We start from the raw sequence: 573,230 nt of genomic DNA, 5'->3' as shown, positions 1-573,230 counted from the left end.
TGCTTGCTGCATTTCAAGATGCCAGTTCTTCCAAGGCGATGATGTCTTATTTGCTTAACATGGTCTCATCCTTGGTGAAATTTGTTAGACTAAGCAAGCAGCTCAAAATGTATCAGGTGCAAACATTTTAACCTGCAGTGAACCTGCAGTGAAATTCATTTCAGTAATTTTAATTTCCCATCTCATTTTTAGTTCATATTAGTGTTGCTCTTTATGTTGCCTGGGAGACCCCAGTTACCACAAACCAGACAGACAAGGATGATTGAAGGAAGCAATAGTCACCATTTATTGAACCAAAACCAGCGCTGGTGGCTCTTTCCTGTGCCTCGCGGCCTACCAGGAAAAACGCACCAAATACCCAGTGCCTTGGGGTTTTATACCTTGGCATTGTTACACAGCTGGGCGTCCCCCATTCAGCCCGAGGGACCAATTAATTCATTACATTTACACATGTGTTTGCCTTGAGGCTGGACTTTGCCCTGTTATGCTCCTTGGGGCTCAGGTAGTAGAGGCAGGCCTAATTGAGTATATCCAAATTGACTTACTGATTTCCCGGGGCAGGGACAGTTCACCAAGTCCCTGCACCTGCTCACACCAACATGGGGTGTTGACAAAAGGGAAGTTTTCAACGGAATGAAAAGAATGTTGATTTATAGACCATTTTGCTAGTGGCTGTGTTTTCTTGGGGTTTCTTTGTTCCATTTGACTGGTTAACTTGCTCATGGGTTAAGCCCTAAACAGACTTAAATGTTATATCACAGTTTATTTTGTTTAAATGCAGTTTGAAATATGTAGCTGTTCATTTTGTTGTGTTTTTAAAATGATATTTAAAATGTGAACTTCCCTGTTTTCCATCAGAAATGTTTGTTTAAATGTTAACTGTGACTGATGCTAATTTCAGGGGAGCTGTGGGTGTGTATATGTGTGTATGTTTCTATGGGTGCCCAGAGATGCTTCTGTGAAGATTCTGTTCCTGAGAACTTTATTTCTGTTCAGTTCTGTTTCTATTAGGCTTTGTGTGAAATTCCACATTTTGTTAAAATGCAGAGGGTATTCTGCCTTTCTGCCTATTTGTTTTGCTGATGGGTGTGTTTTTTGTCATATATGTGAGAGTGTTTTGGTGATTTGCTATATAGAGGCTGGGTTGTGTATATATGCTGAAGAAAGGGCGAGTTCTGTCCACTCCATTCTCCCAAATGTCTGATTGTGTGTGTCCTTGTCATTCAGATGCAATTGTTTTTGCCAAATTGTTGCCAATTGCCAATTGTTTTTGCCAAATTGTTGCCAATTTGCCAATTGTTTTTCCTTATTACAAACTTGTAATACTTTTTTGAGCTAAAGGGAGCTTGGAGAAAAGTTCTATATTAATGTATACTTTTAATTTTCTTTACGTTTTCTGTATGGCCTATGGCTGTAATGAAATTGCTTGACTAAAAAGAGGGGGCTCTTAGATTCCTCTAACTCTGTTTCAGTTGTTTTTGTATAGACTGTACATGGAAAAGTGTTTCCAACATGCAAATGCTAAATTATGACTGGAGTGTAGTCTCCTCACTCCCAATATTGAGTGAAAAGGAAGATCTCTGAACAGCAACTTGTCATTGTGGGTAAGAAGGAAAAGAGATTTTAAGTCAGATAGTCAAATGCAGTTATTGTTTTATATTTTTGTAATATGTATGAAATGTTTCTGCTAATTGATTTTGCTGTAAACTATTATCAATGGGTCTGAGGCTTAAAATTTATAAATTTGCCCCACCGCCAGCCCTGCTTTGCTTTCACAGGGAACTTTAGGACTCCAGATTATTTATACCAAGTAGCAGAGAGTTCCAAAGGACTGGTTTGCATTTTACCTGGAAAACCTCCCAGTTTTAAAAGGGATCAAGTTTTTGTAACCCACCCTGTCTGTAGTTTAGATCCAGTGAGCCAATTCCATAAGTCCCAGTCTGTCACACTGCCGATCCTCTGAAGGCTCCCCTTCCTTTCACTTGACCACTGCTTTGGTCTGTAATAGAAAGACATTATTACAGACCAAAGCAGTGGTCAAGTGAAAGGAAGGGGAGCTTCACTTGACTACTGCTTTGGTCTGTAATATTCTCTCCATTCTTTCCCCCTCTTGTCTTGCTGTCACAGGAAGGACTCTTCAGTTCTGTTTAAAACATATTAGCCACCAGGACTGCAACTGCTAATAAACATAACACTTAGTATTTTTATACCCCATTTTGAAGGTTCAAAGTCTTAATGGATATCTCAGAAATACTTAAAGCACAATACATTTGTAGACTTACTCTGGATGTCAGTTACAAATTAGCGACTGATATTCAGAACAAGGGTCCACAGGCAGTGCAGAAGCTGCATCCTTGCAGCCAGAGAGCCTTCCATAGCAGCAAAGTGCACATGTGCAAGGAGGGGACCAGGGAGTGATTTTCACTGATCTTCTTTGTCTCCAGAAGTGCTTTGTGCCTTCCAGAAATATATGTCTGAGGATTGTGCAGCCCTCAGGGACATATTTCTAGAAGCAAAGAGCACTTCTGGGGGCAAGGGAGATCAGTGAAAATCACTCCCCCTCCCCGTGCACTTGTGCTCTACTGCTCCAGAAGCGTCTCATGGCAAGGACACAGCTCGGAGAGTTGGTCTGGATGCCAGCGACTATGATAATCCCCATACTACGAATATGTATATACTGCTCTTCATCAAAATTCTCAAAGCGGTTTAAGTAGAAAAATAAATAATACATCAAGAAGATGGCTCCCTGTCCCCAAAGGCCTCACAATGTAAAAAAGAAACATAAGGTAGACACCAGCAACAGCCACTGGAGGGATGCTGTGCTGGGGCTGGATAGGGTCAGTTGATCTCCCCTGCTAAATATAAAAGAATCTCCACTTAAAAGGTGTCTCTTTGCTCACTTAGCAGATGTTTGGATGTGGGACTGTAGATACTGTAGATGGGGGACTAAGGTTAAGAGGTGATGACTCATCCAAGACCACCTAGCGAATTTATAGCAGAGGCAAAAATTTGAACTCTGCACTTCCTGGTTCACATGCACAGCAGAGCACCAACTCACTACACCAACTTTCTTGCAACTGGATCCTATGCATGTTTACTTGGAAGGAAATCCCACTCATTGTAATGACACATTTATTAATTTCTATTTGAATATTCCTGTTGCAGTAAAATACGGTATCTAACAATCTACATAAAATTATTACATATATTGCGGGGAGGGGGAAGCAGGGACTTCCAAGTAGGTGCTCTTAGGATCTCAAGAACATACAGAAGAGACCTCAAAGGCACACAGAGAGGGTGGATGATTTACTGGCTCAACGCATTTCAAGTCTGTTGATTCTTCCTCGGGGGCAAAGCTCTTTGTAAAATGTTTTATTCAAACCCTAATGTTTGATAAGAGTTTTAGAGATGCTGGCCGCTTTGCCCTTGAGGAAAAATCAACAGACTTGAGATGTGTTGAAGTCATTTGTTTATTTTAAATACTTCTACACTGCCTTTCGAGAAAGTTTGCAAGATGAGACATACTGTATCACATAATCATAAAACGGCAGCTAAAAATTGAGGTCTCTCCACTGCACACTTATATTGATGTCTGCCCATCTATCCTTCCATGGAATTGCAGCCTTTCATTACATTCCTAAAGATGAGGCGCTGACCACAGCAGGAGTTACTTCTGAGTAAACATGCACAGGACAGAACCTCTAGATTAAATTAGGGGTTCCCAATCTTGGGCCCCCAGATGTTGTTGCACTACACAACTCCCATCATCATCCAACACAATTACAAATATTTATATACCGCTTTTCAACAAAGGTTCCCAAAGCGGTTTATGTAGAGAAATAAAAATAAATTTAAAAAGATGGCTCCCTGTCCAAAAAGGGCTCACAATCTAAAAAATCATCATAACAAGGTGATGATGGGATTGTATTGATTGACTGATTGTTCAGTTTCCATACCGCTTTTCATAAGTCATCCCAAAGTGGTTTGCAAACATTAAAATATAATAGAACTCCATAAAATCACATTAAAACATTAAAATCGGTTAAAACAATAAAGACTGTAACACACACACACAGCATAAAACGAGACAGAGAGGCAATTCTCACGATCGCCAAAAAGCGGGCTAAAGGAGCCTAGCCTGCTTTCTGAAGACCGTGAGAACCACCGGGCTCGCAGGTGAGCACAGTTGCTCTCAAGCAGGTAACCCGCTTATGGAGCTCTCCCCTAAGCCCAGGTTAGCGGAGCGAGCGCTCCGCTAACATGGGCTCTATGATTGTGTGTTGCCGCGGCGCAGCTCTGCATCGTGGCAACACACGAGGAGACCCCCACCAGAAGGCTAAAAGCAGCCTCCTGGGCTCTGGGCTCTCTCCAGCATGCCCCGCGCACTTGCGCGGGGCATCCTGGAACTTCCAGGGGCCGCCTGGCCCCCAGTCTCCGCAGCCCCCACTGGCTCCGTGACGCAGGCAGCAGTCGTGTGGGCGGCCGATCCAGTCGCCCAAGACTGCAGCCTGCTCGTCTGCAAGGAGAGCAGGCTAAGCCCGCTCTCCCCGCAAACCCACTTGAGGCAGGTCTCACTGATCGCAAGACCCGCCTCAGAGTATCAGAAGAGCTAGGAAACTTGGAAGCCCCTAAGGGGTAAAAGCCTGACAAAATAAAAAGATATTTAGTTGTTTTTTGTTTTTTTAATTAAAAAAAAAACAGCCACAGATATCAAGGAGCAGACACTCACTGGGAGAGCATTCCAGAGCCTGGGGGCAAAAACAAAGAAGGCCCTGTCCCTCACAACAATTTAGCCTCTTTCAATGATGGCATGCAGAGCAAAGCCCCTCTGATGATCTTGTTGGGCAAGCTGAAACCCTTTGGAACAGGCAGTCCTTCAGCTATCTAGGGCCCAAACCATTAAAGGCTTTAAAGGTAATAACCAGCACCTTGAATTGGATCCAGAAGCAAATTGGCAGCCAGTGCAGCTTTTTCAAGTGAGGTGTAATATGCTCTGAGTGAGTAGTTCCAGAGAAAAGCCTGGCAGATGCATTCTGCACCAATTGAAGTTTCCAAATGTTCTTCAAGGGGCAGTCCCAGGTAAAACTAATTGCAGTAGTCCAGCTGCAATGTGACTAAAGCATGGGTAACCATGCTTTAGTCCATGCTGATTTGTGGTCGAACAACATCCGGGGACCCAAGGTTTAGAACTTCTGCATTAACTAATGGCAACTGGGGGGGGGGATAATCTCCTTCCACACAAGCAAGGGAATTCCATATAGCCTTTACAGGGCTATGTTTGGAAGTTGACAGACTGGACAGCAGTTATAGTAGTAGCGTGCGCAAAGTAGCATGCAAATGCACAAAGAGCCCTTAAATGGGCCGAAAATGGCCTGACCTCTCATTTGGGTGGCTGGCAGGCTCAAGGAAGGAGCTCTTGCTACCGCCTCCAGCCCGCCTTGGTCTCTCCCCTCGAGTGCCTGCACTCCACCAGACGACCCCATCTCCACTACCATCCCCGCTGTTCAGTAGAGGTGGAAAAAAAGTTTTAAAAAGATATTTAACTTGTGTGGCAGGGCAGAAGGAGGCACAGGGCAGTGGTGGGGTTCTGGGAACATTTGGACACACCCCCGGAGACAGGAGGCCACGGACCAAATCCCCAAGGTCCATGGCTAAGTCCGCCTCTGATGGACCTAAAACAGAACTCTAAATGTGGATGGTCTTGTGGTAGCAAGCACGACTTGTCCCCTTAGCTAAGCAGGGTCTGCCCTGGTTACAAATGAATGGGAGACTAGAAGTGTGAGTACTGTAAGATATTCCCCTTAGGGGATGGAGCCACTCTGGGAAGAGCATCAGAAGGTTCCAAGTTCCCTCCCGGGCAGCATCTCCAAGACAGGGCTGAGAGAGATTCCTGCCTGCAACCTTGGAGAAGCCGCTGCCAGTCTGTGAAGACAATACTGAGGTAGATAGACCAATGGTCTGACTCAGTATATGGCAGTTTCCTATGTTCCTATGTTCCTATTTGTATAAAAGCATTATGATCTTAGCAGTTTTAATTTAAATCCCCTTATTAATGATTCCAAGCATGGAATTGGCCTTTTTCACAGCTGCCATATATTGAGTCGACACTTTCAACAAGCTGTCCACCATAACCCCAAGATCCCTCTCCTGGTCAGTCACCAACTGTTCAGTGTGTATGTGAAATTGGGTTTTTTGCTCCAATATGCATCACTTTACACTTGCTTACGTTGAACCGCATTTGCCATTTTGTCGCCCACTCACCCAGTTTGAAGAGACCCTTTTGGAGCTCCTTACAATCTGTTTGGGATTTCACTACCTTAAATAGTTTGGTGTCATCTGCAAATCTGGCCACTTTGCGGCTTTGTTCCTTTATGAATGTGTTAAAGAGCACTGGTCCCAGTACAGATCCCTGGGAGACCCCACTCCTTACTTCCCTTCATTGTGAAAACTGTCAATTCACAACTATTCTCTGTTTCCTGTCTTGAGCAGGCACCCATCGGGAGAGGAGAGCTGGTCTTGTGGTAGCAAGCATGACTTGTCCCCTTAGCTAAGCAGGGTCTGCCCTGGTAGCATATGAATGGGAGACGTGATGTGTGAGCACTGCAAGATATTCCCCTCAGGGGATGGAGCCACTCTGGGAAGAGCAGAAGGTTCCAAGTTACCTCCCTGGCTTCTCCAAGATAGGGCTGAGAGATTCCTGCCTGCAACCTTGGAGAAGCTGCTGCCAGTCTGTGAAGACAATACTGAGCTAGCTAAACCAGTTTTCTGACTCAGTATATGGCAGTTTCCTCTGTTCCTATGTTTTAACCCACTGACGGGCAGTGCTAGACGGACAGCAACATCAGTTCAATACAACTTCTCCAAATCCGCCTCTAGACAGTGAGGCGCTTCACACGATCCAAGTGAAGTGCCTCGAGGGGGTTTGAGGGGAGAGTGGGCTTAGCAACCCTTGGCCATGACTGCAGGAAAGCAGGCTAAGGGAGCCCAGCCCATTTTCCCGCAGTTGTGTCTGTGCTGCCGTGGGAGTCGCGTGGCTCCCAGCAGCAAGCCCCGCTAACTCACCCTCTCGTTAACTAACGAAGTTAGCAGAGAGAGCGCTCCGCTAACCCCATTGCCCCGATTGTGAGACGCCACGGTATGGCTCCGCACCGTGGCGACTCACAAGGAGACCCCTGACCGGGAGGCTCCGACAAGCCTCCTGGCTTAGGGGATGTCCCTAGAACGGCCAGCACACTCGTGTGGGGCGTTCTGGGACTTCTGGGGGCTGGGCAGCCCCCGATCCCCACTGCCCTTACTGGCTCCGTGATGGAGCTGGTAGTCATGTGGGTGGTCGATTGGGCCGCCCAGGGATGGCTCCCTACTTGTGTACGGGGAGAGCAAGCTAAGCCCGCTCTCCCCGCAAACCACCCGGAGGTGCTTCACTTCGATAGTGTGAAGCGCCTCACTCATTAGCACCTCTATGATTACTGAGACGTATGTAATGCAGGAGATCTGTGATCAGTGCTAGCCATCCCACCCACCCCGGCAATTTTAAGTTCTGGCATGGTGAAAGGGGGACTCCAATAACCATTTTCCTGATCTAAATTTCCCCGCACAAAATTGTTATTAGTCCTGCAGCAGGGGGAGGGGTGTGTGTATATAGGTAGGAACATAGGAAGTTGCCATATACTGAGTCAGACAGTATATGGGTCTATCTAGCTCAGCATTGTCTTCACAGACTGGCAGCGGCTTCTCCAAGGTTGCAGGCAGGGAACTCTCTCAGCCCTATACCACTTTGTATATAATTGTGCTTTGGTAACATATTGTATGCTTTGGTACTTTGTTGGTTCAATTAAAAAAAATCTTGTCCTATTAAAATAAATAAATAACTAAATCTTGCCCTATCTTGGAGAAGCCAGGGAGGGAACCTGGAGCCTAGATGCTCTTCTCAGAGCAGCCCCATCCCCTAAGGGGGATATCTTTCAGTGCTCACACTTCTAGTCTCCCATTCATATGCAACCAGGGCAGACCCTACTTAGCTAAGAGGACAAGTCATGCTTGCTACTACAAGCCCAGCTCTCCTCTCCGATATCTGTCTCCTGCCTGTCTTTTTCCCACTGTGGGTCTAAGAACAGCTTTGGCTAGTGGATGAAATTTAATTCTCGGACACGCCATGGGAAACAGAGTTAAACACCCCATGTCCGAGTGCTTTGCCCTTCCCATGCAGTACGGCTGCTTTAAAGTGGAAACAAAAATTGAAAGATCCTTGATCAGATTGCTTATGTTGCATCTGTGGGGCCCTGATATACATATTAGCAAACTTTTAAAAATTAAATTCACATCTTACATCTCAGGTGTACACATAAAGCATTAAAAACAAAAAAGTAAACCATTAAATAAAATTGAAGTGAGCCCAGTCCTCAGTGAAAAAGGCAGTGCCCATAGAACAGCGACACTAAAGCTAATATGCTCTGGATCTTCTAGCACTCATTTAAAAAGAGCTCAGTACTCATTTAGAACTGGACACATGGAAACTCTCCAGGACTCGGAGCAATTCCAATTCTAAATGCAGCACTAGAAACAAGCTAGATGCTTGGTGTGAACACACCCCCAGAATCGATCATTCCTTATGCATTTCGCCCACATATGCAAGAGAAAAACTAAATTACCCTATCACGTCTAGCAATGTCTCTGCATGACAAGGCTTAGCCCTGTTTGAATTCTTCATGTGGACAGCAAATACGCTGTAAATGGCTTGGGATCCAGTCTGAAGCAACAGATTACATTTTTGTCTAAATAGAGTCCATCAAAAGGGGAGGCAGAAACTGACAAGAAACAGTCTTATACTGTTTTTAGAGAGCAGTTCAGGCAAAACACTGAAGTATGCTTTAGCATCAAGTGCATGAGCAGGCATGAATTTTAGGCTCACGAATTCTCCCTCCCCTTTTTACTTCTTTCTGAGCACAGGGCAAAGAGATCTAATTCACCATTTGGAACAAACCACAGTCTCCCGTTACATATGAATATGGGGAACCAGGGTTTGTACAAACCTCAATTTGTTAACAAACCATGTGCAGGAATGAAATGGGAAACTGTGTTTCCTCCAAAACTGCTAGTGGAAGGCTACATCTTCTCCCCTTGTAGGCAGAGAAAGGAGGAAGGGGAGGGGGCGTACGTGAGCCTAAGTCTCATCATGGCTTGTGTATGTAACATTGAAACATTATTTTGCATTGCATCTGAACCAGAAGAGAGCACACCAGGATACCATAGTGGTCAAGGCTGCAATTTTACTTATCTTGGAGTGAGCAGTGAGACTTACTGCCTCAGGTCAGGCTGCAAGGGCCTGAACTATGGATCAAGAATCCCCCAGTGCCAATTTAACCCTGGTCACAAATTCTTTAGCAAATCATAGAGAAGCCACTCTCTATCTCAGTCCCAACATATGCAATAATAATAATAACCTGCCTTACAGGGTTGTTGTATGGACCACTGTGAAAATGTATGTGAAATGCTCCGATAACTCAAATATCACTATGCTACATCCAAAGGAGGTGTACGCCCCAAGATGACCAGTAAACAAATAAGTAAACCATATAAATGTGCCGCTTTGGACAATACCTTGGCCACTGGCTTGACACTGCAGATATGGGCATGTATGTGCTGTGAGCACACATTTCCTCCCCACTCCTGGCATGCAAGGATTGTTTGTGGGGTGGGTGTCTGAATAAATTGTTCCTCTACATATGACTCCAAAAGTAATTTAAACGAGTATTTGGCCCATGTGTAGAGGAGCGATTCGTATGAACATACTGATTAGGGATATGTTCACTCACACTGTGCACATGTCATCCTGTGAAGTTGAGCTGGCAAATGAAGTATGATCTGGCCCATTGCCTTTTACTTATGTTTACTAGTCATCTTTAGGAAGTCCCCTCTGGGTCTCTTCAGATGTGAGGCAGGGGTGAATAGGGAGAGGTCCTCTATGGTTGCGGACGGTGCCCCACTTCTGTAATGTTCTTCATCTGGGAGGGTCACCTATGTTGCTATCTTCTAGGTACCAGCCAAAGACCTTTTTATTTTCCTAGATCTTTATAAGTAATGCTTGTGCAGGTGGGGGGCAATTTTCACCAATATCCTCTGCCCCTGAAAGCACTCCCTGTAACCCAAACATAGGTCCCCGAGGTCTGTGTAACCCTTAGAGATCTGGGTCACACAAAGCATTTTTAGGGGAAAGAGGACTGGAGAAAATCATCACCCCCGACACACCCATGTGAGTATCTGTGCTTCAGAAGCAGGACCATTATAGAGTTGCCATGTTCCCTGAAATTCCATGTTTCACCCGGATTTTAAGCATCTCACCCAGATTGCTTAGCCCACCCAGATTCTCCCAGATTTCATATTTCATTAGAAATGGTGTGGGCGTGGGAAGGCTAAGCTTTAGCCCTTGTAGAAGTGGAGTTATGGAGCAAAATGTGCAGTCACTATTCTGCTCAGAAATTATTTTCCAGCCAGTTTACATAATATGCAAATTAGGCACCTGGATTTGGAGAGCCAGAATATGGCAACCCTAAACCACTAGCAGTGCACGTTTGGGATTTTTGTTGCTGCACATATACACTGTTAGAGAGGATGCCAGTCACTGTTTCAATTATTTTTATTGTACATTATTTAAAACAGAAAAGCGACCTAACAATTTTTTAAAAAAATTTTAAATTATATTTTTTAAAATTATAGCAATTTATACATAAACGGTGTTGTTAAAAAATGTACAGTATGGAAAGCAATCAATCAATGGCTTAGGGTTTCAGCCATGAAACACAGAAGTCACAACTTTGTATTAATTACACCATTTATCCTATTTCTCTCCTCCAATTCACCAATTTTGCAGTGCTAACAAAAAGGGCAAATAAATATTAGCCGGGAAAACATCTGTCAGGTGTTGGATTTCTGAGAAAAAGAGCCAGTGCTAACACCTAGAGCTGTTTTCAAAAGGATTAAAAGGGAAAGACAGATAGAGAGGAGCCTGCTATTCGTTTAAAGTCTCATTGGTGAAACCCGTTTCCATGAGAACAGGAGCTGCAACTAGAAACTAAGTGGGAAAGTAGCTGAAGCAAAGAGATGAAATAATACCACACAGCCAGGGAAATTTAGACCGAAGGGTCCAGCAGAGTCTGGGTGGGCCAGTTTATATGTTTGATAGAATCAAGTGATAAAACTCTTTCCGGACTTTAAAATTTCTGTCTTCAGATACACAGCCATATTTTAAAATTCCTTCCCTATCACATGCACACATATACAAAGCTTCTTGCACACAGAAACAGAGAGTAGGTTTGTTCTCATGACCAGAAGCTGGGTAGAAGTGTCCAGCCCAGCTCCTGATAAATTAAATGGTAGCATCTTGTGTCAGCAGAAATCAAAGTAGGAGGAGGGAGAAGTGATCATGTGCTAGCCTACTCTTCTGAGTAGGATGGGGTGGGGCACACTTTTCTTCCGCCCTTGATACAGTGCTGGGTACACAATATGGATTAGCCACCACGGTCCTATCCAGATTGAAGAAGCTAGCGCATGATCACTTCCCCCTTCTGCTGCCTTGATTTTTGCCGACACACAGCCATTTCTCGGGAGCATGCAAAACGCATGAAGCCTGGCTGACTGCTCCTCCTACTCAGCTTCTGGTAGTGAGAACAAGCCCAACGTAAGGAAGGAGCATAGCTTCGGGGTTCCCAACCTGTAGTACTCCAGATGTTGCTGAACTGCAACTCCCAGCATCCCCAGCCACAATAGATTGTAGCTGGGGGATGTTGGGTGTTGTAGTTCAGCAACATCTGGAATACTACAGGTTGGGAACCCCTGAACTAGGTTGAATGCTCATCCTTCTGTGCAGGGAATTTCTTTGGTAGGGAACATTCCATCATGTAATCCCCCCACCTGCAGCTTGAAGTGGTACAATCCAGGAAAAGCTTTACCACTTGATTACGGAGTCTATAAACTGTCTGAGTACTGTGCTGGAATGAATAATGCTCTGAGGGGGGAAACATCCTACCATTCAGTGGTGGCTCAAGGCTGCTGTGCACCTGAAGCAGGGCACTGAATCCTGCCCCACCCTTGAACACCTTCCTCTCCCTCTTTCCCTTTTAAAAAGTGGGGGCAGGAGGGCATCTTGCCACCTCACTGATGGCCCAATAATCTGCTGCTTGAGATGACCACCATACCTTGCCTCATAGAAGGGCCGCCCCTGCTACCATTGCTTGTCTTTAAAACAGAAACAATCTGACACCTTTCTTGCTGAAAAGGTTGTCTTTCTAGTTAGTGGCTTTTATTTTCCTTGAAGAAATAAGAACTAACTGACCTGGTGCAGAGCATCTGCACCCCTAGTTCTCCCTGTCTCTCCCCCCATCCCTTCAGTTGTTCTCCCTCCCTCCAGCCCCAGTTCATTCTCCCCCGACGGCTGGCCCGGCCGCTGCTTCCTCTCACTGCCCGCTGGCCAGCCAGCCTGTCCACCTCTTCCTCTTGCTGGCTGCTTGCCTTCCTTTCCCCCTCCCCTCACTCATGAAACTCACAAAAGCTGCCATGCATGGGATTAGCGATGGGTACGCCTAAGAGAAATAGATAGATAGATAGATAGATAGATTTGCCAACTGAATTGGCAAATTGAGAGCAAGTTTCCGAAAGGCAAATATACTCAGGGCAGGGATGCAGAACTTTGTCCCTCCACCTGGTCTTGGACTACAGCTCCATCATCCCCAGCCATAGTGGCCAATAGTCAGGGATGATGGGAATTGTAGTCCAACATCTGCAGGTAGGTTGAAGTTGTGCAGCCCTGATCTAGGTATATTTGCCAGTTCACCACAGACGTACATGTATTTAATACTCATAATTTGTGTCTCCTAGGAAACCCTAAGAACTGTAGATCTGTAAGGGTAAGCAAGAGGTCTCTAAAAGAGAATTCCCATCAACCTCATAAAAATTAAATTCCCAGAATCCTTTTGAAAAATCCACAACTATTGACCTGGTAGATGCTGTTGTGTGAACATATTGCATGCTTTCTGCTCCCTGTGCTATCTGTGTATTTGCAAATAAAAAGTCTTTACAAAAATGCCACAATTCTCCAGTACTCTCTCTTCAGAAGGAAAATGACCTTGTAAAGCTCTACTGCAATTCTGAGGAAGCGAGCTGGTCTTGTGGTAACGAGCATGAATTATCCCCTTTGCTAAGCAGGGTCTGCCCTAGTTTGCATCTGAATGGAAGACAACATGTGTGAGCACTGTAAGATATTCCCCTTAGGGGATGGGGCTACTCTGGGAAGAGCATCTGCATGCAGAAAGTCGCAGGGTTTCTCCCTGGCATCTTCAAGACAGGGCTGAGAGGGACTCCAGCCTGTAACCTTGGAGAAACTGCTGTCAATCAATGTAGGCAATACGGAGCAGCTAGATGGACCACTGGTCCGACTCGGTATAAAAGCAGCTTCCTATGTTCCCTAACACTTAAGGAATTTCAGAGTGAAAAATACACCTGGACTCTTAAACTGCTTTTCCTTAAAGCCTCTCAAACTCCATTTCAAGCATCCTACCACCCCAGTCCCAAAAGAGCTTCAAAAAATCCACCGCCTCAGGTCAGCAGAGCGCATGTCAGTTTTGGCAGGAAGAGGATGCCTACAGCTTGTAATAGATGCAATTTCTTGCAATCACAAAATGTTCCTGACCTTTTGCTGGTCATAAAGCAAATGTACTTTTACTTATGTCAAGTAACATCAAATTTTCTCTCCTGTTGACTCAGAAGAATAAAGTTACACACCATCCAGGCTAATAGGAGATTCAAGCAAAGTATTAGATTAGAGCGTTGTCGTTTAAGACTTTAATGGTAATCAAAGCACTGCCTCAGTTTTCTTCTCCAAGTTTTTCTTCTTCTCTTTTTGCCACATGCAAGGATGCAAAGACAGGCAAATAGAGAATCAGCTCTCTCAGCTAAGGCAGCTAAGAGGGCAATGTTTAGTTTCATGGCTTTAGAACTGCACTGTATGAATTAACAGAAGGATGCACTCTCTTGCTCCAAGTGGAAGGGCCCTCTTCCTCACATCACCGTTGACTGTAATATTAACTGAATCTAATTCATTACATTTTTATTTTGCCCTTCTTTGTGCATTGGGGCCATATTAAGGACTGCAGCCAGGGTCCTGCCCAGGGCTGCCAAGAGTGGGTACAAGTGAACCAGCAGGGGGCCGGGCCGGGGTGGTATCACCCACAAGTCTATGCCTGAGGCTGCTGGCCTGCCCAACACTGCCCATCCTCACCACTGCTCAGGGCCTATGATGGGTGGTGGTGGTGCAGGGAGTACACCGGACCCGGGCCCGGGGTCCAAAAGGGGGCCCGGGAGCCAAAGTATTAACTGCAACCTATATTACATGTTATTGCAACAGTTCATAGCGTATCTATAGAACTTTTGTGGCCTAATGATGATAACTATGATCGCCAGCTTGGCTAAGCCTATTCAAAAGATCAGGTATCACATATTGTATGTTCTGATAAGCCATTGGCTGTTCCAGATTTCGGTGGAGGAGCTGAACGACCTGCAGGCCAATGGCAGCAGCTGCTACAGCCTCCCCAGCGCACACGGCAACGAGGTGAAGCCCCACATCCACGTGGCAACGCATGAGTTCCCCGGTGGGGGTGGAGTGTAAACCTCCCCCTTCTTTAGGGTGGCTTTAGGCCTGGGAACAAGGAGAAGATGAATGGAGGTAGGAGGCAAAGGGGCGATTCTCTTTGTGTTAATGTCAGCCTGTGTGTTAATGTCAGCTGTGCGGTACAAAATATTAGCTGGCATAGATATTTGCAACAAGGTCATCCAAGCTAGAGATGCCACACGGGATGTTCAAGTAGCAAACATAGAAACTCTCCTCACAGATCTGACAAAACTTCGAAACAACTGGAAATGCATGTGGAATGAAGCCAAATTGGTTGCGTCAAACCTAAAGATAGAAATAAAACTCTCCCATAGATGTGGTAGAGTTAGGCGCAAGAGGGCAAGGCCACATGATGACAGCACACTTGATGCTAACTTGGAGGAAATGAATGACACAGATGATACGCCAGAAGAGGCCTGCTTGAGAAAGTGTGTGTTTTACGTTTTGGTAGACAATGTTATAACAGGATTAACTGTTCGCTTCAATGCTGTTAAGCAGTTGGCAGAAAATTTTGATTTCTTGTGGAAATATCTAACCATGTCCAAAAGTGATGTGGAGAGAAAAGCTTTATCTTTATTAGCGCAATATCCTGCTGACCTTAATGGTGATGATTTTGGAAAAGAAATGCAACATTATGTACATAAAGCTAATTTTGAAAATGCACAGTTAAAGCCATTAGATCTGTTAAACTTGTTAACAGAGTATAGACTTGGTGACCTGTTTCCGAATGTTTGTGTTAGCTTAAGAATACTATTAACAATTACAGCAACAGTAGCTTCTGCAGAGAGGTCATTTAGCAAACTCAAGCTGATTAAGAATTATTTAAGGTCTACAATGTCTCAGGAACATCTCATGGATTTGGCCAGGCTAAGTATTGAATCAAACGTTGCCACAACAATTAATTTTCATGCTGCAACTCGAAATTTTTCACAAAAAAGGCCAGGAAAGCTCTTTTTAAAAAGTAAATACTAAGCCTATCTACCGTTTTGGGTTTTTTTTTTTTTTAACTTTTTACTAATAATTATGTCTTCTGATGATCTGATCTGCATTGCAATATAAATGGATGTTTCAATGTGAATTCTTTCTCCTTTTCTGTATTGTAGCATAAACAAAGACGTTTAAATCAAATGTGCTTTCTTCTCTCTGATCCTCTTTTATTTTATTTTATTTATATCAGGGGTGTAACTATAATAGGGCAAGGGGAGACAGTTGTCTGGGGGCCCACTGCCCTGGGGGGCTCCCGAGAGGCAAGTCATATGACTGACTCCCTCAGCCACATACCCACCCGGGCTTCCTTCAATTGTATTCATCCTCCGAAACTGATGTGAGTGTTAAGACCTGGAGCTACCAGAACAGCATGTCTTTCTCAAAAATAATTTAGGATGATGTTCTATTTTGGCACATAGGGAATATATATATATATATATATATATATATATATATATATATATATATATACACACACACACACACACACACACACACACACACATATACATATATATATACACACACTTTACTATGCTTTTTGTTACCACTATTCAGCCTCATTTAAGATTTCTTTACTTCATGAGCTGAGCTTCAGTGAGGGGGAGCATTTTAAAATCTTGTCTCTGGGCCCACCCTAACCTTGCTATGCCCCTGATTTATATGTATCATGGAGGGAGTATAGGAGCATAAGGCCTCAAATGCAGAAAATCAACAGAGCGTCCCATTCCACCCCATCTCATCTTCTATACCCTTTTTGGCCTTATAGGCTACAGCTCATGGCATAAAACCATAGTGGATAAAAACAGGATGACTAATGGAGAAGGGAAGGTGGCCCGAAAGAAACTTTGTACCCCCTGATAAAATTCCTCCCAGAGGCCCTGCCACTGCTTCTGCAGGTCAGTGTACACTGAGGCCAGTAGAGTGCTATCCTTCCTTCATTATCTCCATGGAGAGGCTCTGAGGCTGCACTCTACTGGTCTCAAGGGAGTGTACTGGGGTCCGTAGAGTACTGGCCTAGAACGTCTTTGTGCCGACTTCCCACTCCTTTTCAAAGTGAAAGTGGGAGACTGGAATGGAGGAAGAAGATGAGGTAGGTTTGCACTGCTGCTTGGGAAAGCAAGCTAGAGGCCCCCTTGGGAGTGTGGGCAGTGTGGGCAGGGAGTGTGGGCAGGCAGGCAGCTGATGATCCGGGCTGAGGGGCAGGAATAGCTGCTCAGTGTGTTTTGAATGTCGAGAGGAGGGCAGCAACCCACAAGATTCCGGTGACAAAGCTCACAGAAGCCCTCATTCTGGTCTTGCCGCTGCAGGAGCAGTGATGGTGGTGATGGGTAGTGGCAGGCAAGCAGGAGAAGCCAGAGAAGTCAACACCAGTGTTGAATTAGTGCCTCAAACCAAAGATGCTTACACGAAGAAGAGAGCTGCATCTGCACAATGAAGCTCTGTACACTCACCTGGAGTCCCAGTGCTGGGGCACAGGGGCATAGCAAGGTTGGAGTGGGCCCAGAGAAAAAGATTTTAAAATGCCCCCCGCCAACTGAAGTTCAGCTCATGAAGTAAAGAAATCTTAAATGAGGCTGAATAGTGGTAACAAAAAGCATATATATATATATATATATATCCTATGTGCCACAACAGAACAGCATCCTAAATTATTTTTAAAATGGTTCTGTAAATTGTGGACAATGCAAGTCATTTAATGGTACTAGCGAAAGACATGCTGTTCTGGTAGCTCCAGGTCTTAACACTCACGTCAATTTTGGAGGATGAATAATGCAACTGAAGGAAGCCCGGGCAGGTGCGTGGCTGGGGGAGTCAGTCATGTGACTTGCCTCTGGGCCCCACCCCCCAAGGCAGTGGGCCCCCAGACAACTGTCTCCCCTTGCCCTGCTGGGGCACTGTCTCCCCTTACGCCCCTGCTGGGGCACTGGCAGAAAGTGGAGGATGTTTAGAAAACAAGCCTGAGCTCAATTTCTTAAGAAATGCTGCAGTAAGGAAACAATAAATAATCTGGCAGAAGTAGGAGAAAAAAGTAAGAAAATAGCAGCAGCTGTGGATAATTCAAAAAGGGGGAATGGTAATAAACAAAATATCTATGGGTCACGCGACGTGTATTTCTGTGACTGTTTTTCCTGAGGGCTTTTTCCGCCATTCAGAACAGTCCTGCCAGTGACGGACCAGCTGGGAAAGGGAGCAGCAGGTGAGGGCTATTAAAGCTGTTCCTTGCCAGCTATTTGCCAGTTCAAACATCACCCCCCAATTGCTCTTCTCCCCAAGGGGAAAAACGGTATGAGGCGGGGAGAGACAGGATGCTTTGACACTCTTAGATTTATAAATTTATCTATTGATTTCTGAGACAACCAACGCTGCTCTATTCTCCCCTTCAGCTGCTGTTCTTCAGCTGTGATTTTCCATACACCAGTTCGTTGGTTAATAGGCTCCCTTAAAATCTGGCACCTACTTTTGTCTACGAGCAGCAGAGCCAAGCCTAAGAGCCTATCTGCCTAGAGGAATGCCCAGCAATGTCTGAGGCACAAATCATATGAGGTGTTCCAACATATAATGTATGTTCCCACCTAAGGCTGGGATGCGTGTGTGCATGCACACACGTATTTTGCATAATTGCATGAGGGGAAGCCAAGTGTCTGAACCACCTCACCCATGTGATTTAAACTATGTACTGAAGTAGTATTTAAATTGCATGGTGAGAGGTGCTTTGGAAAAACTGTCCCCCACGCAATTATGGAAAGCAGAATAGCATGCCATGAGGGACAGAGGCACTGTTTCTTAGGAACGTAGGAGGTTGCTTTATATCGTCAGACCATTAACCCATGTTGCTCAGTATTGTCTACACTGAGTGGTAGCAACTTTTTCCAGGTTTCAGGCAGGAGTCTTTCCTTGCCCTAGCTGGAGATACTGCCAGAGATTGAACCCAGGAGGGATCTTCTCCATGCAAAGCAGATGCTCTTCCACTGAGCTACAGCTGTACCCCCCCACCCCAAAACGACATACATGGTTGTGCTATTTGGGCACTGACCACATCAAGATTCTTGTCATGTTATCCGGTGGCTGTTCGGTTCCATCATTATTTCCAGTCAAACAGTTGTTGCAGGTTTTTGTAGAATGTAAAAAACTGGCAAATTTGCTCAAAGACAACCCAATATATTTTGGCACTCCAGGCAGAAAGGCTAAAATTATGCTCTTCCAAGAGGTGGTAAAAAATATGATAGACTGAACAACTGATTCTCTTTAATCACCTGAAAAAATACGATGATTAAATTCTTAATTTTAGGATATTCAGTGCAAACAGATTGAGCAACAGCAGTAGGCCCATTCACATGTTATGTTCAACACTCATACCACAAGTGTATAGTATACACAGCTACAGATTTGTACGTAGGTACAATCATTCACATGTTATGTTGCGTGCAGGTACAGAAGTACACTTCCCATATGTACCATGCATTTGAAGGTTCTGTATCCAGCTTCACTTTTTAAAATGTATACAGGCACAGTCATTCACACAAATATGTATATGAGTGTACAGACATCTGTACACTCGTAAAGCATAATGTCTGAATTGGGCGAGTGAAGCATGGTTAATGTTGAATTTTTTAAAATCACCAAAATGGTGGTTAAAAAACAAAGCCATCAGCTTTCCTTGTATTGCTACTGCTTGTATGTACTAAATTTCAGCATACGAAGAATTGTGGAAGTACCTTAGTTTAGATTTCCTGTAGGTTGAAACCCAAAAAGATATTTTATATTTTAATATCAGAAAACCCTATAGATAACTTGTATGGCTATTTGGTAAAGGGCAATAAAATATCAGCTGTGTTGAGGTGGTCAGTTTGAAGACAAAATTTGAGAGTAGGGAGAATGAGAATGAATGCCACAAATGGACTTTTACAGAAAATAAAGTACTCTCTGAAAAGAAAGTACTTTAAGAATTAGCAAAAGGAGAAAAAAGCTATTTTCCCTTCATATCTTCCCCTTTCTCTTCTCTGTTCAAGAAAATTATTAGGATCTTTTAGTAACCCTTAAAAATCAATTAAATGTGGTGGGGTTTTTTTGCTGGTTCTGATTCATACATTATTTGAAGCTTAGCTCACAAAGTAGCAGTTTAAGGAAAGGGATGCACAGAAGGAAGCTGAACTACCAAGTGCTCCATGAAGACAAAGCCCATTGAGTGGTATGTACCATGAGGACTGGCACCTTTTTTTAACAACCTGAAGAAAAGCTTGGTACACTCTAACAGATATTTGTGAACTGCATCAAAAAGAAAGGGCAAAGGCAGATCTTCTTCACAAGAAATATAACCAGCATTCATTCCATGGAATTACGTCTTATCCTGATTTTTAAAAAGAAAAGTAAAGTAAAGAAGATAGATTAAAGGGTGAAAAAAAGAAACAGGTTTCTGAGCCTTTAATTAAAAAGCAGTCTTGAAGTAGATAGCTATTTCTCCCTAAAGCTGCTCCTCACAGCATCCTTATTGCTTTCACTCCTTGATCACAATTAGGAAAGGACCATGAAAGCAAGTGATATTTCCCCCACTATTGTTGCTGCTTTTTAAAAAAAATATATATAGCTTGTTGACTTTAGAGAACCCACTGGGGAGATGATAGGATTTTTGCATGAATGCGTTAACTGTAGCAGGCAAGGGGGTTCAGAAGTCAATTAAACCCAACTTCTGCAAGTCTGTAAGGATTCTCAAGTAACTTTTAAGGATGGATCAAAGCCTCCTTGTCATTTGGCAACTGGGGATAAGAATAGGCAACATAGTATATTTTTTTGCCTCAGATATTTCTGAGAAAAGCGTCAGTTAATATCACTAGACCAGGGACTATGTTAACTTTTACCAGAGAAAAGGCAAGGGCCCAAGGATGGATGGCAGAGTAATGGAGGAAACAACAGGTTTGGAGGTTTCAGAGAAGGCCCGGCTTGACTTCCTTCCTTGCTACCAAGAGGAAAATATTGAGGCTGCCTCGTTGATCATACTTGAGAATGTCTATGCTTTATGAAACGGCTCCCAGTCCGTTTCCGGGCCCAATTCAAAGTGCTGGCTTTAATAAATAAATTAAAGCCCTAAATGATTTGGGACCTGGTTACCTGAGAGAGCGCCTTGCCCCATATGTCCCTATCCAGACCTTAAGATCTTCTTCGGAGGCCCTCCTCCGGGTGCCCCTGCCAAACGAGGTGAGGCAGGTGGCTACCAGGGTTGCACCCAGTGGCTACCTTTTTGGTTGCACCCAGTTCATGGAATAGCCTCCCCAGTGACTTTCGCCTGGCTTCGTCGCTTTGTTCTTTTAGATGCCAGGTTTTTTGTTCACCTTTTTGTTCACCCAGGCCTTTTAAATATTGGTTTTCAGATTTTATCTGATTTCTAACTAATTTTAAAATGAGTTTTTAAGCTGAGTTGCATTGTATTTTGTATTTCCTTATTTGTCTGTTATGATTTAATGTGTTATGTGTTTTTATTGTATGTTTTAATCTTCTGTTGTGAGCTGCCCAGAGAACAATTTGTTATGAGGTGGTTAACAAACAAAATTATTGATTGATTGATTGATTATGACATTTGTTTGTTTGTTTGTTCATTATGCAAACTTAGTTCCCCATGTCCTTCATTTTTCCATGTTAATGGTGAGCTCACAATGAAGGCAATACTCCTTCCCTACTATATCTATACAAGTATGGACCAGCAACAAAATGTTTCAGTATATCACTGATGTGGAAAAAAAATTGTGAATAGTGAGTGTGTTGTGTGACTGTGTCTGTGTCTGTGCACACACATACAATGATTGACAGATTAACAAATTCAGTATGCATCTTCCCTCTTTGTTCCCTCTTTGTTCCTCAGGAGAGTTCACACACATACTACTGTTTTTTATGTTGTTTAACCCCACACACCAAGAGCTTAAATGTGTCAAACTCCTTGCCCCCTCAGGAGCACAGAGGTGTAAAATGGTTGGTGAGAAAACTAAAGAGTTTTTGACATCTTTCCCCATCAGAAGGAGAAGGGACTGTGACTATCTTGAGGGAGTATTCGTCAAGCTGAGAACTTTCCTGCTCTTTTAGTTCAAGTTCTCCTTCTCCCCTCCTTGCTAGTGAGTTCCATTAGCTCTACCAATCTGGTTGTCTTTGAGCCCAGGAACATTCCACTCCATTGAGTTACATCGGAGCAGTTTGGGATTCTGCCCCCTTAGGATATTTTTTATTAAGATATGAATGCAAATACTTGTGCTTGTGAAACCAATGTATCTGTGGGTTACTCCTGTGGGTCTCCTGGTACCTCCTCGCCTGCAGGTGCTCCAATTATCCATATAGATAATAACGTTTTCCGTTCTTTTGGAAATAGATATAAGATGGACTGTCTAGTTCTTATTGGGGTGGGGGAGAGAGGGAGAGAGAAAGAGTATATACAGGACACTCTAGAACTATCTATCTATCTATCTATCTATTTATACATTTATTTAGGAGCTAACTAGTGGTTTGCTAGACAGAAAAAAGTATGCCTCCTAATATATTCGCTCTGACATTTCAGCAATCAAAATAGGGACATGCTTGTAAACCTATCTATTAGTACATCAAAGATCATTTCATGACCCACATCCCCTCATGATTACCATTGGGTAGCATCCTGACTATCACGTCTGTGGGTGGAAAATGTTTCACTCATGCAAAGAGAACTTGATTTATTTTATTTTATTTTATTTTATACTCCGCCTTTCATTAAGAAAATCCCAAGACGGCATGTGTTGGGAGTTTTTACCGTACAGAAGAAATATTCTTGACCACTAAGAACAAGTCTGGAAGGGTGGTCTTGTCATTAATTTGACCCAGGGTTCAGCAACTGGAAGCACAAGAGCCAAATACCTTGTGGTGAACAAACTGCAGAACGCTGGTCTTAACTCCATCCTGGTCAGTAAAGGTATCCTGGCTGATGCTAGCCATTGCTCTGTCATTGTGGGCCATTTGAAGATCAGCCCCACTGGATCAGACCCAAGCAATGTTTCCTCTAACAGGGATTCCCAGATGTTATTGACTACAACTCCCAGAATCGTCAAGCAAAAGCCATTGCAGCTGGGGATTCTGGGAGTCAACAATTTTTAGAAAGCATTTGAAAACCCACCTCTACACCCAAGCTTTTTCTGTTCTTTAAATTTTAAGGTTTTAATTCATGGTTGGTTTTTAAATTGTTAAATTGTTTTAAGTTTTTGTATATATTTTAACTTGTTTTATACTATTGTTAACCGCCCAGAGATGAAAGTTTGGGGCGGTGTACAAATGTAATAATAAATAATTAATTAAAAAAAATCATCTGGGAATCCCCGTTAAAGGGAACACTGAGCCCAAGGCCCATCTAGTCCAGCATCCTGTTTCACACAGTGGCCCACCAGATGCCTCTGGAAGCCAACAGACAGGAGCTGGGGGCATGCCTTCTCTCCTACAGCTACACCCCTGCAACTGGTATTAGAGACATCCTGCCTCTGAGACTGGAGGTGGCCTATAGCTCTCAGACTAGCAGCCATTGATAGACCTGTCCTCCATCAATTAGCATCCATTGAGGAAGCATCAGTTGATCATCACTGATTATGACCAAGCAACCAAGTGTATACAGGTGAAACTCGGAAAATTAGAATATCGTGCAAAAGTCCATTAATTTCAGTAATGCAAATTAAAAGGTGAAACTGATATATGAGACAGACGCATTACATGCAAAGCGAGATAAGTCAAGCCTTAATTTGTTATAATTGTGATGATCATGGCGTACAGCTCATGAAAACCCCAAATCCACAATCTCAGAAAATTAGAATATTACATGGAACCAAGAAGACAAGGATCGAAGAATAGAACAATATCGGACCTCTGAAAAGTATACAGTGTACTGTGCTTGATTGGCCAGCAAACTCGCCTGACCTGACCCCATAGAGAATCTATGGGGCATTGCCAAGAGAAGGATGAGAGACATGAGACCAAACAATGCAGAATTGCTGAAGGCCGCTAATGAAGCATCCTGGTCTTCCATAATACCTCATCAGTGCCACAGGCTGATAGCATCCATGCCACGCCGCATTGAGGCAGTAATTGCTGCAAAAGGGGCACAAACCAAGTACTGAATACATATGCATGCTTATACTTTTCAGAGGTCCGATATTGTTCTATGCGTCAATCCTTGTCTTCTTGGTTCCATGTAATATTCTAATTTTCTGAGATTGTGGATTTGGGGTTTTCATGAGCTGTACGCCATGATCATCACAATTATAACAAATTAAGGCTTGACTTATCTCGCTTTGCAAGTAATGCGTCTGTCTCATATATCAGTTTCACCTTTTAATTTGCATTACTGAAATTAATGGACTTTTGCACGATATTCTAATTTTCCAAGTTTCACCTGTAAAAGAAGGTCATCCTGTTCAGACATGCTGTACATTCATACAGCTGTACATGTTTATGTCTGAATGACTGTACACATGTTCATTTTAAAAGTGAACCTGGATATAGGCTTGTTCAAATGCAGGGTGCAGACAGAAAGTGTCTGCCCACCCACCAGATGCCACTGGGAGCCTACAGGCAGGAGCTGAGGGCATGCCCTCCCTCTTGCTGTCATATCCCTGCAACTTGTATACAGAGGCATCCTTCCTATGAGGCTGGAGGTGACCTATAGACCTCAGACTAGTAGCCGATGATAGACCTCTACTCCATGAAGTTATCCAAACCCCTCTTAAATCCATCCAGGTTGTTGACTCTCACCACAACTTGTGGCAGAGAGTTCCACAAGTTGATTATCCGTTGTGTGAAAAAGTACTTCCATTTGTTGGTCCTAAATTTCTTGGCAATCAATTTCATGGGATGACCCCTGATTCTAGTGTCATGTGAGAGGGAGAAAAATTTCTCTCTCTCCACTTTCTCCACACCATGCATGATTTTATAGACCTCTATCATGTCTCCCCGCAGTCGTCTTTTCTCTAAACTAAAAAGCCCCAGGTGTTGTTGCCTTGCCTCATAAGAAAGGTGCTCTAGGCCCCTAATCATCTTGGTTGCCCTCTTCTGCACCTTTTCCAGTTCTACAATGTCCTTTTTTAGATGATGTGAGCAGAATTGTAGGCAGTACTCCAAGTGTGGTTGCACCATAGTTTTGTATAAGGGCATTCTAATATTAGCAGTTTTATTTTCAATCCCTTCCTAATGATCCCTAGCATGGAATTGGCTTTTTTCACTGCTGCTGCACATTAAGTCGACAGTTTAAATGAGCTGTCCACCACGACCCCAAGATCCCTCTCCTGGTCAGTTACCGATAGCCCAGATCCCATCAGCATATACTTGAAGTTGGGGGTTTTCATCCCAATGTGCATCACTTTACACTTGCCAACACTGAAGTGCATTTGCCACTTTGTTACCTACTCACTCAGTTTGGAGAGATCCTTTTGGAGCTCCTCACACTCCATTTTGGATTTCACTATCCTAAATAGTTTGGTGTCATCTGCAAATTTGGCTACCTCGCTGCTTACCCCAACTTCTAGATCATTATGAATAAATTATAAAGTACCGGTCCGAGTACAGATCCCTGGGGGACCCCACTTCTTACTTCCCTCCATTGTGAAAACTCCCTATTTATACCTACCCTTTGCTTCCTGTCCTTCAACCAGTTACCAGTCCATATAGTGGATCGTCCATCTAGCTCAGTATTGTCTACACTGACTGGCAATGGCTTTCCAAGGTTTATGGCAGGAGTCTTTCTCAGCCCTACCTGCAGATGCTGCCGGGGATTGAACTTGGAACCTTCTGCATGCAAAGCAGATGCTCTACCACTGAGCTATGACCCCATTCCAATGCAGATTGTATATGTAGGAACGTGTGAATAGGGATAATAACTACAACTAGCTGGCCTGGGTGCAGAGCATCTGTGCCTTTAGTTCTCGGCCCCTTGTTCTCAGCCCTCCCCCCTCCAATGTATTTTTCTCTGATAGGCTGCCTGGCCAACCGCTTTTTCCACCGCCGCTTTCTTCACACACACCCCACCGCCACCGCCGCCTTCTTGCTTTTCCCTGCGCCGCCCATTCGCTCCATCCACTGCAGCTCGCTCGTGAATTCTCTCAAGAGCTGCCACACATGGGATTAGCAATGGGCATGTTTAAGAAAATTATCTATATAGCTGATTTGTACTTCAGCAGCTGAGTGCAAAAGGTTGTGTGAGAAGCCACCCTTGCACATGACTACTTCTTTCTCTGGGAGACAAGGGAGGGACTCCATTCAGAATCAAGGGTCAAGTCTTAGGAGCACCTAAGAGTTTTCATAATCATCATATCTGGAGATCTTTTTTACCCACCAGTAGTATTTTGAAGGAAGATAAAGGTCTGTTCTGACTCCAAATTCAGCTGAAGTCAAGATATTCCAGTCTCATATTAGACAACCTATTATAAGCTCGATTGCATATTGTTGCCATTGACAATCCATTCACACCTATTATCTTTCTATTGGCTGAAAATATGCTCTCCATAGAGGGTCCTCATTTAGGCTTGATTTCAAAGGCTCTGGAGAGCTTGAAGCTGAAAAGAATAATTAATTGACACAGAACATAGACAAACCCATCCCTCTGTATTATTTAGCAAAATAAATAAATAGATAAATAATTAAAATAAAAAGTATAGCTTTCCAATGAACACCTAGCATTTTGTATAGTGCTTTTTGAATGTCCAACATTTTACATATGTTGTCTCAAGAATTCTTACAACAACCTTGTAGGTCAGTATTTTCCCCACATTGCAGACTCTGGGGGCTGAGAGACTTGCCTAAAACCACCTACCATATCTACTCGAATTGAAGATGAACCTGAATTGAAGATGACCACCCCCCTCGCCTTTAAAAATATGAGTTAACTACAGTGGTCCCTCTACTTACGAAATTAATCCGTTCCGAATGCACATTTGTAAGTCGAAAAATTCGTAAGTCGAAAAGCGGTTTCCCATAGGAATGCATTGGGAACGGATTAATGCGTTCCGGAGCCTAGAAAAAAGACCCAGACCCCCAGTAAGGCTTGCAAACTGCACAGGAACATTTCTTTTCAAGAATAAACAGGCAGTAAACAGGCAGGCAAGTCAAGGAAACCGCATGTAAAATTTGTAACTCGAGGAAACCCCATCTAAAAATTTGTAAGTCGAGGAAACCCCATCTAAAAATTTGTAAGTCGAAAAAACCGCATCTAAAACCGGATCTAAAACTGCCGTTTGTAACTCGAAAAATACTTATGTCGAGTAGTTTGTAAGTCGAGGGACCACTGTATAAGATATACTATTTGCCCCAAAGGAAGAGGTTCTTGAATTTTTATATTAATTGATTGATTGATTGATTGATTGATATACCGTCCTTCCAAAACTGGCTCAGGGTAGTTTACATCAAAATAAAAACAAAATCAATTAACAAATAAAATCAAAACTATTTCAAATAAATACTTAAAATCATTTAAACATTAAAATAATTTAAAACCAACATTAAAAATGTAAAACTATAAATCTAATTAAAAGCCTGGGTGAATAAATGTGTTTTCAGTGCCTTTTTAAAAGTTGCCAGAGATGGGGAGGCTCTGATTTCAACAGGGAGCGCTTACCAAAGTTCAGGGGCAGCAACAGAGAAGGACCGTTCCTGAGTAGCCGCCAAACGAGTTGGTGGAAACTACAGACAAACCTCTCCAGATGATATTAACAGGAGGTGGGGCTCATGGTGAAGAAGACCTTCTCCTAAATACCCAGGGTCTAAGCTGTTTAGGGCTTTATAGGTAATAACCAGCACCTTGTATTTTGCCCAGAAATGTATGGCAGCCAGTGTAGTTCTTTCAGCACAGGAGTAATATGGTCTCTCCTAGATGACCCAGAGACCAACCTGGCTGCCGCATTCTGGACCAACTATAGTTTCTGGACTACATACAAAGGCAGCCCCAAATAGAACCTGGGACACCAGGTAGAGGTTTGGATCCAGAAGCACCCCCAGACTGCATACCTGTTGGGAGTGTGACCCCACCCAAAACCCGCAGATCAATATCCTGTCCTGAGTTCCGACCCCACACAATAAGTAGCTCTGTCTTATCTGGATTCAGCCTCAGTTTGTTATCCCTCATCCAGCCCATTACTGCCTCTGGGCAGGCATTTAGGGAGGTTATGCCTTCTCCTGATGATGCTGACATGGAGAAAAAGATTTGAGTGTCATCAGCTTATTGATAACATCCTGCACCAAATCTCCTGATGATCTCTCCCAGTGGTTTTGTGTAAATGTTAAACAACATCGGAGACAATACGGAGCCCTGAGGGACACCATAGGGAAGTTCAGATTTGGAAGAACAATAGTCTCCAAAGCACACCATCAGCATTTAAGTTGAACCCCCCCAATTTCTAACATTGAAGAACTTCGGGGAAAAAACCCTAGTATTGGATTCAGGTAAATACAATAGTCAGGCTGAGGGGAGATTTGAACTGGGGGACCTTTCAGCTCACATTCTCAGCCATCACAGTACACCAGCCCTACTTCTTTGCTTATCCATGGTGCTCTTGGGCTTGGAATCTGGCTTTGTGAAGCTCCTGACCAAAATATTATGTTGTCCACACCTCTATCTCACACACACCCTAGACCCTATGGGGGTATTCACTGTGAGCATGTTAACACCAGCCTAGTCATGTTTGGGCATTATAAAAATTGGGGACATCATACTCATATACTGCATCCCTGAGAGCACGCTCTGAAGCACCGCCCCTGAACTGATGTGCAGAAGCTCCACCCCCACTCCACAGTTACAGCATTTGGCTCTAGGTTGAGAAATTTTTCAGGGTGGCTTCGCATGTAATGGCAGCAAGTCTGATTCCTCCAGTCACCAGTTCCTGGTGAGCACATCCCCTAGCATGAACCTCTAGTTCCCTGCCTTCCATGTTGTCTGAACTCATCAATGTCAGGTTGCCGAGAAACACTTCCCTCTGCCATACCCAACATTTACAACCAAGATTTGAAGTTGGGTGGTGCATGTCGAGTGGCAGAGGGGGAGAAGAGCTGCTTGGCAGAGCTGCTTGGCAGAGCTGCTTGGCACCCCAGCCTTGGAAGGTTTGGATGGCATGGAAGGTGGGGCACGAGTGTCTCAAGCCAGAGGCCCTCACTTGCCAAGAACCAGCAGTTGGTGGAACCAGACTTGCTGCTGTTATGTGTGAATCTGCCCTGCTTAATGGCAGCTGCCATTTCCCCCCAGAATCATCCATCAGAACGGCACTACATCATGACTTCAGCTGCTGCTGCCACCTGCAAAAATTGGGTGTAAAATGCAAATAAAATAGAAAGAAAACTTTACTGGAAGATTGACAAGAATGTCTCCCCACTGCAATTGTCCCGTTTCATCCCTGAACCCTTTACCACACTTCAATTTTGCTAAAACAGTTTCTGATTTTGGGATCAGCTCTTCTTACAAATCCCACTGCTGAACACACACACACACACACACACACACACACACACACACACACACTTACTTTAAAAACCAGTCTGGTCTTTGATTCCATAACTTCTTCCAAGCATGGAGCTCAAGAACTGTATGTAAAAACAACAAATGGGTTGTGGGAACCCCTCCTCCACCAAATCCATGAAATAGATTTGAAGATGATTTTTTTGACATTAATAAGGAAAATATAATAAGCCATTGTCCTGTCCTATAACTAGTCCCTGCCTTATACTGTGATCGATATAGCAGAAAATGAAACTTTCCTGATTACTCACTGAGGCATCAAATATGGCCTTTTACTAGTAAATTCAGAAGTTTCCTAAGTAATTGGATAGCTTTTGTGCTACTTCAATTTTTGATGTTACTGGGTAGTTTAGGGCTGTTTTAGCCTAATCATTTTTTTGACAAGGTAAAATACTACTATTACTGGAACATTTTCTTGACAGAAGAATCCATTTCACAAATTAGATTCTGGATTATGTTTGCTGGTCAGCTGTGCATGCCAGACAATGCTCTGTCAAAGAAAAAGAAAATTAAAATATCAACATAAGGATATAAGCGACACAAAAAGATGTTTAATTGTTTTCATTTTGTACATTCCTCTTACATCTTAAATAATTTTGCTCAATGGTCCAAAAAGGAGCTTTGGTTATTTGCCCCGTTTGGTTCAACCATCCCAGCACCCAGGAGACTGTGAGTACAATTTCAGTAGGTATTAGTCAATCCTCTGATAGAGTTAAAAGGTAAAGTGTGCCATTGAGTTGGTGTCGACTCCTGGTGCCCACAGAGCCCTGTGTTTGTCTTTCATAGAATACAGGAGGGGTTTACCATTGCCTCCTCCCACACAGTATGAGATGATGCCTTTCAGTATCTTCCTATATCGCTGCTGCCCAGTATAGGAGTTTCCCAAGGTCTGTGAAACATGCCAGGGCGGATTCGAACCTCGGGCTTCCTAGTCAAGTCATTTCCCTGCTGCACCATTATGTGGCTACTGATGGAGTTACCATGTAATTAATATTACATGGTAATAATACAACTCAGTGTGCGGCAGCTGTAAAAAAGGCCAGTTCCATGCTTGGGATCATTAGAAAGGGGATTGAAAATAAAACTGCTAATATTATAATGCCCTTATACAAAACTATGCTGTGGCCACACCTGGAGTACTGCGTACAATTCTGGTCACCACATTTGAAAAAGGACATTGTAGAACTGGAAAAAGTGCAGAAGAGGGCAACCAAGATGATCAGGGGCCTGGAGCACCTTTCTTATGAGGCAAGACTACAACACCTGGGGCTTTTTAGTTTAGAAAAAAGACAACTGCGGGGAGACATGATAGAGGTCTATAAAATCATGCATGGTGTGGAGAAAGTGGAGAGAGAGAAATTCTTCTCCCTCTCACATAACACTAGAACCAGGGGTCATCCCATGAAACTGATTGCCAGGAAATTGAGGACCAGCAAATGGAAGAACTTTTTCACACAACATATAATCAACTTGTGGAACTCTCTGCCACAGGATGTGGTGACAGCCAACAACCTGGCTGGCTTTAAGAGGGGTTTGGATAACTTCATGGAGGAGAGGTCTATCAACGGCCACTAGTTGGAGGGCTATAGGCCACCTCCAGCCTCAGAGGCAGGATGCCTCTGAGTACTAGTTGCAGGGGAGCAACAGCAAGAGAGGGCATGCCCTCACCTCTTGCCTGCGGGCTTCTCAGAGGCATCTGGTGGGCCACTGTATGAAACACGATGCTGGACTAGATGGGCCTTGGGCCTGATCCAGCAGGGCTGTTCTTATTTTCTTAATATATTGAAAATGTAAATTGACCCTAACCCCTGCTAACTTGGCAAAGAGGCACCTTTTGACGTGGTGATTCTCTTTATTTATCAGGGGGAGAGTAACTGGCCCTATCCACCCCCAGCACAGGACCTCCAGTGACTGTTGCTGGTGTCTATCTTATGTTCCTTTTTAGATCGTGAGCCCTTTGGGGACAGGGATCCATCTTATTCATTTATTATTTCTCTGTGTAAACTGCCCTGAGCCCTTTTTGGAAGGCATTTTAGAAGCCACTTCTATTTATTTGATAGAAATCAAATAAACAAATAAAGAGAGAGAGAGAGAGAGAGAATTATCCAAGAACCAGGACAGCTTATGTAATCGGCCTACAGGACTCAAATAAAAAGGGTATTCACACGTGCAGCCTAACCCAAGTTTGGGCAGCCCAGCTTGGGTTAGGCTGCGCATGTGAAGCGCTGGGAGTGAGGTCACTCCTGGCTCTGCCCCCGTGCCCAGCTCCCCAGCGTTTGGCCGAGGTTTAGTGAAACTGTGGTCAGGACAGACAAGGCTTTGTCCCGTCCCCCCCCCCCACCGAAGCGAGGCTGCGGATTCTGGCTTAGCCTGAGTTACAGGTGAAACTCGAAAAATTAGAATATCGTGCAAAAGTTCATTGATTTCAGTAATGCAAATTAAAAGGTGAAACTGATATATGAGACAGACGCATTACATGCAAAGCGAGATAAGTCAAGCCTTAATTTGTTATAATTGTGATGATCATGGCGTACAGCTCATGAAAACCCCAAATCCACAATCTCAGAAAATTAGAATATTACATGGAACCAAGAAGACAAGGATTGAAGAATAGAACAATATCGGACCTCTGAAAAGTATAAGCATGCATATGTATTCAGTACTTGGTTTGGGCCCCTTTTGCAGCAATTACTGCCTCAATGCGGCGTGGCATGGATGCTATCAGCCTGTGGCACTGATGAGGTATTATGGAAGACCAGGATGCTTCAATAGCGGCCTTCAGCTCTTCTGCATTGTTTGGTCTCATGTCTCTCATCCTTCTCTTGGCAATGCCCCATAGATTCTCTATGGGGTCAGGTCAGACGAGTTTGCTGGCCAATCAAGCACAGTAATCCCATGGTCATTGAACCAGGTTTTGGTACTTTTGGCAGTGTGGGCAGGTGCCAAGTCCTGCTGGAAAATGAAGTCAGCATCCCCATACAGCTCGTCTGCGGAAGGAAGCATTAAGTGCTCCAAAATCTCCTGATAGACAGCTGCGTTGACCCTGGACTTAATGAAGCACAGTGGACCAACACCAGCAGATGACATGGCTCCCCAAATCAACACAGACTGTGGAAACTTCACACTGGACTTCAAGCATCTTGCATTGTGTGCCTCTCCATTCTTCCTCCAGACTCTGGGTCCTTGGTTTCCAAATGAGATGCAAAAGTTGCTCTCATCAGAAAAGAGGACTTTGGACCACTGAGCAACAGACCGGTTCTTTTTTTCTTGAGCCCAGGTAAGACGCTTCTGACTTTGTTGTTCAGGAGCGGCTTGACAAGAGGAATACGACATTTGAAGCCCATGTCCAGGATCCATCTCTGTGTTGTGGCTCTTGATGCACTAACTCCAGCCTCAGTCCACTCCTTGTGAAAGTCCCCAACACTTTTGAATGGCCTTTTCCTGACAATCCTCTCCAGGCTGCGGTCATCCCTGCTGCTTGTGCACCTTTTTCTTCCACACTTTCCCCTTCCACATAACTTTCTATTGATGTGCTTTGATACAGCACTTTGGGAACATCCAACTTCTTTTGCAATTACCTTTTGAGGCTTTCCCTCCTTATGGAGGGTGTCAATGATGGTTTTCTGCACAACTGTCAAGTCAGCAGTCTTTCCCATGATTGTGATTCCTAATGAACCAGACTGAGAGACCATTGAAAGGCTCAGGAACCCTTTGCAGGTGTTATGGATTGATTAGCTGATTGGAGTGGGACACCTGGAGCCTAGACTGTTGAACCTTTTCACAATATTCTAATTTTCTGGGATTGTGGATTTGGGGTTCTCATGAGCTGTACGCCATGATCATCACAATTATAACAAATTAAGGCTTGACTTATCTCGCTTTGCATGTAATGCGTCTATCTCATATATCAGTTTCACCTTTTAATTTGCATTACTGAAATTAATGAACTTTTGCACGATATTCTAATTTTTTGAGTTTCACCTGTATGTCTAGGGTAAAGAAATCCTCTGTTTCCAGCAGCTTTTGAAAAAAAACTCCGGGGTTTCTGCTTTCTGCAAAGGTGTTGATGGAGGTGCTGATGGCTATGCGAAGGAGGTGCTGATGGTTACCTGAATGGTCCATCTTCAGATACCCCGAGGCATAGAGCCATGTATGAAAAACCTCCTGGAGATCCGGCCAGGGATTGAACCTGGGAGCTTCTGCATGCCAAGCAAATGCTCTCCCACTGAGCTATGGCCCCATCCCTGAAGGGGAATAATTTACTGGGCTCACAAGTAGTCACCCATCCAAATGTAAACCAAGGCAGTTCCTGCTTAGCAAAATGGACAATTCATGCTCTCTACCACAAGACCAGCTCTCTCTCTCTCTCTTGTGGGAAGAGAGGTGAGCTAATGTCTAAATCAGGGGTGTAGCTATAAGTGAACAAGTGTGTGTGTGTGTACGGGGGGGGGGGGACGACAAATGTCCTTAGGTATTTTGTTTAGATTGTGAGCCCTTCGGGGACAGGGATCCATCTTGGTTATTATTATTTCTCTATGTAAACCGCTTTGGAAACCTTTTTGTTGGAAAGCGGTATATAAATATTATTATTATTATTTGTTGTTGTCGTCCCTGAGAAAGGGTGTGCCAGAAATGTTAGTTCTTCTGCAGCAAAGATCTGGGGGAGGAGGTATATCTTTGGCATGGGGTCTAGGGGCCCATCTTCACTGTTTGTCCCAAGGCCCACACCAATCTTGCTACCCCCCTAGTCAGCCAGGCGGGTGGGTCTACGAGACCAAGAAAGGTCAAGAGAGGATCGAAGGGCCGAGAGAAGAAACAGAGACAGAGAGAGCAGAAAAGATTAGCAGGACTTGTTACTTCGGACAGCCATTAAGTAGCTTGTTGCACAGACAATTTGCAGGAAGAAGAAGTTGATCTGTGGTCAGGAAGTGAGCAGAAACCAATCATAATGGAAAGGGACCAAGTGATAACAGCTGGTAACTGCTGGGATCCCGGGGATTTAGTGAGACAAGAGGAGCAATTGCTAAAATAAGAGGTTAACGTGTAACTGCAGTTTTCCAAGGCTTCTGCATGTGGATGAAGTGGTTAGAGTTTTGGAGTAGAACCAGAGAGATCCAAGTTCAAATCCCCATTCATCCATGCAACTCACGGGTGACCCTGGGCCAGTTACTTATCTCTCGGCCTAATCTACCTCACAGGGCTGTTGTGAAGATAACCCTAACCATGTACACCCCTCTGGGCTCCGTGGAGGAAGAGTGGGATAGAAATGTAGTAAATAAACAAATAAACAAATAAAAGCTTTCGGGCCTGTATTGCTCCTCCACAGGTGTGAGGTTCATCAAAGAGATACGGGGTGGCCAAATAAAAACTTGCTTCATCTTATAATGTGTGAAGCGGCTTTGAGCCAAGTTGTTGTGATTTGTGGCTCTGCTCAGATTCATTTTTATGGACAAAATCTGAAGACAGATGAAATCTCCCGGGCGTCAAAGAACGCAAATGAAGTGGGCAAATGTTTTATCCTGTACAACTCAACTTCTTGACAACAGCAAGAAAGAAAACACTTGTTTCTCTTTCTTCAGCCCCAAATTTTCTAAAAGCAAGCCACTCCAAAGCAAGTGTGTGCACTGAACAACAAACAAAGCCAGCCTCCTTCAAGAGTTTCAGGTGGCTCAGAAACAACTTAACCACTCCATGCATGGCTTTGTAGCTCATCTTTCTTTCTCCTTGTTCTTTCTCTCACTAGGGCAGTATCATCTCCATCTTGAACTTTTCTATTCTAGGCTGAATGACATTAAACTTACTTTAGTTGGAGAATTTTCTTCAAGTAACCTATCTGTGCCGTCAACTGAAATCTACCAGTCAGAAATCCAAAAGAGGAGCTGTGGGATGATTAAAACAATGACTGACATCCTGACTTACAACATGCTGGGGCTAGGGGGAAAACACTGGTGCTGGTGCTGATTTTTTAATTGCTGCATGGACATGCACATGAGGAAGGGAATTTTTGATGACCTCCTCTCTACCTGGAAACATTCTGTGCCATGCAAAAATATGTCCCTGAGGGCTACAGAACTCTCAGGGACATATTTTTATGTAGCTCAGAGCTTTTCATGCAGCTCTGTTAGTAGAACACAGAAGAGTACCAGAATTTTGTAACCCAGGATGTCAGCCATCCTAGACTAGACATGTATACACATGGTGTAAAACAGGGAGGGCTGAGCCAAGGCTAGCAGCCACTAGGTGGCACACAGCTAGAATCTAGGACCAGGAGAGCTAGGCAACCAGTCAGGACTCAGGGACCAAAACAAATCAGTAGCCAGAGGTCAGGAATCAGAGGGCAAAATAGAAGTCAAAGATCAGGAATACCCCCAAGGTCAAGCCGAACATACAGTTCAAGGAAGTAAGTGGGAAGCAAATGCACCAGATCAAGGAAACCTTGATACTGAGGCAAGGACTGTGTTCTACTAACTGGAGGAGAGCTGGTCTTGTGGTAGCAAGCATGGCTTGTCCCCTTAGCTAAGCAGGGTCCACCCTGGTTGCATATGAATGAGAGACTTGATGTGTGAGCGCTGTAAGATATTCCCCTCAGGGGATGGAGCCGCTCTGGGAAGAGCATTTAGGTTCCAAGTTCCCTCCATGGCATCTCCAAGATAGGGATGAGAGAGATTCCTGCCTGCAACCTTGGAGAAGCCTTCTGTCAGTCTGTGTATACAATGCTGAGCTAGATGGACCTATGGTCTGACTCAGTATATGACAGCTTCCTATGTTCCTATGTTCCTCAGACAGGAACTCTCTTATCCTTCCTGCTACAATGGGGTGGGAGGGAATGGGTGACCCTAAAGGGTGGGGCCTAAAGTCTTAGAAACCTGTTGCTGGGCAGCAACGCTCACAGCCTCAGATGAGACAGAACAAGACAAGGGATCAAATTATAGAACAGCAAACAGGGAAAAGAAGAAATGGAAGGTGCACTATAAAAACTCAGCAGAGATCAAGATCCAAGACGGCAGTCAGAAGAAAGGAGCAGGAGTTTAGGTTGCATCCTCACACCAGAGATAAACTGCTCAGACTAAGGAGCTGAGCAAGCTCTGAGACTAGGGCCCAGTTCAAACGTAATACAGAACCGCAGGTCCAATGGAACCACGGTTCTGTGCCCCTTCCTCAGCTCTCCTGTCCATGTCCGGATGTTGGGGAGAAGGGAGGACTGCAGTGAGGGAGGGGAACTGACTGTGAGGGCTTCCTTCTTTCCTGAAGGACAGCCTGTACAGCCAATAGTAGCCGGAGCGAGGGAGGAGCTTCCTCCCTCAACTCTGGCTAGGGAGGAGGCTGACAGGGGTGCCGTGTTCGAATGGACCGCTACCACAGGCAAACCAGAGGCTGGGACAACAAAACCAAAAGATATCCCAAGGTGACAAATTGAGTTTGGGGAGGGAAATCACAGGTCCCTTTTCTCCCTTAACTGTAGTTCCCCGGTTTCAGATGTTTGGTTAACGAAACCAGAGGTGAAGGGACCTCTGGTTTCGTATTTTGTCTGAACCTGGCTTAGGGCTTTGTAGGGCCTGGTGGGCAGGAAACTGGCCCTTGAGATCAGCGGGCTGAGTGCTCAGGAGGGCTGGTACTACAGTCTAGATGGCGTGCTTGAAACACTGCATGGTTTGCAGTCCTGGTTTGTAAAGCGTGCTCAAACCATAGTATCCTGGTTTTGACAATGTGACTAAACCACATTGCTTTTGACTACACCAGGAAATCTTCTAATAAGCAGGATGTGAGCAGGAAAGGGGAGGGGGAGTGCACATGTTGCATTCCTGATCCAACTGTGTAGTGGATCTGCAAACTATGATTTGTTAGGCTGGAAATATGTCTCAACCAAGCCATTAAATAATTAGACACTGGAGTTATCTGGCTGCCCATTGTAGAGAATAGGATACTGGACTAGATGGACATTTGGTCTGATCCAGCAGGGCTCTTATGTTCTTAAGAGCTGGCGAAAGAAGGTGAGAGATCCCACAACAGGAATCTCTGCTATGTAGAAAAGGAGTATTAAAACTGTGCAGCAGTTTTAAAGGAAAGAATGCCATTTCCTTGTGCAGAGGTCCTACAAAATGCAGCTTTATTTTATGCAAAGAGCATAGTACAAGGATTACTATTTATTGGCATATTGCTTTGGATCTATAATTGTCCTCTGCAGAGCTGGCATTGAAGGGATAGTCTATTTATTGACTGTAGATAGCCTCCAGCTTTAAGAAGCTGAATGATTTAGAGGGGGGGGGGAATATCCTGCAAGTCATGTCTCTGGTTTCCACCTGATGCATTATCAACCTTCCTCTCAAAAAGCTGTCTGTTAAATTTATTTAGCTCTACTCAGTAGCAGGACTTGTGACTTTCCCTTCCTTCCCAACATTTGCAAAGTTGCAATGTGGCAATTAAAGTATATACTTTTAAAGTACTGTAGCGCCATTCTCTTACCGCACAGACTTTGGTTTAATACTGGTTTTGGAGAAAGCAGTGATTTATTCTGTGTAATTGATCTCTCCTCCTGTAGTTGTCTACCACTGGTTACTGCCTTTAAATGGTGAACTGGAATACTGTAGTAAGATATACACCTTAATATCTGGAATTGTCCAGATATATTGCCTTATTGGGTTACCAGGTTCAGAGCTGGAGAAGGCTCATGTATCTTCAAGAGTCTGAAAGAAGATTCCGTTCCATGCGTACTCTTCTGAGGATGTTTTATTGGTGCTGGTTGCGAGCGGAGTGTTTTTATGGAGGCTCCAGATTTATGGAATTCCATGCTCAGGGAGGACTGAATCCATCTCCTGTTCAAAGCCAAGAACTGTGGAGGAACTGCTACCCAATGGTGGGAATCAGACAGAATCTTTACAACAGGGGCTGGTTTCTCAGATTGGAAGGAAACATCGATAAACACCCAGTGCATTAGGATTGTTGTTCAGAAGTAATGCCAAACCATGGTTTATAAAGCCAAACTATGGTTTGTTGTGACAACACTGTCAGACAAATTATACTTTGCAGATGGCTATCAAACCAGGACTTGAAGCCATAGTTGGAAACTGGTTTGTAAGTCACAGGTTGGGCAACCTGTGGCTTAGTGTTACATTTGAATTGACAACCATGGTTTGGGTCATTGCTTCACTTTCACAGACCACTAATTGGAATCACATCTGGGGATTCTCAGGGATGGTGGGGGAAGATGGAAATGTTTCAGCTGTGATTAGCACCAAGTGTGGTTTGATGTTTGGTCTGAGGATGCCAGGGAGAGCATCAAGATTCAGATGGAGGTCACGATAAGGCAAGATGTGATAAGTAGATAGAGAATCTCTCTGGTTCCATGGCATGTGTGTTCTAGTGTGCCAGGGCTGAACTCTGACAAAAGCCACTCGGGGGTGCAAGTCAGGGGCCGGGACTAGAGAGCCAAGCTACCAGTCAGAACTTAGGGATCAGTGGTCAAACCAAGTAGTGGTCAAACCAAGAAGGTAGTCAGGTAATGGGGTCAAACCTGTAGCCAAAAGTCAGAAACATGCCAGAGATCAAGCCAAGCACACAGTCAGGAGCCAGAGGGTCAAACCAAGCACCTTAGGTCAGGAATACACTGGAACAGTTGTTCCCAAATTGGGAGCCTCCAGATGTTGCTGAACTACATCTCCCATCATCCCTGGCCACAATAAATTGTAGCAGGGGTTGATGGGAGTTGTAGTTCAGCAAAATCTGGAGGCTCCTGTAGCTGGGGATGATGGGAGATGTAGTTCAGCAACATCTGGAGGTTCCCAGTTTGGGAACCACTGCACCAGAAGGTCAAGTCAAGCAAACAATTTGAGAGGCAACAGAAAAATACCCTAGAACAAGGGTATTTGACTCAAGGCCTGCCTCAGATAGGAAGCTTCTTATCCATCCTGTTCTGGGGGAAGCCAATAGGTGATCCCATAGGACAGCTTTTGATCTGAGCCCAAAAGCCTGCTGCAGACTACAGGCTGCCACAAGGGGGCAGCAATATGCAAAGCCCTAGATCAGACAGAACTTGACACAGTAATGCTGCTGGTACATTTTCTGTCATTCCCACTTGCACACCACTGACTGGAACACATGTGGTGGTGTCCAAGTTGGGATGCTGGAGATGAAGGAATTCCTGGGGAGGAGTTTGAAGATATTGTCAGGAAGGATTTCCTGGAGGAAGGGAGGGAGGGACAAAAGGAAGCATGCCCCCATAGGGGCTCTCCTACCTCATTATCAGTGGAGTTTCTGAAGGAAAGGGCTCCTGATTTGAATTATGTTCCCCACTTTTTCAGGGAGAAGGACACACACAGAGAGAATCCCTGGCTTGCACATTGCACTAAATGGGATGGGTTGGTGGCAGTGTTCCATCTAACAGGACTTCCCAGATGTTGTGGATTACAACTCCCATAATGCCCAGCCAAAGGCATTACAGCTGGGGATGCTGGGAGTTGTAACGAACAACATCTGGGAATCCCTGTTAGAGGGAACACTGATTAGTGGATGATGATATTCCTGCTAAGTGCAGAGGCTCTTCAGCTGTGTGTGAGTGGGTGAACTGGTCCTGAGTTCACCCAGTTATGTTCTTATATAACGCATAATCAACTTGTGGAATTTTCTGCCACAAGATGTGGTGACAGCCAACCTGGATGGCTTTAAGAGGGGTTTGGATAACTTCATGGTCAATCAACGGCTACTAGTCTGTGGGCTACAGGCCACCTCCAGCCTCAAAGGCCAGATGCCTCTGAGTACCAGTTGAGGGGAGTAATAGCAGGATAGAGAGCAGGCCCTCAACTCCTGCCTGTGGCTTCCAGCAGCATCTGGTGGGCTATTGTGCGAAATAGGATGCTGGACTAGATGGGCCTTGTGCCTGATCCAGCAGGGCTATTCTTATGTTCTTATGAGTTATGCATTTTGGAGAGGACAAATAGAAGCTTTTCAGATTAAGCCTTGCTCTTGGTCCCACCATTGTCTGAGTGGGTGCATGCAATGTACGTTTGAACCCCGTGGACATTACAGGTACTGAGCTCTCTGTATCTGTGTTTCTTTTTTATCTGCAGAGAATTTTGTAGGTAGAAGGGGGATCATGGAAGAATGGGAAATCACTTTCCACAGATTATATTAATTGATTTGATTTCCTTTCTCAGTCATTTAGCAAATATTAAGATTTGCAAATATTGATCAGACATGACAGCACTGCTTTCTGGCATCCTTCTGTCTTTTGTAAGTGACTTCAGATAATAAGGGAAAGTTCTTGTGAGAACAACCTCCAGTGGATTACTTAAACTATTTAAATATAAGTCAACATCAAGCTGCATTTATTTATTTAGGACTACAGCCAAACCAAATCCAAGGTCTTGCTGCAGATAACTGAAATGGAGCATTAAAAATAAAGTGGGTTGCACTTTCCAGAAGCCTCACAAGCTGTGTATCCTATGAGGAATGAGCGAATAAAGGATAGGTGACAATAGAAAACTATGTTGGACAAATAAAGCTTTTGTCTTTGCAGCTAATGTGGGGCTTTTAGCTGTTGCAGGTCTGGGCCACGAGGTGGGAGAACGAGAGATTCACCCGGGCCCTACAACGGGTTCGGGACATATCTTGGAAGTGTGCTTCCATACTTCCTGCGTCGTGACACCACAGTCCCTACGTGTGGAGTAATTTAGTTTGTATCTCGGAAAGAAAGGGTGTCAGAGTGGTCAGACAGAACAAAATGCCATCCTCTCCAACAGAGCGGGCAATGTGGACACCTTGTATGGACCTTTATAACCCAGCCATCATCACACCAAGGTTTGCCGTCCAAATAGCCCCTTCCCCCATGCTAAGCATTGCTGAAGCCTTTTATTTGTTGGCTGTACATTAAATGGACGATAACAGATTACTTTTTGAAGATCAATGAATGTTCAGTCTCACAATGTGGAGCTGTATATAGAGTAGCTGCAAACACATGCATCAACATTTGCTATATGGATGAGAGATTATGGGGGAAGGCTATAAAAACGATGCAACATTTTGGTGTTTTGATTTTCATGTGAGTGTATTTGCATGCATTATTCAAAAATGCATCCGACCCCTCTCCAGATTTAACCTCTAGAGATCCAAGAGTCCTGAAAGTAGAAATATTCTTCTAGACATTTGTGTGCAGTAATAATAAAATAAAATAAAAAGCCTCCCTGCCCAATTACTCCACTAAAGGCAAAATAAAGAGTTTTAATCAGAGGCAAATTCTTGAGAATAGGGACTGTCCCTGGAAAATCAGGACAGAGTGTATGGTTTAATTTGTCCTTTGATAATTAGGTCTATGTTGTCAGATAAGGGATCATTTTGTTGGTGTGCACGGGAATACATTAGTTTGGAATAAGTGCTTACTAGTCTGGGCACTGGAGCAGCCAGTGACTAACAAGCTTCTGAAATTTGTCATGTCAGGAAGGAGGAGGAACTTCAACTGAGCTCTTGCTTTCACTGGGAAAGAAAACGCTGAGCATATGTGTGTGATCCTGTACTCCAAAGCTGGCAAGATATCACTTCGTAAAGACTGACATTTCAACGTGGACATTGCGGTGTGCTGTAGGAGTCGATCTCTGGTGCAGCTGCTTCTTTGGGTGAGATAAAAGAAAGAGGAAAACCAAGCCCAGAAATGTTAGAGGGGGAACCTCGTTAACAGTTAATGCTCTCTAATAACTGCAAAGCAAAGAATAAACCATTCAGGTAGGTACTAGTATTAGAGCTTGTGTGTATTGTGATATATATGTATGCTTGGTAAGTGATGATAAAAAACAGTGTGGGGCAGCAGAAAATTATCTTCTTGTGGTCTGATTGATAATCATTCTGGAAAATGCATAGTTAGTTTATAAAGCTCAAAATGGCCTTTCCTCAGATTCTGAACGATCTCTTTCAGATGTTTATTTAAGTGTGTCCTGAAACATTGACAAAAGTTTGTTTTTTGGCATATATATATATATATATATATATATATATATATATATATATACACACACACACACACACACACACACACACACACACACACACACACACACATATGAACCTGACACCTTTAAAGAAAGTTAATGAGAATGGTACACATTGTCCAAAATCTCAAATAAATACTTTTACAGAAATGATAGAGAAACTGGATACCAATAAATAAGCTAGGCAATGCAAGTTTTCAAATAAAGTTCCCTCTGTTCCAATGGGATGCCTCTGAGTAAATTCCATTGCAATTAACGAGGGATTCCAGTGACCTGGATTGGGTTTACCACAGAAAGTAATGAAATTAAGCTATAGATATTGGGCTGAGCTTTTATTTGCATTATCACTGAAATTTAGTGAAGGAGATTGATTTGATTGTATTCCCAGTTAATCCTGCTAGTTCCTCTTTAATTCTATGAATGCCTCATTCATTCCTGATTCTGCTGTACGGACACACACATTTTGATGTATTGTGTGTACATATCCATCCGTCCATCCAATTAATAGATATATATTATATCTCCATCTATCTATCTATATATAAACACACACACTCACACACACTTTTTGGGGGGGAAACTGACAACTTTTCAGAAAAACCTGCCTTTTAATACAATGTGTTGGTATTATAACTGTAGTTGTGCCAGCGATAGCACTGTGACAGCCCACTCAACATTATGCACATTTAAGCCCACTGATATCAATGGGAGATATAAGACTATGCCTAACTTTCTTCCATTGACACTCATAGGGATTCAAAGCACTTAACTTTGGCTGGTTTGTGTCCAATGTGAGTTTTCCTACCATTTCCACAGCTCCAGTTTCTAAATATAGAGCTATCCAGGTGGCAGTCACATCCTCTGTCCTTGAAGCCCTCATACCTTAACCCTGGGTGTGTGTATGTGTGTGTGTGTGTGGGGTTTACTGGCAGAGGGAGGTGGAAAGGCTCTTTTTATGTGCTCAGAGGCTTTCTCTTTTTAATTACATCACATATTTCTTGGCGGAGAGTCCATTAAAAGCAAGTTCCAAAGTAGTTGATTTATTTTATTGCTTGGATTGCAGCCCACTCTATCCCATGGGGTCAGGGCAGATAAAGGACCTATATCTTTTGCCACAGCTAGGAACACCTGAGGTTAGTGGCATGTTGCTTAGGGAAATGTGATACGGTGTCTTCCGTGTGGGGCTGAGTCTGGAGGAGGGTTTCTGAGGTTGTGGGTTCTCATCTCATTGTCTGCCACACTGATAAGTACTTGGGCTCCAACCCTCTGCTTATCAAAGGGGTGGGTGAACTTGGTCCTCCAGCTGCTGTTGAACTACAATTTTCATCTTCACCAGCCACAATAAATTGTGGCTAGGGATGATGGGAGTTGTAATCTATGCACCCCTCTAGCTGCTACCAGCCAGAGTACAGACCATCACAGACTAGAGGGACCAGAGGTCTGATCAGCATAAGGCAGCTTCATATGATCAGCATTTAAGAGACTCTCCCAGAGCCAAAGACCATTGACCTTCTTGATTTTTGATCCCAACATCACTGCATGGATAGAACGGCTTAAATAGGCAAAGTTGAATCCCACCTATGCCCCAAAATCTGGTATAGTGCTTAATTATTTCTTGCTTACACTAACAGTAGTTACTTGGTCGAGTTCTTGGGATAAGCCTCATGTCAGGCAAAAAAACCAATGAGAAAGATACATTTAATAACTATTATACGTGCAGTTATATCCAAGGCAGAGAGATACTGATTTTGGGGCATACATCAATCCAGGAGTTCGCAAACTTGAGTCCCCAGATATTGCTGGGGATCCCCCACATTGTGTCTGGGCATGATGGGAGTTTAGTCCGACAGCATCTGAGGCCCCAAGTTTGAGAGAACCCACATCAAGCTATTGTTTTTATAACTGATGGCATCAGTTTAGTCCATCGTCTCAGATCAATGTAACTTATCTTACATTGCATAACTACATTTAAAAAACACAAAACCCTGGTTGAATCATTGTGTTTGTTCACATTTTTGGCATGCCAGTTATGGAAATACAAATGATAAATGACAAATACTTTGGCAGAGAATCAACCAAAGAAAAGGGGGGGGGGAGTTTGGACATGTCTCAGAAACGAGTCTCCTTGGAATACATAGCAAGGCAGGATCAAGTTCTGTTTTGCAAGATAGATACCATTAGCAAACATTTGCATCTTCAGAGTCCTGAGCCTCTGGCTTGGTAGCCTGTGGCTACCTGAGAGAGTGCCTTGCCCCATATGTCCCTACCCAAACCTTAAGATTTTCTTTGGAGGCCCTCCTCCGGGTGCCCCTGCCAAACGAGGTGAGGCAGGTGGCTACCAGGGAGAGGGCCTTTTCGGTTGCACCCTGTTTATGGAATAGCCTCCCCAGTGACTTTCTCCTGGCTTCATCACTTTGTTCTTTTAGATGCCAGGTAAAGACCTTTTTGTTCACCCAGGCCTTTTAAATATTGGTTTTCAGATTTTATCTAACTAATTTTAAAATAAGTTTTTAAGCTGAGTTGCATTGTATTTTGTATTTTCTTTTCACCTTTAAATTTTTGTGTTATGTGTTTTTATTGTATGTTTTAATCCTCTGTTGTGAGCTTCCCAGAGAACAATTTCTTATGGAGCGGCTAACAAATGAAGTTTATTATTATTATTATTAATTTTTTATTATGAGCCTGATTCCTAATTCCAGGTGGGTGGCGGGACACATTTATAGTATTGGGTGAAACCAAATATTGGCGAGTTTCCAGAAGACATAATAGCATCCCAAAATGTGCCCCTGCGTAGCTTAAAAGAAATATTTTTTTAAAAATTTCAAAGATGTATCCCTAGTACCTTCTTGTAGGTTCAGGTTGCTTTGGTACACAGCCTCCCTGGATTACCACCCCCACACACTACAATAAAGCAATTGTGACTTTAAATAATAATTCAGAGTCTGCAAATAGATATTTGCATGGCAGCATTTTTTTTTAAAAGTGAAATGCTAGACTTGGCTTTAATGCAGAATATGGATTGCTACGTGCTAAAATCTGTCAGCCTCTTCAAAGCAGATTACCAGGATTTGCACTTGTTTGCTTTTGGCAGAGAAGCATAAATTGGTAGTAATTAAAAAGCAAAACAATACACCTAACCATTTTAAGCTACCCAATTTGAATTTCAAGATCAGGATCATGGCGTAGGATTGGCAAATGGAACAGGGGCTAAGCTAAAACTGAACAAGGTGAGGCAAATATCCCTGGGCCCCATAGGCTATGCAATAGATCACTCTTTGCTCTCCCTCTCCCACCTCCCTGACTTACTGGCACCATGATGGCTCCTGACTGGAGGACTCATCTTAGCTTCAAGCAAGGTGAGGTTTTTTTCTGGAGGGGAGAGGAGTGTCAAGCAGCCTCCCTCCCTCCTCCTCTTCTCTTGGCTGGCTCACTAGTGCTCAGGTTCAGCTCACTCCTCCCTCAGTCTGACTGACAGCTCAACAACACAGGAAATGTCAGCCAGTCAGGAGGAGAGGAGAAGGGAGAGATGCTGCCTGACACTCCTCCCACTTCCCCTCCCACCTGAAGCTGAGGCAGAGCTGAAAAGATCTTCAATTAAAGGAGTCTAGGAACCTCTTGTGAATCCTGCCCCTTTTTAAAAATAAGAAGGTAAAACCATACTAAGCCTTTTATCTGCTTCTCCCCAAAATATTCTTTAGCAACTGGGTTCAGTCTACTCCTAAATCCTGGAGTAAAATCTGAGACTCAGTTTCCCACAGCTGACTTTGACACGTGTGTGTGTGTGTGTGTGTGTGTGTGTGAGAGAGAGAGAGAGAGAGAGAGAGAGAGAGAGAGAGAGAGAGAGAGAGAGAGAACAGGTGAATAAAAAAGACAGAAGTGTTGTTGATGTTGTAGCAACAACAACAACAAATTGTTCCTCTAGGTGGCAAACAAATAAAGACTATATTAGTATATTTATTTATTTATTTATTTATTTACATTTTATATCCCGCTCTTCCTCCAAGGAGCCCAGAGTGGTGTACTACATACTGAAGTTTCTCCTCACAACAACCCTGTGAAGTAGGTTAGGCTGAGAGAGAAGTGACTGGCCCAGAATCACCCAGCAAGTATCATGGCTGAATGGGGATTTGAACCCGGGTCTCCCGGGTCCTAGTCAGGCACTCTAACCACTACACCACGCTGATTGAAGTAGGTATATATGTTTTAAAAGTGTCTGAGCCAGCGGAATAATCCTGTGCAAATGTGTGTGTGTTAAAGTGTCTACGTGCATGATATTATTTGCACAGAAATGAAAATGTTCTGTTTTTCAACATGTCCCTATGGTTCTTTTGCAGTGAAGATAGAAAGGGAGAAGAGAAGAAGCCAGGGACGGGGGGTGGGGCATCTTGTCCTAGGGTGCAGGGGTGTAGCTAGGGGAGAGGGGGCCCGTGTTCACCCCTCTCTCTGGCAGCCCCTTGGAGTGAGGGAGATAATGAAGAAAATAGGGAGGGGTGGATCTGGGGGGCCCTCAGGAGCTCAGGGGCCCGGGTTCTTTGAACCCCTCCACTCAATTTATAGCTACACCTCTGTCTGCTGGGGTGCACTCCAACTTTGCCACATTCTTGCTTGGGAAGTGACTTTATCTCAGCCTAACCTCACCAGACTTGTTGTGAGGACAAAATGGGACAAGTCCCTGCCTGCCACAATGATGCCCTTGGAAGAAAAGTGGGATATAAATGTGATTAATAGATGCCAATATGTAGAACAGATTGGGATCACCAGTTTATTGTATAGGGTTTCAAGAGGATGCAGTGATGAAAAGGGCTGCATCTGTTGGAATTCTGCCTGTCATAGCATTGCAAAAGGCGCAGGTTTCATGTAAAACCTTTCAAGCAAAACCATACTTTCTTGTTCTAACCCTCCAAATGGAAGAACTGACTCGGGTTTCTAAAACATCAGAACCTTTTGGAAGAATATCTCATTTTTCAGTGGAAAAAAGCAGCATCGTTTAGCTGTGTTTTGAGATAGCGGTATAACAATTTAAATTATTGCTAGCAATTAACATATATCCTCTCTAATAAAACGCTTGGTGTCCGTCCGTGGACGGACACCAAGCGTGTGTCCGTGCCTCCCTGCCCTGTTCTGCGCCTGCGCTTTGCGCAGGCGCAGAACAGGGCAAGGGAGACACGACCACCGGCACCCGGTGGCCATCTTGGGCGGCCAGAAGCGGCCGCCCCGAAAAAATGAAGCCTGCAGGCGGCGGTGGACGGCGAGTGGAGGAGGCGGCGGGGGAAAGCCAGGCAAGCAGAGGAGCCGACTCACCCGAAGAAGGCGGCGGGCCCGGCAGGGGAAGGCCAGGGAAGACGGCGGCGGCGGCCTGGCGAGGCGAGTGGCCGCCCCGAAGAAGTGAAGCCTGCAGGAGGCAGTGGACGGCAAGCGGAAGAGGCGGCAGGGGAAGGCCAGGCGAGCGGAGAAGGCGGCGGCGGGCCCAGCCAGAGCCGCGGACTCACCCGGAGAAGGCGGCGGGCCCAGCAGTGGAAGGCCAGGGAAAACGGCGGCAGGGGCCCGGCGAGGCGGCGGGGCCGGCTAGGAGAGGGCGAGGGCGGGGGCAGGGGCTACGGGGAAGGCAGAGACGGCAGCGGGAGGCAGCAAAACTCTCCCCTACTAGCGCCCGTTATTACAACGGGCTAGAAAACACTAGTAGTGCTATAAATCCTTCGGTGATGCTTAGCATCTCTTATGCCTCAGGGCGCAGGATGATTGGATTTAATGAGCCTTTATTTATTTATTTGATTTCTATACAGCCTTCCAAAAATGGCTCAGGTAAAACCTGAGAAATAATGCAAAGAAATAATAAATAAATAAGATGAATCCCCATCCCCAAAGGGCTCACAATAGAAAAGAAATGTAAGATAGACACCAGCATCAGTCACTGGCGGTCCTGTGCTGGGGGTGGATAGGGCCGGTTACTCTCCCCCTGCTAAATAAAGAGAATCACCACGTTAAAATGTGCCTCTCTGCCAAGTTAGCAGGGGTGTTATGCTTTTAATGTTATGCTTTAATGATCCCCAGACCAGCTGATTCTGTCCCACCCCCCCGCCTCCACAAAGGATGTCGTTGTGGTTCATAACCTTAACTTCCCCTTGCTTAGGGTTTCTTCTCTGTTGTATAACTGTGTCTAGATAAAGAGAGGTACTAAGTTCTAGTTTTCATGGGGGTGACAAACTTCTGTCTGGGCCGTACCACATCAGACTATAGGGGAGGGCTCATACAGCTGACTGCTCCTCCGTACAAAAACATTTCTTGCACATAGACAACTTGTGTGTCAGAGAGAAGTGTGACAACTTGCTTTTCACCTAGAACTCTTCTTCCTGACAACTAGCTTGTTATATGGAGAACATTTTTTATATGAGCCCTTTTCAACATAGTCGCCACTATATGATTGTTCCTATGCGGTTTGGGCCCACATAAGGCTTCTGTCCGCGAGAGTCCTCCAATGGTATGTCTGTGTACCTGTGTTGAGGAAGACTTTTATTAACTTCTGGGAAGGGAGTGGGAAAGGTTTAAGCTGGAACTGACAGCTCAGACTTTTGGGGACAGGTTTGAATTGTTCATCATCCAAGGCAGTTCACTCTTCTAAAGATCTGTGTTGAAGAAGGTGGATAGCAAAATCCAAGCCCATACAACAGTGTTATTATGCACACTGTTTCTTTAAAGTTCTAGCAACTTTTAGGACGTCTTATTTATTTATTCTTCTAAGTAAAGTGCTTTGAGAACTTTTGTTGAAAAGCAGTACTGTATATAAATATTTGTTGTCACCATCGTAATAGTTTTAGGGCTCTGTGGTAGTCATTCGGTAATCACCAGCTGGGGACTTATTATCCGGACTCATCAGTTGAGCCTTGCAGTTTGTGAGAGCAACTCCTGCTGTCCCTGGGAGCTTCCCCAACAACAACAACAACAACAACTATTTATATATCGCCTTTCCCCCACTGTGTAGGAGCTCATCAGATAGGGTTGTATACTGAGCATGCTCGAGACAGACCTAGATCATGTGATGTACTCTGCTGCCGTAGGCACCTCCCAGCCCCAGTTCCAGTTCTGTCTTGCTCGAGATAGGACATTAGTGGAGAGAGCTCTGTCTATAGTTGGTGTTTTTTGGCTGCTGTTTGCTTCCTAATCTGTTCTGCTGCACTTTGGTGCTCTGTTTCTTCTCCTCTCCCTATTTAGATTGTGCAAGGGTGGGAGGACAGCTGTTCCCATATTGGCGATTCTTAAAGACATTCAAAATTACTTCTACCTTTTCCCCATTCTAATTCGGCTAATTGGAGCACACAAAAAGAATTATTTTTCTTTTTGAGTTTTGGGGCGAATACCAATAGAGCTGGCTCATGCTGAAGATCTCCTGCAGGGCTCCCTTTTGGAGGGTTCCCAGCTGCCGCAGGACCTGGGCAGTTCGGTGCATACGGCCACAGCTTGCATGCTGATGACAGCAGCCTCGGCTTCCTCCGCGCCCACGGCTACCACTCTGGAGCAAAAGACTTCAGAGCGGGTTTGTGCCAAGGCTCCCAAGAAGTCCAAGCATTGCGGGGACCAGCCCCCTCCTAAGAAAAAGAAGCGGCACAAAGAGCCGCGTTGCAAAGCCGAAAGCTCCCTACGACTGAGCGAGAGGCTCCTGATCAAAGTGGTTTGCAAAATATAGAAAACGAAAGTGCACCATCACAAACCACTGCCTCCTGGGAGGGATAAGCAGCGCCTTTCAGGCAATCCCCTGGCATCCTTGACCTTGCCTGGTACAGGCCCAGTGCTTGAGGGGGAACTGGCTGGCTCGCGCATTCCCTCCTCACTGCTCAGGTGATCTCCTCTGCCTGTTGTTCCCAATGATGTCTCTTCAACATCTCCAGCACCTGTGAGTAACCCACCCCTCCCTTGTCCCCGAGGGTTACACATTGGCTGAGGGAGTTTTTCAGGAGGGAGTTTCTGCCTGATTGCTCTGCCACCAAGCCACCTGCGGCTTCGCTTAATGAGCCACCTGCGGCTCCATTTAGCCTCCCACTGGCGAGTCCCTCGCATGAGCCACCTGCGGCTGTGATCTCTGTGCCAGCAGCCCCTGCTCCTCTGGCACCTGGCCCTAGCCAACATTGCCTACCATTTAGAAGGGGCAGTGACCGGCTGTCCTCCTCCTTCCCAGACTCTAGCCCCCACAGGCAGGCCATCCCATTTTCAGAATGGGGGCTATTCACGCCAAGGCCATTACCTCCCAGGTGCAAAAGGAGGCATAGACACCCATTCTCATCTTCCTCTCAGGAGGATAGGAGGCCTAAGTGACCCAGGCAATCCCCCACCTCTCTTACTGTCCTGCTCCTTATGGTACCTACCCTGCCTCCTTATCCCCCCGCTCCGGTTGCACAAGTCCCACCCGCTCCCTCCATCCACCCCCTCTGCCCCAGTCAGACCCTCCATCCCCGCCTCTGCCACTCCCACCTCTGCCTCTGATCCCTCACACTCGGAACCGGCAGACCCTGTGGAACTGATTGGCTCCAATAAGGAGGATGGAGAATTCTCTAATGATGTGGCACCTTCTGAATACACTAAACCACCGACCACCTTAGATCAGAACGTTTTCCCCTCGAATACTTCTGTTTCCACGGTGGTACCATTCCCACATCTTTTTCGCAAGGTTATATGCACTGAATGGCAAAGCCCAGAGTCTTCCAAGCCACTTGGCAATCTCCCAAAGAAGCACTACCATCTCTCACAAGAGATGATGACCCTTTTGGCCACCCCCAAAATAGATCCCCCAGTAGCCCAACTAGTTTCAGGTTCCATCCTGCATACAGAGGGCTAAGAGCAGCTGAAGTCCCAAGAGGATAGGAGGTGTCACACCCTTTTAAGAAAGGTCTATGATACCACAGCCACAACCATCAAAGCGGCTACTACCAACTCCATTTTTGCATAGGCCTCTGTGCTCTGGGCAAAGGAGCTTGTGGCCCTGGTTCCACCTGAAAACACCAAGCTTCACCAGGGCATTAACAAAATGGCCAAAGCCGTGGTCCTTATGGTAGATTCCAGCTTGGACTGTATTCAACAGTCCTTTAGAACTATGGTTGCAGGAGTGGTGGTACACAGGTCCTTGTGGGTCAAAAGTTGGAACGTGGACTCCAAGTCCAAGCTTGCCTTGACGTCAGCCCCCTTCTCGGGTACTAACCCGCTCGGTCCAGCACTAGACCCTATCCTAGTAGAAACTAAGGACAAAAAGAAGGCCATGCCCTCCAACCACAGGGACTCACATGGGTTCTTTCGACCCCCAACTCACTCCTTTCATCCCAACAGGCAATTCTACAATCAGCCCTACACACAGTTCCGGGACTTCCGTCCCCGAAACTCCAGAGGTGTCGGCAGGCCACAGTGGCGTCAGCGCTCCAGAGGCAACTCCAGGGGGGCCGGCAACAGACCCTTCTCTTCTGCATTGGCTCCATGTAGGCAATGACTTGATCCCCGTGGGCAGCAGGTTGTCAGAATTTGCAACGACCTGGATGTCCACGTTCACCGACAGCTGGGTTATCGACACTGTATTCAATGGCTATGCCTTCGACCTCCTCTCTTATCCTCCCCAGTGTTTCCTGCCTTCACCACACTCCAACAATCCAGCCAAACATCTTCGGATGCTCCAAGCAGTTCGCCATCTTCTCCAGATAGAATGTGTTCCATTTACGCAAAGATTTCAAGGCATGTACTCTATCCTCTTCCTCGTCCCCAAGAAGGACGGGGCTTGGAGGGTGGTTCTTGACTTGAAATTCCTCAACCGCTTCATGCAAAAGCAAAAGTTCAGGATGGAGTCCCTTCACACAATCAAGGAGACCATACACCCAGGGGACTACCTCACCTCAGTAGACCTCTCGGAGGTGTACCTTCATGTTTCCATCAGACCAGAGCACAGAGTACTCCTCTGTTTTTCATACGATGGTCAACATTTCCAGTACTGTGCCCTCCCCTTCGGGCTCTCGTCCGCACCCCGGGTATTCACAAAGATCATTATATCGCTTTTTGCCCACCTCCACCTCTGAGGAATACACATCCATCCGTTTCTGGACGATCTCCTTATCAGATCTTTGTCACTGAGTCAAGCCCAGGAGGACGTCTGCGTGGCACTTGGTCTGCAGGACCATGCCTTCGTGGTAAACACAGAAAAGAGCCATCTCATTCCCTTTCAGTCCCTGGTTCACCTGGGGGCCCTCTTCAACACTTCTCAGGACTCCATCCGTCTCCCACCAGAAAGGAGGGAAAAGATCTCCAATCAATTGCGACCTGTTCCACACAGGAGTTCGGCGGATGTCATGGAACTCTCCCAGGTCCCGGGCTCCATTATCACGTGTCTGGAATGCACTCCATGGGCCAGGTGGCACTCCCTCCCCCTTCAATGGCTGTTCCTACCTTTTCAAGACATGATCGTGGCTTTGGCCCATCACACCATTCCCCTGCCTCCACCACAGTGGTGGCTGTCCCCGGCTCTCCTCAGAGGCCTCTCGCTGTCCGAACCCTGCCGCCTCATGCTCGTGGTGACCATAGATGCCAGCCTCCTCGGCTGGGGAGCCCACTGCCTGGGCCATCTGGTGCAGGCCCCATGGTCACCCAAGGAATAAAAAAGATCCATAAATTGGCTGGAACTCCATGCAGCCCACCTCATGCTCATTCAGTTTCAACATCTCCTTCAGTGACAGGATATCCTGGTCAGGACAGACAACGTCACCACCAAAGTGCACATCAACCGACAGTGCGGCACATGATCCAAGTCTCTGACGCAGGAGTCTGACCTCCTATTCCAATGGGTTTTCTTTTTTCTTTTTCTTTTTGCTAATCTGTGCAAGGTCTGGGACCTACCTACGAAAATTGTATGTTTATATCTTTTGTGGTTTGGTCTGGGAGTCAGTGAGTGAATGAGTGAGGCCCAAGCAGCTTTATATTATAGATACAGGTGGACCTTGTTATCCACAGGGGTTCCATTCTTGGCTACAACCGTAGTTAATGGAACCGCAGATAACGAGACATTGAGACAATGGGAATGCAGAGGTTAGGTTCCTGGATGCTAAAAAAAGCTTTAAAAGGCATAAATCAGAGAAATAAAGTGCTGTGGCATGCTCTCCATGTCTCCAGCTGCCAAGGAATGCCCCTGCCAACCCGGAACTTTGCCGTTTTTGCACAGAAAATCATGGGTTTTTTAAAAAAAACAAAAGAGCCACAAAATGGCTCCACTTAGCAAAATGGTGGCCAGAAATGACCTCAGAGGTAATTTCCGATCACCCAGAAACTGTGGATAACCAAAATGTAAGTACTATTTCACACAAAATGGAAGTACTTCTTCCTACAACGTATAATCAACTTGTGGAATTCTCTGCCACAAGATGTGGTGACAGCCAACAACCTGGATGGCTTTAAGAAGGGTTTGGATAACTTCATGGAGGAGAGGTCTATCAAGCTACTAGTTGGAGGGCTATAGGCCACCTCCAGCCTCAAAGGTAGGATGCCTTTGAGTACCAGTTGCAGGGGAATAACAGCAGGAGAAAGGGCATGCCCTCAACTCCTGCCTGTAGGCTTCCAACAGCAACTGGTGGACCACTGTGTGAAACAGGATGCTGGACTAGATGGGGCTTGGGCCTGATCCAGCAGGGCTGTTCTTATGTCCTTAAACCCGTGTTTGCTGAAGTCAGGTCTCCATTGTCCGATCACGGATATGCAAAACTGTGGGTGCTGAGACCACGGATGATGAGGTCCACCTGTACTCTCTCTCTCTCTCTCTGGGGTACCTGAGTTGAAGGTTTATGACAGAAGGGGTACACTTGTATAAGGGATAATGGGATCTGCCATGGATGGATAGGCTAATCCTACAACTCTGTACTTCTCTTAGACATACATGCACAACCAGATTCATATAATGCAAGCTGGTTCACGTTTATTTCTTATATCAACAATTATCCCTCAGCAGCACAGCACTTTTCAAATCTCCACAGTTCTTTTTGGAAGGACTTAGTCACTGTGTGAGTCATATCACACTGGCGACAAACGGAAAGACTGACGTCCTTGGTAGTAATATCCATTACTGATTTAAATGAATAGACTGCAACCTCTTTTTAGGGTTCTGATTATCTTTTGTTGTGTTTGATGGTACAATTTTTGAAAACGCTTCCAAGAAAAAAACATGATGAAAAATTTAGGCATAGTTGTGTTGATCCAACAGGCTTACACTGGTTGTTTGTCTTTATGGTAGTAAACTGGGGGAACTCTGTTGATGCCTCAGTAGTGGCAGAATATGTAATGAACTCAGACTGTTTCCTGTGGAGCTGTGGTTTGCTTTATTTATTCAGATCCCACTTTCTTCAAGGCAATAGGCTAGTTCACATGATGATCAATAGGGTAGGACAAGAGTCTTTCCCTAGTTCTGGAGCTATATGTGCTCCCGTTTTGTGATCATGTGCGAGTAAAAAAGAAGGTCAGAGGCACCAGCCGTGATAGTCTGCTAGGCAGTAGCTGAGTACAAGCAGGAGTGGAGGGAGGCTGGCGGCGGCCTGTGTTCAGCTGCCACCGCAGCACCCTTGCCCCACCCCTGTGTCTGAAGTCAGGCTCAGGGAGCTGGCTAGCTACGCCCCCACGATGGACATCAGGCGTGGGGGCATGGTCTCCTTTCCAAACAGGGCCACACAGCCCCATTTGGGAGCGAGATCGGCCCACGCTGCGTTGGGCAGCGCAGGCTGGAGCGACTCTCCCTGCCTCTAAAGGCAGGGAGAGCCGTTTCGGCCATGCTGCCAATGTAGTGCGGGCCGATCTGCCTCCCAAATGGGGCCACATGGCCCCATTTGGAAGGGAGATTGTCCCTGATGTATTGACAGCAAGGCCAGGAGCGGCTCTCCCTGCCTTTAAAGGCAGGGAAAGCTGCTCCGGCCACACAGCATGGACCAATTTCGTGAAATAACATCCTCCCACGTCTGATGTGGGCCAATTTCAGTCGTGTGTCCCCGTTTGGGAGCGAAATAACATCCCCCTCACGTCTGATGCCAGATGTGGGGTGTGTGTCTGGGGCCACAAGGCGCAGCCTCTGGGGGCAGCGGCCCGGGTTCTTTGAACCCATTCGCCCAATGGTGGCTCGGCCCCGGAGTGCAAGGGTTTCTGACATTAACACAAACCTGAACTGGTCAATCAGTTGAATTGCGTCAACTACCAATGATAACTATAATTCATTTTTATTACATGAAAACATTTGGATGACCAAACATAATATAATAACAGAAGTCGACTGTCAGACTAATGATGCACTGGAGGAAGAGTGTTTCTCTTTGTGCAAGGGAAGAAGAGGAATTTTCACTCAATCTCTCTATAGCCTCTTGTGCCTGTCAAAAATATGTCCCTTAGGGTTGGAGGACATTTAGGGACATAATTTTGGGAGACACAGGATGACTCCAAGAGATAGCTGAAAATCACCCTTCCCCCTTCACTTGGTGTATTGTTAGTCTGGATACTGGCCATTGTTTTAATGTTAACGTAATGCCAATAAGAGCACTATCTACACATCTGTGAACAGTGCATGCATGTACAGATCTGTACACACATGCAGTTATTCACACATCCACTTCCTATCTGTATCCTGCATTTCAAAGGAGCTTCAGTAGCGTTCTCTCTACTTTTTTCTTTTGTGTGCAAAATGAGTTTTGTTCTGGGCAACAGTATCAAGGCAGTGTGTGTGAATGTATATTCAGAGTGGAACCTTCCTGATTCAATCTGAGTGGGATCTAAAATTAACTGAGTGGACATCAAAAAACTTCTGTGTATGCACCTTAGAGGGAATACTGGTCTGCACCCAGGTTTACTTTTAAAATGAATGAATATACAGTCATTCACACAAATGCAACACAGTACAGTGTAAGTCTGAACAGGGCTTAGATTTTAAATCTGTTTATTTATTGTAGCATTCCAAATATCTTACTTCTAAGAACATAAGAAGGGAGCTGCTGGATCATCAGACCAAGGGTCCATTTATTCCAGCATCCTGTTTCCTACAGCAGCCAACCTGATGTCTCTGGGAAGCCCATGAGCAGGGTATGAAGGCAATAGCTCTCTTTTTCACTTTTGTCTCCACAACAGCTGGTATTCAGAAGTATACTTCCTCTGAGCATGGAGGTTCTATATAGTCATCATGACTAATATTCAGAGACAGACCATGAATTGGTTTAATTCCCTTTTGAAGCCAGCTATGGGAATGGCCATCCCTATGTCCTTTGGTGGTGCATTCTACAAATTAATGATACCTTGAGTTTCTTCTCACGATAATTGAGAAGAGGCTCTAGGGGGTTTGCGGGGAGAGCAGGCTTAGCCCGCTCTCCCTGCAGACGAGCAGCAGTCTGCTCTGGGCAGCCGCAGCGGCCACCCACACAACTGCCGGCTCCGTCATGGAGCTGCCCGGGGCTGGGGAGTTTGGGGGCCACACAGCCCCCGGAAGCTCCAGCATGCCCTGTGCAAGCGCGCAGGGCATGCTGGAGAGACCCCCGAGCCGGGAGGCTGCTTTTCAGCCTCCTGGTCAGGGGTCTACTCGTGAATAGCTGCACCGTGAAGCCGCGCCACGGCAACTCACAAGCAAAAAAACTGGGGTTGTGGAGCACTTGCTCCACAAACCTGGTTTAAGGGGAGGGTTACTTTGGCAGGTTAACTGCCTGGAGGCCACCGGGCTCACCTGCGAGCCTGGTGGTTCACACAGTCAGGTGAAATTTGGCTACGCTCTCCTAGCCCAATTCCAATGCTCATGGGAACCACCAGGCTCATGGGCGAGCCTGGTGCTCTCAAGGTGGCTAGCCTGCCTAGAACACCCCTTAAATGAGGTTAATGGAGCAAGTGCTCCATTAACCTCATTTCTTTGCTTGCATTGAGTAGACTCCCAACTGGGGGTCTGCAAACAGCTTCCCGGGGGTCTCTCCAGGATGCCCCCCACGCTCACGTGGGGCATCCTAGAACTTCTGGGGTCTATCCAGCCCCAAATCCCCACCACCCCTGCCGTCTCTGTGACAGAGCCGGCAATCGTGTGGGGGCTGATCCGGCTGTCCAGGGCTCTGGGCTGGATCATCTGCGGGGAGAGCGAGCTAAGCCCAACAGACCCAATAGAAGCTAAGCCTGCTCTCCCCGCAGACCCAACAGAAGCTCTTCTCACGGATCTTGAGAAGAGCTTCAGAGTTTTCTCAAAGATATAAAGCTATCAGCTGGTAAATAGATTCCTTTCTGCTTATACAATTCTTGGTATGTAAACATGTCTTGCAGAAAAGATTTAATGGATTTTTCTCTTCCTGTGGAAGTAGCTAACGTTATAACTTTGGTGATTTGGTGATTGTCCAACACTTTGCTCTAAAGTTTGAGTCTGGTGAATGGAGATGCTTACAAAGGATATTGGTGGGGCCAGTTCCAGTAAAGACACTGCATATCACAATAACCTTCAACGTTGGTGTTCTGGGATCCACCTCTGAAACCAACCCTGCTGCAATATAGGACTTACTTTTAATTTTCTGAGCAAGAAGGCTAGCGATACACTTCCTTGAGGCCAGCATAGCACTGGCCTAGGGCGTCTCCAGAGAGACACTCTAGGCTAGCACTCTACTGGTCTGAATACACTTCCACTCCAATGCTCCTTTTCAAAGGAAGAATGGGAGGCTCGTGCAGAGGAGCTGGATGCTGTTAGAGCCGGGGCAACTCCAAGGGGTACCAATTGTTCCCTCCAAAATATCTCCCATTCTCCCTGTCATTGCCCCAATCATCGATCTTTAGAGAAAAGTGTTGGACAATGCAGTCATCATATATTATAACTTGAATTAATCATTTTAAAAGGCATTTATTGTTTTAAAAAGATGCACCCACTCTACCCCAGAACAAGCAGCAAAAGCCAATGCAGCCAGGTAGGTTGGAGACTCCCGCCAACTTCTGGGAGCCAGGCCAACCCCTTAACTTCCTTCCTGGCCAGGAACTGAGATGGATGAGACCACGGGTACAGCGGGTGCAGGCTTATCTCCCCTGCAGATCTCAGCTGGCTTGGTGCTGACCTCTCTCCCCAACCCCATCTTTCTTGCCACATGGACTTGGACAGGAAGAGAAAATTAGTCTAGAAAGCAGACTTTTGAACTAATCCAAAATGACAGTATTTTCTAAGAGGAATCTGGACCATTTTCTGAATAAGTTTGAAAAGGCAAGTTTCATAAATAAGGTAAATAAATTAACAATAATAATTACCTTATCTCTATAAGTATGTAAACAATAGTAAAATTCTCATTGCCCTAATCACTTTCTTTGCCACCCCTTAGTTGTCCCAAACTAGAGTTGTTCTAGAGTTGCCCTGTGCTGGAGAAGGTAGATCCCTGCCTGAAAGAGAGGGCAGCAGGAAGTTGCCAATTGTGGGGGGCATCCACATTCAGTGGATTTGGCCCAGAAAATCCTGTTGGCACCACTCAGGGGAAGACTTCTGGAGTATACCACTTCAAATTGCAGGCAGGATGTTTCTGCTATATTTTTCAGTGCTCCTACACATATTAAGCTCCATGCTTTTGGACATTGCATCCAAAAATATGTCACTTATTTTGTAGGCAACCCAGTCCAGAATTATCATTCTGTGTATTATGTAGATTGACTTTCAGTCTCAAGATTGTCCAGAAGGGCTCTCTTTCTGCATCCAGCACCATCCCTTCCAGAACAAATAGCAGCTGTTAGAAGTCTGCTCTAGAATGGAATCATGCAAGGGGCATAGGAATGGGTCAGTTGTATCATTTATAAGTTAGGTTTGGAAAAGAAACGGCCAAACTATGATTATAAATGGGAGAAAGATTTGGGAGAGTCCATTTCCCAGGAACAACGGTCTTGGCTATGGAAAAGTATGTCCAGATTGGTATAAACATATTTGAAATATTGTACTACATACAAAATTAACTTACTTTAGAAGATCAGAACTGAATGTAAGAGCAGACAGATTTGTACAATGATGGATTCAGTTTATTACTTTTTGGAATTCAAAATTTAATGAAGTACTCCCTCACAATTTGTTTTTCTTTGTTATAATTGTATAATATATTCTTTGTTACAATTGTATTGTATTTTTGTACTATTTTTTTTTAAATAAAGGAAGCATAGGAAGTTGCCTTACGTCTTCACTGCTCAGTATTGTCTTCACTGACTGGCAGTGGCTTCTCCATGGTTTCAATTAGGAGTCTCTCCCAGCCCTTCCTGTAGTCCCAATCCAGATCACATCCCCCTATGGATAATTTAGGGAAGAAAAATCAGCGCGTCAGACCAAACACACGCTTAAAATTATGAGTTTTCGGACTGCCCAACATATTCTGTGTTTGGTCTTCAGCTGCCTAATGCTAATTGCAGCTTCATGAATCTCCATGCTGTAATTAGCTTAGCATAGCTAGGTGTTTGTTGAATGGAGTTTTCAATGCAATAATCAGACAATTTCCTGAATAGATGTTGTTACAAGTTTAACACCTATGATTACTATGATTGAAGGAGACTTAAGTTGAAAAGAGGCCGTTTTTCTCAATGGCATTGCAGTTTGTTTCCTTCCTTGTGTATTTTGTTTTAATGGAGGACCACTTACATCTAGGGAGGCGTTAAAAATTGTAGATAGCTGTGGTGATACCACAATCTAGTAATCCCATTATTAGACTTTAAAAAGACATAAAAGACTTTAAAAAGACATAAAAAGCAAGTTCTCTAGAACCCTCTACTGCCTGGATATTAAGCTAAGGCGTGGGAAGGTGGGGGTGGGATGTTGGTAGCTGGTAGGGGCAGCAAGACCGTCCAGGCAGGGTAGCAAATTTACTTTACTAGATGACACACCAATAGGCTCAAAGCTGCTGCTGGCACCAGTGCTCCTCCTCATGGGCGTAGCATCCATTGGACACGGGGGGACAATGTTCTCGAGCCTAGAGGGTCAGGGGGCCCACAAGCTGGTGCCCTGCAGCTGGGGTGCACAGCTCTTTCTCCTCCCCCCTGTGCGGCGGCGTCCTCTCTCTTGCCACTGCGACACCCCCTGACTGCTAAGCAGGAGCCACTGGAGGTGGGGCTGCCTGGCCCTGATCCGCCGCCGTGCCCCTGGTGGAGGAGGATGGCAGCCCCCAGAGGCCCCATGCCTGACCTGGCCCCATGCCGTCGAGCCGGCGCTGCTGCTGGCCATAATGGCAGTGGCCACCCTCCCACTCTTCACCGAACAGTGTCAGTGAATTCAAGGAAATGGGGTGGGGAGGGGAAGGCTTGGGTGGGCTAGGTTGCCCTACCCCCTTGCATCTGATGTCAGACATAGGGGGCATGGCTTTGGGCACTGCATGCGCAAATGAGGCCCCCTGGCTCAACTTTGTCCCCTGGCCACTGGGAACCTTGCTACACCTCTGCTCCTCCTGCAATTTGAAAACTAAGGGGAGTGGAGCAGAAAAGGAAATGTGAGGAAGAGAAGGGTAGTGGGCTAGACTGTCTTCCGAGAGATGCTCTAGCTCATCTCTCTCTATTCCCCTCTTCCTTTTCACATTTAGTGAGAATGGAATGAGGCACAGTGGAGGCAGCTGGTGGACAGTGGTGGTCCTGCCCCTTCTCCCCCAATCTGACTCCTGAGTATCTGTCTCAGTTGCCTCATAGAGGGGCTGGCCCTGATAACAGCCCCAGATTATAACATTTTTAAGATGGAGTAAGGTGGAGGTATAGCCACCTAATGGTGCAGTGGGGAAATGACTTGACTAGCAAGCCAGAGGTTGCCAGTTCGAATCCCCACTGGTATGTTTCCCAGACTGTGGGAAGAGAAACACCTATATTGGGTAGCAGCGATATAGGAAGGTGCTGAAAGACACCATCATATACTGCGTGGGAGATGGCAATGGCAAACCCCTCCTGTATTCTACCAAAGACAACCACAGGGCTCTGTGGTCACCAGGAGTTGACACCAACTCGACAGCACACTTTATCTTTTTTTAAAAAAAAAATATTTAAAATATTTCTGTACCTCCCAAAACTTGCATCTCTGAGCGGTTTACAATTAAAATAATTTAAAACATTAAATCAATTAACAATTAAAATCATTTAAAAAACATTAAAAATATTTAAAACCCATTATTAAAATTATTTAAAGCTATAAATCTAATTAAAAGCCTGGGTGAATAAATGTGTCTCCACTACTTTTTAAAAATGGGGAGGCTCCTATTTCAACAGGGAGTACATCCCAAAGTCCAGGGGCTGTAACAGAGAAGGCTCATTCCCGAGTAGCTGCCAGATGAGTTGGTGGCAGCTGCAGGTGAACCTCTCCAGATGATCTTAGCAGGCGGTGGGGCTCATGGCGATGAAGACATTCTCTTAAATACTCAGGGCCTAAGCTGTTTAGACCATTCTAGGTAATGACCAGCACCTTGTATTGTGCCCAGAAACGTATCGGCAGCCAGTGCAATTCCTTCAAGACAGAAGTAATATGGTCTCTCCTAGATGACCCAGAGACCAACCTGGCTGCCGCATTCTGGACCAACTGCAGTTTCCGGATTACGTACAAAGGCAGCCCCACATAGAGTGCATTGCAGTAATCCAGCCTAGAGGTTACCAGCAGATGTACCACTGTTTTGAGGTCATTCATCTCAAGAAACGGACGCAGCTGGTGTATCAGCCAAAGTTGATAAAAAGCACCCCTGACCACTGAGTCTACCTAGGAAACCAGGGAGAAGTTTGGATCCAGAAGCACCCCCAGACTACACACCTGTTCCTCCCGGGGGAGCGTGACCCCATCCAGAACTGGCAGTTCAAAATCGTCTCCCAACCCCAAACAATAAATACCTCCGTCTTATCTGGTTTCAGCCTCAGTTTGTTATCCCTCATCCAGCCATTACTGCCCCCAGGCAGGCGTTTAGGGAGGTTATGCTCGCTCCCGATGATGCTGACACGGAGAAATAGATTTGGGTGTCATCAGCATATTGATAACACCCTGCACCAAATCCCCTGATGATCTCTCCCAGCGGTTTCATATAGATATTAAACAACATCAGAGACAAAATGGAGCCCTGAGAGACACCATAGGAAAGTTCAGATTTGGAAGAACAACAGTCTCCAAGAGACACCATCTGGAATCTGCCCGTGGAGTAGGAGCGGAACCACTGCAAAGCAGTGCAAAGCAGTGCCTTCCACCCCCAATTCCCTCAGACGTTCCAGAAGGATACTATGGTCAATAGTATCAAAAGCCGCTGAGAGATCCCAAAGGACCAACAGAGTCACACTTCCTCTGTCCATTCCCAATTGGAAACCATCCATCAGGCCACCCAAGGCAGTCTCCACTCCATAGCCCACCCAAAAGCCAGTTGGAAATTGGTCTAGACCATCAGTTTCCTCCAAGACTGCCTGGAGCTGGGAGGCCACCACCTTCTCAATCACCTTGCCCAACCATGGAAGGTTGGAGACAGGCCTGTAATTATTTAACTCTGAGGGATCCAAGGCAGGCTTCTTCAGAAGCGGTCCAATGATTGCCTCCTTAAGACAAGGAGGCATCCTGCCCTCCTTCAGAGAAGCATTTATAATCTCTACTAGGCCCGCTACCACAGCCTCCCTGCCAGATAGTATAAGCCATGTCAAGCAAGAATCAAGAGGGCAGCTGGTAGGCTGCACCATTCCAAGCCACTTGACCATATCCTCAGGAGTCACGAACTGAAACTGATCCAGGGTCATCACATAAGAGGAGCTGCTGAACACCTCAGCGTCAGACTCTGTAACAATTGTTTTAATCCAAGTCGGCCCCAATACGAGAGATTTTGTCCACAAAGAACTTATTAAAAATGTCACAGCGAGTAATTGTTGGTTCTAAGTACTGATTCAAGGGGAAAGGGTTGCACATTAGCCCCTTCACGACCCCGAACAACTTCGCCGGACGTGAACTTGCGGACGCGATACGGAAGAAAAAGAATCGCTTCTTTGCAGCACGTATTGCCTGAGCATAGATCTTCAAATGCTCTCTATGTAATAATCTGTCAGATTCTAGTCGAGTCTCCCTTCACTTGCACTCTAGTCATCTACCTTGCCTCTTCAGCCCCCATAGTTCTTCCGTATATCAAGGGGCCACTTTCAAAGCTGCCAGTTACCAAGTTTCAAAGCAGTTTCAAAGCAGGTTAGAGAGGACACTTAGGAGTGATCGTGTCCATTAACCTGGTGAGTTGATTATTCCAATTCTCCACCAGTGTCGACAGGGTCACCAGCAGAGCCAACACTAAATCCCTCCAAGGCTTCTTGGAATCCTATTGGATCCAGTAACCTTCTCGGGTGGACGATCCTAATGGGCCCTCTGCCCTGTGGAGGTGGGACATGGTCATGAGTCCAACTTTAACTAGATGGTGGTCTGTCCATGACAAAGGGGAAATCACAGGAGTCTCCACCCACAGAACACCACCATGTTCAGAGTGAAAGACCAGATTAAGTGTATGACCAGTAATATGGCCACCTGGGATAGGCCCATAGTCAAAATGGCCACTATGAACTCCTGAGCCGCCCTGGACAAATTGGTCCCAAAGTGAACATTGAAGTCCCCCAGCACTACAAGCCTGGGACTGGGAGACTCCAATGGCAAGCCTGAGACCATGTCCGTCAGCTCAGTTAGGGACTCCGTCGGGCAGCGGGGCAATCATGCACTGTTGTAAATCTGTTGGCATGGTTGACCCGACAGGATTTATGATCCCTTCAGCTCTATTTGTGCGAGTCAAAATAAAGTTCTGTAGCTAAGAGAAGCAGCTTAGCTGCACGAACGAAAGCAAAGAATGACTCTCAAGATAAACTATTATAAACAAAAGAAAGTTCCTTGAAACTAAACTAGGTACCCCACTCTACAATAACTGAGTAATAACTGAAATAATGGAGCAAGGAAGGACAGGATGAAACAGGGAAGATTGAGAAAGTACGAATATGAGGAACTGTCTGCGAAAAAAGGCAAAGTTGCTGACAGTAATCTGTGCCAAGAACAGTCTGCTTAATATAGGGCTCAAGGTAACTGGCAGCCAATCAGGCTTTCCTGACTCAGCACTTCTATTTCCTCGCCTGTGAGATCTTGCGCCTGTGTGTTTACCACTGAGCCCTTCTCTTGAGACGTCTTCTTAACACAGGTGAAATTCCAGCTTCCTCCTGATCAGTCTCCTCAGCCCTCATGTCTGCCAGCTGTTCCAGCTCAGCTCCAGAGTCTGTTCTCCCAGCCAAATCCTGCTGCTGTGCCTCTGAGCCTGTACTTCCAACTGAGTCCTCCCGTTCCTCCTCTGACTCTTCTGATTCAGAGGTCAGAGCCATGACATACACCAACAGAAATCCCAGTCTATCCCTGGTCCCCACACTTAGGTACACACATTCAATGTGGTCAGACACTTCTACAGGGATCCTGGTCAGGGGGGTATTGTTCTTACAGACCACAGCCACTCCACCTTCCCGCCCACTTCCTCTCCCCTGCTCCTCAACAGAGTACCTTGGAGGAAGAAGCCGGGACCAGACTGGGCCACCAGCCTCCCCCAACCAAGTCTCTGTAATACATACCAGATCGGCCCGTTCATCCAGAATCAAATCATGGATGATTTCAGGTTTATTCTGGACAAATCTGGCATTAAGGAGCAAGACAAGGCTCTGTGGATTGTTAGCATTGCTTTCCAAGGTCAAAAAGCTTGCAGGACAGCCAGAAGGGGAGACAGCAATTAAATTTCTGATTTCCCTTCCCTGGCAACGGCCTGCTGACCTGTCAACGTTACTTCTTCTGTTCCCCACCACCACTGGAATAGCTACCCCATAATCGGTGGATACACCCCCTGTCTCCCCCCCCGTCTCCCAGTGGATACACTCCCTGTCTCCCCATCTCCAGACAGACCCAGACACATTAACTCAACTCACCCAGGATTTAAAAAAGAAGCTGAGTTAAACTACCCACCCACCTCTACACATTCACAAGGGACCTTGGGCCCAACAGTCTGGCCCTCACCCTCGTTGTCCTCCGAAGTGGCTCCCCCAAAGGGGCAACTCTGCTCTCCCCCTTCGGTGGTGTCCCCGCTGATGGCCTGCCGCAACAGGCAGCACTCCTATAAAGGCCCTTTAAGATGGAGGTACTGTAAGCAGACTCATGTATATCAGCCTCAATAGTTGTTAGACATGATCTTAGGCGGCACCCAGGGCTTATCGGGTGAATAAAGGACAATAATGGCTGTTCTCAGTTCTTGATGCCAGGGACATCTCTGGGTTATCCTTTCCCACCAGCTCCAAGCAGGACAGAAACTGTGAAACAATAAACAGATAGTGCCCACCCACTTGGGGCTGCAGAGGATAACCCCGCCCCAGTTCTTTCTGTCCCCGCTTCAGCTCCAGCAGCAGATTTTCTTCTCTCCTGGTCTTTCTCGAATTTATTGTCTCTTTTGCCTCTAAACTGTACCTTTCTGTCAGCTTTTTCTTCTTTACCTTGTTGTGTGTTCCCTAACCAAAAAAAAAAAAAAAAAGACTGTTAGTTTTCTCCTTACTTCTCCTTCCCCCTCCCCCCTCCTTCAGCTCCTCATTTCATGGGCAGCCCTATCAGGGCAAGAATAGTCTTGGTGCCCAGAGGCTGGAATCAGGACCGTTTTGGTCCGGGGCTTTCCAGGGCTTTTCACGCCCCAGCTCCGATGCGACCGAGCTTGCCGCTCTGCTCTCCGGAACCGGGGCATTCCTGCGGGCGGGAGAACTCTACACTCCCCAGCTGCACAGCATCGAACACAAGGTCAGAGGAGCGAGGGGAAGACATCGGGCAATTAAAAAAGCTCCGTGTGCTCAGTTTAGCTGCGGCGACGGTGACGGCTGCCTTGGAGCCGCCCGCACCGGTCGCTCCCGGGTCCGCGGCGAGTCTCCTGCCTTCGGGCCGCGAGACACGTGCTTCAGCGGCCCGGAGGGCAGCGGAGGGTGCCATTTCCACATCGAGTCCTCGTGGCCCCTTGGAATTATCATTGGCACAGCAGACAGCTCGCCTCAGTAAGAGTGGGGAGGAGGATAAAATGGCGACGGAACTCGAAAAGGCGCGAAAACAGCCGGTGGCCATTTTGAAGTCATCGCAGCAGGCCCCTCCGAAGCCTTCCCTGCAGCAACAGGAGCAGGTTGAGGTACCAGGCGAATCGGTAGGGGGCGGGGGAGATGCGGGTCCCAGCCATGGCGTTACCATCTCTATTCCCAAAGCGGTACCCCCAGAATGGCAAGCCTGGTTCAAGAATGCGATTGTGGACACCATTTATCAAATCAGGCCACCCCGTAAGGCGGGAAAGTCTAAGAAACGGAGAAAGCGGGACCCCTCCCCATCGGAGTCAGACTCCTCCAGCAAATGCTCCCCCTCTCCCCCCAGGAAGGCCAAAAAGAAGATTAAGCACCTTCATCCTATAAAACCTGTGGATAAGGGCAGTGATGCACACTCCTCTGAGTTATAAGACCAGGGATCAGGGGTCCCTAACCCACGAAATCCCAGGCCTATTAGAACCCCTATCAGTAACGAGCCTAAGACCCCACTCCCTGGGGGGGGAAGACACTGACCCCACAGAACCTATACCCCAGGACCCCATGGATCCTGATAGAGAGGAGGCAGAGTGGTCAGGGGGAGAGGAAAACGACACATCTGCAGTGTCTCAAAGGCTCTTCGTGGCTGATGATTTTAATCCACTGATGAATAAGATTTTAAAGACTATTGGCCTTCAGCAGACGAATAATCAAGAACCGTCTAATGAAAAGGGCGATTGGGTGTTCCCCAGGGCCACCCCTAACAAAATTTTATTACCATTTCCCTCTCTTTTCACAGATGTAGTCAAACAGGAATGGAAGTTACCTGCAGCGAACAGAAAGCCTTTAGCTATCTCTAACAGCTTTTATGCTTTCCAGGCTGAGGTGTCGGACTTGCTCAAGACTCCTACAACAGATGCCCCGATAGTTCAGCTGGTGTCAAACTCCTTGGTCCCTAGGGATGGAGAAGTCACACTCAAAGACCCAGCAGATAAAAAAGCTGAATCAGCATTTAAAAGAACTCACAAGAATTCAATGCATGCTACAAGGGCGGCGGCTGCAGCATCCATGGCAGCTAGGGCCTCTCTGCTGTGGATTGATGGCCTTTTAAACGATCCCCCTGCTGACAACATCAAACTTAGACAGCAGCTCGTTAAAATTCAAAAGGCACAAGCCTTTATGGCGGATGCCACTCTAGATTCTGTAAGATACTCGGCTAGAGTAGCTGCAGCCTCAGTTCTTGGCAGGCGACATCTTTGGCTGAAAAATTGGGCAGTGGATAATACTTCAAGATCCAACCTGACCGCTGTGCCCTATGATGCCACTAAGTTGTTTGGGGAGGAGGCCCTCAAGGATATTTTAGTTGAGTCAGTGGACAAGCGCAAAACGATGCCCACAACAATTAGGAAGGCGGACCGCCAACCTTTTAAAAAGAATTACCAGCAGTTCCAGACTTTTCAGCCCTTTCGGGCCTCCCGGCCTTTTAGAGGCCGGTTCAGAGATTTCAGACAGCAGAGGGGAACCTGGGGTCGTCAGCGATTCCCTTACAGGGGTGCAGGCGGCTATAGACAGCAGGGCTCGCAGCCTAAACAAAAGCTACAACAATGACTGCAAAGTCATCAGGTTGGGGGGTCGCCTGTCAGAATTCTCCCACGCTTGGGAGTCTTCAGTCAAAGACTCCTGGGTCCTGTCAGTGATTCAGCAGGGCTACAAGATAGAATTAAACGCCCCTCCTCCCCCCAGGTTCATCCCAAAACCTCGATCTCGCTGCGCCCTCAAACACGCAGGCATGATGCTGGCCATCAAGCATCTTCTGGAAATTGCTGCAATAGAACCCGTCCCACCCGGTCAGGAGGGGGGGGGGCATTTATTCTATCTTATTTACCGTCCCAAAGAAGGACGGAACAAAAAGAGCAGTCCTAGATCTCAAATTTCTCAACAAGTTCGTCAAAAAATACCACTTCAGGATGGAAACTCTCAGGTCAATAGCGGAAACTCTGCTACACATGGACTTTTTGGCCTCCATCGATCTGAAAGAAGCATATCTACATGTGCCCATTCACAACGACAGCAGGCACCTACTGCGCTTCAAATACGCCGGCAAGCATTTCCAATACGCAGCCTTACCGTTTGGCCTTTCAGCAGCCCCCAGGATCTTTACAAAGGTTCTGGCACCCTTGGTCGCCCTCCTGCGCGTGAGGGGTATCAGACTGTTTGCGTATTTGGACGATCTGCTTCTGAAAGCCCCCACCCTCCAAGAGGCTCAGCGGGACTTACAGGTCACCCTTCAGGAATTGGAGACTCACGGATTCCTTATCAACTACCACAAAAGCAATCTGGAACCGACACACCACCTGCAACATCTCGGGGTGGTGATGAACACAGAAGAGGATTGCCTGTACCTACCTTGGGACCGCTTCGAAATCATCACAAGGGAGGTCAAGTCGGCACTGATGTCCTCAAGAAGTTGCCTGATGTCCCTCTCCAGGCTATTGGGTCTCATGGTCGCGACCTTGGACGTCGTCCCATGGGCGAGACTCCATCTTCGACCTCTGCAATGGTTCCTCCTACCTCACCAGCAATCCATCGCAAAGAAGAAGCTCCTGTACCTGCAGATACCGAAGCAAGTTCGCCAGGCTCTAAGGTGGTGGTTAAGCCCGCTCAACTTGTTTGCAGGAAGAGAATTCCTCGATCCGCCAAGAGTCTTGGTCACGACGGATGCCAGCGACCGGGGATGGGGAGCTCATTGTCTGCATCTTTCGGCCCAGGGGCGCTGGGATCCCGCGGAAAAGGCACACAGTATCAATTGGAGAGAACTGAGAGCCATCCGGTTAGCACTCGCTGCCTTCCAGACGACAATTCGGGATCGCCACGTCCTAGTGAAAACGGACAACACGTCAGCGAAGGCACACGTCAATCGTCAGGGGGGCACTCGATCCCGCTCCCTCCACCTGGAGGCAATGCTTCTGTTACACTGGGCGGAGGCCAATGTGCGGTCTCTAATAGCTCATCACCTCAAAGGGGAGCTAAACACAAAGGCAGATTGGCTAAGCAGGGAGGACATTCATCCCGGGGAATGGAGTCTTCAACCAGAAGTCTTCCACCTGCTAACCCTCCGCATGGGCGTTCCCTGCATGGACTTGTTTGCGTCCCTGATAAATTCCAAGGTGCACCAGTTCATGTCCAGGTTCCCCTCTCAGGGAGCGGCATCAGTGGACGCCCTTGCCAGCCCGTGGCCTGAGGGACTGCTGTTTGCATACCCCCCGACCCCGCTACTGACCAGGGTCCTCAGGAGGATCCGCCTCTTGAGGGCCCGAGTCATATTAATCGCCCCCTTCTGGCCCAGAAGGCCATGGTTCCCAGAACTCGTTCTCATGGCAGAGGAGGAACCGTGGCAGCTACCTGTCAGAGAAGACCTGCTCTCCCAAGGACCGGTTTACCATCCCGACCCGGCGTGGTTAAGGCTGACCGCCTGGAAACTGAACGGAGCTTGTTGAAGGAGTTCGGATATTCCACGGCGGTCACGAACACGATTCTGGCATCCAGGAGGCCTTCCACGAATCGGATATACCAGACAACCTGGCGGGCGTTCCTCAAATGGTCTTCTCTACGCTCCATCCCTTGAGGGTCGGCTTCCATCAAACACCTCTTGCAATTCCTTCAAGATGGGTTAGACAAGGGCCTTAAGCCCAACACTCTAAAACGCCAGGCTGCGTCATTACTGGGCCTTATCTCAGGCAGACCCCAAGAGTATCTGTCCTCGTACCCACACTTGCAACGTTTCCTGAGAGGAGCTACCCTCCTATCTCCCCCAGTAATACACAGGTTCCCATCATGGGACCTCCATCTGGTCCTCTCCGCATTACAGCATCCTCCGTTTGAACCGATATCATCCATTCCACTAGAAACACTGTCGAAGAAATTGGCCTTTCTGGTGGCTATTACGTCGGCACGCCGTGTATCGGAATTGAGGTCTCTTTCAGTCGATAGAGCATTCTGTGTGTTCCAAAAGGAGGCGGTACGGCTCATCCCTGATCCTTTCATGCGCACCAAGGTGCTGTCCACTTTTCACCAATCTCAGGACGTTTTTCTGCCTTCCTTCTGCCCTCATCCGACGCATGCACGTGAAAAACTCTGGCACAAGCTGGACGTGCGTAGATGCTTAAAAGCCTATATCAAGCGCACAGCTTCCTTACGCAACACCAACACCATGTTCGTGGAAGCTCGAGCAAAGGGAAAGGGGTCCGCCGTTTCCGCAAAAGCCATCACGCGCTGGATTAAGGACTGTATAGTACTGGCTTATCAGTCTATGCGCAAGGACCCGCCTCCCGGAATCACGGCACATTCCACTAGATCGGCAGCGGCCTCAGCAGCCTTCTCAGCGCATGCACCGGTTCAGGATATATGCAGAGCGGCAACATGGTCTACGCCCTCAACCTTCACAAAACACTATAAAATTGAGACGCACGCCACTCTCCAGGCGGCCGTCGGCAGAAGAATCCTTCAGCAGGTCCTCCCACGGGACTAGGCAGAAGCGGTTTCCCTCCCTGTTGAACAAGCTGGGGTATATCCCCAGAGATGTCCCTGGCATCAAGAACTGAGAACGGAGCATTGGTGTCCACTTACCGTGAAGGCTCCTTCTGGTTCTTGATGCCAGGGACATCTCGACCCACCCAGTGGTACGCTCTGCCTGGTCCCGTCGGACGGAAGGTTTGTCCCTACCTGTTAGACAGGAAAAACCCGTGTCTCTCCTTACTAAAAGGTACCTGTCTGTTACAGTTCTACTTGATGCTTTGGTTTTAACAGGTTACATGTTCAGTTTATGTGTTGCTAATACCTCGCTCGAACAGAGAACTGGGGCGGGGTTATCCTCTGCAGCCCCAAGTGGGCGGGCACTATCTGTTTGTTGTTTCACAGTTTCTGTCCTGCTTGGAGCTGGTGGGAAAGGATAACCCAGAGATGTCCCTGGCATCAAGAACCAGAAGGAGCCTTCACGGTAAGTGGACACCAATGCTCCATTCTCCAATATGGGACAGTGTCTCAGACTGGGGTAATGGTGAAAATCTGCAGGTATTGTCAAGTAAGGAATGCCTGCAAATGTTGGTACAGTAATATCACCACCCTAACTATATATGCATCAACACCAATTTTTGGACTAAAAATACTATCAAGGGAGTTCATTTATTTAATTGATTTCTTTCTCCTTTTTCCTGCTTTTGAAGCAAGTCTTATCATCAGTGAGACTCGCCAGAAGGGGGTTTACGGGGAGAGTGGGCTTAGACCCCTCTCCCTGCAAATGATCACTATTGCAGCCCTGGGCGGCCGGATTGGCCTCCCACATGACTGCCAGCTCCGTCACGGAGCCAGCAGGGGTTGCGGGAATCGGGGGCCATGTGGCCCCCGGAAGTGCCCGGATGCCCCGCGCGAGCACACGGGGGATGCTGGAGAGACCCCTGAGCCCAGGAGGCTGCTTGCAGCCTTGCGGCCAGGGGTCTCCTCATATGTTGCCACAGTGCTGAGCTGCGTTGCGGCAATACACAATTTAAAACATGTGGTTAGAGGAGCACTCACTCCACTAACCCCATTTAAGGGGAGGGGTATTCAAGCAGGTTACACGCTTTGGGGAAACTGGGCTTGCCTGTGAGCCTGGTGGTTCCCGTGATCCATGGAAAGAGGGCTAAGCTCCTTTAGCCCGCTTTCCACTGATCATGAGAATACCCTCAGTGTCTTACCAAGTCCCCACATTTTCAAGGGAAAAACTACATAGTTACAATTTCTTTTAGGCTTTCAATAAAGAACACAACTTGTGTTCACTTAAATATGGATATTTCCATTTCCTTTCAAAACTGGACAAAATATTGTTACTGATAAAAGAACTTTGTTGCAGGATTTTTATTTTATTTTTTTGTAACCAAGCATTTTCTATCTGTTTGCACAGGTATTTCTGGTTGAGCCTGGTTAGATTGTTTAATTATTTATCTGTGCTTGACCGTGATGTTTATACCTCTTTGACCGTGACGTTTGAATCTGTATTTGATTTGTAGAATGTCTTGTGTTTGGTCTGTAGAATAGTTGGCAAATTGGCAGTGGGTAAAACAAAAAGAGGTTGGAAACTCTGAGATACTCAATAAAAATAAATAACTAGACGCCTAATTTTGGAGACTATTCTTTTAAAAAACAGTGTGTAACCACAGATATCGAAGCCATCCTTTGGTTACTGGAGTAACTTCAGCCTACATTCCACATCCTCCTGCTTTAATGAAAGGTAAGTGACGTCCTAATAAATAGATATAACTAATACAATCTTGTTTTCTATCAATGGAAAATATAATTATACATTATGTTTTATATCATTATGTTTAATGCTGCAGTGATTAATTGATTCATTGGTTAGATCAATTGATTTAAGATATTTTAATAAACTGAACAGGCACCCTGGTTATTTTTTTAAAAAAAAACAATTTTTATTATTATTAATGCAGCCCTTATAAAGATTGCATTCCCCCTTCTCTCTCACTGTAGAGGCGATGCCTATATTAAGGGCCAACTCGCCCACTGGAAGAAGGCAGAAGTGTTTCTTTTATATGTGGGGGTGGTTTAACACTTCCCCCCTGATCCATTTTCCAGACAAAAATTGCTTCCTCCTCCAAGCACCAATTTATTTATTTTTACATCCTGCTTTTCCTCCAAAGAGCTCAGAATGGTTTAAGTGGTCACGTTTATCCTCACAACAATCCTGTGAGGTAGGTTAGGCTGAGACATAAGTTACTGATCCAGAGTCACCCAGTGAGTTTCATGGCTGAATGGGGATTTGAACTCGGGTCTTCCCAGTCCTAGTCCTATACTCCAACCACTACACCACGCTGGCTCTCATACTTACTGCTAATAGCTGCTTCAGAGACAAATAGCTGCTTTGCAGGGATTTCTGGTGGGAAAATGGTGCAGGTGCAAAGTGTTAACCTCCCCCTTCTGTCAGGATGAAGTTCCATTCTGGATCGTGGCTGCTTTTTGAGAAAAAAGAGACACTTTTGCTTTTAAATCTGTCTCTTAATGACAGATTTATATTAATGTGTAGTTTGCCCATAAGATGATTTCTGCTGTGACAGACACTCATACATAATCTAAAAACAATGTACATATTTTGCTTCAGAACTATTGTTTTGTTCATCTGTAAATTTATGAAAATTTATTTAATTAATCAATCAATTAATTGACTTCAACTTGTATAATGGATTGGCTAGGATTTCTTTAGTCAGGTAACAGCGCTAATGATTTTGCTCAACCGGCATTCTTAGCTTTTTCAGGGAGTACATTTAGTCCAAACCCTGGTTCCCGTTTGCCTGTGTATCTTTAAGACTCTTTGAAAAACCCACTGAACATGATGTAACTGCTGGCATCTTCCATCTTATCAACTAAGTAGTTATTAAGTTGATATTGCTTGTAAGGTTGTCCTTCCTTTTCCCACCCCCCTCCGCTTTCATTTTGCGTCTTGTTTTATTAGATTGTATGAGCCTTTGCTGGACAATTTATTTTAAACTTCTGTGAAATGCCAACTCATACAGTTTTAGGCACTTTACTAAATAAATTTACATCTGCTCTAAACAATTTGATTGCCAGCTGGGTCTCTATTATGCTGTCATCTTTTCTTTAAAATCAATTTCTCTCCCTTTTCAGAGTTGGGTTTAAAGTGTTTGTCTGTGATCAGCTATGCTGCTTTAAAAAAAAAAAACCTATTGAGTTTAAATCTATAAATGGCGACCAGTCATAACAGCTAAACAGAACATCCATTTTCAGAGGCAATATACCCCTGATTATCAGAGGGTGGAGACAAATAAGAGAAGTGGTTATTTCCACCATATTCTGCCTATGAGCGTGTGCATTTGAGTGGCCGCAGTTGGAAAATCCATGCTGGAGGAAATCCAACAAAACATATTCTTTGAACAGACAAGGTGGCTTCACACAATCCATCAAAAGTAAGAAAGGTGGGAGCCAGGAACCTCTGGTTCTTGGTGAGTGGGTGCTCATGGTGGGTATGAACCTGCTCACGGATTCCTGAGCAATCTGCCCAACATTCTGCAGATTTCCTTTGCCCAACTTCAAACCTTGGTTCCAAGTGGATGGAGAATGTCAGGCAAAAGTCAGTAGAATGTTGGGTGGACACATCCTGGGACTGGACTTGGATGGGTTTGGTTGACGCACTTGCCAGGAGTGCTCGCTCACTGGGAACTGGAGGTTCCCATCTCCCTTACTTTTAGCGGATTGTGTGAAGCTGCCTACTGAGTCAGATAATTGAACCATTTAGTTTAGTACTGCCTGGTAGCAGCTCTCCAGAGTTTCAGTTGGGGGTCTTTCCATTCCCACCTTGGAGATGCCTTTGATTGAACCCCTGCATGCAAAGCACCTGCTCTGCCATTGTGTCTGATCCTCTAAGCTCCTGCTTTTGTCTCCATGACAGTATCGAAGAATAAGTTCATGGGCAATAACAAAAGAAGTCTTTAAAGACACATCTATTCACCCGGGCTTTTAACTAAATATTGTTGTAACAGTTTTGACATCGTTTAAAATGCTTTAAGGTTTAAATTGTTGTAGTGTTTTAACTTCTGCTGTAACATTTATTTTGTTTTAACTGGTATTTTAATTTTTGCTGTCATTTATTTTAAATGGTGTTTTAATTTTTTTCTGTTTTGTGTGCTTTGTTGTGAACACGCCCAGAGACGTGAGTTTTGGGCGGTATAAAAATATGTTAAATTAATAAATTAATATAAATAAATAAATAATAACAGTAAAAGGAATTTGGATCCAGAAAACCAAGCGCAGTGGGGCTCTTCACAAGTGGGGATTTCCCGCCCTCCATGCTGCAGCCCTCAACAGGGAACCCTCCAGGAATAGTGTGAGAGAGGTTGCTAACAGAGGAAAGAGTCAGTGCAAAGGGGTAGCTCAGGCAAAGAGTCAGGGTTTGACAAATTACAGGTGCCAGGGAACCATGGCACCTAGAAATTTAACCATGGCATCTCTACTAGCATATAGAGATGTGCACGAACTGGTTCGAAGGCAGCACCAGCTCAAAGGTTCAACAGCGGTGGGGGTGCCTCTTTAAGGGTGGGGGAGGGTGCACTCCCCCCCCCCAATGTGTTTCCCCTGCCGGCATGCCATTTTTAGCGAAATCTATGGGGCGGCAGCATACTTCCCTGCCGCCCCTTCCCCCATTCTTGGCCGGAAGTATCGCCTCCATGTGTGCCTGTTGCACTGGTGAGGGAAAAGTGACAGGAGGGTAAGTGCACCCTCCCCCACCCTTAAAGTGGCACCCCCGCCAGCGTCGAACCGCACCTCCGCGGTTCCGTACTCATCACTACTAGCATATTCATAGGTAGAATCCTCTATAATAATGTGGTAGAGTGTGATCCCATGCCGCCCGTGTCTTTCTCGCCTGTTCTGGGCATGCGCAGAGCGCATGCCCAGAATGGGCGAGAAAGATACGGCCGCCCAGACACGCCCGCCATGATGAGCGGAGAGAAGCGGCGGCCGAGGAGAAGCGGCCGCCGCGAAGCCGGGCGGGGGAAAGAGGCAGAGGGGGAAGCTGGCCAAGGCGGCGGCAAAGCCGCGGCCTCGAGCCAAAGCCGGATGGGGGGGAGGCCGACATGTGGGAACCGGGAGGGGGCCAGGAGGGGATGTCGCCGGAGGCGAGCCGGCGGCCGCTTCGGCAGCAGACATGAGCCGGCGGCCGCAGTGCCGACGCAGGCCAGCCGGGGAGGCAGAAAGCCAGAAAGGGGAGGCCGGCGGTGGAGGGGTGCCCTTGCCCGGCCAGGGAGACTGGCCGCGGCATGGAGGCTGGCGGCGGGGGGAGGGGGAATGACGACAGGGGCCCCGGAGCGCACAACTCCCCTAGCGCCCGTTAATTTAACGGCCCAAAAATAACTAGTTATTTTATAAAATCTTTTTGTCCCACGCACCCCTATTTTTGTTCTAAGTATGTTACTTGTAAAGGGGATTAAGAGAAATCCATTTTGCTCCTCTCCACAATATCCATCACTAAGTTCAGTAATTTTCTCAAGTGTCCATTGTCTATCTTCTGAATTTTTGGGCTGGATCCTTGATCCAAAGATTTGTCAAATCCTTGCTAACTGGGCAAAGAGGCACCTTTTACCGTGGTGATTCTCTTTATTTAGCAGGGGGAGAGTAACTGGCCCTATCCACCCCCAGCACAGTACTTCCAGTGACTGTTGCTGGTGTGTGTCTTATGTTTCTTTTTAGAATGTGAGCCCTTTGAGGACAGGGAGCCATCTTATTTGTTTGTTATCTCTCTTTGTAAACCGCCCTGAGCCATTTTTGGAAGGGCGGTATAGAAATCGAATTAATAATAATTATTATTATTATCAGCAAAGTATCTTTTCCAGTGTCTGTTTGCTGGTGTCTCCCTTGTGTCTTTTTTGTTCTTAGATTTTGCGCCCGCCCCTTTGGGACAGAGAGAACCATTATTTTATTTCTTTTGCTGTGTAAGCCGCTTTGAGGGTTTTTTCCTTATTCCTTTTTGCTGAAAAGTGGTATATACATCTGAACAATTATCCTGCCCTCTTCCTGAGGAGCTCAATGCAGCATATATTCTTCTTCGTTTCTCTGTTTTATCTCCTCAATGACTCTGTATGAGGTAGACCAGATTGAGAATGTGACTGGCTGAAAATCCCCTAGGGAGCTTCATGGCTGAATAGAACTAACTGTAGGCATAAGGGATCCTCAAGCAGGGATAACCAATAACCACAAGATGCCTCCCAAACCAATTCTGGGCCTGAGCCTTGGCCTAATTATGGACTACCTGTAGCCTGCTACACTTGTTTCACTACAGCTCTGCAGTTAGGCGGAAAGCCTTCTCAGATTTTGGCTTGCAAGTTTCACATGCCTCTTACAGGCCTGGATCAGTTTCTCATGTGGAGTCCGAATGAACTGAGTCCATTTGTAACATGAAGGAAGACAAAATGACTTTTCTTCTTCTGTTTCAGGAATATAATGTTTGGGTGCTTCTACCTGGTGCATACTGTCTCCCAAAGATGCTAGCAAGGTAAGTTAACCTCAGTGGTTACATGAAGCGGATGAATATTGCTTTGATCCTGGGAACACTCTGGCCCTATGCTCTGGAGACTTCCTGATACGGGTTTAGCATTGTTAGAGGCTGCCCGGGGACGACATCTGAATATGCCCACCCCCATATTCAGTGGGGTTAGATGAGTGGCTACCACAGGCAGGATCTCCTCTCTTTTAACCCCCCCCCCTTATGGAATGCCCTCCCAAAGATATTCACCTCCAGCTCTGTGAGCTGTCCTTGGGGTCAGGGGGCCCACCAGTGGGGAGGAGGAACTAGTAGGGAGGGGAAGCCTGCTGAGACTGAACTGGAGAACCACCAGCTTACATGGGAGGCCTGGGAGAACAGTGATCCTAGCTGGGTCATACAACCCTAAGTGCTGCCACAACTGGGACCAGTGGATGGGGCCTGGCTCATGCCCCTCCCCCATGGCTTAAGGAGGCTCATAGATTGACCTGGGGTGGGGGTGGGGAGACCTGCAGCAGAAGAGTACCTGTTGGCAGTGTGGAGGTAGAGGTGGAGGAAAGTCCCTGGGTTCAGGTGAGGTCTGGCTCTGCTCCCTCCATGGGCGTAGCATTCATTGGACAAGCAGGGACAAATGTCCCTGGGCCCAGTGAGTCAAGGGACCCCCAAGGGGCCCCCAAGGAGACCACCCCACCATTGCCCCTGTCCTCTTCTGCCACCCCTGGAGCTGGAGGACAAGATAAGTAGTGGCGGTGGGTCCGTAGCTGTGGAGGCAGGGCAGGGCAGGGGTGGCGGCAGCAGCAGGGAGATGTTGGCTGCCCCACCCCTTACGTCTGACATCAAATGCAGGGGGTGTGGCTTGGGGCTCAGGGGCATGCAGACGTTCCACATGCACAGTGGGGGCCCCCGACCTGGGTTTTGTCCCTTGGCCGCCGGGGTTCTTGCTACGTCCCTGGCTCCTTCAGTAGGTACTGGACAAGATAGAAAGGAAATCATGAAGGTGAGGGCCCCAAAGAATTGTTGTGGGTCAGGTGGGATGGAGCAGAACTGCTATCTGTGCCTGTGGAAATAAATGTCAGTTCATACCAACTGGAGAGGAGAGCAGGTCTTGTGGTAGCGAGCTTGACAAGATCATTGGAAGGGGCTCAGCTCCGCATGCCGATGGTGAGAGAGAGACTCTGCTGTTGAGCACACAGGACAGGGCCTTCTCAGTCATGGTCCCCCAGGCTAGCTTTCGAATGCTCCCCTGGCTAGCATCCGTTCCTCAGCCTCCATCACAGTTTTTAGAAAACAAGTAAAAATGTGGCTCTTCACCCGGGCTTTTATATGAAAGGACAATTTTTGCTGCTGCTGCTTTGTGGTTTTTTTGTGTTATTGTTTTATATAGGTTTTTAAAGTTTTAAATAGAGATGTATTATATTTATACTTACTAGCTGACCCCGCACAGAGCATCTGTGCAGTTGTGTACTGAGCCTGTGGCATCCCCCCGCAGCGCTCTCGCTCGCTCGCTCTCCCCCGCAGCGCGCTCGCTCGCTCTCCCCCCGCAGCGCTCTCGCTTGCTCGCTTGCTCTCCCCCCGCAGCGCTCTCACTCGCTCTCCCCCCCGCAGCAATTCCCCTGTAGCTTGCTCGCACGCTCACTATCCGCCCCCCTGGGTTGTTCCTCTCTGCTGCCACCACCATGGCCGCTCGCTCCCCTCAGGCTGCTGACAGGCCCAGGCCCATCCTTTGCCTGCCTGCCTCTGACAATGGCCTCGGTAGCCCCAAACAGCAGCAGTGGTTGCCTGGGCCCTTCCTTGCTGCTAGTGCCGCCATGGCCACTCATTCCCCTCAGGCTGCTGACAGGCTCAGGCCCGTCCCTTGCCCTTCCTTCTGTCTCTCTTCCCCCTCCCATCTTTTTTTCTTTCTCTCTCCTCCACTCGCTCTTCCCCACTCTTCCTTCCCCCTCCCTTCATGTTTTTTCTCCCTCCCTCCCTGAGTCAACAGATTTTGTTCATTTACACAACGGCATCCTCCTTCTCCTGAAGAGGCTCTTTCCTCCCTCACAACCTGTCTTTTTGCAGACCCCTGCCTGCCTGCTATCCTTTTATATCCAGAACATCTTCCAACCAGTAACAGCTGCATGCCAACTGACCTTAACCATCACAGGCCCCTCCTCCTTATCTGCATAGGGGATCGCCACTGCCCAATCACCATGTTGCTTCTGCTCTCACAGGCTCCTTCTCCCTATCTGCATATGGAATCCCCACTGCCCAGTCAGGTGCTTCTGCTTGCAAACTCTGCATATGGAATCCCCACTGCCCAATCAGGTGCTTCTGCTTGCAAACTCGGCCAACCGCCTCCTTCCTACCACGTTGCCACGCATGGCCCGTCTACAAGAAATAAGTATATAGATAGATACTCAGTATCTATATTTTTTGTAATTTAATTGTGCACTATTTTAATTATATTGTTAACTGTATTGAGATTATTTTAATAAAAAGAAGTATAGAAATCAATCAGTCAAACAAACAATAAATAAGTCCCCATTGCTAAGCAGCATCTGCCTTGGTTTGCATTTGGATGAGTTACTACATATGAGTACTGTTGATATTCCCCTTAAGGGATGGGGCCATAGCTCAGTGAAAGAGCATCTGCTTTGCTAGAAGGTCCCAGGTTCACTCCCTGGCATCCCCAGGTAGGGCTGGGAAAGGCTCCTGCCTCAGCCCTTGGAGAGCTGCTGCCAGTGTCTACTGAGCTAGATGGACCAATGGCCTGACTCAGTTGGACCAGCTACATGCTTTTGGCTCTTGCTTCATGGATACTCATCCCTCCCCTGGGGTGTTTGATGTAGAATTACCTCTTTGGGAGAGAACCTGCTAATTTGGCAAAGAGGCACCTTTTAACGTAGTGATTCTCTTTATTTAGCAGGGGGAGAGTAGCTGGCCCTCTGCACCCCCAGCACAGGACCTCTAGTGACTGTTGCTGGTGTCTATCTTGTGTTTCTTTTTAGATTGTGAGCCCTTTGGGGACAGGGATCCGCTTTATTTTATTTTATTTTATTATTTCTCTGTGTAGAAATAATAATCCCTGAGCCATTTTTGGAAGGGCGCTATAGAAATTGAATAAATAAATAAATAGGTCAACAAGCTCACTTTATTTGTTACAGGCTCCTGCTGGAAACAGTCTTTCCCCACCAAGCTTTTGGTGGGGTATGATTGAATTTGAAGGTTTTTGACCTGTTGTATTGTACAGTGCTAAGAAAAGGTTTGTGAACCCCCTAGGATAGTCTGTATGCTAGCACAATACTTATGAAATCATCAGGAGGGGTCCGTCTGTTGTTGCCACCGCTCCTCTGGTGGCTACTCAGGGACAGGCCTTCTCTATTGCCATGACTTTGGAATGTGTGGTGTAGTGATTAGAGTGCCAGACCAGGACCGGGGAGACCCAAGTTCAAATCCCCATTCAGCCATGATACTTGCTGGGTGACTCTGGGCCAGTCACTTCTCTCTCAGCCTAATCTACTTCACACAGTGTTGTTGTGAGGAGAAACTTAATGTAGTACACCGCTTTGGGCTCCTTGGAGGAAGAGCGGGATATAAAATGTAAAAAAACAACAACAACAAATAAAATAAAATAAACTGAAATAAGAGCCTCCCCATCACTGACAACTTTTTAAAAGTCTCAAAAAACACACTGAGACTTTTCTCACGAGCAGGCAAGCCCTGCCTTAGGCAGGTAAGCTTGAACTTGAGTGTCTGTGAGATCTGCCAGGATACATGCGGAATCCGGAGGTCCCACGGTGTCAAACCCAGTGCCAAAGCCCAGCTCTTGAACGAGGTTAAGGGCGCAAATGTGGTTTAAAATAGTTCTAATGTTTTAATTTGTTTTAATTTGTTTTATCTAGCTGTAAACTGCCCAGAGATGTAAGTATGGGTGGTGTACAAATATAATAATAAACAAATAAATAAATCAAAACACGATGAGATCCTAAGCTAAATCCTGATAAGAGAGAAAGGCAACCCCATTGAATAAGTAACTCAGCCAAAAGGGATATATTTTAAATATTCACCTGACAGAAAGATTCAGCAACAAACATCCTTGTGTGAAAAAGTATGTGAACTCTTAATTCAGTAACCGGTGGCAACTCCTTGAGCAGCAATAACTGCAACTAAATGTTTCCTGTAACTGGTGATCAGTCATTCACATCAGCTTGGAGGATTCTTGGCCCATTCTTCCATGCAAAACTGTTTCAGCTGTGTGATGTTTGAGGGCTTCCTTGCATGAACAGCTTGCTTCAGCTCTTGCCACAACATTTCAATAGGACTGAGGTCAGGACTTTGACGGCCACCCCAAAACAAAATTTCTTCTTCAGCCATTCTGTGGTAGACATACTTGAATGCTTAGGGTCGTTGTCTGGCTGCACGACCAACTTTCAGCTCAGCTCCAGCTCACAGACCTGACATTGCCCTCTAGAATTTCTGATTTGCAGCTGAATTAATGGTTCCATCAATGATGGCAAGGTGTCCAGGTCCTGATGCAGCAAAGCAGTCCCAAACCATGATGCCTCCACCACCATGCTTGACAGTCATGATGAGTCGTTCTTACTTTGAAAGGCAGTGTTTTGTTTCCGTTTGGAGCCCCAAATGCTTAGAAATGGCCTTGTAACCCTGTTCAGACAGATGAGCATCAACCACTCTTTTTCATAGGGGGACAGGAAGCCCACACATAAATCATGTAGCTTTCCTCTGGGTGGTTTACTTATTACAGGCAGGCACCTGATTGTGATGAGCCCATTAATTGTGCTAAGGACAACAGGGCTTCAATTACTATCTCACACAATGATCCTGAATTAATCTCATTGTTCCCACTTTGTACATTGTGTCTCAAGAAATACAGCTTTGTTTAATTCATGCCCTTTTATTGCATTATGAAAAACTGGTTTCAATTATTTTATTTGTTTGTTTGTTTATTATATTTGTACACCACCCCAAATCTCTGTCTCTGGGTGATGTACACTTATTGATTGATTGATTGATTGAATTTGTACACCGCCCAAAACTTTCATCTCTGGGCAGTTAACAATAGCATAAAACAAGTTAAAAACATACAAAAACTAAAAACAATTTAAAAATTTAAAAATAAACCAGAAGTTAAAACCCAAAAATATTAGGAAGCTGAGAAAGCTTGGGTGGAAAGATGGGGTTTCAAGTGTTTTTTGAAAATTGCTAGAGTTGGGGAGGATCGTATCTCAGCAGGGAGTGCATTCCACAATCTCGGGGCAGTGACCGAGAAGGCCCGTCTCTGTGTAGCCACCAAACGAGTTGGTGGTAACTGGAGACGGACCTCCTCAGATGTCCTCAATGAATGGTGGGGCTCATAGTGAAGAAGATGCTCTCTTAAATACCCAGGGCCTAAGCCGTTTAGGACTTTATAAATTATAACTAGCACTTTGTATTTCGTCCGGTAACCTATTGACAGCCAGTGTAGCTCCATCAGTAAAGGAGTAATGTGGTCTCTCTGAGATGACCCAGAGACCAACCTGGCTGCCGCATTCTGAACCAACTGAACTTTCCCAACTATGTACAAAGCCAGCCCCACGTAGAGCGCATTACAAAAGTCAAGTCTGGAGATTACCAACAAATGTACCACTGTTTTGAGGTAATTGATCTCGAGAAACAGGCGCAGCTGGCGTATTAGCCGGAGCTGATAGAAAGCACCCCTGGCCACCGCCTCAACCTGATGAGTTCCCACTGACAACATTAAAAAATTAAAACAGAAATTAAAACTATTTAAAACCACAAGTCTAGGTAAAAAGGTTGGGTGAATAAATGTGTCTTTAGGGACTTTTAAAAAGTTGTCCGAGATGGGGAGGCATCTTTCAGCATGGAAATTTCAGCACGGAGTGCATTCCAGAGTCTTATGGCGGCAATAGAGGAGGCCCATCCCTGTGTATCACCAGACGAGCTGGTGGCAACTGCAGACTAACCTCTCCAGACGATTTTAATGGGCAATGGGGCTCATACTGAAGAAGAAATTGAGACCTTTCTCGTGATCAGTGAGAAAGGGCTACAGGATCAGCGGTGGGAGCAAACCTAAAAATGCAGATGACACATTCCTGTTTGTTGGGTGGGTGGATTGCCTGCCCATATGAGTTGCTGCCGGTAGCTCAGAGGGTTGAGGTACCAGGATGCATCGCCCCACCCCCCCAGAGCTCCCATAATGCACTGTGCATTGTGGGGATCCCCCCTCGCCTCGTCTCGCCTCCCCTCCCCGAAGCTGGCTAGGAGCCCTGCAGCCAGGGCTGGCAGACAATCAGAAAAATGGGGTTAAGAGAGCACTCACCACCGAGGCACCGCCAGGATCAGGCATGGTCCCAGCAGTTCTCATGTGCAGGCAAAACCGGGCTTGGCTTTGTTAGCCTGATTTTGCCTGCATGTGACAACAGCCTATCCCTCTTAAATACTCAAGGGTATCATGGCAAGACCTTGCAGTGTGATTCTTATTATTCTACTTGGAGTTCACAAACCTTCCTTGTGGTTTTGCATACTGATGCTGGCTCTGTTGTTATCACCCGGATTGTTTTCTTAATCATTTAGCATCTTCTGTTTAAGTTGCCCTGGGGGGGATTTTTACACTTGATAAAGTGTAAAAGACCTACCTGTTCGGCCTGGCCTTCCAGGGTTTTAAAATTGTTTTAAAGGGTTCTTAATGTATCGGGTTTATATAAGGTTTTGAATTGTGTGTTGTTGTTTTTAGCTGCTTTATTGTATTTTAAAATCTCTTTGTTCCTGATCATTGATTGATTTTAACTGTTTTGTGATATTTGTGAACTGCCCTGAGCTATTTTGTAAGGGCAGTCTATAGAAATTGAACAATAAACAAACAAACAAACAAACAAACAAATTAACCTTAGACTAAAAGTGTCTCAAAGTTTAGCCATGTAAGCTGGAAGAATCAGGATATCTCCTCAGCAGGGCTGTCACCTGGTTAAAGAAATCTTAGCTAAGTAATCAAATAAAGTTTAATAGATGAGTACATTAAATTTGGATATGACTAACACAATTGTTTTAAAGGAGGGGAAATTCTTTGGTTTTAGATGATGCCATTATATGCAGGATTGGTGTAAGGCAGTGATCTTCATTATTTTTCAAATGGCCATTTTGGCAAAACTTCCTTAGATATGAGAGCTTTCTTCCTGGGCAGGCCCTGGGTGAGATCATGTGTGCAGCATCGTCTCCCTTGCAGTTTCCAACTGGCCTGGTACTAACCTCTCTCCGCACCCCGTCTTTCCTGCCACATAGTCTTGGACAGGAAGATAATACTATCTCGGAAAGCAGACCTGAGGGTTTGGCCTAGTCCAAATATACAATGAGGCTGTTCTCATGAGCAGCCTAGCTTGGGCTAGCTGAGCTGTTTGTGCCCTCCCTCCAAACCCTGCTTTTTACCCTGGCCTTCAGCTGAGGTTAAGGGCGCAAATGCTTGGGCTGCTTGTAGCCCAAGCGGACACAGAGACGGATGCCTAGAGCACCCATCTAACAGGGGAATCCCCTAATGCTCCACACTTATCACACGGTGCATTATTCCCAGAGGCCGGGAGATCCTCCGGAGATCCACACTGCCGGGAGCAACATGGCTCATGTGGGAGCGTGGTCCATGCTCCCACCAACATTAGAGGATCACCTGGAGGGGGAGGTAAGTTTAGCTCAGCCTTTCTCCTACCCTCCCCACCTCCCCATTATGTGAATAGTCTTCGTATTTCCTAAGCAGAATCTGGGCCATTTTCTGAATAAGTTTGAAAATGTCAAGCAATCTTCACTAATAAGGTAAATAGACTAACGTTACCTCGACTGTAAATCTTTAATGTATAGCAAAATCCTTGCTCCCCTAATAAGGTTCTTTGCTCCCTCTTTGCTCCCGAAACTAGTTCTAGAGTTGCCTCTGCTTGGAGTACTCTTTGGAGCACTCACATCTGGTGGCTGCCATCTTGCCTTATTGATGACGCAATGTCCCAGCGCCTGTAGTTGTGTCTAGTGGAGCAATGGCTGAGTTAGAGGGGGAAAATGAAGCCAAGGCATTGCCACCAAAGCTGCCTTTTCTGCTGCTATGGGGCCCCCCCGGGGTCCTGGTGCCGATACTGCTCATATCGCCATTTTAGATTCGGCTATCCCTCCTATGTGAGAAGGAAGGGGGAATACCTCTTCTAAGAAGACACCTGTGGTTTTTATAAAGCACTTATTTTTATGAGTACTTTGAGTATGAGTACAACAAAATCTTTAACTTTTTTTAAAAAAGTGTGCTGCCCAATTAATTCGGGATTTTTAAATGTTGCTCAGAATGGTTTTTTGTCCATGAATCTAACCTACTTCCCTAAACAACAACTCACTGAACATTTGGGGGCCTACTCTGAGCCACTTTGTGTTATAGGGCATTTAGACTGAGGTAGTGTGGTCTCCCTGTTTTGGCTAGACTGATAAAATAACACTTGGAGCTTTGATTTAGAGCCATTTTAAAAATTGCTTCAGTACCTGTGTGAGAAGCTTGGGGAAATTAATGTGCTACAATATGTTCTTGTAGTAAATGAATGTGTGAGAAGAGCCTCATAGGCTAGGCTTCTTCTAATAACTCAACTATTTATCAGTAGCCCTAGGCAGAAAAACGTAGTACTTAAAACTTTTTGTTCTTAAACAAGTACCACTTGTTTACAGTCTGAGGACCGTCTCTAATTGTTGATGCCAGGCCCAGGATAATACAGGCCTCTGAGGAGATAATACAAGCACAGCCACTCACACAGTCCTCTGCAGCAAAAGTGAAACGGTTTCCTCCAGTTTTTCACATGGCCTGACTCATCCTGAGGCCTTCTGGAGGGGTTAGATCTTAAAGAGGCAGTATATAATAGTGCAGAGCTGTGGCCTTTTCTTTCTGGTGTAAGGTTTGTGATGACTAAGCTACAACAATTAAAGTAAGCTAAGGCAGAATGATTACTTTGGAGGTTAGGGTCAAAGTTATTAAGAGAGCAGTGTGGGTGTTTATGCTGGGTCAAAGAGAGCAAACTCTATTTTTAGTCCAGTGTAATTGTTGTGGGTAAGTTAAGCATGTTTTGATCCCTTTTGCATAGAAATTCATGGAAAATGGGTGTGGGAAGAGAAGAAGCAACCAGAGACATCTGTATATTTAAGGGCCATTTCTGATATTTCATGTTCTCCCTCTTAATTCGTCTATGAAATATCTGCTCTGCCTTTTGCTCTAAAATGGCCTTAAGGCAGCTTGCGAAAATGAAACACAGCAAAACACCATAATAACAAAAATTCTGACCAAACCAGATCAAACAGCAAGAGTAGCAAATAAGTAAATAAATAAATAAACATATAAAGTAGCTGATAAGAGACTATATTAAAAGACCTTATATACTGTTAAAAGCCTGTAAAAACAGGGTGGACTTTGACACCTAAAGGAAATTGCAGTTGGTGCCAGGCAAGTATGTCTGGGGAGAAAGTTCTGGACGTTGCACAGTACCATGGCAGTACCTAGCCACTAGGGTGCCCGGTCAGAGGCAGTGGGGCCTAGTGGTGTTTCAGGGCAGGGCCTGGTGATGCCACATGGTTGCCAACTGTTGATTGTTTTTAAAACAACAACAACAACAACAACACCTCTTCCTTCTCTTCCTCTCCTCCCAGGACAATTGGAGGGGCTACAATAGTACATACACCATGTCTTCAGTTTTGAACTGAGGAAAGCAGGGGAGAGGGAGCAGAGGTGGCAGGCAACCAGAGATTAGGCTGTTCACCCTAATAGGTCCAGCCAGAGATTAGGCTGGAGATAGTTCTCCAAAACCCGAGTCTCAGGCCAAACCCTTAGGATCTGACAACCCAAATAGTCACCCACTTAACCTCAGAGGGTGGGCACACCTGGAGAAGGGTTTCTGAAATTCTTGATTGGCAGGTTCATGTGGGCAAATGCCTAAAGGCTAGAGAGAAGGATGAGCGTACTTCAGAAAATTCTGCAAAATAATCGCCCCTGCCAGGTTGTAAGGTTGATTTTTCCACACCGTGCAGGGCCTTCACAGTTCCTGACAGAAACTGGTACTTAGGGGGGGTTCATTGGGTTCCCCTCATATAGGTCACATAGGCCAGGTGTCACCAGTGACATAATTGACACAAGGCCTCTGTTCAGGGGCAGCTCCAGGACTTAGTGGGTATTCAGACATGACATCCTCAGTGGGCCCCCTGAGTATGAAAACCGAGGGTTCTCTCACAATACCCCTGATAACTTGGCAAAGAGGCACCTTTTATTTTTATTTTATTTATTTATTTACATTTTATATCCCGCTCTTCCTCCAAGGAGCCCAGAGCAGTGTACTACATACTTGGGTTTGTCCTCACAACAACCCTGTGAAGTAGGTTAGGCTGAGAGAGAAGTGACTGGCCCAGAGTCAGCCAGCAAGTATCACGGCTGAATGGGGATTTGAACTTGGGTCTCCCTGGTTCTGGTCCAGCACTCTAACCACTACACCACGCTGGCTTAGTGGTGTTCTCTGGCAAACGTGGTGGTTCTCTTTATTTAGCAGGGGGAGAGTAACTGGGCCTATCCACCCCCAGCACAGTGCCTCCAGTGACTATTGCTGGTATCTATCTTACGTTTCTTTTAGATTGTGAGCCCTTTGGGGACAGGGAGCCATCTTATTTATTTATTATTTTTCTGTGTAAACTGCCCGGACCCATTTTTGGAAGGGCGGTATAGAAATTGAATAAATAAATAAAATAAATAATAATAAAATAATAATGTTGCTAGCCTCCTTGGGTGCTCTGTACAAAGTGAGAATGGCAGGCGATTTGGGAAGTGGACCCCAGAAAATGCCCAACGATTATAGGATTTGTTTTCCATTTTATTTTGTCTTAAAGCTCAGCGGCTAAGCCTGATGTTTGTCCCTAAATCCCTTAGGGGGGAAGAAATAAGGAATGAAATCCCTTCTTTTGCCAGTGTGGTATAGTGGTTAGAGTGCTGGACTAGGACTGGGGAGACTTGAGTTCAAATCCCCATTCAGCCATGAGACTTGCTGGGTGACTCTGAGCCAGTCAGTTCTCTCTCAGCCTAACCTACTTCACAGGGTGGTTGTGAGGAGAAACTTAAGTATGTAGTACACCGCTCTGGGCTCCTTGGAGGAAGAACAGAATATAAAATGTAAATGATGATGATGATGATATAAGATCAATGGACCTGTAAAAAAAGAAAGTAGTACATCACCTAAATGGAAGATTAGATTAGAAAATAAAATCGCCAGGCTTAGATCAGATGCTAGTACATTGAAAGATATGAAAGACAAGAAGCTGAAGAATGAAAACACCAAAGGGTATCTGATCCAAAAATACCACCTAGATTCAAGGAAAATTAGAGAAGTCCTGGAAATAATAAAGCAGCAAATAACAGCAGTGTCAAAGAAGATTAGCAGATACAAAGCCAGAATCACACAACACAGGCAGAATCTCCAATTCCAGTCGAATCAGAGACGTTTCTACCAAAGCATAGAAGGAGAAACTGCAAGAAACACAGAAACACCAAATAAAGAAGAAACAGTGCAATTCTGGGGGAAATTATGGGACAATCCAATAGATTATAATAAAAAAGCATCAGCCAATTACAAAAAGCAACTTTACTGGGAACAGCCTATATTCTGCGACGATATCCATAAAACAGCAACAACATTGACAATAAAATTCAGTCATCCCAGGTCCTTGGGAAGGACTCAATGTCTGGATAAAACAAACCAGTCGATAACATCTGTCTGACTGTGTAAACAAGAAATAATAAATAAATAAATTTTGGTACAAGTTGTCATTTTGTAACTGGCGTCACCTCCCCATGCTGTTATTTTATGCGGGTCATTCCCAGGGCGCTCTCTCTCTCTCTCTCTCTCTCTCTCTGAAACCTTAAGTCTGCCCACCCTTGGTGTAAAGGACTACTACATTTCAATAGGACTTCCTCCAGTAAATTTAGTCAGGATGTCAGCCACTGTTTAACCTGAGCAACTAAACCCAGTTCAAAGGATCAGGCTGTAAAGACACTGAGGATATTCACACAAACATGCAAAACCGGGCTAAGGGAGCCCAACCCTGTTTTGCATGCTTGTGTGAACCACCGGTATCGGGCTGATCCCGGTGGCTACATGGCAGCAAACCCGCTTAAGTAGCCTCCCAGTTAAACAAGCTTAAGGGGGCGAGTGCTCCCTTACCCTTGTTTTATGGATCATGTGTCAGCTGGCACACTGGGGGCAGGGGGAGAAGGATCCCAGTAATGCACCATGCACTCACATGGTTCATTATAGGCCCCCTGGTGGGTGGGGTGATGCATGGTGGTCCATCCCAGCACCCTGACCCCGGGAGCTGCTGCAGGAGCTGCTGCTCATCTGGGTGGGCGATCTGCCCACCCAGGGCCCTGAAGGATATAATCTGTGGGGAAGGTAAGTTAAACCCTCCTTCCCTGCAGTCTTCCCTGGAGCTCTTCTCACGGATTGTGAGAAGAACTCTACTGTTTCAAATTCTATTGATAGTCCAAAGTTAAGCAGTCAAGATAATGTTTTTAACAAAAATATATTACAGCCTTCATATTTCTCTTTCCCAGATTAGATATATCAGGATGACTGTTTGAACAAAGGACACTTGGCATTCATCTCTCTCCAGCATGTCCCTCTGTGCATCATCTCACAAGGAGTTTTCTCAGTTACCACCAATTCAAGATCTTGGATGTAGCAAAGCAGAAGCGAAAAGCTCCCTCTCCGGCCTGAGCTCTCCTTCTGTCCCTTTCAGCTGCAGCCAGTCTGCCTTGACTGTGGAGCACAGTCCGATTTACATTCCGTCATCTTATATGGAAAACAGGCATGAGTATTCAGCCATGGCGTTCTACAGCCCTGCAATGATGAACTATAACATTCCGGGCAATTTCGGCGATTCGGAAAGTGCTGCTCTACGGCAGACGGCGAGCCCGAGCATGTTGTGGTCTGGTTCTGGCCACATCTCGCCACTGACTTTGCACTGCCAGTCATCAGTTTTATATGCAGAGCAACCCAAGAACCCATGGTGTGAGGCAAGGCCTGTGGATCATGTCCTCCCTATGCACAGGTAACAAATATTTGATCATCTGTCTGTCTCAGGGCTGCACAACTTTGGCCCTCCAGATGTTTTGGACTACAATTCCTATCACCCCAGCCACAGTGGCCAAAAGTCAGGGATGATAGGAGTTGTAGTCCAACATTTGCAGGAGGGTTGTGAAGCCCTGCTCTATTTAGTCTATCACCAGTTCTCAACATCCCATCATACTCTAGTTACCAAGAATATGGGAGGGCTATGCAAAGGGAGAATTTAAAGAATACTTTAGGGATCAGACCCCTAGTTTCCTGTGCTTGCATAACAGTAGCACTTTCTATGAAGGACACTTAATTTTTTTTTTAAGGGCCCTAGTCTTGTGCCCCTAGGGTTCTGAGGATCTAACCCTGTCTCTGTCACAGATCTTCATAGTGGCAATAATCTTTGTTGAAAGTGATCTGTGGTGGTGGCCACGGATAAAGATAATTCAAGTGGCTTCAGCTTTCCATCTGAGAACGGACTTTTAAATCACACTTTGAAGTTGGGGAAGGGACTAGCCCCCTGTTGCTCATTCGCTTGTGGTCAAATGAGATTTCTTAGCCTGTTGCTTCCTCTGATATTCAGTAGATGGTGCTAGCCTATCGTTAGACTCCCATTAGAGTTGGAGGGAACAATCTCTTGCGAATTCATGCAAGATATATCTGTTTATACTGCAGCCCACAAAAACCTGTGCTACGATAAATATTTTACTCTTTAACGTGCCACAAGGCTCTTTGTTATTTATGCTAAGTATATATTGCCCTTATTAAATTTGATAGTCCACAACTCATTAATGCCATATCACGTGGTCTTTACCTGGGGGAAATGGTGCAGGAGGAAAAGTACCATGGCCCTAAGCTGCATCCTCCTCTCCTTGCAGCTGCTTTAAAGAGAGATGGGAGTGCTGATTATCGATCTCTTCTAGTGTGGCCCTAAGGCAGACAGAAAGAAGCAATTGGTATTAATTGGTATGGATAAATTTGCAAGCGGGGCCAGCCTGTTCACTAGGCAAACCTATGTGGTCACCCAGGACACCAATTCTTAGGGGAACTTAGGAAGCTGCCATATACTGAGTCAGACCATAGGTCCATCTAGCTCAGGATTGTCTACACAGACTGGCAATGGCTTCTCCAAGGTTGCAGGCAGGAATCTCTCAGCCCTATCTTGGAGATGCCAGGGTGGGAACTTGAAACCTTCTGCTCTTCCCAGAGCAGCTCCATCCCCTGAGAGGAATATCTTACAGTGCTCACACATCAAGTCTCCCATTCATATGCAACCAGGGCAGACCCTCCTTAGCTAAGGGGACAAGTCATGCTTGCTACCACAAGACCAGCTCTCCTCTCATAAGGAGTGCTTACTCTCCTCTCATAAGGGGGTGCATTAACAATGTCAGAATACAGCATTGCCAATTATTCTCCCTCCCTCCCTCCGTTGTATGGCACTCCTGAGGTACTGCACAGTGGGACAAGAATGTAATATGTAATACTGCATCCTGCTCCCCAAGTATGTATTCTGCACTCCAAATGCAGCAGTTTTTGCTCATTGCATCTCAACCCCATGAAACAGCTAGTCTCATAAGCTGCATTCCTTCTCTTGAATATGAATTCCCTGCCTCAGCATTCATTTTCCAAAATAAATAGTCTCAGACGGGTTTTCCAAATTAACAGCAGCATCTTTTCATCTCTGAAGGGTTAGAGTTTTGCCCCTATAATAGACTGGGAATTCTCTCCTACTGCAACATTCCCTCTTAACAGAGACTTCCAGAGGTTGTTGACTATACCTCCCAGCATCCTCAGCTGCGATGGCCTTTGGCTAGGAATTATGGGAGTTGTAGTCAACAACCTCTGGGATTCCCTGTTAGAGGGAACACTGTCCTACAGTCTCCTCAAACCAGTATGGCCTAGTCATTCATTGGTCATCCTTTTACCTCACAAATGAGTGGCCTGCATGGCTTCTTGGCTGGGGGAGGGGATGCCAAAAGCAAACTTGGCCCCAAACCCTAGACCTGGTCCTATTGCCAGGCAAAAAGAGGCAGTTCAGTACCAAAGATCTGCAACACAGATTCCACCCTAAACAGCAATGGTTTGTTGCAGTTCAAGAACATTTAACAGACAAATGGAGCTTTCTTTTCTGTTGTTAAGGAAATGGGCCTGTACTTGAATGAAGATGGGACTGAGAGGAAAGGAATAAAAGAAAACATCTGAAAGTTGCATTCCTAAGGACATTCTTGATGAAAATGGGCCTATACTTGAGTGAAAGTGGGATTGAAAGGAAGGAGAAATAGTGAAGACATTTGAAAGTTACATGCCAAAGGAAACGCTTGGTAGAGGCTTCAGCGTTGTAAGTAACAACGAGGCTATTCTGATGACCACCAGAAGGCGGACTAGGGGAGACTAGCCCACTTTCTGGTGCTCGTCAGAACCACAGCCCGGTGGTCCCAAGGTGGCTAGCCCGCCTAAATCCCCTTTCCCTTAAACGAGGTTGACAGAGCGAGTGCTCTCATTTATTTGCTCGTGTGGGCGAAACATGAGCAAAAAGATGAGGTTAATGGAGGCTCCGTTAACCTTGTCTGAGGGGAGCGGTCATTAGGCAGGCTAGCCACCTTGGGAGCACTGGGCTGAGAGCACACTGAGGCTGAGAGACAAGCAAGGGCAGGTAACATTTTAGCCTACTTTCCTTAAGGAAAGTTCACCCAGCAGTGTGTGTGTGTGTGTGTGTGTCAGGCGCGTAACAACGATAGGGCAAGGGGAGACAGTTGTCTGGGGGCCCCACTGCCTGGAGGGGCCCCCCAGAGGCACCTCACGTGACTCCCCATTGCCCCCTGCCCAGCCCCAAGGCCCCTCAGCCACTTGCCCTGTTCGGCGTCTCTCCAGCTTGTTCTCCTGGCCGGCAATCGAGGGAGCAGACAAGCTGCAAAGAGCTCCTTTTCTCCCGCCTCTCAGCTGATCGGCGGGTGGGCGGGGCTTCCACGGAGGCCTCGTGTAGGCCTCTGTGAAGCCTGAACTCCAGTAGGGCCCAAGCCAGCCAGGAAGGAGGAGGCAGCCAGAGAGGCCTCCACTGTTCTCTGCAGCAGAAGACCCCCTGCTGCCAGGTAGAGTGTGAACTCCTTTTTGTGGTTACCTTCCCCACCCCACCCCCACCCAGATATATAGGGATCTGCTTGCCATAGGGCTTGGATATGGGGGGGTGGGACTGAGAAGTCTCTGAATATTTATTTTTAAACAGCTTGGAAAATTTGCTGGCTTAAAAAAAACTATCTAAAAAGTCCTATAAGTGGCTTGTTTCATGGCAGAAAATTACAAAAACTTCTGGAAGAAACAGTATTATATTAATTTTATTCATTCATTCATATATTTATAAATGCACTTATGTTCAAGTTGTTTTGCAACCCAGAAGGTCTGAGTGAGAACTGTGAAGCATGTGTGGTGCTTTTATTTTATTTTTCTTGTGTGTGAACTGCTCCCCAATAACTTGCAGGGACTTCAGGGTCAATCTGGCCAACATGTGAATGCAGCACCTCTATTCCAGAGGAGATGTGTGTTATAGGGCTTTAAAAGCCCCGTGTGAAAAACCTCCTGGAATCAAACTTGACTGAATTTGTTCAGAATTCTGAGAAAACAAACATAGGTTCACCCTGCATGGTTGAAAGTCTCCTTGGCTAATCTGCAGCGAGGGGCCCATTTTAATCATTCATCTTTCTAGTGTGTTCTAGGCATTAAAAGTAAAACAGATGTATAGTACTCAATGTATATCACTATATATTGTGACGTGTGTGTGTATTCAGTGAAATGTATTTGCAGGCAGCATACTTATTTTGGAATATCAGACTTAAATCCTTGGGGTCTGGGGTGTGCGGAGGCTCTGGACTTTGAGTGGGGGGGCCAATTTTAAAATCTTGTCTCTGGGCCCACTCCAACCTTGCTACGCCCCTGGTGTGTGTCCGTGACTATATTGAAAGGAAAGTAGGCAGATTAGTTCTTACCAGAGCAACTTTTTTTCTTTAATCTAGTCATTTTACTTGGTGGTGTAAACAAAAAGACAGCTGGTCTACTGCAAATCACCAGTAATCTAGCTAGATATTTCTCTATCTTAGGAGATGGGAGTGTAGCTTGGTAGTACAGCGTTTGCTTACATGCAGAAGGTCTCAGGTTCATTCCCTGGCACCTGCAGGTAGGGAGAGACTCCTCCCTGAAACCTTGGAGAGCCACTGCCAGTTGGTGTAGACCAGGCTTGCGCAACTTAGCACCCCCCAGGTGTTTTTGGACTACAACTCCCATGATCCCCAGACACAGTGGGATTATGGGAGTTGTAGGCCAACATCTGCAAGAGGGCCGAAGTTGAGCAGCCCTGGTGTAGACAATATGGTGCGAGATGGACCAGTGGTCTGACTCAGTCATCTTGAACTGGGGTGGATAACATCATCACAAACTATGCTGTTGAGGTGTCTCTATGTTTCCCTACAAGTGTACCCAATTTGATTCATATTGGTCCAGGCACTGCAAAGTTGATAGAGGGGGATGCACACGGGGACACACACACAGAATGCTGGGTGATCTCATCAGCTTACTTTCCTTAAGGAAAGTAGATGAAAAAAATTCCCTTCCAACTTTGAGGAAAGTTTAGTATTTTGTATTTAAAAACAAAATCCTTAATTTTAATTTAAATGGCCTTATGCTCATTTAATCAAGGAAAGGGAGGGATTGGTTCCATGCAGTTCATACTCTTCCCATCTTTGAACTTTCATTTAAGTTATAATTCATGAATGTTCAATACCACAATCATTGTTTCCATGGCAATAAATTAATGTCATGAACACAGCATTAAGACACCACCACAAAATGAAACGGAAGAAGCGCAACTGAGTAAGATAAAGTTCTTGTGCCTATGCAGATGATTTCAAGATGAGAAATGACTCTTTACTCTTGTACTTGGAAGGATGCTGGAATAGATGTACCTTTGGTCTGATCTAGCAGGGCTCTTCCTATCTGAGGAACTGCTCTGGCCATGGAAATGAGAGAAGGAAGAACTGCAGGGCAAAAGCATTATCCAGGGGAGGACAGAAAATAGATTGTGATCTCTAAAATCAATGCGAGTTGAGTGATGTAAAAACAATGGATGCTGTTCAGACTAATGAAGCACTTGTGCAAGAAATTTGCACATGCGCAAGAAAATCAGGTCACTGTGCAAAACCCTGAAGTTTCTCTCATGTGTAAACGTTTCCTACACAGATGGAAGAAGAGATTGCCCAGAGGAGTTGCACCACAGATTGTGTACCTTCTTGCACAAGTTTCCTTGTGCACCTTCTTGCACAAGTTTGTAAGAATGTTTGTGCTAGTGCAACACTAGTCTGGAACACAAGTTCCAAATGTAGCAGAACCAGCTAATGCAGCACCCTTGCACTTGTACAGCATGTTTGCACAAGTACTTTGTTAGTTTGGATGTTAGCCAATGAAAGTTTGTTGTGTTATTTTATAACTGATGTTATTCTCCACCATCAGAGAGACACTGAAAAGGAAAGCCAATGGCAGTGACTGTACCAGTCCCATTACAAACAGTCCGGGCTCAAAAAGAGATGCACACTTCTGTGCTGTATGCAGCGATTACGCCTCGGGGTATCACTACGGTGTTTGGTCCTGTGAAGGTTGTAAAGCATTCTTCAAAAGAAGCATTCAAGGTAGGATGGTGCTGGACAAGAAAATGGATGTTGCTGGACAGAGCACATATATAGATCAGGGATGCAAATATGTTTGCAAATAGTAAAGCCAAACTACATGTAACATGGAAGACTCATTATTAGTCTATTTTTTCAAGACAGTTTAGAATGGATGTTTCTTGTCATCTCAGATTGGCCCAGTTCTTCAGCCTCCAAGCCTGAGAAACTCAGTTCTGGAGTGGGTATATGGTCAGTATCCTCTGCCATAAAGACAGATACAAATAACTCATTCAGCTTCTCTGCAGTCTCCTTATCCTGATTAATAATCCCTTTCAAGCCTTCATTATTTAAGGGTCCAACCAACCCTGGCAGATTTTCTGCTTCTGATATATTTAAAGAAGTTTTTGTTATTCCCCTTGACACCTCTACCTATATGTTCCTCAAACTCTCTTTTTGCACCCCTTCTTGCATTTCTTTTGCCTGAGTTTATGTTCCTTTCTGTTCTTTTCATTTGGGCAGGGGTTCTATTTTCTGAAAGAAGCCTTTCCCCCTTTTATAGCTTCCCTGTCTCTACTCGTTGTTAGCCATGCTGGCGTCCTCCTGAACTTGGTGGTACCTTTCCTCCTTCTTGGTATACATTCCAACTGAACTTCTATTATTGTGGTTCTAAACAGGTTCCGTGCTTTCTGGAGTGATTTGACCCTCCTGACATTCTCTTTCAGCTTCCTTATTACAACTCCCCTCATTTTTGAGAAGTTTCCTTATCTGAAAGGTTAAGGCACCCTCTCTATAGACCTAAGGTTGAAGACGAATACATGCTTCCACCCTCTTGGGCAAAAAGCAGCTATTGGGAGTGAATGGGGCCTCTGGATGGGGCGGTTTATAAATGTAATGAATGAATGAATGAATGTGCAGTTCAGACTGGGACCATGGAGGGGCATAGGATGAAATGTCCCTCCCTCCATAATGGGCATAGGATGAAATGTCCCTCCCTCCATACTGCAGTCCTAATCTCCCGGGGATTAGGTAGCTGCTATAAAAATCATGCAGCTGCAATCATGTGCTTAAAATAATATCACATTTGACTTTTGATGTGCTTTATTGGCTTTACTGGTTTCTGCCTGCTGTTATGTATCTGCAATAATTTAAATTGTTTTATTTCTTGGTTTTGTTGTGTATTGCTCTGTAAGCCACTCTGAGAATCTCAGGACTGAAGAGCAGGGTTTAAATTCTTTAATACAAATAAAGACCTAGAAGTCAACTAAGTTTGACTTAATGCATCTGATCCATGCACCCCCTTACCATTATTATCATATTCCTTTTTACTGATGACAATCGATTAAATGTCTATACAATAAATTTGCAAATTCCCAGAACTTCAATATAAGTGCATTTCTGAGATACTGAATGAAAGGTAAGATAGCTTACAATTTAATAAACCAAAACTTCATTGTTAGAAAGAGAGGCCATGGTTAATATTTTATTTTGTGACCACTCTCTGCTGCATTACAACATCTGAATCAAAATACCTTAAAAAATAAACAAGTGTGGCCTTCAGTCTCAGACATGCCAATGAAAATTGGTTCCCTTGCAGTTAATCAGCATGCAGCACAGTTGCTGTTCACATTTCCTCAGAATACTGTGTTCAAAGGGGTTTACATCCAGGTAATTGTGCATACGATTGCAGTCTGAAAGTCTAGCCCTATGCATGGTTACAGGCAGGAGTTTCTCTCAGCCCTACCATGCCAGGGAGATAACTTGGAACCTTCTGCGTGTAAGCATGCAGGTGCTCTTCCCAGAGCGGCCCCATCCCCTAAGGGGAATATCCTTACAGTGCTCACAGATGTAGTCTCCCCTTCAAATGGAAATCAGGATGGATGCTGCTCAGCAAAGGGGACAATTCCTTTTTTCCCTCCAAATTCAATTTTGATTGATTTTAACAATAGTAATATTGTCATTCATTACAAATACACAAAAGTGGACTTCCCGCACACATCTCTTCATCATCAGCTATAAATCATCAGCTATAAAGTTTACCCTTGCTATAATAAAGATTCAAAACATAAATTTAAACCCTTACAAACTACAAAGGGGACAATTCATGCTTGCTACCACAAGACATTCAGTGGGGCTTATTCCTAAGCAAGTGTGGATAGGGACTGCTGTCTCAGATCTGTAAAAAGAATATAAAATCCAGATTATGGCAATTAAGGTTATTCACGGAAAGTAAATATTTACCTGGCTTACAGTTTGGTCACCTACTCTTCAGAAATGGACAAGATAACCTTCTGAAGGCCGTGACATATGTTAAGAGACCAGTGGGACAACATTTATCTTTTTTCCAGAGGACCTTTGATTACAAACAGCCTTCACCACAGAGCTCTGAATCCACATCTGTTCTGTGCTCCGTTTATGGCTTTCCAGACCTCTTACAGCAGTTCTATAACCCTAATATTCTGATCACATTTAACTGATTTCCAGTTAAATGAATAGAAAATCCACCGATGCAGCCTTCATTAAGCTTTGTGAAAGCTGACAGAAATTTAGCTCTCTTTAGATCTTCTTTAAAAATTGTCTGAATGTCAAATTTCTGTGAACAATGTGATAGCATTGGTTAATTTCCTGGGGAAATCAACTGTGAATGGGGGGTTTGGAGTGGAGATTCCAGTGTTGTGGGGTGGTGCCAGCCCCACCTCCCTTGCACATGCATCTCCTGGCTGCTTAAGCTTCTGGGCAGCTGGCCTTTTAAACTGGAAATTGGCAGGGAGCAAAGTAAAAATAATGGCTGACACATACTGCAAGGATGCAACAGTGCAGCAAGAGCAGGCTAACAGCACTTCCTGACTGACTGCACCAGTGCACTGGGGAAGGGGCATTTTTGATGACCTCCGCTCCCCGGGAAGTCCTCTGTGCCATCCAAAAATATTTCCAGGGGGCTGCAGCCATTACTGGTGTACTGGTGCCGTTAGTTGGGAAGTGCTGTTAACCTGCTCCTCTTGCTGCTCTAGCGATGATTCCTTGCTCTGTATGTCAGCCCATATTTAGTAGCTGACATCCTAAAGAAGCATCCGCGTGAAGACATGCCTGTGTTGCAGGGAGCTTCTAGAGTACTGGAGTGTGGAGGGAGGGAGGGAGAAAATTTTCTCTGATTTCTGCTTCCTCTGGAAATGCCATGTACCACCAGAAAATATGTGCCTGAGGGATGCACAGCCCTCAGGGTCATATTTTCATTTGGCACAAGGCATTTCCCGAGGAAGCAGAGATTGGAGAAGATTGCCCTCTGCACTCCACAGTTAAGAGAGCTCTCCACAGTGCAGGTGCATCTTCCTGGCACATAGACACTTCCTTAATGGGGATGTCCGCCTCTATTGCTTGCAGTGATTCTTACACTGTGGCCCTTAGTGCACTTTCAGGCAGTTCATGATGAGGAGGGAAATGCTAGAAATTGTGAAGAAATTGTGTGTGTGTTGGGTGGGGGGGGGCGGATGAGAAAACTAGATTCTTCTGCAGCAGGTGTACTGGAGGTGTGGGGGAGGTGAGGGATGCTGTTGTTAGGCAGCTGGAAGACCTCTAGTTGTATCTTCCATGTCACTGAAATGATATTTGTCACATCAAGGACTCAGACTGCAGGGCCACCCTCTCTATTCAGTGTGGTTGCTTCAGCATTCAGGCACCGAGCCTTAATCTGGACATCTTCCACATGACAGCTGTGTTGTAAGAAAATCCAGGGGTCTTCCAAGGACAACCAGACTGATGGCCTACAATACAGCAAAGCTTCAAAACTGCTGTTTCACGGTATCAGCTGCTTCGGGTCACACATCAGAAGGAAATGTAATAGTTTACAGCAGGGATGCTAAACACTTTCCTCTTCTGTATGTCATTGCAGGACACAATGATTATATTTGCCCAGCTACAAATCAGTGCACCATAGATAAAAACAGGCGCAAAAGCTGCCAGGCCTGCCGTCTCCGAAAATGCTACGAAGTTGGGATGATGAAATGTGGTGAGTTTTTCGTTCCCTTGGGCTTTCCCTTGTAGAATATAGACATCTGCATTCCAAAGTCGACACAAGCGCCAGTCCAGATCATGGTTCTTGGTGGCAGTGGGGCATAAATCCATTAACACAGGGGTTCTCAACCTTGGATCTCCAGATGTTTTTGGACTACAACTCCCATCTTCCCCAACCCACAATGACCAAAGGCCACTGTGAGTGGGGATGATAGAACTGTAGTCCAACAACATCTGGGAACCCAAGGCTGAGATTCCCTGTGTTGACATCTACTGAACTGAACTGAAACTTTGATTTTATTATTATTATCATCATCATCTTCATCATCTTGTTTACACAGTCAGACAGGTGTTATTGACTGGTTTGTTTTATCCAGACATTGAGTTGTTGTTGTTGTTATTATTAATGCTATTTACACACCGTCTACCAGATGTTATGGACTGGATTTAGTACTTTAATTATCAGGCCCTAGGATAACTAAAGAAAAATTAAAGAAGTGTTCTTGCTGTCCCAAGTAGTGTGGCCTTCTGTAGTTGATGTGTTGTAACTTTATTGATGCCCAAGGTGGCAATATGGTGTTCAAGTTCTTTTGGTACTGCACCAAGGGCACCAGCTACTCCTACTCCTACTATCATTATCATCATCATCAGCAGCATCATCATCATCAGCAGCATCTATTAATTAACAGATAACTTAAGTTGAAAACATAAGAACAGTTCTGCTGAACCAGGCGAAAGATCCATCTAGCCAAGGATCCTGCTTCTAGCAGTGGCCACCCAGACGCTTCTGGTATTCAGAAGAATACTTCCTCTGAAACTGGAGGTTATATTTAAGTAGAGAGCATAAGAACATAAAAAGAGCCCTGCTGAATCAGTTTGCTCAGAGCAGGTTCATGTAGCCCAGCATCTTACTTTACAAAGCAGCAAACTGGATGTCTCCAACAAGTCCAGAAGCGGGGCATGAAGACACCAGCCCTTCTCCCAGCAAGTAGTATTCAGATATACTACCTTTGAACCTGGAGGTTCCATATAACCACCATGACCCACAGAAATTAGGAGACCTAACCTCCATGAATTTGTTTAAGCCCATTTTAAAGTCATCTAAACCCATGGTTATTGTGACACCTTGTGGCAGCAAAGAGACCTTAGCCACCCATGCCCTTTGGGGATTCCCTCAGCCATAGGCGAAGAGAGGGTTTCAGGGAATTTGCATCAATGGTGTAACTACTCATTTCTAAACCCAGGAGAGGTTCTCATGTTTTCATCTCACCCCCTAGACGTGGCACCCGTCTGAGAGGGTATATGTGTAACCAAGAACATTTTCAGACAGCAGGCTTTACTGTGGGTTTACTGTGAGTTCGTATCTGCCCAAAAATCCTGACACAAAAAGTGGATTTTTAAAAACCCTGGACATAAATTGGGCTATGCTCTAATGGGCAATGAAAAACCCGAATTGTGCATGAAGTGCTCCCCGATAGCTTGCAAGCACTTCAGGGTAAATCTGGCCAATATCTGAATGCATACTCTCCATTCTGGAGGAGAAACAAGCTAAAAGCCCCGTATGGAAATGCTCCCGTCATGGTTAAAAGCACGTTCATGGTCTTGCTGCCTTCCTTGAAGTCCTATTTACATGCGATATTCAGTGCTCATTCAATCTGTGCACAGTGGACGCATGTACAGATCTGTGCACACATGCAGGTATTCACACATGGAGATCATTCTCACAATCAAAAACTGAGGCTATTCCCATGACCAGGAGAAACCGGGCTAAGGGAGTCTAGCCCACTTCCTCCTGGTCATGTACTGCAACAGGGATTGCACGGCTCCCGGCAGCAAACCTCCCTAACATAGGAACATAGGAAACTGCCATATACTGAGTCAGACCATTGGTCCATCCGGCTCAGTATTGTCTTCACAGACTTGCAGCAGCTTCTCCAAGGTTGCAGGCAGGAATCTCTCTCAGCCCTATCTTGGGGAAGCCAGGGAGGGAACTTGAAATCTTCTCCTCTTCCCAGAGCGGCTTCATCCCCTGAGGGGAATATCTTGCAGTGCTCACACATCAAGTCTCCCATTCAGATGCAGCCAGGGCAGACCCTGCTTAGCTATGGGGACCAGTCATGCTTGCTACCACAAGACCAGCTCTCCTAAGTACCCCTCCCCTTAAATGAGATTAGCGGAGTGCGTGCTCCACTAACTCCATTTTCAGGATCATGTGCCGCAGTGGTGCGACTCCACACTGTGACGACTCACGAGGAGACCCCCCAACTCGGGGGCTCCAACAAGCCTCCTGGTGTTGGAGGGTTCCCCAGAATGCCCTGTGCACTCATTCAGGGCATTCTGGGACTTCCAGGGGCTGGGCAGCCCTGTGTCCTCGCAGCCCCTACCGGCTCCGTGACAGAGCTGGTAATGGTGTGGGTGGCCGATCTGGCCACCCAGGGCTCGCTGATGGATCGTCTGCAGGGAGAACGGGTCAAACCCACTCTCCCCGCAGAAGCCCTGCAGGCTCTCCATGCTGCTCGTGTGGGGAGCCTCACTGTGTACGAACTGGGTTTGGGAGCTGTGTGTGCTCCCAGTTTTCACGTGTGTGGAAGCAGAGGGAAACCTAGGTAGAAGTGATTGTGTGGAAGCAAGGTAGACGGAAAACCTGGGTAGCTTTTCTACCTACCTTGTTTCCACACAATCACGTCTGCCTAGGTTTCCCTCTAACCTTGCTTCCACACAACTGAAAATTGGGAGCACTCACAGCTCCCAAACCCAGATAGACAGTTTTTGATTGTGTGAATGACCTCATAATGTAGTACCCTTCCTATCTGTACTTTGCCTTTGATGGTGCTTGAACTCAGGTTCACTTTTTATATGATCATATTTACAATCATTCACACAAAAACATATATGCAAACTCCTGTGCATATGTGCAGAGTAATGTCTGAATAGGGCTACAGCCTTTGAGCAAATTGATACTGGGATTTTAATTAACCATCTTCAGAATGTCTGTTACAAACGGAAATAAAATGTCACGTCACTGAATATTGTTATAAGAACTATCAACAAAATACACGTCTTTGATGTCCATTTTGCATCGCTCTCCAGAAAGAGCCTAAAGCAGATGTAACTGCTGCTCTACCCTAATTCAGGGGTTCCCAGCCTGGGGTCCATAGATGTTGCTGGACTACAACACCCATTATTTGCAGCCATTATGGTGGCCTTTGTGGGTGGGGGTGATGGGAGTTGTAGTCCAACAACATTTGCACACCCAAGGTTGGGAACTTTCCCCTGATTATTATACTGTATTCGTTTTCACTTCTAGTAGAAATATTTTATGGAGAAATTTGCAAAGTATAATACACAGAATTTGCTGTGGACACAGGTAGTCCTGCCTGAAACTAGTCTTCTATGATGTGCTGTCTTCAGTAAGGAGGAAATAACCTGTCTGAACTGTCTCTTTGTCTGTCTGTGTAGACTGAGGTTGGCAAACCTTGCCCTCCCAATGTCCTTGAACTAACTCCCATCTTCTCCAGCCATAATTTACTGTGGCTTGGGATGCTGGGAATCGTGGTCCAAAAATGCTGGTGGGCCAGGCCCCCCTTCCCAATCTAGCCATAGGGTGGGTTCATGTGCATGAATTACCAATACAACAATATTTATATGAAATATACACAGTAAATCATCAATCCTTTTCCTTACAAGTGAGACTGTAAGCAGAATTTCCCCCCCACATCCTGATTAAAATTGAGTGGATCCACAGGAATTGCTTTGGGGGACAAATCTAGTTTCTGGGCCTGTAGTGGAAGACACTGATAACTTAGGTTTATTATGTACAAGTCCTTTTGAAATTCAAATAGATCTGGACAGACTCAAACACGGGACCAAAACCAACCAGATGAAGTTCTTCAGAGACAATTCCCACATGCCTTGAGGATGTTGGGTACGCTGAAAGCAACCTTAGTGCATAGTTTCAGAACCCAATATTAGGTTTGGAGGAATAAGGACTAAGTTTCTGAATCTGGATTCTAGATGTGAAAAATTCCAGATATTTTGAATTATCTCACATTTCATATTTTCAGTTCATGTATATGTATTTTGACCATGCAAAAATTTATTTTGATTTATTTGTATGTTTGTTTTAAAAAAGCAATTAAAATGAAAATATTTCCTTTTCCAGGATACTTTAATACTTTCTTAAACTTCAGTTTTACAGATTGCAGTTGACTTGCTGAGTAGCTTTTAAGGCAAAAATATTATTAGTGCTCATGACTTTATACTGGAGATTAAAAGCTATTTCAATCACAGATTTTGCTTGAGGTTTCTCATGGCTCAGTTCATCTGGAGAGCTCTTCCAGCTCAATCATTATCCTTTTATTCTGGAAGAGGAAAACAGAAATTATGTATGCGTTGCAATCAAAGCTAAATTCTCTCAGACCATCCAATCAATTCATTTACAAGACAACTGTGAGGAAAGGTGATGTGTGTCGATCGGATTTTAGGCTGCTGAGAACAACTCAAGCATATGCTCAGCAGAAGGGGCCAAATGTGCATTCTGATTATTTGTACAGTGAACCTCCTTTTGACTTCCATGTATCCCTAAGTTAAAATAAACTATCATTATTAAGGGTGCAATGAGGTAGGGGGTGGAAAAGAAATAGTATTTTCTGACCTTGGAGATGTCTCGAAAATCAAGAGCATTAATGGTTTCAACAGGGCTGGAGTTGTTGTTCTCCTGTTGTTCAACAGGAGAAACCCAAACTTTCCCCCTACTATTGCACGAATCAAAAGCATGTGATTCACTGTTTAGCCAAACATTAGCAAACATTTCCAGCAGTGACAGTGGCTCACGTTCTGACTTGGGCTGCACTTGTGTAAGGATATTTCACTAGTGCAAGGCTGTTGCACTTGCTAGTTGTGCAAAGTATGGAGCTTGTGCTTCAGACTAGTGTCATGCTTTCATAAGCATGTTTGTGCTAGCATAACAACCTGTGGTATGCCTCATATGTTCCGCAAGCAGCTTTTGTTCCACAACACAAGAACGCAACTCTGATAATCACCAGGGTTGGCTCTTACCAGTAAGCAGATGATGCGCTGTGTCGGGGCGCAGTCTGCAGGAGGGTGTCAAGCCAATGATACCTCCTTCAATTTTTTTTTTAAAATTTCAGCTGCGGCATGGCTGAGGAGATGGCTGCAGGGGTGCGTGTGTGTCCTACCCTCTCTGGTGGCAGCAGCTAATACAAGAGAAATGCTGTGGCCTGCTGTTTGGCCCGGTGTCACTTCCCAGCTGCGAGGTGCAGCGTGCCTCGCAGTTGGGAAGCGATGCCAGGCCAAGCAGCAGGTTACCGCATTGCTCTGATATCTGCCACCGGGGGGTGGGGTAGGACACACACGCACCCCCACAGCCATCGCATCGGCCGTGCGGCGGCTTGAATTGGTGGGTGGCAGTGAGAAGAAAATGTCGCCAGACGCAGTGATGACTGATGAGGGAGGAGGCTGCGGCGGTGGCAGCCTCACGAGGGAGCCCGGCAGCGGGCAGGCAAAAAAGGCAGGGAGGGAGGGAGCCCTGCGGGGAGAGAAAGCACTGCCGAGGGTGGGGAGGGAGAGCTGCCTTTGGCGGGAGGAGGACAGGGACCTCCGGACTGACAGGAAACAGACTCTCTCTCTTTTTCTCGCCCAGACTGCCCATTCCCATTCTCTCTCTCTCTCTCTCTCTCTCTCTCTCTCTCTCTCTCACTCACTCACTCAAGCCAAGACTGCTCCATTATCTTAAATACCCAGGGCCTAAGCTGTGCAGGGCTTTGTAAGTTATAACCAGCAGCTTGTATTTTGCCTAAAAGCGTATTGGTAGCCAAATAGCTCTCTAAGCATAGGAGTAATATAATTATAATCATATTATATACATATTATGTACGTAATTATATTATTACAATGTTATGTACACAACTATGTTAAATCTTTGTCTATTAAATTTTGAATACACACTATTTTTATTTTTTTACTGTAACGGGGGGCGCTCAACAGAATGTTGCATCGGGGTGCCAGATCCACCAGAGCCGGCCCTGAGTGCAGCTATGGGATCTTCTTTCACTGGCACAATTTTGTTCATTGTGCAAGTGCGGCACTTGTGAGTGGACTTCATCTTATCATTGGAAAGCAGAGCAAGCTTTTTAATGTCCTGGCAAAAGAGTTTGACTGTAGCACCTTGTCAATTCTTTGTTCATGTAGACCGGGATACCAACCCTGAGATAAGCGCCTGCATGTTTCTTATTGGGTGACTTATAGGAGAGAATGCATGGACTGCATGTATAGGAGGTATCTATCAGCACAGCATCTGGGTCAAAGCGGATAGCGTTGAGTTGTAACTGGAGAAAGCTGAGTTCAAGTTTCTACTCCACTATAAAAATTGTACAGAACTGTTGTGAGGATAAACAGGGTACTACTATTATTTTTATTAAGAATAAAAATATAACAATATTTTTATTAAAGATATTCAACAGTTGTTGGGGATGGGGACGGTAGCTTAGTGGTAGAGCATCGGCCTTGCATGCAGAAGGTCTCAGGTTCAGTCCCTGGCAGCATCTCCAGGTAGGGCTGGGAAAGACTCCTGCCTGAAACCTTGGAGAGTCAGTGCCAGTCAGTGCAGACTATACTGAGCTTGATAGACCAATATTCTGACTCGTTATAAGGCACTGTCCTATGTTCCTATGAATACATTATTTTTCAACCAAAAACCCTCCAAAAAACCCAAACCCCTTCCTAAACCAGTCTACATAGAAAAAGGAAGAGGATGGTTACTTGTCCCAAAATGGCCCACAATCGAAAAGGAACTGGGTGGGTGGGGGGGACACCATCAAGTCACTGGAAGTACACTGTGCTGGGGATGAATAGGGGTAATCCTGTGAATGCGGTCTTGAGCTCTTTGGCAGAAGGTATATAGATGTAATGACAATGTTATGGCTTTGCTTGCTAATAGTCCGGTGATTTGTTGATGTTTCCTGAATGGGGGCTCATGATTGGAAATCATTCTCTCCTGCCTTTGGCAGGTGTCATCCTTCAGCTAATGCAGGGCTGTTCAACTTCTGCCCTCCTTCAGGTGTTGGACTACAGCTCCCATAATCAGGGCTCAGGAAATCCACTAGTCTATTAGTCTGTGATGAGTGAAAAATGATGACTGATGAATGAAAGATGTCCTGACGAATAATGTACCAACATAGCTCGAGGAACCATCTCACAAGTAAAATATTTTGTCTGGCCGGTGAACTTAGCCAACATTTCTTGACCCCTGCTCATAATCTCTGACAATTGGCCACTGTGGCTAATGATGGGTGATGTACTCCAAAAACAGCTGGAGGGCTGAAGTTGGGCAGCCCTGAGCTAACTGCAGAGGCAGAGGCATGGTGTTGTTGCAGTTTGACCTGGAGACAGAGAAAGCCAGAAACGGAGCTGGTCGTGTTTTCACTGAACTAGAAGGAGCTTGGAGGGGTGCAGGGGCCTACATGAGGGCTTCCCAACCGTCAGTCCCCAGATGTTTTTGAATTACAGCTCCCATCAACCCAAGTCACACTGGCCTGGCTGGGGAAGATGGGATTTGTAGTCCAATGACATATGTGGATCCAAGGTTGAGAACTCCTGGCCCACACTGTTACTTTGGGAATCTGATGCAGATTTTGCTGCCTGCTGTTGGGGCGTATTTGGTTCCACTGTGTGTGTGTGTGTGTGTGTGTGTACACACACACACACGCAGGCTGTTCTCACAGGCAGCCAGCCTGGGCTTGGCTGCCTGTGAGAACCGCCGGGATCTGCATGGATCCTGGTGGTGCTAATTCGGTGCTAAACCCAGCTCTTAACCAAGGTTAAGGGTGCAAATGCGCCCATCCCCTAGGGGAATCTCCCAGTGTACTGTGCTCAGTGCGTGGTGCACTGTGGGATTCTCAGAGGCTGGGACGAGTCCCCGCCTCTGTTTACCTGTGTTGCTGGGAGTTGTCCCCACCTCTGTTTACCTGCGTTTACCTGCATTTCTCTGTGTATCTGCGCTGCTCCTAGCAGTGCTGGTTGTGTGGGCACACAGTCTGTGAGCCACAGGGGCTAGAGCAGTCATCTGGGGGAAGGTAAGTTGAACACTGCCTCACCCCCCCACCCCCGTGTGCTCAGCCGCACAGGGGCGCGGTCATGTGACTAGCCCCACAGTATATTCAGATAGAATGAAAATGGTTAAAGGCATGTCTCTAGTGCTCTCTTGTGCAAAGGAAACTAAACGCTGCTGTGCTGTTCTCAGAATATCTCATCACTCAATGAAATAGGGGGCACTTAACAATAATAACAAAGCACAAAAACAATTTGGAAAGCAACTATAAAATGTTTAAACTGGGGAATGGTTTGTATAATGTTAGATGTAAGGACTGGCAAATCAGGAGTGGTGATTACCTCTATTGAAGCTTCAAATAAACCTAATGCACAACGTTCTTTTAAATGCTTAAGAATAGTACATCATCGACATGTAGTGTTCTGCCTTAAATGTTCTTGTCACTGTTTTCAATGGGAAATTGGCAGCGGTTTGCAAGCTCACCAAAGCAGTGTGGCATGGCTCTGGTTATAAGCAGCGAAAGCTGATTGAAGAACTTTATACAGAGGTGATCAATGGGATTGGTATGGAAAATGCTTCCATTTTCAAAAATAAATTGAGATGCCACACCTGCAAGTTTTTCCTTGCCAACTCCTCCAAAGGGATTATCAATTATATCTTACAGGAGAAGTTCCCAATCTTGGCTTTCCAGATGTTGATGGACTGCAACTCCCATCATCCTTGGTCACAATGGCATCCTTGGTCACAGTGATGAGAGGTGTAGTCCAACAACAACTGGGTACCCAAATCTGAGCACTGCTGTTCTAAATAAACTCTTTGTGATTGGCTGATTTGTTAATTCTGCTAACATGGGGGTGTAGCATGCTCAGTCGCCCAGTGAAATTGATTTGCAGTCTATTCAAGAGAGCCAAAAAGAATGCTAAAGAAACTCATGGAATTTTTTGATTCAAGACAGCTTTGGGTGTCAGCTTTTGGTAGGGATGTGCGAGCTGGTTGACTTTGAGCCGTTTGGCTCGGGGTGGGGGTTGGGTCAAGCCGAACTGGGTCTGGTTTGGCTTGAACCAGCTCAAATATTGGTAAAGGGGAATCTGGTAAGGATTCCCCTTTACCAGTAAAGGGGGGGGCAGGGGGGTTAGTTATAGTGAGTTGGGGTGGGAGGGGAGTGATATTTTTAACCTATTTAGGAGAGGAGAGCTGGTCTTGTGGTAGCAAGCATGACTTGTCCCCATAGCTAAGCAGGGTCTGCCCTGGTTGCATATGAATGGGAGACTTGATGTGTGAGCACTGCAAGATATTCCCCTCAGGGGATGAAGCCGCTCTGGGAAGAGCAGAAGGTTTCAAGTTCCCTCCCTGGCTTCTCCAAGATAGGGCTGAGAGAGGTTCCTGCCTGCAACCTTGGAGAAGCTGCTGCCAGTCTGTGAAGACAATACTGAGCCAGATGGACCAATGGTCTGACTCAGTATATGGCAGTTTCCTATGTTTCCTAACCTTAAAGGTGCTGCTGTTGGTGGCTTCGGCTGCCTCTGGGATGGGCGGCGGAAGCGGTGACGGCTCTCCCTCAACCCCATTGGAGTAGGTAGGGCCAGTTTGAGCCTGGTTTGGGCCTCTGTGTGTGTGTGGAGGACAATAAAATGGCCTCCATGTGTGCACAGAGGCCATTTGCGTGTCGATGCTCTGCGGTGGCACCTTTAATGTAAAAAAAATCACTGCCCTCTCACCCCAATCCGCTCATTACCAGATTCCCCTTTACCTGCAGAGCTCCAAACCCTGCTCTCCACTGAACTGGTCCTGGTTTGAATGTACAGAAAATTGGACCGGACCCGGTTTGGCTCGAGTCCAGTTCAATTCGAGCCCAACCGGTTTCTCTGGTTTTGTGCACAGCTTTGATGTCAGCTTTGGTGATGGCTTTAAGTAACAATTAGAAAATTCACGGCAGATATGTGTTGATCTTTGAACTGTGTTCAGAGAACACAGGCTGCCCGATGGGACCAGGGATGGGGGAGCTGTGTGTTACTTGTCTCCACAACCACCTGCCCACCCTCTTGCCTTTCTTACCATTGCCGCCAGCAGCAAAGAGTTGGCCTGCAGGTTAATGATGTCACTGCAAGTTGCCACCCATATTGCTACACTAGTGGTGTAGGAGAAGGAAGCAAGCAAGTCACAGCATACATTTAGGGGTGGTTCCCCCTCACCCACCATTTTCAGGGAAGATTTGCTTGGCTTGTATTTTATTTCTCACCAACTTTGACAAGATTTACATGGTTTACAAATAAGAGATTACAATTCTTGACAGTTTGCATATCTATCTATCTATCTATCTATCTATCTATCTATCTATCTATCTATCTATCATTAGCTGAAACTTTGAGACAGAAGGGATACACTTGTTTAGAAAAAGGTTGAAAACCCCTCCCTTAGAGGAAGTATGGGATATAAATGCAATACAATAAATGATATTATATATCCCTACCTTGTAAAGGCCAGGTGATGGTACTTTAAAGCAGGAAAGAGCTTTAAAGCTCTTTCCTGTCTGGGCCCAGAATATCCGATGACAATGTTTTGGTGGTCTTGCCATCTATCACTTGACTCCTCTCTTTCTGTCTGGGGCACTGAACAGATCAGATGTCTTGGAGGAAGAACATAAAGAGCACCCAGCTAGGTAACAGACCACCCAATTGACAGTAGTTGGGAAAGTTAGATGGGATAGGGACATAGGAGGAACGGGAAGCTGCCTCATACTGAGTCAGACCATTGGTCCATCTAGCTTGTATTGTCTACATTGATTGGCAGCCACTCTTCAGGGTTTCAGGCAGGAGACTTTTGAAGCCCTGTCTGGAGATGCCACAGATGAGACCTTCTGCATGCAAAATAGATACTCTATCACTATGGCCCCAAACCTAAAAGGAGGAACATTTTTGGGAACATCCCCTAAAAGTGGATGGGAACAGCCACAACAATGCTTTTTTTGAGGGGTGGGATATACTGCCTCCCAACACCATGTACTGGAAAAGGGTGCGCGCACACACACACACTGCCCTGGAGTTCATTTCAGATCGAAAGGGCAAGACAGAAATCAACCAAATGAATAAATACATAGGTCAGTATGTATTTTGTTCCGAGGAGAATGCAATTAATGTGAAATATAAAAAAGAATAAACCCAGTCCATTGGATCTTTTTAAAAAAAGTAATGGGAAACCCCACCACATCCCTCACCTGAACAAACACATTAACTTAGAGGTGACGTGTATGCATTATGATGCTGCATGTCACTGTCCCCAAACCTCTCCTTCCAGAAAGTATGGGTGAGTTTGCCCACAATTTGTCTTACTTTTTTCAGTGTTGGCTGGGTGCTCCTTTGCAATGCTGGAGGTGTTGAGCGGATGCGGAATCCCACTGCCTCACCTGCTGTGAATACCTTTTGGAACTTTCTGGTACTGACCCTGATGAGCCTGGGATGGACAGAACCATTTATTCAGGAAGAGGGGAGGTACTTGCTTTTTTTTTTTTTTTTTGGCCTCTTTATAACCTACTCTTGGAGTAGTCAAAATAAGAACATAAGAAGAGCTTTGCTGGATCAGGCCCAAGGCCAACCTAGTTCAGCATCCTGTTTCTCACAGAGGTCCACCAGATGCCCTTGGGAAGCCCACAACTAGGAAATAAAGACATGCCCTCTCTCTTGCTGTTGCACCCCTGCAGCTGGTATTCTGAGGCATCCTGCTTCTGAACCTGTAGGTAGCCTATGGCCTCAAGACTAGTAGCCATGGATAGACTTCTCCACGAACTTATTCAAGCCCCTTTTAAAGCCATCCAAGCTGGTGGCTAGCACTACATCCTGTGACATAGGTGATGGAGTCCCTTTTCATCTGTGCTTGTTTTCTCTTTGAACTGAACTTGTTCTCTTCCTTAACGAGTCCTTACATTTACTATTGGACTGGGTTTATTTCTTTTTTTTTCCAGTTTGTTTGCATGGGTTTTCTTTTTCCTCCCCAAATGCCATTTCTTAGGACCAGACTATGTGACATTAAGTCTGTCATTTGTGCTGAAAGGTTTCGCTTTTAAAAATTGCAGTGGGATGACCCTTGCCAATCAGGACCATGGCAGGGAATTTGGAGGCCATGTTCCCAATCTGGATTGGGCCTCCTGTGGCTGCCATTTGACAAGCAAACATATTTCAATGGAAGCTCTTTCCCCGCTTGTCAAATGGCATCTATGCAAGGGGGCAACCAGACCAGGACTATGGCTAGGGAAGAATTCAACCCCCCCCGCCAGGTGGGCTTTGGTGGACCTATATGGCAGTATGGATGGGCAGCAGCATTAGATGCTTGCTGATCTTGGTGTTCTCGGTGCTTAGAGCAGAGGTGCCATTTCACTAGTGCCCTTTTTACCCATTGTTGCAGCATTGCTCCAGAGCAACATGATGCCATTGAGTGTAAACCACCTGAGGGCATTCATTAGGTGTGTGCAAATCGATTCAAATTGATTTGTCTAGAATCTGGGTGATTTGTGATTTGAATTTGAGTCGAATAACCCCTTAAAAGGGCAATTCAATTCAAATTAAAAATGAATTTTCAAAATTTGATTCACATTTGATTTGAGAGCCATTGGGCATCTTTTAAAAACCATGCATGCCCCCTGATTGGTTTAAAAAGGTGCCAAAACAGGATAAAATTGATTCAAATTCAATTCAAATTGCATTTTTTGGACTGAATTCAAATCTGATTCAAATTCAAAACTAATTTTTGGAATTCGATTCAAATTTGAAACAAATTGAAAAATTCATTCCGTGCACATCTCTAGCATTTATCAGTTTGGCAGTATACAAATTTGATTAATAAGTAAAGAATTGAGGGGTCCTGGAGATGGCACTTCCACTCCAGCTTCAGCAGATTGCTGGAAGGGTCCAGTTACTAGGTGGGGTGGCAGGCATTAGCAGTGATGGGCCCTCTGAAGATTCTGGTGGTGCTGAGCCATGAACTGGATGGATGCCCATGAGCTGATGCTGTCCCTGGACTGCCCTCTACCAGTCAAAGTAGACAGCACTGAGATAGATGGGACAGTGGTCTAACCCAATATCAGACGACTTCATATTTTCATCTTGTTTCCACAGCAACCTAATTTGTGATTCTGTTTTTTTTCTTACTTGTATTGATGATGATAATGGTAATCACAGGCAAGTGAATGTTGCAGTGATTTTAGAGGAAATAATGGCAGGATGTATGTAGGATCAATAAGGCGTTCATGAGCAGGAGGTACACAGGTGCTATTAGTCAACACTGGATTTTGAAAAATACATATTTTCATAAAGGCTAGTTTTTCATGTTTTGAAAATGAAATTATGACTGATAATAACAGATGTGTTTGTTTAATACACATCAATTTATTTATTCAGTAACATATTGCATTCCAGAACAAATATAGCAATTGTTCATATTTTAAGTGAGTTAATAGCTAGCTAAATTATAAATCCTAATAGAACTATGTGGAGGTGTATATTTTAAATGGAACTATGTGCAGGTGTATATTTTAAATGGAACTATGTGCAGGTGTATATTTTAACTTGCAAGCATATTTCCAATAGAGTCCAACAGTCATTCGTTTTTGCTGTGGCATAAGTCATTATTCTATCTGAGTATACAGACATCTGTACACTTGTACACGTGTTTGTGTGAATGACTGTACCTTTGTTCATTTTAAAAGTGAACCTATTATACAAGCCCTTAAAATTCATGGTATAGATAGGAAGTGTATTTCTGTTCCTGTGTTCAGCATAACATGTGAATGACTGTACCTGTGTACAATATACAGTCGTTGTACAAGTGTTGAACATAATGTGTGAATAGGCCTCTAAAGTTAAAAATAAATTGCTGACCCACTAATAGGATGATTGTTTCTTGTTTAATTGTTAGCTCCATCTTTTTACCATTGCAAGGGGGTTAACTTAAATACCAGTGCATCATTATTCAGTGCTTTAAAATAATCTTTTCAGGTATTTAAATTAAGATGAAAACAAAATGGTTAACATCCACAGTAAATTCAGATTAGGTACATCTTCTGATGAGTGTAAATTAGCAGCGGGCCTGCAGTCTGTATGCTCAGCACTGAGATGTGCTGAGATGAGCCAGCATGGTGTAGTGGTTAGAGTGCTGGACTAGGACCGGGGAGACCCAAGTTCAAATCTCCATTCAGCCATGAAATTAGCTGGGTGACTCTGGGCCAGTCACTTCTCTCTCAGCCTAGCCTACTTCACAGGGTTGTTGTGAAAGAGAAACTCAAGTATGTAGTACACCGCTCTGGGCTCCTTGGAGGAAGAGCGGGATATAAATGTAATAATAGTAATAATAATAATAATAATAATAATGTTTTTGGAGATCTCCTCTTTCTTTCCAAAAAGGAATCTATATACTATTTCCAAAAGTGCTGAAATTTGGGACTTTTATGGACAGAGAACCAGAGCTCTGGGAGTTTTAAATAGCATTTTATTTGTGGGGTTTGGTATTTCTTAATTGGTTTATTCATTTTGTGTTTTTAAAAAATAGCATTTATTTTTGTTCTTAGCCACAAGTAGTGACTGCACAATCTCCTTTTGCACCATTACAATTCAAGGCAAGCCCTGGGTCTCTGGGACACATCCTGGCCACCCTAATCAGTGTTCCTTGGGTAGAGGAGGAGGAGAAGGATCCTGTGGATTCTGCAAGGTTTCCTGGCAAGTAAGACCACATTTGCCATCTCTGCCCCATTTGGCAGGGAAAGGGACAGGACAAGAAAGCAGTTGCAATAGTTCATGTTACTCTTCATGCTGCTGAAACCTAAGACGGTCCCCTGGGTCATGCTGTACATGTGATTTGATTTGGTTTTTATTTTACACAGATGTAGATCTTCATAAATTAACAGCAATCTTTCTCTGTGTTCCTGTCCCCTTGGTTCTCTCACATACTTCCCCAGTCACATTACTCACACAATATTCCTATAAGCCTGTACTATTTGCTCGTCATGCAAATATACCACTCTCTTTTTCACACAAATACAACACTCACAGTCATAGCCTGTGATCAACCTGTGTTCAGTACTGTAATAATGCTGCCTATTCCCAACTCTTCTGCATCCCTTTTGATCAACAGCACACAACATTCTCATCTGATACTCAGCCTTGTGTGCTGATAGTGCTTGCATTGTCCCCTTTGCTAAGAAGTGTCCACCCTGGTTTGCATTTGTATGGGAGACTACAAGAGTATTCACACGATCTGTGCGTGGGCGGGCAGGGGAGAAAGCAGGGTCCAACTCACTTTCCTCCCCAGATAGCGGTCTGCCTCCTCTTAAGGTAGGTTGCTGCACACCCATACAATCCATGCTGCTTGTAGCAGCATGGATCTCCAGAGGCTGGGACATGGCCTCTGGGTATCCCACTATGCACTGTGCAATGAGTGTGGTGCATTGGGGGATACCCCCCATGGGATGGGCACTCTAGGCACCCATCTCTGTGTGCGCACATGGTCTTGGCAGCTGGCTTAAGGGTGCACCTGTGCCCTTAACTTCGGCTAAAGGCTGGGCTTCGAAGTTGGGTTTGGCTGGGCACGAGTGCCAGCATCTGTGCGGGTCCCGGCACTCCACACGAGCAGTCTAGCCCATGCTAGGTTGCTCAGGAGAACAGAGTTTACATGTGTGAGCATTGTAAAATATTCCCCTTAGGAGCCAGCGTGGTATAGTGGTTAGAGGGCTGGATTAGGACCGGGGAGACCCGAGTTCAAATCCCCATTCAGCCGTGATACTTGCTGGCTGACTCTGGGCCAGTCACTTCTCTCTCAGCCTAACCTACTTCACAGGGTTGTTGTGAAAGAGAAACTCAACTATGTAGTACACTGCTCTGGGCTCCTTGGAGGAAGAGTGGGATATAAAATGTAAAAATTAAAAAAAATCATAAAGCTCAGTGAAAGAGCATCTGCATGTTGTTTGGTGCGGCTGGTCGTCCTTACCTCTGAGGCCGGGGCTGCAGACGCTCGGCTAGATTCGGGTACAAATCAAATCGCGGCTGATTCGATTCGAATCGATTCGGGTTTAGGATCTGTCCTATTGATTTCCCCAGATTCCCAGCTTTCATTTTTTAAAAAAGCTAAGCTCTATCCCTTATAGAAGTGGAGTTATGGAGCAAAATGTGTGGTCACTATTTTTCAAGTGTTTGGATTCTTTGGTGTATAGTAACTTTCACTCCTTATGAGGATTCAGTCCATAACTGCACTTGCGGGGTGCTGGGGTGGCCCAGAGTGAGTGGTGGTGTAGTGAACAGAGGGTGCCAGCCACCTCCATGGGTTTCAGGGTTCTGTTGTTTCTGAGGTGTTCTGAGTGCAGATTCTCTGGTAGCAAATGAGATTTTCAATACAAACCATGAATCCACTCTCATTTGCTTCCATAGAATCTACACTCAGACCACCTCAGAAACAACAGAACCCTGAAACCCATGGGGGTGGCTGGCACCCTCTGTTCACTACACCACCACTCACTCTGGGCCACCCCAGCACCCCCCAAGTGCAGTTATGGGGCTGCTGAAACCTACATGATTTCCTATGGAAAACTTCAACAATTCACCAAAAACCAGCCCTTTGCCCAATCCCTCTGCAATTTGGGTGATAGCCTCTACACATTAGGCACTTAACTTAAACTGAGTAGTACCTCACTGCCTTGCGGGTGGGAGTGGGGTGTAGTTGGCACATGGCAGTTGACAATTGGCACTGTCTAAAAGACAGTCAAAATGAATAGAAGAAATGACGGTGTGTAATGAATCCTCATAAGGGTTCATTGAGTGAAAGTTATTATACACCAAAGAATCCGAACACTTGAAAAATAGTGACCACACATTTTGCTCCATAACTCCACTTCTATAAGGGCTAGAGCTTAGCTTTTATTTTTACATGAAAGCTGGGAATCTGGGGAAATCAATAGGACAGATCCAAAACCCGAATCGATTCGAATCAAATCAGCCGCGATTCGATTTCTACCCGAATCTAGCCAATGGACCACAGGGGTGATTCGTTTTGTCTCCAAATCACCCAAATCAGCTAGATTCGGGTACAAATTGATTTGTATCTGAATCGATTCGCACATCCCTACTGAAAATGGCCTGATCTGTCATTTGGGATGCAGGTGGTCTCAAGGAGGGAGCTCTTGTCACCGCTTCCGCCTCTCCTGCCTTGGTCTCCCCTCGAGTGGCTGTCCCTGCCGCACAGCGGTGGACGGTTACAAGTTTTAAAAAATTAACGCCCCCACAAGCCCTCAAGTGGGAAGTAGGTGGGGCCTCTGAAGCCCATCCCCTTCAGGTCCGGGCTTCAAAATTACCTAGGGGCACCCCTGCTCCCTCGTTTGAAGTCCTGCCCCCAGCCTAAGTCTAGTGAAGCTGCACTCAAAAAGCTCTTTTATGAACATGCTTCATAGAAAGTGTTTTGCCTTTGTAGGTGAAAAGCAGTAGGCAGGAGCAGAGTGCTTAACCCATTTCCTCCGTTTTTTCTTTGCAGTGACTCCCACAAGTCAAACCCCTTCTTCACCCCATATGCGTTTCTTTGGCAAGCGCAGAAAAGTAGCTGATGGAAGGGACTGTAAAAGGGGAAAGAGCCACTGCTTCTCCTCTAGGGGCATTTGCTCCCCTTATCTCCACTTTGCATGTTGACAGAAAACACAGGGTTGAGAATTCCCAATATCCGATTCTTCCCAAGGGTTCCGTACTGTATGCAACTGACTTTGTTTCTCCTCTGTTTCTACAAATGCTTTATTAAGCTGGGGGTGGGTGGGATTTTGCAATTCTCTTTCAATTGGTTCAGTTCCCCCTGAAAACCAGCAGTAAGGCTCAATTTGGGTTTCACTGAGAGCTGCCTTGTGGGCTGCACTTGCAAAGGAGACAGAGGGAAATGCAGGAAATCGGTTCTGCACACATGCCTTTTAAATCAACGTAAATGTCTCCGATGGAAATTCATGCTGAGCTTCATTAGGGTGCCAAGAAATGTTTGTTTACCGTCCACAATCAGCTCAGCTCTTGATTTTCTGGCAACAAGCATGGTACTTTGCAGAATGATTAACTGTTCTTAGGAGAGAGGAAAAAAGATTGACAAGTCCAAGTTGAAGCCATTTTCGAGTTAGGTTTCTTTCAGTTGTATTTATGGCTAGCTTTAGCGCCAAAACAGCTGTAGTGGCATCTGTTAATACTGAAGGACTAACACCACAAATGTGTTGGCAGTTCATAATCTGCAATGGCATTGTGTAGGGAATTTTCAGTTTTCAGTGCTGGAAGTTAAACCCAGCTTACAAGTCGCAAAAAAATAATTGTTATATTGTTATTTCAGATATCAAAGCTAGCTTTGGATACTCTTCTTTAGGGTGTTGTTGTTTTTTAACCATTGCATACTTGGAAGGCAGGTTAATTTACTCTGGAGCCAACTGGAGGAGAGAGAATTAAATAACTGCCCCCCTGCAATAATTTAATTGTATTCTATCTGGGGGATCTGCTAGTTTGTGCCTGATTAGGCACAGTGGGGTGTTGTCTCTGGTTCCATAATTATTGTTGCTGCTGTTGCTATTGGCTTATGTGTCCCACAGTGTAACGCGGGCTTTGCAGACCCACCCATACAACTGCATTCTCTCACAGATGTGGCAATGGTGCTGTGCAAGTATCAGAACTACTGACCTCTTGTGTGATCACACATTGCATGCAACTTCCATTGGGAACAACAGAATGGAATGTTGCCGCCCTCTTGTACAGCACCATCATTGCCTCTGTTAGAGCCCTGCGGCACTGCAGGTGGGTCTGGAATGCCTGTCTTACACTACGGGACCTGTAAAGGTAAAGTGTGCTGTAGAGTCAGTTTCGACTCCTGGCGACCACAGAGCCCTGTGGTTGTCTTTGGTAGAATACAGGAGGGGTTTATCATTGCCTCTCCCGTGCAGTATGAGATGATGCCTTTCAGTATCTTCCTATATCACTGCTGCCCAATATAGGTATACCAGTGGGGATTCGAACCGGCAATCTCTTGCTTGATATTCAAGCATTTCCCCACTGAGCCATTAGGTGGCTCTATGGGACCTGCAAGCTATCGTCATTATTAAGCACTATTTGCGTGCTCTACAAAGAATGAGGGGAGATGTCCCTGCCCAAAGGGGTTCACAATTTAAGCAGAGGCACAAGGGAGACCACAGAGAGGGCAGCTTCACACGACACGCAAAAGGCCGATCCACCAGTTCTTGGAGCTCGGCAGCAAGCCTGACTTCCTGTGGGAGTAGGGGAATATGTCTACATTGGGCATCCAAACCCACCAATGTTAGCGTATTGTGTCCTACTTGCAGCTCCGAACCTGACATTTGTAACCAAGATTTGAAGTTGGTTACAGATGTCGCATTCAGAACCACAATTATTGTGGGACATACTGATGTTGGAGACTCCAGACAACATGCCCAGTGTCAGCATATTGCACTCCCACCAGAGGTTGGGCTTGCCTCTGCACATCAGGAAATGGTGGCTTAGCTTGTTGCATGTCACTGGAATGGGGCAACTTGGCTGCACCAGTTTGGTGATTTTGAAGGGCAGCACAGGGGGCAGGGAAGTAGGATGTGGCCTCTGGACACTTGTGGCCCCTGTGCACCCGCTCCCCCCATCTCCATGGTGGCTATGGCCCTGGTCCAACAACATCTGGGGAACCAAGACTGAGAATCCCTGCTGAACCACCAGTGCTGAACATCCTGCCTCCTATCCCCTTTGTCAGAATGCCAGTCTTGTCCTGGGCATAGGTTAAAAAAAGAATTCCTGAGGTGAAATATCAGTATCCTTCCCTTGCCTTGCCTATCTGGGAACCTGATCTCCAACTAACTCTGTCATTGCACCTGTGGGATGTTTCCTGACAGCAGTTATGCAGTGATTTGGTCTCATGTATTTTGCATTCTGGGAATGTGCTGTGGAATTTGCCACGGTTATGCATTTTTAAACAAGCACTGGCCAACATTCTGATTAAGGCTGCACTTGTGCTATGAATAAAGTTGCGCTAGTGCAAGAAGATTGCATAGCTGCATGAAGTCACAGGCATTTTTAAAATAGCACTTTTACACTTGCTCAGAAGTTCCCAGCAAAATGTTCTTATGAACTTTTGCCCTCTAACTGCCATCACATGGAAATGTGATGAATGGATTGATAGAATACTGTGGTTAAGAATGTGACATAGTCCTGTAATTTTTTCAATTTCAGGTTCAAGAAGGGAGCGCTGTGGGTATCGTATCATACGCCGGCATCGTAATTCAGAAGACCCGGTGCACTGCGTAAGCAAAGGGAAAAAGAACAATGAGAATATCATCCAAGTGCATGAGGTCCTTGTTAATGCACTCACCCCAGAACAGTTTGTTTCAATATTACTAGAAGCGGAACCACCGAACGTGCTGGTGAGCCGTCCCAGCAAGCCATTTACGGAAGCTTCCATGATGATGTCCTTGACTAAACTTGCAGACAAAGAACTGGTCCACATGATTGGCTGGGCCAAAAAAATTCCTGGTAAGGATTTTGAAAGCTTAGATTTCCTGCTGGAATGTGTACTGTGTAACGTTTAAGTCATAAATATTGGTGATCCTGAAAAGCAAGAGGACAATAATTATGTTGTTGTTTGCACATATGACCTGAGTGTGGCCATTGGTCAGTGGGAGAAGACATTCATTATGTATAGAATATACGGGTCCAGGCCTTAGCACCTTCAGCTGAAGATCCCAGATAACACAGTTACGTTGGGAAATTTTCCTACTTGGCTAAGAAGTTGGGAAACCATTTCTAGTCAGAGTAGGTGATACTGAGCTTGACAAGCCAATAGATTGGCTTGATATAAAGCAGCTCATATCATTTAGGGCAGGGCTCTCAAACTATGCCCTCCTGCAGATGTTGGCCTACAACATCATGATTTAGGGGAAACTTCACTGGGGACACCTCCTGTGTGAGAACTGCTGAGTGAATAGTGGGTGGGTATTCAAGTCTGCATTTGTGCAACTCCCAGTTATTTGGGCAATGATGCTTTCTGACTACAGAATGAGTGACTGGGAAGGGAACACAGGTGACTTGAGTACTGTCTACGCCCCTGCACAGGTGTCAGCACCACCATTGCACTCCACAGCTCTGTATACACAGTTGCATGACACCCATTGGAAATAATGGGTGACGCATTTCACCACTGCATGCATGGAGCACTTTATCGTGGAGCGCTTATGCAGGGGCATAGCTGGTGCTCAAGCTGCTTGTGTTTCCTTGCGTAGTATGTCAGTCACTATGATTATGCTTATTAGAAAAAATCATCCTGTTTTTCGATCATATCCTCAAAGTGGTTTACCATTGTTTAAAATAAGTCCAATGTTATAAAACAATGTTTGTTAAAACAACCAACAGGACAAAGAGGAGGGGGGGGACCCAATAAAATATCATGATTGATCAAATGATCAATCATGCTGAGAAGAAGTCACTAAAAGTCTGGGGAAACATGATAGTTTATACCTAAGAAGCATCCAAGTAGGTGCCAGATAAAAGGGGCTTTAGTTGGGGGAGTGCGGAATCATCCCCCCACACCCAACACTCACACATCGAGGTTTAGCAGGGATTCTCTGTCACAGTAGAGACCATTTCCTGCCCTGGGCACCTCTCATATTTGCCTCATTGATCGTCTGCACACTGATGGACCAAGATGACAAACAGGATAGATTTGTTGTCCAAAGAGAATTGGAATTGATGCTTACTGTTGCAGGAAGAACTTCATCTCTTGCAGGCTGCATCACCTTTTCCATGTGGTATCACACCTAATCAAATCTTTAGGATCTAGATGCCTAGCTAGAAACCCTCCACATAGTTATCTATAGCAAAATGGTCATTGCCAGAACCATTTTTGTTGACATCAGTTTGGGTAGACTTTTTCAGCATGGTGAGCAGAATTAATCCCAAATCCTTAAAAAAGAACAACAAATAAATTAAATACAAAGAGTAACTGAGGTGTTAAGTTTTGGAGCTTCTGAGACCTCTTCCAGGACTCAGATTGCAGAATCAATGCTCCAGCCATGTAACTATTGTGTAGTTAGGCATTTTCTGATTTTTGTAACGTGTCTAAAACACGCACGCAGTGGGACAAGTGATCAGTGTTTCTAGCAAGGGAAGAAAAGAACCAGGAATACAAGAACAATTCTTTCTTCTTAAAAGTCTCAGATGAAATTTAAAATCACCGAGGTCTTGAATGGGAGCCCAGGTGACAAGTAATTTTACTTTGATTGTTGGAAAATGCCAGGCTTTTGCACTCAGCTGGGTAAGGAATCTATTTTCATTTGAGTTACTATCTGCTTATTTTGTCACTCAAAGCAGTGGTGGTAGAAATGTCTTCTTGGTCTGATTTCTTTCTTGCCAGCCCACCTCTTATCTGGTAAATATAAGTGCTGCCAGGGTATTATATTAATAAGTTCTCTCTTATGTAGTGAGAAATCCCTATCTTTTCACAAATTTTGTCCTATGAAATATTATTCTTTTCCATTCCAGACATATCTCTTTTTCTCTTAATCGTGCTCTTGGCAATCATTCTAGTTTAGTTTATTTCAGGTTGTCATTCTACATGTGGACTGCAGAATGAATGCTGAAGTATGTAGTATGAATGCTGAAGGCTTTTTTAGAATACAGTGTGATCATACTGAAAATTAATTGCGACAGATATTAGTGCAAATGTTTCCAAGTGCATAGGCATCAGTATGGCTGCCTTCCCAAAAAGCAATGGTTCTAACTCGTGTGTGTGTGTGTGTGCGCACGCGCGCACTTATTGCATGTACTGTATATACAGCCTTTTCTCCATAGACCCTAAGGTGATTTATAGTATCAATAACAATATTGTAAGAGCATCCTAACATCCAAAATCCAAATGTAAAACATTGAGGCACAATAAAATGATGGTGGTACATTCTCTTCAGAGCTAGGGCAATGTAATTATCCCTGTGGAGATGCAAAAAGACTAGAGTCTTCCCCTGCAGCCCCAATGGGGGTGCAGTGGGGAGGGTATTATTTTCACTGCTCTCCACTTCCTGCTGATTGAGTTTTAATATGCAGGAATCGATCCCTGAGTGGTGCGTAGCCCTCAGGGACAGCTTCCTGCAGTGAACACTCAATCTGGAGGGAGGAGAGAGCAGCGAAAATCACACCCTCCCCACTCCACCACCACTGGGGCTGCAGAGGAAGACTGGAAGGCACTCAGCTCCAGCCTCTTTGCATCTCTGCAGGGATACTTAAGAACATAAGAACATCCCTGCTGGATCAGGCCCAAGGAGGCCCATCTAGTCCAGCATTCTGTTTCACACTGTGACCCACCAGATGCCACTGGAAGCCTACAGGCAGGAGTTGAGGACATGCCCCTTGTCCTGCTGTTACTCCCCTGCAACTGTTACTCCCCTGCAACTGCAGCTTCCATTGCCCTAGTCCTGTTTCATGGCAGCTTGTCATAATTTTGACTTGGTGTGAAAATGGCTAAGGCTACAATCCTAGCAACACTTACATGAGATCCATTAAAATCAGTGAGACATCCATCTGAGTCTCAGGAAGCACAGCCAGCCCTGTGGAATATGGAGGAGGCTGCTTTTGAAATGACTATTTTCACCCTAAATGTTTTTGATCTTTTCCTCCCTCTCCTCCCCTTTCTCTGAGATCTCAAAGTTGTTTCAGAAAACACAGGTCTCTTCCCCGTCACCACCTAAGAAGAGTCCTGCTGGCTCAGACCAAAGGTCCATCTAGTCCAGCAGCATCCAGCTCCCCACTGTGGCCAACCAGATGCCCACCAGCAGGGTAGGAAGGCAATAGCCCACTGGCACTGTCATGCCCAGAAACTGAGGATCAGTGGCATCCTCTGCCCATGGAGGTTTCAGGAAATGCAGAGAAGAGGGAGAGAGAAATTGGCAATCAGGCTTCCTCAAAAGCAAGGCACAGATGGGGAATGTACTGTTGTATGTGTACCACCACCACCACCACCACCACCACCACCACCACCTCAGGTTCCTTAATCCTTTCCAACCTCTCTACTAAAAATTATGTCCATCCCAAATGACTTTTCTTTAAAGAAAATGGAACTGGAGCTTTGTTGCACGTAACTGCGTGTAATGTGACATCAATGTTTCTTCTGCATCTCTCTCTCTCTCTCCCCCACCCCCGGCTTGGTTCTTCCTCCTCTTCCTCTTTCTTTGTCTTATTCATTAGTTCTTTACCACCTTCCACTTTTTGTCTCTCTAGCAAAATGATGTCTTTATCAGGTTGCTGCTTCTTCCCATAAGGCTTTACTGCCTGTGCCAGCAAGAACAGAAGGTTGCAACTGACTCATCACCAATAGTTTCATGCTGTTCCTGATCTTGGGATGCAGCATGTAGGGTGTGTGTGAGAGATCATACAGTGTGGATCACCATGCATGAATTTCCTGATGGTCCTTATTTTAATCTAGATCCTTAGTGAACAAGCTTGTGGTGATGGTGATTATGATGATGATGATTTGAAAGGGTGGAACGTTGTGGCACAAATGCAAGTCTCATGTAGCAGAACAAGACCCTTTGTGCTCACTTCTGCAGAAGATGTGCTTTCCAAGTTGTAGTAGTGAGCCATGCTTTGCTCGCATCGTCTTCTCTTTCTGCTTGCCTTTCTTCCCTTCTTAGGAAAATGCTGCTGGTGACACACAGCTCTGTGCAGAAGGGAGCCGAATACTCTTGTTGGTTTGAGAATGTTCTCTTTTTTGTTGTGCCAATGTGTACATTTCTGTATTTATATATTTAACAAGATGTATGCTACTTTCCACACAATGGTGCTCAAAGCAGCTCACAGGTTTAAAGTAACAAACAAACAAACAAAAATTACAACAAAAATTAAACCTTCAATATGAGAGCTATTTCCCACTGTGCTGACCTCCGTGCTGTGTTTTTCCCAGCACCAGGGGAGCCCTTTAAGAGATACAGAAAGGCTGTTCTCACAAGCAGCCTGCAAGGGCAGCCCAGCCTGGGTTAGGCTGCTCGTGTGGAGCACTGGGATAATTCCCAATCCCGGTACTCTAGCCCAGCCTAACCCTGCTGGGCTTGCTCCGGCTCTTAGTCGAGTTTAAGGGTGCAAATGTGCCTTTAACCCTGGCTCTGGGATTGTGTGTTTGCTAAGGCTGCTTGCAGCCCAAGCAGACACAGAGACAGGTGCCTAGAGTGCCTGTCTGATGGGGGAATCCTTCAAGGCACAGTCCTTGTTGCACAGTGCCTTGTGGTATATCTGGAGGCCAGGAAAATGAGTCTTGGCCTGTGTTGATCTGCACTGCCAGGAGCAGTACAGATAGAGTGGGCGTGGGAAGGTAAGCTGGATTGTGCCTCCCCCGCTGCCCTCCACGCTATTTGCACATGCTCGTGTGAATAGTCTTAGAGTCTCATTGTGTCCCAGTGTCATCATGGTAGGCATGCACAGAGCTCTGGGAAGTGTAGTCCTTCTCTGCTGCAGGAGTTCTGCTGGAGCTCGAGCTCTCTGAGTGTGTTATCCTCCTCACGTGTTCCTAGGCAGGACTATGCTAATTAGCTCGAAAAGACTTCAAGAGCCTGGGGAGGATAGCCCCGCCCAGTTCTTTCAGTCCGGTGTTTGCTCCAGGCAGTTTCTCATTCATTCTCCTCACAAACCTTAGTTTTTTTCAAGTTTCCTGACCTTTCTCCTTACTTCTTCACTTCTGTGTTTAAGCTCTTCTTATCGCCTCTTCATCAAACCGCAACAAACCACCGCACAGGTCTCCCGCCTTTGGGCTGTGAGACCCACAGAACAGCAGCAGAGAGGGCCAACGCCACACCCCACGTCCAGGTGGAGACCTCACTTGCCTCATTGCTGTTTCTAACGAGGCTCCGCCAGGCGTCCGCAACTGCGCTTGCTGCCCCTCCACTGGCCAGCGCGGAGTTGGCTCCAACGGCCTTGCGCCAAACCGCTGCCAATTCCCTGGCGTGTTTGGCGGGAACTTTAGGGGCCTCAGCAGAGCAGGGCCACCCCGCTATTGCCACGTCTGGTTCAGACACCGAAGCATCGGCGCCCAGAAATTGGTGCAATGTTCAACAAGTGAGGCAGAACCAAGGAGTGGTTGCACCTCAGCAATTGGTGAGACCCAACCGTGTCAGCCACAGTTTCTAATGAGTCTGGAAGGATTGGGCTCTAACCTCCCCCCCCCTCCAAATTCCCCAATTCAATGCCACCAGTATGGCAAGCGTGGTTTCAAGACACTCTCTCCCTATCTTTAAAGCAAATACAAGTTTCCCAATGTAAATATGGGAAGAGAAAGAGGTCCAGGAGAGAGAAATCCTCCTTCTCTGAGTCATCCTCCTCTGTATCCAGCAGCCTGCCTCCAAAAAAAAAAGGCTAAGAAAAAACATAAGCACTTCAAAAGAGCCAGGGGAACTTTTTCTAAATAAAAAAAGTTAGGCACTTCTCAGGGCTCTAACCAAAAGGATACACAAGCTCACTCATCAAAGCTTTCAGGTTCTGACTCCACAGATCTTCACACAGAGGTGCCAGTACTAGCCCTTCCTGATAAATGGTCCATCCTGGCTACCCCATTACTGCCCTGGAAACTGAGTTTGATATGGTCCCTGATGAGGGAAATCAGGGTGACCATGACCCCAAACCACCCCTGAATGGAATGGGAGAATGGTCTGATGGCCAGGAGGTTGAGTCCAGGGCCACCTGCCAGTGCCTGTTCCTCTCTGAGGATTTTAGCCCACTTGTGACCAAGGCGATTACTACCTTGGGACTACAGGCACAACCCACAACTGTACCCCCACAGCCTTTGAAGGGGAATTTGGTTTTCCCAAAGCCCAAAACTAGAGACATGGAGCTTTCTTTTCCTGAACCATTCACTGACACTATTTAGGGATGTGCACAAAACTGTCTGGCATGGTTTGGTTCAAGTCCAAACCGGACCCAAACAGGACCAGGAGAGTTCCCCCCCACCATTGACCCACCCCTGGTTTGGTTCATGGGGTTTCACAAGTCAATTTTTTTTTAAAAAATGTATTTTAGTACTTACCCCCTAGGAGGCTTCTCCAAGGCCGTGGGGGTGGTCTGTTGAGGTTCCCCCTCTCCCTGCCAGCCTTCCTTGTGGCAAAAATTGCCTGGTTTGGGTGTTCTTTGGCCCTTTCTGGGCCTTTCCTCCTCGCAGTGGCCATTTTGGAGGCTGCCATGCGTGTACAATGGGCCTCTGCGTTGCACATGCCCAGCAGCCTCCAAAATGGCCTCGGCAACTGGGAGAAAGCCTGGAAAGGGCCGGAGAACACCTGAACCGGGTTATTTTTGCCACATGGAAGGCTGGTGGGGGAGTGGGAAACTCTGCGAGACCTTCCTGTGGCCTTGGAGAAGCCCCCCGGAGGGGGTAAGTACAAAAACCCACTTAAAAAATTTGACTTGTGAACCCAACAAGTGGCCGAGGGGTTCAGTCCAGGGTTGGACTGAACATGGGGTGGTTGGTTTGACTCCGAACTATTGAACCAAACTGATTCGATGTCGAACCGGTTCGACATCGAACCTGTTTGGACATCCCTAACACTATTAAGCAGGAATGGCTACTACATCCCACAAACAGAAAGTGACTGACAATAGCAAATAAGTACTACTCCTTTTAACAAGATGCCTCCGATTTCCTTAAAACACCTCCCATACATGCACCAGTAGTATAACTCATCTCTGGCTTGCTCCTTCTTCGGGATAGAGAATCCTCATTAAAGGACCCCGCTGACAAGCGGGCAGAATTCACACTCATCACCATTATTTATTTATTTATTCAATTTCTATACCGCCCTTCCAAAATTGGCTCAGGAAAGATGCATGATGATTCCTCCTTAGCAACATGCCCCTCAGCAGCAGCATCCATGCTGGCCAGATCTGCACTAATTTGGATAGATGATTTGTTCCAGGAACCCTTTTCTGACCTGAGCTGCCTGCAACAGCAACTCTTAAAAATTCAGAAGCACAGGTCTTTGTGGCAGATGCCACCGTAGGCTCTATCTGCTTTTCTTCCAGAGCCTCAGCTGTAGCAGTAGAGGATGACACAACCTCTGGCTTAAAAACTGGCAGGTTGACCCTACCTCAAAGACTAACCTGGCAGCCATGTCATATAATAATCCCAAACTGTTTGGAGAAGAAGCCTTCAAATACATCCTAGTAGAATCCAAGGTCAAGCGCAAAACTTTGCTATCCACTCTCCATAGATCTGATCGCCCTGCATGCAGAAGACAATTTCAGCCCTTTTATGCCATCCAGCCTCCCTTAAGAGGCCAGGACAGAGACATCAGGACCCAATGCACACCCTGGAATTGCCAACAGCTGCCTGGCAAACCCTTCACTCAAGGTTGCCAGTCCTTCACGGAACACCCCAAACCAGCAAAGCAACAATCTTGACTTAGGGCCTCCCAAGCTGGGAGGTTGCCTCTCTGCTCATTTGCATGCACGGGAGTAATCCATGACAGATCTCTGGGTCCTCAACACAATTGAAACTGGCTACAAGATAGAACTAGATGCAGTCTTTCCAAACCATTTCCTTCCTACTCCATGTTCTTGTTCGCTTTCCAAACACTCCGGCCTCCTCGTAGCAGTACGACACCTCATGGAAATAGAAGGCATGGAGCCCATTCCCCCTCCCAGGCATCTATTCTCTCTCTGTGAAACGTCCCCAAAAGGACGGTTCACAGAGGGTCATGGTAGACCTCAAGTTTCTGAACTGGTGGGTCAAGTGAAGGAAGTTCCAGATGGAATCCTTCTTGCCAATTGCAGAAGTGCTCTATCACTTAGACTTGATGGCATCAATAGATCTGAAGGAAGACTGCCTTCATGTGCCAATTCATTCAAACAACTGACAACTCCTGAGGTTCAAATATGCAGGGATCCACTACCAGTATACAGCTCTACCATTCGGGCTCTCATCTGCACCCTGCATATCCATGAAAATCTTGACACCTCTTGTGGCTCATCTACAAGGAATTTGCATATTCGTGTATAACTAGATGATCTGTATCACCATCCATACACACAGCGCAGACAGACCTCAAGACCGCAATACAGAAACTACAGGACCACGGCTTCCTGATCAACAAAGAAAAGAGCCAACTCCTGCTATCCCACAAACTTCTACATCTTGGGGTAGTCATAGACATGCTTCAGGAGCACCTGTTTCTTCCTCCAGACCGCCTCCAGACTCTAAGACAAAAGACCCTTATAGTCTTCTCCAAACAAACATTACCTCTTCCATCACTGTCTAGACTTTTAAGTTTAATGGTACATTCACTGCACTCCATACTGTGGGCCAGATGCCATCTTCGGCCTCTGCAGTGGTTCCTTCTAACCCACCAACTGTCCATTGCCAAGAAACTCAACACTCCCGTTCAGGTACCTCAACCAGTTCTTCAGTCCTTCCAGTGGTGGATCTAACCATGGCACCTCTCAGTAGGGATGCAGTTCCTGGATCCGCACCCCCCCCATCCCGATTATAGTAACCACGGATGCAAGCAATTGGGCCTGGAGTGCACACTGTCAACATCTATCATCACAAGGGAAATGGATGCCAATGGAGCAGAAGCACAGCATTTACTGGCTCAAGCTCTGGGCAATTCACCTAGCTCTGATACAAATATGAATATGATGAATATGTATATACCGCTTTTCAACAAAAGTTCTCAAAGCAGTTTGCATAGATATAAATTAACAAACAAATAAAATGGCTCCCTATCTCCAAAGGGATCACAATCTAAAAAAGAAATATAAGATAGACACCAGCAACAGCCACTGGAGGGAGAGCCTTCCACCAACTTCTCTCAGGTCAGCATGACCTTGTATGGACAGACAACACCACAGCAAAGGCTCACGTGAACAGACAGAGAGGCACCAGGTCGAAGTTGCTCCATGCAGAAGCGTCACTCCTGATACAGTGGGCGGAACCCCATCTCTCATCCATCATAGCACACTACATACAGGGTAACCTCAACCAGATAGCAGATTGGCTCACCTGGGATGACCTTCTACCAGGAGAATGGACCCTCAATCCATCAATGTTCCAACTCATAACAAAATGCTTTGGGACTCCCCTGGCGGATATCTTCATAATGCCATGCAACATCTAGCTCCCGAAGTTCTTTTCCAGGTTTCCCTGCACAGAGGTGGAAGCAACATGTGCCCTTTCGGCCCTTTGGCCCTTGGGACTCCTCTATGCCTCCCCCATGACTCCACTCATCACCAGAGCACTCAGGCAAGTCCAGCTACTCAAGGCATAGGTGATTCTAGTAGTGCCCTTCTGGCCAAGGAGACCATGGTTCACAGAGCTACTACAGCTATCTGTAGCAAAACTTTGGTCTCTCCCAATCTCTCACAATTTCCTACTCCAGGGCCCAGTGCACCACCCCAGTCCAGGCTGGTTAAAGCTAGCTGCGTGGAGACTGAACGGTGACTACTGAAGGAGCATGGGTACTCCGCCAAAGTACTGGATACCCTTCTGGCATCTAGAAGATCCTCCACCAACCGGATCTACCAATGCACATGAAGGGCCTTTCTCCACTGGTCCGCCCATCACTCCATTCCACGTAGTACCACTTCAATGAAAGAACCTCCTTAAAGTCCTCCAGGATGAACTTGGAAAGGGGCAAAAAGCTAAGACTTTGAAAAGACAGGGAACATCTCAGAGTTGTCTTCTAAATCAATGCAGTCTCACCCGCACGTCTGCCACTTCCTCTGAGGGGCAACCCTGCTGTCTCCTCCTAAGGTTCACAGATTCTCCCCCCTCTCCGCCCGGAACCTCCAAATAGTCCTCAAGACATTCCATGCCCCTCCCTTTGAGCCACTGAGCTCTATCCCCTTAAGGATCTTGTCGTTCAAACTGGCCTTCCTAGTGACCATTACATTGGCGAGACATGTATCAGAGATACAGGCTCTGTCAGTACACAAGAACTTCTGTGTATTCTCTATCGACTTCATCTGACTCATCCTTGACCCCTTCTTTCGTCCGAAAGTATCATCATTCCACCAGTCTCAAGGCATTGTCAAGGGCACCTTCTATCCTCACCCAAGCCACCTGACAGAAAGGGCTTGGCACAAAATGGATGTCTGTCAGTGCTTTAAACAGTATACCAAATGCACAGACTCCTTCCGATCCACAAATGCACTGTTTGTCTCCCTTTTGCCCAGATCAGTGGGCAAGGCTGTCACCTCAGCTACCATCGCAAGGTAGATAAGGTGGCATTGCCTTGGCCTACAAGGTTCAGAATCTCCACGCGCCAACAGGCATCTGCGCACATTCCACCTGGGTGGTGGCAACATCAGCAGCCTTCTCAACGAATGCGTTCACCCAGGAGATCTGTAGGGTGGCCACCTGGAAGGCTTCCTCTGCATTCACCAAGCACTTGTCATGGGATGTGGTGATGGCCACCAGCTTGAATAGCTTTAAAAGGGCCTTAGGCAGATTCATGGTGGACAGGTCTATCAATGGCTGCTAGTCTAGTGGCTGTGGGCCATCTCCAGCCTCAGAGGCACGATGCCTCTCAATACCAGTTGCAGCGGAGCAACAGCAGGAGAGAGGGCATGCACATACCTCTTGCCTGTGGGCTCTCCAGGGGCATCTAGTGGTCCTCTGTGTGAAACAGGATACTGGACTAGATGGGCTTTGTGCCTGATCCAGCATGGCTGTTCTTATGTTCTTATTTTACAAGATCGACTCTTGCGCCTCCACTCAAGCAGCTTTCGGCAGGAGAGTACTTCAGCAGGTCCTTCTCCTGGAGTAGACGAGGGCGCTTCCTCCCAGAGTGTCTTGCCAGAGCTTTGGTATATCCCATTCAGAGATGTCCTCAAGCTGGTGTTGAGGATATCTCGGCCCATCCGGCTGGTGCCTGCATCTGCTCCAGGGAATGGACTTTGCCTGTTCTCTTCTTCTGCTATAAATAAAATAAAATAAAAGATCAAGGCAAGCACAAACCAAAAGACTACAGGGGCTACCTCCCTTCACTGTTTTTCCTGTGTGTACTGCCCTCCATTTCCCTCTTTGTACATGTTGAGCACTGTTGCACTATTTTGTTCTCTTCCTTTTGTTACTTGGCCTGAAAGAACAGGGCAGGGCTATCCTCCCCAGGCTCTTGAAGGCTTTTCCAGCTAATTAGCATAGTCTTGCCTAGGAGCACATGGGGAAGATAACCCACTCAGAAATGTCCTTGACTCCAGCTGCAAGAAGAAACCTTCATGGTAAGTGACCAATGCTCCGTTCCCAGCACTTTTGCTATAGAGCTTTATAGGGAAAGCGTTGGTAAGGACTACATTTCCCTGTGTTATATGGCACTGGGGTTTGGGAGTGCTTAGTTTGCCTTAAAAAGCCTCACTGGTGTAGCACTATGTAATAGTGTAGCACTATGTAATAGTTAGTCACTGCTGCATGGCGCTGGGGGCTAAACAAAATATTGGGCTTTGACCAAAGTTTTGCACAGGCTTAATCAACAATTACGGAGCTCCATTTAGGGTCAGTATGGGCCGTCACTAGCTTCAGGACCTTGCAAAGAAGAACAGTGCAGTACTCTGTAAAATTACAGCAATTGAAAACAGCAGCAGAGAGGACCATAAGGTCATAGAATCCAGCAGGCAATTTTGCAAGCCAAGCACCTGCTGATAGTCTTTGCAGTATGGCAAAAGGTCATATAATATGGGGTTCATATGAACTTCCAAAGAGAGGGAGTTCTACAACTGAGGGGCCCATAGCAAAAAGGCCCTGTCCTTCACCATCTCCACTTCACTATCAGCCAAACCTCAGTAGGCAATGATCAGTCTTTGCACTGGACTTCCAGTATGTACGCATTCCCTATAGGGGAGGAGGATGCACAACACTGGAAGTCTGACATGATCAAGGGAGAACAAGCCCTCTGTGAGCCTAGGAAAGTTCATGGTTTGTTTGTCTAATTGATTTATTTCCAATAGGGCTCAGTGACGGAAAGGCAACTGTATCTCTTGAAATAATCCAATGCTTTAAAAATTCACACTTTTTTGTTTTAGAAAAAGAGGAATGGATGTCTGGATGGTTATGATGTAATGATTTCCCCCCCTGCTTTTTAAAGGCTTCATAGAGCTCAGTCTCTATGATCAAGTGAGGCTTTTGGAAAGTTGTTGGCTGGAAGTGCTAATGGTGGGTCTGATGTGGAGATCCATTGATCATCCTGGCAAGTTAATCTTTTCACCAGACCTTGTGCTAGACAGGTGAGAAAACAAGTATGTTTGGGCTTGAGGGACTCTGGTTGGCTGGCCGGTTGGTTGATTGATTGATTTAAATTTCAGGGCATGGTAGGGGCGGGGGGAATCCATGCAGGCATGAGGGATGGTATGATAATTGTGCATCATGTTGGAGAGCTTCCAGTCTTCAAGTTGTGGTTCCAGCACAGCAAAGAAATTTCAAGTGCAAAGGTTCAAGTTACTACTTGGGGACTTTAGGTGATTGTCTAGGCAGTGCTTCCTAAGGACCCAGGTATGTTACAACAAGCATTTGATTGGCCCTGGTGTGCTTAGCCTCTCCTGCCTGCACCCCCTGCAAATAGCAGCTGTGGGGCCCCCAATATGGATTAAGGCTGTGACATGGAAGAAGGGGCTTTTCCCCCACTGTGGTTCCAATCTGAGTTCTGTCCTCTGTTCCCTATTTACCCCAATAGGGAAGCCTCAGTTGGTGACAACATCAAATAGAATAGGCGGGACATCCTGTCTTGTTGTAGATTTGACGCATGCATTTTCATCTCTTGTAATTTGATGCTTGGTTAAGAAATAAGCTGATCTGGTGCCATCTATTCTTCCTCAATTAAAGATATAAGATTTCCATAACTAGCTTGCTTACATATGTTTTTTCCTAAAAACAAATCATTGTTTTCTTTAAAAAGTCTTCCAGGCAGTTTACAATTTAAAATAAAATAATAATAATAGGAGTAACAAGTAAATATTGTAGGTAGTTGTGTTGATATATTAGGACAAAAACCCAAAGTCTTTTTTTAGAACCAGCTAAAATGTCACACAGTTATGAGCAACTCCAGAACTCTTTTTTCAGACTAAATTTTAACTAAAACAACAGGAGAAGACAGGAGAAGAGAAAAAGCCATCATATTTATTTTTATTTATTTTATTTATCATATTTTTATACCGCCCCAAACTTACGTCATATCCAGATTTTACTCCTGCACCTTCGTTGTTTTGGATAACATCCAATCTAAATAAAAGTCCCGGAGAACTTGAAAGCAAGAAATAACAGTACTAATGTATTTTTCTGCACAACAATCCTGTGAGGTTGGTGGTCTAAGAAATACAGATCTGCCAAGAGCCACACAGTTGGAGACGACCCCACCTCCAGCACAGAATTTCTCTGCTGTTGCTGCCTGGTTAGGGAAAGAAAACTCGATGGTAACAGCATCCTAGGAAAGGTACTAGCCACCAGGACAGTTTCCATAGGGAGCTGCTATCTTGTGCATTGTGGCCTGCCCCAACCCAAATCAGGGGCCTATGCAGCTGTTTTTAGAAGAAGAAAACAATGGCTGATACCTAGATTAATGGAGTCTTGCACAAACTTGTCACACTAATAGTTGCGCTAAATCTGGAGCTTGTGTTGCAGCTTGGTCTCGTGCTCGCACAAACATGTTGCCAGTAGTGCGACAAAGTGAGCAATCTGTGGCACGCCTCATCAGTATTGTGCAAGAGCGCAGTCCTGAAAATCCCCACGACTTAGCGTACCTACACTGTCTTCTTCTTGCACTAGCACAACTTTGTTTGTTGCACAAATGCTTTGTTATTCTGGATGCCAGCCACTGTCTTTGGGAAACAGCTGAATGTAGCAGAGCTGGAGAAGCAAAGGCCCCAATTATTATAATAATAATTATATTCATTATATGACATCATATGTGTGCGTTGTGCTTTACAGTGAAAGAGAAGTCCCTGTCCTGAAAGGCTCAGAATCTCAAAGATGCGCAGAGCAGGCAAGGGGAGGAAGTATTTAACTGATTGATTGATTGATTGATTGATATACCCCCTAGTATAAAAATCTCAAGGCGGTGTACAGAATTAAAACATAAAATATAATATAAAACATTATTATTCATAAAAAGATAAAATAGATAAAAACAAATTAAAAATTAAAAGTTTAAAAGTAGAAGCAGGAAAGTCTGAAGAAAAATTGGCAATTTTTTCATGCACGCTTATTTAGTTTAGCAGGAGTTCCCAACCTTAGCTCTTCAGATATTGTAGGATTACTATAACTCCCATCATCATGTGCATGGGGAAAAAAGCGTATTTTCCTCCAGTTTTTCCTGCTTCCACTGCCTGGAGGCTATTGTGACTGGGTACGGTGGGATATGTAGTCCAATCATATCCGTATGGGGACTAGGAAAACATGTAGGTATGTACTGGAATTTGCCAGCCCATAGAAAAAGCAGGGACAGGGCCCAATGTCATAGTGAGTTTTAAAAGGTAAGAATAGGAATTTTGCATGAAAAATAAATTACTTCTCTGAGCATAAAGTGATATTTTTCAGGAAAGGATGTTTGGCGTTTCCAGTAATCCTCTGACTGTGTTCAAATTAGGGAAGAGGGAAAATGCGTGGAAGGAATTTTGGAAATCTTTGACATGCTTTTGGCTACAACTTCAAGACTCCGAGAGCTGAAACTGCAGCACAAGGAATATCTGTGTGTCAAGGCTATGATACTTCTCAATTCCAGTGAGTAGACGCTTCAGTTATGTCAAGCTGTGCTTATTACCAAGACAAAAAGTTGGGTGGTGGTAGTGGAAATATCAAAGGACACAAGAGCCATTAAGGCGGATGAAATAAAAACATCAGAAGTGCTTTTCCTTGCTCACGTTGTAATGGCTTTTATGATTGATACACAGAAATAATACCTAGGTCACCATGCTGCATCATTCCGTGGAGTATATTTCTGTACCCTCAAAAGGCACAACTTAAAAGGGCTCTTAATGAAATTGTGTGTGACCCATGTCTTATGCAGATCCTCCTATTTTCGAAGAAAAATGTTGTTCACTTACACAAACAATCTCCCAACTTTTTTTCTGGCTTTGCTTCTTTGACAGATGAGAAGAAGGATATATGCAAAATCTAAACATCCTCCAGTCAAGAAACAAAAATTTGTAGCTAGGAATGGGAACAGCGGCTGACACCCTAACAATGCATGTGCATTAGTTGGTTCTGCTGGGATGTGATGGGGGTCCATGCACAACGCCCCCAGTTCTTCTCCATATGCAGTGTAGAGCCAGAAGGCAAAACTTTCTATCTCTGCCTGTGCACTGAAAGTGCTCAGTAGCAGAGAACATGCTTCTGGCACAACAGTGCTTGTGGAAGAGGAGTGGGGGAGTTGTGCTTTCTCGCAGGGCCTCTGAATGCACATGTTTTGTTCGTTAGGATGTCAGCCACTTCAAAAAACAAAACAAAATACCAGTTTTAGAACAGTGTTCTTCAGCAGATTTTCACCAAACTTCACAACACTCTTTCCCCCCGTTATCATTAGTGAATACAGCGCTGGAATCAGATCTTAAATTTTGCCAACATTGAAGGGTACATTGTTGTCCCCTATTGTTTAAGAAGTGTTCCTTTCTCCCCTCCTGGAAGTCTATATTGAGTGGTCTGAATACCACTGAACATACCATTGTTTTCATGACTAGTTAGAAATTCTGTTTCTTAAGTTTAGCCATTTGGATTTAGGAATATGATTTTTTTTAAAAAAAAATTTAAGGGAGTATATTCAGGGCAGACAAAATAAAGTTCTTCATACAACACATAAAATCAAATTATGGGATTTTCTGCCACACCATATGGTGATACCTCCTACCTTAGATGGCTTTGAGCCACAGAGGGGAAGAGGTCTATTACTGGCTATTATATGTGTAGTCTTGTTTTAACTTTTGTGTGAACTGCCTTGAGATTGTTTTAATGAAAGCCAGTATAGAAATTTAACAATACATACATAAACAATAAATATCAGGAATGATGGCAATTCAAAACCATCAGGTTGAGAAGGGAGCTCAAATTCATTCATTCATTCATTCATTCATTCATTCATTCAATTTCTATACTGCCCCTCCAGAAATGGCTCAGGGCGGTTTACACAGAAAAATAATAAACAAATAAGATGGCTCCCTGTCCCCAAAGGGCTCACAATCTAAAAAGAAACACAAGATAGACACCAGCAACAGTCACTGGAGGTCCTGTGCTGGGGGTGGACAGGACCAATTACTCTCCCCCTGCTAAATAAAGAGAATCATCATGTTAAAAGGTGCTTCTTTGCCAAGTTAGCAGGGGTTATGCCACCGTTCAGAAAAGTCGCATTCGAAATGTAAACAGCAGGGGGAGCAGTCTCACAGAAACTGACAACCCCAAAAAACAGCAACTTTCTTACGCTGGATATACGACGTCCTAGCTCTATATCGCAGTGATTAAATTCAAAACAGGGCATTGGAAATGTGAACAGCACCCTGCTGTCCATGTAGGGATTGCGGTGTCACAGCACAGGAAGTGTGGAAGCACACTTCAGAGACTCGACATGACCCTATTGCAAGGTCTAATCTGGAAAGCGCCAAGCATAAGTTTTCTAGAAGGCAGTAAAACATGCTGAGAAGAGAGCTTGCGAATAAATTTCAGATGAGTGCTTATGGAAAGTCCAGACAGTTCCACAGATCAGGCTCGGACTGGCCCACAGGACAACAGGGCATATTCCCAGTGCACCCCGCCGCACTCAACAGCAGTACACCCTTAATTACCCATTCTGCTCAAAACCCGGCGCCCTCCCTGCATACATTCCACCACCCTCTCAGTGCCGCCAGTCCAGCCCTGTGACAGATTGCTGTTCCAGGATTTGACCAGGTAGTTACTTGGGGAAAAAGCTCCTGCAACGGTTACTGTGTCTCTGCTGGCCAGCTCTTGCTTTTCGTGATTAACTCCATTCGTTAAAAAAAGTGGTTTATAAAGAGTTAGGTCAGAAAAAGCTAGAGCTGGCCAGCAGGGGGCGCAGTGTAAATCGCACTAGGAACCTTCTTCCCATGTGACCATTCCATCGATCCAGGAGGAAAAGATTGCAGCAATCCATGGAACTGTTTGGACTCTCCGTAAGTACTTGCCTTAAATTTATTCGCAAGCTCCCTTCTTAGCATGTTTTTACTGCATTCTAGAAAGCCTCTGAAGTCACATTAAGTGACACAGCAGGGAAATGCTTGACTAACAAGCAGAAGGTTGCCAGTTCAAATCTCCACTGGTGCTATATTGGGCAGCAGTGATATAGGAAGATGCTGAAAGGCATCATCTCAGACTGCATGGGAGGAGGCAATGGTAAACCCCTCCTGTATTCTACCAAAAGAAAACCACAGGGCTCTGTGGGCACCCGGAGTCGACACCAACTTGATGGCACACTTTACTTTTACTACAAAGCCTCTGCTTCTCAGCCTTGAAAGCCTTGCAGTCTACCTGGCCAATAGTAGCTGCTGGAAACAGCTGTTGGGGAGGGTTGCTGCTTCCATCTCCTGCTCACAGGGTTCCTGGACATAACTGGTTGGCCAAGGTGTGAAGAAGGATCCTGAGCTGGATAGTAATAATAACAATAACAATGACGACAACAACAATAATTAACTCTATTTTTAGCTACCCCATAAATTGTTCTCTGGGTGGTTCACAATAACCCAATGGTAAAAAATCCAACAAAAACACATAAAACTAGATGAACAAATTACAACAGAAAATATAAAATACAATACAAAACATCTTACAAACTTTAAAAAAACACACCAGTTTCAAAAAGCCTGAGTGAACAGAAAAGTCTTCACCTGGCATCTAAAAGAACAAAGTGATGACGCCAGGCAAGCCTCACTGGGAAGGCTGTTCCATTGACATGGTGCCACCACCGAAAGCTGATCCCGCCTAGCTCTTTTTATTTAAAAGTAGCCAAGATATGGAAGAAGGGGGTTGACAACTTCTGTCCTAACATGACTTCCTTTTTAATTGAGGCAGCTGAAGGTGAGTTTCTTGGTGTGAGATATTTCTGAGTCAAATAGAACTCATCCTCAAGTATCTGTACTAGGCTTTGAGTAACTTTGTATTTTTAGAAATCCATTAACACCTAGCATCACCTAAAGCCTCACGGATGCATTTATTGGACAGTTCTTTGGACATTATTAAGAAGAGAGCTTATTGGCAAAAGAAGAGAAAGCTATTTTTTTTTTTTTGCAGGGAGGGGGAAGAAGACTGTTCCCCTCCTCCCCTGTCATCGAAAAATAAGATAAAACTTTCTTTGTCAAAATAAATCTTCAGTTGGCAGCCTCTTAAACATATGAACCAGCGATGTTTCCCCCTTTTGTCTTTATCAGACTGCAATCCACTCAAAGAACATGCTGCCAACCATCATGTAGCCTTACCTCTGGGAACCCTGAAACTGCATCTGAATGAAAATATAGGACCCAATCCAGCCAATGTTTGGCACTTAAAAAACCCACTTATTTCAATGGGAGAGAAACATGTGCTTCAATAGCTTCCACTGAATGTGATGGGACAGAAAGACTTCCACTCTTAGTTTTTTCAAATTCCTTCTTAAAACCCACCTTTCCCACAAAGCCTTTGAAACAGTGCCTTTGTCTGCATGCCCTACTGCAAATAAGCCTGAAATAATTACATATTCTTCCACTTCTTACCTGCCGCCATTTCCCTCCCCTGTCTCTCGTGTTTCCTCTGTGTCGATATCTAGATTTTAAGTCCCTCAGGGCAGAGACCTGCCCTCTCCTTGTCCCCCGCATATGAGTCTGCCCGTCCACTAAGGTAATCCAGAATTGCCTTACTGCACATCCTGCTACTTTCTGAAGTGCTGCTGTTAGGCCTTTTCTGTGGTGGCACCCAGGAAGTGGAATACTTTACAGCACAAGGCCTGTGGATCTGCATCTTTGCCAGTGTTCTGTCGTTGACTAAAGACAACGTATATCTATATATAAAATGTATCACCATCAGTGTACCTGAGGCTTTGCAGAATGCTATAAGCACAAAAAGGCTATGGATGACAGTCAGTGCAGTAAACAAAAGATGCTCCCACGCAAGAATACTGAGTGGATGTTCAGAGTTGCTCAATCTCCTGGAATCTCAGCTTGCTTGTGTAAGCATTGTAGTGGCGCAGATAGCTTTGCATAATTCCCGGACACATATATAAGAACATAAGAACAGCCCTGCTGGATCAGGCCCAAGGCCCATCTAGTCCAGCATCTTGTTTCATACAGTGGCCCACCAGATGCCTCTGGGAAGCCCGCAGGAAAGAGCTGAGGTCATGCCCTCTCTACTGCTGTTACTCCCCTGCAACTGGTACTCAGAGGCATCCTGCCTTTGAGGCTGGAGGTGGCCTATAGCCCTCCAACTAGTAGCCTTTGATAGACCTCTCCTTCATGAAGCTATCCAAACCCCTCTTAAACCCATCCAGGTTGTTAGCTGTTACCACATCTTGTGGCAGAGAATCCCACAAGTTGATTATGTGTTGTGTGAAAAAGTACCTCCGTTTGCTGATCCTAAATTTCCTGGCAATCAATTTCGTGGGATGACCCCTGGTTCTAGTGCTATGTGAGAGGGAGAAGAATTTCTCTCTATCCACTTTCTCCATACCATGCATGATTTTATAGACTTCTATCGTGTCTCCCAGCAGTCATCTTTTTTCTAAACTAAATAGCCCCAGGTGTTGTAGCCTTGCCTCATAAGAAAGGTGCTCTAGGCCCCTGATCATCGTGGTTGCCCTCTTCTGCACCTTTTCCAGTTCTACAATGTCCTTTTTTAGATGTGGTGACCAGAATTGTACGCAGTACTCCAAGTGTGGTCGCACCATAGTTTTGTATAAAGGCATTATAATGTTAGCCGTTTTATATTCAATCCCTAGCATGGAATTGGCCTTTTTCACAGCTGCCACAGATGTGGTGACCAGAATTGTATGCAGTACTCCAGGTGTGGCTGCATCATAGTTTTGTATAAGGGCATTATAATATTAGCAGTTTTATTTTCAATCCCCTTCCTAATGATCCCCAGCATTGTACCCAGAATTGTCCCCAGATCCCCGGAATTGTATGCAGTACTCCAGGTGTGGCTGCAGCATAGTTTTGTATAAGGGCATTATAATATTAGCAGTTTTATTTTCAATCCCCTTCCTAATGATCCCCAGCATTGTACCCAGAATTGTCCCCAGATCCCCAGAATTGTACGCAGTACTCCAGGTGTGGCTGCAGCATAGTTTTGTATAAGGGCATTATAATATTAGCAGTTTTATTTTCAATCCCCTTCCTAATGATCCCCAGCATGGAAGTGGCCTTTTTCACAGCTGCCTCACACTAAGTTGACACTTTCAACGAGCTGTCCACCACAACCCCAGGATCCCTCTCCTGTTCTGTCACTTACAGCTCAGATCCCATCAACATATACTTGAAGTTGGGGTTTTTTCTCCCAATGTGCATCACTTTACACTTGCCAACACTAAAGTGCATTTGCCATTTTGTTACCTACTCCTCCAGTTTGGAGAGATCCTTTTGGAGCTCCTCACAATCCGTTTTGGATTTCACTACCCAAAAGAATTTGGTATCATATGCAAATTTGGCAACTCGCTGCTTACTCCAACTTCTAGATCATTAATGAATAAATTAAAAAGCACCGGTCCCAGTACAGATCCCTGGGGGACCCCACTTCTTACTTCCCTCCATTGTGAGAACTCTCCGTTTATCCCTACCCTCTGTTTCCTGTCCTTCAACCAGTTAGCAACACAACACTAGTCTGGAACACAAAGTCCCGATTCAGTGAAACTAGCTAGTGTAATATGTTTGCACTAGTGCAGCATTACTCTAGATGTCAGCCAGTGGCCAGGATGGCGGTTATATTGTGAGAATAACAGTGGTGTCACCAATGCAAAAGGGTGTCACTATTTTCCTCTATGAAAAATGTTGGTGGGTTGTGTATGGTGGGTTGTGTATAAATAAGTTGACTTGTTTGACAAATGCATGGTTGGAGCTGATTGAGTATTAGATTACACTTTGAAGTGCTTTGAATAATCCCTCCATCTTTCTACTGCACCATCAGTAATACTAACAGGGTGTAATGACTTCACAGTAGTGAACACAATCTAAGACCATCCCATTTATTTTGCATGGAGAACTGCAACACTGCTGTCTCACTCTGGCCCAAGAAGGCCCTTCTTCCTCATCTGATACTTAAAAACTGCAGCTGAGATCATAATCTTTGCCAGTTTTGCTGTCATCTCTTGCTGGCTCTCACTTTTCATCCTGTAAAGGTCAAGCTTCTCAAGGGAACCCTTAGAGACCATCATGAGTCTGTCTGCCCAGCTTGTCTATTTGCATATGAGTTGCAAATCATCCTCCAGTTAGAGTTGCCAACTAACTGGAGGAGGTGGGAATTGTCCACGCCTGCTCTTGTGCTTTTCTGATGGGTGGAGTTTTTCACAGTATGAAGACCAGCAGACGTTATCCTCTGCTAATGTCTTCATATTGTGCTGCTGTTAAGGTACATTGGTGTTAAGGTTGTGCTGGAAAACCAGCAAACCTAAATGGGACATATTTCTCTTTGGCCATCTCTTTCAGACATGAAGTTTTGTGGCCTAAAGAAACATTCAACAAAAATACAGGAGGGAGCCTTTCCTGCTAGTCAGAAACTCAAGTTGGGTGCCATTTCAGATTTCCTGTGGTGGGGATAGTAGAGATTCTCAGCAAGGTTTAGCAGCTTGATTTTAGATACCTTCAAGATTAAATTGCAACAAAGGAAGGAAGGAAGGAAGGAAGGACGGAAGGAAAATAAATAAATAAATGAATAAATAAATAATTTTGAAAACATTTGCTATGGTTCTTCTGCATATCATTTATGAAGAACACAGAGCTACTGCCAAAAATGGCAACTGTGTGATTACACCATGGGATGAAGTGATGGCCAGTAGAACATAAGAACATAAGAACAGCCCTGCTGGATCAGGCCCAAGGCCCATCTAGTCCAGCATCCTGTTTCGCACAGTGGCCCACCAGATGCCGCTGGAAGCCACAGACAGGAGTTGAGGGTGTGCCCTTTCTCTTGCCATTACTCCCCTGCAACTGTTACTCAGAGGCATCCTGCGTTTCAGGCTGGAGGTGGCCCACAGCCCTCCTACTAGTAGCCATTGATAGACCTCCATGAAGTCAATCCAAACCCCTCTTAAAGCCATCCAGGTTGTTGGTTGTCACCACATCCTGTGACAGAGAGTTCCACAAGTGGATCACGTGTTGTGTGAAAAAGTACTTCCGTTTGTTGGTCCTAGACCTCCTGGCAATCAATTTCATGGAGTGACCCCTGGTTCTAGTTTTGTGTGAGAGGGAAAAGAATTTCTCTCTCTCCACTTTCTCCAAACCATGCATGATTTTATAGACCTCTATCTTGTCTCCCCGCAGTCGTCTTTTTTCTAAGCTGAAAAGCCCCAGGTGTTGTAGTCTTGCCTCATAAGAAAGGTGCTCTAGGCCCCTGATCATCTTGGTTGCCCTCTTCTGTATCTTCTCCAGTTCAACAATGTCCTTTTTAAGATGTGGTGACCAGAATTGTACGCAGTACTCCAAGTGTGGTCGCACCATAGTTTTGTATAAAGGCATTATAATGTTAGCCGTTTTATATTCAATCCCCTTCCTAATGATCCCTAGCATGGAATTGGCCTTTTTCACAGCTGCCACACATTGAGTCGACACTTTCAACGAGCTGTCCACCACGACCCCAAGATCCCTCTCCTGGTCCGTCACTGACAGCTCGGATCTCATCAGCATATACTTGAAGTTGGGGTTTTTCGTCCCAACGTGCATCACTTTACACTTGCTAACATTGAACCGCATTTGCCATTTTGTTGCCCACTCCCCCAGTTTGGAGAGATCCTTTTGGAGCTGCTCACAATCCGTTTGGGATTTCACTACCCGGAAGAGTTTGGGATCATCTGCAAATTTGGCCACATCACTGCTTACCCCTGCTTCTAGATCATTTATGAATAAATTAAAAGGCACCGGTCCCAGTACAGATCCCTGGGGGACCCCACTTCTTACTTCCCTCCATTGTGAAAACTCTCCATTGATACCTACCCTCTGTTTCCTGTCTTTCAACCAGTTAACAATCCACACATGTACTTGTCCCCTTATCCCATGACCGCTAAGTTTCCTCAGGAGTCTTTGATGAGGAATTTTGTCAAAAGCTTTTTGGAAGTCCAGGTAGACTATGTCAACTGGATCACCTTGATCCACACACTCGTTGACACTCTCAAAGAAGTCCAAAAGGTTGGTGAGGCAAGATTTACCTTTGCAGAAGCCATGCTGGCTCACTCCCAGCAGGGCCTGTTCTTCTAGGTGCTTTACAATTTTATCCTTGAGGATGCTTTCCATCGATTTGCCTGGAACGGACGTTAGGCTAACCAGCCTGTAATTTCCCGGATCGCCCCTGGATCCCTTTTTGAAAATCGGTGTTACATTTGCTACTCTCCAGTCCTCTGGTACAGAGCCTGATTTCAGGGATAAGTTAAATATTTTAGCAAGGAGGTCGGCAATTTCACATTTGAGTTCTTTGAGGACTCTTGGATGGATGCCATCCGGCCCTGGTGATTTGTTAGCTTTCAGTTTTTCCAGCCAGTTTAGAACATCATCCCTTGTCACTTCTATCTGACTCAGCTCTCTAGCCTCCATCCCTAAAAAGCCTGGTTCAGGAGCAGGTATATGCTCAGTATCCTCTGCCGTGAAGAGAGATGCAAAGAACTCATTCAGCTTCTCTGCAACCTCCATATCCTCCTTAATAATCCCTTTCACTCCCTTATTGTCTAATGGTCCAACTGCCTCCCTGGCAGGTTTCCCGCTTCTGATGTACTTAAACTTAAAGAAGTTTTTGTTATTCCCCTTGATACTTTTGGCTAAATGTTCCTCAAACTCTCTTTTTGCCTCCCTTATTGTCACCTTGCATTTCTTTTGCCAGAGTTTGTGTTCCTTTCTGTTCTCTTCGTTTGGACAGGCCTTCCAATTTCGGAAGGAAGTTTTCTTCCCTTTTATGGCTTCCTTGACTGTACCCGTTAGCCATGCTGGCATCCTCCTGGACTTAGTAGTACCTTTCCTCCTTTTGGGTATACAATCTAACTGGCCTTCTAGTATTGTGGTTTTGAGTAAACTCCATGCACTCTGGAGCGAAGTGACTTTCTTTTCACCATACTCCTCATTTTGGAGGAGTTTCCTCTTCTGAAATTCAAAATGTCTGTGTTAGACGTCCTTGGTGATTCTCTCCCCGCATGTATGCTGAATTTGATGGCACTGTGGTCACTGTTCCCTAAAGGGTAGATGACACTGACATCATGCAACAGGTCCTGGGTGTCACTCAGAATTAGATCCAAGGTCGCCTTCTCTCTGGTTGGTTCCATGACCAGCTGTTCTAGGGCACAGTCATTTAGCGTATCTAGAAATTTGACCTCTTTGTCCTGACTTGAATGTGAATTTACCCAGTCTATGTGTGGGTAATTGAAATCACCCATAATTACAGCCCTGCCTCTCCTTGACGCCTCCCTGATTTCCTCCTGCAACTCCCAGTCACTGTCGGCATTATGATCTGGAGGGCGATAGCACGTCCCCAGTAGCACATTCCCTTTCCGGCCTTGTATAGTCACCCACAGGGTTTCTGTGGAGGACCCCAGTCCACATAGGTTTTCTAGCTTGTTAGATTCTATCCCTTCTTTAACATACAGTGCTACCCCTCCTCCAAGGCGCCCCTCCCTGTCCTTTCTATAGAGTTTATACCCAGGGATAACAGTGTCCCACTGGTTCTCACTGTTCCACCATGTTTCTGTTATGCCCACTATATCTATTTCTGCGTTAGCAACCAAGCACTCCAGCTCACCCATCTTGGCTCGGAGGCTTCTGGCATTGGCATACAAGCACCTATACACTGAATCTCTCCCCTGATGTATGCTATTCTTTTGACTCTTTGACCTGCTGGCACAGGCTCCCATCTGCTCTCTATGCGGTTCTGCTCTGTCCCCTTCTGTTTTATCTGAATTGTTTGCAGCCTCACACTTTAAAGGATGGCTTTTGTCAAACGGGATACTGCCCAGCTCCCATCGGCTGTTCCCCAGGTGTCATTTTAAAAGCTGCTCTGCAACCTTTTTGATTTTAAGTGCCAGCAGTCTGGTTCCATCTTGGTTCAAGTGCAGCCCGTCCCTTTTGTATAGGCCTTGCTTGCCCCAAAATGTGTCCCAGTGCCTAACAAATCTAAACCCCTCCTCCCGGCACCAACGTCTCATCCACGTATTGAAACCCCTCAGCTCTGCCTGTCTCACTGTACTTGTGCGTGGAACAGGTAGCATTTCTGAGAATGCTACCTTGGGGGTCCTGGACTTCAAAATGCTACCTATCAGCCTAAATTTGGCTTCCAGTACCTCCCAACTGCATTTCCCCACATCGTTGGTGCCGACATGCACCACGACAGCTGTCTCCTCCCCAGCACTGCCTAGGAGCCTGTCTAGGTGCTGCGTAATGTCCGCAACCTTCGCACCGGGCAGGCAAGTAACCGTGCGGTCAACACGCGGGTCACAAACCAATCTCTCTATCCCTCTAATGATCGAATCACCAACTACAAGGAGGCCCCCACCCCCTAGAGGAGTATCCCCCGTGCGAGAGGATATGGGCTCATCATCCACGGAAGGGGTCCCTTCTAAAGGAGCATTTCCCTCTTCCTCAGACCGATGCCCTCCTCGCCCAAGACCTTCATTCTCCCTGACAGCAGAGGAGCTACCAGCCCTGGAGTGGGATGCCTCTATCACATCCCTGAAGGTCTCGTCCACATGCCTCTCTGTCTCTCTGAGCTTCTCCAGATCCGCCACCTTGGTCTCGAATTTGTTCCCTGAGAGCCAGGAGCTCCTTGGACCAAGCACACACCCATGACTTCTGCCCATGGGGCAAATAGTCATACATGTGGCACTCTGTGCAATACACTGGGAAGTGCCCCTTCCCCTGCTGACCTTCTATCTTCATACTGTTTTAATTGGCTCTTTACAGTATTTAGGTGGCTTATTGTCCGTTTATTAGATAGTTTATTAGGATAGATCTCAGCTGTAATGGTCAACTATTTAACTGTCCAAACAGCCTTTCCCAAGAATATGAGGGATACGAGGGAGGGATATGTACTTATGTTCTCTTCTCCACCAGGCTCCTTGTGATCCTTGTGACCACAGGGGCTTGTTCCAGGCTCCCCCGCACACTTCCCGCTAAACTCCTGCAAAACTCCTATGTCCTGTTTGCTATCCCTGTTCACTATGCTCTGTTCACTAGCTGTGATGACTTTAGTAAAGTGTGCCACCAAGTCAATTTCAACTCCTGGCACACAAAGAGCCCTGTGGTTTTCTTTGGTAGGAGGGGTTTGCCATTGCCTTCTCCTGTGCAGTATGAGATGATGTCTTTCAGCATTTTCCTATATCACTGCTGCCTGATATAGTACTAGCAGGGATTTGAACCATCAACCTTCTGCTTGTTAGTCAAGCATTTCCCTGCTGTGTCACATAACGTGGTGATGGCTTTAAAAGGAGATTAAACAAATACATTAAGGGTGTGCCCAAACGATGGTTCGAGCACTGGTCCAGTGCCGAACCAGTTGGTTGGTTGTTTTGCTACAGAACCATGCATGCGTGGGTGCCATGTTCATGTTGGCGCCACATAGGGGTACTTGGGATGAGTGCTGCCCCCAAAGGGATCTGTATGGGGCTGCCAGAGTAGGTAAGGACCTGCTCTCCTCTTTCTTAAAGCTCCTGCTCCCTTCCCTGTGGCACCAAACCCGTGCTTGAACCACAGTCTGTGCACACCTTTAAAAACCGTGAACATTGAGGACAGGTCTATCAATGGTCTGGTGGCTATAGGCCACCTCCAGCCTCAGAGGCAAGATACCTCGAAATACCAGTCGCAGGGAGTTAACAGAAGGCGAGAGGGCATGCCCTCACCTCTTGCCTGTGGGCTTCTCAGAAGCGTCTGGTGGGCCACTGTGTGAAATAGGATGCTGGACTGGCCAGGCCTTGGGCCTGATCCAGCACGGCTGTTCTTACATTCTTATGTTCTTATGTGTAGTAGCAGAAACTTGTGACATAGCTTCATTATGTTTTATACAATAACCAATGTTCTCCATCACATCAGAATCCGCATGGGTGTAATTTCTTTAAACCTAGTTCTCCAAATGTCTTTCTATATGAGTTAATTTGGACAATATTAGCCCACTCAGCCACATGGGGGAAGAGCAAGCCCACTCACATCTTCTTCCCTGATTAGGCATGCCTTTCTGTCATCACTGAATTGTATCTGGTAGCAAATTGAGCATTATCCTGCAATTTTTCAGTGTGTCTGAATTTTTCTCTGTTTAGAAAGAGCAAAAAGATATGAATTCGTGATTATAATAATATTATCACTAACAGAGTAACTAGCCCTCTCCATTCCCAGCACAGGACTTCCAGTGACTGTTGCTGGTATCTACCTTGTGTTTCTGTTTAGATTGTGAGCCCTTGGGGGACAGGGAGCCATCTTATTTATGTATTATTTCTCTATGTAAATTGCTTTGGAAACAGTCATTGAAAAGCGGTATATAAATATTTGTTGCTGTTGTTGTTATTTGGTATGGAATTGGAAGAATATTTTACAATCTGATCACATGCCTATTGAATTGAAGGGCAATACTACTGGGTTCAATGGGCCTTATTTATGGGATTATCTCTAATAAGCTGTAATACTACATTTTGGTGTCCTTGTTTAGGCATGCTCCCACTATCATCCACTACAGAAGAACCAGAGAACAACAAGAAACTGCATCACCTGCTAAATTCAGTTACAGACGCCTTGGTGTGGGTCATTGCAAAGAGTGGGATCCCTTTGCCCCAACAGACAACCCGCTTGGCTAACTTGCTGATGCTGCTTTCTCATGTCCGACATGCAAGGTGAGGCCATTCTAGATGGCATTCTGGATCCCAGCTTTGAAACTTCTTTGCAATTTTTGCACTTTTACTGATGGCAACAAACAGAGTGTTGCAGACCACTGCGTGATGTCTGAACCAACCCAGAGATTCCCATGTGGTGATTACTTATTACAGGTGGTCTTCGTCATCCACGGTCCCGGCACCCACAGTCTCACATATCTGCAGTTGGGCTATGGAGGCCCAACCTCGTTATTTGCGGGTACAAAAGAGTTAAAATTCTCCTATCCGCAGTTCCTGGGTGGATAAAAAGTTTGCTAAAATGTTTTGCTAAAAGAAGCCATTTTGTGGCTCTCAGTTAAAAAAACAATTCCAGCTATTTTTCACGGAAAATCGGCGGATTTCGGCGTTTTGGGGGACATTGCTGGACACCTGCAGAGCATGGCACGGTATTTTAATTCACTTATTTCTGCTTTTTCATTGCATTTTTGCCATTTTTAACCTGTAGGAACCTAACCCCCCAATTACCATTGACTTCAGGTTTCACTATCCATGGTTTTGTTATCTCTCAGAAATTGGCAAGAACAGAACCCCTGTGGATAACAAGGTCCACCTTTACTCAGTTTCTGGGTAATCCTGTAAATTCTGTTTCCTGCCTGAAAATTCTGCATATGGTAATAAACAGCCATAATTAAGACCCAGTCTGTCTGGGGTCAGACTACATGTTACACTGAATGCATTAGCTAACATGTGTGCTCCACAGTATAGCATTTGTGCAAGTGCAAAAATGGTTCCATGACTGTTCAGCCATTATGCCCAATGGCTGTACAGTTGTGCAACTCTTTTTGCACAGTTTTGAGAGTGTGCTTGTGTACTTGCATGAATGTTATGTTGCAGGGCACACACAACACTGTGCAATATGTCAGACACAGTTTGCCCTTCCTTCTATCCCTCCCTTTTAAATAGCCAGTCAGGATTAAGAGTCGACCATGGCGAGCGGGAGGTTTTTTAAAAATATCTTCCCCTCACACTGCAGTCTAATGAAAACTGCTCCTCCCAAAAAGCTGCCATTTACTCCTGGAGGAAAGCTGCCATTGAAGCCAGTGGCTAGCATCCAGACTAATGAAGCGCTTGCACAGACGTGTCGCACTAGAGCAAGTCTGTTGCATTAGCTTGTTGTGCTAAATATGGAGTTTGTGTTTCAGACTAGTGTTGCTTTATGCAAACAAATTTGCTCTTGTGCAACACAGTGTGTTTTGCAGGGAACTTTTCCACAATAGTACAGTTGTGATCATTCCCATGATTTTGTGCAGTTACGTGGTCTTCTTGCACTAAGGTAAAGTGCGCCATCAAGTCGATTTCAACTCCTGGCGCCCACAGAGCCCTGTGGTTTTCTTTGGTAGAATACAGGAGGGGTTTACCATTGTCTCCTCCCGTGCAGTCTGAGATGATGCCTTTCAGCATCTTCCTATATCATTGCTGCCTGATATAGCACCAGTGGAGATTTGAACTGGCAACCTTCTGCTTGTTAGTCAAGCATTTCCCCGCTGCGCCACTTAAGGTGGATCTTCTTGCACTAGTGCTACTTTATTTGTTGCACAAGCCGTTCTTCAGAGCATCTCCAAAGATGTGTGTTTTAAAACCCTGCACCTCTCTGCTTTTTTCTCAGCAACAAAGGGATGGAGCACCTTCTTAGCATGAAGTGTAAGAACGTCATCCCAGTCTACGATTTGCTGTTGGAGATGCTCAATGCTCACACTGTCCGCAGTCACAGAAAAACTCCAGGCTCCAATCCTGAGATTAGCCCATCAGAACAAACAGAGACTACAGATGGAGCACTGCAGTGATTTTAACATGATGTGGAAGATCCAGGAAAGTACAAAGAAAACAGATTAAGGTTAAATGTTTGGGTTATTTCTTTCATTCCCTGCCCGCCCCCGACCTTTTTTTTCTTCTTCAAAGAAGAGACCAATCTTGATTTTTCTCCTGTAACTTTAATAATTTTTATTGGACCTCATACGGATCTTTGTAAATGAGCAGCCTTTGTGTCTGTCAGATGATGAGACTGTTTTGGAAAGCCTCACAGTTTGAGTTGAACAATCTGCCTATGATTGTGGCTTTATCAAATGTTGCACTTTTGGAGTGCCTTCTAGAGGAGACTGTTGAAGCGCCTTTTGAGCCTTAATCTTCTTGGTATCCTAGCTGGGAAATAGAGAAGCCTTTTTTAGAAGGGGAGAAACGGTTGGACATACACAAATCTAGCGCCTCTTTGCAACTCCATGGTGGGGTAGAAAACAGGAGGAACTTCTTTTCAGATGTCACTGAGTGGTTTAACATCCATGTGATGCATTTCATCAATGCTTCGACGGATGGCATGTGCTGTGCATTGTAGTAGACAGGAAGGATCCTTGTTACAATACATGCTATTCAACTTATAGAGTTAACTACAAACGATGTGAATGTGTTTACCCTTTGTGAAAAGACACCTTGGATAAACAGGGGAACATGGAGCAGAACCTCATATTTAACCAAGAGGCCTGGAGAGCTTGTATCTGAATCTGTTTTGACCATATGGACTAGAAGCATTTTTTTAAAAAGCTTCAGTTTGTATTGACCATTGTCTGAGCATTGGCCATGGTTAATCTCTATGTCCAGACACCTGAGTGGCTGTTAAGCTTGTCCTTTTTGTTTTCTTCTGTGAGCTTTTTCAGTGTATTACTACTGATGTGGAGGAATTATTACTGTGAATATTTAGAATTTGTGAATAATGATGATATGTTTAACCACAGAAGTTCAAGATAATAATGGCGGTTTTAGGTGGATAAGGAAAGCAAGGCCAAGCCTCTGTAGCAGTTTCCATCCCACAGAAGGAGAGATATGGAACAGGAGAGAAAATGTGTTTTGGCTAGAGCATGCCCAGATAGGAACTTCATGCTCTCCCATGTGCCAGTGCATGGGCTCCAGTGCTCAGACAAGCTCTCCCAGTAGAACATGCTTCCCATTCACTTAAATGTAGGAGGCAGCTCTGCATACATAAAGCAACATGTGCAGAGCTGACCCTTTTATTGGTGTTAATGCAGAAGCGTGCAAACAACAGTGCATGCATCAATCTGGAGCTTGTGGAGTTAAGTGCAAAATGTGTGAATGTGTTCACAAGGCATAAAGAGCCTGGAGCATGTCTTCAGATGGAATTGAAAGATCATGGAGAAATTCTGTCCAATTCAAGGAATGACTCGTAGCCCTGCAGAGGCCTAGAGCCTACCACTTCCCCCTGTGCCTCTCCTTTGGTGTGGAGCAGGCCTCCCTCTGGTGTCTGCCAATCCTCAGCAGCCTCCTCCTTCCATTCTCACCTGAAAACTGCCAGTTTGGTCCTGCACATCAGCTTGAACAGTGGCTCCTGCTGCTTTTGTGGTGTGTCCAGTTCCATTCTGGTGAATATGTGTATCTTCTTTCAACACATTTAGGGTGGGTTGGGGGGCATGCACACCCGCAGTGAGGCCCCAATAGGAGTTGTATCTATCAGCAGCATGGTATGTGATCATACAGGGATGGGCATCCACAGGACTTTTCCCAAGTGGGGCGTGAGACAACAATCCTAACCCCACCTCACCCTGGCACTGGTGTAACAAGGTCAACAAGGGCCTGTGTTCAAATAGTGATCATGGGAGCCCCCTCAATTTTTGTCGTGGCACCATTAGGTGCCGCAGTAGTTTTTTACATGTTATTTTTGCAACAGCAGTGGCCACTGTAGCCACCACCAAGCAACAGCTGCTCCTGCTGCCACCACCCTCTACCAGTGCCCAGCAGTGCCCACTAACCATCGACTCCATATCCTCCTCCTCCTCTGCTGCCTCTGCCGCCACTGGCATCTCCTCCACATCTTCCAGCTGGCATCTCCTCCAGCTCTTCCAGCTTCTAGATGGGAAATGGCATGTGCACACCCACTGCCATTTCTCAATGGCTTTTCACCTGCTGGGTGTGGGCTATTTAGTTCCTCTGCTTCCGGCACCAGGAGTCAAAAGTGGTGGTGGTGGTGGCAGGGGAGGAGGAGGAGGTGGTGGTGGTGGTGGAAGCAGTGACTAGCTCTGTTTCTGCTCCCTGAAATTATGCCCCATTGAATTTAATAGGGACTGACTGAATCCTGGTGCAGGTGGGGTGGAGAGTGCCTTCTCTTGCCCCATTGGATGCTCATGCACACAGGCTGTCCTTACTGGAGCTTGGTGGGAACAGCTAGGGAAGCACTACCCGCCATACCAGTCAAGGCAGCGTGGAAAGCACACCTTCTACAAAAATGTTCCTTCATCTCACAGTAACATCATATGCTCATTGGCTGACCCTTACTTGTATCTATCTTAACTCTTATCTTGTTGATTCTATAAAAGTTGCAGTCGGGAAACATTTTACATCTCTGGTCTGTCCAGAACCTAGCATGATACAGGCACCCAATAAACATGAAATAAATAACTAGCGCAAGATTTGCTCCTCAATAAGATGCTGTTGCAAGTGCACTGCCCTGGTACACCTGTGCTTGATGTACATAGTTTGATGTTTCATCATGTGATTTTACCCAGCACTTGATGAGTTGCAGCTAAAGGGGAAAGATTTAGCTTTAAAACAGTTGGAAGGGGAGGTGGGGTTTAAATATAGGTCTGCCCTGATGTTTGAACTGTGATGGCTGCATGCTTAATAGTGTGATGACTGCTTAAGAATTAACCGTTGCTATGTAGAACAGACAATATTGAAAGTACCAACATATTTAAACAAGAGGGTGAGAGTAAAAATGCAGCAGAGAAATGCAGTGATGCTACTAGGCATCTTTCTTCTTTCAAAAGTATGAATGGAGAATGGATCCCTTGTAAGCATAGAACACCAAACAGATCAGTTATTATCAAGCCATGATTCTGTGGGAGTGCAGAAACAGTAGATAATTCCACTTTTGAGAATCTCAACTTTCTTTTTAAAATTAAAAGCAAATTCCTAGCCACCAGAGAGATGGCTAAGTACAATTTTCAGTATTTGGGGTGGAGCTTCGATGTCCAATGTAGCATTTTGTCCCTCCCCATGATGATAAGGAAACCCAGAAAAAATGCAAAAAATAAATTTATTGCAGAATAAATTATGCAAATTAACAATTATGCAAATATGCTTAAATTATAAGAATTTCAGAATTCTCTTTTTTAATTATCTGGATACAGAATTATATTATATTATATATTAGCAGACCTAGCCCTTGTCCATCTTACAAAAGATGGAGAGAGAAAAGTGAAAGTTCCCTAGTAAGCTGTCATAAGCTGCCTATGGCCTGTGGGTTTTGGTTACAAGCTAATAACCTGCGAGGTGTTTCTACAGAAGTGAAAGTTCAGCCCTGCCCTGAATTGCACTTAAACACTTAGCAGTGTGTCATAACTACTGTGGACCAAAGGCCATGGAAAAAGGTGTCGCTTCTTCTGTCCTGCCATTTTGTGAAGTGTGAAGTTGAGAAACCTTTCTGATTTATTTTTAAAGAGCCCCCTGGCCAGCAGAATCTGGGCACAGATGATCATGTGTAGGACTCAGCCAAAAATTCTCGGCTGAGGTCACCACACAATTTTTAGCTCGACTGGTAGGTGGAGGGGAGGGGTCATGGTGTGTGTGTGTGTGTGTGTGTGTGTGTGTGTGTGTGTGTGAGAGAGAGAGAGAGAGAGAGAGAGAGAGAGAGAGAGAGAGAGAGAACTGGTCTCTGACTTGCCTTTTTTCAACACTGCCTGTTCCACAGTGGGGGCTGTCAGCGGCAGTAGCCATTTCTCTCCCAGCCTCCCAGTTTGGAGCAGCACTGGCCTGGCTTGCTTAGCTTCATGGGAAGCTGGCGCACCTCCAGCTCATTCTCTGGACCAGCCGATAGCCCAATACACAGAAATTATGCAGGCGAAACTGTTCATGGCATGGAAACCATCAGATCCAACCTTCCCCCTTATCAGGGACAGGCCCAGTTCATTGCTACCTGGCTTCAGCAAATCACTGCCCCCATGTTGTAGCTGCCATTCTCCAAGGTTCAGCCTCTCCTCCCCAAGATATCCAGAGATTAAATTGAGATATTACAGCTATCCAGAGCTAAACCTGCCACTAACTCAGATTCGATTGGCAGCACCTGAGACCGGCCTTCCATGGTGGTGGCACCACACTGCCAGACTTCCCTCCCTGTCACATCCCCTGTGCAGTCTGCATTAAGAACATAAGAACAGCCCTGCTGGATCAAGCCCAAGACCCATCTAGTCCATCACCCTGTTTTGCACAGTGGCCCACCAGATGCCGCTGGAAGCCACAGGCAGGAGTTGAGGGCATGCCCTCTCTCCTGCTGTTACTCCCCTGCAACTGGTACTCAGAAGCATCCTGCCTTTGAGGCTGGAGGTGGCCTATAGCCCTCCGACTAATAGCTGTTGATAGACCTCTCCTCCATGAAGTTATCCAAACCCCTCAAACATTCATTCAAACAGGACATTACAAAGTTCATATTCTAGAAACCTTTTAATATTTGGTGCTGCTGGTTTTCATGGCCTTGCTGCTTTTATCCTGTTTGCTGTATTGTAATATATGCTTTGTTTTCATTTTTTAATTGTATTTTTCTTTTTGGTCAATTTATTCCCACCTTTAAGTGTGACAATTTAAAGGCAGGATAGAAATAAAATGAAATAAAGCAAATAAATTATGGCTGACAGCCAGACTTACGCTGCCCTAGTGATGCAACAACTGATGCAGAAGAGGATGTTGATGAGTTTTATGCTCAAGTTAAGTTTGAAATTGATAGAACATGCAAGCAAGATGTGCTGGTGGTAGTTGGAGACTGGAATGCCAAAGTTGGAAATGGTAAGGAGGAAAACACAGTCAGACTGTATGGCCAAGGAAATAGAAATGGAGCAGGAGAACGATTTATTCGTTTCTGCCAAGCCAGTGATCTCTTCATCACTAACACATTCTTCAAACAACCAAAACAGCTCCTATACACATGGACATTACCAGATGGAGTACACAGAAATCAAATTGATTACATTATTGGTGCAAGGAGGTAGAAGAGCTCAGTTATAACAGCAAAGATGTGACCGGGGGCCAATTGTGGAACAGATCATGAACTGCTCATGTGCAAGTTCCAAGTCAAGCTAAAGTGGAAAAACAAAGCTATCCAGCTTCCATGATATGATCTTGAGAATGTACTCACCATTTTCAAGGAGAACATAAGGAACCACTTTGAAGTTCTGAACCTCATTGATAGGGAACCAGAGGAACTGTGGAATGAAATCAGAGAAGTTGTTAAGGACTAATGTGAAAAGATATTGCCAAAGACCAAGAAACAGAAGAAAGCAAAATGGATGTCAGAAAAAATGGTAGAAATTGCCCAGAAGAGGAGAGAAGCCAAAGTCAAGAAAGATTTAGACCTCAAGAAGGAATTTAGTAGAGAATTTCAGAAAGCTGTTAGAAGAGGCAAGGAGCAGTACTACAGTGACATCTGTAAAGACCTTGAGGATGGAAATAGACATGGAAAAATGAGGAATGTTTTCCAAAATATCGCTGAAGGAGGTTCCAACCTTTAATTGGTTGACTCAGGGTTGACTCAGCCTTCCATCCTTCCGAGGTCGGTAAAATGAGTACGCAGAATGTTGGGGGCAATATGCTAAATCATTGTAAACCGCTTAGAGAGCTCCGGCTATAGAGCGGTATATAAATGTAAGTGCTATTGCTATTGCTATTGCTAATTGGTATGTTAAGGGATGCCAAAGGACAGATAGTAACTGATTCAGAGAAGATCAAACAGAGATGGAAGGCAGGGGCATATCTAGGGTGGGGCGGGCAGGGCACGTGCCCCGGGCACCACTTTAAGGGGGGGCGCCATTTTGTAAAATTAATTTTTTTTAAAAAGGCTGCTGAAAACAAAATGGCCACTGCACATGCTCAAATGGCCTCTGTGAGGCCCTAGGCCATGCCAGGCCTTGCAGAGGCCATTTGAGCATGCACGGTGGCCATTTTGTTTTCAGCGGCCTTTTAAAAAAAAATTAGTTTTCAAAATGGCCACCGCACATGCTCAAATTGTCCCTGTGAGGCCCTAGAGGCCAGCGGGGGGAGGGAAAACCTTTGCAGACCCCCCATGCCCCCACGGCCTTTAGAAAAACCCCTGAAGGGGCGACAGGTAAAATGTTTTTTTTTTTTAAAAAAAAAATAGTATGATATAAGACACTGTACACATATTCAGATTGGCACTATGTACAACAAATCAGGGCTTGTAAATACTGAGCTGAAACTTATGAGCTAGGATTGTATTCATTTGCTCTTATGATAAGTGAGTTAAATGTGATGTCTTAATAATATGGCTATTAATGGTGAGTTTGTCTTTGAATCAGTGTGAAATCCTTAGTATTAAGGCCCACTGGGAGTTTCTTGCTCTTTCTCTCATTTTAACTGTCTTTCTGAAATGCTAGAATATATTCCAAGCAGTGACACAGTTTACTCTGCATATCCTTTAATTATTTTCAGAGTATCTGGGAAAAGTCCAATTCTCCATTTAATTTTAAAACTTATGTAATAGTGATGCTACAATGCATAGTAGAGAATTAGACAAGCACTTCTGTTTAGTTTTCCAAGTACACCTCCACATAGTATTTGGGTATTTCATGAGCCCCAGCATACTGAAATTTGTAGTTTTCCAGCATTGTTTTGGTCTGGCTACGTCCACTGCTGAATAGTTTTTGAAATATTAAAAGATTAATGAGCTTGACTTGTATTTTTGAGCTGATATTATGGTAAAGTTATCTGAAAGATGAGTGTCAGATGTTTGGACAGGGGGCGCAATTTCAGTGTTTGCCCTAGGCGCTATTTCCCCTAGATACCCCTCTGATGGAAGGAGTATGCTGAAAATCTGTACAGCAGGGACATCAGTATCCAAGATACTCTAGAAGATATTCCTTACTAGTACAGGAAGATGAAGTTAGATCAGCACTCCGGTCATAACCAAGTTAGAAAGCTACAGGAATTGATGGAATAAAGCTGGAATGTAGCTGGAAGCTACAGAGGAATATGGCAGGCAACAGAAGAAGAAGGAGTCAAGGCTCTAACCAAACTATGCCAGCAAATTTGGAGAACACCACAGTGGCCAACAGGTTGGATGAGGTCAGTCTACATACCCATACCAAAGAAAGGAGACTTAACAGATTGTGCAAACCATCATACAATATCTTTAATTTTACATGCTAGCAAAAGAATGCTCAGGATCATCCAACACAGATTAGAGCCCTACGTGGAAAAGGAAATGCCGGATCTTCAAGCTGGTTTGAGAAAAGGCCGAAGAACAAGAGACATCATTGCTGATGCTGATGCATGCTGGATTGAGAAAGCCAAAGAATACCAGAAAGAAGTTCGTATATGCTTTTCTGACTACTGATATACAGAAGTTCGTATATGCTTTTCTGACTACAGAAAAGCCTTCGATTGCATCTACCATGTCAAGTTGTGGAATATCCTTTGGAAAATGGGCATCCCAGAACATCTCATTGTTCTCATGAGAAACCTATACACAGGACAGGAAGTCACAGTCCAGACAGAACATGGTGAAACAGACTGGTTCCAGATCGGCAAAGGAGTAAGGAAAGGCTGTATACTTTCTCCTTCTCTATTCAATTTATGTGCTGAACATATAGTGAGAGAAGCTGGATTGGAAGAAGATGAGCATGGTTTTAAAGTTGGAGGACGAAACATCAATAACCTTTGCTACTCTGATGACACCACACTGATAGCTGAGAATGCGGATGATCTGCAAGCTCTAGTAATGAAAGTCAAGGAACACAGTGAGAGAATGGGACTATGACTAAATGTCAAGAAGACTAAACTATTGACAACGGGTACAGCAACCAGCCTCAGAATTGATAATGAAGACATTGAAGTGGTGGATAGCTTTTTCCTTTTAGGATCGACCGTCAACAGTAAAGGATCCTGCAGTCAAGAAATAGGCTGCAGACTAGCACTTGGTAGGGTTGCAATGAAGGCCTTGGAAAGGATATTTAGATGCTGTGATGTGTCTATACCTATAAAGATTAGAATTGTTTAGACAATGGTTTTCCCCATGACACTCTATGGACGCGAAAGCTAGATTTTGAAGGAGCAAGATAGAAAAAGCATTGACGCTTTTTAACTTTGGTGCTGAAGAAGACTTTTGAGGATACTATGGACAGCCAGGAAAACAAACAAATGGATCATAGAACAAATCAATCCAGAATTTTCACTCCATGCACAAATGATCAAGCTCAAACTATCATATTTTGGACACATAATGCAAAAACCCAGCTCCCTCAAGAAGTCCATGATGCTGGGAAAAGTTGAATGAAAGAGAAGAAGAGGATGACCAGCAGCAAGGTGAATGGACTCAATTACAACAGCAATGAATGCACCACTGAGAGACCATAAAGGCCAAGTTGAAGACAGATCATCCTGGAGAGAATTTATCTATGTGGTTGCTAAGAGTCGACACCGACTTGACGGCACTTAATCAGTCAATCAATCAATCAAGTGCAAATGTGTTGCAAGGCTGTTGCACTAGCTAGTCCCTCTAAGTCAGATGTTTGTATTCCAAACTAGTGTCACACTGGTGCAAAAGGGTGTGCTTCTGCAGCTGTGGTGTGCCTCCTGCTGAGAAACCTCTTCTTTGGTCCAGATGTGTTGCACAGACTGATGCAATGCTGTCCGCTATACTTGTTGTGTAAGTGCAGCACTTGCACAAGCAGACCAAGAGGGCGAGAGGTCTAGTGCAGGGTTAGTCTGGATGTCAGCCAATAGATCTTCAACCCAAAGACCGAATGCTGCCCTTGCTTGTATATTTGGGCAGGTCAGGTCATTGCAGGGCAAATGTATAAAATGTATGGCAAGAGGAGAAAAGTCTCCAGCAGCATGTAAGAGTGAGTGAGGAGCAAGGGGTTTAAGCAGAGATGCTTGGTATGAGCAGAGGGAGGATGACAAGCAGACATGTCCCCATTCCTGTTTGTGAAATGCTGGGGGGAGATGGGCGAGGCTTCATGTGTTGGATTTCTGTGCGTCAGACTTTTTTTTTAAAGGCACAGGAGCAGAGCCAATAAAAAGAGGGGCCTCAGTCAGATGTAGAAGCAGGTTGCCTTTCAAATCTTTATTTCAGGGTTTCCTAACCTTGGGTGCCTAAATGTTGTTGGACTACAACTCGTGGCAGGGGATAATGTGAATTGTAGTCTTACAACAGCTGGGAACCTCAGGATGGGAAACCCAATGATGCTTTGTTTTTTACATTTGCAGCCTTGGTGAATCATGAAAAATTCCAGTAGAAAGTCTCCCTTATCTGGCCTTGATTCCACAGGCTTCTAAGTGGAAAAGGAACAAGAGTACAGAAACCATGTTTGTTTTGTGGGACTCGCTAAATGCGGTGTTCCTCCCCTCCCCTCCTGCAAGTAGTAAAACACCTAAGCCTCCCTCCAGATTGTCTTTCATGCAGACCTGGATGGCCGCCCAGGGCACAGTTCTTGGTGGGTGCATAAATAGTGACAGAATGTAGCCCTGCCAGTTATTCTTCCTCTTCCTCTTAAGAATGTAAGAACAGCCCTGCTGGATGAGGCCCAAGGCTCATCTAGTCCAGCATCCCCTGAAGTACTGAACAGTGGTGTTAGAATGTAAGCTATAATCCTGTCCTCTGCCCCCGAAAAGGCCTGTACACTCTGCAGCCCCAAACAGCCTCCTTTGCTCACTGTACCAAGAAACAGCTAGTCTCATCAGCTGTACTCTTTCTCTTGAATATGAATCGCCTGCCTCAGCATTCATGTCCAAAAGGTAATTGCCTCCGACTCCATTTCCAAATCGACAGCAGCATCTTTTCAGCTCTGAAGTGTTAGAGTATTGCCTCCCTAATAGACTGGGGAAGCTCTCACCCACTGTATCCCAGTGCAGGCTAGTCATTGGCTGGTCATCTGACCCTGTAAAGGAGCAGCCTGCAAGGCTCAAGTTAATGCTGGGCCTGGGCTGGGAGTGTGTGTGTGGGTGTGTGTGTGTGTGTCACCAAAGTGAAATTTTGCCCAGGGCACCAAAAGCCCCAAGGCTGACCCTGCCCCGGTGACCAGCAATTCAGCAACGCCATTAATAGCTGCTTTGTTTGTGTGCATGTATTGCAAGTAAGCCTGGTTTCCAGGAGTTTGTCTGCAGCCTGAAGAGCAAGTATTTGGAAATAAATGCGGCTTAGTGCTTCATAAGGGTGGGGGTGTGCAATTTGGATTTTCTGTGTTTCGATTTGTAACCGAATCAAAACAGCCCTGATTCGATTTGGATCCGAATCTGACCCATCCGAATCACCCCAAATTCGACTCGGATCCGAATCGCGGCTGATCCGAATCGAATCGATTTGGGTTTTGGATCTTTCCTGTTAATTTCCCCAGATTCCGAGCTTTCATTTAAAAAAAAAGCTAAGCTCTAGCCCTTATAGAAGTGGAGTTATGGAGCAAAATGTGTGGTCACTATTTTTCAAGTGTTCAGATTCTTTGGTGTATAATAACTTTCACTCCTTATGAGGATTCAATCCTTATGAGGATTCATTACACACCTTCATTTCTTCTATTCATTTTGACTGTCTTTTAGATAGTGCCAATTGTCAACTGCAATGTTGACAATTGGCACTGTCTAAAAGACAGTCAAAATGAATAGAAGAAATGAAGGTGTGTAATGAATCCTCATAAGGATTGAATCCTCATAAGGAGTGAAAGTTATTATACACCAAAGAATCTGAACACTTGAAAAATAGTGACCACACATTTTGGTCTACACCCATTTTGGTCTACACCCAACTACACCATACTCAACTACACCAACTCAACTACACCCAACTACACCCAACTACACCATACTCAACTACACCATACTCAACTACACCCAACTACACCATACTACACCAACTCCATAACTCCACTACTCCCCACTCCCACCCACAAGTCAGTGAGGTACTACTCAGTTTAAGTTAAGTGCCTAATGGGTAGAGGCTACCACCCAAATTGCAGAGGAATTGGACAAAGGGCTGATTTTTGGTGAATTGTTGGTTTAGTGTCTTTGAGGCAGATTTGGGGCATAAAGTGGGATCTGGGGTGGAAGAGTGTGGTGAGGTGGTAGTGCCTAATGGGTGGAGGCTACCACCCAAATTGCAGAGGGATTGGGCAAAGGGCTGGTTTTTGGTGAATAGTTGAAGTTTACTCATCTTTAAGGTTTTTCCCTATAAGGTATAATGGAGGTTTCAGCAGCCCCATAAGTGCACTTGGAGGGCGCTGGGGTGGCCCAGAGTGAGTGGTGGTGTAGTGCACATAGGGTGCCAGCCACTCCCATGGGGTTGCTAACCCATGGGGTACAGGGTTCTGTTGTTTCTGAGGTGGTCTGAGTGTAGATTCTATGGTAGCAAATGAGAGTGGATTCATGGTTTGTATTGAAAATATCATTTGCTACCAGAGAATCTACACTCAGAACACCTCAGAAACAACAGAACCCTGAAACCCATGGGGGTGGCTGGCACCCTCTGTTCACTACACCACCACTCACTCTGGGCCACCCCAGCAGCCCCCAAATGCAGTTATGGGGCTGCTGAAACCTACATGATTTCCTATGGAAAACTTCAACAATTCACCAAAAACCAGTCCTTTGCCCAATCCCTCTGCAATTTGGGTGGTAGCCTCTACCCATTAGGCACTTAACTTAAACTGAGTAGTACCTCACTGCCTTGCGGGTGGGAGTGGGGTGTAGTTGGCACACGGCAGTTGACAATTGGCACTGTCTAAAAGACAGTCAAAATGAATAGAAGAAATGAAGGTGTGTAATGAATCCTCATAAGGAGTGAAAGTAATTATACACCAAAGAATCCTAACACTTGAAGAATAGTGACCACACATTTTGCTCCATAACTCCACTTCTATAAGGGCTAGAGCTTAGCTTTTAAAAAAAATGAAAGCTGGGAATCTGGGGAAATTAACAGGAAAGATCCAAAACCCGAATCGATTCGAATAGAATCAGCCACGATTCGATTTGTACCCAAATCTAGCCAATGGACCACAGGGGTGATTCATTTTGTCTCCAAATCACCCAAATCAGCTAGATTCGGGTACAAATCGATTTGTATCCAAATCGATCCGCACATCCCTACATAAGGGTGTTTAGGCTCAGAGCTGTTAGTCTTCTAGTTCCTGCCACACACATTATTTAGTCCTTTGCCTGCAGTGGGTTTTTTTTTGTACAACACAAGATAGATATGTGTACCTTTGCTGTATCAACTGCACACCTGAAATGTTTTTAGGGTTCTTTTTGGTGCCTTTCCAAGTATTTTGGAAATATGTGGGGGGTGGGGGGGGGAGCCTGACCCTTCCTCAGATGTCTACTTCTGTACAATGTTGGGACTTATTTTTTCAGTGACGTGTGTGATTGTCAGCTGTAACAGAAGAATAAACAGATATTCTGTAAGGTGATTGTCTTTGTCATTGTGGCATCCCCCCTAGTGGATTTAAAGGCTACAGACCATTGTGGCTGGGGCGGATGGGAGTTGTAGGCCAACACAGGGGGGCGCAGAGGGCTTTCTGGGGGGGGGTTGCCAGGGCACCGGCTCACTGCTGCCTGCGTGCACACTAGCCACATCCCCTGTGTCAGAGACGGAGTCCACACTGACACAGGAGTGGCATGGCCATTGTCTTTCATGCAGACCTGGATGGCCGCCCAGGGCACAGTTCTTGGTGGGTGCATAAATAGTGACAGAATGTGTGGGACCCCCTGGGAAAGGGGTCCCACGACCCTCTCTCCTGCTCCTTTGCAGTCGGCACATTGTCCGCTGCCGGCGTGTTTTCTTTCTCTCCCTAGCTTAAAGCAAGGGGGCGAAAGGAAGCATCCAGTTAGTGAACGGTGCCACCTGGGAGTGGGCAAGGGGGCTGGGCCTCACATGCCCAGCTGGTGAGTGTGATGTGTTCTGGTTGGGTGGGGGAAGACGACAAGGATGCCCGGGGAGAGGGATGCTCCTTTGCCAACCCCAGTGGCCCAGGGATATTTGTCCAATGGTGGCTTTGCCATGGTCCAACAATACCTGGGACCCCAGGTTGAGAACCTCTGTCTTAAGATATTAGAACATTTATAACCTGTTGTTTTGTTCATAGACGTAGCCAGCTGGTGATATGCTTCAGCTGGTGGAAGTGTGTGCATCCCCCCCTCCATCCCCCGCCCCCCACACATGTAAGGTAACGTGAGTTGGATGCTCCCTGCATGTGTAAGACATGGGGCTGTTTCTCTCTGTTTCTTTGAACGGGAAGAGTCGTGGAAATGGAGCCTTGATTAAGCTTCCATGTGGAATGCCCGGCTTGCTTACTGCCACAAGTGCATGATGGGGATGGCGGGAGGTGCGGGGGTGGGGTGGGGTGGAGAATGCCACCACTACTTCTAGCATACAGAGAGGGCTGCCAGCCAAGTACATGTGTAAGCCAGTCCATTAAGAGGTGTTGGTAGCAGCCATGTTTATATCTGTTATCATGATCCACTTACATTGAGAGCAGAACATTTAGGCTGGACTTAAGTTGGAATTTCTAGATGGTAAGAGCCATGCAACAGTGGGAGAGTCTGCCTCACGCAGTGGAGGGCTCTCTATCAGGGATGCCGAAGCACAAGATCCCTCAGACTTGGGGGTCTTGGGAGTCGTTGGCCTACACCTTCCATCCTTTGGCTAGGTGGCTGCCGATAATGAGGGGTGTTTATCCAGCAGCATCTGGGCACCCACGTTTGAGACCCCCTGCTGTATCCAATTCCTGCACTGTGCGATGGGTTGGACTAGAAGCCTTCCCAAGGGGCCTCCCAACTCCCAATTTCAAGGATTCTGTATGATTTTTCTTACCATTTCTATCTCAGCTGTTTCACGAGATAGGCCGCTGTCATGTATGTTGTACAGATGGAGAAGCCAAGGGAGAGAGTTGGTCTTGAGGCTGCCCACACTTCAGGTTTGACCTGGAGTGTTTAGGCATCCTCCGTCTCTTTCAAGCAATCCAGGCAATGGTCATGGCTTGATGTCATGAAAAAGATCAGGGGAACACCACTCTAGGAATAGCTTTTGTCGGGGTGGGCAGCTCTACTGCCCAGGCATGCTTTAATGGCTGCTAAGAGAGCCAGTCTTTCTACTTGCAGAGATTGCTTGTATGGAGGTTCTTGCCTTCTTAACATTTGCTTTCGTGGTTATGTTGCCCCTCCCCCAACTTTAAAGAGTCATCTTATTTATTATTTCTCTGTGTAAACCTCCCTGAGCCATTTTTGGAAGGGCGGTATAGAAATCGAATGAATGAATGAATGAATGAATGAAAATAAAATAAAATAAAATAAAAAACATTTGAGAATGGTTTTGTGTTCACTGTCATTGTGTTCACATGCAGTACCTGTAGTCAGTGGCAGTCCGTGAACGCGCCTCCGGGAGGCGGGGGGGAGGCACCTTTAAGAGTAAATTAATTTGGTGCTCACCTCCGCCGCAGCAGCACCTGAACGCCGTTAGGAGCCGCAAGGTGCCACCCACCTGGCTTCCACAGAGCCGAGCCCCCGCCAGCGGCCAGGTGAGTGGCGGAGGAGTTTCCCTGTCGTAGGGGCTGCTGGGTGGCACATTGCAACTCCAAACAGCATTCAGGTGTTGTGGCAGCAGAGGTGAGCACTGAATTAATTTACTCTTAAAGGTGCCTCCCCCCCCCAGGGATGTTCATGGGCCGCCACTGGCTGTAGTAACAGGTTATTACCGTGCTCTTCATTGTAAAGCGGGGGCCCCCAAGTGTGGCTCCCTAATTGCTTATTGGGCCCGTGTGGAGCTTCAGCCAGAGTGGAGTATTCTGCACAGTCCCCCGGGCACCATTTCCACTATGCAGTGCTGCACTTTGCCTAGCACTGGTGGAGTTTTTAGGGCAATGTAGCCCTCTTGAGCCCCTGCCCCATCTTGGAAGGCGTGCTCTGGGAAATGTAGCCCTTCGTAGAGCTTTTTGCCTAGAGCTCTTACAGGAGGGCTGGGTCTCTCTTCAAGGGTCCTCCCAGCACAGATACAAGTCCATACTGTGCAGAGGTCAGCACAGTGGGGAACAGCTCTCATACTGACATTATTTTTGCCAAAGTGGCCCTGTGAATATCACCGGGTTATAATTTGCACACATTCCCTTTTTTGGTTAAATGTACTGAGGAAAAGTGGTAATTTTTGGATGTGTCCTAATGTACTCCGAGCTCCTTGGAAGAAGGATGTGATAAAAATGTAATTAAGTAATTAAAACGTAAAGAAAAATCCCCTTCCACGTGCTTTCTGTCTGAACAGGGCAGTCACGTGGACAGCTGTCCTGCCACACATCTGGCATTGCCCTAAGGTCACGCTGCCACAGTAGTTTGCCTTAAGTATCTGTAATGAAGGCAAATTGCAGCCTGCAGCCTTTTCCTTGGACCTTTTGTGTCCCCCTCGCCCCCGCCCAGCTCCTTTCTTAACAGTTTTAATGGAAGATAACTCTTGAGTATCTTTTGTCAGCCACTGAATAGTGCACTTAGCCAGCAGGACTCTGCCAAATCGGAAAGGAACATGGGACAGGGCTAAAGAATGGAAAATCAGGGAAGCTGGTTACATGCAAATGGAAAGGACTCGCTCGCTACGCAGGCCTCCCAAAATGGCAATCAGTTTGCCCTGCAAAAGGTAAGCAAAAAATTGCCATTTTTGTGGGGTGTTGAGGTGGTGGTGGTGACGATGGGGCAGGAAACTAATTCAGCTCTGCACGTTTCAGTAGTCCTGGGTGGAACTACACAATATGTATGCTTGATGTCAGGCTGCAACCAGAAATGGCATCCCCATGTTGACGACCTTGCATTTCTCCCATAGTGTGCAGGCGCCAGTGCCGTGCTGTCACCATATGCCTTCCCTCGTCCCCACCAGCAGCTGGCAAGCTGGAGCAGAAGTGAGGAAACTCACCATCTCATTGCATCATCCAGTGCTGCACCATTGGCATGGGTGACTAATGCATATTTGTATTGTTAAGCTGTATACACCTAAAGGTCCGTTCCCTGTAACAGGGATTCCCTGATGTTGTTGATTACTACTCCCTTAATCCCCAGCCAAAGGCCATTGTTGCTGGGAATTGTAAACAACATCTGGGAAAACCCATTGCAGGGAGCACTGGTCCATTCGCTCAGTTATTTTAGCACCTTAGTGGCTCAAGGAAACCTTGGCCCCCTTTAGCTTGCAGCCTCTTGGTCTCTCAGTCCATGACAAGTCTGTCATATTCAGCTGCTGCCTGCTCACTGGGCACCCTCTTGAAGCATGAAGATGGGCACGTATTCCTGGGTCTGCCAGGCATGGCAATGGCCATGGAAAAAGGCTCAGAGACATCCTGATATGTCCTTAGGAACACAGGAAGCTGATTTATACTAAGTCAGACCATTGATCCATCTACCATCAAGGGCTAGACAGCTCCTCAGGGTTCCAGGCAGAAGTCTTTACCAGCCCTACCTGGAGATGCTGCCAGGGTTTGAACCGGGGACCTTCTACATGCAACGCAGAGGCTCTACTGCTGAGCTACGGCCCCACAAATGCTGTGAAGCCACAGACCCTCCATCAAAAGCCTGTAATTCTATACAAGATCTCCTTTGATTCTGTTTGGGTTGCAAAACTGTTCTAGTGAGAACTGTGGAAACTTTTGACCTTACTGAATTTTCTGTTTAACTTGGTACTTGCACTTATTCTAAAATTTGAAGGCCAATTTTGCCATTCCTTCCCCCGCCTTGTTAAATTAATGGTGTTGTAAACAAATCATCACATTGTTAGAATAACCATGAGATTCATTTTGCTTGCATTGGTGGCATCCTGGGGAGCTTTACCAGAGCACCAATGACATGCAGAGTCAGTTAGTCTAGATATTCTTTAGAATGTGCACTAAATAGGTCTTCTTCCAACTGGAAGTGCCTCTTTCTCTCAAGAAACTGCTACCGGCGTGATGCCAGTTGGGATTGTGGCTAGGTTAACTCTTCTGGCTTTTCTTGTAAGCAGAGTACTGACCTTTCACCCCCATCCAACTATACATGAGTTTAGGTTGACCTGGTCAGAAAATGTCCTACAGAGTTTGCAATGAGAATGGAATGGACTAAATAGAGCCACACAGCTGATTGAGTCTATGGTTGATGATTGGGGCTACGCAGTATGCACATGAAGCTCTGCACGCTAGAAACACGTGTGCAGCACCCATGTGCTCAAGTAGTTGCTTCTTTGTGTCTCTAGAGCTCTATTCAGACATTATGCTATACATGTGTTCAGGTGTGTGTGTGTGAATGACTGTTCATTTTAAAAGTAAACCTGGGTACAGGTTCCCACGAATGCAGGGCTACCAACAGGAAGTTTTCTACTGTATATACCTTGAGCAGAACACATGAATAGGGTGTCGCTGTTCCAGGATGCTTGCCTTTACTCTTCCCATTATGGCAGGAGTGGCCAATTCTTCAGTTCTGGTCCTAGATATCTAGGGGTGGTTTTCCAATTAAATGGCTCCTGGAAGGCTTATGTTGCCCAAGGTGCACATAGAAGTGGTGTCTAGATTCTATTTCTCTAAGGGAGATAAAGATATACCTGCAGTGGTGAAAGCTTTTCAGGGTAAGGTAACATCTCAATTATTGTATGGTGCTCAGATTTGTATATACCCAAATTTTCATTCTCTGGAGGCAGTACAGTCTAAATTTCTTAGATCTATTCTTGGTGTTCCATGCTGAGTACCAAATGCTTTACTGAGAATAGGTAAAATGTCCTGTTGAGTCGGTGTCAACTCCTGGCAACCACAGAACTCTCTGGTTGTCTTTGGTAGAATACAGGAGGGGTTTACCATTGTCTCCTCCTGCACAGTATGAGACAATGCTTTTCAGCATCTTCCTGTATCGCAGCTGCCCAATATAGGTGCCAGCGGGGATTCAAAACAGCAACCTCTGGCTTGCTAATCAAGGAATAGAAACTGGATTAATTCCAATTGAAGACCATATTTGGTCACTTATTTCCAACTATTGGCTTAAATTAATCCACAACCCTTCTGATCTGGCTGCCCTCACCTTAATGGATAGCTTTCCCTCTAGATGGAAAAATGCATCTATGGCTCCCTGCTTGGCTCATATAGGCATTCTTAAGGCCAAAGAATCAGTTCACCAGCGCCTTTTGGTATATTGTGCTTCAAAAGGACAGAGCGCAAACTACACAGTGTGTGGTTGTAGGAAATCCTAGACAAATCTTATCCCTGGCTAATTACTTAGACAAACTTACTTTTCCTGAGTTCCACCATGGCTTAACTTTGGCCTGTTTAAATGTGTTACCTTTGGCTATTTTGGAGGGTAGATTCCGCTGTAAGCCGTATCCCCAGCAGCTCTGCCCCTGCCGCTCAGGCATGATTGAGTCAGTGGAGCATGTATTACTCTATTGTGTATTTTATGGAGAGATACATTCTCTTCCTGTTGGTCCAATTTTGTCACACTATCCAGGCAGGCCAGATGACTTGTGTAAATTTTCTTCTTTCTGATTCTGATGCTGAGATTACCTATTGTGTGGCCGAATTTTGTGCCACTGCTTGTAACATCAGGAAACAAATGTTATGTAAGGTACATGTGTTATTCTTGGATTGGTGGGTTGGTAGTTTAGTATTATTTAGTATTGGAGTATTTTAAGTAATGACTGTTGATTATTGTAATTGCTGGCTGGTCATGGAGCGTAATAAATAAATGGATGATACTGGCCCTCTTCCAGCTTTGACTACTGTGTAGATTGAAGAAGGAATTGAAAGCAAAGGAGATCTTTGTGAGTGTCCGAATTCTCTGGGGATCCGGATATCATGGGCGTATATTTTACCTTGCAATACCAGGGTAAAACAGCAGCAGTATTGGTGTAATTTCAGCAGGGGTGTAGCAAGATTGGATTGGGCCCAGAGACAAGATTTTAAAATGCGCTCCCTCCTGCACACCGAAGCTCAGCTCATGAAGTAAAGAAATCTTAAATGAGGCTGAATAGTGGTCACAAAAAGCATAGTGTATTTTCTCAAGAGCCCCTGGCGGCGCAGTGGTAAAACTGCCGCCCTGTAACCAGAAGGTTGCAAATTCAATCCTGACCAGGGGCTCAAGGTTGACTCTGCCCTCCATCCTTCTGAGGTCGGTAAAACGAGTACCCAGAATGTTGGGGGGGCAATATGCTAAATCATTGTAAACCGCTTAGAGAGCTTCCAGCTATAGAGCGGTATATAAATGTAAGTGCTATTGCTATATGTGTGTGTGTAAATATAAATAAATATATAAATTTACACACACATACATACACATACCTATGTGCCACAATAGAACATCACCCTAAATTAAATGGTACTAGAGAAAGACATGCCATTCTGGTAGCCACTTAACTACCAGGTGTTAACTCACATCAATTTTGGAGGATGAATACATCTGAAGGAAGCCCGGGTGAGTGCGTGGCTGGGGGAGTCAGTCATGTGACTTGCCTCTGGGGGCCCCCCAAAGCAGTGGGCCCCCAGACAACTACCTCCCCTTGCCCTATTATAGTTACACCCCTGATTTTCAGTGTAGTGATGGGTACAGAATCTTGTTTTGTGTTGGATTAGCTGTTTGTACAAAACGCTACGCTTGGATAGTGCTGCAGCTCAGCCCTGAACATGTGATTTTCCACAGTATGAAATCCATTTAACAAATGAGTTATGAGTGCTGCACACACCAGCAGAACTTTAATAAGAGAAAAATGATTCCACTGTACACAGAACCAAGTATATTCTGGATTGAGATACAGTCATTTGAGGTTTCTATTACTATTTACCTGAAACTCACCTTCACTTTAAATGTGAAGAGTCTTTAAGAGTCCTGCTGGATCAGAGAAAGGATTCAGCTAGTCCAGGGGTTCTCACACCATCACTCCCTGCAAAGGTCATTGTGGCTGGGGATCATGGGAGTTGTAGTCTAACATCATCTGCAGATTTGAGAACCCCTGATCTAGTTCATCATCCTATTTCCCACCGTGCCCGCCCAAGATGCCTCCAGAAAGCCCACAAGCAGAACATGAAGGTGACAGCCTTTTCATTATTTGCCTCCCCTGAACACTGGTATTCAGAGGTAGCCTGCCTCTGAACATGGAAGCTCTGTTTCACTATTGTGGCTAATGTGAGTAGAGCTGGGCATGCACACAGGGGTCACTTTAGGGCCCAATGGTGCATCTTCAGGTCATTGCACACTGGACATTCCCCAACATGGGAGGCTGGGATGCTTCCCATTTCCCCACCAATCATCTCTCTCCAATCCAGGATCTGGAATTTTCACTCAAATTAACTTGCCTGGTTGTGCTCTCTGAGGATAACAGGAGCATGGAAGGCTCCACTGGGGCCTCTGGTGTTCCCTCTGTGCACGGTGTGTGGCTGCATTGGCCCTAGAATTGATTGTGCCCTTAAATAGTCAAAAATCCATTGCTTTTTCCCCCTTTTGGCTTGTTGTACATGATTTTAAAAGAAAGAAAAAGATTAAACCTAAAAAGCCCCTTTGATTAAAAAAAAGCCACAACTTCACATTGTCCATTTGTATACACATGAGATAATTAACACTAATTATTTTCAGCATTTCTCTCTTTAGAAAACTATGCACAGCGTAGGTTGCCTACATGCAGCATCATTATTCTTTTTCTTAAAAAAATAGTACCAAAACAAAAAGGACAGGCAAGGCAGTGGCTCTAAGTACTAAAATCTTTCTTCTGAAAACAGATATGCATTTGTTAACTGGGGAGACGAGCTTGCTAAAATACCAGAGTGTAACAAATATTTAAAAAATTAAACCGTCCTTTCTACTACAATATCAAAATACAGAAATAAATTCTGTGATCTTTGTGCATGCAAAGCACCACACAAAAAATGGGTTTTCTTTGTCACAGTAAAAACGATGGATCCAATCCACTGAGAGGTTTCCCCAGTGATGAAAGAGTGAAGTAACGGCACTGCCATGTTATTTCGATGGGCCTTGTGCAGGAAAGTTTCCCTGTGCACTCTGCCTTATGACATTTTTCATGAGTTGCAGAAATCATTTTAATTCTAAGACGACACTATCCTGGAAATACAGTGTTCTGTGGACCTGCTGGCACAAAGACCATCTACTTGATCGCTCACACATTGTGCAAAAGTATAAAGGATGCTGCCTGAAGTTCAAAAATATATAGAAACAGTATTTTCTGTACAAAACCTGGGAGCAATTACCCACCCACCCCTCACATATTGAAATGGCCTAAGGATCTGCATCTGGAGATGGGAAGCATGGCATGTTCCCTCGTGCACACTGCAGGGATGAGCAGGCTGTCGAACTGAAGGTCACCACGTCAATAGTTGTCAGCTGCGATAGAGATCACCGATAATAGAAAGTACGTATTCTTGTTGTGATATGTTAGTGCCTGTGAAGCCCTGGCAGGACGTCACAAGGAAACCAGAGAGCGACTTCTGCCATGTGACGTTCCCGGACTGACATTAGCAGCATGAAAAGAAGCACCCGTGAAAGAGACTGATTTTGGTTGCGTTCAAAACACACGGGATGCTCTAAGTTGGCGGAGGTCCATTGATATATCGCAGCATAGGATAGAAAGACCGGGCAAAGTTGTTGGTTTGAGTGCAGCTGTAGTCTTCCTCTGAAAACGGGATCATGGAAGCCAAAAGCAACAGGAGAAGGAAGAGCAACTGAAGCGGCAATGCCACCCGCAGGACCCGGTAGAAGAAGGAAGGGGTCTTGGGAGCTGCTGGGCTGGCTTCCTCTCCATCCTCCAGTCTGCAAAAGGAAGACAATTTAGATGTGAAAGAGCCTTAGACTTGCTCACATATAAATACCAGTTGCAGGGGAGCAGCAGCAAGAAAGGGGGCATGCCTTCATCTCCTGGTGGTTTGCTTCCTAGCGGCAACTAGTGGGCCACTGTGGGAAACAGAATGCTGGACTAGAGAGGCTTTGGGCCTGATCCAGCAGGGCTTTTCTTATATCGGCCTCACTGTTGCACAACTCAATTGGTGCAATTTTTGCACGCGTGCAACAGTGCTCTTGCACAACTGCATGTACATTGCACTACAATGTGCACAGAACTTTGCACAGTATGGGTGCCAGCTATTGGCCCATTAGCTGAGTATTGTCTTCTCTAAGTAGCAGCATCTCTCTAATGCTTTGGGCAGTTGTTTGTGGAAGTGAAAGCCATCAGTTCTGCTCCTGGGTGGATTTTTTTTGGAAAACACTACTTCAGTGAAGTGGCCAGCATCCAGAGCAATGAACCGTTTGCCTAATGAGTAAAGTTATATTAGTGCAAGACAATAGCTTATTGCACTAAAAATGGAGATTTGCAAAAGCATGCAATTATACTCTTGCGCAAAGTTTCCCTTTAAGACATAAGAGCATGCTGCAGAAGCACAACTGTTGCACAAGCATGAGCATGCTGGTGGTGATGTAACACTAGTCCGGAACGCAAGCTCCAGATGTAGCACAACTAGCTACTGCAAACAACCTTCCGCAAGGGATTTGTTGCTATGGATGTCAGCCACTGTCCCTTAAAAATAATGTCACTTAAAATGATATTTGAAAATAATATAAACATGTGTACATATTAAAAGTCTGAACTCTTAAACCTGAAACTATGATATTTTAACACTTGGACATATGATTTAAACAAATGATTTGGATCAGCCCTTTTCTTGTATTTTAAGCCATGATTTAAATAAATCCACCCTGAGACGGAGGCAGTTCCAAAATTATATTCCTTCTCTGTACTCTCTAGGATTGTTGTTAAACTGTTTTTTTTTTAAATACACAAGGAGAACATTTGCTGAAAAGTACTACCTAGTATTGCTGCCGCTCTGGCTCTCCAAGGCCTTTCTTCCATCCGCCTGTGAAAGTGTGAAAGGAAAATTACTATGTTTTAAGAAATAAGAGTGCATGGATGCAAATTCTGGTGGAATTTCTACATATTCCAACATGTTTCTCTGTAGTGGAAATGGAAAAGGAAATGTAGCTTTAACACAATTGCTCAAACATTTCAGATGCAAATAAATACAAGCAGCTATGCTACCAATACAATGGATGGATTCCATGAAAAGAAAAAACTTTGGGCCAAAATGAGACGTAGGAGGCAACAGGGAGCTCCTAGTCATTCTTCAACTGTTGTAGCTGGGGAAGTTGGGTGTTACAGTCCAACATCATCATCTGGGGACCCAAGGTTGGGGGTCCCTGTGTTTACTTGCTAACTAGGGGCATAACAAGGCTGGAGTGGGCCCAGAGACAAAATTTTAAAATGGGCCCCTCGCTGATACACACACTTCACATATGATTTGCCTCTGGGGGGCCCCTCGAGGCGTGGGGGCCCCCAGGCAGCCGCCTCCCCTTGCCAAATAGTAGTTACGCCCCTGTTGCTAACCCTGCTAACTTGGCAAAGAAGCACCTTTTAACGTGATGATTCTATTTAGCAGGAGGGAGAGTAACTGGCCCTCTCCATCTCCAGCAAAGCACCCCTCCAGTGGTTGTAGCTGGTGTCTATCTTATGTTTCTTTTTAGATTGTGAGCCCCTTGGAGACAGGGATCCATCTTATCTATATATTTAATTGTCTTACGGCCGACTGAGGAGAGAACTGTGTGGGGATGTTTGGCAAGCCCCGCCCCCTCTGTAGCCATGACCAATTAAAAGGTGTGGGCGGAGCTGCTCCTCAGTGCAAGGACAGACAATGGGCTTAGGAGGCGACACCGCGGTGGCACAGCTGCTGAAAAATGGCTGGCTGGCTGGCAGGGAGGGAGGGAGGGAGCCGGGTTGCGGGCAAAGCCCCGCTGCCCAGAGGAGGCTGCTGGCGGGCTTAGAAGGAGGTGCTGTGGCGGTGGCGGGAGACGCGGCCTGGCAGGGAGTGGGGGAGAAGCCCTGCCGGCCTCAGGAGGGAGGCGGCAGCGGGGGGCCCGGGTTGAGGAAGCGGCTGTTGCTGGGCCAGCCAGCGGCCTGAAAAGAGGGCACAGGTTGAGGAGGCGGTTGTTGCCAGGTTGGCCGGCAGCCTGAGGAGAAGCGGCTGCTGCTGGGCCGGCCAGTGGGCTGAGGGGAGTGGCTGCCGGCAGGCCAAGGAGGAGGACTGAGTTGTGTGTGTGTGTGGGGGGGAGAGCGGCTGCCGGCGGGCTGAACGAAAGTGACTGTCGACGGGCCAAGGATGAGGGCCAAGTTGGGGGGGGGAGAGTGAGTTGTGGGAGGAGGGGGGGGATGCCACAGGCTCAGTGTACTACCACACAGATGCTCTGTGAGGGTTCAGCTAGTTTATTTATTATTTCTCTGTGTAAATCGCCCTGAGCCATTTTTGGAAAGGCGGTATAGAAATCGAATGAATGAATGAATGAATGAACTTCTAGTGACCCTGGGGAGGAAGCTGAACACTGAAAAAGCAACTCACACTGACATGTTTGACAAGTATCCTTGAAAGGCAAAATAGGGACATGTATCAGAATAAAGGCATTACAATGACGTATGGATTCAATGGCACTGGGGCCCCAGAATTATAGAATTTGAGTTGGAAGGGGCATAGGAAGCTACCAGACCACTGATCCATCTAGCTCAGCATAGTCTACACTGACTGGCAGCAGCTCTCCAAGGTTTCAGGCAGGAGTCTTTCCCAGCCATACCTGGAGATGCTGCCAGGGAGTGAACCTGGAATTTTCTGCAGGCATGCAGGTGCTCTTCCACTGAGCTACGGCCCCATCCCCTAAGGGGAATATCTTACAGTGGAAACCGGAAACCATCTCAGTATAGAACTCTATGACTTTGAATATGGGCATACGCTGTGGTGATCTGCTGGACTGTCTGCAGAAAAAGACCTGGGCAGCTGACAAACCTACTTAATTTGCAAAAGTATTTAAGGATGGAATCGGGATGGGGAGAAAATTCTTGATTCAGAAGCAAATCGACATGCGGAATACCACTGCCAAGCAACTTGCCTTGTTTTGATATATGCAAGGTTTCTCTGAAAGCTGCTGATTTCTTCCAGCGTCTAATTCATCCACATCTGTCAGGAATGCACTTAAGTCCTAAAAGGACAAACACAAATAAGAAATGCTTTCTGTTCTGGCATAAATGCACCCCCTTTCCCCCAGGAGCTCCCAGCTCCTTTACAAAATGCAGCTCTGAATCAGCCGATCTGCTGAAGATACAGCACAGCCTCACCTGATTCCCCCTTGAGACCTTTAAGTCATGTGAAACCCTTTCCAGAAGTTGTTTCAGTTTCTCCCCAATCACATGGACCTTCTCGTCAGCTTCCATATAATCTCCTCCATCAGATCTGACAAGCAAGTAAGCGGAAATTTCCTGCAGAGTGTTTACTTGAAGCTGCTGTTCCAGGAGCTCTTTTTCTAGTTGCTTTAACGAGGAAACGGTAGGAAATAGGATATTAACAAGCAGCATGTCGCCTATACTGTATTCACAGGTGCATAGTGCAGTCTGAACAATTGGGGATTAGGCAGCGTGGGAGAGTTGTGCCAGCGGACTTATGGCCCCATCCCATAGCCAAGCCCTTCCGGCTGGAGCAAGGGCACAAGCCTGGCACAGTAACCTCCTCTGTCACAGCTATGCCAGGTCCCCCCATTCCTATGGAAACACTGATGCCATACAAAGACCACTGTGCCATTCTGGCAGAGGGAGCAGTCTCTTCACTCTCTCTTGTTTGGTCCACAAAAGTGTTTTTATTAATAGCTCACTCTTCCTCTAAGGGAAGAGTATTTTTTTTTTTTTAAAAAAAATTAAAGCAAAGGATAGGATATTCAAGAGAAGCAGGACAGAACCTTGGTGATGGGACTTTAGCTCATCTATCTATTTATTTATATCTATGTAAACTGCTTTGGGAACTTTGGTTGAAAAGCGGTAAATAAAGGTTTGTCGTATTTGTATTCGTCTGTACCAAGGGGGAGACTGGAAGTAGGGATGTGCATGGTCCGGACTGGCACCAAGGGGGGGTCTCCCTTTAAGGGCGGGGGGGGGTAGAACTTACCCCTCCTGCCGCTTTTCCCCCTCCGGCGCTGTAGTTTTAAGCGAAGTTTTTGGGGCGTCAGCGTTCCTTGCTGCCGCCCCTGCCCCCGTCGTCGCCTGGAACTCTCCGTAATAGCCTACGTCACACGCACGCTGTGTGTGATGTAGGCAGCGCGCGCCGCCACGCGCGCATGCGTGTTGCTATTACGGAGAGTTCCAGGCGACGACGGGGGCAGGGGCGTCAGCGAGGAACACTGCCGCCCCAAAAACTTCGCTTAAAACTACAGCGCCGGAGGGGGAAGAGCAGCGGGAGGGGTAAGTTCTACCCCCCCGCCCTTAAAGGGAGACCCCCCCCTTGGTGCCGGACCGCCGGACCAGTCCGGCTCCGAACCGGTTCGGAGGCCTCCAACATGGCCTCCAGACCAGTTCATGCACATCCCTAACTGGAAGCCAGAAACCATGGTCAGGCAGGGACAGACCAGCTGCCCCCAAAGAGGGCATATTTTATTTTATTTTATTTTATTTTATTTTATTTTATTTTACTAACTAACTAACATATTTCTATACCACCCAAAACTCTATTAAGTGGTCTCAGTAGGAATCTTCACATGAATGTGTATAGCTGCCTTGGAATCAGACCACTGGTCCATCTTGCTCGGCATGCCTACATTTCAGTTATTTAAACATATTTCCATATGGCCCCAAACGTGCGTCTCTGAGCAGTTTACAATTAAAATCATATAAACATGAAATCAACTAAACAGTTAAAAGCATTTGAACATTAAAATCATTAAGATTAGAATCATTTAAAATCCAACCTTAACAATATTAAAACTATAAATCTAATTAAAACTATAAATCTTAATTCAATTAGATTTATTGAAGACAATAAATGTGTCTTCAGTGCCTTTTTAAAAGTTGCCAGAGATGGGGAGGCTCTTATTTCAACAGGAGGTTTTTCACACATGGCTCTCTGCCTGGGGTATCTGAAGAGCAAATCTGCTTCGAGGCATTTTAATTCGAGGGATTAGATGGACCATTCGCATAGATAGATGTAGATTCGCATAATGGTCCATTAGATGGACCATTCGCATAGCCATCAGCACCACCATCAACACCTTAGGCGAAAGCAGAAGCCCCAGAGTCCGTCCCCCACCCCCCAGCTGCTGGAAATAGAGGATTATTTTACCCTGGACATAACTTGGACTAAGCCAGAATTCGTAGCCTCCCTTCGGAGAAAAACAAAGCCCTGTCTGTCCTGGTCCCTGATAGCCCGCAGGGAGGTCGGGTTAAATCCAGAGAATATGTGGACTGTCACACTCCAATCAGGAATGGATTCGGGGAAAGCCCTGTCTGTAAAACTTCCAGGGAGCGTATTCCAAAGTCCAGGGGCAGCAATGGAGAAGGCCTGTTCCCAAGTAGCTGCCAGACAAGTTGGCAGAAACTGCAGATGAACCTCTCCAGATGATCTTAACAGGTTGTTGGGCTCATGGCGAAGATGACGTTCTCTTAAATACCCAGGGCCTAAGCTGTTTAGGGCTTTATAGGTAACTAGTGGTTTTGTAGCCCGTTGGTTAACGGGCGCTAGTGGAGCTCTGCGCTCCAGAGGTTCGCCGCCATTCCCTCTCCCGCCACCCCCCGGCGCCCGGGGCTCCGGCCGGGCCCGCCACTCACCGCCGCCCGCGGCTCCGGCCGGGCCCGCCACCTACCGCCGCCCGCGGCTCCGGCTGGGCCCGCCACCCACCGCGGCTCCGGCCTGGCCCACTGCTGCCCGGGCCCACCGCCGCATTGTTTTGTCTGCCGCCTCGTCCGGCGGCCATCCTGGGCGGCCAGAAGCGGCCGCCCCGAAGAAGCCGGGTAAGCGGCGGCACGGCCAGGCCTCGGCCATGGCTCTGCCGCCTCCTCGGCCGCGCTGCCTCGGCCAGTGTCCCCCGCCGCCGCTTACCCGGCTTCTTCGGGGCGGCCGCTTCTGGCCGCCCAAAATGGCCGCCGGGTGCTGGCGGTCCTGCCTCCCTGGCTCCTTCTGGCCATGCGCTTCGCACATGCCCAGAAGAGGCCAGGGAGGCACAGACACACGCTTGGTGTCCGTCCACGGACGGACACCAAGCCTTTTATTAGATAGGATAACCAGCATCTTATATTTTGTACACTGACTGGCAGAAACTCTTTAGTGTCTCAGGCATCCCTGAAATCCTCTAATTCAAGGGTGGGCAAACCTGTTGTCGAACTATAACTTCAAATTTATTGTGGCTGGAGATGATAGGAGTTGTAGTTCGACAACAGCTGTAGGGCCAACTTTGCCCACCCCTGCTCTATCTGGCAGCATCAGTGACTGAATTGGGAAGCAGGCACTCTAGGGCTTGGTTCTGGGCACCGCCCTGGTAAGAGCAAAGGGCACAAGAGATAGTGCCACCCCCACTAACTGGGTAAAGAGGCACATTTCAAAGTGGTGATTCTTTTCCATTTGGCAGGCGGGGGAGCAACTGGCCCTATCCAACCAAGCATAGCCCCACTCGAGTGGCTGTTGTTGGTGGATCTTTTTTAGACTGTGATTCCTTTCGGGACAGGGAACCTTCTTATTTTTATTTTCTATATAAATTATTTTGAGAACTTTTTCGTTGAAAAGTGTATATAAATATTTGTAACAGTGGCTGACACACCCCGCAGCACTCCGTCAGTCTTGTAATGGAGCATTTGCGCAGTTGTGCAAAAGCGCTCTTGTGCAACTGTGCAAAAGCTCTGTGACAAAGCTGACAGAGGGTTCCATGGTAATATTGGCTGATGTACTGCGCAAGAATATGTCAGTCCATTAACATTGTGTTGTACAAGTTACACAAACTAAAGATGTTATGCAGGAGCAAGTCCAATGAAAATAATGGGCTTACTCTTAAGTAATGTAATTTGTGCAATTTTTGTGTTTGTGCAACGTGCATAACTTGCGTGCATGCACTGTTACTGGGCTGACATACCCTTGCGTAGCATGTCAATCAGTAACAGTAACAATATCCTCAATCATCTCAGTCTGGATGCTCAAATCTGCTTTTCTCACTTACCATTAATTCTCTTCGGCTCTCCTGTATCGTGAGGGGATCAGCATTCGGGTCCTTAATTTGTGCTTGATGCCGCCGAGTCTCGGCCCCTGCCAGCCACAGCAGCAGTTTCTGGTTTAGCTCATGGAAATCCTGCAGAAGCAAGCACCCATGAGGACGAAAGTGAGAAATATAGTCTCATGAACTGCACATCAACACTGAGGTTGCCTGATTGGGTGAGAAGGAAGTTACAAGACTTTCCAAACACGCCGAATGAAAGATAATTATTATTTATCTTAAACGGCTTTCTGAGGGCTCAAAGCATGTCACATGCATTATCTCAGGAATCCTTACATCAGCCTTGTAAAGTAGGTCAGGATTATAATTTACATACTGCACAGGTGAGGGGCTGCTGATCTTGCCCAAGGCCCCCCACTGAATTCCTGGCAAAGTCAAGATCTGAAACGGGACATTCCCAATTTACAAATGTAAGGCTGCAATCCTATTCACAGTTACCAGGGAGTAAGCCATGTTGAACATAGTGGCCAACATCCTATCACTGTGCTTGTGCAATCAACAAAGTTGTGATGGTGCAAGAAGATTGTCTAGCTGCACTATATCATGGGGATTTTGGGAACCGTGCTCTTGTGCGAAAGTTCCCTGCAAAACATGAGGTGTGCCACAGGCTGTGCACCTTGCTGCACAAGCGCAAACATATTTGCACTAGTGTAACACTAGTCTGGAACACAAGCACAGGACTTAGCGCAACAGCTTTGCACAAGTGCAATATCAATGTGTCTGATAGGATGGTGCTGCCAGGCTCTTTAGCTGCTACACTAGAGTGGGAAGAAGGAGGTAAGCTGTTCCATCCAATCATGGAGGGTCAGAATGACAGAAGGCATAAAGGTAAAAATGGGAGAACTGATTTTGTAACCTCCTACATGAATGATACACATATCATAAGGTTGTTCACACGATCAAATGGGGGAGCTTGAGGGAAGCTGCTCCCACACGACCAGAACTCGAACAGGGCTCCACCGCCCACATGAGCAGGGAGGCGGCTAGACAAGTGGCAGTTGGGGTGGTGGGGCACACACCATTTATCCTGCAATGGGAAAGTACCGTGCTACCTGGCCGCTTGTTTCCTCTGGCTCTACGATTAAGATGGCTGCTAGCAGCCTGGGAGCAGCTGCTGGCAGTGTGGCAACCTAGACGACCAGCAAATGAGGTAGAAGGCATGTGCTTGTCCTACCTCAATGTAATCCCAGGTTTGCAATCAGGGCTACCCAGGGAAGGAAGTGATCCTGGGGCTTCTTACAACCCGCCCTACCTGGGCTATCCCTGTCCTACCCAGATAGGATTGGTTGTGAGAATGACCTTAGTAACTACTGATTTGTTAAAAGTTCCATACAAGTACAGATAGGCCTCGTTCACACAATCGTTATAATCTAGGTTTAATGTGGGTTTCCAACATGGAAGTGATTGTGTGAGCCCACGCCAGGGTTGGAATCTTGGGTCATAAACCACCTTGATTTGGGAATCTCGGGTCATAAACCACCTTGGTATGGTTCACACAATCACTTCAATGCTGGTAACCTATATGAAACCTAGATTCAAATGGCTGTATTAACAAAGCTGTAGTGATCAGCCACCCCTCCCACTAAAGAGTTAAACAGGGAGTGAACCCTTGTCTTGACTGACATGCTGGTGAACTCCAGGGCAGCCAATCAGTACACCAGGTGGGTGGGACCTAGAGAGCCGTTGTGGGGAATTCTGGGAACAAGAAGGGGAGATCTTTGTTAGAAGAGAGAAGGACATGTGGCCATGGAGGTTGGTTACAGGAGGATGACTGCAGCTCTTGGAAGATAGAAATGCAGGTGCTTGAATCTCAATTGGAGTTTGATGAGTTCACGGAAAGAGGAAACCTGGGGCTTTACCTTCGGGAAGTTTAGTCTAGGGAAAAGTTTGTTTAGTCAGACTTTGTGTTAGAATTTCTGTTTCTTTGGTGTGTGCTTTGTATATCCCTAATACTTTTCTAGTATTGATTACCTGCAACGTAATTAAAATAAGAAACACCAGCCTACGCCCATTCTACCTAGGGCATTACAAAAGACTCTATAAACATTTAAATGTGCATAAGACAACCTGTTTTTGTAATCTATTAAGTATTCTTAACTGTACCTAAGAAAGCTAGAAAGTCTCAGACGGAAGCAGTCTGCAGTACTTGAATAAAACGGTTTCTTAAAGCCTTTTCTGAAAACAAGTCTCTTCAAGTTCGTTTTTAACTCGAGAAAAAGCAGGGACCGGAGGGGGGAGTTCTCTCTGGTGCAAACACGTCCTCAGATGCTCAGCAGCTAACAGTTTTCTTATCCTGTGTAAGCTTACACATGGATGATTTTTTTTGTATTTGCCAGAGGGACCTTGGATTACAGCACACAATCCACTGGTCTGGATCTCTGCAAGTTTTAGGGTGCTTGGTGGCATCCTTTAGAACCTACCGATAATATAGAATAGTTTTAAGAGAAGCCTGGCCAGGCAGCTCAAGCAGGGATGATATAGCATTTCTTTCCCTCATGTGAGCTTGCTCTGAGACAAAGGCTACAATCTGCTACAAAAGCCATAGTTTTTCAAATGCAACTTTAAAGTAGTTAACTAATTCACATATGTTGGCATCTTAAGAAAACTTAAGCAGAGGAAAGGATTGCTCTATCAACCTGGCAACGCATTAAGTCTTCTTGTAAACTCTTCCTCCAGTTCCCCATTAAAAGATTTGCCTTCTCCCAGCATAAATTGACACGCCGGAGTCTATTCTGAAGTTCTTTGGACTCAGTGCTGTCGGCTTGCTTGAAGTCCTTGCTGGTCAGATTAACAGACAGCACAAGGGCCTTGTAGTTATCAAAGGCTTTGAGCATCTCCTGCAAGAGTGGAGAAGCAGCAGATTATAACTCTGTGTCAACAAACCACTACCTTGGTTTTGTATACCAGCAGAACAACAGCAGCAAGATAAAATTTGAGAAATCTCTGCTCTACACTTTTAGTTGGGGAGAGGGCAAAAATGATAAACATCCTAAGGGTGCATTCCAATTAGCAATATATCACTGGGTTCTAGCACAACAGAGAGTCTCTTGGCACGTTAAAGACTAACACATTCATGGTAGCGCAAGTTTCCATTGACTAGATCCTGTCAAACGCATGAATTCATTCATTTGATGAAGTGGGATCTAATCCATAGGGCACTTCACACAATCAACATTAGCTGATTTGGGAGTTGTGTGCACTCCCGTCTGCCAATTGAGAACAAGGTTGGAGGGTAAATAGAACTGGGAAGCAGGCGCTCTAGGGCTCATTTCTGGGCACTGCCCTGGGTACGAGCAAATGTAGGAGGACACAAGCAATGGCTCCAGCTTTTAAGGTGCCAAGAAACAGGTTCTTGGCGTCTTAGTATGAAGCTACAGACAGCGAGCCAGCATTGCACCAAGCGGGAGAGAGTTAACTAATGAGGCAATCCTGCTAACCAGACGCCACCCCTGCTAACTGGGCAAAGAGGCACCTTTCAAAGTGGTGATTCTCTTCCATTTGGGAGCGGGGGCGGGGGGAGCAACTGGCCCTATCCAACCACAGCACAGCCTCCCTCCAGTGACTGTTGCTGGTCTCCACTTGCTCTCTCTTTTTAGAGTGTGAGCCCTTGGGGGGACAGGGAACCATCTCTCCTGTGTGAACTCCTGTTTGCCAGTCATGTGTCAGCTAAAAACAAGGTTGGCGGCTGGCAGATTGATCGTGAGCTAAGCCCCATCTGGGTAGGATGAGCACACACCCCACCCACGTTCCCAGCTGGGGCTTAACTCGCGATCAAGCTCCCAGCTGCCAACCTTGTTTTTAGCTGACAGACGTTCTGCGAACAGGAGTGTGCTCAGCTCCTGAATTAGGGTAGGAGCCTTCTCCTGTCCTAATCTCAATCGTGTGAACCGCACTCATGAAAGCTAATGCTACAATAAAGATGTTAATTCAGGGATTCTCAGCCTTGGGTCCCAAGATGTTGTTGAACTACCAAAGGCCACTGTAGCTGGAAATGATGGGAGTTGTAGTCCAACATCATCTGGAAGCCCAAGGCTGAAAACCCCTGCGTTAGCCTTGAAGATGTCACAGGAGTGTTGGTTGCTCTTACTGTGACTGACATGGCTACCCCTCTTGCTGTGGGATTCCATTACCACTGGAACTAGGAGTCTCCACCATAGTAAAGGCTTTTTATCTCTCCAGGGATATTTGATTATTACTATCTGCCAAAAGGACAGCAGGAGGGCATAAAAGCATGAGGGGCAAAACATAAGGACATAAGAATAGCCCTGCTGGATCAGCCCCAAGGACTATCTAGTCCAGCATTCTGTGTCATACAGTGCCCCACCAGTTGTCCCAGGAAGCCCAGCGGCTGTCACACCCCTGCAACTGGTACTTGGAGGCATCCTGCCTCTGATGCTGAAGGTGGCCTATAGCCACTAGAGTAGCAGCCATTGAACTGCTACTGTCCTCCATGAATGTATCTAAATTCCTCTTAAAGCCATCCAGGATGGTGGCTGTCACATTTTGTGGCAGAGAATTCCATGTTAATTATGTGTTGTGTGATAAAATACTTCCTTTTGTCAGCCCTAAACTTCTTGAAAATCAGTTCCATGGGATAACCTCTGGTTCTAGTGTTATGCGAGAGGGAGAACAAATAATCTCTATCCACTTTCTCCATACCAGGCCTGATTTTATTGACCTCCATCATGTCTCCTCACAGTTGTCTTTTTCTAAACTAAAAAACCACAGGTGTTGTAGCCTGGCCTCATAAGGAAGATGCTCCAGGCCCCTGATCATCTTGGTTGCCCTCTTCTGCACCTTTTCCAATACTACAATGCCCTTATGGTGACTAGAACTGTATGCAGTTCTCCAAATGTGGCTGCACCATAGTTTTCTAAAAGGGTATTATAATATTAGCAGTTTTATTTGAATCCCCTTCCTATTGATTCCAAGCATGGAATAGGCCTTTTTCACAGCCGCCTTCTCTGTTGTCAGGCCAAGGCTATGAGATGCCCTCCCAAGGGAGGCCTGCCTGGTTCCATCTCTGCTCCCTTTGTGGTGGGCATTTATTTTGGAGATGGAATGTTGGGCAAGTAATGGCATGTGAATGAAATAAAATCATTATACAGGAGAACCCAGATTTCTGTGGGGGTTCCGTTCGGGGGTGGGCTGATAGCGAATCAGTGAATAGTGGGGCATTAAAGTGAATGTAAATTGGGGGGTTAGGTTGCCACATCACTTAAAATTGCCCCCCAAATGACAAAATGAGCCAAATAAAGTGCCCTACCGTGTTCCACAGCCTTTAAGGCATCCAAGGACCCCTCCTCCCGCAAGAGTAGAAAATAAGTCAAAAATTGCATTCCCCCCCTCCATTTCCCCCCTCAAAGAATGAGCCATAAAATGGCTTCCTGGCCTGCAGATATACAGGTTTAACCCCTTTTCTGCTGTCCCCATCCCCTCAGGATATACCGAGGTCGGGTGTCCATTACCTGACCGCAGATTTACGAATCTGCAGGTGCTGGACCTGTGATTAATGAAGTTCTCCTGTAGAGAAGTGTGGAAGATGAACCACCCTCCAGCCAGCAGATGGAGCTGTAACCTACCATTGTTAGTTGATGAGTTATCTGCTAGTTAAGGCTGTTTTCTATTCTTGTTCTCTGCTTCATGTAATTTCCTGTCTTATTGTAACATGCTGTTGTCTCTGTCTCCTTTACTCTGCAGCAGCATATTGCACAGTATTGAAAGCCGTAAAGCATTCTAAAGGAAGTGTTCTCAAACCCACATCTCCAGAAGTTGTTGGACTACAGCTCCCATCATCCCCAACTGCAGTGGCACTGAGGATGATGAGAAATGCAGTCCAAAAACAACCAGGGGCCTTAATTTGAGCTCCCCTGTTCTAAAGAAACTCTTTGTGCTTAGCTGATTGGTTAACTCTGCTAACATGGGGTTGTAGCTTCCTTAGTCATCCAGTAAAGTTGATTTGCAGGCTACTCAAGAAAGCCAACAAAGAATGCAAAAGAAACTCATGGAATTTGTTGAATGAAGATGTGGTGATGGCTTTAAGAAAGAATGAGACAAATTCATGGAAGATAGCTATTTATCTATGAGCCACGATGGTGACCTTGAACGTTGGGTTTGGAGGCAGCCTCACTCCAAACACGCTGGAGACACAGAAGAGGAGATTCAGCTTTCTCCACTATGCCCTTTTCAGATTTCCAGAGGCCTCTGAATGGGCACTGTTGGAAAGAGAATGCAGGGCTAGATGCACCTTGGTCAGACGCAGGAAGGCAGCAGGCCTTCTGTTCTTATGCTGGCTACACAGATTCTTTCCATAGCAAGGCTGGGTGTAGGGAACACACCACCAGCCTTTCCCGGGTCCCGTTTCAACTCACTTTCAGCTTCTTGACCCTTTGCTCTATGGCCGGGATGCCGGTGGCCGGCTCTGCGTCCTGCAACTCTTCCAGCTCTTCTTCCATTTTGTCCAGCCAAGCACTGACATTGGTGAGGTCAGAGTTCAGCTGCCGCCACTGCTGCCAGTTCTGCTTCATTCTCAGCTTGTTGCTCAAGTCCTGGGCCTGAAGCAGCTCCCACCTCTCCAGTCCTACAGATATTGCAACATGATTCATGTTTTGGAAAAATGCTTTAGGGCATGACACAAGAGAATGTTTTTTCAGGCACTTGGTGAGTTCCTTCAAGCACAAATCTTTAAAATAGTTGCAGTGGGATCTGTTTAGGGCTGTGCTTGAAACGCATTTGGAAAAACAAAATGCTGCAGCAACTCTTGTCGTCCTGTCTCTCCCCCACCCCCGATCACAGCACGTGACTCTAATCTTGTATGAATGGCACTGGCTTCCCATCTGTTTGGGGGTTCGATTGAAGGTGTTGATTGTTACCTTTGGAACTTTAGAAACTCAAGGACTACCTTCTGCCATGTGATTCTGCCCTCTCACCTAGAGCTACTATGTGGGGCTCTGCTCTGTGCACTGTCACTTGCTGAAGCACAACTGATATGCAGGTGAGACAGGGCCTTCTTTGTGACAGCCCCCAGGCACTGGAACTCCCTGCTGCGGGAGGTTCGGAATGCTCCTTCCTTCCCAGCCTTCAAGAGGGCCTTAAAGGCTCATTGTCCTGCCAGACCTTTGACATATGATCAGAGCTGTTACTGTCGTTCTAGATTTTTAATGCCTCTTTTTAGTCCTGCTTTTCATTGTGATTTTTAGTGTGTTTGCAGTTTTTAAAATCTATACTAACATAACCTGCGCAGAGCACCTGCGCGCTAGTACTTGATTGCTCTGCTCACCCCCAGCCACAGCCCCCCTCACCTCAGAGATCTCTCCACCCCTGCTCCTCTTCCTCCACCCCATTGCTTCCATCCCCCTCACCCCTCTTGGTCACAGCTGCAGCGTTGCTGGTGCCTATTGGCCGAGCTGCAGCCCCCTATCCCCAGAGACCTCCCCACCCGAGCCCAGCTCCTGTTCCTCCTCACAAGAGCAGCAGCAGTTGACCAGGCCCTTCCTCGCTGCCACCACTGCCCCTCAGGCCAGTGACAGGCCCGGGCCTGTACCTTGCCTGCCTGCCTGCCTCCTTCTGCCAATGGCCTCGGTAGCCCTAAGCAGCAGTAGCAATAGCAATAGCAATAGCACTTAAATTTATATACCGCTCTATAGCCAGAGCTCTCTAAGCGGTTTACAATGATTTAGCATATTGCCCCCAACATTCTGGGTACTCATTTTACCGACCTCGGAAGGATGGAAGGCTGAGTCAACCTTGAGCCCCTGGTCAGGATCGAACTTGTAACCTTCTGGTTACAGGGCGGCAGTTTTACCACTGCGCCACCAGGGGCTCTTTGATTAGTGGTTAGCAGTAGTGGTTAGCAGATTAGTGGTTAGCAGTAGTGGTTAACTGGACACTTCCTTGCTGCCAAAAGGCGTTGCCATGGCCGCTCATTCCCTCAGTGTCCTCAGGCCGCTATCATGCTCAGGCCCGTCCCTAGCCATTTCTTCTTTCTCTCTTTCCCTCCCTCCTCCACTCGCTCTTCCCCTCTGTCTTTCTTCCCCTCCCTTCTTTTTTCTTTCTGTCTCCCTTCCTGAGTTAACCGATCTTGTTCATCTTGTTTCCTCGTCTAATTCACACAACGGCAGCCTTCTTCTCCTGAAGGGGCTCTTTCCTCCCTCACCACCCCTCTCTTTGCAGACCCCTGCCCACTATCCTTTTATATATATAGATTCTTCTTCTCTACAATCAACATCTTCCAGCCAATAACTGTTGCATTCCAACTGACCTTAACCATCACAGGCTCCCCCCCCATCTGCATATGGAATCCCCACTGCCCAATCACCATGGTGCCACAGGCTCCTCCTCCCTATCTGCATATGAAATCCGCACTGCCCAATCACTATGGTGCTTCTGTTCTCACAGGCTCCTCCTCCCTATTTGCATATGAAATCTCCACTGCCCAGTCACCACAGTGCTTCTACTCGAGAACTCTTGCGAGTGCTGCCACACACAGGATTAGCCACGGGTACGCCTTGGAGAATTATATAGATAGATAGATTGTTGGGGCTAGATGGCGAAAGGTGGGATATAAATTAAATAATTAAAATTTAAAAATAGTGATGAGTGAGAGATGTGGTTCCTGAGACATTCCAATCCCATGCCATATGGGGGGTGGGGGGAAACCAACCTGGTTGTTTCTCTGTAGATGCAACACCAACCAGGCTCTGGCTTTCTTGGGGTTCTTTGCCAGGCAGGATTCTGGAGAGCTCTTGCATGCTGCCCGCGCTCTCATTGCTCAGTTGCTTCACCTGGAATGCACCAACGAATGCAATGCAGAATGACGACAGTCCAAAGGCACACAACACTGACAAAGTACTTTGCCACTTGAACACTCTGCCTTCTCCACCAGGGGCATGGCTATAATGGAAACAAGGGAAGCGAACACCCAGGGGCTGTGTGTTTGCATGGATCAAGGCAGGAGGAAGAGAGAGTGAATGTGTGGGAGCTGGGAGCTGGGTAGGACGGGCGCGGTCAACCCACATTCCTTCCCCAGCACTTTATGGGGGGTGAACAAAAATCCGGACCACCCAGCTCCAGGCTACCACACGATCACTCCCCCTCCTCCTGCCTTGATCTTTGTAAACATACAACCACTGATCGAGAGAGTGCACCAATTGGACACTCTTCCGACCCTGTATAGGACCATGTGAACAGCCCCATACAATTGTTTTTATGTTATTTGGGGGAGGGGGAGCTGGGCAGGACAGCTTTTTGTCCACCCTCAATAAAATGCTGGGACCGAATGTGGTTGGCCGCACCCATCTTACCCAACTCCTCACTCCCACAGCATCACTCTCCCCTCCCCCTACTCTGATCTTTGTAAACACACGGTTGCCAACCGGGAGAGCGAACACTCCTCCAACTGTTTAGGTTTGTGTGAACAGCCCCGTACAGTTGTTTTTATGTTACTTGGGGGAGGAGATTCATCCTTACACATCTATTGCTTAAAGGTGGCAAACCTCTTCCCCCTCAGAACACAAAAATGTGACATGCCTGGTGAGCATAAAGGGTTTTAAAAACCTTTCCCCCTTGGAAGGAGAAAGTGTTCTGACTGTCTTAAGTATTCTTCAAGCTGAGAAATTTCCCAGTCTTTTTGTTCAGGCCCTCCTCTCCCCCTCTTAACCACTGAATTCCTTTAACTCCACTCATCTGGTTGTCTGCTAAGTACCCTCTGAATCTGTGAACATTCCTCCCCATTGGGGTAGTTTGGTGTGGGGTTTTTTGCCCCTTAGTCCCTCTGCCCCCCACTTTAGATTTTTGTGAAATCAACATATCTGTGGATTACCCAAGTCTGCCAGTATCTCCCTCTCACCCACAAGTGTTTTGGTTATGCATTCATGAGGATCATAATGTTTCCAGCTCTTTAGGAAATCAATAGAAGATATCGACATCGAGGACTTACGTAGCCTGGCTTGTAAGGTGTGCTAGTATCTGGGCTGCTTGACAGGACATTTCTGACCACCACACCCTGGTTGTATGGATGTTTTCGACAAGTAGTGCTGTCTGGGGAGTGCCACGTGTGAGATTCAGAAACAGATTTCCCTGTAGTATGAGATTATAAAACAATCCAAAAATGAGGTGCCAGAAAGATTTCTTCCTTTAAAAATGAATTAAAAGCATTCTGCAGAAGAGGGGGAACCAAGTTATGGCATGGGGGAAAAATGAGAATTTTGCCATTTTCCTTGCAAAGCATGCTTGTTTGCAAATGTATGTCAGCAGCATTTCAGGGGCAATGAAATGAGAGTCATGCAGTTACGGGACCCTTTGTTCTTCTCCTGAAAATGCCTACAGACAATACAAGTTAAGAACTCCACCAGAAAGAGGGAGAAAGGCTGCACTTTGAAGCTGGTAAGGACCAAACTGGTCAGCCCACCTCAGCTGGAAGACTCGGGGGTACTGTTAACATGGCAGAACATTGTCAATGGTTTAGTTTGAGGGTTGCCAACTTTGTATCCCCGGATGTTATTGAACTACAACTCCCAGCATCCTTTGGCCATTGTGACCAAGGATGATGGGAGCTGTAGTTCCAACATCTGGGGACCTAAGATTGGGACTATGTATACCATTGTGGGAAGGGCCCCCATTTGGGGTTTTTTTGCCCTCAAGTATCACAGAGAGAATGTTGAATGTTCAAAGCCAAAGGAGTGCAGTGGTTAGAATGCTGGACTAGGACTGGGAAGACCCAGGTTCAAATCCCCACTCCACCATTTTCAGTGAAACTCACAGGAACACAGGAACATAGGAAGCTGCCATATACTGAGTCAGACCATTGGTCCATCTAGCTCAGTATTGTCTACACAGACTGGCAGCGGCTTCTCCAAGGTTGCAGGCAGGAATCTCTCTCAGCCCTATCTGGGAGATGCTGCCAGGGAAGAAACCTGGAACCTAGATGCTCTTCCCAGAGCAGCTCCATCCCCTGAGGGGAATATCTTACAGCGCTCACACATGTAGTCTCGCATTCATATGCAACCAGGGCAGACCCTGCTTAGCTAAGGAGACAAGTCAGGCTTGCTACCACAAGACCAGCTTTCCTCTCACTGGATGACCTTGGGCTAGTCATCAGCTCTCAGCCTAACCTACCTCACAGGATTGTTGTGAAGATAAAAGGAGTATGTATGCTGAGAAGGGCAGAATATAAATGTGAAACAGTAATGATAATCATCATCATCTGGATGGCCTGAATTAAGAGGCACCTGGAGAGCTGTCAGACCCAATGCAGAATGGCAGAGCAGCCCTTAAGCAAAGCTAAAATGTCTTCTAGGTGGCAGTAATCAGCAAGGATCTTACTCTGTCCACACCATGAGTGGAAGTGGCAGGAAGGCTTAAGACAAGTTTCTGAAGACAAGTTTCTTTGCACTGATGTGGAGAACTCGAAAGGGTGTATTCTGGATGGTTCAGTAATGTAGAGACATGTATGGATGGTGTGGCATTTAAAAGAAAGAGAGTGAGAGAGCAAGAGAGAGAGCGAGAGAGAGAGAAAGTCCATCATGAGCCAACTGGCACATGGTGTTGACACAAGCCAGGGAACCAGACACTTGCATATATGGAAGAGGTGTGAGGAGCATAGCGTGCGCCACAAGGGGGGACTGCCATGTTGAGACACATGCAGTAGCAGGTGCCTACCAGAAGCTGCTTTCAAAACTTTTGTGGTCATGTTAAGATAGGCCTCGGGGTTTTCAATGATTTCTACATCTGAAAAAAGAATAATGTCACCAACTGCCTCCAAGGGTCAAAAAAAGAGGCTCTCCTCCTCCCAGCCCCCTCCAGCCAACACTCCCCACCCCACCATGAGAGGGTCCAGCAAAGAAACCTAAACAGAAAGAATGACATAGGAACACAGAAAGCTGCCTTCTCTTGAGTCAGTCCATTGGTCCATCTAGCTCATAACTGCCTGCTCTGGATGGCAGTGGATCTCCAGGGCTTCAGGCAGGATTACCCGCCATCCCGCTACCTGGAAATGCTGCCAGGGACTGAACTTAAGCAGACGCTCTACCATGGAGCTACAACCTCATCCCCAGATGTGGCCATCTCTTAAGAAGAGGTCAGAGGGTTGGACTCGAAGACCTCCAAAGCCCCTTTCAACTCTAAAATTCTAGGATTCTGCAACATTCTGTGATTCTAGAACAACATGGCTGCCACATTTGGCTCAAGATCCATACAGTCAATTCTGTTTCCAACCATATTCATTGGAATGCCTCTGGGAAGCTCACAAACAGGCCATGAAGGTGCTGTTTGCTCCCATGTAGCTCATATTCAAAGGTATACTGCCCCGGAATATGGAGGGTTCCATTCAAGCTAACGTGGCTCAGGAGAAACACTGCACATTCAGGAAGAGAGCCTGGATACATCTTACATTTACTGCATGGATGCTCAGCCTGCTGAGAATTCAAAAGTCTCTCCACCAGCAGGCAAAGAAAGCTGGAGAGGAAGAAAATCGCCCATTCAGAGAAAAGATGGGCCACTGGTCTCCTTTCCTCCTCTGTTGTTCATCTCCCCTCATCTCTTTTCTGAGCAGCTCATTTTCCCTAGTAGCTGGGAGGGAGCAGAGCAGGGGAAATGAGCCACTCAGAAGGGGAGAGAAAGAAAGAGATGGAAAAAGACAACCAGTGGCTACTCGTCCTTCACTGTGCGATTTCTACCTCTTCCAGCTTTCTCCGCCTATTGGTGGGTGAACCACCAAATTCTCAAAGAGTGGAGTTCTCATGAGCCTATCACCCACACACCCAAGGCTCTTAATGGGGAAAATCACATTAGTAGTTTGAGAATGCCTTTTGAAACAGCCATTGTGGCTGGGGATGATGGGAGATACAGTCCTAAACATCTGGGGTGCCAAGGTTGAGAACCCCTTGCTCCACAGAGTTCTGTTGGGAATGAATTAGAAGCTGCCACAGCCTCCAATCCTTTTCACTAAGGACATGACTGCATAGTATCTTCCCCCCACTGGGTCCTAAACACACCAATTCATCACCTCCTATCCTAGCCATTGATTGATTGATTAATTAAGTGCCATCAAGTTGGTGTCGACTCTTAGCGACCACATAATCATTCTATTTTGTCTATCCGTGTGGTTTTCTTGGTAAAATACAGGAGTGGTTTACCATTGCCTTCTCCCACGCAGTATGAAATGATGCCTTTGTCGTTGTCACTAAAGCGACCGTCCGCCCCCAGCACTTTCATATATCGCTACTGCCCAATATAGGTGCCTGCTTGCTTTAGCTGGGCAGCTGGGATGACCTTTGCGCCCTGGGTGACCTTACTGGGAGTAGACCTCCCGGTGTACTTCGCTCATCTCTCCCAGGAACAACCCCCTTGCCCCCCGTCACGATGAGGCAGCATAGCAGGACTTGGTGGTGGTGGTGGGAATCCTAGCCATGGCCTGCATTAATTCTCCAGAAGTCCGTGTGGCAGACCCAGGAACTATGACAGGCAAAATCCACACAGAGGATGGACTACATGGAAAGCCATTCACAGCACAGTACATGGAACTGCTTCCCGAATTAGGGGTTGCATAACAGGAGATCTGGACCATACTATATCAGGCTGCAGGTGTGTCTGTGTGTTGTGTGTGTGATTTTGAATGCTGCCCTAATGTAAAAGCCTCCCTGCATGTATTACATTAGCACATTGAAGAAGGTGATGCTAACCCTTTCACCCAATGTGTTAGTTTTCTATGTGTCAAAAGTTTTCTTTCGGTGCAAGGGAATATCTGAAAATAGGATGCACACTCCATTTGTGGAATAAAACGGTACAGCCTAGAAATCTCCCACCTCAGTCTACATAACATGTAGAATGGGATCACTAAACTAAACAGATGTGAAATTCTCAATGAGCCTTTCATGACCCATCCCCAGCACAGCATCCCTCCAGGGGCTGTTGCTGATGTCTATCTTATGCTTCTTTTTAAAAATTATTCATTTATTTTTATTTATTTGTTCGATTTCTAGACTGCCCTTACAGAATAGCTCAGGGTGGTTCACAAATACCACAAAACAGTTAAAATGAATCAATGATCGAAAACAAAGATTTTAAAATACAATAAAGCGGCTAAAAATTGTGAGCCTTTTGGCAATAGGGAGCCATTTTATGTATTTATATTTACGTAAACCACTTTGGGAACTTTTGTTGAAAAGCGGAATATAAATATTCATCGTATTTGTATTCTCGCTGACATGCCTTTAGTGGCTTCAATAAATATTTAATTAAATATTTAAAGATGAAACATTGCATTAAAAAATAATAATAATGCACATATGCCATTGAAAAAAGGGCACATGTGCATCCTTTTCTAAAGCATGGATGTTTTGCATGGGAGGGCTGGTTTTCACCAATTCCACCTCCTCCCCGAAGTGCTCTGTATGACCTAGAAGCAGCCCCTGAGGGTACATGACCTCAGCAACCAACTTCCGGGTTGCACAATGCACTTCCGGGTAGAGGGGGAGGAGATGGGTGAAAATCACCCCACATGAGCATGTGTGCCTTTTTGTTTTAGCTGCGCATGCGTGGCATCAGACTATAATTTCTGGCTGAGATGAAAGAGCAGCTAGGAGAATGGAAGACTACTTACCAGAGAGAGCACTGTAGTAAGGTTCTTCTTCCTCATCTTCATGAGAGGAAGAGCCTCCTACATCGCCTGTGTGATCCCACTCAAGCGGAATGGAGTCAATGCTGACGGGGGTCTCACAGCCTGACCTTTCATGACCCACTGTGGGGGGCACGAGGTGACAGAGAGACTGCTGGGAAGGGGGCACTTCCTGCATGGCCTTCCTGTGCCAGGGGTCATTCCGTATTCCCCGGGCATCTTCTGTTTCTGCTTCATTTTCAGAGGTCTCTTTTTCGTCTTCCAGGCCCTGAAAAACAAAACAAAACAATTAGCATCAATCACAACTCTTATTGCTGATGTCGCTGGATTCTTGACCTCGCTCCCAAAAGAATACTGGCCTTACAGTCAGGAAAGGTCTTGCTCATCCTTCCAAAAACAAACTCCAGGATGGAGCGTGGCACATTTCTAATGCTTTCCTCCACTTGGGACTCACCTTCTTGCTTATGGATTGCATAGGCAACTGTAAGTCATATGTGGGTCATATATACAGGTGAAACTCAGAAAATTAGAATATCGTGCAAAAGTCCATTAATTTCAGTAATGCAAATTAAAAGGTGAAACTGATATATGAGACAGACGCATTACATGCAAAGCGAGATAAGTCAAGCCTTAATTTGTTATAATTGTGATGATCATGGCGTACAGCTCATGAAAATCCCAAATCCACAATCTCAGAAAATTAGAATATTACATGGAACCAAGAAGACAAGGATTGAAGAAAAGAACAATATCGGACCTCTGAAAAGTATACAGTATACTGTGCTTGATTGGCCAGCAAACTCGCCTGACCTGACCCCATAGAGAATCTATGGGGCATTGCCGAGAGAAGGATGAGAGACATGAGACCAAACAATGCAGAATTGCTGAAGGCCGCTAATGAAGCATCCTGGTCTTCCATAATACCTCATCAGTGCTACAGGCTGATAGCATCCATGCCACGCCGCATTGAGGCAGTAATTGCTGCAAAAGGGGCCCAAACCAAGTACTGAATACATATGCGCACTTATACTTTTCAGAGGTCCGATATTGTTCTATTCTACAATCCTTGTCTTCTTGGTTCCATGTAATATTCTAATTTTCTGGGATTGTGGATTTGGGGTTTTCATGAGCTGTACGCCATGATCATCCCAATTATAACAAATTAAGGCTTGACTTATCTCGCTTTGCATGTAATGCGTCTGTCTCATATATCAGTTTCACCTTTTAATTTGCATTACTGAAATTAATGGACTTTTGCACGATATTCTAATTTTCCGAGTTTCACCTGTACTGTACACCGTGAGTCATATATACACAGGCAACTGTGTATACTGTGAGACCACAGGCCCCTCTACACTGACTGGCAGTGGCTCTTCCAGGTTTCAGGCAGGTGGTTTTCCTACCCCTACCTGGAGATGCTGCCAGGGACTGAACCTGGGAACTTCTGCATGCCAAGCAGATGTTCTACCACTGTTCATCCCCCAGGGAAGGAGCATTTCCAGCAGCTGGTCTTGTGGTACCAAACATGACTTGTCCCCTTAGCTAAGCAGGGCCTGCCCTGGTTGCATGCAAATGGGAGACTTGACTGTGAGCACTGTAAGATGCTCACCCTTCGGGGATGGAGCTACTCTGGGAAGAGCAGAAGGTTCCAAGTCCCCTCCCTGACAGCATTTCCAAGATAGGGCTGAGAAAGACTCCTGCCTGCAACCTTGGAGACGCCGCTGCCATTCTGTGTAGACCAGGCATCCCCAAACTGCGGCCCTCCAGATGTTGCTGAACTACAACTCCCAGCATCCCTAGACACATTTTTTTGTGGCTGGGTATGCTGGAAGTTGTAGTTCAGCAACATCTGGAGGGCCGCAGTTTGGGGATGCCTGGTGTAGACAATACTGAGCTAGATAGATCAATGGTCTGACTCAGTATATGGCAACTTCCTATGTTCCTATGGGGCAGAGTGAATCTGCAGAAACAAGCCTGGCTCCTCCCATGATTCTGTCCTTACTTACAGACAAGAGGGCAGAGAGGTGGAAGGAGGAAGCCCTCTACCTCCTTTTCCTCCCACCCTCTATTGACCTTCTCCAGCGAGGTATCAAAATATCTTGCCTTCCCCTCCTTTACTAATGCTGCCTAGGATGGCACCAGGCCTCTTTATCTGTTAAGAAAGATAAAGATGCAGAAGGAGGATTCTGAGTAGTTTTTTGGGGGGGTCATTCTGCAGTGCAGGGTGAAACAAGGGAAGGGACAGAACGGGTACTGGGAGGAGGTGCTGAAGAACTCTTTTTCTGTAAGGGCTGAACTGTAGGCAGTTGCTACAGGGAAGGTAGGAGCTGGGAACCAGAGCCAGGAGCTGTACCAGCCAGTCAGAGCTGAGCGATTAAGCCAGGAGTCAGATGGCAGCTTTTCTTCAGGAACAAACACCGGAGCAGGGTCAAGGGTTAAATTTGCTCTCTCTGCATGCTGCTATCCCAAATGCGGCCTCCTATGGCTGTTATTCAGGAGACAGACACCAAGTATGGAAGAGCCAATGAGTGATCAATATCTGGCCCTATGCAAAATCTTTTCGGGGTGTAAGAGTGAACAGGACTTCAATCTTAAATCAGAAAGCAGGTGCCCTTCAGCTCTCAGAAGCTGGGGAGAGGCTGCCTTCATGTCTACCAGGCTTCTGGCAGTGGGTATTGCATACAATTCTCCATACGAAACCAAGGAGGTTTTTACTTCTGGGATGTGGAATGAAACCAGCAGTGACTCCTGGCTAAAGAGACAGTTCTGCCAGTGCTCTGTCTTACCGGATGCCAGGATATCAGTCTTTGGTAGAATCGGGAGACACGGCCAAAAACCTCCTGGCAATATTTGCAGAGCTCTTCCAGTTCCTCTTCGATCACGACAGCATCGGATGGCTCGCTCTTTTGAATCAGGTGCTCTCCAAACTCTGTAAGCTGATCGATCTTATTGGTATTCAGTGTTATTTCTTGCTGGAAACCCTGTTTGGAAGAAAAGTCAGGATGCTTCCTAAGTATTCCTAATCAGATTAACTCCTTGTTGGGCTTCATCAATCAGACTACTGAGTGCCACCAGCAGAGATGGGGCCATTGTGGCTGGGGATGATGGGAGTTGTAGTCCAACAATATCCAGCGACCCAGGGTTGAGAACCTTTGCCCTACAAAGTGCTCCTGCAACCTCTTGCATGATCTCCACTGATTGGCCAGGGAGCCATCAGATCAATAATGACACCGGTAAGTGCATGAAGTCCTGTTCTGTTTAGATGGTGGAGAGCCCAAATTGTTCACTACAAATTCTACAGGCACAATATACAAACAAATTGAGACACTAAATGAGGATGGCAAATGTGCTATGTATCTATATCGCACGTGTGCGCGCGCGTAGATAGATAGCCCCCGCTAACTATGAATTTAAGCCCTGCTGGGTCAGGCCCAAGGCCTGTCTAGTTCAGCCTCCTGTTTCTCACAGTGGCAAACCTGATGCCCCTGGGAAGCCCAAAAGCAGGAGATGAAGGCATGTCCTCTCTTCTGCCATTGCTCCCCTGTAACTGGCAGAGCCTGGAGGTAATCTATAATCATGAAGACTGTAGCCATAGACCTGGCCTCCATGAATCTGTCCAATCCCTCTTTAAAGCCACCCAAGCTGGTGGCCTTAACCACATCCCATGGCAGAGAATTCTACAGAACGAGCAAACAGGCGCCTTCCAAAGTGGTGATTCTCTTTATATTTAGCAGGGGGGAGAGCCGGCGTGGTGTAGTGGTTAGAGTGCTGGACTAGGACCGGGCAGGCCCGAGTTCAAATCCCCATTCAGCCATGAAACTAGCTGGGTGACTCTGGGCCAGTCACTTCTCTCTCAGCCTAACCTACTTCACAGGGTTGTTGTGAAAGAGAAACACAAGTATGTAGTACACCGCTCTGGGCTACTTGGAGGAAGAGCGGGATATAAATGTAAAAAAACAAAAACAAAAAACCCTAACCCTATCCAATCCCAGCACAGCATCCCTCCAGCGGCTGTTGCTGGTGCCTACCCTACATTTCTTTCTGGACCATGAATACTTTGGGGACAAGGGACCATCTGATTTTTTTTTCTTAAGTACAATGCTTTGAGAACTTTTGTTTAAAAGTGGTATATACAGTAAATACTTGTAGTAGTAGTACTTATTTTATTTATTTAATTTATATACCGCCTGACTCCAAAGGCTCTAGGCAGTTCACAAAGTAGACAGATATCAAACTGGCGGAGACACAATGGGCAGAACAGTCAATAAATAGTTCCTTAATTAAATCGCGTTTCCTTTGAAACCAATACCTACATTTAGCTGCCTCATTTTGTCATCAAAGTTGCTCTCTGAGAAATGCTCCACGTTCGTCAGCTGCAGGTCCATCTCAGTCAGCCACACCAGAATGCTGTCTTTGGTTGCCACAAACTCCTCCCACTGATTGGTAAAGTGCTGAGAGATGAGCACAGAAGAGAGCTTGTCAACGCAACAGTTGCCATGGCGCCCACAAACCCGCTGCTTGGTTTCACCCAGAGCATGTGCCTCAACTGTGCTCGGCTGCTGTGATTTCAGGAGCAAAGGCAGAGAACAAGCCCCCATCGGAAGCTAAATTTAAAGGGACTGATCTGGGAAACTTGCAGATTGCAGTTAACTCATGTTGCATGAGTTAGTTTCAGAGCTGTCATGTTTGGTGGTACTGAGCAAGCCAGGAGAAAGCACCAGTTTTGTATTGGGAGGATTCGTGGCTCAAGAATAATAGGGACCCACAGCACAGTCTTAGTGAAGCGAAGTAGGGGTGTGCACAGAACCGGTTCCATGCACACCTGGGAGGCGGGTGTATGTGTGTCGTTTTAAGGCATGAGGGGTGTCCTTAGCTCCCCTGCCATGCTCCCCCCTTGGGCGCTGCTTCAAAAACCGCTGGAGCAGTGCGGCTGTATACCCTCTTTCCGCCCCAGTCAGTGTAAAACCGGAAGTGGTGTGCGCGCATGCGTGCGTCACACATGCCACTTCCAGTTTTACGCCGACTGGGGCAGCAAGAAGGTATAAAGCCGCACTGCACCAGCAGTTTTTGAAGCAGCGCCAGAGAGGGAAGCACCACGGGGGAGGTAAGGGCACCCTCCCCACACCTTAAAGTGACCTCCCCAAGTTCGAACCAGTTTGGAGTTTCCGAACCGGTATTTGGAATTCTTTTAGAATGCCAAACCAGTTCGTGCACATCCCTAAAGCTAAGCAGGTCTAGGTCTGGTCAGTGGCTGGATGGGTGACCCAAGGTCAGAGAGCCTCATGAATGCTGCCCTGAATACGATGATGGAAGAAAGATAGGATATAATCAGTAGCGGCCAGGATGGGAGGCAGTCAACAAGACACAGGTATGGCTCCTTCCCGCTCTCATCTCCTTACCTGGCTGCTGCACTCTGCCTTGTCTTGCTCACTGCAGCATTAGCTCAAATTAAAAGGGCTGGTTAAGGGGTAACCCTGCGGCAGACGAGACAAGGCAAAGAACATAAGAACAGCCCTGCTGGATCAGGCCCAAGGCCCATCTAGTCCAGCATCCTGTTTCACAGCAGATGCCACTGGAAGCCTACAGTAGGAGTTGAGGGCATGCCCTCTCTCCTGCTGTTGCTCCCTTGCAACTGGTACTCAGAGGCATCCTGCCTTTGAGGCTGGAGGTGGCCCACAACCCTCCAACTAGTAGCCGTTGATAGACCTCTCCTCCGTGAAGTTATCCAAGCCTCTCTTAAAGCCATCCAGGTTGTTGGCTGTCGCCACATCTTGTGGCAGAGAATTCCACAAGTACATTACGCGTTGTGTAAAAAAATACTACCGTTTGCTGGTCCTAAATTTCCTGGCAAGCAGTTTCATGGGATGACCCCTGGTTCTGGTGCTATGGGAGAGGGAGAAGAATTTCTCTCTCCACTTTCTCCACACCATGCATGATTTTATAGACCTCTCTCATGTCTCCCTGCAGTCATCTTTTTCCGAAACTAAATAGCCCCAGGTGTTGTAGCCTTGCCTCATAAGAAAGTTGCTCTCAGCCAGGGTGAGGAGAGGAGAGTGAGAAACCAGCAGTGCCTGCAGCTCATTTAACGCCCTCCCCAGTCCCATCCATATTGGATATAATAACATAGATACATAGCTTGCACTACACAAACTGGCAGCAGCAACCTTTCCATGGTTACAGGCAGGAAACTCTCCCAGGCCTATCTTGGAGATGCTAGGGAGGGAACTTGGAAACCTTCTGCATGCAAGCAGGCATATGCTCTTCCCAGAGCGGCCCCAACCCCTAAAAGGAATCTCTTACAGTGCTCACATGTGTAGTCTGCCATTCTAATGCAAACTAGGGTGGACCCGCTTAGCAAAGGGGCCAACTCATGCTTGCTACCACAAGACTAGCTCTACTTTGTGGTTTCTATTTTATTTTATAAAGCCTATTAGTCTTTGTGGACAGGGGGCTATTTTCTATATTATTTTGCTATGTAAACCACTTTGGGAATCTTTTTGGTTGAAAAGCAGTATAAAAATATTTAGGAAAACAGCAGCAGCAGCAGCAATGGTTCCAGTCCAGAGTTCCCGCTGGCCCTGGCATGGTTGGCCTGCAGTCACCTTGAGTCTCCGGAGGATGGCTGCAACGCGCTTCTGGAGGCTGTCCCAGCGCTGGTTGCCTTCGTGGACCATCAGCTTGAGCTTGCTGGCCGAATCTGTGCGATTCTCACGGGCAAGGCGCCGGTACTGCTTATTGATCAGCTCCAGCTGGGTCAGGCGCTCATGAATTTGCCGCTGAAAGGCCTGCAATGCAAGTTGAAACAGTGGTTTGACTGGCAGTAGCTCTTCAAGGATTCAGGCAGGACTCTCTCTCAGCCTGTCTTGGAGATGCTGCCAGGGAATGAACTTGGAACTTTCTGCATGCTCTAGCACAAGGCTAGGGCCTCATTCCCTAAAGGGAATATCTTACAGCAGACAGTGCTCACATGTAGGCATCCATTTAGATGCAAACCAGGGTGGACCCTGCTGAGCAAAGGGGTCGATTCATGCTCACTAGAAGGCTAGTAGATAGCTTTGCATCATTCCCTGCAACGTATATATAACATAACAGCTTGGGTCCAGGGTACTGAAGAGAGCGCCTCCTTTGTCATGAACCCTGCTGCCTATTAAAATTATCTGGGGAGGTCCAGTTACGGTTGCCAATGACTGGCTTGGGCACTTTCCAGTTTAGCCGCTCAACAGCAGCAAAATGCCTCCGTTCAGGCAAATCGCATTCAAAACGTAAAGAGCAGGGGGAGCAGTCTTGCAAAAGCTGACAACCCGGAAAAACAGCAACTTCTTTACACCAGATATACGATGTCATGGCACTATATTGCAATGATTAAATTCGAAACAAGGCTTTGGAAATATGAACGGCACCCTGTTGTCAGCATAGGGACTGCAGTGTCACAACATGGGAGGTGTGGAAGCACACTTCAGAGATACGTCCTGACCCCGTTGCAGGGTCTAATCTGGAACGCGCCCAGGTGGCGACTTGGGATCAGGCCTTGACTGTGGCTTCCACAGGGTTTTGGAATATGCTCCCTGAAAAAATAAGAGCACCTACATTTCTGATTAGTTTTAAAAAGACCCTCAAGATGCACCTGTTTTCTTAGGTGTTTAATTAAAATTAATTTAAAACTGTTTAACTGTTTTTATTCTGTGAAACCGTTTTAATTGTTTTCCCCCTGTTGTTTTATTTGTTGTATTTTAACTTATGTACACCACCTAGGGTTACACGTATCAGGTAGTATCTAAATATGATAGATACTAGTGCCACATGTTTGCACTAGTGCAGGGTTAGATGGGATGTTAGCGACCATCTTTATTTATTTCCATATCCCCACTTTTTTGCTGTGGATAAATTCGCATTTTGTTGCCTCAGAGAAATAATCTGTTATGAGAAATCAGGAAAGACAAAAAAAGCATCTGCAGAATGGAAAAACAAAAGGAAAACCCAAAGAGTGGACATTCACCTCAAACTTCTTCAACTCTTCTTTGGCGTTAGTGTACGAAACCTCTGAAGAGTTGGGATAAGCTGCCGTCTTCTCCGCCATCTTCAGCCAGTCTTCAAAGCGAGAGTAGTCATCTAAAAACTTCTGCCACAGTCGCCAGGTCTCCTCAATCCTGATGGTGAAACAAGAAGCAACAGGTTTTGCAGAAGCAAAAATTGGTACAGCATAGCACAACCCCACGTACGTGGCATCTTAGAAATGAAAGGAGCAGACTCTGCCCTGAGGGACTTACAATCTGGAAACTGGCCATAAGGGAGACAACATGGGAAAGGGAGGTAGGGATAAGCATGGGAAGCATATGTGATTATTTCAGTTACATCTACTTAGGCATAGTTATAGCAGGGCCTAAGGACATATTCCCCCAGTTGGCAAACCATGTATACTAGCTGCGTACAGTCCCTGACCTAGGTATGCATGGTCATGTGAATGGGCGTGTGTGTCACATGCCCATTCACACGACCATGCATACCCAGTTCGGGGGCTGTACCCAGGTATATATGGTTGTATGGATGGGATAGTACTGAAACCACAGAGAAAATGATGAGAAAAATAAAATGGTGAGAAAGAAGAGGAAGCAAGAGGAGGTTGCTATATCCTTGCTGCTGAGCTAAAGGAGAGGAAAGCTGGTCTTGTGGTAGCAAGCATGACTTGTCCCCATAGCTAAGCAGGGTCCGCCCTGGTTGCATATGAATGGGAGACTTGATGTGTGAGCACTGCAAGATATTCCCCTCAGGGGATGAAGCTGCTCTGGGAAGAGCAGAAGGTTTCAAGTTCCCTCCCTGGCTTCTCCAAGATAGGGCTGAGAGAGATTCCTGCCTGCAACCTTGGAGAAGCCGCTGCCAGTCTGTGAAGACAATACTGAGCTAGATAGACCAATGGTCTGACTCAGTATATGGCAGTTTCCTATGTTCCTATGAGCTGGACAGAGTGAGCCAATGAGAACAGTATCATATTGATCTTGAAGGTTCACTTCCTTGGGTTGGCTCCTGTTCCCTTCATACAGGCCCCAAGGATGGATCCCGATCCTACAGTGTCAGTTCTTACCCACTTCTCCTTTACTCAGTCCTCATCTCATTGGAGCGTCAGCCCATCCATCAGTTCTGTGGGTTGTCTCAAATTGTTCAACCTTGATTTCAAGCTCCTCTTTGCATTGTTGCATCCCCCTCCACCCCCAAACGGAAGCTCAGACACTGTAGGCAGGGCTGTGTGTATTCCGCACTAAATTTCTGCACCCAAGCAATTTATTTATTGTGCCTAAAGAAGCTAAATTCTGCAGTCGATATAAATGATGCATACTGAGCAAATGTGCATATTTTTTCATATTAACATAATTTATGTGGCAAATAGTTTTTATTATTTATGTGTGCATTTATTTATAATGCATATGGCTTGACTATGCCCAAGATGGCATAAAATTAATTAACACACCAAAACACTAAACATAAATAAAGCATTAGTAGCAGATGAAAGCTGAAATTTCAAAATAAATGTTTTGGACCCTCAGGACACCAGCTTAGGAGCATCAAGGGAGAACCAAGAGGCAAAGTATTGGACAGACAAGAGCTCGACTTGCAGTGGGCCATCAGATTTTTATGGTTTTGCGTAATTTAATCAGTGTTTGCTAACCATAGGGAGAGGCAAGTTGTTTTGTAGGAGCCATGCCGCTTGAGAGTGGGAATTCTATTCAGCCCTGCCCTGCCCTCTGAAGTTTCATCTGCCATCACCCACATGCTTTCAAGCATATCTCTGCAACCGTAAAGGCCTTAAGACCATAAAGAACTTGATTTTCAAATCAATAAAATAAAAATAAAATAAAAATAAAATAAAAATAAAATAAAAATAAAATAAATAAAAATAAAAATGAAATCCTTAGGTTGCTGAATTTTGAGTCCAACATTCATGTGTGCATTTTCTTTAATGGGAAAATGCTCATAGGAGCAAGCTCTAAAATTTAAAACACCCCGAAGAAGTAACAAAACAGAATTAAAAAACCCACCACAACAGCAAAATATCAACAATAACAACAGCAGCATCGGTGTGGTTAGAGTGTTGGATTAGGACTGGGGACTGGGGAGACCTGAGTTCAATTCCCCATTCATCCCTAAAACTCATTGGGTGACTCTGGGCTAGGCACTTATATCTCACCCTAACCTACCTCACAGGGTTGTTGTGGGGGTGAACATGAGGGAGGCTCCTTGGAGGAAAAGTGGGATATAAATGTATGTATAAAATAAGTAAGTAAGTAAGTATAAGCAGGAGCAGATGGCACACTGAGTTTCTTTCCTTTCCTAAAATGAAAAGCCAAGGTGGTGGTGACTGGTGACAGCATCCACAGGGCTCTGATGTTGAACGGAGCACCTGAGCAGGTCTGAGGGAGTCCCTAAGACCCTTTACAGCCACATTGTGGGCTGCTTCTGTGTTTCTAAGGAAATGCAGCACACACATAGCCCTGATTATAGGTCACCAGTGCAACAGTGTGCTTTTCAGAAAAGATTCTGAAGACCTTTTAATAGATATTCTAAGAATTCAAAGAAAACCAATTTTAAAATACCACGCTTTTTCAGAAACAAGAAAAAACATCTCTCACTTCATGCGCCTTTCCATAGACATGGTGCAGATGTTCCTCCACCGCCGGTCCAAGCTCCGGGTAGTCTGCTGGATGGAGTCGCATTCAGTCTCATTAGCACAGGCATCAGAATCATGTAGCAAGACCTCGCAGATGTTGAACACAGATTCCACGCCTGTACTGTGCTGGTCTATGTCCCGCTGCAGATCCTGTAGCCATGAACAAAAATATTTCATTTGCAGAGTAACACTGGTGTATGGCAAATATATATAGCTGAATATAGAAGTTAACTGCTTGACATAAGCTTCGCCATCCAACACTTCTTTTAAAAAAACCACAAAACACCCAGATTTTTATTACACACACACACACACACACACACACACACACACACACACACTGTAAGCATGGCATGCAATAATTTATTATGTTATAGAGCTGAAAAGAACTTCCTGGAGATGGTTAGTGCTGAACAGTTAGACCCATAGACTCATGTGGTGTATGTATCTACAGCTCAATTGCAGGGTTGGCCAACATAATTCCCTCCAGCTGTCGTCGGACTACAACTCCCATAATTCCTATGAATACTTGCATGGGAATAAGGCCCATTCAACTCAGTGGCTAATATGTTCCACACTGTAACACAGGTGTTACAGACCCATCCTCACCACTGTGGGTCTATTTATTATTTATTTTATTTATTTATTTAACGTATTTTTATACTGCCCAAAACCTATGTCTCTCGGCAGTTTACAACAAAATAAGATCAGAAAAAGTAAAACATTAGTTAAAAACAAGAACAAAATTTTTAAAACATTACAACCATTTAAAAATTTTAAAACAATATTTTAAAACAGCATTAAAACCTATTGTGGGTGGGTACAGTTTTAATGTTTTTATATATTGTTTTAGACATTTTGTAAACTGCCTTGAGATTAAAGGCGGCATAAAAATTTAACAATCCTCTCTAATAAAAGGCTTGGTGTCCGTCCGTCCACCCCTTTGCCCCCCGCGTAAAGCTATCCATTTGCTGACACCTCAATGCTTCTCTATGGGGAGAAACCTTAAAGACGCGTAAACTTCAACAATTCCCCCAAAATCAGACCTCTGCCCAATCACTCTGAAATTGGGGTGGTAGCCTTCACCCATTAGGCACTACCACCCCACTCCACTCTTTTTGCCCAGATCCCACTCTATGCCCCCGAACTGCCCCAAAGACACTAAAACTTCAAAAATTCCCCAAAAATCAGCCCTTTGCACAATACCCCTGAAATTTGGGTGGTAGCCTCCAACCATTGGGCACTACCACCCCACCCCACTATTTTGCCCCTGGGACCCATTTTTCCTTCCTGAATCGATTCGGATTTAATCCGAATCCTAATCGAATCAGGGGTGATTCGGGTGGCCCAGATTCGGGCACAGAACAGATCGGGGGTGATTCGGTTCGGGTCCCGAACCGAATCACCGAAAACCTGAATTGCACACCCCTAAATGATAGCAGCTCCAAGAATGTATTCTCTGTTGAATAAACACCCCAAGACTGGGGGTGGGGGGGCGGCTGTAGCTTGGCATAGAACGCGCATTGCATGAATTACCAGGTTCAATCCCTGATTTCTCTAGGTAGGTAAGGGTGGGGGGAGGGTGCAATTACCCCTCCCACCACTTTCCCCCCACCAGTGTTATTTTTTTGTAAAAACGTTTGGGGCGGCAGCGTACCTCCCTGCTGCCCCGTTGCCCTCCTTGGCCGGAAGTACTGGGCACACGTGCCCGTCTGACATGCACATGTGTGTATGCGACGGGGGCGCCCGGTACTTCCGGCCACTTCCAGCCGAGGAGGGCAATGGAGCGGCAGGGAGGTACGCTGCTGACCTGAGGGTTTTTACAAAAAAAATTATGCTGGGGGGGGGAGCGGAGAGAGGGGTAAGTGCACCCTCCCCCGCCCTTAAAGCGCCACCCCCCGCCTTCAAACCGCCCAGCCTCGGTTCCGTGCACAACCCTAGCCCAGGTAGGGCTGGTTGTTGGTAAACAACCTTGGTCTCTTTCAGATGATCTATGCCCCCAACGCCACATACACACCTGCTGCTCTGCAAGTCTCTTCTGAATCTCTTGATCATCACAGATGTCATAAACAACCGGCTTGGAAAGCTCAGACTCTATGCGTGCCAGCCAGGTGCGGAGGTTACTCATGTTCTTGTCCAGCTGCTGTATGAAAGCAAATGTCTCCTTCAGTTTCTTCACCCTGAGAGATAAAGGATGGAAAGCAGAAGGCTATGTAACATGTGTAAGGAGGTGATTACCTGGATAATGCTGTGAACCGCCCTGAGCCATTTTGGAAGGGTGGTATATAAATCAAATAAATAGATAGATAGATAGATAGATAGACAGATAGATAAATAAATAAATCGTTCTCAAACGTGGGTCTCCCAATGCTGTTGGATTACCTCTCCTGCCATCCGCAGCCACAAAGGTCTTTGGAACTGTGCATAGGACTGCAGCTGTTGTGAGGTCACCTGCATTCTAGAGTTCATTCAAATATCTACATCACAGGCTCCTCAGCTTGGGTTCTTAGATGTTGAATTAAATACTGATTTCTATCCTGGTGAACCAGAACAGTTTGACCAGGATTGCCCTGAGATTCTGCACTCACACAATCAGCAATGTTGGGCTCACTAATCCGGATTTAACTTTTTAACCAGAGAACTGCCTGTTTCAGGAGAAGACTGCCTTCATTTCAGGAGAAGCACCTAAGCACCCGGTTCCATGAATACTTAACAGTGTCCCAATCCTGCCTTGGCATTCTTTGTAAAAGAGCAGATTTAAACTGTAGCTCAGAACACAGACCTTGCTAAGAATGCAGAGTCTAAATATCACAATGTAGAAGCTTGTTGTAGTTGAAAATTTTCATTAGCACTGATGGCAACTCCATCCCCAAAATGAAAACCAGCAGGGTGCTTGCAGTTTGCTTGGCTTACTTTGTCATGCTAATTACCTTTGCGGAGGGGCCCAGCCTAATTAACTAATTTGTTACACATGCCATTTCATCAGACCCCATTGTGCCCCTCTTAAGTCTCTAGCCTGAAAGTAAAATACAAGGAAAACAAACATAGGATGCTGAGAACCCCTTTCAGAAAGGTGAGCCTGCCTTAAGTGCAGAGTTTAAGAACTTGCTGCATTGGGTGTATAATATTCCAGTCAAACTGATGAGGAATATGTGGGCCTGGAACAGAAGAAAACCACCCAGCAAGGGGTTGGTTCTGCTGCTCCAAACGGACTACTTTTAGATTATCTATCTATCTATCTATCTATCTATCCATCCATCCATCCATCCATCCATCCATCCCGCTCTTCCTCCAAGGAGCCCAGAGCGGTGTACTACATACTTGAGTTTCTCCTCACAACAACCCTGTGAAGTAGGTTAGGCTGAGAGAGAAGTGACTGGCCCAGAGTCACCCAGCTAGTCTCATGGCTGAATGGGGATTTGGACTCGGGTCTCCCGGTCCTAATCCAGCACTCTAACCACTACACCACGCTGGCTGTATTTCTGAGAAAATGAGAATATTGCCTTGTCGGCCATCCAATCCTTGGCAAAGATTCCTAATGCTAAATTATAGACGTATGATAAACTATGTACATTCACACATCCAAATGCATGTGTGCGCTATGAAAGGGGTTCCCAACCTTGGGTTCTCTAGATGTTGTTGGATGACAACTCCCATCATCCACTTCAGCCATTGTGGCTGGGGATGATGGGAGTTGTATTCCAACTTCCAAGGACTCAACGTTGGGAACCCCCATGCTATGCAAATTCTAGTAGAGCACTCGTGTTTTCTTGTTGCAGCAGAAGCAACAAAGAGGCCCAGTTCAGATGATCATCTAAACCATGGTTTAGAATACTGTGAACACATAGTGGCCAGACGCATGCTCACACACTCACCTGCTCCTCTCCTCCTCCTTTGCATGCTGGGGGAAGGAGTGGAAAACTTCCACTTGTGAATAAAGCAGGGTTGTTTTTTTATTACATTCAAACTCACTATATCAAAAGGTTTATAGGGTTGTAAAACTGCATGGTGTGGAGAGAGCAGATAGAGAGCATTTTTTCTCCCTCTCACAACACTAGAACCAGGAGCCAACCCAAGCAACTGATTGCCAGGGAATTTAGGAGCGACAAAAGAAAGCACTTCTTCCACACAGCACATAATTAATCTGCGGAATACTCTGCCACAGGATATGGTAATAGCCACCAGCTTGGGTGGACTTATGTGGGGCTTAGACAAAATCATGAAGGACAGGTCTATCCGTGGCTACTAGTCTTGATGGCTACAGGCTACCTCCAGGCTCAGAGCCAGTATGCTTCTGAATGCCAGTTGCATGGGAGCAACAGCAGGAGAGAGGGCAAGACTATTTCTCCTGTTCATGGACTTCCCAGAGACATCTGGTGGGCCAATGTGGGACAGGATGCTGGACTAGATAGTCCTTGGGACTGATCCAGCAGGGCACTTATGTTCTTAAAAGGTTTCAATCTCCTTCCTTCCTGTGTGAAGAATGAGAGGAAGGAAGAGAGCATTCCAGCCAGAGGCTTGCCACAGCTCATCCATTATAATCTCAAACACAGTTTAGTTGATGATGATAATAATAATTTTATTTGTTATCCGCCCCATAACAAATTGTTCTCTGGGCGGCTCACAACAGAGGATTAATACGTACAATAAAGACACATAACATGTTAAATCATGAGAGACAAAAAAAGGTGAAAACAAAATACAAAATACAATAAAAAGCATCATTAAAAGCTCGTTTTAAAATTAGTTAAAATCAGATCAAATCTGAAAAGCTGAATTTAAAAACCCTAATTTAAAAGGCCTGGGTGAACAAAAAGGTCTTTACCTGGCGTCTAAGAGAACAAAGTGATGAACCCAGGCGAACAGTCTGAATCAAGCTAGAGTTGTTTTACTGTGGTATAAGCTTCCATAGGCTATAGCCTAGTGCATCAGGTGGAGAAGGCACTTGCCCACAAAAGCTCATGCCACAACAAGCCATTTTTTCCCTTGGGTTCACGTTCTAAGCTTCTTTCATGCAACAATTTTGATGCAAACTTTTTGACAGTCTGGAGGGATAGGTGCCGAAGTGTACCACTCTCCCAAACATTTGGTTTTGTGCTCAACACAGGCCTTGACAAATTTGCCTTGGATCTAGGAGCCAGCCCCAAAATGTGGGAGCCAGACAAGGGGCACTTGACAAATTTACTGGACTTCATGATGGACACTGTGGAGAGGGAACATAAATGGGCTTCTCCATATCCCCTTATAAGGAATACACTTAGAGCAGAAACAGGGCTACCTTTGAATGAAGCTATTCCCATGATCAGTAGAAAGTGGGCCAAGGGAGTCTAGCCCACTTTCTACTGATAAAAGGAACCACTGGGCTCGCGGGCTTGCCCGGTGGTTCCAAGGTGGCTGGCCCACCTAATTCCCCCTCCCCTTAAACGAGGTTAATGAAGCGAGTGCTCCGTTAACCTCGTTTTTTTGCTTGTGTGCTGCCGTAGCGTGCGGCCAGCCTCCCAGCCTCGGAGGTCTCTCCAGAATGCCCCCCCCGTGCGCTTGCGTGGGGCATCCTGGAACTTCCAGGGGCCAAGTGGCCCCTGATCCCCGCAGCCCACACTGGCACCGTGATGGAGCTGGCAGTTGTGTGGGTGGCCGATTTGGCCGCCCTGGGTGTGGAGGCTGCTCGTGTGCGGGCTAAGCCCGCTCTCCCTGCACAGACCCTCCTGGCGCTTCGCACGTGTCATGTGAAGTACTTCAACGTCTTAGTCTAGGCAGCACAGCTAAATTACTAGGTACTGTGGCATGATTCCCTGGCGCCCAGGATTTGTCAAGCCTGGCTTACCGGTTCAGTATTAAAGCAACCCCTGCATGACTCAACAGGAGGAGGGTCTGGGGAAGACTGCTGGTCTTGTGGTAGTGAGCATGAGCAGAGCATGCTGAGCAGAGTCTGCCCTGGTCTGCATTTGGATGAGAGACTACACGCAACTGCTTGTAGAATGTTCCCCTTAGGGGATGAGGCCATAGCTCAGTGGAAGAGCATCTGCACACCTGCATACAGAAAGTCCCAGGTTCCCTCTCTGGCATCTTCAGATAGGGCTGGGAGAGATGCTTGCCTGAAAGTTTGGAGAGGTGCTGCCAGCCAGTGAGCTAGATGGACCAATGGCTTGACTCGGTATAAGGCAGCTTCCTATGTTCCTATGTCTTGAATTGCTATAACAGAGTTGCATAGGGCTGTCCCTGGTGCAATAGGAGCTTCTGAACCCTGCTCTCACACATGCAAGAGAGCACCCTCAGCTCTGCAGACATATTTGGGGAGGCATAAAGAAAGCAGGGCAGGCAATATTCTACCCAATTGCTGAGTAAATGTATACCAACTTCCAATGCTCTGACCAATTAGTACAGGTACAGTGGGATGACTGATAAATGCTTGGGCACTTATGCTTAAATTTCATTAAGATCAAAAGGATGTAAAAAGCATTGAATATAGTTCTGTTCAGTTTACTGCGTTAGCTAGAGGTCATTACAAATGAATTAAAATTTATAGAAGGAACCACAGACAGAATATAATCCAATACACCTGTTAGATCTGTTTAGAACTGGCATGTATCTTGTATAAAGCCATCAGAAAGTTAGCAACTCTGTTCATTATCCTAGGATCCTTACTGAATTAAAAAATCAGTTTTCTGGAGAAATGACCAGTTGGTATAGACTTTTAGCAAATCAGCTATGTATTTCTCTCTTACAGTCTGTGTCAGAGAGCAACCGAGTAGATAATGGCGATATTATGTAATTTTTAACTTGAACATATTAGATTATTTGTGTTCAGGTTTACATCATTTTGTATTTACTTACAATGTGGGTCCCAACTACATTTCTTGTTATGGCACTGCTGTTCCCTCTAGAGAGCAGATAATTAAGTTTTGAATAATCATCTTGCAGGTCTTATTGGAAGTGAAATGACAGTAGAACGTTAAAGAAGAGTGGACTGGGCCTTTTTGCATTTTTTTAAAAAAACATAACAGCTATCCGTGCCTTTAGCAGCATAATCCATCTTATTTATTTATTATTTCTTTGTGTAAACCGCCCTGAGCCATTTTTGGAAGGGTGGTATAGAAACAATAAATAATAATAAAATAATAAATAAAAATAAATATTTGTGTCTACTTCAATGGGATGATAATTTTTAAAATGTGTGTGTGTGTGTGTGTGTATGTATCTCCCCCCGCCAGTGCAGACATCATTCTAATGAAGCAGCTGATATACTATTAGATATGATAAACACGCTGTGAAATTAAAGCCACTGTTAATTGTCACTGCCGACTAGAATTGCATCGGTCATCTTGAAAAGAAACAGCCAGCCATTTAGACCTGCATGCCTTCTGGAGCTGATATATAAAAGGTTAAGAAGAGGCCAATCATTAGATAGGATCAGACGGAAACCTTGTCTCTGGGCCTGACGTCTGATACATTTTCAGTGGCAGGCGGCTTAACACGATTCTGCAGCAACTGCACAGAGTTATGCACAGCTCTGTCATTTGTATGGACAGATCCTACTCTGAATATTAACCGTAAAATTTAACATACAGAAGAGGCTGGGCACTGCCAAAAGAACCAGAAGCACCACACTTTCCATTCATTTGCCTGCAGCACAGCAGCCATGAATCGCTCCTGACAGTGGTGCGGAGGCAAATGATTAATTTTAAGAAGGGGGGAAGCTCGCGCATGCAATTTATCTCCCATCTAAATGGCCTGCAATCCCAATTCTCCCTCAGCCTGTCAAAGACAAATCTGCACCCACTGTGTGCACACACACACACACACACACACACACACACACACACAGAGGCTGGGCCCATCCCCCATGACTGCTGCAGTTGCTGCTAAACACATACAGAGGCTCCTGCCGCGGAAGAAGACGTTCTATTCTTACCAGATCGTTGATGACCAAGAAGGCACTTACTGTTTATAGGGGGAAACCATTCCTCAGTTTATCAGTCCAAAGCTGCAGGGATAGCATCCGAGAGAGCTGAGCACTCGGGGAAGAGGAAACCCCTCCTTCCTCCACGGATGCCCTATTTAATATCCCTGCCTTAGCATCTCCCATAGAAAGCAGAAATAAATGTGTGTTGTTGTTTTTAAAAAAGCAACACACCACAGACCTTTCCCTTTCTCCTCCTTCTCTAAGCCCCTAGGCAGGGAGCCCGAGTGCGTGAACACACACACACACACACACACACACACACACGCTGCTGAAAGACCTGACCCATCCCCCATCACAATGCACGCCAAATAACACTGCTAAAGAGTGGAAGCCACCTTCCCCCTTTCCTCGGCTTTTCTTTGTGTGTGTGTGTGTGTGTATGGACCTGTCAAAATCACACTCTCCTGCCTTTTGAAGGCTTGAAATCCAGCAAAAGCAAAATGTGGGCACATCGGAATCAGTCTGCAATGGTTGTGAGGGATAACTTGAGAGGTTGGCTGGGTGGTGGTGAAGTTTTTCTGAAGGTTTCCAAGCAAAAACCAACCAACCTATTTGGTAAAATAAATAAAATAAACAGAATCCCAGGTAAATAAAAACTGAGAGGAAGGTCATGAGAGGAATCATCTCGCAAAGTAGTCTGCCCAAGGCATGGAAGACTGCGGGAACAGATCAATATTTTGCTGTCAATTCTGCATACATTTGCTGAATAAACCCTTCCTTCCTTCCTTCCTTCCTTAACCCTCCAAAAAGTGTTTTCCAGGGCTTCTTACAAGGAGGTTTATTTTAAAAAAAATTTTAAAAATAAAAATATTCCTTTGTTCTGCACAAAATATAATCGGTATATATTTGGCAGCCTGATGAACAGATGCCAAGCAGCTGACAGAGACTTTTGATTCAGACAGACTTGCAAATAAGTTGCAAGGCTACAAAAGCCCGTGGGATACAGCGAGGTCTTTCACACGACCTTATGGCTGCTGCTGGGAAGGCAGGAACCCGCCTGCCTTCCCCGGTAGACGCTCAGCGACCGCCCTCCACTCCGCCGTGCTGTGTGCCCACACGAGGGGCGGTGTGGCAACGGCAGGAGCTGAGAGCGGGAGGACTTCCTGCCCCTCCCGCACCCCAGGGTGGCCCGTGCTACGAGCATGGGGGCTACTCAGAGCACTCGCTGCGCTTGGTGGGGCTGCTCCTTTCCCCGGCTCACTGCCAGAAATATCGGGGGATGTGGGGGGAGCCTTTTAACCCAGAGGAGATCATCCAGATGATCACCTGCTAAGTGGTGAGGTGAAATTAACTGCAGGTTTGCTTAACCTTGGCTAAACACCGGGTTAGAAAGTGGGGTTAGGCGCAGGGGCAGTGCCGATCCTGGCGCTTCACACGCACAGCCTTGCCCGGGCTGGGCTAGTCTGCACATGTGAACAGTCTCAGTGGCTAGAGTGCTGGGCTTTGACCAAGGAAATCTGGATTCAAATCCTAACTCAAATCCTAATCCTAACTCAGCTACAAAGTTCAATGATCTTGTGCTAATTGTAATCTTTGAACATACTGGACAGGGTGGCTGTGAGGATAAAAGAAGGACATGCACACTTCATATGTTCTCGGAAGGAAGGGCAGAATAAAACATGTAATACGATTAAAACTCAGTTACCCCTGCCAACTGAGCAAAGAGGCACCTTTTTAAAGTAGTGATTCTCTTTATTTAGCAGGGGGAAAGCAACTGGCCGTATCCGTCCCTAGCACAGCATCTCTCCAGTGGCTGTGGCTGGTGTCTATCCTATGTTTCTTTTTTAGACTGTGAACTCTTTGAGGACAGGGAGTCGTGTGTGTGTGTGTGTGTGTGTGTGTGTGTGTGTGTGTGTGTGAGAGAGAGAGAGAATGAACTGCTTTGGGAACTTCTGTTATACAGTAATCCCTCGACCTACGAACTACTCGACTTACGTTGTTTTCAAGTTACGAGCAACAAAAAAGACCGGAAGTAGTTGCCGGTTTAGATTCAGCTTACTCGACCTACGAATGTTTAGATGCGGCTTCCTCGAATTACGAATGTTTTCAGACTTCCGTGGTGCGCTCCTCGACTTAGGAAAATTTTGACCTCCAAACGTGCGTTCGGAATGGATTATTTACGTAAGTCGAGGGACCACTGTATAAATAACAGAATATAAATATAGTGGTATATAAATATTTGTCGTATTCGTAAGGAAATCTGGCTACCCAAACAGTTCCATCTTAGCTACGTGGAGTTCATCAACTGTCTGAAAGGGCAGAAAAAGAATAACACTGCTTTCAATTTAGAGGGGGCAGAGACCCTTATGGTAACCCTGAGGCACAGTTACACTTTAAATTCTCTTTCACTTTAGAAAAAAAATCTTCTCTTTGGTTTCCATGAGGCAATTTTTAGGGTTAAACAAGACAAGGCGAAATGTGCAGTTGCTGTCCAAAATGCATTAAGCACTTCCCTTCCATAATGTGTAGTGCAATTGAGCCCCACCCTGACACAACTATGTTCTAACTGCCATAAGAACAGCCCTGCTGGATCAGGCCCAAGACCCATCTAGTCCAGCAGCCTGTTTCGCACAGTGGCCCAACAGATGCTGCTGGAAGCCACAGACAGGAGTTGAGGGCGTGCCCTCTCACCTGCCATTACTCCCCTGCAACTGGTACTCAGAGGCACCCTGCCCTTGAGGCTGGAGGTGGCCCACAGCCCTCCGACTAGTAGCCATTGATAGACCTCTCCTCCATGAAGTCATCCAAACCCCTCCTAAAGCCATTCAGGTTGCTGGCTGTCACCACATCCTGTGGCAGAGAGTTCCACAAGTGGATCATGCGTTGTGTGAAAAAGTACCTCCGTTTGTTTGTCCTAGACTTCCTGGCAATCAATTTCATGGAGTGACCCCTGGTTCTAGTGTTGTGTGAGAGGGACAAGAATCTCTCTCTCTCCACTTTCTCCACACCATGCATGACCTTATAGACCTCTATCATGTCTCCCCGCAGTCATCTTTTTTCTAAACTAAAAAGCCCCAGGTGTTGTAGTCTTGCCTCATAAGAAAGGTGCTCTAGGCCCCTGATCATCTTGGTTGTCCTCTTCTGTACCTTCTCCAGTTCAACAATGTCCTTTTTAAGATGTGGTGACCAGAATTGTACGCAGTACTCCAAGTGTGGTCGCACCATAGTTTTGTATAAGGGCATTATAATATTAGCCATTTTATTTTCAATCCCCTTTCTAATGATCCCTAGCATGGAATTGGCCTTTTTAACAGCTGCCGCACATTGAGTCGACACTTTCAACGAGCTGTTCACCACAACCCCAAGATTCCTCTCCTGGTCCATCACCGACAGCTCGGATCCCATCAGCATATACTTGAAGTTGAGGTTTTTCGTCCCAACGTGCATCACTTTACACTTGCTAACACTGAACCGCATTTGCCATTTTGTCGCCCACTCCCCCAGTTTGGAGAGATCCTTTTGGAGCTGCTCACAATCCGTTTGGGATTTCACTACCCGGAAGAGTTTGGGATCATCTGCAAATTTGGCCACATCACTGCTTACCCCTGCTTCTAGATCATTTATGAATAAATTAAAAGGCACCGGTCCCAGTACAGATCCCTGGGGGACCCCACTTCTTACTTCCCCTCCATTGTGAAAACTCTCCATTGATACCTACCCTCTGTTTCCTGTCTTTCAACCAGTTAGCAGTCCACACATGTACTTGTCCCCTTATCCCATGACCGCTAAGTTTTCTCAGGAGTCTTTGATGAGGAACTTTGTCAAAAGCTTTTTGGAAGTCCAGGTAGACTATGTCAACTGGATCACCTCGATCCACACACTCGTTGACACTCTCAAAGAACTCCAAAAGGTTGGTGAGGCAAGATTTACCTTTGCGGAAGCCATGCTGGCTCACTCCCAGCAGGGCCTGTTCTAGGTGCTTTACAATTTTATCCTTGAGGATGCTTTCCATCAATTTGCCTGGAACGGATGTTAGGCTAACTGGCCTGTAATTTCCCGGATCGCCCCTGGATCCCTTTTTGAAAATTGGTGTTACATTTGCTACTCTCTAGTCCTCTGGTACAGAGCCCGATTTCAGGGATAAGTTAAATATTTTATCAAGGATGTTGGCAATTTCACATTTGAGTTCTTTGAGGACTCTTGGATGGATGCCATCCGGCCCTGGTGATTTGTTAGCTTTCAGATTTTCCAGACAGTTTAGAACATCATCCCTTGTCACTTCTATCTGACTCAGCTCTCTAGCCTCCATCCCTAAAAAGCCTGGTTCAGGAGCAGGTATATGCTCAGTATCCTCTGCCGTGAAGACAGATGCAAAGAACTCATTCAGCTTCTCTGCAACCTCCATATCCTCCTTAATAATCCCTTTCACTCCCTCATTGTCTAATGGTCCAACTGCCGCTATGCTCTGTTCGCTATGCTCTCGGGCCTTCACCTCATATGTAGAGTAGCCTTCCAACTGTCACACAGGATGTGAGTCAAAGGAAAGGAATGTGGGGCCTCTCCCAGCCCTAGCTGACTCCACCCCCACCAGCAGCCACTAAGTAAACACTGGAGTTAGGTAAGAACTCCTAGCCCTGTGATATCTTAACCCTAACAAGTAACACACACAGAAATAGAGAGACTAAGACCTACCCCTGAAAGAGAAACAGCCCCTGCAAAACTCCCCTCTTCCTGTTAGTTTGTTTGAAGGGGAAAAGGCTAGATGTTTAGAAAGGCTTGCTCACCTTCTCAGCTGTGTCTGCTCTTCCCAGAGTAGCCTTTCAACTCCCCAGAGTAGCCTTCCAACTGTCACACAGGATGTGAGTCAAAGGAAAGGAATGTGGGGCCTCTCCCAGCCCTAGCTGACTCCACCCCCACCAGCAGCCACTAAATAAACACTGCCTTTAGGTAACCCTAAGAACTCCTAGCCCTGTGATATCTTAACCCTAACAAGTAACACACACAGAGATAGAGAGACTAAGACCTACCCTTGAAAGAGAAACAGCCCCTGAAAAACTCCCCTCTTCCTGTTAGTTTGTTTGAAGGGGAAAAGGCTAGATGTTTAGAAAGGCTTGCTCACTTTCTCAGCTGTGTCTGCTTTTCCCAGAGTAGCCTTCCAACTTCCCAGAGTAGCCTTCCAACAGTGGCAGACTATGAGGCTCTTCTCATGATCGGTGAGAAGCGCCATGAGGGAGTTTGCGAGGAAGTGCTCCTTGTCTCCCTGCAGACGAGAAATCAGTCTGCTCCGGGTGGCCGCAGTGGCTGCCCACACGACTGCCAGCTCCGTCATGGAGCCGGCGGGGGCTGAGGAGTTCGGGGGCCGCATGGCCCCGGGAAGCTCCCGGAAGCTCCCCGGAAGCTCCCGGCATGCTGGAGAGACCCCCAAGCCGGGAAGCTGCTTCAGGACAAGAAATCACAGAACATAGTGATGTTAGGACTTGGGTAACTTCTACCACATGTTATAGTATGGTAGGGATCTGGTCATGGGGAGGAGAGCCAGATGTCTGGGTTCCACTTTGAGTGGCAACTGTAGGCCCATTCACACATAATGTTCAACACTTGTACAACGAGTGTACACAGCTACAATCATTCAAATGTTATGCCGAATGCAGGTACAGCATAGGCTTCCTGTTTGTACCATGCATTTGAAGGGCCTGTATTTAAGTTCCCTTTAAAAATAGACACAAGTACCGTTATTCACACAAAAACATGTACGAGTATACAGGCATCTGTACATTCACAGTGCATGATGTCTGAACTGGGCTTGTGTGTCTAGCATCAAGTTTGGCCCTTACTTGCCATGGACAACTAGGTGAGTTGTTATTTATACACCCAAGTTAATGCGCTTTCTAATGAAATTAGAGTTTCCTATGCCTGAAAACATACCTGTTTAGCCAGGCTTTTAGTTTATAGTTTTAAAGCTTTGGGTTTTAGAGTTTGTATTTGTATTTTAAATTGTTTTAATCGCATTACTTGTTTTAATTGTTGTTTTTAGGTTGTGAACTGCCCAGGGATATTTTGTATGGGGCGGTATAGAAATGTACTAAATAATAACAACAACATGCCAAAGTGTAAACCCTCTCACACAAAGGGCCACCTGTTCAATCAAATACCAGCTGTGTTGGCACAGATTTTGTCTGGGGTGTTATTGCTCAGGTGCAGGTGGGCAACTAAGGCCTAAACTAGACGCAGAAGTTTTACAACTGGAATGCCCAGCCCCCATTTTACTGATTGACTGATTTTTATAAAACTAATTTACACAGGATTGTTTACCAAAAAAAACAGAGCATAAAAACAAGAAATCCAAAAACAAAGGAAAAAAATTATAGGCAAACAACAGCTGCAACAGGATATAAGCCATCAGGGTATAAAATAATATTTATACCCAACAGGGTATAAAACCAACCAAACAGTATTAATTACACCTAAAAGCCAGTCCCCCCAAAAGAGTAAGATTTTATTTATTTATGACATTTTATATCCCACCCTTCCTTCAAGGATCACAGGGTATATGGTTCTTCCTCCCCACTTTTTATCGTTACAACAAGCCTGTGAGGTAGGTTAAGCTCAGAGAGAATGACTGGCCCAAGGTTACCCAATGAGCTTCAGCATGAAGATAGTATTACATTTACACTGGGGCAAAGAGACTGTTCTGTATCTGTTTTCACCTAGCAAATGTTGGAGGGCATGCCCTTGGATAGATTTGGTGACTGAAAGCACACATTGTTTATTCTGTGGGGTTATATAAGGGATATCTATATTGCCAAACTAGATCAGGATTTGATAACAAATGTGCCTTTAATTGCTAGGATAGAGTTAGCATCTAAAGGGAAAACAAGCAACCTGTTAATTCACAACTGGATTAAGAAAAATATGGAATACATTTTTGTTATCAAAATGTACTCATTATTAGCTATAGGGAAGGAAGAAAACAAAGGAAACTTCCCAAGAAAATGTATCTTTATTTTTGAACTTTTGGAATACGAGACGGGGTCAGAATATGAGGCCATTCTCATGACCAAAGTGGGGAGGGCTGGAGGGGAAGGCAGGATCTTAGCTGCTTTACCTAGGTGATCGGAGCCTCCCTTGGACGCCGCCACTCATGTACCTGCATGACTGGCGTGGTCAGGGGCGGGGCCACCATGGTGAGAACGGGTTCAAAGAACCCACTTGCTCCACTAACCTCGTTTAAGGGGAGGGTTATTTGGGGAGGTTTGCTGCCGAGAGCCTTGCGGTTCCCATTGCAGGGCATGACCTCCCCAAAGCGGGCTGGGCTCCTTTAGCCCGCTTTTGGGAGGTCGTGAGAATAGCCTCAATATCTGAATAGGGCTTCGGAAGGACCCTACTCTGGGATGAAAAGAAGCTTACAATCTACATTTCAACACTGGGGATGCACTGGGAAGATGGGAGGAGCCATAGCTTAGCAGTGATGTAGCTGCAAATTCAGACGTGCAGTAGGCCCTCTCCCATGGCCATGCCTACCCCAAGAGCCAGAGAAGCCAAGAAGTACCGGCGCTCCGTGCCTGAGGGTCCCGCCTCCACTATATCGCTGTAGCTTAGTGACAGAATACATGCTTTGCAGGCAGAAGGCTCCAGGTTCGATCTCTGACAGCATCTCCAGGTAGGGCTGGGAGAGACTCCTGCCTGAAACCTTGGAGAGCTGCTGCCAGTCAGTGTAGACAGCACTGAGCTGGATGGGCCAAGGGTCTGACTTGGAAGAAGGCAGCTTTCTATGTTCCTCTAGCCAAAGCGGGGACAATGCACGGAGCGGTTGGAAGAGAAAGCAGCCATGGATGCATGTGAGCAAAGGCAGTACACACACACACACAACACACACACACACAGGCTTGGCTCTTGCTTTCCTGATTTGGCACTAAAGAACCTGCCTATGTCACAAAGACGCCTCTGAAGGTGCATCTTTCAGAAATGAATGCAACTCCTGCTTTGGATTCCCTTGAATCCAGCAGGCCATCTTTTTCGGAGAGCCATCACGACCAGCCCCTCCCGAAAGAATCCCAAACCTTGCTATGTGTGAAACAGCCTTTCTGAAGCTTCACAGAAAATTCATTTGCATGTCTCACAATTAAAACAGAACAGATGTCCGCATGTTGTTGTCTTTTGCGGCTTCCCCCCAGATATGCTGAGTTCCCAGAGCCCTCCCTGGTAGAGGCGTACTCTCTTCCAGCTGCTGATATGCACAAAGCCCCCTGTGAACGGCACAAGCCAAGCATGCAGAGGCACAATGGAAGCAGGAAGAGGCCCTGCACAACCGGTGCCATATGGCAAAGCTGAGTTTGTCTCCACGAACGATCAGAAGCATGTCAAGGACTAAATGGAGAGCTCACCTAATTTGCCCATCTGTCTCAGACTGTTTATTGGTTTAAGGTAAAGCAGGCTGTTTACTGCAAAGCTCTGCTTTGACCAACTTGCCTTTCAGGCTGGTTTTGCCACTACTAAAATGCTTCCTAGATGCGTCTTTTATACTTATTGTCTTGCCTGTGGCTACAAAAACCAAAATTCAGCTCTGGAGAAAAACATTCAAACGATCGGTGCAGAAACAGGACAGATCAGTTGGCATTAACTTAAATTCTTTTAATAATACATTATATTCCAGTAAATTTGACAAGTATGTGTATTCAAGTGTGACTTCTGAAACTCCAGGGCCCTCCTTCGGGGGCAGTTTTCAAACAGAGGCTGGGTGGCTGTCAGGGATGAAGCCGTTTCCTACACTGAGCGGGTGGTGGGTGGACTAGATAGAAGACCTCCAAGGTCTCTTCCTACTCTGACATTCTCTGATTCTTTATTTGGTGCATGTCCAAATGTCAGATGCACACTAAATGCCCAACGAAATGTGACAGTATGTTTGAAAAGTGAGGATGGCTTTGGAACGCCCTCCCTGAAGAGCTTCACCATGCTCCCTCCCTCTAAAAAACGATTAAAAAGACATCTTTTAAAAGATGCTTTTTATTGGCACAGCGGGGAAGCAGCTTGCCTAGGGAGCAAGAAGCTGTTAGTTTGAATCCCCGCCGGTGTGCTTCTCAGACTGTGCCTAGTAAATATATATTTGTAGTCACCTATATTGGGCAGCAGCGATATAGGAAGGTGCTGGAGGCAGATGCTCACTTCAGTGACAATGGCAAAGTTATCATCTCATACTGCATGGGAGAAAAGCAATGGTAAACAACTCCTGTATTCTACCAAGAAAACCACATGGCTCTGTGGTTGCCAGGAGTCGACACTGAGTTGACGGCACAATCTTTCCTTTCCTTTTTTAAATGTTTCATCCACTGTTTATATCTGGTAGGTTCTTTAGGTTTTATAGCTCCCAGTTTTTAGCTTTTTAAATAACTTTTAATCTGAAACTTCTAAATAATGTAATTTTAATTGTGGTTTTAGCCTGGCCTTTTAACTTGTTTAACTTAATTTGGTTAGTCTTATTTTACATTGTATCTATTTTATTAATGTTGTGAGCTGCTGTGAGCAGTAGTGTATTGGAGGGGTGGGGTATAAATATCTTCTTTATATTTATTTCTCTAAGACATACCTGTGGCTAATTCCATGCATGGCAGCTCTCGCAAGAGTTTGGAGAGCTGCTGGATAGCCACAGGGCCAGAGAAAGAATATGGTGGCAGTGGTGGTGGCCAGCAGGCCGAAGAAAACGGCGGCCGGCGGCCGTAACCTGCAGTTGGCTGGCCAGAAAGCAGGGCGGGCAGCCAGAAAGCAGGGCAGGTGGTGCAAAAGAAGGAGATGGGGGCACGGGGCGGGCGGGGAACAAGAAGGAGGCTGCAGGCGGGGGGAGAAGGACATGGATGGGGGGAGAAGATGGGTGGGGCAGGCAGGCAAAAAAGCGGCAGTGGGGTGAGAAGGCGGCGGTGGCAAACTAGAGGCGCAGATGCTCTGCGCCAAATCAGCTAGTTTTAAATAAAGGAAGGAAGGAAGGCAGGGATCCACAGTTCTGCACCCCACCTTTGCTGTGCCACAGTCTCGGCCTTCCTTTCCAACTTCCAAGTGGAGAAGGGTTGGAGATGATCCCCATGCAGTGCCGGCATGGGAACATTCACACCTTCCTATCCAGTTCCAGGCTGCAGAGGAAGGCTAAGGCTGGCTGCTTTGTGATGTGCAGGGGTAGTGCTCTGAGAGTGCCATACCACTCGCTGCAAAAATCTGCCCGGCCTTCCCCTCCATCATTAAGTTTGGAGCTGGTGGGGATCTTCTTTGCAGTTGGGCTAGGCTTCTAAAGCCTTGCATAGCCCAGCACAACAGTGAGGACAATTCCCCACTCCCCTCTTCTGAGAGAGGGAGGGGATTGTCCCTGACCTCACGGGAAGGTGCAGTGTGAGGTCAGGGACTCAAGGCTCAGCCTTGTGCATATTTACATGGGAGAACGCACTACTGAACCCAGTGGGGCTTGCTTCCAGGTGAAAATGCACACGATTGCTCTGAAGAGGAGGGGTAGAGCTCTTGGCTACTAATGCCAGCCCAAATCTGTGGAACTCTGGGGGAAATACAGATCTATTTTCACAGTTTCTCTGGGGTTGCCAGCATTCACATGTGCACATCACCACATTTGGGACATTTTTTGTAATAAATAGGAGGCAAATAATACTGGCTGACATGACACACAGCATATTGCAGGCGGTTCTGTAGTGCCCATGCGGCTGCAGGCTTCAAGCGGCACCAGTGCTGTTGCACAAGAGTGCTCTTGTCCTTATATGTAAAACTGCACAATTGCAATCACCAGTCCTATGACCTTTTGAAACAAGGTCCTTAGTGTTGTGCAAGTATGACTGCACAATTTCCTGCATTTGCACAAGAGCACTATTGCGCACAGTGTTGGTGTCATTTTAGATGTCCGTAGAAGCACAGGTGATGCAGAACCACCCACGGTGTGCCACGTGGCATGTCAGCCACTATTTTACTAAGTGTTCAAAGTGTTTTATAAACACCACTTCAGTAACCATTACAGCAAACTTGTGAGTAGTATTATCCCCAGGTTATAGACAGGGGAAAGAGGTAATGGCTTAGCTAAAACTATCCAATTTTAATTACATATTCTGCGCTTTCCCAGAGAACACAGAGCAGAAACCGCTAAGTTTAGGAAAGCTTCCCCTTCAGTTCCACATGATTTAGGCAGTCTAAGCATTTGTACGCGACATGTATTTGCAAACATATCTCCATTGCATCCACACTTTATATTTTAGGTAAACCCCTAAAAAAAAAATCATGCATGGTAGCCCTAAGAGCTTCACTTAAGTTGCCTTTTTTGTATAATTATTTCTCTTTTGAAGATCATCATGAGGTCCTGCTTCCATACCAATACCAAATAACCAAGCCCAGCTTCTTACCGTCCTCCAATGACATCAAAGAGGTGCTGCCAGCGATCATTAATTTTGTTGAGTTTCTCGTCAATTTCAGCCACTCTGCTCTTGCTGCTGGCCTTGATTAGCTGGTCACCCATTTGCTTCAGATGAACTAGTTTGTTTTCGCTGAATAGGTTGATTTCCTCCATGCAATCCTAAGGAAAAATATGGATTATTGATGTATTATTACTACATAGGTACATAAGAAACTGCCTTATATTGAGTCGGACAACTGGTCCATCAAATTCAGCACTGTCTATTCTGACTAGCAGAGGTTCTCCTGTGTTTCAGAGAGAGGTCTTTCCCCCCATCTGGAAATGCCAAGATTGAACATGGATACTGTCTCACAGATCTATGACCACCAACTTAAATTTTACTAGTATTACTAATACAGGTTTCATCATCATCATCATCATCATCATCATCATCATCATCATCATCATCCAGTATTATTATTATACAGTAATAAATATTACTAATACAGGAAATACTTTTGTATGGAATTACGCTATCGGATCTTTGCCAATACTGTACTAAGAATGTTTTTTCTTCCTAGGAATGGCTATTTTCTTCCCAAGAAGAGAATGTTACGATTCATAGGACATTAAGGCAAGCTTCTACAGGAGGAGTAATAAGTGCTCAGAAGGAGAACTGGTGGATCATACCCCATTTGAGGGGACGACGACACTTTATTGCCATTGGCTGACATAACAGTGTTAGAAAGCTATATCCATGGCTACATCCATAAATAACAGGAGGCTACATCCATGGAAGAAACGTGTTGCCAAGCAAGGAAACATGTATGGAGGGGGAATTGGGTAGCAATTTCTGCTGCATAGCTCTCAAGGACATATTTCTGAAATCAAGGAAGTACATTCGGGAGAGATCAGCAAAAATTGCTACCCCCTCCCCTTTCATGTATGTTTGCTTGCTTGGCAACGTATTGGGCTGAGCTGCACTGCAGAGTCTTCTGTGGATGCAGTTACTGTTAGTCACATTTTTTAAAAAATCATATTTATATACCACCTGATATGTGTATCTCTAGGCAGTGTGCACAATCTAAAACACAACAAATATAAAACAGAGTAAAAACAAAATCATTTCACGGAATAAGAACAGTTAAAAACCATTTCCCAGGGGGGAAACCACAGAGTTTAGTTTCAATTAAAAGCCTGTTTTGTATTTCTAAGATTGCTTGGAATGTCAACGGCTGTTGTGCAACTCCGTGTTCCAGATCAAGCTCAATCTTAATGAGGTTAAGTGGCCCCTGTGCCGTCTCATCCACCCCTCCCTTGTAGGACTGTTTAAAATTGCAGGTTATACTAAAACAGATATTGGGGTATTGTGAACCCCTTGTATTGCACAGGAAATGGAAAGTACGAAGTACTTATGGTGCTGGGGTCAAAAAGACCCCACAAAATATTGCAATAATCAAATCACTCTTTCCGTCTGTAGATGCTCAGACCAGAAGCTGTTCTTTCCATTTCTTGTGGGAAAGAAGCATAGAGGCTAAATGCACAATTTCTTTTTTGTGCTGGTAGAGCCCATAACAGTAGGGTGACATTTACCCAGTGCTTTCTTTGTTATTATACTCCGTTCCTAAAGAGTTGACTAATAAGTGTAGTGTATGCCGGCTGCCTTAGATCTTGATCTCGTCTGCTTTTGCATGTGCACCTGCCTCTGGCCCCTCCTCAGAGCCTTGATTGCTGCCTTGGAATCCAACCTCTGCCTGCTTTGGACTCTGCAACTGCTGCTGACCCTCTTGGATTGACAGCCAGCTGCCCAAAGGTTCCAAAACTGGGCTCCCTGAAGCCCAAATCTTCCCAGGGCCTGACAGTGCAGAGGCCATGATAGCAGCGATTTACAACCTTAATTATGGGGAAGGTACATAAGAACACAAGAACAGCCCTGCTGGATCAGGCTCAAGCCCCATCTAGTCCAGCATCCTGTTTCACACAGTGGCCCACCAGATGCCACTGGGAGTCACAGGCAGGAGTTGAGGGTATGCCCTCCCTCCTGCTGTTACTCCCTGCAACTGGTACACAGAGGCATCCTGCCTTTGAGGCTGGAGGTGGCCTTTAGCCCTCAGACTAGTAACCTCCATGAAGTTATCCAAGCCTTCTTAAAGCCATCCAGGTTGTTGACTGCCACCACATCTCATGGCAGAGAATTCCACAAGTTGATTATGCATTGTGTGAAAAAGTACTTCCATTTGTTGGTCCTAGATTTCCTGGCAATCAATTTCATGGGATGACCCCTGATTCTAGTGTTATGTGAGAGGGAGAAGAATTTCTCTCTATCTACTTTCTCCACACCATGCATGATTTTATAGACCTCTATCATGTCTTCCCGCAGTTGTCTTTTTTCTAAACTAAAAAGCCCCAGGTGTTGAAGTCTTGCCTCAAAAGGAAGGTGCTCTGATCATCTTGGTTGCCCTCTTCTGCCCTTTTCCCAGTTCTACATTGTCAAAGGTCAAAGGCTAACGTTAAATTATTTTAAGTTGACCCCTTTTGTGGATCATGCTCTTGAAGGTTTAATGTTGCAAACCCATCCATGCACTTAAAAGTACTTGCAGGACCATGGCCCAAGTGATGAGAAAAATGTTTTGCAAAAGTCCATACACAAGCAACGAGAACAGAGTTAGCAAAAGTCTGCTCACCTTCTGCAGCTTGTCTATCATATCTTCAATGCTGACATCCGCCGACTGTAGCACTTTGCTTTCCATCTGCACGAGCCAAGCACAGAGCTCTTTATTCTTTTCATTGAACACAATCCATGCGTTGAGCCGGTCCTCTATCTCCTGCTTGCGCAGAGAAACCTATGGAAGAGGATAGACATGGCAACTGGAATGTCTGTGGACTGTGGATAAAAATTTGATTGGAGATACATGACAGCTGCCTTTGTGTATCTCAGGAGGCAGCAAAGTTTGCTGATATGTAATTCAGGGCAGGCATGACTAGAGAGACACATCTGTTTTCTTCCAACCAGGGATCTTGGCAATAGGCTTCACTACAAAAGGGATGGGGCTATAGTTCGGAGGTAGAGCATCTGGTTTGCATTGCACAAGGCCCCAGGTTCAGTACCCAGGGGGCTGCGAGAGACCCCTGCCTGAAGCCTTGGGAGGACTGCTGCCAGTCAGTGTAGACAATACTAAGCTAGATGGTATAAGCCCTGACTCAGTAGGAGGCAGCTTCCTATATTCTTCTCAGGGGTGTAGGGCGGTTGGCAGCAGCCCTGGGACAAACTGGCAAATTAGTCCAGTGTTACCGAGCAAATGACCAGCCTGTGCAGCTGAAATGAAAGCCGAGGAGGGAGAGAGAGAGAAGAACATAAGAACAGTCCTGCTGGATCAGGCATAAGGTCCATCTAGTCCAGCATCCTGTTTCACACAGTGGCCCACCAGATGCCACTGGGGAGCCCACAGGCAAGAGGTATGTGCATGCCCTCTCTCCTCTCTCTCCTGTTGTTGCTCCCCTGCAACTGGGATTGAGAGGCATCGTGCCTCTGAGGCTGGAGATGGCCCCCAGACTAGTAGCCATTGATAGACCTGTCCACCATGAATTTGTCTAAACCCCTTTTAAAGCCATCCAAGAGGCAGCCAGGAGAGGGCAAGGAGAGTGAAAGTGAGAGGCAGCTGGATCTCATTTGCTGCTCCCCTCCCAGCCTCGGCTGCCACTGGGGATGAGTGATGCCAACCTTCCGTAAAATGGGAAAGCTCCAAATCATACAGGCAAAGTAATCACATCTCAGAATGACAAAGCTGGCAAATCACTGGAATTAATTCCCCACAATTGCCAAAATGGTGGAAAGTGGAGTTTTGGGGAGTACAAAATGTTAAGACTTCTCTTAAAAGTATTATCTTTTATCTCTAAGGGAGTGGGGGGAGAGGACAGATCATGGAAGCGCCCACCCTCAAAGGTACAGTGCTTCCCTATACGAATAGGACGAACGTTTATATTCCACTTTTCAACAAAAGTTCCCAAAGCAGCTTACATAGATATAAATAAAATAGCTCCCTGTCCCCAAAGGGCTCACAATCTTTCTTCTTCTTCTTTTTTTTTTACAAGTAGACACCAGCAACAGCCACTGGAGGATGGAATGGGCCAGTTGCTCTCCCCCTGCTAAATAAAGAGAATCACCACTTTTAAAAGGTGCCTTGTTGCTCAATTAAGGGGACAACTATCCCTATGCAGGCAAACGTCAGGTGAGTGACAGGTCGGGAAGTGGGACTTCCAACCTGTTTGTGCCACTGTGCATGGTTACAGCGAAACATCTGTGTAGGGCAATGAGGTCGTACCATTCTGCATTTCTCTACCTTTGCCAGTCAATGATATGGTGTGAGGGTTGGGAAATGCGCAACACTGATGACATAAGAACATGAGATAAGCTGCAATAAACATTACAGGGCAAAGACCCATACATGCCCGTCACTTTTAGTATTGGCAAAGCATTCTGGGTAACATGTATTCTCATTCTAATGGACACCACATTGAATGGAAGTGTTTACATGCTTCTCTCTCCTCCCATTCTGTGATGGTGATTTCAGCCCTGCCTGTGCTAAATCCCTGACCTCCTCATACCTCCCCCTGAATACATCTGCTCTGTTTGTTTTCCTACTTCTTCCAGCATGAGCATCTGGCTGGTTAATTCTGTAGTGCTCTATGGACAGCTGTCCTGTCCTGCTTTTCAGTGCTTAAAGGGGGGGTGGGGCTTTTTTCAACAATTGTTTTTGGACAATGTGCCTCTCTTCAACAGCTTGGGTTTATTTCTCAGACAGTAAGTGGGATGTGCTAATTGCCTAATATTGCAATTAAAACATATCTATCTATCTATCTATCTATCTATCTATCTATCTATCTATCTATCTATCAAATTTGTACACAGCCCCAAACTTTCGTCTCTGGGTGTTTAACAATAGCATAAAACAAGTTAAAAACATATACAAATAGCTTAAAATAATTTAACAATTTAAAAATAAACCAGAGATTAAAACCTAAATTTTTTTAGGAAGCGGAGGGTTCAATATTTTCCATTTCATTGTCAGCTTAGTTTGAAACAACCCCCCACCCCCAGCAAGGTTTTGTTTGATGGCATCTTTATTTTCAGAGCAGCAGACCAATCACACTATAGGTTTGATGTCTGAGAGGAAGATCTGGTTTCCAGTCTCTGCCACTGACTGATTTATCTGACTCTGAGCAATCATTCGCTCTCAGATCAGAGACCCCAGTCTGTACAATGGGGAGTATGGTGGCCTACCTCACAAGTTTGCTGTGAAGGCAAAATATAATAAAGAAAGGCCGGGTTCACACAATTGTTTGAATCTAGGTTTAATGTGGATTAACAATGTTAGCATAATTGTTAATGAACCTACACCAAGGTGGTTTATGGCCTGAGATTCCAACCTTGGAGTGGGTTCACACAACCGCATTTATGTCAGCAACCCATATTAAACCCAGATTGTGTGAACCGGGTCAAAGATCAGAAAACACTTTACAAATTAAGGCTGAAATCCTAAGCACACGTTCCTGGGAATTAGATCCACAGAGCACAACAAGTCTGAAATGGAATGGGCTCAGAGAAAGGCTACAAAGATGGTGAGGGGTCTGGAAACCAAGACTGAGCAGGGGTGGGACCAGAAGACCTTCAAGGACCCTTCCAACTCTACAGAAGACCTTCAAGGACCCTTCCAACTCTACAGTTCTATGATTATTTCTCGCAAGAACACATGCACAAGATTGCACGCAAAAGTGTTGTGATGCCTGGTAAATAGTAGCAATCAGCCAAGGCTAGAGTAACCATGGGTCAGATTTCATGGTGTGCAATACAGCAGAGTGGAGAACATGAAGGACCACCATCCATGCAAGACTCAAACCACAAAAATACTTTAGAATATAGCTATGTAAATGAGCTTCTTGGCTACCCAAGTTTCAAACATCCTTTTATTTTCATCCTTTTAAAAATGTTGTGGAAAAGAGAGCAGAACAAGTAAGAGACACTTGTCTTGTACACTCCAGATACATTCTTATAGTTCTTTTGAATCTCAGTGGGAAGAAAGCAAAAACCAACCACTGGCTTTGGTTCAGCTTCATGAGCAAGAACTGTGCACGACTGGTGAACCTAGATGGGGATGTCTGTCCCTATCTGCCTCAAAGGACATTTACAGACAGTTCAGTGGTGCCCACTATGAGACTGTGATTGTGAGCAACACAATACAGCCTGTGATATTTATTTAGCTAGCATATTTGTACACCGCCCCAAACTCGCATCTCTGGGCAGCTTACAATACAATAACCAATTAAAACACGAATTAAAACATTAGAACAATTAAAAACAATAAATGGATTCTACCAATCTAGTTAAAAGCTTGGATGAATAAATGCATCCCAAGAGTCCTTTTGAAAGCTCTCAGAGATGGGAAGGCTTTTATTTCTACAGGGAGTGCATTCCAAAGCAGATTAGATGCACATCTTTCTGGATTGGGACACCTGCATTTAAAGCAAAAGACCTGACTGAATCAGCCCCAACCGGCACCAAAACACAAACAACCCCTCCTACTGAAAATTCAGCTGCCTTGCATATTAATTAGGTCAGGCCATGAAGCTGTTTGTGGGCTCAGATTCTATGGCATGCAATACAGTAAAGTGGGACTTGAGCTCTGTCAGAACTGTACAATGGTGAACTTGAAATCTGGCTCTCAAGGATCAGAGGGTCAAGGACTTATTTCTTGCCGTTTCAGCCCAGTCCTTTGGTAAGCTGATGTGGCACCGTAGCTAAAAGGCAGGGATACAAATCAGAAGGTCTCTAATTTGAATATTTTCTCTGCTGTGAACTCATTAGGTTCATAATGAGCCAGCGTAGTGGTTAGAGTGTTGGACTAGGACCAGGAAGACCCGAGTTCAAATCCCCATTAAACCATGAAACCCACTGGGTGACTCTGGGCCAGTCATGCAGCTCTCAGCCTAACCTACCTCACAGGGCTGTTGCTGAGGATAAAAATAACCACGTACACTGCTCTGAGCTCCTTGGAGGAAGAGCAGGATATAAGTGTAAAAATAAAAAAATAAAAAATAAAAATAATGGGGATGGGGCCACAGCTCAGTGATGGAGCTTCTGCTTAGCATGCAGGAAGTCCCAGGTCCAATCCTTGGCATCTCCAGGTAGGGCTGAGGGGGGGGAAATCCTGCATGAAGCCCTGGAGAGTTGCTGCTGGTTATAGCAGACAATACTGGGCCAGAGGGACCAATGATCTGACTCAGCAGACAGCAGCTTCCTGCATTCAGGTCAGGGTTTCTTAACCTTGGGCCCCCAGACGTTGTTGGACTACAACTCCCATCATCCTCAGCCACAACAGCCATGTCTGGGAATGATGGGAGTTGTAGTCCAACAACATTTGGGGGCCCAAGGTTAAGAAACCCTGCCTGAGGTGGTTTTAACCACTCTTCTAAGCCTCAGCATTCCTTTTCCATGCCATACGTACCTGCCTCACAGAGCTGTTTTATAGGTTATAGTCACAAACACACACACACTTTCAATATTAGGAAGTGCTATATAAATGCAAAGTGTGGTTATTGCTTGCACTGAGCCCTAGATGCAGTGGCCGTCAGCCAGACTAATGCCGCACGCGTGCAACAAATAAAGCTGCACCTGCAGAAGAAGATCGTGTTGTGGAGTGGTTGCTCAAAGTGGCTCCATCTCCCGTGCTCTTGGCCTGCTTGTGCAAGTGATGTAGAAGGAAAGTGGTCAGCTTTGCATGATTTCCTGCCACATACTGCAGCCGGACTGCGGAGGAGTCTCACAGCAGGGAGTGTGCCACAGCCTGCACAAACGCACCCTGTTGCACTGGTGCAACACTAATCTGGATCGCAAGCTCCTGACTTGGCAGAAATGAGAGTAAGAACCAGCACAGTGTAGTGGTTAGAGTGCTGGGCTGGGACGCAGGAGACCCAAGCTCAAATCCCCATGCAGCTGCAAAACTTACTGGGTATTTCTGGGATAGTCATTTATCTCTTAGCCTAGCCTACCGCACAGGGTTGTTGTGAGGATAAACATAACCATACACACTATTCCGGGCTCCTTGGAAGGAAAGTGGGACAGAAATGTAAATATATATCAGGTTGCACAACAGTCCTCACCACAGTTTGGCACAATATTTCGAGAGACTGCGTGGTGCAGTGGTTAGAGTGCTGGATTAGGACCAGGTAGACCTGAGTTCAAATCCCCATTCAGTCATGAAACCCACTGGCTGACTCTGGGCCAGTCATTTATCCCTCAGCCAAACCTACCTCAGAGGGTTCCTGTAGGGATACATATAACCACCTAATGGTGCAGCAGGGAAGTAACTTGCCTAGGGAGCAAGAGGCTGCTGGTTTGAATCCCCGCTGGTATGTTTCCCAGGCTATGGGAAACACCTATATCGGGCAGCAGTGATATAGGAAGGTGCTGAAAGGCATCATCTCATAGTGTGTGGGAGATGGCAATGGTAAACCCCTCCTGTATTCTACCAAAGACAATCACAGGGCTCTGTGGGTGCCAGGAGTCGACACTGACTCAACAGCACAACACTGCTCTGGGCTCCTTGGAGGAAGAAGGGGGTAGAAATGCATGCATGCATGTATAAAATAAATAAATAAATAAGCACATAAATAAATAAAACTAGCTAGCACAACATCCTTGCTCACCAGAGCAACAAGTCTGTGCAGCGTTAGACTGGATGCCAGCCAGTATCTTCCTACAGAAAGACAACAGCACCTAGTATCCCCAGCACAGCATCCCTCCAGTGGCTGTTGCTGGTGTCTGTCTTAGAGTCCTTTTTTAAAAATTGTGAGCCCTTTGGGGACAAGGGGCAGTTTTATCTTTTTATAGCTATGCAACCCACTTTGGGAACTTTCGTTGAAACGCGGTATATAAAGATCCGCCATATCTGTGTTCTTTTCCATCTAGTCATCACCCCAAGCTATACAGTATAAGCATAACAAGCAAGGCAGCTGGAAATGGGAGTGAATGGAGTCATGTTCCACCTGGATGTGAAAGAACAGGCTGCAACGGTCTTCTGGTGAGGGAAATATTTACCACAGATCCCGTGAGGACGTGAACAGCCCGCAAAGCCCTGCACGTGTCTACTCAGAAGTCGCACTGCGTTCAGAGGGATTTGCTCCCAGAAGTGCGCCTAGGATCGCACCCTGAAGTGCAATACCTTCAATACCCCCCAAGGCATGGCGACCCTCACAACAGAAGGCTAATCTAATCTCTCTCTGCTATTCAAAGAAATTTAGCTGCCTCTGAAAAGGCAGAGACAGAGGCTGCTGCCAGCTGAGAACGACGACGGAGACAAAAACACCAGAACCTTGAAATAACACTGTGGTCCCTCCCCGCAGCCTTCACTCCAGGCCATTCCTCTGGGCTTAACTTTTCCAGAGTCTGCATAGAATGATGTTTACACTTTGAACAAAGGCGCCCAAGACTGCCCTTCTAACCTATAGACTTCAAGAAAAGCTTTCAGAAGAGCACTTTACAGAAACAAGAAGGGGGAAAGAGGCAGGAGTTGCTTTCCCTCGCTGTTGCTTAGCCACATAGGATACTTGCGAAGACAGGGTCCTTTTTCAAACTTATTTTTTTTGCTACAGCTTAAGAGTTTCTACACGAACTCTTGTGTGTTTCTCTGTGCAAAACTGAAGGGGCCCACAGGCTATCCAGCCCCTCCCAGCGAGCGCTGCCTTGTTGAAGTCCGGCTTCTAGGAACAACAGAATGTGCCCTTTAAGCTACTTACCCGGAGGCAGAGTTCTTCCCACTGTCGGTGTAAATGCTCCACTTGCTCTTTTAGCACCATCACATCTTCGGCCAGGATGTAATGAGCCAGATCGGCCTTCATGATGCCAAGTTCTTTCACGTTGTGGTTCCAGTTGGCGAGAGACTTCTCCAGCTCCTGCATTGAAACAAGAGGAGAAAGAAACCCAACCACCCTTTCAGATTAAGCGCCTGGGCTTTCTGTGTATGTGTGGGGGGTTTTTCTCCTTCTCAAACCTTTTGGTTAATCCCATGATTGGCCTTCAGGAGGGGGAGGGGGGCCGGGGGGGACTAGGAGGGGAGGAATTTGCATACCCAAGCAGGCAGGAGAAAGGAGCCTCAGAGTCGGTGGCCGGGTCTGGGCTCTGAATTGGGCTCTGGATTCGGCCAGAAGGGCCTTTGCTGTGTGTTTTGAAATTAGACAGCTTGGGGAGAGAAACTGTGTTGCTTTGAAAGTTTTCGCAACCGCGTGTTCCTGTGGCATCTTAAAGACTAAGCAAATGCATTGTGTCATTAAAGCTTAAGATTTTGCAAGAAATGTGTTAGCCTTGGGGGGGGAGGGGAGGGGAGGGGAAGGGGGAGTCCCTTGTTGTTGTTTTGCTGGTGATTTTTCTGGAATTTAAAAGGTGTGCCCTGCAATCCTAGGCAGTTCACGGAAGCAAGTCACACTGGGTTCAACCGGACTTCCTTCCAAGATAAGTGTGCATAGGATTGCAGCCATAAGCGATATATGAATTTGCTCAGGAACACAGGAAACTGCCTGACACCACGTCAAGACCATTGAACCTCAATCTAGCTCAGCCTACACTGACTGCTAGCACCATCCAGGGCTTCAGAGAGATATTTCCGAGCCCCAACTGGAGAGGCTTAAGGGTGAGCCCCATTGAAATTAGTGGGATTTATTTCCAAGTGAACATGGGCAGAATCAGGCAGCAGAACTGCCCTCCCACCAGGGCTGCACACTGGGCCTGATCCTGAACAGAACTCCTCCTACCCACACAGAAGGGGTCAGGAACAAAATCTCATCTCTTGATGGAGAATACACTGTTCCCCAATCATTTTGGGTTACTAATAGTGATTGCAGCAGAACCTTTCAAAAAACAAATTAAACGAGGTGGACCTTTTTCAATGCTTTTGGCTAATATGTGCATTTTATTTTTGTGCCTGATTTATCACCTCTCGCTTTTAAACTAACATGTTAAAATCAAAGGAGGGGCCATAACTCAGTGGCAGAGCATACCATTTTGCATGCAGAAGGCCTCTGTTTCTACCCCCAGGCATCTTCAGTATGTGATGAGTTAAAGAAACCCCCTAGTTAAAGAACCATTTGGGGACCAAAATCTTAAAACCCCTGGGTTAGAGAATCAAATGAGTTGAACCTCCCCCGCCACCCCCCCGGAGAAAGAAAAATCTGGGGACCCAAGTCTGAGAGCCCCTGAGTTCAAGAATCAGATAGCAGGGTATGAGAAAAGTGGTTAAGTCTTCAAGACAGGTACCTGTGCTGGAGAGCCACTGTCAGTCAGAGTAAGTTTGTAAGCAACTTGAGATAGACTAAAATGGAAAATACATCCATTTTAAAATATAAGGTAGGGAAACTGTTGACAATTCCGTAGCCTCCAACATTTCAGGGGTGGAAATAGACACAGGCTTCTAACCTCTTTTTTGGGATAAGAAAGATCGCTTTTGTGAGCCATAGCCCCTCCATGGTTGCACACTGGGCAGAATCCTGACTAGCACTTCTGTGAATGGAAGATGTTCCATTTGAACAAAGGAAGAGGGGTGATTCTCACTGATCTTTCCTTTGCTGCTCTTCCCCCCCATTTGCTTTTGAGGTGCCCTGAACCCTCAGGGACATATTTTCAGGTGGCACAGGTGTCTGCAAAAGGAAGAGGGGGTCAATGGAAATCCCCAGTATGCATGCAGCAAAGGAAGCATACATGCAACTGCCACATTCCAGTCTGAAGCAGTGTGATTGCTTCTGTAGGTTGGACAATTTTTGCTCATCTCCCCCCCCCCCCATGAAATGCTGTCCTGTGCTACCTAAAAATATGTCCCTGAGGGTTGTGCAGCCCTCAGGGGCATATTTGGAGTGGCAGAGGCAGCTGCAGAAGGATGGGGAGAGAAGTGGCAAATATTCCACCCTCAACCACCATTGTGAGTGTTTGTGCTGCTCTAATCTGGAATGCAAAGGCTGCATACGTACTTCCTTTACTGATTAATGCTGCATTAATCAGGATGTTGGCCAATACATATACACCATGCAGTGTGTGAAATGTCAGACTAGGCATGGCTTAGTGCCTTAGTGTTCATGTATGTCATTTACATTCATGTGTGAATCACACAGACAGCCTTTTAACAAGGCATTCCTCAAAATGCAAAAATGGCAACAGAATAGGGGCAGTGATTTTTCCAGGGACAGATATCAGAAAATAGGGATGGAGGACATAGTTACGCATGTGGAAGGTCCCAAGTTCAATCTCTGGCATCTCCAGGCAAGGCTGAGGGAAGCTCCTGTCTGAAACCCTGGAGAGCGGCTGCTAGTTAGAGTAGACAATACTGAACTAGACGGACCAATGGCCTGTCTCCATACAGTGAAGTTTCCTACATGTAAATAAGGAGATTTGGATACGCAGTTGAGATTTCATTACCTTAATATGTTCTTTAGCTGTCTGTAGCTCATCATCCTCTGCTGGGAGAGGGTCTTCTATTCTTGCCTTGAGTTCTTGCAGCCTCCGGTCCAGCTCTCCAACCTGCCTTTCACAATTTCCCCAGGTCTATAATTTCAGAGAGAATATATGAAGGATAGCGGTAACAACTGCATAAAGGGGTGGAAAGGGCTGGGAGCTGCTAAGCTGCTAACGGTGTCGTTACCCTCTTCACTGCATGGAGCAACAAGACGGGAGAAAGTGGCATGTGCAAGACTCCTGGTCTGAAGCAGCATCCTTGGCTGGTAGAACCGTTTTGACCACAAATGGTGAAGTGGAAGCTGTCAAAGCACAAGGCTGGGCAATACAAAAAGAGCTGGCAGGACAGGTGTTCTTATTTATTGTTCCCAACACAGTGGTGGTCTGTCTGGGGTGGGGCAGGGGAGGCAGAAAACAGCTCCTTCTCATACTTCTTGCCCTTGCCACACTGCCATGTTAATCCCAAGAGTGCAGGCTGGTCATGCCCAGTTCTCCAACCAGCAGTTGACCAGCCCACACTCCTGCGGTTAACTCATCAGCAGGGAGAGATGAGAGAGAGTGAGGCAGCCGGGGCGGTGCAAGAAAAATGGGAATGAATCACACCTGTGGCTTGTTTTCCGCCCCCCCCCACCCTGGCTCAGTCAGATGGGCTGCCACTGTCTCAACATGTTTTAATTTAGAAAAGTATTTTACTCTGGGAATCTTCAGGGGCAAAAGATCGGCACCAGATCAGCTCATCTGGTGGCTACTCCGGGACAGGCCTTTTCCGTTGCTACCCCGAAGCTTTGGAATGCGCTCCCTGTTGAAATAAGAGCCTCCCCATCTCTGACAACTTTTAAAAGTTGGTCTACTTTAAAGGTTGGTCTAATCAAGACACATCTGTTCACCCAGGCTTTTAATTAGATTTACTGTTTGAATACTTTTAACCTTGTTTTAAATTCTAAATAGCTTTAATGTTTAAATTTGGTTTTAATGTGTTAAATAAATTTATACACACACACACACACACACACACACACAAATAAATATCAAGGCAATTTCATGCATGCTCGCCTTCTACTGCTTTGCTTCTCAACATTTCTAACTTTGCTTCAAAAAGATGTTTCGAAACTGAAAGGCATGGGAACAATAAATAAGAACACCAATCATTAATTGTTGTTGTTGTTGTTAATTCGATTTCTATACCACCCTTCCAAAAATGGCTCAGGGCGGTTTACATAGAGAAATAATAAATAAATAAGATGGCTCCCTGTCTCCAAAGGGCTCACAATCTAAAAAGAAACATAAGCAACAGTCACTGGAGGTCCTGTGCTGGGGGTGGATAGGGCCAGTTACTCTCCCCCTGCTAAATAAAGAGAATCACCATGTTAAAAGCTGCCTCTTTACCAAGTTAGCATGCCTCTTTGCATGTCAATCATGTCAGCTGTTTTTGCATCTCCTAAACATTTGGATCCATGACGGATTTTGAACCTGTTCCTCTAAATTCGAAGCCCAAATTGTGCACATGTGTTGGCTGCTTGGGTATCCCAAGAGCCACCAAAAGAGCAGGAACATAAGAACAGCCTTACTGGATCAGGCCCAAGGCCCATCCAGGCCAGCATCCTGTTTCACACAGTGGCCCACCAGTGTGAAATACTGATTAAGTGTTTAATGATTCAGAAGATGCAGTGCCTTCCTTATTCAGCCTCAATCCCACAGTACTGGTAGGTTTTGAACCACCAACCTGAGTACATTAGACAGGGGATTCCTCCTGGGTGTCCCCACCCATCTCTGTTCAAAGAGATGCAAATAGACCAATCATACCTGCAAGGAAGCCTCTTTACAGCAAATGGCCAGAGGAGGTTAGATGAATAAAAGAATCATAGCGTTTCAGAGTCGGAAGGGATCTTGGAGATCTTCTAATCCAACCCCCTGCTCGGTCTAGGGATCTGCTGCAGCATCCCTGACAGATGGCCCTCCAGCCTCTTTTCGAAAACCTCCATCAAAGGAGAGCCTGCCACTGACTGAGGCAGACAATTCCGATGTCTAACAGCTCTTACAGTAAAAAAATCCCTCCTAATGTCCAGCCTAAATCGGCTTCCTTGTCTTTTCAGCCTATTGGTTCTAGACCTACCCTAACAGAGAACCAGTCTGCTCCTTGAACATCCTGGTCCCTATAAAGTCCTCCAAGACAGGCTTCTTTGCCCAGTGGGTTGCAGACACCTTGCTCTCTTTGTAACATGAGGAATCCTGCATGCTACAAGGGACTGCTCACAGTTTCATAGCTGTAGGGTCTGCCCTGGCTATAAATAGGCAGTACTGACTACATCCAACTGTCCTGGTTTTCAGGATGGATAAAAGCTGGTCTGGCACTTCTATCACAGCAATATGGCGGGATTGGGCCTATCATCATGGTCTATTCTCAGAAAGAGTGGCTGTGCAATATAGGATACCTGCAAAGTGTCCTGAAACTGCTTTGTGATCTTCTCCGCTTGAAGTTGAGTGTTCTCCCAATTCTCTTGCAGTTGACTCATCTCCATTTGTATGGCAGTTTTTGCCTCAGGAGCCACCAGGCCAAGTAACTTTTCTCCAGTTTCCAAGGTTAAGGAGTACCTTGTTTGCCACCTCTGAAGAACGATTTCCTTGTTCTAAAAAGAAACCAGACAAATATGTCCAAATCTTTATTAAAACACACACACATAGGGCTCGAGGTCGAGACGGTTCATGCTCAAGTTGGCCCAGTTTGAGGGCTCACCCTTTCAGGCCAGTTCAGAGATGCCATACAAGGTTAATTTTTTTTTTTAAAAGGATTCCACTTAACACCACCTAAGGCCTCGGCGGCATCAGTGTGTGTGTGCGTGTGTGTGTGTGCTGCTGTGGCAGCAGGGGGAGTGTCCTCCAGCGGCTCCCCCTCCCCCCCATCGGCCTCCCCCCAGGTCTCCCACTGGCTGTTTTAGCCTTCTGTGAACATGCATCGGCCATTTTGGAGGCTGCCGCACATATGCATGGGCCATTTACATGACCTGGCCATGCAAATGGCCCATAAGCATGCACAGCAGCCTCCAAAGTGGCTACCACATGGTCACAGAGGGCCAAAACGGCCCCAAAAGGGGCCGAACCAACCCATGGGAGACTGGGGGTGGGGAGAGGACGGGAGGGGGAGCTGCTGGAACTCCCCCCCCCCGCTGCGGCTGCAGCAGCACTCTGAGGCTGCCCAAGCCCTCAATAGCGGTAAGTGGCACCCCCAAATCCTCCTGAACTGGCTCAAATTAGAACCGAGCCAGGCCCTAAATATTTAATTTCTTTTTTATTTTCTAGGCACATGCATCAAAGAACCACAGTTTGTTTCCCTAGTTATAGGAACAGAAGGGCTAACCTTCAAATTGTGACTCAGACTCCTGGCTTGGTGCAAGCTGTACTTCTCCTGGCTCTTCACAGCAGCTACGAAGCTGTTTATGTCTGTGACAAATTTTGTGAGATCCTGCGTGGAGGTCGTGAATTTTTGCCATTGCTTCGCAAGGCCATCAATCTCACGCTTTCTCTGCTGGACCATCCAGACCACGCTTTGCCACTGTTCCTTCAGCAGAGAAAGCTTGGAGATGAACTCAGTCCTGAAGTGGAGAGAGATACGTTCAGCAGGCTTTGTTTGTTCAGTCCCTATCAAGCTGTCTACTGATAACTCCTCATTCATTCATTCATTCATTCATTTAATTTATATTCCACCCTTCCTAAAGTGGCTTAGGGCGGTTTACACTAAAATCAAAAGTTGTGCTGTCGAGTTGGTGTTGACTCCTGGCGACCACAGAGTCATGTGGTTTTCTTGGTAGAACACTGGAGTGGTTTACCATTGGCTCCTCCCGCGCAGTGTGAGATGATGCCTTTCAGCACCTTCCTATATCGCTGCTGTCCAATATAGGAGTTCCCCATATTCTGGGAAACACACCAGCAGGGATGCGAACCAACAGCCTCCTGCTCTCTAGGCAGTTGCTTCTTCACTGCACCATTAGGTGGCTTAAATCAAAAGTACATAACAATTACAATTAAAAAAACCCAATTAAAAGCATATTAAAATTACATCTAAAACTAGATAACATTAAAACTAGATATCATTAAAAGCCAAGCTAAAAAGATGGGTCTCTCCTGAAGGCCTCCAAAGAAGACAATCCTCTTATATCCATGGGAAGCGTGTTCCACAACTTAGGGGCAACCACAGAACTGGTGGCACCCAAAGACGGACCCCTCCCGATGATCTCAATGAGTGGTAGGGATCTTGTAGAGAAAGGTGCTCCCTCAGGTAACCCAGACCAAAGCCATTCAGGACTTTAAAGTTAATAACCAGCACTTTGTACTTTGCCTGGAAATGTATTGGCAGCCAGTTCAACTGTTTAAGAACAGGCATAATGTGGTCTCTCCGGGATACCACAGAGACCAATCTCGCTGCCACATTTTGAACTAACTGAAGTTTTCAAACTACATACATGGCAGTCTTACACAGAGCGCATTGCAACCTGGAAGTTACCCGCTGGTGCACTGCTGTTTTCAGGTAATTCTCCTCAAGAAACGGGCGGAGTTGTCAAATCAGTCATAGCTGGTAAAAAGTGCTCCTGGCCACAACCTCAACCTAAGGCTCTTAGGATGGTTTGTATATCATGCAGAACATCGGTTAAATCTGGGCTCCGTGTGACATCTCTGAGCCTTGGGCTCATCCACTTATGACCTAGGTTAAAATAAACCAAGATTTGTTGTGACAGGAGAACCAACCAATCTTGGTTTATTCTAGGCTACTTATTTCAAATATGGTGAGATCTGTAACCTACTTCACACTTTGGGTACAGATTTCAGCATATTTAAAGAAGGCTAGAATAAACTGAGATTGGTTGGTTCTGATGCCAACCAACTAGGTTTATTCTAACCTAGCTAGGAAATGGACGCTTGTGCAGAGATGAGAGGGGAAGTGCATGTGCCAGAGGCTCACAGAAATCACGCAGATCTCAGCTTTAACCAAGGTTCTGTCTGATATCGGAACCATTTGCTGTCATATAGTCCAGTTTGCTGACTCATGGTTAGTCTGCAAGGTCGTTGTGAACAGGCTTCTCAATTAACAGCTTTTCAAAGCAATGCTAAAGCAATTATGATGATAGGACTGGGTCTCTGTTCTAGAGCCTTTGACAATACTTTCATCTTACACCAGATTCCAGACACTGCTTAGGTATACGATCAAACTTGCTGTCCCTCTGCTGAATTCCATGACAAATTGTTCAAGTACACAGCCATTTATTATACCACTTCCAACTCTCTTAAAAAGGCTATTTTCTGCAGCCTGCCTTAGAATGCATCCCTCCACCATTGGCCACACAATGAAGGCAAATATGTTACCTGTTTTCTGCTTCTCCTGATTCCAGCATGTGCAGAGCTTTTGACACAATAGAATTAAAAATCTGCTGATTAACAGAAATATCTGCTTGCAACATCTGTAAACATTGAACAAAAGTCATAATTATGTTTTGTGCATTGGGAAGGATTTAAAGCATGGCATGAGTAGGACACTTTAAACTGACATGGAGCCTGTTCTCATGACCATAAATTCCTGGGTAGGAGAGAATTAACCAAGGAATCTGTGGTTGTCTGGCGCACTGGGAGTCCTCCCAACTCAGCAGCAGAGAACCTAGGTAGCCCAGATCTGCTACCCAGGTTAAAAATGAGGTAGGATACAAATGGAACCTGTCCTACCTTTTGTTTTGGCATCTGTACTGCTGCGCTGTTTTAAACTATTCCTGGGGACCTGGCAGCCATGTTTATCATAGAGTCTTGTGGCTTGTGGGGCTAAGCAGAGCAGAGCTGCTGCAGTACTGAAGGCTGCCTCTCTGCTGCAAACACAATGCATTGTGGAATAGCTGGAGGCCGCAGCTCCCAATACCCGCAATGGAGATCACTGCTGCAGGGTTAGTGTGGGTGTGTGAACTGCAGAGCCAAAAGGAGGCTCTGGTTGTCTGGGAGGCATGAGTGTGCCTTCCCTCCAGCCCACCCTCATATGGTCGTGAGAATAGGCTCATGTTCTAACTTGACATACAGCCCTTACAAAGCTCCTGGCTGGGAGCCCTCCCAGCCTAGTTGGATGAATGCATGTTACAGCTTGGGTGTGTGTGAACCCCCCATAACATACAGCAGTGGGACATTCTGGAATAAAGAGGGATTGCTGGCACTTCCTCCTCCTGGAAAGGATCAGTGTGGTGCATTTGCTTCTTTATAAAGGTACTCTCAGGACAAAACTAAATATGACATAGAGATAAAATTTTGGATAGTTTTATAAATTATCTAAATGGATAGAGATAGATTTTTCTCCCTCTCTCACAACACTAGAACCAGAAGTCATCCCATGAAAGTGATTGCCCACAAATTTAGAATTTATGGGAGTCTTGCCATAATGGGATTATGGGAGTTGCAGTCCAACTATATCTGCCTTAAAAGCCAGTAACCAAAGGTTTGGTTGGTGCAGCAGCTGGTCCCCCAGCCTTCAGTGACCCAAACATTCAGAAACTTCACCTCATATCCTCTTTGTTGTTCCCGCAGCTTCTCCAGTGTGCCTGGCACCTTCTCCTTCAAACCTTCTTTCATTTTCTCGAGAAACTGCACCCAGTTTTGACACCTCTGAAGAAATTTCTTTTCATCTGACTGAAGGCCCTGCAATTCCCTGCAATTTAAGATCAATGTAACAAGGGTATTGCTGTTCAGTTACAATTTTAAAAGCAACAACAGAGGGGTGAAAGCAATGGGAATGGAAACAGGAGATGTGGGGTTGAGTTCTACCTTTGAAGGGATGGTAAAGGGGTCTCCTCAAGGCAAAACCCACCTCACAAGAAATCCGTAATTACCTTATGGAATTCACTGCCACAAGATGTGGTGATGGCCACGAGCTTAGAGAAAATAACTGGCATTATCTGCAGCCCTCTGGCAATGGAAGGAGGGCTGTGGGTCCCAGGTTTGTATTATGAAGCACTGAGACCCTAAGCTATGTCAGGCTTAAAAGGCCCCATAGCATTACAAAAAAAAAAGTACTACTCTAACAAAAAAGACAATGAAAATAAGAGTTTTTGATTGTATGAACTGCCTTATAATCTACAAAAACAGTTACCTTGCAATAAGCCTATTTGCATAAAAATGCCTATAAATGAAAAAACATCATTTAAAAACTGAAATTTAGTCTTTAAAAATTATTATTCATAAGCTTATTATCATAAGCCTATAAATAAGCCTATTTGCATAAAAATGCCTATAAATGAAAAAACATCATTTAAAAACTGAAATTTAGTCTTTAAAAATTATTATTCAGAGGCCCCTCATAATGTGAGGCCCTAAGCTGTTGCCTATTTAGCTTGTGTCTAAATCCAGCACTGGTGGGTCTGCAAGGAGCCATCCTTGAGCTAAAAGCTGCTTTGCACAGCAGACCGGGCCTAGAAGCAGAGGGGAAGCAATTCATGTCTCTCTCCCTTCCCTCCAACAGCCTTTTTAACTTGTATAAATCTGTTCCTGCGGGTTATGCAAATGTCAGGAAGAGATGTATAGTAGGAAGAGCTTTTGAAGGAAGCGGAAAGACATGACACTTGCTCCCCTTCCCTGTCCAGCCTGGTCTGCTGCACAAAGCAACCTTCAGTGCAGAGACATTGAAGGCGTCTTGTGGAGCCACTGTCTTCCCTCCATTGCTGGAGCGCTGCGGATCATGTCAGCCAATATATTTAGGGTGGTACCATGAATATAAAATATCCCATTATTTCTTTTTCTGGAATCTAACATGGGACAAATCTTGCCCCTTGCCCCACAGAAACTCATTTTGCACTCTCTGCATATATTTTTCTGGTGCCATCACTGATCCAGCCTACCAGATATGAGTGTAAGAAAAATAGGAAGCTGCCTGGTCATGCCATTGGGCAGGCTAGCTCAGTGTTGTCTACAGTGGGCTTGTTCACATGACCAAATGGGGGTGGGGGGAGCTGGAGGGAAGGCAGGATCCTAACATCCTGCTCCTAGACAACCGGCGCCTGTTCATGGCTCTGCCACTCACACGCCCACACAAATGTCTTCACAGCTAAGATCGGGAGGTGGGGAAAACAAGCTGGGACTTCCAGTTTCCCACAATGCACTGTGCGAGTAGCAGAGGGGCAGCCCTCAGCATAGCAACAGTGCTCCTCTCCCTGGACTCTCAAGCCTCAGAACTTTATGGTTAATATGGCTGTCGGCCACCCGGAAGCAGCTTAAATGTGGCCGCAGCAGAGACGACCAGAACAAGAGGCAGAGTGGGCTCTGTTTTCCTCTTACCTCACTTTTAGCCTGGGTAGAAGATCAGGGCTACCCAGGCTTGGAGCTGTTGAGTCAGGATCAGCTCCTGGTGACCCAGATGACCAGAGATTCCTGAGTTTCCAGAAATTCTTGAGATTCCTGTCTCCTACCCAGGAATTTCTGGTCCTGAGAACAACCTTACTGACTAGCAGTGGTTTCAGGCAGGTTTCCAAGGTTTCAGGCAGGAGTCTTTCCCAAACCTACATGGTAAGGCTGGGGATTAAACCTGGGGCCTTCTGTATGCAAGCAGATGCTCTATCACTGAGCCCTGGCCCCATCCTGTGATGGGAGAGTGGAGCTGGCTGGAAGGTCTAACAAAAGAAGTGATCTAGGAAGGACCCCTTCTCAGGCGCCTTTTAAACATTCTAGACATGCGGTGGGATCTGCTATTCTGTGCGCTCATTCATAGTGCTGCCCCAGAACCATACTGGGAGGCTACTGCACGGGAAAGATCCCTCGTGTTCAGAGTTAGGCGACCAGGGCTAATAAGGTCTTGGTCAATACCCTAGGAGTGTTCGGGAAGCTAAAAGGTAGGACACTGTCTTGGGAATGTTTGTTGTTGCAAGCAAAAGAAAGGAAATAACAAGCATCAGTGTTCCCTCTAACAGGGATTCCCAGATGTTGTTGACTACAACTCCCAGAATCCTCAATAAAATCCATTGTAGCCAAGGATTCTGGGAGTTGTAGTCAACATCTGGGAATCTCCTTTAGAGGGAACACTGACCAGCATCCAGGTTTGTTTGGAATATGATTACCTGCATTGCTCCAGAGCCATCGCTGTCTTCTGGGTCCATTGCCAGTTCAGGCCCTGCAGTCTCTTTGCCGTGAAGTCACTGAGTGGCAACTTGAAGCTGTCTTCATTCAGACTCTCCATCTCAGGAGCCAATGCTGTGAGACCCATCATCTGGCTCTGAAAATAAGGCTGTTAAAGATATGCTGGAAACAACAGGTTGTCTGCAAATGGTCTCCCAGGGCACTCTGAGGGGGTGTGCAAAATAAAAGCAGAACCACTGCCCTGCTGTGTGTGGATTAGCAAAGCAGGTCTGTAGATCTATCTGCATGATAAGCAAAGTATTGTGCCTCATGGAAATGATCATAATTGCGATCCAGTGCCAAAAGCTGGTCTGCCCTCCCAGATGCCGCTTAATGCAGGAACGGATGAGTATCTAAGCCTTAATACAGCCAGCTGTAAATTAGCAATTATTGCCCATAACAAAGGCTGTGAGAAACATCCTTTGATGCACACAGGCTTCTGGAACAAATCCATATCTTTACAGCCACTAAAGAAGATTCAGGACTGTAGCAAAAATAATCATTTTTGTAAGACGAAGAGCACAAAGGCAATGTATGGATACCTTTATTAATATATGGTGAATATTTATCATTTACTAGGAAAAGTGATGCTCCTAAAAGGAAGAGTAATTGCTGAAAATAACGATAAATGGTGAATGTTTATGCTATTGTACAAAAATACAATATTGTAATATTGAGAGTACAGATACAACATGCTCTAATGATGACATTGTATTTTTTGTTAACTGCAGAGTCTACTGTGGAGGTGTCCAGCAACTCCTCTTATAGGATTAGATTAGATCATTTTCAGTTTGTGACTCCTGAGATGTGGATGAACTGCTTTGGATTGTGTGTCCTACAACCTATTTTCTTGACCCTTGCCCAACTTGGCTTATCTCATCTGGTAATCGTATTATCAGAAAAGGGTCTGGTAAATATTATAAATGCTTCTGTGAGGAACAGCAGGATGCCACCTTGTCTTAAGGATGCTATTATTAGACCTTATTTGAAGAAACCTGCACTGGATTCCTCAGAGTTAGCTAATTACTGACTTGTTTTCAGACTTCCATGGTTGGGCAAGGTGATTGAGCGGGTGATGGCCTCTTAGCTTTAGGCAGTTTGGGGTGAAACAGAGAAGAGAAGAGAAGAGAAGAGAAGAGAAGAGAAGAGAAGAGAAGAGAAGAGAAGAGAAGAGCTTCTGTTGGGCTTAGCCCGCTCTCCCCACAGATGAGCAGCCGCTTGTAGCTGGGTGGCCGGATCGGCCACCCGCATGGTTGCCAGCTCTGCCATGGAGCCAGCAGGGGCTGCGGAGATCAAGGGCCGCGTAGTACGTTTTGTTTGCTAGCCAGTAGAATTTGCCAGGAGCTGACTATGAATTGATTAGTCTGATTTAAAATTCTTCTGTGTAATGGTTACTATATAACTTAATATAGATTTATTTTATTGGCTTTCTGTGTGTATTTCTTTTTCTGTACTGGTTAGTGACTGTAATAAAGATATTGACTGATTTATGATGATGATAATAAAATAACAGAAGGACAACTAAACCGTTCTTGAAGTAGGCGCTGGATCCTAGCAGGATGCAGTCAATCACAGTAATTTATACATAAATAAGTAACTGGCAAACAACGATAGGCTTAAAGTTATTTAGTTACAGAGTTCAGTTTCTGCCTTCATCAATGACACAGCTGGATCCACCTGTGATACTGATGAAGTAAATAAGGCTAAGCCCATCTGACAAAACAGATTTACATATATATTTAAGCCAGGATCTGTAATCTTTAAAATAGGAAAGCAACCCCCGGGTTCTGAGGGTGCCTAGAAGTTTTGCAAGCACACAAGCCTTCTTGCTTTGCAGGATTTTTAGGGGAATGGTAGGGGAGCCCAGGAATGCTGAGACTGGCCTGTCTTACCCCAAGGAACATGGAGGTAACATGTAGTTTTGCCCTAACAACATGTTACATAAAGCGAAGCTGCTACTTGACCCAAAAAGGAACGTGGTATGGGCACAGCAGCTTCCTTTATAGGGCAAAGAGCCGTTTCGGCAGCAGGTGATTTTGATTGGAAACACAGCATGGGCAGGGGGGAAAAGGTTAACTCCCCTCCCTCTGTGCCATGGCCTCACTCCTGATCGGGTCCCTTCAATAAATGATATTTAGAAACACACATTTAACATCACGTGTAGCTTGACCCTTATAATCTGAGGTTATTTGGTCCTCTACTGGGATTTTACAATTGCAAATAAATCACAACTGTGTTGCCCAAATACAGGAGTTCTCAAACTCGGGCCCCCAGAGGTCAGTGGACTACAAATCTCATCATCCACAGCCACCATGACATTTGGCTATTGTGACTGTGGATGTTGGGATTTGTAGTCCACTGACCTCTGGGGGCCCAAGTTTGAGAACCCCTGTCCTAATAGTTCAACAACTTTATGGATATGAATTTACCATGACTAGATCTGTGTCTTCATCTCCTTGATTTAGATTGTCCAGGACTTCTATGGATGCCTTAACATCATTTTCCAGTCTTTCCAAGCAATTCTCGAAATCCTCTAATTGCACAAGTCCAGACTAAGAGGAGAAATTAATATGCAGACGTTTTAATTTGAACTGGCATACATATCCAAAGTGCATGTAACAGAAACAGAACTTAATAGGCAGTGAGCATTCAGTCCATACATGCAGCACTTAAGTTATAAGTTATGAATCCCAATGTGCAGGAGTGTAGCTATAACTGAGCAGATGGGTTCAAAGAACCCGGGCCCCCAGCTCCTGAGGTCCCCCCCCAGCTCTACCCCTCCCTATTCTTTTCATTATCTCCCTCACTCCAAGGGGCCTCTGGGGAGAGAGGTGAACACGGGCCCCCTCTACAATGCTATGCCGCTACGCCCCTGCCAGTGTGAACAGGGTTCTGGCTCCTGGTTTCAAAGTTCTCTTGGCAAACTGTCCTCTTGGCAAACTCTCTCACCTGATGGAGCTCGAGAAAGGGGGATGTGGCCATAGCAAAGCGCACTTGCTTTGCATACAAAAGGTCCCAAGTTCAATCCCTGGTGTCTTTAGGTGGGGCTGGGAAAGACTCCTGCCTGAAACCCCGGGGAGCACGTATGCCTGGCAGTGTAGACAGACACTACTGAGCTAGATGGACCAATGCTCTGATTTGGTATAAGGCAGCTTTCTCGGTTTTGATGTAATATCTCTCTGCTGCCGCCGCCGCCACACAGAGGCTATGGACAAAGAGGTGGCTTCAGAGATCAGCAGGTGGGCTTTAGTGGAGATGCCTGGCCCTCAGCAGCAACAGAGTTCAACTAAATCCAGAATGAACAGCAAAGGTTCTTCCCCCACCTCACCCCTCAGCTCTCATGATTTTGAACTTCATCTCTTAAGATTTGTCAAAACCTATCTCAGTTCCTTTCACAGAATAATCTCAGGATGCTCACAAGATGTATGTTAGTTTCTATCACTATTTCACGATTTCAGTGGGGAAACACAAAGCCAGGTGTGGGCTATTTCAACCAGAAAAGTTGAGTGAAAACAGAAGAGTGTAAGGCAGGGTTACTGAATTCTTCTGCTCATTGCTTTCCCCTTAATCTTTCTCTCAGCTGGGTTTATTTCTGATCTCAGAGCCAGCTCGGAGAAGAGAAGGGAGCAGGAGGGAGAGCAGTGGACAGAGAAAAGGTAAACTAATTCTCTCCTACCTGCTACTTTTTTTGGTTCAATCAGATTTTCTGATTGATGAGTCCATACCTGGTTTTACAGGTGTTTGCTGATTACCCACAACTGAAAATGGTGCCCCATTGTCACATCTACTGAACTTTTTCAGCTTAGGTTGCCACAATATGTTGAAATCAGTGGCCAACATCCTGACTTATGAAGCACACATGCAGAAAAGGAAAAATATATAAATCTGCTGTGTTCCAGACTAAAGCACTTGTGTACCTGGGAGGCAATTTTTGCTGATCTCCTCTTCCCTCTGAAGTACCCTGTGACCCCTGAAAATATGTCCCTGAGAGCCATGCAACTCCCAGGGACATATTTTCAGGGGTCTCACAGTGCTTCAGAAGGAAGAAGAGATTGGGAGAAATTGCTTACTATGCACGAAAGTCCACATTGTTTTCCTCTCTAATGCAGCAAACGCACACATGCTACCTCTGCTGCAGATCCTCTTCTTAAGTCAGAATACTGCCCATCATACATCTACATCTTAAATGATATTGATTTATCTTCTGAGACAATCATTTTTCCTTGGAATATGTCCTCGCATTTCCCCCCTCTGTGTTAAATGCTTTACCTCAATCTCTTGCTAATGACCACAGGTAAGTGAAACAACTGTATTAGCATAGCACAACATTAGCACAACTGTTAAACAACTGCATTAGCATAGCAGTACAAAGTTGCGTTTTGAGTATTAAAAGTGGATAGGACAAAGAACATCCTTATAATTAAAGTATGGCACCAGGTTTTCACATCTGAGGATCACTATTCCTAAAAAATGGTAGAGTGTGCCATGTCCTCCACCGTAGCCTAGCATTGCACATAAATGGTATGCAAACTGTGCCAATTGCATGCCACTAAATATATAATTAGCTGAGGACTCCATTTCCAGGAAGGCCTTCAGGGCTGAACAAACTCACTCACCTCTCTTCTACAGACTGGATTAAGGTAAGAATTCATAGAATTACTTGGGGTAAGAAACTAATAGGCCTGCTCATCAGTGAATGAATGAAAGACACTTGTATGTTAAATACTGTATGCGCCAGAACAATACAGCCAAGTATTGTTCACTTTTGGTTAAGTGACTATAGCTCATAGAGCTGTATGTTACTTACACTGCACTAATGAGATGGGTAGATAAAGTATGAACCACAAAAGTGCGTTGTTGCTTCAGGGGCATGAGTCTCATTTGGGATGTAAGAAGTCCTGGGTTCAAATCTTAGAAAAGTCCTGGTTGGGGAGTGGAGAAGAGCCATCCCCTAGTTTTCTTTTAGGGATTGTAGTTCAGCAACAGAGTACATGCTTTGCATGGAGAAGGTCCTAGGTTCAAACTAGTATCTCCAGTTACTACTACAGCAACAAATATTTATATACCGCTTTTCAATGAAAGTTCCCAATGCGGTTTACATAGAAAAATAAATAAATAGATGGTTCCCTGTCCCAAAAGGGCTCACAATCTAAAAAGAAATGTAAGGTAGACACCAGCACCTCTGAAGGAATGCTGTGTGGGGGTTGGAGAGGATCAATTGCTCTCCCACTGTTAAATACAAGAGAATCAACACTTTAAAAAGTGCCTCTTTCCTCAGGGGTTAACTCAGTTAATCCCTGCTAAGTTAAACCCCTGAGTTAATTCTAAGTTAAAAGGATATAGAGTAGCAGGGCTTGAAGAGACCCTCATCTAAGATGCTGGAGAGCCGCTGCCAGTCAGAGTAGACAGTATCGGTTTTGATGGACCAGTGATCTGACAGTGTAGTGATCAGCCACCCCTCTCCCTAAAGAGTTAACAGGGAGTAAACCCTTGTTTTGACTGACACGCTGGTGAACTCCAGGGCAGCCAATCAGTACACCAGGTGGGTGGGACCTAGAGAGAGGTTGCGGGGAATTCTGGGAACAAGAAGAGGAGGTCTTTGTTAGAGAAGATAAGGACACACGTGGCCATGGAGGATAGCTATAGGAGGATGACTGCAGCTCTTGGAAGACAGAACTGCAGGGCCTTGATTCTCAACCAAAGTTTGGTGAGTTCAAGGGAAAAGGAAGCCTGGGCTTTGGCTTTGGAAAGTTTAGTCTAGGGAAAAGTTTGTTTAGTCAGACTTTGCATTAGAATTTCTGTTTCTTTGGTGTGTGCTTTGTATATTCCTGATACTGTTCTATTATTGTTTACCTGTAACATAATTAAAATAAGAAACACTAGCCTATGCCCATCCTACCTAGGGCATTGCAAGAGACTCCACAAACATTTAAACATGCATTAAGACAACCTATTTTTAAAATCCTACTAAGTATTCTTAACTGTATTTAGAAGCTGGGAAAGCCTCAGACGGAAGCAGTTTGTAGTAATTGAATAAAACTCTTTTTTAGCCCTTTTCTTTTTACAAGTCTCTCCAAGTTGGTTTTTAACTAAGGAAAAGCGAGGTGGGTGGGGGACAACGATGAAGGGGAATTTTCTCAGGTGCAAGCACGTCCTCAGACTTTCAACAGCTATCGGTTTTCTCACCACGTGTACGCTTGAACATGGGAGATTTTTGTAACTATCCAATAGCAAAATAAAGAGGGTTTCCCCTGGGATTCCACCCCAAGCCTAGAGAGGTTCAAGCTCTGTCGATAAGAGGGGTCATGGTGGCAGCCAGGGGCGTAGCAAGGTTGGAGTGGGCCAAGAGACAAGATTTTTAAATGCCCCCCCCCCGCCGAAGCTCAGGTCATAAAGAAAAGAAATCTTAAACGAGGCTGAATAGTGGTAACAAAAAGCATAGTAAAATATAACCTATGTGCCACAATAGAACATCATCCTAAATTATTTTTTAAAAGGTTTTGTAAATTGTGGACAATGCAAGTCATTTAATGGTACTAGAGAAAGACATGCTGTTCTGGTAGCTCCAGGTCTTAACACTCACATCAATTTCGGAGGATTAATAGAACTGAAGGAAGCCCGAACAGGTGCGCAGCTGAGGGAGTCAGTCATGTGACTTGCCTCTGGGGGCCCCCCAAGGCAGTGGGCCCCAAGACAACTGTCTCCCCTTGCCCTATTATAGGCACGCCCCTGGTGGCAGCCTTTTGAACCTACCAATAGTACAGAATAGTTTTAGGAGAAGCCTAGGCAGAAAGCTCAGAAGAGATGATTCAGCATTTTCTCCCACACATGAGCTTGCTCTGAGACAAAGGCTTTAATCCACTACATGTAAGGAACTTTCCAACCGCTACAATTTGTAAAACCATACAAATGTCTTTTCACCCTCTGAAAATGCTTCCTCCATCCATGAGTGCAGGAGTTCTCAACTGTGGGTCACCAGATGTTGTTGGAATATAACTCCTGGGAGGGAGGAACCAAGGCTGGAACCCCATGCATCAGTGAGTTAACAGCAAAACACCTTCTGAGAAATACCTGGAATTCATTTTCTTTTGTCTGCAACATCTTTTCCAGATAGGTGATTCTTTGAAGAGGGTGGAGCTTGTCTGGAAGAAGTGACTGTGTTGCAGGCTCAGCCAGCTGAGCTATTTTATCCGCCAGCTCTGATGCCTGGAGAAAACTTCCCTTGATGTTTTCAAGGCCAAGTTGTAATTTCTAGAAAGAAAAGAAGACACATTCAGACAAACAAAGGGCTGCTCCCTGGGTAGGATGCTGGCTTCAAGCTACAATTGCAGAAATTGTTTATATGTTGCTTTACAATAAAAGTTCTCTGCTTTCCTTTTTTCGGCATGACTTCCATTGCACAGCAACAGCTACAGCAGCCATGGCGGTCCTGAACAAAGGCCACAAGGTGACCAAGAACGTGTCGAAGCCGCCCCAGTGCCGACACCGAGGGCGCCTGACCAAACACACCAAGTTTGTCCGGGACATGATCTAGGAAGTGTGTGGCTTTGCACCTTATGAGAGAAGGGCCATGGAATTGCTCAAAGTCTCCAAGGACAAGCGGGCACTGAAATTTATAAAGAAAAGGGTGGGTGCCCACATCCGGGCCAAGAGGAAGCGTGAAGAACTCAGCAATGCCTTGGCGGCCATGAGGAAGGCAGCAGCCAAGAAGGACTGAGCTCCCTTGTCCCTTCTCTGTCCCAACAAAGCTTCTTTAAGATTTTTTTTTAAAGTTCTCAGAAGTCCTCCAGCCTCTCTCACAGCTTTAGAACCAGGGGCCATCCCATTAAATGGATTGCCAGGAAATATAGGAATGGCAAAAGGAAATAGCTTTGCACACTGCGCATAACCTATGGAATTCTCTGCCATGGGCTGTGATCATGGCCAGCTTGGATGGCTATAAAAGGGGCTTAGACAGATTCATGAAGGACGGTCTATCAATGGCTACTAATCCTGACGGCTATAGGTTATCTCCAGGCTCAGAGGCAGGATGCTTCCAAATACCAGCTGCAGGGGAGCAAGAGAGAGGACATACCTTCATCTCCTTTTTGCATGGCTTCCCAATGCACCTGGTGGGTCACTGTGGGAAACAGGACTCTGGACTAAACAGGCCTTGGGCCTGATCCAGAAAGACTGTTCTTATGTTCCTGCCAATCAATTTCATTGTATGACTCTTTTCTAATATTGCAAAGGAGGCACAAAACTTGTATTTGAAGAACCTCACTTGAAAATCTTAGCATTAAAACAATCAATCAATCACCATCAGCAGGAAAATCAAGAAATTTACTCCAGCAGAATGCTTACTTGGAATTACTGTATTTACCTGAATACAAGACAACTCTAAATTTAAGATGAGCCCCTTAAAAACTAGATGTTATGGGTTATACCCATAATTATCCCAAAGAAAGGACTCTGAATTTAAGGGTAGTGAAATCCAAAAAAGAGTGTGAGGAGCTCAAAAAGGATCTCTCCAAACTGGGGGAGTGGGCGACAAAATGGCAAATGCGGTTCAATGTTAGCAAGTGTAAAGTGATGCGCAATGGGACGAAAAACCCTAACTTCACATATACGCTGATGGGATCTGAGCTGTTGGTGACTGATCAGCAGTGGGATCTTGAGGTCATGGTGGACAACTCGTTGAAAGTGTTGACTCAACATGCGGCAGCTGTGAAAAAGGCCAATTCCATGCTAGGGATCATTAGGAAGGGGACTGAAAATAAAACTGCTAATATTATAATGCCCTGATACAAAACTATGCTGCAGCCACACCTGGAATACTGCGTACAATTCTGGTCACCACATCTAAAGAAGGACATTGTAGAACTTGAAATGGTGCAGAAGAGGGCAACCAAGATGATCAGGGGCCTAGAGCACCTTTCTTATGAGGCAAGGCTAAAACACTTGGGGCTATTTAGTTTAGAAAAAAGACGACTGCGGGGAGACATGATAGAGGTCTATACAATCATGCATGGTGTGGAGAAAGTGGATAGAGAGAAATTCTTTTCCCTCTCCCATAACACTAGAACCAGGGATCATCCCATGAAATTGATTGCCGGGAAATTTAGGACCAACAAACGGAAGTACTTTTCCACACAACCCATAATCAACTTGTAGAATTCTCTGCCACGAGATGTGGTGACAGCCAACAACCTGGATGGCTTTAAGAGGGGTTTGGATAACTTCATGGAGGAGAGAGGTCTATCAATGGCTATTAGTCGGAGGGCTACAGGCCACCTCCAGCCTCAGAGGCAAGATGCCTCTGAATACCAGTTGCAGGGGAGTAACAGCAGAAGTGAGGGCATGCTCTTTACTCCTGCCTGTAGGCTTCCAGCAGCATCTGGTGTGCCACTGAATGAAACAGGATGCTGGACTAGATGGGCCTCGGGCCTGATCCAGTAGGGCTGCTCTTATGTTCTTAAGAGGACCCCCTGATTTCTAGCATCAAAGAACTTGGAAAAAACCTAGTCTTGGATTTAGGTAAATACAGCAAGTCCCAAACTATTCAGTGAAGCTTCCTCTCAGTTAAATATGCATAGGAATGCACCTTACTATCCTTCCAGAGACTCCAAAGCCCTTATAAGTATAAAGACTTTGCAAAAATTCTGAAAGCTAGGAGAGGATCTGGCTGTGTCCATGTGGTTTGCAGGGCTTCAATCTGGCCGCTTAACTCCCTTTGACTGTGTGAAGCTGATTAACAATACAAAGAGAATGAAGAAAGCTGTGGTTCTCCTAGACTTGTAGCTTGGCGATTGTTCTTTATCCTGGATAAAAAGGGCGGAGGGGAGCACCACTTCTGAAGTGTATAATTTAATACAATTTTCACTTAACACCAACGCACCCCCCCACAAACATGCTTTTTGGACAAGAGTCACAGCTGTGTTGTTAATGGGCATAAAGTAAGAATAAAATGCTAATTTACCACCATTAAGGACAAATTTTTACCAACGTGATGCATGTGTGTCTGGCTTCCTAACCCCTTTTTCTCCTTGCATCTGTGCTCTTAAGGGCAAATGAATCTGCTACTTTACATTGATCCATTTTAATTTCTTCCCATTAGAGTTTTCATGCGATTTATTAAGGCCGAAAACACATTTCTACCAACTCCTAGATGCAAAGGCCTTTACAGCAAGCTGTCAATCTTGTCTGAAATTGTTAGGGCAGAAAAGGATGAGGGAGGCTTAATTGCATACTGAACTCCCAAACCAATTCCTGACAGTCATTCGCAACTGGAAAAGGTGTAAAATACCATCCCACCCATTAAGCGGCTTCTTGGTATTATTCTTTACAAAAGAGGAGAGAACTGTTTTGTCCTCCTCTACAGATACTGGGAAGGGATTATTAGCACCAGGCAGATTTAATAGCTGCTTCGTGTCCAACACAATTATGCTGGTTTTATTTGTAGGCAAGAGATGTGGAATTAGATTGTGAAATGCTGTGGAAATTTTTCCATCCCTGAGCTGCTGGGAAACTCTGCTGCCGCCTTTTATTTAAGACACTGCAAGAAGAGTCTGAGATCCCTTCCCTGTGTGTTGCTCAGTTCACTTAATGTGAAATTGGTCTGGTTTTTTTGGATCCAGCTCAAGTGAATGTCTCACCATAAAGCAACAGGGAATAAACCTGGTCCAGAAAGTAACTAAAGTAATACAAAAGATCAGGGATAACTACAATATAATCCTAGGTTAATTTATATAATGTACTTCTATATATACACACACATATACAAACACACACACAATTTTATTATAAACATGAAAATATAAAACTGTATGTATGTATTTGTTTATTTCGGCCCAAGGCCAGCATAGAAAATATAAAACGATATATACATATTATTATAACATAAAATATAAATGGATATTTTAATAGTAAAAGTTGACGATACTTAATCAATATAAATAATTATATAATCAATATAAATACTTAAAATTATTAACAAGGACTTTTTTTTTATACAATGACATTTTTAAAAGTCCTTGTTAATAATTTTAAGTATTTATATTGATTAAATACCTTAAACTTTTACTATTAAAATATCCATTTAATAGCAATCTTTATTCATTCATTCAATCAATCTTTCAATAAATAAATAAATAAATAATTTTGTGCGTGTTTATGTATATGTGTATATATATTGTATATTCATTCCTAGGTTAATATAATCCTAGGTGCGATATACCCCACCACCCCAGGATTATGTCACCTGAAAACTGGGCCTTTGGGTATCTTGTAAGATAAAAAGAAGATGCTGATTTGCCCATCGACTGTTTAGGAATGTAGGAACATAGGAAGCTGCCATATACTGAGTCAGACCATTGGTCCAGCTAGATCAGGATTGTCTATACAGACTGGCAGCAGCTTCTCCGAGGTTGCAGGCAGGAGTCTCTCTCAGCCCTATCTTGGAGATGCTGCCAGGGAGGGAACTTGGAACCTTCTGCTTTTCCCAGAGCAGCTCCATCCGCTGAGGGGAATAGCTTGCAGTGCTCACACATCAAGTCTCCCATCCATATGCAACCAGGGCAGACCCTGCTTAGTGAAGGGGACAAGTCATGCTTGCTACGACGTGCTCCCAGGTCATGGTCTAAGGCAGGGGTGACCCTTTCGTAAGGCAAGGTGAGGGAGTTGCCAGGTGTGCCAGCAGGGTGAAAAGTCACTCATTCCCCTCCTTCGCCGTTGGAGCAGCTCTTTTGGGACTGATCTTCCTTTGCAAGATTTGCAGGGAGTGTCTTTCCTCACACTCCTTGCAAGGCTTGCAAGAAGCACAAGGAGGGAAGAGGGGCCTGCTGGCAGCCTCCTCCCCTGCTTGCCCCATCCTGCACTCTCAAAGCTCGCAAGGGTTCTTGTTGAAAGGGGCATGGGCCACCAGAGGCAAGGGAGCATTCGGTGAGGGGAGCGGTGAGCCTTCCCCAACAACATCTGGGGGCCCAAGGCTGGGAACTCCTTTTCTAGTGCATTGTGAACAAAGGCCATGTTTGTCTCTCCTTCTTGCATCACATAGTCCATAGAGTCCAAACATTTCCAATATACAGTTTCTATGGCGTTTGAAATGTCCTGGCTTGAAATGTGGTATACGGAGATTCAATGCCATTCAGGTAGAATCTTTTTTTCTATCTTTGGGTCTACCCTGTCTATAACAAAAAGTCAGAGCATGATTTTCAAGTACATCTTGTAACATGCCTTGCAGCCCAAAGGTTTATTTTCTAAAGGAAAATACTCCTGCTAACTGAGCAAAGACACACCTTTTAAAAGTGGTGATTCTGACCATTTAGTGGGGGAGAACAACGGTCCCTAATTAATCCTAGCACAGCATTCCTCCAGAGGTTGTTACTGAGTCTACCTTACATTAGACTGTGAGCCCTTTTGGAACAGGGAACCATCTTATTTATTTATTTAGTATATTTCGCTTATGCATGCATTCATTATATTTATTTATTTAGCATATTTGTAAACCGCCCCAAACTTGTGTCTCTGGTTTACAATAAATACGACATGATCAAAACAGCAATTAAAACATTACAACAGTTTAAAATAACTTCATATTAAAAGTCTAGTTAAAAGTTTGGGTGAACAGATGGGTTTTAAGCATCTCCTTTAAAAAAAAACAAGTGTCAGAGATGGCAGGGAGGCTCTTACTTCAGAAGTAAGAGCTTTATTGCTTATTTATTTTTCTATGTAAACTGCTTTGAGAATGTTTGTGGAAAAGCTGTATATAAATATTTGCAGCAGTAGGATAACGTTCTTGGCTCCTAGCAGTGGAAAGATGTAGCTATGAATGCCCCTGTATCATTTGAGTAGCTTAAAAGAACTTGGGCTACATTTGTATGCATTTTTGAAGTTGTATGCTCTAGATGCTGTAAGTCACCTTGAGCTTACAGAGAAATAGGATATTAAAATGTTGGAAATAAAATATATAGGAGAGTAAATAACAAGCTTCCCATCTCTTGTTCTAGCAAAGCATAATGGCCTAATGTCAACATAATGTCATCATGTTTTAGTGATGCATTTGCGAGAAGCTATTAAATCTGCTGGGATTGTGCATGGATATAACTGTATCTTACTTTATGTATTCATTGGTTTCTTTTCCAGCTGACCTTTGGCCATAATAAAGGCTGATTAATGGATAGTGTCTACCTACTTTCACATCCTGTATCTTCTGCTTCAGGAACTCCATTGTAAGGCCTGCAGGTATGCTAGCCTCCAAAAGAGAATTGCATTGTTCCTCATGTTTGTCTAGTTTTGCTGTCACATCAGCATGCAAACCAATGTACGAATCCCAAAGGCTTAAAGAGGTCTGCACTTTCTGCAGCTGATCTCCAATTTCTTCATTGAGTTGCATCCACCTGACAAAAACATGCAAGATCATGGGTGTCACATGTGGCACAGGCACAATTAATTTGCACATATTTTCAGATATGCAGAAGGCTCGTTTTTGACTTGTTTCCGATTAATAAAATCATAACATCTCAAAGGGGTGAGCTTGTCAAACTCCCAGTTGCAAAACACCATCACATATTATCCCGGGCATACATCTTGCTTGGCAGTTGCTGACCATTCCTTTTGTAAAACCTAATGAACATAACTGTAACTGAACAATCAGGGGTGGATCTACCATTTAGCAAACATATGCAATGAACATGGGCTGCCACTAGGGGAGCTGCACCCATATTTCCAATTTAGATAATAATTTTCTCATAGAAGACGTTCCTCATAGGGCAGGGTGGCAAACTTGACTCTCCAGTTGTTGGTGGACTATAACTCCCATCATCTCCAGCCACAGGCTGAGGATGATGGGAGTTGTAGTTCACCAACAGCTGGAAGGCCAGGTTTGCCCATCTCTGCCATAGGGGAGTTTCAGTGGGAACTTAGACATATTAATACTGCCCAAATGGCTGGGCAGAAAGCCCTGAAATTTCACACTGAGTTCCTACACGATAAGAGCATTAAATGTATGGGTGTTCAAGGAAATTTATTTAAAATATATATTTATTTTTAAAAATCAGCATGGTACAAAGCCAGGTTTGGTTGTAAGCAGGATGAATGGGTTTCCCTAAGCAACATCTTTAAAAGGCGATATGTCTGAACAAAATGCAGTGATTGGGTTTCTATCGAAGGCTCACCACTCAAATAGTGCAGGTCTGGATACATCTATTAGGTGAGTTAGCAACAGAGGCACAAGCAAGGTGAGGCCAGCATTTGAACCCAACCATCTAGGGTTTAGATCTAGCATTCTTAGGTGGAAGGCCCATAGCTCAGTAGTGGGGGCCATGCTGTGCAGGCAAGGTCCCAGGTTCAATTCCTTGCACCTCTAAGTTAAAGGCACCCAGGCAGCAAAGTAGGAAGCAAGGCTGAGAAAACCACCGCCAATCAGCACTGCCAATCCTAGCCTACCCAGTCCAGCAGTTCAGCTTAGCAAAAGCAGTTTCAATTCAAATATCCATACATACTGCAGAGTGCATGTTATCCCAGAGCTGTGGAAGACACTCAGCAGCACCTAGACCCAGGGGTTCCCAAACTGATGCTCCAGAGGTTGCTGAACTGCAACTCCCATCAACCCCAGCCACAATAAATTGGAGCTGTGGGTGATGGGAGCTGTAGTTCAGCAACATCTGGAGTACCACAACAATTCTCTCCAGCCCGCCCCCCCCTTCTTTTGCTGCCTCTGAACATATACCTGGGGTACCCTTGGGAACATGTTGTTGTTATTTTCACAGTAATAGTTGATATTTCCCCTGTGCCGTTAACTACTAAGATATCTGGACTATTGGAGGTCTATAGCAAGCAGGAATTGTCCCCTTTGCTAAGCAGGATCTGCCTATGTGAGCTCTGCAAGATATTCCTCTTAGGGGATGGGGCTGCTCTGGGAAGAGGATCGGCATCCTTGAATGCAGAAGGTTCCAAGTTCCTTCCCTAGCATCTCCAGATAGGGCTGGGAGAGACTCCTGCCTGCATCCCTGGAGAAGCTGCTGCCAATCTGTGTAGACAATACTGAGCTAGATGGACCAATGGTCTGACTCAGTATAAGGCAGCTTCCTATGTTCCTATGAGCTTAATAGTGTTTGGCATGCTGAGTCAACATGTTGACCATGCACACAATCATAATTCCTGCATAGAGCAAAGGGTTGGACTCTAAGACCTTCCAGCTCCCTTCCAGCTCTAAGATTTTATGATTTTTATGACCCCAGAGAACAAGGGTGATATTAAATAGGAATTTTCTACTTTCCTCCAGTCAAAGTAATATTAATCTCTGACGTACACAACAGACACCACTGAATTTGCAAGCAATGACTTGAACAGCAGAAAAGGAAAACCGACTGTACCTTGTGCATGCCTCTTTGCATTTCTGATCAATAATCTCCGAGCATGAGGGATCACACAGCTTCTTCAGATTGCCAGCAGCAGCTTGGAGTCTAGCCAAGCTTTCTTCGTTACTCTCCGCTTTGTCTTGAAGAGACTGCAAAATGAAACGCCATGTAATCAGGTTAGGAATCTGAAGAAGTTTGAGGCAGTGGTTACTGATGTGCTCACTTGTGTCTCTCATTCCAAGAGGGAGCATTTAGAACTCTGAGCAGATCTCCACACACGCACTGGCCAAATCAATTTTTTAATCCCAATGAGGTCCTCGACCCTTCTCCTACATCTCGGGGGGGAGGGGAACGAGGGCTCTCCCAGACCTCATGCCACTTTCAGAAAGGCTCCATAAGCAGCGAGACCCCCATGCGACCCCCATGCTTGTCCAGGCGTGGGAATTTCATCAACTTTATGCTAAACCTCAGAAAACAGTGAAACATCTAACCTCGTGAACTGAGCAAAGAGGCCCCTTTTAAAGTGGCGATTCTCTTATATTTAGCAGGGGCAGAGCAACTGGCCCTGTCCAACCCCAGCACAGCATCCCTCCAATGACTGTTAATGGGAGTTTATGTTTCTTATTTAGATTAAGAAGAAATAAGAAACTTACGTTTCTTATTTAGATTGTGAGCCCTTTTGGGACAGGGGACCATCTTTATATATTATTATTTGGTATCTGTAAACTGCTTTGAGAACATTTGCTGAAAAGCAGTATATAAACATTCCTAGTAGTAGTAGTAGTAGTAGCAGCAGCAGCAACAACCTTTGAGCATCTCTAAAGGATTAGTGCACCAGGTAAGTACATGTCCCCCATAGTTTGGCACTGGAAAGTGGGTGGGGGCTTTCCCCTGCAGTTGCCCCAAGCACTGGAGATGCTTGGATCACCTCTAAAGAGCAATGTGATGAGACCTTCCCCCTCCCCCCCCAGGAGGGGTAAGTCAGTGCTATTGGCTGCCTTCCAGGGCCAACCACAAATGGTGGGCCCCTGACGGGAAGGCAGGCTTGAGCACCATCTCTCTCCAGGCTGCCTAGGGTTGAGTAAGAAGTGCCTCCTGACAAGCAGACTGTGGAACTCCTGGAAACTGGAAGGGAATTTGGTCTCTTTTTACTTTCATATTTGTTTTTCCTTTGGTATACCATGAAAGGCTAACGTGAGTTAAACATGGGTGGGTTCCAAAAAAAAAAAAAAGTTTGTAGACTAGAGACTTCCATAGACTGCTGGACAGTTCTTGTTTCATGAATCAAGAGTTTCATGGATAATTTTAATATTGCGTGGAAGGAGTCCTGGAAGAAAGTGACACACACACTTCTCTGGGACAATTATGAACAAAGGAAACTGCCATATACTGAGTCAAACCATAGGTCCATCTAGCTCAGTATTGTTTATACAGACTGGCAATAGCTTCTCCAAGGATGTAGGCAGGAATCTCTCTCAGCCCTATACTGGAGATGCCAGGGAGGGAACTTGGAACCTTCTGCTCTTCCCAGAGTGGCGCAATCCCTTAAGGAGAATATCTTACAGTGCTCACAATTCTAGTCTCCCATTCATATGCAACCAGGGTGGATCCTGCTTAGCTAAGGGGACAAGTCATGCTTGCTACCACAAGACCAGCTCTCCTCTCTTTAGACCAGCTCTCCTCTGGAATTCAATAGCCATGAGTCTCTTGGGATACGTTTGTTATTGTTACTATCTCATCTGGAAGGATTAAGGACCACTGCCGACTTCTGGTCTGCACAGAAAGCCTCTTCTAATGTTCTTATTATGCCAAGTCTTCATAGAGCCTGAATATCCATGATGGCAGGAGTTCTCAAACTTGGGTCCCCAGACGTTGTTGGACTACAACTCACATCATCCCCAGCCATGGAGGCCTTTGGTCTTGCATGATTGGTTTGGATTGTCTGGACCTCACATTAGTTAATCGGGGGACAGACTGGTTTAGCAACTGGAGAACAGAGATGCACCCAAGAATGCAGAATTTAGCCATCTCTGCCATATAGCATCATGTAGATCACCTGATAGTGCCTTCCCCAAGGTTGGTTCTCATGACTTATCTAATGTCAGCTTGCCAGGAATCTAGAGATTCGCGCCATTACCTCCTGCAGAGTGAGTCGTGAGAACTCAGAAAATGTTGGCGATCTCAGACAAAGTGACACGAAGCCAAGATTATCACGCTGAGTTCAAACCTAAGACTACCACTCTCAGCTGCTTGTCTGTTTGACATGGTGCCAATTTGAGATCGCTGATATTTTCTCATGTGATGGTCCATGGGAATATCTAGATTCCCAGTAAACTGACGTTAGATTGATCGTGAGAACCAGCCCTTGATCTTTATATATTTATAATAAAATGTATAAGTTGTCTTTCGACTTCAATTTTATTATGTGTAAAAAAAGTTTGGTGTTGTGCCGGAATCAGCCCAAGAGGAGAGCCGGTCTTGTGGTAACGAGCATGAACTGCCCCCTTTGCTAAGCAGGGTCTGCCCTGGTTTGCATTTGAATGGGGGACTACATGTGTGAGCACTTAAGGTATTTCCCTCAAGAGATGGGGCCACTCTGGCAAGAGCACCTGCCTGCTTGCATGCAGAAGGTTTCAAGTTCCCTCTCTGGCATCTCAAAGACAGGGCTGAGAGAAATTCCTGTCTGTAACCTTGGAGAAGTCACTGCCAGTCTGTGTAGACCAGGGATTCTCAACGTTGGGTCCCCAGATGTTCTTGGACTTCAGCTCCCATAATCCCCAGCCCCAGTGACCTTTGGTTGGGGATGATGGGAGTTGAAATCCAATAACATCTGGGGACCCAACACTGAGAATCCCTGGTGTAGACAATACTGAGCTAGATGGACCAATGATCTGACTCTGTATAAGGCAGCTTCCTATGTTCCTTTATTTATTTTGAAAAGGAAAATGTAAGAACCCTAAAATATGTTACATGGAGAACATAGGGAGCTGCCTTATACTGGTCCATCCAGCTTAGTATTGTCTACACTGGCTGGAAGCAGCTCTACCTGGAGACGCCAGGGAGTGAATCAGGGACCTTAGGCACGCAAAGCAAATGCTCCACCACTCAGTTACGGCCCCATCCCATAAATGTGCCTTTACCTGGAGATTTTCCACTTGGCTGTTCATAGTCTCTGCTGTGGTCACGGGAGGTTTGCTGTGCTCCATGGAATATGAAGCTCTTGCGAGCAGCAGCTTGACTTCATCCTGGGCCTCATCATAAACCCTCCACTCTTCCAAAGCAGTCTGTGCCGAGGTCTTCAGCTGCTCAAGCTGCAAACGTGAATTAAGAGGCCAAGCTTAGAAACAGGGCTGCTATTTCTGTTTGACAAAATACACCCGCGCAACGACTTAGGAGGACATTTTGGAACTAGAAGCCACCCATCGTTAAACATTTATTCCAGTATTACCTTTCCAAGGCATGCTGGACAAAAGTCTCTCAACATTTAACAAATTAATATATAACTGATTTCAGAGGTAATGGTACATGCTTCAAAGCTGACACTCTAAAAAGGATTTGTGTTTGAGAGTGAAGCATCAGAATTATTTTCATTAGCAACTTAATGGGAGGGCAAGACCTTGCTGCGCAGACAGCGCTCATTCCAGAAGTCCTGGCTAGAGGGAGATTTACAGGAATAAATGCGCTGGCTTTATTCGCCGCTCAGCAGGCAGCTCACAGATACAGCTGCTCCCCAAGGGCTCTCCGTTGCAAAAGGAACAGGTGCTCAGCTGGGAGCTTTGGCTCTGCGAAAGCTTAAACTCCCTAGAAATTGTCTTGGGTTTCTGTTGAAGTTTCAGAGATCCTCTATATCCTGGCTAGAACCAGGAAAGCTCCACGGGGGGGGGAGGGGGGGAGAGAGAGAGAGAGAGAGAGAGAAAGAGAGAGAGAGATCCATGGCCCTTAGTAGGGCTGTTCTCGTGATGATTACGGGAACAGGGACAGCCTCCTACCCTCGTTCAGGAGCCACATGTGCTCCCGATTGGCCATCGTGATACTTCTACAAGCAAGCAAGGAGTAGGGGGAAAGGCTTGTCTGCGAGCTGGGCACGGAGGTGAGAGGAGTGCTTCCCCTCCACCCTCACTCAGGAGCTGGGTACAAGTTCTGGACTCACAGCCTCCATTCCCAACTGGCAGATGAGCATTTCCCCCCTCCCACCTTGTTTGAGGAATTGTCATGATGGCCAATCGGGCTCGCAAACTGGGGTAGGACTCAGGCTTCTCCTCCTACCCTAATAATGATTGTGGGAACAGCCACAGTTTCATCTACAGGAGGGGTTCTCAACTTTGGGTCCCCAGATGTTGCTGGACTACAACTCGCATGATCCTCATGTGGACAACTCGCATGTGGTTGGGGATCATGGGAGCTGTAGTCCAATAACATCTGGGGACCCCAAGAACCCCTGATATAATCCATTGGATAAATTGCTGAACATGGAGGTGGGAGACTTTATTTCCAGGCTGACCTCTGCCATGGAACAACCTTGGACAAATTGGACAACTCTTGGCCTGAGTTAGAGAGCTGCTCCCTCAGGCCTTCAGCTCTTAGAAGAGAGGGGGCTGATTGACTGCTCTCGATCCTATTGATTGATTACGTGCCGTCAAGTCGGTGTCGACTCTTGGCGACTACAGAGATAGATTCTCTCCAGGATGATCTGTCTTCAGCTTGGCCTTTAAGGTCTCTCAGTGGTGCATTCATTTTTGTCGTAATCAAGTGCATCCACCTTGCTGCTGGTTGTCCTCTTCTTCTCTTTCCTTCAACTTTTCCCAGCATTATGGACTTCTCAAGGGAGCTGGGTTTTCGCATGTTTCCGAAGTATGCTAGTTTGAGCCTGGTCATTTGTGCCTGGAGTGAAAATTCTGGATTGATTTGTTCTATGATCCATTTGTTTGTTTTCCTGGCTGTCCATAGTATCTTCAAAAGTCTTAGGAACATAGGAAGATAGGAACATAGGAAACTGCCATATACTGAGTCAGACCACTGCTCTATCTAGCTCAGTATTGTCTTCACAAACTGGCAGTGGCTTCTCCAAGGTTGCAGGCAGGAATCTCTCTCAGCCCTATCTTGGAGAAGCCAGGGAGGGAACTTGAAACCTTCTCCTCTTCCCAGAGCGGCTTCATCCCCTGAGGGGAATATCTTGCAGTGCTCACACATCAAGTCTCCCATTCAGATGCAACCAGAGCCAGCGTGGTGTAGTGGCTAGAGTGCTGGACTAGGATCGGGGAGAACCGAGTTCAAATCCCCATTCAGCCATGAGACTTGCTGGGTGACTCTGGGCCAGTCACTTCTCTCTCAGCCTAACCTACTTCACAGGGTTGTTGTGAAAGAGAAACTAAAGAATGTCGTATACCGCTCTGGGCTCCTTGGAGGAAGAGCGGGTCATAAATGTAAAAATTAAATAAATAAATAAACCAGGGCAGACCCTGCTTAGCTATGGGAACAAGTCATGCTTGCTACCACTAGACCAGCTCTCCTCTCCTGCACTTCTCTGGCACCAAAGTTCAAAAGTGTCAATGCTTCTTCTATCTTGCTTCTTCAGCGTCTAGCTTTTGCATCCATAAAGTGTCATGGGAAAAACCATTGTCTCAATGATTCTAATCTTTGTTGGTATAGACACATCATGGCATCTAAATTTCCTTTCCAAGGCCTTCATTGCAACCATACCAAGTGCTAATCTGCGGGATATTTCTTGACTGCTGGATCCTTTACTGTTGATGGTCGATCCTAAAAGGCAGAAGCTATCCACCACTTCAATGTCTTCATTATCAATTCTATCCTATATGTGCTCTAAACTTCTGAGCACACAATAAGTCTCAGCCTTGGCTTGTCTGACTTTAAATACCTGCAGGAAGTCTTGAATCCTTTCTCCTCCTGTCCCAGCTCCACTGTGGTTTCCTATTAGGCTGGGACTGGGAGACTCATCCTGTTGCCATGGTAACCTGGCCATGTTGTTCCTTCTCATGTTCATGTTGCCTGCTACCGCAAGGATGCTTGTGGGCACCAATTGCTACACAAGTATTACACTGATCCTGTGGCAATTTCACTGGGTGCCAATTTTCTTCCAGGCTAAATTCAAAGTGCTGGTCTTGACCTTTCAAACCCTACTTGGCTTGGGACTGGTGTATCCCCTGCTATCTGAGCAAAGAGATGCCTTTTGAAAGTGGTGATTCTCTTTATTTAGCAGGGGGACAGCAACTGGCCCTATCCATCCCCTGCATAGCATCCCTCCAGTAGCTGTTGCTGGTGTCTACCTTCTATTTCTTTTGAGATTGTGAGCCCTTTGGAGACAGGGAGCCATTTTATGTATTTTTCTTTATTTTATCTATGTAAATTACTTTGGGAACTTTTGTTGAAGAGTGGTATATAAATATTTGTAGTAGTAGTAGTAGTAGTAGTAGTAGTAGTAGTAGTAGTATCTGTCAGACCACGTTCGCTCATTTGAATCTGCCAAGGTCCTCTCAGGCACTGCTCTCAGCCCTGCCACTGAGGCAGAAATAGGGGCAGGATCTTCTCAGTAGTGGCCCCCCATGTTTTGAATGCCCGCCCAGAGGCTCCCTCCTTGATTGGCTCTAAAAAGAATCTGAAAGCCCTCCTTGTAAATGAAGCATTTTAAAACCAGTTTTAATTGGGTTTTCAGTTTTAATCTGTTTTAGTCCTGCCTGCTGTTTTGTATTGCTGCTGTTCTGTTTTCTTGTTGCTTTATTGTAAGCAGCAGTGTGCTAGAGGAGCAGAGTATATTTTTAAAAATACGTGTTCTTCCCTCACACCAGGCTCACCCATCCAGGGGCGTAGCAAGGTTGGAGTGGGCCCAGAGACAAGATTTTAAAATGGCGCCCCCCTCAATGAAGTAAAATCCTAAATTATTTTTTTAAAGGTTTTGTAAATTGTGGATGATGCAAGTTATTTAATGGTACTAGAGAAAGACATGCTGTTCTGGTAGCTCCAGGTCTTAACACTCACATCAGTTTCGGAGGATGAATACAACTGAAGGAAGCCCGGGCGGGTGCGCGGCTGGGGGAGTCAGTCATGTGACTTGCCTCTGGGGCCCCCCCAAGGCAGTGGGCCCCCAGACAACTGTCTCCCCTTATCCTATTATAGTTACGCCACTGCACCCACCACTGCCCTGCGGATGGGAGACCCTCTTCTATAAACAGCAAAGTCTTCCAGCAGAGTGCTTTGCTTTGAAGGCTGGGGACAAAAATAATTTTCGGGGCACAGCACTGGTTTGTAATCTTGGCTTGGCAGGGAGCAGAGGTGTAGGGGGCTTGCCGATGGCCCGGGGACAGGCTGACTCTGGGGACAGGTTTGTCCCCTCCCCACTCCCCGGCGCACACATTGACCACACCACTTACGTTCATGTCAGACATGTTGATGCAGGGGGCATGGCCAGCACCTGGAAGGACAAATGCACGGCCACTACCCACTTCCTCCAAGCCAGCAAGTCATTTGCTGGCTGGGTGCTTTGTTCCTCTCCCCCAAGAAAGGCAAATGAAATGCCAGCTGGGAGTGAGGTTGCATCTCATGTGCCTAGCACTTCATTTGCAGGTTAGGTGTGAGAGGAGGCCAAGGGGGTACCCTGGGGAGGGGCAAGGGGCACCGTGGCAGTCCCCTTGACCCTGGCGGCCCAGGGACATTTATTCCTCCTTGTCCAATAAGGCGAGGCCACTGCAAGGGAGCCCACCAGGTGCCTTTTGGCATGTCCCTAACCCCGTAAGCACAGCCCAAAGTCAAACTGTCCACCTGATTGGCCACTCGGGTCCTCATTTCATCCAGTTTGTGGATTCCTTTCACTCTCTCCTCAGGACGTTTGGCATGGTCACCTAAAGCCATGTAATTCTGTTTCAGCTGATCCACATCCGCAGATTTAACTGCAAGTTGGTTTTCCAACACCTAGGAAAGCGGAGAGGGCGGGGGAAGGCAAAGAAAAAGAAAATTCTTCTTGGTGCATAATTCAAAACACATTCATGGTCAGCTGCAGTTATTAGCACTGCTTCTCAAAAATCAATCTGAGGCAATCTGCTTAACTGTGGGGAACAGAGGGTAAAAAAACACAGACAAAAAACAAGGTTGCGCAGAAATAGCAAACACTGGGCGAAAATCATCTTTGAATATTTAAGTCACAACAGGTAGATACCACATCCAGGGTTTAAAGTACAATGGACTATGTCACCTAAGGAAGAGCAAAGAGGGAGCCCTTTAATGAACACTGTAAATGAAATTATGTACCAGAGAACAACAAGAATAATAATATTTGAATTTCAGAATTTGGAGGAGGAGTACAGCTTAGTGGTACAGCATATGCTTTGCAGGCAGATGGTCTCAGGTTCAATACTTGGCATCTCCAATTGAAAGGATCAAGTAGCACATTCCTCTGTTGGAAACTCTGTCAAAAGAGAGATGCTGCCAGTCAGAGAAGGCTCTACTGGGTTAGCTGGACCCAGAGGCGTATCTAGGGAAAATAGTGCCTAGGGCAAGCACTGAAATTGCGCCCCATGTCCAAAGATCTGACCCCCATCTGATTCTCTGTACATAGTGCCAAACTAAATATGTGTACAGTGACTTATATTATATTAATTTTTTTAAAAAAAAATTTTAAAAAAGAAAAAATCTTTAATTTTTTTTATTTTTTTTTTTTTAAAATTACCTGTAGCCCCTTCGGGGGGCTTCCTAAAGGCTGTGGGGGGGTCTTCAAAGGTTTTCCCTCCCCTCTCTGGCCTCTAGAGCCTTGCAGGGACCATTTCAGCATGTGCGGTGGCCATTTTTTTTAAAAAAATTTTTTTTAATGGCCACTGAAAACAAAATGGCGACTGCGCATGCTCAAATGGCCTCTGCGAGGCCTGGCATGGCCTAGGGCCTCACAGAGGCCATTTGAGTATGCGCGGTGGCCATTTTGTTTTCAGCAGCCATTTTAATTTTTTTTAATTTTAGAAAAATGGCGCCCCCCTTCAAATGGCGCCTGGGGCATGTGCCCTGCCTGCCCTACCCCTAGATACGCCCCTGGCTGGACCAGTGGTTGGACCCAGTATAAGGCAGCTTCCTATGTTCAAAGTAGTACTCAGATATTAGCTACATCTTAACCAATTCAGTAATAAAAATAATAGATAGATAGTATCATCTGTAAAGTAATGAACAATTAAGGGAGCTGCACTTTATGAAGGATGTTGACAAATTGGAAAGGGTTCAAAGGATTATCGTAAAGATGGTCAGGCCTCTAGAAAACAAGCCCTATAAGAAAAGGCTGAAGCATGGAGACAAACAAGGAGAGACATTACAGCAGTCTTCAAATACTCAGAAGGTTCGTCACATGTGCATTACAACCCTTCTCTGTGTACATAACAATTTGCTATGGGGTATTATTAATTTTATCGTAATCATTTTATTACTTGGAAAAGCAAAGACTTGTTCACTGCTGCCCCAGAGTGCAGAACAAGAATTTATTTATTTATTCATTTCATTTCTATACCTCCCTTCCAAAATGGCTCAGGGCAGTTTACATTAAATCAAAACTAAAATCAATTCATTATTAAAGTCAAAAACTGTAAAAACGGCATAAAACCATTATTAAAACAATTAAAACAGTTTTTAAAACCCTGGAAAACCAGGCCGAACCTTTACGGTTTAAAAACAGTTTAAAAACGGTGAAAGGCCAGGCAAAACAGATAGGTCTTAAAGGCTTTCCTGAAGGCCAATAATGAACTCAGATTATGGATTTCTGCTGGGAGTGCATTCCACAGCCCAGGAACAGCCGCAGAGAAGGCCTGCCTTTGAGTCACCACCAGACATACCGGTGGTAACCGGAGACGGACCTCCTCAGATGACCTTAACGTGCGGTGAGGATCATGTAGAAGAAGGCACTCTCTAAGATAACTTGGACCTAAGCCATTCAGGGCTTTAAAGGTAAAAACTAGCACTTTGTATTTTGCCCGGAAACATATCGGCAGCCAGTGCAACTGTTTCAAAACAGGACTTTGGTTTAACATTAGGAGATGTTTCTTAATGGTAAGAGCAGTTTGACAATTAAAGGGATTGATAATTAAACTGCCAATTCTGTACTGTATAGTAATGCCCTTATAGAAATCTATGGTGTGGCCACACTTGGAATACTGTGTACAGTTCTGGTCACCGCACCATAAAAAGGATATTGTTCAGCTACAGAAGGTGCAGAAAAGGGCAACCAAAATGATCAGGAGGTTGGAGTCACTCCCCTGGGAGGAAAGAAAACGTTTGGGCCTTTTTAGTTTAGATACAATTATTCATGGTGTGGATCTGCTGGATAGAAAGAAGTTTCTCTCCTGCTCTCATAATATTAGAACCCAGGGGTCATCCATTGAAGCTAGGAACATAGGAACTCCTGCTGTAGGGTTCCAGTGGCATCTGGTGGGCCACTGTGTGAAACAGGATGCTGAACTAGATGGGCCTTGGGCCTGATCCAGCAGGGCTGTTCTCATATTCTTATGAACATAGGAAGCTGCCATATACTGAGTCAGACCATTGGTCTATCTAGCTCGGTATTGTTTGTCTTCACAGACTGGCAGCAGCTTCTCCAAGGTTGCAGGCAGGAGTCTCTCTCAACCCTATCTTGGAGAAGCCAGGGAGGGAACTTGGAACCTTCTGCTCTTCCCAGAGCAGCTTCATCCCCTAAGGGGAATATCTTGCTCACACTTCTAGTCTCCCTTTCATATGCAACCAGGGCGGACCCTGCTTAGCTAAGGGGACAAGTCATGCTTGCTACCACAAGACCAGCTCTCCTCTCCAGCTAAATGCTGAGAGGTTCAGGACAGACAAAAGGAAGGACTTCTTTACAAACTGTATAGCTCAACTTGGAATTTGCTGCCCTCAGATGTGGTGATGGCTACCAAGAGGGTTTTTAAAAGGGATTAGACAAGTTCATGAAGGATAGGGCTCTCAGTGGCGACTAGCCTTGACAGCTGTATACTTCCATCAGGATCAGAGGGGGCACGCCCCTGAACACAGACAGGAGGGGGAGGTTGTCTTCTTCCCCCTTGCAGGCTTCCCTCAAAGGCCACTGAGACTGGGGATGATGGGAGTCATACTCCAACAGCCTCTGGGGACCCCAAGGTTGGGAACCCCTGCTCCAGGGCACAGGTTGCCTGAGGAACAACTGCAAGAACCTTTCCCACTTCTTCAGGCTGCTGTGACTGACACTCATCCAAGTGTCTGTACAGCTCCCGAGACTGTACTGCAAGAAAGGCGGAGTTCACGTCCGAACCAATGGAAGTGGTCTTACTGGCAAAGTTGCATCTGTTTCAATGGGAAATGTTGGAAGCATGTGGCGGCATTTCAAGGCCCTATATGTCTCTTCCTATAAGTGGAAGCAGCAGCATAAACGATGTAAATTAAGCAAACATTCAAAGGTGCTTAATTTTCACGAGCTACACAGGCCAAAGATTTCCATGTTTCTTCGTATAAAATGTGGCTTACATAACTAAATAATTTTGACTTCTGTTTCCAGCACAACTTATGCACACAACATGCCTGGTGATAAAAAGTAAGTGGTCTTTTTTCTTTTTCTCTTTCCCCCCATTTTTTGTGTGCGCTCAGTTTTCTTTCAGGATCTTGAAAAATCCTTCCTGGCTTCATTTAACCTCTCTCTCTGCTCTCCTCTCTCCCCTGGGGAGTGTACCTGCTCACTAAGAGAGTTTCAATCTGTCCTTATTTATCCACAGAGCGTCTTACCAGCTAGTTGGAATGAATCCCTCTTGTCCCCTGGCTAGAAAAATGAGACGCTCCAGGGCTTAGCAGAATTTTGCAGGGAATAAATAGCAAAACTACCCACTACTTCATTACTTCTGCGGCAGAAAAGAAAAGGGTAACCATGGCAATAAAACAAAAACAAATACTGCACCTAGAAGGAGTTAGCAAGCAACAAGTAAGTCATTGCAAATATTGTAAACCAGTATTATTTTGAGGATATGGACTTATCTGGCCATTCCATTCAAAGTGTGCTCCCATTACATTTGTGCTTGTAGAAGAATCCTCCAAGACCCAATTCAAAGGTGGTAGCATTATATTCAGTCTATACATAATAAATTGCAGAATGGGGTTTTGAGGGGAGGTTAGTAGTGTGGTGTAGTAGTCAGAGTAGTGTTCCTCACTGTAAGGCCTGTGGACCAGTGGCGGCCCCTGTCAACCCTAAGTCCGGTGCCCTGACTAATTGCTGATTGGGCTGAATACTCTGCACACTCCCCCTGGCACTGCGCCGAGATGGCCATTTCCACCATGCAGTGCTGCCCTTTACCCAGTGCTGGGGGCTCCTTGAAGGGAAACTGAGCCTGCATCATCTTGGAAGGGAAATGTAGTTGTTCCTACTGCTTTCCTCCTAGAGCTCTTAAGAGAGGGCTCTGGCTCTCTTAAAGGGCCCTCCCAGCACTGTGCAGAGGTCAGCCCAGTGGGAAATGGCTCTCATATAGAAGGCTTTTGCCAAAGTGGCCCCCGCTTGAAAAACAGCGAAGGTCGCTGAATTAGAGTGTCAATAGGGCCACTTTATGTCATTTCCCTCATCATGTCTAATAATATTTGTTTGTTTGTTTGTTTATTTATTTGTCAGATTTGTACACTGCCCCAAACCTTCGTCTCTGGGAAGTTAACAATAACACAAAACAAGTTAAAACATACACATAAATCTTAAAACAATTTAGACAATCTAAAAGTCAAAACAGATTAAAACTTTAAAATTTAAAAAGCTGAAAAAGCTTGGGCAAAGAGGTGGGTTTTCAAGTGCTTTTAAAAAATTGTCAGAGACGGGGAGGGTCATATTTCAGTAGGGAGCACATTCCACAGTCTTGGGGCAGCAACCAAGAAAGCCCGTCCGCATGTGGCCACCAGCTAAGCTGGCGGCAATTGGAAACGGATCTCTCCGGATGACCTCAATGGGCGGTGGGGCTCATAATGAAGAAGACGTTCTCTTAATACCCAGGGCCTAAGCCATTTAGGGCTTTATAAGTTATAACTAGCACTTTGTATTTTGCCCAGGAGCCTATTGGCAGCCAGTGTAACTCTATCAGCAAAGGAGTGATGTGGTTTCTCTGAGATGACCCAGAGACCAACCTGACTGCTGCATTCTGGACCAACTGGAGTTTCCAGACTACGTACAAAGGCAGCCCCACATAAAGCACATTTCAGAAGTCAAGTCTGGAGGTTACCAACATATGTACCACTGTTTTGAGGTCGTTCAATTTCAAGAAATAGACACAGCTGGCAAATCAGCCAAAGCTGATAGAAAGCCCCTCTGGCCATTGATGAGACGAAATCAGGTTTTGGCTGGCCCTGGCCTGTGCATGTACTAGTTGGATTAACGGAAATGCTGTAATGAATGATATAACCCAATAATATTTGGGTTATCCCTTTTGCACATGGTTACTTCCTCTTGCATACGGTTAATATGTTGCTGTATTTAATGAAACTATGAACTCTGTTTGGTCGCTGAGGCTATGCTCTGTGATTGGACTAAACTACCTCTCCTGAGGTTGTTTGCCTAATGATGTCAGTGTTGCTATATCAGCTATTGTAGCTTTATTTTCCAATTGTCTCCATTTTAGCAAATAAAGTTCTTCTCTGAACTTCCAGCAAATGGTGTAAAGGCCTCCACTAATTGAACTGATCACAGGTTGGATTTTTCCCACGTCACCACCGCCTCAACCTGAGATACCAGGGAAAAATGTATCTACAGAGGCACTCCTAGACTGTGCACATGTTCCTTTGGGGGAAATGTGACCCCATCTAGAACAGGCAGACCAAAATCATCTCTAGAGTTCTGCCCCCACACAATAAGTAACTCCATCTTATCTGGATTTAGTCTCAGTTTATTTTCCCTCATCCAGCCCATTACTGCTTGCAGGCATTTAGGGAGGTTATGCTTTCTCCTGATGATGTTGACATGGATATTATATATTATATAACAACAACAACAACAGCAACAACAACAATAATAATAGGTTTTACTTTGTAGGTTGGTTTTCCTGATATTGGTTTTAAATTATTTTAATTGTTTGGGTTTAACTGTGGTTTTATTGTTTTATTTTTCTGGTTTTAACTGTGGTTTTGCTGTTTTTCTTTTTTGTAAACCACCTTGAGACATATGTTTTTGGCACAGAAAAAATTAAAAATAATAATAATAAATAAAAGGACAAATTAGGCATTGCCTCCTAATTTCAATGGGACTACTTTGAGAAATTTGCCTGAGCAGGTCAGTTATTATTATTATGAATACCATATTTATATATCTCTTTTCATCAACAACAACAGCAACAACAAAAAGTTACAAAGCAGTTTACACAGAAATAGAAATAAGATGATTCCCTGTGATTATTAGCCCTTCTAATTTCCGTGGGACTACTCTGTGCAATTTTCCTCAAAAAGATAAAGTGTGCTGTCAAGTCGATTTTGACTCCTAGTGCCCACAGAGCCCTGTAGTTGTCTTTGGTAGAATACAGGAGGGGTTTACCATTGCCTCCTCACTCACAGTATGAGATTATGCCTTTCAGCCCGTTTCCTATATTGCTGCTGCCCAATATAGTACCAGCGGGGATTCAATCCGGCAACCTTCTGCTAGTTAGTCAAGCATTTCCCCACTGTGCCACTTAAGGTGTCAATTTTCCTCATAACACCAGTCAATACATAAATAAATGCAGTGTAAAATACAGCCTGATAGCGGGCTGCAGTCTTTACCTTGCAGTCTTCTGCTCTGCTCTGTGCAAGAATGAAACTCGCTGGCTTCTCCGCCAAGGTTAGCCTTTTGCTTTGTCCTTCCAGCCAGCAGCCCAAGGCCTGGGCTCGGTTCTCCTTTTCAGTCACAGACTCCAAAAGGTGCTCCAGTTCCTTTATCTGTATGATTGCAGGGAGGAAAACACCGTGATTCCTTTCACACGTGACAGGAAGGCATTCTGAGACATCCAGCTTGGGGTGCCAACTATGAAAGGTGGGCAGTGTCTACCTACCCTGCACTTTGGCACCCATGATTCTGCAATATGCACGGGGATCACCTCCAGGGTTCTCTCTAATTTTTTTCATCTGTGTGCGGAATGAGTTTTGTTCTAGGCGGGAATATCAAGGCAGTGCGCATGGACATATATTCAGAGTAGGGCCTTCCTGATTCAACCTGAGCGGGATCTAAAATTTACAGAGCGGACATCAAAAAGCTCATGAGTGCACGCACATGCGCACGCCTTAGAAGGAACACTGATCGTCTCTCGCACTTTATGTTACTACTGGAGTGGGGAACCGAGAATCAAATGCAAGACAAGAAAGCCAAAGAACGTATCTAAGTGGCATTTCCCCACACTTCCCATGTGCATAAAACAGGAAGTGCGAGAAGTCAGCAAATCAAGCACCTCCGAAATGCAGGTATCAGAAGGTGAAACTAGACAATGAGGCCATTCACATAACCACAAGGGGAGCGCCTACCTGTCTTCCCCTAGATGACCAGTTCCCCATCGGGGCCCCACCACCTGCGTAACCACACGAGAGGTGTGGTGGCGAGGCCAACAGCGATCGGGGTGGGGGTGGGGGAAGCAAGCCAGGGCCACGATGTATCCCACGATGCACTGCGCAAGCAGCACAGTACATTAGGGAAGCCCCTCCCACCCCCCAAATCATAAAGATAGCTACCAGCAGCCCCGGAGCAGCCGTGGCTACCCAGACGACCAGAGAATGAGGTAGGACAAACAGAGCATGTTTGTCCTCTGACTTCACTTTAAACTTAAGCAGCCGATCAGGACTATCCAGGGGAGGAGCGGCGGAAGCAGGATCCCGTGCTGGAGATGACCAGACCCTCTCCTCCCCAGCCAGTGTTCCACTGAAATGCTGGCTGTTCTAGGGTGGGGGGAATTAAACGCTGACTGGGGAGGGATGGGAGAGGGTCTGAATGGACCCTCTCCTGGTTATTGGCTCCACCCCTGAGCCTGACATCAGATGCAAGGGGGAGGGGCCAATGCTGAGGAAGGGATGCATCATCCCCGAGGACGGGATCCACTGCTGACAGGGAGCTCCTTTCCCTGCTTCCTTGAGAAGGCAGGGAAAGGAGCTCTCTGTCAGCAATTCTACAGACCGCTGACTGGGGAAGGGAAGCTCTGCTGGGGCTGACAGCCCCGTCCTTGGCATTGGCGCTGCCCCCTGCGGCTGATGTCAGACGCAGGGGGCTTGGCTTGGGGCATGCACGATTGTAAAGCCTATGGGACAGGGGAGACTTCATCCTCTGGTCACAGCCAAGCTCCCTATGCCCCTGGACAGGCCTATTAATAGCTACTAGTCTCAGGACTATTGGACACCTCCAGCCTCAGAGGCAAGATGCCTCTAAATACCAGTCGCAGGGGGAGCAACAGCAAGAAAGAGGGCACGCCCTCACCTCTTGCCAGTGGGCTTCCCAGAGGCATCTGGTGGGTCACTGTGTGGAAAAGGATGCTGGACTAGATGAGCCTCCTTGGGCCTGATCCAGCAGGGCTGCTCTTATGCTTCACAAACCAGCCCCTGGATGGGCTTTTATGGGCTCTTAGCACCTGGTCACTAGCTCCCACAAGCAGTCCACAATCAAGTGTCTGCTAATTGCATGGCAAGACCTGAGCTGGCAAGAGACTCGTGAGGAAGGTGCGACATGGGTTAAGTCAAAGCGCTAGCACTGAACTCTGGTCTAAAGAAGGAAGTGCAAATGATTCCTCAGACCTGCAAGAGCACAGACTTCTACAATCCAAACTCACACAGGCTACCCGACTTCCAGGTTCCTTTAGATCAGAGCTGCTACACATATGCATATGTCAGGCAATAACTCCCATAATCCCTGACTACTGGCCACTGCACCTGGGGATTATGGATTTTGTAGTCCAAAAGCACCTGGAAGGTTGAAGTTGTGATAGGATTCAGACTAAGTTAGTCACGTCTCATTCATTTCAACGGGACTTAAATTAGTCATGACTAACTTCTCATTTATTTCAATGCTACTTAGTCACTGAAAGTCACTTAATACTTAGTGGGATCCTGTCCACTATTTTCTCTCTCTCTCTGCTCTAAGATGGAAGTGAGAGATGGCCTCGAGTACAAAGGAACAACTTGTACAAATTGGGGCAAAATATGAGCATTTGATTAATTTGATTGATTTCACTTTCGCACAACTAGTCACGGTAAAAAGGAAATCATTTTGGCAGGCATTGCCAGTTAACTTTTAAGCACAGTTTAAAGGTCATATAGAGGAGGAGGAGGAGGAGGAGAGATGCTGAGGAAGCGGGTTCTGTGTATAATAGGAACATAGGAAGCTGCCTTAAACAGAGTCAGACCATTAGTCCATCTAGCTCAGTATTGTCTACACAGACTGGCAGCGGCTTCTCCAAGATTACAGGCAGGAGTCTCTCTCAGCTCTATCCTTGTGGAAATGGACATTGGATGTAAAACACACACACACCCCATTACCTGATGTGCCTTGAAATCCCCCCCACCCCAAGTTACAGTACTGCCTGCATATACTTTATAACCCTGTGGGTTACCAAATCCTTGTTTGTAAATCTTTGAAGATATAGCCAGAGTGGTGTAGCAGCTAGAGTGCCGGACTAGGACCGGGGAGACCCGAGTTCAAATCCCCATTCAGCCGTAAAACTAGCTGGGTGACTCTGGGCCAGTCACTTCTCTCTCAGCCTAACCTACTTCACAGGGTTGTTGTTGTGAGGAGAAACCTAAGTATGTAGTACGCCGCTCTGGGCTCCTTGGAGGAAGAGCAGCATATAAAATGCAAAAACAAACAAACAAACAAACAAACAAATAAATAAATATGATGTACAGACAACCACCTCGGGGAGGAGAGCTGGTCTTGTGGTAGCAAGCATGACTTGCCCCCATAGCTAAGCAGGGTCTGCCCTGGTTGCATCTGAATGGGAGACTTGATGTGTGAGCACTGGAAGAGATTCCCCTCAGGGGATGGAGCCGCTCCGGGAAGAGCAGAAGGTTTCAAGTTCCCTCCCTGGCTTCTTCAAGATAGGGCTGAGAGAGATTCCTGCCTGCAACCTTGGAGAAGCCGCTGCCAGTCTGTGAAGACAGTACTTAGCTAGATAGACCAATGGTCTGACTCAGTATATGGCAGTTTCCTATGTTCCTACTTTGTATATAATTGTGCTTTGGTAACGCACTGTATGCTTTGGTAGTTTGTTGGTTCAATAAAAAAATCTTGTCCTATCTTGGAGATGCCAGGGAGGGCACTTGGAACCTTCTGCAGGGAAGCATGCAGATACTCTTCCCAGAGCGGTCCCATCCCCTAAGAGGAATATCTTACATCACTCACACATGTAGTCTCCCATACAAATGCAATCAGGGCAGACCCTACTTAGAAAAGAGGACAATTTATGCTTGCTACCACAAGACAGGCTCTCCTCCACATCCTGTGCTTTTCTTGCATTCCTGTTGAATTGTGGCATACACACAGCCCCGGGCACTGCCTGAGAAGGCACATACTCTACATAAAAAGGATGACAGACCTTGCTGTTCAGAGACCCTTGTAAGCTGTGCCACTGCAAATTCATTTCCCCGAGACGCTCTGCAAACGCCGTCCTCTCGTAACGCTTGCTTTCTACATCGCAAGTCGATGTCTGTAGTAGTGACTGATTGACGTAGTCAACAATCCACTGTTTGAAGTTCATTTCCATCAGATATTCCTGGAAACATAGAGACAATCCTTTCAAAAAATGAGTTTTCCATGCAGCAAACACCACTAAATGTCTTACTCTTACTAACTTAGCCGGCATTCAGAAAAGCATTAATGCATGGAAGAGCTAAGACCTACAACCTAGATAACAACTTGCCCAAACCTTTTGTTAATGCTCCAGAGTCTAATGCATTCTCCAGCAAATTAAGTCACCTGGGCAATGAAAAGCACTTCCTCTCCCTGTGATGTTTTCATTATTGAGGCCCTCTTATTATTTATTTAATTTATTTGTTTAAAATATTTATACCTCGCCCCTCCAGTACACCATTAACTGGTGCAGTTAACAGAGTCGGTAAAACAGATATACTATAAGAACAATATAAAACTGATGAAATAGAGACTAACTAAAAACAAATCTCAGTTAAAACCAAAATTTAAAATTAGAAGTTTAAAGTTTAAAATAGCCCCACCAGATATAGTTAAAGCTAAGATGTTAACATGCCTCTCTAAAAAAGATGGATCTTCAATAATTCCTTAAGGACACTGAGGGAGGAAGCATGGTGGAGCTCTTCTGGGAGGGCATTCCGAAGCCAAGGGGCCACAACTGAAAAGGCCCTGTTTCCCATACAACTCCACACCAATTAGATCTCTGTTAGTGGCAGAGTCATGAGCAGGGCCTGGGATGCTAAAGAGAGGGGAACATAACTAGCCTAAAATAATTTCAAAGTAGGATTATAGGAAGCTGCCTTATACTGAGTCAGACCATTGGTCTATCTAGCTCAGTACTGTCTACACTGACTGGCAGCGGCTCTCCAAGGTTTCAGGCAGGAGTCTCTCCCAGCCCTACCTGGAGATGCTGCCAGGGAATGAAACTGGGACCTTCTGCATGCAAGCATGCAGATGCTTTTCTTCTCTTGCAGTGCTCCCATGTGGTATCTCATCCAAATGCAAAGCAAGGCAGGCCCTGCTTAGCAAAGAATATGACGAATATTTATATACTGTCTTTTGACAAAAGTTCCCAAAGCTGTTTACATAGATTTACATAAATAAATGAAATGGCTCCTTGTCCCCCAAAGGGCTCAAAACCGAAAAAAGAAACAACAGCAACAGCCACTGGACGGATGCTGTGCTGGGGATGGATAGGGCCAGTTGCTCTCCTCCTGCTAAATAAAGAAGACAATTCATGGTAGCTACCACAAAACCAGCTCTCCTCCTCAAATGGTTCTGCTGAGACAGAGTGGTCTTGATACCAAGTATGGACAGTGGAATGGCCTCATGTGGACTCTGAAACAAGTGAGGAGTCATAACACATAAATGTTTGTGAGCAAAACCCTGTAGTAGCAGGAAGGGCTAGTGGAATGGGTTATGTCAGGGATTCTCAAACTTGGCCCCCAGATATTGTTGGACTACAACTTCCATTATCCCCAGCCACATGCCAGCCATCTTCAGTAACCCTGCTTCCCCCTTGGTCATTTCTGAGTGAATCCCAGGAATGACAAGGATAACAGATATCTCAAAATAAAGGCTGGAATTGGGCATCACTTGGCCAGTGCAAACTCCTTATGGTCCAACCGATAACCAAACTCATTCCTGGAAGAAGCTGACTTGCAGACCCCTGGAACTTGTGGCCTGGGGCTTTGGGACTGTGGGGGAGCAGGGAGATTCGGGCAATTTGGAGACAGAACAAATTGCCCCTGTGGTCCATTGGCTAGATTCAGGTCCAAATAGAATCATGCCAGATTCGATTCGAATTGATTCGAGATTCGGATCCCTCCTATTAATTCGCCCACATTCCCAGCTTTTATTAAAGAAAAAAAAGTGGGGGGGAGCTAAACTCTAGCCCCTGTAGAAGTGGAGTTATGGAACAAAATGCATGGTCACTATTTTTCAAGTGTTTGGATTCTTTGGTGTATAATAACTTTTCCTCAAGGAATCCCTATAAGGATTCATTACACATCTTCATTTCTTCTGTTCATTTAGTCTGTCTTTGGACAGTGCCAACTGTCAACTGCCATGAGCCAACTATACCCGCCTCCCACCCGCAAGGCAGTGGGGTACTACTCAGTTGATGAGGAGAGGCGAGCTGGTCTTGTGGTAGCAAGCATGACTTGTCCCCATAGCTAAGCAGGGTCAGCCCTGGTTGCATCTGAATGGGAGACTTGATGTGTGAGCACTGCAAGATATTCCCCTCAGGGGATGAAGCCGCTCTGGGAAGAGCAGAAGGTTTCAAGTTCCCTCCCTGGCTTCTCCAAGATAGGGCTGAGAGAGATTCCTGCCTGCAACCTTGGAGAAGCCGCTGCCAGTCTGTGAAGACAATACTGAGCTAGATAGACCAGTGGTCTGACTCAGTATATGGCAGTTTCCTATGTTCCTATATTCTAGGAACCTTTTCAAGTTGACAGTTGACAGCTCTTTAGTGTCTAATAACCTTTTCTCATAATGAATCCCTATGAGGATTCATTACACACCAAAGAGTCTAAACACCTCACAAATTCATAAAATATAAACTGAGTACCCAATGGCTTGCAGGTTGGCGGGTAGATGGAACATGGGATGCCACGAATCCCTACCCTCACCTGCAAAGCAGTGGGGTCAAAATGAACAGAAGAAATGAAGGTGTGTAATGAATACGCCAAAGAATCTGAACAATTCAAAAATTCCTAAAAAAATAAACTCATTACCCCAGTATGTGAGGTTGTAGTTGGCTCATGGCAGTTGACAGTTGGCACTGTCCACTGACAGTCAAAATGAACAGAAGAAATGAAAGTATGCAATGAATCCTCATAGGGATTCATTATGGGGAAAAGTTATTAGACACCAAAGAATCCAAACACTTGAAAAATACTGACCACACATTTTGTTCCATAGCTCTACTTCTACAAGGGCTAGAGCTTAGCTTTAAAAAAATAATAATGCAGGGGATCCCAATTAGGGTTAGGATAGGGAGACTTCGAATGCCCATTATTTCCTATGGCGGAAATATACAAAATCAGTAACAGCAAATATTTATAAACCGCTTTTCAACAAAAGTAAAAATTAAACAAAATCATTAAAAATCAACCAAGTGCCCCACTGCCTTGAAATTTGGGCGGTAGGTGGCACCCATGGGGACCTACCAACCACCCACATTTGGTGCTCCTGGGACCTTTATAAGTGGTCAAAATCCATCTGAATCAAAATCAAATCAAATTAAATCAAAATTGAATCGGGGTGATTCGGGGGGGACACAGATTCAGATACAAAACAAATCATGAGTGATTAGATTTGGGCACAAACTGAGTTTAAAAAAATCGATTTGTGCACAACCCTAATATTTGCTTTGCATGTAATAATTGCCTTTGCTTTGGATGGAAGTCACTATTTTCCCACCCAAAGGTACAGTAAAATATCCTCAATGCTTTATCCCACACCAAGAGATAGAACTAATTTTGGGTGATCAAGCAGACTCCTGTTTATCACAGTTCTTTATCACAGTTCTTTATTTGTCATCTTATGAACCAGCCTGTTGCAGGCTGGTTCATAAGATGCAGACCTGGCACAAGTAATTATGAAGGGGACTTGCTGAGAGTGTACCCGTCAGGATGTCCTCTGTGGATGTTCCGATGTCCTCCTGGCACATCCCTTTATCACATGTGGCGCTATTAATCTGAATAGCTGCTATACACACGTTCCAAGACACATATTTTGCTCCCAGTGGAAGATAGTCAATAGTCATTCATTCATTCATTCGATTTCTATACCGCCCTTCCAAAAATGGCTCAGGGCGGTTTACACAGAGAAATAATAAATAAATAAGATGGATCCCTGTCCCTAAAGGGCTCACAATCTAAAAAGAAACAAAAGACAGACACCAGCAACAGTCACTGGAGGTACTGTGCTAGGGGTGGATAGGGCCAGTTACTCTCCCCCTGCATATCTAAGTGCTTTGCTCTTCTGGCACCCTACTCACCCTGTACTTCTTCAGAAGACCTTTCACTTGGCATGCAGGACTCTGCAAATCTGCAGTAGCCTCGTTTCTTCTTTGTTGGTCTATGTGGTTCATCCAGGCAGTTATTTCCATGATGGCCTCATGAGACGGCAGCTTTGCCATCTGAAGCTGGTAAGAAATTATGCAATCATTATTTTATTTTTACAGGTTAAGGGGGGAAATGTGCATTCTTGAGCAGCAGAATACCCTTATAAGTGGGAGGTACTGAGCCGATATTCAAAGTTCCTCAAAACATTTGCACTCTTGGTCCACTTTCACAGCATTGTGCTTATGCAACACAGATAGTGGATAGCTTTGCATCATTTCCTGCAAGATACATGGATTGCGGAAGGGATTTCATGTCAGGAGGCATGCCACAAGCGCACCCTCTTGTACCAGCGCAACACTAGTCTGGAACACAAGTTTCCAACTTAGCAGAACTAGCTAGCACAGCCTCCATGCACTAGAGCACCATCAGTCTGGATGGCAGCTGATCATTTCAGTCGCACAGAATTAGGTTTAATCACAGTAGGGTAAGCAGATTAAGAGGTTGTCATCAAACCTGATTACGATCTTAAATCAAATGCAAACATCAATACAGAGATGAGAGGTTGTGCCATAGCCTTCATGGAAAAGGTGGGCATTAAAGAGGGGTTTGAAGGAAGTAAGAGAGATCCTGCTAAAGGTGGTAGGGATAGGGCCTAACAGATTGTTAGTGAATGATCCCTGATGCTCACACATTTAGAAGATGACACTAAAAGTGAGTGAGGCTGATGGGGAGAGGAGGGGACAGAAATGTCCAGTTTCTGAAACATGATTACGACTGCAAGTCAAAACTGAGGAATGATATTGGACACAACACGGTATATTATTGCAGTTATACTTCAGTCCACTAACCTATTGGCTGAACAGTATTCTTGGGTTTTATAGAAACACTTGCCATCAGTGGCACATACAGAAGGTTACAGAGGCTGAAATAACAGCAGTTTTTAAAATACCTTAATATGGTAGATTTTGCTTGGATAGCTTAGCAGCCCCTGAATACAAAGATGATTGAGCTGCATAATACAGCACTTTGCAATGGATGCAAGCACTAGCCTGATGTGCAAGTTCAAGCCTGGAGGTCTGGCTCTTGATTTCTGCTCTTTACCTGGTGAAACTTCTCTTGGATGCCTGGAATCTGAGCAATTAGATCAGCCCATTTCTGCTCAAACTCTGTCAAAAGCGACCGGAGCATGGCAGTATCGGATTCCTTAAGAAGCAAGAGCTGGTTGCCAGTGCTTATGACTGATGACTTCAAGGAAGATTGGTCATCAACTTCTTTAGAAAATGCCTAAAGAATAGGGAGGAAAAACCACACCTTGAATGACTTGAAAGTATATGTCGCATGTTACAACGCTGTCACTGAATGACTTTACAACATATATGTTTCATAATACAAATGAAATGTAATAGTTATGAACTGTTGCTGGGAGGCCACTGTTGGCTGCACTTTAGCCAGTTTTTAATGCACAGAAACTTCTCCCATATCCAAAACATTAATATTCAGAAGGCAGTTCATGTGATTAGTATTAAGGTAGGACAAGTGTCCTACCGTAGTTCGGGAGCTGGGCACGCTCCCGTTCAGAGATCGTGTGAGAGGGGGAAAGCAAGGTAGGAGGGGGAGAAAGTGATTCTCAGGGAGAAAGAAAATGGGCCAGATGGCATTTCCTCCTATCTCAGTAAAGGGCTGGGTACGAAAGCTGGGTAGAATGGTGCCATCCAACTTAGCTCCTCTCTCCCAGATGACACTTCCTACCTTGCTTTCCCCCTGTGGAGACCCGCCTGATCCCCAAGTGGGATGAGCCCGTAATCCCCTACCTCCACTGCTTCCGGGGGAGGTCACAAGTCCAAAGGTGGCCAGATTGGTGGCCGGGGCTCTTGGGCCGGCTGCCACGACAAAGCTCTGGGGCTGGGCAATTGAGGAGGGGACAGACACAGCTGGCAAGACGCGCTTGGTCTTGCGGGAGCCGGAAGTCTCACAAGAGGGACTTCGGAATTCACAAGACTTGTGATGAGTGCTGAAGTGCATTTAAACCTCTGGCCAATGATGAGACCAGGCCGGATGAAGAAGGAGGAGGGTCTTCCAGGCAATCGAATGGGCAGCCCGCGATAGAGCCAGCATAAGGGAGAGATGGGGCCATGGTGCTGCTTAAACTGCCCCACTCCACGAGAGTGCCTCCGTGCCCCTGCTGGAGCCACGAGGAGGCAAAGCCCCACACCACTAGCCAAACCAGGTGGGAAGATCTCACATCCTCTCTCACGATCACCAAACAGGAGCTTGCACAGCTCCCGAATGAGTAATAATAACGTAAGCCACCTTACTGAGAGTAGTGAACAAAGCTATGAAACTCACAGGGTGACCTTATACCAGTTATTGTCTTTCTGCTGAATCTATCACACAGGGTTGTAGTGAGGATAAACTAGGATAAACCCACATAAAACACCCTGAGCTTCTTGGAGATTTGACATGATTAAATCACGCCTTTTGATTAAACATGTGCACAATTGCACAAGAGTGCTCTTCTGCGAATACATGAAATTCTGCTAACAGAGTTGTGTGATCGACAGCCATTGGAAATAATGGCCATCCCTAGCACAACTGATTTTATGTGATGTTTGTGTTTGCACACAAGAGTGCTCTCATGCAACTGCGTGCACATTTTGTTAAAATGCACACAGAATGTCGCACAGTATGTCACCCACTATTCAGGATCATCAAATGAGATAGAATGGCAGCAGGAGAAAGAAGTGCTTCTTCATATATAATCTGTGGGGATTCATTACCACAAGAAGCTGGCTGACATCCACTCTAATGCTGTGCTAGTGCACAAACAAATATGCACCCATGCAAGGAGATCATGGAGCTGAACAGATAATCTCATGTGTTCTTGGTCTTCTGGTGCAAGTATTTCACCTGCACAACTAGGATAGTGGGTAGTTTTGCATCATTCCCTGCAACAACATATGGACAGAGGAAGAGGTTTCACAGCAGAAGGTGTGCCACAGGTTGCATAAGTGCACCGTTGCAGCAGCACAACACTAGTCTGGAACACAATTTAGTTCTGATTAGTAGAACTAGCTAGCTAGTGTAACATTCTTGCACTAGTGCAACATGTTTGCACTAGCGCAGCATTTGTCTGGATGTCAGCTACTGGGATAAAATCAGATGACGTGTCCATCATGGGCCATTAGCCACGATAAACTACAATGAAACTGGTGTGCTCAGAGGCAACAGATCTCCAGGGTCTAGATAATATGGGAATGCAGAAAGTCTGTGTCCATCAAGCCATAGTGTAGCCCCTATTGCAGACAATGTGCTGGACTAGATGGACCTTTGGTCTGATCCAGCAAAGCACTTCTTCGTCAGCAGCATAAACATGAAAGAACTACAGACTTACAAGCAAGTTGTGTATATTGTCTCTGACAGTGTTTAGGTCTTGGGATGCATTGAGAGAGTGCTCCTTCCAGTCATTCACCCTCTGCTGAGCAGACTCCAGCCACTTCTCCAGCTCCTTTGAATCTCTGTTGTAGCTGCACAAACAAATCAAAGTTGGAGCTAGAAGCAATGAAATGCACCGCATACTCGTCCTATCCTCCCTGGACTTCAAATCCCCCAGTTTAGTTGAACGTATTTCATGCGGAATAATCCAACCATTCCAAATGCAGCAGCACAAAATGTGTGGAAGAGAATTTTATTTGGCTTCACGTCCACAGGGGTCTACAGTAAAGGTAGTTATTGCTCACGCTGTTTGCACTGATGAGCTGGTGATGGCCTGCAGGACACTCTGCATTATAGTAATGCATTAAGGTAGATGGCCTGGTTCCAGGAACCCTTTCCACATTCACTCAGCTGCTGAGGAGCCCCAGATGTGAGACCTCCCAATTAGGAGGCAAGGTGGATAGTTCAGGGGATGAGACAGGGTGGGAGGACCCTACGACCCAGACCTCAGATGACTCCATGCTGCAGGAGGAGGAACCCCCGCCCCAATACCAGGGGGAGTGGGGAACCAGAGCTAGCAACTTCACCGCAACCTGATGACAAAGCCCTGCTTTCATCTTCAGACTCAGAGAAATCTTTTAAGATGAAGGTCCCCCAAGATGGCCAGAACTAGTGGGGAAGGTGCCTTTAAACTACAGGGAAGGGGCAGGGCCAATCCACTCTACCTCGGCAAAGGCAATATAAACTAGCAGGCAGCTCCAGGTATCTGCTGGAGCAACATCCACCTTATTCTGTTGGATTCAGCTCTCTAAATTGGAGCTATCCAAGGTCCTGACTCCTTTATCTGCTCCTTGGAACTATCCAAGGTCTGTGCAGGCTGTTATAAATTTTAGCTATTTGAAATGGGAGGTGGACCTCTCTCACACACACTCTGGAAGCACAAGCAATTGCTAGGGAGATGTGCAATCATAGGAACATGGGAAGCTGCCTTATACCGAGTCAGACCATTGGTACATCTAGCTCAGTATTGCCTAGACTGACAGGCAGTGGCTCTCCAAGGTTTCAGACAAGAGTCTTCCCCAGCCCTATCTGGAGATGCCATGGAGTGAACTTGCAACCTTGTGCATGCAAAGTAAATGCTCTACCACTGATCTATGGCCCCATCCCAATCCTTCCTGACTATCCCCACTTTCCCCAGCACAGTTTTTGCAAGGACCCCAATTGGGCCAGGCAGCAGCATAAAGCTGCTAATTTCTAAGAAGAGGTGACAATGGTTGACATCACCATATAGGTGTGCGTCAAAACTGGTTGTGTGAAATTGACCCTAAGACTTCTAGTAGAAAGTAGTAAGGATTACACCAACCTGGACAAGAATTTGAGCAAGGTCTCAAGCCTCTGGAGCTCATGATCAACCTTTTTGCAAAGGGATGCCCACTGCTCTTCAAGCTTCTCAACCTGGTTTTGCAGTTCAGGACAGCTCACGGATGCCACCAAATTCTTCCCTTCTTTCAGTATCTGATGATACCTGGCCTGTTCGCCTTCAGTGCTCCTTTTGATTTGCTAGTTGGGGAAAGGATAAAGATTATGTGAAGCAAAATAAGGAGTGTTATAGACATTTCATTGGACTATCCTTTTTTGTCTGACTTGCAATTCATGTTAGCAATGAGTAGCTGATTGGGAAATGAATGAACCAAGTTTTATCTACCATTCAGCAGATCAGAAGTTCCCAACCTTGAGCACCAAGATGTTGTTGGACTAGAATTCCTATTATCTCCTGTCACATCTGCCACAGAACTCCAGTGTCTTTGCAGAAGATTCGGGACCCACACACATTCAGTTCATGAATGTGGCACTGACCGCAGTGGGTTGACATTCAGACTAATGCTGCACTAGCTCAATGAACAAAGTTTTGCACACACAAGAATGCGAAGATGCACATATATGCAAACTTGTACAATCTCTTGCACTCTGGACTCTTGCACTGGACTTGCACAATAAGGATAGCAGAACAAGGGCTGATATTCAGACCAGTGTTCCCTCTAACAGGGATTCCCAGATGTTGTTGACTACAACTCCCAGAATCCCCAAGCAAAAGCCATTGCAGCTGGGGATTCTGGGAGTTGTAGTCAACAATATCTGGGAATCCCTGTTAGAGGGAACACTGATTCAGGCTAGTGTTACACTATGACAATGAGAGAAGTTGCATATACTAAAGAAGTTTGCAGAAGTCTGCCAGGTTGTGGTGCTCCATGATGCTGTGCAACCACTGGTGGAGTACCTTCTTTGGGACATATACAAACTAGCGCAACCTGTTGTGCAACCTGTCAACATCTTCACTAGCATAAGGACTAGTCGGGAATTGACATTCCTTTCTTTGTGTGCAATATCCTTGCGCTAGTGCAACACTAGTCTGGAACACAAGCTCCCAACTTAGCAGAACTAGTTAGTTCAACATCCTTGCACAAGAGGAACATTTGTCTAGATACTAGTCAGTGAATTTCATTCATATGAATATATAAAGCTGCCTTCTACTGAGTCAGATCATTGGTCCATCTAGCTCAATATTGTCTACATTCGTCCAACTCAGTCCATTGACTGATGGCATCTCTCAAGGGTTTCCAATGGGTTTCCAAAGGGTTTCCAATCCCCCAGCCCTACCTGAGGATGTCAGGGATTGACCCTGGAAACTTCTGCATGCTCTACCACTGAGTTGTGATCCCATCTCCTATACACTCCCCATTCCCCAATACCAGTATCCCCTATAATAATTTAATTTTTACAACGGCAGCCACAAAAGAAGTCACAGATTTGAGAGTCTTAGGAAAAGATACCTGGAGGAGTCTAGTTCTTTCCATTAACCTTTCTTCTGTTTCTTCCACCAAACTCACAGAAGGCACAGTGGACGAAAGCGCCTCAAGTTTTTGGGAGAAGGATAAGTAGGCCTTGTCAAATTCTATCCAGTCCTGAGAAAGGAGACAGATTTTTAGCAGAGCATACTAAATGTAGGAGATCACAAAGGGGAAACCAGCGAAGGGAGAGCATGCGTGTTCCAGCAACCTCTGAATGTCTCTGAGGTGGAAACATATACTATGATCAGTCTAAACTGCTTCTTTCTTTGTCAAGTTTGCTTTTCCCTCTGAAAGGTCCCCTGCTGGGTCAGATCAAAGGTCCATCTAGTTCCACATACTGTTTCAAATAACGGCCAACTAGTTTCAGAGCACCCTGAGGCAGAGACTCTGTTTACCACTGCCCCTTGTGGTGACTTGCTGCACTGCAGCTGCTTCCAAGTCTCCAGGTTCTAAGTAGCTCCCCACATAAGGGCCATGATTGGCTTCCCTGCAGACAGGAAGAGGAGTATAAGAGGCTTCCTGTCCGAAGCAGGCCTTTCCTCAGTCTCAAGGCCTTCTTGTTGCTGGTGTGTTTGTTCTTGCTTACGTCCTTGCTGTGTCTGCCCAGTTTGACCTCTGGCATTTTCCTGGCCTTTGATGACTGGTTTTGATCCCTTAGCTCTGATTGGTTGCCTTTGCAGCCGCTTCCCACAGCAAAGCCCTAATAACTAGATGCCTCTAGGAACCCCACAAGGCAGGTTTTGAAGGTAAAAAACTTCTGCCACTGTATATGGCAGAATGCCCACAACAAATGGCATTCAGAGATAGACTGAATGCGGAGGTTCCACATCACAGCTGACAGCCATTGATAGATCTGTCCTTCCACCATGAATTCATCTAATCTCTTTATAAAGTCATCTATGCCAATAACCACTACATCTTATGAGAGTGTGTTCCATTAGCTCATTATGTATTGTGTGAAGAAGTACTTCTTTTTGCCTGTCATGAATTGCAGATTAGGAGGTTCGATTAAACTTTTTGTCCCTGCCCTGGGGCTCTTCTAGTGGGTATTTATTCCAACTTCAGTGCAAATTAACAGGTCATCTAGTTGATATCTAAAGTACATTGTGAAAGTTCTTAGTGCCATCTCCTGGCGATTTGTGAAAAGGCCATTTCTTTTCAAATAACTTGTATTCTGACTCGAAAAAGACATGGCTTTTTCACAGATTGCCAGGAGATGGCGCTAAGAACTTAACACAGCATACTTTGAACGTTGTCTAGACGACCTGTTGCATCTCCCATTGGAATTTGTGCTGAAATGGGAATAACCATCTGGGAGAGCCCATGCGGATGCTCTGTGGGGTGGGGGAGAAACACACCAGCTCCAAAGATGTGCTTAACATAATGTAGTTTGGTTGCAACTTAAGTGGAGTGCTATTCAAGTCAAATAAAATCTCAAGATTAGGTGCAGACTGGACACACTGCTTCCTGTAGTATTTGCGGGTGGGGGGATCCTACAGATATGGGTTGCTACAGACAAACCCCCAAAGTTCCCCAGGATTTTGATCCTATCCCCTTACCTGTAGGAGTCTCTCCAAACGGGTCCCGCAGTGGACAGCTTGCTGTTCCAATGACTTCATTTTTTCTACCAGCTCATTCCAGAATGTCTCTCTCTTTTGCAAGAGAGCAGGTGGCACTTTTTTGGAACACATTTGCACAAGCAGCATGTGAGTGTGAAGTGTACGGAAAAAGCTCTGGATTCAGAAGAAAAACAGCATCAACAATTGATCATTCAATTAACACATTTTAGAAACCATTTTCTGACAGGTATATTGATGAAAAATGCTTCTGCTATGAAACTGTCTATGTTGGGCTTTTCATTCAGAAGTAATCACATTTACTTTTGCTGGTTACAGCTATTGCCAAATTAAAAAAAATAAAAATTACAACATGCCCACCAAATGCTGGAAATGCAAATGAAGTAGCTGTACTAATTGTTAATCACATCTGTTTGCCCACACCCATTATTGATTCTTTACTTCCAAGTTTATTAAGCATGAAGGCCTTGGGCTCTTTCCTTAGTGTGAAGTGTGTTGGTCGCTGGCAATTAGATCTGAGATGAGGCTGGAGAGTGATGCAATGGTTGATGATGTCACAAAGGTACTATTGGGAAGAAGGGGGAAGCTGTGATATTAGAGATATTTCTCTAGGCAGTTCTGAAGGCAGCACTCTTCACTGTAAAGCCCATGGGTCAGTGCCCATCCCATCAACGCTAAGTGTGGATCCTTAACTAACTGTTGATTGGGCCCGTGTGAAGTTTCAGCCCAAACTGAGTAGGGATGTGCAGAACCGGTCCGGCGGTCCGACAGTTCAGTCTGGGGGTTCGTGATCGAACCGAACCTTCCCCCCCACCAGGTTCCGTCCGGACCAGAACCGGACTGCCGGGTCCGGTCTGGCAGGTCCGCAAACTTTTTCTAAAAAAATTAAAATGCAAAAAGGAACTACCGGTAGCCCCTTTGGGGGGCTTGCTGTAGCCATGGGATGGGGGTTCCGCGCGGGTTCCCTCTCCCCACCGCTGGCCTCCCTCATCACCGCCGTGGCTGGGTAAACGTAGTCTTTTTGGCCCATTCGGGCCTCCGTAAAAGCGAAAGGCCACCATTTTGGCCGCCACGGCGCATATGCAAATGCCCTCTGCGAGGCCTCGAACCGAACTGGGCCAGACAGTTCTGTGCACACCCCTAAAACTGAGTACTCTGCTCAGTCCCACTGGCACCATGTGGAGAGGACCATTCTCACCATGCCATGTTGCCCTTTTGACCCTCTGCACTATCTTGGAAGGCATGCATGGAGTGCTAGGAAGGGTAATCCTTCCCAGCAGTTTCCCCACAGAGCTCTTAAGAGAGGGCCCCCCTCCTCTCCCTTAAAGGGCCCTCCCAGCACTGAGAAAAGCATGAAATGGATCTCTCGCATTGAAGAGTGTTTGCCGAAATGGTCCCTGCATGGAAAAATAGTGAAGATCACTGTTCTAAGGGGAAGGGGCTTTTGGGATGGGGCTCTGTCTCTGGGTAAAGGTTGCATGTTCCTGCAATACAGTCCTTTGCTTTTGCTCCAGCTCAGCTTCTGGACCCCTCCTTCCCACATCAGGAGGCCAGCCTTGCAGAAGGGTGACACATTCTTATAGAAGATAACAAATAACATATTAAAATACCACCTATAAACTCTTCAAAGTGCAAAGGAGGACATGTGATTATTAATCAAAAGCAACCGTGCGAGATGGATCTTTGTATAGCTCTCATCTCATCTCATCATCTATGGTGCAAAGCACCATACACCAACTGAAAAGAACAGGAGAGCTGGTCTGGTGGTAGCAAGCATGACTTGTCCCCTTAGCTAAGCAGGGTCTGCCCTGGTTGCATATGAATGGGAGACTAGAAGTGTGAGCACTGCAAGATATTCCCCCTCAGGGGATGGAGCTGCTCTGGGAAGAGCATCTAGGTTTCAAGTTCCCTCCCTGGTGGCATCTCCAAGAAAGGGCTGAGAGAGATTCCTGCCTGCAACCTTGGAAAAGCCGCTACCAGTCTGTGAAGACAATACTGAGCTAGATAGACCAATGGTCTGACTCAGTATATAGCAGCTTCCTATGTTCCTAACAGAAATGAAGAATCGTGGTCGAAATCCTAATGAAGCCCTTGCACCATGAATAAAGCTGTGCTAGTAGAAGAAAATTGCAAAGCTTTGTGAAGTCACAAGGACTTTCAGAATTGTGCTTTTGCCTCAAAGTTCCCTGTAGAACATAAGATGCACCGCAGGCAGTGAACTGTGCCACACAAACATCAACATGTTTGTACTAGCACAACACTAGTCAAGGGGTGTAGCCAGCTTGCCAGAGGCCCGCGAATGGGCTCCAGCTAGCGGGCCCTCGACCCAGCGCTGACATCTAATGCAGGGGGCATGGTCAGCACCCAGAAGGGCCTTTCCTGCTCCTTCCCAGATGGTGTTTTGTTGCTGTTTAGGTGCTTTCTTTTATTCTCTCTCTCCCTTGGGGAGAGCTGAGAGGAGAGCTGGTCTTGTGGTAGCAAGCATGACTTGTTCCCATAGCTAAGCAGGGTTTGCCCTGGTTGCATATGAATGGGAGACTTGATGTGTGAGCACTGCAAGATATTCCCCTCAGGGGATGAAGCCGCTCTGGGAAGAGCAGAAGGTTTCAAGTTCCCTCCCTGGCTTCTTCAAGGTAGGGCTGAGAGAGATTCCTGCCTGCAACCTTGGAGAAGCTGCTGCCAGTCTGTGAAGACAATACTGAGCTAGATAGACCGATAGTCTGACTCAGTATATGGCAGTTTCCTATGTTCCTATGAAGCGTCGCCTAGGTGCTTGCTTTCTCTCCCTTCGTTCACCAGCTGGGAGGGAGCAGGCAAGGAGCCACACCTTGCATTCACCAGCTGAGTGCAGGGGAGGACAAGGGGGAGGGGAGCGATATCTATCTATCTATCTATCTATCTATCACATTTCTATACTGCCCCATATAAAATCGCTGGGTGGTTTACAAATTAAAACACAACAATTAAAACCTTAAATCACATTAAACCAAACTAAAACCACCATAAATAAAGCTTTAAAACATTATAAACTAAAAATCTGATAAAAGTGGTGCGTTTTCAAGAGTCACTGTAAGAGATGGAGAGGTTCTGATTTCACTTGGGAGCAGGTTCCAGAGCTCTGGGGCAACCCTAGAGAAGGCCCCAATGGTGGCTACGCCATTGATACTAGTCTCAAATACAAGCTCCAGACTTAGCACAACTAGCTAGTGCACTAGTCCTCCGCTAACGCAACCAGTTTGCACAAGGCTTTGTGAATCTGGACATCAGTCACTGTTTAACGAGGGCTTTTTCCTGGCTTCCAGACTCCATATTCCTGAATCTGGCCAACAGTGAAAGCTATTTTTCTCTTAATGCTTTATATAAGGGGTACTTCCATATATAATATGCTACATCTTCTATCCACATATAGCATTTTTTACTTTGAAAAGGTAAGATTGCAGCAATTTTCATCTGATGAAAACACAAATGACTAACTGCTTCTCCTAACTTAACATTCAAAGCAGTTAAGTAGGAATCATTTCATGTTTATGGTCTCTCCTGGGCAGTTTGTAAACACTAATCTTCATGAGCAGGGCTGTATTTTAGCTCTGGCAGAACAATTAAAGTGCTGGGAAGATTTTATGATTATCCATAACTGTCACAACCACCCCCTCTCCCCCGCACAAAATACCTTTGCTCACTGAAGATGGAATTATGTTTAAAAGCTCTGTGTGAGAAATAAACCTTAAAACAAACAAAATACTAATTTCTCCCTTTTAAAAAATGTCTATATGGCAAGTGCTTCATTTAAATGTTTTGTATTTCATTTACATCCTGCCTTTCAGTAAGAGCTGTTCGACTGTGGAAGAGTCTGCCATGTGCAGTGATGGGCTCTCCTTTGTTATTTTATTTTTTTAATTTATTTTTTTACATTTTATATCCCGCTCTTCCTCCAAGGAGCCCAGAGCAGTGTACTACATTCTTAAGTTTCTCCTCACAACAACCCTGTGAAGTAGGTTAGGCTGAGAGAGAAGTGACTGGCCCAGAGTCACCCAGCAAGTCTCATGGCTGAATGGAGATTTGAACTTGGGTCTCCCCGGTCCTAGTCCAGCACTCTAACCACTACACCATGCTGGCTCTGAATGGGCCTCTATCTGGGATCAGGAGCCAATTTCTGTATTGATCAGGAGTTTGGACTAGAACTCCAAGATCCCTTCCAGTTCTAACATTCCAGGATTCTCAGAAGCAGCCCTGTCTATGGCAGTTCTGAGGTGTACAAAAGCAGCCATGAAAAATACACTTAAGACACTTGGGCAGTTCACACAATCATAATTACTGTATTTACCCAAATCCAAGACTAGGTCCTCCCCCCCCCACAATTCTTTCATGTTAGAAATCAGGGGGTCATCTTAAATTCAGAATCCTCTTTCTTTGGGTAAGTCACGGTATAACCTGTATTTAACCTCTATTTTTTAAGGGGCTCATCTCAGATTCAGAGTCATCTTGTATTCGGTAGGGCAGGAGAAGCCCGACTGCCCTAATTCAAGAGCTGTGCATGCTCCGGTTTGATTGTCTGTAAGTTAAAAACAAGGTTGGAGGCAATGTCTGTGCTCGTATCCCAATCAGCAGCTGCATCGGAGGAAACCCTCCTACTCCGCAGCTGTATCCAGGTCTTTAACAAGGAAGGAGGAAAGGTCCTTTCACTGCTGCTTAGCAGATGATCACTGACGGTGGTGCCAAGTTTTGCTTTAACTGACAGACAATTGGCAAATGGGAGCATGTGCAGGTTCTGAATTAGGGTAAGACAGGGCTTTGAATTAGAATAGGGCTTCTCCTACCCTATTTATGTTTATTTATTTATTTTATTTATTATTAAAACTTTTATACTGCCCTTCCAAAAGGCTCAGGATGGTTTACATTAAAACAGCATTAAAATCAATTAGTAATAATTAAAACAAAAATTATAAAACAGCATAAAACAACAACTAACAATTAAAAACATCATAAAACACCAATTAAATAGTCAGAACAATTTAAAACAAGTTTTAAAAAGCTGAGAAAGCTTGGTTCAAGAGATGTATTTTCAGAAGTTTTTAAAAAATTGCCAGAGATGGGGAGGATCGTATCTTAGTGGGGAGCGCATTCCACAATCTCAGAGCAGCAACCGAGAAGGCCCATCTCTGTGTAGCCACCAGACGATTTGGCGGCAACTGGAGATGGACCTTCTCAGATAACCTCAAAGAGTGGCAGGGCTCATAACGAAGAAGACGCTCTCTTAAATACCCAGGGTCTAAGCCATTTAGGGCTTTATAAGTTATAACTAGCACTTTGTATTTTGTCCAGAAAACTACTGGCAGCCAGTGTAGCTCCATCAGCAGAGGTGTAACGTGCTCTCTCCGAGATGACCCAGAGACCAGCCTGGCTGCCGCATTCTGAACCAACTGAACTTTCCGGACTACATACAAAGGCAGCCCCAGGTAGAGCGCATTACAAAAGTCAAGTCTGGAGGTTACCAACAAATGTACCACTGTTTTGAGGTCATTGATCTCGAGAAACGGGCACAGCTGGCGTATCAGCCGAAGCTGATAGAAAGCACCCCTGGCCACCGCCTCAACCTGAGAAACCAGGGAGAGGTGTGGATCCAGAAGTACTCCCAGACTGTGAACCTGTTCCTTATGGGGAAGTGCGACCCCATCTAGAACAGGTAGATCAAAATTGTCTCTAGAGTTCTGACCCCTCACAATAAGTACCTCCGTCTTATCTGGATTCACCTAGTTCACGTGAACTTCCCCACTGGTCTTCATCTAGAGTAGCAAACTGCCCAGGGAAGCACTTTATGCTAGCGCAAAACTGTTGTGCTAGGTAGTTGCACTAAATCTGGTGATCGCCTTATTTATTTATTTAATAATATTTAAAAAAAATTATTTATTTAAATTTATTTATAAATTTATCTAAATAATAATAATTATTATTATTATTATTATTATTATTATTATTATTTAACACATTTGTATATTGCCCCAAATGCAAGTCTTCCAGATTAGAGTTGCGCCACCACAAGCATGCTTGTGGTTATGCAACATTTGCGCATTTATCACAAGAGCTCTGACATCGGTGCTCCCATCTCACATGCTTCTGGTTGTGCAACAGTTGCGCATTTATTGCAAGAGCTCTGATGTCGGAGCTCCCATCCCGCAAAACCAGCCAGCAAGTGCCGCCCAGCACTGTTGTGGGGCATCACACCGATCCTCTGGAGATTGATGGGGGTGGGCAGGGTGTGACACAATGGCTCCATGTTGCGCAATGGCATCCTTGCGCCACCACCATTTTTAGAGCAACTAAGCCATCCTTTTGCACCAGCACAAGACTGCTTGTTCACTTGGGGTGCATTGCTCTGGACGTCGGCTACTGTTCTTTTTGTTTGTTTGTTTGCAGTTTATTCAAGATTTGGCTTTTGAACCGTATGTTCCGTCATCACAGAAACCCCTTTGTTGTCTTCCTGCTCTAACCGCTTCCAAGAGAACTGTGAGGTTCTCAGTGCAGAGTGTGCATGACAGAGGCATTCCAGTGGCTCTGAAATGCAACAAAGGCCTGAGCGTGTGAGCACAAAAGAAACCGAGCTCTGGCACATGGAGGTTTGAAACATTTGGGCAGTTCCAAGGGTAACGGAATCAGGCATTAGAACTGTGCAGGTCAGTAAGGTCGAAGCTGTGACGTCGGAGCTCCCATCACACACCACCAGGCTGCATCAGATCACAGGGCAAGGGCCACCCCGCACTGGTGTGGGGGCAGCGCAGTGCAGCGATCTTCGGGAGCGACTAACATCTCCCTTGTAGGCCCATGTAGCTGCTGGGAGGAAGAGCGGGCTTCTGGGAATTGTAGTTCTGCTCAGAACTTCTCCCATGTGATGACACTTCACCCGCAATCTGAGACTGCCAGGCGGAGGGGGGGTGGGAGTTCTTACATCAGAGCTCTGACTTTACTGACCTAAACAGTCCTATCAGGCATGTTACTACTTTTTCAATGACTGTTGCCATGAGCAAATTTTCAGCTTTGTATTATATATACCCACTGGCAAGAGAACATCGCCTACTCTAAGGCCATATTTTACAACACCCTTAAATATTATAGATAGTGTCTGAAACATGTAAAATACATTGGTAACGGAATCAGAAATGATGTCAAAAAATCTGATTCCATTACTACTACTACTACTACTATGGATATTTATATACGGCTCTTCAACCAAAGTTCTCCAAGTGGTTTACAGAGGAAAACAAACACATATATAAGATGGCCCCCTGCCCCCAAACAGCTCACAATCTAAAAAGAAACATAAGGTAAACACCAGTGACGGCCACTGGAGGGATGCTGTGCTGGGGTTGGATAGGGCCAGTTGCTCTCCCCACGCTAAATATAAGAGAATCACCACTTTAACAGGTGTCTCTTTGCTCAGTTAGCAGGGGTAAGTTACTGATGTATTTTGCACATTTCAGGCACTATCTATAACATTTATGGGTTTTGTAAAAATATTACCTTAGAGTAGGAAATGTTCTCTTGCCAGTAGGTATATAAAATCTCAATTTGAAAATTTGGTTATGGCTATAGTAATTGAAAAAGTGGTAACATGACTGATTATAGTTTTTACTGTTTAACTGATTTTAAGATTTTAAATGATTTTTTATGGAATTCTATTGTATTTTAACTTTTGTAATCTGCCTTAGTATGCTATTTGAAAGGTGGTATAATAATTGAATAAATACATAAATTTTGTCATTGTTTTACTTCAAACACTGCAGATTATTGTTCATGGACTATGTTGAAAAATCCATCAGTACCATGCAGAAGGGGAAAGGATTACTATTCTCTATTTGCACGGGGGGGGAAAATTACCTTATGATTTTTCAGGTGAAACTCCAAATTCGTTCGACTGGTAGCTTTTAAATTTGGCACCTGAGCAATTTTCTCTTGCCCCAGCTCTGCAAGCTGTGACAGTCCATGCAACAAAGCTTCATACTGGTGTTCGCTAATAGACGGAGATATTAGTTCCCTCTGTTTGGCTCTTAAGATCCCCCAAAGGTCATCCAGTACATCCTAGGAATGAAACAAATTCCAATGAGCGTGTTCTGCTTAATGCGATTCATAAGAGCTGGCCAACAATCAGATCTTAGTGGAATATACCTAATGATGAGGATGATACATTTCCCTGATTGCTGAAAACACAGTTACTGGGGGAGGGGTGCTTGTCAACAGTTTGGGGATGTTGCCCCCACTCCTGTGGTGGTGGCAAGCGGTGGCAGCAGTGGGGGGAAGGTGGCACTCTCCCACGATTTAATGATAATGAAGAAGAAGAAGAAGAAGATATCATCATCTTATGCCAATCATATCTCTGCATCCCATTTGATACCATTTATCTCCGGTGAGGAGAGCTGTTCTTGTGGTAGCAAGCATGACTTGTCCCCTTAGCTAAGCAGGGTCTGCCCTGGTTGCATATGAATGGGAGACTAGAAGTGTGAGCACTGGAAGAGATTCCCCTCAGGGGATGGAGCCGCTCCGGGAAGAGCATTTGAGGCTCCAAGTTCCCTCCCTGGCAGCATCTCCAAGACAGGGCTGAGAGAGACTCTTGCCTGCAACCTTGGAGAAGCCGCTGCCAGGCTGTGAAGACCATGCTGAGCTCGATATACCTATAGTCTGACTCAGTATATGGCAGCTTCCTATGTTCCTATCTCATGAACATTCATTCTCAGTTCATTCCAGCCTCAATTAAGTACTGCATATTTTATTTCTCAAGACATATTATCAACCTTCTGTTGTCTGCTATTTCTTGAATGCACCAATAAGAGCATCAGCTGGGTAGGGGCGGGGAGAATTCTCTCCATCCTATAAATACCCACATGTTTGTCTTTGTGTGTTTGCCATGGGTGGGAGCCAAAGTCCCATGAGCAGAATATTTGTAGTGGCAGGAGAAGGAAAACAGCAGCGAGTGCTGTTCTGAAAATGGCTTACGCAAGGGATTGCATAAGAAATCACAACGTGCTAATAAGCGGGTTCTCCAGCCTGATTTCAAGCTAGAGAAATCAGCTTGATTTCTCACAGGCTATTGAGACAGCCGGTAAATCCTCTCTGGATTTAGTTTCACTTTTCTTGTGCAACATTCTAGAAAACCACTGCACAACCTCAGCCCTCCAGCTGCTGTTGGACTACGACTCCCATCATCCCCTGCCACAGTGGCCAATAGTTAGGAATGATGGGAGTTGCAGTCCAACATCTTCCCAAGTTGTACAGCCCTGTTCTAGGACAAGGTGTAAAACAGCTCTTCTGGGAGCAGAAGATACCATCTACATCCGGAAGGGAACCTTTTAGATCCAACCCACTATACTGAACCTCTGCTAATATCCCAGGGATGGGCAATCTGAGGCGCTTCAGTTATTGTTGGGCTACAACTCCCATCATCCCCAGCTGCAGCTGGGGATGATGGGAGTTGAAGTCCAACAACAGCTGGAGAGCCTTAGGTTGGCCACCCCAGAATATACGGTTCACAAAGAAGATGTTGTGTAAAGTTAAATATTTATCAACACTGAGCTTGGGTAAAGCTCAGTTACCAAGTTCGGTATTGATTTGGTAAAGCCTGGGTGATTTCTCGACTTTATTATTTATTTGCATTTTGGGTTCCATTCCAGAAAATGCTGCATCTTTACATTGTTAATGTTGTTCAGCAATTTTACCTCCAGTTTATAAGCTTCATGGATGAGTGTGACAGGCAAATGAAGTCTTTCTCCGTGATCTCTCAGTTTTGCTGCCTGTGTCTCAAAGTGTTTCAGTTCCAACTCGCAGGCTTGTATTTTCTGAACGAAAAATGAAATGATTCAGTTTTACACAGCCATTATTAGTTTCTGGGCAGGAGAAGGATCCGCAAGGTGAAGGATCCGCAAAAGAGTTTGACAACCCCTGAATTATAGCTTCATCTACAGGGGCTTCCTCTAATCAATTATTAGTGCTGAACAGAAGCCTGGCAGGAAGGGAGAATCACAAACATGCTGTGGCAGGAAGTTCCAGAGTCCAGGGGCTGCAACCGAAAAGGCCCTGACAAACATGTACACCAACTGAGTCTCGATCAATACTGGCATGTGAAGCACAGCCCATCCACAATGGGCAGCCAGAATAACTTGGCAAGAGCAGTCCTTAAGGTATCCAAACTATATAGGGCTTTAAATGTAACTACCAGCAGCTTGAATGGAAACCGAAACAGCTGGGGAGCCAATGCAGATCCAACAGAAAGAGTAATATACTGTACAAATATATATCTGGAGACTCACACTAACATTCTGTCTGCACTGTTTTACACCAATTATAGTTGCCGAATGCTTTTCAAGACAGCCCCACATAGAGTGTAAGGATGTGCACAAAACCACCAACCAAACTGAACTCAAACCGCACCGTGTACGAGTTTGGTTTTGGCCCTCTTCAGAATGCCCCCCATCCACTGATTCGGTCCGGTCCGGTTCAATGAGCCTTAATTTAAAAAAAAAAAATTTCACCCGGTTCAGGCGTCTTCGGGCCTTTCCGGGCCTATTCCCTGGCTTGGCGGCCATTTTGGAGGCTGCTGTGCCTGAGTAGTGGGACCCTGCGTGGCCTGGGTCATGACTCGGCCACACAGGGTCCCACTTGGTATTATTACGATTTGTGTGAACTCTGAAGTCAAGGGAGGAGGAGGGGAGAGTGTGTGAGAGGCGGGAGTTGGGAAGGACGGCTTCCTGTTCACTCTCGATAAAATGCTGGGGACAGATCATGGGTTGGCTGTGCCCATCGTATCCAGTTCTCACTTCACACATGATCACTCTCCCCTCCTCCTCCCTTGACCTCAGATTTTACACAAGACGTCGACTGGGAGCACACTTCTGGCATCTTCTAGCATACAAAAGATCCCAGGTACATTCCCTGTCATCGCCAGGTAGGGTTGGGAGAGACTCCTGTTTGAAACCTTGCAGAACCACTGCCAGTCAATGTAGACAATATTGAGCTAGATGGGAACAGAGTCTGACTCAGTATAAGGCAGCTTCCTATGTTATCCAAGATGAATTAAAGGCATTAATAATAATAATAATAATAATAATAATAATAATAATAATAATAATAAAACATATTTTTATACCGCCCAAAACATACGTCTCTGGGTGGTTTACAACAAAAAATCTCAATGAGACGCTTCTATATCCCTCTCAGTTAAAGCCTTTTATGTACCAAAGATATTGGTGTTTCTTTTTATAACACTGGATGCCATTTTAAAATTATTTAGATATATGTAGGAAAAATTATACCAGACCTGAATGATTAAAATAAATTTTTCTTTTATAATATATATAATATTATATTAATAACTGTACTTATTACAGTTGCACTTAATACTTTTATTATTTGTTTTCAAATTTGGAAAGTCTGTAATAATATATTTCTGTCAAAGATGAAAATTTTTTTTACTACTCGGATGTTATCCATTGCATTTAGGGATGTGCAAACCTGTGGTGTAGTGGTTAGAGTGCCGGACTAGGACCAGGGAGACCTGAGTTCAAATCCCCATTCAGCCATGAAACTAGCTGGGTGACTCTGGGCCAGTCACTTCTCTCTCAGCCTAGCCTACTTCATAGGGTTGTTGTGAAAGAGAAACTTAAGTATGTAGTACACTGCTCTGGGCTCCTTGGAGGAAGAGCGGGATATAAATGTAATCATCATCATCATCATCATCATCATCATCAAACTGGGCCGGCTTGAGGGTTTGCTCTCGAGCCATACCAGGCCCAGTTTGGCTCGAACTCGAGCTGAAACCCCACCCCCCAGGCCAGCTTGGAGCCGGTCCAGGGTTTGAAAAGGGTTTTTAAAAAAAATTATAACTCACTGCCGGGCCCGGGGTAATTTTGCATGCCCAGGTCTTTTTCAGACAGGGCATGCAGATAGCCCATGCGTATGCACAAAGGCCGTCAAAATGGCTATCACAAACCAGGAGAGAGCTGGAAAGGCCTGGAAAAGATCAAGGGAAGTCCAATGGGGGGAGGGGGAGCTTCAGAGGACCCCCCCCCATGGCTGCGGTAGCACACACACACACACCCCGGGGGCGGCAAAATTACCTCGGGCCCGGAAGTGAGTTATTAATAAAACCCCGGGGGGGGGGGTATGGGGTACACAAATCCGAACACACCCGGTACAAAATGGCCATCGCGAAATGGCCTTCAAAATGGTGACAAAACCAGGCAAGCTTGTTTTGTGCACTCCCCTAATTGCATTGTCTTTTTATTGTTATAAGTTTTGTCTTTGAACATGTTAAATTAAAAGCCCAGAAAAGAAAAAAGGAAGAGCCCTGCTGAATCAGACCATCTATTCAGCATCCTCTTCCGAACAGCAGCCAATCAGAGGCTTCCAGGAAGGCCACAAATAGGGCACAAAGATGCCAGCCCTCCCACATTGTATGCCTCAGGGGAAACAAACCATTGCTCCAATTTTGGAAAACAAAACCACAAAGAGAAATTAGGGTGGAATTGTCCAGTGCTGGGCACAGACTGTCCCTTATCTTCCTCTATCAGTTAATTACCTGGAGCTGCTTGGAAATGCCATGCCCGCTCATTGCATTGAAGGACTGTTGCAACGTGGATTTTTTCTCAATCAGTGCATCATACAATTGCCTGATTTCATTCTGTGATGGGGACAAGCAGAAAAACCCATAGTGAACCCAGAGATGCATTAGACAGAATGATGGGACAATTAAACTGCCATTCAATGGCACTGTTTAATCAGTATCATTCTTCATACACACATGGACAGAGAGAGTGTCATGGAAGTACATGCCTTCCTGAAATATTAAAAAACAGATAAGTATTGGCTAGTTTTGTAATCAGTGTCATGACCAATTTGCTTCAGGGATGGTCTCATTATGGGGGCAAGGATTTAATGATCCATATAGGAGATAAAATTTAGCTCAGAGGTAAAGTAAAGTTGTGCTGCTGACTCCTGGTGACCAGAGCCATGTGGGTTTTTTTTAGAAGAATACAGGAGGGGTTTACTATTGCCATCTCCCGTGCAGTATGAGATGATGCCTTTCAGCATCTTCCTATATTGCTGCTGCCTGATATAGGTGTTTCCCATAGTCTGGGAAACATAAAAGCAGGGATTCGAACCAACGACCTCTTGCTCCCAAGGCAAGTTACTTCCCCGCTGCACCATTAGGTGGCTTAGCTCAGAGGTAACCAACTATATACTAAGGGGCTGGTTCAGACAAACTCCTCTGTGAGTAGAGGCTAAATGTGTGTGTGTGTATGCGCGTGCACACACGCGCACGTATATTGCAACATGATTGCATTTTCTGCCCTGCCCATTGGGCATACCTGTTCTGCTACCAGACCTGCTTGTAAGTACTTTTTAATTTTAATTTTAAAATTAAAACTTTAAATAAAACTCTGGATATCAGTATTCAAATTCAAAAAAGACTATGGACATATCATGCTAGTAATGGAGGAGAGCTGGTTTTGTGGTAGCAAGAATGAAGTGTCCCCTTTGCTAAGCAGGGTCTGCCCTGTTTACATTTGAATGGGAGATATGAGCACTGTAAGGTATTCTGCTTAGCGGATGGGGCCGCTCTGAGAAGAGGATGTGAATGCTTGCATGCAGAAGGTTCCAAGTTCCCTCCCTGGCACCTCTGAGATAGGGCAGAGAGAGACTCCTGCCTGCAGCCTTGGAGAAGCCGCTGCCAGTCTGGGTAGACAATACTGAGCTAGATGGACCCATGATCTGACTCAGTGTAAGGCAGCTTCCTATGTTCCTAATCATAGGATTCAATCACATAGGAAGTTTGTATAATTTTATGGTCTTTTAAGTCAACTACATTTTAGTGATTAATTTATATTTTATGTTTTTAACAACTTTTTATAGTTTATAATAAATGTGCCATTATATAATTGTGATTTTAGGTGTACAGTATTATTGCATTTATATAGCAGAATTATTGGCTTCTTTGTAGATTGTTGTTGGCTTAAGGAAGCTTGATAAGAGATGAACGTTCAGCAATGCCATACCTGATAATTACTGTAATGGTTCAACTCCGCTTTCACAGATTTGCTCCTAGAGGCGGCTGCTGCTTCTGTCATCTGGAGCCAAGCCTGCAAGCTGCTAAAACACTGGGAAAATCTATCAGTGTCTCCACCAGCTGAGGTGATGGACTTCAAGAGATCATCCTTTTTATTGCCAATGTCCGCATGAAGTTTCTGTAGCTCTACAGAAAGAGTCTGAAATTGAGAGAGGAGGTGGAAGAGACTAGGAGATATGGTCTTCGTAGAAGTCATGGTAGCTGAAAGCTCTGATCAGTTTGTTTAGCATATTTATATATTGCCCCAAACTCAGGTCTCTGGGTGGTGTACAAAAACAAAACAAAACCGACTAAAGCAAAAATTAAAACATTAAAACTATTTAAAACCGTAACTACAGGGAGCAGTGTTCTCTCTAAGGGGTGCGCATGTCCATGTGCACTCAAGTTTTTTTAATGTCCACTCAGTTAATTTTAGATCCAACTCAGGTTGAATGAGGAAGGCCCCACTCTGAAGGCATGTGAGTACCCCCTGCCTCAATACTGCCACCCACAACAAAACCCATTCTGGGCACAGATTTAAAAAACTAGAGGGAACACTGACAGGGGGTCTAAAAATGATGCTCCAGTAGTCCATTTTGGACCTGTTCTTGTTACTTTCCAGGGAGAACTCTCTGCACACAGTACAAGTTCTATCATACATGAGCCAGCTGGGGTGGTCAGTACTATCTGGGAGTATGGATACTCATTGTGGTTTTTTGACAAGGTCTACAGAACGGAACACCACTACCCACCGAACAGAACCCCCGTGAATAACGGGGTTCTCCTGTATCTTAATTTGTGTCTGCGAACTTTCATTTTTCTGGGTGGCCCGAAAGGACCACAGCCATATCATCAACTGCCTGTTGGGCAGGCCCAACAACTACCAGGAGCTCCTGAGCTACTTGGAGTAGTTCTCTAGGTTTTGGACTTGCTTCTCCCTCTCCTCCCTTCCTGCCAATATTGCAAATGTGATTGGCTGGCCACATTCTGCAAACAATACCACATCATCAGTGTTCCCTCTAACAGGGATTCCCAGATGTTGTTGACTACAGCTCCCAGAATCCCTAGCTGCAATGGCTTTTGCTTGGGGATTCTGGGAGTTGTAGTCAACGACATCTGGGAACCCCTGTTAGAGGGAACACTGCACATCATGTGCTTTGTTTGTGCTTATGCAGAATTGCAGTTCACACCGCTGCCTGGACAAGGCCAGTCCATCGCCACTCTCGTTGGTGTTTACCTCACAAAGCACCTGCTGCACTGGAGCTTCTTCGCTTGTGAGCACACAGGGGTTCCACATCTGTTCCATGTTGCTCAGGCAGCCGCTGATCGCCAGGAGCAGCTCAAGGAGTTTCTGATCCAAGCTTAAGGGCACTGCCCCTGTCTCATTTTCCTGGAAGGGCGAGAGAGATAATTTTTCAAAGTTTCCCCTGAAAAACATGTTGTTTATATGGAAATAACAACAACAACTTTATTTGGTAGCTGCCCCATAATAAATTGTACTTTGGGCGGCTCACAATTGGAGGTGTGAAGGGCTGGGGGGAAAACTGAGGGTGGGGTGGGGTGGGGGACTGGGAGAAAACATAGTTATTTTGTTGGGTTCCCCCCCCCCCCGGAAATAAAGGCCACCTCCCCCCAAATATCCCCCCAGGGTTTCACAACTCTACTCACAAAAAACCAACATTACAACATTCAATTAAAAGACACAAAACAACAGCTTACAATAAAATACAAAATACAATACAAAGACGTTTCAAAAACCTTAAAAAACCCTATTTTAAAAGGCCTGGGTAAAGAGAAAGGTCTTCCTTCACCTGCTATCTAAAAAGACAAAGCAACAATGCCAGGTGAGTCTCACTGGGGAGGCTATTCCATAAACGAGGTGCCACCCCATTTTGGCATGAATGTTTGCACATGAAATACCACCTCAAAATATTCATGCCAAGAAAAAAGGGGGAGGGTGTTCCCCAATTCTCCCCCCGCCCTTTGCATTCACAGTGAGAATGGGAGTTATTTCAATCATTTTTAGCAAGGGGTGGAATTGGCCTGATGGGAGGAGAGCTGGTCTTGTGGTAGCAAGCAATTGTCCCCTGTGCTAAGCAGGGTCCACCTAGTTTTTCATTTGAATGGGAGACTACACATGAGCACCGTAAGGTATTCCCCTTAGGGGATGGGGCTGCTCTGGGAAGAGTATCTACATGCTTGCTTGCAGAAGGTTCAAAGTTCCCTCCCTGATAAACTTGGAGAAGCCACTGTCAGTCTGTGTAGAGTAGACAATACTGAGTTAGATGGACCAATGGTCTGACTTGGTATAAGGCAGCTTCCGATGTTCCTATGCTGGAGCTAGCAACACATTACCTAGTGGCTGGTGCCTCCCAGGGAAGAGCACCAGGCATCTGATGAGTTTTGCACCCCTCACACCTTTTCCTCCCCTACCCAAAAATTCACTCTGATTTCACCATCTGCAAATGGAGTGATGAATTTGGTGGGGAGGAGTTGCCATTTTAGTCCAGTCATGATAATTTTTCCCCGTTGGCTTCAATTGAACTGGATAATGCCTAATTTTAACTGGATGTGCAGTGCAGAAAGATATGGCACTCAGCAATTTTTCGGAGGTCAAGCCTGGATCTGCAAAAGTCAGAGCAGATACTCCAAACGCTGCCTCCAAGTTGCACTCACTTTTAGGGGGAAATTGAGGTTTCAGACTGCCAAGGCTGGATCGTGTCCAGTTGGCACACTGATCATTTATGTAACTGAGAAAAATGCACTTCGTTAATACCTGTGTCTGAACAGATGCTTCTTGGCTCAGACTGCCAAGCTGTGCCGTGTACATTTTCAGCTCCTCAACGGTTGGAGTTCTCACATTAGACGTGGCACCCTTGGGCAGAATATTTATTCTGGTAGCCATCTAACATTTGGAAAAGCAAAATGTGTTTAGACAAATGCTTCAGATTAAAATCATGGTAATACACAATGTTCTTCCAAAAGAACAAAACAAAAGAAGAGCAGTAGCTGCTCCAATTTAAAGTTATATAAGACCACTGTCACAATCTGGACATTGTGGGGTCTACTCTTAGCCACTGGCTTGAAAGTTGCTCACAGTGGAAGTCCTGCATCTGTGATGCCCACAAAGACCCTGTACCGGTGCATGGAAACAGAGTGCGTACATAAGAACATAAGAACAGCCCTGCTGGATCAGGCCCAAGGAGGCCCATCTAGTCCAGCATCCTGTTTCACACAGTGGCCCACCAGATGCCACTGGAAGCCACAGGCAGGAGTTGAGGGCATGACCTCTCTCCTGCTGTTACTCCCCCACAACTGGTACCCAGAGGTATCCTGCCCCCGAGGCTGGAGGTGGCCTACAGCCCTCCGACTAGTAGCTGTCAATAGACCTCTCCTCCATGAAGTTATCCAAACCCTGTAGTCCTGGCTTACGGGGTAGCATTGGCGTATTGCTGGCTTCAGGCATTTGGGGGCCTTGGAGAGATATCCTCAGGGAGTCCCTACCTGAGAGGTCCACCTCCTCACCACAGTCCCTGCTGTCCATTTGCTTACCCTCTTCCAATCAACATCACCGCCCCAATGACAGAGGGTGAGGTGAACAGGCAGCAAAAGCAAGGAGGAAGAGGACCAGGGAGCTATGGGGAGACATCCATACTAGGCTTCCTGCTAGGACAATAGGTGGCCTGTAATGCCAGACCTTGACGACCCGGAAATTAATTAATTAATTAATTCAATTTCTATACCGCCCTTCCAAAAATGGCTCAGGGCAGCACAGAGCATGCATCTACATAGGCTGAAATTCTACTAACATGGGTTCCAATTTTTCAAGGCAGTAAGCACTGCTCAAGCACCTGATATCATGCTTTTTTAAAGCCTACTTTCCATTAAGCTTTTATCACCTGACATTCCGTGTGTCCCCCACTATCAACTGTGCAATGCCTGGACCAATATGAACCAAATTGGGTACCGTTGTGGAGACACATAGGGACACCTCAATGACATAGTTTGTGATGATGTCATCCACCCCAACCAGACGCGTGAACGTTTGAGGCGCAAGTGGGCTAACTTGTGAACCGCCTAACCGATTTGAACCAAATTTGCTACAGCCATAGGAGCACATGGGAAAACCTCAATGACATAGTTTGTGATGATGTCATCCACCCCAATTCAAGATGGCGGATGCATAAACATTTGAGGCGCAAGTGGGCTATGCCCAGACAAATTGGCATCGAACTGCAGCTGGAGTTGATGGGAGCTGTAGACCAACCACAGCTGGAGAGCCTCAAGTTGGACCACCCCTATGCGACACCAGGGTTAAAGTAAACTTTAATGTGCACCATGGTTAGAGTAAACCATGGTACAACTCAGGGGTGTGGAAATTCCGGCCCTCCAGCTGTTTTTGGCCTACAATTCCCATCATCCTCAGTCACCGTGGCCAATAGTCAGGGATGAGAGGAGTTGTAGGCCAAAAACAGCGGGAGGGCCAGAGTTGCACACCCCTAGTACAGAAGATAAAATGCACATGAGATGAAAGAGGAGGGAATGCATGACCTCCCACCTTTATTGGAACAGAAATAGTGTGTTTTTATTAGGATGATTATACACACCATGGACTATAACACCTTTAGACTACCATCTATGCTTGGGGGGTGGGGGCAGGGAGATTATCTCCAGCCAATGAATAACAAATATCATCATTATTATTATACAGTACAGACAAAGCCTTTGACTTTCATATGAACTCCTATGAAGGAGTGAATATTACATACTAACCGGAGCTTCAGCAAACTGACAGTGAGGGGGATTCATCTTGAAGAGCAATTCTTCTTGCAAGAATTGCCACTTGTCACCTGTTCGGTCCTTCGGAATCAGGGCACGGGGCTCATTTCCTGAGGAGGGTGTCTGGTGGCTGGATTTGTATCATTAACAGCCATTATAAGGAGAAGAAAGGATTGAGAGAGAAAAGCAAAATGTGTCCTTGACACTGTCTACAGCAAGGCATACAACCTACCCAGTGAGGAAATACCCAAATTTTGAGCATTAATTGAAATCCCAAACACATTTCCTTGGAATTACAGCCCTCTTCAGGCATTTTTAAAAAGGACAATGTACTAATGTATGCCCCCCTAAGTGGGCTGCAATGTCTCACCCCCCAGCGCATCACTCATCCCCCTGTTGGCACTGCTCAAGGTTATGTTGTTTGTCTGAAAAGCCAAACACCATAAGCACGGTTGCAGGCACTTCTGTGATCGGAAGGCTGCTGATCACGGAAACACCAGCCAGCGTGCCTACAGCATTTGCCTCTCCAGACCAACACAGTAATCATGAGCGGCACAGGCAGGGTGAGTGCCACCAGAGGGTGGGACATCCGGTCCAGTGTTCCCTGTAAGAGGGGTTCCTAGATGTTGTTGATTGCAACTCCCATAATCCCCTGCCAAAGGCTGTTGCAGCTGGGGATGCTGGGAACTGTAGTCAGCAACATTTGGGAATCCCTGCTGCAGGAAGCACTGATCCAGACCCATTTTGGACAGCATACACAAGGACACTATCCTTTTTTCAAAGGTCTGAAGAGGCCTTAAGTCCCATGGATTTCAAGAGAATCTACTGAGGCCCCTTCTTACACTGTGCAGTGTGGGATCCACCCTTCCCCATGTCATGAAAGTGATATGAGAAGCCCAGGCCCAGTGGGAGGAATCCAGCCTACGGCTCCTCTCAACTCCAGGGTTGCCCCCTTTCCAAGAGAGGTGACCCCAGGCAGAGCCCCAGGGTTGACTTCTCCCACGTGGCTCAGAACTTCTTGCACTCCTCAAGTCGCATGGGAAAGAGAGGCACTGCCGCCATCCCATGCTGGAACAGTGATCTGAGCCGGGGCATCCATGAACTTAGCAGCAGGGTTTGGGATTGCAGCCTCATCTGAATTGATGTGATCCAAGAGTAGAATGTAACACCTGGAAAGATGCTTTTGCATCAGAATGAATGCATGGATTAATTCGTTTCCAGTCTCACAGAATGAGGCTGTTCTCATGAGCAGCCAAGACCGGGCTAGAGCAGCTAAGAGTGGGCGTGACTGGCCATGGGAACCCATGGGCATGGACCAGCTCCTGGCAGCGCCTCAGCGGCAAACCCACCGAGGGAGCCCACCTCTTAAATGAGGTTCAGGGAGGGCACACTGCCTTAACTGGGTTTACTTGATGGTGTGTCAACATTGGCTGCTTTCTGCGGGACACACTGGGCGCCCATCCGTTGCTGGGAGGATCTCCACAATGCACAGTGGACTCACGTGGTGCATTGTGGGATTTCTGGGGGGCGGGACGTGTTGTCTGGGAGCACATTTCGCACTTCCAACAGAAAAACCCGATCCTCTGGGGGGAAAGTATGCTTACCAAGCCTCTCACAGATTCATGTTTACCCCAAGAAAATATCTTCTCCCTTCTATCTGGCTTTCATGTATCCCGATGTTTTTGTTTTTATTGATAAACATTCATGATTCAAATCTTTTTTTAAATTAAAATTCCAAAACAAGAAATGGCAAAGCCATGGAGCCAGCAATGCTCAGGAGTAAAAATCCAACACACTTAAATTCATTAATTTCAATGGGCTTACATGGATGAAGCTCTGTGCTGGTTTGTGGCCAGAAGCTACGTGTGAGTGTATGTGTGTTTTAACTTTATACAATATTCTGATATCATAAAATGTGTATTTGGGAGTATATTTGTGGGGTGGGACTTGGAAGAAAATGCAGTTAAGACTGTTAAACCATTCAGATTTAAATTCTGCATGTATCATTTTTCATTTGCAGTTTTTAGTTAGCAAACCTAGTTACAATTTTGCACATAGACAGGACTTTAATTCGGAACAAGACATTTTCACTAGAAATTTGCTCCAGAGTTGTGTGTGTGTGTGTAGAAAGACTAAACAAGAACAAAAATCTATTAAACCCCTCCCCCATGCTTTCCCACTCCTCCTTTTGCTGAGGCCAGAACTGGACAATCTGGAGGCCTCACGGTGACCACTGGAAACAGCATCCCACCCTGTGCCTCCTCTCTGTTCCCCCTGGTAACACCTAGGAATACACAATGAAATGCTATGATGCCATTGCACTGGGGATTTTCCTGTCTGGTGGCAAGTGGCAACCAATGAACTGGTGCATGGATGGGGAAACTCCTACTGTGAGGATGTCACATTAGCCTTTTATTTCTCTACACATTAGTGGGAGGGCAGGCAGAAGGAGATGCAGGGATGCAGTTTTCGGCAGCTTCTCAGCCTTTTGGCTAAGGTCAAGTGCCGTTTTCAGCGGCGGCCCTGTGTCCCACGTATCAATTCATTTCAGTATACATTTTGTAAAGAAGGAAGGTATGCACAAAAGGCAGGAAGTATAAAGAGCTTTCTACCTCCTTTCCCTTCTCTGGGATTTGTGTGTGTGGGGGTGGGGGTACTGTTTAAAAACAGGCCACAAACTTCTTGCAAAATGGTTCTCCCTATTCCAAAAGCCCTGCAGTTCCCTTGCAGCTACTTATTAACAAACTTCTTCAAAATGGTTCTCCCTATTCCAAAAGCCCTGCAGTTCCCTTGCAGCTACTTATTAACAAACTTCTTCAAAATGGTTCTCCCTATTCCAAAAGCCCTGCAGTTCCCTTGCAGCTACTTATTATCTAGGTTACTTCTTTGTACCTCGCTTGGGATCCTAGAATGGGGTTTTCTCCCGACTGTGGCTGCACCTCATCCACGTACATTTCAATGAAATCAAGGAGATTGCTTTGCTCAGACAGCTTCGTCAGCAGCTCCTGCAAGCAAAGAACACCACACACACACACACCAAAGATAAAGATCAAATGCCAACAGTGCAAGCTCTGAGCTGCACCTCTTTCCACCTGGTATTGCAAGGCCTAAACTGGGAGCAATGAGGATCAGGCATCCATTCCTTCCTTTGTGGGTCAGAGGAAGCAACTGTAGCCAGTTCAAGCTGGGATATTCACACAGAAGTCCAGAATCTGCATGGCCTGCAGAAATAAGATGGCACTAGAACAGTGGTTGAGTCCCCAGATAGGAACATTGTAAGCTGCCACATACTGAGTCAGACCATTGGTCCATCTGGTTCAGTATTGTCTACACAGACTGGCAGCAGCTTCTCCAAGGTTGCAGGCAGGAGTCTCTCTCAGCTCTACCAGGAGATGCTGCCAGGGAGGGAACTTGAAACCTCAGATGCTCTTCCCAGAGCAGCCCCATCCCCTAAGGGGAATATCTTTCAGTACTCATGCATGTAATCCCCCATTCATATGCAACCAAGGCAGACCCTGCTTAGCAAAGGGGACAATTCATGCTTGCTACTACAAGACCAGCTCTCCTCCAACTCCTATCATCACCTTTGGCCATGGTGGCTGGGGATGATGGAACTTATAGTCCAACAACATCTGGGGACCCAAGCTTGTGAAACATCGAGCTAGAAGGCCAGTCACATGCCTCCCACCTACGTAAAGCTCCTAGATTGTTTTCTTTGTATATTGTGAGCCCTTTATTTATCTATGTTAAAGAGAGCCAATTAAATTTTTTAACACACATCAGGCTGTACTAAATTTTTTTTAAGCCTCTCTAAACAAATAAGTTTAAGATCAGGGTTTTTTTTAACTCTAAGGGAGGGAGCATGGCAAAGCTCTTCTGGGATGGCATTCCAGTAGGAGGTGTGCACAAAACTGGGTTGTCCGGTATGGATCTAGTCCAGACCGTACTCAGACTGGGCATGTTTGGTTTTGTGTCCCCTCCCCCCATCAGCTTCCATTATTTTCCAGATCGCCCAGTTCGGGCAGTCTTTGGCCTGTTCCGGGCCTCACCCCCGTGGCAGTGGCCATTTTGGAGGCTGCCGCACATGTCCAGTGGGCCTCTGCATGGTCAGGTCACCGGGCGATTTGGAAAATAATGAAGGCCACCAGAGGGAGGGGAAACTTTTAGAGACCATCCCGCCCCCCTCAGCCTCAGATAAGCCCCTGGAGCAGCAGCGGCTAGTTCTATTTCTGTTTTTTTTAAATGTAAAAAAAAAGTTTTAACTTGCGAACCCCCTGAACAGGTCAGGTGGGGGGTGGTTAGCTTGATAGCGAACCGAACCGGGAGGGGTTCAGTCCGATATTGAGCCATCGAACAAAAGCGGTTCGATGTCGAACAGGTTCGTTTCTGAACCTGTTCACACATCTCTACATTCCAGAGCTGAGGAGCCACAACTGAGAAGGCCCTGTCTCTTGTTCCCACCAACCTTACACACAAGGGGAGGAAGATTTCAGTGTTTGATTCTGGTTTAGAATTAGAATCTGAATAGCTTGTTGTGTTCAAACTGAGCACCCCTGGCTTATTTTAACCAGAGTTTCAAAAATAACTAGGTTAACTAGGTTCTGAAGCTAGGTAGATCCAAGTCTGAACCGGCCCATACAATTGTATGTTAATTAAAGTGAATAGCCTACATACAGTCAAGTTGACATTATATTTCACTTTCATAAAATTAATAACATGAGACAAAGCTTACAGAAATGTCTCAATTAATTTTCTACACTCTCTCAGATGATTATACTAAATCCATCCCACCACCTCCACAATTCTCCGTATCTTAGAAAACAGGCATTTTAAAGCTTGGGGATTATTCCTTCTCCAATTACTAGCTAGAAGTATTTTCCTCGTGGCCTATAAGTTCCAAATCATTTCATCATAATGGTCTGTTTGTACAAATCCATCCATAAAACCCACCAAAACAATCAAGGGATTAAAAAAACACTCTATAGCCAGCCATCTGTTCAATGGCATAAAGAACCTTCCTACAAATTGATGTATTTATTTATTTACTTTCTTTCATTTTTATACGGCCCCATACAAAAAAGTCCCTGGGCAGTTCACAATCTAAAAACCATTAAAACATAGTCACAATTAAAACAATTTAAAAATACAAATAAAAACGTGAAAGCTTTAAAACGATAAACTAAAAGCCTGGCTGAACCGGTATGTTTTCAGGTCCTTCTTAAAAACATTCAGAGAAGGGGAAGCTCTAATTTCATTATTCTTGGGTACAATAGCCAAATGTGGTAGAGGGGGACTCTCAGTGTTGGAACCTCTGGAGACTTTCTGATTCGTTTCTTTTTGATTCCAGATTTTCCACCTTGGACTGCCAAGTGTGGGAAGCGCATTCTAGACCTTGCCCTCTACTTGAGCCTACATATTCCCAGGGCATGGTCTAAGACAGGGGCAATTCTCTCACGAGGCCATGTGAAGGGAGGGGCCTCAGGCAGCAAGTGATGTATGTGAGCACCCCGTCTTGTCCCACCCCCACTGTGGGCACCACCCATTCTGCCTGAGGCAGCCACCTTCACCTCATTCATGCTGCTGCTGCCCCTGGGCTTGTTCTCCCTATCCCACCCCCCTTATTGGCCCCACCCCTGTCTCACCAGCCCCTCTTCCCCCTTGCCAGCCTCATGTTCTGGGGACCGCCACTGCTTGCTGTTGCAGACCAAGCAGTGTGCATCCAGCAGTAGGTTCCACCCACCGGCTGCTCCTCATCGCCCGTAGTGCTGCTCCTGCACCAGCTCTCCTTCTCCCACCAGCCCCAAGCCTGTCCACAACATTTCCTTTCCTCCATTTTGAGAGGAGTCAAACTGGACAAGTTTAGTGCTGGAGGAGAGAGACAGTGAGAGAGAGAGAGAGAGAGAGAGAGAGAGAGAGAGAGAGAGAGAGAGAGCTGTTGCTGGAGCCATGATGTAATGGTGAGAGAGAGGCAAGCCGGCCGGCAGGCAGAGCTAGATGTACGCTGCCCGGCTGGCCAGCAACTCAAAGCAGCAGCATGCCTTGGGAGGTGAGGCCATAGAGGGAGAAGAGAGGAGGTGTCAGAGAGCTGGGCTTGGGTTCGCCTCAAGTGGCAACAAGACAGTGCTGGTCTGAGGACACATAGGTGAAAATAAGCTGGTCTAGGTGCAGCCAGTCCCTGGATGTGTGACCGCTTGAGAACCATGTATGCACTGCCTTGAGTTCCATGATGGAGGAAAGATGGGGTATATCTCAAATAAACAAAATGTTCTTCCCCTAAGGTAGATGTCCCCAACCTTGGGACCCCAGAAGTTGTTGGACTACAATTCCCACCATCCCTGGCAAACCCATTGCGGCTGGAGATGATGGAAGTTGTAGTCCAACACCTGGGGACCCAAGGTTACACGGGAACATAGGAAGAGGCCTTATATTGAGTCAGACCTCTAACTGAAGGAACCCAGGCAGCAAAGTAGGAGGCAAGGCTTAGAAAGTCACTGCCAATCAGGAGAAAGGATCCTGGTCGAGCTGGACCAATAGTCCAACTCAATAAAAGCAGCTACATGGGAACATCGGAAGCTGGCATATACTGAGTCAGACTATTAGTCCACCTAGCTCAGTACTGCCTGTTCTGACTGGCAGCAGCTCTTCAGGGTTTGAGGCAGGAGTCTTACCCAGCCCTACCTGGAGATGTTGCCAGGGTTTGAACCCTGGGATACTGTACATGCAAGCAGATGCTCTACCACTGAGCTACAGCCCCATCCCCTAAGGGAATGCCTTGTAGCAGACAGCGCTCACATATAGTCACCCATCCAAATGCAAACCAGAGCAGACTCTGCTTAGCAAAGGGGATAATTCATGCTCACTGCCGCAAGACCAGCTGTCCTCCCTGATCTAGAGCATCAGCTCAAAAAATAGCTCCCAGACATAGCATGTACCTGAGAAGTTGGCAAAATTAAGTAAGGCAGAGCAGTGAAATATCACTGTGCAAAAATGGAGTGAAAGGAGAAGTTACCTGCTGTTGCTCTAAACCATTCAGCCTACTGAACTGAGGGCTGTCCGAGGTAGCGAGTGGGAATACACTGGAGAGGTCAAAAGGAAGGATCTCTGGGGACTTCTCAGAGCTGGGCTGTAAAGACGGACATGGGGACTCTTTAAAAAGAAGGTCCATGAATAGCCAACACTGGTGGCTGCTGCTACAGCTGTGAAACTGAAATCCTCTAATAAAGTTATGTGCCTTTGCATCACATCAATGTTTGAGCTTTGATTTTTGATAAGTGGTAAATAAAGAGACATTAGAGGAGCAACATTTTTTTTTTAACTTGTCTGAGCAAACCTTGGATTAGCCTAGCCAGGTAGCCATGATTAGCAATGCAGCTAGGTTTCTCATGCTGCATTTTGAACTTGGGCACAAATAGCTGACCGAGTACAGGTATGCATATGCTGCACAATTTCCCTTCAAAAGCACACAGAATTTCAGGAAAGCATTGGGGACCACTTTCATGTATTTTAAGGGGCAGGATGGGGGGAACATAGGAACATAGGAAGCTGCCATACACTGAGTCAGACCATTGGTCTTTCTAGCTCAGTATTGTCTTCACAGACTGGCAGCAGCTTCTCCAAGGTTGCAGGCAGGAGTCTCTCTCAGCCCGATCTTGGAGATGCTGCCAGGGAGGGAACTTGGAACCTTCTGCAATTTCCACAGCAGCTCCATCCCTGAGGGGAATCTCTTCCAGTGCTCACACTTCTAGTCTCCCATTCAAATGCAACTGGGGTGAACCCTGCTTAGCTAAGGGGACAAGTCATGCTTGCTACCACCAGACCAGCTCTCCTCTCCTGGCTCTCCAGGAAGTGGCAGGCACACAGAAAGGAGTCCCTCAACCATTCCCCTCCTGGCTGCTGCTTCTCCCCTGAAAATCCCCTCTCCCACATTCATATTAAGGTCGTTCACATGACCAAACTGGGGGTGGGGGGAACTGGGGAGAAGGCAGGAGCCTAACTGCCTTCCCCGCTACAACCAGAGATTTAACTGGGCTCCGCCACCTATGTTCCCAGGCAGGGTGACCAGGAGGTGGCCGGGCTGCCGGGAATCCCACAATGCACCACACAAGCAGGACAGTGCACTGGCAAATCTCCCTGCTGCCGCGCCACTCCTCCCCCACCGCTCTACGATTATAACGGCTGCCAGCAGCACAAGCACCCACAAGACCAGGCAGTGAGGTAGGAGGTGTGCATTTATCTTCCTACCTCACTTGTAGCCGGGGTTAAAAAAGCAGGGCTGCCCGGAGGAGGAGTGGCAGGATCAGGCGTGATCCTGGTGCTGCACACAGCAGGGCTGGTCATGTGAATGACCTTATGATCTGGCAAACTGGTCGTTGGGAACCCAATGACCAGTTAGGTTGCATGACATGCATTTCCAGCATGCCCCTGCTACACAAAGAAGCACATTTTAAAGCGGCGATGCTCTTACATTTAAGAAGGGGAGAGCAATTGGCCCTTTCCAGCCCCAGCACAGCACCCCTCCAGTGGCTGTTGCTGCTGTCTACCTTATGTTTCTTATTAGATTGTAAGCCCTTTGGGGACAAGGAACCATCTTATTGATTGGCCTGGTTCACACAATCATTCAAATCTTGGTTTAATGTGGGTTACCAACGTTAGCATGATTGTGTGAACCTGCGTGAACCTATGCCAACAACAACAACAATAATAATTTGATTTCTATACCGCCCTTCCAAAAATGGCTCAGGGCAGTTTACACAGAGGAATAATAAATAAATAAGATCTCTGTCCCCAAAGGGCTCACAATCTAAAAAGAAACATAAGGTAGACACCAGCAACAGTCACTGGAGGTACTATGCTGGGGGTGGATAGGGTCAGTTACTCTCCCCCTGTTAAATAAAGAGAATCACCATGTTAAAAGGTGCCTCTTTACCAATTTAGCAGGGGTTAAAACTACCCCATAAGCTACCTTCACACATTCACGCTAATGCTGGTAACCCACAATAAACCTAGATTTGAATGATTCTGGGAATCAGGCCTTTTTTTTTTCTTTTCCATTTTTCAATGTAAACCACTTTGAGAACTTGGTTGAAAAGTGGTATATAAATATTCGTAGTAGTAGTAATAGTTTGCCACCATGATATCTTCCTAGAAATTTTTTCTGCCTCTAGCTGATGTCATCTGGGGGTGGGAGCTGAGTTCTGCATAGCTAAGAACAAACAACCTATGCTTTCATCACTGGTGGCTTTACACTTCAAGAGCGATTTGGAGATAACCGAAAGACATCCTGATTTCATTGTCACAGTCTGTGCTGTTCTTTTTGTTTGGCCTCCCCATCAATCCTCTGCCCCATCCCGCCCACCCATACCCAAAGAAGCTGTCTGCATGGGACATCTCTTTCCACAGCATTATTTGTAAAAGGTTTTCCCGACAGCTCTTATCACTGTGGCTATTCTTACCATGAATAAGTTACCAGGCCATGCAAACTCTAAGCCCAAGGAAAAGAATTCAGCAGAGCACTAAATCCCATCACAGGCAGTTACAGGCAGGTAATTATAGAGCGCCAAGGGCAGGTCAGATGGCAAGCAGCTGACATTCCAGTTTTCTGCAGCTCGCCTCTGGCTTTTACACACCATTCAATATTTGCCTCTTTTACAGGGCCCTTTTTGCAGTCAGAGCACATTCACACAATGCGCAGAGCTCCGTCAGAAAGCAGCCCAGAACTGGTGTAACCAGCATGGCTTCCTGTTAACCAAATTAGCTAAATGGAGCCTCCATATCCAGAGGCAGTGTATCTCTGAATGCTGGACTCTGGGGGCAATCTGCAGGGGGCATGCCCTACTTCTGAGTGTCTCGAGTAGGACATGTCTGGAGGGAGGATGCGGGACCAGATGGGGATCGGATTGATCCAGTAAAATAATTCTTTAACCAAAAAGCTCCTGCAAACTTTAAGCATATTTTTTGAAAAGCCAGTGTGGTGTAGTGGTTAGACTGAGACCGGGAAAGACCCAAGTTCAAATCCTAATTCATCCATAAAACTCACTGGGTGCCCCTGGGCCAGTCACTTCTCTCAGCCTAACCTACCTCACAGGCTTGTTATGAGGATAAACCAGGTACACCACTCTGGGCTAGGGATGTGCACAAAACCGGTTTGCCCGGTTCAGTTCGAATTCGAAGCAGGTTCGAACTAGGAGGGGTGGTTCGGTTTTGGTTTTGCTCGAACCTCCCCCTGGTTTGGTTCGAATTCGAACTGGTTCGGACACTCAAAAATTGGTAGGATGGTAGCTGGCACCCAGGGGTACCTGCCACCCAAACACCAAAGCAATCGGAAACTCGTACGATTTTTTATGAATTTTTGGAAATTATTTTTATTTTTCTCTCATAGGATATAATGGGACTCCAACCAGCCTATTATTCCATATTGTGGAGCACCCATGGGTGCCAACAACCATGCAAACTCCGAAGCAATCAGACACCCCTATGATTTTTTAATGAATATTTGCAATATTTTTAATTATTTTTCTCATAGAGTATAATGGGACCCGAGCCAGCCCATATCCCTTAATGTGGAGCACCTAGGGGCACAAAAGTGGGGTAGGTGGTAGACACCCAGGGGTGCCTACTATCCACAAAGTTCCAAGGCAATTGGAACCCTCGCTCTGGGCCATCCCAGCACCCCCCAAGTGCAGTTATGGGGCTGCTGAAACCTCAATTTTTCCCTATGGAGAAAAACCCTAAATCCACTTGTGGGGTGCTGGGGTGGCCCAGAGTGAGCGGTGGTCTAGTGCAAAAAGGGTGCCAACAACCCCCATGGGTTGCTAACCCATGGGGTAGTGGGTTTTGTTGTTTCTGAAGTGTTCTGAGTGTAGATTATTTGGTAGCATATAAGATTTTCAATGACAAACCATGAATCCACTCTCATTGCTAACCTTAAAGACACATAAACTTCAAAAATCACTTAAAAATCAGCCCTTTGCCCAATTCCTTTCAAATAATTCTGACAGCTTCCTGGCCCCCCTTGGGTACTACCACCCACCACACTCTGCTCTAGGCTACCCCCTTTGCCTCTGACGTGAAGCTATACATTTGCTGACACCTCCATGCTTCTTTATAGAGAAAAACCTTAAAGACGCGTAAACTTCAAAAATCACTTAAAAATCAGCCCTTTGCCCAATTCCTTTCAAATAATTCTGATAGCTTCCTTGCCCACCCTAGGAACTACCACCCACCACACTCCACTCTACGACACCCCTTTCCCCCCGATGTGAAGCTATACATTTGCTGCAATCCTAATTATTCTCTATGAGTTCAAAAATACTTTAACAATTCACCAATAATGAGAGGAGTGTCCAATTGCCTTGGGTGTTTTGGGAGGTAGGCACTCCTGTCTGTCTACCACCCACCCCACTTTTGTGCCCCTAGGTGCTCCACAATAGAGGATATGGACTGGTTCTGGTCCCATTATACTCTATGAGAAAATAATTAAAAATATTTCAAATATTCATAAAAAATTGTAGGACTGTCCGATTGCTTCAGGGTTTGGGTGGTTGTTGGCAGCCATGGGTGCTCCACAATAAGGTATAATGGCCGGGTTCAAGTCCCATTATATCCTATGAGAAAAAAATTAAAATAATTTTCAAAAATTCATAAAAAATCATACGAGTGTCTGATTGCTTTGGGGTTTGGGTGGCAGGTACCCCTGGGTGCCAGCTACCATCCTACCAATTTCTGGGTTCTGAACTGGTTCGAATCGAACCACCCCTGGTTCGGTTTGAATTCGAACCTGCAGCTCGAACCTGATGGCTGGTTGGGTTCGAATTTGAACCTTCGAACCACCCTGGTTTGAATTCGAACCGGTTCGAATTCGAACTGGTTAGCACATCCCTACTCTGGGCTCCTAGGAGGTAGAGCAGGATATAAAAGTAAATTTAAAAAAATAAAGATTAAATAATAAAAGGCCCCTCACTCCTTCAGAGGACTAGAGTTCTTGAGTTTCATAACAGTTAAGGAACACAGGAAGCTGCCTTGTACAGAATCAAGTCACTGGTCCATCTAGTTTACTATTGTCTACACTGACTAGCAGCACCTTCTTCAAGGTTTCAGGTAGAGAACCTGGGACTTTCTGCAAGAATGTAAATGTATGTATGTATTTAATTTATATACCGCTTGACTCCAGAGGCTGCAGGCGGTTCACAAAAAACAAAAACAAACAAGAACAGTTATAAGAACAAGAATTTAAAAATCTAACACATTCCAAAATTACAGTGATTGAAAAATCTAAACAACAATTAAAATTTTAAAACATTCAGAGATTACTAAAAGCCTTGCTTTAAAAAAATGTGTCTGAAGGGCTCTTTTGAAGGCTGGTAAAGATGTTAAACCACAAATGGAGTAAACACAGGGGAGTAACAGCAGGAGAGAGGGCATGCCCTTAACTCCTGCTGTAGGCTTCCAGTGGCATCTAGTGGGCTACTGTGTGGAAGCAGGATGCTGGACTAGATGGGCCTTGGGCCCGATCCAGCAGGGCTGTTCTTATGTCTATAGGGAGCACATTCCACAGCCTTGATGCTCTTCCACTGAGCTATGGCCCCATCCCCTAAGGGATGGGATATCTTACGGTGCTCACAGGTAGTCTCCCAACTAAATGTAAACCACGTCAGACCCTGCTTAGCAAGGGGAACCATCCAGGCTTGCCACTACAAGATCAGCTCTTCTCCTGCATTCTAACTCTGATTTCAGTTACACAGAACCTGGAACTGGTGTAGTACAGACATGCTCCGATGTCTTAAACACAAACATGACAGGCATTCACACAAACAACTACCACCAATGCAACAGTGACTCTCCTGGGTGCCTTTCCCTCTATTTTTACCTGTTCTTCCATGTACTTGTCTTGGAGCATGCCCTGAACTTTCTCCAAGTTGCATTTCACATCCTTGAGTTTCAAGGAGAGGTTCTCGGCTTCTTGCTGCAGGCCTGGGCTATCGTTGGTGTGCCTCTCTTTGCAATCCTCCAGCAGGGACAGCACTTTCTGCTCAATCTCTGATAACATAACCTGGGAAGTCAAGCCATTAATTAATTATTCATTCCTGATTACTGCAAGGCTTCTTGATTGAACAGTTCCCTAGCACATACATGAGATCAGGGGCTGGTAGGACCAGTCTAGAAGTGGTTCATTTTTCCATCTCCCTTGGAGTACTTAGGTCCTGAGGCTTTTTGACAGATGACTAGGCACTTGCATGTGTGCAGAGTTAGAGGAAGAAGGACAACCTAACAATTTCAAACTCGACTTATTGTTATTCATATAACACCATGAAGCTATTCTCACGGTCACTGGAAAGTGGGCTAAGGGAGCTTAGCTCTCTTTCCAGGGACCGTGGGAACCACCGGGCTCGCAGGTGAGCCCGGAACTCCCAAGGTGGCAAGCCTGCCTAATTATCCCTCCCCTTAGACAAGGTTAATGGAGCAAGCGCTCCGTTAACCTCATCTTTTTGCTTGTGTGTTACCGTGCTGTGCGGCGACACAGGAGCAGACCCCCGGGCTCAGAGATCTCTCCAGGATGCCCCGCGCACTCGTGTGGGGCATCCTGGAACTTCCGGGGGCCGTGCAGCCCCCAATCCCCACAGCCCCTGCCAGCTCCATGATGGAGCCAGCAGTCCTGTGGGCAGGCGCCCAGGGCTGCCTGTTGATCATCTGCGGGGAGAGCGGGCTAACGCAGAACCTCCTCCAGCACTCCACACCAATTGTGTGAAGCACCTCCATCAGTGTCCATGCAGCTTTTGATGCAAGGCAAGGCTCTTTGTTCCGAGCATGCCCAAACCTATTTACATCTTTGCAACACCTCCCCTCTCTTTCCATGGGTCAAAGGCAAGGGTCAAACATGACCTGAGTTGGGAGTTCCATTTTATTTTCTTCCTTAAAAACCAGCTATGGGAAGGAGAGGGTCTAACCCAGAGCTGCACAAATTTGTTCCTCCAGCAGTTGGTTGGACTACAGATTACTGCAATGAGCTCTGTCTGGGGCTGACTATGTATGTAGTCTGGAAACTGAAGTCGGTCCAGAATGTGATGGCCAGGTTGGTCTCTGGGTCAACTAGGAGAGACCATATCACTCTTGTGTTGAAAGAACTACAGTGGCTGCCAATACGTTTCTGGTCAAAATACAAGGTACTGGTTATTACCTATAAAGCCTTAAACAGCTTAGGCCCTGGGTCATTAAGAGAACGTCTTCTTTGCCATGAGCCCCTGCCCCTGCCTGCTAAGACCATCTGGAGAGGTTCGTCTGTGGTTGCCGCCAACTTGTTTGGCAGCTATTCGAGAACGGGCCTTCTCCGTTGCTGCCCCTGGACTTTGGAATGAGCTCCCTGTTGAAATAAGAGCCTCCCCATCTCTGGCAACTTTTAAAAAGGCATTGAAGACACATTTATTCACCCAGGCTTTTAATCAGAGTATAGTTTTAATTTTTTTTAATGTTTTAAATGATTTTAATTGTTAATTGATTTTTATGTTTTAAATTATTTTAATAGTAAACCGCCCCGAGATGCAGGTTTTGGGTGGTCTAGAAATATTTTAAATGAATGAATGAATGAATTCCATCACCCCTGACTACTGAACACTGGGGATGATGGGAGTTAGTAGTCCAACAACTTTGGGCTGGCACTGTGCTTTCCCTTTCCCTGATTTTCAGATGTAACCCCTCCCACCCCGTGCCCACAAAGCTGTGACTAGCTTTGAGAAAACATATGGGCACAATTTGGCTGTAATTTTTATCCTCTGTGGCAAACAGGAGCCTCAGTGAGGGAAACATTTGAATGGAGCTGCAGTGTGGAGGGAAAGGGTTAGGCCTCTCCTTCTTTCCTTGCCTGCTTTTTCAAAAAGAAAAATATGTGAGGAGTTCATAGGAAGCTGCCTGATACCAGGTCAGATGACTGGTCCATCTAGCTCAGTTTTGTCTGTCTGACTGGCAGCAACTCTCTAGGGCAGTGGTTCCCAGCCAGGGTTCCTCCAGATGTTGCTGAACCACAACTCCCAGCATCTCCAGTCACAATAAATTGCAGCTGGGGATGCTGGGAGTTGTAGTTCAGCAACATCTGGAGGAACCCTGGTTGGGAACCACTGCTCTAGGGTTTCAAATAAGCATCTTTCTAAGCTGTACATAGAGATGCCAGGGGGTAAGTCTGAGACCTTCAGCTGCAGACGCACTAACCACTGAAATATGGCCCCATTCCTGATGTTCCAATCATAACAAGTAGTTAGGCCCCATTATGAACTACAAATGAGAGGGTTTTGCCCAGCAACATCCTTTTCTTGAGAGCCACACAACATTGTTCTTGCTGTTATTTTAAATTGTTACTTAACACCCAGTCTGATGAAGTGTTTTGTTGCACCTGAAAGCTTGCTCATTTCTTTGTTGGATGCTAATATATCAAAAACACAGCTAAATTTCTTGTGGCTATTAGAACAAGGTCAGGGATATTGCAAGAAGCCAAGTTGTATTGAGGTTTTTTAAAAAAATATTTTTTTCTTTTTTTAATGTAACTTCATGGTACATTGATTAGATTCACGATTTTTAGTTTTTTAACTTAGGTTTGATGTTCAATTCAAGTGTTTGTTATTGTTTTGTGGACCTAAATACATTCCCTTTGATTTGTTCCTAATGTTGTTAGTTTTGCCAGCTATGTGATTGGCCTGCAAGTGCGGGGGGAGAAGCAGGGAAGAAGCAGCAGGTGGGGGCAATTAACTCTCCCCTACCCACTGCTTGCCCTCAACAATCCCTTCTTTATCCCAGGTAGTCCTGCCCTGTCCTCCCGCCTGAGCTGAGTTCCAGTCTCAGAAAAATGTCCGAAGGCCATGGACGAAAACTGACAGGTAGAGGAAGGGTTAAGTACCTCCCCCTTGCTGATGCCTCCTGCCTCTCTTCTGCCAATGCTCTGTTTCTGCTCCTGCACTCCCTTTAGGGGCTGGGAATCCTGTGGTTGCCAGATAACATCTCTAGTGCTAAGGTTCAGCACACAGCTGCCTAACCAAGGGCACGGGAAACCGACCCCTTAAACTGAATGCAGCCAGCAGCCTTTTCCTGCAGCCGGGGCAGAGAGAGGAATCATCAGCCTCAGAAGCAGCAACAGTTGCAGTTATCTAGGCACACCTAAATGGGAGAGGGGGAAAGGTGATTGATTTATGGGATGGCAGCGGTGAACTTTGGCCAGCTCGTCTTACCTGGCATGCAGCGAGATGCTGCTCCACCATCTGCTGCATTTGCCGGGTCTGGGCTTTTGATCCCAAGGACTCTTTAGCTTGGTCTAGCCACAGCTCCAGTTTGGACACTTGTGCCTGGCACGCATGGAGGACTCGAGCAGGCTCAGGGCCAGGCCTACCAGCCTCCTTTGAATCTCCCCGTGTTCGGCGGAAGCACTCGGCTGTGCTTGTGAAAGGGGTGGAGAGCTCAGCCTGCAGCAAAGGAGAGTCAAAAGACAGGAAGATCTATGAAGCCCAAGGCCGTTCACTCCTGCATGGAAAGCCGTAGGAGCCAATATGCTCCTCTACGCCGGTATGCTCCTCTAATTCGGCGGGAATAGGAGGGGAAAGAAAGAAAGGAAAAGTAAACGCAACTGCCAGCCACATGATCTGGTGCAACAGGTTTCTTAGCAGCCAATTTGCATGTACACAGGTAGACCTGAGCTCACAGGAAGAGAGCTGAGTCATAGTTCATTAAGCTGCCAGCCCAGCGGGATGCAGAGAGGTGTTTTTCTGGAGTGCAGCATTTCAAAGTCGGATCATATGCCTCTCTGGAATGTTTACTTGCTACTTTTGGGGCTTGTGATGAATCGGAAATTAGGCTACCCAGAAACTAAAAAGCAAGACGACAATTAAGGAAGGAAGGAAGGAAGGAAGGAAGGAAGGAAGGGAAGGAAGGTTCTCCAGTCACAAAAATAGGCTGAAGAACCCAAAAAAAATGTTTTGTTTATGTAATTTTAATTTTTTAAATAATTTAATAATTTTATTAAAAATGTAAAATTTTATACAATTATATTTTTATACAATTATAAAATATACAAATTTATTTTTATTAACACTTAAAATGTACTTTTTATTTTATTTAGTTTTTAAAGTACTTATTTTTACTATTTACTGCTGATTCATACTTGTTATGAAGATAAAACTGAAATGCTTGTCTCGACTAACTTTGCTAGATCAAAACTTTTTAAAAATATAGAGCTGTGGGGTCTTTATATTATATTAATATAAAATACTCCAAAATTATACAAGCAAAACTACAGAAGTTCCAAATGGCCCACATGTTATGGGAAAAAGCTGCTCATGGAGGAGATTTGGAGCTAGGGAATGTTTCCGACACACGCCAGCCAGATGCTTTTAGGAAGAAGGGCATGAAAGCAAAACATAGAGGTGTGCCTGAACCATGGTTCGAGGACCGATTCGAGCACTGTTAGAAAGTGGGGAGCGGGAGCTTTAAGAAAAAGGAGAGGAGGTACTTACTTGCTCTCTGCCGCCCCATGCAGCTTCCTGCTGGGATAGCACTCAGCCCAAGTACCCCGAGCGGTGCAAGCACACACATGGCATCTGCGCATGCGTGGACTCCACGTGCATGCTGGCGATACGAAGTGTTGCTTGGGCTGAGCGCTACCCCAGCAGGAAGCTGTATGGGGTGGCGGAGAGCAGGTAAGGACCTGCTCTACTATTTCTTAAAGCTCCCACTCCTCGTTCCCAAATGGCACTCGAACCATGGTTCGGGTACACCCCTAAGCAAAACTCCACAGCTTTTTCCTGTTGTATGTCCTCAGTATATCAAATTCTGAAATGTATGTCTTTGAAAATGTAGGTTCCATTTGCCCAACATGATTAACAGGTGCTGATAGACTTCTCCTCAATCAGTTTGGGTCCATCATCACACCTTGTGAGAACAAATTTCAGAAGTGAATTATGTATTATGTGAAGGAGGACTAAATCTACCACCAAATAGTTTCATTAGGTGATCCTAAATTCTTGTATTCTGAGAGAGAAAGAAACATCATCAGTATCAATTTTCTCCACAAAGAATCATCCTCTGTAGTAGGTACTTCATTCGTCGTTTTTAATCCCATCTTTTCACTCAGACTCAAGGCAGCTTACAATGCAAATAAAAATGCAATTAATTAAAAAAAGGAAATCAACAATAAATAAGCAGGAAGTTCAAGCATCCTCCCAGACCCTTGATATGGCAGGCAAACATCCCTGCTAACTGAGCAAAAGGCACTTTTTAAAGTGGCAGTTCTCTTATATATAGCAGGCGGAGAGCAACTGGCCCTATCCATCCCCAGCACAGCATCCTTCCAGTGTATGCTGCTGGTGTCTACCTTATGTTTCTTTTTAAATTATGAGCCCTTTGGGGACAGGGAACCATCTTATTTATCATTATTCTAGGCAAACTGCTTTGAGAATTCTATGCTATTGAATTATCAAAGCAGTTTGCATAGAATAATAATTCTATCCTGTTCCTCTTTTCTTCCAGCTTCCATGGGCTGCTTCTCTTGCCATGTGTATGAGAGAGAGAGAGAGAGAGAGAGAGAGAGAGAGAGAGAGAGAGAGAGAGAGAGATTTTGTTGGAAGAGACTGATGTTTATCCCCCAGCCCCAAAACTGGCCACTTGCAGGAACCTTCAGTTATTTACTCAATTTATTTCTGGTAGCACAAGAGCAGTTCTTCCTACAACACAAAGACTGGAAATGATTATTTTGGTACAGCAACATGTAACACTGGGCTAAAGGACTAAGCTATATTGTAAACACCACCCAATGCCAAAGGCTATAAGGAAATGCCTGCTTAAGCACAAGTACACATCTCTGGATCATTCAGCTAGTCCAGGGGTTCTTAAACCTGGATCCCCAGAGGTTGTTGGACTACAACTCCCGTCATCCCCAGCCACAAGGATGGGGGTTGTAGTCCAACAGCATCTGGGGATTTGGGTTTGAGAACCCTTGAACTAGCTCAACTTCTGGGGATTAAAATGATGCTGAAATGATGCTGAAATGAACTACATTCACACAGGCTTAAAAAAAACCCATGTTGGACACAAACATATATTCCTTAGTGTCATTTCAGCCAATAATTCAGCCTTAAGGTGGGTCCAGAGGGCAGCTTCTTAAGCACCTAGTCAAATGTTTGTGTCCTAAACCAGAAGCACGGGAAACAGGCAAGTGAGTATTTGCACATGGTGGGATAGCTTATATTCCTTTTTTGCATTATTACCCAATCTTCACAATTGCAGTCTGGACATTTTTTTGGCACAGGCCACACTGGTGGGGTTTAAAAGGGAGAAGAGCTGGTCTTGTACTAGCAAGCATGAATTTTCCCCTTTGCTAAGCAGAGTCTGTCCTGGTTTGCATTTGGATGGGTGTCTACATATAAGCACTGTCCGCTGCAAGACATTCTCTTTCGGGGATGGGGCTGTGCCATAATGGTTTAACATCTGCTTTGCATTGCAGAAGGCTCCAGGTTCACTCCCTGGCAGCATCTCCAGGTAGGGCTGGGAGAGTCTCCTGCCTGAAACCTTGAAGAGCCACTGCCAGGCAGTGTAGACAATAGTGAGCAAGAGGGATCAATGGTCTGATTCAGTATAAGGTAGCTTCCTATGTTCCACTATATAACTATAGTGAAGCTGTTGTAAATGGGACCAGTTGCCCTGCTGCACAGATTGTTAATATATGATCAGGGGCCTAGAGCACTTTCCTTATGAGGCAAGGCTACAACAAGGCTTTTAGTTTAGGAAAAAAGAGGACTGCGAGGAGACATGATAGAGGTTTATAAAATCATGCATGGTGTGGAGAAAGTGGATAGAGAGAAATTCTTCTCCCTCTCATGTAACACTAGAATGAGGGGTCATCCCATGAAATGGATTGCCAGGAAATCTAGGACCAATAAACGGAAGACTTTTTCACACAACGCATAACCAACTTGTGGAATTCTCTGCCACAAGATGTGGTGACAGCCAACAACCTGAATGGCTTTAAGAGGGGTTTGGATAACTTCATGGAAGAGAGGTCTATCAATGGCTACTAGTTGGAGGGCTACAGGTCACCTCCAGCCTAAGAGGCAAGATGCCTCTGAATACCAGTTGCAGGGGAGTAAAAGCAGGACAGAGGGCATGCCTTCAACTCCTGCCGGTGGCTTCCAGCGGTATCTGGTGGGCCACTGTGTGAAACAGGATGCTGGGCTAAATGGGCCTTGGGCCTGATCCAGCAGGGCTGTTCTTATGTTGCTAGCACCATATATATCACTTTAAAGAGTAGCATAATTGGGAGGAAAGACAAGCCTCTGCTCTGGGGAGTTTGCAAACTAAATGTTGACAATGGGGGAGGCAGCACAAAGAGCAAGGAAGGGAGAAGCAATAAGAACAAGGGATATAAGTGAGAGTAGAATTACAGACTCCTGCAAATAAAGCACTGGGAATTTTGACTTGTGTACATAAACCTTCCCCTCCCTGTGCCATCAATCGTTATCTTTATGCCCTTCCAAAACAAATATATGGTGTGCTGTAAGTTGTGAAGGTTAGAGATTCACTTGAAAAACCTCTGAACATGCATGTCATTTGGAAATGGAATCCTAGGACTATATACGTCCCAGACTTTTTTCTGTGGGGAGTGGGGTGGGGGAAGCCACAAGCTTTCTGACCATCATTAACTTTCCAAAGAAAATTGGGGAACTGATGCTTCCAAAAAAACTAAAACAAAAAGGTGGACATCCAGATCAAGTTATTCATGAGTGTTAATTCAATCTGGGTATTTAGAGCATTTATCTACTGCCCCAAACCGGTGTCTCTGGGTGGTTTACATGACTAACTCGTCCCATAAGATAACATAGGAACACAGGGAGCTGCCTGATCCCATGTCAGACCCCTGGTCCATCTAGCTCAGGATTGTCCACACTGACTGGCAGCGGCTCTCTAAGGCAAGAGTCTTTCCCAGCCCTACATGGAGATGCTAGAGATTGAACCTGGGACCTTCTGCATGAAAAGTCGATGTTCTACCCCTAAGCTCTGGAAGTCACTCAAAATATGAAGAAATCAAAAACAAATAGCAACCTTTCCCCATTTTTTTCCAAGCCGGTGGGGGCTAGGATGGGAATGTCAATCGGTGCAGCTTCTTTCACCTCTGCATGAAAAGCTGAACTTGCCAAATTCTCTCAAAATACTTGGTTTTCTAATAGTAAGTAATCTGTTCATACTTTAAATAGTAATCTGATGGCAATAGCAAATAGGACTCAATCAGAAACTCCGATACTGTTGAATTTGAACCGGAGCATGCAAGGCTGGCCAGGGAGGAAGAAGGGGACATTTGAAGTGAAGTTCCTTCCAGCGTTGCCTGTCTCTCTGGCCAGTGCTACAAACTCCAGTTCCAGTAGAAGAGTGCTTCCCTCCGGCACTGGGAATGTAAGGAACTGCACTGAGATGCCCACACTGGGAGTGGCTGCCTCTGTGTGGCAGCGTCTGTGTCCATGTATCCTGCAAATTCATGGGTATCGGAGGATCCATGCACCACCCTACAATCAGATCGTTTTTACTGTTAAATCTTATCTTACAGAGCACGTTCTTCTACATGATCCCCACCGCACACTAAGGTCATCTGAGGAGGTCGGTTCATCTGGTGGCGAGTTAGAGGCAGGCCTTCTCTGTACTTCTCCTGGGCTGTGGAATGCACTCCTGGCAGAAATCCGTAATCTTAATTCATTGGTGGCCTTCAGGGGAACCCAGTTTGGCCTGGCCTTCGGCGGTTTTAGTTAGTTGTAAATTGTTTTTAACTGCTGTGGGTGTTTGGCCTGGTTCCACAGGGTTTTTAGCTGTTTAAATGTTTTAACTGTTAATCAGTTTTTAGGCTTGAGCCCGAAACATTTCGGAGGCCATTATAAAGGCCTTCGAAACATTTCGTCTCCAGGGGCTGTTTTGACGCTGGCAGGGGTAGTTCTTTAAGGGCGGGGGAGGGTGCACTCACCCCTCCCGCCGCATTTCCCCTGCCAGCACTCCATTATTTTCAAGCTCCTCAGGGAGGCAGCGTTCCTCCCTGCCACCCTGTTGTCCTCATCAGCCAGAATTGCCCAGAAGTACCGATCATGCGTGCACCCGTCGCATGCGCGTAGGTGCACGACAGACAGGCATGCACACACACGTGACGGGTGCACACGTGATCAGTACTTCTGTCCACTTCCAGCTGATGAGGACAACGAGGCGGCTGGGAGGAATGCTACCGCCCCGAGGGGCTTGAAAATAACAGAGCTCTGGCGGGGGAAATGCGGCGGGAGGGGTGAGTGCACCCTCCCCTGCCCTTAAAGAACTACCCCCACTGGCGCCGAAGCAACTTCGAGCACATCACTATTAGTTTTATGCTGTTTTTATAGTTTTGATTTTAATTGTCAATTGATTTTAACTGTTTTTATTTTGATGTAAACCACCCTGAGACATTTTTGGAAGGGCAGTATATAAATCGAATGAATGAATGAATGAATGAATGAATGAATGAATGAATGAATAGTACACCTACCACTGTCTGATCGCCAAGAGACTCCCCATCATCACTTCTTGCTCCCTCTGAAGACAAAGAACTTAACTGCTGGTCATGTTTATCACCTGCAGCCTTTGGCTCACTAGCATCCACCTGTTGCAAAAATAAAAATTAAAAAATCAGAGGTAGGACAAGATTTCAGTTGTTGCTGAGTTTTGTATTACAGGTACTTAGGAAGTGTGACCGCCTCTCAAACCTGGATTTACCTGTATATATTTACCAATAAATAAATGCAAATGCTAACATCAGAACAATCAAGGGGTCCTAAGCAGTGGCCTCAGGAAACCTCACAGTAGCAAACTGCAAGAAGCAGTGAAGGGAATATAGCATCCTCCCGGAGGCCAAAAAGGGCAGAGTGGGAAAATGAAAGAGGTTGCTGCCTATAGTTTCTATGCCTTTGCTAAGTCAGAGGTTTCCAATCTTGGGTCCTCAGATCTTATTGCAACTGGAGAGCTGGTCTAGAGAGAAAAGCTGGTCTTGTGGTAGCAGGCATGAATTGTCTCCTCTGCTAAGGAGAGTCTGCCCTGGTTTACATTTGAATGGGAGACTACATGTGAGCACTATAAGATATTCCCCTTAGGGGATGGGGCCACTCTGGGAAGAGCATCTGCATGCCTGCATGCATAAGGTTCCAAGCTCTCTTCCTGGCATATCCAGATAGGGCTGAGAGACACTCCTGCCTACAACCCTTGGAGAAACCGCTGCCAGCCAGTCTGGGTAGACACCACTGAACTAGATGGACCAATGGTCTGACTTGGTACAAGGCAGTTTTCTATGTTCCTAACTGCTGATCCCTGGGATCATCTCTGTGCCCATGGTCTCTGTGTCATGGAGGTGGAGTGATTCTCTAAGCCAAGAGAATTGCTCCATTGTTTCTCCTCTTTCCCATCCAATTCCCCCAAGGTAAGCCCCACCACAAACCCCTGAGGTCCCTGGTAAGAGGAGACAATGAAAGTCAGTTTGGTAAGGGCTCCCTGAAAACTGGAGCCAGTCCCGAGATGAATTAGGGCAGGTGCTTCCAGTTGGAGTCCCATATGTTGTTGGATGCAGAGTTAGCTGAAATCCTCACCCTTCATGAGTGTCAGTGCTGCACAGGTCAAACCCATTAGCAGCACCAACGCATCTCACCTAGGATCAATACAGTGCTTCCAAACATTTGAAATGCACTTTGCACATAATGAGGCTGTTCACACAACCAAAAATGGGACAGGACAAATGTCCTACCCAGGTTTGTGTGCTCCCAATTTTCAGTTGTGTGGGAGCAAACAAATAGGTAGGAGGAGGGAGAAGTTATTGTGTAGGAAACAGGAACAGAGTAGGGCAGCACCGTCCTACCCAGCATTTGACCAGGGTAGGAGGAAAAGCTGTCCTACCCACCTTTTCCTCCTCCTTTGATTCCACACAGTCACTTCTCCCTCCTCCTACCTAATCCTTTGCTCTTACACAACTGAAAATTGGAGCACCCACAGCTCCCAGACCTGGGTAGGACACTTGTCCTACCCAGTTTTCGGTTGTGTAAACAGCCTCACTCTCTCAGTAATGCTTACAACTTCTCTTTGAGACAGACTAGTATTATCTCCATATTGCAGATGGGAAGGGTGAGACTGAGAAAACAATGGCTCACCCAGAGATATCCGAAACATCTCTAGGCTAATTACATACAATTTTTTAAAAAAAATTAAACCAGCAATTAAAACCATTAAAAAACAAACACAATTAAAACAATATAAACATTTAAACAAAAAACCTGAAAAAGAGGTGTTTCTTAAGAGCTTTCTTGTAGGCAGCCAGAGATAAGGAAGTTCTTATTCTGTTTTCCAAAGTCCCAAGGTGGCTACTGAGAAGGTTCGGTTCTGAATCACCACAAAACAGGTCAGTGGCCACTGCAACTGGATCTCTCCTGATGATCTCAGTAGGCAGTAGGGTTCATGACGAAGGAATCACTCTCTTAAACACCTTGGGCCCAAGCTATTGAGGACTTTATAGGCAATGACCAGCACTTTGTATTTGGCCCCAAAATGCATTGGTAGCCAGTGAAGTTCTGTTAGAATAGAAGTAATGGTCTCTTCGGGTTGTCCCGGAAACCAATCTGTCTGTCATGTTCTGGACCAATCATAGTTTCTGACCGATGTACAAAAGCAGTCCAAAATAGAGTGCATTGCAGTAGTCAAGTCTGAATATCTAGTATGCTTGTGTGAAGCAGGAGCACTTCACTTCAGGGACCACTTCAGAGCATCTGAAGAGACCCCAATTTGCCTTGGCCCCCTTCAGCCCCACTCTAATGCGGTCCACTTTGCTTCAAGATGAACCCTTCAGTGGCTCGAAGCAAAGCTTTGACCAACCCACTTCTCAAACTACTTAACAGGTCTGGCAGGGGCAAGGAGAAAATGCTCTAGTCTGGTGGATATTAAAAAGCTGGGCCTTTCATGGAGGTCAGTTCTATCAATGTCTACTGGTCTGGTGGATATAGGCTACCTCCAGCCTCTAAATACAGTATCTGTTGTAGGGGAGCAATAGCAGGAGAGAGGGCATTCCCTCAGCTCTTGCCTGTGGGCTTCCCAGTGACATCTGGTGGGCCACTGTGTATAACAGGATGCTTGACTAGATGGGCCTTGGGCCGGATCCAGCAGGGCTGTTCTTAAGTTTACACAACCACTTTGGGAATACACCAGAACTGCTGAGCTCAAGGCCCAAAAGCATCCGCACAGAGGTGCCAATTAAAAAAAAAAAATTCCGTTAAAACTATTTCAAAAATGTTATGATTTTAGAATTTTGTTTTTATTGACTTTTATTTATTGTTTTACATTCTGTACACCACCTTGAGATTTAGGTGCTAGCCTGTTTATAAATACAACCAGCAAAGATTTTATATGGGGTGGTATAATTAAGGTTAATTCTGCCCATGACCTCTGGACCTTTCTCCTCCTTCCTGGAATACACAACCTCTATAATTCTCACTGTTCTACCTCCCCTCCCATTCTGAACTATCACTTTCCATCTCTGTTTATCCTCAAGACCTGAATAATATCCCCATGCCTTCTGAAGGTTTTGTCGTTGCTTCTTTGAACTTTAAATAAAATTTGCTGTCATCATTTATTTATCATTTTTATCTATACCACCCCATATAAAATCTTTGCAGGTTCACCACCACCAGAAAAAGGGGTGCTGTGATTGTGCAAATTGTGGCAGCATCATCAATAGTTTCTACATGGAGACAGTGGTTCTCATAACCTGTGCCTCCACATGAGTGCAGGTTCACCACGCTCCTGAGGTGTTCACGTGAGGGCCTTGGGCTGTCCAAACCAGGCCCTAATGAGTTCATGGCCAGAGCAAGACTTGAATCAGATGCTTCCTGTTCTCTGTTCACACACTTCTCAGCCAGAATCCCAGACCACATCGCTTTTACCCAGCCCAGAATCTGAAAGCAGCTACATGTCTGGCAAGCTTATTCACTTCTCCATGATAGCCCAGAGATAAGAAATGGGAACTGTAGCACACAAAATGTACATGAAGATAAAAGTTGTCATGAAGCAGAAGGGAAAATGAAGCAAGCCTGCTTGTATTTTCCAGTGTGAACTCATAGCGGGTTCATAAGAAATTGCTTTATCTATGTTTATAGCCATAATTAAGGTTACTTCTGCCCATGACCTCTGGACCGTTCTCCTCTTTCTTGGAATACTCTATAATTCTCACTGTTCTACCTCCACTCCCACTCTAAACTATCACTTTTCATCCCTGTTTATCCTCAAGGTCTGAATAATATTTCCATGCCTTCTGAAGGTTTTGTCATTACTTCTTTGAACTTCCACTAACAACCCAGTTTTCCCAGAATCCTCTTCTGCTTTCCTCATGTTAAACTCACAGTCTCACCACGTTTTTGCTAGGCAATGTTTTATAATAATGTTAATTTGCTAGAATTTGCTATGAATTTGCTATGGCTGGATTCACACAATCACATGGATCCTAGTTAAGAAGTTAATCAGTGAGCGCAGAGGATCTTATTGTGTGAACCCAGAATTTTAGGGTAATCCTGGTCAAACCTCTCCAGTTAACCAAGATGATCATCTATGTTGGTTAAATGCCAATGAGCCAATTTTGGAAGGGCAGTATTAAAATTGAATGAATGAATGAATGAATAATTTAACTGGACTAGTTTGATCAGGATTGCCCTGAAATCCTGGGCTCAAATGGCCAATACTGTTGGGCTCGCAATCCTGATTAACTTTTCAACCAGGATCTTTGTGATTCTGTGAACTCAGCAGAAGAGAAAGGTTAGGAGAATCTGACCATTCAAATGGCATATCTATATCAGTCTCCATATATATGACATCATGATACCATGTAGCCAGTCAGATTTGGCTATGTGACAACGTTACTAAGACACTTCAGAGTGAGGGCAATGCTATACAGAGTAGTAATAAAAGAGGTATGCCTGTATGTGTTCCTAGAACATAGTACAATTTAGCAGCTCCTGCCACAGCTAACATAGATGCTCAAATACATTGTGAAGAATTTGCCACTGACAATTTCACAATATATTTGATCTAACAGTAAATCACCAAACTGAATTATACTTACTTCACTGTGAAATGAACTGTCTTCTGTTTCTTCAACCAAGGAAGGCAGAAGCGACAATGACCCTCGTTTTTTCAGCTACAATGTACATGGAGAGAAACAGCCCAGTTATTTGTAGCAGCAAAAACGACCTTTTATTCTGACCTCTTCAAAGTTTAATGTTCAGCCAGTTTCTCACAAGCATCAGCTAATCCAAATAATGTCTGTGGACACAGTCCAGCCCAAGTCAAGCATGTTTAAGGGCCAAACTAGACATTTGTGGGGTTCAAAAGGTATGCTTCCAACTAGAAACACCTCTTCCAGTTTGTGTTTTATTTTTACAAAACAGCTGTAGGCCCCTGATTTTGATTGGGACCACAGCATGTGAGGAGAAGGATTCCCACCAAAAGGTGTACCACAACTCTATTTCCCCACAAAGCAACCATTTACAGCAAAATAGCATGTGGGGAAAGAGCTGACCATCCTCTCCTCACAAGCCATGATCTCAATCAGGATTGCCCCCTCCCCTGCAACATGGATGGTCCCCCCCCCTTAAAAAAGGTTGTGTGTGCACTTCCAACAGGAAGAACGCCTTTTAACACTGCATCACGAACATCTCAGTTTGACCTCAAGTTTCATGGACCTTAATGGGAGAACTTTGAACATACCTTTTACTAGCCCTGTTCAGCGTTTTTTTAAAAAGGACACTGTACTTGCGGACAGCATTCCAGAGCATGACGGAAGTCCCTCCCAATGCATGAGTGCCGAGAAGTATCACCCTGCCCATGTTCCTCATAGTTAAAATGTTTGTTTGGAGAGGCAAATGCCATAACCATAAGGGCTGGGTGCCCCAGCCTTCTGATCATGGAAATGGATGCTGTCATGCTTATGGACAAATGCTATAAGAGGAAAAGTGTGGAGAGGGTGCTGCTCCTTGGTGCTCATGTGCGGAGGAGGGACTTCCCGGTGCACCTTGGGACACTGTACACGAGTGCAGCATCCTTCTTTAAATGTCTGGACAAGGCTACTCTCCCATTCAAATCAATAGACCATGAAACATGCTTAACATTGATTGAACCAACGTTCAGTGAAAACAGCAGAGTATTCAGAGCTCTGATCGATGTCAACCTATCCAGCAACTTGTGACCTGTTTATATTATCCATCTTACCCTGGACTCATTATAACGCCTGATCTGTTTACACAATCAAGGGGTGAAAATTAAAGTGAAGTGAAAGACCTCTGGCAACTACCCTTGGAATGACCAAGGGCTGTTAACACACTCTTCCACTCCTGAGTTTGTTATCTGTGGTAGGAAGAGTTCCATAGAGTGTCAAAGTAAACTGCAGAGGACCCATCCCAATCAGAAAAAGGCTGGAATACTTTGTTGTAGCAAAAGTGGCTGTTGCCTTAGAATGACCATTCCTGGATAACAGCCTTGAAATTGCAATTGTGTAAATATGCCCATTGTATTGTTTTGCTTTTTTCCTGAGGTCACAATTACAGCAAAGGAAACTTTCAATGAAGTCATTCACACAATCAAAAACTACAAGCCGACCCCGCACAGAGCATCTGTGCGCTCTTTGGGGCCGGCTACCTCTCTCCCCCACCCCAGTCTCCGGCGGGGCCGAGTGCCGGATGCCGCCGCCACAGCTGCCAGTGGGCCAAGTGCCGCCACCACCAGCAGGCCAAGTGCCGCCGCCTGTCGGGCCCGCCTAGAGACACCCGCCGCCGCCAGCGGACCAAGTGCCGCCAGTGTTTGGGGCTGGCCGGCCTCTTTGGGGCCGGCCACCTCTCCCCCCACCCCCACCCCAGTATCAGGGCCGCCACCGCTGCCGCTTCCTCACCCGGTCCTCCTCCTTGCCCCTCCCACCACCCATCATCTCCAGGCCGGGCCCGCTGCTGGCCAATTGTCCTCTCTCCTGGGTGCACCAGCCAATCAGGTGCCTCCACAGCCCAGCCAATCAGCTGGGCTGCCGGGACGCATTTTTCCCTGGCACACCCAGGAGAATTATATATATAGATGTTCTACCCAGGTTTGGGAGCTATGTGTGCTCCCAATTTTTGGTTATGTGGAAACAAGGTACAAGGAAAAGCTACCCAGGTTTTCCTCCTACCTTGCTTCCACACAATCACTTCTGCCCAGGTTTTCCTCCTACCTTGCTTCCACACAACCAAAAACTGGGAGCAAACACAGCTCCCAAACCCGGATAGAATACAGTTTTTGATTGTATGAATGGCCTCAATATCTCATTCCAGGCAAGCCAGAAAGAACTCTGAGAGTCCTTACATTACCTCTCAGAATGCAACAACACAAATTCAACTCTGAATTCTCTGTGTGTTTCACATTATCTATTTTTCTGAGTGGCAAAGAGGAAACTACACAGTACCATCAAAAACAATACCTGAGTCTAGTTCTCATCTGAACTCCTGTGATATGTAGTGACACATCACACATTTCACCAGAGCCATCAACCAATGATATAGAGCAGAAAGGGAAACGTACAGATGTGATTATACGACATCATGCAGTAAGTACTGCTACCCATGATGGGAGATTGGGGGAGATCTCAGCATGGGGATACCATTTTTGATGGCAGTCCTGAATCTCTAGTAACATGCAGTCCTGGCCCCAAACAACAATAATTTGAAAGAGTTTCCTCTTGCACCCGGGCATTTTTTAAAATGAAGCCAAAACCATTTGCAAGGACATGGTGGTGTTCCACCTACCTGCCAGTCAGTGCCACCTCTGCTTTCTTCTGGCACCTGTAATTCCACCGTTTCATCCTCTGGATCAGATTCTTCCTGCCGCTGGTGAAGTTCTAGCATGGAATTCTTCATCGTCGCTAAGACATCCTCTTTCCTCTGGCACAGTATGGCAATCTGTTGCTTTATCTTTTCCACCTCCTCCTCCTAAGGAACAAAGATGCTCATATACGACATTCTCACGAGGAGAGGGAAAGTGAGGGAAACAGTGAACAGTTAACATCATCTTACTGTGGCATGATCTTCAAGGTTTCTCTGGGTTCTCTGTTTTGCACAGAAGCAATTCCCCATTGCTTCTGCAAACCAGAGGTGAGGGTTTCAGGGCAAAAAGCATAACCTGCTGGATGCATGTGCAGCCAGCCCGAGGTTAACAGAGAATGTGGAGGTTCAATAATGAACACCACCAGTTTGTATACTCACTGGGCTTGTCAGGGTTGTGGGAGTGGAACTCCTAGAGGGCAAGTGGTCAAGAGTTCCTCCTGTGACGTACAGAATGTAGCTCAGTCACATTACTAAACTAGACAGGTCAACTAATGGAACCACTTCCTGTTGGAAACTTTGGAACATAAATAGGGTTTTTAAAAAGAGGATTTTCCTTTCTCAGGTGGGACAAAACTGGGAAATATAGAAGGAAAGGGTGTGCAATTTTTATGTCAAAAACATCCCTACAAAACTCAAGTCTCTCTCTCTCTCTCTCTCTCTCTCTCTCTCTCTCTGCCTACATTCTCATTAAACTTATTGTTTATGTGTAGGCATCAGGTGGACAATTAGCAATTATGCACTTTAATTGGTGCTTTATACTATACATTGTACAGTAGGTGTGAAAGGCAATAGTAGAGTCACTAACCTTAGTGTAATTACTGTAAGAGCACTAAATGCATTATTGGGATGGCCGCATCATTTGTGTTTTTAAACATGTTCTCCTTTATTGTGTTACTCCATTTATTATATCCCTACATAACTCAGGCCTCTTTTGCACACATGCAGCCAAGAGAGGAAGATCACCTGCAGTACAATCCCAAGTGGCTGTGGGAGGGCCTGGAGTACTGGACTTACATGGGCAGATCCACTGGTGTGTCCCCTTCCCTCTCAATCAACACTTCCCTCTGGGTATGCCTATACAATTTATTTATTTATTTATTGTTAAATTTGTATATCGCCTTTCATTAAAACAATCCCAAGGCGGCTCACATAGAAAAGTTAAAACAAGACTATAAAAAACACACAATTAAAATATTAAGCTAAAAATAAAAACAAGAGATCTAATTAAAAAGAGTTAAAAATACATGCATAAAATAACCATACAAAATACAAAGGAGCAGAAGAGGAGACAATCACATAAAAGCCTGGGTAAAAAAACCAAGTTTTCACATGCTTTCTAAAAGCCGTGATGCTGACTAAGGAGCAAATAGCCACTGGGAGAGCATTCCAGAGTCTGGGGGCAGCAACAGAGAAGGCCCTGTACCACGTGCACGACAGCCGAGCCTCCCACATTGTTGGAACCCAGAGCTGAGCCCCCTCAGATGACCGCGTCAAGCAGGCAGCAACCCTTGGGAGCAGTGTGGGATTATGCCATGCTGAAGCAGTTTCACATTGCTGGGTGCATTCATGTAGTTCAATATCCATAAGTTCCAGTGTGGTATAGTGGTTAGAGTACTGGATCAGGACTGAGGAGACTGAGTTCATATCTCCATTCAGTCATGAAACTCACTGGATGACTCTGGGCCAGTCACTTATCTCTCAGCTTAACCTATCTCACAGGGTTGTTGTGGGGATAAACACAACCATGTACACCACTCTGGGCTCCTTGGAGGATGAGTGGGATATAAATGCGAAACAAAACAAAAAACACAGAGAAAGCGCAAGTAGGATTTTTGTACAAATTAATGTTCTCAAACAACGTACACTTAAGGCAGATTTAAAAGTCACCCACAAATTCAGTTAAAACTGAAGAGTCTAAGAAAAGACCGGCACACCTAGTCTTGTGGTCAGAGGCAATGAAAATGGCAGGATCCAGTAGGGGGAGGGACACACAAGGAGGGCAACCTTTTCAGGGCTAGGATATCACAGATTGAGACCAGAGGCATTTCCAGATTCTAATGCAATTCCCATAATTCTGCATGTCAACCATGACTCCCACTCCCTAGTCTTGTTACTGAAATTTCAGTCAGGAACATCTCATATGCCTAAAAAGATGTCCTAATGGAACTTCCTTGTGATGGGGAAATTTATTTATAGTTTGATTTCTAGCACCTTTCATTCATTTTGTCCCAAGGCGATTCGCAAGGTTAGAATATGACAGTAAAATCCATAAATTCACATTAAAACAAACAATACAAATCATAGAATACAGAGACAGAGAAACCAGTGCCCCCTAAGGGGCAAAGACCTGAATAAACAAAGGCTTTGAAGATGATAATCATGCAGAATTTTAATAGAACAATAGAGATGCAACAGTGGGAATTTCAATGGAAGGTGAATAAAAAATTTACAGTGAACAGTACTTTTAAAGGAAAATTGGCATAAAATATACCTGCACTGATATATTACTCCAGCAATGATTTCAAAGATGGACAATGAATACCCTGGAGACAGCTGAAAATGTATGGAGCAGAAAGGTACCTTTTATCAGATGTGGTGGATATGTAAAAAAGCCCCCAAATTTTGGAAAACAATACATTTAAAGATGCAACAAATCTTGCATATAGATTTTCCTTTTCTTCTGGAAATTTTTATGTTAAATTTTACTAAACCATATATTCCTGCAAAACACACTGAAGTTTCTTTATATATGATAACGGCAGCAAGAATCCTTTATGCTTCCTGTTGAAAAACAAATCTGATTCTGACTTTAGATGATTGGCAACTCAAACTTTGGGATTATGCATCAATGGCTAAAATTACTGCATATACAAAGAATAAATCTAAAGACTTTTTCTTTCAGACATGGGAACCATTTATTCAACATAATATATCTCAGGGTTTGGTACCTCATCCATGATTTGGTTTTTCTTTGTAGATAAATTTAAAGCAGACTGTTGTATATAGATAGCAGGAGCATCAATTTTGTTACTGTTATTGTTATCAATTTTTTAGTTTTGCAGTTATATATTTTTCAGAGTGGGGAAGAAGGGGAGAGAGATGTTGGTTGAAAGAATTCGGGTTGACGTATAGAGACTATAAGGAGAATCATTGTATTTGCTTTGCTTGATTTTCTTTTTCTTTTTTCTCTTGGTTGTATTTCTGTTAAAACTATATATATATATATATATATATATATATATATATATATATATATATACATATACACATATATAGTACACACACACACACACACACACACACACACACACACACACACACACACGTATATGATAATCAGAGCCTTGATCCAGAAACAAATTCGCAGCCAGTGCAGCTCTTTTAAAATGAGCATAATATGCTTCCTGCAAGTGGCTCCAGAAAGAACCCTAGCCACTGTATTTCCTGATGGAGAAATACTTGATTTGAAAGCATAAGGTCTTTTCATGTATCCATTCCCTGTCCAGATGCTGTGCTTTCCCATTGCACAACATCATGTCTCTTATCCAGGTCTGATCCAGCTGGTGTACTTCTCTGTCACACAATTTCACAGCACCATCTGCTGGCCAGTGGCAATCCATGATGAAAATTATGGTCCTTTTAAGGTAGTCTCAAAAGACACAATTGTCACCACAGATTGCCAGTAAATGGCACTGAGAAAGAATAGTTTGCTATCTGAACTAGGCACGGATAAGCAAAGAGACATCGAACCTATTCCCACAACACAAGCTGCCTGAGTTACCCTAGGCAGCTCGTGTCGTCTGGCGTGTCGGGAGCCCTGTGGCCACAGCTGCTCCAGTTCTGGGTAACCCAGCTCTGGGTAAACCCAGGTCTTTACCAAGGTAAAACAAACCTATGGTTCATTCTACCTCAGTAGGCGAACGTGTGCACGTTCACCTCCAAGTAGCTGGACTCCTGATTGGCCCACCGCCATTTTAGGGAGCGGGCCAGTGGGAAGGATGGGCTGTGGAAAGCAGCCACAATATTGAGAGCTACCGCTCCGCTGTTCGCATGTTGCATTCTGGATCCATGGAGGACCCAGGAAGCTTTCCCCCTCCCATCAATGCTCTGCCAGTTGCCACCCCAACATATGTGTAGGTGTGCAATCGGTGAAGTTCATGGCCATTTCTGATCTTCTGTAGGGAGCCTGCTTCCCCTCCAGCCCTCCCCAGCGTGAGGGTGAACAGTTGTCTGAACAACCTTGTTGTGTGACAGGGAAGCACAGCAGCTGGACAAGGAAAGGATACGTGAAAAGACCTCCCCTGCTAACTGAGGCACCTTTTAAAAGTGGTGATTCTCTTTACTGAGCAGGGGGAGAGCAACTGCCCTTATCCATCCCCAGCACAGCATCCCTCCAGTCGCCGTTGCTGATGTTTATATTATGTTTCTTTTTTAGATTGTGAGCCCTTTGGGGACACGGAGCCATCTTCATTTATTTATGTATTTATATCTGTGTAACCCACTTTGGGAAAATTTGTTGAAAAGCGGTATATAATTATCCATCATATTTGTATTCAATTTTCAAATTGAGTTATTTCTCCATCGCAAAATACCCCAGAGTGGAGACCAGGTTCTAGGAAAAACAAGTGAATCCAACTGAACAAGGAAGTTCCATTAGAACATATTTTTAGGCACATGAGATGTACCTAACTGAAATTTCAGTAACAAGATTAGTGAATGTAAGTCATATTTGGCATGCAGAATGACGGGAATTGCATAGAAATCTGCTCTTTTTAACATTATTATATTTCCCTCGATTCATTTCCTTGGTTCTGCTCAGTTTTATAGCCACCTTACCGTTTATACTCCCTCGATCTTAATAGCCTTCAACACCTGCCAACATCATGTTTTCTTCCCTTATGCTGGTCAAAGACCGTAATAAAGTTATTGATTGATTGATTGATTGATTGAGAGCGGAAAGCAAATGCCTTTGCCTAACTTAAGTTTAGTTAATGGCAGGCACCTGTTACAGATAGTATTGGGGCATGGAGGAATTAAAAGCTGGAGGTCTTACCTCTGGGTAGGAACCACCCTGAGCAGATAGTGGGATTCCTGTAGACAATTCATCCGAATGGCTCTTTAGGAACTGCCTCAGAGAGTCTATTTCTTGCTCGCTTTCTTCCACTTCTTTTACAATTGGCTATAAAGGAATAATTACCATTAGTTGTTTTAAAGTGGGTGCTGCACTACGCAGGCGCATGGGGAAAATGAAGGCGGGGGACGACAAATGTTCCTGGGCTGCAGGGCCCAGGGAGGCTGCCAATGTGCCCCCTTGCCCGCCCTTGGCAGGGTGTCCCCTCATCCCACCATTCCATTACCGCTTCTGCCACGCTTCCGACCCCACTGCCTCCAAGGTTGGGTGCACCACTCTGCACCGGCCATGACCCTCCCCGCTGCATCAGCATGCCGACACAGGGGGCATGGCCAGCACTGGGAATGAATGCACGGTCACTCCTCACTCTCTGCAGCTGGCAAAGAAAATGCTTCACTGGCTGGAGCGGATGAGGGGCCACCACACATTTGTTCCCATTGCCAGTCATGCCAACTGCACCAGTGTCCTGATGCATAGGGAAGGGGCACAGGATAGCAAGCTTGGCAGTGGTCTCGGTAACTTGTCCCGGGCTCTTGAGCACGAGGAGATCAGTGAAAACCATTCCCCCGCTTGCACTGCATTTGCATGGAACCCTGAAGAAGCACATGTGCAGGAGGACGTTGGGCTGTGTTGTCCAAATAACTGGCTATGCATTGCAATCCTAGCAATTGGGCAACACCTGGCCACAACGTTAATTAAAAATCCAGGCACTTCCAGTGTCTGGGGCCCTTGGGTTAAATAACCAAGCAAAGCAGAGATGAAAGACGTGTTAAGTGTCTTGCTTTTCACTATCCCATACTTGTCATAGCCACTAAGAAATGTTTTAAAATTACAGGGTGTTGAAGATTCACAAGTCATGCTGGTCTTGGCGAAGGATTTGTTTTTACCTCAAGCAGTTTGTTTTGTTCCTTGGTGATTCTTTCCAACATCTTTAGCTCTTTCAAAAGTTGTTTTGTTCTGTGGAACACGGAGAAAGGTTGTATTTTCATGCCTGGTAACCTCAGACTCTCTTTATAGGACTGTATCTCAGCAAGAGTCTTCTGCATGGGATTGATGTGGGCCAATACAACCTGCATTGTAAGATAGAGGATCCACAAAATTATAGAACGTTTGAATGGGAAAGGGGAGGAGGTATAGAAGAATACTCACAATCTATAAAGATATACAAAGGAGAATGCAGAGGAAAAGGAAGGAAGCCAGGATGGTGCAGTGGTTAAAATGTTGGATTAGGACTGGGGAGATGGCGAAGAGAACAGCTCTTGGAGTTGACTGGGGTTGACTGCTATAGTGACTCCAAAATGTGAGGTCTTATCTTTGTGGGGAGCCACCTAATGGCACAGTGGGGAAGTAACTTGCCTACAGAGCAAGAGGTTATTGGTTCGAATCTCCATTGGTATGTTTCCCAGACTATGGGAAACACCTATATCGGGCAGCAGCGATATAGGAAGATGCTGAAAGGCATCAACTCATACTGCGCAGGAGATGGCAATAGTAAACCCCTCCTGTATTCTACCAAAGACAACCACAGGGCTCTGTGGTCGCCAGGGGTCGACACCGACTCGACAGCACAACTTTATCTTTGGGGAGAATGAATGTTCCTTTTAATACCTTGGTTTAATTTTAAATACTTCTGACTTAAATATTATTGTCTTGTTTGTTTTAAACCCATGTTTCTTTTTAAGTGTTAAATATTCTTAATATTGTCTTAGATATTCCTGTCTTATTGCCTTGTTTTTGTTTAAGCCATACTCGTTTGATACCATCTGTTTTAGGTCTAAATTTGCCTCTGCCTTGTTTTCATCATCTCATACTGCACGGGAGGAGGCAATGGTAAACCCCTCCTGTATTCTACCAAAGACAACCACAGGGCGCTGTGGGCGCCAGGAGACGACACTGACTTGACAGCACACTTTACCTTTAACTCTTGATATGCTCCGTATAAGCTTAAATCTGTTTTATTTCTGCCCTATTCTTAGACCGCTGGTGATTTTATATAGTTATTTTTAGGTTTAACTTGTTGTTTTATGTTTGCTTTGTTTTTAGCCTACTTTCCAGTAGGCTTATGGGATCACCTGGCATTCCATATGTGTGTGTGTTTGTTCATATGACCATGTGTGTTCCCCCCACTATCAACTTTGCAATGCCCAGACCAATACAGTGTGGGTTGTGATGAGGTAATCCACTCAGATTCAAGATGCATGTAAATGTTTGAGGCGCAAGTGGGCTAACTTGTGGACCGCCTAACCAATTTGAACCAAATTTGCTACAGCTGTAGGGACACATGATGGCTCAAGGGCATAGTTTGTAATTATGTCATCCACTCCCGCAAGTGGGAACCAATTTGGACCAAATTTGGTACAGTTGTAGGGACACACAGAGACACCTCAAACACAGTGTTTGTGATGATGTCATCCACCCCAATTCAAGATGGCAGACACATGAACATCTGAAGTGCAAGAGGATTAATTTGTGAATTGCCTAACCAATTTGGACCAAATTTAGTCCAGTTGTAGGGATAGTGAAAGTAGAAAGATTAGTTCTTACTAGAACAACTTGTTAAATCTGTGTTGTTTGATATGGTCATCTGAATAATCAATAACATTCTATTCTATTCTATTCTATTCTAGATTTCAGATACACATACCTAGGCTTCAATACAGTGGCTGATATCCAGAGCAGCCTAATACAAGTGCTTCTTACATCTCCACACTGCTGCATACACTAATGCTGTATGCATTAGATTGCGCACACAATCTGAAGTGTGAGTGGTTTTGTGCAAGAGCACAAATACTTTTATGGGCTCAACTGCAGTCCCCAAGTGCCCTGTGAGACCGGAAGCAAGTGATTTGATCATCAGCAAATGCTTCCGTTCGCACAGAGCACTTCTGGAGTGCAGGTGAGCTCCTAGACTGCCTGTGCTTCAAAATAAGCACAAAGCAGCATGCAGATGTTAAGAGCTCCCACGTTAGGCAGCCAGGGCTGGATTATAAAATGCTGAGGCCCTAATCTATGTCAAGAAATTTTTCTCCCTCTTTCGCAACACTAAACCAGGGGTAATCCCATGACACTGATGGCCAGGAAAGTTAGGACCAACAAAAGGAAGCTGTAGCTTACTTAGCTTGGGCCTAATCCAGCACCATAGGCAGCCTAATGCAGGTGCCCATAACATTTCTGTGTGGCACTTGCTGTGAACCACCAGCAGTCCTTGACTCAGACCACACTGCGCTGAGGCAACAATGGCTGATGTCCAGATTGACACTGTGCTATCGCACAAAGGAGCAAGGGTGATTTTCGATGACCACTCCATTCCCTCTGAAACCCACAATGCCTCCCAAAAACATGTCCCTGAGGGTTTAACAATTCCAAAAGTAGAGCATTTAAAGAACGAGGTCAATTTGCATCCAGTGAACCAAGATACCAAGGGGGTGGGGGGAAGGTCTGCATATTATGTGAAACTCCTGGAATCCTAAGGATGTCTATACCATGAGGAAGGTGACATACTTACAGTATCATAAAGGTGACAATATTTACAGTATCAATGGTTATTTTGTAGCAGACACAAATGATTTGATTTAGAGTAAATATGAATGAGATTGCGACCACACAGAAATTATTGCTATCACAATCTCATACCTATTTGCTACAAATCATATCATTCATAACTGCTACAAAATGATCACAGTTGACATACTGTACTGCACAATGTTAGACGTGCATTGAAATAATGATTGCACAGTTGCATAAGTGCAAAAATTGTGCAAATTCAGTTGCATGACAGTGCAACCATTATTTCCTATGGCCACACTGTTGCACAACTCCATATGCACAACCTTTGCACTTGCGCAACAGCACACCTATGCAACGCATGGATATTACAGTGGAATGAGCATGAAATGTTGCACAGTATGTCAGCCATTATTATGATGGTAGGAAATGTAAAGAGAAACAGATATTAACTGGCCTCGCAGCTAATGGGATATTCTGTTAAATATAATGGGTGTGTGTGTGTGTGTGTGTACGCACATGTTAGTTTGCTCAGCACTTTTAAAAATATGTTTACTCACCTGGCCATGTTTAAGATGATCTCTTGGAGAAAAATCTAATGTATCCTCTGAAGGGGACAAAATTGTCTTAATCTTGCCTACATCTTTCTCCATTGTTTTCACTTCACATTCAATAGCTTCCACCTCCTAAATATTTAGAAACAGGGATTTTATTTATTTATTTATTTATAAACTGCCCTATCCAAAGGCTCTGGGCGGTGTACAACAACTTTTAAAAGACATAAAAACTACACAATTCAAAACAAAGTGCTAAAAACAATATAAAAACAATTCAAAAACAATTAAAACCATTTAAAACCTATTAAAATACATTTTAAAAAACACTTTACAAAACTGGGAAGGCCAAGCCAAACAAATAAGTTTTTAGGGCTCTCTTAAAGGCCGACAGCGAGCCTAAACTGCAGATATCTGCCAGGAGTGCATTCCATAGGCCAGGAGCAGCTACAGAAAAGGCCCAGTTCTGAGTCGCCACCAGACATACTGGTGGTAACTGGAGACCAGCCTCTCCAGATGACCTCAATGAGCGATGGGGATCATATCAAAGAAGGCGCTCTCTAAAGTAGCCCGGACCCAGGCCGTTCAGAGCTTTAAAGTTAATAACCAGCACTTTGTATTTCGTCTGGAAACATATCTGCAGCCACTGCAACTGTTCTAAGACAGGCATAATATGGTCTCTCTGGGTTGCCCCAGAGACCAATCTGGCTGCCACATTTTGAACTAACTGAAGTTTCTGAACAACGTAAAAAGGCAGCCCTACGTAGCCCCATTTATGGATTATCCAAAACTCATTAAAAGGAAACTCAACTGTTTGCAACTTGTACTTGTTTATTTAATTCATTAATACGTGCCATTAATTCAGTATAGAATCTTCACAAGGAAGTTCACACAAAACAGATTTTAATGCAATCTGTGTTTTATTAAAATAAAAGCACAAACACACAGTAGCAGCCCATACAGGCGGCATGGGGGGGATGGTAAACAAGTTGCTGCTGCAGCTTGCTCCTGCTATCCTCTGTCCACCCTGGCTGCCTCACTCTGTCTCGTCTCACCTGCTGCCATGTTAACCCTAGGTGTGCAGGCTGTTTATTCGTCTGGTTGAGGAATAACCAGGGTTAAAATGGTGGCAGGTGACACGAGGCAGAGCAAGGCAGCTGGGCGGGGAGAGGGGAGCAGGAATGATCCACACCAGTAGCTCTTTTATCACCCTCCCATCCCACTCATATGGGCTGCTACTTCAAACACAACAATAGTGCAAAATGTAAGCAAAGAATAAAGCTAGCAAATAAAATTTATATTTCTTTCAGATTAAAAACTTGGGAACATAAATAAGTCTCTGCTTGGTGCTGAGAGAACAGCAAAGAAGGCACCAGGCAAGTTTCTTTGGGGAGAGAATTCTGTAGTGACTCATCTGAGCACTCAGATTCACCTTTTCTGGAGTTAGAAATTACTGAGGTTCATAAAAGTATTAGGAATGGAAAAGCCCCAGGCCCAGATGGTTTATCGGGTGAGTATTTTAGAGAGTTTAAAGAAATTCTTATTCCTGAATGTCTATTGATATGCAATGAGTTACATTGGGGCAGGTCTCTTCCAGGATCTTGGAATAAGATAAGCATGATTCCTAAGGCTGGTAAAGATTCACAAGAGGTAACTTCATATAGACCCATTTCATTACTTAATATAGATTATAAACTCTATACCAAATTATTGGTAAATTTTCTTGTCAAGAAAATAATTCATCTAGACCAGTCTGGCTTTATTCCAAGAAGGAATATATTTAGTTCTATTAAGAAGTTGTTAGATATTATATATTTTTGTAAAACTAACACACTTTTGTTATCAATATTTTCATTAGATATATTTAAAGCTTTCGGCTGTTTGGATGGATCTTTTTTACAACAAGTATTACAGAAATTTAAATTTGGTCCTCGGTTTTCTAATATGATTGATCGGATTTATAGCTTAACAAAAGCTTGGATAAGAATTAATAATTATGATTCAGAATTGATTACAATTTCTAGAGGCACTAAGCAGGGCTGTCCTTTAGCTCTTTTGTTGTTTAACTTGGCTATGGAGGCATTGGCTATTGCATTGCGTACTAATAATCAAATTTATGGGATGAAAATAGGAGATAAAAATTATTTATTAAATCTGTTTGCAGATGAGATGATTTTAACTCTTTCGAATTCCGGAGGTTCAGCTAAATACATTAAGGAGCAGCTACAAGATTTTGTGGAGTTATCAGGATTAACAGTTAATTTTCAAAAATCTCAATTAATGTTTTTTCATACTCCCCCTATGATTCAGAAAGAGGTATCTAATATTTTGGGTATACCGATTGTGTATCATTCTTTTAGATATTTAGGTATTAATGTGACTAAAAATTTCAATACATTATTGAAGCAAGCCTGGCTGGTGCTTTCCCTCCCTGGCCGGCCCGGCGGGCACTTTCTCTCACCGCCAGCTGGCCCAGCAGTGGCACTTTCTCTTGCCACCCAGCGGCGGCGCTTTCTCTCACCGCCAGCTGGCCTGGCAGCAGCACTTTCCCTTGACGCCCACAGCTGGCAGCGCTTTCTCTCGATGCCCATGGGTGGTGTCAGCGTACCCGTGGCTATCTGGCAGCTGCTCTCAAACTCTCGTGAGAGCTGCCACCCATGGGATTAGCCATGGGTATGCCTTAGATAATTAAATATATAGATGATAAGCAAAACAGTACATCCAGAATATTAAATAGACTCTTTTCTTTAGACAGCCCATACTTACATCAGCTAAGTGCTGGATGTGTGGAAGAATGTCTATGATTTTTTGCTGCAAAGCTGAAACTTGTCCATTGACTTTATTCAGCTCCTGCACCATGCTGTCTGTTTCAATTAAAGTGGACATTTCCTCTAATTCTGGGTGCATGGTGCGGAGAATGTTTTGCTTTTGTTCTGCATCTTCCAATGCCATCTTGAAAAGAAAAAAATAACAGAAGAAAAGAATTGGTAAACTGAATGGAGATGCACTTCAATGCTAAGTAAAAACAACCACCCTAGAAAATAAATTCTGCATATGTTTAAATGCAATCATTATTTATTTATTTATTACATTTCCATATTGCTCTATCCAAAGGCTCTGGGCGGTGCACAACAAGTAAAATACAAAAACAAACACCATTTAAAACAAACAGATTAAAACAATATAAAAACATATTTAAAACAGAGCCATTTAAAACGCTAATCCCATGTGTGGCAGCCCTTGCGAGAGTTCGCGAGCAGCTGCCAATTCGCAATGGGGAGGGGGAGAAAATAGGGATGCCAGCCGCCAGCAAGGTGGGCCGGCAGTGGATGCCGGCAGCGGTGGACCGGCCACCAGGAGCAGCAGGTGGCGGCAAGCTGTCCACCGGGAGCAGGCAGCAACCCGGCCTGACCACCGGGAATGGGCCGGCCTGGCTACCGGGAATGGGCAGGCAGGCAGGAGGTGATGGCAGGCCAGCTTTCCGGCCCGTCTGCCCGCCAGAAAACATGGGTGGGTGGGAGGGAAGAAGCGGGCTGCTCCCGCCAGTGGTTGGCTGGCCAGTGGGACCAGGCGACGGCAAGCCAGCCACCAGGAGCAGGCAGAGTTGGAGCAGGCTTGCTGCCGGGAGCACCCCACTGGCCAGAGCACCCACGGGGGAGCACCCCGTGGCCAGAAAGCACGGGGCGGGGGGGAGAAGCGGTCCTGCGGGGTGGGGGGTAGAAGCGGGCCAGGTGGGCCAGCAGAGGCGCAGATGTTCTGCGCCCGGCCCAGGTAGTTTGAAGTATTTCTTATGTATTTGAGTATTTCTTATGTATTTGAACATATATAGGAAGAACATAAGAACAGCCCTGCTGGATCAGGCCCACAGCCTATCTAGTCCAGCATCCCGTTTCCCACAGTGGCCCACCCGATGCCTCTGCCTAGCCCACAGGCAAGAGGTGAGGGCATGCCCTCTCTCCTGCTGTTGCTCCCCTGCAACTGGTTTGTAGAGGCATCTTGTCACTGAGGCAGGAAGTGGCCTATAGGTACCAGACTAGCTGGAACAGGGGGAAGCGACCTTAGCGCTCCAGCTGTTGTTGGACCACAACTCTTCATTATCCCCAACCACAATTTATTGTATTTAACAGCCAGAGTGCCAAGGTTACTTACCCCTGGTTTAGAACAACAAAAGGTAAACTAAAATCAAACGTGTCATTTCAAAAGGCATTCAAGAAACACAGATATAGATGGACACAATCCACAGCATCTTGTTACACTCATGCAGGAGACTGCACATGGGCAGTGGGCTTTTCTCCCTTATTTTCAAAGAGGAGTCCCCCTTACAGCTATGCAACCTGCCTGTTCGTTGCATAAGCACAGCGTTAATCTGGATGTTGGTTGAGGAGTAATGAAGCCTAGACGTCTTGGTTTTGTAAATTAAACTCTTGTATTGTAGATGAATTGTATTATGAATTGAATTGATATTCCCAAACCTCTTCTTGTTGTAAATAAGCCGTTGTATTATTGCACCGATATTCTCAAAACTCTTCTTCTTGTAAATAGGATTGTATGAGTAACATGCCTTGCCAGAAAAGCGTCAAGAGTTCATGCTTGCTGTACTATTAGCTTCACTTTGAGAATGTTAGTTTGACAGTTTGGTTTTGGAGGGAAACGAAGTTTTTAAAAATGGAGGGAACTCTGAGTTACTCTGATTGGATTGTTTAAAAAACTGTTGAAGCAAAATTGTTTATATATACCAAATATAGAAGGGTTGCTCAGAGAGTTAGCTGAAATTTGACTCCTGGAGAAAGTCAGAAAAAGTCCTAAGAGTTGAAGCTGGAGTTGGAAAGAGCTGAAAAAAGAGCCAGAGTCAAGAGGAATCAAGAAGAAAGAGTCAAGCAGTCAAGAAGGCAGAGTTGGTGCAGTGGAATACTGTGTAGAGCTGTGATTCAGAAGAAGAAGAAGAATCAGTGTGGTTCAGAGTCTGAAGTCACAAGCAATAGCTGGAAATCACTACAGAGAGTGGAGACTCTCTGAAAGGCTAAAAACACAGAACCTCCAGTCTGAATTTAACCCAGGCTGGTAAAAGTGACTAAAACCTGAGCTGCAGAAGGAACAAGCCAAGTTGCTGACAAAAGAAGGTAACTGCTGAGGACTCTTGTGTTAGGGATCAGTTGAGTTAGGTTAGTTGGATGCGTTTTTCCAACCTTGTTATTTCTTCCTTTAAGCTCTTATGGTAACTGTGATTTTTAAATTAAGAAACCAAAGCTAATGTTTTAAATTGACTGTATATTTTTCCAAAGTGAACTTTCATGTTGCATTTTTAAAAAAACCCGAAGCTTGATTAATTGTCTCCATCCCACACCTATAAGCCTTTCCACTCTATTGAGGTTTTGTTTTTGATTTTTCGTATTTTTGCAAATATGCAAGGGCTGTTGTAGTAGACCCAGCCATATAAAAGAAATGCCCACTTGGTAAAGAATTGATATCGCAAGGCTGGTGGGATCTGAAATTCTTCCAGATATGGTATCACACAGGTGGCACTAGTAAGAGTTGTTCTACATTGATCAATAACAATATTCAAAATACAGGACCAACACATTCAAGCACAGCAGGTTCAAACAGCATTAAAACACATTTTAAACAGCACTGAGACAACTGTTCTTTGAAAAAGTCTGTTTGTTTGTTGCCAGCATTATTAAATATTGCTGTACCATGGTTAGTACCTTTCCTGGAAGAACCCTAGCTCCAAAATGTGGTATGAGTTTCGAAAGATCTCAAGATCAAATTAGATATGATGTGAAATGCATTATTGCAGGTGTTCCCAGATGTTGCTGGAGTAGTTCCCATCATCCTTTGGTCATTGTGGCTGGGGATGATAGGAAATAATCCTCCACATCATCACATTTCCATCTGCTACAGTTAAAAACAACAACACAGCAGTCACATGGGGAAGTGTGCTCTGATGGTCTGGATCAAGGCTAAGATGCAAAGGGAGGGGTTTTTAGCCACTTCACCCTGTGCCATTTGCCTGATGGAGATCACCCTCTCCACTGAAGCTGCTACTTCTTCCAAGGGGAAAGCTGATAAAGAAGGGCCTTCTCTGTTGCAGCCCCGAGGCTCTGGGATGTGCTTTCTGCCAAAATAAGAGCCTCCCTATCTCTGACAACTTTCAAAAAGACCCTTAAGACAATTTATTCATCCAAGCTTTTAACTAGATTTGTAGAACTATGGGTTTATATTAAACCATTTTAATGTTTCGGTTCCTATTTTAATGGTGTGTTATATTTGTTGTACCATCCAGCGATGTGAATTTGGGATGGTATACAAATATAGTAAATGAATAATAAATAAAAACTGGCAGTAATATCATATCAGTTTCCCTTCCTGAGCAAACAGCAGCTCCCAGGGGGTGCATTTTGCGGAAACGTTTGCACGGAAGCTGGGAGCTTAACTCCCACTCTCCCCACAGTCCCAGTTCAAACTGGGATCCCTTGTGCCTATTATCATTTTTTTAATGTTAAAAACACAAATGTGATAAAGGCATTTCACATCATGCCTAGTTTGACTTTTAGTCATACCGGCTTTAGGAGGCACTTGCTCTGAGGCCAAGTGAGATTTGTCGTCTGGGCTCCTTGTGCAGAAAACCTGCAAATCCACTTACTTGGAGTGCACTGGCATGTTTATTCAAAGCTTTAGACGAGTCACTTTTCAACTCTTCTGTTAGCAGATGGCTGGTGTTTTCAAGCCAGACTTGAGTGCTCTTCAGGAGTTCCTCATATTCTTCCATCCTGCTAGCAGCCTTTAACATAAAAATCACTCATCATGTTTACATCCGTTTTATGAGTGAAGTTCAGAAATCTTTCAAGTTTGCTGCAAAACATTCTCAGGCATAAGCAAATGTGGTTGTTGGTGACACTGGCTGACATTCTGAGCAGTGTCAGAAGTACATAAGCAGTGCTGCATCCGTGGAAGAATCTGCAATGGAGCTCAGCCCAGCATGTTGCCAAGGAGGAGAGCTGGTTGTGTGGTAGGAAGCATGAATTGTCCCCTTTGCTAAGCAGGGCCCACCCTGGTTTGCATTTGAATGGGAGACTACATGTGTGAGGGTTCCGAGTTTCCTCCATGGCATCTCCAAGATAGGGCTGAGAGAGATTCCTGCCTGCAACCTTGGAGAAGCCGCTGCCAGAAAATACTGAGCTAGATGGACCAATGGTCTGATTTGGTATAAGGCAGCTTCCTATGTTCCTATGTGGCAAACATGTGTGGAGGAGAGGGTAGCAATTTTTGCTGCTCACTCCTTCCCAAAGTGATTTTTGACTTCAGAAATGTGTCCTTGAGGGTTACGGGGCCATCAGGGACATATTTCTGAAGTCAAAAAGGACATTTGGAGGGAGGAGAGAGCAGCTAAAATCGCTAACCCCACCCCTTCACATGTGTTTGCCTGCTCAGCAGCACACTGAGCTGAGCTCTGTTGCAGTCTTCAATTTATTTTATTTATTTATTTAGTACATGTATATACCGCCGCATACAAAGAAGCACCTGGGTGGTTCACAATATAAAAAATGGACGTAACTCTTTTTATGTACTTCTAAGACTGCTCAGAATGTCAGCTATTCACACTACAGAGTAGCCCCTTGATCATGGTTTCCACTTCTGGCTTAGAACATGGAAGCCAGAGAGGTATGAGGAAGTGCAGGCCAGCAGGGGTATGTTTATTGGGATATAGGCAAATAGCTGGAAGCAATGAAAAAAAGGGATAAGCAGCCACATAGGATACAAAATGCTTCTCCCATTCTATTCTCAAGAATAGAATCAGGCCACGCAGAGGCCCATTGCGCATGCGTGGCAGCCTCCAAAATGGCCACCGCGAAGGGGAAAGGCCCAGAAAGGGACGAAGAACACCAGAACCGGATGGTTTTTGGCACGAGGACGGGGGGCGGGGGAGATATATATATAAATAAAATACTTGCGAACAAAATACTCATTGCAAAACTGAACTGGCCTGGTCCTGTTCGAGTCCTGTTCAGACTCAAACCGAACCAGGCCAGCCGATTTTGTGCACATCCCTAGAGGACAGTAGCTCTGTGCTACAGCACCTGCTTTGCATGAAGGAGATCCCAGGCACCTTCAGGCAAAGGTTCTCACAAGATCTGGAAAGACTGCTGCCAAAGAGCTGCTGCCAGTCAGAGCAGACTATGGGACAAGATAAATTAATGCTGCCAATCAAAGTAGACATCACCAGACAAGATAAATGAATGCTTTGACTCAATCACATGGCAGAGTCATATGAATAGGTCAAAAGCATTTCTTGTCTTAGCTAGAAGTCCTTAAATGGAGTGACTTAATATGTGAAAATTAACTGGACCAATTCCCTTTTGTTCAGAAGCTAAGGAAGAAGGGGGCAGAGCCCCTGGTGGTGCAGTGGTAAAACTGCTGCCCTGTAACCAGAAGGTTACAAGTTCGATCCTGACCAGGGGCTCAAGGTTGACTCAGCCTTCCATCCTTCCGAGGTCGGTAAAATGAGTACCCAGAAGTTGGGGGCAATATGCTGAAATCATTGTAAACCGCTTAGAGAGCTCCGGCTATAGAGCGGTATATAAATGTAAGTGCTATTGCTATTTTTGTTTTTGCAGCATTCATTCATGGTGCAGCTTTGCTCTGGTTTAGTCTCTTTAACCATCCACATCATCCTTCCTCTCCAGCCATCTCTTACCCTGTTTAGGTTGGCAGTTCTGCGCTCTGCACGCTGCGAGACTTGCTGATACTGCTGCAGCGGAAACATCAAGCGATCCATCAGCTCTTGGACCTGGCAAGGGTCTTGCTCCGCCATGTCTTGAACTTCTGCATCCAGCTCATTCATTTTGTAATGCCAAAGGTCTAGCAAATCCCAGATTCTCTGTATGCAACAGACAAAGCGCATCAACCAACAAAAAGGATGACCCAATCTGCACTCCAGTTTGTGATCTCTTTGGAGAAGGGGTGTCAAACATACAGTCAGTGGGCCGGATACAGCCCAGAGCGCTCAATTGTCCACCCTTCCCCATTCCCCTCCATTATCGTGGGGGGGGGGGCTTAGCGTTGGCCCGTCTGTGGTGCCCCCTGCCTTGCTGCTTCCTCCCACCACCAGTACTGCCCATCTGTCACTTTGCGCCTGGTTCTCACTGCGGCGAGAAGTGGGACGGATTGCTTCCTCTCTCGCGTGAGCCCATCCATCCATCCACCGTGGCAAGAGCCAACTGAGGATGGTAACGGGTGTGCACCAGTGTGGCAGTCTAACAGAACTTCCCAACTAACCGCAATGGTGCAGCGGGGAAGTAGCAATTTTGACACCCTCTCCTTTCCCAGGAAGCTGCCTGCACAACCCAAAAATATGTCCCTAAGGATTGCACATCCCTTGGAGACATATTTTTGGGTAGAACAGAGGGCTTTCTGTGGAAGGGGAGGGTGTTAAAAATTGTCCCTTCTCTGCTGCACTGGTGCAGTCAGTTGGGAAGTTCTGCTGGGCTGCTCTCTCACGGCGCATCCTTGCTCTGGATGTCAGCCCACATGTATAAACCAAGTCTTCCTGCAAATGACAAATAGCAACAATAACTAACAATAGTTATTGTTAATATACCCTAACAATAGCAAACCCACTTAGCTCAAACAAAGCATTAGAAGCAGAACTGAAGAAATAGGTCAATGAATTGGTCTCCGAATTAAATCGTGCAAGACAGAAATCACTGACATCCTGATGCAAACTCAAAAGAGTACAACATATAAAAACAAATTAGGATGTTATTGTGCGTGATATTTATGAGATAGAAACAACAACAAAAAGAAAGATTTATAGGAGAAGAATAAAAAACTATAACAAACGAATATCTCAAGTGGGAAAAATGGGTGAAGCTGAATGTATCTTGCAGGGGACTTTAAATCACAATGCTACCACTATTGAACTTTCAATAAAAATATAAATTAAAAAGACCATTTGAATGATACTTTCAAGTCCATGTGAAAGGGGGACATGCCAAGAGTGTGTCTGCTGTGGCATCTTAAGGCATCTTTATCAGATGTCCCAATGCCTGCACAGTGTGTGTGTTTATTGCACAGAGAGTGCTGTTTGTCTGAATGGCAGCTCTGTGTGCCCCAAATATGAGCTTAAACTAGTATTTGGGGTGAATGCAGAATGGCCGTTCAAATGAACAATGCCCCCTTCCCCCCACCACATGATAAATGCAGGGGAGACATCAGGATGTCTATGGAAGATGTTCTGACGGCTGCGATCTGGGAGTGTCTCCTTTCTAATTGCCTGGGCCGCTAAGGTAAGTTTGAGTAGTCCAAACAGTCCCACTGGGAAATCCGAACATGGATCTGGTGCACATCATGGAATATGGCTTGAAGAGAGCAAGCTGAGGCAGAAAAGAGAGGTAGGTCATTACCTTTTGAACTTCTTTAGCTTTCGTGATGTTCTCACTTTTCTGCTGTAACATACTTTCAATTGCCTGGAGGCCTTTGTTGATGTCTTCTATTTTTTTATCTGTGGCATAGTGAGGGGAATTTTTCTGGACTTCTGTGTTGACCTGCCATGGTGGGGGAGGGAAAACAGAAAAGCCAGGCAGTGAGGGGAAAGAAGAGACTAATGAAGACAAAACTATCTGGATTTTCTCAGTTATGTTCATTTTTTCCTTCTTTCCAAAGTTCAATTGCAGTTCTATTTTAGTATTATTAATAATACAGATGACGACGACGATGGGCTAAGAACATAAGAACAGCCCTGCTGGATCAGGCCCAAGACCCATCTAGTCCAGCATCCTGTTTCGCACAGTGGCCCACCAGATGCCGCCGGAAGCCACAGGCAGGAGTTGAGGGCATGCCCTCCCTCCTGCTGTTACTCCCTGCAACTGGCACTCAGAGGCATCCTGCCTTTGAGGCTGGAGGTGGCCCATCAGCCACTGGCTGATATCCAGACTAAAGAATAGCTGGTGCTACATGAGAAGGCAACTTCATTACTGCTGAGTTTCACTTAGGCAGCACCAGTGCTTAAATGTGGGGAGCAAATTTTGATGACCTCCCCATTCTTTGGAAGCGCTTTGTGCCACAGGAAATATATACCTGAGGGCTAGATTAGGGATGTGCATGAACCTTGGTCCATGCAGCAATTTGAACCAGTTCATGGTTCCGCGAACCAGTTTGTTCCAGTTCAGCCCAACCACGAACTAGTTCGGTGGTTTGAGAGTGGCTCTGAGGGGTGGTGGGGTGGTGAGAAGTGCCTTGAAGAGTACACTGCAGGGCTCCCCACAACAGCCTGTGCATGGCAGCGGCATCCATATGGCCTCGGCACATGTGCAGAAGCCATTTGCTTGGTCAACCTGGTGTTGTTGACTAAACAAATGACTTCCGTGCATGTGCGGAGGCCATGTGTGTGCTGCCATCGTGCACTGGCATGTTGGGGGTAGCGCTGCTGCAGCAGGAAACTGCATGGAGTGGCAGTCACACAGGTAAGGACCTGCTGTACTCACCTTTAAAGGTGCTGCTCACCATCTCTGCTCTCAAACTGCCGAAACAATTTGTGTTTGGGCCAAACCAGAATGAACCAGTTTGCAGAACCACGAACCGGTTCAAATTTGAACCGCTGCACAAACTGAGTTTTGTGTACATCTCTAGATAACCCTCAGAGACATATTTTTGTGTAGCACAAAGCAATTCCAATGGGAAAGGACTTTAGAGACAAAAGAAGTCTCATTAATTAAAATGTGGGAGAATAAATGCTGGAGCATTATTTAATGTATTATGTATGTATGTAATGAGGAGAGCTGGTCTTGTGGTAACAAGCATGACTTGTCCCCTTAGCTTAAGCAGGGTCTGCCCTGGTTGCATTTGAATGGGAGACTTGATGTGCGAGCACTGCAAGATATTCCCCTCAGGGGATGGAGCCCTCAGGGGATGGATTAAAAATTTGGAGGTGCTAAACAAATGTTTCCAGTATTCGAGTAAGAAATAAGAATGATATTACATTTGAAAGTTTGAAAATAATGACATATTGAAGAAGGAAATCTATAGGTAGTGACAATTTAATATAAATATCTATTATATGATGTATTTTATGCATATATATTAGTGATTTTTTTAGATGTAGTCTTCTGGTTTTCTAGAAAAATGTGTATACACATTTTAAAAATGAGTCACATGCAAATAATTAAAATTATTGTGCTGCATTTCCTGCTCTTTTACCAAATATGAGCATTATTTAGAGCATTAATAGACTGCTTTTCAGCAAAATGAGTTATCAAAGTGTTTTACACAGCAAAAGAAATGACAAGATGGTTCCCTGTCTCAAAGAGACTCATCATTTTAAAAGAAACATACGGGAGACACCTGCAACAGCTACCAGGAGAGTTGCTAGGCTGGGGGATGAAAAGGGACAGTTACTCTCCCCCAGTCTTTAAGCCAACCACCGTTTTCAGATGGAATGTGCTACAAGGTCACATACAGTATCCACACTGGGAAAAACTGGACCTGCAATGCATGCTTTAGGGATGAGAGAATAGTCTGAGGGTCTGTGACACAGTCAAGTGGTAAAAACCTACAACTAAGGCGGCTGTGCATACATAAGAAATTAGTAAGTAGCTAAGTTCCAATTTGGGAAAACCAAAGGCTATAGCACTGCTGTATCTAAGCAGTTTTAGACTAGCACAGTGCCTGAGTAGGAGACTCTTCAGAGCCCTATATAAACTGCCCAGAATGTCCCAGAGGCTGGGACAGATCAACATACTGCAGCATTTGAGGCGAGGCGCAACATGTTACCTTGCCCTATGCAAGTTGGGGGCTAACCCCTCTTTCAGAGCCACCCTTTGCAAGCACTGAGAGTATAGGGGGGACAGGGAGAAGGGAAGGTTGCTAGCAGCCTTTTCTTCTCTCCTTGTGCTTCTTGCAAGTTTTGCAAGGAGTATGTGGAGAGGTGCTCTTTGTGAAGCTTGCAAAGGACACATCGGTCCCAAAGAACTGCTCTGGTGGCAATGTGGGGAGGTGTCCCAATAATCTGCCACCTGAGGCAATTGCTTCACCCTGACTCATGAAAGGCTCATCCCTGTCCAGAGGACAAGCCGGATAGAAGTATTAGAAGCCAGGAGCCCAGTGTAAGCAGTTCTGAGCTTCAAAACAAATAAACGTGTTTACCTTTTCTTCTAGGTCTTGTAATGTTTGCTTGCAATCTTCCAAATGTGTTTCAATCTCAACAGGAACAATTGTGTACATTTCAGAGTAATTGATACGCAGTTTATCCATGATCTGCTCAAGGGCTTGCTTCTGATCGTCAATTGCTCTTTGAATCTCCTAAGAGATGGAAGGAATTAATAGTGTTTTGTGTTAGTTTTTTTTCCAGGGTGCTTACGATGCAGAGAGGTGATTTTTGCATTACAAAGCCTCATCTGACTACACAAGTAAGCAGATTAAACCTGAGAGATGTTCACTTTGTTTAGTCAGATGATGCTTTCCAACCCACCGAGAATAAATTAAACCTGATACCGTTTCATTGTCTTGTCAAAGCTTATTGACGGATGAAATAATATCTTATGTACATAAAAATACTTCTACAACTAATGCTTGTAGCATGCTTTTGTTGCAAAGTGGAAGAGACTCCTAAAATGTTTTTAAAGATTCCAGTAACAATAAAATGCTACTAAAAGCAATAGACTCAGAGTTGGAGTATTCACGTTAGTGTCATTATAAATGAAAAGATCTCTGCAAAACAAGAGGTTTCCAGTTCTGCATGAAGAATATCAGTTTCAGGAGGCAAAAGAAACTTGACAGTTTACTATTTGTGCCCTAGAAATTCAATCTGATCTACATCCTCTGACAAAAACAACTGAAAAGGAGCACATTTGGGGATGCATTTCTAGGATCTTCAGTGAGAAAAACATTTTATTTGCAATTACTGTTCCTAATGCCAAGAAGGGTAGAAATGCTGAATTTGGGGCCCCAGATCTGAATCAATGAACTGTGCAGTATGAGAACAGAAGTTGAAATGAGGGCCTTTGTCCACCTAACAACCTGCAAAAAGGCCAACTGTATTTGAGCTCAGGTGATGCCAGTGATGTTTATAGGCGGCAGCAGCAGCAGCAGCAGCAATAAAACAGTGGAGACACCTGGCAGGATGCGTTCAGAACCATCATATCAGGCCAAATGCCTGGTGAAATTAAAAAAAATCTTGATGACCCATCAAAAAAATCTGCAGTGTAGGGTCATACAAGCCTGTGGGGGAAGAAAGTTCCATAGCCTAGGTGCAACCACTGAGAAGGCCCTGTTGACAACTGAACACAGAGCAGGGTCCCCAATATTGATCTCAGAAACTGGGCAGGCTTATATAGGAGGAGACCGTCTTTTAAATACTCTGAGCTCAGGCTGTAAAGGGCTTTAAAGGCAATGACCAACAATTTGGGCGAGTCTGCAAGATCACCAGAAAGCAAAGTTGTGGGTACAGGAGATTCCCAGCAAATGAGTGCTCCCAGCATGAGTCAGTACTTCAATTCTTTTCCATAGAGAGCCAGCGTGGTGTAGTGTTTAAGAGTGCTGGACTAGGACTGGGGAGACCCGAGTTCAAATCCTTATTCAGCCATGATACTAGCTATCACTTCTCTCTCAGCCTAACCTATTTCACAGGGTTGTTGTGAGGAGAAACTCAAGTATGTAGTACACTGCTCTGGGCTCCTTGGAGGAAGAGCGGGATATAAATGTAAATAAATAAGTAAATAAGTAAATAAATAAATAAATAAATAAAATGTTGTCCGAACCCACCAATGTCATGTTCCTTCCAACATTTGTACCCAGCTTCAAATTTAAGAGACAGATGTAGGTGATGGAGGGAACCCAGCATTGGCGGGTTTGGATGACAAAGAAATGATCGGAAGTACTGGCTTGCTGAGAGCACATGGTCAATGGGAGCTTCCAGTTCCTGCCACCTTATTTTCCAGCAGTTGTGTGAACCTGCCCTTTCAATGTTGAGTTTCTGTCAGTACTTCAAAAACATCAGCATCCTACAAAATACTATCATATGATACAGAAGATCATACTATCAAATATGAAGTTGCTGCAAAATAACAAGGCAGCAGCCATTTTACCGACCTCAAGTTTTGCCGCCTTTTCAGCAACTGCATCTGAATCTAAATTCTGGAGCAGAGACATGGCTGTCTGTAATGAATTCTTTACAGCATTTATTTCATCACCCGCTTTGGCCTGGTCTTGAATCTCAGAAAGTACAGCATCCTTTTGCTTTTGAACCTTTTCATGAAGCCTGTGAAAATTGCATCAGGAACAACATTAAACAAAGGTTTCTGTAGAAACTAGAATCCATCGGCTTCCTCTTATATGCCAAGGGAAGTCCATTGCTTTCCGGTTATATGTCCTCATGGCCTGATTTTTTAGAGGCCCTAAACACAACCAACTTCCATTCCAGTCAATAGAATCACTGGGCTGCGTCATCATGAAAAAATAATAATATTTTCCCTTCTCTCCCATACAGGAAGAAATCCCTCTTTTAAAATGGTGCCCGCTGTGATACACACTTGCATCTAAAAATAAAGATATCAGCTGACATCCTGACTAATGAAGCACCAGTGCAATGGGAGAAGAGTTCTAGACTAATGCTGCACCTGTCCTGCTGTGTATGTGGAGCGAATTTTTTAAAAATCTTTCTTTCCTCTGGAAACCCTGTTCCACCCAAAAATATATCCCTGATGGCTGCATGAACCTCAGGGATATATTTTCAGGTGGGACAGAGCACTTCCTGGGAAAGAAGGTGTCATCAACAGTTGTCCCCAGCACTGAGTTGAGTTAGTTGAATTTTTCAGAATTCATTAGTCAGGATGTTAATCAGTATACTTTTTAAAAAAGTATTGTTAAATGCATATGCAAATTTATCCCAGCAATCAATGAAAAATAATGCCTTTTTTCTTTTTTCTTTTTTTTAAGGATTCTTAATTCCTGGAATACTTATGGATTTGTCAGACAAACTGGAGTCCATGCTTCAAGGTTAAAAAATCTGAAGATATTTGAAAAGCAGAACTAAATGCGACATATACAAATATTTTGGGAATCCATTCCCCAGTACAGGAGGACCTCGTTAATAGCAGGTCCAGCACTCATGGTTTCGCGTATCCCTGGTCAGGTAATTAGCACCCAACCCATACGCAGAAAAAATCCCAGAGGGAAAGGATTAAACCCACATATCTGCGGGTTGGAGGTGGCTGGAAATGACCTTGAAGGTCATTTCCAGCAGCCATTTTGTGTCTGGGAGCCATTTTATGGCTCATTTAGTTGAAGAAAATGTGGCAAATCCCGCTATTTTTGGCCAATCTTTGGCCCCCTGGAGTCCCTCGACTACTCTGCAACATGATAGGGCACTTTGGGGGGTGATTGGAGTGGGGTGAGGGCAAAAACCATGATTTTCGGCCATTTTGAGCAGTCTGGGAACCTAACCCCCCCAATTCCCATAGCCCTAATGCCCCATTATTCACGGATTTGCTATCTGCGGGCCCCCACATGGAACGCAACCCCCGCGAATAATGGAGTTCTCCTGTATGTTTATTTCTACTTACTCTTTCAGTCGATCTTGCATGGCCTGAATTTCATTCACAATAGGAAGGCCCCCTGACTTCTCAGAGGGACATCCAGGGACTCTCAGAATGTCCCTTATGCGGTGAAGTATCAAGTGCAACAACAACTTCTCCGCCTCCACACTTTCCTCATAACAGCTCGCACATTCTAGAAATTCTTGCAGCTCTTCTTTGGTGACGCTCTCTCTCTCCTTGGGATTTTCGGGTAGTTCTTCTTGGAGATTGTCTAAAATGATGGTTTCTCGCTCCATCTAAAGAGGAAGATGGCAACAAGAGCAGGAGGAGGAATCAATGAAAAAGGAGGGGAACTTTGCAAACAGGTTCAGACAGCTTGCGGAAAGAAAGTAGGAAAAAACCACAGGTTCTTTGAAAGCACATGCTCTCAGAGCTAGCCGCAAGTTGTTTGCATTTTGCGTCATCTGAAGCTGCCAATATTTGGTTCCCAAAGAAAATGGGGATCATGAATAAATGGAACAAACAAACAAAAACGTGATCAAAAAGGGCCAATCACGATTGAAACTAAACTACTCAAAACCAAATTAACTATATCAAAGTCAAACCAATACTGAGTTCCCTGCACCACTGAAAGTCGAGAGCCAGTGTGGTGTAGTGGCTAGAGTGCCGGACTAGGACCGGGGAGACCCGAGTTCAAATCCCCCTTCAGCCATGATACTTGCTAGGTGACTCTGGGCCAGTCACTTCTCTCTCGGCCTAACCGACTTCACAGGGTTGTTATGAGGAGAAACTTAAGTATTTAGTACACCACTCTGGGCTCCTTGGAGGAAGAGCGGGATATAAATGTAAAAATAAAATAAAGTAAAATAAAATAAATAAATAAAGTTGTAACCAGCGTTTGAGCAGAGAATGTCAGGCAGCGGAGGGAACCTGACATCCCCCACCCAAGAATGGCAGATTCACACAACACGAAATGTGTGCAGCTTCCAGTTTCCGCCAGGAATGCGCACTCACCTGGAAGCACTTACTTTCTGTGGGTCATTGAACCCACCCTAAATCTATCAATGCATTTCTATAGAGCAAGAGACCTTTTTTTTTTAAAAGGGGGTTATTTAACAACAGACTTTGGCCACCCACTACTTCAGAAACACACAGGCAAAAAAAAAAAAAAAGCATGTAAAGAATCGAACTGGAAATGACTGAATGGGAGGTGCCCCCAAACAACTCACGTCTTCACTGACAGATTTCCATTCCTGGTTCTGCTCCTCACATTTACTCTCCCATTCTTTCGCAGCCTCAAGCAAATGAAGCCACTTCAGCCACAGTGTTGACACAATGGCGGTTATCAGCGTTGTCTCTTTTTCTCTGCACATCAGGCTCAAATGTCCCGAATCTTGCCGCAACTTCATTAGATCTTCTTCAGCTGAAACCAGTCGAGAGACCAGCAACTTCAAAGAGGGAAAAGAAATGAAAATGTCTGGTTTTATTCACTTCATTTTATTTTACTGAACTTTAAAATTTCTATCTCATTTTATAGTCCAGGGGTTTCCAACACTGGGTTTCCAGATGTTATTGGACTAAGACTCCCTATATCCCCTGCCACAACAACCAAAAGCCATTGTTGTTGGAGGTGATGGGAATTGTAGTCCCTCAACATCTGGGGACCCAAGGATGGAAATCTCTGTTTTAATCCATTGTGGGGCTCTCAAGGCAGCTTATTAAAATTTTTAAACTCTGCAATAAAGGAAAGGCATTCCACTTCATGAGGGCATCCACTAAAAGGGCTCTGGTTTTTCCAGTCGCCTGTTTTGTAGACAAATATGCAGCACTGCTGAGGTTACATCTAATAAAGCCAGAATACTGGGCTTCTTTATAGTGTTGCTCTTACAGATTATTGAGACAACCTTCTTTATGATGGCTGACATGAGGGAAATTATGCAAAGTATTTATTTATTTATTTGAAATATTTATACCCTGCCCTTCCTGTACACTACTGTTCGGGGCAGCTCATAACAATAAAATAGATACAATGTAAAATAAAAGTAATAAAATTAACCAAATTAAGAGGAGAGCTGGTATTGTAGTAGCAAGCATGATTTTGTGGTAGCAAGCATGGCCCTTAGCTAAGCAGGGTCTGCCTGGATGCATACGAATGGGAGACTTGATGTGTGATCACTGTAAGATATTTGTTTCAGGGGATGGAGCTGCTCTGCGAAGAGCAGAAGGTTCCAAGTTCCCTCCCTGGCTTCTCCAAGATAGGGCTGAGAGAGATTCCTGCCTGCAACCTTGGAGAAGCCACTGCCAGTCAGTGAAGACAATACTGAGCTACAGAGACCAATGGTCTGACTCAGTATACGGCAGCTTCCTATGTTCCTATGTATGTAAACAAGTTAAAAGTCAGACTAAAAAGCCAGCGTGGTGTAGTGGTTAGAGTGCTGGACTAGGACCGGGGAGACCCGAGTTCAAATCCCCATTCAGCCATAAAACTAGCTGGGTGACTCTGGGCCAGTCACTTCTCTCTCAGCCTAACCTACTTCACAGGGTTGTTGTGAAAGAGAAACTCAAGTATGTAGTACACCGCTCTGGGCTCCTTGGAGGAAGAGCGGGATATAAATGTAATAATAATAATAATAATAATAATCACAATCAGTATTGTTTCAAATTAAAAGTTATTTTAAAAGCTAAAAATTGAGAGTTATAAAAAACTAAAAACTAAATAACCTACCGGATATAACCAAAGATGGATCATTTAAAAGCCTCTTTAGAAATATGTGTTTTAGTTGTTTTTTAAAATCACTGAGAGAGGGAGCATGGCAAAGTTCTTCAGGGAGGGCATTCCAAAGCCAGGGGGCACAACCGAAAATGCCCTGTTTCTAGTCCCCGCCAACCTGCTCATGGCCCCATAACTGTTAGTGGTGGGGTCATGAGCAGGGCCTGAGATCATGAGCGGAGGGCCCTGGCAGGTTCATATGGGTGAATGAGGTCTGACAAGTACCCCGGCCCCAAGCTGTGTAGAGCTTTAAAGGTCAACCAGCACCTCTAGCCTGGAAGCGGACCAGTAACCAATGAAGCTGCTGCAGGATGGATGTGATACTCATAAAGTGACTTGCACCCACAAGCATCCTTGCAGCAGCATTCTGGACCAGCTGGATCTTCCAAACAGTCTTCAAGGGCAACCCCACGTAGAGCGCATTGCAGTAGTCCAATCTGGATGTTACCAACGCATGAGTGACTGAGGTCAGGTCCGACTTCTCCAAGAAGTATCACAGCTGGCATACTAGCTGTAGCTAGTAAAAGGCACTTCTGCACACCACTGCCACCTGCTCCTCCAAGGACAACGTCGGGTCCAGAAGCAACCCCAAGCTGCGGACTTTGTCTTTCAAAGGGAATGTGACCCCATCCAAGACTAGATTTACCTCATTACTCAGACGATCAGTTCTACCAACCCAGAGCACTTCCGTCTAATCTGGATTGAGTTTCAGCTTGTTTGCCCCCATCCAGTCCAGAACAGCATCCAAGCCCCAGTTCAGAGCTTCCACTGCCTCCCTGGCGTCCACTGACTTAAAAGATACGTAGAGCTGGGTGTCATCAGCCTATTGATGGCACCACAGCCCACACCTACGGATGACCACTCCCAGAGGTTTGATGCAAATGTTAAACAGCATGGGGGACAGAAGAGATCCCTGTGGCACCCTATAGGCCAAAGGCCAAGGGATGCAGCAGGCATCCCCCAGCACCACCTTCTGAGTACGACCCTCCAGGTAGGAGCACAGCCACCATATAACCAGGCCCCCAAGTTCCAACCTGGAGAGACGTCCCAGAAGGATACCATGGTCGATGGTATCAAAAGCTGCTGAGAGGTCCAAGAGGTCGTCCAGTTGAAAAGTAGTTCAACTGAAAAGTAGCCCAATTGAAATCAAAAGGCAATGCCTAAGTTGTCCTTTTAATTTTAAACGGACGAAGAGGTCCATCTGCAGCTGCCACCAGCAAGTCTGGTGGCCACGCAGGGATAGGCCTTCTCTGTTGCTGCCCTGAGACTCTGGAATTCACTCCCTGTTGAGAGAAGAGTCTTCCCATCAATGACTACTTTTAAAAAGTCTCTAAAGACTTATTTTTTCACCCAAGCTTTTTAATTTAACTGTGGTTTTAAATTGTTTTAAGGTTTTTACTTTTGTAAAAAGTAAACTTGTTTTATGTTGTAAACCACTCAGAGACTGACGTCTGGGGCAGTAAACAAATTTGACAAATAAATAAATAAATTCAATAGGACTACTTTGAGTAATTTCCCACATCACATCAGCCACTGTGTATAATTTCTGGAGAGAGGAAAATGAAGACATAGTTACACCAGTTTTTCTGACTGTATTTTTTTATCACTGTTTGGGGCAGTGTAAAAATCCAAGTGATCAATAAAATAAATTAAAATAAAACAAATGAATATCCTCACCTTGCTTTGCTCTGACAGCTCTAAAGCTTCTTTGTAAGACACTGGATTATGGAGCAAAGCTTTCCAAAGTGATTTTTCCATATGATGAAGATTAGCACGTATCTTCTCTTTGGATTGCATGAAGTTGTGGTATCTCTCAAGACATCTGGGACACAATAGGATTAAAATGGTGATTAATATATATTTCTGCCCATTATCCTTTCCCCGGTTTTACTCACTCAGATAAGCTAAATGTCAGAGCACTGTGAGCCAGGAGATCTCATGAGACGGTTGATTGCACAAGGCATTATTTAGAACATAGATAAACAACACTAAATAAGAGAGTTCAAAGGCTTCAGTGATTGTCTATGTACCCAGTGAGGAGCACAACCAGAGCAACCTTGAAGGAGGACTCCTTTCTTTTTTGGAGATGCTTGGGCTGAGGTGTAGTGCATGCAACAGGGGGCAGGCAGAGCCCCAGGACCCCACTGTGGTAGAACAAGGGATTTGAAGGAAGAGACAGAGAGGTGGCATCACCTTTCCACTTTCCAGGTGCCTGGTTAGGCAATCTCAAAATTCAAAGTGTTTGTCCTTAAGGGTGTCCTTAAGGCCTCTCAGATACGCTGGGGATTCTGTTGGTGTACCGACCACCCCACTGCTCTTCAGTCTCCCTACCTGAGCTGGTGGGGATGGTCTCGGAGGTGCGTCGGGTTCCCCCAAGCTAATTGTCTTGGTGGACTTCAACGTCTATGCTTAGGACTCCCTTGTAGAAGCAGCTCAAGATTTCATGGCCTTCATGGCAACCACGGGCCTATCCCAATTCGTCTCAGGCCCTACCCATGTGGCAGGACATACTCTGGATCTGCTTTTTGCTGATCAGGGAATGAATGGTCTGGAGGTGGGGGAGTTTGAGATAACTCCCTTGTCATGGATAGATCATCATCTGGTGGGGTTTAGTTTGACTGCCCTGTCTACCCTCTGCAGGGGTGGTGGACCAATTAGAATGGTCTGCCCACGGAGTCTTGTGGATCAGCTTGGTTTCCAGACAACCCGCAGGCAGTTTCCAGTGTCCAGAGCTGGTGACTCTGTTGAGGCTCTGGTGAATCTCTGGAATGTGGAGACAGCCTAGGCTATTGACATGGTCGCTCCTAAATGCCCTCTCTGGCTTGGTGGAGCCTATTCTGCTCCCTGGTTTTCCTTGGAGCTTAGGGCAATGAATGGTCTCGGATGACGGCTGGGATGATGCTGGAGAAAGAGTCGTGATGAATCCAAACAAACACAGGCTAGAGCCCATTTTAGGGTCTACTCCGTGGCAGTGGGGGTGGTGAAAAAATGTTCTTTCTCTGCCTTCTTTGCATCTGCTCAGTGCAGACCAGCGGAGCTGTTTTGTGTAGCAAAGGACTGCTCCACACATCCTCCAGGTAATGGGGGAGGAACCATCTACAGCCCGTTGTGATCAGTTTGCATGTCACTTTGCAGATGAAGTCAATCACATTCATGCTGATTTGGACTCCAAGATTTTGGCAGTACTGGCAGAACTGCCTCGGGTACCATCTGCTCCTATTGTGTTGGATTCTTTTCAGTTAGCGCAGCCTGAAGGTGTGGACAAGATTGTGGGCAGTGTGTGGGCAACATTGCGCGCTCTTGAACCTTGCCCTTCATGGCTAATAAAATATGCCAGGGAGGGTACAGGCAGATGGTTGGAGGCTATAATCAATGATTCATTAAGGGATGGCAAGATACCAACATGCCTCAAAGAAGTGATAGTAAGTCCATTATTGAAAAAGCCCTCCCTCGATCCCTCCAACCTGGATAACTATAGACCTGTTCCTAACCTCTCCTTTTTGGGCAAGGTGATAGAGCATGTGATGGCATCTCAGCATCCCAACTGGGTAATATGGATTATCTAGACCCATTTCAATTGGATTTCTATCCTGGATATGGGACTGAAACTGCCTTCTATGCTCTAGTGCAGTGATTCTCAAACTTGGGTCCTCAGGTGTTATTGGACTTCAACTCCCATAATCCCCAACCAAAGGCCACTGAGGCTGGGGATTATGGGAGTTGAAATCCAATAACACCTGAGGACCCAAGTTTGAGAATCCCTGCTCTAGTGGATGACCTACGCCAGTGACAGAGAGAGCGTAGCCCTTTTGGTTCTGCTGGACCTCTCAGTGATGTTCGACACCAAAGATCAGGGTTTCTTAACCTTGGGCCCCCAGATGTTGTTGGACTACAAATCCCATCATCCTCTGCCACAAAGGCCATGTCTGGGGATGATGGGAGCTGTAGTCCAAAAACATCTGGGGGCCCAAGGTTAAGAAACCCTGCCATAGACCGTGGTATCGTTCTGGACTGCCTCTCGAATACAGGGATTGGAGATACTGCTTTGTAGTGGCTTTGGTCCTTTCTTGGCAGGGGGAGGGTCAAGAAGGTGGTGCTTGGGGACTACTGCTTGGCTCCTTGGCCTGTGGGATCCTGCAGGGTTCAGTTTTGTTCCCCATGCTGTTTAACATCTACATGAAACCACTGGGAGAGGTCATCCAACTTGGACTGAGCTGTCAGCACTATGCAGATGACACTCAGCCCTATCTTTCCTTAGCACCTGATCCTAGGCAGTGGATGTCCTGAGCTGGGGGCTGGAGGCAGTGAGGTGGGCTAATGTGGAGGCAAGATGTAGGCTAATAAACTGAGATTGAATCCAGGCAAGATGAGGATGCTGTTGGTCACTAGGAGAGCCAATCGGGATGAGGGGACTTGACCGGTTCTGGATGGGGTTGCACTCCCCTTGAAAGAGCAGGAGGCTATTCTCACAATGGGAGAAAACTGGGCTAGTTTCTCCCATTGTGAGAACTACAGGGCTTGTGGGCGAGCCCAGTGGTTCTCTGGTGGCTAGCCCACCAAAGAAGCCCTCCCCTTAAATGGTGTTATCGGAACGAATGCTCCGCTAACCCCATTTTCCCGATCGTGAGTCATGAGGAGACCCCGCTGGGAGGTTAAAATGAGCATCCCAGTGTCAGGGGTCTCCCCAGGATGCCCCACGCACTCCTGGGGGCCAAGTGGCCCCCGATCCCTGCAGCCCCTACCAGCTCCATGATGGAGCCGGTAGTCGTGTGGAAAGCCAGCAACGAGCAGCTGCTTGTCTGTGGGGAGAGCGGGCTAAGCCGCTCTCCCTGCAGAGCCCTCCCAGGCTCAACACACAGATCGTGTGTCGAGCCTCCAGGTGTGCAGCTTGGAGGTATTGCTGAACCTAGTTCTCCATTTGGGAGCTCAAGTGGAGGCGGTGGCCAGGGCTGCCCTTTCTCGAGAAGGCAGATCTGGCCACAGTTACCCATACCTTAGTCACATCACGGCTGGATTACTGTAACACTCTCTATGTGGAGCTGCCCTTGAAGAATATTCAGAAACAGCAACTAGTGCAAAATGCGGCAGCTAGGATTTTATCTGGAGCTGCCCACTGGGATCATATTACACCCGTTCTGAAAGCACTACATTGGCTGCCAATTTGTTTCTGGGTCCAATTCAAGGTGTTAGTTTTGACCTTAACAGTTTGGGCCCGGGATACCTGAGGGACCGCCTGCTCCCAAGGGTTTCTGCCTGCCTGACGGGTTCATCATAGGGGGCTCTGCTCCGTGTGCAGACAATGAGGGAAACTCTGTGGTCATGCACATAGGACAGGGCCTTCTCAGTCATTGCCCCCAGACTTTGGAATGCTCTCCTGGTGGGAATTCACTCCTCGGTCTCCATCACAGTTTTTAGAAAGCAAGTGAAATATTGGCTTTTCACTCGGGCTTTTATTTGAGTGTTGTTTTTGTTGCTGCTACTCTGTTTTTTATGGTCTTATTGTGCGAGGCTAGACTCACGACCACAGGAAAGTGGGCTAAGGGAGCCCAGCCCATTTTCCTGCAGTTGTGTACTGCAACGGGAGCTGCGTGGCTCCTGGCAGCAAACCTAAGTATCCCCCCACCCCCACCCCCACCGTTATATGAGGTTAGCGGAGCAAGCGCTCCGCTAACCCCGTTTTCTGATCTGTGCTGTGGCGACTCATGAGGAGACCCCTGACCAGGAGGCTACAACAAGCCCCCGGTCCCCGCTGCCCCTACCAGATCCATGACAGAGCCGGTAATTGTGTGGGTGGCTGATCCAGCCGCTCAGGGCGAGCTCCCTGCTCATCTGCGGGAAGAGCGGGCTAAGTCCGTTCTCTTCGCGGAGCCCAGCTAGGTTGTGTGTAGAGCCTCTGTATGTTTTAAAAAACTTTTAATGAGATTTGCATTTTTATATTCCTATTTAATATTATTATTATGTAACTGTTTTATCATTTTATATTGTTTTAAATGTTTTGCAAACTACCTTGAGATTGTTTTAATGAAAGGCGTTACAAAAATCAATCAATCAATTAATCCATCCATCCATCCATCCATCACGAGGCTCCCCTGCTAACTGAGCAGAGGCACCTTTTTAAAGTGGTGATTCTCTTTATTAAGCAGGGGGAGAGCAACTGGCCCTATCCATCCGCAGCACAGCATCCCTCCAGTGGCTGTTGCTGGTGTCGGTCTTATGTTTCTTTTTTCGATTGTGAGCCCTTTGGGGACAGGGAGCCATTTAATTTATTTATATCAATGTAAACCACTTTGAGAACTCTTGCTGAAAAACAGGATATAAATATTCATCGTATTCTGGAAGATGATTTCCAGACAATGGCATTCTGGCCAAGGATGTAGCAAAGATTCAAATAGAAGTGCCTATGCAGCAGAAAGCTTCACAAGTTCCGCAGCATGAATGTTTGTATGGACAATAAAATTCACTCAGTTTTATCTCTCTCTTCTCTCCTTCCCCCAGAAGCGCATTGTGCATCACAAAAATATGGCCCCGAGTGCCACACAACCCTCGGAGACATATTTTTGATACACAGGGTGCTTCAAGAGGAAGTAGGGATCAGTGACATTCCCTTTCTGGTAGCACCTGATGCTGGGCACTTTAAAAAAAAAAAGCACACTACAGCACGGCATGCACTTAGGCTGTCAGTCAACATCAGTAATGGCCTGGTTCACAGAGTCATTTGAATCTAGGTGTAATCTAGGTGTAAAGAGCCCCTGGTGGCGCAGTGGTAAAACTGCCGCCCTGTAACCAGAAGGTTGCAAGTTCGATCCTGACCAGGGGCTCACGGTTGACTCAGCCTTCCATCCTTCCGAGGTCGGTAAAATGAGTACCCAGAATGTTGGGGGCAATATGCTAAAATCATTGTAAACCGCTTAGAGAGCTCCGGCTATAGAGCGGTATATAAATGTAAGTGCTATTGCTATTGCTAAGTGCTAATGTGAGTTACCAACATTAGTGTGATTGTGGGAACCCATGCCAAGATGGTTTCTGGCCCAAGATTCCCACCTTGGCATGGGTTCATACAGTCACGCTAATGTGGGTAACCCACATTACACCTAGATTTAATGTGAACAAGCCTACTAAGTATGACTACAATTATACAATGCATTACACATTTTTTTTACCAGCCATTTCTCTTGAAACCAAAATAAGAGATTTTTCATCAAATTTCTGACCTACCTCTGCATATCGGCTTTTCTCTTTTGGCCATGCTCTCTTACTACCAAACTCTTAGCAGCTAGATCCTGGAGTGTTTTTCCCAACTGTGGTTTGGCACTTGGTTTAATTCTGTTTTCCAGTTTGGAGGTCAATGCTTCTACTTCAGCCTTGGCAGCCTCAAATTCTTCTTGTTTCTGGTGAGAAAGCAGGCAAGATTCTTCTAGATCACCCAAGCTGAGTGGAGGAGCAGATAGGAGGGCTTCCTGTTGACAGAGGTGGTCAGTTGCTTTCTGGACAGCTTCGTTGTAAATCTTAACAGTCTTGTAGTCCTCTTCTAAGGCAATCTGCACACGTGAAGTAGGAGAAAGAAAACAAGTTTAAAATTCAGCAGGATTATGTAGGCTAAAAAATACAAACCTCTTTCCCCATATGTTCCCTCACCCCGCCAAGCACTGTAATCTGCCAATTAAAAGTATAGCTGCCGCTCCCACCCATTTCGGTTATCAGGTTAAGAGTAGCAGGGCTTTTTCAGTGATGGCCCCAGAACCTAGGAATGCTCTTTCCAACAAGGTTCACCGGTCTTCTTCTCTTGCCATTTTTCAAAGGCAGGAGAAGACATACATATTTCACCAGGGTTTTAGTTGGGACAGCTGTTTGAGGAATTTATTTCTTGCCGTTCTTGGAGTTTATTGTGCTTACTGTTTTCTGGTATGCTGGTCTAAGACCAGCAATAGTAATAAAAGTTATTTACTTGCCGCTGTTCAGTTTTTCTTATCTGAGTTGAAATTTAATGTCATGGTTTATTCTGTCAGATGTTTTAATACTGATACTGGTTTTAAATCGGGTTTTATAAATTGCCTTGAAAACAATATTTAACTGGAAAGTGGTATAAAAATACTAGATAGCATCAAGACCTGTTGGTCATGACTAAGCACCATTGAAATCAATGAGAAAAGTTAATTATTACTAACTTAAGCCCAATTAATTTCAGTAAGGGTTTCCCATTGATTCTACTTCTCTGTTTCTGGCAAATCTGATGCAAATCTGATGCAAGTCAAGTTCAGACTGTAGACTGATGGGATGCTAATCTAGAAGTGGACTATTACATTTTTGTTTCTTTTCTACACACCACATATCTCTATCTCTATACATAATTCTCCTAAATGTACCCATCGCTAATCCCATGTGTGGCAGCTCTCGCGAGAGCAGCTACTTGGGGGATAGCGATGGGGAGACAATGGCAGTGGCAGCTAGGCGGCTGGAGGAGGTGGTGGCAGGTCGATCCTGCCGGCGGGAACAGGAGGTGGCAGCAGGGGGAATGGGACAACTCGCCATGGCCAACTCGCCGCCGGTCAATCACTGCAGAACGTGAAAGACATGCTTTGGTGGGTGGTAGGTAGAAATTTAGCTTCCTCTTGCCTCCCTCCTGCTTGTCTCCTCCAGATCGAAAGCCAAAGTGACAGGATGGGCTTGTGAGGGGGGGAAGTTGCATTGTTCCCTGTGGCGAGTTGTCCCTGTGGCAAGTTGGCCGCGTCCAATTGACTGGCGGTGAGTTGGCTGCAGAGAGTTGGCCGCGGTGAGTTGTCATAGACCTGGTAGTGGGTCAGCTTGGCCCGGCCAGTGGGAGAAGGAGGTGGTGGGGCTGGCTGGCCTGGCCACTGGGAGAAGAAGGAGGTGGCGGTGGGGCGGCTTTACGGCTGGTCCACAAGCCAGAAACCGGGGGGGGGGGAGCGGACTGGCCAGCCTGCCAGAAAGCATGCTGGGGGGGAAGCGGGCAGTGGGGGCAGAAGGAGGTGGTAGGGGCAGGCTGGTCTGGCCGCCGGGAAAAGAAGGAGGTGGCGGTGGGCTGGGCCGACTCGGCCTCTGGGAGGAGGTGGGAGGAGGTGGCGGGCTGGCTTTACCGGCCCCACAAGCCAGAAACCGGGGGGGGGAGCGGGCTAGCCAGCCCGCCAGAAAGCGTGCCAGGGGTGAGGCGGGAAGTGGGGGGGGGAAGCAGCCGGTCGGCCAGAAAGCTGGGCATGCTGGCTTGGGTGGGGGGACAGTGGCGGTGGGTGGGCTTGCCGGAGGCGCAGATGTTCTGTGCCCGGCCCAGGTAGTTTATATTGATTTAACGCTACTCATTTCTGCAAAGGAACTGTAGCTTTGTGGTTTCAGGCTGGTGTCTTTCTCAACCCTACCTGAAGATGCCAGGGACTGAAGCTGGGATCTTCTGCATGCAAAGCAGATGTTCTACCACTAAGCTATGACCCCATTCAGTCTCCACTTAAAGCAATAGCAGGTAGCAAGCTTGGGAAAGAGTATGCTTGAGACCCGAGAGACCTGCTGCCAGTCAGAGCAAAAAGCCTGGGGCGAAGTGGATCTGTCTCAGTTCATGAGCTCAGCATCCACTAAAACGATGGCAGGGTCAACGAAGTATCTCTGATGACTTACTCTACGTGTCACAATGTCTGCTTTCAGCTGTATTTTCAGGTTTCGCAAACTGTCCAAATCTTTCTCCAGATTACTGGGAAGTGCTGCTTTTCCTTCCCGAGCCCCTCTTTCTTTATCCACCATATCTTCAGCAGCATAAGCTTCTGCTTCCACAGCATCTTCAAGTGCTTTGCAGTACATGTTTTCATAATATAGTGTGTGAGTTTCCAAGTCAACCTGGAGAGGCTGCCAAAGTTCAGACTGAATTTGCTTTAAAGTCTGCAAATTAGGATCCAGCCTGCTCTGAAATCCTGGTTCATGTCTGCATTTCTCTTGAAGAGTCAATATCTTATTTTGAATCATTTTGGCCAATCCATTTATTTGTACCCCCATGCTCTTTATTTGCCCCAACTTGGCCTCCTTGATTGAGGCACCAAGGACTTCAGTTTTACGTAGCAAACTCAGCGCGTATTTAATTAAACACTTGGCATGCTGAACTCTCAGACTCAACATCTTCACTGATATCAGGCTGCTTTCAGGGGTAGAGCTCGGGACATCATTCAACGCATCACAGTCCTTCTGTATGTTAGCTACGATCACCTCAATCTCACCAAGTGCTTTTTGATGCCTATCATATTCTGCAGCAAAGTTATCATAGCATTTGACTCTCTGCTCAAGATCATTCTTCATTTTGTAGAACTGGCTTTGCAGGATATCAAAGCACGGTGCATCCCATTTCAGATCCAGGCATTCCCAGACCTCCTTGTATTTGTACAAGCTTGTCAAACTTGACTGTATGGCTAAAGCTTTCTCTTTAAGCACACTCAGTTTACCCTTAACCTCTTGATCAGTTCCCAACAGTTCCTCGGGATCCAGCTCATCACACTGGAGACTGCTGATATCTTGTTGCAACGCCATGATTTGTTCAGAGAGTTTTGTACAGGCATCTATCTTGTTCTGCACAGCAGAGTTTTTAATCTGGATTAGCCGATAGGCTCTCTTTGCTTTGTTCCTTAGGCTTCTTAAAACATCATTTAGAAACAATTGCTCAAATATAATGAGCCCTTGAGGTGAGCCTTTGTAATTAGCATGTATGAGACTTTCCGTTTCCTGAATTTCCGTTGCAACCTTTTCCAGAAGGGCTTGCCAACGGTTCGCCTCCGACCTCAGACTCGCTTCACTGGAGTCTGGACTGGATATTTGCTCCACGTTTTGAAGCTGCATTTCCGTCTTTTCCATGTCTGCAAAAAGCTTCTGTCTCTTTCTGAGATGGGATTCCAGCAGCTGCAAACGCTGGGCGACTTTCAGTACGAGGTCTTGGTAGGAGGTTTGTAACTCCTGTGAAAGGGAGCTGAGGGCAGAGGCCTCACTGGATTCCAACTGCGAAGCAAGGGACTGGGCCTCATCTGCCAGCCGTATAAGTTCTGGCCTTTTCTCCTCAGTAGCACTGATCACAGCCTGACAGTTTTCAATTTGCGATGCAACATCCTCTGGAAAAAGAGCGGGTTTCTCATCCAGACGGAGCACCAGCACTCTGACCCACAGAAGGGCCTCTTCGGTCCTCTTTGTGAGTTTGTAAGCCTGGGGGTGACGGCCAATGACCCAGACACCCTCTTGAGGAGTCAGTTGCTCCAATTCTTCTACTTGGGCCTGCAAATCAGTTACTGCACTTTCTAGAGCCCTTTGTTCCATGTCATTCCAAATCCTTTTCATCCGCATCTCGGCGTCTTTTTTAAACAGAGATATTCGGTGTTTAAGGGTCTGCAGCTGTGTGGCCAGCAACACTGGGTGTGCCTGGCCTTCTCCTAGAGGGGCGCCCAGCCCTCTTTGCAAATTGCTCTGCTTTTCTAACAATCTTTGGAGCTCTTGTGCTTTATCCATGAGGCGTTTAAATTCATTGGCCTTTGCTGCCACCCGGAGCCGTTTTCTTTGAAGCGAGTCCTCCATTTGTTCCCACCATTGCTCAACTTGCTTCACTTGGCTTTGTGTCAACTCTTTGTCCATGCTGGTTAGATATCTAGATAAACTGTCCTGTTCGGTTTTAAGCTTGCTTAGAAGGCCTCTCTCTTTCTGAATGGAAGCCAAGCACTTGTCAATATTCTCCAGGAGAACTGTGTCTTCCATAGGTCCCCTTCTACAACAACAACAACAACAACAACGTAACTTTTTTTAAAAAAAGGATATATCTAAAAGGTCACTTTGCTCAATATGCATTAGCTAAACTTCATAGCACTGCTAATTAGACTTAAATGAGTCCTACAGGGCTCCACATGATTTCATACTGATGTAGCACTATGCACAAAAGCTTCAAAAAACATTCAAAAGTACTGTTTATTCAGAATTAATCCGTCAGGTTGGGTCAAGCAGTTATTGCAGAAACACACTCTTGGAATGCAGGCTGCCTACCAGGTTTAGGTTAACTGCCTGACTATACAGCTAAATAAATAGGCAAAGAGTGGTTTTAAACGTTTGGAATTCTTTTTAGCATCCAAATAGTTCTCTTTCGGATTTGATGGCCCTGAAAGCCTGTTTCCAAGGTAAACTAAACATTTTAAGTATTCATCATGATGGCTTCTATATAGTATATGCATTTTCAATAGACAAGATCCAAACAGTATGTAGGAAAGTACATGATCTTCTAATACAATAGGACCATTTACTTTCTATATATTAATATTAAGGCTGATTCTCTCTCTCTCTCTCTTTTGCTTGGTTTTTTTTGTTTTTGGTGTGTGTTGTGTGTGTGTGTGTGTGTGTTTTTAAAGGAGGGAAGGGTTTGGATAGGACGACGGTATGTAATTATTCATATCCTATATAAAGTTAAAAGAGGGAAATGCTTTATTATGTAGAATTTTTTTTCAATTGTCTGTTTGTCATCATGTAGGTTTTTTTTCATCCTGTTTGAAATTTTTTCATCCTGTTTGAAAATTAATATAATGATCATCATCATCTGGGGACCCATTTGAGAAACCCTAGTTTAGGACTCTGTAGGCAATAAGAACATAAGAACAGCCCTGCTGGATCAGGCCTAAGGTCCATCTAGTCCAGCATCCTGTTTCACACAGTGGCCCACCAGATGCCGCTGGAAGTCTACAGGCAGGAGTTGAGGGCATACCCTCTCTCCTGCTGTTAGTCCCCTGCAACTGGTACTCAGAGGCATCCTGCCTTTGAGGCTGGAGGTGGCCTATAGTCCTCTAGTTGCCATTGAGAGATCGCTCCTCCATGAAGTTATCCAAACCCCTCTTAAACCCATCCAGGTTGTTGGCTGTCACCACATCTTATGGCAGAGAATTCCACAAGTTGATTAAGCGTTGTGTGAAAAGTACTTCTGTTTGTTGGTCCTAAATTTCCTGGCAATCAATTTCATGGGATGACCCCTGGTTCTAGTGTTATGGGAGAGGGAAAAGAATTTCCCTCTCTCCACTTTCTCCACACCATGCATGATTTTATTGACCTCTATCATGTCTCCCCGCAGTCGTCTTTTTTCTAAACTAAAAAGCCCCAGGTGTTGTAGTCTTGCTTCATAAGAAAGGTGCTCTAAGCCCTTGATCATCTTGGTTGCCCTCTTCTGCACCTTTTCCAGTTCTACAATGTCCTTTTTTAGACGTGGTGACCAGAATTGTATGCAGTACTACAGGTGTGGCCACACCATAGTGATAAGCACTTGGGTATATTATATATATAAACTTTAGCATATTTGCATACCACCCAAAACTCACGTCCCTGAGCAGTTCACAATAAACAAAACACAGATTAAAAGCAAAGTTAAGACATTAAAATTATTTGAACCATGAAAGATTCTATAAATCTAAATAAAAGCCTGGGTGAATAAATGTGTCTTAAGAGCCCTTTTATTCCTTGCCCCAAGTTTCTGGGATGTGCAAAATAAGCTAATAATATGATACAGGGCAAGTGCTGTGCCTGTGTCAATTTTGGTTGATATTTCTCAGTGCTGTGCCTGTGTCAAATCTGAAGGAGCCCTATTCAGGTGAACTATATCAGGTATGTTCGACCAGCTAATGTAGAAACCCATTCAATGTATAACTTTCCCGAACTCACATTTTTATGTTTTCTTTTTCCGCTGATAAATGTTTCATGGAAGACTGGACAGCGGAGAGACAGTCTTGGTAATTATTAACCAAATGAACCTGATCTTGCTTGACCTCTTTAACGGCCCTTAAATCTTGCAGCATTCTGTCCCAGCTCTGTAGGCCTGCCAGGTCTGGTTTATTTATTTCTTCAGCAGCTGAGCATTCTCTTTGCCCCAGTGACACTGCTTTGGCCCTCTGTTTTTCCAGCTGAGAACACAAATTCTACAACGGGCAGACAAATGTAAAAGAGAATGTTACCATTAATACAAGAACATAATCAGATGCGTGATCTATCATACTTCTAGTGTAGCATCCTGTTTCAAACAGTGGCTCATCAGATGCTACCAGGAAGCACACAAGCAAGTCATAAAGGCCTTTATATGTCCCCAGCATCTAGTCTTCAGGAGTATAATGCTCCTAGATCTGGAGGTTCCATCTAGCTTTCAGGGCTAATAATCTCATGAATTTGAGTCAGAAACATCACCACATCTTGTAGTAGATAATTCCCTAATCCAGAGGTTCTAGACTTGGCCTCCCGAGATGTGTAGTATTACAACTCCCATTATCCCCAAACACAGCAGCTGTGGATGATGAGATTTGTAGTCCTAACAAATCTAGGGCCCCAAAGTAAAGGATCCCTGCCTTAAGCTGATTATGTCTTGTATGAAGAAGTAGTTTATTTTGCCTCTCCTAAACTGACTGTCAATCAAATAAACTGGGGGATGCAAATATGATGAATATTTATTTAGCTTTTCAACCAAAGTTCCCAAAGCAGTTTACACAGATCTAAATAAATATATAAATAATGGCTCCCTGTCCCCAAAGGGCTCAAAACCTGAAAAAGGAAACATAAAGTAGACACTAGCAACAGCCATTGGAGGGATGCTGTGCTGAGGATGGATAGGGCCAGTTGCTCTCCTCCCCCGCTAAAATATAGAGAATCACCACTTTTGAAAGGTGCCTCTTTGCTCAGTATTTATTTATTTATTTATTGTTAAATTTATATACCGCCTTTCATTAAAAACAATCTCAAGACGGTTTACAAAAGTTAAAAACATACAATAAAAATATTAAGCTAAAAATATAAAACCAATCTAATTTAAAATCTATAAATACAAACATAAAAACTATACACAAGTAAAACACATAGAAGCAGCAATAAAAACAATCATGTAAAGGCCTGGATAAAAAGCCAAGATTTAACAAGCTTTCTAAAAACTGTGATGGAGTTCGAGGAGCGAATGGCCACTGGGAGAGCATTCCAAAGTCTGGGGGCAGCAACAGAGAAGGCCCTGTCTCGAGTGCACGACAGCCGAGCCTCCCTCATTGTCGGCACCCGGAGCAGAGCCCCCTCAGATGACATTGTCAAGTGGACAGCAACTCTTGGGAGCAGGCAGTACCTCAAGTACCCTGGGCCCAAATGGTTAAGGGCTTTAAAAGTCAAAACCAGCACCTTGAATTGGACCTGGAAACAAACTGGCAGCCAGTGCAACTCTTTTAGAATGGGTGTGATGTGCTCCCACTGGGCAGCTCCAGATAAAACCCTAGCCGCTGCGTTTTGCACTAGCTGCAGTTTCTGGATATTCTTCAAGGGCAGCCCCATGTAGAGTGCGACGCATTACAGTAATCCAGCCGTGACATGACTAAGGCATGGGTAACTGTGACCAGATCTGCCTTCTCGAGAAAGGGATGCAGCTGGCACACTAGCCGAAGCCGTGCAAAGGCACCCCTGACCACCGCCTCCACCTGAGCTTCCAAAAGCAGAGCCAGGTCCAGTAATACCCCCAAGCTGCATACTTGCTCCTTCAAGGGGAGTGCAACCCCATCCAGAACCAGTAAAATCTCCTCATCCCAATTGGCTCTCCTAATGACCAACATTACCTCCGTCTTGTCTGGATTCAATTTCAGCTTATTAGCCCACATCCAACCCAACACGGCCTCCAGCCCCCGATTCAGGATCAGGTGATAAGGAGAGATAGAGCTGAGTGTCATCAGCATATTGCTGACAACTCAATCCAAGGCACTGGATGACCTCTCCCAGCAGTTTCATGTAGATGTTAAACAGCATGGGGGACAAGACTGAACCCTGCGGGACCCCACAGGCCAGAGGCCACGGACCCAAGCAGTAGTCCCCCAGCACCACCCTCTGGACCCTCCCGCCAAGAAAGGACCGGAACCACTGCAACGCAGTACCTCCATTCCCGTACTGAAGGGGCGGCCCAGAAGGATACCATGGTCGATGGTATCAAAAGCTGCCGAGAGGGCCAGCAGAACCAACAGGGATGCACTCCCCCTGTCTAGTTCCTGGCGTAGGTCATCCACTAGAGCGACCAAGGCAGTCTCAGTCCCATATCCAAGGCAGAAGCCAGATAGAAAAGGGTCCATATAATCTGTATGATCCAAGACCCTCTGCAGCTGGGATGCCACCACACGCTCTATCACCTTGCCCAAAAAGGGCAGGTTAGAGACTGGTCTATAGTTGTCTGGGTTGGAGGGATCAAGGGAGGACTGTTTTAATAATAGCCTTACCACCGCTTCCTTGAGGCACGAAGGCATCCTCCCCTCCCTTAATGAGGCATTAATAATCACTTCCAACAATCTACCTGTACCCTCCCTGGCAGCTTTTATTAGCCATGAAGAGGAAGGGTCAAGAGCACACGATGTCTCCCACACACTGCCCAGGATCTTGTCCACATCCTCAGGCTGTACCAACTGAAAATAATCCAATACAATAGGACCAGATGGTACCAAAGGCAAGTCTGCCAGAACTGTCAAAACTCTAGAGTCTAAATCGACACAGATGCGAGCAACTTTATCTGCTAAGTGACACGCAAACTGGTCACAGCGGGCTGTAGATGATTCCTCCCCCATTACCTGGGGGGGATGTGTACAGCAATGTCCTTGCTACGCGGAACAGCTCCGCCAGTCTGCACTAAGCAGATGCAATGGAGGCAGAGAAAAAGCATTTCTTTGCTGCCCCCACCGCCACGGAGTAGTCCCTAAAATGGGCTCTAGCTTGTGTTTGGTCGGATTCGTCATGACTCTTCCTCCAATGTCGTTCCAACCGTTGCCCGAGTTGCTTCATCGCCCTAAGCTCCAAGGAAAACCAAGGAACAGATCGTGCTCTACCAAGCCGGAGAGGGCTTTTAGGAGCAACCATGTCAACAGCCCGGGCCATCTCTCCATTCCAGAGATCAACCAGGGCCTCGACAGAGTCACCAGCTCTGGACACTGGAAACTCCCCAAGGGCCATCTGGAATCCAAGCGGATCCATAAGCCTCCGGGGGCGGACCATCCTAATCGGTCCACTACCCCTGCAGAGGGCAGACGGAGCAGTCAAACTAAACCCCACCAGATGATGATCTGTCCATGACAAGGGAGTTGTCTCAAATTCCCCCACCTCCAGATCATGTATTTCCCGGTCTGCAAAAACCAGATCCATTGTATGTCCTGCCATGTGGGTAGGGCTCGATACCAACTGAGAAAGGCCCATGGTTTCCATGAAGGCCATGAAATCCTGAGCCGCACCCACTAGGGGGGCCTTAGCGTGGACACTGAAATCCCCCCAAACAGTAAGCTTGGGGGAACCCAAGGCCACCTCCAAGACCATCCCCACCAGCTCAGATAGGGAGACTGAAGTGCAGCGGGGTGGTCGGTACACCAGCAGAATCTCCAGCCTGTCTCGGAGGCCCACCCTCAAGGATAGTTAGCAGTGGATCTTGAGTCCTAGTGTTATGAAAGAGAGGGGGAAATTTTCTATATGCCCTCTCAGCACACTAGCTGACATCCAGACTAACTTACTAATTAGCAGTAAGACAAGGAATTAGACAAGGAGGCTATTCTCACGATCGGCCAAATTTGGCAGAACGTAAGAACCACCGGGCTCAGAGCCCGGTTTCTCCAAAGCATGTAACCTGCTAACTTACCCCTCCCCTTAGACAAGGTTAGTGGAGCGAGTGCTCCGCTAACCCCGTTGTTTTGATCGTGTATTGCTGCGGCGTGGCTCTGCGTCGCAGCTCCGCGCCGTGGCAACACACGAGGAAACCCCCACCGGGAGGCTGAAACAAGTGCAGGGCATCCTGGATCCCCGCAGCCCCCACCAGCTCCATGACAGAACAAGACAAAGAACTGGGGTCCACAGAACAAGGAAGCAAAAACAACAACGGCCAATCGTGAGACTCACCTCAAGGAATAACCTAAAGGACTATTACATTTCATTAGGACTTCCTCTAGTGGCACAGTGGTAAAACTGCCCTTGGTGGCGCAGTGGTAAAACTGCTGCCCTGTAACCAGAAGGTTGCAAGTTCGATCCTGACCAGGGGCTCAAGGTTGACTCAGCCTTCCATCCTTCCGAAGTCGGTAAAATGAGTACCCAGAATGTTGGGGGCAATATGCTAAATCATTGTAAACCGCTTAGAGAGTTTCCAGCTATAGAGCGGTATATAAATGTAAGTACTATTGCTATTGCTGTTGCTAGTAAATTTAGTCAGGATGTCAGCCAGCCACTATTTATAACTTTATAAACCTCGACTATGTCTACCATTCATCTTCCAAACTAAAAAACAAAACACTCTGACCTGTCCTTGTAGCATATAAATACCCCAGGATCCTTTGGATTGTCCTATCCTGCACCATTTCCGGAGGTAAGATATCATTGCTGAGACAGGCAAGGCCTGTATGCAATATGCCAAAAGTGACCACATCATAGCTTTACATCCATGCATTTATATTCATTTGCTGATTAGTTTATCACATATATAGGCAGAGAACAAATCTTACAGAATTAAGTTGGCATTGGGATGTTACATAGCACAGGTTATATGCCAAACAAGTTAGCATTGGTTGCATTCACATGTAACAAGGAAGCTGCCTGGAGAGGAGAGCTGGTCTTGTGGTAGCAAACTTGACTTGTCCCGTTAGCTAAGCAGGATCCACCCTGGTTGCATTCGAATGGGATACTTGATGTGTGAGCACTGTAAGATATTCCCTTCAGGGGATGGGGCCGCTCTGGGAAGAGTATCTCGGTTTCAAGTTCCCTCCCGGGCAGCATCTCCAAGATCTGGCTGAGAGAGATTCTTGCCTGCAACCTTGGAGAAGCCACTGCCAGTCTGTGAAGACAATACCGAGCTAGGTAGACCAATGGTCTGACTCGGTATATGGCAGCTTCCTATGTTTCTATGCCTCATATGGAGTCACACTATTGATCCATCTAGCTCAGCATTTCCTACTCTGACTGGCTGAGGTTCTCTGAGGTTTCAGGCAGGGGTCTGAAACCTTGTACAGACCTGCCCTATTATCATGCCAGACCCAGTTCCCATGCCTTCATTTATGCCCTTTTCTACTCTGGAACATAAGAAGTTGCCATATACTGAGTCAGACCACCAGTCCACCTAGCTCAGTATTGTCTACCCCGATTGGCAGCAGCTCTCCAAAGTTTCAGGCAAGAATCTTTCCCAGCCCTACTTGGAGATGCCAGACCTTCTCATGCAAAGCAAATATTCTAACACTGAGTTCTACAGTCCTATCCTCATGCTGATCTATATATACAAAACAAAAAACTGGGATGCATGGTTTAAATGAGCGCTCTCATGCGCTCTCTCTCTCTCTCTCTCTCTCTCTCTCTCTCTCTCTCTCTCACACACACACACACACACACACACACACAGAAGAGCTGGTCTAAGGAGCAGAGCAGGTCTTGTGGTACTAGCAAGCATGACTTGTCCCCTTAGCTAAGCAGGGTCCACCCTAGTTGCATCTGAATGGGAGACTTGATGTGTGAGCACTGGAAGATATTCTCCTTAAGGGATGGAGCCACTCTGGGAAGAGCAGAAAGTTCCAAGTTCCCTCCCTGGCATCTCCAGTATAGGGCTGAGAGAGATTCCTGCCTGCAACCTTGGAGAAGCCACTGCCAGTCTGTGAAGACAATACTGAGCTAGATAGACCAATGGTCTGACTCAGTATATGGCACCTTCCTATGTCCCTATGTCCTATGTCCCAATGTCATTTCCCCATGACACGACCCCACACAACTATGTGTGCGAACACTGCAGCCAGGTAGTTGGAGTTGTTCAGCCTTGTTTAAGTTAGTAAAATAATGGGATAAGATAAAAGCTAAAATAGAAAAATAAGAACTAAAACAAAAAGACGCTAGGAACTTAGCTAAAAGACTGGTGTCCGTGGCCATGTTAAGCTCCTCCCGGTAGTTGGAGTCAATTGCACAAGTCTTTCCCAGATGATCAGCACCCCACTGGGAGGACAGATTCTGATTGGCAGGAAATACTCTTGTGATTGACCCCTGTATATGTCATGGGATTACACTGTGAGTAGCTTCCATGTTCCTCTACATGTGAGTGCACGTATGCATGCATTAGAAAGAATGTGTGAAGGAGATCTCAGCTTGCTTGAGGTCAAAGTTATATCACAGATGAAGATACAGTATGAGCTGTTTCCATACCTCGATCTCTCCCAGCTGGTCATTCACCAACACAATATCTAACTCTGCAGCCCGGACTTTCACCTCGTTGACCTTTTGCTGCAGCTCACCATATTCTGCAATTCCTTCAGGTTGAAGATGATCCCTCGGGGGAACTATTTCATTCTGTGAGCCCTGCAAACACAACCAAGATGTCTCAGCCAACACTACACTTTGATTTGGCTCTCAATGGGTGGTGGGGCACATAGGGAAGAAGACATGCTCTTAAATATCTGGGCCTAGTTCAACAACAGCTGGAGAGCCAAGGTTGCCTATTCCTGTCCTAGGGTCTTGTGGATGCAGAGAGAATCCATTTTCAGCTAGAGAGCTGGGCAGTCCCTAACTTGGGTCCCCAGATGTTGTCGGACTACAAGTGTCAACATCCTTGGGCCATTGTGACTGAGGATCTGGGGAGTTGTCGTCCAAAAGGTTTGATAACCCCTGCCCTAACCCTACATGGCTTGAATAGGTTAGCTGGCTTCGGGGTCAGAGCAGGGCAGTCCTTTCACAAAGTGATGCGAGGCAGAACCTGATGTGGCAGATTACTGGAGTGCCAGCAAGATGCCTCCTGTCTTCGCCATCAGAGCAGCTCTTTAGGACGGATCTGACCCTTGCAAACTTTGCAAGGAGCACTTCTACTCAAAAGCTTGCAAGGATGCTGGTGTGCCGCTTTTTGTACAAGAAGTCACACACACCACCAGTGCCACCACTGGTAAGCTGAAAATGTCCAGTCCTGAAAGATGTAGCTGGTGAATATTTTGGGAGGATACTCATTTGCATGCTGCTTTGGGCACTCTGTTGGAGAGATGACATCTAAAATAATAAGATCAATAAATAAAAATCGGTGGCAATGAGCAACGATTGAGAGATGTGAAAAGGGTGCTAATAACAATAGAATGAGAAGAGAAAAGAATAGATGGAGAGGAAAAATGAAAGCAGACAGGGGAATGTTTCCCTTCCTACTGAATGTACCCAAGAAGAGATATTGGCTAGCATGCCGGGCTTCCATCTTCCCTAATAATGCAATTACAGCAATTTCATCAATTTAAATGGCTACATCAGGTTCACAGTTAAGAGCTGTAGAGTTACAAAATTGAAGAATGCATAAAAGTGCGGCCAGCTGTTAAAAGACTAAGTGGGGAATTTTATCTAAACAGGCTGTAAAGCCAAAGAAAGGAACAAGGAAAATGCTGGATCAAGATGAAGCAGATTACGTGCTTGACCAGAAATTCTGATCAAAGCTATGACAAACCTTCAGAAGTAGAAGGCTTCTAACTAATATAATTAAAATTAAATTATTTTATAATAGTTAAATATAATTTAATTGAGGAGTGGAGGTGGTGATGGTAGTAGTAGCAGCAGCAGCAGCAGTTGTTGTTGTTCTTGTTGTTCTGGGCAATCTCTAGGCTTCCAGAAATGAATAGAAGGCAAAAACAGAAGTGAACCTCAAACGGGTGCTGTGCATTCTTCTGAGGACCAGAACAGTGACAGAGCACTTTGCTCTTGAAAGAAGATACATTGTCAAAATGCACTGAAGTTTTTTTTTTATTCAGCTCAGTAAATCCTCCAATGGACATCAGAGTGGCATCAGACCTGGACATACTAGGTGTCTAGTGCTGATGAGTTCTCCAACTTTGACAGCAGATTGGATAGTTATGACATCGTCAGTGCTGGCCCAGGGGTGTCTCTTCCATGGGGCAGGATGAGGCAGTCATCTCAGCCATAGGCATGTGGAGAGACAGTGGGAAAACCAGCCCCCTCACCCAGCATTCATGGGGGGGGGGGGACAGACATTTACAGGAGGAGAGCTGGTCACAGGAAGAGAGCTGGTCTTGTAGTCAAGAGCATGAATTGTCCCATTTGCTAAGCAGGGTCCACCCTGGTTTGCATTTGAATGGGAGATTACATGTGTGAGCACTATAAGATATTCCCTCTTAGGAGATGGAGCTGCTCTGGGAAGAGCAGAAGGTTCCAAGTTCCCTCCCTGGCATTTCCAAGATAGGGCTGAGAGAGACTCCTGCCTGTAACCTTGGAGAAGTCGCTGCCAGTTTGTGTAGACAATACTGAGCTAGATGGACCAATGGACTGACTCAATATAAGGTAGTTTCCTATGTTCCTATGAAGCAAATAGCCTAGCAATATTGGCTCAGTCCAAGGAGGACAACTGTCCCCCTCCTTGTCCCTGCCCCTCCAGACGACCATGATACATATGCCTCTCAAGTGGCCAGAACCTTCTTGACTAGAGTGAGGCCTATCACACACCTCTTTCCCTTTTTGATGTCACATGACAACCTGCAGACACTTTTCATGTTGGATTGTTGGAGTCTAGCCCAAATACTACCTGAATGCCATGACTGACAGTTTGATTTGCCTGCTTCCTACACCACTCTGGTACTATATATGTGGGAAGGCCACATGGGATAAGTATGTAACATGAGCCTGATTAAGACATTATGCTGTACGAGTGTACAGATGTCTGTACACTCGTACATGTGTTTGTGTGAATGACTGTATCTGAGTTCATTTTAAAAGTGAATCTGGATACAAGCCCCTCAAATACTTCTGTACCTACGTTCAACGTTAACATGTGAGTGACTGTACTTGTATACACTGTACACTTGTATGAGTCTTGAACATAATGTGTGAATGGGCTTATGGTTATTTCTCATACCAGCATTGCTCCTACCCTGGTGCTAGATGTATTGGACAAAGAGGGAGCCCCATCCCATGGCCTTTCTCCCACATTACCTCCCCACTGCAGACATTACCAGAGCCATGTCGGAAGCTGCCACTGGGAAACAGCCACCACATCACTCAGGAAACATTTGAACTGGGCCTAAGAGGGAGCCAATGGGTTGTGCCAGCTGATGTGACCTCTTGGTTCTACCATCATGGTGTCACATATCCTGTGAAGCCAAGCGCCATACTGTGGCCCCGGCTAACTGGACAAAGGGACACCTTTCAAAGTGGTGATTCTCTTTATATTTTGCAGGGGAAGAGCAGCTGTTCCTATTTTCAACAAAATAAACATACTGAATCCCAGTACATAATCTCTGTGTCTGTTACCGGTGTCTACCTTGTGCTTCTTTTTAGATTATGTGCCCTTTGCGGACAGAAGACCATCTTACTATTATTCTTTTTTAATGTAAACTGCTTTGATAACTTTTTCATTGAAAAGAGGTATATAAATCACAATATAATAATAGGTATGGAAGAAGACCAGAATCGAGACCCCAAATGAATATATGTTGAGACCCCAAATGACTATATCAAAGACTTCTATGGCAATGTGAATTAATAACAACAGAGCGAGGCAGATTGCCTGAAGTTTGAACATCTCATTAAACCAGATGCTGCAGGCATGCTGCCTGCACACTCTTCCACTTCTAGAAGTTGGAGAGAGAAAACGTGAAGCTCTTTGAGTAATAGATAAAAGACTGTGTTGGATGAAGAGCTGCCAGCGTTCAATAACAGCACCTAACAATGTCCTTCAATGAAGTTGTGCAACAATAGAGATTAATACCTGGCTTTCCAGTGATGGATGTGTGACAGAGGAGGGAGCAAGGTCAGTCCCCATTACTTTCCCATTTATTAACGGCAAAGTAGTTTGCGGCCCATCCAGCGTTCTATCCGTTGCTTGCAATTTCTTTTGATAGCCAGGCTGCTGTTGCCAAAGCTCTTCTAGAGGATTATCAACAGCCAGTGTTTGTCCCGATTTCTGTAGCTGCTTTCCACTCCAACTTGCTGAGCTTAGGAAAGGGTGGCCTTCCATCAAGCTGCCTTTTAGCCCCTAATGAATGGAGTGGGGCGGGGAAAAGAGAGAAAAATGTAATCATAACTTTCTTTGGACAGAAGTTCCCGAAATGTCAGTGGCTTCCTAATGGAAACAACTTCTATAGCACGAGAAGAAAAGGAAACAGAGAGCAATAAAGGTCACAGAAAAGCAAATTTACGCAACAAAATCACAAGGCTGCAAATACCTTGAGGACGGAGGCTGGTTATCGGGCTTGTAAAGTTACTTCGTCTGTAGAGTTCTCTCCTACTGTTGCCATAACCCTAGCACTCCTCTGTGAGGTGCTGGGGACATGAATCATAGGGTGGCTTCACACATAACGGCAGCAAGAATGGAAGAACTTGTTCCCGTCGGGGGGACGTTCCCACCACTGCCGCTGCTTCCGTGAGGTCTGAACCCAGAAATGTTGGATAAAGAATGTTGGAAACCCACCTCAGCCAAACATCTGGGACCAGACATTGGACGCTGGCTTGACAAAGTCGGACTGATATGGGTTACTGACATCATCTACCCAACGTTTTAGGGGGAAAACATCAGGGAAGTGGTGGCAGTAGAGGGAGAACACATCCGGAGGAACTGGCGTATCTTCCATAATTACTTGCTGCTTTTATGGTGAAGGAGGTCAAACAAAGACTTTGGAGCACTTAGGGACCTCCAGAGCTACTAGCTCAGAAAGGCTTAGGTGATATGTAGGGCTATTGCTCACTGTTAGAACACAGGTTTTGCATGCGAGGAGCCCAGATTCTTTCCCCAGCATCTGCCTGAAATGCAGGAGGGCTATAGCCACATGATGGGGCAGCGGGAAAATGCTTGACTAACAAGCAGAGGGTTGCTGGTTTGAATCCCCGCTGGTACTATAACGGGCAGCAGCGATATAGGAAGATGCTGAAAGGCAATGGTAAGCCCCTCCTGTATTCCCCAAATGTCTATATGTTGAGACCCCAAATGACTATATCAAAGGCTTCTATGGCAATGTGAATTAATAACAACAGAGCGAGGCAGATTGCCTGAAGTTTGAATATCTCATTAATCCAGATGCTACAGGCATGCTGCCTGCACACTCTTCCACTTCTAGAAGTTGGAGAGAGAAAGCATGAAGCTCTCTTACTGGCTTTGGATAGGAGAAATTACTGGCTGAGAATAGGAAATAGGAAGCTGCCTTATACCGAGTCAGACCATTGGTCCATCCAGCTCAGTATTATCTACACTGATTGGCAGCAGCTCTTCAAGCCCTACCTGGAGGCTTTTCAGACAGCAGGCTTTACCTTGGGTTTACCATGAGGCTTTACTGTAAGTTTGGGACATAACGGATACTCCAACACAAAAAGAGGATTTTTTTACCCTGGACATAAATCAGGCTCGGTTCCAATATGGATGAAAAAACCCGAATTGTGTGAAGTGCTCTCTGAAATATCGCACAGACTTCGGGGGAAATCTGGCCAATATGTGAACGCATACCCACCCTCCTAAAGTAAAGTCATGGTAAGTCGCAGTCTGAAAAAGCTCCTGGAGATGCCAAGGAGTGAAACTGGGACCTTCTGCATGCAAGCAGATGAGGTACCACTGAGCTATGTCCCTATTCCCTGAGGGGATGATCTTACTGCACTAATATGTACTCACCTATCCAAATGCAAACCAAGGCAGATCCTACTTAGCAAAGTTAACAATTCATGCTCACTACCACAAGAACAGTTCTCCTCTGCAAGAGGAGGTTCAGATTCCTCTGAGGTCTGTATCAGTCTTAGATCCCTGACTCAGCAGAAACCAACAGCTCAGCTAGAACAGGATAAAGTGCTGGTCTTCTTTCAGAGCACTATTCAGCTGTACTACCCAGGAATCAATGTGCCAGGCATGTCAATGCTGGAAACCCTGTGGAAGGACAGTGGGTAGCACATGTGGTTCTGCAGTCATGTTTCTTACAGCGTCCAAGGCCTCATCATTCCACACGATCAGCAGCTGGCATGGAACTTTGTGAGGAAATATTTGAGGAAACTTTGTGAGGAAATGGTGAGGAAAATGTTGCATGGCTGTCCTTCATAAGACATTTTGAAAATCATCCCATTAAACCTTTTTAAGGGAAGCAAGTTCTCAGAGCGAAGGAAAAGAAAAAGATATCTCAAGTTACCTCAGCAAGCGAAACCGGACCCTCTTCAGCCAACATGGAAGTTGGCAATTGCTCTTCAATTGTCTGGCCTTCCTGGAAATGTTGTGGAGCTTTTCTATTTCTTTTTTGAATTTTCATTCTGGAGGATTTTTCCTTCAGGTGACAAGAAAATGAAGTAATTAAGTAAATGAAAGACTAGAAGAGAAAGGCTGAAGAATAATCATGTCACCATGTGTTATAAAGTAATTAAGTCCAGGATTATTAAAGGTGTGAGCCAAATTTAGTCTTGTGAAATTTTTGGCGGCCAGAGCATCAAAGAAGACATAATTCATAAGCAGGAATGAATATTGCTTTTTCCTTTCTTTGTGTGATAATTTAACAGGCTGCTCATCAGCCCAAACATTCCCAGAATTTAAAACAATAAAAATGAAGCAAATCAGTAAAAGATTACATAATAATAAATCCACCAGTAGCAGAACGAGCATAAATAGGACAAAAGATTGAAAGAACTAACTGAGGGGCACCAAACCATGTGAAGAACTTTCCATTCGGTAGCAGAGGTCTCCAGCTGTTGTTGGGAGTCCTACTCTGATTATCCGTAGTCGCAATAAAATGGGAGTTGTAGTTCAACCTCTGAAGAACCAGGTTGGCCACCCCTAATTTAACAGGTCTAAGAGATCTCAAAAGATCTCCTGAGCAAATGAAAAAGTCTTCCTATGGTGCCGAAAAGACATCCAATTTGTGGTAGGCAAGGCTCCCTGGAAGGCAGAGACGTATCTAGGGAAAATAGCGCCTAGGGTAAGCACTGAAATTGCGCCCCCTGTCCAAACATCTGACACCCATCTTTCAGATAACTTTACCATAATATCAGCTCAAAAATACAAGTCAAGCTCGTTAATCTTTTAATATTTCAAAAACCATTTAGCCGTGGACGTAGCCAGACCAAAAAATGCTGGAAAACTACACATTTCAGAATGCTGGGGCTCATGAAATACCCAAATACTATGTGGAGGTGTACTTGGAAAACTAAACAGAAGTGCCTGTCTAATTCTCTACTATGCATTGTAGCATCACTATTACATAAGGTTTAAAAATAAATGGAGAATTTGGCTTTCCCCAGATACTCTGAAAATAATTAAAGGATATGCAGAGTAAACTGTGTCACTGCTTGGAATATATTCTAGTATTTCAGAAAGACAGTTAAAATGAGCGAAAGAGAGCAAGAAACTCCCAGTGGGCCTTAATACTAAGGATTTCACACTGATTCAAAGACAAACTCACCATTAATAGCCATATGATTAAGACATCACATTTAACTCACTTATCACAAGAAGCAAAGTAAGAGCAAATGAATAAAATCCTAGCTCATAAGCTTCAGCTTAATATTCACAAGCCCTGATTCTCTGTACATAGTGACAAACTAAATATGTGTACAATGACTTATATTATATTAATCTTTTTTTAAAAAAAACCTGTAGCCTCTTCGGGGGGCTTCATAAAGGTCATGGAGAGATCTGCAAAGGTTGCCCTTCCCCCCGCTGGCCTCTAGGGCCTAGCAGGGACCATTTGAGCATGTGGAGTGGCCATTTTTAAAGATATATTTTGTTTAAACAAAATGGCTGCTGAAAACAAAATGGCCACTGTACATGCTCAAATAGCCTCTGCGAGGCTTGCCATGGCCTAGGGCCTCACAGAGGCCATTTGAGCATGTGCAGTGGCCATTTTGTTTTTGGTGGCCATTTTTTAAAATTTTTGATTTAAAAAAATGGCGCCCCCTTCAAGTGGTGCCCAGGGTACGTGCCCTGCCTGCCCTACGCTAGATACACCCCTGCTGGAAGGTCATTCTAAATCTAGAATGCCATAGCTGGAAAGGCCCTATCTGCAGTCACCACCAACCACACTTCCAGGGACAATCTTAATACCTGTGCTGGTTTGTGCAGAACAAAGCAGTCATTAATATGGGGGTTCCCAATCTTGAGTCCCCAAGTGTTGCTGAACAACAACTCCCATCGTCCACAACCACCATAGCCTGGGGATGACGGCAGTTGCGCAGGTCTGTTACTGACTATTACTCTTTATTTGTTTGTTTGTTTGTTTGTTTGTTTATGTTACACTTATAAACTGCCCCATCCAGAGGCTCTGGGCAGTGTACAACATGATGGCTAAGTGGAACCTCCATATACAAAGGCAGTATACCCCTGAATACCAGTTGCTGGGCGGCAACGAGAGGAGGATTCTTGTCTTCATGCCTGGCTTATGACCCCCCCAGGGGCATCTTGTTGGCCACTGTAGGAACAGAAAGTAGACTAGATGGCTTGATCCTGCAGGAGTCTTCTTATGTACTTAAACTCAACAGGATCTCAGGAAAGAGAGGCAGTGAGGTTTCCTTTTTCATTAGGTAAACAAAAGTTGCATGCCCTTTCCCACAACACTTACTGATCTTCCTTCCTGGCATCCTTCAAGCCTGTCTATAATGTTCATTTCTTCAGCAGAAAAGGGAATATCAGAGATTACCATCTTCCCCATCTCTGGCATTTCCCCTTCCTCTGCTTGGGTCAGCATTTCATCCAAAAGCCTGCGGTTTTGCTTGAGCACATTACTCTGGATACCCCCAGCCCCTTTCTTTGCATGTCCAAGTTTAGTCTTGAGATGCTTCTTGTGTTTCAGTGGAGGCATATCTGCCTCATCCTTCATGAACTTGCACTCCAGTGGGGTGGTCTTCTGCTTGATAGACTGTACTAAAGCTTTAATCTCCTGCAAGGTGCCTTCAGTTTGACAAAGAGGATTTTGTTGTACCTTTTAATGAAGAAGAAAGCAAAAAATAATTCCAAGCTCTTTGACAGACATACAGAGGATCTCTTCTATAAAGACATTTGCAATACAGGTAGTGAATAAATACAATAAAAGGCTCCTGAAATTGCTCACAGAGACCTAGGAACGTAGCAAGCTGCCTCATACTGACCATTGGTCCATCTAGCTCAGTACTGTCTACACCAGAGCTTGGCAACCTTGACTCTCCGCCGTTGAACTACAGTTCCCATCATCTGGGAGTTGCTGTTGAACTACAATTCCCATCATCTGGGAACTATAGTCCAGCAACAGTTTCAAGACAGGGATCTCTCCCAGTCCTATCTGGAGATGCCAGGGAGTGACGCTGGGTCTTTCTGTTCTTCCACTGAGCTATGGCCCCATTCTCTAAGGGGAATAACTTAACTGGGCTCACATTTAGTCTCCCATGCAAATGCAAACCAAGGCAGAGCTTGCTTAGCAAAGGGGATAATCCATCCTTGCTTCCACAAGACCAGCAATCCTCCCCAAGAGGAGAGATTTACTTGACTGCAACTAGAAAGAAAGGGACATTTCCACCCCCCATTCAGAACCATATGTTAATTCTGATGCATACACAGAGCCCTTCTGTCTGCATGGATCGCCATTCATTTCAACAGAGGAGAAAGCTCCATGTTGACAAAGGAATCTGCACACAGAACTATCCTCTCCACTGAAGTGAATAGAAAACCTTTGCAGGCAAGAAGAGCATTCTGTGCTTACTCTGGTGCTGCACAGCCATATGTGGTTGCTGGGGTAGAAGATGGTGCTGCTGTGATTTAAAAAAAGGATATAGATGATCAATTAGTCTGATCATCACATGAGCAATGGTCCCTGACCCCTGGAGCTTTTAATGAGCCAAGCTATGAATCAGACTCCTCATGGAGTATAGAAAGGTTTTCGTTCTGGACACCCCTCTTTCATTTTTAATGCAGGGCTGCACAGCTTTGGACCTTCAGCTGTCATTAGACTTCAACTCCCATCATCCACAGTGGCCAATGAGGAATGATGGGGATTTATTTTATTTGTTTATATATCTATTGTTCGATTTCTATACTGCTTTTCATCAAAATAATTGCAAAGTGTTTTACAATATAATTAAAACAAAGCACAATTAAAATACAAAAGTACAGATAATATAAATATAAAAATAATATCTCTATTTAAAAATCCAAGCCCCCCACTATATAAAACAGTAATACATAAAACACAAAGCAGCAGCAGTAAAAAACAATATGTTCATTTAAAAGCCTGGGTGAAGAGCCACGTCTTTACTTGTTTCCTAAAAATTTTCATGGAGGCTGAGGAGTGGATTATTACATTACATTACATTACATTATTTTTTAATGTATTATTTGATTAGAGCATTCCAAAGACAGGGGTCCATGACTAAGAAGGCCCTGTCCCACATGCTCAACAGTAGGGATGTGCATGGAACTGGCTGGCCCGATTCGGTTCGAGCCCGCACCGGACTCAAACCTGACTTGACCAGTTGGGCCTGGCACCCTTTAGAACCCACCCCCCAGTTCAGTTCAGTGGGAGGGGCCAAAAAAATAGGCAAAACAGGAAGCAGCAGTGATGACCGAGACTGGCGGAGGTGGGGGAACCTTCGCAGACCCCCCATGCGGCCTAGAGGAAGCCCTCTAGACATCCTCTAGCCCCGAAGGGGCTAAACGTAAAATTAAAAAAAACAAACCCCCTGAACCATCGAGGGGGTTTGGTCCGAGGTTGGACTGAATGGGGGGGGGGTTTCGGTTTGACCCCGGAACCATTGAACCGAACCAGTTCAACGTAGAACCGAACCCCCCAGTGCAGCAATTTAAGGATTGTAGTCCAATGACACATCTGGATGGCTGAAGTTGTACAACCCTTAAAAAAAAAATCCCTACAATTTAAATGCACAGCATTTTCCCAAATCAAAATGATTAAATGTGAATTTGAGAAACTTTAAGGATTGCCTTCTCCCATGTGTGCTGCCTCATCCATTCCATTCAAATCTGAACGGACACTTCTGGATACTTCAGTCAGCTGAAAACGTCTTCCTGACCTGCTTTTGCTCCATATCCGGAAGCTCCGAGAGTCCCTTTAGAGTACCCCTCAAGCACATCATCAGCTCTTTGCAGCGTTGTTCTTCCTCAGCATGGCCTTCTAAGAGCTCTGCTGCGTTCTGGAATTCAAGAAGTTCCTACGCATTAGCACATTATGGTCACAGGCAGAACACAACAGATATGCATGACGGATGTCCAATACTGTATTGCGTCGAAATATTTTCAAAAGACCAAAAGCACCTGGATTTCTCTATGATTCATCGTTTCCTTGAGAAACAATTATATTCCCCGACATCCATGAAGCTGCCTTCTATGCTGATGTGTTTGGGGAAAGACTCATTATTATTATTTTACATTTTATATTCCGCTCTTCCTCCAAGGAGCCCAGAGCAATGTACTACATACTTAAGTTTCTCATCACAACAACCCTGTGAACTAGGTTAGGCTGAGAGAGAAGTGACTGGCCCAGAGTCACCCAGCAAGTATCATGGCTGAATGGGGATTTGAACTCGGGTCTCCCCAGTCCTAGTCCAGCACTCTAACCACTACACCACGCTGGCTCATGTTGTTTGGATAGAAACACAGGAAGCTGTCTTCTACCCTGTCAGGCTGATGGTCCATCTTGCTCAGTATTATCTACACTGACTGGCAGCAGCTCTTCCAAATTTCACATAGGAGTCTTTCCTAGCCCCACCTAGAGATGTCAATCCCATGCACACTTCTGCACATGCATAGGACTAGGCTGAACAATAGTTAAATACTTCATACTAGCTGGGCCGGGCGCAGAGCATCTGTGCCTCTAGTACTCACCACTCCTTCCCCCCTTCCTTTCAGTTTTGCCTCTCTTCTTAGCCTCCCCGCACCCCGCAGTTTTCATTCCCCGCCTGCCCAGCCGCCTTCTTTCCCGTGCCACCATCACCTGCATTTTCTATCCCCACCCACCCACCGCCCACCACCATTTTCTTCACCCTCGTCTGCCCACCGCCACCATTTTCTCCCCCTGCCGGCAGCATGAACTCTTGAACTCATGAACTCTTGCAGGAACTCATGAACTCTTGCATGAACTCTTGCATGAACTCTTGCATTAACTCATGAACTCTTGCAGGACCTGCCACGCATGGGATTAGCAATGGGTATGCCTTAGAGAAATACTGTCTGTGTGTACACACACACACACACACACACATACAGGTTGAGTATCCCTTATTTGGACTGCTTGGGACCAGAAGTGTTCCAGATTTTGGATTTTTCCGGATTTTGGAATATTTGCACAACGTGATATCTTGGGCATGGGATCCAGGGCGCCAAAAGAGATGCCAACAGAGCAGGCACCAAACTGAGCAGGGGGTGGAGGAGTGGCAGCTTTCCCTTTTCCCTCTAGCACCAAAGCGAGAACATCAAAAACATTAAAAAGCTCAGAGCTGCAACTAGAGAGAATTACAGACAAAACCCCTGTCACTAACAGTTGACTGCATGTTTAAAAGCAGCAAAATTGGGAATCAGCGAGCGAGTGAGCTGAGGTGTTTTGTTTTTCTGTTTTTGTTATAGTGTGGTGTCCGGATTTTGAAGCATTCCGGATTTCAGATGTCCGGATAAGGGATACTCAACCTGTATATATAGATATAGATAAATAAGGCATGTACATATGTATGTATGCTTGCAGCCATTCTAAAACCAAGCCTGTGAAATAAACAAAGCTGCACTCATGCAAGAAGACTGCAGAGCAGCAGTATGTGACGGGGATTTGTGGAATTGTGCTATTGCGCAAATGTTCCCTGCAGAACATATGAGGCATGCCACTGGATGTACACCTTGCTGTGCAAGTACAAGTTTGGCCCAGCACAGCACTAGTCTAGATCACAAACTCCAGACTGAGCATAACTAACTAGCATGCAAAATGTTAGGATTTTGGCCAAAATATTTAGATTACAACAAAAAAGGAAGAACCCAAGGAAATGTAACAAGTATTGGATATACTATACTGTGTCATCATAATAGTACTGGAATAACACAAATATGCCATTCCATTCCAGGAAATATATTTTTAAAGCAAGCTTAAATTCTAACCAAATGTATTTTCCCAAGAAGTTCAATGGTTAATATGGTTTACGTGGCATGGGAAATAGCCATGTTTTCCTTTCATTCAAAGGATACTTCTTAGAAAGCTGGCTAAATTATTTGAATGTTATTATTTATTTGACTTATAAACTGCTTTTTCCAGAAAGCTCCAAGTGTTGTACAATGAATAAGAGAGAACAGTGGTTCAATGAAAAACCACTCAGCAGCAGAGCAGCAAACAGCAAAGTCAGCCATCAAATGCCTGTCTAAACAGGAAGGTTTTTGCTAAAACCTGGCAAAACACAATGAGGCCATTTACCCCAGGGATTCTCAGCGTTGGTTCCCCAGATGTTATTGGACTTCAACTCCCATAATCCCCAGCCAAGGGCCACTGGGCCTGGGGATGATGATGATGATGATGTGGATGATGATTTCAATTTCTACACCGCCCTTCCAAAAATAGCTCAGGGTGGTTTACAAAGAGAAACAATAAATAAATAAGATGACTCCCTGTCCCCAAAGGGCTCACATTCTAAAACAAAACATACGTTAGACACCAGCAACAGTCACTGGAAGTTGGGAGTTGAAGTCCAATAACATCTGGGGACCCAACGTTGAGAATCCCTGATCTACACAATCAAAACCTGTGTGGAAGCAAGGTAAGAGGAAGACCTGGGAAGCTTGTTCTCCTACCTTGCTTCCATACAGTCACTTCTACCCAGGTTTCCCTCTTACCTTGCTTCCACACAAATGAAAATTGGGAGTACACACAGCTCCCAAACCTGGGTAGAGCACAGTTTTTGATTGTGCGAATGACCTCAGTCTGTGAGAGGGCTCCATCTGCTTCCAGCAAGAGAAAGTTCTCAGAAGAGCAGCAAATCTGCCATAGGACCAACCTGCAGATGGCTGAGGAGACTTTCATGGAGATGCTGCAATGCCATCAGTGACTTTTTGGCCGAGGAGCTGTCAGTGACCTCCCCTAGGGAATTGTGTTGGCTTTCCAAATCATTTAAAAGGAAGGTTAAGTTTTCAGCTTCCTGTAGGAGTGCGGCATCATCTGCTAACTGACTGTGCAGCTCCTGTGAACCAGGCTGAAGATCAAGACCAAATTCCTGCGTCTGCTTTCCCAGTTCACACAGTGCGGCTCTGATATCATCTTCTCTTCTCCGGTCTTGTTCCTTTTGAAGCTGGAGTTGTTCTTGATGCCTAAAGAGGGAAAAATCAATTCCCCTTTTAATAGTTCCCGCTTTAAAAAAAAAAGTGTGTATAGAAATATAGGAAGCTGCCTTATATGGGGTCGGACTATTGATCCATCTAGCTCAGTATCATCTAAACTAACTCTCTCTAAGGTTACAGGAAGGAGTCTTTCCCAGCCCTACCCCACTCTCTCTACTCCATGCATCATTTTATATACCTCGATCATGTCTCCCTGTAATTGCCTCTTTTCCAAACTAAAGAGCCCCAGATGCTGCAGCCTGGCCTCATATGGAAAGTGCTCCAGGCCCCTGATCGTCTAGGTTGCCTTCTTCTGCACCTTTTCCAGTTCTACAATGTGCTTCTTAAGATATGGTGACCAGAACTGTACGCAGTACTCCAAATGTGGCTGCACCAAAGATTTGCATAAGGGCATAATAATATTAGCATACTGGCTGGCTGTAGTAGATAACAGGATGTTGGACTGGAGGATGTCCCCAGCCTTGCTTTCCCAGATGCTGCTGAATTACAACTCCCATCACTCCAGCCTTTGGCCATGGTGGCAGGGGACAATGGGAGTTGTAGTCCAAGAACATCTGGGCACTCAAGGTCGCAAACCCCTGGACTAAATGGACCTATGGCATGATCCAGCAGGTTTCTTCTTATGGTCCAGTTCTCACTGAGATGAAAAACCCGGATTGTACCACAGGGTAGAGGTACAATCCGGATTGTACGGATTGTGTCCAGAACCACAGGGTAGAGTCATCACAAGATTGAATGCTTTTCCATTTAAAAAAATCCCTTCATTAAGACAACTAGCATATCAGGGAGAAGGCTAGGCTGGAGCCCTCCTGCTTGATACCCATTTTTCTATGTGCAGGGGTTTTTCTGTGGGTGCCAAAGCATTCCGTCATGCAAACACCCAGCTGCCACCAGAAGCGGTACAGTCCAGACCCAGGTTTACTGCCTCTGTGAGATCTAGGGAAACCTGACTACGGAGGAGGCTGCTGACCCCAAGATCTCTTCCAGCTAGATGAGAGGTTTCCTTGTAATGTTTGTGTTACCTTAGATAATCAGTGGCCAGATTAATGGTGCATTCCCACTGATTTCGGATGTCAGAAACCATTTGCTGAAGAGCCAGGTTCTTGCTCCCATCGTCTCTCCTCAAGTGTTCTCCAAGAGCTGCGATGTTTTGCAGTTTAGCATCGCCCTCATCTTTCAGCAATACAACCTCCTGCAAGATAAGATACAGCACTTAATTGATTTAATTTACTGTTGAGAAGGTATCTTCTACACCATACACACACATGTACAGTACATATGATGCACACCCCGTCTCCTGCTCTTTTCTCCCGCTGCTTAAAAGCAACGGCTGAACTGTGCAGTTATAGGTCACAAAATAGGTTTTAGGCCAGGTTCAGACAATCGCCCATGCCAGGGTTTCTCAAACTTGGGTCCCCAGATGTTGGATTGCAACTTCCATCATTCCCAACCACAATGGCTGAAGGATCGGAGTTGTAATCCAACATCTGGGGACCCAAGTTTGAGAACCCCTGATCTAAACTATTATTGTTGAGACAACCATAAATAGCTGGACAGGGCGGTTGCTCAGAGGCAGAGCCTCTGCTTTGCCTGCAGAAGGTCCCAGGTTCAATCCCCGGCAGCATCTCTAGGTAGGGCTGGGAAACACTCCTGCCTGAAACCTTGGAGCGCCGCTGCCAATCAGTGTAGACCAGGCCTCCTCAGCCTAGCCCCCTCCAGCAGTTTTTGGACTACAACTTCCATAATCCCCAGCCACAGTTGCCAATAGCCAGGAATTATGGGAGTTGTAGGCCAACATCAGCAGGAGGGCCAAAGTTGAGCAGCCTTGGCGTAGATGATACTGAGCTAGATGGATCAATGAGCTGATAAGGCAGCTCTAAAGTTTGGAAGGATGGTAGATACATTCCCAAATAAATAAATAAGATGAAAGCAGAAGAGGCCCAATCCAGGCTCAACTGGTAGGGAGTTGGCAATCCCTTCCATGTGACTTATTTCCCACTCAGCTCTAGTAAACACAGTTCTACAGCTTGATTTGAATCTCTTAACCACAGTGGTTAGAGCAGGGGTTCTCAAACTTGAGAATCCAGATGTTGTTGGACGACAATCCCCATCATCCTGTGGGTAGGGATAATGGGAGTTGTAGTACAGCAACATCTGAGGACCCAAATGTGAGAACCTCTGGACTGGGGTACTGTGTCTACAATAGACTGGGGTCTACAGGGGGAAGAAATCACATCATCACAGGAGCAATAGGTAGAGCCCCTAGGTCTTTCAGTACCTTGATTTGGCGCAGTCTTTCTTCCAACTGTGTCTTGGGTTCTTCGGAGCTCAGCGCGAGGACCGATTCTTTCAGCCTCTGCACCCAGGAGAACATGCTCTGGGCAAGTTCTTCAAAGTTCTTTTCTTCTGCAGAACACACCTGAGAATCTCCAAGCCTTTTACGGGTGTGGCTGAGCAACGCCTTGTATCTGCTGGCAAGTTGGGAAGTCTCTTGAGCTACTTCGTCGCTCGAAAATCCGGACTTCCTCAAAGAATCTGCCAGCCAAGCCAAAGAGTCAAATGACTCTCTGGGAAGAAAGAAAGGGGGGGGGGGGGAAATCAAATCAAAAGAAGAAACATATTTATTTGTTTGAAACATAAGGGACCACAGCTCACTGAAAAGGCCCATCCTTTGCCTGTAGAAGGACCCTGGTTCAGTCTTTGGCATCTCCTGTAAAAGGATTCAGGCATCAAGTGCCTAATGGAAAAGCTGCTGCTTGTCAGAGAATACAATCAGTATTAGGATAGATCAGGTGTTCCCAACCTTGGGTCCCCAGAGGTTGTTGGGTGGAGAGACAGTCTTGCAATAGCAAGCATGAATTGTCCCCTTTACTAAGCAGGGATCCTCTTGGTCTGCATTTGAATGGGTGACTATATGTGAGCACTGTCTGTTGTAAGATATTCCCCTTGGGGGAGGGCACCATAGCTCAGCGATACAGCGGGGGTATTCTTACGATCACAAAAATCGGGCTAGGAAAATCCTAGCCCGATTTTTGTGAGCGTAAGAACCACCGGGCTCGCAGCCGAGCCCGGTGGTTCTGGAGCGGCTAACCCGCTCCTGTAGCCTGCCCCTTAGCCCGGGTTTGCAAACCAGGCTATCTGCTCGTGAGTAGCAGCAGCACGGCTCCGCGCCGCGGCTACTTGTGAGTAGACCCCCGGCCGGGAGGCTTAAAAGCAGCCTCCCGGCTCGGGGGTCTCCCCAGTATGCCCTGCACACTCGCGCAGGGCATACTGGAGCTTCCGAGGGCCGCACAGCCCCTGAGTTCCCCACCCCCCACCGGCTCCGGCTCGGAGCCGGCCATCATGTGGGCAGCCAATCTGGCTGCCCAGGGCTCCCTGCCCGCTCGTGAGTGGGGAGAGCGGGCTTAGCCCGCTCTTCCCGCTCAGCGCCCTAAACTGGGTCTCACTGATCATGAGACCCAGTCCAGCATCTTCTTCCATGCAGAAGGTCCCAGGTTCAATCCCTGGCAGCATCTCCAGGTAGGGCTAGGAAAGACTCCTGCCTGAAACCTCCGAGGGCTGCTGCCAGTCAGTATAGACCAGGCCTGCTCAACTTATGCTCCCCAGCTGTTTTTGGACTGCAGCTCCCACAATCCCCAGCCACAGTGGCCAATATCCAGGGATTATGGGAATTGTAGGCCAACATCTGCAGGAGGGCCAAAGTTGAGCAGCCCTGGTGTAGACAATACTGAGTTAGATGGGCCAGTGGCCTGACTCAGTATAAGGCCATTTTCTATGGCCCAACTTACAACTTCTATCACCCCCAGCCACAATGGCCAAAGGCTGTTGTCGTTCAACAACGTCTGGGGACTCAGGTTGAGAATCCCTGAGCTAGATGGGCCAATGTTCTAACACCATATAAACAGCTTCATGTGATCTGCTTTTCCAAAATTATTGATCAAAGTGGTGAAGATTTAGAACCATATAATTAGAGATGGTGGCAAGGTTTGCGGGGATCAGGTCCAGGGACAAGCTTCACACATGCAAAATGCTACCTTTAAACGAGAAGTGAGCAATGCAAACATTGGGATTATCTTCCAAATCAGATTGAAAATCCAAGCCAAAGAAGAATTATCAGTTTACCATCCCAGCCACTGCCCCACCCTCACAAAACTTCCCTTTAACCAAAAGTGCAGTTGTGGTTCTCTCCTGCCATGGAAAGGAGGAAGATCTGAACTCTCCCTTCCTCTCTTCTCCAACGTGCTGTGTGCATCATAGAAAGAAGGACCCTGGTGACTTTTGGGTAATGTAGTTTTCTCAGGGGCTACTGTTATTCCAGACAACACTGCTGTCTGGATGTCTTCCAGCTCAAAATCACTCTCCCTGCTTTTTTACCCATGTGGGGAAAGACATAGAGAACTTGAGCCTAAGTGTGTATGACTGTGAATTTCAAAGATCTAGGGATACACATATGGATATACACATGATAAATGTGCAACAGTGGAAACTACATGGATATTCATTGGAACTGGCCCCAAAGAAAAGGACAAAGTGACAAAGGCAGAATACCTCTGCTTTAGTAGAACTTGGTAAAAATGTCCACGTTCTGCCTTCTTCATGTGGCTCTTTTGCGATTTCTCTTCCTGAAGTCTTAGCCATTCCTCCAGGCTACTGAAGTCCTCTTCAAGCCTAAAAAAAACCCCCAAAAACCCCCATCATTACACAAAATTAGATACAGGAGAGAAGTGAGGATTATTACTGAACTGCAACACATATAGATACAGCAGCAACTCCAGGAAAGTGAAAGTCTTGATTTGAGGAGGACGCCTATTAATTTTTAAAAACACAAGCAATGCCAAAAGAAAGAGGGCCTTATGACCTTCCCTAGGGAGGATATTCTACAAAACAGGTGCCAAAACAGAAAAGGCCCTGCTTTTCATAGCCACCCTAGACTTTAGCTTCAGGGAAACTGGAGTGGGGACTTAGACCATAGGTCCATCTAGCTCAGGATTGTCTACCCAGACTGGCAGTGGCTTCTCCAAGGTTGCAGGCAGGAATCTCTCTCAGCCCTATCTTGGAGATGCCAGGGAGGGAACATGGAACCTTCTGCTCTTCCCAGAGCGCCACCATCCCCTGAGGGGAATATCTTACAGGGCTCACACATCAAGTCTCCCATTCATATGCAACCAAGGCAGACTATGCTTAGGTTAGGGGACAAGTCATGCTTGCTACCACAAGACCAGCTCTCCTCTCATGGTACCAGTGAGCAACCAGATGCTTCCAAGAAGCTTCCATGCCCTGCTAGAGGCTGGACTATCAGAAGCATCCGCTTGCCCACTATTGAAACATACTGTTGGAGACTACAGATTCTGGGTTTGATCCAGTAGGACTCTCCTTATGTTTGTATACTTGCAGAGGCCTTCTCACGGGTGGCTCCCTGTTTATCATACATCCTCACTAGAGGGTTTCAGACACATAATAAATGTGTGAAGATGAATCTCTGGGTAACCTGAGTCCTGTCTGTATTGGTTTCTTACCTAGCAAACTGCTTCAAAGAGGCCTGAAGCTCCCTTTCTCGCACCTGACATTTGGATATTACTCTTTGCAGTTCCATCTCTTGGTCCTTCACCCAGGTGCTCAGCTGGCTGACGGTCACTTTGGGCAAGTAGATCTTCACCTTGCTGAGGAGAGCTTTCACCTCATGGATATCATTGCCTTTGCCTTCGAAAGTTAGGAAACTCTGGACAAAAACAACCCGATATATGTCACAGATGTGTTTAAATCTATTGGCTAATGCAATGGTATGATCTGGGAGAGTTCAAGGTATGAGAAGCTGGTGTGGTCCACTAAGTTGAAAAAGAAGTTGGATTCTGAAGACTTGGGTTCAGAGGACATACCTCTGGCACAATTCAGCTACTTCCAACAAACCAAGATAAGTTATCATCTGCAGCACCAATTTCAGGTTCCCGCCATAACTCAGGCTGGGGGAGCCCCAGGTTTTTCATTATGTGTGAACCGCCGCATACAGAGAGGCAATCCTCGCTAATGGGAGGTAAGGAGAATGGGTATAACCTGAACACACAATGATATGGCAAAACCAATCAAGATTTGGGGATCATTTGTGGTACCAATCCAGGTTTGTTAAATAACTTTAAGTCAGTGGTCTGCACTACTTTTCAAGTGGGGGCCACTTTGGCAAAAAGCCTTCAATGTGAGCGCCATTTCCCCCTGTGCTGACCTCTGAGCAGTGCTGTACTTTTCTCAGTGCTGGGAAGGCCCTTATGGAGCCCACTCGTAAGAGCTCTAGGAAGAAATCATGGGGAAGGGCTACCCTTCCAGTGCTCTGTGCATGCCTTCCAAAATGGTGCCGGGGGTCAAGAAGGCTCAGATTTCCTTAAGAGGAGCCCTCCCTGGTGCTGGGCACAGCAAAGAACTGCATGGTGAGAATCTTCGTATCGTGCCAGGGAGGCTGTACAGAGTATTCAGCTTCAGCCAAAGCTTTACACAGATCTAATAAGCAACTCGTCAGAGGGCCACACTTAGGGCTGATGGGGGTCACCAGTGGCCTCTGGGCCTTACAATGAAGAACACTGCCTTAAGTTAAAACAAGCTATGGTTCAGCAAGATGCCTGAACTCACCCAGTGGGGCTATTCTCACGATCTGCAAAAATCGGGTTAGGAGAGCCTAGCCCGATTTTTGCAGATCGTAAGAACCGCCAGGCTGGGCTGCAAGCCCAGTGGTTCTAGAGCGGGTAACCTGCTCAAGAACCCCTGCCCTAAAACCAGGTTTGCAGAGCGAGCGTTCCGCAAACCTGGTTTTCTAGATCATGGGTAGCCACGGCCCGGCTTCGGGCCACGCCTACTCACAAGGAGACCCCCAGAGGGGAGGCGAAAAGCCCGCTCTCGCCGCTCTGCTTCCAAAACCGGGTCTCACCAATAGTGAGACCTGGCTCAGTGTGTCTTAGCTAGCTATCAGAAGTTTGGGGGACACTGCTCTAGGGGATGGAATGCCTATTCACAGTGTCATGCCTTACCATCAGCTGCTGAAATTTCTCTTCTAATTCCTCTTTCGTTTCTGAGGGCTCGAAACACTCCTTCAGAGACAGCCGTGCACTGCTGAACCAGTCATTAAAGTCCTTACATTGATCTGCAGAAATACACCATTTGGAAACATGACTTGGGAGCGAATTCCAGCCATTTAAGATTTTACAGGAGATGGAGATGGTTTGTGTGCAGCTGCCACTACACTACCGGAAGCAAAGCACAGTGCTGTGGCATGTGATCAGACGAAGGAGGCAAAAAAGTAACACTTTTAAACTTACGGTTCAAGAGAGTTGTAAAACGATCCTGAAAAATTTGCTTCTTTGAATTAAATAAGTCAATGACGCTCTTAAGCTGCTTTTTTAATTCAACCACCTCGGGATTCAAACAACCTGTCTCTTTTTGGAGCAACATTACATGACGCTTTTGTTGTAAAATCTTCTGATGTATTTCCTAGATATTAAAAGACATAGATGGTTATATATTTTGAAGAGTGTGTGTGTGTGTGTGTGTGTGTGCGTGCGCGTCTGCATGAGAGAAATAGTCATACTTCCCAATGATTTACAGATGCCTAATTTTGCATACACAATCCTCTGAAATTAGCTGAATTTGCCACTGAAATTATCTGAATGCACTACTTTTTACACTGGACTGTGCATGGTGAAAAGTTAAATAACCTTTTTTGTAGGTTAAAAAAAAAGAAAGTCTGAATATCATACGATCACTGTAAATACAGATACCAAGTTTTACATGAACATTCCTGCCACTTAAAGTAGCTGAACACATCACTGTTTACACTTGAATATGCTTGGGGACACATTTAAATATTTGCATGGGGGTTAGCAGAAATTCTGAATTAATAATAATATTTTAACTGTTATAGCAGAAGATCCTTCTCAGATTCAAATTTACTATGATTCAATTTTAGCATACGTCATTATACAATAAAATGAATAATATTTGAAGTTCAAATTCTAAAATTTTCAAACTGTTCTTTTCCTTCCCTTTTGTAAGCACATTAATAAAAAAATCTATTTCATACATTTAATGTAATTAATATAATCTATGCAAAATCACTTTGCCCAGTCAATGACAGGCCTCATCTACTAGTTTTACATATTTACAGAAAGCTTGTATGAAAACAGAAAATTCAGCACACCCTTAAAAAGACTTTGCAAGACATGTTAAACCCTTGTTTGCTTTTCACATTGGTTTCAAATTCCTGGCTACATACAAACCTTAGTTAGTGTTAACATGGTTAACACTGATGCCAAAGTAAGCTTCAACCATAGTTACGGCCAGCGGGGATAGAGGATGCAAGAAATGCACGTGTAAAATTGGGAGTGTCCCGATCAAGGGAGCTTGGAATTCCATGACTCAGTCTTGATTCCTTAACCCAGGGCTTGACAAATCCCAGATGCCAGCTCATAAGAACATACAAACAGTCTTGTGGGATCAGGCCTAAGACGCATCTAGTTCAGCTCTCTTTCCCACAATGGCCACAATGGCCCACAAGATGCCTTGGGAAGTCACACAACATGCCCTCTCTCCTGTCACTGCTCCTCTGCAACTGGTATATGGAGGCATCCTACCTCTGAACATGAAGATAGCCTATAGCCTCCATGATTAGCTGTCACTGATAGACCTGACCTCCATGGATTTGTCTAAGCCCCTCTTAAAGCCATCCAAGCTGGTGGCCATCACCACATCCTGTGGCAGAACATTCCATGGCATCTGGAAATTTAAGCATGGCACCTGAGCCAGGCAATGGATGGGCACAATCAAATAAGGTGGGGCAGGGCACTCCCTTCTCCCCCTGGTCATGTCTCTCCACAGCCTGCCTAAGTCAGATGGATGTGACCAAGAGGAGGGAGCAAGCAAGGCAGGGTAAGCAAAGCAATACCCCCCATGAAATGAAGGACAGTGCTGGGGGCAAGCAGAAAATCCACCCTGCCATCAAACAGAAGGCATTTCTGGGGTCAAGTGGTGAGTACTGGAGCAGGGGGTACTGCAGGGAGTGAGCAGTGAGTCCATAACACACACACAAACACACCCCATCATGCAGCAGAGGGCAGTCCGGAACTCCTGCTAATTGAGCAAAGAGGCAACTTTCAAAGTGGTGACTCCCTTATATTGAGCAGGGGAATTTTAGCAACTGTCTCTATTCTTCAACACAGCATCCCTACAGTGGCTGCTGCTGGTGTCTAAATTCTTTTGAGATTGTGAGCCCTTTGGGGACAAGGAACCATATTACTTATTTACTTATTTTTCTATGCAAGCAGCTTTGAGAACTTTGTTGGAAATGATCTATAAATATTTGAAGTAGCCAGCAACAATTTGTTGAGGCCTGCCTTAACCATGGCATTGCATTGGTGCCAGCCTTGTAAATCTTTTGCTTCCTTTATTAGCTTCAGCTATTTCTATACAGTTTTATGGGCAGCCAGTCAGAGAAAATACCATCGGTATTAAGAAGAATAGCATGTAGGGGTTTCTCGATTCGTTCTTTCTTTCTTTTTGGTGTACCTCCAATTTAGTAAAGATCTCCAAGGTGTCAGAGGGAGACAATGCTTTCAGAAGCGATTCAGTCATTCCAATCTGCGTCTTGGCCAGGTCAAGGTCCCCTTTTAGCTCCACAGTATTGCCATTGAGTTCAGCAGGTATCAACTTGTTTGGTAAGTGCTTTTTTATTAGATCCATTTTGTTCGAGAGAGAGGATTTGATGACCTGAGAATGGGAAACACAGAGGCAGGGTTAGGAGTTCTATCAGCCGATTTATCTTACAATATAACTTCATAAAAGGAAGTTTGAGAGTATGTATTGCTTTTCGTACTTCCCTTCCTTCTACTTTAATTTACAATTTCCTTATGTTTCTGAGGGCCTCTTCACACATTACTTTTTTAAGGTGCACACTTAAGATCTTTTCAGCGAAGGACTCATTGTTATGGAAGATGCAAGGCTGCCGCTGAAAACGGCGGCCCTGCTTCTCTAGTTTCCCCCTGATCTCCGGATCTCTCTGTGAGGTAGGTTAGACAGAGAGATAAGCAACTGGCCCAAAATTACCCAGTGAATTTCATGGCTGAACAGGGATTTGAACTCGGGACTTCCTAGTCCGAGTCCACACTCTAACCACTATACCACACTGGTGCAAAGCACCTCTCTCCTCCCACCAGCCAGAAGTGCTCTTAGCCATGGACCATGAGGATTTGGTCCGTGGCCTCTTGTCTTCTGGGGAGCCTCCCCAGAGCCCCACCACTGCCCCACGACCACCAGGCAAGTCAAATCTTTTTTCAAAAACCATTTTTTAAAGTGCCGCTGTGCTGCAGGGACGGGGGCTGCTAGCAGGTGTGCGGGCACCTGTTTTCGGCCCATTTCAGGCCTCTGCGCACGAGTGGCCCTAAATGGGCTGAAAATGGCCCAATCTGTCATTTGGGAGGCAGGCAGGGTCAGAGAAGGAGCTCTTGCTGTCGCCTCCCTCCAAGTGCCCACACACCCACTGGCAGCTTCTGTCCCCACTGAGCAGCGGTGCTTTTAAAAAGTGTGTATATATATGTACTGTATTTTAAAAGATTTGACTTGCCCCCAACCCACCCCCCAGCCCTCAAGCAGTGGAGAGGAGCGGGGGCTCCAAAGCCCTTCAGGTCGAGGCTTCAAAATTACCTTGGAACATAGGAACATAGGCAGCTGCCATATACAGAGTCAGACCCTTGGTCCATTTAGCTCAGTATTGTCTACATAGACTGGCAGCGGCTTCTCCAAGGTTGCGGGCAGGAGTCTCTCTCAGCCCTATCTGGGAGATGCTGCCAGGGAGGGAACTTGGAACCTAGATGCTCTTCCCAGAGCAGCTTCATCCCCTGAGGGGAATATCTTCCAGTGCTCACACATCATCTCCCATTTATATGCAACCAGGGCAGACCCTGCTTAGCTAAGGGGACAAGTCATGCTTGCTGCCACAAGACCAGCTCTCCTCGCTTTGGTGTGCCCCTGCCACCAGCAGCATACAACAATGTGAGATGGGGTTAGAGAGACCCTTTAGGGACAGGGAACCTTCTTTTTGTTTTTCTATGTAAACCACTTTGAGCACTGTTTTATTGAAAAGAGGTATAATAATTATAGTGGTTTAATTACTATACAATAATTATACATTTATTTCATTATATCACTGAAAAAGCAGTTGTCGTCTTTTTCTATTACTATTACTACTGTCATTTAAGACATGCCCCCACTAGTGTTCCCTCTAACAGGGATTCCCAGATGTTGTTGACTACAACTCCCAGAATCCCCATCTGCAATGGCTTTTGCTTAGGGATTCTGGTAGTTGTAGTCAACAACATCTGGGAATCCCTGTTAGAGGGAACACTGGCCCCAACTCACCTGTAATTCCAGTGGGGGCTCACAGCCATGGAGAAGACTTTGTATTTCATCGACCTTTTTGTCAAATTCCTCTATGTCTTTTTCTTGGAAGTGTAAACCAACCTAAGAAGAAAGAGGAATAAAAGGAACCCAACAAGTTTTGGTTGATTTGAATTTTCATTTCACCGATCGGAACAGAATGGAGAAAGAATCTCTGGATTATTTTTTTTAAACGAAACACTAAATGGATATCCAGTTGCTATAAGCTTGAAAATGTACAGTCAAAAACTTGAACAGTTTGCACAATAAGAAATATCACCTTGCCTAATATGGCTGTGTTGATGCTCTTTTCCATACAAACATTGGCTATATGCACTGTGTTACATCTAATATGCCCACTGGCTTGGCACTGGTGAACCACTGAGTAATGAATTATCACTGCAAGCTGGCACATTCACATCATGGTTACCTGCTCCAGAGCGTGCGTATAAGTTTAGGCATGTTCAAAGCAAGCAATGCTTGACGCTTCTGGAAGGAGATCAGGTTTACATGAATTCTTTCCATAAAAATATCAGGAGGCTCTCCATACGAGCAGTGGGGAGAGCCTGAAGGGGCTTTGTGGGGAGAGCGACTCACTCTCCCTGCAGACGAGCAGGGAGCTCGCCCAGGGCGGCCGGATCGGCCACCCACACGATTAACGGCTCCGTCACAGAGCTGGTTTGGTTGGTGGGGATTGGGGGCCTCCTGGCCGGTGGAAATCCCAGAATGCCCCAGGCAAGTGTACAGGGCATTCTGGGGAGCACCCCAACACCAGGAGGTTTGTTGTAGCCGCCTGGTCGGGGGTCTCTTTGTGAGTCACCACAGCGCGGAGCCACGCCACGCCAACATGTGATTGGAGAAACTCGCTCCGCTAACCTCGTTTGGTGCGGGAGATTAAGCAGGCTTGCTGCCGGGAGCCGCACAGCTCCTATTGGTTCACACGTACGGTGGAAACTGGGCTGTGGTCCCTTTGCCCGGTTTCCACCGTGTATAAGAATAGCCTATAGTGCTTACAATATCAAACAGTTCGGGATGTGCAAAACACTCCGTTGATGCTCTGACTGTTCTGACACAAAACAGGCTGCTCTGAGCTCGAAATAGAACGCCCTTCAAATGAAGGGCCTATTTCACGTTCAGAATGGAATGACACTGTTCCCAGTCGGAACGTTCCAAGCGCCATTTTGGCGGGCTATTTCCCCCTTGCTTTCTGTTTTTGGCACTAGCTTCTGATCAGCTTTAGATTTCCTTGCTTCTTGGTTGGCTTGTTATGATTTGCTTGGTTGGCTTTGTGATTTGGCTTTTATGATTTTCTTGGTTGGCTTTGTTATGACACTCTATAGGTTCGCTCGCCCGGTTGTTCCAATGGAACGTTCCAAGGTCTCTCCTGTGTGTGGATGTGAGCACAATTAAACACTAGAAATGAGTTTGTGTCTTGCCGAACTGGAGAGTTGCATCTTGGCTTGCCCCTCAGTTCTAGATGAGGATCTAGCTGCACAATATATTTTTAGCTATCTATTTATTTATTTATATCCTGCTCTTCCTTCGAGGAGCTGACCAGGGCGGCAAGGAGGTACGTTGCAACATCACTGGAGCTGCCTATCACGTTGTGCAGCAGCCCCTGTGGGTCCCAACACTGGTGTCCCGCTGTGTGGAACATCAGCCACTGTTCCTGGCTTGAGGCAAGCTAGTTTTTTTTAGTTTGAGAGGGGATAATTTTTTTACTTACATCCCACAGTACATATTTAGTATCTGTCTGACCTTAACTCCCATTTCACCTCCTCGTTTTCGAACAGCAGCATATCAACTTTCTGCCTTTACAGCAGGGCTGCACAAATCCATCCCTCCAGTTGATGTTGCACAAAGTTGTGCGGGGCTGCACAAATCCATCACCCCCAGCCTCAGTGCCAATAGTCAGGGATTATGGAAGTTGTAGTCCAACGTCTGCAGGAGGGCCAAAGTTGTGCCACCTTCATTTATAGTAATCACTGCATGCCAATACACAAGTACATCCTATTTTTTGGTGCAGTATGATCATACCTCTTCTTCCTTTTTCTTTGAACTTCATTCTCGGAAGTAAAAATAAATACACTTTAGCAAACCACTGCAATTTTGCAATGCGAAGATATTCAAATGTCTTAGCATGAAAGAACTGGGATGGTGGTCCACAAGAACATGATAAAAATTCCCCTTCCATTTCTTAAGTTTATCTATTTGTTCCACATGTTTTATCCCACATTCTAACCAAGGTTTAATCAAGTTTAAACAATGCTATCAGTGCTACGGCACATGTTCTACAGTGCTGCAATTATTTACAGCCAAACAAAAATATACTGATCACATTTATCTGGCTATATGAGGTCATAGATGTTTGGAAACACACAATACTGTATAGACAATTAAGCTGCAACAAACTCTGAATTCTTAAAGCCAGACAAAGTATTTATATTGGATTCATGCTCCTTTTCTGACCAAAATACAGTCTAAACAGGAATGAGCAGAGACCTAGAAACAAAACGGTCAATTTTACTTTTTCCATTAGAGTCTCTTGTAGTGTCTGCTACCAATTTTAAGTGGACACTTTTAATTTATAAAATGGTGCCTCAAGCACATGCTTCTCTTCTCTTAAAATTATAAATATTTGTAGATCCAACATGTCATTTAGGTAGAGAGGCTGAAAAACCAAACACTGTTGGACATATAATTAGGGGTGGGGGTGGGGGGAGGTGTCCTGAAGCAAGTTTTGTGGCAGCCAATGAGAGGGAAGGGAAAGAGTTGGGAAGAAAATGAGGGAGGGCATTGGGGAAGGGTGGAAGAAAGGAAGAATTAAACTAATCACGTTTGCAAGTTAATTGCATTGTTCCAATCACCAATCGGTTCTGAACCAGTCAACTAGATGTATGTTTTTTGACAGATATTGTCTTCATCTTCCTTACCTCCAACTCTGCCAATGCGTCTTCAGTCAGATGGTGATCCTCTATCTTCTTCAGCTCTGTGCTCAACCATCCGTCAATCGAGCTGTGCAAATTAAGGAGCTTCTCCCATAAAGCCAGAGCCCTTCCCAAATTATCGCAGTAATTTTCAGTCCTTTCATTGATCTAGCAAAGGATTTTTCAGTTTCCAAAAAGAAAGAAAGGGGAGGGGGAAAGAAGTGAGCAAAACCCTGAAGCCTTTGAAATCAAGCAACTTCATAAATAAAGGCAGGGTGAGATGAAGCCAGCTACATAAACATGGGGGAGGGAGAGTAATCCGATGTGCCCGTTGGATGAAGACAGTCTCTCTTCAAAGATGGCTCTACATATTACCATACCAAAGACAACAACAGCTCTCCAGATTTTAAAGACAGGTCTTGCAAGGTGGTTTGGCTCATTAAATGTTATCTTCTCCCAAAAATATGTCTCAACTAGTCTCAGTAATGAGGAAATGCCTGGGCAGACTCAACTGAGAATCAACACGTTTTATCAGCCATTGAAGAAAAACATTTATGCAGTTAATGCTTAAGATCTGTACGGACATAAAAGCTTCTAGGAGAGCTTAAGAAGCCAAACATGAGCCTATATTGTCTGTCTATATCCTCTGGAATTATCCCCTTGTGAGAGCACACGCCCGACATAGGAGAGAAAGCCATATAGATCAGCCAAGATCACGCCCAGAAGTCACACTCTTAGCTTTGATTAAAAAGAGCAAGCTTGAATCTATCTTCCTTGGGATTCTTCAGAGTGCCGCATTTAATTTATCCAAAATATTAGTTGTGAGTCAGAATCAATTACTGTAATGCATAACAGATCAGAGCAGCCCGATCATTTACTTTTACATACATCCAGCCATCTGTCCACAATAGCGTTAGCCTCATTCTCGAAGGGCGGCTCCTCAAAGCTCTTCATTTTGTTCAGCTGGAACTGAAGGTTTTTGCAGATCTGGTTGATCCTGTCCACGTCTTCGGAATGGTCATTAAATTCTGTTTTTACCAAGTTGACCTGCAGAAAAGCAAGAATATGCATTCGTAGGGAAGTATTTGCATTGTATTCGGGTCAAATTTGAAGAGGGAAGAAATTGGTTCCATTTGGCAGCATGTTTGTAAATAATACATTGCTTTTTAATTTTTAATATGTGTATTAAGAAACAATATAAAAAACAAAAACAAAACAAAAACAAAACTGCATTCCATTCATTTGATAGAGAACCGCCACTCCTATTCACAATGAACAACTGGTGTTTTCAGCGACGTTTTATCCAGAATCAGTTCCCAACCAATTCCATTACCTTTCAGACAGATTTATATTCTGCCTTTTATCCTACACCCACATATAATTTGTCAATTTACACAAAATAGTCTCAATCCATGACTGTATTACATATTTGTTTGAAATAATTAGATCTCTCCTAACGTTTAAAACACAATTTTTCACGGCTGCGTAATGACAATAGGAAAAAGAATAAATAGCAGCTTTCAAAATAATTGGTAAAATAAAATAAAATAGCAGTAGAAACAATAAGAGAAACTCAAAAGTGATCATACATCAGTGGAACATCAGCCACTCCAACACAGGAGTGTGTGTGTGTGTGTGTGTGTTTTTTACAGTATTTTATGTAGATCAGGAATGGCAGACTTTAGGTTTGTTTGTGAATCTTCTTTGTTTGTAACTATAAACTTTATTTGTAATTTTCACCTGGCTAAGCAACCAGCCAAGTGAAAAATAGTGATTCAGGGATTGAACGTGTAGAGACACACACACACACACACATTATTTTTAAATTAATTAATAAGAACATAAGAACAGCCCTGCTGAATCAGACCCAAGGCCCATCTAGTCCAGCATCCTGTTTCACACAGTGGCCCACCAGATGCCTCTGAGAAGACCACAGGAAAGGGGTGAAGGCACGCCCTCTCTCTTGCTGTTGCTCTCCTGCAACTGGTACTGAGAGGCATCCTGCCTTTGAGGCTGGAGGTGGCCTATAGCCCTCCGACTAGTAGCAACTTATTGACAGACCTCTCCTCCTTGAAGTTATCCAAACCCCTCTTAAAGACATCCAGGTTGTTGGCTGTCACCACATCTTGTGGCAGAGAATTCCACAAGTTGATTATGCGTTGTGTGAAAAGTACCTCTGTTTGTTGGTCCTAGATTTCCTGGCAATCAATTTCATAGGATGACCCCTGTGTCTAGTGTTACATGAGAGGGAGAAGAATTTCTCTCTATCCACTTTCTCCACACACCATGAATGATTTTATAGACCTCTATCATGTCTCCCCGCAGTCTTCTTTTTTCTAAACTAAATAGCCCCAGATGTTGTAGTCTTGCCTCATAAGAAAGGTGCTCTAGGCCCCTGATCATCTTGGTTGCCCTCTTCTGCACCTTTTCCAGTTCTACAATGTCTTTTTTTCAATGTGATGACCAGAATTGTACACAGTACTCCAGGTGTGGCTGCACCATAGTTTTGTATAATGGCATTATAATATTAGCAGTTTTATTTTCAATCCATTGAGTGATTGATTGATTGATTGATTAATGCACCATCCATAACAGAACTATAATTTCAGGTGTAAAGGCACTTACCACTTAAAACCAAAGGTGTTAAAACCAAACTACCACCTAAAACCTACATACAGCGCAGTGCCCCACCAATCCAAGAGTGGGGTACAGCTTTCACTCCATGCTTCTCCAAACTCATGCATGCTGTTAACCAGCTTGCAAAGAACCAATGTTACTATGATTGTGTCATCGATAAAGCGACGAGTCTCTCATTAGGAATAATGGGAGGCTTGTCGCTGCAGGAATGACGCAAGGAGCCTCTGTGAGCTCGTTAGCAGCATGAATGTAGTTTGGAGGGGAAGTACATACAATTTAAGGTATGGAATTCATTGCTGTAATATGTGGCGATGATCACTGGCTTATATGTCCTTAAAAGGGGATTGGATAAAATGATGGAAAAGAGGTCGGTCAATGGTGATGAGTCACAATAGCTATGGAACCTACATGATTGGAGGCATTGTACCACCAGCTGATGGGAAGCAGACAGATCTATTGCCTGCCTGCTCATGGGCTCCATAGAATATCTGGTTGGTCACTATGTGAACCAGGATGCTGAACTAGATGGTTCTTTGGCCTGATCTACCAGGTTCTTTGGCTGTTCTTAAGACATTAGGATTGCAGTGGGGGCTTTTACCAAGAACGCTGTCTGACCTTCATGAGTTCATTCTGTGGTTTCAAAGAATGTGTACTTTAAAAAAATGTTTCATGAACAAAATACAAATACGTAATTGCATTTAGTGAAATGCATCCCTTCTTCCTCCCTTGACTCATCCTTCTCTCTTCTCAACTCTTCTTCTGTTTTCCCCTTCAGTGCCAAAATTCAGAACTGTATACTCTTTGCAAACAGAGCTTTGGTTTGCTTATTTATTTGCATCTATATCTTGCTCTTCCTCCAAGGACCACAGAACGATGTGCATGGTTGTTATTATCCTCACAACAAACCTATGAGGTAGGTTAGGCTGTGAGAGAAGTGACTGGCCCAAAGTAGTGATGTGCAAACAGGTTCGATGTTGAACATGTTCAACATGGAACCAAACCACCCCCTGTTCGGTCTGACCCCAGTCATTCCCAGGCCATGCAGAGGCCCAATGCGCAGGAATGGTGGCCTCCTAAATGGCCGCTGTGCCGAGGGGGAAGCCAAAGAGCAGCGAAATGAATTATGCCTTAAGGGAGGCCAGCAGGGGGAGGGGGAACCTCTGCGGACCCCACCACCACCACCTCAAACAACTCCCCCAGAGGGGGTAAGTGGAAAAAAATTAAAACAAAACAACTCACGAACCGCCTCCCACCCTGGCCTGGACTGAACCAGCGGGGTTCAAGGGGGTGCTGGACTGAACTGGCCTGGTCTGGTTAGGACCAGCCGGTTCCATGCACACTCCTAGCCCAAAGTCATCCAGTGAGTTTCATGGCTGAGTGATGATTTGAACTCAGGTCTTTGCAGTCACTTTATCAAACTCCCTAAAGTGCTATTACAGTATGTACAATGACATACAAATTATGACATAACATAATATATTTTCAAGGAAAGTTGGATTTGCACTCACAAAAGCATCAATTTGGTTTCATGAACTGATCATCGGTTTAAACCTACAAGTGAGAAGAATGCCTCTGAAGCCCGACCTTTGCAGATGTGATTTCTTTCGAACTTTTCATTCCAGACCTCGTTTTGTAAACATGAATAGATGTTTACAAAAAGCAGGTTAAGAACACAGGAACTGAAACACTGACCTCTAGCGTCTGGCAATTAGACCACATCATTAATGAGGTCTTTGTTTACTAGCAGACAGTGAAGTCTGTTGTCCAATGGATGCAGCTAGATGGTGGGAAAGTAGGACAAAGATCCTTCCGCAACAGATGAGAGGAAACTCACTCGCCTGCCCTTTCACTGAGAAAATGACAATGGAGTTCTATAAAGAAAAGAACCCTGGCTGGTTCTCCCTCTTACAAATATGGAGAGACTGACGGCTAAGCCACATGTCACGAAGAACAGTGGCCACACAGACCACCTGATGACATTTTTTTTTAAAGACTTAATACCAGCCCGAAGAAGGTGAGGAATTGGTGAGGAACTCAAGAAGGGGACTTTATTCATTTATATAGTATATTTGTATACTGCCCCAAGCTTGTGTCTCTGGGTGGTTTACGACAAATATAAGATAAATTAAAATGGGAATTAAAACATTAAAAACACTTTAAAAGCAACCACAATTCCACAAATTTAATTAAAAGCTTGGAGGAATAAATGTGTCTTGAGGATCTTTTTAAAAGCTGTCAGAGTTGGGGGGGAGGGGGGGTTACTCTAATAAACCCTATCCCTTGAACTACTTCCCCAGTTTAAATTCCTGCCCCCGCCCCCAGCCTGGAAAACAGGAAAAATCTGAATATTTTTGTATATGTTTCCTATATAAACCACTTTTGTGGGTTTGTTTAAAAGCAGAATGTAAAATAATAAGTTAAAAGTTAATGAGAACATAATACCACCAGTGCATAGCTCTTTTGGGACAGGGAGCCATCTCTGTTTATTAATTATTATTTTTCTATGTAAAGGTCTTCAGTTGAAAAGTGCTATATAAATATTGAAAAAAGTAGCAGTCGCAGCGCTATCCAACTCCTTCCACTCTGAGGCTAATAGGAGTTCAAGGGGGAGTTATTTAAATAGGGGAAATGGCATGGGGTGGAGGGAGGTTACTTTCCCTCCCCAATGCTGCAGCCCCAGTCCAAAGGCTACTGAGGCTGGGAATGATGGGAGTTGTAGTCCAACCACATTTAGGGACCTGGGGTCAAGAAGCCCAGATATATTGGACAGAAAGTCCTGCCTATGCAATACATGGTGACATCCCTTGCTTTAAAATCACGTTTGCAAGGGCGAAGCTGGAAAGATCCCAAATATTGTTTGCTTGCTCACTCTCTCTCTTGCCCCACCCATGGCATGCTTGGCAACAATATACAAAGCTGGGGCTTGGCTGATTAATCAGCACCAATACCACTTATTTCTACAGCAGATAAGGAGAGCGGGTCTTGTGGTAGCAAGCATCAATTGCCCTCTTTGCTAAGCAAGGTCCATCCTGGTTTGCATTTGAATGGAAGACTACACTTAAGCACTGCAAGATATTCCCCTTAGGGGATGGGGCCGCTCTGGGAAGAGCACCTACCTGCTTGCATGCCGAACGTTCCAAGTTCCCTCCCTGGCATCTCCAAGACACAGCTGGGAGAGACTCCTGCCTGAAACCTTGGAGAAACCGCTGCCAGTCTGTGAAGACAATACTGAGCTAGATGGACCAATGGTCTGTCTCGGTTTAGGCAGCTTCCTATGAGTGTTACCATGTGACATATGCTGCAAGCTAGGAGAAAAATCAACGATGGAGAAGAAAGCCCAAGTTTAACTCCCTATCTGGGTATTTGCAAGGATGCTGCAAGTGCAGATATTGATCAATGGCATTATTGTGATGCTAGGTTAGACATGCGCATAAGCTCTGGAGAAATGTATCTTGTTAGGTGACCACGATTGGTCAGTGCTGGTCTGAAGATGGACAATGCATTGGTGCATTTTTTGAATCCTACTATTTGCATAAATGATAAAGCTTTGGTATATATATATTTATTTATTTATTTATTAATTATTTATTTATTTGATTTATATACCGCCCTTCCAAAATGGCTCAGGGCGGTTCACAATTAAAACAACTTATAAAACAGTAAAAAGCTAAAACAAATTAAAACAATAAAACAACAGCTAACAATTTAAAACATTTTAAAACAAAAATAAAACATTATCCCCAGACCCCAGCTCAAGAAAACGTAGACTCAGTATAGAGGAAAAGGGCCACAACTTTGTTAACTATTACACACAGCATGGCAGACTGGAACACCAGGTGATTAATCACCCTTAAAGAACAGTGCGGGCCAATAGAAGCAGGTCAGAACTCTGAAATCCTACCCAGCACCCTACTGGGGGGGAGACACCCTGGCTCGGGAATGGGCAGGTACATCCCACCCAATTCCTTCAAAGCCAACCCCCCCTTCTGTAAGAGAGGGTCTGGATACTTCTAGGCATTCGTCCACCCCGGACCGCACAGCCCAAAGGTTAGAGAAGTCCTGAAGCAGGGTTCATGGCAATCATTCTCCCCGTGCCGCACAGGCTACAAAGGAGCGATTAACCAATCACCCCTTTTACATATCCAAGGGTGCTCACCGATGTTCTAACCCTCAAATTGCCACCCCGCCCGCACTGTTCCTGCCATTGTGGTTGACCTAACTCTAAATACGCACCCAGGACACAGAACGGAGTAGGCGAAAAAACCCCCAACAGTGGCCAATGCGTTGGGAGCAAAAAATTCCTACTCGGCCCCCTCAGGCGGCCAGTCGCTAGACCCGCTCTGCACCGGGGAGGGAGGGAGGGGAAAGCCGCTTCTCCTGTGATTGCCTGACCCCAACTGAAGAGAGAATGGAAAATGGAGGATGGGGCCGGGATCGGTCAATCCTGGCCGAAGCCCCGCCCCTTGACCAAAGAGGTCAAACGGAACCCTTCCTGGGCTTCGCGCAGGACAGGCTGTGACAAACTCCCTCCCATCTGCACAAGGCAGGGGGGGGGGTTATTAAGTCATTAAAAACACTAAATCAAGTTAAAAATTAAAAAATTAAAAGATTTATATATATATATATATATATATATATATATATATATATACACACACACATATACATATATATACATATACATACATATACACAAACACACATACACATATATATACATATATATACACACACACACACATATATATATATACATATATACACATACACACATATACATTTTAAAAGCCCTGAAAGGCCAGGCCAAACAAATATGTTTTAAGGGCCCTCCTGAAGGCCAACAGAGAACTCGAATTACGGATTTCCGCAGGGAGCGCATTCCACAGCTCCGGAGCAGCCACAGAGAAGGCCCGCCTCCGAGTCGCCACCAGACGAGCCGGTGGCAACTGGAGACGAACCTCCCCAGATGACCTTAATGTGCGGTGGGAATCGTGCAGAAGAAGGCGCTCTCCAAGGTAACTTGGACCTAAGCTGTTCAGAGCTTTAAAGGTAATCACCAGCACTTTGTATCTTGCCCGGAAACATATCGGCAGCCAGTGTAATTGTTTCAAAATAGGCGTAATATGGTCTCTCCGGGTTACCCCAGAGACCAATCTGGCTGCCGCATTCTGAACTAACTGAAGTTTCCGAACAACGTACAAAGGCAGCCCCACGTAGAGCGCATTGCAATAGTCAAGCCGGGAGGTTACCAGCTGGTGCACCACTGTTTTGAGGTCATCCTCCTCAAGGAATGGACGCAGCTGTCGAATCAGCCGAAGCTGATAGAAAGCACTCCTGGCCACGGCCTCCACCTGAGAGACCAGGGTGAGGCCTGGGTCCAGGAGCACTCCCAAGCTGCGCACCTGCTCCCTTCGGGGGAGTGTAACCCCATCCAGCACAGGGAGATCTAACTCACTCCTCAGATTCTGAGCCCCCACAATGAGCACCTCCGTCTTGCTTGGATTCAGCTTCAATCTGTTCTCCCTCATCCAGCCCATTACTGCCTGTAGGCAGGCATTTAAAGACTGAGTGCCATTTCCTGAAGATGAAAAGGAGAAGTAGATTTGGGTGTCATCAGCATACTGATAACACCCAGCACCAAATCCCCTGATGACTTCACCCAGCGGTTTCATGTAGATATTAAAAAGCATTGGTGACAGAATGGAGCCCTGAGGGACTCCATATAACAGCTCCTGCTTTGAGGAGCGACTGTCACCAAGCTCCACCATCTGGGATCTGCCCGAGAGATAGGAACGGAACCACTGCAAAGCGGTGCCCCCTATTCCCAACCCCTCCAGGCGACCCAGAAGGATACCATGGTCGATGGTATCGAACGCCGCCGAAAGATCCAGGAGGACCAACAGAGTCACACTCCCTCTGTCGATTCCCCGGTAAAGGTCATCCATCAGGCCGACCAAGGCTGACTCAACCCCATAGCCCGTTCTAAAGCCAGTTTGAAATGGGTCCAGATAATCAGATTCATCCAAAACCGCCTGGAGCTGGTTAGCCACCACCCTCTCGATTACCTTGCCCAGCCAGGGGAGATTGGAGATTGGCCTATAACTATCCATCACTGAGGGATCCAGGGTAGGCTTCTTAAGAAGAGGTCTAACTATTGCCTCCTTCAAACAAGAAGGCACCCTCCCCTCCCCCAGAGATGCATTTATGCTCTGTAAACGCCCGTAATTGGGGCTCTTTCACCCTGTGACTTAAGCTCGGCATGCTGTGTTCAATAAAGCTTTGAATCTGATGGAACGGTGTGACCCCTGCCTATAAAACGACCCCTAAGGAGTTAAATTTCTCCTTCAGAGGGATGCAACCCACACTTGATCGGTTTTGCAAAAGGGGTGGCAAGTAACATGGAACAGTTTCTTGGACTGCAGTCAGTACAGGGCAGTAGCTCTATAAGAAAATGCCAATCTCATGGGAACATGATAGGAAGCTGCCTTATACCAAAATCCATCTAGTTCGACATTGTAGGGGTGTGCACGGAACCGCGGAGTTGCGGTCCGGCACTGGGGTGGGGGGTTCCAAAGGAGTACGGGGGGGCTTTACTTACTCCCTCAAGAATGCCGCCGTATTTCATTGAGTAAGCGGGCGGCATACCTCCCTGCCGCCCGCTTCATTCCCCCTCCTCTCGGCGCGGCTGCTAATCCATTCCTCCTCCTTTTGAATGAATACTCAATCGGGTGGCAGGGTATCTCCCAGTCCCTGCTGCCTGGCTCTTCAATGCCCCCGGCTCGGCTGGCAGCCGCCCCCCGCAGCCCCAGGACCCCTGCCGCCCCTTCCCTTCCCATATTCAAGAGATCGGCAGGAGAACTCCCCTGCCGACCCCGTCCCCTTCCCCAGCTGGGCTGCAAATGGCTTCCTAGAAGCCATTTGCAGCCCAGCCGAGGAAGCGGACGGCAGGGAGTTCTCCCGCTGCCCGCTAACTTTAGAGAGTGGGCGGTGGGAGAACTCCCTGCCGTCCGCTTCCCCGGCTGGGCTGCAAATGGCTTCCTAGAAGCCATTTGCAGCCCAGCCGGGGAAGGGGACGGGGCCGGCAGGGGAGTTCTCCTGCCGACCCCTTGAGTATGGGAAGGGAAGGGGCGGCAGGGGTCCTGGGGCTGCGGGGGGCGGCTGCCAGCCGAGCCGGGGGCATTGAAGAGCCAGGCGGCAGGGACTGGGAGATACCCTGCCACCCGATTGAGTATTCATTCAAAAGGAGGAGGAATGGATTAGCAGCCGCGCCGAGAGGAGGGGGAATGAAGCGGGCGGCAGGGAGGTATGCCACCCGCTAACTCAATGAAATACGGCGGCATTCTTGAGGGGGTAAGTAAAGCCCCCCCGTACTCTTTTGGAACCCCCCACCCGAACCAAAACCACCCCATGTCCAGACCGGTCTGGAGGCCTTTAGAATGGCCTCTGAACCGGTCCGTGCACATGACTACGGCATTGTCTACATTGACTGGCAGCAGGTGCGTGAAGGAATGAGGCACAAACCTCTTCATTATTGTAAATACTGTAGAATGTATAGAATGTGGGGCTATTGTCACGATTGCAGAAAATCAGGCGAGCCTCCGCTAGCCCGATTTCCTTGCATCGTGAGAACCACCGGGCTCGGCTGTGAGCCCGGTGGTTCTAGAGCGGGTAACCCGCTCAAGTACCCCTGCCCTAAAACCAGGTTTGCGAAGCGAGCGCTCCACAAACGCTCTGGTTTTCAAGATCGTGAGTAGCCATGCCGCAGCTCCGCGCTGCACCTACTCACGAGGAGACCCCTGGAGGGGAGGCGAAAAGCCGCCTCCCCGGCTCTGGGGGTCTCCCCGGTTTAAGGGGAGGGGTAGTTTGGCGGGTTAATTGCCTGGCCACCGGGCTCGTCTGCGAGCCTGGTGGTTCTCACGGTCAGGCGAAATTGGGCTAGGCTCCCCTAGCCCGATTTTGTCTGATCGTGCGAATAGCCTCAATGAATAGAAGCTTATAGATTTGTCTCCACCACACACCTATACGCCTTTCCACTCTACTGAGTTTTTTGGGTTTGGGGTAATTTTTGGCAATGGTGAAAGGGCTGTTTCGTGGACCCAGCCATACAAAAAGTCTACTTGGTGGCAGTGGTAAAGGTATAGGTGGGACAGGGACCTATTCCTCCACAGGGTGTCTAAGGTTTCAGGCCGCAGTCTTTCCCAGCCCTTCCCGGAGATGCCAGGGATTGAACCTGGGACCTTCTGCAATGCAACACAGAAGCTCTTCCACTGAGCTCTAGCCCCATCCCCTTAGGAAGGCCCATCCCCTTTGCAGGAGTATCTTGCAGCAGACAGTGTTCACATGTAGTATGATCCAAATGCAAACCAATAGCAATAGCAATAGCAATAGCAATAGCACTTACATTTATATACCGCTCTATAGCTGGAAGCTCTCTAAGCGGTTTACAATGATTTAGCATATTGCCCCCAACATTTCTGGGTACTCATTTTACCGACCTCGGAAGGATGGAAGGCTGAGTCAACATTGAGCCCCTGGTCCTGGTCAGGATCGATCTTGCAACCTTTTGGTTACAGAGCGGCAGTTTTACCACTGTGCCACCAGGGCGCAAGCCTTGCTTAGCAAGAGGAACAATTCACACTCACTAACACAAGACTGGTTCTCCATCTCCAAACGAATGGGTTATCGGTTCTGTCTACTAGCTGTATATTAGCTAGCCAGGGCAAGAAGCTTACAGAGTGATCATTGCTTACTGAGCACCTATGAAAGTTGCAAGGGTTAGTCTTGAACCATCGAGCAGAACCATCAATACCTTGCCTACTGCTGCACCACCAGCATGTTGTTTCCACGGAAAACCCAGCTCTGTGCTTCAAGGGTGCCATCTAGGCTGCAGTACCTAGGCTGCCTGAACATTCTGTCAGCTGACTTCAGGGGGCCAATCCCTGTCTACTATACCTTATAAAGCCCGAGCCTCTGTACCCGGTCCCTCTCAGTCCCTGGTTTAAGGATGCTGCCTAAGCTCTTGCACTTAGTCCATGAGAGTTGCTTTCGATCTTGGTTCCTGGCTGGTTTGGGACAACACACTTGCTTCAGGGCCACTTGGCAACATACGAACCCCAGTGCCTGGAACCTGGGTCTTCCTGAGATCTGACGGTCTCCAAACCTTAGACTACTCGAAGGGTGGCATGTATTGTCATGACAACATGGTGGGCTTTATCACTGAGCCGTACTCCTTTTATATTGATCTCAGTAGCTCCCTGGGGATGCAGGATGAGAAGTGGATATATAGAACTAGAACTATGCTGCTAGAAATTGGAGCGGTCTTCAAGCCCAGTTGGATTCTTAGTGCTAGCAGCATTGAAAGACCGGCAGCAAGGCTTCTCTGGATTGGCTAAGCCAGGAATAAATACTAACAAAAATAATTTTATCGGGCTTTTAACTTATGATGCTTTAAAATTTTATTGATGATTATTTTAATTTGTTTTATATGCGTCTAGGTTTTAATTGCTGTTGGGTTTTAATGGTAAACCACCCCGAGATTTTATATGGTGCAGTTTAGAAATATGATAAATAAATACGTAAGTATTTATGAGAGTGCCTCATAAGGGTACTTAAGAGAGCGCCTTACTTGTCATGAACCCTATCGCCTATTCAGATCATCTGGAGAGGTCTGGTTTCGATTGCCGCCAGCTTGTTTGGTGGCCGCTTGAGACCAGGCCTTGGTGGTCACTCATTTGGTGGAACCCTGGAGCACAGGGACCCCGTGACCCCTAATGAGGCTCTTGCCTCCTCGTAAGAACATAAGAACAGCCCTGCTGGATCAGGCCCAAGGAGGCCCATCTAGTCCAGCATCCTGTTTCACACATTGGTCCACCAGATGCCACTGGAAGCCACAGGCAGGAGTTGAGGGCATACCCTCTCTCCCGCTGTTACTCCCCTGCAACTGGTACTAGGAGGCATCCTGCCTTTGAAGCTGGAGGTGGCCTGTAGCCCTCCGACTAGTAGCCAATTATAGACCTCTCCTCCATGAAGTTATCCAAACCCCTCTTAAAGGCATCCAGGTTGTTGGCTATCACCACATCTTGTGGCAGAGAATTCCACAAGTTGGAATTCCTCTCCCCTGAGGCAATTCATCTGACCTACTAAAGTTATATGTAAGACCATATGTGCACTAAGAAAGGCAAATACTGGGCTGAGACCCCACAATCAAAAGCTGGGTAGGAGGAGCACCCAGCCAGAATTTCAGATCTGGGTACACTCTCAAGAACTCATTGTGTATTAGCAAAAAATTGAGGAAGGAGAATGGCAAAGTGATCGTATTCAGTGATCTGGGTAGAACAGCATGGCCAACCCACATCGTTTACCAGCATTTGACTGAGGGTGGAAGAAGATCCTGCCCCACACCGTCCTACCCAGATGACGGTTAGTACGCAATCACTTCCCCATCCTCCTACCCCAAATTCTGCCAATACAGAACTGGTTCCAGGGTCTGGGTTCCTGGCTGGACACTCTTCCTACTGAACTTTTAATCATGGGAACCAGCCCATTCTTTGCCAGGGTAATTCAAGTTCAGCACCAGGGAAAGTTGAGACTTGCATTGTGAGACCTGCATGAATTCTGCTAATTATACCAAGGCCCACATGTTTTCTTAGCTTGCGTAATTCAGTCTCGTTCTGCTAGTCATGCTGAGAGGATAGAAACTCTGCCAGACACTGAAACTCTGCCCCAAAGCAGGGAGATTGTATTTGTCCAGCCTCCTTTTTAAGCAGGCATTACCCACACACTTGAAAGCCTACTCTTTTAACCATGAGAGCTAGAAACATATTCCTTTTTCAAAAGAAGAACATTAAAGGCAAGATTCTTAGCACCATGCATTCTATGTTCAGCACCAGTTTCTGCAGTTTTTTTGTTCATTTGCACACAGCTACCAAAAGTAGCTGGAATATAAGAGCACTTAAAACTCACATTCTCAATTATCCTCTGCAGATTCTCTTTCCCCATGTAAGATGCTTGCTGCGACAGGGCTTGTTCTTGCTTCTGAATAATGCTGGCCAGACAGCTTTTGCAGCTATGATATTGCTTCAAGAGCTCTATCACTCTATCACAGTGTTCATGCCTATTGAAAGAAAGAAAGAAAGAAAAATTTTATTTTTAAGAGAGCACCTTCTCTGTCATGAACTCTGCCACCTGTTACAGTCTTCTGGAGAGGTATGGTTACAGTTGCCGCCGGCTCATCTGGTGGTGACCCGAAACCGGGCTTTCTCTGTGGCTGTCCTGGAGCTTTGGAATATGCTCCCTGCTGAAATAAGAGCATCTTCTTCTCTCTTTGTTTTCAGAAAGACCCTCAAGACTCACTTGTTCTCGCAGGCTTTTAATTAGAATTAATCTATATATATAAAATTCTCTAAGGCGTACCTATGGCTTATCCCATGTGTGGCAGCTCTCATGAGACTTCGCGAGCAGAAACACCTGATTGAGAAGTGGGAATTCCATATGCAGATAGGGAGGAGGAGCCTGTAATGGTTAAGGTCAGTTGGAATGCAACTGTTACTGGTCAGAAGATGTTCTTGATTGTAGAGAAGAGGGGTGTGTGTGTGTATAGATAGATAGATAGATAGATAGATAGATAGATAGATAGATAGATAGATAGACACACACACATATATGGATAGTGGGCAGGGGTCTGTGAAGAGAGGGGTCGTGAGGGAGGAAAGAGCCCCTTCAGGAGAAGGAGGCTGCCATTGTGTGAATTAGATGAGGAAACAAGATCTGTTAACTCAGGAAGGGAGAGAGAGTGAGCGAGAGAAAGAAAAAAAGAAGGGAGGGAAAGAAAGACAGAAGGGAAGAGTGAGTGGAGGAGGGGGAAAGAGAGAAAAAGAAGGGAGGGGAAAAGAGAAAGAAGGAAGGGTGAGAGACCAGCCCGAGCCTGTCGGTGGCCTGAGGGGAAAAAGCGGTCATGCAGGTGCCTATTGGCAGCAACGAAGGGCCTAGTCAACCACAGCTGCTGTTTGGGGCTACTGAGAACATTGGCGGAGGGAGACAGGAAGGCAAGGGATGGGTCCAGGCCTGTCAGTGGCCTGAGGGCAACAAGCGGCCGTGGCAGTGGCAGCCGCGAGGAAGGGCCTGGTCAACCACTGCTCCTGCTGCTCCTGTGGGGAGTCAGCTCGGGTGAGGAGGTCTCTGGGGATAGGGGGCTGCAGCTTGGCCAATAGGTGCTAGCAATGCTGCAGCCGCGACCAAGGGGGGTGGAGTAAAAGGATGGAGGAGTGACCAAAAGGGATGAGGGGGATGGAAGCAACCGGATGGAGAAGGAGGATCAGGAGTGCAGCTCAGGTGATGGTGGAGAGATCTCTAAGGAGAGGGGGGCTGTGGCAGGGAGTGAGGGGAGCAATCAAGTACTAGTGCACAGATGTTCTGCGTGGGTTAAGCTAGTTTTAATATATATTTTTTTAATTTTTATGCTATTGTTTTTATTGTGTTTTGTGGATTTTAATCCGCGACTTCTATATTGTTTTTAAATTTTGTACACCACCTAGAGATGTATATATCAGGTGGTATAAAAATATGATACATAAAATAAAAAATAATAAAATAATAAATAAAATAACACATTTACGGAACTGTCTAAACTCAGACACATTTTATTTTCCACATGGCTGTGATCACAGCATAGACCAAATCATCTGGCTTTTAACAGAGAATGTAACACATATCAGGTTCCAGAGCATTCTTCTCACAGTGACCAGCTAGATTCCTTCAGAAGTAAGCACAAGCAGGAAATGAAGCCAACAACCCCCTCCCACTACTGTTTCCCAGCAACTGCTATCCAGGGGTAAACTGCCCTTGAACATGGAGGTTCCCTTTTAGCCATCATGGCCAATAGCCTTCGACATCCCACACTCCTTCATGAATTTGTCTCATCCACCTTTAAAGCCATGTGATTGGGGACCATCACCACGCCATGGGGCAGTGAATTAGATAAACTATGCATTGCTTGAAGTGTTCTCTTTTGTCTATCCTGAATATATTGCCAAACATTTTCATTGGATGTCCCCAAATTCCAGTATTATAGAAGAAAAAAAACTTCATGCAGGCATTCCCAATCTTGAATTGCCAGATGTTATTGGACTGCAACTCCCATAAGAAGAATCCTGCTGGATCAGGCCCAAGGCCCATCTAGTCCAGCATTGTGTTTCACACAGTGGCCAACCAGATGCCTCTGAGAAGCCCACAGGCAAGAGCTGAGGGTATGCCCTCTCTCCTGCTGTTGCTCCCCTGCAACTGCTATTGAGAGGTATCTTGCCTCTGAGACTGGCCTATAGCCACCAGACAGCCATTGATAGACCTGTCCACCATGAATTGGTCTAAGGCCCCTTTAAAGCCACCCAAGCTAGTAACCATCACCACATCCCATGGCAGAGAATTCCACAGATAAATTATGCCTTGTGTGAAAGGTTAGGACCTTTAGTCGGTCCTAAATTTCCTGGCCTTCAGTTTCATGGGATGACCTCTGGTTCTAGAGTTGTGAGAGAGGGAGAAAAATTGGACATCCCATCATGTCCAGCCACAATGTCTATAGTCCAACAGCATCTGGGGACCCAAGTCTGGGAAGCCCTAACTTAATTATTATTTTTTATTATTTATTACATTTATAAACCACCCCATCCAGAGGCAATGGGCGGTGTACAACTAGTTTAAAAAACATAAAAACAATCATCATTCAAAACACACTACTTAAAACAATATGAAAACAATTTCAACACGATTTAAAACCAATTAAAAATACTTTAAAACAATTTAAAAGCCTTGGAAGGCCAGGCCAAACAAGTAAGTCTTTAGGGCTCTCTTAAAGGCCAACAGCGAGCCTGAAGTGCGGATATCTGCCAGGAGTGCATTCCATAGGCCAGGAGCAGCTAGAGAGAAGGCCCGGTTCTGAGTCACCACCGGAAGTACTGGTGGTAACTGGAGACAGACCTCTCCAGATGACCTCAACGTGCAATGGGGATCATACAGAAGAAGGCCCTCTCTAAGTAGCACTCTCTAAGGTCTGCTGCTGAGCTTCAGATCTTAATGAGAAAGGTCTGCAGCTCACAAGAGCAGAGCATAAACATTGTATGCATAAGGCTCTAAGTTACATATCCAGGTAGGGCTAGGAAAGACCCCTTCAAGCTCTCGAGAGCTGGGGCCAGTCAAAATAAATAATACTGAGCGAAGATGGACCAGTGGTATAAGGCAGTTTTCATTTGTTCACATCATGAATTTTTTATAATTTTTTACAATTTTTGTACACCATGCAATTTTATAAACTTCTATCATGTACCCCTACAGAACCCAGCCTTTCATTTAAAACCACCACCACCATGTGTGCAGCTCTAAGTTCCAACGAAGGGCTTTAAATCAAGGTTGTGTTTATTCTGCACTAACAAAAAACATGCTGCACCCAAAGATCCCAAATCATAAACCATATAAGAGAAGGAGGTGGAGGAGGACAGCATGATCCCTGCATTTATAAAGATACCATGCCAGGGAAACTTGAGTGCCTCTTGAGTATGGGAATTGGAGGCACTGCTTTCGAGTGGCTTCAATGCTTTCTTGCAGGGAGAGTCCAGAAGGTGGTGTAGGGGGACTACTGCTCAGCTCCTTCACCATTGGCTTGTGTGGTCCCACAGAGTTCAGCTTTGTCCCCCATGCTGTTTACATGAAACCACTGGGAGAGGTCATCCGGGGACTTGGACTGAGTTGTCAGCAATATGCAGATGACAGTCAGCTCTATCTCTCCTCATCACCTGATCCTAGGGAGGCAGTGGATGACCTGAATCAGGGCTTGGAGGCCATGATCGGCTGGATGTGGGCTAGTAAACTGAGATTGAATCCAGAAAAGACAGGTGTTGTTGGTCAGTAGGAGAGCAAATTGGGATGAAAGGATTCAGCCAGTTCTGGATGGGGTTGAACTCTCCTTGAAAGAGCAAGTGCGCAGCTTGGGAGTACTGCTGGAACCAGCTTTGCTTTTGGATGCTCAGATGAAACAGAGGTGCTTTTGCACAGCTTCAGCTAGTGCGCCAGCTGCATCCCTTTCTCAAGAAGGCAGATCCGGCCAGTCACCCATGCCCTAGTCACATCACAGCTGGATAACTATAAAGCACTCTATCTGGGGCTGCCCTTGAAGACTATTCAGAAACTGCAGCTAGTGCAAGACGTGGCAGCTAGGATTTTATCCAGAGCTGCCTGTTGGGATCTTATTATTCACATTCTGAAAGAACTGCACTGGCTACCAATTTGTTTCCCGGTCCAATTCAAGGTGCTGGTTTTGACCTTTAAAGCCCTTAACAGTTTGGGCCCTGGATATCTGAAGGACTGCCTACTCCCCCAAGGGTTTCTGCCCACTTGATAAGATCGTCAGAGGGAGCTCTCCTCCAGGTGCTGGTAGTGAGAGAGGCTCAGCTGTCCTGCACGTGGGGCAGGGCCTTCTCAGTCATTGCCCCCAGGCTTTGAAATGCTCTTCTGGCTGGCATCCACTCCTCAGCCTCCATCACAATTTTCAGAAAACAGGTAAAGATGTGGCTCTTCACTCAGGCTTTTAAATGAAAGTACAGTTGTTACTGCTGCTGTTTTGTATTTTGTATGTTACTGTTTTATATTGGTTTTTATACTTTTATATAAAGATATTATTTTATATCTATATATTTAATTCTCTTATGGCCAACTGAGGAGAGAACTATGTGGGGATGCATGGGGATGTTTGGCAAGCCCTCCCCCCTACAGCCACGACCAATGAAAAGGTGGAGGCGGAGCTGCTGCTCAGCGCCGGGACAGACAACAGGCTTAGGAGGGGACGCGGCGGTGGTATGGCCGCCCCAAAATGGCTGCCTGGCTGGCTGGCAGGCAGGGAGGGAGGGAGGGTGCAGGGTGGCAGGCAAAGCCCCGCTACTTGGAGGAGGCTGCCGGCAGGCTTAGGAGGAAGCGCAGTGGCAACAGGGGGAGAAGCCCCGCCAGCCTCAGGAGAAGCCCGGCCAGCAGGAAAAGCCCCACCAGCCTCAAGAGGGAGGAGGAGGGAGGACGTGGCAGCGGACCCGGGTTGAGGAGGCAGCTGTTGCCAGGTTGGCCGGTGGCCTGAGGAGAAGCGGCTGCTGCCGGGCTGGCCGGCGGGCCAAAGGGGAGCAGCCACCGGCAGGCTGAAGGAAAGTGGCCGCCGGCAGGCCAAGGAAGAGGGTCAAGTTGTGAGGGAGGAGAGCGAGAGGGTTGTGGGGGGCAGAGCATATGAGTGAGAGGGTTGTGCGGGGCAGAGCGCACAAGCGAGAGGGTTGTGGGGGGCAGAATGTGCGAGCGAGAGGATTGTGGGGGAGAGAGTTCTGGGGGGAGACAGACAGAGAAAGCAAATTGGGGGGGGAGTGAGTTGTAGGAGAAGAAGGGGGGTTGCCACAGGCTCATTGTACTACCGCACAAATGCTCTGTGCAGGTTCAGCTAGTTTATATTTAAAAGCTTTACTTTTAATATTTTAATTGTGCATTGTTCTAATTATATTGTTAACCACTTTGAGATTGTTTTAAGGAAAAACGGTACAGAAATTGAATAATAAAATAAAAATAGCTGGACCAGAACCCAACTCTCTGGCATGGTAGCTTCAATCATGCCAACTCCAATCTGCCTTCTGAAGCAGTGCAGGCCCATGGGGCTGTACTCTTGGTTCTTATGAACGCCAAGTTCTGCCCTGGCTTTACATTTCCAAGATCTGGCCCATAAGATCACACAAACTTAGCCTCCTACTTTTCAGCAATGGAGAGCTTTGCCTCCTTCCACAAGCCTTCTGCAACTCTGCACTGCTGGTTGATCTCTTCGCCTTTGTCCTCTGTAAGCTGCAGAAGCTGATTGGCTGTTTCCTTTAAGGACCTCATTTCCGGAGTAAGGCGATCCAGCTTCTGCCTCAGTTCGCTTAGCAATTTCAGTCTGAATGGGAAGGAAACAAGTGATGTCCACAGATTATTTTTATACAATTATTGTGTGGCTTCTTGTTTCACAAGTGATCTTTGCTTCTATTGCCTTTACCTTTATTTTCTTTATCATCGAGGTAAAGAGACTCCTCTTTATTCTCTTTCTCTTTTATCAACTAGTGCTTTATTGGCTATGTTGCTGCCTATTTCACTTACTTACTACTTTCTCATTTACATCATTTTGTTTGTATTTATTTTCAAGTAATTTTTTTGCTGTTGTACTTTGCTTTGGATACTTCTGTAGAAAAGTGATTCGTGAATACTTTAAAATAAATAAGCAAACCTCGACTATGGGGAGACATGATAGAGGAGTATAAAATTATGCATGGACTAGAGAGAGTGGACAGAGAGAAATTTTTCTCCCTCTCTCACAACACTAGAACCAGGGGTCATCCCATGAAACTGAAGGCCAGGAAATTTAGGGCCAACAGAAGGAAGTATTTTTTCACACAGCACATAGTTAATCTATGGAATTCTCTGCCACAAGATGTGGTAACAGCCACCAGCCTGGATGGCTCTAAAAGGAGCTTAGACAAATTCATGGAGGACAGGTCTATCAATGGCTACTAGGCTGGTAGCTATAGGCCACCTCCAGCCTAAGAGGCAAGGTGCCTCTAAATATGAGTTGCAAGGGAGCGACAGCAGGAGTGAGGGCATGCCCTCACCTCTTGCCTGTGGGCTTCTCAGAGGCATCTGGTGGGCCACTGTGGGAAACAGGATGCTGGACTAGGTAAGACCGTTGGCCTAATCCAGCAGGGCTGTTCTTATGTAAACCTCAAAACCGATAATGAAAGGTTGCATTTCAAAAGGCCCTTTGGAAATCTTTGCTCTGGAACAAGTGAAGGCTTCTTCACACCCATGTGCAAAGCAGTCACATCCTTCCTCCATGTGCGCTATCCTCCTGCAGGTCCCTTGTACGTATATATTCGGACTCCACAGGACAGGGCATAGATATAAATGGGGGAACATCCGGCGGCAATCATCCTCAGTTTCACTAATGGCAAGCAGGGCTGGTCCAAGGAATTCCAGCGCCCCAGGGAGGCCTGGCTTTGGTGCCCCCTAAGGAGGCAGAATACATGGAGTTGCCCACCTTCCCTGCTGCACGCCAACTCGTTTGCCTACCTGCCCTGTCCGGCACCGGCAGCCTGGCCTTTTGCTGGGCTTCGACATGCTGTGATGTGTCATAATGATGTCACTGCAGAGTGCCATTATAATGTGCCGTGGCATGCGGTGACATCACGATGACGCACCGGAGCACTTTCAAGGCCCAAGCCAGCAGCGTCAGACAAAGCAGATTTGGCGGGTGGGCAAGCAAGCAGGCGGGCAGGCAGCTGACAGGGGCCACGGTTGGTGAGGGAGTGGGCGGTGGGGCTGGAGGTGAAGGCGGCTATGTAGCGGGCAACTGGTGGGCACAGCAGCGCCCCCCACAGCTCGGGATCCTAGGCGACCACCTAGGAGTGCCTAATGGATGGGCCGGCTCCAAGGGCAGGAGAGTAAAGTGGACAGGTCTCCTCAAAGGAAATGCGTACTGCAGCTAGAGGCGCTCTTACCCCTGGACTTCGGGGCCGAAGTCCACAGCCCCTGGGGCCCCCAAATCCTCTTTAGTCTGTCCCAAATGGTGTGGTTGCCTTGCTGAGCATGATGATGCTTAATTTGAGCAGGGGAGGGGGGCCTCCAGAGGCCTTTAGGTCCAGGCTCCAAAATTACCTACAGGTGAAACTCGGAAAATTAGAATATCGTGCAAAAGTCCATTAATTTCAGTAATGCATATTAAAAGGTGAAAATGATATATGAGACAGACACATTACTTGCAAAGCGAGATAAGTCAAGCCTTAATTTGTTATAATTGTGATGATCATGGTGTACAGCTCATGAAAACCCCAAATCCACAAGCTCAGAAAATTAGAATATTACATGGAACCAATAAGACAAGGATTGAAGAATAGAACAATATCGGACCTCTGAAAAGTATACAGTGTACTGTCCTTGATTGGCCAGCAAACTCGCCTGACCTGACCCCATAGAGAATCTATGGGGCATTGCCAAGAGAAGGATGAGAGACATGAGACCAAACAATGCAGAATTGCTGAAGGCCGCTAATGAAGCATCCTGGTCTTCCATAATACCTCATCAGTGCCACAGGCTGATAGCATCCATGCCACGCCGCATTGAGGCAGTAATTGCTGCAAAAGGGGCCCAAACTAAGTACTGAATACATATGCATGCTTATACTTTTCAGAGGTCCGATATTGTTCTATTCTTCAATCCTTGTCTTCTTGGTTCCATGTAATATTCTAATTTTCTGAGATTGTGGATTTGGGGTTTTCATGAGCTGTACACCATGATCATCACAATTATAACAAATTAAGGCTTGACTTATCTCGCTTTGCATGTAATGCGTCTGTCTCAAATATCAGTTTCACCTTTTAATTTGCATTACTGAAATTAATGGACTTTTGCACGATATTCTAATTTTCCGAGTTTCACCTGTAGGTGTACCTCTGGCTGCAGCACTGAATAAAAGGACACGGCAGTAAAGTATCACACCTGCACAGATTGTGCCAGGCTTCGGTACATGAATGACAGAAGGAGAGCATGGACTGGATTTACCTCCCACCAGTCGCTGCACGATAGTGGAAACTGGAAATGCATTGAGGACCCTACTTCAGACTGTGCCTATTTCTACAGTCTATAGGCCATACACATACTTGCAGACTAGAGTGCCACCTACTGGTCAGAGGTGGGAAGCCCCGGAGAACAGGCAGTGGTTTACTGCTCCTTGTGCCACCGTGCTGCTGGCAGGAAGAGGGAACAGCCACTTCAAGCTGAAGAGCTTAGAAAAGTAGGCCTGAGCTGAAATGCTCTCCAAATTTAACATCCTGTTTGAAAGATGCAAACAGAACCTCCTTTCAGCTATCTGAGAGGAGCTGTGAACTATGATGAAAATGTTTGCCCACCGTACTGGTGGTAGAAACTGCACTCCCCCATGCCACAGTTCCACTTTTCTTCTTCTTTTTACCCACAAGCTATCAAAGAGAGGGCAGGAAGCATTGTCTTCACTCGGATTTGGCTTCTTGACACTGCAACGTAGCCAATGGCGGTTGGCTGTGTGATGCTATCTGAAGCCAAATCAGAGGGAGGGCAATGCTTTTTGCCCGCACTCTGGCATCTAGCAGATAAAAAAGCAAAGGAAAGGAAAGGAAAATGGCATGGCATGGCAGTGCCAGGGCCACAAAAAGATGCAGGAAACACCAAAAAATGTGAACAAGAAGCTTTCATGAAAGCTTTCAACAACAACAATTTATATACCGCTTTTCAACAAAAGTTTCCAAAGCGGTTTACAGAGAGAAAGAGAGAGAGAGAAGATGGCTCCCTGTTACCAACAGGCTCACAAAGAGAGGGCAGATACTAGCAACAGTCACTGGAGGTGGATAGGGGTACTATGCTGGGGGTGGATCACTCCTGCCCCCCTTTTCTTGCCAAAGGACCTTCAGGGGAGACACTCCGTGCAAAGTTTGCAAGGGGCAGATCAGTCATAAAGAGCTACTTGGATGGCAATGGCAGGAGACATCTTGCTACTTTGCTGGCAGCCCCGTAATCTGCCACCTGAGGCGACTGCTTCACCTTGCCCCATGAAAGGGTCGCCCTTGTGTAACCCAGATTAACTTCCTTCTTTGTACACAGTCTGACTAAAACCGAATTTCTAATATGAATGGGGGAAAGTGAAAGAGGATTTTGCTCACCTTTGCTGAACAGCAGGAATGGTTGGATCTCTCAAGCCTATTTTACTGATCTTATCTTGTATATCTTGAATGGTTTTTAAAAGCTCGCTGCTCTCCCGGGCAAATTCCTCCTGTGCCTCCCGGCTCTCGATGACCTTTTGTTCTTCTACAGAACGCCTGGCAGGGTTTTTCTTTCCTTGGACAACTTCAATCAGTTTTTCGCAGCCCATCTTTGGCCCACATTCAGCATCTTTCAAGCAGATGTCGACCCGCTTCAACCTCTCATCGAGAGACTTTGCCTCTTCTTTCAACAGAGAAACTTCCTGCAAGGCAGCTCTTTCCATCGATTGCTGGGTAAGACTGCTAGGTGCGGAGCCATCCCCGGAGCTGATCTCAGAGTGCTGAAGATGCCTCAAGGAAACCAGGAAAGTTTCAAGATCTTGCAGGAGTGTTTTGATGACCTGCATCTTGCAACCCAGTTCTTCCAAACGCACTTTGTATTTGCCAATCATCACGTCTGCTGCTCGCTGGTCTATTGGGTCAACTTTCTCTCTTGCAAGACGGCCTTGTTCCAGTTGGTTGCACTGCTCAATACAGCTTGCGATAGACGCCTGCATTTTCTGAAAGACAAGAGAGAACAATGGAGATAGGGAGGCTGTGTTTCATGTACAGTGTTTGTTAGCAAACCATTGCGCTCTCAAGTCTAGGGGATGAGAGGTGGACCCACAGCTCAGCAATGGAGCATGTGCTTTGCATCCCAAAGATCCCTAGAACTGTGTTCTTCATTGCAAGGCACTTGATCCATTGGGGGCTCCCATCAACCTTAATTGACAGCTCCCTAATTGAGCCTGTTCTCACGACCACAGATCCCTGGGCAGGACGTGGTTAACCTAGGAATCCATGGTTGTCTGTAGAGCCGGGAAGCCTCCTGACCCAGCAGCACCAATCCTGGGTAGCCCAGATCTGCTACCCTGGTTAAAAGTTAAGTCGGAAGGAAACTGAGCCCATCCTACCTTCTTTTCTGATCATCTGCACTGTTGTGCAGCTTTGAGCTACTCCCAGGCAGCTGGCGGCCACGTTGACCATAGAGTCCTGTGGCTTGCAGGGACAGGGAGAGGAAAGCTGCAGTAATACTGAGGATTGCCTCTCCACTAATCCCGCAATGCACTGTGGTACGTGTGGAGGCCCCAGCTCCTGATTTCAGCAACGGAGAATGCCGCTGCTGCATTCATGTGGGTGCACAGGTTGCAGAGTCCGAAGGAGGCTTGGGTCATCTGGGAGGCACAAGGTAGGAACATGCCCTCCCTCCAGCCCACCCCCATATGGCCGTGAGAATGCGCCCATTGTTTATTAGGCCTGTGCAAAACTTCAACTGAAGCCAAATACTCTACACAGCCCCCGCCGGCGCCACCATGCTGAAGTGAGTGTTCCCACCACACAGTGCTGCAATTGCCCAGCACCTGTGGCAATTGTCTTTAAGGGAAACAGAGTTCTCTTGAGCCCCGGGCCGTGTTGGAAGACACCCATGGAGCACTGGCTTGGAAGCAGAGCTCTAGGGGGGAGTGCTGGGAAGGACTACACTTCCCTGGTCTCCATGGGTGCCTTCCAGTGCTTCCCATCACATCTCCTCCACAAAAAGCATCAGGAAGGAATGATTTGCAGGGAAGAAACAGGAACTGAACTTTGGCCAAGGGAAAAAAGGATAGGGTGAGTTGCAGAGACAAAGCAGCAGGCAGGCAGAAGGTTTAAGCATCCACAATTCTGCCTGTTACTTCTCCCCTGCAAACCAACCCCTCCCAATGCTGCAGGGGAGAGGAAGAGGCCAGGGTTTCCAAGGACACTTATGCAGCCCTAAGTAGGGAGCAAACACTTGAGAGAGTTGCAAAGGGGAAACAGTGGCATGGGAAGGGATAAGCAACCCTCCTGCTGACCTCCTCCTCCAACCCCCCTGCAAATGACTCCTTCCATTACTGTTTTGCAGAACAGAAGCAGTGGACAAGGTTTCCAAACTCACTCATGGAGCCATATTGGGGGGAAAGCTGCTGGGTGGATTTGCAGGGGGAATGCACGGAGGTGGTGAAGGGTTAAGCACCTGTTCTCCTGCTCACTATTTCTCCCCGGAAGCCTCTCTGTGGAGGAGAAACAGCAGCCAATGTTTTCAAAAATGCTTCATAGAAAAGCAGATAGATGAAAAGCAATTGGGGGGACTTGCAGGGGGAAAAAGGCAGATGGAGAAAGAGCCTTCCTCCTGCCTTCTACATCTCCCCTGCAAATTGCCCCAACCTGATTCTAATTTGCAGAGAAGCAGCAGAAACCAGGTTTCCACAACAGAAGCTGACACAGTTCCAACCTCAGTGGCCTCTAGGGAAGTACACAAAACCGGTTTGTCCGGTTCAGTTCGAATCTGAACTAGATTCGAACTGGACCAGGGATGTTCAGTCCCCCCCCACACCGCAAACGGGGGCCCTAGTTTGGCTTGAATTCAAACTGGTTCAGGCCTGGTTCGAGGGTGCTAGATGACATTAAATTTTGTTTTTTAAAAAGTGTGACTTACTGCGGCCTTGGGGGGGTGCTGCTGCAGCCGCAGGCAGTTGTCTCCAGCCGCTCTCCCTCCCCCCACCAGCCCCTCCCCAAGTTTCCACAGGCCAGACCGACCTTGTTTGCTCATGTGGCGGCTATTGGAGGGGGGCACTACACATGCATGTGGGCCATTTGTGTGACTAGGTCATGACCTGGGTCATGTGAATGGCCCAAGCCAAGCGCATGCGCAGTGGCAAAAAAATGGCTGCCGCCGTGCAAACAGGGCTGAAATGGTCTGAACTGGCCTGTGGAGTCTCAGGAGGAGGCCAGCAGAGGGAGGGGAGCTGCCGGAGACACACACACACAGACACACACCCCATGGCTGCAGCAGCACTCCCTGAGGTCGCCGAAGCCCTCGGCGGCAGAAAGTCAAACTTTATTTTTACAAAATTTAATTTCACTCGGCACCCCCAAACCGGGCATGAATCGGTGCAGTGGGTTTGGCCTGACCTCGAGCCAAACCGGGACTTGTTCAAGGTTGAGCCCTTGAGCCAAGCGGGCTCGAGTTCGAACCAGCTTAAGATCAAGCCACTTCACACATCCCTAGTGCCCTTTGCACTGGGATCTACTTAATGGTCTGGAAACACCCAGAGTCAAACACTGGTGAAGCCCAATGCATGTGCCTAGATGGGACACAGGTGGAAGCCCTGTATCAAGTACTCTGACATTAAAAGAGAACATCCACGCATAACAAATACAAACCTTCAGTTTTTGGAAGGCACACTCCGTATTTGTCAGCACGCACTGGGGTATCTCTCTGTTGCGGAGATGCTCATCCGAGTCCCGGAGTTGGACCCATTTGTTTTCAATCGGCAAAACAATTGCCAGAGCAGTGTTCAAAGATTCCATCCTACAAAGACAGAAAGAAGAAAACATGGAGACACAACAAGGAAATGCCACCATACGTGGTACAAGAATAAGTAGTCCTGTGCTGAGTGCTTTCCAAAATTTTGCAACGTTCTTTCAGAAGTGTGGGGTCTGGTTTGGGGCACGGAATTACTTGACAATGTGAGAATCTGAGATCCCGCTTGATTTTAATTTTATTTTCCTTTGCTTTTAAAGTTACTAGTTCTTAGTTACTAGTTCTTCCTAGTTCTGCAAAGAGAGGCTCGAAGTGTGTGTGAGCAATTTGGGGGAGTCACATAAGCAGAGGTGTAAGGGAGGGAGGCTGAACGGGGTTTTCAGTTCTGCCCGCTTTTGATCAGAGGGCAGATCCTAGGTGGTCTGCATATCATTGCTTTCCCTAAGACTGGCAGAAGCAGCAAGTCATGCAAATACATGCAAATGAAGGGGAGGGGCCATCACTCCATGATAGAGCACTTGCTTTGCATGCAAAAAAGTCCCGGGTTCAGTTCCTGCCATCTCCAGTTCAAACAGCTAGCCAGGCTGGGAAAGGTTCTGCCTGAGACCATGGAGAGCTGCTGGCAGTCGGGGTAGACAGCACTGACCCGGTGGACCAATGGACTAACTCAATATCAGGCAGTTCTTGCATTCAACTTGCCTTATGTATGCACATCACAAAATTAAGCCTTTTTATGCCAACAGTCTGGAATACCTTGGTGCAGAAATCAGGATTATTGTTTTCTCTCAGGGCAGTTCATACAGCCTTGAAAATGCCTACAAATCTTACCAAATATCCACAAATCATATAATTATGGATGGCGAGAGACCTGATGATTCATGTTATTTCTCAGTGGAGCAATAAGGAGTTTTGCTTTGGTCTAACTCTCAGTGGACACAATCCATTCCCCGACAGGAGTAGTTGCAGGCACAGGAGGGAATCAAAATAGTACAAAATGAAGCATTCCAAAGGAAGCTGCCTTATACAGAGTTAGGCCCTTAGTCCAACTAGCTCAGTATTGTCTGCACTGACTGGCAGCAGCTCTCCAAGGTTTCAGGCAGGCGTCTCCCAGTCCTACCTGGAGATGCTGCCTGGGACCTTCTGCATGCAAAGCAGGTGCTCTAACCACTGAACTACAGTGTCACACCTCCTATATATCCACCAAAGAAGCCCACTCTTTCCTAGGATATGCATACAGGTTTTACCTTGCATTTAAAGCACTCTGGAGCTTGTTCCATTCTTTCAACAGTTCTTCACGAGAAGTTTCAGACACTCCAGGTTTTTCTGTTTGATCCGCAAGCTTTTCTAGCTTCAGAGCTGTGGATTCAAACCTTTTCCAGGAAGCATCACTTTTATTCCCTAAGTCCTAAAACAAGAGGTGTACATTTTTATTGGAACTAAACTGTACCATTCAGAGACTTCTAAATATGAATTGGAAGGACACTGTAACCTTTCATTAAGAGTCCACATGAGCCTCAGCAGAATTAGGCTTCCAATTGCAATTAAAATAAACCAAGACTGCCCAAATTGTCTGATCCTGGTTTTTTCTAACCAACTTCTTCGGTGTAAACCAAGGTCTGAAACAGACCTTAAACCTTGGGGTCAAAGCTCTTTTTATTTCAAGGGAGTTGGTTAGAATAAAGCAAGATTTTTTGGTTTGGACATCATGACCGACCTTTGTAATACTAAGTATAATTCTTCCAAGGCTCATGCAAGTAGGGGAGGAGGGAGCATATGTCCCCAAAACTCAGACACATCACGTGGAACCATGATTTAACCATGGCTCTGTGTGACATCTGATCCAGCCTAATGTGTGGTCTCTCATTAATTGAATATCACTCCAACACCACAAAAACACGTAGGGAAGAATTTGGATATTTACCTCCAGCTCACGCAGCTTATTCTGAAAGCAGGAAACATCTTTCACATCATCAGTAAAACCAGAAGCGACAATCTCTCCAATGCTGTGTAAGTGAAGCTTCAGATTTTGTTTTGCTGTATGATAACTGATGGGGAAAACATAACTGGTTTTTAGATCATCTATACTCCAAGACAATATAAGAAAAGCAGATAACTGCAGCAGCTTGCTGTACAGTGAGAGGTGAGCAAATTTAATTCTATACTTGGCTTCTATAGTGCATTTGAATTTTGTTACACATGATGAATAGACATAATCACGTATCCTGAGCAAAATTAGTAATAAGGATTATTCAGAATTTCCTCCAAATTTCAAGTCCAAAGGCAAGCTCTGTTCTCTTTCTGAATTTGCATTTGGATACAAAAATTACGTTTCTCTCAAGAGAGGCTCCCTCCGAGGCTGGTAGCAAGTTCACTATAGTGCAGGCAATTTCTGTTCAGGCCTTGCTGCAAACGGAAGGCAAGGTCTGTAACTTTAACTTTGCAGGCCAATGGAGTGTGCTTTGGCTGTGAAGTGTTGGGTTTGGCAAACCCAGGTTTAAATTTTTGCTCAACTATAGAGCTTGCCTTGGAAAACCATTCCCTACCTGCAAGCTTATTGTAAAACATTAAAATGCCACTCTGAGCTCCCTGGAAGATGGGTCGGATACAAGCGCATCAAACAGAAAACCAAGTGAGAGGAACATGAATCAATGCCTACTTGTTAACTAGACACAAGGGTACTAAATAAAGCACCAGGATTCTCAGCATACTCAGCTATAAAGAGACAGGACTCCTTCCCAGATCAAAATTTCAAGGCACTCCATGAATAATATTCATTTTTATTATTTATTATTTATTATTGGCTCGACCCACGCGATTGTTGGTTAACCATGATCAGAGAGCCAGATGCATTCCCATGGAGCATGACATGAGATCCCATGCTTTAGTGCCAAACGTACCCGCACCAAAACGGTTAATCAGGATTCAACTATGACCAGCAACCATGATCATATAGTAATTACAACTGTTGTTTAATCCTGATTAACCACAACAGTGGGAATGCGATTGGCGTGAGTTCTCACATCACACTCCATGCGAGTGTGCACAGCTCCCTGATCACAATTAAACTTTTAATTGCGATCATGTGGGTTGCGGGACCGCAGCTATGATTAAAAATAATGAATGTGTATACTGCTTTTCAATTAAAAAAAGAATTCTCAGAGCAGTTCAACATAGCAAAAGCAAAGAGAAGATGGTTCCCTGTCCTAAATTGGCTCCCAATCTAAAAAGAAAAACAAGGGGAGACACTGGCAAACAGCTACTGGAGGGATTCAATGCTGGGGTGAATAAGGACAATTGCTAAAATCCTCCTGCTAAACATAAGGGAGCCACCACATTTAAAAGATACCTCTTTGCCCAGTTAGGAGGGCTGAACATTTATAACGTGTATCCTGCCCCCATCCTGACAAGATGTTCAGGATAACATACATGGATTTTTCCTGTATTATGCAACTCAACCATCATCTAAGGTGGGCTAGGACTAGTCCAAAGGTCACCCAGTGATTTGATGACTGAATGAGGATTCATAGTGGTTCAATCCTGACTCAGGAGGAATGAGGACTGAACCCATGCCCTGCTCCGGTGCTCTAGCTGCTACACCACACTGGTGATCCAGAAGGAAGTCTCAGACTATACAGCTTAGACCAGGCGCTTCCTAATCCTGGATAAAAGAAGTTCCCAGCGTCTGGCATAAAAAGGGTGCACTTTCTCTTTCTGCTTTATATTACTGCCAGAAGATAATAAAAATGGAAGCCACATAATTAGTTAGCAGGGAACCCCTGCTAATTGAGCAAAGAGGCACCTTTTAAAAGTGGTGACTCTCTTTATTTAGCAGGGGGAGAGCAACTGGCCCTATCCAACCCCAGCACAGCATCCCTCCAGTGGCTGTTGTTGGTGTCTGTCTTATGTTTTTTTTTTTAGACTGTGAGCCCTTTGGGGACAGACAACCATTTAATATTACTATATGTACACCACTTCGGGAACTTTGGTTGAAAAGCAGTATATAAATACTCGTTGTATATAAATACTCGTAGTATTCGTTGTATAATCAAACTAAAGCTAGACTGAGAACAGATCCTGAACCTCAAAAGGAAATGCAGACACATCATCTTTCCAATTTGCTGCTGATATTTTTGGTACACACTGATTTCTTATCACTCATATGCTCTATACTGAAAAGGTACCTATGTTTTAATTTATTTATAGGCAAATCTCCGTCTCTTCCAATCTTCCCTGCACAATGTCCTCCATTCCGGTATTTCATTTCTGGTTCATCTCTTGGGCCCTGAACAAAATAGGCAGAAGATAAGAATTGATTTTAACACACACACAACCCCCCCAAAAGAATAATTAATTTTCAAAATAATAAGACAAATCAGATCATCGGGGGACGCCCTGCACAGGCAGAAGCATGGTTCGTGGATACGTGAGACAGGGCTTTCTCCACTGTGGCCCCCAGAATCTGGAATTCTTTGGCATAGCCCAGGGGTTCTCAAACTTGGGTCCCCAGATGTTGCTGAACTACAAGTACCATCATCACCTGCCACAGTGGGCAAAAGCCATTGTGGAGGGAGATGATGGGAGTTGTAATCCAACATTATCCTGGGGGTCAAGGTTGAGAATCCCTGGGCTAGATGGTCCCTTTTTTAACAGCTTTTTGCCAGTTGATAAAATTATTTCATGTGCTTTTGGCTTGGAAAATTTAATGTTTTGCTCCCTGTCATGATTTTTTTTAATGCCTTGCTATACTGCATAATGATCCTACTGGCTGTTACATCATCTTTTTAAAATAGAATATTAATTGTTTTTATTGATACTACTATTAGCCATAAATGTTTCTGAAGGAATGGAAAGAGTGAGATAATGGTACGTTAATAAAAGAAATGTGTGGAATGGCATCTACTGATCCTCCATGTGACACATTACCTTATCCATGGGGCCAGGGGTTTCATTTAAAAATACAAACTCAATATAAAAAAGAGCTTCTTATACTACACAGAAATATTGTGCTGTATGCAGGAGAACCTCGTTATATGCGGATTCTGTATTTGTGGTTTTGCATATTCACGGGTGTCTATTTGACACCTGATTTCAATATCCGTGGATATGAAAGGGTAAAAAACATATATCTGTGGTTCCTAGAGGGCCGGAAATGACAGGGGAGGCATTTTATCCACAGGAGCCATTTTGTGGCTCATTTCAGCAAAAAGGGGGGAATCCATGATTTTGGGGGCCGTTTGGGACATTGCGGGGGGGGGGGGGACATTCTCCCTCTCACAGAACACCTGAACCAGGAGTCATCCCATGAAATTGATTGCCAGGAAATCGAGGACCAGCAACAACAAAAAAGTACTTTTTCACACAATGCATAATCCACTTGTGGAATTCTCTGCCACAAGATGTGGTGACAGCCAACAACTTGGATGGCTTTAAGAGGGGTTTGGATAACTTCATGGAGGAGAGGTCTATCAACGGTTACTAGTCGGAGGGCGATAGGGCACCTCCAGCCTCAAAGGCAGGATGCCTCTGAGGACCAGTTTCAGGGGAGTAACAGCAGGAGAGAGGGCATGCCCTCAACTCCTGCCTGTGGCTTCCAGCGGTATCTGGTGGGCCACTGTGCAAAACAAGATGCTGGACTAGATGGGCTTCCTTGGGCCTGATCCAGCAGGGCTGTTCTTATGTTCATTGCTAGACACTAGGAGACCCACGGAGCACATTAGGGCACTTTATTTGGCCCGTTTTGTGTGTGGCTTTTTGTGGTTTTTCGGGGGTGGGTGGGGCGGTGTTAAATCGCATTCCCATACACTCAATTACTCATCATCCGCGGTTTCGTTACCCGTGGTAATCTGTGGAAACGGAACTACTGCAGATAATGAGGCCCACCTGTACTGCTTTGGCCACAATCTAGAGTTCCAAATATGTTGTGATGTACTCCTGAAGCTCATGAATATTGAAGCATCCCTATTAGTTTGGCTGGAGAAGGAAGCTCCATATGTGCGAAGTCTGGTGAAGCTCTTGCAGTCATATGAACACTGAAAGCTGCTTTCCACTGAGTCAGACCATTGGCCCATCTAGCTGAATATGTTCTACACTGACTGGCAACAGATCTCCAGCATTATCAGGCAGGGGTTCTTTACCAGTCCTTTCTGGAGATGCCAGGATCAAACCTGTGCTCTGTGTAACACTGACCGCCCCCCAACAAAAGCTCTACCACTGAGCTCTTGCATCATGTACATATCAGAATCCCGCAACCATGAAACGTTGCTGCCTTGAAGTGCGGTATCCTATTATGGTGGGTTTGACATCTAATGTGCAGCACTGATGTCATAAGCATAGCTGGCACGCAATAGTTGGGGTTACAGCAAATCCTATTACCATGCCTGAAAGTCTTACCTTTGGGGTAGGAATGTTGTCACAGAGGTTCAAAGATGATTCCTTCTCCCCATTTGCAGAAGCAAGCGGAAGACCTCTAAATTTTAAACAGAAAGAAGATCTAGCAAAGACTAGACAATGCAAAACCTAAACCCTAAGGGGAGGGCTAAGGGGAGGGCTACAGAAGCGGGTGATCCACTTGTAAACCACCGGGCTCGCCTGTGAGCCCGGTGGTTTACACGATCGGCAAAAATCGGGCTAGGATCTCCTAGCCCGATTTTTGCTGATCGTGACAATAGCCCCTATATATTCCATCATCTGGGGATGATAGGAACATGGGAAGATAGGAAGCTGCCATATACTGAGACAGACCATTGGTCTATCTAGCTCAGTATTGTCTACACAGACTGAAAGTGGCTTCTCCAAGGCTGCAGGCAGGAGTCTCTCTCAGCCCCATCTTGGAGATGCTGCCAGGGAGGGAGCTTGGAACCTTCTGCTCTTCCCAGAGCAGCTCCATCCCCTGAGAGGAATATCTTCCAGTACTCACACTTCTAGTCTCCTTTCATATGCAACCAGGGTGGACCCTGCTTAGCTAAGGGGGCAAGTCATGCTTGCTACTACAAGACCAGCTCTCCTCTTGATGGAGATAATGTCCAACAACATCTGGGGACCCAGATGGGAAAGAATGTCCAACAACGTCTGGGGACCCAAGTTTGAGAACCCCTTGGTTAACTGTTTCCTTTCTTGCTATTTGTCGGCTCAGAATTGCTCCCCTCCAATGGCTTTTCTCCATGCAAGGGAAAACATACAGAGTTTATTTTCCCTTGGGATGAAAGAATCAACGAGCTGCCCTTAATATGTAAGAGTGAGCCAAAAGTTCTCAGTTGAGAACTTTCAGCCCAAATATGGGAGGAAATCACCCCCACAAGTCATCTTTCTTTTGCCACAGATACCACCAATTTCTCAGCAGTGGTAGTGCTCCTCTGAACAGCTGGAAGCTACCAATTAATTTCCCAAAAGCCCCCTGGGAATAACACTACATCATCACAATGCATCACTCCCACAAGAATTCTGGGAAATAAAAATGGCAGCCACCAGCTACTGGGAACAGTGCTACTGCCACATCTAAGGACCCCCTTTGCTCCTGCCTCCTGAAAACTGCTGAAATGCCCCCCTCCCGTTTCCATCATCTGCAAACGGAGCAGCAAAACTGAGGAGATCATTTCAGTTTGACCATTGAGGGAGTTTGGCCTTTGAGGTATGCAAAAGGAAGGATTACTCACCTATGCACTTCACACTAAACACAATGTTTGAGTAAGGCACTATGCAACCATTCAAAATACGCACCCTCTCTTAGAGGAATGACCATCAGCAGCCCGAGAAATCAGTTCTCTGTGAATCGCTGATGCACGAGTCTGAAGCTCTTCCTTCTTCTCCTTGTATTCTGCAACTGGAGTCTTTGTTTTGGGCTGCTGTTCCTCTTCTGTCATCTTCTCGCTCATTGTTTTCATGACTTGTAAGCAAGTGTTAAGCTCGCCCAGGCTACCTTGCTGAGAAAAGATGGCCTAAATGGATACAGGTGCACAAAAAGGAGTTGTGTCAAATATACAAAGTGATACCTACACATTGCAAGAATCTATACTCTTACTGCAAAACTCTCAAGGAAAACCCCTAAACAAATACTCAGATCAAGCCTGCCAATATCCATAAGTTTGATGTGCAATGGCCAGGTTTGTAGGTTTGCCGAATTGATTGGAGAATTCAGCTTCCTGAGAACCTTAGCCTTCATTGATTTTTTTAAAGAAGTCTCTAGTCCTTATGGCTGAGAAGATGTGCTTGAAAGTGTGTGGCCAATGCTTCTTGAAATATCAGAAGCCAGAAGGATGGCTGGGGTTAAAAAGGTCATGGGGTTGACCTTCAGTGCACTATCTAGCTTCTTTGCCTTATCCAAAAGACTAGTAAGGATGAATTATGCCAAACATTAAAACAAATGAATAACTTCTATATCTTAAGGAAACTCTTGCAAATTGCTTGCTTTGAATAATTTATACAGGTCACAGAATTCTGCTGTTCTTACAGCAGAATTTTTATTTTGCTTTTTTTTTTTAAGCATCCATCCTGCTCCTCTCTCTAACAAAACCACCACCACTGAAACAGCTAACAAAAATCAAACCAATAAAACATCCTAACAGGATCTATAAACACAGAAAACAAGAGTAGAGGAGAGCATCAAAATAGCTAAAGTGATGCAATCAAAACAGCAAAGTCCATTATAGTAGCATAAAACAGAAAGTCAGCCAGCATCAAAAGCCTTGTGGAAGAGCCATGGAGAGAGAGTTCCAAAGAGTCGGTGCCACCACTGAAAAGACCGTGCACCTATTACCTGGAGCTACCTGAAGCAGGGCCTTAGAACAAGCAGTCCCAATCTTGAGTCCCCAGATGTTGTCCCTTTGGCTGTTGTGGCTGGGGGTGATGGGAATTGTAGTCCAACTATATTTGAGGACTCAGAGTTGGGAAACCCTGCTTCAGAAGATGCATGGAGCCTATAAGGAGGTATGGCAGAGCTCACCATGTAAAGATCTAAACATGTTGCTTGATATATTTAAGCTTTTATGTAAACCGCTTTGGCAGGTTCGCCTGAAAAGCGGTATATACATGCCAAAAATGAATGAATGAATGAATGCAGGATTATTTGTCTTACTGTAGCACAGAAGTCCTTAATTTTTCTTTCTTAAAGAAAAGAAACACACCCCTGACCATGGACAGAGATGCTAAAGTGTCAAGAACCCTCAAAGTACCTACATCACTTCCTTTGAGACAGGCATTCTCCCCAGGTAACCAATTGACGTCACTGCATCACCATCATGCAATCTGACGCAGTAGTTCAGTGTAGGTCACCATTCTTCTTATGTATAAGGACCCAAAAATCCAATCCTTGGCATCTCTTAAAAAGACCCTCATGCAACAGAATCTTAGCCCTTGGGGAACTGCTGCAATTCAGAGTAGACGGCACCGAGCTTGATGGAGCAATAGGGGTTGATCCAGTGGAAGGCAACGTCATAAAACAAGCCCCATCAGAGACAATATGAGGTCATTCACACAATCAAAAACTGTGTTCTACCCGGGTTTGGGAGCTGTGTGTGCTCCCAATTTTCGGTTGTGTGGAAGTAAGGTAGGAGGAAAATCTGGGTAGCCTTTTCTTCCTACCTTGCTTCCACACAACCGAAAACTGAGAGCACATGGAGCTCCCAAACCCAGGTAGAACACAGTTTTTGATTGTGTGGATGAACTCAGAGAGAAATATCTTGGCTTCACGCAGTACCTCATGTTCCTCAAGAAGCCCCTTGGTTTTTCCCGCGTTGAGAAGTTTCCGCTCTTTGTTTATTTGCTTATTGAGTTTTGAAAACACCTTATTCAACTTCCCTCTTTCCACATCCATTCTCAACTGGATATAGGATACAATTTCGTGGCGGACTGCCTGCAAAGCACAGAACACATCGTCAAGGGATTTCGGTGAGAAATAAACCAGGAAGCTTAAGATGGTTCTTTCTGGGGAAGAGGGGAATCTGCATTTCGCCCACTTCCTCGTCCCCAAGAGTTCAGGGCAGAGTTTTATCTTCACAATAACCCTACAGAATAGATACGACTGAGAGATGAGCCCTATTCAGACACTAGTCTTGTACACAACAACTGTTTTGAGGTGGGTAGGAGCCCAGCCAAGATGTTACCCTGTACGCAACACATGAGTCTCACCTCAGCTTGGCTCTGCAAACCCAGCACACAGCCATGGCTGCCAAGGGCTCTGGTGCTGAAATTGGCCACTGCAAGCCCCATCCCTCCATGGCAGGTCCTCCAAGGGCATGAGTGCCTTCCCAGCATGCTCTGTGCTATCAGCAGACTGGAAAAGCTTCATGACATCAGCGGCTGCCCTCCCATTGACCATGAAGGAGCAGGGGGAAAACGCAGCCCTGCCAAAACTGCTCAGTATGCTTTGCAGGGTACAGCATCAATTGTCAGCAGTTGCTGAAGCCCTTGCTCTCTATGGGTTCCGTGCGGAGGAGGCCATGCTGGGTGCCAGTGGCTGGCTAGAAGAGGTGAGAGCATTCTTGCGATCAGAGAATGAGGATAAGGACGACTCTCCTCTCTTCCACCCTTGGTAAAAAGCTGGGTACAAAAGCTGAGTAGCTCTGTTGGGAGCAATCTGGATGGGGTGGGGGGGGATGCATGAATGACAATTATGCAAATCTGGGTAGCCCATCTCCTATTCTGATTGTAACAGTCATACGAACCGTAATGGGTTAATAGGGCTATAGTAACTTGCCAACCCAGCAAACCTCATGGCTGAGCAAGCTGTCCTCCGTCTAAGCTGATAATGGTAGCCACTATGCCTTACCGGGTCAGGAAGAAAAGCCTCCGAACATTACATGAAACAAGAGGCTACTCAAGTAGCTGCTATCTGATTAAAATGCCTCTCAGTCTTCCAAGTGCTTTTTCTCACCTCCCATCTCTCACGAATGTCTTTGCTCTTTTCCTCCACCACTGCCTTTTCATGGGCAAGCGAAATGTCTTTCATTTGTTCTGCCACTTTCAAAAACTTGCCAAGAATGTTGCTGTCCAAGATGCTGAAAGCTTCCTGGAAGAAAATGCAAAATTAAGGAATCATAATCGAAACCTGCTTAAAAACAGATGAATGCCTCAAGTGTAAGAGGGTCCTTTCCGTGCTGTCACTACATGTGCTGCTGGACTAGAATGTAGCAAAGGACAAAGTTTTGTGTGAACCCTTCGCTGAGGACAAGGAACCTGCTCCTAACCAGCAACACTAGCCCTGTTCAGACACTATATTGTTCAAGTCTACAGATGTCTGTACACCCGTACATGTGTTTGTGTGAATGACTGTAGCTGAATTCATGTTAAAAGTGAATCTGATACATGATACAAATAGGAAGTGTACTTCTGTGTCTGTGTTCAATGTAATATGTGAATGACTGTACCTCCGTACACATCTGTACCTGTGTAAACTGTACACTCGTATGAGTATTGAACATCACATGCAAATTGAGCGACTGTCTTGAGCTCTCTTCAGACTTTATGCTGTACAAGTGTGTACACATATGATGCAGTCCGAGTTTAACTCACCTCATATTTTGAAACCGGTCCCTCTGGACTCGTCTTTTGGCCCAGAAGTTGCATTGCTTTTAAAACAGATGCTTCCATTTCCTTATGGGCATCTTCAAAGCTCAGCCTGACCTCTTGCTCTGATAGGGATTCTTTGTGGACAGGTAAACTGGCACCAAGACTGACTGGGAGAGGCTAGGAAGCAAACAGGCAGCAAAACAAGAGAAGCAGCTGGGTAAGAAGTTGTGCTGTTTTTGCAGCAAGTTTCAAGTAAAATGCATGGTCAAGAGAAATTGATTTTGCAAACAGGTAAGAAAGAGGGATCTGCTCACACATTCATGACCAAAAAATTAATAAAAAATGCCACCTTCTACCACTTTCCCCTCTGTAATTAAAGCAGAGGGTCTGCTCAAAGCTTTTCAAAAATGGCAACTGAATGAAAGAGATCAGAAGAGTGGACAGTATCGGGGCCTGCCCTGCCATAAGAGGACAGGCCAGCAGATATATGCAGAGGCCATGTGCTGTCAGGGAGAACTGTGCTCAGTTCACAGACAAGACAGCTGCTTCGATTGGTGCTCCCAGTTTATGTCAATATTAAAGTGTCAAGGGAATATCCAAGGCCCTTATGAACCAGCTCAATAAAACTAGATTGCAGTAACCCAGAGATTCTCAAACCTGGGTCTCCAGATGTTGTTGGACTTCAATTCCCATCAGCCCCAGCCACAATGGGAGGTTATTGTCACTGGGGATGATGGGAATTGTAATCCAACAACATTTGGGGACCCAAGAATGAGTATGCCTGCAGTAACCTCTAACAATCTGGAGAGTTAGAGCTTACTGCAGTATTGCTTTATTAAGCTAGTTCATAAAGGCCTTGCATATTTCCTTGATGAAGATTCCTCTTGAAACATGCTGGGAACAGCAGTGCTAGCAGTTTGTAAGTTACCTGTGTTAAGGCTGGGAATCTGAGAGCATGCATACTGCTGCCCCAAGTGGCAATCAGATGAATTACACCAGACTTGCCATGCATGGTTCTCAGCCCTAGAATGATTCTGCCCAACCAGGCTGTTCACTGGGTCCCAACAGAAAATGAAGAATATAAAAACTCTGCGTTCAAACTCAGCCTCTGTTTTAAGCTCTCCTTGGTCCTGATGTGTTATGTCCTCTGGTCCTGTTTGTCTGCCTGGCTTGACCCCTGGTTCTTTGACTCTAACTCTTGGCTTGTCTTCCACTCCTGGTTTCTGTCGTCCTCAACTTTGACTCTTGACTTTGACATTGAGAGAGGTGGCTCTTCCATGAGGCAAGGTGAGGCAGCTGCCTCAGGTGACACAATTTTGGAGCTCCAGCAGGGTGGCAAATGCCCCCTTTGCTATCATTAGAGCAGCTCTTTGAGACCGATCTGTCCTTTTCAAGCTTTGCAAAGCATGCCTCTCTTTACACTCCTTGGAAAGCTTGCAAGAAGCATGGAGAGAGAAGAGGAGAATCATGTCGATACTAAGTTGCTGCTCTCGGATGAAGACCCGTCTTTCACATATAACACCGCCAAGTTCTGCATGGCAGCGTATAGGATCTGCCGGATTGTGACTGCTAGGCCATTTCCTTGCATCAGCTCTGCATAGTTTTAAACTGCAGATTATGCTATTATCTTTAGCGTTCCTGTTTAGATATTTTATTTTATATACTCTGTTTTAGCCACTGCTTTTGCATTTTATATATTCCACTTTTTATATGCATAGAATTTTAATAATTTTATAGCTACCCTCTTTTTTAAAGGTAGCAGCCGTTTAGTGTTATATTGTAGCTTTATAGCATTAGAGTAGAAATTTAAAATAACATACGTGTATGGTTTCATAATTTGTTTTAATCATGCTCTACTGCTTTATCTTATGCTGGTCTTGGACCATAATAAAGATGATTGATTGATTGATTGATTGATTGACTAGTAGCCATTGATAGACCTGTCCCACATGAATTTGTCTAATCCCCTTCTAAAGCCATCCAAGCTAGTGGCCATTGCTGCATCCTCTGGCAAACAATTCAATTGATCAATTATGCACTGTGTGAAAATGTACTTTCTTTCATTGGTGTAACATTTCCTGGCCATCAGTTTCATGGGATGATCCCTGGTTCTAGTGTAGTGAGAGAGGGAGAAAAATGTTTCTCTGTCCACTCTCTCCAGAGGTAAAGTTTTCCATCAAGTCGGTGTTGACTCCTGGCAACGACAGAGCCCTGTGGTTGTCTTTGGTAGAATACAGGAGGGGTTAACCATTGCCTCCTCCCGCGCAGTATGAGCTGATGCCTTTTAGCATCTTCCTATTTCACTGCTGCCCGATATAGGTAACAGCAGGGATTCAAACCAGCAACCTCATGCTTGCTAGGCAATTAATTTCCTGCTGCGCCATTAGGTGGCTTCCACTCTCTCGACTCTATGCATAATTTTATCAACCCAGCTAGTGCAGTGACTAGGGGAACCCGACTTTGTTACACAGTCAGGGCCTTAGCTCTCTGAATACTGCAAACAGCCCCAGTACTGATATTGCAGTAAATAAAAGACAAGCAAATTCTGCATTCTCAAAATGCACCTTAAGAACCTCCTCGGAGGTGTCCATGGAATGACTGAGAGGATCTGGTGCTGCTTTAGTAGGAGATGCCGCATTTTCATTACTATCAGTCGCCAATTTCATTTCCTCCTCTTGCATTCCCAGCAATCTCATCTCCTACAAAAAATCGCATGACATTTGTTATATCCTTCCAATTTTTCAACTTATTCATTGTTGGTTAGGAGAGCCATTGTTGGTTAAGAGAAGCAGCGTGGTATAGTGGTTAGAGTGCTGGACTAGGACCGGGGAGACCCGAGTTCAAATCCCCATTCAGCCATGAAACTAGCTGGGTGACTGGGCCAGTCACTTCTCTCTCAGCCTAACCTACTTCACAGGGTTGTTGTGAAAGAGAAACTCAAGTATGTAGTACACCGCTCTGGGCTCCTTGGAGGAAGAGCGGGATATAAATGTAATAATAATAATAATAATGATGATGATGATGATGATGTTGGTTAGGTGGTTTTTCTTAATGAGTTTTCTCATTAAGAACCCCATAGAGAAATCTATGGTTTCAATTCAGACCTACATGAATAGAAACAAATATGGTTGTAACTGTAAACCATAGAGTTCTTTTCCAGTACTGGTGTAAAATGAGTACAAGAAAGCAATTACTTTTCTTGTGTAATTGTTCTTATCTGATATACATTTGGGGTTTACATAAAAATGTCACAGACTGATTATACCTCTTGCATTTCACTGCCTTTTGGGCCCATAGTTCAATCCCCATCCCACACAATACTCAGGTCTATCTGCTGAGTGAGACTTCTCATGATGTGGGCTGTAGTCCACCATACCTTATGCAACAATAAATCTGTTAGCCTTTAAGGAATGACAAGACTCTTTCACTTATACTAGCTGAACCCACACAGAGCATCTGTGCGCTAGGTCTTTGTTGCTCTCCTTCCTCCCCTGACACAGCCCCTGCTGCATTGCTCAGTGTCAGCCACCCACTCTCACTGCCCCCTCTCCGCCGCTCGCTCACTCATTCGCTCACTGACTCACTCCTTCCCGCCACTCACTCACCCACCCACTCCCCGCTGCTCACTCACTCACTTGCCTCTCTCTGCTGCTCACTCACTCACCCACCCCCGCCCCACCAATCGCTCTCTCACTCCCTGATCTCTCTCTCACTCACCCCCTCCCCATCGTTCACTTGCTCACTCACCCCCTCCCCACTGATCGCCCCCTCCCTGCTGCTTGCTTGCCCCTCCCCGCTCATGCGCTCGCCCCCTCCCTCCATACTCACGTGCTCGCCCCCTCGCTGCCTGCTCACTCACTCGCCCCCTCCCCACTGCTTGCTCACTCACGCACCCCTCCCTGCCACTCACTCACTCACCCCCTCCCTGCTCCTCTTCCCTATCTGCATATGGAATCCCCACTGCCCAATCACCATGGTGCTTCTGCTCTGTTACCTCCAATTGGTAACACACCGTGTGGGTGGGGCTTGCCACCTACGACCTTAGCGTATTATATATATTTATAGATAGATTCTTAATGACATACCCCAAAAACTTAAACCAACTCTACAATACTCTCAGCCAGCCATATCCAGACCTTGACTTGCATCCAATTGCTCTTCTGCAGGTAACAAAGGATCCGGAAGTCTAGCTGTGCTTTTGAAGTCTAAGCTGACTTGCACTTTACAAGGAATATGGGTTCTCACCTGTAAATCTCTAAAGGGGAACTAAATGCTTGTAAGCACAAAAGGGCACATAAAGGTTGCCAGGGAGTGGGGATTGGCTACAACTCCTGGCATGTTTCCACCATGTGTATATAGACACGGCTTTTCCATTTCAAATGTTGTGCTATGTGGACAGGTAACAAAACCATTTGCTACCTATTTATTAAACACCAGGCTTGTTCACACAATGGTTAACTGGGTAGGACAAGCATCCCACCCAGAATCTGGAGCTGTGCGCACTCTCGATTTTTTATCGTGTGCAAGTAAAAAGCAAGCTAGGAGGCAGGAAGCATGATCGTCCACTAAGTGACAGATGGGCAGAACAAGATTCTGTCCCCAGCTTGGAACAAGGGAGGAGGAAAAAACCACCCTACACAGTTGATACTGAGCAGGCAATCATGTTCCCTGTCTCCTACCTTGCTTTTTACTTGCAGGTGAATGAAAATCAGGAGTGTGCAGAGCTCCTAAAGGTGGGTAGGATGTTTCTCCTACCCAGTTAATAGTCGTGTGAACAAGCCTTTTGAATAAACTTTACTGATCAGTCAGACAACCATATCGAATGACTGAAGGTCTAAAAATAGAACCATAAAATAAATTTAAGCCTATAAACATTTAAATAATAATAAAAACAAGTTGTTCTAGTAAGAACTAATAAGCCTACTTTTTCACTGTCTCCACAACTGGACTAAATTTGGTTCAAATCGAGGTCCACAAGTTAGATCCCTTGTGCCTCAAATGTTTATGCATCCACCATCTTGGATTGGTGGATGACATCATCACAAACTATGCCATTAAAGTGTCCCTATGTGTCCCTACAGCTGCAGCAAATTTGGTTCAAATTGGTTAAGCAGTTCACAAGTTAGCACACTTACACCTCAAATGTTTATGCATCTGCCATCTTGAATCAGCATGGATGACATCATCACAAGCTATGCTATTGAGGTGTGCCTGTGTGTCACTCACTGCAAATGTACCCAATTTGGTTCAAATTGGTTAGATCGTCCACAAATTAGCCCTCTTGCACCTCAGATGTTCACACAGCCGCCATCTTGAATTGAAGTTGATGACATCATCACACACCACACCATTTGGGCATCCTTATGTGTCCCTACAGCTGTAGCAAATTTGGTTCAAATCAGTTAAGTGACCCCTTGAATAGATCCCCTGACCACCAGAAATGACCTCATTACCTCAGAAATGACCCCAACTCCCCCCAAAAATCACCCAAGCCCCCCAATCACCCCAAACCCCGTAAATGACCCTGACCCTCAGATTGACCCCATAACCCCAGAAATCGGCCCAAAAAGGCTGATTTTTTTTTAATGGTGCCAACCACAAATACTCAAGTTACGATTGGCAAGGGGGTGGCAGTTTTTGCCAGTCGTGGATACTCAAATCCGTGATTGGCAAACCCGTGGTTGGCAAGGGACAACAGTACTACTTTTTTTTAAAAAGTCCAGATATTGTTTTCTAATACTGATATAGAATTGACATTCTAAGATATAATGGGGCAGATCTTACAGGGCAGCATTAATTCTCCTTCATCATCACCATAATCATTCTATGTTAAATTTGTATCCCACCCTTAAACCAAGGGTTCTTAAACTTGGGTCTCCAGATGTTGTTGGACTTCAAATCCCATCATCCCCAGCCACAATGGCCAAAGGGGATTATGGGAATTAATGTCCAACAACATCTGGACACCCAAGTTTGAGAACCCCTGCCTTAAACTTAAGAACATATGAACATAAGAGCATCGCTGGATCAGGTCCAACACTCATCTAGTCCAGCATCCTGTTTTCACAGTGGCCCACTAGAAGTCTCTGCGAAGCCACACAGCCAGGAGAAGCAGGCATGCCCCCTTTCCTGCTGCTGCCTCTCTGCTGCAACTGGTATTTGGAAGCATCCTGCTTCTGAACATGGAAGTAGCCTATAACCATCAGGATCAATAGCCATTGATAGACTTATCCGCTATGAATTTTTCTAAGCTTTTAAAGTCATCATAGCTGGTGGCCATCAACACATCCCCATGGCAGACAATTCCATAGATTAATTTTGCACTGTGTGAAAAAGTACTGCCTTGTTGATCTTAAATTAACCAGTCATGGGATTATCCCAGGTTCTAGTGTTGTGTGTGTGTGTGTATGAGAGAGAGAAAAACTTCTCTCTCCACTCTCCACACCACACATAATTTTATAGCCCTGTAGCATGTCCCCCTTAATCAGCTTTTTTCTAAACTAAAAATCCCCAAATATTGTAGCCTTGCCTCATAAGGGAAGTGTTCTGGGACCCTGATCATTTTAATGGCCCTCTTCCTCCAAAGCCTGGGAAGTGTTTTGCACCAAAAATTGCGCCATTTTAATAGCCCTCTTCCTCCAAAGAGCTCAGGGCAGTGCACAAGATGTACTGTACTGTTTTTATGCTTGTGTTTTAAATTTTTAATCAGACTTGTTTTATATTTTTTTGGCTTACTATTTTAATTGTGTCTTTTTTGCAATCTTGTTTTTAAATTTTGCTGTAAACCGCAAATTTTGCTGTACGCATAGGGATTGTTTTAATGAAAAGCGGTATATAAATTTAACAATAAATAAAAATAAAAATACATAAATGATCCATCCTCCCCACCCCCCACTTTATACTCACAACAACCCTGTGGGGGTAGGTTAGACTAAGAGATAGTGACTGTCTCAAGATGAATTTCAGAGCTAGGAATAGAGGTGGAAATTTAGACAGAAGTCTTCCCAGTCCTAGTCCAGTATCTTAGTCCTAGTACACTATCTACGACACTACACTGGCCTAAAAAAATGAGGTGACCTAAAGTAGCAATGCAGAATAGAAAAATATCTATGGAACTTACAAACTGGGTCTTCTTGATCAGTTTCGCCCACTTCCTGTTCAGTGTTTTCAGTTCTCCAGACACAGCTGACCCCACTTCTTCGTTGCTGGATTCAATCAAAAAGTTTCCAGCTTCATTTAGAGATCCATGTCTGGAGTTCCAGGCTGCCATAGTCTCTGCCGGAACCTACAAGGGTCATAAAGCCACATATATGATGCTTACAGTATTTCCCATCTATAAAATGCAGACCCATTTCAACAACCAAGAATAACATATATGCAAAACAAACCTTCTTAGCGTGTTCTTTGCGCATTTCTTCCAGCCAAACCTTTAGTAAGTGGATGTTCTCCGTATAGAAGTCCCAGGATGACAGAACCTTTTGCAAAGTTGTGTTGACATTGGAAATGTACTCTGTGCACCTGGAAATCTTAGATTCCACCATCTTAAACACTTTGTTTGCATCCCGGGGATCAACACCTAAAACATTATTTTAAAATGCTATCATTCACCTGTTTCTACAGTATTTGTTTAATGTTCTTTCATTGATGGCATTCACTGGTTGCTTTTCAACATTACCCAAGTAACATTAAAAAACAACAACAATAAAATTACATTACATTATTTTTATTTTGCTCTCCAACCAGCTTCACGACCTTAACACTCTCACACACACAAACAGTACAATTACAAATAAAGAGCCGAGTCTCACGATTGGTGAGACCCGGTTTAGCAGGGTACGCGGGGAGAGCGGGCTAAGCCCGCTCTCACTGCACACGAGCAGAGAGAGAGCCCTGGGCGGCTGGATCGGCCACCCACATGATTGCCGACTCCATGATGGAGCTGGCGGGGGCTGGGGAGCTTGCAGGCCGCGCGGCCCCCTGGGCTAAGGGGAGGGCTACAGAAGCGGGTGACCTGCTTGTAAACCACTGTGCTCGCCTGTGAGCCAGTGGTTTACACAATTGGCAAAAATCGGGCTAGGCTCTCCTACAAGGGTCGTACAAGGGCCGATCGTGAGAATAGCCCCAAAGAGTATACAATCTTTGTCCAATACAATCCTTATTTATCTTTAATGAACTCACATTGTCTTTTGTACTAATAAAACTAAATTATACAATCCAAAACCTACGGATAAAAAGTTGTGCAGACCTGCCCTATTGTCATGTCAGACCCAGTTTCCATGCCTCCATGTATGCCCTTTTCTGCTCAGACTTTGGAACATAGGAAGCTGCCTTATACTGTGTCAGACCACCAGTCCACCTAGCTCAGAACTGTCTACCCCGACTGGCAACAGCTCTCCAAGGTTTCAGGGAAGAATCTTTCCCAGCCCTACCCAGAGATGGTGCCAGGAAGTGAACCTGTGACCTTCTGCATGAAAAGCAAATGTTCTGTCAGTTTGCTGCAGACCCATCCCCCAAGGGGAATATCTTACAGCAGACAGTGTGCACTAGTAGTCACCCATACAAATGCAAACCAGGATAGCCCCTGCTTAGCAAAGGGGACAATTCATGCTTGCTACTGCAAGACTGGCTCTCCAAGTAATGAAATTTTTTCAACTCATTTGAAGACTTAAAAATCTGCAAGCCAAATTATTCAGTGGCTGACACAAGTCAGCCTGTGCAAACATGATGCATAAGCGCAAGGATGGTGTAGTAGCCAGCAGGAGCTTGCATTCCAGCCTTCTTCTGCATGAATCCCACTGCCTATTAAGTTCATTGGGGGAGGTCTGGTTGTGGCTCCCACTGGTGGCGTTTGGTGGCGATCCAAAGCCGAGCCTTCTCTAAGGTTGCCCCAGGGCTCTGGAATGTGCTCCAAAATAAAACCAGAACTCCCATCTCTGGCTGATTTCAAGCGACTCTTGAAAATCCACCTATTTTATCAGGCTTTTAGTTTATAATGTTTAAAGTTTTATTGATGGTTATTGTAATTTGCTTTATATGATTTAAAGGTTTCAATTGTTGGGCTTTAAGCTATAAACCGCCCAGAGATTTAATATAGAATGGTATATAAATGTGATAGATAGATAGATAGATAGATAGATAGATAGATAGATAGATAGAGTTGCACTAGCACACACTTTCTTGTTTTTGTGCAACAAGGCGTACAACATGTGGTGTGCTTCCTGTTGACCAACCTCTTCCTTTATCTGTTTATGTTGCAGGGAATTTCTGCACAAGAGCACAACTTCACGATTTATTGATTGATTTATTCAGAACATCTATTCCCCGCCCCTCCATTACACTACTGCTCGAGGCAGCTCACAACATTTATAAAATAGTTAAAACGTAAAATAAGATTAATAAAATTAACCAAATTAAGTTAAACAAGTTAAAAATCCAAGCTAAAATCACAATTAGAATTAAAGATTTTAAAGTTCTGAATTAAAAGTTACTTTAAAAGCTAAAAACTTATTTATTTAAAACATTTTTATTTTTATAAAAATGATTTTGCACAGCTACATGGTCTTCTTGAAGGTGCACAACTTTGTTGCACAAGCTCAGCATTAGTCTGGATATTGGCATATACAGGAGAGAGCCAGCACAGTGAGGTGGTTAGCATCTTGGATTAGGACCGGGAAGACCCCAGATCAAATCCCCATTCAACCATGAAACTCACTGGGTGACTCTAGGCCAGTCATGTATCTCTCAGGCTAACCTACCTCATAGGGTTGTTGTGAGGATAAAAATAACCATGTAAACCACTCTGAGCTCCTCAGAGGAAGAGTGGGATATAAATGTAATAAATATAGGAGGACCTCGATATTCGTGGGGGTTCCGTTCCGCGGTTCAAACCACAGAAACAGAAACCATGAATATCGAGGCATTGTGGCAACGGGGAATTGGGGGCTAGGTTCCCAATCAGTGGGGGGGGGGACATCCAAACAACTTCAAATTTTGCAGGAGGAAGCTGCCTACTGTACTTAGCTGCTTAGCTGCTCCCCCTGAGTTGTGCTGTGCCCCAGAATGCCCCCAAATTGGCCGAAAATTGCCAGATTTTTCTTTCTTTTTAAAAAACAGAGCCATTTTGAGTCTCCAGAACACAAAAGGGTGGCTGTAAATGACCTCCACAGTCATTTCTGGCCACCCCTGACCTGCGGATACACGAGGTCGACGTCTCCCCCCCTCCTTTTCATGCATGCTGAGGTTGTGTGTCTTTTACCTGACCATGGATATGTGAATCTGCAGATAATGAATCTGCAGATATTGAGGTCCCATATGTGTGTATGTGTATATGTGAATGTGTGTGTGTGTGTGTATATGAATGAAATACATATTTTTATTATTATATCTTATTCTGTATCCAAAGTTGGGGTTCCATGAAGTCTTATTTCATGCTGGGCATCTGAACCCTCTCTTCTTAGGGAGAGGGTAAATCTTGGGTTGTACTAATTCAGACTGCAAGTGGCACCCTCACATATTCAAAAACTTCTCCATAACCCCAACCCTCTCAAAAATTAGAGAGTCAGGGAGAAGACAAGGCAAGAACCCTTCTCCCTCAGATGATAGTTCTCTTTGCAGAAGGAACTTCTCTGTATGGAGGAACATTCTGTTACAAGAGTTCCCACCAGGAGTCTGAAATGGTATAGTACAGATACAGGTTTACTCCCTCAGTAAAGGGAGGCCTAAGCCCTTATGAAAGTAGGATGGGGTGGGCAAACATGGCCCTCCATCTGTTGTTGAACTACAACTCTCATCATCCCCAATTGGCTGTGGCTGGGGGTGATGGGAGTTGTAGTTCAACAACAGCTGGAGGGCCAGGTTTGCCCACCCTTCATGTAGGAGAATGCAGAATTAAAGCATATTTATACTTGTGAATACTTACCCAAATTAGAAGCACTTATGATTTTGTTCTTCTCTTCACATACTTGAAGTGCAGTTTCTAGCTGAGCAAGAAACCCCTTTTCTTCAATAAAATCCTGCCAAAATCAAAAGACAAGTTGGTCTGAGAAATTATTATTGCTATAGAGATTTGACAAAAATTCAATTTGGGATTTAAAAAACAAAACAAAACCCCAAAAGGAAGCAAGGAAGAAAATTTATCTGCAAGCCAGATTTTCCTAATTGTTTGACACCATACCCCTCATCTAATACAGTACTTTGATGTATTTATCTGCCATCTGAGGCAACCCAATTATCTGCCATCTGAGGTAACCATCACACCTCACCTCTTGACAGGATCACTCCTGCATCAAGCAAAATTTAGCAGGCTTTCCTGTTTGGGGGAAAAGTTCTGCTCTGTCCCTCTGTTCACTGTTCGTAGCTTTATAGTGACATCTACTGGACGTTCACTTACATTTTATTCTCGACCAGGGGTGGGCAAACTGCGGCCCTCCCACTGTTGTTGAACTGCAACTCCCATCATTCCCAGTGACAATTTTGGCTGGGGATGATGGAAGTTGTAGTTCAGCAATGAGGGCCAAGTTTGCCCACCCCTTTTCTTGTCTGACAGCTGCTGAATTGAGCAACAACAGTTGAAAATGCAAGGACCACCAAAGAGGTATAATCCTTTTCAGTAATAAAACTCTTCTGCCTATTATCTCCATGTTGCAGAGAGGGGAAGTCTTGAGACTGTGTGAGAGAGCAGCTATTGGGCTAGTTCAAATGTCCCATGGATCCTCTGTTAACACTGAGCACCATGCAACGGGAGCATGCTTCCCCCTCCCATTCCCGCAAAAGAGTCTACTTCCTTCTACGTTTGGATAATTCAAGAGTGGTTGTGATGTCTGGACTGATCAGAGAACTCAAGACCTGAACCCAAGGGTCAAAGTTAGTTTTAGCTCTCAGGTTCTCTGAAGCTACGGTAAGCCTAGATTGATGGGTTTGGATGTCATGACCAATCTCGGCTTATCCTAACCTAGAAAGGAAGTCGAGGCTCACGTAGGGAGGAGAGGAGCAGGTGCTTCTGAGGCTGAGGGAAGTTGCACGGAGCTTCTTGTTAACACAGGTTCTGTGCAATGTCTGAACCAGCCCTTTGTAAGGTAACCTAGTCAGTTCATGATAGATGCGAGATTTGAATGCAGGACTTCCTGATTCCTGGGGTTGGTTCTGGAGGAGAGCTGGTTTTGCGGTAGCAAGCATGAATTGTCCCCTTTGACTAGCAAGGTCTGTCTTAGTCTGCAATTGGATGGGAGGCTGCATATGAGCATTGTAAGATATTCCCCTTAGGAGATGGGGCGATAACCCAATAGAAGAGCATCTGCATGCTTGTCTGCAGAAGGTCCCAGGTTCACTCTCTGGAACCTCCAGATAGATCTGGGAGAGACTCCTGTGTGTAACCCTGGAGAGTCACTGCCAATCAGTGTGCACAATACTGAGCTAGATGGACCAAGGGTCTGACTCAGTATAAAGCAGCTTCCTGTGTTCCTAATTATAGCGATGTCCAGTAACCATTAAATCCGAGATTCCTGCAGCTCATGGGTTCCCACAGAGCATGTCACAAGAATTCCCATTTCATGGGAGGAGAGCTGGTCTTGTAGTAGCAAGCATGAACTGCCCCCTTTGCTAAGCAGGGTCCACCCTGGTTTGCATTTGAATGGGAGACTCCGTGTGAATACTAACATATCCCCCTTAGGGGATGGGGCCACTCAGAAGAGCACCTGAATGCTTGCATGCAGAAGGTTCCAAGGTCCCTCCTGGCATCTCTAAGATAGGGCTGAGAGAGACCCCTGCCTATAACCTCGGAGAAGCTGCTGCCAGTCTGTGTAGGCAATACTGAGCTAGATGGACCAATGCTCTGACTCGGTAGAAGGCAGCTTCCTACGTTCCTAACTCAGACGTTTTCGCCAGTCCCCAGATGGCACAGCACCCATCTGACACTGAATCTGTAGAGTTAATCTTAGATCTGATCTCAGCTTGTTGGTTAAATGTCAATTTGCTGCGGCACAGAACTGGGATAGGTGAAAACTACCAGGTTCTCAGGATACATTCTGCAGGAGCACGCATGATCATCTTGGGTTGTAATCATGTGAAGTGGCCTACAGTTCAGCCTCTTAGCCACGATGCCACATGGCTAGCCAGCCAGCAACTGGGAAGAGGCATGAAGCTTACATGCCAGTCTGACTGGAGTAACTCCACAGTTTCCTTCGTCCCAAACTTGATGTGCCAGATGTTCAGTTTCAGTATCAGTTCCTCCAGGATAGCCGAGCAGAGAGAGTTGTAGTTTTCCACAAGGATGTTGAAGTCCATAAGCTGTATATTGCCGAACCTGGGAAGTAACACAGAAACCTATTGTAGAATATAAGACTCAACTGATGGATCCACAGTACACAAGTGACATACAGGAATGGGCAACTTTTATAAACTGGGAAAGTTTGGTGGAGTTTTTTGCAAGGTTAAGGATAAAAGAGTTGACATCATAAAATGCCGTGGTGCATGTATTAGGGATGTGCACAAACCACAGTTCGAGCACATTTTGGGAGAAGGCCCGAGAGCATTAAGAAAGAGGAGAGCAGGTCCTTACTTCTAGGGACACGTGCTGCCGCAGCAGGAAGCTGTATGGGGCAGCAGACAGCAGGTAAGGACCTACTCTCCTCTTTCTTAAAGCTCCCAGGCCCCACTCCCAAAATGTGCTTGAACCACAGTTCGAGCCGCGGTTCATGCACATGCCTACTGGAACTTTTGTTGAAAAGTGGTATATAAATGTGTATTGTATTCGTATTACACTGCACATGCGTACAGGTGCCTGCACACATGTGCATGTGTTTGTGTGAATGACCCTAGGTGCATTCCTCTTAAAAGTGAACCTGGATTCAGGCTCCCTCAAATTCAGGGAACCGATAGGAATGGTAGCAATAGCAATAGCAATAGCACTTACATTTATATACTGCTCTATAGCTGGAAGCTCTCTAAGCGGTTTACAATGATTTAGCATATTGCCCCCAACATTCTGGGTACTCATTTTACCGACCTCGGAAGGATGGAAGGCTGAGTCAACCTTGAGCCCCTGGTCAGGATTGAACTTGTAACCTTCTGGTTACAGGGCAGCAGTTTTACCACTGCGCCACCAGGGTACTATTGTACATGCATTGAATGTAACAATAACTGTTCCCAGAAAGGCAGAAGTGGATTTTAACAAAGGAAGAGAGGGAGGGAGCTTGATGGATGGAAGGAGAGAGGCAGTTCCAAGCCCACTCTATCTATCTATCTATCGATCCGATTTCTTGCACATGGTTCGTGAGCACCTAGTTCAGTGGTACAACACTTGCTTTACATTCAGAAGGTCCCAGATTCAGTTCCTGGCATCTCCTGAAAATGTCCTGCTTGGTAAACCACTGCCACTTAAGCCTTATTCACATGCTATGTTCAGTGCATGTACAATCTGTGTGCAGTGTTCACATGCACAGATCTGTACACAGGTGCAGTTATGAACGTTATGTTCAATGCAGTAGTACCATTCCTATCGGTTCCCTGAATTTAAGGGAGCCTGTATCCAGGCTCACTTTTAAGAGGAATGCACCTACAGTCATTCACACAAACACACGTACAAGGCACCTGTATGCACATACAGTGTCATACGAATACGACAAGCATTGAGATACCGCTTTTCAACAAAGGTTCCCAAAGCCGTTTACATAGATATAAATAAAGAAAATGGTAATGTCCAAAGAGGCTTCAGAATAGACAGTGGGCCAGTACAGATTATATGCAACCCAGCACATGCAATAAGGAAGGAGTTGCTCCAAAAGTATGCCTGTTAAGATATCAGCAGAGGACATCTCAACATACTCCCTTTATTGCATGGGGGGCTGTTAATCTCCACCTCTGCTTAATCCCTCTGCCAGTATTTGGAGCTCATGTTGAGTGGCAATTCAAATTAACAGACCCCACCCCACCGCCCTTGTGAGAAAAGACACACCAGAACATTGCCCACAACATCACGGCAGGAGCATTCCCAGTGTATTCTTGAATATCACTCATACTGGTCCAGTACTGGACTAAATGGACCACAGGTCTGATTCATTAGAGGCAGCTTCAGATGTTCATAAACAGAAGACGCATTCACACAAATGAAAGGCGGCCAGGTGGCCAAAAGCAATGCACGAAACAAAGAACGTAAGAAGGACCCCTATGAAATGGCTCAAAGGCTATCTGGTTGAGCATTTCCCCCACTGTTTCCAACAGGCACCAGGCAGATGCTTCTTGGAAACACACCACAGTGCCTGAAGGAAGCAGGCCTGCCTGCCCTGTATTCAACAGCATACCGCCTGCAAACGTGTTTCTGTGCAAGCTGGAATAAGAATAAGAATCTCAGCCCTCAGCAAAGAAAACTAGCATCTGGAAGCAGACTTTATCCATGAGCGGCAGCGGCAGGGATCTCCACCAGCCAAACGGTACTCTCGCCACTATGCTGCTAAATTTGGCAAAAGCTCTCCTTCTACTTCAGCTGAGCACAGACATTTAGGCTCAATCAAAGGAAGAATCTGACAATCCCAACCTCCTCCTCATTTCTTCCAGCTTCTGGGGTGGCACCAGCAGCTTGCCTGCCTTATCTCTGCTCTCAAAGGACTGCAGGGCCTGCAAGTGACGTTCGAAACTTTCCATCAAGCTCTGAAAGACAAAGAATCACAGTTCATGTGTTTCCTGGGATTAGTCTTGTGCTATTTTAGGCCAGTTCAGAAAGCACTCTGAAAGGCGCTCTGAGAGCACAAGTAAAAACAACACAGATGCATGATCAGATCTCCTTTCTTTACATTTTTGCAAGAAAAGAAAAAAAGCTCTGTGTGTATGTGTACACGTGCACACACGCACATACACAGGCATTCCTTATTGATGCCAACTGGACCCCTGGTCTGCTTTTTTGAAAAAAAAAAAAAAAGAGAGAGACCAGAGGTCATATGCAACTGCCATCAGCTCATAGGAACATAGGAAGCTGCCTTATATTGAGTCAGACCATTGGTCCATCTGGCTCTGTTTTGTCTACACAGACTGGCAGTGGCTTCTCCAAGGTTACAGGCAGGAGTCACTCTCAGCCCTATCTTGGAGACGCCAGGGAGGGAACTTGGAACCTTCTGCATGCAAGCAGGCTGGTGCCCTTCCTAGAGCAGCCCTATCCCTTGAGGGGAATATCTTACAGTGCTCAGGCATGCAGTCTCCCATTCATATGCAAACCAGGGCAGACCCTGCTTAGCAAATGGAACAATTCATGCTTGTAACCACAAGCCTGTCAGTATCATCTATATCAGGGCTACGCAACTTCAAGCTGTTGTTCGACTACAACTCCCATAATTCCCAGTCACAGTGGCCAATAGCCAGGGATGTATGGGAGTGGTAGTCCTGCAAATGCTGAAGTTGTGCAGCCCTGGTCTACACTGACTGCCAGCAGTTTTCCAGGGTTTCAGCCGAGGGGTAGTTTCCCCAGCCTCATCTAGAAATGCTGCCAGGAACTGGATGTGGGTAGAGCATACAAAGCAAATGCTCTGCCCCTGAGTGACAGCCTCTTGCTATTACAGGTCTCTCTTGTCTCATCTAATGTGGCCCTAGTGATGTTCATGCATGCAGTGGGGAAAATGGACTGCACTTGCCTATTCTGGACATGGTGTGCCCGGGATCCATGCCTCCAAGCCTGCTCTGCATCCAGTGGGGAAGTCCAAAATGTCTAGATTTCTACTATGTGACTTTCCCACCAACAAAAAAAATCCAGAAATGACTGTGAAGCAGAAGTCAAGGAAGAGAGCTGGTCTTGTGCTAGCAAGCAGGAATTGTCCCCTTTGCTAAGCAGGGTCTTCCCTGGTTTGCATTTGAATGGGAGTACTGTGAGAGATTCCCTTAAGGGGATGGGGCCACTCTGGGAAGAGCATCTGCATGCTTGTATGCAGAAGGTTCCAAGTTCCCTCCCTGGCATCTCCAGATAGGACTGGGAGAGACTCCTGCCTGCAACCCTGCAAAGGTCACTGCATGTCTGGGTAGACAATACTGAGCTCAATGGACCAATGGTCTGAGCCAGTATAAGGCACCTTCCTATGTTTCTAAGTTTGGGTCTATGAGTTTTGTATATCCTGTGCATAGACCCTATCATAAATTGCATCTTGAGATCTCAGCTGAGCTCTGATTCTTGGAGCAACATCTCTGGGTGCTCTCCTGGGTCCTGCAGAACCTGGCTCTTATACCTTGACTGGTTTTTATACCTTGCAAATGATCAGCCCCCAAGGGTTCCTGCAGGGCTTACCACTCACAATAAGTAAAACATAAAAACAGTTGTAACAAAATAAGCTGAAAATAATAACAAATTCAGCAAATCATATGCCCTCCTAAAAAGGTCATGACTAGTATCCTGAAACTTGTAAGGGACTCTGTCAGGCATAGCTCTTTCGAGAGGCAATTCCAGAGACCACTGGAATTACTGCCACTCTCATTTATTGCTAGAAACATGGAAACCCTAAGTAAGGATGCATCGGTCAATCTTAAAACACCTGAGGGATCAAACAAGACCATGGATTATTACTATTTATGATGATGATGTATATATTTATTTTCAACAACAAAAAGTTCTCAAAGCCGTTTTCACAGCAAAAGAAAATAGAAATTGGTCCTCTGCCCCCTAAGTGGCTCACAGTCTAAAAAGATACACGAGGGAGACTCCAGCAAAAACCACTAGGAAGGATGCTGTAAACTTAGGTCTCTGGGTAGTTCACCCAGAAATAAAAACACCATCAAAACAAAATTTAAACATTAAAAGAATTTAAAACTTAAAACAAGTTAAAAGTGTTAAAACTGTTCTTGCCCTGTTAGCAGAGAATGGGGCTATTCACACGATGGGAGAAAATCGGGCTAGCAGAGGCTAGCCCGATTTTCTCCCATCGTGAAAACCACAGGGCTTGGCTGCGAGCCCAGTGGTTCCTAAGCGGGTCACCCACTTAAGTAGCCCTGCCCTTAAACCAAGTTTGCGGAGCGAGTGCTCAGCAAACCTGGTTTTTCTAATCGTGTGATGCCGTGCCACGGCAACTCATGAGTAGACCCCCGACTGGGAGGCTTAAAAGCAGCCTCCCGGCTCAGGGGTCTCTCCAGCATGCCCTGTGCTTCCGGGGAACTTCCGGGGGCCATGCAGCCCCCTGATCCCCCCGATCCCCCCAGCCCCCGCTGGCTCCGTAACGGAGTGTGGGTGGCCGGTTCAGCTGTCCGGAGCAGACTGACCACTCGTGTGCGGGGAGAGCGGGCTAAGCCCGCTCTCCCAGCTAACCATCCCAAGGCAGGTCTCCTTGATCGTGAGACCCGTCTCATTATGTGTCATTTGCAGCCTATTACCAGCTTCCTGCTGCATGAGTCTCACCCAGCACCTTAGCAGGCCTCCGCTGAACTGATACAGAACCCATTTTCATTCTCTCTTTCAAACAGCAATACATTATGGCTGGATGTTCCTGCAGAACCAGCAATGAATTATTGCTGGTTGAGTGTGAACGCTATAGCAGCAAGGCCACTGTAAACTTCAGCGAATACCACTATGCCTGCAGAGCCATGGCAACTTGAGACACTGGAACAAAGTGTCTAAGGGCAGTAAAAAAGTATATATATATATTATTTTCCGGAACCAACCTGGATGGATCTCCTTTTTTCTTCAAGGGCAGCCATGACTTTACAGTGGTCTTGAAAATCCGGCAGATCTTCCGCCAGCTGCTGCTCTATCTCCTGGAGCCAGACCTCGACGGTGTCTAGAGGCGGAGGTAACAAATGGTTCAGCTTTGCTTTCCATTCATTCATCTAGAAAGAGAAAATGGAGCCATACAGTAAGGCAGGGTCTGTATCTGCACACTCCCCAAGTCACTGTATTGTTTAAATAAATGCAGTACAATAAAAGCTCTGGACAGTTTTCATTGTAAACCACCGAACGACATACGTTTTGGGCAGTGTATACATTTGTTAAATAAATAAATAAGTTTAAATTCACAAAACAATCAGGCTGTGAAAGGTACAATATATATAGTCCTCTTCCTCCAAAGTCCAAGGCAGAGGCCTATGAAAGAGGTTGGAAAAATACATATTATGAAAAATGAGATCTAGAAAATTCTGTAGAACTCTGAATATGCCAGCTTTGTGTGTGAGGTTATTTTCCCTTTTTTCTGTTGAATCTCCTCACCCACCCCATTTCCCCCCTAGCTTTCACATCTCTAGTCACATCCCCTGCTAACTGAGCAAAGAGGCACATTTTAAAAGTGATAATTCTCTTATATTTAGCAGGAGGAGAGCAACTAGCCCTATCCAACCCCAGCACAGCATCCCTCCAGTGGCTGTTGCCACTGGTATCTGCCTTGTATTTCTTTTTAGATTATGCGCCCTTTGGGGACAGGGAGCCATCTTATTTATGCATTATTTATTTTTCTATGTAAACCGCTTTGAGAACTTTGGCTGAAGGTCCCAAGTTTAATCCTCAGCATCTCCAGGTAGGACTGGGGGAAACCACCACCTGAAACCCTGGAGAACTGCTACCAGTCCGTGCAGACAATACTAGATGAAATAGATCAATGGGCTGACTTGAAAGAAGACCGCGTCATACATGCATCTCAAAGAAAGAGCATAACACCCATTGTGCAGATTCCTCCTCAGACTAACAGAGCGCTCTAATGCAGGGGTTCCCAACCTCAAGTCCACAGATTTGTTGGACTACAACTCCCATTATCCTCGAGGATGATGGGAGCTGTAGTCCAATGGATACCACGCCTGGGGATACAATGTTGGGAACCCCTGCTCCAACATCACCATCTTTACATCCCATTTGTATTGAATGAAGAAGCTTTCTCATTGCCCATCCAACCCATGAACATTCAGCTTTCACTTAAAGCATCCAATGACCTGATAGTAGCAGAGGTGCTCTTACTCCTGGACCTTCGGGCACCGGTCCATGGCCTCCTAGGTTGTGGGGGGGGCTCCAAATGTCTTGGGGAGGGCTCCTGCCACCACCCTGCTGCTTCCCCGCAGGCTTCTGATTTAAATTAGGGGGGGGGCTTGCAGGAGGGGGAGGCTCCAAAGCCCTTCAGATCCAGGCGCCAAAATTACCTAGGTGCGCCACTGGATAGTAGTAAGACAGACCTGAGAGGTTAGGTTGTCCCATGCTTCTCTCATCCTTGGGTAATCTTCACTCTGCTCCACGTCTTTTCTTTTAGATGCCAATATGGGCAGGAAGGGCTTTTTCTCTTTATCAAATTTTTCCATAAATGATAACATATCCTAGCATTAAAAAACAACAACACAACATATCACCAAATTCAGTAGTGTTTATTCATTTGTTTAAAATATTTATATCCTGCCTCTCCAGCACAATATTGCTTGGGACGGCTCACAACAATAAAATAATAAAGGTAATAAAAAATTTAACACAATAAAATAAATAAAACACAATGTTCAATAAAAACCATTAAAACAAACCCTATTAAAATTAAAAACCCACCAGGCCTCAGTATAGCACATTAAAAAGCCTCTCTAAACAAGGAGGTTTTGAGATCTTTGTTTTTTAAACTCTAAGGGAGGGAGCACGGCGAAACTCTTCTGAGAGAGCATTCCAACCGAGGGGCCACAACCAAAAAGGCCCTGTCTCCTGTCCTGGCCAACCGAATCTCAGTCGATAATAAGTATTAGACTCTTATATGGTGAGGTACCCTGTTTCCCCGAAAGTAAGACCTACCCCGAAAGTAAGACCTAGCAGTAATTTCTGATGTACCGCTAATTGCCCTAGTGCATTTTTTGGGGCTAAAATTAATATAAGACACTGTCTTATTTTGGGGGAAACAAGGTATTCACTTTCTAAAAAGGATTAGATCAGTGTGTGGAGGACTGGTCTATTGACAACTATTAGCCACAAAAGTTAAATAGAGCTTCCATGCATAGGGGCAGTATACCTCTGAACATCAGAAGCTTGGGGTGAACAGGGGGAGACCATCACCTTCATGTCCTGCTTGTGAACTCTGAAAACTGAAAGTTGGAAAACAGACCTTTGGTCCAGTCTTGCTGCTACCCAGGGGCAGTCCAAGACATTTTGCTGCCTGAAGTGGAGGACAATATGACACTACCACCCCATCTGCGGGTAGGTGCTCAGCATTCCTAGGCCATGGCCATGCTACTAAGGCAGCAGCAACAACACATGAGAACTCTCAAACTACATCACCACACTAAGCAGCGGTGGTGAGGACACTCCAAGCTCAAGTCCAGTCCGGGGGAAGTCAAGTCAGGGGAAAGAAGAGGCAGAACCTCAGCAGGGCAAGGTAGGATAAATGAACAGCGTGTCCCAGAAGAGTGAGGAAGGGCAGTAGGAGGGGACAGTGGGGTGGCACCGTGGTGGCTGGGGCCCAGCAAATGCTGCCCCTGAGCCCCTCCTTGAAACTGCACTGCCTCACAGAAGGGCCATCCCTGCTGCTTACTAGGCCTGCACAATGGAGAGGAGAGCTGGTCTTGTGGTAGGAAGCATGACTTGTCCCCATAGCTAACCAGGGTCTGCCCTGGTTGCATCTGAATGGGAGACTGGATGTGTGAGCACTGCAAGATATTGCCCTTAAGGAATGGAGCCGCTCCGGGAATCGCAGAAGGTTCCATGTTTCCTCCCTGGCAGCATCTCCAAGACAGGGCTGAGAGAGACTCCTGCCTGCAGCCTTAGAGAAGCCGCTGCCAGTCCGTGTAGACAACTCTGAGCTAGATGGACCAAGGGTCTGACTCGGTAGAAGGCAGCTTCCTATGTTCCTATGTAATGCACAAAGTATTGGATCCAATCTGATCGGATCAGAGAGAAAATGGAAATTGTTGAGAGGGCTGACATGGGTCTCTCCCAAGAGTTGCAGTTGAAGACCGGAAAAGAAGGGAAAGTTTCCCGACAATATGCCAGCATTGAGCCTGATGCTTCCCACCCCCTTTCCCCTCTCCCCTGCTTACTGGGGGTCCCTGGAGGCTGAAGTCAGCCAGTACGATGCCCTCCTCTTTGTTCGCTATGGTGGATGAAAGCAGCGGCAGCCACATTCCCCTCTCGTGGCTTATCCTTTTAAAATGCTCTTTCCCCCACTTCTAATCAGAAAGCTTTAGGACCCAGCGCAATGCATTGTGGGTTGTGTAGTTCTTTTAATGCATTCAGGCAAGCAGGGGAAAGGGCAGAGGGAAGGTGTCAGGCGCAATGCTGACATATTGTCGGCAAACATTCCCTTCTCTTCTGACCCCCAACCCCGACACCAATTCCCAAGGTCGGGTCGGGAACATCTCTGACCCCCTCCCAAATGGCCAGTGTTGGGCCATTTCTGACATTCCCAACCTGACATTGAAAACCCAGACTGCTAACCCAACTTCCTGTGTGGTCTCTTCACTTCAGCTCTTCTGGCCCTCCACTGTGGACTTAGCCCATCTGAAAGGGAGCCTAATCCACCCACAGGTTCTTACCCTCCCTCCCAGAATTAACAGCCCCTTGCAGATTTATTTTATTTTATCTGTTTTTACATTTATATCCTATTCTTCCTCCAAGGGGCCCGGCCCGGAGCAGTGTGCATGGTTATGTTGACTCCACAACAACTCTGTGAGGTAGACTAGGCTGAGGGAGAAGTGACTGGTCCATGGTTACTCAGCGAGTTTCATGGCTGAAAGGGAAATTGAGCTCAGGCCTCCACAAACCAGTCCAACACTCTAACCACCACTCCACACGACCACCAATCCAGATCCTGCTGCTACCACTTTTCAACACTTATTTAGTTGAGGATCAGAGAGAAACAATACACAGAAGGCAGAACACTGAAGCTTTGTTTCTCAGGATGATGTGACGTTACCTTCAGTTCTTCGCATGTTCATATTTCTTCCCAAAATTATTACATCCAAAAGTATACATTCATAAGGCTACTTACATGGAACTTGTTGTCGAAGGGTGTGATCTCCGTCTGAGTCCACAACTTTTTTAAATTCTCTTCTTGAGAGTTCAACCAGCTCAAGGTCTCTCTAACTTTTCCCTGGGAAATAGAACAGTTTTGTATCCCTTCAGAAAAAATTCCAGTTTGCATTGTTGCAGAAAACATTACCTTATCAAACGATTCCCATAGCTGTTCCCTTTTACAAATTGCTTTCATCCAAACCAAGCGAAATGAATGTAACAATTCGCACCAGCATCAGTTGTATCTGGCAACAGTTCACACTGGGGGCCAAACTAGACACAATGGCCAGATTCGCACAACTATTCAAATCTAGGTTTAATGTGGGCCACTGACATTAGCATGATTATGTGAACTCACACCAAGGAGGGGATCTCAAGTTGATCTCAGGCCATAAAACCACCTTGGTGTGGGTTCACACAATCACATTAAACCTACATTTGAAGACAGTGTGAACCAGGTCTATGCTTATTACATCAGGGATCCTCAAACTTGGATCCCCAGATGTTGTTGAACTACCACTCCCAAAATTCCTAGCCACAATGGCCTTCTGGCTGGGGATTATGGGAGTTGTAGTCCAACAACATCTGGGGACCCAAGTTTGAGAATCCCTAAGACAGTTCTCAATACCATAAACTGGGTAGGACAAGCATCCTACCCAGGTTTGGGAGCTGTGCACACATGATTTTTTTAATTGTATCTCAGCAAAAACCCAGGTAGGAGGGGGAAGTCTTCAAGTGGGAGGCTGTATGAGGTGGCTACCTGGCTAGAAGCAGCTGACAAGTGGATGACTAAGCTAAAAGAAAGAACAATTGCCGCTTAGGAACCTCAAGCGTGGAAAGGGGCCAGCTCTCCAGAGCACCAAAGGCAAGCCTAAAGCAGAGGAGGCAGCTGGAAATGCACTGACTGAGAAGTTACCAGGAGGTAGAGATGTGCATGAAACCAGTGGGGGCTGGTTTGATGGTGGCGGGGGGATGCCTTTGAGGAGGATGCACTCCACCCCACCGCATTTCCCCTGCCGGCGCACAATTTCCAAAAAGCCTGTTGGGGCGCTGGCGTACCTGCCCCGTTTACTAGATATACCTGGAAGTACTAGACGTGTCGGGCGTGTGTCGGGCGTGTGTGCACATCGCATGCACGCACCCGATGTGTGTATGCGCCTGATGCGCGCAGGCCTGTCTAGTATTTCTGGGTGTATATTCGGTAAACGGGGCAGCAGGGAGGTAAACGGGGCAACGCTGCTGTCCCGATGGGCTTTTTGGAAATTGTGCACTGGTGGTGGTGGGGGAAGTGCATCCTCCCCTGCCCTTAAAGGCGGACACCCACCCTGCTGTTGAACCTTCGAGCCAGCCAGGTTTTGGACCTGTTCGGAGGCCTGTAAAAGGGCCTCCGAACAGGTTCATGCACATTCCTACCAGGAGGCAGAGGAGCCTTCCTAAGAGGAGGAGGACTCAGCGGGGGAAACAGATGGTGTTCACTGTGATATAACAGGGACCCTGCAAGATGCCTGAGTCAAGAAGAAGGGGGTAAGCACTGCATTCCTGGGTGCAGAAACAAAAGGGTACAGACCACCCCCAAAAAGACTGCACCAGAAAAGCGGCAAGGGGAGAGGGGAGAACTAGTTGTTCCTCAATAAACCGGTCGTTCTTGGTGAAGCACTTCTGCTGTTTTCAGGGTCTCTCTCTCTTTTGCTGGGTCCCCATGCAAGCTCAATCACCTGTTAGTCCTTATGATATAGAACTTCCCCCTTTGTGTGTGTGTGTGTGTGATGATATTACAGGTGGTAGCAGACTCCAATGTTTCCTCCATTCTCAATAATATGCTGGGCAGCACAGTGCTGTTGGAGTCGGTGCAAAAGAAATCCCATACCTGCATTTCCTCTTCAGCCACCGGTAAACTTCTGAAATACTGCAGGAACTGAGCCACGTAAGTCATGATGGATTTTTCATCTGGACTGATGACATCCACATCTGTGAAATGACAGAAAACGTTTCCTAAGTACATTAGGCCCAATCACACAGGTCACTGCTTTCATTAAAAACCTATGCAGAAGGTAAACTACTAATTGGATCCAAACTGTTCAGCATTGGAAACCTACGAGTTATAGCTATGGTACAGGAGTTTTTTTCTTATGGGTTCAGCTGTAATGTTTAAAGGCCTCACATCACACATGCAGGGCCAACTGCATGGTTCCTAACCAACTCCTCAGTACTAGGACCATGGATGACTGAAAGGGAAGGATATACTGTATGTAACTGGCTCGATGGCATGTGGTGTGCAACTCTTATATATGCCAGCAGTGCTGTAGAATGAACCCATGAGAATCAGCTCCCACACCATCGCTAGAGCATATAAATCATATAGACCGAGAGCAATGCACCTTGTTTGCATAAGAAAAGCCCTGCTGTTCAGACCCAAGGCCATCTAGTCCAGCATCTTGTTTCACACAGTGGACCACCAGCTATGAATACAACAGGTATTTATATACCACTTTTCCACCAAAGCTCCCAAAGCGATTTACATGCAGAAATTAATTAATTAAATGGCTGCCTGTCCCCAAAGGGCTCACAGTCTAAAAATGAAACATAAGATAGACACCAACAACAGCCACTGGAGGGGTGCTGTCCTGGTGTTGGATAGGGCCAGTCACTCTCCCCCACTAAATAAAGAGAATCACCACTTTTAAAAGGTGCCTCTTTGCTCAGTTAACAGGGGTTAACAGATGCTGCTGGAAGTCCACAGGCAGGAGTTGAGGGCATGCCCTCTCTCCTGCTGTTGCTCCCCTGCAACTGGTACACAGAGGCATCTTGCCTCTAAGGCTGGAGGAGGCTTATAGCCATCAAGACTAGTAGCCAATGATAGACCTGTCCTCCATGAATTTGTCTAAGCCCTCTCTCTCTCCTTCTGTCAGTTTGGTGAAATGGTTGCTTGTTTACATTCCTAAACTGGAAGGGGCTATCCTCCCGGGCCTCTTAAAGGCTCTGACTAATTTAAATATGTGCTGCCCTCTGGAGCATGCTGGGGAGGATAACCCATGTGAGATGTCCTCATCCAGCAGCTGAGAATCGGATCCCACACCATCGCTGGAGCATATAAATCAGCTAGACCCAGAGCAATACACCTTGTTTGCATAAGAGAAGCCCTGCTGATCAAGGCCATCTAATCCAGCATCCTATTTCACACAGTGGGCCACCAATTGCCTCTGGGAAGCCCACAGGCAAGAGGTGAGGGCATGCCCTCTCTCCTACTGCTACTCCCCCGCAACTGGTATTAAAAGGTACCTTGCCTCAGAAGCTGGAGGGGGCCTATAGCCATCAAGACTAGTAGTCAATGAAAGACTTGTCCTCCATGAATTTGTCTAAGCCCTCTCTCTCCTTCTGTCAGTTTGCTGAAATAGTTGCTTGTTTAAATTCCTAATTGTTGTTTTAAATAACTGAACAACTTTAACAAAGTTTAAATAAACTCAGTAAGTACAGCTGCTTTAAGCGTCTATCAACTGGAGAAGGAGAATGGAAGATTTACCTTCAGGTTCCAGCAACCTGGGGATATGTAGCTCCTTCTCTGCAATCTGGAAGGCCTCCTTCAGATTCTCTTTGTTGGATCGACCTTTGGCACTCTCCATGTCAACCAAGTCTGGCTTTAAGGCATGAATGAGTGCTAAGAAAGCCAATCCGTTCCTCCAGCTGGATTTGAAGTCTGCGATATTGATATATCCATGCCTGTGCCCAAAAACAGAAAAGAGGAAAAAACCCACCCAAAGGGTCTCTGAAGTTATTCCTGTAAGCACTTTCATACTTTGTCAACCATGAAAATCTGTATTAACTGATTCTCCACTCCCACCTCATACAGAAATCCATCTTTAAGGCCTGGTACAAGTATAATGCTATTAATCTCTTAATAGCAGTTAAAAGACTGAGCCAATCATGTGCTCCCTTCTGCCATCGGGTACAAATTCCCTTTCCCCTTCTCTTATCTGCCTTAATTTAGCATTACTTCTTCACCGATGCTAGCCATGGTCGATGCTAACCAGGATTTTCCCCCTCCCTTAATCAGGGTGGAAGTTCTCACACGCAGCCTAACCCGGGCTAGGGATGCCAAGACTGGGTTAGGCTGTGCATAAGAACCATTGGGATCTCTGGGGATCTCAGCAGCACCTTGGCAAGAAGCCCTCCAGCTAGCCAAGGTTAAGGGCATGCTCACACCTGTAACTAGGGGTGTGCAAACAGGTTCAAATCAAAGTCAGTTTGGTTCGACAGCGTGATGTCAAGCTGACACCCCTCCCCCCGCCCATTCAGCTCAGCATCAGACCAACACCCCACCACCCTGAGCTGTTCGGGGGGGGGGGTCACAAATATATATATTTTGTTTTTATATATAATTGTGTTTTTACTTACCCCCTCAGCTTCTCTGGGGCTGTGGTGGGGGGATGTTCCCCCTCTCCCCACTGGCCTTCATTTTGCTAAAAAGTGCCCAGTTCGGGTGATCTTTGGCCCTTTGGGGGCTTTTCCCCGTTGCAGCAGCCATTTTGGATGCCACCGCGAATGCACAATGGGCCCCTGCATGGCCTGGGTCATGGCCCTGGTACCTCTTTGCCGCCCCAGTGCTTGTTGGACCAGAAATGGCCAGAAATGCCCAGTGCGCATGTACATGTCATGCTCACTTGAACCCATACTGCAACATGGACACCAAGCACTTCCAGTCCGATGAGCACCAGGGTGGCAAGGAGGTACACTGCCGCCCCGCAGGGCTGTTTTAAAATGCAGCACTGGTGGGGGTGGGGTAAGAGCACCCCCTCTGGTCCTTAAAGGTATCCCCCCTTGAACCAGCAGTTGCAGGTTCTGCGCACATCCCTACTACACAACGGGTATTATCCTCTTTGTTTGAACTGAGCATATGATATCAAGTAAACCCATTGGTCTATTTCACCTCGTAATGTGTATACCAACTGAACTGACTGGCAGCAGGTTCTCTGGGGTTTCAGATGGTGGCATTTCCCAGCCAAGGGTCATTGTGGTTGGGGGTTAGGGGTTGTAGTCTAACAACATTCGAGGACCCACAGTTGGGAGCTCCTGCCTTGTACTGAGAAAGAGAGAATTAAATGAAGCTACCTTTAATCACTCACTCTCTCAACACACTCCAACATGTGTTCAAGCTGGTCTTGTGGTAGCAAGCATGACTTGTTCGCTACCCTTGTTACATATGAATGGGAGACTTGATGTGTGAGCACTGTAAGATATTCTCTTCAGGGGATAGAGCTGCTCTGGGAGGTTCCAAGTTTCCTCCCTGACATCTCCAAGATAGGCCTGGGAGAGATTCTTGCCTGCAACCTTGGAAAAGCCGCTGCCAGTCTGTGTGGACAATAACTGGGTAGTCAATACTGACTTGGTATATGGCAGCTTCCTATGTTGTCCCTATATTCCTTCTAATCCCTCTAGGAAGGCTAAGGCTGCATCTCAATGGTAGAGCATCTGCTTTGCATGCAGGGGGTCCCAGGTTCAATTCCCGGCATCTCCAGATTGGGCTGGGAAAGACTCCTGCCTGAAACCTTGGAAGGCCACTGCCAGTCAGTGCAGACAATACTCGGCTCGATGGACCAAGGGTCTGACTCAGTATAAGGCAACTTCCTATGTTCATATGGGGTCCATGTTTTCCCCCAAGTGATACATCAGCCACAGAAAGATATGAAAATACTTGAGAAAGAGATCACACCACTTCCTACAGGGCATTTCTTTCTTATATAATGCTGCCATGCTGGGAGATTCATGCATGAGTCAGAACAAGAGCCGATAAAGTAGCGACTTAAGACACCGTACACTGCAGATATGCCGGGAGTGGGGACAAAGGCAAAGGCGTGGGCCAGGCGGCTGTACTCAGTGATCTCATTCATTTAAAATGTGAGGGTTTGTTGACAAGGCAGCCAGTGTTGGTCACAACAGAAAGTGGATGGGGGAATTAACTTTAGCCACTCACTTTCCCTTTCCTTGCCTAGCACGGGGAAGGACCATAGCTCAACAGAAGAGCATCTGCTTTGCGCGCAGAAGGTCCCAGGTTGACTCCCAGGAATCTCCAGGTAGGGCTAGGAGAGACCCCTACCTCATACCTTGGAGAGTTGCTGCTGGTCAGTGTAAACAAAACTGAGCTAAATGGACAAAGATCTGACTCAGTATAAGGCAGCATTCTATGTATTTATATCATTCAACTACTGATGGCCACATCAGCTGAAAATTATTCGGGTAGGATAGAGAGAACTCTTCCTCCCATGGACAATCTTACAGTGCCAGGTTCCTCTGTTACTGATCCCCAGGAAGACAACTCACAGGGAGACCCAGCAGATACTGACTTCACAACCCTAAAGCTACAGGGCTCAGGAAATCCCTGAGTTGAATAAGTTTGTAGCAGATCATTCCTCTATACCACTGGCCAAAGGCCATTGGGGCTAGGGACGATGGAAGCTGTAATCCAACAACATCTGGGGAACTGAGTTTGAGAATCTCTGCTCTTGCATAACCTACCCAACCTCTGACCCCCGCAGTCAGGCCTATTTCTATTATATATGTGCGACCCTAAGCTGCTGGCAGAATCCTGACAACTAAGGCTAGCACCACAGAGTGTTTTGGAAGGATAATAGGGAGGTCACTTGCCTGCCTCACACCTCTCAAAAGTTGTCTTTCTCCAGTCATAAGAATATAAGAGCAGCCCTAGTGGATCAGGCCCAAGGCTCATCTAGTCCAGCGGCCTGTTTCACACAGTGGCCCACCAGATGCCGCTGGAAGCCTACAGGCAGGAGTTGAGGGCATGCCCTCCCTCCTGCTGTTACTCCCCTGCAACTGGTACTCAGAGGCACTCAGCCTTGGTACTCAGAGGCACCCTGCCTTGAGGCATCCTAGAATGAACCCTCCTCTGACTCATGGAATGGCCATCTCAGCAGCCCACACATGAAGCTGTTAGTATATCTACGAGTGGAACTCACAACAAAAATGTCACAATAACCCATGGCTATTTGGCTGTGCCCTCTTAACTGATAGGAGGAGGAGAAGCTCCTTTCAAACTCTTTATTCTCTGGTTGCAACGTGAAAGTGCTATCTGTTTCTTCTGGGGGGTAGTTTTTGGAATTGGGGAAGAGGTCCAGGTTTTCCCCAAAAAATATTTTTTTCTGGGGATGCCTTGTGGTCCCTCCCAACATCCCCCAAAGTCCCTTCACCCATAATGGGGTCCTGTGGAGGCTCTGTGACCATGTGCACACTCTGTTAACAGTCAGCAATATATCAACTAATAGTATAGAGATTCTCAAACTTGGGGGTCCCCATATGTTGTGAGACTGCAACCTTCTTAAGCTCCCAGCCACAAAGGTGGAAGGTCATTCTTGGAGTTGCACTCCAACATCTGGGCACTCAAAACTGAGAACCTCTGGTTCAGACCTATCCTCTACGATTTTGTCTAATCCAGTGATTCTCAAACTTGGGTCCTCAGGTGTTATTGGACTTCAACTCCCATAATCCCCAACCAAAGGCCACTGAGGCTGGGGATTATGGGAGCTGAAGTCCAATAACACCTGAGGACCCAAGTTTGAGAATCCCTGGTCTAATCCTTTGTTGATGTCATCTAAGGCTGTGGGCCATCATTGCATCTACTGGCAGTGGAGTCTAAATGTTAATAATGTGCTGCATAAAGGAGAGAGGCCATCGCTCAGTAATAGATGAGAAGATCACAGGTTCTCTCCCTGACCTCACTCTGAAAAGGACCTTGGGTACCAGGGACTGGAAAATCCCAACAAGACCCTGGGGCTATTCCCACGATCAGGCAAAATCAGGATAGGGGAGCCTAGCCCGATTTCACCTGATCGTGGGAGCCACTGGGCTCGCAGGTGAGCCCAGTGGCTTCCAGGCGGTTAACCTGCCAAACTACCCCTCCCCTTAAACCAGGTTTGCAGAGCGAACGCTCCACAAACCCAGTTTTTTGGATCGTGAGTTGCCGCAGTGTGGCTCTGCGCCGCAGCAACTCACAAGTAGACCCCTGACCGGGAGGCTTAAAATCAGCCTCCTGCTCGGGGGTCTCTCCAGTATGCCCTGCGCTCGCGCAGGGCATACTGGAGCTTCCGGGGGCCGCACAGCTCCCGATCCTCCCAGCCCCCGCCGGCTCCATAAGGTTCAGAGTAGACATTACTGATGGACCAATGGGTGCCAGATGGACTAACGTTGCAAGGCAGTTCATATCCATGTTCCCCCACACTGTATACATTTTAAGGTGGTTCTCGGCCACTAGAGAAAACCATCCAAGGCAACCTTTCAAGCACTGCATAGTACATACGTGGCACACTGCTCCTTTGCCCACAGAAGCAGAGCCTTCTTTGCTGACATCTTCCATCGTTCCTTTGCTGTCGCACTTCTTTTTGGTGGTGGGCTTGCGGTTGGCGAAGAAGTGTCTGCTGGGGGATGATTGTACCCACAAGCAAGAGTCTGAGCTAGTTCCTCAATCTACCAATGAGGAATTCAGAAAGAGAAAAAACCTTCACTACAAAGTCACTGATGAGAACATTGGGGAGTGAGAGCTAATACAGGCACATAATTTTTGAGATGGTACAGTCCTCCGAGGAGATCAGCATGCAAAAAACATCAGAGGAAACACTCAGCACATCAGAGACAAAAGTCTAGGCCATCCTTCTCTCTGACATGGTACATTTTTCTTTTAGGGGCTGGCACATAGATGACAGCCACTGAAAAACAAGCAACTTTCCATATAAAATCTGAGATGGTACAAACCCCATCAAAGGAATATTCCACCTAAGACACAAACATCTGAATTTCAGGAATAGACTAGTCCAAGATTTTACACACATTAGCTTGGTTCACACAATCATTCAAATCTAAGTTTAAAGTGCGTTACAGGCATTAATGTGATTATGTGAACCCACACCAGGGCGAGAATCTCAGGTTCATCTTGGGCCATAAGCCACCTTGGCGTGAGTTTACACAATCATGCTAATGTTAGTAACCCACATTAAACCTTGATTCGAATTATTATGTGAACCATGTTCTAAGGCTATACTCACGACTGGGCAGGCAGATGGTTGGGGGGTGGGAGGAGGCAGGGTTTTGTCTACTTTCCCCCCAGGCGACTATTGACTTTCGCTTTGGTGCACGCCCACACGATCCGCACTGCACAGAGCAGCGCGTATCTCTGGAGGCTGGGATTCACCATGGCCTTCAGGAATCCCACAATGCACAGTGCAACAAGTGAGGTGCATTGGGGAATTCTCCCGGGAGTTAGACGCTCTAGGCACCTGACTCTGTGAATACTTGGACTGCATGCATACACATGACCCTGTACCTCGAGTAAAGGGTGCACTTCCACCCTTTAATCCAGGTAAAAGCCCAGGTACAAAACCTGGCCTTGTGGGGGAGGCAGTTCCAGGATCCGGCATCATCCTGGCGCTGCACACGAGCAGCTCTACCCAGGCAGGGCTTAGCTAAGCTGGGTAGGGCTGCTTGTGTGCATCGTCTTTATATGTGGTTAGGGTATCTTGTGGGGACAGAATGTTGGAAAGAGTATTGTGTACTTCATGAAGTGGTTCCTAAACTCTCATTTATACTGCTTATTTCACCAATATCTAATACTGAAGCTATGCTAATAGCCTCAGTATTTTGGTGATTAAAAATATCTGGGGGGATTAAAAAACAGAAAAAGGGTATTCACACAACCAGAGGTGGGGCGGGGGGAAGGCTGTGCAAAACCTAGCTTCCTACACAATGCATTGGGGATTCCCCCAAGAGACAAGCACTTTAGGCGTATGTCTCTGTGACCGCAGAACCAGGGTTAAGGGAGCACTCGTGCACTTAATCCTGGCTAACAGCCAGGCTACAGAGCCAGGGTTGGCATCGTATCAACACTGGGATCCACATGGATCCCAAGCCTGAGCTTGGCTGCTCATGAGAACAGCCTTAAAGACTTTCTAGGTTTCTTCACACAGTCGTTTGAATCTAGATTTAAAGGAGGTTACCAACATTGAAGTGATTGCATGAATCCATGCCAAGGCTCTTTATGGCCCAAGATTCCCACCTTGGCATGGGTTCACACAATCATTTCAAAGGTTGTAACCCACATTAAACCTAGGTTCAAACAACTGTGAGAACAGGTCTTATATTCGGACAAAACACCAAAGGATTAGTATGAGAGCATGCAAAAAAAAATTGAACTATCTTTTGCAGAACAAAGCAGAATGGGGGATTTCTCTATATTGCTTGGCTTCCCAATTGCTTGTAAAAGCTTCTTTGTTTATCAGTGCTTAACTCCTTGATTAACTGCAGAACAAAGTGAATTAAGGCTACTATTGAAGCACTTTTGTATAACAAACAGAGCTGGCTTTTACAAATAGCAGAAGCTTCATTACCAAAGTCACTGTTAAAGATACGGAATAGGCATTAAGTGAAAATTAATCAGAAGTATCTCCTGTGAGCTAGTTTAAAATACTTACATGGAAATGTAAGATGATTGTCCAAATTAGGCCAAGCACAATGGATGGTTTCCCATCAATGATATCAGTAACATGGATGTTAATTAGTTTGATCTGGAAAAGGGAAGATTTTGTTGAAGGAAAATAAAGAGGGAACATGTCACATTTGAAAGAAGGATTCCATCGGATATTTAACCCTGCAAATTTTTATCTTTTAGATCACAGTCCTGATGCAAATTAAGGTCAAACAAATTCCAAGTAACCCTCCAGTTAGAGAAGAAAAACCATGCACATCCTGGATAATAATTTCATTTATTAATAGTCATGCACAACTAGTCTCTGCCCACCCTTGCAAAAGGTAAAGTCTGATTCTCCAGGTTGTGACCTGGAAACCATAATTTTAAAAACCCACAATGTGCATGTCTGGAAAGGTATGTAAAAGATGTCTGGGGCAACTGGCAATTAGCTGGGTTTATTCATCCTCTCCTGGGGAGGAGAGTTGGTCTTGTGATAGCAAACATAAATTCTTCCCTTTGCTAAGCAGAGTCCACCTTGGTTTACCTTAAGATGGAATAAAACAAGGTCGTTCACACCAGGGATTCTCAACGTTGGGTCCCTAGATATTATTGGACTTCAACTCCCATAATCCCCAACCAAAGGCCACTGGGGCTGGGGATTATGGGAGCTGAAGTCCAATAACACCTAGGGACCCAACATTGAGAATCCTGGTTCACACAACCATAACAGAGGCGGGGAGGGCAGGAGGGGGGTCAAGGTTCAACCCACCTCCCCCCGCCCAGGACAACCAAGGAGCTCCTCTTCGGCATGCCATCATGTGCCCAAACGATCTGCACTGCTCCCAGCAAAGTGGATCGCTGGAGGCTGAGAAAATAGCAGCCTCCAGTATCCCATAATGCACCATGTGACAAGTGCAGTGCATTGGCAGATGCCCCCGTGAGTCGGGCACTCTAGGCACCCAACTCTGTGTGCACTCACCTGGGGTTGAGGGCGTGCTCGTGCCCTCTATCCCTGGTTAAGGGCCAGAGTTAAAAGTCAGGCTAGTGGGAGCGGAAGTGCCAGGATCGGGAGCGATCCCAGCGCTCCAAACGAGCAGCCTAACCCAGGTTGGGCTGCCCTAGTCTGGGTTGGGCTGCTCATGGGAATAGCCTTAATATGTGAGTACTGTAAGATATAGGAACATAGGAAGCTGCCATCTAGCTCAGTACTGTCTACGCAGACGGGCAGCGGCTTCACCAAGGTTGCAGGCAGGAATCTCTCTCAGCCCTATCTTGGAGATGCTGCCAGGGAGGGAACTTGGAACCTGGATGCTCTTCCCAGAACAGCTACATCCCTTAAGGGGAATCTCTTCCAGTGCTCACACATCAAGTCTCCCATTCATATGCAACCAGGGCAGACCCTGCTTAGCTAAGGGGACAAGCCATGCTTGCTACCACAAGACCTGCTGCAGCTCAGTGGAAGAGCGTCTGCATGATTACGTGTAGAAGGGGGCAGGTTCAACTCCTGACATCTCCAGGTAGGGCTGGGAGAGACTCCTGTCTGAAATCTTGGAGAAGCTACTGTCAGTCAGTGTAGAGACAATATTGAGCTTGATGGACCAATGTTCTGACTTGGTATAAGGTAGTTTTCCATGTTCCTGTCCACATCTTAAAAAACACATATTTTTCAAAGAGGGAGACGGATGGGGGAGAGTGTTTTGAGAATACGAAGAATAAGGTTGCACAAGTTTGCTTGGGAAAATGCTGCTGACAGTTTTTGTGGCACTCTGGCCTCTAAACAAACTCAGAAAACTTTCCAAGGCTGAAATAACACCAACCGATCTGTTCTTGAGGAAGATCAAGGCCTTTTCAATGTTGGTTCTGCACTGGAAAGTGTTAGATCCTTTTTCGCGTGGCTACAAAAGAAAGAAAAAAAGAACAGTTTGATTAACATCCATGGTTGCCCTTCTTTCGGTCCCTGGTCTCAGAGAGGTCCATAGTACTAGGGCCTGTGGAAGGGCTTTCTCGGTTGCTGCCCCTTCATTTTGGAATTCCCCACCCCACCCCACCGCCCCCAATTCGGTCTGCCTCTTTCCTTTCAGCCTTTAAAACCTTATTGAAGACATTTCTTTTCTGCCAGGCATTTGCCCTTTAAAATCTTTTTTTAAAAAAAATCTCGAATGCTGTTCTTGTTTTGTCCCCGAGTCTGTGGATTGGGTGGTATATTAAATCTTTAAACAAACAAACAAACAAACAAACAAACAAACAAACAAACAAACAAGGACTGCCTATTGCTCATAATTGATTTTCAACATTTCTAATTAACAGATATATACTAGGCAAAAAAGTGGGGGGAGGTAGCCATGTTGGTCCAATTCAAAAAGCAGTAGTAGCAGGCATGAAGCTATAGGGGGCGCAGGGGGAGCGGCAGACCTAGGCCACTAATGCCAGGGAGCTGCTATATTGCTGCTGCCCAATATAAGTGTTTCCCATAGTCTGGGAAACATACCAGTGGGGATTCGAACCGGCAACCTCTGGCCTAGGAAGGCAAGTTACTTCCCCACTGAGCCATTAGGTGGCTTAATACCTGGATTAAGACCAAGTAAAAAGACAAGAAGCAAGTGCCTAGCACTTAGCACTTACATTTATATACCGCTTTATAGCCGGAGCTCTCTAAGCAGTTTACAATGATTTAGCATATTGCCCCCAACATTCTGGGTACTCATTTTACCGACCTCGGAAGGATGGAAGGCTGAGTCAACCTTGAGCCCCTGGTCAGGATCGAACTTGTAACCTTCTGGTTACAGGGCGGCAGTTTTACCACTGCGCCTCCAGGGGTAAACCTGAGCCTAGGCTCAGCAGAGCTCTTATTTATTTATTCATTCATTCATTACATTTCTATACTGCCCAAAACGCAAGTTCTCTGATAAAAACAGCCAATAAAAGTTTAAAACATTTCAACCATTGAAATTAAAAAGTAAAACTATTAAAACACAATTAAAACAGTATCTAATTAAAAGCCTGGGTGAACAAATGCATCATGACTGCCCTTTTAAGAGCTGTAAGAGATGGGGACGCTCTTATTTTAGCAGGAAGTGTGTTGCTAAGCAATGGAGAAGGCCCGTCCCTGAGTAGCCACCAGACAAGCCGGTGGCAACTGCAGACAGACCTCTCCAGATGATCTCAATGGGCGGTGTGGTTCATAGCGAAGAAGGCGTTCTCTTCTTCAGACTGGATCTTCGGTAATGTTGCCTAAGCAATGTCGTTTTTATTGAATTTCTTTTCTCTTGAGGTGTACAACAAGCACCTGGGAGCTTTTTGCTGAAAGGTAGGTTTTAAATGCAGTAATTAAATAACATTTAATCTGAAGAAGAGTCCTGATGAGCTGGAAAGCTTGCTCACTACTTTGTGACATTTTAATTGTCCAAGGATTATGCTCTTAATCTCAGTACAGGTGGCCCTCATTATTCACAGAGGTTCCATTCTCGCCTATAGGTGCGGATACGAAAACCATGAATAACGAAACCTTAACTCTATGGGAATTGGGGGATAAGGTTCTGAGCGGGGGGGGGATGCTTTTAAATGCCTAAAAAGTGGGAAGGGGGGGAATAAGAGTAGAAATGCACAGTACCTTGCACTCCAGAGCTACAGAAATGCCCCCCCAAAACCCCAAATCAGCTGAATTTTCAGTGAAGGGGAAAAAAATTTTTTTAAATGAAAGAGCCTCAGAATGGCTCTGTGCTCTAAAATGGTGGCCAGAAGAGACATCAAAAGCCATTTCCGGCCACTCCACAACCACGAATAGGCAAATTTTAGCCTATTTCTGCACCACAGATTAAAAAACCGGGTCTATAAGACCCATCTGCAGAGACATGAACTGTGGTTGCTGGAACCGCAGGTGACAAGGACCACCTATGTAGTGCTATTTTTGTTTGGATGTTAATCACCTTTCAACTAATGCAGATGGTGAAGAAGCCATAATCAAAGATAGGATGCCATGGCAGCAAACAATGCTTATCTATCTATCAGTGCCTGGGGCTGCTGTGCATTCCAAACCACAATCCTCTTACCAGTTGTTGTCCTGAGAGAACTTCCAGCAGATCCAAAAGCACATGACCCTCCCTGATGTCCGTATACAAATCCGAGACAACAGAAGGTGGAGAATGCTGAAAAATATTAATTTATATTTTAGTTGTGCAACACTTTATTGCTATCGTTATACATAAGAACCAATCTATAAACTGTTGAATCTCCACCTTCAGTGCAAAGTGGTATAGCCCTGACACAAGTTTTCCACCTCAGTGAAAACTAGGATGCTGAAACTCACTTGACCTCACATAGCCAAAGATCCCCCGCAATGCACATCTGCTTTAAAATCTCTCTGCAAGCACGAACATCAACATTCTGCTGGCCTTTTGAAGTCTGTCTGAAAAAATAATTAGTTTTTCCTGTTCTGCTTTGATTACCCCACTGAAATACAGCCAGGCACAGCCAGTGCTTGCTGTGGAGGGGTGTGTGAACAAGAGTCAGCGGCAGAGCATGCCTTCTAAAAGTCTCGTACCTGATGGCACAGCAGGGAAGTAACTTGCCTGGGGAGCAAGAGGTTGCTGGTTTGAATCCCCGGGTATGTTTCCCAGACACTTATACCAGGCAGCAGCAATACAGGAAGATGCTGAAAGGCATCATCTCATACTGCGTGGGAGGAGGCAATGGTAAACCCCTCCTGTATTCTACCAAAGACAACCGCAGGGCTCTGTGGGCGCCAGGAGTCGACACCGACTTGACGGCACAACTTTACAACTTTACCTGACCTGGCATCCTGCGGGCCCATCCTGCCCTCTCCCCTGCATCAGCCTGCTGAGCAACGGGGCCAGGGCACACAGTGGGGAAGGGGTAAAGGTGGGCCCATGGGATGCCAGGTTGGATACTGGACTGGGCCCACTGACTGCTGGGCCGTGGCGGCAGTTCTGGCAATTTTTAAAGGCATATTATCTGTCCTCACTGGAGCATGGTGCCTGCCATAGCAAGCACTGGCCGCGCCAGAATACAGAAGGTATACAGAATACCTGACAGAAGGATCGGATACTTTATCTTAATTCTAGATCAATTCTAGAAAATTAATTCCCTCCCTCTGTTATCGCCTTACCTTTTCCAACTGTGAATTGATCCAGCTAGTAAAGGTTCTCTTTTGAGTATCCTTCTGCTCCGCTGAGTTTAAAAAAGAACAAACAGAAAAAATCAGCCATAAGCAAGATGGTAAATGTACTATTGACTTAATATGCCCCACTACAACTCCCATCATCCCCAGCTGCAAAACCCAAAGGCTTTTATCCATTTTTCAACAGTGGAGAAAACAAAATGGAGAAAACATTCTCAGGTGGATGCTTGATTTTCCCCTGGAGATCATCTGAAAGTGTTTTGAGGAGAAGATACATTTTTGGAAAACACTTTTTTTCCTGCTCACTGCACAAAATGTGCCTACTGCACATTCAGATAGCCCCTGCCCCAAATTTAGCATCCGGACAGTAATGGAGTATAAACCTATAGCCTGGAAGTCCCTGTGTAAAACTCACCAAAGCCATAGTGAGTTCACTAGGTGAGTGAGTCACTAAATCTCATGCTCATTTCCCTTCCCCGCTGCATACAACATCAGAAATATGAAGAATGACCTACCTACCATTAAGAGATTTTACAACAGTTACTAAAATAAAGTATGGGGAGTGCTTTGGATAGTCAAACAAAACCTCATGATATAAACATTCCATATTATTCTGAGGATCATTTAGCTTTGTTTTTCTTCCAAAAGGCATGTTTAGGAACATAGGAAGCTTCCTTATTGGTCCATCTAGCTCAGTATTGTCTACACAGACTGGCGGTGGCTTCTCCAAGGTTGAAGACAGGAATCTCTCTTAGTCCTATCTTGTAGATGCTGCCAGGGAGGGAACTGGGAACCTTCTGCATGCAAGCATGAAGATGCTCTTCTCGGAGAATATCACACAGTGCTCACACACGTAGTCTCCCATTCAAATGCAAACCAGGGTGGACCCTGCTTAGCAAAGGGGACAATTCATGTTTGCTATAAGAGCAGCTCTCCTGGTCTTGTGGTAGGTTTAAGGTTTCTAAGCCTTAAAAGTTGGAGACAGAAAGGGGCTTCACACGACTGCTGTGAAGCGCCTCAATGTGGTCTGCGAGGAGAGCGTGTTTAGCCCGCTCTCCCCGCAGACGAACAGCTGCTCATAGCTGGGTGGCCAAATCGACCACCCACACAGCTGCCGGCTCCGTGACGGAGGCGGCGGGGGCTGTGGGGATCAGGGGCCACATGTGCGGGGCATCCTGGAGAGACCCCCGAGCCCGGGGGGATGCTACCCCTAACCCTGCTTGCAGCCTCCAGGTAGGGGGTCTACTCGTGTGCCACCGCACACCATGGCGACACACAAGCAACCAAATGAGGTGAATGGAGCGCTCACTCCGTTAACCTCATTTAAGGGGAAGGGGAATTAGGCGGGCTAGCCGCCTTGGGAGGACTGGGCTCGCCTGCAATGCCCGGTGTTTCCCACGATCCCTGGAAAGCGGGCTAAACTCCCTGTGTGCCCATAAATGCCAGAGGGTGGGCTGAGCAAGATTTCCAGTGGTCAGGAGCCTTCCATGGCCTGTATGGGAATGGGGCCAGTGGCACTTCATCTCCCTTGTGTGCAGAAGGTCCCAGGTTCAATTCCTGCCAGCTGGGAGAGACTCCCACCTGAATCCTTGGAGAGCCGCTGAACTGGATGAACCAAGGGTCTGACCCTGTATAAGGCAGCTTCCTATGTTCCTATAGGGAGCCAGTATCGTGTAGTGGTTAGAGTGTTGGACCAGGACCAGGGAGACCCAAGTTCAAATCCCCATTCAGCTATGAAACTCACTGGTTGACTCTGGGCCAGTCATGTATCTCTCAGCCTAACCTACCTCACAGGGTTGTTGTGAGGATAAACAAAACCATGAACACTGCTCTGGCCTCCTTGGAGAAAGAGTGGGATATAATTGTAAAAATAAAATTAAAATGAAATAAATATAGCTCCTTGTCTATATTCCTATGTTCCTATAGCTCCTTGTCTGTATTCCAAGTTAGCAGATGCAAAATATATTATGCAAAATAGATTCACATTCACACACACACACACACGCTTCATTTCCCCAATGAAGAAAGGTCACTTCTTGGTATAGAGTTTAGGATACTTTGGCACAGCATTTTCATGCATATATATTTAAAAGCACAGATTGCACATGCAGCCTGCAGCATGCATGACTGGGTGCAGGACTGAACCATAAAGTTGTCAAGCTAAGCATACTTCTAAGGAATGGTCCAGCTGAGCTCCTGCTTGGAATTTGGCTAAGAGCTGGTCTTGTGGTAGCAAGACCTTAGCTAAGCAGGTTCCCTTAGCTAAGCAGGGTCCACTCTGGTTGCTCATGAATGGGAGACTAGAACTGTGAGCACTGTAAGATATTCCCCTTAAGGGATGGAACTGCTCTGGAAAGAGCATCTAGGTTCCAAGTTCCCTCCCTGGCTTCTCCAAGATAGGACTGAGAGAGATTCCTGCCTGCAATCTTGGAGAAGCCGCTGCCAGTCTGTGAAGATAATACTGAACTAGATAGACTCAGTATATGGCAGTTTCCTATGTCCCTAAGAGTCTACTACTGTACAGCGGCTGGAGTGGTTTGCAGCGAAGGACTTTCTTTTTCACTGTTCAAACCAAGGATTACACTACTGGTGCTGTAATTCTCAATGTGACGGCTGAAAGTTCACATTCTGTCTTTGACGTTCATGCTCCATGCAAGGAGGATCTCCCAGTCCCAGTCCCAAACATGAACATAGGAAGCGGCCCTTAAAGAGATGATTCACCCATCCTGCCAGTCTTTTGCTCTGACTTGGAGCAGCAGCCCAGGGACTCCAACAGGTGCCTCTCCCAGCCTTCGATGAATGGGGCCGTAGCTCATTGGCAGAGCATCTGCTTTGCGTGCAAAAGGTCCCCGGTTCACTCCCTGGCAGCATCTCCAGGTAGGGCTGAGCAGGACTCCTGCCTGAAACCTTGCAGAGCTGCTGCCAGTCAGTGTAGACAATACTGAGCTAGATAGGGAAGAGAGCTGGCCTTGTGACAGCAGACATGAATTGTCCCCATTGCTAAGCAGGGCCCAACCTGGTTTGTATTTGGATGGGTGACTACATGTGAGCACTGTAAGACAGTCCCCTTAGGGGGTGGTGTTGCTCTGGGAAGAGCATCTACCTGCTTGCATGCAGAAGGTTCTGAGTTCCCTCCCTGCCATCTCCACATAGGACTGAGAGAGGTTCCTGCCTGCAACCTTGGAGCAGCCGCTGCCCGTCTGTGTAGACAATACTGAGCTAGATGGACCAATGGTCTGACTCAGTACAGGTGAAACTCGGAAAATTAGAATATCATGCAAAAGTCCATTAATTTCAGTAATGCAAATTAAAAGGTGACACTGATATATGAGACAGACACATTACATGCAAAGCGAGATAAGTCAAGCCTTAATTTGTTATAATTGTGATGATCATGGCGTACAGCTCATGAAAACCCCAAATCCACAATCTCAGAAAATTAAAATATTACATGGAACCAAGAAGACAAGGATTGAAGAATAGAACAATATCGGACCTCTGAAAAGTATACAGTGTACTGTGCTTGATTGGCCAGCAAACTCGCCTGACCTGACCCCATAGAGAATCTATGGGGCATTGCCAAGAGAAGGATGAGAGACATGAGACCAAACAATGCAGAAGAGCTGAAGGCCGCTAATGAAGCATCCTGGTCTTCCATAATACCTCATCAGTGCCACAGGCTGATAGCATCCATGCCACGCCGCATTGAGGCAGTAATTGCTGCAAAAGGGGCCCAAACCAAGTACTGAATACATATGCATGCTTATACTTTTCAGAGGTCCGATATTGTTCTATTCTACAATCCTTGTCTTCTTGGTTCCATGTAATATTCTAATTTTCTGGGATTGTGGATTTGGGGTTTTCATGAGCTGTACGCCATGATCATCACAATTATAACAAATTAAGGCTTGACTTATCTCGCTTTGCATGTAATGCGTCTGTCTCATATATCAGTTTCACCTTTTAATTTGCATTACTGAAATTAATGGACTTTTGCATGATATTCTAATTTTCCGAGTTTCACCTGTATATGGCAGCTTCCTAGGCTCCTGTGTAACACTGCTGTATCAGTTCTGTTAACCAGAGATGCCGGGAACAAAACCTAGAACCCCAACATGTAAGGCATCTGCTCTAACACTGACTTGCAGCTCCACCCTATGCACAGACTAAATTCCAATGAGATCCTGAACACAGACACACAACTCTGCCTGTTTAGTCAGTGCAGAGCTGCACAACCTTGGCCTTCCTGCAAATGTTCAACTCCCATCATCCCTGACTAGTGGCCACCGAGGCTGGGGATTCTGGAAGCTATAGTCCAACAACGTAAGGAGGGGCAAAATTCTGCAGCCCTGGTGTAAAGAATACTGAGCTAGATGGAGCCATGGTCTGATTCAGTAGAAGGAGCTGGTGTTCCTTCTAACAGGAATTCCCAGATGTTGTTGACTACAACTCCCAGAATCCCCAGCCAAAGGCCACTGCAGCTGGGAATGCTGGGAATTGTAGTGAACAACATCTGGGAATCCCTGTTAGAAGGAACCCTGGAAGGACCTTCCTATGTTCAGAGACCAGCCCCCATAAAAGGAAGCAGCAAGCGTTACTTAAGTGTTTTCTGGGGAAGTTTAGTCTCACAATTAACTGAGTCATAAGAACATAACATGAGAACAGCCCGGCAGGCCCATCTAGTCCAGCATCCTGTTTCACACAGTGGCCCACCAGATGCCTCTGGGAAGCCCACAGGCAGGAGTTGAGGGCATGCCCTTTCTCCTGTTGTTACTCCCCTGCAACTGGTACTCAGAGGCACCCAGCCTGTAAGGCTGGAGGTGGCTTATAGCCCTCTGACTAGTAGCCATTGATAAACCTCTCCTCCATGAAGTTATCCAAGCCCCTTTTAAAGCCATCCAGGTTGCTGGCTGCCACCACATCTTGTGGCAGAGAATTCCACAAGTGGATTATACGTTGAGTGAAAAAATACTTCCGTTTGTTGGTCCTAGATTTCCCGGCAATCAATTTCATGGGATGGCCCCTGGTTCTAGTGTTATGTGTGAGGGAGAAGAATTTATCTCTATCCACTTTCTCTCTATCCTGTAAAATACAGAGCATTACCCAGTTGCTGTTTTTAATGAAGCATGTTAAGTGATCTTGGTACTGACAGATCCCGCAAAGTGGGGTATTTGTTCAAGCTCAGAGGACTAGCTGGCTGTTTCCCTTTTCCATAGAAGGATGAAATTGCTGCTATCCTTCTGAAGATAAGAGTTTGAAAGATGAGGAAGCGACCCTGAGGGAAAGAGGCTGTGTGGAATGCAGCCTGCTGAGGGAACGGGTTCCTTCATTCGCTCCCCTGTTCCTTTGTAAAACAAGCAGGCCAAGGTTAAGGAGCAGACAATTGGCTTTTGTTGCTCTTTCCATCCCCTGTAGCTACTTTCGGAGCCTAAACTATTTGCGTGTGGAGATTAATGTAATATTTATGGTGGCACAAGAGTTGCAGCCTTGCATCTTGCACAGGGCTGAACTTATGAGAGGGATGTGCATGGAACCGGGAGGGCGGGGGAGGTTACCTTACGTCGGCCATTTGCGGGGCGATGCAGAACAGGGCTACAAGGAGGGACGCCGCAGCCCCGTGCCCACGCTTTTTGGGAGAGCGCTGGCAGGGGGGAAGCAGCAGGGCAGGGATGGGCAGGTAGGAGGCACCCTCCCTGTCCCTTAAAGTAAACCCCCGCAGGCCTCCGAACTGGCTTGGACGCCGGCATTTCGAATCGGTTCCGTGCACATCCCTAACGTACGAAGCGTCCGAGTCAGACCCTTAGTCCATTCAGCTACACCAGGGGTGCCCAACCTGTTGTACTCCAGATGTTGCTGAACTACAAGTACCATCATCTCCAGCAACAATTTATTGCAGCTGGGAATGATGAGAGTTGTAGTTCATCAATGGTGTGTGTATGTGTGTGTATTTATTTATTTGGTCATTGACCGTTGGGAACCGCTGGTCTACACCAAAGATGTCCAACCTTGGCCCTCCAGCTTTTGTTGGACTCTAAGTGCCACAATCCCTCACGACTGGCCACTGCAGCTGGGGATGATGGGAGTTGTAGTCCAACAATAGCCTGTGCACCCACACTTAAAGCCCTTCCTCCAAAGCAAAGCAGCAAGGTCATTTCCCCCTTCTGTCACCATTTTAGCTGCACATGTTAAGTGAATCAGGCTGCTTTTTTGCTGAGCTCTGCCCCTGGGCTTGCTCCAGCCCAATGGGCTCAGCCACAGGCTCCACCCAAGTACGAGGTACCAGAGATTGCCACTAGTATCAGGGCTGCTGTGGCTTTGACAGCTGAGATGGCAGGTCTGGGTCAGTGAGTTATTCATGCCCTGGGAACATCCCAAGTGGATCACTGCAGGAGTTCTCAAACATGAGTCCCCAGAAGTTGTTGGGCAACATCCCATCACATAATTGTGTTGTAAACCACCACCAGATTCCTTGGGTATAAAAATGTAATAAATGAATAAATAGGTCACATTATGTGGAAGCAAACTTGGATTTGCCACTGTATGTAAACTGAGCAGGAAGCTGTTAGTACTAGTTGGGCTCTTTGCTTCAAGGAAGAACTTAATTTTCTTAGCACTTTGGGGTTGCTCCCTTTCTTTTGTGTGTGTGTGTGAAAATTTAGGAAATGCAGATTTTCCTTCCCCTATTTTCTCTTGTTTGTGGTTGATTTTTAAAGCCCAATATAGCTTTGGGTCCACAACACCTTAGTGAACACCTTTTCTTATATGTGCATGCCCAAACATTAACTTCAGGACAGATTCTGCTTTGGGTGCCTTTTTGGTCTGAAGTGAGATTTCACAGGAAGCCAGGCATTTCAGACCAAGGCACTTCCTCTAATGGTGCAGTGAGGAAGTAGCTTGCCTAGGGAGCAAGAGGTTGGTGGTTCGAATCCACACTGGTATCTATATCGAGCAGCAGCGATACAGGAAGACGCTGAAATGCATCATCTTATACTGCACGGGAGATGGCAGTGGTAAAACCCTCCTGTATTCTACCCAAGAAAACCACATGGTTCTGTGTTCGCCAGGAGTCGACACCGACTCGAAGGCACAACTTTACTTTTACCTCTTCTGCAGCAGGCTTTCCCCTATAAAGCCCATAAGAAGTTTCCAACTGGCATTAAAGCATCAAGCTAAGGCCCTTCCTATTTCAACGGATTTTATGGGGTTGGGATAAATGACAGTTCCTCTATCTTCCCATGATGCCCCCTACGCCAATTTTGGTGCTAAATTTACCTGAATCCAAGACTAGTTCTTTGATGTTAGAAATGGGGTGTGTGTGTCATTTTAAATTCAGAGTCCTCTCCCTTTGGAGTAAGTATAGGTATAACCTGTATTTAACCTATATTTTTAAGGGTTCATCTTAAATTCAGAGTCTTCTTGCATTCGGGTAAATACAGTAAATTAAATTCGTCGACATCCTGACTAATGCTGCATTTGTGCAAGGATATTGTGCTAGCCAGTAGTGTTAAATCTGGATCAGTATTGTGATGTGAATGTAAGTAAAGCAAAGTGTGCCATCAAATCGATTTTGGCTCCTGGCACCCACAGAGCCCTGTGGTTTTCTTTGGTAGAATACAGGAGGGGTTTACCATTGCCTCCTCCTGCGCAGTATGAGATGATGCCTTTCAGCATCTTCCTATATCACTGCTGCCCAATACAGAAACGGCAATCTTCTGCTTTTTAGTCAAGCATTTCCCTGCTGTGCCACTTAAGGTGACATTAGACTAGTGTTACGCTAGTGCAAACATGTTTGCGCTCGCACACATAGTGCACAACCTGTAGCACACCTCATAAGTTTTGCAGGGAACTTAAAAGCACACTTCCAAACATTCTTGTGATTTAGCGCACCTGTGCAATCATCTTACACTAGTGCAATTTTACTCGTTATGCGAATGAAACTTTAGGACAGTGATTCTCAAACTTGGGTCCTCAGGTGTTATTGGACTTCAACTCCCATAATTTCCAACCAAAGGCCACTGATGCTGGGGATTATGGGAGCTGAAGTCCAATAACACTTGAGGACCCAAGTTTGAGAATCCCTGCTTTAGGATGTCGGCCATTGTATTTCCATGTTTTGCATGTTAACATTTTATGGCTATATTACTGGAATGCTTCAGATGTTATTGTTTCAGTGCAGTGAGTTACCTGCATTGGAGAGGAGAGCTGGTCTTGTGGTAGCAAGCATGACTTAGCTAAGCAGGGTCCACCCTGGTTGCATTTAAATAGGAGACTTGACGTATGAGCACTGTAAGATATTCCCTTCAGGGGATGGAACTGCTCTGGGAAGAGCAGAAGTTCCCAAGTTCCCTCCCCAGCTTCTCCAAGATAGGGCTGAGAGAGACTCCTGCCTGCAACCTTGGAAAAGCCGCTGCCAGTCTGTGTAGACAGTATTGAGCTAGATAGACCAATGGTCTGACTCAGTATATGGCAACTTCCTATGTTCCTACCTTATGGACCCAAGAAAGGCGAGGTATATGCGTAAGAAAAATAAAATAATCAATCAGTGAAAGTGGTCATCAATTCAAACAGCTGAACCAGCAAGGGAATAAGTGCAACTCAGCAAACGATATTTCCCCCCCTATCTAGGCCTTCCAATGTCATTTCTGTCATCACCACAGCTGTTCCTACTCCTATTTATTTTCAGCATGGGGATATTCTTTTTCCATATTGCACTGCTCCATGACTTAATAGTTTTAAGAAAGCTCAGATTCTTCTATCATGTGATTCATTAAAAAAGACTTTTTCTGTCTAAAGGAAGGATGAATGGACTCTTTGTGTCGGCCTGTTTTAATAAAGCTCTACATGACCTTGGATTTATCTTGCCCTAGTTTCCCCCCGCCCTTCTTCCCCCCCCCATGTAACTGACCTTAAATAAATAGATTACTGTATACCCCAGATTAGTAAAACTCTTCCTTTGCTCCTGCTCAAAACCAATGCCAAAACATTCCAAACCAGACACTTGACTACAACCTGCACCTATTAATTTAAAAAGCAAAATCAATGAAAAGTCCCATTGTTTTCTTGTCATCTTTTCTTCTTTGCTCTTTTTGGAGGGCATCCACTCTGAAGCAGGAACACTTACAACATTCTTTCCATCTACAGTGGTCCCTCGACTTACGAACTACTTGACATCCGAATTTTTCGACTTACGAAAGGAAAAAGTGGCCGCATGCTTACGAATTTTTCGACATCCGAACGGAAAACCATTGGCGGTTTTAGATGTGGTTTCCTCGACTTACGAATTTTAGATGCGGTTTCCTCGACTTACAAATTTTGATAATGTGGTCGTTGCCCCATGGCGAGCAATGCTCCGCAGGAGTTTGCAGAGTTTGCATTTTGCATGCCTTTAAAGTGCACTTGATAAAGAGTTTTGCACATAAAACTGGGTGTCTGGGTCTTTTTCCTAGGCTCCGGAACGAATTAATCCGTTTCCAATGCATTCCTATGGGAAACCGCTTTTCGACTTACGAACTTTTCGACCTACGAATGTGCATTCGGAACGGATTAACTTCGTAAGTCGAGGGACCACTGTACATGTATATACCTAGATATATAGATATCGATACAGATACAGATACAGATATAGATGAGGCAGTATATAATTATGATAAATATATTTCTCCATGCATTTGGGGGTTCCAAACTACCTGAGCTTGTTTCCAGAGGACACCAAGGCACTTGCTATCCACCATACTTCATTTTATTTATTTCCAGACTGTGTTCGGTGGCTGGGAAGATGGGAGATTCAGTCCAACAACATCTGGGGACCCAGGTTTCAGAATCCCTGCCACAATACAAAATCCACCCTGCCAGTCTGCTGTACAAAGGTTGGCAAAAATGCCCTGCAGAAGCTGACGGGATGGAAATAATATACTGTGAGCCTGTTATTTCTAGGGCCATGCCAGTATGACAAGGCATAAGCACATTACTCTGAAGTTGTCTCCTTTTCTTTCTTTCTTTCCTAAAATGATCCAGCAGTTTCACATATGGACATCTGCCTTCCCTACAAAACAATAACTCAATTGACCCTTCCCAGCACACTCCGGATATTTTTATCTCCCCCCTCTATGTTGGGGACTACAAGCAGACTTGGTTCAAGCACGCGACGCCTGCTTCAAGAGCGACCCGATTTAAATGCTTGTTGAATCAGCACCCAATCATGAGAGTTAAATAGGTTAAGAAGGGGAATTATGCTCCGGTGATGGTGTACAAATTGGATCAGCAGGCATGGAGGGTAAATCCTGCACAGGCTTGCTCAATGGGAGCTCACACCTGCTCATCCCCCCCCCACCCCCTTACACTCCAAGGCTTAGTAGCCATGGGAACAAGATGGAGGAAGGTGTGTGTTGGTGTGTGATGGAGGGGAGATCAGCTGCCACAAGCCTCAAGACACTGGCTGCTCTGTAGAAGAGAGGTAGGAGAGAGGTTACTACTAGAGGTTAAGTGGAAGGAGTCTGCTTTAGGACCAGCTAAGAGGGGCAGCTGAGTTGCCAACTCTGAATGAAGCTATTCCTGGAGGTTCCCACCCAATATTTTACACAATATCAGGCCATTAAAATCTCCAGGATGGCTTCCATGGAGTTACCAGCTCTAACTGAAGCTATTCCTGGAGGGGGTTTCCCCCCTCGATATTTTTCCGATATTTGACAGAATATCAGAATATTACTGCGAGGCTTTTATGCGAGTTGGAAGCTGCCCAAAAAACCTGATGCAAAAAAGTGGATTTTTTTTTTTTAACCCCAGATATAAATCGCGCTACATTCTAACGAGCAGAGAAAAACCCGAATTGTGTGTGAAGTGCTCCCTGATAGCTCACAGGGACTTTGAGGTAAATCTGGCCAAAATATGAACACATCCCCTCCATTCTGGAGGAGATGCAAGCTAAAAACTTAATGTGGAAATGGGCATGGAACCCCAGGGGCCAAAATCTGGTTAGGGGGCCTCCCTAATGCATGCATACCCTAAGCCACGCCCCCTGCATCTGATGTCATATGCAAGAGGCGGGACAACCAACATCTCCCCGCCGCCCCTGCCCTGCCCAGTCGCCACTATTTCTTAACTGATGGCCTCCAGGGGGTGAGCCGGGTGGCGGCAGCAGGTGCTGTGGTGGGCTGGTGGGCCTAATAAATTTTAATATATTTAAAAACTTGTTTTAATAATTTTATTCTATTGTTTTTACTGACATGTATTTTAAATGGTGACTTTTAAATCTTTTAAATTTTGTGCACCGTCTAGAGATATACATATCAGGCAAAATAAAAATATGATAGATAGATAGATAGAAAGACAGATAGACAGATGCAGCTTGCTCACCCATAAATGCACTTTGCCCCTTCTGTGCCCCTCAATCATTTCCAGGGGCTGCCACCATTCAGCAGTGCAGTCACATATATGACCCAGCCCTTATTTATTGAGGCTATTCTCACGATTGCAGAAAATCGGGCTAGCCTCCACTAGCCTGATTTTCTGCGGTCATGAGAACCACTAGGCTCGGCTGCAAGCCCGGTGGTTCTAGAGCAGGTAACCCGCTCAAGTACCCCTCCCCTAAAACCGGGTTTGCGGAGCAAGCGCTCCACAAAACTGTGGTTTTTTTAATCGTGAGTAGCCACGACGCAGCTCCACACAGCGGCTACTCATGAGGAGACCCCCGAAGGGGAGGCGAAAAGCCGCCTCCTGGCTCCGGGGGTCTCGCCAGCATGCCCTGCATGCTCGAGCAGGGCATGCTGGAGCTTCGGGGGCCAATTGGCCCCCACTCCCCCCAGTCCCCACGGGCTCTGTCATGGAGCCAGCAATCATGTGGGCGGCCGATCCGGCCACCCAGGGCTCCCGCCCTGCTCATTTGTGGGGAGAGCAGGCTTAGCCCGCTCTCCCCACTAAGCTCCTGAAACCAGGTCTGACTGATCGTGAAACCCGGCTCATTATCTTATACAGCCAGGATGCCCAAGCTTGGTTCTCCAGATGTTGTTGGACTACAACTCCCATCATCTCCACTCACAGTGGCCAAAGGGAGTTGTAGTTCAACAACATGTGGGGACAACTATAGTTGGGAACCCCTACTACAGAGAACAACTTCATACATATCCTGCTCTTCCTCCAAGGAGCCCAGGGTGGTGTACATGGTTACTTTTATCCTCACAACACTGTGAGGTAGGTTAGGCTGAAAGTTAAGTGGCTGGCCCAACGTCACCCAGTGAGTTCTATGGCTGAATGGAGATTTGAACTCAGGTCTCCCCATTCCTAGTCCAGCACTCTAACCACTGCACTACACTGGCCCCCTACTGCATGCATCCATCACATGAGCATACATGCACACCCATCACTGGATTTCTCTGCACTTGGTTATTTTATTTATTTATTGCCTTTCTAGTCCACCTTTCTGCTTCGGCCAAGGCACCCAAGGTGTTTACTATACTAAAGCGAATAGAAAATGAAATGTTGCAGAGACTATTAGTGGTGTTTTTTAAAGCAGAACCACCTCAGGCTGTTGATGAGCTCTTCAGGAGCTGAGGACAAGAGCTCCCTGACCGGAGCTGCTCCTTTCTTGCCTTCCTTCAGGGCACAAAGGTCTCATTTAAGTTCAGACCTGAGTTCAGATGCCTGTACACATACATGCTTTTGTGCAAGAAAGTGTACCTGCACTCATTTTAAAAGTAAGCCTGGGTATACGCCCCTGGAAATGCAAGATACAACTAGGAAATGTACAACTATCTACAGTGAACAAAACCTGTGAATAACTGTACCAGTGTAAATTCTACACAGATTGTACAAGTGTTGAACAGAACGTGTGGACAGGGCTATATCTGATGTGACATAAAAGTCCTGTGTGGGATGTTGTTCTGTCTGGAATGGCTAATTAATGCCAATCATCCCACACTGAAATATACACATGTGAACTGGCATAGATCAAGGGCAAAAGCAGGGTACACAAAGCTCAGCCTTCTTTCTGCCCTGTCTCTCCTGGGGCAAGGAGGAGAGCTAGTCTTGTGGTAGCCAGCATGAATTGTCCCCGCTGCTAAACAGAGTTTGCCCTGGTTTGCATATGAATGTGAGACTACATGTGTGAGCACTGTAAGATATTCCCTTCAGGAGATGGGGCCACTCTGGGAAGAGCGTCTACATGCTTGCATGCAGAAGGTTACATGTTCCCTCCCTGGCATCTCCAGAGATAGGGCTGAGAGAGACTCCTGCCTGCAACCTTGGAGAAGCCGCTGCCAGTCTGTGAAGACAAGACTGAGCTAGATGGAACTATGGTCTGACTCAGTATATGGCAGCTTCCTATGTTTCTATGCAAAATATCTGGTGCTTGAGCCGAGAAAGGCCCAACCCATCAGGCCCTCAGCTAGACTGCAATTTCCTGTTCTTCCTCCTGCAAGAAGCCAAGACTTGTAGAAGGGAAACAGGATGGTGCCAAAGAACGCAGAGGGTTCTGACACTCTCACCCCGATTAGTTGGCAACACTTATAAATGCCACTTGTGCTCATCTCATCTCTAATAAGTTGATGGCCAATTCAAGAAGAATTGTGCACTACCACAGACAGGGTCACCAGGATTGTAAACATGTTACCAGAGGAGACAGTTCTTCCCCGGGGCTTTTATGCACAGCAGGTTTTACCACGAGTTTATGGGGAGGCTTTACAGCAAACTCGCAGTTGTCCCCAAAAAACGCTGCAAATAGATTTTTTTTAACCCCAGATATAAATTGGGTTACACTCAATGCACAGTGAAAAACCTGAACTGCGTGTGAACTTCTCCCTGATAACTCGAGCAGGGACTTCGGGGTAAATCTAGCCAATATATGGACGCACCCCCTCCATTCCGGAGGAGATGCGAGTTAAAGGGCTTCAAAAGCCCCGTGTGAAAAGATTGCAGGCACAACAATTACCAAGGAGGGACGTCTCAGAAATAAATAATCAGTCAGCCATGTGACCCTCCACTTGCAGTATGAAGTGGTACAGTCCCTACTACAACAAATATTTATATACTGCTTTTCAACAAATGTTTCCAAAGCGGTTAATATAAATAATCAATAAATACTGATACTGATGGATCCCTGTCTCCAAAAGGCTCACAATCTAAAAAGAAATGTATGATAGATGCCAGCAACAGCCACTGGAGGGATGCTGTACTGGGGTTGGATAGGGTCAGTTGCTCTCCCCCTGTTCAATAAAGAGAATCACCACTTTTAAAAGGTGCCTCTGCCTGGCGAGGAGGGGCAATCCCAACAAAAGTTGAGCACCATGGTGACAATTATTAGCCCACAGAGTCAGATTTGCCCAGTATGTTTCCATTTGCGCAAGCCTGTTGCACAGCAGCACAAGAAGACTATTTACAAAAATGCTGTGATTCACTATGGAATTTGTTACCCTTCAATTTCCTCATTGCTGGCACTTATCAGCTCCTGTCTATTGAAGGAGGCAGGCGTGGCACTCTTGTTAGGGAGGAACCACACCTGGAAAAGTTTTCCTTTCTAAGAAAGCATCAGGTAATTGAGCATGAATGGTGCCACACCACGGCAAACAGCCTCAAGGACTGTGTTATTTGTATGATGTGGTTAGCAATGAGGTCTGATGTTTGGTCTGCTCTTGTGTGGGAATGAATGAAAGGAAAGCTAAATATGAATTTTAAAAAATAAAATAGAGATGGAGAGAGAATAAAATTCACAAATTAATGGTCACATAAAAACAGACTGAGGATCGAACTCAGAGGAGAGTTGTCATCTGGTAGCAAACATGACTTGTCCCCTTAGCTAAGCAGGGTCTGCCCTGGTTGCATATGAAAGGGAGACTAGAAGTGGGAGCACTGGAAGATATGCCCCTCAGGGAATGGAGCCGCTCTGGGAAGAGCAGAAGGTTCCAAGTTCCCTCCCTGGCAGCAACTCCAAGATAGGGCTGAGAGAGATTCCTGCCTGCAACCTTGGAGAAGCTGCTGCCAGTCTGTGGAGACAATACTGAGCTAGATAGACCAATGGTCTGACTCAGTATATGGCAACTTCCTATGTACCTATGAACTCTGCTTCCAACAAATTTATAATAAAAATTAATAGTTAAATAGTGTAGATCCACTACACCAGAGATACCCAACCTCGAGTTTCCAAATGCTACAAAGGCCGTGGTGGTTAGGGATGATGGAAGTTGTAGTCCCACAACATTGGGCAATCCAATGTTAGGCACCCCTGCCCTATACTGTTCATTCCTGGGCTGAACGTCCACAGTTCAGTTTCCAGATTTTTCTCAGGTATGTCCGAACTTTGACTTCTTCCAATTCCAAAGAGTCAGAGGCCAAATGTGCCTGTAATTTGCATGAATCAAGTGCCAGCTTCAATCTCCGGCTTTGGGGTTAAAAGAAACTCAGGAAGCCAGTGCTAGGAAAGGTCCACACCTGAGACTGTGGAGAGCTACGAACAGACACTACTGGGCCAATGGCCTGACTCACTACAAGGCATATTTATATGCCCTAAGGTTTATAGAAGCGGAAGCTCCTAACGCTTAACTAGGGGGGTTTTCCCAGGGGCTTTTGCTAGCCAGCTATGATGGCCTACAGTTACCCACCCTGGAACATACAAACATAGGAAGCTGCACTGAGTCAGACCACTGGTCTCTCTAGCCCAGTATTGTCTACACTGACTGGCAACAGCTTTCCAGTGTTTCAGGCAAGAGTCTTTCCCAACCCTCCCTGGAGATGACAGGGATTTATTGTGTTTATTTAGCGTGCGTGTGTGTGTGTGTGTGTATGTGTGATTCCAAGTACATATGATTTGTGTTCCCTGTAACAGGGATTCCCAGATGTTGTTGACTACAACTCCCATCATCTCCAGCCAAAGGCCATTGCAGCTGGGGATGATGGGAGTTGTAGTCAACAACATCTAGGAATCCCTGTTACAGGGAACACTACATATGATCTAATATTTATTAGAAACATAAGAAGCTGCCTTCCACCGAGTCAAACCATTGGTCCTTCTAGCTCAGTATTGTCTACGCAGACTGGCAGCGGCTTCTCCAAGGTTGCAGGCAGGAGTCTCTCTCTCAGCCCTATCTTGAAGATGCCAAGGAGGGAACCTTCTGCATGCAGGCATGCAGCAGCTCTTTCCAGAGCGGTCCTACCCCCTAAGGGGAATTCCTTGAGGGGAATATCTTACAGTGCTCACATGTGTTGTCTCCCATTCAAATGCAAACCAGGGTGGACCCTGCTTAGCAAAGGGGACAATTCCTGCTTGCTAGACCAGCTCTCCTGGTCTTGTGGTAGTTATGTATCCTTGCAGAATTAACGAGAGAGAGAGAGAGACAGACAGACAGACAGAACTAGAACATACATTAAAGACTTCAAAAGTCTGTGGTTGCAGAGGTAAGTTTATTGAGTAAAACTGTCCAGTGCATCCCTTCCTGCCCAACAAGTGCTTCACACCTGGCAAAGTTAGTTCTGGGCATTTCACTTGGAAGAGGTAAACAACAGAGCGCAGGGGAACAAGCAGCAGCACGTTTTGATCTGCAGCAAGAAGCCACAGCAGTCAAAAAATCCAAGTTGCAACAGTTGTTCCTTTGACAACGGTTTACACCAACAATGGAATTCAGCAAAGGAAAACATGATGAGACTGCAAGCCCTGAAAGAGGCTAAGATTGCAAATTCCATGGTTAAAAGCTTCGGGAGCCCTCTGTGTTCTACAAGCACACTTGAAGATCCTCTTGAATGATTGCTGCTAAAGCTCTAGCAGGCTACACAGAAAGAAACCAAGGGTATGACTACACTACTGTTGCCAGCTGACCAGCAAACCCTGGCATGGCCTGCTCTTCTGCTTTTAACTGCAGCATGATGTCTTATTATCCCCTTAGGGCAGGCAGAGGTTGAGGCTGAAGAACGACGGCTTGCCTTAAGGCCACTCACTGAGTTCACAGCGGAGGCAAAAGTCTTAACTGGGGACTATCTGGCTCACATCTCACTCACTTAGCTACACATTACACAAACCCTATGATTCGAGATTTCAGCCGTTTTGCATTAGATGGAAGCCACAGACCCTTTCCAAAGCGGAGAAATGCCCCATATCAATGTCCCCCTAAAAGTTGGTAAATGAAGGTTCAGAGGTGGCATGCCAGTGGTAACAGTTGCTGCAGAGCAACAGAAGAAGAGGCTTCTTGCCTTCAGGCCCTGATGGGGGACTTCCCAGAGGTATTTGGCTCGCCACTGTGGGAAGCAGGATGCTGGACTAGGGGCCAGTTTGAGTGACACCTTCCCAGCCCACACAACTGGAAAGGGGGCGTGCTGAGAGTACGGCTAATGGGATGCTTCTGTAGATATCCTGATGCTGTCCCAGCACGTCCCTTTATTATTATTATTTATTAAACTTCTATACCGCCCACACTTTCGTCTCTCGGCAGTAAACATAAAACAAAACACATATACACGGTTAAAACAATACAACCATGCAAAATTAGCCATAAAAATTAAAAACAGTTTTAAAAAGCTGGGAAAACTTGGGTGAAAAGATGGGTTTTCAGGTGTTTTTTGCAAATTGCCAGAGATGGGGAGGATCGTATCTCAGCAGGGAGCGCATTCCACAATCTCGGGGCAGCGACCGAGAAGCCCCGTCTCTGTGTAGACAACAAACGAGTTGACGGTAACTGGAGACAGGCCTCCTCAGATGACCTCAATGGGTGGTGAAGTGAAGAAGATGCTCTCTTAAATACCCAGGGCCTAAGCCGTTTAGGGCTTTGTAGCACTAGCACATAACTAGCACTTTGAATTTTGTCCGGAAATCTATTGACAGCCAGTGAAGCTCCATCGGCAGAGGAGTAATGTGGTCTCTCTGAGATGATCCAGAGACCAGCCTGGCTGCCGCATTCTGAACCAACTGGAGTTTCCGGACTATGTACAAAGGCAGCCCCACATACAGCGCATTACAAAAGTCAAGTCTGGAGGTTGCCAGCAAATGTACCACTGTTTTGAGGTCATTGATCTCAAGAAACAGGTGCAACTGCATATCAGCCAAAGCACCCCTGGACACCACCTCAGTCTGAGAAACCAGGGAGAGGTGTGGATCCAGAAGTACTCCCAGACTGCAAACCTGTTCCTTTTGGTGAAGTGTGACCCATTTATGGCATGGGGGTGGAATGTTCATCCAGATGGCTGCAGAGCAGTAAAGGGACATATTGGCTCCACACTATAAAGTGACAAGAGCAGTAGCAAGCATGAATTGCCCCTTTTGCTAAGTAGGGTCTAGCTTGGTTTGGATTTGGATGGGTGTCTACATGTGAGCCCTGTAAGATATTCCCCTTAGGGGATGTGGCCACAGCAAAGTGGAAGAGCATCTCCTTGCATGCAGAAGGTCCCAAGTTCATTCCCTGGCACAAGGGCATATCAAAGTTGTGGTATGCCTGGGACAAAAGATGAAGATGGGCCCCTGGGCTCCCCAACAGTGTTCCCTCGAACAAGAATTTGCAGATGTTGTTCACTACAATTCCCAGCATCCCCAGCTGCAATGCCTTTGGCTGGTGATTGTGGGAGTTGTAGTCAACAACATCTGGGAATCCCAGTTAGAGGGAACACTGCTCCCCAACCTTCTCCTCCCCCCCTACACCATGTCCTTGCTGTAGAGGTACATTCTCAGCATGCCTTTTCTCTCGCTCCTGCACAAATAATATCACACACTCTCCATGCACCCGTAGACACTTCCACACACATATTTGTGTGCACGTATTACCCTAGCTCAGAAACCCTTTTTAAAACATATATGCCAACTACAATCACCTTCATAAAACATGAACAATGAAGAGCGAAGAGCAAGCTGTCACTCAGTCAGGGTCACTCTCCCTCTGGGGCCCAAAGACATTTCCACCACCACATTTCCTCCAACATCCAACACATTTCCACCACCACTTCTGTTCAGTTATAGCTACGTCCCTGCTCTGGCATCTCCAGGTAGGGCTGGGAGAGACTCCTGCCTGAAACCTTGGAGAGCCACTGCCAGTCAGTGTAGACACTACTGAGCTTGATGGACCAATAATCTGACTCAATATAAGGCAGCTTCCTAGGAACCTATGTTCTTATGACGTACTGGGACAGTGTCAGGATGTCCATGGAAGATGTGTCAGGAGGACATCAGGTCGTCCCTAGAAGATGTGCCCGGAGGCCTTCAAGAGGTCCATGAAAGACATCCCGACAAGTGCACTCTTGGCATATCCCCTTTCTAATCACTGGACTCATAAGCTATCATCTAAACCGGCCTTAGGTGGTCTTTTGTTTTGACCCAGGGGGGATAATTATTATATAGCAATGGCAACACGGCTTCCCTTTTCTGCCATGTAAAAGCCAGCGTGGTGTAGTGGTTAGAGTGCTGGACTAGGACCGGGGAGACCCAAGTTCAAATCCCCATTCAGCCATGATACTTGCTGGGTGACTCTGGGCCAGTCACGTATCTCAGCCTAATCTATTTCACAGGGTTGTTGTGAGGAGAAACTTCAGTATGTAGTACACTGCTCTGGGCTCCTTGGACAAAGAGCGGGATATAAATAAAATGAATGAATGAATGAATGAATGAATGACAACTTTGAGAAAATTCAGCCGGAACTTACCTTGCAATGAAAAATGGAGATCATCAATGGCTGTGGTAGCCTGTTCTTCCATGGCCGGTGATGGGGATGCCATGTTTTGGAAGCTCTAGGATGACTGAAAACTCATTTCAACTGCCAAACTGGAAGGTGGAGGAAAGAGAAAGGGAAAGAACAATTAGGAGACTGGAATGAAATTAGGACACTGGTTTTTAATTGTAAACCACCCAGAGACGCAAGTTTTAGGCAAGTTTTAAAATATAGAAATATTTTAAATAAATAAATAATAAGTAAATGCCTGAATTTCCTGTTCAAAACAGATGCTTGTGAAAAAGTTTGCAGTCTTAACAAGAGCAGCGTGCTTTCTTCTATCTCCCAAGAACAGTGTTTTCTTGAGATTATTTGAATCGGGGACTATGCCTTCTCTCTGAATCATAAAGCCAGCCTTGGGGACCCTATTCAAGCTATTTCTAAAAGCTGGCTAATCTCCAGGCCTGGAAAACCTGCCGCAGTAAAACAGGAAATAGATCTGAAGTCAAAGATCACCTCCTAGATCTGAAAGGGTGCTGAGAGATCTGAAAGCTGGGAAATCAGGTCGAGAGAGCCTCCTGGTACCTTCAGCAAGTGTGTTTCTATCAACGCTCGAGGGCATCCCTTTTCTTTTCTTGCCCCCCCTGCCCCCGCCTCATTAAATCTTTCACGTTCCGAGTTCTCTCCTTGCTCAGCAATTATTATAGCAGGTTGGAAACAAAAGTCGCTGAGCCTACAGAAGATTAGACAATTAAAACGCAACAAAGAAAAGGATGCTGGCTGACATAACAAGAACTGTCATTCTTGCCCTATCTGTATCTTAGCTACCACAATGTACCCCCTGCAAATACCATTTGCGACAGAGTTTATTTTTCAACACTGGGGCCATTTTTCTTCTGAAAGCAGCCCTCATCAATCACACAAGCTCACGTATTTGGACGACTATACACAGTGGGTTTTTTTTCTTTTTCATGTACATAAAATTTCATGCACATGACTGCCATCGGTCAGTTCAGTTGGGCAGGGAAACCTGGTGTGGGAGAAGCTCAAAAGAAAAATTACTAGAGGCCAAACAAATCTAACCTTCCCCCCACCACACAAAAAGGCAATAAATTTACATCAGTCCCTATTGTGGGAGATGCCCAGCTCACACGATTTGTTGTTAGTGATTTCTAAATCTCTTAACATTGCCTTGAGAAATGTACTCCCTCGTTTCTGTTTACTCCCATGCAAGTCCTTAAAAACAAACCTATCTAGAACAAAGGACTTTTTTTTAACACAATCCACATTAGCCAATGGAACTACTTGCCTCAAGATGTTCTAATATCTGTTGGCCAAAAAATAATAATAATAATAATAATAAAAGACAAGATGGCTCTATGAAAAACAGATCTACCATGGGCAACCACCTTAATACAAAAACAGTACACTGCTTCAACATGGAATGAAAGCTGGGGAGAGTGAAGTGCCCTAATCTGGACAATAAGGGCCAATCTACATCAGGCCCTTATTGGGCCCTACGATGTTGTTGGACTACAACTCTCATCATCCACAGTGTTTGGCCACTGAAGGCTGGGGATTATGTGAGTCGTAGTCCAACAATATCTGGGGACCCCAGGTTGAGAACCCCTGTGGGACATGATTCACATGGCGACTTGATTTTGCTTTCCTGTGGTGACCTTCCCAGCCTCATTCTAACACATGACATTAGGAACATAGGAAGCTGCCATATACTGAGTCAGACCATTGGTCCATCTAGCTCAGTATTTTCTACACGGACTGCCAAAAGAAAGAGGGCCTTATGACCCTCCCTAGGGAGGATATTCTACAAAACAGGTGCCAAAACAGAAAAGACCCTGCTTTTCATAGCCGCCAACCTAGCCTTTAGCTTCAGGGAAACTGGAGTGGGAACTCCTATGGTACATAGGCACATAGGAAGCTGCCATATACAGAGTCAGACCATGGGTCCATCTAGCTCAGTATTGTTTACACAGACTGGCAGCAGCTTCTCCAGGGTTGCAGGCAGGAGTCTCTCTCAGCCCTATCTTGGAGATGCTGCCAGGGAGGGAACTTGGAACTTTCTGCTCTTCCCAGAGCGGCTCCATCCCCTGAGGGGAATATCTTACAGTGCTCACACTTCTAGTCTCCCTTTCATATGGAACCAGGGTGGACTCTGCTTAGTGAAGGCAAGAAGTCATGCTCGCTACCACAAGACTAGCTCTCTTTGTCAGTCACCTTGTGACATTATTCGTCACAAGGCAACTCCTTGTTCACATGACTGGTATATAGGTAGGCCAGGCATCCTACCCACCTTTGGAATCTGTGTGTGTTCCCTTTTTTCGGCAGCATGTGAGTTCAAAGCTAGGCCAGAGAAGGGGAAAGTGACTGTGTCGGAGGTTCTGGGCAGCGGCAGTGTTTCCTCCTACCTTGGCCATATAAGAACATAGGTCCATCTAGTCCAGCATCCTGTTTCGCACAGTGGCCCACCAGATGCCACTGGAAGTCACAGGCAGGAGTTGAGGGCATGCCTGCTCTCCTGCTGTCACTCCCCTGCAACTGGTACTCAGAGGCATCCTGCCTTTGAGGCTGGAGGTGGCCTATAGCCCTCCGACTAGTAGCCCTTGATAGACCTCTCCTCCATGAAGTTATCCAAATCCCTCTTAAAGCCATCCAGGTTGTTGGCTGTCATCACACCTTGTGGCAGAGAATTCCACAAGTTGATTATACGTTGTGTGAAAACGTACTTCCGTTTGTTGGTCCTAGATTTCCCAGCAATCAATTTCATGGGATGACCCCTGGTTCTAGTGTTATGTGAGAGGGAGAAAATTTTCTCTCTCTCCACTTTCTCCACACTATGCATGATTTCATAGACCTCTATCATGTCTCCCCGCAGTCGTCTTTTTTCTAATAGCTGTTTTCTAAATAGCCCCAGGTGTTGTAGCCTTGCCTCATAAGAAAGGTGCTCCAGGCTCCTGATCATCTTGGTTGCCCTCTTCTGCACCTTTCCCAGTTCTACAGTGTCCTTTTTTAGATGTGGTGTCCAGAATTGTACACAGTACTCCAGGTGTGGCCGTACCATCTTTTTGTATAAGGCCATTCTAATATTAGCCGTTTTATTTTCAATCCCCTTCCTAATAATCCCTAGCATGGAATTGCTGAGTAAAAGTGACATATGCTGAGTAAAAGTGCTGGGCAGGAGCCCATTGGAGCCTGCGTCTACCTCCCACATAATCACTTTCCTCTCCTCCCACCTAGCTTTTAACCCACACATGACCAGAAATCGGGAGCACACACTGCTCCCAAAGGCGGGTAGGATGCTTGCCCTACCCCCTTAACAGTCATGTGAAGAAGCCGATCCAGCAACAGACATTTTCAGTCCTTTGGGTTGCCCTTTTTTGCACCTGTTCCAGTTTTGTCAGGTGCTGCAGCTTCCCTACTAGGACAGGTTACAACACTGGAGGCCTTGTGATTTAGAAAAAAGGCAACTAAGCAGGCACAAGATAGAGCTTTATCAAATCAGGCACGGTACGGAGAGAGTGGATAAAGTGAGCATGTTCTCCCTCCTCCAAGGACAGCCAATGCAATCAGCTGGCAATAGATACAGGATGGCCAAAGCAAAATGTTTTCTTGTGTAATGTGCAATTCATTCATGGAATTTACTGCCACAGATGTGGCAATGACCTCTGGCTTAGATGGATTTAAAAAGGGATTAGGAAAATGCATGGAGCAGAGGAGGTCTCTCGATGGCTATTAGTCATAATGCTAAATTTATTTTATTTTATTTTTGCATTTATATTACCTCTCTTCCTCCAAGGACTCCGGAGCGATGTACAAGGTTATGTTTATCCTCACGACAACCCTGCGAAGTCGGTTAGGCTGACAGATAAGTGACTGGCCCAGAGTAATCCAGGGGGGCTATTCACACACGCATACAAAACCAGGCTAAGGGAGCCCAGCCCGGTTTTTGCACAAACATGCAAACCGCCAGGATCGGGCCTGACCCTGGCAGCACCACGGCAGCAAACCCACCTATGGAGCCATCCTTCCAAACGAGTTGAAGGGAGTGAGGTCATGTGTCTGCCACGGCTGACAAGACTCAGGGAGGGGAGGGGGGTCCCCATAATGTACCATGCACTCGCGCGGTGCATTGTTGGAGTGGTCCATTATCGGGGCCGCCGAGAGCGGGTTTGCACCCTGGTGGACATTTATTTGGGGGCTCCTGCCGAGAAGGCCCCCTGCTGCCGCCGCCACGAGGCCCCCTGCCACCGTAGCCATGAACCACCCATCTTTAAAATAATTCCAGCCGCCGTGTGCATGGCTGGGGGGTGAGCCGGGCACCCCCATGTGGGGGCGGAGGGTGGAGCGGGTGCAGCTGCTGAGCTTGACCGTCTGGCCCAGCGGCCCTTGAGAAGTGCATCTGAATAGAACGCCAAAGCTCTCTTCGAACTGTGCAGGCGCGCTGGTGTGCCGCGCAGTTCTCAAGGGCCACTGGGCCAAACAGTCAGGCTCACCGGCCACTCCTGCTCTGCCCACCCCTGCCACGGGCGGGGGTTGCTCGGCCCCACCCCCACCCCTCCGGCTGCACACATGGTGGCTAGAATTATTTTAAAGATTGGCGGTTTGACCTCACAGCGGGACAGGCGTGAGGTGGCAGCAGAAGGCAAGACACAAACAAGTGCAACACAGTCGGGCCCTGGGCCGAACATGGAACACCCATGTTCACAGGCAGTGTGCCACTAAGTGCCAGCTATTAGGAAGCAACAGCAGAAGAGGACAAGTGCCTTCAAGCCCTGTTTGTGGGCTTTCCGGAAGCATCTGGTTACATAGGAAGCTGCCTTATACCGAGTCAGGCTACTGGTCCATCGAGCTCAGTACTGCCTACACTGACAGGCCGCAGCTCTCCAGGGTCTCAGATGCCCATTTCCCAGCTCTGCCTGGAGATGTCAGGGACTGAACCTGGAACCTTCGGCACACATAGCAGATGCTCTTCCCCTGAGCTATAGCCCCATCCCCATTGGTTGGCCAATGGTGGAACCAGGATGCCAGGCCCGATGGACCTTTGGTCTCATATAGTAGGATTCCTGGCGGCATTTGTCATTGGTGCAGAAAGCTGGGAGTCAGTTTCCACATGATAGGATGGAGAGCCACCATAAGGAAGCAGCAGCTAAGCACAATAATCTGGAAATAGACCAGGCCTTATTCCATGGGAGAGGTGGGATCTGAACCCAGACAATGGAGGAAGACATGGAGGTGCTTCACACGATCGGTGTGAAGTGCCAGAGGGAGTTCTGCGGCTTAACCCGCTCTCCCCGCAGACGATAAAAAGGCAGCCCTGGGTGGCCAGATCGCCGCCCAAGCGACTGCCGGCTCCGTCACAGAGCCAGTGGGGGCTGCAGGGATCGGGGGCTACGTGGCCCCCCAAGTTCCAGGATGCCCCAAGTGAGTGCACGGGGAATCCTGGAGAGACCTCTGAGCCCGGGAGGCTGCTTGCAGTCCTATTCATGTGTCAACGTGCACCGTGCACAGGGGTTCTACTCATGTGTCACCATGCGCTGTGACAACACATGAGCAAAAAGATGAGGTTAACGGAGCACTTGCTCCATTAACCTCGTCTAAGGGGAGGGGTAATTAGGCGGGCTAGCCACCTTGGGAGCACCTAGCCGCCTGCGAGCCCGGTGGTTCCCACGATCCCTGGAAAGTGGGCTAAGGTTCCCTAACCCACTTTTCAGTGATCGTGAGAATAGCTTCATGATTGGAAACCAGCTTTTTAAAACTGGTGTTATAAGGAATTGCAGTCCCTGAAGCTTTTTCCATGCACTACCCCAGATTGTTTATGATCCAACCAAGAATTCTGAATGTTTTTATTCCTTGTATGCCAAGGAGGTGATTCACACGATCAAAAACTCTGTTCTGTCTGGGTTTGGGAACTGTGTGTGCTCCCAGTTTTTGGTTATGTGGAAGCAAAGTAGGAGGAAAACTTGGGCAGAAGTGATTGTGTGGAAGAAGGTAGGAGGAAACACCTGGATAGCTCTTCCTCCTACCTTGCTTCCACACAATCACTTCTACCCAGATTTTTCTCCTACCTTGCTTCTACACAACCAAAAATTGGGAGCACACACAGCTCCCAAACCCGGGTAGAACACAGTTTTTGATTGTGTGAATGATTTCAAGATCTTTTAATATAAGCTAAAGAACACTCTCAACAGCAACAATTATGAATCAAGACTGAAGCCTATATAGCAGATTTGTAAGGGCTTTAGTACTTCAGGCTGCTAGTTTCATGTTTAATACTGAACAGAGACTTGGAATATTTTATTTTTGGACACAGTGGGAGTAGAGTCAGTACTATCGAGTTACTGTCAGCAATTCTTCTGCAGAAGTATTTCTCCAGTAATCTGTTATAAACTTGGAACCAATCTACACATGCAGTAAAATCAGGATACTGGTTTCCCTGGATTGTACCACATCACATTGCCTGTGGGGTAGGGGACTTGCCTATTTGAAAACTCCACACACACCCCACACACACCTTTCTGGGCATAGAAAATGTGCATGTCAGGTTGAAGCCTAATCTAGACCCCTTCTCATTAACATGCTACTGTTGTGTGTGCAAGAAATCTACTTTCACGAAGAAGTATCTGAACGTGTGACTCACCCTACCATAATCTGAATGGTAGAATCCAGGGACAATTGCACCATGTGATTCTGCTACATGTTATAAAGGTCATTGCAGCCGGGGATTATGGGAGCTGTAGTTAACAATATCTGGGAATCCCTGTTACAAGGAAAAGGGTTTCTCAGGCTTTTAGTTAAACTGATTTTAACTGTTTGATTATTTTTATTCTGTAGAATTGTTTTATTTTGTTTTTACATGTGTTGTATTTTAAATTGTGTACACCGTCTAAAGGTAAAGGTAAAGCGTGCCATCAAGTCGATTTTGACTTCTGGCGCCCACAGAGCCCTGTGGTTTTCTTTGGTAGAATACAGGAGGGGTTTACCATTGCCTCCTCCCACACAATATGAGTTGATGATGCCCTTTCAGCATCTTCCTATATCGCTGCTGCCCAATATAGTACCAGCGGGGATTCGAACCGGCAACCTTCTGCTTGTTAGTCAAGCATTTCCCTGCTGTGCCACTTAAGGCGACTCTTTGTGTACACTGTCTAGAGATGCATATATTAGGCAGTATTATATAAATATGATAAATAAATAAAATAAACACAGCAGTGGAGTGACTGTTATAGATGAACTACACACTGAAGAATGTTGTGTGCTAAAGCCCTTCCTGGACTGTACTATTTGTTTCGAGGGGAGGGGAGGAATCACTTTGGCCTGGTTCAGACAATCTGACAAATCATCATCATCATCATCATCATCATCATCAACAAGACGGCTCCATGCAAGAAGGCCTGACTACCGCTGGGCTTGCACAACAAAGTTGCACTAGTACAAGAAGATTGCCTAGCTGCGCCAAATCAGAGGGAGTTTTGGAACTGTGGTGCTCTTGCGCTCTGGTCCAAATGTTCCTTGCAAAACCCATGAGGTGTGCCATTGGTTGTGCACCTTGTTACATGAGTGCAAACACGCTTGCGCAAATGCAACACGCCAGTCCAAAACACACATGCCAGACTGAGCGCAGCGAGCTAATGCAATGTTCCTGTGCGTGCACTTTAATTAGGATCTTGGCCAGTATGTCTAGATAGATAGATGCCCTAGTGCCAGCATTGGGTCACCCAACTTGGGCACTGGCTGCCATGAAAAGGCCCATGGCTTCTCCTCCCTGGCATCTCCAAGAACGGGCTGAGCCAAATATCCTACCTGCAACCTTGGAGAAGCCGCTGCCAGTCTGTGAAGCTAGATGGACCAATGGTCTGATTCAGTATAAGGAAGCTTCCTAGGTGCCTATGCCTGTTTTTTTTTTTTTTTAAAGATGGCGGACACCAGCTCAGCTGGTACAGCCGCTATCAACCAAGGTAAACTCTTTCAAACCTTTATGGGGGCTTACTTTGGCAATGGCTCAGAGCACTCTTCAGCAGCTGCACCAGTAGGCTGGCAGGAACATAGGAAGCCGCCTTCTACTGAGTCAGGCCATTGGTCCACCTAACTCTGTACTGTCTACATTGACTGGCAGCAGCTCTCCAAGGTTTCAGGTGAAAGTCTCTTCCAGTCTTACCTGGAGATGCCAGGCGCGGAACCTGAGACCTTCTGCATGCAAGCAGATGCTCTACCACTGAGCAACGGCCCCATCCCCCAAGGAGAACATCTCATGGCAGGAAGGGCTGACATGTAATCATCCATCCAAATCGAATGGAGAAGGCCCTGCTTAGCGAGTGGAACGATTCATGCTCGCTATCACAAGACCAACTCTCCTGTATTGAAAACATAATGCCTCTGTTCCTGCTACTGCATCCAGTGGGTAGAGGCATGGCCACACAGCTGTTCCACCCTCGGCCACCACAAAGAGTACTTGCAAAGACATCTGGCTGGGGGGTGGGGAGTCATGACCTTGGTGCTGGCATTGGTTACATCTCAGAGTACAGGCAGACAGATCCCTTTCTCAGCAAGGAGTGCCTCCGTGTTTAGTCCAGCAAAGAATGGCGTTCCAGATACCAAGTCTGGAAAACACTGTTTAAACTATCTGGCATTGGCCCAGTTATAAATAAATAAAAATTGTGGTGGGACTTTTTTAAAAAACAAAAGGCAGCACTACGGGGAAGGTAGCTGTATTTCTGGTGTGGGGCATGTTAATGGGAAGATTAGCGGTGCCTATTACATGGAGAGAAGTATTGATTTATAAATCAAGCATAAAAGAGCAAGCTTGTGTCGACTCCAAAAAGTGAGAGAGCCTTTGTTTCTCCTTATGTTTGGCTTGGAAGCCGGCCACAGTTATATAAATAGACCTGCCGCTGGAAATCCATGGGGGGAAGGAAAATGCATGCCTCTTTGCTTGTCCTGAATAACACAGTGGAAGCCTTGGCGCACAGGAAAATAATGGCCCTCCGTAATTTAGACATGTTATTGTTAGGTATCTGTCATGTCCCCCATATACAGACATTTAATTATACGCATCAAAGTCAGTGACCAACATTCCGTCACTAGCGTGACCAAGAGACAGGCTGTGCAAAAAGGTGCCGGCAGGCTGGGTGCTTAATGAGCAGGCTCACTGGGGTCTCTAGCGGTAGGGAGGAGGCCTCACCTTGACACCAATGGTGGCCCTGAGGGCACTCTTTTATTTTCTCCCAGACGGGCAAATGGCTGGCATTCATTCCTATGGGGGAAAGTAAAGCAATGTGCTCAGGAATATTTCTGGGGCAAGTAAAAGCTGACCACTCTCCCTGATACTGTACAGTCTGGCCCACAATGATCCAGATCCTGCAAGTGCACAATGGGTCATTATGTGCATGCGTGCGTGCATGCGTGCGTGCGTGCGCACACACACACACACACACACACACACACACACCCCATATCAGAGATTTTGTTACTGTGCGAGGGGTTCCCAACCTTGGTTCCAGTGTTCCCTCTAGCAGGGATTCCCAGACTCCAACTCCCAGCATCCCCACCTGCAATAGCCATTGCTTGGGGATTCTGGGAGTTATAGTCAACAACATCTGGGAATCTCTGTTAGAAGAAACACTGCTTGGGTCCCCAGATGTTGTTGGACTATACCCGTCCTCCTCAGATGCCTAACATGTCCTTTTCATTTCAGTGTGACTTCTTTGAGCAGTTTTCCTCATCATGTTAGCCCCTGATTAACTGGGGGCATCTTTTCCATCAGCTGACAGTGCAATCCTGTATGTGTTTGCTCAGAAGAAAGTCCCACTATGTTCAATGGGGCTGACTCCCTAGTAAGTCTTCTCAGCATCGCAGCCTAAATGTTTTTGTGATGGATTAACGCGGGGGAGGCAACATGTGGCTCTCCAGATGTTGCTAAACTACAGTTCCCATCATCCCCAGCTGCAATAAATTGTGGTGGAGGGTGATGGGAGTTGTAGTTCAGCAGCCTCTGGAGAGCGGCACGTTGCCCACCCCTAGATTAACCTGTCTGTTAACCCCAGGTAAAGACCTTTCCCCCCGCAAAGTTCTTTTAAATTCCCATTTTATTAGAATTTATATTATTATTTTATTATTATTTCTTGTTTACACAGTCAGACAGGTGTTATTGACTGGTTTGTTGTTGTTGTTGTTATTTAGATTTTTAACTAATTTTAAAATGAGTTTTTAAACTTCTTTGTATTTATTTTTTATTTTATTATTATTATTACATTAATATCCCGCTCTTCCTCCAAGGAGCGCAGAGCTGTGTACTACATACTTAAGTTTCTCTTTCACAACAACCCTGTGAGGTAGGTTAGGCTGAGAGAGAAGTGACTGGCCCAGAGTCACCCAGCAAGTATCATGGCTGAACGGGGATTTGAACTCAGGTCTCCCCGGTTCTCGTCCAGCACTTCTTTTCTCCCTTTTGGTCTGTTATGATGTAGTGTGTTATGTGTTTTCATTTATGTTTTAATCCTGCATTGTGAGCCACCCAGAGAACAATTTGTTATGGGGCAGCTAACAAATAAAGTTTATTTATTGTTGTTGTCGTTATCATCATCATCAACAACAACAACATTTAATCAATTAAATGTTCCAGTCCATACACAGACATACATACATACACACAAAAATTAATTGACAAATTAGTGTAATCGGTTAATCAATAATTAGGGCTGTAGCCCTAAGACACACATACATGCATACATACAGTTATACACCTAAGCCCATTCCCAAGTTTCCATCAGGTGTCAGGGAGAAACAGAAGCCAGGACAGCCCATAATCAGAGGCTGCATAAAGCTGGCCCTCCTGCAAATGTAAGACCAGCTCCCATAACCGCTATTGGCCACTGTGGCTGGGGATGATGGGTATTGTAGTCCAAAAACAGCTGGAGGGTCAGTGCAGCCCAGCCATAATCCATTCCCCCTCAGGGGTTCTCCAGTGGACAGACAGACCTTTCCCCCCCACACATCCCACCCATCAAAATAGCAGTGTGTTTGAATGTGCTAATAATATACAAGAACATGCTACTTGAGCTTCCAACTGTGCTTCAGAAGCTCTTTGGAAAGCAGAAACGAAAGCAATGGAGTTGCATAAATAAATACTAAGAGTAGATCTTCTAAGATAAAAGAGGGCAAGGAAGACAACAATAAGGGCGTAGGGGCGGAAGCTGGATCCTGCTGGAAAACAAAGAGGTCTTTGGGCATTTTTTTAAAGCCAACTACGGCTGGGGTGACAGGTGGTCAGACTGTATACAGGGGGACAGGTGATGAGACTATACTAGGGGTGCACAACTTCGGCCCTCCATCTTTTGATGGACTACAAATCCCATCATCCCCAGCCACAGCAGCCAATAGAGATGATGGGAATCACAGTCTTTTTTAAATCTTCTAATTATAAATTGACAGGTTTTTATTGGCTTTTTAATTTTTAATTGGGTTTGTTTTAATTGATTTTATTCTATGCTTTGTTTTATTGTTTCACATTTTATATTGTTTTTACTGTTTTGAGCTGCCCCAAGCAGTACTGTACTGGAGGGGCAGGATTCAAATATTTTAAATGAATAGTAATAAATAAATGAATAGTACAGCAACTGCTGTACGGTCAAAGTTGGGCAAGCCTGCTCTGTGAAGTCCGAATGCCCATCTTCTCCTTCTCCTCATGGCAGTCTCTCCTCTACAGCCACAGCAAGGTCTTGAAATGTGTGAGCTTTTCTCTTCCTCGGGTTTCTCCCTCTGTTCTTGAAACCTGGTAAGTTCCCAAGACAGGAAGAAGGAGGAGGCCGGCAATTAGAGTAAGATAAATTTTTGGCAGTTGGACAAGCCAGAATAAACCAGGAAATCCAACCTATTTTGGACAAACAGGCTTGTTGCTGTTTTGTTTAGAAGTTTTCATCCTATAACATTTGGCAAACTGTTCCATAACAAAAGTCAAAAAGGAAAGGAATGAAACCATAACAGGCATTTCCAGCCATTTGTAGCTTTCTTTCCTGGTTGCTAGAAAAAAACCAGAGAGTTTAATCAAACCTGAATCTGAATCCAAAAGCAGGTTTGAATTCTTTTCAATGAACTGGCATGAACTCAAATCTAAAATCCCTTGGTTGGCTTGAATGCTGACTTGGACCTCTAAGCACAAAAAGTAGTAATTGGTTCAGCAATCCGGCACTCAGGAGATTATTTTAAGGCAAGGGTTCTCAAAGTTGGGCCCCCAGAAGTTGACTACATCTTCCATCATCCCACTAATGGCTATTGAGCTGCCTCTGGGCAGAAAACGGAAGACTGTTACACGTTTTGAGGATGAAGGTCACAGATCAGCAGATTAAGTGATCTGACCACCAAGAGGTTCCTGGTTCAAATCTTGCCTCTGCCATGATCTTACTGGGTGATCTTAGGTAAATATCTTCTTTTCAACTTCAGCTCCGTGCCCCCTCCTTCTATGCCACCTCCTCGATGTCTTCCATTTGCAGCTAAATCACAGTTTCCTGTTACATGCAAACTTGGGAAACTGTGATTTATTTTAACCACAATTAGGTAGCAAGCTGGGATCTGAAATTATAGTTTGAACCTGGCTTCTTTATTGTGAAATAAACCACCGTTCCTTGAGCTCATATGTAAAGGAAAACTGTCGTTATCATTATTACTGTTATTATTAAAGTTGTTGTTATACACGGCTTTTCAACAAGAAAGTTCTCAGTGGTTTATGAAGAAGAGGAGGATGAGGAGGAAGACCCCAGCAGCAGCCAGTGGAAGGATGCTGTGCTGGAATTGAATGGGGACAGCTGCTCTCCCTGTACTAAATATAAGAGAATCACCACTTTGCCTCTTTGCCCAGTTAGCAGGTTTCTCTGGAAACAAATGCGGACGTTTTCTCTCTCTCCTCTTTCATGTAAAAGAGAAGGAGAACAGAGTTAGAGTACGCATGTTCGTGGCTCCCTTAGATTCTCCATCGAGTGGGGAATCATTGTTTTCTGTTAGGTCTGAACCAAGCCACTCAGTATCCTTGGAAGCTGGTTCACATGTGAATGCACTGGAATATATCACTAAGTATTGAATGGAAACATGCTGAATCAATAAAGAGTTGTTACTATGTTGAGTGAAAACCCAGCAAACTACACACACAGAGCATCAGATTCCTCCCTGGGCCTCTTATTAGAGAGGAAACTTTCCCCCCTTAAATGTCAGAAGCCTGTTTGGCATTAAGAGCAGAAAAGACAATGAGAGAGGCGAAGGGAGCGAACATTGTGGACTCATAAATCAGAGCCTTCATATAGGTTTATCACATGCAGAAAAATTCTAGCTTGTTATAGCATATCCTTTTGTCATTTCAATGGAACCGCAGATGGGGAGAAGGGGGCATTGGGCACTTTAAGGCTAGATCACACCTGCACAACTTATGATCCACTGCCAGAGCTGAGCTGTAGGCAGCTACAAGAACATAGGAATCTGCCTTATACTGGCCTGGTTCACACATTTGTTCAAATATAGGTTAAATGTGGGTTACCAACATTCGTGTGATTGTGTGAACCCACACCAAGATGGGAATCTCAGATTCATCTTGGGCCATGAACTGCCTTGGCGTGAGTTCACACAATCATGCTAATGTTGGTAACCCACTTTAAACCTTGATTTGAATTATTATGCAAACCATGTTTTTAACGCAATACTCACACCCGGGTACCCTAATTACACAATACTCACAACCTAACTACATAGGAAGCTTCCTTATACCAAGTCAGATCTCTGTCTATTTAGTTCAGTTTTGTCTACACTGACTGGCAGCAACTCTCCAAGGTTTCAGGCAGGAGTCTTTCCCAGCCCTGCCTGGAGATGCTGCCAAGGATTGGAAACTGTGACCTTCTGCATGCAAAGAAGAGGCTCTTCCATTGAGCTCCAGCTCCATCACCACTGGATGGGATGTTGAGAGGCTGGATCACACACCAGAAAGAGGTGGGAATGAGGTAGCAGAACAGACCATGCCTGTTCAGACTGCAGGTGGGGAATATTTTTTTTTTTCAGGGAGGATAAAAATCAATGATTTTTTTTAAATTAAAAATCGGATGTTTTAAAATTTAAATCAGATTTTTTAAAAAATAAAATGCTTTTTGAGGAAAAAATCTATCTAAAGATAGTTTTCTATTTAAGATACATTATAGTCCAAAGGTATTCATCATGAAATAAGGATTAGTTTTTAATTATGTAGCATGAGGCTGTATATATGCAATGTTTAAATTTTTTGGTAAATGAATTCCATTAATCCATTCATAATGTCATGCTCTTCCAGAGGTCTCTGTAAGATTTCAGGCAATTTTTCTATCTAGGAGAGGACCAAAAATGAAACCTTCAGCTGGTTGTAAATATTAGGATTATACCAGCAAGAATGAGTCTTTATGTAAAAAAAACCCATGATTTAAATCTAGTCTTACTGATTAGTGGTTTTAATCGTGATTTAAATCAAATCCACCTTGATTTTTTAAAATCACAATCCCACATTGAAACCTCCCTGCAAGTAGAAACCTAGCACACCAAAGAGGAAGATTCTAGACCGTTACTGCTGTGCTGGTTTTCTCTCTGCAGGGAATGTTCTTACAGGGGGTAGCATTCAAGAATGCCATCATCTCCTCTGAGGTAGGGAGCACTCCATGCTTCCACCTCAGAAATCTACCTCTTTGTTGTGCTGCACATGTAGAACCAGGGGATGGGAGGGCTCTAGCTCAGTGGTAGGACATCTGCCTGGCATGCAGAAGATTCCCTGCTCAATCCCCGGCATTTCCAGGCAGGGCTGGGAATTGCCTGAAACCTTGGAGAGCTGTCACTAAGCAGTGGCCTCATTCACACCATCATTTGAGCCTAGGATTAATGTGGGTTATCAACATTAGCATGATTGTGTGAGCCCATGCCAAGGCGAGAATCTCAAATTCAGGAATCTCACGTTCATCTCGGGCCATGAATCACCTTGGTGTGGGTTCACACAATCACACTAATGTTGGTAACCCACTTTAAACCTAAGTCCAAATGATGGTGTGAACTAGGCCAGTGTAGTCAGTACTGTACTAGATGGACCAGTGGTCTGGCTTGCTTCTATATTCCTATATCCCAGGCCTCGGATATAATCCTCTCTGCAAAAGAAAAGAAGGTAACATAATTCTAAGATTGAGCCAAAATTTCCCCAAACTCCAATGGGGGTGGCAAAAATGGGAGTCTCTTTGTCCATTGGGGTGTGTGTAGATGGATTCCACAGACTCGTGGATTTAGAAGTGACCCCCTACCGTCATTTCCTACCTCATTCTAGATGAGGGGGGAATGGTATCCAGTTGGTTCTCAGCACTCTTAGCACATTAATCCTTGATTACGAGGCTACACACTATAGTAGTTTTCTCACAGTGGACTACTGTATTAACAAGAGAGCTTTAAGAGGGGGGTTTGGATAACTGCATGGTGGACAGGTCTATCAATGGCTGCTAGTCTAGTGGCTGTGGGCCATCTCCAGCTTCAGAGGCAGGATGCCTCTGAATACCAGTTGCAGGGGAGTAACAGCAGGAAAGAGAGCATGCCCTCAACTCCTGCCTGTGGGCTTCTCCCAGCAGCATCTGGGTACTTTCCAGACTAACTTCTGGAACAGCAGCAAAATGCTTCCGTTCGGGCAAGTCACATTCGGAACGTAAACAGCAGGGGGAGCAATCTCGCAACAACTAACAACCCAAAAAACCAGCAACTTTTTCACACCGGATGTACGACGTCCTTGCTCTATATTGCAGCGATTAAATTTGCAACAAGGCATTGGAAATGTGAATGGCACCCTGCTGTCCCCGTAGGGACTGCGGTGTCAGGATGCAGGAAGTATGGAAGCTAGGGATGTGCACAGAACCAGCTGGCCCTGTCCGGTTCGAGTCCGGACTGGACTCGAACCTGACCGGGCCAGGTCGGTCCAGCAACCCCTCGAACCCCACTGGTTCGGTTCAGTCCGGGGGGGGGGTTTGCGAACGTTGTTGTTTTTTAAAACCTTTACTCCCTTCGGGGGAGTTCCTTGAGGCGGCAGGGAGGTCTGCGGAGGTTCCCCCTACCCCCTCCTTATTGGACTCATATTTGCTTGTCCTCTTGTAGTTTAAATGCTGAACTTCACAGACAGCAATTCTTATCCCTTCCATTTTTTACACAGCTGATCAACCTGCCCTCCTCCCCACACCCTCTACAACTCTGGAACAAGGCGGGGGATTGTCATCGTATTTGCCTAAGATGAGACCAGCACGAAAGGTCACTAGGTGCACGGAAGCACACTTCGACAATAACCGTGCATTCCTTGTATCGAGTGGCAACGAGGAACCGCAGCACAAAAGAGCTCCTGGAAAGGCTGAAATGAGAAAAGCTGCACCTGTTGAACTCCCTAATCCAGCCCAGCCTTCTGTTGCTAACTATGGACAGTCAGATCAGGGGTGCAGACAGAGGGAGAACTTGAAGCCCAACTCCTCACTTAATTTTTTTCGGGGGGGGGGACACGAAAGATGCTTTGTGGGGGTGATATGCTTTGGGGGCAAGAAAGCATTTTAACATGGGGGAGTGAAAACCTTCATTAAAAGCTTTTAAAAGTTTAAAAAGCACGGGAAAGGAAAAACACTTTCCGGGAAGGTGAAAAGGTAATACTGTGGTGGGCGGGGGGGAATTCAGTAAAATGAAAAGCAGAACTCCTTAAATGCTGGGGGGTGGTGATGTGTGTATCTCACCCCTGAACCAGATGCCTCAGGCAAGCTACAAGAGCAACAACCCTCCCTTTTCTCTGTCCCCAGGATATGGAACTCAGAGGTAGACTACCTCCCAACAAGGAGGTTCCATTTAGCATATAGGGGCTAATTGCCGCTGATATAAAGGTTGTTTAGGACAGGCAAGGAGATAGAAGTAGAGGTTAGGGTTACCAAATCTGCATTGGTCTCGCTCCTAGGGTTGCCAGCTGACCAGAACAAACCAACTCACCCTGATCATATGCCTTAAACAGAAATCTATAGGTGATCTCTGTGCTGGCTTTTCGCAGCTCAGTTAAAAGCATCACCAGCTAACGTCTGCACATTAAGTTGCTGTTAAAGGAACAGCTACAGAGGCCAGTTAAAAAGCTGGCAACTCTCCTTGCTCCTGTGCTTTTAACAGCAGCTTGATATGCAGAATTTTAATACCTGAACCTTTTCCATCCCTTTAGACCAGGGCTGCACAATTGGACTACAAGTGCAGGTGTACATCTGCAGGTGTACAACACCTGCAGATGTTGGACTACAACTCCCATCATCACCCCTGACTACTGGCCACTTTGGCAGGGGATAATGGGTGTGGCAGTCCAACAGCAGCTAGAGGGTCCAAGTTGTACAGGCTTTTATTTTTGATTTATGGCCGGAAAGGTTTCATCTGCATGAAAGGCTGCTATTAAAGACACAGGGACAAGTATAGTTGGTTTTTTGTTGTTGTTTCTTTAAATGGTAACAATAGTGAAAGCCACCTAATGGCGCAGCGAGGAAATGCTTGACTAACAAGCAGAAGGTTGCCGGTTTGAATCCCCGCTGGTACTCTATCGGGCAGCAGCGATATAGGAAGATGCTGAAAGGCATCATCAACTCATATTGCGTGGGAGGAGGCAATGGTCAACCCCTCCTGTATCCTACCAAAAGACAACCACAGGGCTCTGTGGGCACCAGGAGTCGACACCGACTCAACGGCACACTTTACTTTACTGTACAGGTCACTGAGGAAGACATACGTTGAAATGCGTCTGACCTGTTGGAAATGACCCACTGAAAAGGACTCCTACATTTTGAAAAGATTTCTTATTTGATGGAAAGGCATTCATAAGGATTTAGGCTCACTGTGAGCCTACTTTTGACTGTTCAGGGACATTTTTATTTATTCCTTTATGTGATTTTGTATTATATGTCTGCATAGGAATGTTGTTATGGTATGGAGAGTGTGTAAGCCTGCAACACATCTGCAGGACACTGTCACTCCAAGCAGATGTGAGCAAGGGAGAGAAGGAGGGAGGCAGGCAGGCAGGCAGGCTACTTTATACAGAATTGAGACAGAACTCACTGAAATAAATTTTCTTCTATTCTGCTATCCCCTGGTATTGCTATGTCAATTATCTTAACTGGTTTTTCTTTCTTCTCGACTACAGTGATATCTGGTGTCTTGTGTGGCAGATGTTTGTCTGTTTGTAGTCGGAAGTCCCATAATATTTTTGCATCTTCATTTTCTACAACTTTTTCAATTTTATGGGCCCACCAATTTTTGGTGGTGGTTGTTATTATTTATTCGATTTCTATACTGCCCTTCCAAAAATGGCTCTCGGCGGTTTACACAGAGAAATAATTCTGTACACATCAATGCTCAATTCAGTTATTTTCCCTCTTCAAAAAAGGGAGCGGGGCAGAGACAACATAACATGAGTCTCCCCATGTAGAGACAACTAACTGCTAGCCTCCCTTCTAGCCAATCTGCTAACTGATCAGAGGCACAGTTTTAAAGTGGTGATTCTCTTTATTTAGCAGGGGGAGAGCAATTGATCCTATCCATACCCAGCACAGTATCCCTCCAGTGGCTATTGCTGGTGGGTATCTGATGTTGCCTTTTAGATTGTGAGCCCTTTGGGGACAGGGAGTCATTTATTTATTTATTTATTTAATTAATTTTTATACCACCCTTCCAAAAATGGCTCAGGGCGGTTTACACAGAGAAATAATACATAAATAAGATGGCTCCCTGTCCCCAAAGGGCTCACAATCTAAAAATAAACATGATAGACACCAGCAACAGTCACTGGAGGTCCTGTGCTGGGCGTGGAGAGGGCCAGTTACTCTCCCCCTGCTCAGTAAAGAGAATCACCACATTAAAAGGTGCCTCTTTGCCAAGTTAGCAGGGGTTGAACTCCTCATCCCAACAGAGTGACACCGGAACACAAAATACAGTCGAGAAACACCGGCTAACATCCAGACTAAAACTCCACTAGTGCAACCAACGAAGATGCCCGCATGCAAGGCAGTCACGGAGCTGAGCGGATGCTCAAAGTTGCTCAGTCTCTTGGTCTGCCTGTGCAAACCCGGAGCTTGTGCAAAACAAGGAGAGCCAAGGGCTCTGCAGCATTCCCTGCAAGCTATCTGGACGAAGGAAGGGGTTCCACGGCAGGAGGCACTCCACCGGTTGTACACGTGCACTGTGTTGCATCAGCACAACAGTGGTCTGGCATGCAAACCCCTAACGTAGCAGAGCAGGCTGGTGCAACATCTTTACACAAGTGCGGTATGTTTGCATGAGGGCCGCATTAGTCAGGATGTGCCATTATAACAATTACAATGGTACTTGTATAAACACACAACAAAATGTTACTGTATATCCCTAGTGCACAAGTGTTATCTGAGCCTGTGCCTGAGCATGGTGAAAGTTTTAGGCACCTTTCCCCCTCAGAGGCAGGGGTTGTGACTGTCTTGAGGGAGTATTCTTGAAGCTGAGAAATTCCCCCGTCTTTTTGTTCAAGCCCCCCTTCCCCTTCTCCTCACTATAGAGTTCCATTAGTTCCACCCACTTGCTTGTCTGTTAACTGCACTTTGAGCCCACAAACATTACACCCCACTGACTTGCCATTTGTGTAAGTTGGCCCCCTTAGGTTTTGATCTTCAGGGTTTTTGTTTTTTTTAAAGTTTAAGAGCCTTAGCAACTAAGTAATGTAGGAGCCAGAGCATCTTCAGTCCATTTCTTGTTAAAAACTTGACAAATCTGCAGGTCACCCTGAGTCTGCCAGTACCTCTCCCTCACCTGCAAGCACTCCAGTTATCCATCCATAAGGATCATAACGTTTCCAGCTCTTTCGGAAATAGATACGAGTATTATTATAGGGTGATTATGATTCAACCTCATATATCATACGTTTCAGTTTAGGAAACAGACCCAAGGCTCAATTCCTCTCTCTCCCCCTCCCTTCCTCTCTCCCCCTCTCTTTCATGGCACTACCTCCAATCACGTAGCTATACCCTTGGATGCACACCTGAAGGCACACCTGTGACAGCAGACTTCATCCACGCCTACATCCATCTGGGCAGTTACACTGTGGATATAAAGTGCAATCAGCCCTTAGAGAAGTTGGAAGCCATGCCAGTTTCTGGCTGAGTGTCTTTTCTGTGCACCCCACTCTATTTCACCAGACTCCAGCTTTGACCTGGATCAAGGGGTCTGTGCACTTTTCTATTTGCAAGTCCCCCCATCAGAGTAGGCCATCCCCTGTGTGCTCTCCTTCTATTCTTCTCTGTGGGGGATTCAGTCCACCCTCAGTCCTTCCCCAACAGCATCCCGTCCTGTTGCCTGTAATGGGTCAAGTAGCCCACCATAGAAAATCCTCATCTAGAATACTTAATCTGATCTAATTCAACCTGCAACCATAAATGAGCCAACTAAATGAGTAGTCCTACTGGTATCAATGACAGTAGTTTGTGTAGAAGGCTGCGGGAGGCAGGGCAGATTTCCAGTGTAGGGGCAAAATAGCTATATCCATAAAAACTCGGTATTAATTTATGAGAGCTGTTGCCTCATTGCTCCTGCATGCCTTCTTTTTATTTGTCTGTCATTTTTTACATGTCCATCCCACTCTTCCTCCAGGGTCAAACGCACGGTCATGTACAAGGTTGTGTTTATCCTCACAACAAGCATCTGAAAAAGGTTAGGCTAAGAGATAAATGACTGGTTCAGAGACGTCCTGAGTTTCATGGCTGAGCAGGGATTTGAACTTGGGTCTCCCCAGTTCTAGCCCATCATTCTAACTACTACACCGCACTGGATTCTGGTAGTAGGCATGAATTGCCCCATTGCTAAGCAGTGTCTGCTCTGATTTGCATTTATTATTATTATTATTATTTTACATTTATATCCCGCTCTTCCTCCAAGGAGCCCAGAGTACTACATACTTGAGTTTCTCTTTCACAACAACCCTGTGAAGTAGGTTAGACTGAGAGAGAAGTGACTGGCTCAGAGTCACCCAGCTAATTTCATGGCTGAATGGGGATTTGAACCCGGGTCTCCCCGGTCCTAGCCCAGCACTCTAACCACTACACCACACTGGCTCTCAATTTGCATGTGAGACTACACATGACCACTGTAAGATATTCTTCTTACAACATAAGAACAGCCCTACTGGATCAGGCCCAAGCCCCATCTAGTCCAGCATCCTGTTTCACACAGTGGCCCACTAGATGCCCCTGGGAAGCCTACAGGCAAGAGGTGTGTGCATGGCCCCTCTCATGAGGTTGATCCCCTGCAGCTGGTATTAAGAGGCATCTTGTCTCTGAGGCTGGAGGTGGCCTATAGCCACCAGACTAGTAGCCACTGATAGACCTCTCCTCCATGAATTTAAACTAGTGGCCATCACCACATCCCATGGCAGAGAATTCCATAGATTTATTATGCGCTGTGTGAAAAAGTATTTCCTTTTGTAGTCCTAAATTTCATGGCCTTCAGTTTCATGAGATGATCACTGATTCTAGTGCTGTGTGTGAGAGATAAAAATTTCTATCTGGCCATTTTCTCTACTCCATGCATAATTTTATACACCACTATCATGTCTCCCCATAGTCACCTCTTTTCCAAACTGAAAAGCCCCGGATGGTATAGCCTGGCCTCATAAGGAAGGTGATCCAAGCCCTGATCATCTTGGTTGTCCTCTTCTGCACCTTTCTACAATGTCCTTCTTAAGATACTGTGACCAGAATTGTACACAGTATTCCAAATGTGGCCGCACTATAGATTTGTATAAGGGCATTATGATATTAGCAGTTTTATTTTAAACCCCCTTCCTAATTATCCCTACCATGGAATTGGCCTTTTTCACAGCTGCCGCGCACTGAGTTAACACTTAAAGTGAGCTGTCCACCATGACCCCAAGATCCCTCTCCTGGTCCGTCACTGACAGTTCAGACCCCAGCAGTGTATATGTGAAGTTGGGGGGGGGGGTTTGCCCCAATGCGCATCACATTACACTTGTTTACACTGACCGCATTTGCCATTTTGTCACCCAGTCCCCAGTTTGTAGAGATCCTTTTGGAGCTCCTCACAGTCTGGTGGGGATTTCACTATCCTAAATAGTTAAGGGTCATCTGCAAATCTGGCCACTTTGCTGCTTACTAGGGATGTGCAAACAGGTTCAACGTCGAACATGTTCAACATCAAACCTGTTCAGTTCAACTGTTCAGGATCGAACTGAACTCCCTCCCCTCCACAACCATTTAGGGGGGTTGTAATTTTTTTTTAAATTAAAAATATTTTTTTGACTTTTATTTTTAAATCACAAACCCTGCCCCGGACCAAGGGGGATTCGAGGGGGTGCCAGACTGAACTGGCCCAGTCCAGTTCGTGCCCAGTTCAGACTCAAACCAAACCAGACCAGCCGGTTCCATGCACACCCTACTGCTTACCCCAACTTCTAGATCATTTATGAACAAGTTAAAGAGCACTGGTCTCAGTTCATATCCCTGGGGGACCCCACTTCTTGCTTCCCTTCCTTGTGAAAACTCTCCATTGATTCCCACCTTCCGTTTCCTGTCCTGGCTTGAATCTTTCTCCCCTCACTAGTAGCAGCAGTACAATTTATGTTGTTGTTGTTGTTGTTGTTATTTATCAGCTAGAATTTGGATGCCATTTTCCCAACCAAATATAATCTTCTCAGAGTGCATTGCACTAGCATACACAAAGGAAGCTACCTTATACTGAGTCAGACCATTGGTCCATCTAGCTCAGTATTGTCTACACTGACTGGCAGCAGCTCTCCAAGGTTTCAGTCAGGAGTCTCTTCCCAGCCCTGCCTGCAGGTGCTGTGAGACATTGAACTGAGGACCTTCTGCATTCAAAACAGATGCGCTGCCACAGAGCTACAGGCACAGCCCACACCTACTCTGTGCCTGTTACAATCTTCACAGGAGGCTGTACGCTGCCAGCTGCAGCTCCATTTGTGAGCACACAAGACAGGGCTTATTTTGTGTTGGCACCCAGACTTTGAAACTCCCTCCCACAGGGGAGTTCATGCCATACTTCTTGCTCTTCAGAAATTTCACTGTATTTTGGCACCAAGTTAAGAGGAGCTGTTTTAGACCCAGCGTCCCACAACATGGGAAGAACTTCATCTTGCATACAGCGTTTGTCTGTTCAGACAAGCATTATTGGCGTGGAGAGCAGGGAGCAAGGGTTTCAAAGCACACTCTTGAGAACACTGTATGCAAGTACTGTGTCCCCACTTTATACAACATCTGAGCAGGGCTATTTTCTCTTGAGATATATAGTGAAAAGGTTTGAGGTGCCCTGCCTCAATTAATGCACATTCTAGATTCTTTCCAGTGTTCTAATTTCATTTAATCATCATTTTGCATGCTTATTTAGTTCATTGTTATTCTGCCTTTCCTCTAAAGAATTCAAGGCAGCTTCCAGAGACAGGTCTTCCCCCACATTTATCTTCACAACAACCCTGTGAAGTAGATTAAGGAGAGGAAGGGAGGGAGGAAGGGAGAGAGAGAGACTGGTCCATGGTCACCTGGTGAACTTCACAGCTAAGGGAGGATTTGAGCTTAGGTCTCCCCATTCCTAGCCTGACATTCTAATCACTACACTACTCTGGCTCTTGCTGTATATTGTATTTACATATTTCTAACCTAGTTTATAAAACTATATTCATATTTGATGCACTAAGCTTTGGTTGGGTTTTCCTACTTTTCCATTTGCAATTAAACAATAGCACCTTTCCTTCCCCCCCCCAAAGAGGAACCCACCCCTTATAAGCATCCTCTCACATATATCCGATTGTAACGAACAAAACGCAAACAATGTTTTCTCTGCTCACATGTTCTCCTCCCTTAAAAGCTCCCGACTGTGTCTCAATGCATGTAATCTGATAAAGTAGATTCTTGTCTTCAAACCTTCCCGCCCAGAGGAGGGAAAATGTTAACCCCACAGATATCACTGGTTTCTTTGTTTTGCTAGAACAGACCGATCCCAGCCAGCTTTACTCAGAAGTAAGCCCCACTTCGTCCAATAGGGCTTATTCCCAAGTAAGCATGTGCACAGAACTATAGCCTACTCTTCCCGAGTGCATCTTCCTTTGGGAGGGAAGGGAAACTGGAGGGCGGGGGGGAGGTAGAACTGACACACCTAGCGGAGAACAAAGGCGGCTCCAGACAACAAAGGCCGCCAGGTACAGCAGCCAGCCAATCAGATCGCAGGCGCGCGGGGAGACTCGCCTCGCAAGTGATGGAACCCGGCGGGGGGGCGGCCGCGGGAGAGCTCTCGCGGCCACCAAGTTGCACACCTTGACCCCAGCATCACGGCTGCTGCCAGGGCCTCCGGCTCAGACCCGATGGGCGGGGAGAGAAAGGGGGCTTTCCGAGCCGCAAGGAGGCGCGGCGAGGAGGAGCACGGGCGGTTTTAATTTCTATTTTTCCCGGTGTCATTGACCCAAACGGCTCTTTCTCCTTCTCCTCTTTCCCGCCTAGGCGTGGACGGCTCGCCTTGGAAAGCGCCCAAACAGCTTTTCGGGGGAAAGTGGGAAGGGCTCTCCAGCTCGGATCAGCCTCTTTGCTCTCTCGACTGACCCATTCTGCCCTCCCTGGAGAAACTGTAAAATCATAACAATCCTCAACATGAGCTTTCTGACAACCGGCCCTTCTCCGCCTGGCCGCAATCTGCGCAGTGCCTTTCGCCTCGGCTTTCGTTTTGCACCCAAACGGGGCAAGGCAGGCGCGGCGCTCGGGGTTCCTTTCCTTTCCCTGCTCCAAACTTCACGCGCGATCATGTCCCCGCGAAGAGAAGCCGCTTGCCGCCACTCCCGCTGCCCAGCAAATCCCCCGCCCCACAGCAGAGTGCCGCTGCTTCCATTCCCCCGCCCCCGCCTCCCCTCCGCTAGGCAGTGGACATTGCCAGCGGCTGCGATCGACTCCCGCTCCTTCTGCTCGGAGGCGAAACGAGAGAAAGACTCACTTTTTGCGCGCGCTCCAGCCGGGGTCTGCAGGGGGCAGCCAGCCGCCCGGGATCAGCTGAGGAGGTGGCTGCTGGGAGGCGGAGGGAAGGAGGGCGGAGGTGGAAAGAGGACGGATTCGCGGCGCGCGGACGAGGTCCTTCTCCTTACCGCTCCCCAGCTGCCGGGCTCCGGCTCTGTCGCTGGCCCCTGCTTGCGCGCCCCTGAACCGGTTCGCTCGGGCCGAGTTCTCCCGTGGCAGGCGCGATCGCGGCCGCCGTGCCAGACGTAGGAAGCGGGACTGAAGCAGCGCCTCGCCTCGCCTTGGCCGACGGCCCGGCAGTCCGCCCCCGGGAGACGAGAAGGAACAAGGAGGATCCCTTCCCTCCCGGCCTAGCGTGGTCGACTTTTTCTCCGCCTCCCACCTTGGAGAGGCAAACAAACAAACAGCACGTGGCTGGGCAGGGGAGGAGGCGAGAAGGGCACCTGCACGCCGGGCAACGGGCAGGAGCAGGTCGCCGCCCGATCCGAGCTGTCTTTACTCGGGAGGAAGGCCCGCGGAGTTCAACGGGTCTTACTCCTAGGAGACTGGGTATTTTCGAGCCATAAAAGGACAAAGCAGCAATGGCTTTCTTTATTGGAACGTCTCTCTGCCAGGCGCACGCAAAGCCCAGCAGCCGGTGGCAGCTCGGACCGCTTGCTGTTGTTTCAAAGTAACGTGTGAACTTCCAACTCACAGGCAGGGCAGTTCCTCAATCTGGAAAGTGCTCTTTTCAGTCGTGACTGAGATGCTTAAACTCACTTTTCACAGAAGTGGATATACAGGGATGATGCGAGAGCGACCAGAAGTAACGTGTGAACGGGGCCATGCAGCAAGCCTCTTCCGTTGAATTGGGTCTGTCCCCGCTAAAAGGCTTTGAACTATTAAGCGAATCCCAAAGTACACCTTCCTCTAAATTAAACATTCTATTCACTTCACAACCCATCCACTAAACACTAAAATCTTCAAAGTCTTAGCACACACGAAAATATTGTCAAATCCAGTTGATAAATTGGATGGGCAGACTTTACTTACAAGTTAAGAAAAGGAAATGTAAGTTATATAAGCATATATAACTTCACACACACACACATATATATAAAAAATTTAACATATATAACTTAATATATATTAACATATAAGTTATATAGAAGCAAGCAGATAAGTTATAGTATTTGGTAGCATTTGATAGAAATTCCATACATGCCAGCAGCTTGTACAGGTAAGCAACTTCTGGAGAGGACCATATTATTGAGGGCGTTGATCAGAATTGCATGTATTTTTGTTTGTTTTCAACACAAAGTTCACAGAGTGGTTCTCATTCCATTTTACAGGATGAGGAAATGGTTTCCTGTCCCAAAGGGGCTCACTGTCTAAACAGAAAGACAAGGCACCAGCAGCCACCACTGGAGGGATGCTGTGCTGAAGTATAGAGACCCTTGCTCAATATAAGGGAGTCACCAGGTGCCTCTTTGTCCAGGTGGCAGCAGGGATTGCTAAGATCAGAAGCACAGCAACAAACTGCAAATACCAATTCTTCTATATTCTGTTTCAGGGATCTCATGTTTAAAAAACCCATAATAAACACCATGAGAGAGTTTCCAAGGGGATTTAAGACTCCTGTGTGGAAATGCCCTGAAAGTGGATTAGCTACTCCCTTAACACCCTGTCATACTAAGCTGATAGAGTTAGCGCTCTTACCCAGTGGAAGAAAACTTAGCTGATTAATCATGTGAGTGCAAATTAAATGTGTAAATTAAATTTGCATTTGTCTGCATATTAATAGAGTCCAGGCTAGGCACGCATGTATTACACCCAGGACCATCTCAAGTCTGATCTATACCTGAGGCAGAATGAAGTGGGGGTAGATTGTACCACTTTAAATTACAGAGGGGTGTCATGTTTTAATACTCCCCCATGTAAAACATTTCATTAGAGTCAAAAACTTACCCATCAGGGTGAAAGGTGCTGCAGTGCTGATTTTTTGCCTGCAGAAGCTTGCTTTGTTTGTTTTCGCAAAGGCGAGCATTAAATAATGTGTCATGCCCCACCTGCAGTCTGAAATGGTACAGTCCGTTCTCCCACCTAAGAATGTTACCATCTTATTTTTCCATTGCTGAGATGCATTTGTAGGCCAGAACTTAGCAGAGGTGTTTCCTCCTGTAGGGCAGAGAGGAGGAATACCTCTCCAAAGATGACATCAGCTACTGATGTTTTTTTTGCAAGTATTTGTAATCAAAATAATTCAAAAAAACCTACCACTTGTTAATCGGGGACATATATTTAGTTGATCAAAAGGTTTTTAATTAACCAATTAATCAGCTAATAGTACTAAAATTACATTAGTCACTAAGTATTGGTACACATATGGACCCACAACAAAATGTTGCAGTATATCCTTGGTGTGCATCTGTTACCTGAGTCTGTGCTTGGGCATAGTAAACGTTTTAGGCACTCTTCCCCCTCAGAAGTAGAAGGGGTTGTGACTACTTTGAGGGAGCATTCTTGAAGTTGAGAAATTTCCTGCTTTTTTTGTTTTGTTCAGGCGCTCCTTCCCCTCTCCTCACCACTGAGTTCCATTAGCTCCACCCACCCAGCTGTCTGTTAACTGCCCTCCAAGTCTATTAACATTCTGCTCCATTGAGTTGCATTTGGGTCATTCCGGAGTTTTAGACCCTCTTAGGTCCCCACTCCCACTTCAGATGTTTGTGAAACCGATATATCTATGAGTTATCCAGAATCTGCTAGATCAGGCCCAAGGCCCATCCAGCCCAGCATCCTGTTTCACACAGTGGCCCAGCAGATGCTGATGAGCACCTCTCACCTGCAGGTGCTCCAGTTACACATCCATGAGGATCATAGTACTCCCATCTCTTTCAGAAACAGCTGTAAGATTATTAGCATTAGTAACCAAATAAATATTGCAGCCCTAGATATGATGAAACTCTTACCATTCCTAACACTCCATATAAGGGAACCCTAAACTTTAGAGCATTGCTTATTTATAGGATTTTGGTGGGGCAAACTTCAGGCTAGAAGAAGCTGGGTCCCCATTAGGGTTGCCATATTCAAGCTCTCTAAATCCGGGTGGCCTAATTTTCATGTTATGCAAATTATGCAGCAACTAATTTTCATTTTATTTATTTATTTATTTATTTATTTGACAGATTTGTATACTTTCCCCTCCTTCTCTGCCCTCCCATGTGATCGGATCCAGAGGGCAACCCAGGCAGCACATTTGATCCATGTAAATCCAGGGGGAATTGAGCAGCCAGGTGGAAGAGCCCAAATCCGAGGGCTACCCTCAATTCCGGGGGACATGGCAAGGCTAGTCCCCATGCAAAATCAGGCTTTCATCCCAGGAGCAGAAAATGCACTCCCATGTGACATTTCCGCTTCTGCCCTTGGACCTTTCTTTGTCTTTAAGAACATAAGAACAGTCCTGCTGGATCAAGCCCAAGGCCCATCTAGTCCAGCATCCTGTTCCCACAGTGGCCCACCAGATGCCTCTGAGAAGTCAACAGGCAGGAGTTGAGGACATGCCCTCTCTCCTGCTGTTACTCCCCTGCAACTGGTACTCAGAGGCATCCTGCCTGTGAGGCTGGAGGGGGCCTATAGCCCTCCAACTAGTAGCCGTTGATAGACCTCTCCTCCATGAAGTTATCCAAGCCACTCTTAAAGCCATCCAGGTTGCTGGCTGTCACCACATCTCGTGGTAGAGAATAATAAACCAGAAGTTGATTATCCACAAGTTGATTATGCGTTGTGTGAAAAAATACTTCCGTTTGTTGGTCGTAAATTTCCCAGCAGTCAATTTAATGGGATGACCCCTGGTTCTAGTGTTATGTGAGAGGGAGAAGAATTTCTCTCTATCCACTTTCTCCACACCATGCATGATTTTATAGACCTCTATCATGCCTCCCCGCAGTCGTCTTTTTTCTAAACTAAATAGCCCCAGGTGTTGTAGCCTTGCCTCATAAGAAAGGTGCTCTAGGCCCCTGATCATCTTGGTTGCCCTCTTCTGCACCTTTTCCAGAACTGCTTTTTCCAGTTCTTTTCCAGGTGTGGATGTGGTGACCAGAATTGTACACAGTACTCCAGGTGTGGCCACACCATAGTTTTGTATAAGGGCATTAGAATATTAGCAGTTTTATTTTCAATCCCCTTCCTAATGATCCCTAGCGTGAAATTGGCCTTTTTCACAGCTGCTGCACATTGAGTTGACACTTTCAACGAGCTGTCTACCACGACCCCAAGATCCCTCTCTTGATCAGTCACTGACAGCTCAGATCCCATCAACATATACTTGATTTTGGGGTTTTCTGTCCCAATGTGCATCACTTTATACTTGCCAGCATTGAAAATCATTTGCCATTTTGTCACCCACTCCCCTAGTTTGGAGAGATACTTTTGGAGCTCCTCACAATCCATTTTGGATTTCACTACCCGAAAGAGTTTGGTATCATCTGCAAATTTGGCCACCTCACTGCTTACCCCTACTTCTAGATCATTTATGAATAAATTAAAAAGCACCGGTCCCAGTACAGATCCCTGGGGGACTCCACATCTTACTTCCCTCCATTGTGAAAACTGTCCATTTATACCTACCCTCTGTTTCCTGTCCTTCAGCCAGTTAGCAATCCAGACATGTACCTGTTCCCTTATCTCATGACTGCTAAGTTTTCTCAGGAGTCTTTGATGAGAAACTTTGTCGAAAGCTTTTTGGAAGTCCAGGTATATGATGTCAACTGGATCACCCTTATCCACACACTTGTTGACGCTCTCAAAGTACTCCAAAAGGTTGGTGAGACAAGATTTACCTTTGCAGAAGCCATGCTGGTTCTCTCCCAGCAGGGCCTGTTTTTCTATGTGCTTTACAATTTTCTCCTTGAAGATGCTTTTCATCAATTTGCCTGGAACAGACATTAAGCTAACCGGCCTGTGATTTCTCGGATCGCCCCCGGATCCCTTTTTGAAAATTGGTGTTACATTTGCTACATTCCAGTCCTCCGGTACAGAGCAAGGAGGTCGGCAATTTCACATTTGGAGAACTTGCTCCTACTGTAGGCAATCAATTCAACACAATGGATTAAAACTTATGCACCAGAAAAAATATTGGGGGGGGGCATAAAGGAGGCAAATGGCAATTATGGGTGAGCCAACTGTGTCCCATGTACTAAATTTTTGAAACAGAAATGGGGACAGGAGTGAACTACTTGTTGGGGAGCGTGCTTTTCTCTCTTGCCCCCCTCCCAGAGTCCCCCTTGCTTTGGGAGCAAATGGAATTGCTGGAGGTTCCTTATATTCAAGGGCTTCTCCGTTTCAGAACTGGAGAACTTGTTTATTTTATTTATTTATTTATTTATCAGATTTGCACACCACCCCAAACTTTCATCTCTGGGCAGCTAACAATAACATGATAACAAGTTAAAACATACACAGAAACTTAAAACAAATTAGATAATTTAAAATCGAACACAAAGCCTAAAAATTTAAGAAGCTTGGGTGAAGAGGTGAGTTTTAAAGTGCTTTTTAAAAATTGTCAGAGATGGGGAGCGTCGTATTTCAGTAGGGAGAGCATTCCACAATCTTGGGGCAGCAACCGAGAAGGCCCATCCCCGTGTGGCTACCAACCGAGCTGGCGGCAACCGAAGACGGACCTCTCTAGACGACCTCAGTGGGCTGTGGGACTCATAATGAAGAAGACGTTCTCTTAAATACCCAGGGCCCAAGTCATTTACGGCTTTATAGGTTATAAACAGCACTTTGTATTTTGCCCGGAAACCTATTGGCAGCCATTGTAGCTCTATCAGCAAAGGAGTAATGTGGTTTCTCCGATCATATGATCCAGAGACCGCCACATTCTGTACCAACTGGAGTTTCCAGACTACGTACAAAGGTACATAGAGTGCATTACAGAAGTCAAGTCTAGAGGTCACCAGCATATGCACCACTGTTTTGAGCTCATTCAAATCAAGAAACAGGCACAGCTGACTTATCAGCCGAAGCTGATAGAAAGCCCCTCTGGCCACCACTTCAACCTGAGATACCAGGGAGATGTGTGGATCCAGAAGTACTCCCAGGCTGCATACCTGTTCCTTTTGGGGAAGTGTGACCCCATCTAGAACAGGCAGATCAAAATCATCTCTGGAGTTCTGACCCTGCACAATAAGTACCCCCGTCTTATCTGGATTCAGCTTCAGTTTATTCTCCCTCATCCAGCCCATTACTGCTTCCAGGCAGGCATTTAGGGAGGATATGCCATCTCCTGATGATGTTGACATGGAGAAGTAGATCTGGGTGTCATCAGCATAATACCCCACGTCAAATCCCCTGATGATCTCTCCCAGGGGTTTCAGTTTCGTGTAGATGTTAAAAAGCATTGGAGACAGTATGGAGCCCTGAGGGACGCCACACATAAGCTCAGATTTCAAAGAGCAACAGTCTTGCTAAAGCTCTGAAGACAAAACATTACGAGGGAGTGTGTATTTATTGGGTCACACCCTTGTGAAGGGCTCCAATTCAGAAAGTCCTGATTCAAAGCCATGCTTCTGCTACAAAATCATTAGATTTATTTAATATCCATGGGCTGCTTTTTCCAAACTTTCACACCAGAATATGTTATTCAATAACAAACAAGTAAGATACAATCATAAATAACAGAGGAAGCTGCCTCAGACCATTGGTCCATCTAGCTCAGTTTTGTTTACACAGACTGGCAGCGCCTTCTCCAAGATTGCAGGCAGAAGTCTCTCTCAGTCCTATCTGGAGATGCCAGGGAGGGAACATGGAACCTTCTGCATGCAAGCATGTAGGTGCTGTTCCCAGAGCAGCCCCATCCCCTAAGGGTAATATCTTACAGTGCTCACATGTAGTCTCTCCCATTCAAATGCAAACCAAAGGGGATCCTGCTTAGCAAAGGGCAATTCACACATGCTACCACAGGACCAGCTCTCCTCCCATTGACCAACTCTCCTCCCAACTATTTAAAAAGTCTTTAAAAATCCACCAAATGGCTGCCTGAATGAACCTTTTTTAAACGACTTGCAACCTTCACAGCCAGTGATGGGGTCTTCTAAAGGCAGGTTGTTCCAAGCCCTGGGGGCTACCACAGGAAAAGCCCTGTTTCTCATTGTTGCAATCCAAACCTCTCACAATGAGGGCACACATACAGGGCTTGGTCACTGACCACAGCTGGTGCATGAGTGATATAGGGAGAGGCAGTCTCTTAAGTCTGTTAGTCCCAGGCCATGAGGGCTAACAGACTTGAGCAACTATCACAACTAGCAGTGAATTGAACCTGGAAGCAAACCAGCATCCAGTGGAACTGGTGCAGTAATGGCTGAATATACTCCTGCCTTCCCATGCCTGGTGTTTGTTTGTTTGTTTGTTTGTTTGTTTGTTTGTTTGTTTTTAAGCATGAAGTTGCATTGTGCACCAGCTGAAGCTTCCAAATAGTGTCCTCGGGCAGCTCCATGTAAAATGCATTGCGGTAGTCAAGCCTGAAGGCTGTAGAAGCATGATTCAGCATGGCAAGGTCTTATCCCTGCTAACTGGGCAAAGAGGCACCTTTTTAACTTGGTTATTCTCTTTATTTAGCAGGGGGAGAGTAACTGGCCCTCTCCACCCCCAGCACAGCTCCAGTGGCTGTTACTGGTGTCTAATGTTCCTTTTTAGATGGTGAGCCCTTTGGGGACAGGGATCCATCTTATTTAAGTATTATTTCTCTCTGTAAAGTGCTTTGGAAACTTTTGTTGAAAAGTGTTATATAAATATTTTTGTTGTTGGTCAATGAAGAGTTGACGTCTATGCAGGGTGAGCTCCAGAATTTTAGGCAGCACTCAGCAAATTGTCTTGCATGACTCCGCACTGGTCTAAGAGGTTTGCTCACCACTTCCACCACCACTTGAAGTCTATGGACACAGAGGGATCAGCAGTGGGCCCTTCTGAGGCAGCAGACTTGAGCCTACCCAATATCTAGAGAAATCAGTAATATTCCTTGACATAGTGGCAACCTTGACATGGTAGCAACTCCTCAAGAAGCAAGGCTCCAGGAGTACCCCGAAGCTCCTTACCTGATCAGATGGAGAGACTTTCACAGGAAGCTGCCTTATACCAAGTCAGACCACTGGCCCATCGAGTCCAGCGCTGTCTACTCTGACTGGCAGAAGCTCTCTGGAGTTCCAGGCAGGACTCTTTCCTAGCCCTACCTGGAGATGCTGCCAGGGATTGGACCTGGGGTCCTTCTGCATCCCAAGCCGAAGATGTTCTACCACTGAGTTATTGTCCGGACTCCCACAGGTGAAAGAGACCCGTTCAGGATCTCAGAATTCCTTACCAGTATCACCTCCATCTTGCCTGGATTCAAATTTATCCTATCCACCCCCATTCATTCCACCACAGCCTCCAAACACGTGGTTAGGGCAGAGACTGCAGTTCCTGGGCACTTAGATAATGAGATATAGAATTGAATGCCATCGTTGTATTGAACACCCAACCCTCAAGCTGTGGATGATCTCATTCAGCAATTTCATATGGATTCTTAACAGTGTTTATGACTGCACTAAGCCCTGTGGGAACCCTACAAGCCAGTTGCCATAGAGGTGAGCGAGCATCTCCGTGGTCACCTTCCACATATTTTTTTCCGGACAGAAAGTAACAAAAACAGCAGAGAACCCACTCCGGTACCCCAGCAAGATGTTCCATTCAGCAGAAGAGAATGGTATCATATCAAGAGGTACAACAAGATCAACAGGGAAGCGTTTCTACTGTTATTTTTATTACTATTATTAAATCATTTCTATACCGCCCAAAACTTACATCTCTGGGCGGTTTACAACAAAATAAAAACAAAATAAAACATTCGTTAAGACAAAAATGTTCAGGGATTCCCCTAGGGATACCTGAAGGGCTAAAGGGGTATTCAGAGCCCTCCTTCCCCCTGCTGTAGGTGTGCTATTTGCTCCGCATCTGAGGATCACTGCTCGAAGCCAATGGGTCCTCAGCAATGTGTCCACTGCAGAAGAGGAGGGAGAAGTTCCTCTCCTTCTGTTTTTGATCAGCTATGTGCTGAAGCTCAGCCTGCCTCTCCCCTCTGCCTGCCTGATAGGCTTCAGAAAATTAGCAGAGTGCTCCCATTGAAATTCATTCATTAATATTACATTTATATGTATAGCCCACTCTTCCTCCAAGGGGCACAGAGCGGTGTTCATAGTTACGGTTATCCTCACAACAACCCTGTGAGTTAGGTTAATTTCAATAAGACTTTCTGAGTAGCATAGTTTGGATGTAAGCCAGTGACTATAGTAGCTCTCTCTCTCTCTCTCTAGCTCACTCGCTCTCTCTCTCGCTCTCTCTCAGTACCTGAGCTGAAGATTTGCAATAGAAGGGATGCACTTGTTTAAAAAGGCTGGGAGCCCCTATCCCTGTTGATAGGGGCTGCCCTCTCATGCAGCCAAGTATGACAGTCATCTCAGGTGGCAGATTACTGGGGTGTCAGCAGGGTGGCAAGTTGCCATTGGAGTAGCTCTTTGGGACCGATCTGACCATTGCGAGCTTTGAAAGGCGTGCAGGGAGAAAAGAGGAGGCTGGCTGCCCTCCTCTCCTTGCACTCCTTGCAAAGCTTGCCAGAAGCAAGAGGAGAGAGAAGAGGGCAACTGGCAACCTTCCTTCCTTCCTCTCCCCTGCCTCAGTGTGGAGGCAATACTGTACTACCTTGCAGGGTTGTCTTAAGGTCGGTGTTTTTAGCCATTATATATGGATGTTGCAAAGGGGTGAGGCTGGTTAAGAACACCCCAGGTTTGAGTTTAGGAACATAGAAACAGGAAGCTGCCATATACTGAGTCAGACCATTGGTCTATCTAGCTTAGTATTGTCTACACAGACTGGCAGTGGCTTCTCCAAGGTTGCAGGCAGGAGTCTCTCTCAGCCCTATCTTGGAGAAGCCAGAGAGGGAACTTGAAACCTTCTGCTCTTCTCAGAGCAGCTCCATCCCCTGAGGGGAATGTCGTACAGTACTCACAGGTGGTCTCCCATTCAAATGCAACCAGGGCATACCCTGCTTAGCTAAGGGGACAAGTCATGCTTGCTGCCACAAGACCAGCTCTCCTCTCCTTTTATTAGTGCACTTTTCTCAAGCAACTTTCTCCTCTCCTGTCTACCGCTGGAGAATGTGACAGTTTCAGGGAGTGCCAAGGGGTGGCCAGTTTAAACTTGAGAGCCTCACCTTAGCAACCACCTATGCTGATTCATTCTATACTTATTCTTTCAGGTGCAGAAAGTGTGTGCATGTCATGTGGAAAATTCAGGAAGTATCTGGCTTTATAATCCTTATTTTATCTCCATTTTTAGCTGCATACACTAGATCAGAAGAAGATGTGATCTAGTGATCAAGGGTCAAAGAAAAGGACGTGAAGACCCTGAGAAGGGTTGCCAACCCTTTCCCCCCAGCAAGACTGCTGGGCACACCATTTTCTGACAAGCACACTAGTTCCAACAAAGGTTCGGTTTTGCAAGTCCATGGCAGGAAAGACTTTACCTGTTATACTTCTGCCTGAAATACACCATGTTACTGGTGCTGAAGCCCTGCTTAGGGAACAAAGTTTACCTGTTATACTTCTGCCTGAGATACACCATGTTACTGGTGCTGAAGCCCTGCTTAAGGAACAAAGTTGGTCACCCTAGCCTTATAATGGACCATTTTCTGAGATGCCCTATCACATTTTCTCAGTGATACAGGTGAGCATAGTCATTGCAAGTTTGACTCTTTGGGTGGGTTCCGATGAGTGTCTGACTGTATGTTAAGTATTTACCAAGTAAGAAGGAGAGGAACTGGAGGTTGCACAGAGCACATACTCCCATCAGGCATGTTGTCTGAACTCACCAAATCTGGTTACTGAGATTCTTTGCCTGACATTTTACTGAGATTCTCTAACTGACTTCCAGATCTTGCCGACAGAAGTCAGTGAAATGTTGGGCAGAGTCTCTTGTAAACTGGATTTGGGTGGGTTCGGAAGACACACCGGACCTTCCTTCCTTTCTTCCTCCCTCCCCCCTTCTTTCTCCTTCCTTCCTCTCCCATCCTTTCTTCCTCTCTCTTTCTCTCCTTCCTTCTTCCTTCCTTTCTCTTTCCTCTCTCTCTTTCTGTCCTTCCTTCTTTCCTTCCTTCCTCTCTCTTCCTTCCTTCCTTCCTTCCTTCCTTCCTTCTTTCTTTCTTTTCTTTCTCTCTCTTTTCATTTTAAAAGTGGCTCACAACAATATTTAAGAACAGCTGGGTAACTTGCAAGCTTACAGCACATTTATAAACATTGTTCAGTGCTCATATAAATGGTAAGAGATCATCAGCAAAGGTTTATTGAAAGAGGAGACTCTTCAAAGCACACAGTAGAGAGGGCCAGCCACTTTACGTAATACCTCCCTGCCATGTCTTGCCTCTTTGCCCTACAGAGAATATTCAGTTTCTGGTGCTGGTCTCTCCCTCAGTATACTAATTCCCTTGCAGCCTGGAAAGCTCTTTGCACTGTTGGACATCACTGCAAGGTTTAACTCTGGTTCTGTGGGACTGGTATACCTTGACTGAGCTGACTCAAAGCAGGTCACCATCATCAAGCAAATTGTTACCATTGGCTGATATGGTGCACAAAGATATGTCAGCCCAGTAATGTGTGTATGCAAGTTTAGCGAATGCAAAAATTGCATAAATTATGTTCCACAAGAGTATTCTTATTGGAAAGAGTGGATTTACTCTAGTGTAATATCGCTTGCACAACTTGTATTCACACAACGTTACGGGCTGACGTACTGTTGCATAGCATATCAGTCACTATTATTTAAAATGTGTGTATGTCACTTTTCAACACACACCAGAAGGTGCCAACAATGTGGTCTGAATAGAAAATGATGTGAGGAAATGGTTCCCTGTCCCAAAAGGGTTCACAGTCTAAACACGCGCACACTAGGTACCAGCCATTGGAAGGGAAGCTGCACAGGGTTGAATCAGGACTCCCCCTGCTAAATATTAGACAGAGCCACCACTCTAAAATGCACCTCTTTGCTTGCATAACTTAATTAATTAATCAGAACCCAAGCGCTTTCTAGTCTTTTTGTTCTTTTGCCCCAAACAGCTGCTTTTGAGGGAAGGGTAACTGAGAGCAGGGAAGGGGCAGGTAGAAAATGCCACTTAATCCTGGCTGCACCAACCATTTCCCTGTTCCAAATCAGGTTCCCTAAGCAGTTTTTCCCTCCTCAAGATCTCAGATGTATGCTTGCAGGGACTGCCATTAATCTGAAGCTGCACAGGGGGAAAGTTGCTTAGAGGTGCAGCGAGGAGTGGGAACATGGCAGGTTGTGGGGACGGGGGGGGGGGGGGAGTTGAGCAGTCCTCTCCCGCTGCCACTTCTTCACTCCCAGTTGTCTCTTCCTGAAGCTGCTTATTTCTTTGAGAGAGAGAGAGAGAGAGAGAGAGAGAGAGAGAGAGAGCGCTCCAGTTTGTGCAGGTACCCCCTTATAGAAACTCTTTCAAGTGTTCAAAGTATGTCAGACCCGTGATCTCTGCAACCCCTACCACAGCTCTGTAAAGGATGCCAGCTGGATGGCGGCCCTGTGGGAGAAGCAGAGGCTGAGTCTCACTCCGTGAATTCATAACTGAGGTGTGGTTTCAACTGGGTATGCTTCAGTTCACGCCCTTAGGGGCAAATTTGACTAGGGTTGAAGGAACTGGGTATGTTTAGCTTGGGGAAGAGGAGACTGAGGGAAGGAGGTTCATAGTAGCACTCTTCAAATACCTAAACGGCTGTCACACAGAAAAGGAGAAAAAGTTTTCTTCTGCTGCCTCAGGGGAAAGAATTAGACCTCATGGCCTTAAGTTACAGGTGGGCAGATTTGGGTTGAACATTAGGAGAAATGTCTTAATGGTAGGAGGAGCTTGACAGTGGACCCGATTACCTAGGGGGTGGTGGGCTCTCCCTTACTGGAGGTTGACACGCAGAGGCTGGATGATCCTCTGGCGGGGATACTCTAGCTCTGAATTTCCCGCATTAAACAAGAACCAGAGGTTGGACTGGATGACCTCCAAAGACCCCTCCAGGTCTAAGATTCTAGACACGACGTGGCAAATCCAAGGTCAGAAGGCACTGCATATTTTCATTTTTCAAAAAGCATCTGCAGAAATCGCCAGTTTGGATCAGGGCTACAGTATTAGGAGTGAAGCGAGAGGGAACCTTTTATCACCATGCTGTGGGCCCAATCCAAATTCCCTCAGAACTGCTGTTAGCCACAGAGGAGGGGGCGAAATTATGGACACAAATTGTGCCAGTGAGTTTTTGCCCCTTCAGCTTATAGCAGTTGGCAGGAGGAAACTTCTGCCAAAAGCAGAAGTTGGCACACACACACACTGCATTCTTGATCCAAATTGGGGGCTTGCATATCTGCTTTTTTAAAATAAAATGTCATGGGACATCCAGGGAAGGATTTCCACATCAGGGACTAGGTCTGTCCCATGGCCACTCACTCCTCCTCCTCCCAAAAATAAACCCAAGAAAACCACAAGACAACTGTTAAGGTGCCTTTTGAGTAAAGAGACACCTTTAGAAGTGGTGGTTCTTTCATTTTTTTTTTTTTATTATTTAGCATATTTATATACCACCCAAAACTTATGTCTCTGGGTGGTGTACAGTAAAATACAAATTAAAACAAAACATCCAAACAACTTAAAATTTAACACAATGTTAAAAACTTAGCAGGGGGAGAGTAATTATTCCTATCCTGCCCTAGCACAGAATCTCGCCGGTGGCTGCTGCTGGCATCGACCTTGTGTTTCTTTTGAGATTGTGAGCCCTGTTAGTACAGGGGACCATCTTATTCCTTTTTCTATGTACACTGCTTTAAGGCAGTATATTATTACTATTATTACTATTTATTTACACAGTCAGACAGGTGTTATTGACTGGTTTGTTTTATCCAGACATCGAGTCCTTCCCAAGAACCTGGGATGGCTGAATTTTATTGTCAATGGTTATAGATATTGTCGCAGAATATGGGCTGTTCCCAGTGAAGTTGCTTTTTGTAATTGGCTGATGGTGATTTCTGTGGCCCCTATGGTGTTGAGGTGCTCTTCAAGGTCTTTTGGGACTGCACCCAGGGCGCCAATTACCACTGGGATTATTTTGGTCTTTTTCTGCCACAGACTTTCAATTTCAATGTGTAGATCTTTGTATTTGGCGATTTTTTCTATTTCTTTTTCTTCTATTCTGCTATCCCCTGGTATTGCTATGTCGATTATTTTAACTTGTTTTTCTTTCTTCTTGACGGCAGTTATATCTGGTGTATTGTGTGGCAGATGTTTGTCTGTTTGTAGTCGGAAGTCCCATAATATTTTCACATCTTCATTTTCTTCAACTTTTTCAGTTTTATGGTTCCACCAATTCTTGGCTACAGGTAGCTTGTATTTTTTGCAGATGTTCCAGTGTATCATCCCTGCTACCTTGTCATGCCTTTGTTTGTAGTCAGTCTGTGCAATCTTTTTACAACAGCTGATTAGGTGGTGGTTGTTGTTGTTGTTGTTGTTGTTGTTGTTAAATAATTAATCAATTAATATACTTCTCCACTGCCCAGGCTTCCTTCTGTTCCTGGAAGAAGCAGGTGCTGGTGCTTAGTTCCCAGAGAAGCAGCTTTTCCCATTCAGGGCCTCTTTTAATAGGTGCTTGTTTTCAAAGGCATCCAGTTTCCTCTGCAGTGTTTTGGTGTCTCTCCAGGTCTCGCAGCTGTTGCATTAGCACCGAGACGATACTGCAGCTGAAAACTCTCCATGTTGTTCCGGTGACATCTGTGGCATTGACTTCCACATGTTGTTACACAAGGAGAAACTGCAAGCAGACTGTGCCCACTGCTCTGCGTAGCCATCTGCCCGAGACAGGCAGTGATTCTGTGGATTCTGTGTGGATTCTGCAGGGAGGGGTAAGCTACATTTGATGCCCAGGAAACTCAAATCCTGCTACCATATAGATTATTCACAGTTGGTTGTACATATTAGGGATGGGGCCACCGCTCCGTGGAAGAGACCTGCTTGCATGCAGTAGGTCCCAGATTCAAACTCTGGCAGCATTTCCAGACAGCATTGGGAAAGACTCCTGCCTAAAACTTGGGAGAGCCATTGCTATTCACTGTAGAGACCATACTGCACTAGACCAGGCAGCTTCCTACGTTCTATATGCATAGATTTGGTCTTGCAAAATAGAGGTTTAGTGGTTCAGCACTTCAGTGAGGATTTTTCAAACATTACACGGAAGACACTTCAGGCCTGCTGTATATTGCATGAGTGAATGTATTTGTTGAGCACTGCCTCTTTAAAAGGAAGCCCAGAAGGCTTCAGGATGAGAAAAGCCATGTGGGAGAACTGGGAGGAATCATTCCAGTTTAACAAAAGAAGCCTGTGTTAATGAGGAGGCTTGTATCTCCTCTTCAGGGGCTTAAAGAGTACTGATCCCAAATGGACTGGAAATTAGAGGCAGTAGTGCCTGATTGTTTGTATTTTAACCAGTCTAAATATATGCGCCGGCTGCTTTGAATATTGGGAAGTGAGGCTCTGGGAGAGGATGTTTGTTTGTTTGTTTGTTTGTTTTGTTTGTTTGTTTGTTTGTTTATATCAAATGTATACCCTGACCAAACTTATGTCTCTGGGCAGCCAACAACAATTAAAACACATATAAAAGTTAAAACAGTTCAACATAAAACACATATAAAGTTAAAACAATACAATAATTTAAAAACCATAAAATTAAACTAACAGTATTTTTTATTAAAAACCTGAGAAAACTTGGGTTTTAAAAAGGGTTTTCAAATATTTTTTAAAAATAGCCAGAGATGGGGAGGATCGTAACTCAGCAGGGAGCGCATTCCACAATCTCGGGGCAGCCTTTTAACCCTTTCCTCGTGTGCCCCAGTTATTATTATAATTTTTTTACATTCGTTCATTCCTTCTATTTCCTCCAACAATCTTCTAAACAGGGACCATCAAAACTTGTAAAGTGACACACCCAGGATGGTCACCCCATGAGGTGAGGCAATAGCTTCAAGTGGCAGTTTATTGTCGTGCCAGCAGGGCAGCAAAATCCCCCTCCCCCTTGCTTGCCTTTCTCAGCTGTTCCCTATCATTGGAGCAGCTTTTGCTTGGCAAAGAGCTGCTCAGAGGTGGCTTCCCCTTTCCCTTTTTCCTTCCTTTGCCCCTGCCTCCTGCCATGTGCACCACTGGACTGCTAATGAAAAGGGTAAGCAGAAGAGGAAATGGAGAAAGGGCAGTAGAGTACTGAGACATTCTATCATTCCCTGTACTCTATTGCCCTTTCCACATTTCCCCTTCTGCTCCCCCCCCCTTTTCATTCGCAGTCCAGCAGCACAGAGGGGAGAAATGTCGGAGGGCACACACGCTGCTCTGTGGCTGCCACAAAGGAGGACATGGTAGTAGAGGTGATAAAGTTGCTAGCAATCCAGGACTGGCCTGGAATAAATCTCCAGGGATCAGTATCATTCTCCAGGTAACTATTGAAAACAATCCTGGAGGCATTAATGGCTTGATTTTGTGAGAAAATATTGGGGGAAGAAAATCTTCAGACAGAGTTGGCAATCCTAAAAAGTGTGTGTGTGTGTGTGAGAGAGAGAGAGAGAGAGAGAGCGCAAGAGAGAGCACACAAGTTGTACAGGGGAGGAAGATGCACAGGAGAAGAGGTAGCATTTGGCACCTTGCCTCATTTGCACTGAGTCTTGGACCTTCATTGGACCGAGATAATAATAAAATGAACTTGTTAGCCGCCCCATAACAAATTGTTCTCTGGGCAGCTTACAACACAACTGGAACAACAACACAATTGACACAACTGGAACCTACCACTTAGTGAAATGGGGACTACTATGAAGAACAGGAAGTGAGCTAGGAACAAATAAAATGACCAGTTAACACTATGTAAAATATCATCCTGGCTTGATGACTGTGCCAGCGTCTCCTCAGTTATTTGGAAGCTGTTGTGTGTGTTAGTTCTCATTCCTAGTGTGGGCAATAGTCCATTCAACCACAATACTCCTGCTAACTGAGCAAAGAGGCACCCTTTGAAGTGGTGATTCTCCTTTTCTTTTCCTCTGTTGCTTGCCTTTTCTTTCCACAGATCCACTCCTCTCTTCCCAGATGCCTTCAAATCCCCATGTTCCTCTTCCACAGCTCAGCCCAATCCCAACAGGGCTTTGCATTACTGTCTCCTGACACAGGGGCGTAGCTATAATTGAATGAAGGGGTTCAAAGAACATGGGCCCCCAGCTCCTGAGGGCCTTCCAGCTCCATCCCTCCCTATTTTCTTCATTGTCTCCCTCACTCTGGGGGGCCGCCCAAGAGAGGGATGAACACAGGCCCCCTCTCCCCTAGCTACGCCCCTGCTCCTGAATATACCTGCTTGCCTCAGTTTCACCATCAGGCATGCAGTATGAATTCTGCTAATTCTGCTCTGCTGTTCCATGCTTCCTTTTGACAAGATTCCTTTCAACAGCCCCGCTTGCCAAATGTCTTCCAATCTGGGAAGCAGGCAGAGCAATTGGTGACCTCTGCTCCTGGCAGGGAGATGTTTGTTTGTTTTGCAGTGTGACAGATATATTTAGCAAGTGGTCATCTGTCCCATTTTACATAGGAACAGCTCCGATATTTTAAGACCAGTCTCATCTTCTGCATCATTGAAAGATCTCCTGTGTAGCCTTTTAAAAATTCCTGCTACATACAGTATTTTGCCACCAGACTATATGTTAGGAGGGCGCAGGGTGCAGGAAGCAAGCTAGCTGCATCTGATGCTGCAGTATTGCCAGTGCTAAACAGATCAGTCCCCTGGATGGGAGACCACTGCAAGCCCGGAATAAGAGCAAAATGCAATCTTAACACTTTTTTTTTGTAAGGAGTGCATTACAACCTAGAATGTAACTGTCAAGCTTAGACCCAGTGCAATGTAGTTATTCATGTTACATACTGCCTCTTTGAGAGACAAGCCCAGAAGGCCTCAGGATGAGAAAGGTGGTGTGAATGAAGAGAACAGTTTCAGTGTTGCTACAGAAGCCTATGTGAACCGTCCACAGTGAACAGCTGAGCCTGTACAATCTCCTCAGGGACCTGAACAGTTCTTGGTCAGATGGACTAGAAATGAGAAACAGCGAGGCTGTTCACAGAACCGAAAACTGGGTAGGACAAATGTCCTACACAGGTTTGGATAGGGCAGCGCTGTCCTACCCAGCTTTCATTCCCAGCATTTGACCAAGGTAGGAGGCAACGCTATCCTACCCAGCTCCTGTCTCCCACACAGTCACTTCTCCCTCCTCCTACCTAGTTGTATGCTCCCACTCAACTGAAAACTGGGAGTGCTCACAGCTTCCAAACCTGGGTAGGACACTTGTCCTACCCAGTTATCGATTGTGTGAACAGCTTCGGACTGTAGCAAAGGCCACTGGGTCTCCACATGCTGCTTTAGTACAATTGGAGTTCACAACACACACACAGCCCTGTCCTCTGTATTTATACAAAGCAAGCCCGGCCCAGAAGAGCTATAGTTATAGGCCAGAAGGTCAGGGCAGAGGGGTCTGCACAGCATTTGGCACAAGGAATAGTAGCCTGAAGTCATAGGGTGTGGTCCAAAGAGGGCCTGTGAGTTTCCAGGACCTGCTGATCTTCCAGGACTTTATATAAAGTTGAGGGCATAAAGATAAGAACATGTTAGAGTAACTAATCTTGTCTGGAGAAGGGAATTCCTGTCTTTGCTGATAATTGTTATTTGGAGGAAGGGACAAGCAGCTGCTGCTGCCCAATCACAACTATTCTAAAATCCTTCATTCCTGAAGGATTCATTGTTTACTGCCACCACAGAGCAACCAGAGACCATCTTGCTGTGAGGTGGTGATGGCCTATTGCAGGCACCACTTGGGGCAGTGGGAGGTACTTTTAAGTGTAAATTAGTAGATTAGTGCAGCGGGGAATGACTTGACTAGCAAGCCAAAAGTTGCTGGTTCGAATCCCCGCTGGTATGCTTCCCAGATTATGGGAAACACCTATATCGGGCAGCAGCAATATAGGAAGATGCTGAAAGGCATCATCTCATACTGCATGGGAGGAGGCAATGGTCAACCCCTCCTGTATTCTACCAAAGAAAGCCACAGGGCACTGAAGTTGCCAGGAGTAGACACCGACAGCACACTTTACCTTTACCTTACCTTCCGTATTGCTGCACCTGAAAGCTCTTCCCGGCAGTGGCGCGCCGCTCAGCACCCGCTGTAGCGGAGAATCGGCTCTGCCAGCAAATGGCCTCCACGCATGTGTCCACCACTCCGGCAGTGTCCACACCAGCCGCCACTGCTCTGAGGGGAGGGGAGAAGAAAGAAATGAGCCTATAGAGCTCACCATATATGTAAAGCTCTAAATGTGTTACTTGATGTATTGTGCTTTATTGGTTTTTTTAAATGTAAGCTGCTTTGGAAGATCTGCCTGAGAAGCAGTATATACATGCCAAAAATATACGTATAGTAAATATAGGCAGCTCCCACTTCTGTCTTGGGGGAAGGGAGAAAAAGCCTGCCAGCAGCTCACCTCCATGTAGTACCAGCACAAAGGTGCACATTGTTTGGCTTTGGTGCAGCTGAAGCACACGCCTAGACGTGAGCACAGATTTGTCAAGAATAAATCTTGCCAGACTGTCTGACGAATCTTTTCTTCTTTTTTTGCACTTTATTTTTATTAGTTTTCTACATATCAATGTGACTTCTCGTTCATCTTTCAACACAGTTATACTGCAACATCCATATTTGCTCTCATGTCAATATTTTCTTCATATTTATATATCTGGTTATTATGTCCTAATCCTTGTTTTCATCACCATAGTAATCTATTAGTTCCATTACTATAACCAGTTCCCCAACTGTTATTTTTACATTTCAACCCCCGTTAATAAATCCAAATTCACATTGCTTTTCATATACCGCAAAAAGGGTTTCCAATCTTCTACAAAGATTTCTGTGTGACTATCTCTTACTAATACAGTAGGTTTTGCCATTTCTGCATATTCATATGCCTTCAACAGCCATTCTTCTTTTGCTGGAATTTCCGCAGATCTCCATTTCTGAACAAGAATCATTCTGGCCGCCGTTGTAAGATATAGGAATAAATTTCTATTTTCTTTCAAGATTTCTTCATTAATTATGCCCAACAGAAAGGATTCTCTTATGAAATACACATTTTAAAATCTTTTAAAGTTCATCATAAATCATATCCCAAAACCTCTTTACCTTTCTGCAGGACCACCACATGTGATAGAAGGACCCCTCGCTGTCTTTATAATCTTATCTCTTTTTGGAGGAGAGTCAGGCTACTAGCTTAGTGGATTGTGGGGATGCTGCAGTCGATGCAATTGATCGTGATTTCAGCAGAGCATCTGACAAAGTTCCCCATGATGTTTTCGTCAGCAAGCTGTTCATATGTTGGCTGGATGATAATATCATCAGGTGGATTCAACAACTGGTTGGGGAAAGTACTCAGAGACTGCTTATGAATGGCTGCTCATCAAACTGGAGGGAGGTTTCCAGTGGGGTACCGCAGAGCTCTCTCCTGGGCCTGGTACTCTTCAATGTTTTTAATAATGACTTCTATCAGAGATTCTGGTCCCCAGATGTTGTTGGACTTCAACTTCCATCAGGGATAATGGGAGTTGTAAAGTAAAGAGTGCCAATGAGTGCCGATTTAGACTCCTGGCGCCCACAGAGCCCTATGGTTTTCTTTGGTAGAATACAGGAAGGGTTTACCATTGCCACCTCCTACACAGTATGAGATGATGCCTTTTAGCATCTTCCTATATCGCTGCTGCCCAATATAGTACCAGCAGGGATTCGAACCAGCAACCTTCTGCTTGTTAGTCAAGCATTTCCCCACTGCACCACTTAAGAGGGAGTTGTAGTCCAACAATATCTGGGGACCCAAGTTTGACAAACCCGACTTACATGAATGCAGGTGATCTGATCACCCCAAACCACATCTGATAACCTGGGCCATTGGGGAGATGACGGCTTTGGACAATCAGCCATTTCTGCTCGTGGACAATGTGCACCTTTGTGCTGGTGCTGCTTACAGGCTTTTCCCACCTTTCCCCAAGATAGAAGTGAGAGCTGCCTCTATTTATTATATGTATTTGTTTTTGGCATTTATATCCCACATGCTGGTGAATGGGATCTTCATCAAAACTGCCAGTGACATAGAACTGGAAGGGATAGTTGATGCCTCAGAAGACAGGAAAGCAACTCAAAACAACCTTGATAGAATGGAAAACTAGGCTGAAGCTAACAAAATGAAAATTTGTGAAGTTCTGCATTTAGGCCAAAAGAAAAGGAAATATTTAGTGTTCAGATACGGGATGTGGGATATCTGGTTTGACAGTAGTACATGTGAAAAGGATGGTAGGATTGCACTCATGAATAAACAACAACAACAACCAATATTTATATACTGCTTTTCAACAAAAGTTTCCAAAGTGGTTTACATAGAGAAATAATAAATAAATAAATAAATAAATAAGCCAGCAGTGTGATGGAGCTACAAAACAGGTGAATGCCCTTTTAGGCTACATTAATAGAAGTCTAGTTCCCAAGTCACAAGAAGTAATAGTCCCACTTTATTCAGCATTAATTAAGCCTCATCTGGAATACCCTATTCAGTTCTGGGTATTTCACTCATAATGAGAATAATGTAGACAAATTGGAACAGATTCGGAGTTGGACCATGAAGATGGCCAGGGGTCTGTCAGACAAGCCCTGCATGGAAAGGTTGAAAGAACTGGGTATGTTTACCCTGGAGAAAGACTGAGGGGGGATATGAGGGACTCTCTTCAAGTACCTGAAGGGCTGGCACCAAGGAGAGGGCAAAAACATATTCTTTGCTGTTCCAGAGAGCGGAACAAGATCTAGCGAGATTAAGTTACAGGAGGGTAGATTTTGGTTGAATATTAGGGAAAACGTCTTCATGGTGAGAGGAGTTTGATAATGGAACTGATTACCTAGCGGGCTCTCCCCCACTGGAAATCTTCAGAGGTTGGACACCCCTCTGTTGAGCAGGAAACTGGACTGTGGCCTACAAAGCTCCCTCCAAGTCTATGGTTCTGTTCTTCTAGGTCAGACATCAAGGAGAACATTCGAGAAGCGAAATGGTTGGAGGAGTGAAGATCAAAAATACAGCTCCTTGAGCTTCTGGATATAGTTTTATCACACACACTTTGAAGAATAGGGTCAGGAAATGATCTGAAGGCATGTGGACGTGATGTAGCTATTTTGTTGAAAATAAGCAGGTCTAGGTCTGGAGAAGAACTCCGATGTATCTTTTAAAACATTCAGAGTACAGTTTTATAGCAAAAGATGGTATGGTGAAATCTTCCAACAGTTCCTCCTTCAAGGATTATCTGATGTTTGGTGCCAAACTTCACTTGCCAGAGTCCTAGACAGAACTGTGTATTTTACAGAAGCAACAGTGACATCTAGTGGAGAAGCTTTCAAACTGGAACAGAACATTTATCATATTACAGTACATTTAAAATTAAACTGCTTGGGGGAATTTCCTGGACTTTAATGAAAATCTGGGAAGATTCTTTGCAGCAGGAAATACAATGTGCCAAGATTTTTATTCTCAAATGGATGTTCAGAAAATGCATTAGAAGCCCAGTGTTTGGGTGTTGAAAGAACAGACTTTCTTCCATAATTTTAATGTATTTATCATAAGCAGGCTTTCCCCAAGATAAACAGTTGTGAGAGAGATGGTAAATGTACCTGTTTATAAGTCCAAGATACATTTATAAAATGATTATAATCATCTCAGTCTAAGTACGGTTGATCAGGTCTAGCAATAGACTAACCAGAGGCCTATAAAGGTAAAGTTGTGCCGTCGAGTTGGTGTCAACTCCTGGTGACCACAGAGTCACGTGGTTTTCTTTGGTAGAATACAGGAGGGGTTGACCATTGCCATCTCCCATGCAGTATGAGATGATGCCTTTCAGCATCTTCCTATATCGCTGCTGCCCGATGTAGGTGTTTCCCATAGTCTGGGAAACACCTGGGAAACATACCAGTGGGGGTTCAAACCGGCAATCTCTTGCTCCCTAGGCAAGTTACTTCCCCAGTGCACCATTAGGTGGCCTGTACAAAAATTGAAATATCTCCCACCAGTTAAAAAAAAAAAAAAGTATGGGCATCAGCACCTTTTAAGAAGGGTGTCACTTAAGGTGCTGCATATCCGTAGGCTTTGCTTTAGGCATGTGTGACCACAGAGCATACTCTTTCAGGGATGGCCTCTGAACTGAAGCAAGCACCCTGTTCAGTAGCACAGGTCATACAGCCCTAAAGCTGGCCCTGCAGTTGGTCATCCTTAAGTACAATAGAATCAGTGGGACAAATTCATTGTAATTTTCTTAAAATCCCATTGATCTCAATGGGTTTTAAGTCCAAGTAGCTTTAGTCACACTGGAAAGGCAGAGGACTGACTTGGTGTTCTTAGTGGATCACATATGCTTTATTTATTTATTTATTGTCAATAATAATGATAATAAATAAATAAATAATTTGCCGCTTTCCAACAAAAAAACTTCTCAAAAAGGTTTTCATAGAAAAAGAAATAAGATTATGATGATGCACAGGAGTAAGTCCATTATGTCTAATAGGCTTACTCTTGTGTAACATCTTTTGCCTAATGTTTTGTGTTGTGCAATTAGCACAGTTGCACAACTTGTGTACATGCAGCTTTACTAGGCTGACATACCCTTGTGCAGTATGTCAGCCAGTATTCTCTTTGTGGTTTTTTTAAAACACTGTGAATTCTTTATGGACAGTGAACCACCTCCCATTTTCTTTAGCTCTATAAACTTCTCTGAGAACTTCCTTTTGTTGAAAAACAGTATATAAGTATTTTTAACAGTAATAATAATAATTTTCAGGGAGGGGCTTAGTTCTGACTGATGACTAATTAATTAATGACTCAGATACTCTGACCTAGAAGCTCTGCTTGCTAATCCCAGATGTTTGGAGGAAAGCTTTGATTAGTGTATGGAGGAGGAGTGCTGAGCGTGTTCAGAGATGTTCTGTTCCTATTACAGGATGAAGTCATTTAAAATCACTTCCAGGATGCAATGTTTGAGATTCATCATGTTCCGTTCCTGGCTGCCTGAAACGAGGTTAGGTTAAAGCCCTGTGAAATGGTTCTGGCATTAAAGAAAAAGTGGGAAGGGGGCTTCTATAACCAACATCCATTCCTGAATGTTGGTGCTGAAGTTACCGAGAAGGCATGTGTACACAAAAACAGGAGTTTGAGTTTTCACCTCTGCAGAGTGACCCTTTATTCCCTCCGCCTTCACTCTTCAAATAGCATACATACCATGTGCAGCGAATGCTGATTTCCTTGCTGGCTTGTCATTTCCTCCATGTTTTGCTGGGCTGGCTGGTTCTTTTTGTTTGCTTAAAGCACCGCTGCTTGTATACATGCACCATGTGTTTCAGTGCACAGGCTGACAGTGCCTGGTTTTTGAAAAGCACAACAGTTTGTTTCTAAGTTTAAAAACTGCTCTAGAGAAGGAGGGATGGGAATGAGATTTGTGACACCATTGGCAGGCAGCCAATCAGGACTGTGTACCACCCTTTCTGCTATAAACTGGCAGAACTGGTTCCTCCTGGATCCATTGTTAAGAGAGGTTTTACATGTCACAGCAATGGGTTGTGTGCATGTTCCAGACAGGAGTGGCTCCTGTTCCAACATGTGCTTATGCTCTTCACTGGCTTGCAACCCAGAGATCCCTCCTTTCACTCCAAAGTCTTTAACAGCAGAAGACTTGGTTTGAAAGTCACATAAAGTGTGTGTGTGTGTGTGTGTGTGTGTGTGTGTATTAGTGTTGCCCATTCCCTAGCTAGCTTCCTCAAAGAAAACTGTACAATTCCTCCATTCCATGATACAAAAATGTTAAATATTAAACAAAGTTTATGAAATCTACCCAAGCAGATTTTGTTTTTTGTTTTAAGTAAGGAAGGTTGGTGAATTATTTTAAATACAGAACTGCTAACTGCACATGGAGCAAGCAGAATGCGTTATTTATTTATTTATTTATTTATTTTATATAAACCCCGTACTATCAAAGTCATGATAGCCATTTACAAACTGTAGGTGGTCATTACAAAAGAATGACTTTGTGGGTGGGATTGCCTAAGTGGAGCCACATCAGAGAAACCTGCTTCTCTATCCGTTCTCACCCCTTTTCGGCATCAATGCACTATAGCTCAATACAGAATAGCAATAGCAATAGCAATAGCAATAGCACTTACATTTATATACCGCTCTATAGCCGGAGCTCTCTAAGCGGTTTACAATGATTTAGCATATTGCCCCCAACATTCTGGGTACTCATTTTACCGACCTCGGAAGGATGGAAGGCTGAGTCAACCTTGAGCCCCTGGTCAGGATCGAACTTGCAACCTTCTGGTTACAGGGCGGCAGCTTTACCACTGCGCCACCAGGGGCTCCTATAACCAGAAGCTCTGGTGCTGCTTTGCATCTCCCTGCTACAAACATAGTCACCTAATTCTCCTTATCATCATCATCATCATCATCATCATCATCATCAGGAAATGGCATTCATTCCCTAAATGCCTGCCTACGGGCAGTAATGGGTTGGATGAGGGTTAACAAATTGAAGCTGAATCCAAACAAGATGGAGGTGCTCATTGTAGGGGATCGGAATTTGAGGGATGAGTTAGATCTTCTTGTGCTGGGTGGGGTTACACTCCCCCAGAAGGAACAGGTACGCAGCTCAGAAGTGCTCTTGGCTCCAGGCCTCACTCTGGTATCTCAGGTGGAGGCTTCGGCTGATTCGATAGCTGCATCCATTCCTTGAAGGGAATGATCTCAAAACAGTGGGGCATCAGCTGGTAACCTCCAGACTTGACTATTGCAATTCGCTCTACATGGGGCTACCTTTGTATGTAGTTCAGAAACTCCAGTTAGTTCAGTTAGTTCAGTAGAGCAGGAGTGTAGCTATAATTAAACAATGTGGGGGAGACACAAATGTACCCAGGTCTCGAGGGAGGGGTTCCCACTGCCTGAGAAACAGCCCTCTCTTCAATCTCCCCTCACAGCCAAGCTGCTGGCTCCTGATCAGAGTATGGAGAATGTGTGATATTCCTTGCATAGGAGCAAGGAAAAGGGCATACTGAGTTTGTTCCTTTGCAGCAAAGACAAGCGGGGTGTGGCGGGTGGCATCTTCACATCTTGTCCCAGAAGGGTCCACTTCAACCTTGCTGTGCTACTGCTGTAGAGATTATTTTATTTTATTTTATTTTATTTTATTTTATTTTATTTTATTTTATTTTATTTTATTTTATTTTATGCTTGGACTTCCACATTCTCTTTCATAAAACTCATCCCAAGGCGGTTTGCAAAAGTTAATACAATAACACGCCATAAACATCACATTAAAAAAATTAAAAACAATTTAAAAAATAAAAATCATTAAAAAAAATAAGAAAACACCAAAAAGCAGCAGCCATAAAAAGGAGAGCTGGTCTTGTGGTAGAAAGCACAAATTGTCCCCTTTGCTAAGCAATGTCTGCCCTGGTTGTATTTGAATGGGAGAGCACATGTCCACAAGAGACATGACCACATGGCCAAGAGACATGACCAAGATGACCACATGACCAAAATTTTGGTCTATGGCCGTAAATAAACATGACTATGACCACATGACCAAGACATGGTCATGACCACATGACCAAGAGACATGACCTCAAGAGACATGACTGCAAGAGAGAGCAGGTGGATACTGCTTTTGCAGGTGCTGTGATCCTTGCCTGTAGTTAAAACTGCATCCTCTATAATAAAAGCCTTGCGTGTCCATCCGTGTCGCCCAGGCGTGCGTCCGTGTCTCCCTCAGCTGTTCTGGGCATGCACGGAGCGCATGCCCAGTACGGCCGAGGCAGAAACTGACACAGGCACCAGGCAGCCATGTTGGTTGCTTGCCCGGCCGCGGAGATGACAAAGGCGGCCACGGGGAGGGCAGAGGCGGCAGTTGCTTGCCCAGCCACGGAGATGCGGCCACGGGGAGGGAAGAGGCGGCAGCTGCTTGCCCAGCCACGGAGATGCGGCCACGGGGAGGGAAGAGGCGGCAGCTGCTTGCCCAGCCACGGAGATGCGGCCACGGGGAGGGAAGAGGCGGCAGCTGCTTGCCCAGCCACGGAGATGCGGCCACGGGGAGGGAAGAGGCGGCAGCTGCTTGCCCGGCCGCAGAGATGACAAAGGCGACCACGGGGAGGGCAGAGGCGGCTGCGATGGCCGCAGGGAGACAGAGGCGGCGGCGGCAGCTCCAGGCCAGCTGCGGAGATCGGACCAGCCGCAAGGAAGGGAGAAACAGTGGGGCGGGCGGCACTATGGGCTGCGGGGGCGGCACTCTCAGTCCGGCCGCAGGGAAAGCAGAAACAGCAGGCCCGGACTGGATGAAAAGAGGAAAAGAAAAAATGGGGGGGGGGGAATGAAAAAAGGAAGGAAAAGAGGGAGAGGGAGAGGGAGAGCAAGGAAACGAAGGAAAGGAAAGAGAGGAAGAGGTGGAGAAAGAAAAAAAGGCAAGAGAAAGAAAGAAGGAATAAAGAACAACAACAACAACAACAAGGAAACTAGCGCTGGTTATTATAACGGGCTTGAAAATACTAGTGTGTATAAAAAACTGCAACAATTTTTTGTTTAGAGTAATACATTTCTGCTCCACCTTTCTTCCATCAGAGAACCCAAGGTATCATACAGAGGGTTCAAGACAGACTTCCAGCCAGACATTACCAGACCTAGACCTGCTTAACTTCTGCAAGATTCAGCAAGACCATAAAGTGATTCAGACATTATGCTGTATGAGTGTACAGATGTCTGTAAACTCATACATGTGTTTGTGTGAATGACTGTGCTCGTGTTTGCTTTAAAAGTGAACATACAGATCCTTCAAATGCACAGTACAGATAAAAAGTGTACTTCTGTACCTGTGTTCAACATAACGTGAATAACTGTACCTGTATACAGATCTGTACCTGTGCACACTGTACACTTGTATGAGTGCTGAACATAACATGAGAATGGGCCTCATGTTTTTGATGAGACCAGGGTTCTCAAACTTTGGTCCCTGAACTACATCTCTCATCATCTCCAGCTGTGGCCTTCAAGAGAGCCTTAAAGGCCCATCTTTTTAGCCTGGCGCTTAATGATATTTAGTTTTAATTTTAATGAGTTGTAATCTGGTTTAAATGTTTGTTTTTTAAATTTTAACTTTTATTATGTGTTTTTTTATTTTAATGTAAACCACCCTGGGCCACTTTAGGAAGGATGGACTATAAACTGAATAAATAAATAAATTCAGGAGCTTGGACTCCTAAGTTAAGAGGATTCACAGCACGGAGAAAAGTAATGTGGTACCTGCTAAAAGGAAATTTCAAAGAGTTTGTACACTGATTTAGGCCATGAGGCAGCTTTTATGAGCATGGAGGAGAGCTGGTCTTGTGGTAGCAAGCATGACTTGTCCCTTAGCTAAGCAGGGTCTGGCCTGGTTGCATATGAATGGGAGACTTGATGTGTGAGCACTGTAAGAGTGTCTCCTTAGGGGATGGGGTCACTCTGCATCTGAGGTTCCAAGTTCCCTCCCTGGCAGCATCTCCAAGATTGGGCTGAGAGAGATTCCTGCCTGCAGCCTTGAAGAAGCCACTGTCAGTCTGTGTAGACAATACTGAGCTATGGACCTATGGTCTGACTCAATATATGGCAGCCTCCTATGTTCCTTATGTTCCTATAACTGCTTCCCTTGTAATCACAAATAAATCTTATGCTGGTTTAACTTAGACTTTATTCAGAACAACTCAATTTTCTTCCTCCTCCTTTCCCTCCCTTTTCCTTTCTGACTCCACCCCACACACTCTCTACAGGATCCCCACTGGGATAAGCCTCCAAGCAACAAAAACCACAAAGGTTTACTAGACAGAATGCAACACCAGGCCCACAAAGGTTGTCCGTTGATACCATCTCAGGGAAAGAACTCTCATACTGATTTTTGGCAATGTCTGCCCCCCTAGAGAGGGAACACAGGTCCCCTTGTCTCTGGCGTTACTCATGAGAAGAACCATCCAATAGGAGCAGAATTTCCTCCAGTCAATGGAAAGATTCTTCCTGTGTGATGATGACGGAGGCTGAGCAGACTGCTCTCTCGTGGTCGCCCATTGAGACACGTATGTGCTGCCCACTCTGGTTGCACAAGAAGCCATAGGGATAGGCATCCCAGCGACACCTTTCCCTGTCTTGGTGACTGCCGCAACAAACGAGTCCAAGCAGTCCCTCTGCCAGTCCGGTCATCCACTGGCACATATGAAAGGGCTAATCCTCAGTCGGCAAGTTGACATGGAGGCAGGAGTGTGCTTGGGTATTCCCGAACAGCTTCTGCCATCACAAGAGCATCCTTGGTCGCATTAGACCAGACCCCAGGATCCTTTGCCCTCTCTCATATACATATTCCTTCCTAGGAAGTCATCATGATCCCTTCTCAGAGTCTTGTGCGACTCGCACAGTCTTGTGCGACTCGCACAGTCCGAGACTGTTTTGCTGCAGGGCTCTTATGAGGGCAGCGGTGCAGTTGCTGTCAGCAGAAGGGTTTGCATGCAATTTAAAGGGATTTAAATGCCCTTTCCCTGCCAAGGGCCATTCTGAAAAGGCACGATCACGCTTGGCACACACCCCTTGAAGATCCTGGCCAATGGCTGCCACCCTGCAGATGTTCATAGGAACATAGGAAGCTGCCATATACTGAGTCAGACCATAGGTCCATCTAGCTCAGTATTGTCTTCCCAGACTGGCAGCGGCTTCTCCAAAGCTGCAGGCAGGAATTGTTACAGACCAGGCCTGATCTATATACTAAATATGCTCATTAGCCAGTATACAAAACAGGTCTGGACCAAGTTCTTTTATATTAGTGACCATGTGTGATCTGAGCGCATGGAAGAAAGGAGATCAAACCAATCCTCAAAGAGTTCAATGGGCTTTATTGAGTATAAAAGACTAATCTAGCAAAGCAGAAAGCAGAACCCTCTATCAATATTAGCAACAGTATTTAAACAGAACATCCTAACCAGTACCAATATTCACCCGTGTGCCTAACTAACATATGTGTGTGCAATTAAATCTTCCTAGAGCCTAATACAATTCAGATACAGGTGGAAAAGCGGGGGGGGGGGGGGTGAGAGAGGCTGAGGGCTGGCATGGTTTTGGAATTAGTAGGGGGAAAGAGGGGGGAAGGAGAAGGAGGGGAAAAGGATGGAGGGGGGGTCAAGGCTTGGAATGGAGCAGCATATTTACCCAGGATCAGAGACTTCTCGTCAGCTGAAGGAGTGAGGCGCTTGGCTGGAGACAGGAGTTGTTGCCGTGCTCAGATCATGGCTGAGAGCTGGAGCATCATGGCTGGGGAGTCTTGACTTTCTCACTGCGCAGTAGAAGTCACAGACAGCCTCTGACCGTGGCAGAGTTCCTGCTTTGCCCCGCGGTTTAGCAGCAAACTCTGGGATCCTCGTGAGCAGCTTTTGCTGTAGGCAAAAGATTGCTAAACTCTCTGTCTAAAAGCCTCATTCTTATAGTGTATTTCTCTTTGATCTCTCATAGATCTCATCTTTTCCTGGGTGTCCAAAAAGGTGACAACTTGCTGCTACCTTCTGAACAAAGTCTTAATTATTCAGGATACTGGCCAGTCCAGAGAGAGATCTGAATCTTATGTTCTGTAAACTGTGTGCACAGAAGGGAGGGGGGGACATTGCCCACAGCAAATCTGCATCTAAGATGCTGCAAATTGCATCTTCCCCCAATAGGTGTTAAAAGTTTCAGGAGTTAGTAAGAAAATTAGTTGTGAGACAGCAATTACATTATTTCTTGTGTACCTCTTATCGAGTGTGTGATTATATTTAAAGTAACATGAAAAAGGTGTGCAAGACATTCAATACATTGTAGCATCAGTGATGTAAGATTTAAAGTCTACAGGCGGATCTCTGTATTCATGTGAATCGCTATAGAGAGCAATTGAGATATCCCCCTTGGGCATAGCAAAGCCATTATTGACAACGATTCACAAAGGTTTCTTGCAACAGGAGAGCAGTCTGAGTCACATTTTTAGCATATGAGTGGCATTCAGCATTCAGGCCTGTCTTTTGTGTTTCCTGCATATCCATTTTAACAACACAATGCTGGATCACCTCCTCCCTTCACAGAGCAGGGAGATCTAGTATGCCAGTTAACCTTAAGTTCAGGTATCATTTCATTTCTTAATATAAAATGAAATCAGACACAGGCCTATATTTCACATACTTCTGGCGTCCATAACAGAATCTCTCTCTTGCCTTGCCCACAGTCTGGCAAAATGAGCACTACAGAGCTTGCTGGGATGCAGCCTCGGCAGATCAAGAAGACGAAGGGACTGCCTGAGGTTGCCGGGCTACAGTTGGACAAAAATCTGCGATGCATTTCACAGTAACACAAATTAACCGTGGGTCCATCTACCTGCAGTTTGCCGTTACGTGTGAATGCGGCCGATGTCTAAACTGGCCCAATGTGTATTCTAGTGTGATTTATTTCTTCGGTATTCCACTAGAGGGCTTTCCTGTATAATACATATTTTTGCTTTCTAAGCCATTGTCAGTACTGATAAGACGTAAATGGCTCACAGTTCCAAGCAGGCAAAAGGTCTGCATGATTTCTCCATTTAATTTGAAGAATTGCTTCTCCCTTCTTTGTGCTGCTGTCATGTCTCTCATCCCTTGGTATCTGAAACATCTTCATTGTGAAACTAGTATCTTAATAATGCTTCATCGTATTTTTGGAAGGAGGGCAAGGACTGTTTTGGAAGGCCACGAGACTGTGAATCTGTTGCCAGGGTATTTCTCTTCTTGCCAGAAGCCTCAGCAATATTAGGCTTTGTAGAAAATCAACTAATGAGAGGTAGGGATGCCAGCTAGGGACTTTTATAGAGGACATGCAACTATTTTTGGGACTAAATGACTTTATTTTTATTTTTTGGCATTAAGAGGAATAGAAACTATTTCGGGGACCAAACAACTTTGGCATGTGTTGTGGTGTCTGAAGTTCTGGAGAGCAGCTGGAACATCTTGTTGGCTCAGAACGCTTTGCTCTCATGAGCAGCTTCTCTTCCTCTCTCTCCTTCCCCAGCCAGCATCCTACTGACTATCTAGCCAATGGGGAAGCCAGAAGGGAGGTTCTGCTTCAGTGGCAGATTGTAGAGCCACGAGATACAGGAGCAAGAACAGGTGGGCCTGGCAGGTGCAGCTTGCTTCCTCCATGTGGTGAAGGTGGCGGCGGCAGTGAGAATTTAAAGTGTATACCATCAAGCCGATTTCGACCTCTGGCGCCCACAGAGCCCTGTGGTTGTCTTTGGTAGAATACAGGCGGGGTTTACCATTCCCCCCTCCCACACAGTATGAGATGATGCCTTTCAGCATCTTCCTATATCACTGCTGCCCAATATAGTACCAGTGGGGATTTGAACTGGCAACCTTCTGCTTGTTAGTCAAGCATTTCCCTGCTGTGCCACTGACGGTGAGAATTTAGCAGTTAGCTAACTAACTTTACCCCTGCTAACGGTTGCAGGGGTAACTGGGGAAGTGCTGGAGGAAGGAGGGAGCTCCTCAACCCCACAGATGCTGAGATGTGGCCATAGCTCAGTTGTAGAGTATCTGCTTTGCATGCAGAAGGTCTCAGGTTCATTCTCTTGCCTCTCCAGCCTGGAAAAAACTCCTGCATGAAACCTTGGAGAGCTGCTGCCAGTCAGTGTAGCCAAGGCAGCTTCCTAGGTTCCTGGCCGTGCTGCCATCTGATTTCTACCCACAGCTCAATCCTGACACTCAGTGAGAACTTAACCTCAGAACCCAGAGCAGTCTTTGACACCAAACTATTTAGGGTAGTGGAATCCAAAAAAGATTGCGAGGAGCTCCAAAAGGAGCTCCTGGGGCAGGGAAGGAGCAGTAGGAGAGCGGGCATGCCCTCCGTTCTCGCCTGGGGGCTTTCCAAAGGCACCTGGTGTGAAACAGGATGCTGGACTAGATGGGCCTTGGGCCTGATCCTGCAGGGCTGTTCTGATGTCCTTATGAGCTTTTCAAACTGGGGGAGTGGGCACAAAAATGGCAGATGCGGTTCAATGCCAGCAAGTGTAAAGTGATGCATACTGGGGCAAAAAACCTCCAAATTCACATATACACCGATGGGGTCTGAGCTGTCAGTGGCTGACCAGGAGAGGGATCTTGGGGTCGTGGTGGACAGCTCGCTGAAAGTGTCTAATCAATGTGCAGCAACTGTAAACAAAAAAAGTTGTGTTTTTTAAAAAGACCAATTCCATGCTTGGTATGTTTGCCAACATTGTGTTGGCTGAAATCAGGATGGCGGGGTGTGGTCGGGGGGGAGGGGGCTGGAGGGAAGGGGCGGGGCCACCGAGAGGTGGGGATTGTCTTGGCCCCACGTGGTCTGTGGCAGCCGCTGCTGGGTGTGCTTATCTCAGCAGGTCACCAGGGTGGCTGCTGCAGCAGTGGCTGAGCGGTGGCAATGGAGCCAGAGCGGGATGGTGGGGAGAGAGCAATTTCCCCTCCCAATTAAACGATGTTGTCTGTTGGACTCAGAAGCCGGGCGCCCGCGCTGGTGCCAAGCAAAACTCAGGGGGTCTTAGGAACATAGGAACATATGTTGTGGACGGTCCACATTAACATATCAGAACCAGAGGTACCAATTCAGAAATATGTGAAATATAGGCCTGGAATACAGGCCTGTGTCTGATTTCATTTCTATATCAAGAAATGAAATCACACCTGAACTCTGGGTGAACTGCCGGCTCTGCCTCTGGGTGAGACATTCCAGCATTACATTGTGAACTGGAT

At 45.7% G+C, this 573,230-nt stretch overlaps 2 protein-coding genes, 1 long non-coding RNA gene and 1 pseudogene across 11 annotated transcripts; 2 read left to right on the top strand and 2 right to left on the bottom strand.

The window, feature by feature from the left end:
• Positions 1 to 58,909: 58,909 nt before the first annotated feature.
• Positions 58,910 to 91,163, bottom strand: LOC128339793 (uncharacterized). The gene is made up of 4 exons (XR_008313215.1): positions 91,053 to 91,163; positions 66,930 to 67,058; positions 65,523 to 65,563; positions 58,910 to 59,363 (listed from the first exon to the last, which is right to left on the bottom strand). It is a non-coding gene; the product is annotated as an uncharacterized LOC128339793 (long non-coding RNA).
• ESR2 (estrogen receptor 2) lies at positions 77,116 to 153,304 on the top strand. 2 transcript variants are annotated; one of them, XM_053284218.1, is made up of 10 exons: positions 77,116 to 77,156; positions 84,709 to 84,813; positions 89,737 to 90,233; positions 95,735 to 95,910; positions 99,776 to 99,892; positions 120,181 to 120,480; positions 133,050 to 133,188; positions 135,543 to 135,676; positions 148,745 to 148,925; positions 150,571 to 153,304. In XM_053284218.1, exons 3-10 carry the CDS (start codon positions 89,797 to 89,799, stop codon positions 150,746 to 150,748), a joined length of 1,662 nt encoding a protein of 553 aa, XP_053140193.1. In that variant the 5' UTR covers positions 77,116 to 77,156; positions 84,709 to 84,813; positions 89,737 to 89,796; the 3' UTR covers positions 150,749 to 153,304. The 2 variants fall into 2 exon arrangements, with proteins under 2 accessions (XP_053140193.1, XP_053140194.1); XM_053284219.1 differs by lacking the exons at positions 77,116 to 77,156; positions 84,709 to 84,813 and adding an exon at positions 85,317 to 85,374.
• A 17,299-nt stretch (positions 153,305 to 170,603) lies between these two features.
• Positions 170,604 to 539,267, bottom strand: SYNE2 (spectrin repeat containing nuclear envelope protein 2). 8 transcript variants are annotated; one of them, XM_053287390.1, is made up of 115 exons: positions 539,248 to 539,267; positions 514,231 to 514,349; positions 494,618 to 494,679; positions 493,542 to 493,637; positions 491,310 to 491,387; positions 489,497 to 489,589; positions 487,333 to 487,499; positions 482,548 to 482,744; positions 480,895 to 480,995; positions 479,005 to 479,106; positions 476,225 to 476,362; positions 474,734 to 474,898; positions 471,639 to 471,751; positions 469,253 to 469,409; positions 467,028 to 467,121; positions 463,498 to 463,685; positions 463,230 to 463,394; positions 458,674 to 458,808; positions 456,113 to 456,286; positions 455,475 to 455,609; positions 454,299 to 454,454; positions 452,324 to 452,541; positions 450,998 to 451,073; positions 448,789 to 448,889; positions 446,529 to 446,652; positions 445,852 to 446,012; positions 444,508 to 444,655; positions 441,247 to 441,845; positions 437,280 to 437,459; positions 431,480 to 431,630; positions 418,769 to 418,927; positions 417,887 to 418,048; positions 414,936 to 415,037; positions 413,088 to 413,288; positions 410,846 to 411,017; positions 410,558 to 410,670; positions 409,061 to 409,263; positions 408,093 to 408,212; positions 405,823 to 406,111; positions 404,567 to 404,736; positions 403,205 to 403,514; positions 400,250 to 400,369; positions 397,813 to 398,172; positions 395,398 to 395,529; positions 393,003 to 393,269; positions 389,462 to 389,614; positions 382,976 to 383,229; positions 378,938 to 381,050; positions 376,529 to 376,851; positions 370,991 to 371,135; positions 367,773 to 367,991; positions 366,571 to 366,839; positions 365,099 to 365,267; positions 363,155 to 363,310; positions 360,418 to 360,558; positions 358,710 to 358,892; positions 356,658 to 356,795; positions 352,781 to 352,966; positions 350,021 to 350,146; positions 346,844 to 347,026; positions 345,879 to 346,004; positions 340,748 to 340,930; positions 338,044 to 338,118; positions 333,445 to 333,558; positions 327,134 to 327,364; positions 323,791 to 323,973; positions 317,935 to 318,048; positions 313,818 to 313,930; positions 310,920 to 311,055; positions 308,923 to 309,051; positions 307,384 to 307,536; positions 306,097 to 306,306; positions 304,620 to 304,721; positions 301,762 to 301,881; positions 299,930 to 300,130; positions 292,040 to 292,213; positions 290,463 to 290,594; positions 288,995 to 289,191; positions 287,591 to 287,723; positions 285,301 to 285,483; positions 284,133 to 284,279; positions 280,017 to 280,193; positions 276,232 to 276,387; positions 269,284 to 269,433; positions 264,648 to 264,818; positions 261,523 to 261,656; positions 259,341 to 259,545; positions 253,241 to 253,420; positions 248,599 to 248,721; positions 246,112 to 246,278; positions 243,566 to 243,713; positions 242,399 to 242,493; positions 240,399 to 240,633; positions 239,476 to 239,670; positions 237,008 to 237,133; positions 234,343 to 234,498; positions 227,235 to 227,393; positions 224,561 to 224,730; positions 207,291 to 207,453; positions 205,236 to 205,423; positions 202,610 to 202,760; positions 201,216 to 201,398; positions 198,927 to 199,064; positions 197,400 to 197,594; positions 194,599 to 194,881; positions 191,658 to 191,726; positions 189,937 to 190,076; positions 188,662 to 188,782; positions 186,371 to 186,579; positions 182,636 to 182,836; positions 179,946 to 180,074; positions 176,095 to 176,286; positions 175,869 to 175,958; positions 173,748 to 173,794; positions 170,604 to 172,697 (listed from the first exon to the last, which is right to left on the bottom strand). In XM_053287390.1, the coding sequence occupies exons 2-115, from the start codon at positions 514,301 to 514,303 to the stop codon at positions 172,472 to 172,474; spliced, it is 20,613 nt and encodes a 6,870-aa protein (XP_053143365.1). In that variant the 5' UTR covers positions 514,304 to 514,349; positions 539,248 to 539,267; the 3' UTR covers positions 170,604 to 172,471. The 8 variants fall into 8 exon arrangements, with proteins under 8 accessions (XP_053143365.1, XP_053143348.1, XP_053143373.1 ...); XM_053287373.1 differs by lacking the exon at positions 539,248 to 539,267 and adding an exon at positions 514,753 to 514,891; XM_053287398.1 differs by lacking the exon at positions 539,248 to 539,267 and adding an exon at positions 514,753 to 514,891 and having other exon boundaries at positions 246,112 to 246,266.
• Positions 253,590 to 253,892, top strand: LOC128341210 (60S ribosomal protein L36-like; annotated as a pseudogene).
• Positions 539,268 to 573,230: the final 33,963 nt, after the last annotated feature.

Source organism: Hemicordylus capensis, chromosome 1, assembly GCF_027244095.1.
Source record: "Hemicordylus capensis ecotype Gifberg chromosome 1, rHemCap1.1.pri, whole genome shotgun sequence".
NCBI classification, from domain to species: Eukaryota; Metazoa; Chordata; class Lepidosauria; order Squamata; family Cordylidae; genus Hemicordylus; species Hemicordylus capensis.
This window is presented reverse-complemented; position numbering and strand designations above follow the sequence as displayed.

Coding starts and splice junctions, on each gene's coding strand:
- SYNE2 (XM_053287390.1), bottom strand. CDS start 514,303: ATGGCATCCCCATCACCGGCCATGGAAGAACAGGCTACCACAGCCATT. Junction 448,890..450,997: donor ACAACATTCCTACCCCAAAG/GTAAGACTTTCA, acceptor TATTTTGTTCAG/GGCCCAAGAGATGAACCAGA. Junction 280,194..284,132: donor GTCTTCTGAAGAAGTACAGG/GTGAGTAGGGTG, acceptor CTATGTTTCCAG/GAATATCTGATGGAAATGAA.
- ESR2 (XM_053284218.1), top strand. CDS start 89,797: ATGTCCCTCTGTGCATCATCTCACAAGGAGTTTTCTCAGTTACCACCA. Junction 95,911..99,775: donor CTTCAAAAGAAGCATTCAAG/GTAGGATGGTGC, acceptor ATGTCATTGCAG/GACACAATGATTATATTTGC. Junction 148,926..150,570: donor TCTCATGTCCGACATGCAAG/GTGAGGCCATTC, acceptor CTTTTTTCTCAG/CAACAAAGGGATGGAGCACC.